Source organism: Eleutherodactylus coqui, chromosome 4 (assembly GCF_035609145.1).
Source record: "Eleutherodactylus coqui strain aEleCoq1 chromosome 4, aEleCoq1.hap1, whole genome shotgun sequence".
Lineage (NCBI taxonomy): Eukaryota > Metazoa > Chordata > Amphibia > Anura > Eleutherodactylidae > Eleutherodactylus > Eleutherodactylus coqui.
In genome coordinates, this window is record NC_089840.1 from 262,670,766 (window position 1) to 263,247,481 (window position 576,716).

Sequence of the window (576,716 nt, forward strand, 5' to 3'; positions counted from 1 at the left end):
CACAGCGGCACAAAAGGGTTTTTGTAATTTATGATTTCTAACGGTGGTTTGTCACGTGACGCCAGCACTTCATCTGGGACTCAAATAGTTGATGACAGAATAAAAGAAGCGAGTCCTGGTGACTTTGTTTTAGTAAACTGGAAGAGCACAGATTTACTTTAGCTTTGAATGCAGCAGAAACAAAACAATAGTCTTGCAGTAATTTGGCAGAGATTAAGACTTGGTAATGAGATGACACATTCTTTAACAGTTGAAAACAATAGAATACCCTTTACCTTTTAAGGCTCTCTCTCTCTCCTTGACTCTAGAGTATAACTCCCACAGTCCTAGTTATCTGTTGGGCTTACTGGACGATTATAAGGCAGTAGTGAAGTGGAATATAAAATGGCCTCTCTACTTTCCCTGGCTTTGACTTCACCGGGTATTTTTAGTAACTCATTGTTTTAGTGGAAAACAGCTCTGAATTCTCTCCTCCACCCTGCTTGTTGATAAGAAAGCTGGAGACTCCTGACTTCCTCACTCAGAACACACGTTGTCTCTTCTCACTCCAAAGAACTACTCTTGCACATCCTTCTCTGACGACTACCTCCTCCCGACTCTCACACTGTACTCCTTCTAACTCCTCCTTCACTTCCTGTCTTCTTCCTGGTATTGTCCCGCTCAGGGTGCTCACGCCACCCCCCTCTACCAATCAGTAGCAGCATGACAAGCAGCCAATAAGCAGACAGCCGTTGTCAAGCAGTTAGCTGTAGTTTAGAGAAAAAGGGGGGAATCAGAGTTTCTCCAACATACATCACCTTCTATGTCTCCCAGGAGCGCATAGCTAAGTGTTACAGGACCACGTATTCTGGACGACCCTCTGGGCCACTACAGTATCTCTTAGACAGCAATGGAATTTAAACTAGCCATCTGCTATTGTACTTCATCTGTGCTAAGAAATTGAACATTTGGACAATCAGTTGGAGCATCAGCACTGCATTTGACTGCAGTTTTCTTGACTGTGTAAAGCTTTTTTCCTCAGAAAGATTCTTGACATCCTCCTCTGATCCCTTTCAGTGATGAGTTGTTTCCATCCACAGGATTACCTACTTTCCACACTGTTGCATGAGAAATTCCACAAGGTTGGTAGCTTTTGAAATCTTGGCCCTGGCTAGTCTAGCACCGATGACCAGCTCTCGTTAGAAGACACTCAGGTTGGTGAGTTTTCCCATTCTAATGTGGATTCCCACTGAAACTGATCCATGGAAAATTTGATTCTCACTTGATTCTATGCTGCACTCCGGGGTCACGGATCTCATTTCCGTACAGAGAAGTCTTGTGAAAGGACAGCTGTCCAATAAAGTGTAGACAGACAGACTGATGATAGATGATAGATAGATAGATAGATAGATAGATAGATAGATAGATAGATAGATACTAGATAGATAGATAGATAGATAGATAGATAGATAGATATGAGATATATAGATAGATAGATAGATAGATATGAGATAGATAAATAGATAGATGTGAGATAGATAAATAGATAGATATGAGATAATTAGGAGATAGATAGATAGATAGATAGGAGATAGATAGATAGATATGAGATAGATAGATAGATATGAGATAGATAGATAGATATGAGATAGATAGATGTGAGATAGATAAATAGATAGATATGAGAGATAAATAGATAGATGTGGGATAGATAGATAAATAGATAGATATGAGATAGATAGGAGATAGATAGATAGATAGATAGATAGATAGATAGATAGATAGATAATGTGGGCGAAACTTCTTGTTATAAAAGGAAAAAAAGAAGCAAACTTGGCATTTGGGATAAAAAACGGTGCCAAGTTATAGTTTCTAATGTTTTGGATCACTTTTTTGCCATCTGTAGATTAATACATGAAGTTGAATCCTATTGAGATTGCTGTAAATCAATACTGAACTCTTACAAGAATACATGTTTGCAGCATATGATAGTATAAAATCTGAAAATGTCCTAACATTCTACTGGCACAGAGAAGGGCAGAGCGGGCATACGGTCCCAGCGCTGATAGAATTAGTATGAGCCATATCAGATAAAGACAAACCTGATATTAATTAAGCCTCTCCCTTTACCCCGGCTGCCCGGTGTCGTGTTGCAAGTTCTCCAAATGTGTCTGGCATTTTTTTGGTCAATCTATTCCAGGCGGCTAAATAGACTGATAGAGGACACTCAAGGGATTTCATAGCAGGGTTTTCTGAAGTGGCCCATCAGCTTTTAGGAGACATGTCAGAAAAGATCTGGCCTTCGCACACTTTGAAATAGTGTGTCAATAAAAGCACTAAGTTTCTCTCCAGCCAGCTGTAGGTGCAGCTGTATTTTTTCTGGAGGGATGTCTTAGCATTATCTTGCAGAACGCACCCAAACACGTAACTTTGAAAACATTACAAATTCTGAATTCTCTACAGCCTGAGTAATGGAGTTCTGCTGTATTTAATAGGAAACATTGGAACTAAACCATTGACATCGACCTAAGATTTAAAGGCGATGTCTGATTTAGAAACTTGATGTTCAAATACACTATTAAAGAGTTAATAAGGGGTTCTCCTGTTCACGTGTGAGTGTCTCTCTCTTTGGAGGACCCAACATGTCTATGCATTAAATGATAACTGTGTAATACACCATTTCTCCTGTGGTGGCACTGTAGGGAAGGTGAACACTTACCGCAGTATTATCCCACAGATCACAGCTGATTTTTGGAAGTTTGATCAGCTTATCAATGGAGAAACCATTCTGGTAAATAAAGAGCAGAGCACCCATTTATCACTTACACTCCCTGTTTCCATAGCCCATCAATAAACAGTGATTGTCCTAGTCAAAAAAGCAAAGCACAAACTTCCTATTGGTACAACTTTTTCCATACTAAGTACAGATATAGCAAACAATAACTTAACCCTTAACATATTATATATTTGCAGCAATCCCTCATTTGGCTTTTTTTTGTGTTAAAGGGATTGTGCCAAGATGGCAACCACCCTGTTCATATCCTTTATTAGAGCACATGAACCTAATAAAGCGGGTTCCCCAACTCAGGATCCCCCTATATGTTCCAGAACAGAAAGCTGCTGAGTTAGAGCACTTTCACATGTAGTGGAATTAATGTGGATTTTCAGCTATAAAAACTTCTCGAAATCTGCACCGCTGGATCCACAGCAAACCTTATCTGTTCAACTGAAATGGTGAAATCTAATGGATCCACATCAAAAACAGAGTCAAAATCTGCACCAAAATCCAAGGCACAAATTATACTGCAGATTGTGATGCGGATCCACACCAAAGTCTGCAATATGTGAATATACCCTAAGAGCGGCTTTGGTCCTGGTGGACCTTCTGCAGTCCTGCCACTATGAAACAGCCATTCATGTGAATGACTACATTTCCTTTGCACTAGACGTTGCAGGGAAAATGTCACACTTGCCGTGGTCCCCCCCCCACCCAAAAAAATCAGCAATTTGCGGGGGATGCAAAGAATAGGACTCTGTGATCAGCTGATTGTCCAAAGCCTTACATTCTCTAAGGGGTTATGCATCTGGGCACATCCTCTTTAAGTGTCAATTTAAAGGGACACTGTCATCACGGAGCAGCGTCATACAGTAGGTTATGATGCTGTTCCATGTGGTGATGAGGAGCTGGGGTGTGTGTTTTTTTTTTATCTTCAACCGCTCCCCAGTTCCTACGGTGTCCAACTATGAAGTCAACGCATGGTCTGAAAATTTGACTCTTTTCAAATAGACTCCTATAGAAGTCTGTCAGAGTGCGAGTGCACAGCGGTCAGAGAAGAGTCAAGCTTTCAGACTGCATGCAGACACCAGAGGAACCCCCCCCCCACCCCCCCCCCCCCGCTCTCCATCACCACCCGCAACAATACCATAACTTAGTTTATGGAATTCTTCAGTAACTCCACAGCAAATTCACACCAGCTAAGTCTAAGGCCGCATTTACACAGGCGATTTGTGAGTGGGTGCGATATCAGTCCGAGAAACTCCGCTGGCGCCTGGATGCATCCGCTGTGCAGATGAAAGACAGGTGAGTAAATGTCATTATTTGCCTCATGGCTGCAGGCACAGGTGGAAACCGCTGCGGGATTCTGCACTGGGAATCGATGCGTAACCGTGGACATGAGGCCTTAGGGTCCTAGGCCCGGGTGCAACCACATTCCCTATAGGTACGCCCCTGTATGCAGGTGTATGGAGCAGTATAAAGAATGGAGAGGCAGCAGCGATGGCCTCTTCAAGTACCTGATTAGCGGGGATGTTGAAAGTCAGACCTCTACTGATCTGATATGGATGGCCAATGCTAAGGATAAGCCATCAATATTGTGATCCCCCCCAAAAAAAACTTTTAAAAAATTGCAAAAATATTTTTGGAGCAAATTTCACTAAATGACTAAAAAATAACTAGTCAATAGTAAAAAATAAAAATAATAGGTAACAAGCAAAAAAAATTAAAAATGGCCACCCAAGCTGTATTTCCTGAAGAAGTGGATATGGATTTTTTTTTTTTCTTAACTGTTTCTAGACATTTTCCCAATCATTTGGCTTTTTGTCAGGCCCCTATTTCAGAATCACAGAACCCTGCCATCTGGCTAGTGCTACGCGGCTGTCAAAGGTGTCAGCTTGAGTCATAATGCAGACGCAGACATGGTAAGTACAGCTATTCCTTTCACATAGTTACAAGGGAAATAAACAATGGGCGACTTTACAATGCAGATTTCGTAACCACACTCGCCACTCAACAATGAGACTACCAAGAATGAGACGGGACATCTGCCATTTATTTGTTCCCTAATTAATTCCAGCCACACACTTTTACTGATATTTCTTCATATCGTATAAACATGTTTCATATAGAGAACATAATTCTGTAGGGCAGAGGTACAATCCTGACAACATGGCGCAATATGGGCACAGATATGGAGATTTATGGGACGTAATTAAATACGGTTTTATATTGTGGAGCTCATCTATGAATGAAGTATTACGGCTCTCGTTCGCAGTGATGGAGAGAACTATGCAAGTACATAAAAAGAAATTTATAATACGGGCCGATTCTCTCGCAGGGAAAACCAAACATTCCTCAATAACTTTGTAATTTCTGTCTGGTTCTGTATGGAAATTGACGTTGACGAAGATTATGGCGCAGATTTAAGAAAAATTGTCTTTGGGTACGTTCGTAATGGGAATGGTGCAGATTTTCCGCAGCGGAAAATCAGAATCTGCATCATTTCAAAAACCGTGTCAAAATCTGGATTTTGATGTGGATTTGGTGCGAATCCAAAGCTGTTTTCGCCCTTATGACGCAGAAACCAATGTTGTTACTTTTTGATGGCGAAACGCGATTTTCCACATTAGAATTCGACATGCGGATTTTATCCAATAACCAAGGCAGAAAGACGTGGATTTTGATGTGTTTTTTTTAGGGGGAATTAACATGGAAATTTTTGTGGTTCGGATTTTGATGTGATTTTTGACATGGATTTAAGGTGAATGAGTGAAGTCTGCTGTGAATCTACGTGAAAATCTGTGTCAAAATCTGCACAAGTGATGTCCATTTCAAAACCATTTTTTACGGATTTTGCTGTGGATTTTTCACTTAATGTGAACATACCCTAAAAGAAAAACTCTCTTTGTTGTCCACAGCAACCAATCACAGAGCAGCTTTCAAAAGGGCTATGAGGAATGAAAGCTGGTATGCTGAGATGGGTTTCTATGGGTGTACAGAGTCCAATTTTATGTAAATAACCCAAAGCAAATTGGTGAAGCCTCTTATGGTTCTCAGGGTACTCCGGGGCCACATATCTTTTATACACTATGTAGGCACCACTGATTCAACTGCGTACCGCGAAGAATGTCCTCAATCTAAAGATTACTTGGTAGCTGTGTGACAACTAACTGCCAGATCTCTACCAATATATCTTTTGTTGGTGGCGGAACCAGCCTGGAGGATTGTGATGGTGTATGATGACAGCTGTATCTCTTTATATCCCAGGGTATTATGGCATTTTCACCCAACTGGTCAATAATATGCTGACATTTTGCCGTGATAATGACCGTTGTGTTGTTTGCTGTTGGTTCTTGCTAAATTTTACCCCAGGGCTAAATACAACTTGGAGATGCCTCTTCTCTTAACTTGCACTCACTTTTTACCGCTTCCTGTCTCGTCTCCCACTCTATACTACATCATAGCACTCAGCACACAGTTTCTTTCTAGACGGGGCCATGACATGTCAATGGTCAACTAACCTTATAGATCCATGCTGCATTGCACCCCACCGTGACCAACACCAATATGGTGACATTTTAAGACACATGTATAATTAAAACATAGGCATTTTTCATCTTTGTTTTCTTCTCTCCATTTTGAAAAAAACTAACTTTTTATTTCTTATAGGCATAGAATGGCCTGTTTCCTGCAGGACGAGTTGTGTTTCTCAATGGAATCACTTAATGTAACATATAATGTATTTAAAAATATTTACAAATTGGGGTGAAAAGGAAATAAACACAATTGTGCCCTTTTCGGGGGGGTTTGTTTTTATGGTGTACAAGGTGCAGCCAAAATGACATGTTAGCTTTATGCTGTGTGATACTATAATTATATACAGTAGCTATTTGTTGCACTACTTTTAAAAAATAATATTTTATTTCTCTATAAGAAATTACTTTCTTTTGTCATGTTCTGACCAGAAAAACTTTTTTTTAACTTTCTGGTTTTTGTTTTGTTTTTTTGTTTCTTTTTTGTTTTTTTTTTACTGTTGAAAATTCGTAAAGCGTTTCTTAATAAACTTTTAATATTTTTCAATTTTTGTAATAATTCAAAAACTTTACTTAGCTTATTTTTCTTTTTTTAGTCTCCATAGGGGATTTGAACTAATGATCATTTGATTGCTTATACGATATATTGCAGCACTTCCATATTGCAGTATATTGTATTTTGGAAGGCATTCTATTAAGCCTTGCCATAGTCAGGGCTTAATAAGCAAGCAGCCACAGCAGCCCTGGGGGTCTTTACAAAGCTCCAGACTACCATAACATTGGAACCTCCATTCAGGTGACTGAGGGAACCACCTTCTTCTATCAGGCGCCTTAAATGCTGCCGTCAGAACTGACAGCGCCATCAAAAGGGTTAACTGCCACAATCTGAGTTCTCTCCGATTGCAGCCTATGCGGTCAGGTGTTAGCTGTCAAAGACAACCTATATCTGCTGTGTGTAGAGCAGGCTTGGTTTCCAAGCACACCAATGTTTGGCTGTCAGAAATATGAAATCACATGAGCATTCTGTCGTCTTAATGGTTTAACCAATAAATAATGAATAACCTATGCACAATTCACAGCAGTCAATAAATAACTCATCATAAAAATAAAGGTAACATTTTTAAGATACACAAAAGGAGGTTCAAGAAGGTTGTATTCAAGTAGTACCAGTGCTAATCTCCAGTTGCACTGTGCTGACCTAGGGTATAATAACTCTGTCTAGGATACAACACTCCCCATTGACTCTAGTCTTACATCTGTTCCTGGAGTTGGCCCAACAGGAACAACTGATCATCGAACAATCCCAGGTTTGCCATACCTTCAATGGTCCACCAAATTCTGCCATAGCAATTGCTTTCCAGGACTTCCTTTATAGCTTAACCCTTTGCAATCCAATTTTGGATTCAGGGTTTCCTAGGGGGCTCTCTCTTTCTGCCATTATACAATGGTGCCATCTGCTGGCAAGAGCCAGTACTGCGGTATGGGACATACTGAAGAGGCCCCCGACAAGAGAACGGCCAGTAATCTACAGAAAGAATACCCTGCCGGACGTCTTCCGACATCAGAGCTGTACAGCTTTAAATCAGAATGTCTTTAGATATCAGACAGTGGATTGGAAAGGGTTAAAAAAATAAATGTGGAAGCCACATTATACAATGGATCTCCTAGGGCTGGTAGGCTGCTCACTGGTCTTGATACTATGTGGGAATAGTGGGCACATGCCACTTGCTCCCCCACGAACTACCTAACTCCTATATTTCCTATAGTCTCTCTTCTCGATTAAAGGGGTTGTCCCGCGCCGAAACGGGTTTTTTTTTTTTCAACCCCCCCGTTCGGCGCGAGACAACCCCGATGCAGGGACTTAAAAAAAAAAACGCACAGCGCTTACCTGAATCCCCGCGCTCCGGTGACTTCTTACTTACCGGTTGAAGATGGCCGCCGGATTCTTCTCCCTCGGTGGACCGCAGGGCTTCTGTGCGGTCCATTGCCGATTCCAGCCTCCTGATTGGCTGGAATCGGCACGTGACGGGGCGGAGCTACACGGAGCCCTATTGAGAAAAGAAGAAGACCCGGACTGCGCAAGCGCGGCTAATTTGGCCATTAGACGGCGAAAATTAGTCGGCTCCATGGAAACGAGGACGCTAGCAACGGAGCAGGTAAGTGAAAAACTTCTTATAACTTCTGTATGGCTCATAATTAATGCACAATGTACATTACAAAGTGCATTAATATGGCCATACAGAAGTGTATAGACCCACTTGCTGCCGCGGGACAACCCCTTTAACCCCCCTTCACTCACTTACAGCTGTACACTGTATAACTGCCACAAACCTGCAAACCCCATCATGTCCTTTCCTCCTCTACGCTACGCCTGGTCCAGTCCTCTTTCCCATAAATAAGCTGCAGTATCAGATACGGTCATTACTCATTGAGGCGGGAACCCCACCACTCAAACCTGTCGAGCCATAAGTGTTCAGCTCCTTAAGGGTGTGTTCACACGTAGCGGATTCCGTGGAAAACTGGACCAAATCTGCTATGTGTGCATGCACTCTTAAAGGGATTTTATGGGACTTAAAGAACGGGCTGAGGGCAGGGCATAGAAAAAAAATAATAAACTAACCAGTACCGATTCTTTAAATGTCTCGTCTCTCCAGTCCCAAAATCTCATCCAGCATTTATGTGCCATTCAAAATTCTTATGACCATTGCAACCAATCATTGTCTTCATGTATGGCAAGGCAGAACAGAAAAATAATTGCACTCCATAGTGCAGCACAGTGGGGTTACCTAGGGTGATTGTGCAGTGGCACAACTCGCTAAAAAGCCTGTCAATTAGAGTAGCAGCCTCCCCAATGGGCTGGTAATAAGCTTCGTGTTCAGAACAGCAGAGCAGCAGTAAGAATGTAAGGCACACTAAATGCAGGAGCGCGGGATAAAGGACAAACAGGGTTTTGGCTACGCGTTTCAACACTGCATTGCCTTCTTCATCCAGTTGAAAAGCCAGGTGAAACGTGTAGCCAATATACATTTGGTCCTTCATTCTGCGTCTCCGGTCTTCAGCACCCCATACATCCCCTTTTACATGCGGCTCTGTTGTGATGTATGTCACATGACCACCAAGGCCAGTGATTGGCTTCACTGGTCCCGTGAATAATGAATAGCATATGAATATCGCTGGAGCTTCCAGGATCGGGGCTGCACTGTGATTGGTTGCAATAGGGTCAGTTTACCTGTTAGAGAATTTTGATAAATAATCGCCTCGGGAAGAAGCTAGTTTGCAGAAGCAAAACCACTTTTGATCTGTATACTAGAAGTACAGCAAGAATATGAAATTTTGCAGTTAAAAACGATAGAACTTTTTTGAAGTACAGACCCACTTTGAAGTAGTCAAATTGAGAAACATAAAAACAAAACTGCAATACGGCTCCTATTTAAGGCATTAGACTCGATATACCAAAAAGGTCATAAAAACATTCACAACATCCCAGATTCATAATAATAATTCTAGGTTTCCCACCGGTTCAGTCAGTATTTTCCCATCTCTAAGCATTATTTTTCTGTTTTCGCAAGACAACTGAGGCATCTCTTTGCCATTCATTTAGCTGAACCAACACTACAATAAAATACATGTTTCTCTTAACGTTGCAATATCAGATTACATTTTTCATGGCTACGCTTTTTTTTTCCACTGGTCATGCATTATTATAGTGGAAGATTACCTTAAAACATCTCCCTTCGCTGTGTAAACACTCACAAGGTAGAAATCATTTGTACTGTATGTCCAGCTCCTATTATTCTGGTGCTTTGCAAAAGGAAGGCATATTTTCATTAAATATTTATTCTTATTTTATAAAAAATTGAGAAAGAAAACAGCTCATAGAGAATAGAGGGGTGGGGGGTGAAAAAAAAAATAAAAAATAACTCACTCCCGGCTCGAGAAGAGGAGAAGCTGAAATTGTGACTATAAGCAAAATAATGGTTCAATTAATGGCTCTCCAATCTATTTTCCAACTGAAGTTTCAAGGAGCTGATTGAGTAAATGAGAAAGGAATCAATGGCTTTGATTCTTAGTCTTTCGATCTGACTCATTAAAATATTTAAACTCCACCTTTTTTTGCTTCTTCATTAAAAGATCAATTGCCAGGGACCATGGAGAAGAAAAACCAGCACTTCGTGGGTCGAATGCATCATCACTCTATTTCAATCGCAGGTCTCTATGCACACAGTCGTATTATAGATCTACATGGTTATGTATTACAGCTCACATAAAAATTCCATGGGTCCATACTGTACCTCCTCGTACCTGCAATTTTATGTGGAGGCATGTAATGCTTTTTTTTGTTTCCTATATAAACACTGGGTGCCTATGGACCCATAAAGATTCTATGTGTCACTTATCCTAAGGGTAGGTCGTCAATAGCTTTCCCCCGTAAACCCCTTTAAAAGTCAGATTATCTAGTGACTTAATGGGGCATCCTCTATCTCTAGAGGAAAGAAGGTTTCTACATCGACGTAGCAGAGGGTTCTTTACTGTAAGAGCAGCAAGACTGTGGAACTCTCTGCCTGAGGACGTGGTGATGGTGAATTCACTAAAGGCCCATTTATATGGGATCAATGTTGGACAAATGATGTCTGGCAATCTTCCCTGCACACACTCGCTCCCGGGAGCTAGTATCGCTGGATTGCTCACAGAGCGGCCAGCAGGGGGCAGGGAGGCTGCAGGAAATTTTTCTATTGACTTAACATAGCGGCCGTTCAGTACTGAATGGCTGCTATTTACACTGAGCGATCAGCGTTCAGCTCATCATCCATCGTTCATGCAGCCTGATTGAAGCTAATCAGAGTTTGCAGCCGTCAGGCGCCATTCTCCCAGCATCTGAGTGGTGATGCCAGGAAAATGGCACTTGACAGGTACTGCCTCTGATTGGCTGCAGGAGTCAGGTGGTTTCTGCTCCACATCAAAGACCGGGAGGGCCACGGAGATGCAACACTGGATCACCTGGGATGAGTAAGTACTCCTGCTTTTATTGCTTTAACAGGCCTGGATCGATTTTTGTAAAGTTGCCTTGCACTCGGACAACCCCTTTAAACCCATACATTCTCTTTAACCTGGCACAGAAGTAACACAAATACATAAAGTAAGCAAATACTTGTAAGTTTGTGCTGTAAACTTTCCTTCGGAGCAGAATAACCTTGGAGCCTGCACTGAGGATAGCAGTGGAGGATCTCCGTTTTATCAATCTCTCATGCCCTCATTAAACAAGGCACACTTTGATCACTGCCAAGTTTCAGAGGTGCCACAACAAGAGAGGGATGAATTTCCCGTACTACTGATTTCAGTAATAAAGCAAATTATCTATTTTTGGAAGGGGGTTAACAAGAAAGTATTGTGTATTTGGGACTAATTGATTGGATTAGTGTTTCTACCTGTCTAAAAGGTCACTTCCTAATAGGAGTATAATTCCTTCTCTCCTGGGTGTGAGGCATTACTTACAGCAATACATTATGGCTAAGCTGTTGCTTTTCTATTTATTCTTCTAGGTAAAAAGCTAATTTAAAGTCCTTTACTCGTGAGTGTCCATGTCATGTAACATAAATCCTGAACTCCTATACAAAATTAGGAGTGTTTATAAATGACACTTTATAATAGGAACGAGCAAGCACACAAAATAATGTATGATATATGAAATGAAGTAAAAGCAACAAACTATGACGAAAAACTGTACTGAATGGCCATGTTATTAGAGACACCCATCTAGTAGTGCTTTAGACCCCCTTTGGTCTTTGGAACTGCAGCAGAACTACAGCAGCCACCAACAGGTATCAGAATATCCAGGTGAGCCAAGGAAACATTCCCCACACTATGACTCCACCAGCTTGAACTGTTCCCACCTGACAGGAAGGGGTTATTAATTCATGTCGTTGGCACCAAACTCCGACCTGCCCATCAGCACGGGGCAACAGAAATCTGGATTCATCTGACCAGGCGATGTTTTTCCGCTGCTCGGTGATCCAATTTTTGCGCTATTTTGTCCAACTGGAGTCTTCTTTCCTATTCTCTTAGACATCAATGGTGCCGAAACTGATCGTCTGCTGTTCTAGCCCATCTGTCCTAAGGAATGACAAGTTTGCATTTGGACACATTAGTTGGAGCACCAATATTCTATTCCCTGAAGTTTGCTTGACCATGCCCCACCTGTTTGTCAGAATGATTCTTGACCTCTTACTTTGACCCCTTTTGTTGACAAGTTGTTTCCGTCCAAAGAATCCTTTTTCGCTTGATGTTTTTCTTTGATCACACACTTTGTATACTCTCCATACCACTCAACTGGAAAACTCCTCAAGGTTGGCAGTGAAATCCTGGGCCCAACTACTCTAGCAACAATGGCCCAAGCTCTGAGAAAAGAATGGACTTCAAAGATCTAGCAGAAGACAACCCGATTTGAAGGTGAACTTTGAGCTAATCATCTGTCACTAATGTCTATTTTTTATGGGATGATTAACAAACATATTAGGTCTTACTGATGATATGTCCTGCGTTTGCAATGGCATCAACAAGGTTTATGATACATCTTAGGCAAAAGACATTCCGTCCGATCTTCAATGATGGCAATCAGAATATACAGTATTCTTGAATCAATTACCTATTACAGATGACATATATATTGATGTGGCTTCAGATATAGTGCCCTTGTTTCTACTTTGTCAACGTAATATAGTACTATATCAAACTACTGCAAAACAATGCTGATAGCATCTAATTAGGGATATAAATACTCAGTCAAAAATTCAGTTAGCGGCCCAGTCATATGACTTGTTGGTGCCCTCTCCCCAACACCAAGAGTATATGCCCCACCTCCTTCTATAGCTACACCCATATCCAAAAGTAATTGGACACCTGAGCAAGAATCAAAAGTAGTATTTATTTACATATGTTAATACTTAGTGGGACCTCCTTTGGCCCTAATGACATTGGATACTCTCCATGGCATTATTTCTACTAACATCTGATACACTTCCGCTGATATTTCCCTTCATTCATCCTTCAAACATCTGCCAAGTTCTTTCAAAGAAAATGGATGCTGCTCATATTTCCTGACCTGATATTCCAGTTGCTCCCAAAGATGTTAGTAGGGTTCAGGTTAGGACTCTGTACAGGCCAGTCCAATCATGGTACATCCATATCCTCAAACGTTCCAGATATTTGCAGGATGGATGGAGGGGAAACCCGTCCGAAGTGTATCAGACGTTAGTCGAAAGTATGCCATGGAGAGTATCTGATGTCATTAGGACCAAAGGAGGCTCACTAAGTATTAACATTATGTAAATACTACTATTGATTCTGGCTCAGGTGTCCAATTACTTTTGGTAGGATAGTGTATTTTCAGCACAACTGTTGTTTTCAGTAATTTCAAGCATAAAGCCATCCCTATAATAATCCCTCCAGCATGGTAAACTCCAGCTGGAACCTGTCTATCTTCTCCTTTTATGTAAATGCAGGGGGCAAAAATTAGCAACAGTTAGACAATCAAATACCTGGACTTGAGATCTACTTTAGACTTCACAACTGTCTTATTTTTCTTCATTGAGGGGGAGGAAATAAATGTATTTATCAAAGTGATGCACGGTGGCCTTCTGAAATTGTGTGAGACACTCTGTTATTGTCACTTGACAGATGACTGTAGCTTCACCTGCCACTCTCTAAAATGATCCATGGCTGAAAATGATTGCATATTGGCTACACATTCTATAGACCAAAATAGCAGGACTGTGCCTGGGGCTGCTAAGCAGACAGAAAAACCCTCCAGATCTTAGTAGCCCCTATGAACCCATCCACAGAAATCATTGTTTATTCATCTAAAGACCCTTTGTCATTGTTCCGAGCATCTTGTCCCCTTCAGCGTGACATAACTAAACAGAAGTCTATCTTAGGATATTACATTTTTTTGTTGGTACTGCTAAGCGTCATAGTCATTTTTCTTTGATCCTTGCGAGAAGATCGTGTGAAGGGGATGACTGATTTTATGCCATTCCTAATATACATGGGTAGGATTGTCACGGTGAACCGGTGACATGGGGTGTGAGCTCTGCTTCTTTGTAAAAAGAACTTGGTTTGGCATCCTGCGAGATGATGTCACGTAAAGAACAAGTCACTCCCTACAACTCATCATCCAAATTCCACTTGCTCAATATATGCAATATGAAGCTTAAGTCGAAGTGATGTAAGTAATCACAAGAGAGCTGTAGAGTTGGCTCGTATAATGCACAGCGCAGGTTATATAGGATTACATTCATTTTCGGCAAGCTACCCACACCCAGGCTTTGGATGTTGTGAGATGTGATGCAAGTTTTTTTTTTTTTTTGGTGGAGGGGAGTTATACAAAGTTTAGACATATTGTGGGCAATGGTATTCATACTGGCTTCTACCAATCACAACTGAAGGCTTCATATGGATTCATTTGCCATAATTTTTAGTTACTTTCATTTACTTGTACTTTTCTTGGTCTGGTTTATAGCTCACCAGAAACAAAAAGGTCTTAACAATCAGCAGTCGTCTCTTGAGACACCTGCATTCCTCTGCATAGAGTCCAATCAGCGACATCAACTTTTTGTAAAGTCTGTTACATTTCCTAATTTCAAACCATGGAGTTGCTTTAAAGTTATAGTGCAACTTAAACAAGGGCATCTGTTGCGATGTGCCAGCTGCAATCAAAATAGAATCGGGGTGTTGTCTACATCAGCCTGGCCCAAGTGACCATGATTTGGGCATTGTTGAATGCCTCTTTGCTGTCAGTGCAGAAGGTCCTTTAGGTTTAATTTATCGGAAATCCTTTTGGGTCTTCTGTCATTGCAGGGTTCCCTTAAGAGTCATCCGGGAATCCTTCTATGTCTTGTGTCACCTCAGAAGTTCCCCTGGGAGTTGTCTATCAGAAATACCTCATTGTGTAATGTTCTCCTCTTCTCTATCTTGCTTTAATATCTCCTGTGGTGTGTGGACTGATTGGTAGACAGAGAGGTGTTGTTCTTAGTGGCCAATCAGCCATAGGGTGCATGCACACGGGCAAATTTGCATTGCAGAATCCGGAGTGGCCGTCCACCTCCGGATTTCGCAGCAAATACTGCTCATAGCATGCTGTGGAAAAGGGATTTTTCATGCACATGAGCGGAAACCAATAGCGGTTTCCACCCGCGGATGAAAAATCGCAGAATGCTCCATTTTTGTGCAGATGCTGCGCGGACATTGCGGAAAGGTCACAAATTCTGCGTCATTGCTAGGCGATGATGCAGGAAAAGTAGGAGTCTAAGAAAAAAAATCTGTACTGCGCATGTACTGTGGATGCCGGTAAGATGTCCTGTTTGCTGCGTCTGGTGTGGTTGCGGACTTCTGTCTGTTTGTGCCTTTTCCTAGCTCTATTGTCATTTCCATCGGCTGTATGTCTTTCTCTATCTTCCATCTATGCACAGGCTAGGTTCTATAGGTACAAGACGTCAGGCTGTCCTTTTCGGGATGATCGCCTTGTTTTAAGGCATGGTTTTTGAGGCCGATGTTGGTTAGCAATAGCATTCCCTTTCTTATGTTTTGATGACATTACATGTGTGTATGTTGGTCTGTTATAGACATTATCACATCATGATTTTATGTGTAGGTGAGGATAGATAGATAGATAGATAGATAGATAGATAGATAGATAGATAGATAGATAGATAGATAGGAGATAGATAGATAGGAGATAGATAGATAGATATATATGAGATAGATAGATGATAGATAGATATGAGGTAGATAGATATGAGATAGATAGATAGATAGATAGATATGAGATAGATAGATGATAGATAGATAGATAGATAGATAGATAGATAGATAGATAGATAGATAGATAGATAGGAGATAGATAGCTAGATAGGAGATAGATAGATATGAGATAGATAGATAGATAGATATATAGATAGATATAGATAGGAGATAGATAGATAGATAGATAGATAGATAGATAGATAGATAGATATTAGATAGATAGGAGATAGATAGATAGATAGATAGATAAATAGATAGATATGAGATAGATAGATATGAGATAGATAGATAGATAGATAGATAGGAGATAGATAGATAGATAGATAGATAGATAGATAGATAGATAGATAGATAGATAGATAGATAGATAGGAGATAGATAGATATATATGAGATAGATAGATAGATAGATATGAGATAGATAGATAATAAATAAATAGATAGATAGATAGAAGATAGACAGACAGACAGACAGCCTTCCATGCTGCATTCACTATCCCACTATCTGTGATACTGAAGTAGAGGTCAGGTACAGTTCTGCGATATGTTCACGGTGTTCTGAGAAATTATCTATTATTAATAACTAGCATTTTCTGTACTTGCGTTTCTTCTAGAAGCAGATATTATCATTCACCACTATATGATGTATACACAGGGATGATTTACGGTTTGGTTTATTTTAGAAATACTGTAAATCTGTTTAGTTCTATAATTAAATGTTAAGCTTGGTGTCAATTTCTCCAAATATGCTTTACCAAACCTAAAGAACAGGCAGGAAATTAGTTTCTCATGCATGATGTGGAAGATTAGGGTTGTAAGACTGCGGATCCGACGATATCTTTGCATAGATCAACAGAAAAATAAGCAGAGGCTTAGTATGAGTGATCATTGGTGTGTGAGATTGTGGGGAAAACTGAGGTATGCTAAAGTAAATTGTACATTACAATGGGAATGATGACAGAGGGCAACAAGACGTGGCCACCAATCTATTCCCTGTGTTCAAACAGACGTACGGTGTGTGAGTTGAGCCTGGGAGCATCCATGTGCTGCCTGAAACTCATGGACTATGCCCATTGCATGTGCTCCTCTCTTCCGTGATGAAAATATGGCTTGTACTGATTTTCCTCATGCATCATTTGTGTGAATGGCCTCATCGGCTATGATGGAGTTGTGAGCTGCTTGTGGAATACATGGACAGTGTGAAGTGGCTTGGTTGCCACCACTAAGCCCTGCCCTGTGACATCGCCAATGCTAAGCCCTGCCCTCAAAAAAGGATTGCATTTAGCCCAAACCTTCACCAGATAAATGGCACGGTGCTGCGCCACAGTGTGTGGAAGCAGTAGCATGGACAGAGGGAGACAGGGCATAGAGTGCATGTAGAGCAAATGTGCTCTATGGATGAGAGACAGACCCCCTAGGAGCGATAGCCTGCAGAGGAACTTCTGCCGAGATACTAAGAATATTCATTGCACCACTGGAGGCTTCCTGGACCCATTGGGGGACTATAGCAGAGGGTGCCAAAGCTGTGGAGAAGCTGCCAGTTGAAGAGCAACAATTTGCAAGAGGGAGAGAAAGTTTGGAATTACATTATAGACCGATTGCCACAGAGCAACACAGAGGAGCCCCTTAGCATCAGTTTTTAGGTGAGGCCAGACTCATAGAATGGTAGAGTTGGAAGTGACCTCCAGGGTCATCTGATCCAACCCCCTGCTCAGTACAGGATCACTAAATCATCCCAGACAGATATTTGTCCAGCCTTTGTTTGAAGACTTCCATTGAAGCAGAACTCACCACCTCCTGTGGTAACCTGTTCCACCCATTGATCACCAAAGGCCAAAATTGACCCACTAAAAGCCAAACAATGTGCACAATGTAAGGGATTTAGTAGGGACTAAACAGGCCAAATGTTACTCTCTGGAATGCTAATAACTGTGAGGTTTGAACACTAACCGCAATAGCGGCTGTTACCAGAATCAGACCTATTGCCTGAATCTACAAGTCACAAAGGGGTTTTTGTTATTTGCTGAATGGTAAAGTGCTGCTACGGTGCTAATAGACTGTTCCAAAAGTTCAAGTTATCTTATTTGCTATGTGCTGCTAATGATGCAAATACCCCATGCAAACTGTGAAATATTATAATCACTTACCCATAAGTAGGAGCTGTAGTCCTTATTTTAGTCACACACAAGATTACGTAATGGTACTATAAAAGTTTGATGTCTGGATTGTTCCTTGAACGGCATAACACTTTTTTTCCTTAGATTATTTGATCTGAAATAAGAAGTTTACAACTTTGTAACTCCGTTGCCTGCATCGTATTCTGTATCCTGTGTCTCATCCCACTACCCATGACATATACTCTCTATTAAAACCAAACCTAACCCTAGGTAACAAATACTTCTTCTTTGATTGCACCTGGTATTATAAATTCCATCTTTTTTTTTTTTTCAAACAACCTTCAAAAAGTTTTCCATTTTCAAACAAAATATCTAGACCTCCAACCTTTCCTCCTGCGCACTGTCATACCTCCACACATCAGGAAAAGAACTGAAAATTGCATGTTACAGTAAAAACAAAATATTGGCAGAATATGTGAAGTCAAGTTTCTACATAAATGGATTAAATGCTAAATGATTTATTTCAGAATCCACAAACATAAATATCCACTTTGATGCAAAGGGCCCCCAGTGCATTGAGGTGCACGACGCTCGGACTTTCGCACCAGATAATGTACGTCAATCTGAGGTAGCTTTTCTAGCCCTGAGGCACATCACCTTGTTTGTGCTTTTCTTCTATGGACCATTGAGGAAGGAACTGGTTAATAGAAGTTGTCAGATTTCTTTGTTTTACTTCCTTAGTTCCTTAAAAGTTGGTCCAGCACTCTTTAATCTTTAAATACGCCTGTCGGAAAAAAAGGACAGAAGGGCAAAAAGTAGCTTAATGGGTTTGTCCAGGATTACAAAAACATGGTTTCTTTGTTCCAGATCAAGCATCACACCTTTCCATAGGTCCGTAGGTTGTGTCCGATATTGCAGCTCAACCCTATTTAACTGGATCGGGTTTAGCTGCAATACCACACACAACCTGTGGACAAGTCTGGCGATGTTTTTGGAAGAAATGTTGTTCTAATCCTGGACAACCTCATTTAATTTCTATCCTTGTATCTGGGAGTGAAGTGCCTATTACTGTAGTAGGCATTTGGAGTATAAATGACTTTGTGAGAAGCATTATCTAATACAATAAGATTTTACTAGTGGTTCAAGGAGACTTCTGAAATTAAAGGGGTTGTCCAATTGTAAACAAGACTATAGTAGATCAGTGAAGGTCCCCACTGATCAGCTGTTTGTCAGGCTAGTTTGCTGATGGGGCTAAGCTGATTTCTGCAAGAAACACATAGCTCAATTCCCACCACAGTGGCCAGATTTGGTATTACACGCAGAGTTTCCACTGTAGTGAATGGTAACTTTATGTGTAATACCAAGTCAGGCCACTGCAGTGGGAACAGAGCTGTGTGTTTCCTGAAGTGGTTAGTTCAGTGCATGAGTGTAACGGACCCGACAGACAGCTAATTAATAATGGTCACGGGTGGCAGATCCTCACCTATCCACTAATGATGGCCCGTCCTAAGGATTGGTCAGCAAGCGTTTACAACTGGACAACCCCTTTAAAGGGGAACTACAGTGGAAATCTAAGTGAATCCTCTGGATGCTCATAGGCGTAGGAAGATCAGAATGTGAGGGACATCACATTTACAAGAATTGGTAACCATTATATAATTGGTATATAATAAAATAAAACACCAAAACTACTGCTCTAGCACTAGTGAGACAAAAACGGGCATTGCAACCACCTCCCTGGTGGGGTGAGGATGACATTTAAGGGTGCTTCTAGAGGTTTTGCTGCCTGAGTCAAAAAGTGAAGTAGTGGCCATCATTTCGAAATTGTAGATTGCATATCTAGCACCATGTTGCCCCTTGCGGTCTGGGGATGTGTCTACTGAGTGGATGTTCTCTTCGCGGCTAATGGCACTCTTATAACAATGTAAATAATTGCTTGTATAATTAATGAGGAGAGTATGAACAGGCCTAGCATTGGGCTTCATTTATATGCCAGAGTTCATCTTTAATTAGCATTACTACTGTTTTTCAATAAACTGAACTTTATCTTTAGAGTATTTACCTGTTAGGATGGCATTCAACTAAAAATACAGCATTATGGGTAAATAAAGAAAAATACCCCTAAATGCTTGTTCATGGGCGTACTGAATTGTGGATTTCATGATGCATTGCAGAGCACATTTAAAACCCCTACTTGCCTGGATGGGTCTTTTGCCTAGATGAAGAGAAGCAAATTCCCTTTATATGTATTTCAGGGGTCCTCAACTCCAGTCCTCAGGGACCACCAACAGGTCATGTTTTCAGGATATCCTAAGAACACCTGTGACAATGTCTGAGGCACTGATGATAATTACATCACCTGTGCAACACTGAGGAAATCCAAAAAACATGACCTGTTGGCGGTCCCCAAGGACTGGAGTTGGGGAACACTGATGTATGTGATAGAAAAGAAGAGGCCTGGTCCCCCAAAACAAAAAATAGACTTGATGTAATCTTTTTATGCTCCTCTCTTCCATCCCAACACTATGGACAAAATTGAGAGTAAGCAACGATGATATAGCTTGATGCTTCTGGACCCCGATGCAAAACCTGTACTAGGTGCCCTCAGCCATGAAGTGCCCTGATAATACTGGTGTTCTCGTATAGTGGAGGATCCATTCGACTGCATCAAATACCAAGGTCCAAGTATGAAAGCAACTTCTGCACTCCGTACCTCTCTGAGACAGGATTGGCGTAACTATAGGGTATGCAGGGATCTGGTTGTACCCAGGCCCAGTAGCCTTAGGGGGCCCATAAGGCCTCTCTTCTCCATATAGGGAGCCCAGTACTATGAATAAAGCATTATAGATGGGGGCCCTGTTACAGGTTTTGCAGTGGGGCCCAGGAGCTTCAAGTTATGCCTCTGCGTTAAGGAGTTAAGTGAAATTAGGGGGCCCCAAGATAAACTTTTGCACCCGGGCCCATGAGCCTTTAGCTACGCACCTGGGTGTAACTATAGGGGATGCACAGGGTGTGGTCGCACCTGGGCCCAGGAGCCTTAGGGGGCCCGTAAAGTCTCTCTTCCCCATATAGCAAACCAATACTATCAATGAAGCTTTATAGTTGGGGGCCCAGTTCCAGATTTTACACCACTGGCCCAGCAGCTTCAGGTTACGCCTCTGCTCTGAGGACAGGAGTTTCCAGATACTTTTCACCCAACATGACTTGGCCTATATTACCATACAGATAACAATAATCTATATTTATATATCAGCGCCATATTCAGTAGTATTGTACAACGAGCCCAGTGTGAACAAATAAGTATCCGCTCTTTAACTGTACCTAATGGTATTCTCAGACCACATGCAGCAGAGTTAGTCTGTTAAGTGGCTTGTGCCATACAAAAAGAGTAGAACGGAATGTAAGTTCAATCAGCACAAATTTCATTTAACAAGGTTTTCTGCTAGGAGTCTGCAGCTTGGACTTGATTAAATTAGTTCTTTGTTCTACAATTACCGGATCATAATGTCAGGTACCGGGATACTGGTCTGTAATATGGCAAGAAAAGCTCAGCTCCGAGTATTATGTGCAGCTTGGGTATAGAGTGCCGGGTGAATGTACATTCTTCTATATTTAAGGGTAATTCCATATGGAAATTATATACATAATAAAGTTAACATTTCTCCTAGAAATATTCCTCCTGAGGCCTCCCCCGTGTAGAATGGGGGTTTTACTGTTTCCAGGATGTATCTGAATGAGATTTGGTCACCTTTTTGTTTACTTTAGGAATTTTCTAGAAGACTAATTTCAAAAAGATTTGGATAGTGTAGCAAGGAATCAGATCATCAATACATCATCCCTCAAATCTAAAGACTTCTATGGAAGAAACAACCTCCTAAGGCTGCATTCACATGATGATTGCGATCTGTAAAGAACTGTCAGACTTTTGGGGGGTGACTTTCTCACAATTTTCATGGGTTTTTGCAATTTTCACTCACAATTTCCATCCATTTTGCACATGCGTAGAAAAAAGAAATTCAACCTTACCCACCTTTTCCTGTTTCTCTTTTTTTTTTACTAGTTCCCATAGTTACATGCATTAAAAATGGGGTGCAATGGCATCATGCGAATGCAGTCCACTTTTTAACACACCCATTTATTGTCTGATTAAAAAAACACACATGTGCAAAACCTGAATCTAATCAATGTGTTCTATTTCCGTGAAATTTCCGACCAATTTTTTTGTTCCCATGCAAGTTCTTTCCAATTCTGAGATGGGCAGAACTCGAAAGGAATTGCCCATTATCTTTAATCTGAAATCTTGTAGGATGCAAAAATTTTAAATAAAAAAATAAATAAAATAATGTGGTTGTATAAATTTACACACCTGAGGGCTTATTCACACAAGCATATATCGGCCGGCGTTTGCATGGCCGTCCGATATATGCTATTGCTACCATGTGATGCACAGGATCAGCGTATGGGCCTTCGGGCTGAGGGAGACAGCTTAGCTCTGCTAAGCTATCTCCCCCTCTTCTCCCGCTCGCCGTCTCAGCTCCTCTCTCCTCCCCCCAGCTGTTTGCAATGGGAGGGGTGGGACAGAGGCGGTGCTAAGCTCCCACCCTCTCCCCTCCCCTTGTTTGCAGCCAGCAATCGGAGGGGGCAGGACAGGGCAGAGCGGAACTCCTCCCCATACCACCCCCTCCCATTGCAAACAATCGGAGGGGAGGAGAGAGGAGGAGAAAAGGGGGAGGGAGTTTAGCACACACACTGCTAAACTCTCTCCCACCTCCCTTCTCCGGTCGCTGTCATGGGCTCCTATAGGAGTCCATGGCAGCAGACGTAGGCCAGCCAGGCCAGGAAGATAGCTCCAGGACTCCATCTTTCCTGTCTGGCATAAAAGCATCTGGCCAGGCACTTTTATGCCGCGGAAATACGCCTGTGTGATCTGTTGCATTGGAATCCAATGCATCAGATGGTAGCGTATATCGGCCGGCAATGAAAACGGCGGCCGATATACGCTCGCGTGAATAAGCCCTAAAACTAATATTTTGCTAATGTCCCCTTTGATTTTATGTCATCATTGAGTCTTGACACATCTTGACTTGACACATCTTGACTTGGCAATCTTTGCCAAACTCTCCAAATCTGTCAGGGCATCTTGTGTGTAGCGCTCTCTTCAGGTCAACCCACAGATTATCAATGGGATTCAGGTCTGGGTCCTGGTTCGGCCATTCCAAACATTTGATCTTCTTCTGGCGAAGCCATTCTGTTGTTGATTTGGAGTATGCTTGTCATGCTGAAAGGTGAAATTCCTCCTCATCTTGAGCTTTTTAGGCCTGAAGGTTTTGTGTCAAAATAGACTGATATTTGGAACTGTTCATAATTCCCTCCACCTTGACTAAAACCCCAGTGCCAGCAGCAGAAAAATAGCCCCCAGAGCATAATGCTGCCTCCACCATCTTCACTGCGGCTCCAGCGTTCTTTTAGTGATGCTCAGTGTAGGCTTTATGCCAAACATACCTTTTGGACTTATGGCCACAAAGCTCAAACTTCCAGATGGAATCTGAATGATAGTTCAGTGTAAATGCATGCCCCGACTGAATGATGGACAAGAATTCATTCACTTCTCGTTCATTGCTTAGTTTCTGTATGCAGAAAACTGAATGATGGATCGGCTCGTGTAAACAGTTCACTTATGAACGACTGCCTGTTTATTGTGGATGGAAGCGGGCGGACCAGAATGATCCCTGGCCGCTCTGCCTCCATTCACTGAGCAATCATCATTACTGCGTAAAAGCACAGGAATGAATAACACTGGGACTACCTGCTGTCCGTGTAAAAGGGCTCTTGATGCGACATGATATCACAATGTGCTATCAAGCGATTTACTTATATTCCGAGTCACTTTACAATGGGTTTTGATGTGTTAAGATAAGAGAACAATAGCTTTTTATTGGGTAATGATAAGATAACTTTCTAAAGGCGCATTTACACTGCAAAGATGATCGCTCAAAAGATGGCTTTTGAGCAATCATTTTGTATAAAGGACTACTTGGTACTAATGCCTATTAGTACCAATTAGTAGTGTGTGAGCTGCAGGGAGTTGTATTCAGGAAACAGATCTCCCACTGTTCCCTGATTACATTCCTTTTGATCTGCTATGGGGCTGACAGCTGAGAACAGCTGATACAATGCAATCAGCTGTAATCAGCTCTCCCCAGGCACAGCGTTGAGCGATAATCCTTGTGTCTAAATGGGCCTTAAGCCTTGCTATCACAATCAAGGTAAAATTTGTCCCATCTGTAATAGGAAACCATTTTCTCCTAGCATAGATATAACTTGAAGCTCCTTGGTCCCATTGAAAAAGCTGTAAAAGGAGCGACCACCCTCAGCACCACCACTAATCATATAGAGATAGTGGAGGCGTAGAAGAAAAAAGGAAAGAACAGGAGCTACTCTGATTAAGATCCATTGAGGAGATTGGTGGTGTAATTGTTGCAATTTATAGTTTCTTATTTCCGTATGTGGTGATTTTTTTCAAACTAAAGCAACAGTTTCTTCAAATATCCCAGCATGTGCACATTTGTCTAAAAGAGGTCGCGTCACTCCATCAGCGTCTTTTTCTTCTCTAACCACTAATCATGTGTAATTTATAGAATGTCTCTCCTTCTGTTGGGCAAAGGAAGCTTTTTGTACTCTCAGACTCCAGGGCCTGGGAATGACTACTACCGTTGCACCCTCTATAGTTATGCCCTTCTTTCATGGAAGCAATGCTTCTAAAAGAGAATACTTCTATCATATAATGTCTGATGATACATTCATACGGTCAGATTCATACAACCTACACAAAAATCTTTATATGCCTTTCTGTAAAATCAGAGGCACATAGAGGTACACTAGAGACGCATAGACATGCCTTTAATGTCTATGGATGTTGTATGGACTTAGAATACACTTTCATATGTGAGGTCTTAAAGGGTTTTCCCACTACCTAAAATTGCTTCACAACCATTCTGTGCTTTCTGGTTGCTGCTTACCAGGACCTGTGGCTGCTGCAACAATCACAGGTCCCAGCAGTGACCATCTATGGACAGTCATTGGCTGCAGAAGTCATATGTCCCAGTCAGAGGCAACCAGGAAGTACAGAGTAGCTGTAAAGCAATTGCAGGTAGTAGGAAAACCCCTTTAAGTCTCATTAGGTAAAAGTATGTAGGTAGGAGGAATGGTATTTTTAGACACTACCCCATTAATTTATTACAAAAAGAATCACTTCTAGAAATATAGAAAAGAGTCTAGGAAGATGAATTGTAGGTTTAGATCTATTTTTACGTTTACCACTCATGACACCCAAATGGCAACTAAGTTAAACCTTCAGTTCTTTGCCTAAAGCAACATTAGGCCACGTTTCAGTCAATTTAAACTTTTTTTTTTTTTCAAGCATAAGAACAGTGAAAATAGTTGGACTTCTAGACGTCGACACCTTTAGAAAATGTTTGAGCTCTCAATTACTGTAGACCTTTCCCATTCCTGCAGCTGTTCAAAGCTAGTTCCATCAGCTAGTGAAGTGCTGATCTTAGGAACGTCGTTCAGATAAAAAAAAGCCACTGACATTAGCCAAGACTAGGAATGTGTAGAAGTGGAAAGGCAGACAAAGAAAATGTAAAACTGTCTCATGACCTAGATATAAAAAAGACCTCACGCTTCGGAATTGATATGTTGAAATACATTTGCAGTAGAAGAAAAAGTTATGAATAGGATAACATGCAGGCTGGCATTTGCAGAGATTGAATTACATGTGAATGACTTCGAAGTTCATGGTCTCTCATTATTCAGATACAAGCTGGACATAGTTATGCAATCTGCGAGTCATTAGAATGTAGTTGTATCAAAGGTTGGACCACAGCTTCCAACTAGAGAGAGCCAAAATGTATTCAAACCTGGTTCACTCTTGTCCTTCATTCAACCAATTGTTTCCGTTCTACAAGTTTCTTCAGAATCGAAAGCCTTCGCTACTAGCAGGAACCGAGCTGCTCACTGTACATGGTTTTTCGATCTTCTTTTTGCTCAACATGTACTGAGAATTTCGAAAAACAATCCCCTTAACTTTACTCCATTGATGGTCTTAAGGTCAGTGAAGTAAACCATGTGCTTCTAGTATAGAACTCTCTCTACTTGGCTGGAAAACATGACATTATGACACTACTGCAAAACTTAAGAACATAGTATCATAGTATGTAAGGCCGAAAAAAGACATATGTCCATCCAGTTCAGCCTATTAACTCCCCCCCCCCCCCAATGTTGATCCAGAGGAAGGCAAAAAAATCAGAGTAATGCCTGGATCACCAACCCTTCTGAAGTTATTAATGATTATCACATCTAATATTGTATTGCTGAAGGCGTCCAGGTCCCTCTTGAACTCTTTTATCGAATTTGCCATCACCACATCCTTTGGCAGAGAGTTCCATAGTCTCACTGCTCTTACAGTAAAGAACCCCTTCTATGTCGGTGTAGAAACCTTCTTTCCTCTAGATGTAGAGGGTGCCCCCTTGTTACAGTCACAGTCCTGGGTATAAATAGATGATGGGGGAGATCTCTGTATTGTCCCCTGATATATTTATACAAAGTTATTAGGTCGCCCCTCAACCATTTGTGCCTAAACTAAATAATCCAAATTTTGATAACCCCTCCGGGTATTGTAGTCCACCCATTCCGTTCATTACTTTAGTTGCCCGACTTTGTACCCGCTCAAGCTCTGATATGTCCTTCTAGAGTACTGGTGCCAAAATTGTACACAATATTCCATGTGTGATCTGAGCAGTGACTTGTAAAAAGGAAGAACAATGTTCCCGTAATGTGCCCCTAGACCTCTTTTGATGCACCCCATGATCTTATTTGCCTTGGCAGCAGCTGCCTGACACTGGTTGCTCCAGTTAAGCTTGCAGTTTACTAAAACCCCCAAGTCCTTTTCCATGTCAGTGTTTCTCAGTGGTTTCCTGTTTAGTGTGTAATGGTGACATGTATTTCTTTTGCCCGTGTGTAAAGAAAAATGAAATCCTAAATCACTTAAAAATAAACTGAAGTTCCACATTGTAATTACCCTTTAGAGAGCTTTTCATATTCCATCTCCTACTCACTAAGCAATGGCCTAGATATGTTTTGGCTGCTCCCGGATGACACCTTTGGACCTCCACTGTCTTTTGATGCTATTTGCATTCAGTAGAAATGCTGATGGAATATATGCATAAACTAGTAGAAAGCCCATCCCATGACAGTGACTGCAATCTATATATATAAATATCCATGCTCAGGAAACAAATGCAGGCGGAATTAGGAAAAATAGTTATATTGCAAAGGTACCAACTATTTTGAATGCAGAAAATACCCAGGACAAACCAAAGTGAAGGTCCCTTTCTTGTCTCATCCTCTCTGCTTGTGCAGCTCAGCGCTCCTCTTTCCTATTATATATTCAAAGATGTACCATGATTGCACAGGGCTTAAAGAGACTCTCTAGTCCTGGACAAAGATAGCCAAACTGCATCTCTGACTACTATAGCAGGCATTGGTAGTCTAAGACACTAATTCTGCTTTGACTGGCCAGTGCTGCTCATGTGGGTTGCACTGGTCAATCAAGGCAGGTTTAGTGTCTAAAGGCCCATTTAGACACAACAATTATCACTCAAAAGCCATCTTTTGAGCGATAATCGTTGTGTCTAAATGCGCTGCCATCATACACTGTTCGTGCACTATTCGTTCATCGCTGATTTCTAGCAGGCTAAAAATCAGCGATGAGCCTTATCAGTGCCGTGCGCTGAGTTCTCAGCAAGATACCAGCTGATAGCATTCTTTCAGCTGGTGTCCCACAAGGAGCTCTCAGAGATAGCTCCGAGAACAAAGCAGCTTCTGCTGTTCTCAGAGCTATCAACTCAGCGGGATACCAGCTGAGAGCTCCAAGAACAAAGCAGCTGTTTGCAGAAGACAGTGCCCCCGCTGTCTTCTGCAAACAGCGGGAGCCTTCATTTACACACTAATAAGCTTTTAAGTAGCTGATTAGCTACTTTAGAGCTTATGCAAAGTGATCGCTCAAAACTGTCACTCAAACTGCCGTTTGAGCGAATTTTCAGCGATCACCTTGCCGTGTAAGTACACCTTTAGACTAATGATGCAGACTAATTTGTATCACGTAGTCAGAGAAGTTGGTGCAGCTATCTCTGTTTGTTCAGACCCGGAGGGTTGCTTTAAAGAGGTTGTACCAAGATGATAAGTTATCCCCTATCCACAGGAGGAGGAGACCAAAGAGAGTACTGGTCGTGGAAGCACGCTGACACTGCATTCACTTTCAATGGGACTGAGAAGACACCTGAGCAAGGGCTCAGGTATTTCTGTCATCCCATTGGAATGAATAGAGTACTGACTGTGCATGCTCGACCAGTGCTCCATTCATTCTGATGTCACTGCAGGAAGAAAAGTAACCCCCCACCCCCACCCCCCGCAGTGACAGGCAGAGGTGGACATGGTATTCCAAAACTAATGTTATTTTCACTCTTACATGCATATCATTTAAATGCATCTATCTCATTTAATCAGCAACAATTACATCTGTAAGCAAGACCTTATTAACCCTTTCCAATCCACTGTCTGACCTGTGAAGACATTATGATTTAAGGCTGTACAGCTCCAATGTTGGAAGATATCCGTCAGGGTTCTCTTACTGTATATTGCCAGCATCTATGCTGTCGGAGCCTATCCAATGTGTCACCTCATGCAGTACTGGCTTTAGCCAGCATATAGCGCTGTTGTATAACCGCAGAAAAAGAGTAAGCCCCCTAGGAAAACTAGGATACAAATTGGATTGGAAAGCGTTAATGATGCTAATAGTAGCAAGTAATCAGAGAATGAAGCCTCTCTTTATAGTTGGAATGTAATGGTCACTAAAATGAAGCTATCCAAAAGTTCAATTATTCTTTACAGTTGGAATGTACTAGCCACTAAACCCAAGATATCAGAAGGTGCAGTATCTCATCAAGGTTGGAATGTACTTAACAGTACATTCAAGTGATTAGACGGTGCAGCCTCCATTTACATTTGGAATGCACTGGTCAATAAATTCAGGTTATCAAAAGGTGCAGTCTCTATTTACAATAGGAATGTCTTACTTAGAATTAAGTCCTCCAGCACTTTTCGATGCATCAGGTGACAAAAAAATGCCATCGTTGGCAATCGAAGGCAGCAGTTCTGCCATCATCCCATGAAAGGTCGACATTGGCAATTCCTCTATAAATGTATGTTGCCAGGTGATCTTTTGCCTTCCCAGTCGACACTCCCCATTTTTTGGATTCCATGAAATAGCAATTCTTGCCAGTCTTCTGTCAGAGAGGAGTAGAATGTGTCTAGCCAAACGGAGTCAGCATTCAGTGACTCGGGAATAGAGTGGTCGCGAACCAAAGAGGTGATACATTTCTTAATTTGTAACCTGATCATGGCAAGTGAAACTGAACAGGCGATTAAGGCATCATTGTTGAAAAATATCAAGTTGCCAGTTGACACATGTGGTGGCTATCTATGTTCAGAAGTCATATCTGTGTTTGTAATGGGAGTTAGGTGGTAGCCCATATAGGGTATAGATGTTAGAAAGTTTCCCACAGTTTCCTGGTATGACTATGGACATCATGTTCGGCATCCCCCTCATTGGAGATTACACTACCTAAGTAGATAAACCAGTCAACTTCTTGGAACCACTGATGTTGGTTGACTGTAATTGAGGCATTTGTGGGTGCGACATATCCAACTCACATAATCTGTATCTTCTCTCAGTTAGTCTGCAAACCAGCCATTGCCACGTCTTGTTCCAGAGCTAGTGTAATTTGCTGGAGTTGGAGGAGCCATGGTGCGAGGAGAGCTATATCATCTGCAAAGTCCAAGTCAGTAAGCCGTTGTAGTGGGTTATATGCCATAATGCCAACTGCTGTTGGTTGGAATGTTCAAGTTATCAGAAGGTGCAGTCTCCCAGTTAAAATGTACTGGCCACTAAATTCAAGTTATTAGAAGGTGTAGTCTCTCTTTAAGGTTGGCATGTACTTGTCAATAAATTCAAGTTATGAGATGTGAAGCCTCCACTTACAATTGAATGTGCTGGTCAGTAAATTCAGGTTCTCAGAAGATGCAGTCTCCATTTACAATAGGAATACAGTGGTCACTAAATTCATGTGATCTGAAGGTGCAGTCTCGCTTTAAGGTTGAAACATACTGGTCACTAAGTTCAAGTTATCAGAAGGTGCAGTCTCTCAGTTAAAATGCACCGACCACTAAAAGTTAGCAGAAGACACTGTTTCCCTTTCAGGTTGGAATATGCTTGTCAATAAGTTCAAGTTATCAGAAGGTGCAGCCTCTCTTTAAAGTTGGAATGTACCGGCCACTAAGTTCAAGTTACCAGAGGTGCAATATCCCTTTCTGTTCAGACTATACTGGTCACTAAACTCAAGTTATCATAATGTCCAGCATGTCCATAAGTACATGGATTGCAGTCACTCCGCTCTGTAGGATTTTTCTCTCTCTCTCCCTCATACATCTTAAAGGAAGAATTCCTTTCAACTCAATTACGTTATTTTCTTCTGACTTTTAAGAGTTAAGTGAAATGCTCAAGAACAAAAACTTAGCAGCATTGTTTGCATATCTGAGTGTAAATACAGACACATAGATCTATATAACAAGGTATTGTTTTCTCCTATATAGCACATTAATGTCTTCAATGCCGAAGGGTCCCTCAACGTCTTGTAGAACAGAACAGCGGGGATCTATTTTATGTGCTCTTTGTCTTACAACATCCGAGAGCAAGTGCCAGCTTAAATATGCTATACTTATTTAAACACACAGAGGGAGATCAGTGATTGAAGGGGAAGAGAGAATAAGGAAAAAAGCTAATGAAATGAATGGCACTTCCCATGCTTCACAAGACCATATTCATTGATACAAGCTAGATTGATTTTTTTGGTCCACTAATCTATGGAAATAAAGTAATATACAACTGTGTGCAAACTCCCATGTTTTCTGCTGCTTGTGAGCGGATAAGAACGTCTGAAGAATATTTTAACTTATCTTTATAGAGCATTAAATGGGCAAAACATTTTGAAAATCTTCAAGACCATAAATGATGCTTTTTCTCTTCTTACGAGCAATCCAATGTGTAACCATTCTTGTAACAATCACTTATGCCGCAGATTAAAGCACACATGCCGCGTGTTCTCCAATGATTTGCATGAGTTTACTTCATCAGCTCACTTGTTGGAAACAATTGCTTTTATAAGGGCAATTCCAGCCAATTATTCAGTTTGTGTATCAGTTTAACCCCTTAAGGACCAGGCTAATTTTAGCCTTAAAGGGGGTTCTCCACTTTGGACAATCTCCCATTGACAGAAGGATGCCTCGGTCATAAGCGGATCACAAAGTGTGCCCCAGCTGTAATCTCTGGACAAACCTGTTAGTAAGTATTCAATTTCTCAGCAGCACCACCACAGGGAAAATTGAGCACTACACGGTGCCCCTCGAAATCAATGGCTTGTCTGTAGGACAGGCTAAGTCCTTCAAAGATAAACACTTCTTACAGTCACTATCTATTCTGAATAGGGTCGGATTGAGAATGTAAAATGGCCCTGAAAAAAGTCTAAGACTTGCCTCATATTGTAGGTGGGTCCAAATTACTAGCAGATGGGGCCAACATTACTTGATGTTGGATCTGTGCTTTGAGATGTCATCCATTTGTTGCCTGGTTCTCTGTGCCTTCATCATGACAAAAAGGAAACAGAGGGGGATATTGAAATAAGAAGAGACGTTGCAGCTGCCTGATGAGGACACAGGCACTAGCACCAGAGGGGTAACTAGAGGCTCCTGGGCTCCAATGCAAAATCTGTAACCTGGCCCCCTACCTACCATGTGCCATTTATAATACTGGCATATTATTATGTGACAGAGGGGCCTGGCAGCGACTGCAACCTCTGCACCCCCTATAACTATGCCTCTGACTAGCACAACCTCCATGCTACACAGCCACACCTTTGCAATAAAGGGTGCTTCACCGCAGCTGCTCCCTAGACCCCCTAAGGCAGCAGGAAAGCGGGGTCTATAGCAAGTGCTTCATCTTGGATCAACCCATATTCAGCTGTGATGAACCCATTGGCCTGCAGTGGGTCTGAGTATCTGCCCAGGTGCTGTCGCCAGCCCTGCCTGACCAGAGCAGTCCATGACTTAACCAGCCGACCAGGATTTCTCCCTGTTTAGCCTATAGTCAATCTGCCTCTGATTCTGATGAAGTGATGAGGGATCCTGGACAGGAGACCCCCTTCCTCTCCCACACCTTTCTTAACTTAAAATTCCCTTATAGGGTATACGAAAATGAGTTTTCTAAACTGGATAGCCCCTTTAAAAATCAAGGGAATGTTTTTAATTTCTGTGCCCAAAGATTCTGCCAATTCATAACTTTCTTAGGGCTCATTCACAAGGGTGTATGCACAGAGTGTTTTCATGGACCAAAATGGAGCGTATTTACTGCATTTTTCATACATGCAAAAAAAAAAAAAATGCAAGAAGGCCCCATAGATTTCTCCTGCCTTCATACATAAATATGCAGTCAGCAGTCAATATGTATGCATATTCACTGCTATTTATGCAATCCCATTGACTTCAATGGACCATTTAGTCTGTAATATGGGACCATAATAGGGCAAGCTGCAATTTTTGTCATGCTATAAAATATGCATGTGAAAAACCCAGGTCTGATTACCCCATTGTGAATCAATGGATTTTATGCTATCCGTTGTACAGGCGTAATATGGAGCACAAATACGCCCCTGTGAATCAGGCCTTACTCTAAGGACATGTAGATACATTTAATTTAGCAGTATGCAAGTTATTGAATCAGGTATGTAGTTATAGGGGTTGCAGAGGAAGCAATAACACCGATGTCTGGGTACCCAAGAGGGTCCAAAAGAATTTCCTTGCACATAACTAAACACTATTATTAGAAATGATATTATATATGTTGCATTAAGACCCAGAAGCTTCAAACTACATTTTGTATTGCACTGTTTTCCCCTGGAGAAGTTCAAATGGAACGCCAAGAACACAGTTTGTATCAAGCTTTTTCCAGTTTTTTGGATCCCCATGCTATCTATAGTTTCACATTTTTATTTTATTTTTGGAATTCAGTTTTCTTTCTTTCCACCACTAACATAATGGCAGGGTCACACAAAGGGAAAACTAGAACGTCGACAATACAGATGATTGCTGCAACCCAACGCCAACAAAACATGTGTTCAGCACAGCAATTTTGGTGAGTGGAATGTTTTTACATGTGCTTCATTTACTTAATTTTTTGAATTGGGAGAAAATCAACATAATGAATTAAAAAAGGGGGTATCATACCGTAGAATAACCTGAATATTATACAATTATAATGGCTGTGTATCTTATCTTTTCAATAGGGTCATAACTAGAATGAGTGCAGAATCATACCTGGGCCCTGGAACCTTAAGGGGCCCATAAGGCCTCTCTTCTCCATATGTGGAGACCAGTACTATGAATGAAGCATTATAGTTGGGGGCTCTATTACAGATCTTGCATTGGTGCCCAACAGTTTCAAGTTACGACACAGTTCTCAATGCCTAAATAAAAAAAAAAAAAGCCTTGTTATTTGTATAGCGCCAACTTATTCCAGTGCTTTCAAGTAATTTATTTATTACCCCCACCAAGCTGGGTACTCATTTTACCCACCTTGGAGGGATGGAAGGCTGCCTCAACCTTGAGCCGGCTACCTGAACCTTGTGAGGATTGAACTCACAACCTTCTGGTCGTGAGCAAGAGCTTGGGACTGCATTTCTGCTGCCTTAGCACTCTGTGTCATACAAGGCTCTCAATTGACAGGTGACTGCTGTGATTTTCAACATAAAAAAGCATGAAAAACTTGCTCTCAGAATGCCCTGTGTGATCCCAACATCGAAATCACCAACTTTACAAGTCAAGCACTGTACTCTATGGTATGCTATTATGAGAAGCCTCAGAACGTGGCATTAATTCTGCATGCAAGCTATATAATTATATTTCTATTTTATGTTATTAGGCATTTTATTCTGAGCTGCGCTGCGTAAAACGAGGGCCCTGCTGTTTATGTTTATAGGATTATTATGGCTGCCATTTGTAATAATGTGAAATAGAAGAATTAGTAAAACCTGAATATAATTTCCAAGTCAATGTTAACATCTACGTACCGCATGCAAAAATCTGTGTGCAATGAATGTAGGAGCATATAGTTTGCAGACACTAGTTGGGCCTAATGCTTGGGCTAAGATTATAAAGAATAGCCTGCTTATGTTTTTTCCTTACACAGTGCCACTTGTCGATGGGTTTTGTCTATTATTGCACAAGGGCAGATTTAGGGAGAAGATGGGGGAAATTGTTCTGCTTAAACAAGTGCACGTATTTTTTTTAACCGTTTGTTATCCATTGGAAAAATGTAATGTTTATTATATACAATGTATGTAAGGCTATAAAAAAGACATACACCCATACAGCTCAGCCTATTCTCTTGTAATTTTGATCCATAGAAGGCAAAAAACCCCAACGAGGTAAAAGTCAATCTTTCTAATTTTAGTGAAAAAATTCTTCTGACTTCATATCTGGCAATCAGAATAGTCCCTGAATCACGGACCCTTCTGAATTAATCAGTGACTATAACATGTAACATTGTAACACTCAAGAAAGAAGTACCGGCCTTTCTTGAACTCTTTTAGTGAGTTCCTCATCATCACATCCTCAGGTAGAAAGTTCCATAGTCTCACTGCTCTTACAGTAAAGAACCCCCTTCTATTTTGGTGAAGAAACCTTCTTTCCTCTAGACTTAAAGGACATCCTCTTGTTGCAGCCACAGTCCAATACCCTCTGATAATACCTGCTTCACTTCCAAAATCCTCTTGAGGTCCACATGGGTCTGCATTTGGTCTTCATGCTGCCCATCATTATGGCATAGCATGCAATGGCTCACACAGCACTGTGATGCCATCAGCGCTAAGACCCAATGTGAAGCTGTACCCCGAGCTAAAGAAGAGTTTGGGAAGGTAAGTCACGTCTGGGGTCTGGATACATTTTATTTGGCCTAGGTTTTGAATTCAGAGCTTTGTCTGGAGCCTGAATTTGTGTGTGTGTGTTGCTATATGGGCTGGGGATGGGCTGCAGAATCCAGGGACCGAAGATGTCCAGGCAGCAAATTCTGCAGTAGAAGTCATCATGGTGGTCTGGGCCCTATTAGAGAAGACACCACCTGTCAATCACTGGATATAGTTGTTGTGTACTCTGCCTGTGACTGTGTCTGACCAGTTCTATTCTCTTGTATAATCTACACCATGATAATACTCTGCAGACCACCTGTATGGACATGGTTTTTGACTACTACATGGTCACTGTATGGTGCTATTATTGGTTATATCGGTCTTTGCATTGTGGTAGCGTATACTTATCTCAACTGAAAAACCAAGTGTATGGCCCTAACTGTGTGGTTTAGAATTTCATTTCCATTTGTATTTTTATTCCTCTAATGGTTTACTTTCACTGTTGACAGCGTGGTTTACATATTTAAGAGGGTGACAGGGTACAGGACCACACAAACACAATTCACTGTTCTGCCCCCCTAAATCAGAAGCCAAGATCTGCCCTTGATGTTGCAGATCATCGCTAATCACTTGAGTGGGGCTGAAATGCAATACCAGCTAATGCCATGGTAGAGGAGTCAGAAGGGGTACAAAAAAGATAATTGGTGAAACTACCCTTAAAACTAGACATGCAAAGCTGTAATGTCTAGAAGAATTGTTGTGAAAATGTCTATGGGAGTGCAGCCAATTCAGAGGTGAAGGTGGATATGCTAACAGTAAATGGAAATGTAAAAAAATCAAGTAGGTGGTCCAACATCCAATTGAAATGCTCAGAGAACAGAAAGAATTAAATCCACAAAAAGCCCCTTCCTCATTTGTGTTGGGAGGGCATACAGGCTCTGGAAGCGATATAGCGTTAAACTGTGTCCCCTTATATAGAACTATGAGTTCGGCTCGGTCAATATGTAACAAAAAGAGAAGTTGGTTTTAACTCTTCTTATTCTCTGAGCATTTCTTCAATTAGAAGTTGCGCCATCTACCAGATTTTTCTTTCTTTCTACAATAAAGGCAAAAATCAGAAAATCAGGCTTGCCGATTCTGCAGAGTAATCTGCAGAGGAATGATTAAAGGGGTTTTAGAAATAACTCACCTGGTGACACAGGAGGACTAGGACAAATGAAAAGTACCCCACAGTGCACCTACCAGCCAGGGAAGCTTTGTATGCAAGTATGTCCATGGCAATCTCCCACTTCAAAGGTACGCCTGGAACAGGAGACCGCCATCCCTCACACAGATCCCCAGGTGGTCTCGGTGAAATGAAGAAACAAACAAAAAACACAGAAGTGGCGATCAGGAGAAGCAAAATATCCAAAGTAAACAATGATATCCACTTACTTGGAAGGGGAGAATAAGTGGGGTCCCCACTCAATTTAGGATCAAGGAAAGCCCTTAGCAATAATCAGCTGATTCCAGGTTCTTCTACTTTAAACCTAAGAATACCCCCTTTATCAAGTTTAATCTCTTTAGGCTTGATAAAGGGGGAATTCTTTTACCCCCGAACATGTTGCCATATTGTCCCATAAGCCACAATGATATAGTGGTGTACATGTTGGCATTGTCAATCTGTTTAATAAAAGCATTGTGAAATGTTAAAGCAAAAGAGCCTGGAATCAGTTGATTATTGCTAAGGACTTTCCTGGAGACCCCATTTATTCTTCCCTTCCAAGTAAGTGTATATCATTGCTTACTCTCTGTATGATTTGGGATGTATTGGATTCTCCTGAGCGCCACGTTTGTGTTTTCTTCTTTATTTCATTTTTATCTCAATGGCACAGAAGTGGCGCTGTTTCGGGGTAACATACAACCTCTGTAATCCCTAACTTCCTATGGGAAAACCAGAGGGTTGGTGGTTCAGTTCGTAGGGTAACCCCCCAATAAAAGCTGCGCTTGACATTCAGTATACGATTGGTGCATTTTTTATGGGTGATTCAACATACAGAAACTGTTGTAGAAAACAGTCAGAAATCCGTCTCTTTATCTGTGCTGCCACATGAAAAAAAAAAAAGTGTTTTTCTAGTTTTAAATCTTTTCGCCATTTGGCTAAATTCCTATTTTGATTGCTTTTGTTTTTAGATTGCTTACTTTTGAGTTGTACGTTGTTTGTTTTGGTTGCATTTTTCTAATGAAACCGAACATTTTTATAAATAAACACATCTTGTGTAAGCCCGGCAATCACAGAGCAGATACATGCCATATACTATAAACCATGACATGTTTCCCCCTAACCCTGTCAAAAAGACAAGGCCTCTGCACATATCTACAATGTAATTGTTTATTCTTGATCTACAGCCTCTAATGAATCTTAACTTGTAACATAAAAATCGTACAGCTATGAAAACCAGAGATGAGGTACAGTGCGAGTGATCGATACTAAAACAAGGGCGCTGTCAGGAATAAAGATTTCTAGGAATTAATCTATAAAAACTGGCCTTGTGCATCTATGACACAGACGACAGCGTGAAGTTCTCCTGACATGCATGGCTGCCTCTGCCACCCTATCTAGTAGGATCCCTTATTTCAAATTGTTCATCTCAATATGCTCAGGCGGTCGCGGTGATACTGAGAGGCTTCTGCAGTACAAAAGAGCGATGCCTCCCTCCTCGCTACAGATGTCTGTGATCCGGCACTGCTGACTATACCGATCTACACTTGTGACCAGTCATGTGGTTTGGTTTACATGTAATAACATGGTCCAAAGGACTCAGGAGCAAGGACTTAAATTGGTTGTCCGCTTAGTTTTTGAAAATTAAATGGCGGGTGTAGAAGTGCCAATGTAGCAAATCAAATAGTACTTACCTGTCCTCGGCCCCGGTGATCCAGCACTACCAGCCCCGCTGTTCACCCGGTTGACAGCGGAAGTGAGGTGACCGGTAAGCAAGAAGACGTGGCGTCACTGCCTGTTCTCCACTCACATCCTGGTTGCCATGATGCCAGGAGTTTCGATCAGTGACAAGGTAGAGGAAGATAAAAGTCCCTGCGCTACTTTTGCAATCTGGATGATTAAAAAAGCAAATACAAATCCCTTGAAGGTAGTAAGTAGAGATGAGCGAGCCTACTCGGCCACGCCCCTTTTTCGCCCGAGCACCGCGATTTTCGAGTACTTCCGAAAAGATTCGGGGGGCGCCGTGGGTGAGTGGGGGGTTGCAGCGGGAAGTGGGGGGAAGAGGGAGAGAGGGAGGGCTCCCCCCTGTTCCCCGCTGCTACCCCCTGCTGCTACCCCCCGCTCCGCCACGCCTCCCCCGCCCCCCGAATCTTTTCACCCGAGTACGGAAGTACTCGAAAATCGCAGTGCTCGATCGAGTAAATACTCGAAACGAGTAGATTCGCTCATCTCTAGTAGTAAGCCTTACTTCGTAGAGGAGTCCTGTGTAAGAATAGGACTCCTCTATATCCGCGTCCGTCCTCAATGAGCGGAATCCGGTCCTACGGAGTTTCGATCACGGCTAGTTTATTGGTAGACACACGAATGCAGGCACAAGCATAGGACAATGGTATGCTTAACCAGTAAAAATGCAACGCGTTTCGAGGGTTAACCTTCTTCAGGCTTGTAAAATTGTAGTAATGTCCGACTGTAATTTATTGTGCTTTTTTATACTGTATTACTAGTTTTTCCAATAATTGTAAAATTTTGTATTTCTCACAATAAAAATAGTTTTTTATTTTAAAAAAAATGCAATTTTCCTATTCTCCTATCTTGAGAGTCTCCTATCTCACACGAGCGTATGTCAACTGCGCTTTCACAGCTGGACGATATACGCTGTCCATCTGATGCATTGGTTTACAAAGCATCAGTTCAGGTGGGCGTATTCCCACGGCGTAAAAGCACCCGGCTGGCCAAGATAGCACATATGGTGCGCATTCCGGTCGGGCATTTTTACACCGTCCAGAAAAGATAGTTCACGAACTATCTTCTGGCTGGAATACGATGGCGGCTCCCATAGACTCCTATAGGAGCTGCTGGAGAAGGGAGATGGGAGGGAGTTTAGCAGCGTGACTGCTAAACTCCCACCCCCTTCACTCCTCCTCTCCGGCCCTTGACGGCTGTTTGCAATGAGAGGGGACGGAGAAGGGCAGGAGCTAGTTGATAAGCTCCTTCCCCGTCCCACCTCCTCCCCTTCCTGGCAGCGACAAGGGGCAGAGCTTAGCACACTAGAGCCAAGAGCCGTCGAGGGAGCGGAAAAGGGGAGGCAGTTAAGCAGAGCTAAACTGTGTCCCCCATGCCTGACGGTATCCCGGGCTTGGCGTATACTCGCCGCACCCAGGCTGTCTGTACGGGCGCACAAATGGGACATTTGTGTGCCCGTTCTTCACGCGATTTTCAGCCGCGCTGTGACCGTGACATGATCGACTGAAGATCGCCTACGCTCGTGTGAAACAGCCCTGATGCTGCAAGAGAAAAATTGCACTTGCAAACACACCCATCGAAAACAATAAGGTCCATTTCCCTGCGACTTTAGAGCATCTCGCAATGCACAAAACGCACACTGGAAACTCGCCTGTGCCAATACCGCCTAAATGACAGTAATGTTCATTCTTTCCCAGCAACAACTGTCTACAAAAGTCCCAAAAATTTCAAAAAAGTGCTAATTGTTACGTTTTAGAGTGCAGTGCTGCTATTTTAACGTCTCGCACACTCCGCTAGCACCACGGGGGTTAATGTACTTGCAGTATATTAACACAATCACTTTTTGACCACACTGGGAAGCCATCCCAAGGCAGTTGAACTTTAATCGAGTGAAATTCTGTGAAAGAACATATTACTAGGACCAGATGTATTTTATAACCCCTTCCGCTCTATTTTAATTTTTTTTCAACCCAAACGGTATTTAGAAAACCAACTTTGTCCTGAATGACTGAGGCTTTTGCGTTGTGTGAGAGGATGGGGTATGGCACAGAAATGGTTAACAGGCACTAATACTTAAATATCATATATGGGATCAATGTTAATTACCGTCCCGAAGGGTTTATTTAGTAGTAGTTGTTTTTTTTTTTTAGGTGGCTTTTTTTGTCAGTGCAAAAAGAAAAAAAAGTTACATTAATGAGAAACTTTAAAGGCTTGTTAACAATATCCTTTCATCAATCATACGCACTGTCAGTGCTTCGTGCTCATGTCAATTTTCACCTTCCCACACGGCTACCATTTCTTGCTTTCTCTGCACTCTTTAAACTAATATGTAGACCCTTGTCTGGGCAGAGTTGAGGGTGATGGAGCCCAGGCCTTCTCCATCTGTCTACAGCTGGAGCCACTTGGTCCAGAACGCTTTGGACTGGTGCCCTGAATCACTTAAAGACATATCAGTACCTGCAGTTTTTCTGAGCTCTGCTCTTTGGTTGTAATTGCCACCTAACACATTACTTCACACAGAGCAGGGGCTGTTCTGGATCAGTGTTCTGTACAGAGTTCACATTTAAACCCAATGGTCTGAAAAGAATAAGAAGAAAATATGAGAAGATAAAGTGGATGTGAAGTGTGGCTTTTTATGTGCGCCTAACAGAGAAACACACTTAGTTTGCACTTGGTTACAAAACAGCTGCTACACATTTCAGCAGCAAATGGGAAAATAAAAAATAGCAATTTAATGTACTTTTATAGTAGAGGTAAGAAATGTTTTTTATCTAATTTGCCGGCTATTAGAAAGTCATTAGGTGAAATGCCATGTTTGAAAGTTGCCTTTCAGTGAGGATCATTTTCCTTGTTGTATTCAACGGTGTTTCATCCATATAGAACGCCATCAACATGTCCTGCATGGATGTAAGTATGTGCGCTTCTACAAAGACAGCAAAACAGTGAGCAAAGGGAAACTGATCCTACCCTGCTAATAACAGGGAACCCTACCTATAAGTTGGGTGATCGCCCTGATAAGGGCAGACCCGTGTCAAGAACCTAGGTTGACCCTAACTTTCCCTAGGTGATTACAGGAAATGTGGCAAAAAGTTAGATGTAATACAGATGTGGAAAGCACAGAAGTGATGAACCAGGGGTGTCGTAGGATGTGATGTGAGCAGTGGAGACTCATAAATTCACATAATACACTTTCTATAACAGATCTCCTGATAGGTACTCCATCTATACTTCTTTAGGCTGGCTGTTAACAGGTGAGTTGTTATCGTGAGATAAATCGCACGCGGAGCTTGCGTGACACGCTTTCCATAGGAGAACTATGGAAAGCGCAGCCCGACGTCCACAAGCGGAGAATCATAGCGATTCTCCACTCGCGTGATTCAAATCGCGGTATGCCGCGATTCTCCACAGTGAGCCTATCATTTAAATAGGCTTATCGCGGAGACCTTGTAGTGCTCCCCCCTCCTCCCTCGAAGCAGAATATTGCTAGCGATATTCCGTCCCAGCCGTGGACAGGTAGCCTTATGTTTGTAGAATGGAATTTCTACCAGAAACTGTGTCTGATCAGTCTCTACTTTACTTGTCATTGATTATGAATGGTGGGGAATTTCGTTTAGGGCTCTTTCACACAGGTGTATGTGTTTTTACGTTCGCCTGCCGACGACACAAAAAAACCGCGTGAATGGGTGCACAAATCTAACGTTTGTGCGCCTGTTCAGACGGCATTGTGGGCCAGGTGCATAAACGCCAAGCCCGCAATGCCGTCGGGTGGGCGGAGACAGTTTAGCTCTGCCAAGCTGTCTCCCCCCTTCCCTCCCCCTCGCTGGCTCTCGGCAAGGGGAGGAGGTGGGAGCTATTGTTCTAAGCTCCCACCCCCTCTCAGCCCCTTGTCGGCAGCCAGCAATGGAAGGGGGAGGGACGGGACAGGAGCTTATCAACTAGCTCCATCCCCGTCCCCCACTCCCATTGAAAACAGCCAGTAAGGGGCGGAGAGAAGGGGCAGGGAGTTTAGCAGCCACGCTGCTAAACTCCCTCCCACCACCCTTCTCCGGCAGCTGTCAATAGCTCCCATAGAAGTCTATGGCAGCAGCCGTATTCTGGCCGGGAAAGATAGTTCCAGGACTATCTTTCCTGCCTGGCATAAAAGCGCCTGCTACTAAATTGGCTGGACTGGTGCTTTTACGCTGCGGGAATACGCCCATCTAATCTGATGCATTGGAATCCAATGCATGGGATGGTAGCATATTTTAGCCGGCAATGAAAACAACGGCCGGTATACGTTCGTGTGAATAAGCCCTTAGATAGAGTTTGGAGATTAAATCCCTTTTGGTTGAACCTGCTTGATGGTAATGTTAGAAAGGAGGAGGTTCTATTGGAATTTTTTTTGATTAATATTAGTTTTTCCTCAGTGTCTGTAGTGTGGCATGCTATGAAGACATTTATACAGGGTCATTATATAGAAGATTGGTCTACATAAATCTAAATCTTAGGATGTCATTAGGGCGCTTCAGGGAAAGTTTTAAATGCAGAACAAGCATATATATATTCTCCCACTTATCAGGCAGAAATTGGAAGGAGGCATAGTCTCAACTTGTATATCATCTGAGAGGTGTTGCAAAAAATAAGCGCCTTTTTATAAAGCGGAAGATCTTGGTGGAAGGGGGAGCAGGGGGTCATTTTTGGCTTCTATAATTAAGGTACAGAAACCATCATCTTACGTGGCACCATTGAGAAGGCCTGATAATTCTTTGGTTACCAAGGAGGATTAAATCTTGGAGACACGTTTTCTCTATTTTAAAAACTTGTATCCTTCTAAGTTAATTGTGGATTGTGAAGATCTTTATGAATATTTGTCTTGGGTACAGTCGCCAATCTTGTCTGATGATCAGAGAGTGATATTAGAGGCTCCTTCGACACTGAATGAGTTAAGGGATGCAGTAGTAACACTTCCTAATGAAAAGTCGCTTGGGTTGGATGGTCTTCCAAATGAATTTTTTAAGCATTACCAGGATAAGCTTCTGCCACAATTATTGATGGTGTTTAATGAATTATCGCATGAAGGCATACTTCCACCATCAATGACGGATACTATGATTGTCTTACTTCCTAAACCGGGAAAGGTTTTGTCTCTTCCTGATTCCTATCATCCAATTTCTCTGTTGACCACTGATGTTAAAATCTTGGTGAAAGTGCTTGTGAATAGATTACTTTAAGTAATAGCTCATTAAATACACGAGGATCAGTCAGGCTTTATGCCAAACAAATCAACATTTATTAAATTAACGAGGTTATATCTGAATTTTCAGGCAAATCATCGAGTTTGTGGGAGCAGGGCTGTTCTTCCAATCAATGATGCAAAAGCGTTTGACAGCGTCTCGTGGAATTATTGGTGGGCTGTTCTTCATAGGATGGGTTTCAGTGAGAAATTTTTGGCACGGATTAAACTGCTCTATTCAATATCAGGGGCAAGAGTGAGGGTAAATTGTCATATTTGGAGGGATAGTGTTAGAGAGGGGAACAAGGCAGGGGTGGCCCCTGTCCACTCTTCTTTTTGCCTTGGCAATGGAGCCCCTGGCTGGTTTAATAAGACAATCGTCTTATATAGTTGGATTGCAGTATGGAAAAATTGAGGAACGTACCTCACTATATGCAGATGATCTGCTGATGCGGAATCGCAAATGGCTTAAAGGGGTTAGCCAATTACTGGATAACACTCCCCATAAAGCTCCAACTGTGCTAAAATAACGAAAGGAGCTGTATTTACCCGTGTTCTGCGGCCAGGATACGGCACTGTAGCCCCGCCATTCTCCCAGTGCTAGTTGTGGAAGATCATGTCACTGGAAGTTACTTGATTACTGCAGCCAATCACAGGATGTGAGTGTTGATGCTAGGAGAACGGCAGTGATGCTGCAGCCTCCGATTGGCTGCAGTGGTCAGGTGACATCCACTGACCTAATTTTCCACAACAAAGACTGGGAGTACAACGGGGACAGAGGACAGGTAAGTACCGCTCCTGTTATTTTACGGGAAGTGTTGTCCAGTAAACAGACAACCCCTTTCAAATTGCTGGCAATTCCACATCAAAATCAGGATGTAGACACGCAGGTTTTGGCTAAAATGAAGCAGTGGCAGATTAAAGGGGTTGTCCCGCGAAAGCAAGTGGGGGTATACACTTCTGTATGGCCATATTAATGCACTTTGTAATATACGTCGTGCATTAAATATGAGCCAAACAGAAGTTATTCACTTACCTGCTCCGTTGCTAGCGTCCCCGTCTCCATGGTGCCGTCTAATTTCAGTGTCTAATCTCCCGATTAGACGCGCTTGCGCAGTCCGGTCTTCTCCCTTCTGAATGGGGCCGCTCGTGCCGGAGAGCTGCTCCTCGTAGCTCCGCCCCGTCACGTGTGCCGATTCCAGCCAATCAGGAGGCTGGAATCGGCAATGGAACGCACAGAGCCCACGGTGCACCATGGGAGAAGACCTGCGGTCCACCGTGGGTGGCCATCTTCGCAAGGTAAGTAAGAAGTCACCAGAGCGCAGGGATTCGGGTAAGTACTATCCGGTTTTATTTTAAAGCCCTGCATCGGGTTTGTCTCGCGCCGAACGGGGGGGCTATTGAAAAAAAAAAAAAAACGTTTCGGCGCGGGACAACCCCTTTAAGAATGCTCATGTGAAAGCACCATAATAAGTCTCAATTATATGGCATACAGGAGACTGTTACATGCTAAATGGTATTACCACAGGATGTATGCGAATCTGGGCTGCAAAATGGAAAAATATACAAGTTAGGGCTCACACCCACTGGCGTTTTTTTCTCCACTGCGCTGCGAGAGTAAAGGAAAAGTCTCGCAGCGCAGTGCGAGGAAAAAAAACGGCATCACGCCGGGATATCGCCAGTTAAGATATTGCTATTCATGAATGAATAGCTAAGGGCTATCTGTCATTGGCTGAGTGCTCAGCCAATAGCTAAGCACTAGCTGCTATTGGCTGAGCCCTCAGCCAATCAGCACAGCCCTTTCAGGAGGGGGGGATTTTTAAATCCCCGCCTGCTGAAAGAGCTTAACAGCAGTGCACGGGAGCCAGCTGGAGGACGCGTCTGAGCGCTGGAGAGGTGAGTTATTTTTTTTTTGTATTTTTTTTACCACTTATTGATGATTATCGGGGAAGGGCTTATATTTCAAGCCCTTCCCCGATAATCATACTGCAGGGCTTGCCAGAAAGCAGTGCTTTCAATGGGATCGGCAGCAGTGCCGATCCCATTAAAATCAATGGGATAGCATGCCACGGACTTCTGCCACAGCTGTGACAGCTGTGGCAGAAGTCCGCGGCATTCTCCCTATGTTTTCAATGGGGCTAGCGCTGCTGCCGCTCGCCCCATTGAAAGCACTAGCGATATGCCGACGTCTTTTTTGCGCTGCGAGGCGAGAGTTTTCCAGTGCTCTCGCAGCGCAAGAAAGAGAATATCGCCAGTAGGTGTCCACCCTAAATCTGTCCTTTTTGTGTGTTGTTTGTATATAAGATTGGTATTTTTATTGTCTGTGTGCTGTCTGGTATACTAGCATGGCCTATTTCGCATTTGATGTATTAGCATGACCTATTTGACAGGGGCAAGAATAGGATGCGCAAAAAGTTTTTTCACGCAGACCATTAGTCCGTATGAAAACATGTTAATGTGCATGTTCTCATAGCCCTATAATTGGACTGTGTGCTATCCAGGGATTAACACGGACAGCGCATGGCCGCAAATATGCTAGTGTGCGGGGGAGCTAGGAATAAGGTTAGGGCTGCTCGGCAACTTTGACTGCAGCATACAGCCAAAGTTCGCTGTAGTGCCACAACGCCAATTCTATCTGTTCAGTTGTGTCTGACTCTTGGAAACTCTGTAGGCCAGTCCTCTCCATGCTTCTCTACTCTCTATTAGTGCCTTTAATTGCCTGATGCTCATTCCTGTGTCCTTCTTGATGGTGTCCAGCCAACGTGTTTTTTGTTTCCTGTTTCCTTTTACCACTAATCATTAGTTAGTATTTTCTCTTTTTCCAGGTAATTTGCCCTCATCAGGTGTCCAAAGTAGGTCAGTCTCTGCCTCATGATCTTGCCTTACAGGGACACCTATAGGTTGATACAGTCCACGATAGCTTTGTTGGTGATCCTAGCTGTCTAGGGGATTTGTAAACTTTTCTGCAACACTACAACTAAAAAGCGTCATTTTTTTTTCTGCCTGCCATCCTCAATGTCCACGTTTCACAGCCATATATTGCAATCGGGAAGACGATGGCTGTGATTAATCTTCGTTTGATGATGATGATGAAGACTGAGACTGAGACATCCTTGCACTTCTATATTGGATCCATGCTCACCATGGTGATACGCCCCAGTGATAATCAACGCTTTATCTCACCTGTCAAGCTGCTACTATGATCGATGAGGGACCCAAGGAATATGAAACTATTAACCACTTTGATTTTCTTGTTGCTGACCTTTATTTGGGCTTCCTTGTTGGCAGTGGTCATGATCTTTTTGTTCTTGATGTTGAGGTGAAGTCCCATCTTCTCCCTTTCTTCTTTTAGCTTCAGGATCAGCGTCTTCAGATGCTTTGCTGTCTCTGCTACCAGGGTTGTATCGTCTTTGTATCTTAGATTAGTGATGGTTTTTCCACCTATTTTCAACCCAATACCCTGATCATTTAAATCCAGACGCCTCATGATAACTTACGCATAGAGGTTCAAAAGAAGAGGAGAGAGAATGCATCCTTGTCTTGTGCCCTTTTTGATCTTGAACCATTCTGTATCTCTATACCTAGTTTTCACTGTGGTTCCTTAATTGTTATAGAGGGATCTGAACAACACATGATCAGGTGCACTGGTACTCCTACCTTCCTCAGTGCTTTCCCAAAGCTTATCATGCTCACTGCAGTCAAAATCCTTGTTTTAATCAATGAAACACAGTTAGAACTTCTTCTGATAATCTCTTGCCTTTTCCATAATCCACCTCAGGTCTGTGATGTGGTCATGGGTCCCTCTGCCCTTGCGAAATCAAGCTTGAACATCAGGAAGTTCCTGGACAAGGATATTGCCCAAGAGCTTCTGGATGATTTTCAGAAGCATCTTGCTGGTGTGGAGAATCAGAGCAATTCTTCTATAGTTTCCACAGTCCTTGACATTGCCCTTCTTTGACAGTGGGATAAAAACTGATCTTTTCCAATCTTTTTGCCATGTGTAGGTCTCCAGATTGTCCGGCATAGTGTTGCAATTGCAGCTCTTGGGACTGATTTGAGCAGCTCTGCAGGGATTCCATCAATGCCTGGTGCTTTACAGTTTGGCAGCTGTCTCATCACCCACTCCACTTCACTGTCCAGCAGGTCTGGTTCTAGATCCTCTTGGTCAACATGTTCCTCTGGATGGTCACTGCTGCGACCAGTATATAGTTCTTTTGTATATTGTTTCCATCTTTTCTTGATGTCCTTCTGGTCGCTGATTTCATTCCTGTCATGGTCCTTGATGGCTGCTTGGTAGGTGGAGAAAGGCTTCTTCACCTTTTTCACAGTGGCAACTAATTCCCTGGTGTGACTTTTCTTGTAGGCTAATTCAAGGCTCATGCATTGGGCATTCAGGAAGTTTTTCTTCTCTTTCCTGGATTCTCTTTGGAATTTGGCATAGAGTCGAATCACCTTGTCCAGCCTTCCCTTAGCTTCTCTCTTTTTATCAACAATCTGGAGGGTGGTTGCCAGTAGCCAGCTCCCACTGCGATATCCCCCTTTATCTCTGCCCACAGTTTTCTGGTCCCCATTTTCCAGACTGAGCAAGTCAAACCTGTTCCTCACCTCAACTTTGTATTATGCAGGAATCTTGCTGACATCATATTTCCTCTGTAAGGCAGGACGCTTGAGCTTGCACAGTCTGACTTTGCCTTTCGTTATAAGGAGTTGGTGATCAGACCCATAGTCTGCACCTGGTAGTTTTTTTGCAGAGAAAATAGAACTTTTCAATTTCTGCTGGCAGAGGAAATAGTCGATTGGTTTGACATGCTGTTCATTTAGGGATGCCCAGGTGTAGAGGCGTTCTTTTGGCTGAGTAAAGGTGGTGGTGATACTAAACTTGTTCTCCTGACAGAACAGTACAAGGTGATCCCCAGTGTCATTCCTCACCCCGTGTTTGCTGACCACTCCAGCATCCTCTCCTTCTCCGACCTTGGCGTTGAAATCACCCATGATGCAGATAATGAACTTTCTTGGGATTCTGTCAAGTGCACTCTGGACCTGGGCATAGAAGTCCTCAATGTCCAGCTCTGATGCATCTGCTGTTGGTGCATAGACTTGGATGATGGTCACATTCAGAGGTTTTCCTCTGATGCAGATGGACATAACCCTATCATTGATGTATTTGGGGGTCTCTATGCACCTTGCGATTTTTTTTGTTTGCCATAATGGCAACCGCTTTTATCCTTTCCATCTCGTTTCCAGAATACTAAATGGTATAGCCATCTGAGCTGAAGTCCCCAAATCCGGTCCAACGCACACTCATTCTTTCATTTCTCTTTTGATGATGTCCAGCTTTCCAATGCTTATCCCTCTCACGTTCCATGTTGCAATATACTATTCTTTGCAGTTCAGGGACCCTTTTTCACCATGGACTACATTAGCAATTGGGCTCCCTTGCAGGTGTTCCCCTCTTACGTTGTCCCCATTGTTCTGTCTGCTTTGGATTCTCCTTAGCTCTTCCCCAATAGTGTAGATGATGCTCTTCATCCCGGTTTCCCACTGTCGAGTACCATATTTGAAGCATGTGATTCTGATCCACAGAGTATCCAAGTCTACACTACAGCCTTGCCACGTCACATTCCAATGTAAGTGAATGTGGTCAGATGACATCTCACAAGTTTCCATGGCCTGACAATTGCAAGAAATCCATCAGGGATTGGATTTCTTCCAATTGCCAGGTTGTGGCAACCTGCGAGTTGCAACATGAGTCCATTCACTTAAATTAGAATGTGATGCAGCAAGGCCATAGTGTAATCCTTGGTTGTGCAATGGCTCGTGGCCATAATAATCATGTAGCCCTAGCCTAAGGTTGGGTTCACATGGGACGGAATTTCCATGCAGACTTTCAGTATGGAAATTCCACTGGCATTCTTAGACCTGAGACTAAGCAGCATAGTGGACGCGATTTGCAAAAATGTCATCCACACGCTGCGGGGAAACGTACAGGTGGCACGGAATTCAAATCCACGACATGTGAATTGTATCACCGTTCCACTGCAGGCTCTTTTCTCTCTATGGGGAGAGATTTCCACAGTGGACTACAGGTGGACAAACCGCTTCAAAACCGTGCACCATGGCGTGGGTTTTGAAGCAGCCTTTCTGTGCAATACCCCCTTGGGATTTCCATTCTGTGGGAACCCAGCCTAAGGGCCCATTGACATAGGGGTATTTTCTATCCATATTATGTCTGTATTTTTTACGGACATCATAAAGACAGGATACAACACCACTGTTTTGCATTGTTGTATTCAGATGTTTTTTGGGGGGGACCAATCATTTACGTAAAAAGAAAAAAATGTAGCATGGCCTATTTTTGTCCATCTTTATGGACCTAAACCATCCATTGAAGTCAATAGGATCAATGCTGTAATGCATTGAGCAGTGCGCTAAGTGGTCCGCCCATTGTAAAATTAGAATGGGCGGAAGCCTAGCGCACCACTCAATACATTCAGCGACAGCTTTTAGCGCTGACACAAGGGAAAAGGAGGGGACGGGGGTAAAAAAAATTTACATCTCCGGACTCAGTCGGTCAGCTACTTTCAGCTTAGCGGACTAAAAGTAGCGGACCGCTTCACTTTAACTGCAGCCACACCCATAGTTTTAGGTTTTGGGTGGAGATCGTCTTGAAAAATTTCTGCCAACAATGAAACTAATCCCAATTCCCTTTCTTTTATGGACCTCACAATCATCCTTTGCTGTTATTACTGCCTAAGAAACAATCGGGCTAAAAAAGCTTTCAAATTTCTACTGAAGGTAGAAAAAAAAAAAAAAAAAAAATTACAAAAGAGAAATGTCAACGTCTCCCATAAAGCCTGTATTCCTATATTACCTAATATAAAAGGGAACCTCTGTGGCCTGAACAGGTATGGAACAATGGCTCGAGCGTTGTTTCTCTGCTCCATCATGCATTGTGGGTCATTCTACGACCACAGCAGGTTAAAGACTACATTTCATGCCGTGAATTAAGTGCATTTATATCTTATGTATGCGCGGAGCTATCAGCACCAAAAATAGCATGTGAACCCTTGACAAGCTATAAAACTTGTATGACCAATTTGCACATCAATGCGGCTGAAATATCGTATCTGCTTTAATGGGGCCAGAATGTAGTGGCTGTAATATTTCCCATTGTTTTGTAAAGCCCCCGTCGCTCGCAGTAGATAGAGGAGAGTGACTGACACAGAATACAATAGGGGGAAGCATTTTCAATGCAAGTGGATTTTATGTGAGGATCTTAGAGGAATTACGACTAAATCCATCCGTGTAATTCTTGGAGGATTTTAATATTCCTGTATGATTCGTACAGAGCAATTACTCTGGGATATAAATCTTACAGCACACCTCTGTGCTTTAAGTTATCACATATCACCTTATATGGATTTTCGCTGCTAGCATATGCAATCTATTGAGCGTTGGGTGCACCAGACTTTACTTTCATCCTGGCCTAGCAGTGACATATGCCCGGTTAATTGAAATATTTATACATATTGTACAGCACTTGATAGCAGGATCACGCCGATAGCTATGGTAGCGTGCAGATTGCCTAATGCTTGCTTGCAAGCTAAGTCAATCTTATCCCAGGTTCAAAATAGGTAGAAAGTCACGGATTAAGATAAAAAGGTTTCTAAGAGCCGTGTACCGTAGGAACACTTAGTCCCTGCAGCCCTGTATTATTATACCACCAAAGGATGCTCTACCGGGTGCCATGCCTGAGACATTCACTGTATACGGCATGTGGTGGAGCTCGGCACTATGGAATCAGAGATATATGGAAGTATAGCCAGGCCCGATGCACCTCTATTGGTGACCTACGGTATTACAGCTACATTATGGAGTAATATAGTTAGGTGTATGGAAGTTGAGGTTGAAATTTTTGAAAAAAAAAAGTATTTTTATAGAGTGAATTAGGATGTAGATGGATTTGGGGGCTGTGTGTTCTTTACATGGACTCTAACTCTCCTGGCCATGTAGGTCAATAAGGTGTTCTGATACGGATATTTTTGGTGCATTTTTTGATTTGCTCCAATGTTTTTTTCTTTAAAGTGCAGCATGTTCTCGGGATGTTACTTTTCTCCAGGCGGTTTACCGCAGACTTCTGTAAAGAAGGAATAAAAAGCCTGAAAAAAAAGTAAAAGTGGCCCAAAAAGTCACAAAAAGGGTTGGTTTTGCAAGGCTATATTTTAGGGGCTATATTATGGCTACAAAATCCAAACCCCCTCGAGGTACTCCTGAACTGACTTGGATCACATTTAGCCAGAACTGTCTGTGTGGTGTCATAACAATCCCTATAACTGATCACCCTGGGATATGCCACAATACTACCTATAATTAAATATTTATGTGATGTCATAATACTACATATAAAACTTACCTACAGCCCATGATGTCATAATATGCTCTAGAACTGACCACACGTGTTGTTACCGTATAATATTCCTATGTGATGTCATAATACTCCATATAACTACCCATGTGATGTCATAATACTACTTATAAAACTTACCTACAGCACATGATGTCATAATATGCCCTAGAACTGACCACACATGTTGTTACCGTATAATATTCCTATAAGTGATGTCATAATACTCCATATAACTACCCATGTGATGTCATAATACTACTTATAAAACTTACCTACAGCACATGATGTCATAATATGCCCTACAACTGACCATACGTGTTGTTATAATATTCCTATATGTGATGTCATAATACTCCATATAACTACCCATGTGATGTCATAAAATGCCCAACTGATCGCACATTTGATGTAATAGTGCGCCCTATAATACGTGATGCCATAATACTCCATATAACTACCCATGATGTCATAAAATGCAACAACCGACCACACATGTGATGTAATAATGTCCCCTATAACTGCCCACCCACATGATATTATGCTCTATAACTATTCACCCGCCGCTCAGGATTCTCGCGATGTGTTGATTGTCCGGCCTGCTGTCAATGCAGCGGGGCCAAACGTTGTCATAGGGCAGAAGTGCCACAGCTGGCTTCACTCCCATTGAAGTCAATGAGATCACTGCCTGTTACACTTTTGCCTGCGACACTGGGGTCGGACGCAGAAGTGTAATAGGAAGCAGCGTTTCCATCAGTTTAAACAGTAGTGTAACCAGCTATGGCACTTCCTCTCCTGTCACTTATGATACTGATGTCCAGCCCCGTTGCACTTGGATCCCAAGCGGCGGGTAACAAGTGATTAACTATTGATGACCTATTCTGAGATGTAGTTGTGCACCTTTGGCCATGTTCATACTGCTGTAGTAGTAATAGTGTAACAGACTGTGCTATTCTTGTAAATGACACTAGAAAGGCCTTTTACAAGTCAATGGGATCTTGACCCCACTGCACAAGGTTGCTATTTGAAATCCTGGCCTCGGCTAGTCTATCACTGATGACCATGGCTTGGTTCAAAGTCGCTTAGATAACTTGACTTGCCCATTATGATGTGGATTTACCCTGAAACTGAACAGAAAACTTGCTCACCAGCTTTTTGCACTGCACTCCGGGGTCACGGATCTAAGTTCCATACAGGGAAGCTCCAATTGTAAAAGGGTCGGGGTCTCTAATAAAGTGACCATTCAGTGTATATTGCATGTATGACCCAGAAACTGATGTATACATCTAATAGATGCCTCCAATGTATGCTGTAGCTGCATACATCAACCATTGACTTCCATTCTGAAAAAAAGGAAACTACACTGCAATATACATTTTTGCAGGATACCGTCGTATTGAATGATATAGTCAACTTTATACCTCCTCAACATATGCCTATAGGACACTGTGTAGGGGCTCTATGGACGTGTACTCAGGCCGGCTAGAAGTTCTTGTGAATAGAGCCTAACCCATGCTTTTGCATAGCAATGCCATATTTACAAAGGCGAAGGCGATACTGGATTGATATCGCACTTATAAACCTGTGATTTTGCCTGCAAGTGAGATGCATTTGGCAAGAAACACGCATCGCTCTACATGTGAGTTTCACCAATTTTTTCATGTACATGAAAAAAAAAAAAAATGTTTCCAATACTTCTAATAGTAAAATTTGCATCGCCCTTACATACACATTGCACGGCATATGAGTGATTTTTTTTTTGTCTACCGTGAAAAAAATAGGCGATATCGCTCAAAAATAGGACATGCTACGATTTTGCTATCCCAGACTCGCGGTATGAGACAAAAATCGGTGAATGTAAATTAACCCATTGAAAACAAGCGGTTCTTTTCACATGAGATTTATGTGCATCTTGTAACGCGCAGAAATTGTACGTGAAATCCGCCCATGTAAATATACCCTAATACTATTTGCACATGGGTGAACAAGGGTGAGCGGGAGAATACCGATATGGTATTCTTGTCCAAAAAACGGATAAAAATAGGACATACTGCGATATTTTTTGATCAGTCCAAGTACAAAAAGCCCATGTGCACACACCTATCGAGATGAATGGATCCTATTTCGTCAGATTTCCGGATTGATTCTTGACTCTGAAAATTGGACGGAAAACCCGCCTGTGTGCAAGTAGCCTACGGCCTCTCTCACACGGGCAATGGCGATATTGCTGCGAGAAAATCGTGGTGATATTTTCCCGCAATTTTTGGGCATCAGCAATGCTTTTTCTTGTGAAAAATCGCGCACCGCTGCTTTTAGCGACTTTCTTGCGTGTTTTTATCACGAGAAAGTTAGTTCTAATGTTGAAAATGTATCCCATCGCATGAAAATCGCAGTATCGTGCAATGCAATGCGATAAACAAGGTGGCTCCATAGGGAAACATGGGAGATAAAAAATAGCACATCGCAGAAAAATAGAGCGCGCCGCGATTTCTTTCTCACAACATCGCATTAGTGAAAACATCGCTAATGTGAAGAAAACCATTGAAAAGCATGGGTCGCACAAACATGCGTTTTTTTGAGCATCGCCGGAAAGTTGCACAATTTTGTTGCCTGTGTGAAACTAGCCTGAGGCTTTATTCACACGGGTGTATAGCGGTCGTGCTTTCACGCCCGGCTGATATACGCTGCCCATTGGCTTACAATGTATCAGTTCAGATGGGCGTATTCCCACGGCGTAAAAGCTTTCATGTCCGCCAGGCAAAATAGTTCCGGAACCATCTTCCTGGCCGGAATACGGCAGCAGCTCCTACAGACTCCCATGGGCTCCTATGGGAGCCAATGATAGCTGCTGGAGAAGGGAGGTGGGAAGGAGTTTAGCAGTGTGTCTGCTAAACTCCCACCTCCTCTCCACCCCTTGCCATCTGTTTGCAATGGGAGGGGGTGGGGTGGGAGCTAGTTGCTAAAATCCGCCCAGTCTCTTCCCATTGCTGGCAGCCGACAAGGGGCAGAGAGGGGGTGGGAGCTTAGCACACTAGCTCCTGCCCCGTCCCACCCCCTTTCCTTGCCGAGAATCGGTAGGGGGGGGGGCAGCTTAGCAGAGCTAAACTGTTTTCCCCCGCCCAACAGCAATCCGGGGGTCAGCGTATATGCACTGGGCCCAGGCCGTCCGAACAGGCGCACAGACGACAGATTTTTGCACCCGTTCACACGATTTTTGGTCGATCTGTCCCGTGACGCGGCCGACTGAAAATCGCTACGCTTGTGTGAATGAGCCCTAAGGCTGTATATATACGCGTCCTTTTTTTCAGTCCTTAAAAGTCGGTATGATTTTCTTAGCAATTTTCATGCGTGATTTGCTTTCATTTTGCGTCCGTTTTTTATGCACGTAAAGAAAAAACACAAATGTATAGGCTTTGCACTTCCTGGTTTACTTAATTTTTTCATGGTTCTCATGATTCCATGCTCTAAAAAATGGATCGCACTCTCATCATGCAGGTGCAATCCCTTTTTTAAATGCACCTATGACTTGAATGCACAACTTTTGCCTGGAAATCACACAAATGGGACATGCTGCAACTAGAGATGAGTGAGCATACTCGCTAAGGGCAATTACTCGAGCGAGCATTGCCCTTAGCGAGTACCTGCCCGCTCGGAAGAAAAGATTCGGGTGCCACGGGGAGCGGTGGGGGAGTGCGAGGGGGGAATGGAGGGGAGATCTCTCCCTCTCTCCTCCCTGCCCCCCCCTGCTCACTCCCGCAACTCACTGTTCACCCGCACCGGCAACCGAATCTTTTCTTCCGAGCGGGCAGGTACTCGCTAAGGACAATGCTTGCTCGTGTAATTGCCCTTAGCGAGTATGCTCGCTCATCTCTAGCTGCAACTTTTTTTTTTAACTTCATCTATTTGTCCGAGTAAAAAAAAGCCCCTGTGTGTCTATTCATAATGAATGTGTTCTGTTTCTGTCCGATTTCCGACCGATTCTTTTAGTCCGAAAATCGGACAGACAAATCTCCCGTGTGAATACACCCTAAATGATATTTTGTTGCAGAAACGTTTGCATGTAATTTTCAGGATATTTAATGGGCGGGAAAGACGAGTGCATTTTTTACTGACGAGAACAAAAAAAAGTTTTGTGAAACTTCATGCAACTAATAGGGGGAGAGGGAGGCAGCCAAGTGGTACATGTTCCAAAAAACTATTAAACAGGGTTTTCTCTTCATTAAGAAAAGATGCAGAAAGAACATATAGGGAACAAAAACATAAAACACCAAAAATCCATAAGAAGAAAAGATCCAATTTTGACTAAATGAATAATTAACAAATCCTGAGCACAAAGAATAAATCAGAGCCCAACATTTACCATCATTGTTCTTCTAGTCTATTATTTTTTTCCACTGACCCTTCATAGAATTCACTTTCTTCCTGGTCAAGGGCATCTATTCCATTGCAAATCATGTGCCGCCAAAACAAATATTATTTTTGAATCTTTCATTATCTTACTCACTGGAAGTGGAGGAAAGCAGCATGTGTTGGTATTAGATGCTGCAGAGCCAGCTGTCGTGCCTGGCTGCACAGTGTTTCAGTGTCAGCAGTTCAAAGAACTGCAAGACTGAATGGGGAGGTAACTTGATAGGTCAGTGGGACCCCATTCCAAGTCAAAGGAACACGGCTCTCAAGTGTATTTTTCTAATTTGGGGCATATTTGTTTGTTTTATTGTACCATTACTTTTGACTTGCTTTGTCATAAATATGCAGCCAACCCCAAACCGCAACACACCAGCAGATTTAACGCTTCATTTTCTTCCCTTTGAGTGGAGACAGCAGCTGTATTAAATATTCTTACAATGTGCACCATGTGGCCGCTTTAAAAAAAAGTTAAACTCTCCTTATTATGGGAATATAGGTATATAAAAAGGAAACAAATGCCTAAAATTTCAATAATCCAACAAAATCTTGGTAAATTCCAAAGTATTGGAAGTTTGGATGTCGATGGCGCAGGTTGTATTGTGCAGGTGTCTGGCATCATTGTATCAATGGTGATTCTGTGCTGACCACTGTTCCATACTGCCGCCAAAGTGTGTAATAATAATAAATCTGGTTATTTATAGAGCGGCAACTTATTCTGCAGCGCTTTCAGGTAATTTATTTATTACCCCCCATTTACCGACCTTGGAAGGATGGAAGCTGAGTAGAGATGAGCGAGCGTACTCGTTAAGGACAAATACTGGAGCGAGTATCGTCCTTTTCGAGTATCTGCCTGCTCGTCCGCAAAGATTCAGGTGCCGGCGGGGGTGAGCGGTGAGTTGCGGGAGTGGGCAGAGGGGAGCGGGGGGGAGAAAGATCCTCCCCCCCCCCCTGTTCTCCCTCGCCGCCACCCGAATCTTTGCGGACGAGCAGGCAGATACTTGAAAAGGATGATACTCGCTCGAGTATTTGTCCTTAACGAGTATGCTCGCTCATCTCTAAAGCTGAGTCAACCATGGGCCGGCTACCTGAACCATGCAGGGATTGTACTCGCAACCATTTTTGTGGCCTTAAAGAGGTTGTCCCGCGCCGAAACAGGTTTTTTTTTTTTTTCAATAGCCCCCCCGTTCGGCGCAAGACAAACCCGATGCAGGGGTAAAAATAAACAAACGTCCAGTACTTACCCGAATCCCCGCGCTCCCGCAACTTCTTACTTATCTTAGTAAGATGGCCGCCGGGATCTTCACCCACGATGCACCGCGGGTCTTCTCCCATGGTGCACCGTGGGCTCTGTGCGCTCCATTGCCGATTCCAGCCTCCTGATTGGCTGGAATCGGCACACGTGACGGGGCAGAGCTACAAGGAGCAGCTCTCCGGCACGAGCGGCCCCATTCGGAAGGGAGAAGACCGGACTGCGCAAGCGCGTCTAATCGGGCGATTAGACGCTGAAATTAGACGGCACCATGGAGACGGGGACGCCAGCAACGGAACAGGTAAGTGAATAACTTCTGTATGGCTCATAATTAATGCACAATGTACATTACAAAGTGCATTAATATGGCCATACAGAAGTGTATACCCCACTTGCTTTCGCGGGACAACCCCTTTAAGGCTGGGTTCACACTGGGCAGATTCCATCCGGAAATTTTGCGGTTTGGCCGTAGCGGAAAACCGTGAGATTTACGCCGGGAACTCGCTGCTTCACAACCTGCCGCACTTAGCCGCGGGTTGTGAAGCTGCCTGGCCACACGCTCTTCTGCTGCGGACGGCGCTCCCAGGAGAACGCGGCCGCAGCAGAATAAGAAAAAAAATGAACATGCTGTGGTCGGCGAATCCGCGCCACAGCGCCAGCTTCTGCCGGCTTTGCCGAGGCGGATTCACCATCCCGTGTGGATGAAATTCCTGAGAAATCTCGTCCACATGGCTGGCTAACCTAGAGATTAGCGGCCGCAGGTGGATTTGCTGTGGCAAAATTCCGGACGGAATTTCCGTGGCAAATCCGCCCAGTGTGAATGCAGCCTAACACTGTGCGATGCGTAATTCCTGAGAAAATCTCGCGGAATGACCACTGTGGGACCACCTGGAAATTCCGCAAGATATGAAGCGGCTTCGCCAGCTGTATTCCTCTGCGGCCATCTCTCCCCATAGAGAGGAGAGAGACGGCAGTGGAAACGGCGATACAATTGACATGTCGTGGCTTTGAATTCCACTCTGCATGTCAGTTTCGGATTGTAAATCCGTAGCATGTCTGTTTATGCTGCAGATTTATACCCTTGACATACGAGGGTTGTCGTCTGCTTCAAAAACCTCAGCCAAATCTGCACCATTTTAGGTGAGGAATTGGCCATTGTGGTTTTTCAGCATAATTGCTGTAGATTTTCGGTCGCGGATTGCAAACAGCGATCACAGCCTGAGGCCGTAAGGCACGTCCATATGGGACGGATTTGCAGTGCATAAGAAAACGGCCCCATTGGTACAGATTTGGATGCAGAATTTGAAGAGGTGGAATCTGCATCGAAAATCCAGTAATTTAATCGACACGCTGCAGATTTAAATCCTGAACCGCATGTCAATTTCCGCAGCATGTGGACAATTTTGAAAATCTCATCCCTATTGCTGCTGCTGTAAATGCACGGAAAATCCTCCTCGTGTGGATATACACAAATAAATTTTTCATCTGATTTTCGGACTTAAAAAAAACGGAATAGAATCAGAAACAAAGTATACTATCACTTTAAATGGTTTTATTCAGACATGCAATTCTTTTAATTGGATAAGCACTCCGAGCAAAAGAAATTGCAGCATGTCCTATTCTGGTGCAAATCTCAGAGCAGAATCGCCCATTCCAAGTCAATGGAGAAAACTGGAATGCACTTGCATGCGATTGCATGGTTGTTTTTTTTTTATGCACCCATTGACTTCAGTGGGAGTTGTAAATCGCCGGGCTACTTTTTGATTTTTTTTTTCACGCATGTGACACTCGCCCGTTAACGCAGAAACTAAACATGAACTGATATAAAATGTATATGCACACAGTGAATTCGGTCCTTTTTTTTTAATGACCAAAATTGCACTTGCCCATGTGAATAAGGCTTTATAGTCCCTTGTGGAGCAAATAGTCATACACTGATGGCACACGGTCAAAGAAAACCTCTAGCTGGACTTTAACTGTAGAGGTTGAGTCTCACCAACACCTCCCAATTTTAGATTTCCGAGAATTGTGTACGTCCCCGCTCCCCCTGCGACCGAACGGCGCAGTAGCCTTTGTTTTAGTTGAGAAAAGACCAGTAAGGGGAGGTTTTTATTACCTGAAAATTAAAAAAAAGTTATTTCAGACATCCAGTTCATTATTGCGAAAAAAGTCAGCCACGGAAGTGTAACAAATAAATCACGGCCATGGGTGAAGGTTAAGGATGTTTTCTAATTTATGCGCCAAATTCTGACCCTCCAAACAGCATGGTACAACAGAAATCTGGATACCTCCGAGCAGGAGATGTTTTTCCACTGCTCACCGATTCATTTTTTGTGCTCCGACATCCACTGGAGTCTCGTCTTTCTGCTTCTCCCAGCATTGGCGCTGGAACTGGTCGTCTGCTGTTATAGCCCATTTGTACTAACCAATGGCTAGTTGTGCATTTGGACACATTAGTCTGGGCACCAGTGTTGTTTGCAGTTTGCTTGAGATGTATAGATTGTTCATCCAAACGATTCTTGACATCCTCCTCTGACCCCTTTTGTTGAACAGTTGTCTCCATTCACAGGATCACTTTTTGTTGGATCCTTTTCCTCGATCACACTGCCTCACAGGAAACCCCCATATGGTTGCAGTGACATACTGGCCCCGGCTGGTCTATCACCGATGACCAGGCTTCATTGGAAGTGACTCAGATCACTGGATTTTCCCATCTACTGTGGATTCACACTGAAACTGATCCACGGAAAACTTGTCACGTGATTTAATGCTGCACTCCGAAGTGTTATTTCCATACAGGGAAGTGCCAATCGTGAAAGGCCCCGTTTCTCTAATAAAATGGCTATTCAGTATATACTCATCAGCAACTTTCATCCTTTTCTATTAAGTTGCTAACATCTCTCTTTACCTATTTATTATTTCTATCTATATTTGGAATAAAAATCAGAAAAACTACAAATATATGGCCCCCATTACCGGTCTCACAGAGGTTGCTACTCAGCTTTCCTAAGACCCTGAAAGGCAAAGCCGGCTACTTTACGGAAGCAAGGTATGTTACGTTGCTGGTAAGCTGCTCAGGAGCCTGGTGAAGCTGTGTGCCAACCCGTTTGGGAGTAGTAATGTCAGCCACATTGTTACTTACCCAACTTTACCAGGAACAGACATACAAAATTAGGAGAACTGATTACTTTACAGCTCGGCTAGAGGGGGAAGAACTCTGTGATATGGGAAAACACTCTTTAAATTGATTGCAAGCCTAAAAGGTTTTGTCTTTGACGGTCCGGCCATGTGTGATGCGTAACTTGTCATTTGCTTCCTTAGCACAAGATGCTTCATCATTCCGGGAAGCAATGGAGACATCACAGCGGAGGAGATAAGCATTATTAGCACAGGAAAGACTGCTAACGTAGCACCTAAGAAGAAGCAGAACGCCCTCCCTTCTCCTTTAAATAGACCCTCTGAGGTTGCTCTGGCCAGGCACCCTTCATTAGTGGTCACCCTTGGCCCACACCGTGGCTATCATTAACAGGCTCTGCGACATCTGACAAAGAAAGGGCCATTCTTCATGGTCCTATCTGAGCAGAGCGCCTTCCGTGGGACGCGGGCTCTGTAACACTAGCAGGAGGACTGCTGAATGAGAGATGTCTTACAATGCCGCTTATTATAGAAGCCGTTCTTAAAATACCACAAAGGAAAAAAATGTGGTGAATAAGGATTTACTAAGATAAATAAAGCGTAATTCTTCTAATCTAGGGTGCCCTCTATTGAGGAGAGACGGGCGGAACATTCCTTGTAAAGCAGCAACTATGATTTATGACTTCAGCAAACCGAGGGTAGAAATATCATAGTAATGAAGTGAGACCGCGCTGCATCTTATATACTTCTTCATACGATACAGATGTAGTAGAGTTTAACTTGTCTCTGATAACTTGCATTGAAAAGCTATTGTTCTCTCGTCTTAAAGGACCACACACATTTTTCCATCTTTGCCCCCTCACCGGATTGCCTGTCATACTCAGGAGGTCTCCTCTGTGTATTGCAGCCACTTACCTGCAACCTCTTATTTCATGATTATCAGTCACCATCTAAAATTGTTCAGTTTCACTTTCACATCTATCCCGTGATGCACCAGCCCAGCAATGGCTGAGGCTATACCATTCTGCCTGCAGGGGGGACAGTTTAATTATCATGACCTTCTATAGTCACCTATATAAGCAACAGAGCATAAGTTTACAATCAGGTGGATGAGCTGTGATCTCCTCTATTATATCTGTGTGACAGGAGAGGTGTGATCATCATTAGTAACTGTGATAGTTGTGCTTGTGTCCCCCTGTAGACAGTTTCAGCAGTAGGGATGATATAACAGAATCACACACACTGAGAAACGGATTAGTTTCAGAGATCAAAACCCTAAGAACAGTTCAGCTGGTCAGAATTTAGATCACATGACCAAGACTGGAAAAAAGAAATAACTAACCAAAGTAACACCAGCTCACTTATATATACTGGGGATAGTTACATAATGAGTGAAAATAAAATCACCGGAGTGGCCCTTTAACACAACAAAAGCTTTCGCAAAGTAATTGAAGGGGTGAACAAACCGTGACACAAAAAGTTACCAATGTGCTAAAAGTCATGATAAACCATGCTGCATCTGAATACTGCTTTTTACCACTTAATTGCTATAGTTGTTGGGTGGGGGTATCCACACACATAGTGGCTAGCTATGGAAGTATGAGGGTTAACACTGACCCTCCCCTCCCTACTGGCCTTGATTCTGCAGCATATGTATAATGAACCCCCTGTCTTCACCCCTTACATACCTTGGCACATGATTTGGTGTTGTAACATACTTATGTAGCAAATGTGATGTAACAGAGCAGGATTTGCCATGTGACAGTGAATAACTAGTTGTTGTTACATAGGGCTACAAAACTACAGAGCTTACAAAGTACTGCAGAGTTAAAGGGGTTCTCCGGGACTTTTACTATAAATGACCACGTCTGCCGAAAACGTTTACACAGCCCTGTATATAGCAAAGGTTTGGTGACTTTTTGCATCGCAATAACATTTCTGGAGCCTTTAGGCCGCCTGCACACGGGCGGAAATCCCGCGGCGGTATTTCCTGCGGGACTTCCACCACTGAAAGTTTGCATAGGAGTGCATTACAATACGCACTCCAATGCAGACGGCCGCAGTTTGGCCGCGCGAAACTGTCGCGCGGCAAATGAACCGCGGCATGTCCTATTTTTGTGCGGGGCTCGCACTCACCCGGCCGCCGGCTCCGGTCTGCACCGGCTGCGCCGCAGCCGGCACATGAAAGAGCCGGGGCCGCCAGGCGCGGGTGAGTACGCGCTCGTCTCTGCAGGCTCTCGGGTCGGGTCCCGCGGCGAGAATTCTCGCTGCCGGATCCGACCCGCTCATCTGCAGGCGGCCTCAGATGAAATTTGGGCCATGGCAGAAATCTGTTTTAATATACCATTATAGGGGAACTCCAACACTTTTACTACTGATGACCTATCCTCAGGACAAGTCAGAAATAGTTGATTCTAGTCGGTCCTGGCACTCGGCTGATCCCTGTAATATAAACTATATATATATATATATATATATATCTAAATTGATCGCTGGCCTTCAATATAATGAATATTTCAGTAAAGTAGCAAAAAGAGGCAACAAATCTAATGTAACATCCGACTGTTCTGCTTCAAAAGGACAGCGAGGACAGATATGTATTTATACAACTTTTTATTATTAGGCTTCAGATAACCATTACGGGGTATGAATATATTTTTGCTGGCAGGAAAACACAGAAAAATGATGAAGGAAGTCAGAAAAAAAAAAAAGTGGCCAACAGGATCCTTTCAACATCTACTCAAGGAACTAAACGGTAGGAAAAAAAGGATACATAAACAAAACTACAATAGACATTTCCTAGGAAAAAGAAGCAAAAGCAATAATTGCTAAAAAAAAAAAAAAATCCTATTTTTGTGTGTGGCAGCGACAAACATCAAAGGATTAGGTGGGAATGCTGGGCACCGATGTTGGCAGAGGGACAAGTTCTCCGTTTGGATGAATACAAGGCTGGGCAGGAGTAGGGAGGTGTATGTGTGTGTGTGTGGGTCGTGTGCATATTATTTTGCTGTGAGTAGCACGCAAGGCTAGGACGTTGCCTGCTGTCCCCTCTATAAGCCAGATGCTTCCTTGCCGGGGCAGTTGAACCTCGGATTTGCCACGCCACTCCCCTCTCTTTTTCCTTGCTTTAATGGGCATTAAAAATAGAACAAAACAGAACTGGAGATGAAAACAGAATACAAGCCCAACAGGCTCGGTCTGCTGTACTCATTCTGCTGTAAAATGTTAAAACAAGACAAAGCACACAAGCTGCGTCCCTCAGGACACATCCAGCCTTTTTAATATAGTAGTGCCACCACACATCTCACATCGGATGTTGTATTATATTTATATGCCACTCAAATATTTACAATTTTCCTGAATTCTACTGCGCCATGTGAAAGCTTATAGAGCGCTGTGCGGGGTTATATGCTTTGGCTGCCGTACAGCTCTAGGTGAAGGCACTAAAACACGTTCACATTTCGTTCACATGCTTCTCGTGTGCCAAAAGCCAGAGTTTCACATTGTTTCCTTTGCCGCCGCTGTAGTTGCCAACTTTTCCGTCGCTGCAGATCACCCGGTGGCATGGTATGATAAGTGGCACCTGGAAGAGAAAATAGAGATATACATGTAGCAATTATTATAAACTTTGCTTTATTAAATGGACTCTGTGGTGAGGACTGTGTGACTGGCGGATGCCATCGAGCGCTATGCCATGTGGTACCTTGTGGAACGAGGAGGGAGAGAATGACACGGACAGTTGGAGGCTAAGGGAAAAAATGGTTATTAGGGTACTGGGCTGCATTCAACACCATGCTGGGCAACCTAAAACCTATCTGATATCTGCTTTAATCACTGGGATCATGCAAATGGCAAGATGGAAGAAAGCCTCTACAGCGCCACCTATTGGAAGGTAGCATTCCTGCAACTCAGTGTCTGGCCTTGCAACAATGACCGTGAATATAAGTGAAAGCCGGAGTCTTCTCCAGAAGGAAAGAGAAGCATGGACAGAAGACTGTTTCAGGGTGATTGCCCCTCATCAGGGTGCAGTAGGTTGCTGGCTGGGTGAGCGGGCTATGAGGCGGGTCGGGAGGGGTAAAGATTCTCCTTAGGTACATGCTGATCTTTTCTTTCGGGAGAAGACTCTGGTTTTGCCTTATATTCTCAGTCATTATTACAAGGCCTGTTAAACAGTCGGACATTGATTTGCAGGAATGCTACTTACTAATAGGTGGCGCTGTAGAGGTATTGTTCCATCTTCCTATTTGCGTAATTTTCCCAGAGGAGCTTGCATGGCCTTATAAGTCCCCTCCCATACTAGGAGACATGTTACCCCTCCTGATCCCTATGCCCCTTCTACTAGATGTGAAGATATATGAAGTCCTATATGCTCCCCTGTACTGTGTATCTGAGCTCTGCTACACCCAGATGACATGGACTATTGACATTTGAATACTTGGTAAAAATATTTAGGAACCCCTAAAGAAGAAATGAGCCGGTGGGTGTTGTTATTCCCCTCATCACACTTCTTACACACTTTGACGCTGTCCAATCAGTGCTGTTAGTCTGTGTAGAAACATGCACCACCAGTCACATGGCAAATAGTGGCACCTAGTTGTCAATTTATTCATATATTTCCAGTAGGAATAACAGAGGAACAGTACAACACAGAGTTCTAAGAAAAGGTTCTCTAGAAGTGGTATTTGATAGAGAATCCAGTATTTAGTAAAACAGACGTGTCAGGAGAGCAGATTTTGTGGATGAGATCAAATGTCCTCATGGCTGGAGCTATGAATGCTGCGGATTATCCTGGAGTAGATTGGGCATTTCTGCTACGTGTGAACATATCCTGAAGGGGTTGTCTAAGAAAGCTGGTCAGAGTGCTCTAAAACACTAAGCTCCCCCCACCGATCCCCCATCGCCCCCATTCTGCACTGCTGGGTACTTGCAGCTGCAGCACGCCAGCCATGTCACCGCCAACACCAGGGACACGTGACCGCTATTGCCACTCACTGACTCATTACGGCGGGTGATTAGCTGCAGTAGTCATATGTCCTTCGTTGGGATGTTATTGCTGCTGCATCAGAAAGTGGAGAGCAGCGGGGAAGTGCACAGCGGTGGACGGGAGCGGTGGGTATGGGGTGAGGCCGGCTGGTTGTCTTCTATGTTTTTACAGGGCTCCTACCTGCTTTCCTGGATAACCGCGTTAAGTGAAGGATGCTGCTGCGGATTCCTGGGAACATTTGTAGGGTCAGGATACAATAAGAAATAAAACAAACAAAAACCCTCTAAAAAAAACCAAAACATTAATTTTCCAACAAAATGCCATGTGTGTATAACAGTGGGGCACGGCTGGGCACTGACAATATTACAACTTGTCTGTCATCGCACGATGATGGATATTTGCATACTTACTTGTAAGTCCGAATGCACATGGGCGTATTTGCATTGTGGAATCTGGAGCGAGCGTCCGCCTCCGAAATCCGCAGCAAATACTGGCCATAAACACGCTATTAAAAATCGCTTTTCCCTGTCTATGAGCGGAAATCAATTGCTGTGGAATCCAACCCGGCCATGTGCATTCGGCCTAACACTGTGGACAATCCATATTTTGGGCACTGTGGGTGGTATTTACACATGGGAATCGTAGAAGTATTTCCTTTTAAACCTGTCCCATACTAAGATGAGCTCCTGTCCTTTATGTACCGCCTGCATTTTGACATATAGGTACTGTACAACGTAACGACCGCACAGACACAGCAGTTGTTCCCACATGATCACATATAATGGGGCAGCCCGAGTGCTTTGAAAGGACCCCAGGGCTTGAGAATTCCTTAAAGGGTGTGTTCAGGTTCTAACTACTGATGACCTACCCTAGAGATAGGTCATCAACAGTTGATCGTCAGGGTTCCGCCAGGCTGGTGCACTGCTGTACAGAGCCAGAAGTAGACGACTCTGCCGGCCCGGCCCGGTATCACAGGCACCGTCCCTATTCACTTGAGTGATAACAGTGCCTGAAATACCATGCCGGAAACTTCCAGCTCTGTACACTGACTCAGCGGCCCAACAAACCCCTGATCACTGAGGATCTTGCGTGGCGGACCTCCACTAATCAACTATTGATAAAAAATATCCTGAGGATAGGTCACCAATAATTAAAACCTGGACAACCCATGTAAACTTTATGTGCAACAGCCTTTTCACATGTGGCCATGCTTCCTCTACCATGTAGTGTAATCCGGCAGTCCCCTGCAGCACGTTCCCACATTTGTTCCCTACTTTGTGCTAATCTACATTTGATAGTTTAGCCAGAAGTAGAAACCAGATAGAAGGAAGTATGACTGCAGGATCAGACTACAGAGTTTGTTTGTAGTCTGTTACCATGGAGATGCATACTGCAGTTTGCTAGGAGCTGTAGAAACAAAATGATAGGAAATGATTAAATGGACTGCCCTGTTACCGGACCACCCAGCTTCAATAGCGCTGCTTGCATTAAAATAATAAACTGAACAATACTTGTTCCCCCCACTGCCACCGGGATCCAGGACTGCAGTCCCGGTGATTGTTGTGACATGGTTTCCTGAGACATCCTATGCCTGCTGCAGCCAATGAGAGGCTGCAGTGTCATGTTCTTGAACTCCTTCCATCGTGGTGCTCAGAATGTGACCACCGATGCCACCCCTGTAGCAAAGTTGCTTCATTTTTCAATTTACATGCATTGAAATAAAATAATCAGGAAAGGTGCATCTAGCCATTAATGGGGTATTCCGGTGATTTAAGGTTATATGCTTCATAAAGGCTCAGTCACACAGGCGTTTTAACGCACAAATTTCTGAACGCATAACTAATGCGTTAAAAAATTTGCTTGACCTTAGCGGGCGTCACAGCAGAAAAAACGCTGCTAGCAGCGTTTATCCGCTCAAAAGGGCTCAGTCACACGGGCGTTTTGCTGCTCAAAAAAAGCACTGTACGCCATTCCCTGCTGTGGCTGTGACAGCTGCAGCAGGGAATTCCTTGGATGTAAACATCCAGGGGTTTCATCTTGCACTCAATGGGGCTGGAGGCAGCAGTGCATTCATGAATGGGTGAGTGCTGCCTCTGATTGGCTGAGCACAGGGACCAATCAGAGGCAGCTGTCAGCTGTCATTCAACAGTGCTCAGCCAATCAGAGCAGCCCATTCAGCAGGCAGGGATTTTAAATCCCTGCCTGCTGAAAACTCCTCAGAGCAGTGCAGGAGAAGAGCCGACTAGACACGGCTGAGCCCTGGCAGCTGCAGAGAGGCGAGTATAGATTTTTTCTTACTTTAATCACCATTTTTTCTTGCTTTTTAGGGAAGGGCTTAGATTTAAAGCCCTTCGCTGAAAAACAATTACTGGATGCCGGCAGCTGGATCCCCTACAGCAGCTGTCATCTGTGACAGCTATGGTAGGGAATTCTTTATTCCCGCAGTGATGAAGAATTTCTTTGCTGCATCTGTCACAGATGTGGCAGGTGCAGCAGGGAATTCTTTTTCCTCGCGGGAATGAAGGATACATCTGTCCACGGGGACACGGTAGCTGTGGGCAGGTACGTTTTTGTTTTTTTTTTACACTAAAATGCTTGTTTTTCAGGGAAGAGCTTATATGTAAAGCTCTTTCCTGAAAAATAATTCAGGGGTGCTGGCAGACCATTGTCTTCAATGGAGCCACCGGCAGCAGCCACGGATCCATTAAAGGCAATGCACGGACCTGTATACATGAGTGTTTTTGCGCGTACATAGTTGCGCACCTATGTACGAACAAAAACACGCTCGTGTGAAGCCACCCTAAGGTTGTAACGTATCATTTTACAATATAATGTTATAACTTGTTTTACAAAGCTACAGAGATATTGCTTTACTTGCGGTCTCCCCCCCCCCCCCATTTAATTCCCCATTGGTAACCAATGGTTACGACCTGTACGCTTCATTGTGTTACTGGTCGGGCATGCTCAGTGCCTTCATATTCTGTAATGACGACACAGTTTGTACAATTGTGAATGTGCACTTGTCAGTAACTGGCAATGGAGCATTGTGGGAGATGTAGTTTGTGTACTGCCCGGCGGCCATTTTAAATAACAATATGGAAATCTGAAGCTGTGGTGTGACAGGTCGACACTGAGGTTCAGTTTGATGATTTAGATGAATGTTTGGCATTAAGTGGAAACATTAGGGAATTAATAGATGTGTGCCTATCTAACTAGTTTGTTTTAACATGCACTATCCTACCAAAAGTACTTGGACACCTGAGCAAGAATCAAAAGTAGTGTTTATTTAGAAATGTTAATACTTGGTGGGGCTCCTTTGGCCCTAATGGCATCAGATACTCTCCGTGGCACACTTTCTACTAACATCTGAAACACCGCAGCTGGTATTTCCCCCAATTCATCCTGCAAACATCTGGTGAGTTCTTTCAAAGACGATGCAAGGAGAAAAGTCATTGGACAGTTGAGCAATGTAAGAACATTCTATGGAGTGATGAATAACACTACTCCATCTTCACATCAGATGGAGGTACCTGGGTGTGGAGGATGATGGGAAACAGCTGTCCAAGTGTGTTGTGAGTACGGCGGAGGTTCCCTTATGGCCTCGGTATGTTTTACGTGGCATGGTCTCGGTCCGTTGGTTGTAGTGATAAGAACCATGAACACGGAGGTGTACCTGACATTCTTGACACTAATGTGCTGCCGACAATGTGGCAATACCCTGGGAATGGTCGGTAATACTTCCAACAAGACAACGTGGCTTGTCACAAATCCAACGCTGTTTTACGTTGGTTTGAGGATATGGATGTCCCACGATTGGACTGGCAGCACAGAGTCCCGACCCGAATCCTGTTGAACATTTTTGGGACAAACTGTAACGTCGGCTCAGGAAACATGAGCAGCGTCCATCTTCTTTGAGAGAACTTGCTGGCTGTTTGCAGGATGAATGGAGGGAAATAGCAGCTGAAGCGTATCAGATGATACCTGATATCATTAGGGCCAAAGGAGCCCCACTAAGTATTTACAAATGGAAATAAATACTACTTTTGATTCTTGCTCAGAAGAATCTGTAATGAGAGGATGTTATTACTAATGTTAATGTGCGTCGAATTCTTGTGGTGCACGTAATGAGTCAGTGAGCGCATATGGGATGACAACCGTAATATGCCAACTATTTCATAATATTGTGTAGTAATTCCATGCACTGTGGCTCGCATGAACTCCCAGAACGGGCTCACAGCATTGTATATGGGGCTTTCTATGGACAATTGCATCACACAACTTACCGTAATTAACCCCTTGATTAAAAGTGTAATGCGCATCCCCAAATACTGCTACTGAACATGATGCTAACATCACGGTGGAAGCCTTGTCTCTAAAGGGAATCACCTGCAAGTCACATAGGACATCATACTGCATAGTACTGATGATCGTGAATGATGTTACATGGCTTTTTCTGCTAAAAACAACACTCTATCTATGAAAGACCTGCATACCTGCTGCTTATACTGTTACGCCAATGTCTACAAATGAGTCCCCTTAATGTCTAATGGTTGAAAAAGGAGTGCCCCTATTTTTAACCCCTTTATAGGTAACTTATATAGGACTCTATAGGTCACCATTGTACTTCTAGCATATTCTAAACTACTTTGTTCTCTGCAGTAACAGTTAAGGATTTGCGCTTTAACCCCTCGTTAGTCATATTAACATTGGAAAACCCCTCTGAGAATGTCATTATTTTATTGTAGATTTTTAATTTATATCTCTAGTAAATATATTTGGTAAAGAACTCAACTGCTTCAAGTACATTTTAACCCCTTAGTGATATAGCAAATGTTTCCTCTATGTTCCAGTAATCAGAGCTTTTTTCCCCCTTTTCATTAGGCTGGATTCAGACGAACGTATATCGGCTCGGTTTTCACGCCCAGCCGATATACGTCGTCTCTCTCTGCAGGGGGGGGGGGGGGGGAGGATGGAAGAGCCAGGAGCAGTGCTCTGAGTTCCCGCCCCCTCTCTGCCTCCTCTCCGCCCCTCTGCACTAGTTGCAATGGGGAGAGGCGGGACGGTGGCGGGGCTAATTCTCAGAACGTAGCCCCACCCCTGTCCCGCCTCCTTTCATTGCAAATAGTGCAGAGGGGCAGAGAGGGGGCGGGAGCTCAGTTCCTGCTCCTGGCTCTGCCATCCCCCCCCCCCCCCCCGCAGATGAGGACGACGTATATCGGCTCGGCGTGAAAACCGAGCCGATATACGGTCGTCTGAATCCAGCCTTGATTCCATGAAGCTGTATCAGACCTTGTATTTTGTGGGAGGAGCTGTAGTTTTATAGGATCCATTAAATAACCTTTTATTTTTTGGGCTGGGGGATAGTAAAAAACAGTAGTTTTGTCATTTTTTAGAGATTTATTTTTACAGTGCTCCCTATGTGGTATAAATGACACAATAACTTTATTCTACCGGTTGCTTCAATTATGATAACAGATTTATATATTTTTCGTTATGTTTAACTACTTTACACAATAAACACACGTCTTTACTGTATGACTCTTTCTGTGTTGCTGCATTGCAAGACCTATAGCATTTTTATATTCCCGCTTACGCAGCTCTACAAGAGCTTGTTTTTTTGCGGGAGGACTTCTAGTTTTTATTGGTACCGAGTCAAGATAAACAGAAAAGTCCAATCTGGGGAACGTTTCTTTCCAACATTTACTGCTAATTTAATAGTACAGAACACATTGTTAAAGATGCAGAGATAACAATTTTATCTCTTATTTTTTTTCACTAATCAGACATTGTAAAACAGAAAAAAAGGGTATTTTTTTTCAGCAAAACCACTGAGGTGCCAACATCAGCATTGCCCGTGGCATCTGAGGGGTTAAACGGCCGGGTTGTGGAATGGGGTTTAAGAAAAAGCCTAATCATGCACAAGAGATTGATTAGATGTATAAGTGTTCATCAAATCACTCCTTTTCTGGGAAAAATACCAGCATGTGTGACAATCCGAGAGCAAGCACGCTTTCTGACTGATATGGTGGGGTGATAACATGGTCAAAAGTCCAAATTCCTCTGGGATCATCTGTTGATCCCCAGCTGCCCTCCTTACCTAGTTCTGCAGGGACTGAGTTGACAGCTGCAAGTTTGGTATATGCAGCTACCACTTCGACCTGCTCTATATCTGCCTAAAACTCTTGACTCTCAAACAAGACAAACACTGTGGCTCTAGTCCCATTCTAGCTAGAGATAATCTCCATGCTTGTTTAGTTGGGGAGAAGAGGCAATCTCTGGTGCTTAAATAGCAGTATCCATATATTACAAATAACAGAAGGTTTCAGTCAATGCAACGCGCTTCGACGTGACTTGCATCTTTTTCAAGCATATAATGCAAATGGTGAAAAGATACATTTACATGGAATGATAAATACTTATATGTGAAGTGTTAAACGAGCCACCGGACTGTTGCCGTGATGTCATCTGCCGGGTTCAGCGGGGGTAGTGGGAGTCTGGGCACATACCGCGTGCTTTGGAAGTATTTATGATTCTATAGAAATGTATCTTTTTACCGTTTGTATTATATGCTTGAAAAAGACACAAGTCAGCTTCAAAACGCGTGGCATTGACTGAAACCTTCTGTTATTTCTAATAAATGGATACTGCTATTTAAGCAACGGAGGTTGCCTCTACTCCGCCAAATAAACGAGCGCGGACATTTTTTTTATCATTTTTTCATAAGAAATGATACTTTTATATATGCTAACTGGTCATCAGTAAGCATACATCTCTTGGCCGCTCTTCTGAAAGATCGGGATTCGGACGGGCGTGGAGGATTTCCACCAATTCAAAGTGGATCGGGACTCCAAGGTGCTAGTGGAGTGTTCCCAATCAGGGACCCTACTAGACACTGGGTAAGACCCCCCATAATATTTCCTGCACATCTATATGCTAATAGCACAAAAAAATGTATCACATAGCACTGTCCAAACTATTTTCTTTTCTTTCCCCAAGCCCAGGCATTGTTCGGGCAAACCTGTTAGGTAGTTAAATGCACATATAGGGTAACAGTCCAGAGCATAGGTAACATATAGACTCTGAGTCTGCTGTGGTGGCTGCAGTGAGGGGGCATCTCAGGCTGGGTCCTTGTGCCCTACGTAATGAGGCACAGTCATTGGATTAAGTCAGAGCAGCTCGGTATATGCCAAATGGTTTGACTCCCAGTCTGACAACACCCATTGAGAGTAAGTGGTGGGGACCACCCACTTGACATATTGACAGCTTGGGAACTGGACCTAAGAAGAGTCTGTCCAGGTGAAAGGAGGCGAGTATGAAGACAAAAAATACATGGATGGACTCAGTGGGGTTACAAAGAATGCAACCTCATTTTTTGCAATCTGCTAGTTGCGGCTACTTGCGAGTCACAATGTAACTGCATTGACGCCTGTGAGATTGCCAGATCGCAGAGCTACACTCGGATGTTTGTTGGTGAGACCCCTGCTACACCAAAGTCATTGTGTAATTTTAGTTTAAAAGGTCCCAGGAGAGGGATATGTACTGCTGCTGCGTTCATCTCAAAGTAGGATTTCTGGACTGATTGTAGCAAACATCAGCTATGCAAGCAGGACCAGGTCAGGGCAGGCGTTTGAGACATTATTGCAAACGCTGTTTTCATTCACTGAAAGCAAGAAGAGATGGTGAAGAATTGTAACTCGGTATAGTAAGTAAAGAAAGTTGTTTAACTTAATTATACAAAAAAGAAGCTTTATTTATATAAAACTGGATAAAAACGACAAAATCCATAAAAAGTACATAATAAAAGACAGACCAAATTGACATATTTTATGCTGGAAGTACAAGGGCAGGGAGAAAATCTAAACTCTGCAACTGACACCTTCATTCACACTTTAGGGCAGGTTTTGTAACCAACGATTTTCACCTAAATCACCGTTTTGTCCTCCCTTCCCCTAAATGACACCATCTGGTGCCCGGACCTCCTATGGAATATAACAAAGAATTTAGTGCCGCACCTATGATTCCCTTGTAAAAGCCGCAAATTATGGCCACCTGTTCATTATTACTGGGAAAGTAGGTAAGCGCTTGCAGGAGATTTCTTTATAACACAGTTCATGAGACAGACATTAGGTGGACAGGAGGAACAGCATGGAAGGAAAAAAGGACAAAAAAATGGAATAGAGGAAAAAAATCTAAAAACAAGCCCTTCCAAATCATACAAAATGAGATAATCTCACACTCCTACCAATTACATACATAATTATGAACGCGGCAGATAATAGACGGATGACTTCTGTAGAGGATAACCAGCATATAGGCTATGGTGACTACGGACAGAGCTGACCCACTAATACCACAGCAGTAAATAATAGTGGTTCGTTACATTGCTGGAGTGACTGGAATAACGAGGTCATTGCTTTAGTATCTATTCTTTATAGTATCTGATGTATTCCACTATAGTAAAGAGAATCAATCAGTGAACACGTCTGTTTTTGTTATTGCTTTTTTATGTATTTATATTAACCCCTTAGGGCAGGCTCACATGAGCGTATAGTAAAACGCAGCGTATTACCAGCAGGGGGAGCAGCGTATCACTACGATTGTGATCGCGTATGCCTGCGCATGACAGCGTATATCACGACGGCTACCTGGTTTCTTCTTCTTTTTTATTATTATTATTTTTTTTACTTTTCTTGTTTTTTTTCCTAGCAATATCCGTATAAAATGCCACTCATAGGCAATGGAATTGCGCACCCATAGAGTACAATAGGGCTCTACGGCGCATACCAAGCATTAAAACAGATCGAGCTGCGTTTTTTTTTAATGCGTGTATACTATGTGTAATGAATATACGAAAGTGTGAATGGATCAACGAAAATCAATGTAATTTCATTGCCTCCGTTCACCGCGTAGTATGCGCACGTAATACGCAATGAAATTCCGCTCGTGTGAGTTTGCCCATAGTGACAGCCAATACGGCTTTTTACTGACCTTCCTAATGGGCTTTGAACCATCTTTTTGAGGTGGTGACTTGAATGAGTACTGACAGCCAGGCTCCTGTTCTAACTGCTAGGAGCGGGCAAATCACACATTCTGGCAGTTTAACCCCTTACATGCCACAATCTATAGTAACTGCAGCATGACGTGGGGGGTTCCTTAGGTAACCCACTGGCAGCCTACAATGCCATCGCAAGGTACCAATGGGTTGCCATGCAGCCAGAGGCCTGACAAAGGCCTCCCTGTTTGCTATGTAACTCAGCCTATTAGACCCCGCCTCCCGCAGAGTCTAATAGGCTGATGCCATAGGCATAGTAGAATGCACTACATGAGTACTGTACTGTACTATTCTAGCAATTGAACAATCACATCTTCAGGTCCCTTTGAGGGACAAAAAAGTAGCATCAAAAAAGTTCAGTTAAGTTTAATTTAAAGAAAAAAAAATCCAGTTAAAAAAAATACAGGCAAATTTTTTTTAAATGCATAAAACACCAATATTAAAAAAACACACAAAAAAACAGCACATAATAGGTAAAACCGCATTTATAAAGATTCAGGCAATGCAAATATTTTGCTTTTCAATGCGCACAGTGAACGCCATAAAAGTAATGCCACAGTTGCTATTTTAGTTTGTAAACCTCCCAAAAAAATACAATAAAAAGCAACCCAAAAGTGACATGTACCTCCAAAGGATACCAATAAAAACAGCCCTCACCTAGCTCAACTGCCAGAAAAATAAAAATGCAATGGGTGCATTCAAGTCTTCAAATGCAACGATTGTTTTTCATTAAAAGCATGTTTTTATTGTGCAAAAATAGTAAAACAAATTTTAAAAAATCTATATAAACTTGCTATCGCTTACCGAAAAGTGATTGGTCTAAAAAAAACAACAAAACAATGGCAGAATTTCTTGGCGGGAAGGAGGGGTGTTCAATCCCCCCTCTCCCCCACCCAGAAGAAATGTAATAAATGTTATACAACACATTATATGTACCCCAGAATGCGTCCATTAAAAAATACAACAAAAAGCAAGCACTCATACGGTTACGTCAACGTGTTACGGCTCTTGCAGTGTGACAATGAAAATCACTTGGTCCTTCAGGCAAAAAATTGGCTGGTCGCTGAGGGGTTAGAGGGTTTGTGTGATCTTCCAGAAACTGCAGCATTCTTTTTGATGGATTGGGCCCGGTAGTACAGCTCCGCCCCATTTATTGTAATACTGCAATACCAGACACAGTCCATGGGGAAGAGTGGCTCGACTACTCTAACTGTAAAGAACCCCTTCCTATATAGATGACTAAACGGCCTTGCCACTTTACATAATGAATGTCATCTGGTCCTTTGTACTATATCCTGTGCCAGGCCTTTATATATATTTATAGTCGTACCTGAGATCTCCTTTATGGCGTCCCTTTTCCATTTGTCTAGCTTCTTGTTATAAGAAAGACCGTCCACCCATTTAATAATCCACCATTGAACCCTCTCCAACTCGCCTATACTTTTTTTTTACAATGTGTAAACCAAAACTGAATCCCATACTGGAGAAGTAGTCATGCAAGGGATTTATAGAGGGGGAATATTATATTGGGATCACAGGTATTTATCTTCCCTTATCTGCTTTTGCATCTGCTGCTTGACATTGAGTACTGCTGCTTAGTAATTTTGTAACCAGAATACCAAAGTCCTCTTCTTGTTCGGTTATCATTTCCGGATGATCTTTTTTCCCCCATAAACAATTGTATTAGGAGTTTGCAGCGGACGGCCCTCCATGAGCTCCAAAGAGTGAAGTCTGCCATGAAAATCCACAGAAATAACTCACATACCGCGGATTTACAAATCCTAACCACGGTTCAACTTCTGCGTGGAAACTTTTCACAGTATGTGGATGAGATTTGCTTATATCTCACCCACTTTGCTGTTACCATATTACCCTCCAAATTTGCAATGAAAATCTGCCGCAAGTGCGCTCTGCGTGCAGGTACCCCCAGATTCCAGCATATACCCCCAACGTCTGCCCTTTGTACACACTAGGACAGGTTGGCCATTCGCCACAATGAAAAAAGGTTACATTTGGTGTTCACTGCACGTGTTACGAACATAACCCAACAACCCGGACTGTGATCATGACATGACAGGACAGATTTGTATCCCCTGGAAGTAAGCAACCAAGGTTCCTACTGAATGAATGCAAATAGAGATCTTGAAATCAGTTAGGAATTGACACAGAAAGTTTATGAGAAAATTTGACATTTACTTTTCTCATGCAATGAATACGTTTTATTTCCTGAAACTGAAATACACCTTTATGCCGGATTCAGATGAGCGTATGGAAACACGTCCGTAATATGGATCCGTTTTACAGATGTGTTTCAGATGACATTACATCTAGAGATGAGCGAGCACGCTCGGATAAGGCAGTTACTCGAGTGAGCATCGCTCTTCTCGACTAACAGCACTCTCGTCCGAGCAGGCTCGGGGGGGTAAGGTGCGGGGGGGAGAGAGAGAGAGATCTCTCTCACTCTCCCCCCGCCCCCCCGAGCCTGCTCGGACAAGAATGCAGTTACTTGAGAAGAGCGATGCTCGCTCGAGTAACTGCCTTATCCGAGCGTGCTCGCTCATCTCTAATTACAACCCTATGTAACATAGTATGTAAGGCTGAAAAAAGACATCTGTCCATCCAGTTCAGCCTATTACCCCCAAATGTTGATCCAGAGGAAGGCAAAGAACCCCAATGAGGTAGAAGTTAATTTTCTCCATTTCAGCGAAAAAAATTCCTTCCTGATATTAATCTGGCAATCGGAATAATCCCCGGATCACCGACCCAGTATTTCATCACTATTTCATCGCTAATACTGATCAGTATTTGCCCAATAGAAAAGAATAGAAATACCGAGATAAATATGCAAAAACTAATTCATGCTGCATTTTTTAAAAAGTCAGTAACAAATGCAGCAATGTGCATGGATACATAGATTTACAATAAGCCTGTAATATGGTCGGCAAAACACAGACCAAATATGGAACGAAATAGACTGAGACTGGCCTTAACCCCTTGAGTGGCAGGTTTCCTACCACCCTGTCGTGCCCACCAGGGCAGGTTTTTTAAAATGGTCTAATCATTGAATTTCAACTAATTTTGCAGTTGCGTCTCAAGAGCCAACTTTTTCATTTTTCCATTGACATGGCCATATGAGGGCTTGTTTTTTGCGGGACAAGTTGTGATTTTTTAAACAGGGGGGAGGAAAAAAAGAAATGGGGAAAAAAGAAAAAAGGGGCCATGTCATTAAGGGGTTAAATAATGCATTAACTTCCTTCTCTGGGTCATTATGACGCATGGCTACCACATGTGTGATTGTATTCTTGATTTTTTACAAAGTAAAGGGAGACAAGTGTTTTTTTTATTTTTTTAATATTTTTTTTTCCTTTTTTTTTTTTTTAATTTTTTTAAATTTTTTTATTTTTTTGTCCCTTTAGGGGACTTCCACAGGGACCCATCAGGACCCCTGATCACATTCCAGGGGTCTGATGGTGACAGCCCTTTACATGCTGCAGTGACAGCCCTTTACATGCTGCAGTCACATAGACTGCAGCATGTAAAGGGTTAACACAGCAGAGATCGGGGGTTTTCTCTGATCTCTGCTGTAAGAGCTAGTACCTAGCTGTCCTCTCACAGCCAAGCACCAGCTCTCCCTGCCACAGAGACCATCGGCTTGCTTCTGACAAGCCGATGGTCTCTATGGCAACTTGTAAACAAAGCAGGACATTGCCGACATGTCGGCAATATCTTCTGCTGGTTTTTCAAAGCCCTTGCACTGCTCTCTGTGGGTCTGTGCAGGCAGAGCACACTGCTACAGCTTGTGGCATTGTGCTCTGCAGCTCCCATAGTGATACATAGCCCGGAAATCTTCCGGGCTATGTTGCTATGAGCAGTGGAGCTCGTCCCCGGAAATTTTCCGGGCGTGCCACTCAAGGGGTTAAAGGGGTTGTCTGACTAATTTTCTTATTATATTTTTTTGCGCTCCCCGCCACAAACTCTGTTTAAGTAACATATTTACTATGGTGCTGAAGTGCCATTTCGGCGCTCTTGTGCGACCATGGCATCTGACCTGTGATGTTACTGGGTCTTCTGGCCCAGTGATGTCCCGTAAACATGTCACATGGCCTTCTATATCAGATGCCCAGGTGAAGTCCCAGCCTGTTTACGGGACGTCACTGATGACTTCAGTGTGGGTCTTCTATTGGCTACAGCGGTCATGTGGGTAAACTACCAAGTGACTGCAGCAGACAAATCTAAACAAGCCACCAGAGGTCAGGAACAGCAGCGGATCATCACATAGGTAGTTATTTTTTCTTAACATATATTTTGACCCTGCACCGGCCACCAATGAATTAATAAAAGGATAGAGCTTGTTCACTGGCCACTATTGTAGCTCCGCCCACAACGTACAGGTCCTACAACTTACCAGCACCAACCTCCCTCCCACTCAGTGCTAGAGAAAGACAGACAGGAGCATCCGGCACTCTGAACTGCACATGAGCCATACAGTGGAGTGCTTCCGCTCCTGTCCTCCCATCATGCACTGCTCGCAGGATGTTGGAGGCTATGGACAGGGCAGGAAGTAGCAAATAACAAGACACCAGAGGAAGTGGAGATATTTTTCAGGCGGATGGTCACATGACGGATGAAAAATGAAGAAAGCAGCTAGACCAGGTATAGTAAAACTATTACAGAATGACTAAGATGATGCAGATTAGATTTTAAAATGCTAGTCTGTGCCCAGAAGACCCCTTTTAACTGTTCTTCTAGAACATCTTCAAGAAATGTTAAACTCCTATTTATCTGCATTCTTTATTTCAAGCTCCGCCTGGGGCCTCTGACACAGATCAGTCCAAGAATCCTAGATGATTTAGAGCAGCATGCTGTGCTATTTCATCCATGACGGACTCCATTATAATCAGTGGGGTCTGTATGGCACCATTCAGTTCCATCATAGGACAGATTCAGCTTTCCGTTTTTCTGTTCCTACCGTGTTTCCCCGAAAATAAGACAGTGCCTTATATTAATTTTTGTTCAAAAAGGTTTAACTTTTTTACATGTATAGCTGCCTGGACACTATTTAAACTGACTTTTTAAATTAACTGTTAGCAGGGCTTAATTTTGGCATAGGGCTTATATTTCAAACATCCTCAAAAAGCCTGAAAAATCATTTTGCATCCTCAAAAATTCTGGAAAATCATGCTATGTCTTATTTTCAGGGTATGTCTTATTTTCAGGGAAACGGGGTATGGAGGAAAAGAAGAACAGAAAGCATAGTACAGATATGAAGATAGCCTAACAGGCCATAATTACTGCAAGAGTGGATGGATAGACAGATACTTGTATCATGGTTGATGCTAGAAGACTACTGTAATATTGTAATTTCTTACTAGGATACACTCTTAGAACTGACTCAATATTAGATCACAAATATGTCATTACAGTAGGCCGTGCAGATATGTATTCATGAATCTTTTATCCTTCTCCGGCTTTCGGTATTTACTGTGCTAATATTTGGAGTTAATGTGAATCATTTTCCAGCTTGTGGTATAAAGGGTCCTTCTGTTTTATTGCAGGACCTGCATTCACAAAGGACACTGAACATAAGTATTTAGTTTCCAGAGGAACAGGGTATTCTGCACTTACTCATGATAACGATACAATGGGCTGACATCAATGATTGATGAGCTTGATATGAGTAAGGTCCGAAATATGTTATATGATGGGGAGGGGGAGACGTAGGCACCCTCCCTGTCTCTCTGTAAACATAAAGCACTTAAACAGCATCTGTAAAAATGTCTGACGCAAAAAAATGGCCCCATAATCCATTACAATCACGGGCAGTATATAATATATGTGGTTAAAGGACAAGTTAATACTTTTATAATGGTTGGACATCAGCTCCCACGATACGGACTGTGGTGACTGGCACTGTGGCTCCACTACTTGAGGGCTCTACTTGGGTTGGGAAGACTTCCACTGTAGGAACATTGCTTGGCGACTTGTGGCACTAGGTGGAGTTGGGCACAAGAAGTGTAAAGTCCTGGCAGAGCTGGGGGTTGGGTGAGGACTCCCCCAAGACAGCCGGGCCTGTAACACCTACTGACTGCTTCCTTCCTCATTGTTGGATACAGAAGCAATTAGGCATAAAAGAACTGCAAGCCACACATGCTATACCTAGCCATTTCTGAAGAAAGAGCTGCATCCCCGAAACACGTCAAATGCACTGGTTGTTAATAAAGAGAAATCCGGTTAATTACCCTGTTTTAATGAGCCTTCTGTCCATATGGTGGCGCCTACGGCCCATTTTTTTCTGTTCCCTGAGATTTGCATTAATATATTCCGTATCATACATGGCATCGCCTTATTGACCCCTCTTGAAAAACACTTTACTCTCTACCATTTGGACCACGTAATCAGTAGAAGTTGCTCCACCCATGCCCTTTTTTTCCTCTTTCAAAGTTGAATGTGGCTCACATCGTATGAGACCTCTGCTTTAGTGCATAGGATGTAAGAGTTGGCTAGTCTAATCAAATTAAAAGGGATGTTCCATCTAAAAATCATCTAAGAAATCATGGACTTATTGCAGGGCACCCGAATCACTCTGGGTCCATTCAGACATTTCTGGAGGAATGGTCCTTGGTTTGTCTCTAGGTGTATTTGGGCACTTGGAGAACAGAAGAACAATGGGTCCCGTATCTACCTCAGCCTTGGCTTGACAAGTATAAAGCAATTTTCCCAAGATTTCCATGGGCCCTGGCTTCTGCCCGATGCAGAGGTCAGCCACAGTTTACAGTAGCAGAAAGGTCTCAAGAGAGCCAACAAAGTTTGGAAAGTCTATAGTTTTGGAAATCAATGGAGGTCCAGACTTATAGACTCAACACTTTGGTCTGTTCCAATGTTTCTTTTTCAGAAGATCACGTTTGGATGAATTTACCCTTTAAAGATAAAATCCAGTTATTACATTATACTACAGAGACAATATTTCTTTAAGATACAAAAAAATTGAGACTTAAATGAGTATTCCCACCGTTAGGGAATGCCATCACTTTATGACCGCAGGGGCTCTGTCTTTTGGAACTCCAACAATCCTGATTCAGCTCTGCAACTCCATCACAGTTTTTTTCCTGCCCCAGACACTCGCTGTATAGAAAACTATGGCGTAGCCCTATTGAAGTAAAGAGAAGAGAGCTGCAGTACCGCTCTGGGCCACTAAAGCGTGTATGGAGCTGTGCTAGATCTGGCACACTACAGCTCCAATAAACAGCTGATTAAAGAGGGTGCCAGGCTATGGAACACCACTGATCTGATATTGATAACCTGTCCTGAGGATAGGTTATCAATATTATGGTTCCGGAAAACTACTTTAAAGTAACATCTGGCTGCAATACATTTTTTAATTTAAAAATAAAATAAAAGTAACCACTTAAAGCATAAACATGTTAACAAAAATGTTTTGAAAAATGCAGCAAAATGTGGCATGTGACTCCAGCCTTATAGGAAAGGGACTTTTACTAGTAAGGGCTACAGATGAGCGAGTATACTCGCTAAGGCACATTACTCAAGCGAGGGGGGGGGGGGCGGCGGGGGAGGGCGGAGAGGAACGGAGGGGAGATCTCTCTCTCCCTCTCCCCCCCCCCCCCCCGCTCCCTGCCGCAACTCACTTGTCACCCGCGCCGGCCCCCGAATCTTTAGAGACGAGCGGGGAGATACTCGGCTAAGGCACTACTTGCTCGAGTAATGTGCCTTAGTGTGTAAACTCGCTCATCTCTAGTAAGGACCTATCATTCTCTACTCAGGATCCTTGCTGGGTCACCTGTCAGTGCGGACAGCGCTGGAAGCAGATAATGCTGTCCATATTGCAGTGGCCCAGGTTGGTACTGCGGGCACAGCTCCTACTGAATTTAGTGGGAGCTGTGCGTGCAATGCCAAACTGGGCCACTGCAATGTTGGTTGACATGGTCATCAGCTAGTTCATCAGTAGTGAAAGTCACAGAGAACCCCTTTAAGATCTTCTTAAGCCAATCCTACCAACAACTGCTTTATCAATTAACCTAGTAAGCACTGAAATCAGCAAGCACGCTGCATATAATGTAAATGCCTAGGATCATGTATTTTCAGAAACCTGTTATGCCCTGCAACTCATGTAAAAGTGGTGTACAGGCCTTGCAATCACATACACTATCACAACTAGCTCTTACTGCAACCACATGACATTGTGCAGCTTCATAAATCAGAACATAAATCACTTGGAAATCAAACTAATTCTTATTCCATCGTCTTGTCTCGGGTATAAATCGCACACCCAGGTCGTTCAAACCTGGCATGAACTCACTATTCAATTTATCAAAAAACAGATTTGATTAATGTAGTTTAATTACACATTTCTTCTGCACTCAAATTTATTGCTTTATGAATCTGTTTTGTTATATTTTCTTCTATCAAAGGACCTATTCGGAATTAAGGCTTAAGAGAAACAGCCGTGCTGTGACTCAGAAGTTTAGATTCGGGAAAGTTTCACTGTAAGTTAGAGAATGCCACCGCATGTGTTATTTCATGTATATCATATTATTATATAGGAAACATTCCTTTAATCCGGTATCAATGGAGCATGGGAGGTGCTGGATTATAAGACTGCATCACCATGTGCTTTATGGCGGCACAAGGCATTTACTGCACTCGGTACTATGGAGCCACCATGTTGCTCCATCCACATGTTATATGTAGGAGACATTCTACCCTCGACGCAATAATCTGTATCAGACTGCAGTGCCCTATTGAACAGTCCGGTACAAAACAGAGCAATGATATCGTTGCTTTTTTTTTTTCTTCGAGGGAAGATCCTAAATAGTTTTCTTCATCTCGACTCAGTCTTCCTTGAAGGGGTTGATTCCCTATGCACAGTGCAGGGTATAATTTGTTTATGACTGTTGGGACATCTACTGATCCTGAAAACAGGGCTAAGAAGTGTCCAACAATGAAAGAGGCGGTAGCACATGCACACCACCGCTCCAGTCATTGCAAAAGGACTGCCAAAATAGTTTAGTGCTTCAATTCTGCTATCTCCAGAGGTCCCACGTAAATGAATAGACCGGTGGCGCATGTGACACCCCCACTGCCTTCATCGCGGGATGCTCTGCACACATGTTCTAGGGATCAGTATGGGTCCCAGCGGTCAGGCCCCAACTGATCAGCAAGTTATCCCACTTGTTTCAGTGGAACAGACCCTTTAAGAGGTTTTCCAAGATACCAATGACTCAGGCTTAGGACCTTTTACAAGGGAAGATCATCGTTCAGAATTGTTTAGATTCCCACAGGAATCGGAGAGATAATTGTCCCGTGTGAACGCATGCAGCGACTGAGCGAGAATTGTCCAGTTGTTCAGTTTCTGCATGCGTAAAACTGAATGACGTGTCCGTGTAAATAGCAGTCGTCACTTCTGAACGACAGTCTGCTTCCTGCGATGCCAGCATAGGAACGGACATCACTGGGATGATCATTAATATCTAAGTCCCAGAAAACCCCTTGCCAGAGCACTACAGCCCCTTCAAAGAGATGGATTTGTGGGGATGCTGAAAGCTGGGGCCTTATTGACCCCCACCAAAGAATAAACCATCAATTTTAAAAGGGATTCTATCACCAAATAAAATCCCACAGGTAAGAGAAAAAGACATAACTCTCAGAAAAAGAAGCCAAATACGCATCACCTGATACGGCAGGGCAGCCTCAATCACCACATCCCCTAGTAGCATGCAGAAAGCCAGACTGCAATACGAAGGAGCATGGTGGCCTTGCTGCGGCCCATGAGCTTACGTGTTTTGGCCAAAATGTGAACTAACGCCCCCATTTATCAGTGTTTATTTGCATGCAGTGTGGTACAGATGCTGGGGGAGCCCAGGATGCCCTGCCAGTGTGGCGCACTGCAGTGGTACAGTGGGGGTTGTATTCCTGTATGGTGTGGTGCACTCATCTATGGCTGGCATCGTTAGTATCAGTTCACATGTGCAGACTATGTTGTCTGCAGTCGCCCCTCCCCTAATCTTGGATTGAGTTGAATGGCTGCACATGAGTCTGCACTGAACATTTAGTTCCCTCATATTGTAATCTGGTTTTCTGCATGCTACTAGGGGATGTGGTGATTGCGCCCGTCCTGCAGTATCAGGTGATGCGTATTTGGCTTCTCTTTCTGTGGATTCTATCACCAGGTTCATGAAGTTTGACTTGATGCTGAGCTCTGAGACACGGAGGTGGGCAGCGCCACTTGAAGCATGCAGAGTGACAGCACCCTCCATACACAGAAAAGGGGGAAAGCTGTCAATTTGCATGAGGTGGGCAGGGAGAAGCCAGAACAGCCCATCTCCAAGACTCGGGGGTCCCCTCTGAGTCAAAACTTCATGAACCCGGTGACAGAATCCCTTTAAAGTCCCTGATAACCTCCATTGTGCATATATAATCTGAGTGACAACCAATATGGCTGCCGATATAGCATCCACATGAACTGTCACTCCTCTTTCCTAGAGTCCTGTATGACGAAGTAAGTATTGTAAGTATATTGTATATATCCCTACATTTGATTCCCATTTACGCTCATGCTCAAGTACAAAGAAAAAACTGAAAATGTCCAAGCTGTAGCTCCTGAATGTACCAGGCAGTGTATGAAGGAAGAGCCGCTCCGCTCCCAGAAGCTTGGCATCTCTCCAAGCCTATTGGATGCTACTGTACTCGATGCCATCCATCCCAACATTCATGATCCAATAATCTGGACGAAATAGGCCACACCTGATCCACTGCGCTACTGACAACAGCTGTATCAATTACCTCATGCATGGCAGCACCCATGTGGAACTTGGGTCACTAATGCCCTTGTTAGGATGCTTTTATAGAACCGATCTATAATGCATCACATTCAGATTCATTTATAATGTTTATAGCATGAATGCATGTCTATGTGCACATCAGTAAATGGTGAAAGGACGTATCCTCTCGAATGATAGAAATAAGATCTATAATATGGGGGATATGGTTCCACGCATAATTTGTAATGTTTTTGTAAATTTTGCAAAATATTGGGGGCATTTAGACATAAACTAGTCATGCTGCAAAATTAGTGCATATCTGTAGCTGCACAGATTTCCTACAAGTGTTCTGGATAGGAGATTCAAAATGCAAATATATAGGGAAAGGACCGAGCCGAAGTTTGAAGTTCTATAACAGAGCCCCTCTACCTGCCATGTGCGATGAATAGAATTAATGTCTTCTTATATGCAGAAGGTTCCCTCTAAAGGGCTGAGAGCTCGCTCACACGGGCGCATTTGCGCAGCGTATTACGCGCATAGTGAATACACTGCATATTAATGGAATGAAATACACTTACATCCCTTGTGAATGAGCCCTAAAGCCAACGAATGAAGTGTCGGTGAGTTCTAAAATCAGTGAACCTGAAAAAGTACCGAACAACATGTGCAGGAACTGATAGACTATGATTGCTGGAGGACTTCTGGACCCATTGCTGTACTTTATGACAGATGAAGTTTGGTTTTGTTCATCAGGTCATGTAAATTCCCAGAATACAAGATACTGGACTAGTGAAAATCTCCACCTGACTCGTGAAACACCACTGCACAACCACAGAAGTGATGTTTGGCGCGCGGTGTCCGGAACACGTTTGGTGGGTCTAATTTTCTTTGACTCAACTGTGAATTTATCTGGAAATGTTTGAACAGTTTTATGACCGACTGACACCAGAAGAAAGAATATACTGCTTTTTCCAATAAGATAGCGCAATATGCCATACCTCCCCTGACCCACTGGCACATATTGATTCTTTATGGAAGCGCGAACTGTGAGCCAAGGGTTATGGCCACCATGTTCTCCGGATTTCTTTACATGCAATTTTTATCTGCTGGAAAATTTAATCCGTATACCCTGGATGAATAGAAGGGAAATATCACATAATGCTATATGCAGCATTGTCGTTGAAGAGCTGCAGGCAGTATCAGCCAGCATGTTGCGACGTGCCCACTGGTGCACAGAAGTGAACAGGGCCCACTTTCAGTCTTCCAGTATGGCCGCCTGCACACGGGCAGAAATCGCGCGGCGGGATTATCCGCGGGATTTCCGCCACTGAAAGCCTGCATAGGAGTGCATTACAATACGCACTCCTATGCAGACGGCCGCGGTTTGGCCGCGCGAAATCTCACCCGGCCGCCGGCTCCGGTCTGCGCATGCGTCGGCTGCCCGGCAGCCGGCACATGAAAGAGTCGGGGCCGCCAGGCGCGGGTGAGTACGCGCTCCCCCCTGCAGGCGCTCGGGTCGGATCCCGCGGCGAGAATTCTCGCCGCCGGATCCGACCCGCCCGTCTGCAGGCGGCCTAAGTGTTGTAACGTGCATAAAGCTGTGAAAAAAAACAATCCACTTGATCATTCTTCCTTACAAAGTATTGTCAGAGGGGAGCTACTTTTCCATGACCCACCCTGTATGATGACATCTTAAGCATGTCCTTGTAATGCTCATCTCATTATAAAATGGACCATAAATCACAATGGGGTGAACTGAAAAAGCAAGGTGCCAAATAGTCAGCTGAGAGTTTATGGATGTTTCCCACCCTAAAATCTTTGTTCTCCATCCATTCACCAAGTCAAGAGCAGAGGTAACTTTACAGCATTGTTTACCAACCCTTTGTAGCCAAGAAACATTTTAAAGTATGACAGGTGGTGTTGAGAGGGGTATCATCACTGCTTAAGGAGAGCACCTAGAAGGTGAGTGAGAAGACTTATAAGGCCATTCATGCTCCTCTGCAAAATATATGCAAATAAGGAAGATAGAACAATACCTCTGTAGCGCCACCTATTGGAAGGCAGCATTCCTGCAAGTCAATGTCCGATCCTTTATACAAGTCTTTGAAACAATGATTAGGAATTGAAACCCAAGCCAGAATCCATACACAGACAGCTGTTTTGGGGTGTTTGTTCCTCATCAGTGTGCAGTAGGATTCTGGCTTCGCTAGTGAAAGGCCTATGATGTAAATTAGGAGGCATATATTTCCCAGAGGAGCATGAATGGCTTTCTAAATCTCCTTAGTCACCTTCTAGGCGTCTCCTTAAGGAGAGATGATACCCCTCCCGATTCACATCACAGGCCTCTCACTAGCCAAGCCGGAATCCTACTGCACACTGATGAGGGGCAAACACCCCAAAACAGCTGTCTGTGTATGGGTTCTGGCTTGGTTTTCAATTCCCAATCATTGTTTCAAAGACCTGTATAAAGACCCAGACACTGATTTGCAGGAATGCTGCCATCCAATAGGTGGTGCTGCAGAAGTATTCTTCCATCTTCCTTGTTTGCAGGGGTGTTGAGACACGCTTTGATGGTAGTGAAAGTGAAAAGTCCTATTAAATGAACCAATTACGGCATATGGGCGTCATATAGCAGGATCCACTGATCAGGACTCTACTCTATGAGCTGCAGTAGGGGGCCATTCTGTTAGAGTGACTCCTGTCTAAATGGACTTTGAGCCATCCTTGTATACTACAGGGCCTATGGCATCCTCTGGCAAAATCAGCTGTTCAAAGGGGAAGACAGGAACAGGACACGGGGTGATCAGTTCTTCACATTCCCACTGGACAACCCCTATAAATATACTGTCTGAAGAAATCGGTTTTTTTTGCCATTACAAACTTTTGGCTATGATCTAACATCCCTCACATCGAGCCGCCAACAGCTAGGGAGCCATGTTTAGGAGACCCAAGAGTCACATGTGGTTTCGAGCAACTGGTTGGGGAACACTGCTGTAGGGATGCCCCAATAAAGCTAAACTATTAGAAAATCACAATTAGGCAACCAAAGTGGCAATTTGGTGGTTGCCTTCTGGAATTATTACAGCACGATAACCAATTTTGAGCAGTACTTGTGATTTAGATCAATTCTAGATATAGAAGTCATCAGTTAATATATTGTTTATAAAATAGTTCCCAGCTCACCCTGATTTTCACTTGAAGTGCCAAGTTGTGAAAATGTTTTATTAAAAAAAGGCTAAAAAAAAAAAAAATCTGCATATAAAATATGAGAATTACATGAAAGATGAGAAAAAGACATAGAAGAAGACATGGTTTAGGCATAGCTAGAACGGATAATTAGTGACAAATTACTCACACACCAAGACAAGTCAGAACTGTAGCAAATGTAAATTCTATAACTGGGCACAATAATTGCTTGTAATAGTCACTTAAACGATGTATGCTCTCAGCCAAGACTAATAGTAGAGCTTATTCTAAGCAAGATTACCCTGAACTGTGAGATCTGAGAAGAACGAGTACCGCAGATCAGGCGGCACATGGCAGAATGACTCAAATGTGCTAAGCGATGCAATAATCAGACAATAATGTCACGCAGCATACAACGTTCTTAGTCATTTCTTACGGCAACCAAACATGAATGTTCAGCTTCCAAGAGAGAACAAACACCTAATGTGTTGGGGGATTAAACAATAAAGATGTTATGACTAGTACTAGTTGTACGATGGTGATCACAAATTGCGATTTGGCAATAGTGTCATTGCGAAATTGGTCAAATAATTGCCGAAAAACTGTCAGTTATCACCATTCTCCTCTCAGCCGAGCAACATATATGTTATTTCTGTGGAGGAAGTAGGATACCAAACTTATGTCCAAGTAGAAACTTCCAATGCGCCAATGGTCATTAAAAAAAATTGTCAGCAGCCAGAAAGGTTCAGGGATGCGCATACGATTCTTGGCAAATCCTGCCGAAAAACTACAGAGGGTTTCCAAATGTATGCAACCCTGGAAAAAGGAGAATGGCTGCAGTGCCTCATGTGACCACTAGGCCTACGTAAGGTTATACCCTATGATAATATTCGTACATCAGCTAACTCTCTTTTTGCTAGTCATGATAGCAGTCATTAATGAGAGTCAATCAACGAACCATAGTGGCATGTGTCACAGCATAGTTTCTAAATTTAAGTCCGACCCAAAACTTCCTTTATTACCCTGAAATGTCCAGAAACTAAACTTGGTTATAACATTAATACAATACTAGGTTTTTCTACATGTAGTTGCATTCCATGGAACAAGTAAATGCCTATATAAGACTGTCCCTTGTAGTTTGTACCCAGTAGTGCCACCTTGCAGATATTACCCACTGAAATGGCCAAACATCATCAGCACAGTAATAACATCCAAACTAAATTGCCCAAACTGTTGTGCCATTACATTTATCACCAACATGGTGATGCCCGATTTAGGGCTTTTTTCACTGAACAGTAATTTATTTAGTATAAATACCCAAAGCGAATGAGGGATGATCAATAATTTGTATTTCATATATGGACAATGGCCCGTTTACTGTGAAGGACGTGCGGAGCCAGAGCTCCACCCGCTCCACCTCCGTTCATTGAGCGATCCCGGCACCTGTATGAAAGCCTTATAGCTGGGGCGACTGTCCAGTGTGAAAGGACCCCTATTCTCACACTCACAAACATACCGATAAGTCAAATGTCCCTTCACACGCGTGTGCGTGTAACAATATATTGGAATTAGACAGTCCATTGAACACGGGGACTAATGCGGCTGACTGCAATCTATCTACAGTACTTCCTAATACATTGGCACTCAATGCAGAAATAGACAAATAATCAACCTGTTGTACAAATACACCCTAACACTAAACAGCAGCAGCTAATACGTGATGCAAATCGAATATATTTCTAATAAACCACAATTATCGGCCATCGGACTCATTAATGTACTAATTAACACAAACGTGCCAAGATCAATTGCAAACCTCCTCGATGCAGTTGTCTCGGTTTGCATTCTAAACCCAGTATAAAAGCAATATTAATTGAATAAAAAAGTGATGCTTCTGGCTGCACACAACATCTGTACCTACACGGCAGTCCTTTGTCTCGAGAAAACAGTCGTTGGGAAGAGATAGAATGAAAATGTGCAAAGTATCTGGGTGAAGATATGCAAATGATCTCATAAACCAGCCATTAGATACCACAATCCTTTCAAGGACTACTGCGTTTTCCGAAATAGGTGCTGTAATACCCAGCGCACACAGTTCTAAATGTTCATTAACTAATAAAATTATTCCATATAACTGGGTTAAGTTAAAAATTCAATCTTCATATCATTAGTTAGTTCCTGTATAGAATCTGAGCTTTACAAGTCTGTCAGAATACTCCGAGGAAATCACAGACTTAGATTCCTCCTAACAATATTGATCTATTTTATAATCACAAAAACTCAGGGGTGCGCCATTCAGCTCCGCCATAATCAAATCCAGCAAACTAACATACAGGTTTGAGTGAATTATATTAGTAATTTGTGACCCCAATTACAAAATTATTTCTAAAATCAATCAGGTATAACACACGGCAATTGTCAGCGACGGAATTAAACATAATTGCCGTAAATAGAGCTATAGAAAGATTAAAAAACACCCAGGAAGACACAATCCTTTCACCAGGTGATCATTCTAAGTGTATCAGAGGAACAGCTGGACTCTCTTTGCCTTGAAGTTGCCTTATGTTCAAGACGGATAGAAGTCTTCGGAGAACATTTTGGATATAAGTATTTTCAGTGTTCCTTCCGCAGTGAGTAGGCTTAATCAAAAAGCTTGGGTAAAGTTCAGGATGGTAAGCCTATCTTAACTGGTCAACATTGCTGAACGAGGTATGGTCAACGACCATTTGGGAGCTCTTTCTTCGTAGGACGATGATAGGTCTCTCCGACCTTTTTTTTCTGTAAGCTTTGCAAAAGATGTACTTCTAACCCGTGAAGCAAATGACTAACATCTTATGTGACCAAGATTTGAGATGATGTAAGTGAAGCAAATAACAAAAACGTTACAAGATCAGGGATGTTCATTCTCAGCATGCAAGGAGAAGGCCTAATAGTCCAAATTTCAAGAGTCAAGGTGGAAGCTTGATAGATCTAAGAAAGTATATTTCTTAAAGTGCCAAAAAGCGGATACTTGAGCTTTATAAAGACAAAGGTCTTTGGAGAATATTTAGATTGGACATTGTCCTTCTATCTTTTCCCCGGAGCTACTCTACACAGAACAGGACAAGGCATCGTAATTAAATTAGCTGACTTTCAAGTTGCCTGTGCCTTACAATGGACAAAGTTGCAATCCTTTGGGTTCCCATCAAAGACCGCCTCTGTTAGTTAGAAAGCACATCCACTCAACAAAACAAATAACATCAATCGATATAATCCATTGAGATGTCCTCTTCCCTCAAGTTCTTACAAGGCAGGCTCATGCCTGTCATGACTAAAGTGTCTTCTTGCTGTGACTGTTATGTGGGTCCTGTGGCAGCCACCATTACGGGGATCCTATGTCAGACGCAGTATTTGGAGGTATCCTCTTGTAGTGGCTGTTAAATGGTCATGTGACTAAGACTCTTATAGGGGCATTTAATATTATACATTTTGTGTTTACATATATAGGTTATATGGGGACAGAAAATCATGGGAAATTACTGAAAAGCCATGGGAAAATTGTGTTCGATTGTATTTCCAATCTACGGCATTTTGCTTTAATCTTGTCATGTAGTCCAAGCTGTATTGGTGCCATTGCACTTGAAAGATTGTCCAAGAAAAAAAATATTGCAAATTTGGGCACATTCTGGCAAAAATGTTCACCACCCCTAAATAACATGGTAATTTCACAATAGGTCGTGAAGAACTATGTTAACCTTTAAAACATGAATCAATGTTTCTCTGTGGGATCACACCAATCAGGCTAGCCTTTTCTTCCCACTTGCATCAATCAGCCTTAGATGCCCAAACCACTGTCACCAGTTTACCGGTTGTCCTCCTTTTGAGCACTTTTGGCAAGGACTAAACCCTATATACCAACAAGACTTGCTGTTTTGGGGATGCCATGACCCAGTCACCTAGCCATCATAATTTGGTTCTTGTCAAAGTCACTCGGATCTTATGCCTACTTATTTTTCCTGCTTTCAACACATCAAATTCAAGAACGGACCGTTAACTTGCTGACTAATGTATCCCAACATAGTACAACAACCATAGGTCTAGCAAGGGCTACCTTCACTGCTCAAGCCCTGAATCCTACAGCATGTTCAAAGCCAAGGGGCATGTTGGCACTCAACCTATCACGAAGCACCCAGTATACATATCCCGTTAGCCCCTTCTTCCAGTTACGCACCAAACAGCAAAAAAAAGTAAAAAAAATTAAAAAGGGGAAAGAAGGTGGTTTTATTGTAAGAAAACCTTGTCTGTAACCACCGCACATATTCTATAAAATACCTGGATGACCGTGAAACAGTTAAAAGCTCATAAGGTCGTGAAACGTTGAGTGCTGGAGGATCTAGTGTAAAAGGCAGCATTGATTATAGCCTTATAATCGTAGTTAGCAATGCAGATGTGGAAATGGAAAATTCTAACTAACCTTAAACCACAGGGAAGTTATTAAATGAGGTATTATACGGGACAAAAGATTTGTAATTTTAAAATATTAAACACAGTTTAGTCAGGGCCTACGTCTGGTGCAAATATTCAGTCTGCTAAAACAATTAAACTTACTAAAATTTATTACAGCCCTTAGGCGGTTTTAGGGGAATATTACCCTACTTCTCTATTTGAAAGCCTTCGCTGCATAAAATGTAATTTTTATCAATATCCTAGGAGCTGCAATATTAAAGCTGCGCTGAAATCCTCACGCTGTGAAATCTAATTCGTCCAATACAAGAATCCATCATTTACACGCCGTCCTTTTTTTCCCCTTTTTTTTTTCTCAAATACTATAAAACTTCCAAACCCATAGATTTGTCTCTAGCAAAAATAACATGAAGGAGCCTTTCGATCAATATCGGAATCCCTCTGATTCTAGAACCAGCTGCATATTTTCTCTAAGTTTGCATTTTGTTCTTCAGGGTAGAGGCCCCACAAGGGACTCAGCTTGTTTTCACATGCAGCCTCATCAATACCTAAATCCTAGTGAACAAGTGACATCGAGAAGCTGTAATCAATAGCTCCCTGTGCGTTTTTTTTTTGCCTTCCTCCTTCTGGTCATATGGCTCAGTACTACTGACAGGCTTGACACTTAGAACATGATGCTAAATCTTTATCAAGAGCCTTCCAGGTGACTGGCAGAACAAAAGTAGGGTGGTCATTAAGAATCATGGCAATCTGTGAATAAAACCGAGTCCTCAATAATGCCTTTGTTCAGCGGAGGGAGAGGGAAGAAAAGGTATTTTGGAACTATCTGCACAATGTATTGATTGTGTTTGAACTGCATTTAGCAAGTGCTGAGGATGTTATAGAGTGATGGAAGCTTGTTGAGAGTTCTCGGTTAGATGAAACTACAGCGGTTAATAGAGATAAGTAGACTGTTGACATGGACTTTTGTGATATCATACGCATAGCTTAGGTTCCCAATCTGTGGTACAAGTCCCCTAGGGGTACATACTAGGCTTCTAGGGCAGGGGTGCATAACTCCAGTCCACAAGGCAGCCTGAAGGCCTCAGTCTTACAGAGCGTGGACAAATATATGGAAACACTATACGAAACGCATTAGATTTTAATCATTAGCACTGAGCTGCCCTCTTGACCCTTGCTTGGCTGAGAGCTTTTCTGACTATTCTTTGTGTTTACTTTACCTCTTGCCCTGCTCTGGGTGGTTTTGGGAGCCAGCTGGTAACAGCAGCTGAGTGGCTCGGTATTATTGTATCTTGACGCCACCAGGAAGTCCTGGTGGAGACAAGACTGACAGGGCGTAAGGCCCCCTATAGCTGATTGGCTGGAGAGCTGGGTTATCTGCAAGTCCTGGCAGCCGAGTAAGCTAATGGTGCGGCTGAATCCAGGGCGGCCTGCACAGCAGTAGGTTGCTGGCCCCCGCTGCTGCAGAGACACCCTTCCCGTCCGGTGGGCCTCAAGCCGTCACCACACTCTGTCTAGAATCACAGAGCGGGGTCAGCATGAGAGAGCGCATACTGGCATAAACTGCCTTTGCATGGTGGAGAGGCAGAAGCCCTCACAAAGGGAGCCCCCATGACCGAGGAGAAATCCGGATGGCGTCATCGACCTGAGAGGCGGCCGCCGTCACTCAGCACACAGGTGGCCGTCGTCAGGGAGCACTGAGCCGCGTGGCGGCACAGACCGCACAGCCGCCCGCCGTCATGAAGCACGCAGCCTATTGGCTGGGCGAAGGCGTCAGTCAGTGGTTGGGATGGAGGCGGAAGGTGGCTGCTAAGCATCTCTGAAATACTAGGTGGTAAGGAGCCATGGAAGCGTAGCCACACGGTTCCTTTGCTTGTTAGCCTTACTTTATTACATGTAAATGCTGGCATGTTACACCGCTAACATGGCAGCGTTTACAGGGATGAGTGTAAGCCTAAGAAGCAAAGCAAACTTCTGCGTAAGGCTGCAGTGCAGGCACAATTCAATGCACACAGTCTTAGGACTTTGTGACTTGACACAATCGGGAGCTGGGGGTGTGACAGGGGCGTTCCTCCTGTCAAACCCCTAGCTTTCGGTGGCGTCAAGATACAATAATACCGAGTGGCTCAAACCCCTGACCAATGGAGCCTTGTTGCTCGGGCAGATAGATGTTCACCTCTGCCCAGCAGCATCTGTGTTGTATTGACTCCACTTAAAATCAATCTCTACATGTCTTATTGAAATATGATTTATAATCTGTTCCCATGTAACTTAATGCATACATTTCATAAGGTGTTTCCATATTTTTGTCCACCCATTGTAATTATTGTCAGTGCCTCAGACATACTATAGGATGTCTTCAAAACATGACCGGTTGGGTCCCTTGAGGCCTGGAGTTGTGCAACCCTGCTCCAGGGGGTAGTTGCACCTCCTCGTGTATTTGTAATGTACAGTATATGTTCAGAAACTTGGGGATACTTTGATGTAATTTATTTATGCAAGGGGTTACTTGGCTTAGAAATATTGACTTAACACTGGCTTAGAGCACCCCTGTAGTGAGGCATCTCATCAAAATGGCACCACTTTTATTAAGGACTAGCTTATATACACTGCATTGCCCAGGTTTCCACGCCTACAGCACATTCCAGGAAGCTTTCTTGTAAATTTCTTGGCATGACAGTAGCCACATATTTGGTCTATTCATGTAATAACATTTGGATGTTGATCGTGGTTCTTGCGAGGATCATACTGAAAGCCTTTCAGCAACAAATTGGAATGTCTTGTCACCCTTGATGAACTGACTCTGCCTTTCTCTTTCTGAATTCGGCCTGATGCTGTTCCGGGTCTCTACAACCCTTCATGTCTTGGCTCTTTCACGCTCATTCATAAGTCGTTGGTTACATTGTTCACTGATCTCACTCGTGCAAAGTAATTTTGTTTACTTTGCTTTCGGCTGGACTTGTATGATGAAGTTCTCTTTTTTTGGAGGCATTCTGGATCAACCATGCATCTAAATTATTTAATTATATAATAGGCCTTCTGTAATGAAACGGTTTAAAAAACTGGTACACATAGAACCAATCATCATTCCTAAAGTTGCTCTAGCAAAATGAAGGCTGTGCTGTGAATGTTTGAGATCCATCAAGGCATGTAGGAGCCTATGGAGAACTCACATAAAAGTCACTGCATTTACAGAAGATTTTGGAAGACATTACCTGATGCCATTCTGGGTAGATATTGGGAGCAGGAGCAGAGGCGAAGACGTAGACACAAGATAAAGCTTTTGTGTCCTTTCTTGTTTACAATACATATGTTGCCTTCACTGTAGAGAACTGGAGCCCTGAGAAGGTTTGAAACATCTATAGAAAGGGAAATGGACTGCCTAATGGAACATTGGACAGTTGGGCATTGGTATGGTTTCTAATATTGGAAAATCGTGGTTTCAGTGGTCAGAATGGTTGCCTTGCAGAGCTGGAGTCCAGATTTTGAATCCGACCAAGGGCAACATCCATATGCCGTTTGTATATTCTTCACTTGTTTATGTGTGTTTCCGCTGGTTTTCTCCCAAAAACAAAAAATCCCCAAACAACATGAAAATTAGCCCTAGTACAGGTGTCCAAGGGTCCATACACCATCAATAGCTGACAACTATTTCTTCTGACTCCTCGTATACATAAACATTTGGTTTTCCATGGGCAGAGGGGAGTAAGCGGCTACCAGACATCTCTGACTTCGGCTAATCTCTGGGGATAACAAAAGGATTGGGTGTTGAAATTTACCATGCCTCTTCCTTCTTTTAGTGAGCCCAATCCTTCTTTCCTTTGGTTAGGGAGAGTTGGGAGGGCCCCATACACATATGATGGTCAGTGTCCTGCTGAAATTGGTGAGTTCAGACACTTTCCTTACGTATGTGTCTGAGATAGTGAAATTAGATTGTGTGCTATTTAAGGAAAGGGACTGATATGAAAGGTGACAACACCTGTAACACTGTTGGCGCTATATAGGCAATAGAAAATAAATGAAAGATAGTAGAGTTCTAAGGAAGAGCACTGGGTAGCAGTAGACAAATGAGTAATAGAAAGTTGGAAATGCCAATGAAAGATGTAGGACTGAAATGGGATGACGGTCGGGTGCAAAAGAGCCTAATGGCCGTCCCAGTGATAATCGCTCCGATGCTTTTGAATATCAATGGAGGCGGGGTGGGTTAGGGATCGTTTCGGCCAGTCTGCTACCATTCACAGTAAACATAGATGAACGACTGCCTGTGTATGCAGGCCGATCGTCAATTGATTTTTATTCCTGCATGATTCGAACAATGAATAAATGATCGTTCGTCATTCAGATTGTGCAGGCATTTACACTGAATGATTCTAATCCCGCAATCCAGCGAGAATCTGAACAATAATTGTTCAGTGTAAAAGGGTCCTAAGTAGGGATGAGCGAGTATACTCGCTAAAGCACTACTCGCTCGAGTAATGTGCCTTAGCCGAGTATCTCCCTGCCCGTCCCTAAAGATTCGGGAGCCGCTGCAGCTGACAGGTGAGTTGCGGCGGTGAGCGGGCGGGAGAGAGAGATCTCCCCTCTGTTCCTCCCCACTCTCCCCCACAGCTCCCCGCCCCGCGCCGGCCCCCGAATCTTCAGGGACGAGCAGGGAGATACTCAGCTAAGGCACATTACTCGAGCGAGTAGTGCTTTAGCGAGTATACTCGCCTATCCCTAGTCCTAAGATATGAATGGAACAAAAAAATCTGATCATCTTCCAGTAAATACTTTAATATGTTGAATGGAGAGAGCCATAAACTAAAGCCAAAGTAATGTACAACAGACTAAAACCAAAGTAATGACCAAGGATGAAGAATAGAGATGAGCGAGCACCCAAATGCTCGGGTCTGCATTATTCGAGTCGAGCTTTTCGTAAAATTCGAGAGCTCTACTCGAGTAACGAACCCCATTGACTACATTGGGAGACTCGAGCATTTTTGTATGTGGGACGCCGGGTGCCGATCTTATTTATTTATTTTTTTTCCTAGGTTCGTCTCTCTCTCTCTCTCCCCTGCCTGCCAGACAAAAACTTCGCCAATGATGCGCTCTGTGTCGCGGCGGGGAGGGGCCAAAAACTGGGGCGGGGTCAAACACAGCTTGATGCTCGTTCGAGTAACGAGCACCGTCGAGTACGCTAATACTCGAACGAGCATCAAGCTCGACAGAGTGCGTTCGCTCAACTCTAATGAAGAACAATCAAGAAAAATTACAATAAAAAACAAATGGAAAAAAGCATAGCAAAGCAAATCCTTATACATGAAAAAACACACGACACGCACATTAGACAATTGTACTTAGCTCTAGAGAAAAGACTATATAATATTAATTATTGAAAATCCTTTAAATATTGAACTGGTACAACCTCATAACAGGTAACTTACATCTTTACCATTGGTAAGGATAGCCCTAAAGGTACTTTATATCCATCCCTTCTCTACCATCAGGTCTTCCACTGAAGTCTTCCAGAGTTGCTACTTCCTAGCGTTGCACCAAGTTCTTTGCATCAGGCCTCATTTAACTGCTACCCAGATTCATAGCATTAATAATCTCAGTGACAGGCTGTACACTTTACTAAGTCTTACCTGGAACCATAATTTAAGCAAGCAGAATATAAAATCCGGCTATTACCGCTAACCGACCACAGAAGACATCTTATTTGAGTAACAGAATAATCATTTATGAAGGCCTCAGACTAATCAGACAGGCTTTCTCTGTCTCCCATGAGTCTTTTTTGATTTCTGTTTGATCCTCCTATACAATCCTAATGAGATTTTTAATTGAACTTTATGGGTACCCTTTGAGGCCTGCAGACCTCACAATCAATCTTGAGTGCTGTAAACTATTTGAAGTTTTTCTTGCAAAAGGTGAGGCACCCTGCATGTCCTTGGCATAATTTGAAGTGGAGATGTTGCTTCTCTCCGCAGCTGCTGGCACCTTTTCCACCTTCTCATAAAGTTGAAGGTCATTGTATGAATTATGTGTAGCAATAGAACTACAAAGGCGAACTTGTAGACAGTGTACACCACGAATTAAGCATCACCCTGACAACACTTGTCAGAAAATATGGATTTTCAGCTATTTAGTACAAAAAAGAGGACCGATCTCATTTCCTTCTTTGTAGTTAATGGGTGAGAGTTCATTTTGAGGGTATTTCTTTTGGATCTACAAACTATTCTTTGCAAATGTATTTGTACATGTGAACAAAACAGAAAACGGAGACCCACATTATTAATAAGGAAATGTGGCATAATTTATTGTCTTTGTTATAATTCAGCATTCTTAAGACTTCCCTTCACATTAGACAAAAAGCATCGGAAGCCGCCAATATGGATAGGACCGGACGACTGCCCCGTGTGTATGGGGGCCTCCCAGATCAGCATCCGGTAAGATCAGTTTTAACGCTGATCTTTTTGTTCTCCCAGGAGATAAGCTGACATCAGAGCCGTCTGACTGGCTTTCTCCACTCTTCTGCCGAATAAGAAATAAGGCATTTTCTAATGCCGAGGTATATAAGATACCTGTTCTAGAATAAGACCCCTCCAATGCCTAGACCAACTTTTACAGGAATTCAAGGGGGGCACGTCTACATTTTTGGATTTTTAAAAATCTTTTTCGAATGTGAAGTTGAGGTGTTGTTTATTGTAAAGGTAACCAATGATGGCACATACTATAGATTTTGTAGTATATTAGACTGTCTATTATAGTCTTGGATGAGGACATCACAACCATGTACGTTGTGGCTCTATTCAAGTCCATGGTAGTGCCCTCAACATTTAGTTCAGAAATCTTAATAAATACAGTGCTATACTACAATCCTATACTACAAAGCACTCAGAAGACTGTTAGGGTCATTTTGTTTAACCCGTTTAGGACCAGGCACTGTAAATTTACAGTGGCTGGTCCTGGGCTTAAAGCACCGCCATACGTAAAATTATGGCGGCGCTTTAAGTCTCCTGCTCTGCAATCAGTCAGAGACAGGAACGGGTTATCAGCTGTTAGTGACAGCTGATAACCAAGAGAAGAAGGCATAAGGGGTATTCAACTCTTTCTGCCTTCTGCTTCCCTGAGTACACAGTGCTCAATGAGCATTATGTACTAGAAAGTGAAAGTAACATGTAACTCACTATGGGAGTCGGGGGTCAAGTGACCGCCAGGGTTACCTGCTACAGCAGAGCTGGAGGGTCATACTAGCTCCTGGCCAGCTCTGCCAGTGACGAATGTCACTACAGGGGTTGTTTCCCCCTGTAACTGGGTCTCCTATGGACGCCCCAGCTAGAGTGGGAAAGTATCAAATAAAAAAAAATAAAAAACATGTGAATGTCCCCCAGAGGTCTTACATGACGTCATAGATAGTAAAAAACATAATTACATATGTAAGTAAAACAAAATTACAGAATAAAACAACAATACATACACAAGAAAGAAAATAACCCAAAACTGACACCAACCAAAACGTCAATATAAGCCAACAAAAGGGTCCCTAGTTGGATGAATGGCTTTTGCCATTGGTGGCAATAACCTCCATAGGACTCTCCAGTGGATATGTGTGGTTAGCACTCAGGAGGTGGAATTTGGCCAAAGACCATGGAGAGAGGGTGGGAAGGGAATACACATTGGCTCTTCTGTCTTGGAAGGCAAACCTCCCACCATAATGGATGGCCAAGTTTGACCTTAGATACGAGGCCTGTCTCTTCTGTATATGCCTGTAGGATTAAGGCTTTGTCTAAAGTTGGATACAACCCCGTTGAGCGCACTAATAGTTGCCATTAGTGAATGTCAACTTTGGAAATCCAGAAACAGTTAAATCAAGCGAATTAGAAAGGGAAAACAAGATATTATAACACAAGGCTGCAGATATTTTTTTGAGGGGACAGGGATGCTCTTAAATGAATAACAGGCTTCACAAGTAAGATGTATAAAGATGTTATGTGGCCTCTGTCCCTCTACATATATAGTGCGCATTACTCATAAATGGTAGGATTACATTTTATACAGGTCTAACATTTACAGATAACAATAGTGATACAGCTACATGGAAACATAAGGTGATTCCTGACATTTATAAGAAAAGAGCCTCACTTTCCCAAATGTATCGGTGGATCACAATACAAAGACACTGGCTGGGCTTTGTATGCTATCAACATCACATGGTGCGAATGTCAACTAAATAAAATGACCTTTCCATTACAGTAGAGCCGAGTGACTTTTACTGCAGCATTTGGCCTGAGTGATAAGTAAAGTGTGAAAATAGTACATTGGCAAAAGTTACCAGTGTTTAGGAGTGTTTACACTGGAGACGCACATCATGAAGGAAAACCGTGGAAGTACAAATTCACCACGCAGGAACCATCAATAACAAAGGCAAAAGGAGGCTTCCTGCATTGTTTTGCAGTTGAAATATCCAGTTTATATTCACATTAATCAGTTTTTCTTTATCAGTAAAGAGGGTGGACAACGCAGGAACAGGGACCTGGGCGAGTATGACACACAAATCCCCGGACTGCCCTCCACCTACATCATATAAGCACTACAACTTAGTTTACTGTGCCTATAGTCGCTGACAGGTTCCCTTTAAGGTTGATAACTCTACATGTAACCATTATGGTGCCAAGGAAGATATACCACCAAAAGTAGTTGCGTTCAATCTTGGTTAACGATCTCACTCAAACTACGTAAGGCTTTGTTCACACCAGGGATGCACAACAAGCAGCTGGGGTCCACATGCCATTCTGTGCGCCCCCAATCATATTGGCACAGAAATATCTATGCATGGCTGCTCACATGTAGCTTCCAACTCAGGGTAAAGAGAAGTGGCACATAGAAGAGCAACAGGAATGGACAAGTACTATGGGTGCACTGTGTAGTCATGTCTGGGTCCCCTATATATTAGGACAAGTACTAATGGTGCACTGTATAGTCATGTCTGGGTCCCCTATATATTAGGACAAGTACTAAGGGTGCACTGTATAGTCATGTCTGGGTCCCCTATATATTAGGACAAGTACTAAGGGTGCACTGTATAGTCATGCCTGTGTCCCCTATATATTAGGACAAATACTAAGGGTGCACTATGTAGCCATGTCTGGGTACCCTACATATTAGAACAAGTACTAAGTGTGCACTGTGTAGTCATGTCTGGGTCCCTATATATTAGGACAAGTACTAAGGGTGCACTGTGTAGCCATGTCTGGGTCCCTATATATTAGGACAAGTACTAAGGGTGCACTGTATAGTCATGCCTGTGTCCCCTATATATTAGGACAAATACTAAGGGTGCACTATGTAGCCATGTCTGGGTACCCTACATATTAGAACAAGTACTAAGTGTGCACTGTGTAGTCATGTCTGGGTCCCTATATATTAGGACAAGTACTAAGGGTGCACTGTATAGTCATGTCTGGGTTCCCTATATATTAGGACAAGTACTAAGGGTGCACTGTGTTGTCATGTCTGGGTCCCCTATATATTAGGACAAGTACTAAGGGTGCACTGTGTAGTCATGTCTGGGTCCCTATATATTAGAACAAGTACTAAGTGTGCACTGTATAGTCATGTCTGGGTCCCTATATATTAGGACAAGTACTAAGGGTGCACTGTATAGTCATGCCTGTGTCCCCTATATATTAGGACAAATACTAAGGGTGCACTATGTAGCCATGTCTGGGTACCCTACATATTAGAACAAGTACTAAGTGTGCACTGTGTAGTCATGTCTGGGTCCCTATATATTAGGACAAGTACTAAGGGTGCACTGTATAGTCATGTCTGGGTTCCCTATATATTAGGACAAGTACTAAGGGTGCACTGTGTTGTCATGTCTGGGTCCCCTATATATTAGGACAAGTACTAAGGGTGCACTGTGTAGTCATGTCTGGGTCCCTATATATTAGAACAAGTACTAAGTGTGCACTGTATAGTCATGTCTGGGTCCCTATATATTAGGACAAGTACTACGGGTGCACTGTGTAGCCATGTCTGGGTCCCTATATATTAGGACAAGTACTAAGGGTGCACTGTGTTGTCATGTCTGGTCCCCATCTATTAGGACAAGTACTAAGGGTGCACTGTGTAGTCATGTCTGGGTCCCTATATATTAGAACAAGTACTAAGTGTGCACTGTATAGTCATGTCTGGGTCCCTATATATTAGGACAAGTACTACGGGTGCACTGTGTAGCCATGTCTGGGTCCCTATATATTAGGACAAGTACTAAGTGTGCACTGTATAGTCATGTCTGGGTCCCTATATATTAGGACAAGTACTACGGGTGCACTGTGTAGTCATGTCTGGGTCCCTATATATTAGGACAAGTACTAAGGGTGCACTGTGTAGCCATGTCTGGGTCCCTATATATTAGAACAAATACTACGGATGCACTGTATAGTCATGTCTGGGTCCCCCTATATATTAGGACAAGTACTAAGGGTGCACTGTGTAGACATGTCTGGGTCTCCTATATATTAGAACAAGTACTAAGGGTGCACTGTGTAGCCATGTCTGGGTCTCCTATATATTAGGACAAGTACTAAGGGTGCACTGCGTAGCCATGTCTGGGTCCCTATATATTAGGACAAATACTAAGGGTGCACTGTGTAGTCATGTCTGGTCTCCTATATATTAGGACAAGTACTGAGGGTGCCCTGTGTAGCCATGTCTGGGTCTCCTATATATTAGGACAAGTACTAAGGGTGCACTGTGTAGCCATGTCTGGGTCCCTATATATTAGGACAAGTACTAAGGGTGCACTGTATAGCCATGTCTGGGTCCCTATATATTAGAACAAATACTAAGGGTGCACTGTATAGCCATGTCTGGGTCCCTATATATTAGAACAAATACTACGGATGCACTGTATAGTCATGTCTGGGTCCCCCTATATATTAGGACAAGTACTAAGGGTGCACTGTGTAGACATGTCTGGGTCTCCTATATATTAGAACAAGTACTAAGGGTGCACTGTGTAGCCATGTCTGGGTCTCCTATATATTAGGACAAGTACTAAGGGTGCACTGCGTAGCCATGTCTGGGTCCCTATATATTAGGACAAATACTAAGGGTGCACTGTGTAGTCATGTCTGGTCTCCTATATATTAGGACAAGTACTGAGGGTGCCCTGTGTAGCCATGTCTGGGTCTCCTATATATTAGGACAAGTACTAAGGGTGCACTGTGTAGCCATGTCTGGGTCCCTATATATTAGGACAAGTACTAAGGGTGCACTGTATAGCCATGTCTGGGTCCCTATATATTAGAACAAATACTAAGGGTGCACTGTATAGCCATGTCTGGGTCCCTATATATTAGAACAAATACTAAGGGTGCACTGTGTAGCCATGTCTGGTCCCCTACATATTAGAACAAATACTAAGGGTGCACTGTATAGTCATGTCTGTGTCCCCTATATATTAGAACAAATACTACGGATGCACTGTGTAGCCATGTCTGGTCCCCTACATATTAGAACAAATACTAAGGGTGCACTGTATAGTCATGTCTGTGTCCCCTATATATTAGAACAAATACTACGGATGCACTGTGTAGCCATGTCTGGGTCCCCTATAGATTAGGAGAATAAATACTCTTGACCCGTTTGACAGTGAAAAAAATAAGTAAATGCGTTAAAAGCATCATATATGCATGCAGCTCTCTCCATTGTAGTTTACAGGACATATGAAATGCCGGGCCGTTACCTTGACATCCATCATCTACAATGGAGAGCACCACATATGCATTTTCTCCTCTACTCTGGAGTGCTGATTAAGGGAAAGGTGACCCCCATTCTTCAAATAGGTGGAAGATCTAGAAGTGGAACTTTGATTTTTTACGGCATGTACTTAGGATATACCATAAATGTGTCAGGTGGGAATACTCTTGTGGCCCCTGGAAGTTCTTCAGTATGGCAATGTGGTCCTCAGACCAAAAAAAGCTGTGCACCGTGGTTCACACCATTAATGAATTCATGACAGCTAAGACAGAACCCTTGTGAAACAGATCCTAATGGATCCCATTGTCTTAAATGGGTTTTCTTTGGTCTTCCAGGAAAAAATATTGCCTCAGGAAACTCTACTGTTGTTGTCAAAAGCAATATAAAACCTAATGGAACAAAGCCCAAGAGTATTGCTGATAGAACACACTCTTTCTACTAAGGATGTTGATATATTTGGTGAGTATATATGGGAAATACATATGTACTACAGCAATAAGGATATTCGATACCTGGACAATGCAGGCATTTCGTTTTTCCTTTTAAGAGTTGTCTCACTAGCGCCTAAGGGCCCTGTCACACAAGACAAGAGCAGCTCTATGGTAAATGCCAATCAACATGATCGTAAGTCATTGGAACGGCCTTTACACAGGCCAATGCAGTCTGTATTGGGTTGACTGATCGTGAAAGCAATTGTTTGTACACAATACAGTATCGTCATTATCCACATAGGGAGATGTTGGCTGCGCAAAAGATAAGCTAATAAATGAGCTTATAAATGAGTTTGTGCCCAATTATCACCCTGCGTAAAAGAACCTTAAGTACCGTATATACTCGAGTATTAGCCGAGACAATAAGTTTCACCACAAAGAAACTGGGAAAACGTATTGACTGGAGTATACGCCGGGCTATACTGGAGTATATACTCGGTAAAAGAAAACCTCCATACTCCCCTCCCAGCCAGCGTCTGTGTCTGTGCGACAAGCTGCTTGAATTCTCCCCGCTGTCATCCCCCGCTGTCCTCTCTGCTTGGCTCTGTCAGTGCTTTGTAAGTAAGCACTGTGATTGGATTGAGCGCCTGCCAATCACAGCTGGCGCTCGATCTAATCACAGTGCTTACTTACACAGCACTGACGGCAGGGGATTTGAAAGCCGAGCAGGGAGAATTCTAAAGCAGCTTGATTGGCTGTGAATGATCGAGCACCGACTGTGATTGGCTGACGCTCCATCCAATCACAGCTCTTACTTACACAGTGCTGACGGCGGGTAATGACAGCGGAGAGAATTCAAGCACCCTGCCGCACTGCCGCCGGAGACACAGACGCCAGCTGGGAGGTGAGTATATGGAGGTTTTTCTTTTTAAGCCTTCCCTGACTCGAGTATAAGCCGAGGGGGGCTTTTTCAGCACAAAAAAATGTGCTGAAAAACTCGGCTTAGGCCTCCCTCACACAGGGCGTTTTGTACAGCATTTAGCGCTGCCTTTTCAGCCCAGCACTAAACGCTGTACAACACTCCCATTCATTTCAATGAGGCTACTCACACAGGGCTGAAAACGCAGCGCCTTCCAACGCTGCACTTTGACAGCGATGCAAGTTCTATTTGTGGGCGTTTTCAGCCCTGCGTCGCCCATTAAAATGAATGGGCAGCGGTTTTCGCACTGCTGAAAACGCGGCAACACTTGGTGCTGCGTTTTTGGCAGCGTTAACCGATCGCCGATTTTCGGGGTGAGGGCTTGCAATAGAAGCCCTACCCCGAAAATCAGTCCCAGCTAGGTAGAGAAAAAAAAGAAAGTAATACTCACCTAGCCGCTGCAGTCCGGGTCGCGGCCGCTGGTCTCTGCCGCTCATCCGGGCTTCTCCAACACTCCCAAGTCTATTGCCGTAGGCCAGGTTTGAGAACCCCGCCTCCAGCAATAGAGTGCTGTGATTGGTTATCGGCGCGCTCGATGCCCAATCACAGCCCTTCATTAACTGTCTCAGCCAATCAGCGCCGGCAAGCTCTGATTGGCTGAGACAGTCAATGAAGGGCTGTGATTGGGCATCGAGCAAGCACCGACAACCAATCACAGCACTCTATTACTGGAGGCGGGGTTCTCAAACCTGGCCTACGGCAATAGACTTGTGAGTGCAGAGGAAGCCCGGAACAGCGGCAGAGACCAGCGGCCGCGACCCGGACTGCAGCGGCTAGGTGAGTATTGCTTTTTTTTTTTCTTTTCAGCATCCTTGGCTGCGTTTTCAGCTCGGCTAAAGTATGCCAGCGCTGCTGAAACCGGGCGGAATCGGCAGTAAACGCAGCGTTGAAAAACGCTGCGTTTCTGCAAACGCCCTGTGTGAGGGAGGCCTTATACTCGAGTATATACAGTAATTGGGCGTTTTACATGCTCACACTTAAACAACAGGCTCCACTTTCTGTGGACACTCCAGCAAACTGGCCCAAAAAGGGTTTGGCTGTATGGTAATCTCTATTAAAAAGGGGCATATCTTGTCATTTTATGAGTGTACATGGGCAAAGCCTAAATGTCTGTAGACTTGCGAATAAAATGCTGCTAAGCATACAACAAACTCGATTAGGATTTGAGAATGGATTTTAACAGTAGAAACCAATATGGCCGCACTTCCTGTTCTCACTTTTTCAAAATGGCCACTGCAACTGAAAATAAATAATTGTTAAACTTGGCTTTACCTACTGATTTACTACTATATGGCAAGTCTTACGCTTTTGGTGAAAGGTCCTCATTAGTGACAGTAAAAAATACAATAAAATGCAACGCAAAAGAAGAAGGAGAATATTGTAACAATACCCCAAAACAAGTTAGTGCAAAATGGGAAGTGTAATTGCTATCTAGCAGTAATGTAGCCAACATTGCCCCGAGGCTGCAGGGGAGACGACTAGTAGGAGCGGGTCGCCGAATGTCTATAGCTTTGCTCTCCTGTTAGCAGGAGGGAAAATTGTGCACTAAAGCTATAGCAATTTGTTTTTTAAGCGCAGGTTTCGGAGTGGAAGGATGGGGAACTGGTTATGGTCAATCTTATTTCAGTTATTTTCTATCCCTCGGTGGTAGTATAAAAAATTTGTGTTCGCTAATATAATGCCACAGTTTGATTATATTACAGACTTCCGAGCTGCTTTAGGGGGAAAAAGAGCTCCTTGCACATTCCCTTACTTACAGTTTGCTGCGGAAAGTCGCTAACGATATAAAACAGAAATGTTTTATTTATACGGTAATAATATTACAAAGCATGCCATGCGTCTGCCAGGTACTCTCTTATTTAAATGTGCCGCTGTGGTTTTGGGGATTTAACTACTTGTGCACCGGTGTACCTGGAAGCACTCTATATGGAGACACTGCGACAAATGCAAGACGCAGTCAAGTTATCTACGGGCTTAGTTTCCAGCTTGGTGCTTGATGCAAGTTTGCCTTACCTGTGTTCACCACCTAACGAGTGGAAGCGATGGAGAGGTTTAGGATCTACCTATTGTGAAGGACATGCTGTGCATCTGTATGTGTGACCACGTCTCTTGTGCAAACAGCGGGACCCCTGTTCTCCAGACTGGTGCGTATCCTATTATAGGATGACCGCCAAATATTTTTATGGTGGTTTAGAAATGTAGGGTCTGCAGATGTGAAAAATTACATTACACAGCTCATTCCTTGTCTGCCTGCTCTGCTATTCTGGGTCAGAAAGTGCAGGATAGGAGTTTAAGGGATACACGATGGATGTCAAACAAGAACACCGAGAGTGAATTATAGACACGAGATACTACCCCGATGGGCCATAAGGAAAGAACTCATGTGGCCCTTGGATGCCAGTTGGTCACTACTGATCTATACAACAAATGCCACCTCTCATGCCTATGCAGTCATGTCTGACCGGTGAGGATGGCTCACATCCTCATTGCTTGAAGCTTTTACATTTTATGAGCACATTAGGGTGATGGCTTTTTTGAAATTTTTTCTCAAAAATTTTTTCCTGTAGGACGAGTGGATGAACTTTTGCCTCTTAATGACTAAAATGACATTTATTCCATTGAAATATTGAAAAAGGTCACGCACAGACCACTTTGAAATGTTCTGTAGGCCAATGTATGACTACCCAACAGGTCTCAAATGCTTGAAAACCCACTGCAAAACAGATGAATCTCCAATCAACATTCCCCGAAGCAACCAGTGCTGTGAGCGTGCGATCAAAGTTATGCAAGACTTGCACGAATCCTGCCACAACACGGACAATGTCCCACTCAGATTCATCCTGTCCAATGACATTATTGTGAGTAATTGACATCCTTTTGTGTTTGATGGCCCTATATAATGTGGTATAATGTGGCTCTAAAGCTTGGGTTTAATTCTGTATCTGTTTACAGCGACGTCTAAAAATGGGCAAAAAAGCAGATAAATAAAATTTTCCAATCTTTTTGTGCGTGAGGTTTTTTTAATCAAATTATCTTGAAAATAAGATTTTACCTAATCTTTATTGAAAGCTCATCAAATTATGATACAGGGAAACGAGCTTGTATAAAAGTCATCACCCTAATGCACACGGACAAGCAGCATGGCTAGAGTAAGAAGCATAAAGCACTAAACGTTCAAGTCCTTTTTGGGACTGTTTCATACTTTTTGGGGTGTATGGATATACTAGAGGGGTTCTAAGCTCAGTTTCCCCAACTGTTACCCAAAGCGTTGTTCATATGTTGCATAGTCGGCCTTTCATTTGAATGGGCACCATGTGATACTCCATGTACAGTAAACTGCCAATCTGATGATCTGATCAAAGTGATCATATAATGGCTGGTTCAGCTTCAACTAACCCCTCAAGGCCCAGGCTGTTTTATACCTTAATGACCAGACAGTTTTTAGGGATTTTACCCATGTGGTGGTTTTACTGCCCTATTTTTTTCCTTCAGCTACCAAAATTATTTTTGCTGTGTTATTTCCCCGTGACATATAGGGCTATTTGTTTAATATCTTTTTCACTGACTTTTTTTCTGTTTTTTTTAGTTTTATTGGGGGCTAAAAAGCTAACAGAAAAGATATTTTTAAAATGTATAGTTTTTTAAAAAAAATTTGTATATTTACGCTAAAATAAAGTATGGGAATGGGTTCCTCATTTTGTTTCGGACATTTTGATATATAACATGTATGGTTTTGCATTACAGGGCGCATACGGTGACTGTTTTGGTTGGCGTCGGCTTTGGGTTATTTTCTTTTTTATGTATATATTTGTATTTTATCTTGTAATTTTGCTTTATTTATTTATGCAATTATTTTTTTTACTATCTATGCTCCCCATGACGCCATCTAAGACCTCTGAGGGACATTCACATGTTTTTTTTCTGTTAGACACTTTTTTCACTGTAGCTGGGGCATCCATAGGAGCCAAATCCATAGGAGCCCCAGTTAAGGCCCATTTACATGCAACGATTATCGCTCAAAATTCGTTCAAACAATGTCTTTTGAGCGATATTCGCTGCGTGTAAATGTTATCATCTTTAGCTTTTCGGCCAAACGAGGATTTTTAGTTCAGCATAAAAACCATCATTCGGCCGGCCAGCTGATAGCAGGGACTGGATGCTGTGATTCTCCGCGGGAGCGCTGATAACATTGTTTTTAGCAGCTGTCCCGCGGGAGAACAATGGAGCTATATGCACATAACAGACCACCCGTTGTTATCTGCATACAGGTAAGGGAGCTTCATTTAAATGCCAATGAAGGAAATAAGCTACTAATGGGTATTAGTGCCCATTAGTAGCTATGCAAAATGATTGCTGAAAACTGTCACTTAAACTGTCTTCTGAGCGAATTTTGGAGATTATCTTTGCGTGTAAATGGGGCTTTACAGGGAAAACATCCACCTGTAGAGACAATAGTCACTGGCAGAGCTGATCAGGGTCTAATAAGAAGGCTCACATAGTGAAAGAAACACTACCACTTTCACTTTTAAGTACATAGCACTTATTGAGTGCTATGTACCCTGGAAAGGAAAAGGCAGAAGTGGTTAAAAACTGTTCATCACTTCTCCTCTGGGTTCTAAGCTGTGGTGTGCTTGATTGCAGAAGCAGAGGCGTTAATCCTGCACCATATTTTTACTGTCGGACAGGATTAAAACCCAGGACCAAGTGCTGTATATTTACCACGCTTGGTCCTTAAAGGGTTAAATGAGCTTGATGAGTCAACTCCTGTAAGGAATGGGCAATAATTTTTTTAACAATAAGAGAGAATAAATCTTCAAACTGAGCATGATATTGGGTCTTCGGTGTTGTATAGGACTTCAGAAGAAGGATTTAGTGGTTCTTATTTATGACAGCTTTAAAATGAGTCCACAGTGTGGTCAGGCAGAAAAAAAGCAAGTAGGATACTCGGCTGCATAGCTAGAGGTATAACCAGTAGAAAGAAGGAGATTGTAATACTACTGTATATAGCTCTGGACCACATTTCTGGGATGTATGAAGAGAAGCATAGAGTCTAGATCACGTGAGGTCATTATCCCCCTATACTCTTCCTTGGTCAGACCTCATCTGGAATACCGTGTCCAGTTCTGGGCACCACACTTTAAAAAAGACATAGACAAACTGGAGCAAGTTCAGAGAAGAGTTACCAAGATGGTGAGCGGTCTGCAAATCATGTCCTATGAAGAACGGTTAAAGGATCTGGGAATGTTTAGCTTGCAAAAAAGAAGGCTGAGAGGAGACTTAATAGCTGTCTACAAATATCTGAAGGGCTGTCACAGTGCAGAGGGATCAGCCCTATTCTCATTTGTACAAGGAAAGACTAGAAGCAATGGGATAAAACTGAAAGGGAGGAGAAACAGAGTAGATATTAGGAAAAAACTTTCTGACAGTGAGGGTGATCAATGAGTGGAACAGGTTACCACGGGAGGTGGTGAGTTCTCCATCAATGGAAGTGTTCAAACAAACGCTGGACAAATATCTGTCTGGGATGATTTAGAGAATCCTACAGCGAGCAGGGGGCTGGACCCAATGACCCTGGAGGTCCCTTCCAACTTTACCAATTCTAGGATTCTATGACATCTGGAATACTGTGTTCAGTTCTGCAGACCTCATCTACAGAAAGACATTGATAAAATAGATTGAGTCCAAAGTCGGACTACAAAAATGGTGGAAGGTCTCAAGAACAAAACGTAGCAGGAAAGACTTAAAGAGGTTTTCCGGTCAAAAATACTATTGATGACCTATCAGCTGTGCAGGTGCAAGCTATCAGCGCCACAATAACAGAGCAGAAACCCCCGCGCCGACCTCCTATGTAGTGACCAGCGCTGGTAACTGCAGGCACAGCTTTCATTGAAATCAATGAGAGCCGTGCCTGCAGTTACAGGTGGCGGCCATTGCAAGGGAGGGCACTGCGGGGGCTTCCACTCCGACCTCTGTGTATTTGGAGCGGATGTCTCGGCGCCAACCTCCCATGTAGTGACCGGCGCTTGTAACTGCAGGCACCGCACGCGTTGATTTCATGCCTGCAGTTACAAGTGTTGACCACTACATAGGAGGTTGGCGTGGAGGCTTCTGCTCCAACCTCTGTTATTGTGGCACTGACAGCTTGCACCCGCACAGCTGATCGGTTGGGGATCTCGACCAACTATTGATGACCTATCCCGATGATAGATCATCAATAGTATTTTTGACTGGAAAACCCCTTTAACTTAATTTGCATAGCCTGGGGAAAATTTGAGAGGGTTAAATGTATGAATGAGGTTCAGGGAAGTGTTTTTATTAGGGAGCTAAACACTAAAACAAGGGGGCACAATCTAAGATTAGTTGGGGGAAAATTCAGAAGCAACGTCAGTGAATATTATTTTACTGGAAGAGCAGTAAATGCTTGGAAGAAACTTCTAGCAGACGTGGTTGGAAAATCAACAATAAATGAATCTAAGCTGCCCGGGATAAACATATATGTATCCTAATAGTAGGTCAATAATACAAGGGAACACTAGGTAGACCATGTGGTCTTTTTCTGCCATCAATTTTCTATATTTCTATGTTTTCTAAAAGTGAAGGATTTCTGTTTATCGATGATGTTTAGAACCTTTTCCAATATGACATTAACACTCAAAATGTATCAAAAAAGAAAAAAATGTTTGTAATTTACATGGAAATTAAGATTTTCTAAAATTGTTCTGACCTTGTCCTTCTTACTTATCCTTTAGTTGCACCACAAATGCTTCTTTCTCAGTGATTAACCCATTTGTGATGCTAACACAAACCAATTAACCCATCTCTGACCTTACCCAACTGACGTATTTATTCCTTTTAATCTCCATACACACGTGACCGAGATTTACTTTGGAATCCTGTTGAGGCTCTCCATTTTTTGGATGTCCCTTTGATGAGGGAAACCTCTTGGCCATCTCAACTGAATGTCTGACAAACCATCTGGGACTTCAGGTATGACGATCTACCCCTATCCTGGGTAGATCTGTCACACCAGGTAAGTCACCTCCGTTCCTTTGGAGTTTTGTATTCCACATATGTATATACCTCTGGAGTGCTGCCCTGTCTTAATTGTTCTTACCCAACTGACGTCTGGATCTTGAGATTCCTTGTGTGCTTCCTGAACCAAACTTAGACTAGAACAACCATTACTAATGTATCTTCTTATTGCAGAACCAAAGGTATAACACACAGGAAATGTAAAATATATGTACTGGATATACCGGCGTATAAGACGACTTTTGATCCCCCAAAAATCTGCTCTGAAGTCGGGGGTCGTCTTATACGCCGGTAATACAAAAAAAAGAAAGTGTCAAAAAAAAAAATCATTACTCACCTCCCCCGGCGTTCTGCGGCGCTGCTGCAGGATGTCGCTCCCTCCTGGTCCCCGGCAGAGCATTGCTTTCTGGACGTGGGGCTTGAAATCCCCGCCTCCAGAAAGTTAATACTGTGATTAGCTAACACACGCCGTCAGCCAATCACAGCCATTCAATGGCATCATTGAATGGCTGTGATTGGCTGAAGGCACGTGTGTTTTAGCCAATCACAGCTTTCAATGATGTCATTGAATGGCTGTGATTGGCTGAAGGCACGTGTGTTTTAGCCAATCACAGCTTTCAATGATGTCATTGAATGGCTGTGATTGGCTGGCGGCGTGTGTTAGCTAATCACAGTATTAACTTTCTGGAGGCGGGGATTTCAAGCCCCACGTCCAGAAAGCAATGCTCTGCCGGGGACCAGGAGGGAGTGACATCCTGCAGCAGCGCCGCAGAACGCCGGGGGAGGTGAGTAATGATTTTTGTTTTTTTGCTCCGCTGTATTCCCGGCGTATAAGGTGACAGTTGTGGGGTCGTCTTATACGCCGGAATATACGGTATGTCATTTTTAATTCTATACATAAAAGAAAAAAAAATTCTCTATCAATTTTTGATTTTATGACCTAGGCCCATAATGCACTGCTGGCTTACCGTAACTCCTGTATTACTACATCAAGATATTAGCTACTTATAAGAATTGTAATAATGGAACCTGAAGTTATTTTCTGATTCATCATCTAAAAATTGCAAATAGTAAGAAATGTTCTAATAATCATCGATTCCGTAGGACCTTGTAATGAAACGAAGGCAGCCAGCGGTGTTGGGTTGCGGCTGCTGTCAGTTCTCGCTTTCACTGGCACTGACACTTTTATTTTAATCCTTTGTTAAATCCCGTGCACTTTTCCTGTAGGAACATATGCATGGCTTCTTTGTGCAACAAGTGTGGCAAATCTCCAACGTCTATATCCCTCTCCCCTGGAAGCTGCCCACTGGACTTAGTTTTTCCCACTCTGGTTATATGGGTCAGCTGAGTGCCAACATTCCTCGGTGAGTCACAAATGTAAAATGGACATTGTATCCATTAAATAGCCTCATGTTGCCACCCGTGTGTAGCCAAGTTTGCTTTTGTTGAGAAATCAGACGGGGCTGAAAAGGTTTGCGAAACGTGTGAGTGAAATCTGTCAACAATTAAAAATAATTGAGCAGGAATGAGAGCCTGACGTGGTGGGGCGGCCGAGGAGGTGGCAATAAAGACGCAAGGCAGACTTAGACATAAAAATAAATAATTGTAATAACTCTGCCGGGCAGCCAGGAAAGGGTTAAAGCGGCTTTCTAACAATCCAAAATTGATTCAGATTTTTTTTTTTTACGTTTTGTTTTAGTTTTTTCTTTTTAGAAATCATTAAATAAGGATTATGAGCGGAATATCTAGAGAAACGTTAGACACGCTGGAAGGGGAGTGTATCTGGAAAACTTTAAGGCTTGGTTCACACAAAGTTATGTCACTGGTGCAGCAGAAACCTGGTTGGGCTTACATTTTACCAAAGCTGTAAGAATTATATATTTTTTCATTTTTAAAGGGTATGTACACTTTTGCAACCATTTTGCGATCTTTGAAGAAAGGAGCGATTCTCAATGCCATTTTCATGCATTTTTGTTTTTTTCGTGCACAAGTGTCATTGTTTCTTTTCCTACATGTTTAAAAACCGGAAGGTGGCCCAAATAAGGTCATTGGCACTGGGTGGCTTACGCATTTCCCGCTGTTCTGCGCTAGTGGCTCTCTTCTATCGCCTGACATCCATTTTTTTTTACTATCTCCAGCCACGCTTACAATTATGATGCGCCTCTATAGTGTGGTCCCAGGGCCGATCTTACACTAGTGCAACAACACGCTATAATGCAGCATATATAGAAGCCTCATCGCTTCCTGCTTCTGTGCCGTTTTTATGGTCCCCATAAACATGGGTCACGCTTGCATCACGCGAGTGCAAACCTTTTTAGTAACACACCCGATGACTTGAACAAGTGATTCTTGGACCAAGCTAGAACATGCTGCGCTTTTTTTTTTGACTCGGCTATACATTCAAGTGAAAAACAAAAAAACGCTCATGTGAATAGAACCATTGAAATCAATGTGTTCGATTTCCATGCAAGCTTGGTCCGATTGAAAACTGGGCCGTACTCGCATGGAAAATAGGCCCGTATGACTAAGCCCTGATGCTCCAAAAATGATCAGACAGTCTTGATTTGAAATATCCTGCCATTTTGTGTCTACAGCTCCCATTTAGACCCATGTGTCACCAAGGTTACAGACTACAAATAAACCATGTGTAGCCTTCAGTTATCCATACATTTATTCCCTTTGCCCCCTTCTACTTTCTATCCTATAGATATTAGGAAAAGAATAAGATCACTTAGCCTATGAGCGGTCTGGCCGGATTCTTGGTGCAATCCCAGGGGAAACTTTGGATTGCCCTTGAGCACCATAGGAGAGGGTAAGTGGAAATTTCCATTACCCCCATCAAGAAGTAAGTTTGTTTTTAACATATTACACATTGAAGTGTAGACACATCTCTGCCCTGAGCGCTGGAGTTCTTTTTTGTTTCTACTACTACATATTTATATACCAAGACCATTACGGGTCCTCTGGGTAACCAACCAGGACCCTCCAGGCTTGTCCTGATGAATGGGATACTACGGTATTGCCAAAAGCCTTCCCAGGCATGTTGGTGTGACAGTAACCGCTCAGTAGGCATCACTGAAGCACAAAGTGAGTTTTTTTCAGACTCTCTGAACCAAGTGCCTACTAGTCCCAGCTTAGAGCGCTGCTTTTTCCTTAATTGCTATTCCAGGAATGAGATAATCTATAGATTTGATTAGGTCCGTTCTTTTAAGACTGGTGTAGAAGTACTTCTTAAAGTAACCATGAAACTACAACATGACTTAAAAGGGTTGTATGAGAATAAAAAGACCTTTTATACAGAAGCAGCGCCACTTTTGCCCATAGTCTGTGTTTGGTATTGTGCGATTCACTGGAATGGGGCTGAGCTGCATTACCAGAAACAACCTGTAGAGAAGAGTGGCACTGTTTCTGAATAAAAGTCCATTTTCCCCAATCTCATACAACCCTCCTTAAGAAATCCTTTTTATCTTTTGTAGAAGATAACGTCATCAAGACATTAGCCATGAATTACACCGGCCATTAATGGACTAGTATATTATTTTGTTTGTATAAGTACGCAAACTAGTGCCGGCTGCATGTCGATTCCGCAGAGAATTGAGTTCCCAGCTATAATAAAAGTGATGATGTTAAGTGGTTTAAATTTAACAGATGGCATACTCTCTAATTGCAAAGTAATTTACAAGATGCTATAGAAGTTAATTACAATACATATGTGTGTGCCGTAAAACTCTAGAAATCATAAATCCAAATGAGAGTTATGAATATGTGCGATCGGTTTCTGCGTTCTTACCGGATTGTTTCTCATAGCTCCTCCCACGGCTCTAGCAGCCTTTGCATTGCCGCTGAGCTCAGCAAGGTCCTTGTAGGTGACGGTGTTTCCCATTGTTACGTTCTTCAGTAGAGTCAACAGCACGGTTTTCTGGAATGAGTCTAAAAGAGGGGAAAACCTTAATTAGTTAACGGATACATGTGAATATAGAGACTATTGATACATTAACCCTTTCCAATCCACTGTCTGACGTCTGAAGACATTATGATTTAAGGGTGTACAGCTCCGATGTTGGAAGACGTCCGTCAGGGTTCTCTTACTGTATATTGCCAGCCTCTCTGCTGTCAGAGCCTATCCAACGTGTCACCTCATGCAGTACTGCCTTTAGCCAGCATATAGCGCCATTTTATAACAGCAGAAAAAGAGTAAGCCCCCTAGGAAAACCAGAATACAAATTGGATTGGAAAGGGTTAAAAGTAATATTTCCACTCATGTAAATTGGCCCCTAATGCATAATGGCTCTTACCTAGAATGCTATTGATGGGGATCTTGTTTGTAAGCCATTTCCCCAATTTGCAATCCTGAGAATTGTGATTACTAATGAGCAAAATGATAAGCAGCACCTATGAATGCATAGAAACATGAGAGACTGTTTCTGTACACGGGTGTGTAATGTGTGCCCACACTTTCAGAATAAGCTGCCGTGTGTGTACATAAGGAATAATATTATTTCTGGCCATTATACGACTTGTATATTGCATGTTTCACCAATTTCCACATCTGCAGGATGTATATCTAACTTTTAGTTCTCTCTGACCTGGTGGCTATACACTGCTGCTATGATGTCATTTATAGTGTTACGCTCGTGTGGACACATAAGCACTGGGCCCACACGAACGTGACCCTGGAGGGGGTTAGGGACCACCAGGAACAGTGTCAGGAAACGGACTCCGACTGGACGTACTGGCAGAAGACACAAACAGGAACCGACTGACGACACACATTTGCTATACATACCTGTACACATAAGCAGATGATACAGCTATAAAAGTATGAGGTATTGGTTTGTATATTGGACAAAATACTTAAGCCCGCAAGACGCGATCAAGGCTCCTTGTTGTCTTGTGGGTCACCTTAGCCCAGAAATGGCAAACAAACCAGCAGGACAAAGAGACAAACTGACATAAAACTAACCGAAAATAAACGTACAAACGGATGTGAAATAACAACACAGCAAACACACTAGGGCTAGCATGTAAGACAGAACAACCGCATAGAACAGGACAGTTCACTCCTCATGTCTAGCCACCAGCACAGACATACAGAACATGACGTTGTTCACACCATATACGCAGAACAGGGCTATCCACACCTGATGACTGGCCACCTGCACAAACACTGGACTAGCCCCTCTTTAAACACATAACACAGATACAGGCATGCAAGACCAACAGACGCTAGAGTGAAGGGAAACCAGCTTCCGCTTGCAGAAGGGGTTGGTGTATATATAGGCAGCAGACCAGTGAGGATTGGCTGGCAGGAGGAACTCCACACCCAGCCAGCTCAACTACCTCTCACCTGTAAAGGTGCGCTCCTGGAACCCAGTAGAACAACAGATCCCAGCAACACAACATGACATATACACTGTACGTTTAGAAAACAACAGATTTATCACCCTGTAGCACATATATAAATAACTGCATCATAGAGGACATTATAAAGCAGGACTGAGCAGTGTAGATGTGATTTCAGTAGCTATAAATCACTTTTTTATTCTTTTTTGTTCTTGTCACTACTGGTAACATTGATGGTACTGCAGCCCAATCAGGTTGCATAGGTAGTCCTGCTCCTCCAGGAAAGTGTTCCCTCAATTCTTTTTGAGCAGTGTATTTCACCCGACTCCACCACAAACATAAGTGTTCTGGTTCATGTCAATGAGAAAAGGGTAAGAAGCTGTTGCCAGATCACTCTGGCAGTGGTTTAGCTCCAACAGCAACAATGGATCGAGTATGTTGAAATCTAATATATCCAGTCTTTCTTTCCCCGATATTTGCCATTAAATTATGGGCCGATTGTGGATTCAGCTGACCTTTATTCAATGTCTGTGGCTAGCTATAGGGAGGAGTAGGACACGTTAATAGAGATGAGCGAGCACGCTCGGATAAGGGAGTTACTCGAGTGAGCATCGCTCTTCTCGAGTAACTGCATTCTTGTCCGAGCACAGATCTCTCTCACTCTCTCCCCCGCTGAACCCCCGAGCCTGCTCGGATGAGAATGCAGTTACTCGAGAAGAGTGATGCTCGCTCGAGTAACTGCCTTATGCGAGCGTACTCGCTCATCTCTACACGTTAAATATTATCAGTTATCCATCATTGCTTTTCCTTTTGTTAAAGAGGTTTTCCGGACTATTTCTATTGATGACCTATCTTCAGAATAGGTCATTAATAGTTGATCGGCTGGTGTTTGTCAGTCAGGACCCCCGCCGATCAGCTGTCTAAGTGCCCGCTGTCAGCAGCAAAACACAGTGTATGGAGGAGATGCAAATAGCTCCAACACTGTGTAGAAGTTGTTACTAGTAATTGCAGGCACAGCTCTCTCAACGATTTTTATGGGAGCCGATTCTGCAATTACCATCACTGGCCACTACAGAGGGGTCGGAGCTATATGCTTCCGCTCCATACAGGAAAGGTCATCAGTAGAAACAGCCCAGAAAACCAATTTGATACAATCAATGGACTATTTTATTGTTAGGACAAAATGGAGGTGACAATTATGATAAGTAATACAATGCCATTTTCATAAGGAGAACCCCGGTCCTTTTTCATTTTGAATATTTAAAATATATAATCACATCTTGTACCAAAACTGCACCAGTTACGCTCAAAAATAGATTGAGGTACGGTTATGCGGCAGCCGCTCCGTCTCGTCTTCTAAAATAATTTCTGAAAGCAGCAATGTAAGTAAGAACAAGTGAAGGGTCGGTGACAGCGTACTATAGCTGTCTACTACTATCAATTTATACCTAGTCATTCAGGATATTGGCAGGTTACCGGTTAAACCTCATCCACATGGCAAACCAACATGCATAAGGCCTGTATGGCTGTAGACTGAGTCTATATGACTCTGTAGTATGGAGCCATAGGCACTCCATGTGCCACCAAATTCAAATGATGCACAGCATCCCATTAGGAATATACACTCCCCTAGAAGCAATGCCTTTAGAGGAGAATACCTTTCTAATACAATATCTGATGAACATGACATAACATGAAATTGGAGGCATAAGGAGTTATAATATGTACGGCCACATAGAACTATATTGGTACCATATTATGGCTGTGTACAAGTTGAAGCAGTATTATGACCATTCTTAGCCTTTTGGTTGAGATTAGAGATGAGCCGAGAGAGCATTGCCCTTAGCGAGTACCTGCCCGCTCGAGAGGAAAGGTTCGGGTGCCGGCGGCGGGCAGGGAGCTGCGGGGGAGAGCGGGAAGGAACGGAGGGGAGATCTCTCTCTCCCCCCAGCTCCCTCCTGCTGACTGCCGCTACTCACCGCTCCCCCGTGCCGGCACCCGAACCTTTCCTCTCGAGCGGGGAGATACTTGCTAAGGGCAATGCTGTCTCGAGCAATTGCCCTTAGCGAGTATACTCGCTCATCTCTAGTTGAGATCAAGTGTGGTATCTGTTCTTTAGAGAGGGCCAGAGATAAAGCAGACTATACACAAAGTGGTTTAGACCTGGGTATATGAAGGTTGGCCTATTGTCAACCAGAAGGACCTCCTTAGTGATGCCATTAGGTTTGGTAGTTTGAAAGCCCATGGTACTAAGTCACCCCCAAGTAGTGACTAGCTGGGCACCCAAAAATCACTTGAGAGATTTGAAACCTACTTGATCCATAGAGTGCACTTGTCCTTCTCTTTAACTCTGCGCAGTTAGGCGCTGTGGAATAACTTGGCGCTATACCAATACAGTTTATTATTATTAAAGGGGTTGTCCCGCGGCAGCAAGTGGGTCTATACACTTCTGTATGGCCATATTAATGCACTTTGTAATGTACATTGTGCATTAATTATGAGCCATACAGAAGTTATAAAAAGTTTTTCACTTACCTGCTCCGTTGCTGGCGTCCTCGTCTCCATGGTTGCCGTCTAATGGCCAAATTAGACGCGCTTGCGCAGTCCGGGTCTTCTTATCTTCTCAATGGGGCTCCGTGTAGCTCCGCCCCGTCACGTGCCGATTCCAGCCAATCAGGAGGCTGGAATCGGCAATGGACCGCACAGAAGCCCTGCGGTCCACGGAGGGAGAAGATGCCGGCGGCCATCTTTACCGGGTAAGTAAGAAGTCACCGGAGCGCGGGGATTCAGGTAAGTGCTGTCCGGTGATCTTTTTTAACCCCTGCATCGGGGTTGTCTCGCGCCGAACGGGGGGGGGGGGGGGGTTGAAAAAAAAAAAATCCCGTTTCGGCGCGGGACAACCCCTTTAACTCCATTGAGCGCACAAACCTTGTGGTTAACACGAGGCATTTTATACCAAACAGTAGACCAGGTTTAATGCACGTTCACGCCATCATAAGCTTCGATAGCTTGGCCTAGTAGGATCCAACAACCTATCCGTTATACCGCAAGCACTATCCATTATTCTAGGACATCTACATTTCTCCACATCCCTGTAATGACATCCATTAACATTTTCCTGTAGTGAAGTACAAATATCATTGAACTCTTGAGCTTCCACTAAAGTTACTTAAGTTTGCCCGGAAGGCTCGGGAGTACTTTTTTCATGCTAGTTAAATGAATAAAAAAAAAAATATTTGAGACTGAAGGGAATGATAATCACTTTGTTAAGGGGGCAAAAAAAAGTATGTTTAGTCTTTAATATTATAACATTAAGCAAATTAAACATAAGCATAATCCAGGTGATACCAAAAGAAGGTCACCAAAGAAATTAACTTTTTTGTTCATTAATTTACATGGATTAGCAGAGGGCAGGAAGATAGCAAATCTGCTCTAGTTTTTCCCTATGATATAATTTCAAACCGTTCACCAAGTGTGGCAGTAGGTTGGCTGTGGGGTTAATCAGACTGATTTGTCCTTTTAATTGCTTTCTATTCAAAGAAAATTCATTAGATAATGTTCTCTTCAAAATTCATGAATCAATTTAACTGGAGAAACCACATTAACGGCTTTGGGATCATTAGCAGAAGCATCCGCGTTCCTCGAAGATTGCTGGGAGAGTTTCCTTAGGCAAACATGGGTTTGTTTACTGCGATATTTTCTCGAAAAGCTTGCCTTTTTTGGGTGGCACTTTACATAAGAACTTGTCTCTGTATAGTCAATATTCATAGAGCGGAATATTAAGATACTGAAGATCTCTTCGCTGGTAGACGCTCTCGTAGTAGTGAATGGAAGCAAGTCAACACAGGCAGGAATTGGCTAGGAAGTTTGTTTCGTTCTTGTTTTTTTTTTCTTTTTTTTCAGGGGGACTGGAAAGGGAGGTTGGACTCAGCAGGGTGCCTGGAATTAGGCTTTGGGAAATCTCTAAGAATAAAATGAGAAGTCTATGCAAACTTAACTGGAGCATGTAACAGTTACAAGAAACAGGGGAATGGTTCCAAAAACATCATTTAGGAGTAGAAGAGTTAGAGAGAGAGAGCAGAAAGTAATGTCCATGTCACTGAATCTCATTTACATAGCAATAGGACAGATTTAAAAACCATACAGCTCGAGGAGAGAACGTTATTGAAAGCGAGCAGGGCTGGCATAATGTCATTCTTGTACTGTAAAGAAAACGGACAATATCATCGGGACTCCTTGACAGGCATTTGCTAAGCGAGAGGTGTTATCCAACATCTTAAAGGTATAATGCGCCTTTATTCTAGTGAAGAGTCTATGAGGTGGATGCCTGAATGATTACAATGAGCCAAGGCTCTGATCCAGCTAGCGCCATGACTTCCGTTTATAAAGGAGCCATGACACCTATGTGGGATCTGTTTTTGCATGAATAACAGTAAATTGTTGGATTCCATTAAGCTTAACTTAATCAATTGAGATTGAAGTATTTGCGACACCAGTGCTGAAGACTGAGCCCGATGGCAACCCAGACAGACCCCATTAACCAAGAGTACGAGGAGCCAAAGCTAAATGACCAAATATGATGCAGGGTATTGCAGATCATGATCATGTTAGTATATACAGGTACATATAAAAGATATAGACCGTATTCCCATCCGTGTCATTGCTTTCATTCATAGCAGGAGCTATGAGATTGTGCTGCATTCTGTTGTACGACAAATCTAAACGTTGCCCGATGGACCCCACTGATTTGTGATGGGGTTTGTTGGAGTTCTATTGCTTTGACGGCACACTTAGCACTGCGTATGCTGCACTACTCTTGCGGTCAAGATGACTGTACCCCAACAGATGGCTCCGAGCATAGTGTTAAAACAACCCTCCGGTCCGCATATTAACATCTTCATCAACACTTCTGCCCTATTCAGCAATTCCAGCAACTGGATTGGTTGTTTGGGTTGGCTGATTCAACCTGATTGGTTGTTTGGGTTGGCTGATTCAACCTGATTGGTTGTTTGGGTTGGCTGATTCAACCTGATTGGTTGTTTGGGTTGGCTGATTCACAAATGTTGATGAAAACGTTAATATGCCTCCGGTCCTGGGAAAACGAAGATGGCCACACTTCTCTGTAACCTGATGCACACTGTGCATTGGTAGTCTAAGACACTACACCCTATTTTGATTGACCAGCGCTGCTCACACCAGGTATTCCGAGAAGTAGTGCGGCCACCTTGGTTTGTCCAAGACCGGAGGGTCGCCTTAATGAAACCAAATTTATTCTTAAAGAGGGATTCTGGGACTTTATTTTTTTGTGTTTTTGTTATGTCTGCCAAAAGATGATTGGCGGGGACCTGGAGCTCAACAAATATCAATTTGTGTCATTTTAATAAAAAAGGATTATAGAGTTGTTGAAAATGTGAAATTGTCCAATGATTTCTTGCAAATCCTAAGTCTAAAAACTTTTCCACTTAAGGGGAAAATAGAAAAAGTTTAGTAAAGTGTTAACCTGGCACAATCCAATAAATGGAGAATGGGGAACAAATAGATCATGTTAATACATCATTGTATGAGAATGTTGTGTATATTTGTATATAGCTATTTTATTCTATTACCATATATACCAGCAGATATTAGGCTCTAGTAATACTGCATTTGTGGTGCACATTCACCATATACATCAGAAAACCTCCAAATATACGGCAAATTTATCCATAAGATATGAAAAGCACGAGCAGTGTCCTTTTGGCATACTTCACTGACATCCTTTTTTTTCAAATTAGCATACAAGGTTATCCCCCTCCCTTCTAGAAAATATATATATATTATAATGTATACTTTTTGTTGTTGTTATGTGAGAGGTATATACGTGTTTGCTGCATACACTAGAGGCAGTATGCTTGGTGTATACATTAGGATAATAACCCCAGTGTATGAACCTTACATGGGCACTACAAGTGTGGTGTGAACAGAGCCTAAGGGTATTTTTGCAGTAGTTTCATGGCCTCCGCAGGTTATGATGGATCTATTGTGAAAAAGATTCCACTGACTTGTAATGGGGTTAGTCAGATTTCAGATTCTTCAATGAACAAACCATACTTTTCTGTCCAACAGGGAAAATGGAAACCTGACAGCAAAACATAGAAATCAGCAGCACAACTTAGTCAAAGGCTAAGTCCTAAGTCCCAGAAGACATAGAAGAAGCACAGCATCCCATTATAGTACAAGGGCAGCCTTTTCTTCACCAGTCATAAGCTAAGTTATAAAGTTATGGTTCTTTCCATTCTGTAGTTTTTAGTACCGTAATAACGCCAGCTAGCTGATAAATGACAGAATTACACTTCACCTTTAGCAGTCGCTTTTCTTGGGTACCAATTGTGTTTCTCAGTACTCCGATACTCCCAGGACTTATGATAAAGCTGAATAGTATACTAAATGATGAGGTGAGTCTGGCAGTGAAAAGTGAAACAGATGATACGCAACCAAAATAATAACCCAAGAAATGTTGTCTCTGATGCAAGGTATTCCTATGTCTTTCCGTAATCTCTCATTGATACTATCCCTGGCATTCCTGTCTAAAACACTATCCCTGAGAACAAGAGTGCACTAGAGCTTAGACCAGAAGCAAACAAGCACTGCAGACATATGAACCAAGGCAGACAGAAACAAGCAAGGAATGACAAGATAAACTACAGACTAGGAAATACAGACTGGACTAGGAATAACTAAGGAACAAGTTACACTGACCGGACAGATGGGACAAGACTGAACGAGAACAAGGAATGCTGGATAGAACACATGTAGTCACAGCTATCAACAGCACCACACTGCACAAGCCAAAGATACTCCTCCCTAAATGAGGTAGCTGAACCTCTTCAACAGGTCAGATATGGGAGCAGTTACATAGCAACTGCCCCAACAACAAAACAGAAGATAATGATGAAGTAGGATAACTTCTGCTGATTTAACGAGTTGTGGATTAATGAACATGCATGTCCATTTTATAAAGGATTTCAACCTAAACTTTACAAATGTCCATTTGGTAGAAAATCAAAAGTTAGAACAGCATCCAAATATGTAATAATTATGCCTGTTTTATTTACAGAGGCATTATCATGGAAAATGGAAAAACGCCAATATCTCTGTAAATAAGTAAGAAAAGTTACCAAACTTTGGAATCTTCTGCAAGTTCTGATTTTTAAAAGTACCGATTCTCTAAAAGAAAACTCTCTCTCTGTAGTACCCTACTCTTTAATTTAATGTACAACCCTTGAAAGGGCATTGAAACATTATTCAGGCTATCAGCCAACCCTGTGAGAACCATCCATAGCATTGTTTCTAAGTTTTTGTTCCTGATCAGTACAGAGTAGGTATTGGGTTGGCTGTGTGAAATCCTGTGCAGAAGCTCTCAGAAGTTACTGGTTCTCCTGGTGGAGATCTAGTTAGTAGGGAGTCTTTTCCGCAATGATTCTCTACCAGTTGGATCTCCACAAGAAAAAACAGTATCTTCCAAGAGTTACTAATATATGGAAATCTTTGTTTTTTGGAGGCAAATGTTCTTTAAACTGTGACTGAATTTATCAAGAATGGTGTATGTGAATGAAGGGGGGGGGGGGGGACTATTTAATTGCAGCTTCATTTGGCTCTCTGAGTTTGCTTGAACACATGGACTAAATACTGTGTATCTGGTAATTCAATGTCCAGTTGATAGATCTGATGTTTGCTCATAGCCAAATGTGTTTGGAAGTCTCAGGGTTCTGGGAAATGTACAGTTATGATTCTAGCCCCATGTTCCTGGAAGCTGGTTTGGCGAATGTTGCTGAATCAGTAGGAATTGACATTCAAGTCTGGCGCGCTCCTTTTGGCAGGTAGTGTAAGCAAACAGAGACACAGAAACTGACTGTGGATCAAAAGGAGAACTATCCAGCAACCTTACTCTGGTTATTCTTCAATCTTTTCTCATGTCAAAAGAATCATTTCCCAATTACTAGGCCCTTCGTCTAAAAGAAAAAAGCAAAAAAGAGTTCAGCCATAAAAATAGGAATGTTTTTTTTCACACTGACAGGGGATCACAATTGACAGGCAGGAGTTGTCCTAGGCACATTAACTTTCTTAATGTGTATAATTAATGAAGTAGTAAAGACAAAGATATCGAGCCGCCATCTAGGTTATTATAGGTACCCTTTACTGTGGGACCGACTGCATATACTATATGTGAAAGAAATCAGCGGGTAGAGGAGAGCTTCACTGAACTGCCCCAAAAGCTATTTTTATGGTTCTAACTGGGTCTCTATCCAGGTCCATAGTTGAAATAATTTGGCAAAGGGCTAAGTTAAAACACCACCAAGTCCAGGTGGCTTTTCCACATAAATTATCGACTCTTCCATTCATAGCCAGGTAGCGAAAAATCAATGAGAACCTAATGGGAACCACAAAATGAAACTCATAGAGGACAGCAAGGCCATAATCACATCCGCTCTGATGACGGCACTCCAGTAGGGTATATCATTCCTCACCGGTATGCATTTGTGCTTACACCAGCATATTTCACTATATATCCAAAAGTGACTTAAAAGTAGTTTTCCAGGCAAAAGCTATTGCTGACCGATCCTAGGCATAGGTTATCAGTAGCAAATCAGAGGAGTCCACTGTTCGGGATGAGAAGCTGCTGCGAGGGGCCACAAAGCTACTAATGCTGCCTGTTAGCCAGTGACCCAGTTTGGTATTTTTCTCCTATTCACTTCAATAAGAAACAGCTGAAATACCAAACTGAGCCACTGCCAAATGACCAGTGTTATGAGCGTTTCGACCCTCTGCAGCAGCTTCTCATCAACTGATTGGCGAGGGTCCCCAGTGGTGGACCCTCAGTTTCTGCTATTTGTTGTACCCGGAAAACCCCTTTAAAGAAACACTCTTGGAAAACCTGATTCACTGTGTTATGCCTAGTGCTGGGTTTCAGGGGGTGGTGAGAATGAATAAGCAAAAAAGAAAAAGGGTTGCATGCAAAATGTAAAGGCCCATTTAGACACAACGATTATCGCAAAAAAATCGCTCAAAAGAATCGTTGTGTGTAACTGCACTTACATCGTGCAGTTTTCGTTAAGCCGTCGCTCCTCGTTGTCTTTCAGTGTGCTGAAAGACAACGATGAGTCTTATCAGGGATTCACAGCAGAGTACAGCTGATACTATTGTTTCAGCTGTATCCCGCTCCCTGATGACAGGCTGGGTATGAAGAACAGAGCGGTCCAGCTCTGTTCTCCATACCCCGCTTGGAGCGCTTGGCTGTATAACAGCCGGATGCTCCGTGCAGAAAACACCTAAATGCAGAAGACAAGCGGTGACACCCCGCTTGTCTTCTGCATCCTCTGCACGGAGCGCTCGGCTGTTATACAGCCGAGCGCTCCGTGCAGAAAACAGCTGGATGCAGAAGGCAAGTGGGGACACCCAGCTTGTCTTCTGCATCCTCTGCTCCGAGCGCTCAGCTGTATAATAGCCGGGCACTCAGAGCGGAAAGTAGCTGGATGCAGAAGACAAACTGCAATGAAACCTGCATATGTGCACGCAAATATGCAACGCACATTGCGCAAATATGTGGTGTAAATGCATGCGTAAATACTCCTATGCCCAGGTGACACCGGCTTTAAAGTGAGTTTATCGTTTACATCGCTAGATTGTTCGAATTTGAACAATAGCGTCTAGTGTAAATACAGCTAACAATTAAACGATAATTGTTTGTTTATAGTTAATTTCATGGGAGCGTGATAACCCTGTTGGCTCGTTCACTAATCCTTCGTTTTAAATACCATATAGAATGAATGTGAACGACTGAGCAATTTATCTGCTTGTATATACAGGCTGCACGAGTGAGCGCTGACATCGCTATCGTTCAAGCACTCTTATGACCCTTCTACACGTGCCGAGAGTCTCCCGATTCTCATTTGCCCGATCTGGCGTCATCACCAGCTCATCCTTTGTGAACTGCATGATTCTCACTGAAAATGGAGCAGTTCTCTTGGGCTAGTCGTACAGCGTCTCACATTCTAATGCGAAACACTGAGCGATCGGTTTTTAAACTGCACGAAAAGGGCCCGAGCCGGCGCTGGTTTCTATGCCGGCTGAAACTGAACGTTGAGCAAGACCCTCATGATTCCCGTTTGTCATTTATCGGTCAGTTTTGCTCATTTGAACGATAATTATTATAATCGTTCCATCTAAACAGAGCATCACCTGGATAGGACTCTCAGGCTGCACCCACTGTTGTTTAATTATTGACTTTCCTCAGGATAGGTTATCAATAGATAATTGGTGGGGGTCTGCCCAGTGATCAACTGATATTGGAGGTGCAGTCAGTGCAGATGGAGCCGAAAGCTGACAGCTCTATCTGCATTGTGGAGGCCTTAAGGCCCATTTACATTGGACGATTACCACTAAAAAAAAAATCGCTCATCGGCAATCGCTTTAGCAATAATCGGTGCGTGTAAATGGGAGCGGGGCACCCGCATTTTGGGCTCTTTTTTCGCTGATCCTTAAGATCAAGATAACTTGATTTTAGCAATCAGTTTTATCAGAAGTTCTCCACAGGGGAGAGCTGATAGCATTGTTTCCCCCATGGAGAACAAAGGATCTGGGCACAGCTAATAGCATGGACTATTAGCCTGTGCTCAGTGAAGGCTTCATTTACATACATAATTGGCATTTAAGTAGCTGAGAAGCTACATAAATGCCAATTATTTTTTATGCAAAATAATCGCTCAAAGATCTTTGAGCGATGATCTGCTCATGTAAATGGGCCTTTAGTTGTTAAATGCATGCATAGCTCCGACTGCAGCCTAGTGAAGAGCTGATCGACAGGGGTTCCCGAACAACGGGTCCAAGCCAATCAACTATTGATGATCCTGAGTATAGGTCATCACTAGTTCAGAACGGGTTGGGTACAATTAGCAAAAACAAACTGTTCCTAACTAAATAGAGCCTCTGTCCATGAGGCACACAGCTTACACTACTGACTACTTTATAGGGGAAGATGAGTGACAACCCCCTACTGGGCACCAAACAGGTTCTGTTGTGGCATCAGGGGGAATCCCAGGCCACTACACCACTGCTCGGTCCGGTCCTATCAATACCGCCAGTTGTATATGATTGCAGAGCAACTTTGGGAAAAAATGTCCTCAAACTGAAATTCAATATCTATTTTACAGGAAAACAAAAAGTTCTGACTGTAAGAGATAGAAAAATAAATGCAAACACACAGAATAAAGAAAAAAAAATTTTTTTTAGCTCAGCAATATGGCTTTTCTGCCGGCTGCTTATGAAACCTCTGGTGGTTTCCGAAACCCCTCTCTTCATGATTGAGCTCTGCAGATAAAAGCATAATCCCACTTCTGCCCATTAGGTACACCTTCTGTAACAAAGAGGTTAAAATAGCAGTTGGGTAGTGGGAATAAATGACTAAAAGAAGGAACATGCGCTTAGCAATTATGATGTACTGTTGCTTAAATGGCTTATCCGCAGATTACCTGACAGAAATTTTCCACCTCTTACATGCTTCCTCCCCCAATACGTTAGACGCAGCCAAATAGCTCTCTAAATCTTCCAGTTAAAATTAGTCCTGGAGAGCAGCGTGAGATATGTAGGCACATACTTCACCGAGGACTTCTGGAGAGCTCCTACTTTACGGGACGCCTCACCTGCTACTGTGATTGTCCTAAGTATAGTCTTCTGCTGAGGCCATTCAGACACAAAAAGTTGTCAAGTGCTGTAAATACTAATGATTGTTCCCTTGCAATCACCTTAGTCCTGTCCCTTGTGAGCCTCCATCCGTTTACCCCTTACAGTAGAGGCCCTACACAGCTATATCAAAGTCTAATGTGTCTAAATCCAAGCTGTGAAATGTTGAAGATTCCAAGAACATATTCCATACATTACTTGATGGAACTTTATTAGTCTCTCTCTGCCCTGATACTAGCATGTCACATCTAAAACTATACTCAATGCATTACTTAAAGGGGTTCTAGCATAAAAAAAAAATTAATACTTACCTATTCGTCCCTCTTCTTACCGCATGTTCTCCTCGCCAATCTTCTCCCAACTCCTCCAGTCCCCCGGGTCACGTCATCGCAAGCCGGACGATTCTTCTTCCGGTGACAAAGCGTCCATTCTCTGCAGTCTCCTTCCTTCAGATTAATATACGCTATATCATTAGTGACGTAGCATTCACTGCCTAGCACATGCCCATGCCAAAAGGAGACTACGGGGAATGGACGCTGCAAAACAAAAGGAAGAGGATCCGGCCGGCTTGCAGTAAGGTGACCCGGGGGACTGCTGGAGCCAGGAGAAGATGCCATAAGAAGACTGCCTGGGAAATAATAGATAAGTATTAATTTTTTTTTCTAATGATAAAACGCCTTTAAGGCCCTTTTACATGGGCACAAAAGTTAGTTCGAATGTTCGTTCAACCAATTATCAGCCTTTGTAGAATGGACATGCTGACTAGTAGACTTCCCATGAATAGAGAGTTGTACATCCAACCAATGACACATTTATCAGGATGATCGATTGTAATAAATGATAATTTGCCCCCAAACCATCGTTTTTCGGTCTCTAAAGGAGTGTCAATCAACATTGTTTGTCAATCAGCACTTGTTCATTGGGTGGAGAATTGGTCGATGTACAAGGACCCTTAGATTTAGTAATTGGTTTGATCAGGGGTTAAGTATAGTACTGTTGAACCCAAGAACTGAAGTCTGAGGTGGCCCAAGCGTTCTCTCTGTCCCGCCTAAGGACACCAATACTCCAAACAAACAATAATAGTTTGGCGTTTACATCAGATCCCAGGAGCTGTAAAATGCACCTCCAGTTCTGGTAACTGTGTACAAGATGTGGAAAAAAAATGACTCAAGGCATGCATATGCCAAATGTCTTCACCATGCTGTAAACATGCAGAGGGCCTCCTCTTAGAGCAGCAAACGTAATGTACCTTAAGGCTGGGTTCATATGAAGGGTCGGATTCCATATGCGGGAGGCCCACAGGAGATTCCGACTGTGAGCCCAGCCGGTGACCCTGCATACGGCACTTTAATGTATTGCGCATGATGTGTACAGTTTTTTTTGTTTGCTTGTATTTCCTGCGCCGTCGCTTAGCAATGACACAGGTACCCGCAGCCTAACCACAATGTTAATTGTGCATGGGTTGTGGGTCGGATGCCTCCGTTGACATCAATGGAGGCCGCCCGCACAGTTTTTGCTGAAAAATAGAGCCTGCTGCGAATTTTCTTCCGCTCGCGGAAAACACAAGTCGCATCCGCAAGTGTGAGGGAAAATTTGAAAATGTATGCCTTTCACTGCTCAGGTTGTACTACAGAAAGACCACATGGACGCCGATTACTATTCTTTAGATAGTCGCTCAGAAAAAGTCGCTGAAGAGTACGAATGACTGTCGCTTGTTTTCTTTTCCACAGAGAACTTGTTATTTATTAGTTGTTTGCAGACATATCGTTCATGGGGGGGGGGGGGGGGGGGGAATCTCCATGCAAATTTGTTTGCAATACATTCAATCACTTTACACCAGATGAGTTTTGCCGACCAACGGCTATTTTTTAGTTGAGCTGAAACTTAATTGACTAGTGAGCAAATTATTGTTCGGCCCCCTTTTTCTGGCCATGTCTACACGGATGGACTCCCGCTTGCATTTGCCCGGTTGAGCGATTATTTGGACAATAGTTGTCCCTTGTAAAGGTACCCTATGCAAACAAGGGAGAAAAGAACTAGCATAAAAGTGCTACAAAAGATGGGAAAAATGACTGGGACTGGGTATTCGGTACTAGCACTAAAAGGAGTGCATTTTAATTTTTGCTAAGGGATTCCCCTCCTATATACAGCATTTACAAAAATATGACAAAAATCAATGTATCCCCATAGGCTCCCCAGCAACTAAAGCATATGGCCGTTCTATAAATGGGAGGTGCATAACTATAATGCGGACATAAATGAGAACGATAGAAGGCATATAGACCATGTGCAGCGTGATATCATATGTTATATTACATCAGCGGATAATCAAATTAGTTCTAACTCTAGAGCAGAACTTGGCACTACACTAATATATATATATATAAAATGTGTATTCTCTGAATCTAATAATGGAACTTTATCAGTAAAAATGCATCTGAGTTCTATCTTATTTTTCCTACTGTGATCCACAAAGTGTCAAACTCAACAAAAATATATTACAAGTATAAAATGTAATGTTCTTTAAGCAGCTCTTCCTAAACTTATGGAGCAGAAAGAAATGGAATTTAATATGACATCCTATAATAGCCCAAACTAAAGGAATACAAAGCCCCTTCTAGCACTAGTGAGGTTGATCGGGTCACTGACCTACATATGGGCCTAGTCAGCTGTGAAAATGGCATATGCCACTAGTAAAAGTTGTGACATCCCATAATGCGGAGCAGATAAATAGGATATGCTTGTAATAACTGACCAATAACAAGAACACTCAATCGCTTTCCTATATTTCACTCGCAATGAAGAAGAAAGGGAGGAGGTGGATAGATTTTTTTTTTTTTCCTAAAGAATTTTGCGCAGTTTCAAGACTAAGAAAGTGCTTTGTGTTAACATAAAATCCTGTTATTTAAGGAATCAGGAAGCCTACTTAGGCTAAAAACATGATTTCACTCTCATGAATATAAATGCTTTGACAATCTCGGTCTAGATCTCCGTGCCGTGGAACATAATCCCATACCTCCTATTGCCAGGAAGTATTGTAGTATTAGCCTTTAGAAATGAATACTTTGTCTCCGTGAAGAGAGAAGCAATTATGATAAACTCGCCATGTGTATTTCAGCCGTATTAACAAGAAGGAAGGTCTGGAAAGGTAGAAATAAAATAACGTAATTCTAATCGGGAATAGGTCAGCTACCCAAAACCCCAAGTACTATAAAAGTAAATGGAAGGAAAACACTCGTCAGCTGTTCAGGAAGTCCAACGGGTCTAAACTAACAGAAGAAGAAGAGGGAAAAAGAAAACAGGTTTCACTAATGAAAACCAACTGACGCCTCCAATATTCTTCTTCGACGTGGACATTTCGGCTAATGAATTGTTCAGCACCAATTACTCCCACACTTTCAGAAATACATTTTGAAAAGAGGCCACATGAATCACAGCTATTGAATCCATGGTATTTGGAAAGGGTTGGTGAGAAATCTCCACAAAACCTGACACCTATGGGATGGAACAGAAAAAGAATCCCCCCTTCCAATTTTACGGTGTGCGTTAAAACCGTTACAAGGAAATATACAGAAAAAATATTGTTATAAAGTTTGTTACCCCAGGCAAAAATGGACAATAAGCTTCACCTATGTTAGTAGTAATGTCTTGCCCCTCGGAATTTTACTAAACTTTGTGACTTTTGTCTTCCCGGAGTCCTTATCATGACACCCCCGGTACCTGTGAATGGTAGCAGCATGAACTGTTCCGTCACATGTATAGCAAAATAATCCCCCTTCCGGCGAGGGACCATTTCTTTACAAGGGTTACCAGGGAAAATCTAAACCAACTAGGTGTCATGTCAATTTTTTGCTATTTTTATCTTGGGCAAAAACTGAATTTTAATTATTATTTTGTCTGGCATTACAATTTAAAGGGGGTTATCCCACCAAAATCGTTGATTACCTGTCCGCAGTGTAAATGATAAATGCACAGTATGATTGGTAGGTGTCTGACCACTAGAACCCTCAGGATAATTCAAGTGTACCCCGAGTTCCATTTAGAGAATGTTGAGGAGGTGGGCATGCGTGACTATTGCTCCATTCACTTCTATGGGACTGATGGAGATAGCCAAGTACGGCGCTCAATTCTCTCCATGGATAATGAATGTAGTGCTTGTCGTGCATTGACTTTCTGTTCACTAAGGGGGACTCTAAGTGCACTGTTTCATGTGGTCCCTCGGGTTCCCCACAGTCGGATCTCAGGATTAATCTATTTTTGTGCGATAATTACTTTAAAGGGGAACTTTTACTATAGATGAACTGTCATTGGGTTAGGTCATCAATAGTTGATCGGTGGAGTCCATTGCACGGGATTCCTGCCGATCAACTATTGTGGACAGTGCTGTCATGTTGCAGAGGCACGGTTTGGTACTACAGACACAGCTCCCATTGAATTCAATGTAAGCTGTGCCTCAAGTAGCAAACCAGATGCTGCAATAAGGACTATGCTTTCTGCTTCCAGCGCTGTCAGCACTGGCGGCAGACCCAAAGGGATCTCAAGCGGTGGACCCCCGCCAATCAAATATTGATGATGTACCCTGAGAATAAATCATCAATAGTAAATGTTCTGGAGAACGCCTTTAAGTATAGATGAACTGATGGGTTACTGAACTCTACAGAAGTTATACAAATGGTCATGCTGTATATTTACTTTACTCATTTACAATCACAATTCCGAAAAAAGTAAGGACACTGTGTAAAATGTAAATAAATGGTATGGAAAAAAGAATACAATGATTTCGAAATGTCATATAACCATATTCTATTCACAATAGAACATAGAACACATATCAGAAAGGGAAAGTGAGATATGTTTCCATTTCATAAAAAAAAACTGTTGGCAGCAACACATCTCACCAAAGTTGGGACAGGGCTATTGTGTAGCTTCCCCTCTTCTTTTTACAATGTACAACATCCGTAAAAATCTATGAAGTGAGAAGATTAATTGGTGGAGTTTTGGGAGAGGAATGTTGTCCCATTATTGTCTGATGTAGGGTTCTAGCTGCTCGATAATAGGTCTGGCCTGCAGGCGGCCGGCTCAGCACCCCGACTCTTCTTCTGCAAAGCCATGCTGTTGTGATCGATGAGCTTTGGCCCAGAGAAGACGCCAGCGTTTCTGGATTGTGTTGATATATGGCTCCTTCTTTGCATGATACAACTTTAATATGAATTTGTGGATTGAATGGTGAATTGTGACCACAGACAATGATTTTTGGAAGTATTCCTGAGCCCATACAGTAATTTGCAGTACAGAATCGTGTCTGTTTTTAATGCAGTGCTGCCTGAGGGTCCATAGATCTTGAGCATCTAATGTTGACCATCTGCCTCGTCCCTTGTGCACATGAATTTCTCTGGATTATCTGAATCTTTTGATGCTACTGTGTAAGTAGATGGTGGGATATTCAAGGTATTCACAATTTTAGGTTTGGCAACATTTTTATGAAATTATTCCACAATGTTTTTCACAGATTGGTGAACCTTTGGCTTCACATCTGAGAAACTCTGCCTCTCTAACATGCTCTTTTCATATACAACCATGTGACTTAGGCTGTCTCTCTGCGGGTGAAAGTTCATTGCATTACCCGTGCGATAATCCGGCAGCGGGTAACGCAGTGAACGCTTTCCATAAACTTACTATGGAAAGCGCAGCCCCAACATCCGCGAGTGGAGAACCCGAGCGATTCTCTGCTCTGAGCCTATCTGTCAGATAGGCTAGCAGCAGAGACCTGACAGCTCTCCCCGCGGCGGAATATCGCTAACGGTATTCTGTTATGGCCGTGGACAGGGGGCCTTAGTAGAAAATTGACCCTACAGCTGCTTTTCATGAGTATTACTTACTTCTCCAGCCTTTTTAAGCCAGTCCCAACTTTTTAGAGTAGTGCTGCTGCCATCAATTTCTAAATGAGTTATATTTTTTAATGTAAAGGAAAAATATTTCCCATTCAACCTCAGATTCATGTTCTATTGTGAATAAATTATGGTTAGATGAAACGTTCTAATTATAGTTTTTGTTAACATTTATTTACATTTTACACAGAGTTTTGAATTGCTGTTGAATATAGCACATATATATTCTGCAGAATGTAAGTAACATTGAAGTTAATATATTTTAAAGGGTTTCCTCACCTAATGGCCTATTGATAGGGAATGTCATAAATGTCTAAATTGATAGGGGGGGGGGGGGGGGTTGGGGGGCACAGCATTGTATGTTTCTAATGTAAAGTTTGCCATATCACCCAATATAACACCTGCCTGCAGAAGAATATGGCACAGCTACAACATAACACCGGGTGCTACCTGACTGTCTACCATGACTTTTCTAAACAGAAAAAAAACCTTTTCAATACAATTACACTGGAAAACTGATGTATTGTGATGCGTGAGCTTTTTTAAAAGTTTGGTTCCACCGACTCAACAAATTTTTGAAAAAAGTTTGGTCCGGTCCGAATTAGTTCGAACTGAACCTTCGCCAATAATAATGATGCTGGACAAATGACAGTGGTGGTAGTGGCTCTTCTCCTGTGGCTCAGTGGTTATCACTGTTGCCTTGCAGCGCTGGGATCCTAGGTTGACCAAGGATTTGAACCTAGGACCCCAGTCAAACCCTGTTATGGGTTGAACTCTGCTGAACCTCAGGCGAGTGGTGGTTGAGGTTCAAATCTGATAACATCTGCATAGAGTTAAATAAAGGTGATTATTATGAAACACAGAGAGAACATACAAACTCTATTATGCAGATGTCATCAGATTTGAACCTCAACCACCACTCGCCTGAAGTTCAGCAGAGTTCAACTCATAACAGGGTTTGACTGGTTTGGTTTGCTCAACGCTAATTGTAATGATACGCCTCTCCATTGGGTAAGGAGGAGTTGCTCCACTGTAGCCACCATACCGTTACAGTGAATGTAGGAAATTCTAAGTTTTTACCATATGCCGATGGGTTTTAGCTTTAACTTCCTAATTTTCAAAAAGACTACTCCAGTAAAACGCCAACTTTAGGCATACGGCAATACGCAAGGTACTTTCTTATTTATTTCTTAGGGGAAAGGCTTGAACAACACACGGATTAATTTGAGAGTATGTCTCCTCCAGGGCACAACCTTGTTATCAAAACAATAATAAAAGACAGGAAAGGGTTATTTAAAATGACACAACTCCGTGCACGCGAGACCATGTCTTCTCTTGCCGACAATGATGTTTCTGCGCCGGGCCCTGATTACGATTGACAGTAGGGCACTGTCACAGCACTCCGCTCCATTGGCATAGTAATCATAATGAAAGGAGGGGAAGGAAAGAAAAAGCGCGCGCCCCGACACACACGCGGTGCCTGAGATGCATACAACATTCCCAACAGCTCTCCTGTATGTTAAATATGCTCAGAGTCATTAAAATTTTATTAGGGATTTAGAATGACACAGATAAACACAGTCAATAACTCACAAGACGGGCAACAAACAGCCTATTACCGAACATATTGTTACCTCCCGTTGGCCTACGTTACATTCTCCATGCTGAATGGAGGTAGGGTTGGGTCTTTTAGCAAACATGTCACGCTACAAAAGCTTCTAAAAATGTGTATCCCCCCTCAACAACCCAGCCTCGTAGTTCCACCAAACTGAACGTAGAGGAGCCACATAATCAACATAATTTGACTTAACGTCGGGGAATATTTACAGAATCTGAGGGGGATACATTTGACTGATATCTACCCATGTGACTTATTAGGCTTTGTCTGAAAAAAAAAAAAAGCCCCAAGGAACTGTTAAATAATTTTTCATTGATAATCACACTGTCTGTGCTATCAGATAACTTTTTGAAGACCAACCAGACAGAGAGGAGCTAAGCCCCTTAATTTCTTAATAAATTATTCTTTACCATAGGATGGGGATTATGCCATGCAGAAAGAATATCATTACTGACAGAGCTGTCAGAAGGACAGGTGAGAGGGAAACTGGCAAGCTTTAATTTCTCTGCAGAGAAATAAGGGGCTCTTTTGGGATTAATCTCAGTATCAACATTGAGCCTTTGCCTCGGGGCAGCCGAGAAATTCAAAAGAAATTGTGACTGAATTTTGAGTGATGGAATCTAGCTCAAATTGTGTGCCGCTAACTTTGTTTTCTCACCTATTCAAATGAGGAAGCCGTGGCACAGGTAAGAGGAGAGCGAGGGTAGATGCACAGAGGTCCGTCTATGGCGTTAATGAAAGCGTGCCAATCAAACGTGAAATATTAGACCGCTGTATTTAGCATACAGGTCTATGACGTGGGAAGCCGCTGTTCCATTTCACAGGCAGCGCTATGCCATTAAAGGTGCCATAGATGTAGCGATTGTCTTAGCAGTGCTAATTATCATCATAGCGTAGGATACTGAAACTACAGCAATTGTAACAAAAGCCCTTTAGATTTGTATTCTTCTCACTGCTTCTGTGAAGGATGTGGAGAGCAATAATGTCATAAACTAGTCCTGATAATAGTCCCATAAGTATTATATGGATACACAATGCCCACATGACCCTGCCATTTAGGGAAGACATACAGGTGTATCAGAGTTTTTACGTGTTATGATAACTTTGCTGGTTTGCTTATGCTTCTAATTGCTTGACGAGGAGTTCTGTTGTGTTACGAGAACCATAGTTTTTAATGGGTAAAGACAACAAGTTGCAGAAAGTCCTCACAATCAAGTTAAACCTTGCTACATATGTAATAGTACCATAAAACGGCAAACAAGGTTCTGTGTAGGATTTAAAGGGGTTATAAAAACAAACAAACAAACTAAAAACAGCCGTCATTGGTGTACAACAAAAGTTATGTTGCTGATTTATATAGTATATATAGTATATACTATACTATGCGCTGTACGCAGACTCATCACATATATTGGGCCCTGTTCCCAAGGGGGCTCGTAATCTATATTTTCCTATTAGTTTATTTTTGGACTGCGGGAGGAACATTCAAACTCTATGCAGATGTTGCCGGTGGTTGGATGTGAACCCAGGACCCCAGCGATGAAAGGCAACAGTGCTAACCGCTGAGCCACCGTACTAAAAAGAAAGGAAACAGTACTCACTTGTTTCTTCTGGTAATCCAGGCTCATGCTCCTGCGGTCAGCCCAGTCTTTGCCTGCAAGAGGCCAATATGTGATCGCTATAGCCGATCAGTGGACATGCGCCATGCTGCTGCTATCACTACTCCCCAAGGGAGCCATATTGGCAACAGGGCACATGACCGTTGCAGCCACTGATTTGCTGTAGCAGCCATGACCAGTACGAAACATAATTGCTGTTAACTTGTAAATAGAGACCAATGGGTGGCCGCTGGGGCTTCAGCACTAGAGGTAGAGATGAGTACGGTTTATATTTTTGTTTCATACCAATGGCAGCTGTTTATACTGTATCCTTTTTACATTAGGATAACCCCTTTAAATAATATCATCCAGTTCCAAAAAAACCAGCATGACGTAAGCTGAGATCTTGGTAGAGGTGGAGTGATTGAGGCTTCCAGGCGCCAGAAGTTCTGGAGCAATTGTTGTCTTTACCCATAACATAATCCAGCCTAGGGCTCTTATGATGAGTGTATATAGAGAGTCTTAGTGTGTATAGCAGTGGTTCCCAACTCCAGTCCTCAGGGACCCCCAACAGGTCATGTTTTCAGGATATCCTATAGTAAGAACGCCTGTGCCAATAATGTCTGAGGCACCAACAGTAATTACATCACCTGTGCAACACTGAGGAAGTCCTGAAATCACGCTGGGCCGCCCTGAGGACTGGAGTTGGAAAACACTGGTTTATGTATTTAGTTAGATCGTAAGCCTTACTGGGAACATGAATGAGTGATTACAGTTGTCCTTGAGAGGTCTTACCAATATTTCACTCTTGGGCACATTGCACATATGGGCCATCAATTATAAGTTAACAATCGGGCACAATAAAATTTGCTTGTATTGTTGCTATCTGTTTAATTTATGGCGGTCGGTGGGGTTACCGTTCGTCCTTGTGGAGAGAACCACAAAGATATATAGAGTCTTATAGGAAATGCAATGCTCCCTGGGAAAAAGCTAGTCTACCAGAATCCTACTGTACCCCAATGAGGAACAAGAACCCTGAAATAGCTGTCTGTACATGGACATTCTGGTTTGGCTTATATCCCTAGTCATCTCGCCAAGTGGGATGTTGACCCACAGGGTAGTTGCCTTCCAATAGGTGGCGCTGTGGAGGCATTATTCTATCACTCATTTGCATATTCAATTTCCAATTCTATTGAATAGTTTATTCAGTTTACCTGAAAATGCTACGTTTATGGCTGGATTGATTCCTATGGAAACCATTAACCCTTTCCAATCCAGTGTCTGACGTCTGAAGACATTATGATTTAAGGCTGTACAGCTCCGATGTTGGAAGACGTCCATCGGGGTTCTCTTACCGTATATTGCCAGCCTCTCTGCTGTTGGAGCCTATCCAACATGTCCCCTCATGCAGTACTGGCTTTAGCCAGCATATAGCGCTGTTGTATAACAGCAGAAAAAGAGTAAGCCCTCTAGGAAAACTATATTACAAATTGGATTGGAAAGGGTTAAACTACCAGCTTGAGTGTGTGTGTCGAGTGCTTAACACACCAAAAGGGCAACAAGTTAAAGTCAACCTGAACCATGACTGTAATGTGCATCAGTAGTAACTATTATACAGAATTCTTTTTCCTTTGTGAAGCCTTTTGTTGGTTGGTGGCCAAGCATAAAGGGCTTCTGGTCTGAAGGCTAATATCTGTACGGAGAATATATATTCCCCCTGTGCATGACCCGGTGAGAAGTGATTTCTTGAAAATGTTATATTAGGATTTCTCACAATATATTGCTTTACATTCTATACTGTTCCTTCTTTTATAAACACATTGCAGAAAATGGAAATCTTCTTATTCTCCTTATTTCCTGCCACTTACAGCTAAGAATCCTAAAATCTCATTAGCATTTTTCCGATAACAGATGGATGTGTACCAGGAGCCGTCACCATATTAACAGAACCGTACAGTAAATATACACAAATTAAATGGGGAACATTTATTTTAATTTAGTCTGTTAAAAATAATCTTACTCATCATGTCTCAGGATGGAGCAATGTTTGTATATTCTCAGCACCCTAGAAGGAGCTTCACTTAATAAGAGTGGAGGCAGAGGAGTGACAACTCTACTTTGACTCCATTTCTGGCTCAAAAAGCTGGTTGTTAAATTTACAGCCTATTCAGGAAATGACCTGAGAGGGGAATGTCTTTACAATTGTCACTGCACCGCTGCTCACCTGCTCCCGGGCTTGTGGTCAGATGCAGACACCTATTATACAGACCCCCTCCACCTCTGCTTGCACCCCAAGCCTCTGCCCTTAGGGCTCACCCATTCTCCTGCCCACTCTCTTGCAGGGGTGGGCCAGTGCACACTCCCCGATTCTGTTCCCCTCCAATGAACATCCATCCCTGACTATATTAGGTATCCTTCCCCTATAGACGATACCTAAGCAATTGGTCTCCCTACAATTGGTCTCCCTCTGTCTGTTCCTGGTTGTGATGCTAGCTCTGACTTTCCTGACTTCTGTGCTCCCTGACCTGAGCTCTGTATATTGGAGTCTACTTTGTCTGCTGCCTGCCCTGATGCCATAGCGAAGTATCCCTCCACATGAACCTGAGCAGCGAGACGCTAAAGCCTGATTATCAGGCCACAACGTTTAGTCACTGGATCATGGGGCCATGTAAAAGGGATAATAAATGCTCATTTGGCGGCTAGTGATCTCGTATATCTGGATTTCTCGAAAGCATTTGACACCGTGCCGCATAATAGGCTAATATACAAAATGAGGCAGCTCGGATTGGGTGAAAACGTGTGTAAGTGGGTAAAGAACTGGCTCAGAGACAGAAAGCAGAGGGTGGTAATAAATGGTTCGTACTCTGATTGGACCACTGATGCTAGCGGGGTGCCACAGGGTTCAGTATTAGGCCCCATTCTGTTCAATATATTTATCAACGACCTGATAGAGGGGCTGCACAGCAAAATATCAATATTTGCAGATGATACAAAATTATACAATATAATTAATACAACGGAGGACAATGTGCAGCTACAAACTGACCTAAATAAGCTGGGGGCTTGGGCAGGAAAATGGCAAATGAAGTGCAATGTTGATAAATGTAAGGTTATGCACATGGGCAGGAGAAACGGATGTCACCAATATACACTAAATGGGGTACTGCTAGGGAAAAGTGAGATGAAAAAAGACCTGGGGGTACTAGTGGACTGTAGATTTAACTGGAGCAACCAATGCCAGTCAGCTGCTGCAAAAGCAAATAAAGTCTTGGGGTGCATTAAAATAGGTATAGGGGCGAAGGACGAGAACATTATCCTTCCACTATATAAGGCACTTGTCAGACCTCACATGGAATACTGTGTACAGTTCTGGTCACCGGTGCTCAGGAAAGATGTTACAGTGCTGGAGGGGGGTTCAAAGAAGGGCAACTGAATGAATAAACAGAATGAAAGGACTGGAATATCTAGAGAGGCTAACAAAATTGTGATTATTCACCCAAGAAAAAAAGATGGTCTTTTTATTTTGAACACATAGGACAGGTTGTGATTTCAGAAAACAGGCAATAATGTTCAGTTCTGAAATGCTGCATGTGACTGACACTGAACATCTCAATATACAGGGCAGATGCTTTTTTTAAAAAAAGAAATAAATTATATATATATATATATTTAAAGAAATAAAAAAAATCACCCAAAAACCCCCTCAGTTTCATTGTATAGATAAATGGTAAAATATTCCATACATTGTACAGTCATTCCAATCAATCATTTTGTTTGTCTTTTGGTTCTGTCGTCGGCAGGGACAATTCTTTTGTTAGGTCTTGTCCGGTCTGTAAGCTCCATGACTGAGCACCAAATCACAATGTGTGGATTTCTCTTTGCAGAAATATGTGGCCATGTGACTGTCAAAGTGACAGCCTGCTATGGGCCACCATCCGGGCTGCCGAATGAAAAACTGTGGCCCTGTCAGAGCGGCGCACCATCCATCACTTTTAGTCATGCATCGCTGCAGATGTTGGTGCTAATTACGGCTGTTGAGGCCTTCTGTGGTTCCTTTCATTTCTGCCAAGCTCTAACAGAATAGGATTCCCATGTATTAAACGGAAAATCAGATTAGATATATTGATAAAATTCATGAAATAAATGCAATCAAATTGTATCAATTAAACGGGCAGCCTATATTGGATGGCACGATTCATTCTGTAAACAATTTAGCGGAATAATTGACTTCCTAGAACGGGTGTAATCATGCAGAACACAAACATTTGTCCATCTTTGTTTTGCTTTCAAAGTACGGAGGTTATTTTTCCCTTTGCCTTTTGGGACTAACTGGGGGCGCCTGTCAATCACAAAGTTCTGCCACCCACTTCCTAAAGAAAAGACAACTTGTTAATTCAGGTAGTCTCCCGTCACCGAGTGACATCATAGGGCAATCCCTAAAATCAGGGTCTCCCTGGAAAGGAAAAAACATACATAAACTCATCTGCACTGACACAACATTACATTGTATTCCATGAGAGACTTTGGGACGAGTGCACAAAAAAATATATATACTTTTGCTGATTTTTTTCCGATGCAAAATAGGGCAAACGCTCTGGCACCTCCTCCACTTGGGGCCTACAAGACTCTGATGCTTGGCATTGAACACTAAGCATTTATTTGGGCATTGTTACTATATGGTGCACTATATAGGGGGCTATCGGTTTAGGAAGCCCTGATGTACTCGTATACTGACTTAGGCCTCTTTCAGACAGTACTATGTGCACCACTGACCTAAACTTACAGCACCATAAGGATATATAATGCTGAGAGTATGGGTCAGTAGACTCACATGCAAACCATATCATCTGATCATAGCGGAGGAGCAAAAATTGATCCGTAATCTGTTCATCCGAAGGCGGCCTTATTCAGTATTATTAGAGTACTAGAGCGATTCTTACACTTATACCTCTACCTCCCCCCCCCCCCACTAACTCTTGCCTAGAGGCGCAGTATGACTCTCAAGCACTGTGAATTGAGCAGAACAATCCTACTAAGTTGTTACCAGAAGGGTTATGGCTAGCATCCAGACCACAGCTATTGTTGGGGGTGTACTGCTGGGATATGTTGTTCTACATGGTTTCTAGCAGCGCAGCCCCAGAGGTGGGAGTTGATTGAGATGGCTTGGTGTAAATTTCTCCCGCCAGCCAATCACCACCAGTCTGCTGCTCATATATACCAGCTCCTCCTCCTAGAGGATGCTGGGTTTTCCAGGTTTGTTCAGTGTAACCAGTGTAATTTTCCTGTGTCTTTGTGCAGGGTGCTGGACATGAGGTGCGGACAGTCCTGTTCAGGGTGCATGGTATTCGGTGTTGTACGCAAATCGCTGGCGTGTTGGTGTGAGCTGCATTCAGTCCTGCTGTGTTTCGTTTGTAATCTAGGTGTAGGTAGGTCCCTAGGTTCAAGTGCAGGGTCATCCCTGTCAGGACGATCGCCCAGCATGCAGGCATGTGGAAGTTGTCTTGTTAGAGTATGGACCAGCGAGACCACGAAGACACTTGAAGTGGGCTCACGGGCTTAAGTATCTTGGCCAAAATACAAACTAATACCTCATACATCCTACAGTTATTCCATCCAGATATGAAAGTGAGTGTTTTGAGTGTTTGTTAGTCAGTGTGTTATGTCTGTCCATGAGTTATGTCTGCTATTTACAAGTTCCGCCGAAGTTTCGCCAGTGTGTGAGTGCGAATGACGTAACAGACCCTGGTGAGATCTGAGAGGAAAAAGTTGTTGAGCACTGTATGGCTTTATTATTAAGGGAGTTGGACCAAAATTAACTTTTGCCACCTATCCTCTGCAAATGTTTGGAGATACAAGTCTGACAATGGGGGTCTCACCTGAGTTCTTTGCCCCCCCCCCCCCCCACACACCCTTTCAGCTATCTCCAGCAGTCGAACTAAAATGAATAGAGTGGCATCATGCATGCTCAGCCACCACTCCTCACTGTTGGTAGTGCAGTGTGGAGGGGGTACAGGATTGGTGTGGGTTCCAGCGGTGAGACTCCCACCACTCAGAATTTTATAACCTATCATGTGAATAGGTGATTAAAGTCATTTGTGGCACATTCCATTTAAGGCACAATTTCATGGCATTATTTTGTGCCTCGTAATGTGTGATGAAGTTTTGCCATAAAGTTTTTCGGTGAGATTTTTGAAGGGTAGTTAACCATGGCTTTCACCGACCCTCCCCATTTGTCCGGGCTTGGGACTGGCATTTAATTGATGCATTTGAATGTGGTGTGGCAGAAATCATTAAGAATGACATGGACAGCCGGGGCAACAAGCAAGGAAGTGTTGAATCTCATAAAACCAGGGACATTGCTAGAAGCTACAGTCACTAGACTGCGACTGACTTACTCCGGTGGCCATGTCATGCATGCAAACTCGCTAGAGAAGTCAATAATGTCGTGAATGACCAGTGGAAGCAGAAGAAAGGGCCAAGAAAGAACACGCTGATCGACACCATCACAATGGATACCAATATGTGCATCAAGCAATTAAAAGAAGCCGTGCTTGACAGGGAAGTATGGAGAATGTTCGCCTATAAAGTCACCAAGAGTCGGACATGACTAAATGGAAAAGTTTGAAAAACTAATGATAGTAGGTTGATTTTTTTTCTCTAAAACTAGTCTTACAGAAAAGAGAGGCATCACAAGATATTTTGCCCCGGAGCGTCCACAGACCTTGGCCAGCACTAATGACATGTTGAATGCCATCCTATATTTCAAGCAGTCTGTACACATGAATAACTTGCTGAATCTTTTATTCAAATGTCCATCAAAGGCAGGCGAGTCCGAAACTGCTTTTATGCATTGAATCATAACATTTTCTATCATGAGTTATACCAACATACAGAGGCATAACTTGAAGCTTCTGGGCCCCAATGCAAAACCTGTAACAGGGCCCCCAACTATGATGGTTTATTCATAGTACTGGGCTCTTTATATGGAGAAGAGAGACCTTATCGGCCCCCTAAGGCTCCTGGGCCCGGGTGCAACCGCATCCCCTGCACCCTCTATAGTTACACCACTGCCGACATACATGGGAAGAATTATGGATTTGTGTTGTATGTATCTGTAATACAGAGGTCACAAACTGCTATGGGCCCATATCAAACCTGCCAGCGCCTCCCATATTATAGAGAGGTTGGCAGTGCTGGTTCGGGTGACTCTGCCATGTGTACGGGCACTTAGGAAAAGCTGTAAATATTTTCTAGTCATTTTTACAAAATTACCAGTGCAGAAAGTCTTCCTAGGAACAAGTGGCAAACAGAAGGCACATAAAAAATAAACGTGTGAACAAAGATTGTACCTACCAAGTAAATCTCATTTTATTTATGTGGATTTGGAAAATAAAATTTATGCGAGCATACCAAAGATACACAACAAACTAATACTAAAACATTCAATTCTATTTTGTAACACAATTTATTTTTTATGTTACAATTGATTATTATAATGCAGAGTCACAGGCGCCGGGGTTTTGTAGCCCGACGTCTATCATATACAGGGTTGTGAATTTGAGTTATGTATTGCAAATACGATACTGAAAAACCTTTCTGCTTTATACTTGGGATAAAAAAAAAATCCAATAGTTCTCCATTGTTACTAATCTACTGAATACACAGGCTTACGTGCAGAACTGAAACATAATGTACAAGCAGACTTTACAAACTGATACAGCAAAATGGGCTTGGATCAATGTATTTGAACCATAACGCTCTCTTAAAGGGGGTGTCCCATTAACCCCCCCTCCCCCCACCTTCACCCCTTCTATATGGCCTGTTGGAATATATGAATGTCATATACTTATGTCAGAAAGGTTTCCTCTCTTGGGACCTGCCAGAGCTGAGAGTTGCTACAAAGAGCATCTACCAATATATGTCATTTGATGCAACCATATAATACATGTGTTATACCCCACCTGCAGTAGCCGGGAGAGGGGAGCGGTCCCTATGCTGTTGGACCTGTAGTGATCGGCTTATCAAAAGCTTTTGAAATAGGTGTTCTTATGGGACATCTACTTTAGGCTGTATTCACACGGACAAGTAGTCCTTGAGAGTTCTGTCCGAGTAGTCATTCGAACGGGTTCATTCACACTTGCGATTTTTCACTTGAACCGAATAGACAGTTTGAAAAATCGCTGGATATTCTATTCTGGTCCGATTCTTGGAAGAGATTAGGACATGCCAATGTGCAGTATCCAGCACATCGGACAGCACATGGGTGGGGTGTGTGCGCTGTCAGGTGCAAGTTGTGACTGAGAGTCTTGGACGCAAGTCGCGCTCTGCCATGTGAATATGGCCTTTGGCCAGCTTCACGAGTGAGAAAATCACAGAAGATGAGCAATTTTTTCCCACATCGAAGCATGTTCTTTGGGCATGCCCTCACATCCCAGAACACCTAGGATCTGCAGGGACATTGCGTGTTGGTCAAGTGCAATATCGGGCAGAGTTTCACGGCCCAATATCACACTTGCCCATGTGAAGTTAGCCTTATTCACATTTTCTGCATTGAATGGCCCTCTACTGCACCAGGAAAATTGCCAGTGGGCTGATCGCTGTGTGGGCCGGCCACAGCACTTCGGTATACACAGGACCAGCCACTGTCACTGACAACTTAACTGTTCTGCATAAGAACCACTGCGGCCCACCTGCCCAATTACTACTGTGTGTGGCTTGAAGTAACAGAGTACAGAGACATTACAATGCAAGGAGAAGGAGCCCGGGCACCTACAGTTCACCCACTGCTGTCCCAAGCTGTAGGAGCGGAGAGCCAATAGGAAGCCGTACTGGCCAAGTCTAAGCCAGCGAACCCCCTCATTGGTCCAGCACTTAGTAGTCCAGGCCATATTGATCACATGACATTCTGCCGCTTGGAGGTGTCGGCGCATACTCAGTGGAGCAGCATCAAGCTGCTTGGCACCATTGGTAGCTCCCCCTCTTCCTGCCCCCTCTCTAATTCTATCTCAGTCTGCAGCTAAGCCAACGCCCAATGCCCGGCAGAAGTACTGAGTGTCTGTGAGTTAATGACTGGGCGACCCACTGCCGACAGTGGTTATCAGACTAGCCAGGTCAGCCACCCAAGCTGCATTAAAGTAGAAGTAATCAGTACGACTTCCACCTCTAAAAACTGCATCAAAATCCGTGGATATCTGCTGTGGTTTTTGACATGGATCCACATGTGGATTTAGTTCTGTCAATGGGCGAAATCCATGTGTGAAATTTTTATGCATTTCATTGGTATTTGTGTATTTAATGGGTGGCCCAAGAGAAATCATCTTCTTCCAATGGGGCCTAGAAGCACCAAAAGGTTGGACATCCCAGGTCTAGACTGTATTGTGTCCACCTCTCAACAACAAGAGTGCTGTCATGCACTGACAGCGAACTAATGTCCTGAAAATGGTGAATAACTAAAACACTAAATATCCTAGACATCCACGGACATTTTCATTTATACAGTAATTAAACTTTACTTACATAAGAGCGGAAAAAAATGTAAGTTAGTATTCTAACTGTACTTTGGTAGCCATGGACTGCTGAGTCCAATAGGCAACCTCATAGGTGGGTGGTTAACGAATGTCCTTTAATACAAGACCAAAATCAATGGTGAGATTGTCCGTCTGTTTTGCTAGCAGGGGTTTTTACAGCAAACCCAGCAAGCAATGATTCTACTTGCCTTGTTATTTTCTATACATTAAAAGGAACGTTCGGGATGTTAGACCTCTATATACCATGTTTGGTGCAGATGTAAAACATGAAATTGTTGTAAAAATTGCTTCGTGTTGTAAAACAAGGATATCGCACACTGAATGAGAACCATCACAACAAAGCTGCAGGCATATGGAAGGGAGTGCGAGTCCCCCACCAAGTGAGGTACATGTGTGAGTGTGGTCAGGAAGGTGCGAGTTGAAACCAGTTGGGTCCCTTTATGGAAAACCACGTTTTTAAGATGTGATAATAGACTGCCTTTTACTATTGGTATCACACCCCTAGCGGATTTTGTATATACCTGTAAAGCTCCTTCTTTTTTCTCAACTCATAACTTTGTCTGAAGTATCATGTAACCATCCTATATTACATGAATGATACAATCTGGGTCCGACCACCTGCCTCGCTCTCATGTAGTTTTGGCCACCAGCAGGAAAAACTGAAATTGGAGGAGAGATCTATAAATCTGTTCTTATGTCATGACCCCGACCCAAGAGTATAACTGATCAATAATAAAATTCACAATGTTGCATTCTGACGCCAACGGGGAAATGGGACTGATTTTTTTTTTTATTGATGTAACACAGTAACATAGTATAAAAAGCCGAAAAAAGCCATATGTCCAGCCAGTTCAGCCTACTAAACTGCAATGTTGATACAGACGAGGCAAGAAAATTCATGAGGTAGAAGCTAATTTTCCTCTATTTAGAGGAAAAAAACTCCATCGTAACTCCAATCTGGCAATCGGCATGATATAACATGTAATATTGTATCTCTCAAGAAAGGCGTCCAGGTCCCTCTTGTACTCTTTTAGCGAGTTTGCCATCACCACATCCTCAGGCAGAGAGTTCTATAGTTTCACTGCTCTTACACTAAAGAACCTTCTTCTATGTCAGTGTAGAAACCTTCTTTCCTCTAGATGTAGAGGGCGCCCCCTTGTTAGAGTCACAGTCCTGGGTATAAATAGATGATGGGAGAGATCCCTGTATTGTCCCCTGATATAACATACATAGTTATTAGGTCACCCCTCAGCCGTCTTTTTTCTAAACTAAATAACCCCAATTTTGATGACCTCTCTCAGTATTGTATTCCGCCCGCTCCTTTTATTAATTCTGCTGCCACCTTGGAACCCGCTGAAGCTCTGATATGTCCTCCTTAAGCACTGGTGCCCTAAATTGTAGACAAGATTCCAATGTCTACTGTCTAATCTCCTTTTCCATGCATTTGCCCCCCTAACATAAATTAAAGGGATCATCCACCTTTGCGCTACTGATGACCTATTCTAAGGATTGGTCATCATAAGTTGATCGATGGGGAATCATCGTCCAGGACCCATGCTGATCAGCTGTATCAGTGTATGGAGCCAGAAGCAGACAGCTCTGTACGCTCTGCAACAGCCAAGGTTGGTATTGCATTAATAGAAACAATGTCTCAACATCAAGCCGGGCTGCTGCAGATTGCATGGAGACATCTGCTTCTGGTTTCATACACTGACACAGTGACCCAGCAAACTGCTGATTGATGGGGGTTGTTGGAAGCCAGCCAGTCAACTACTTTTTTTCCAATAGATTATTATTAGGATTTTCGAATGTAATACAAACATAATGCTAGTACATACAGACACAGAAAACTGTAAAATACAGTATTACAACAGTAACACATAGCTGTATACCAAGCATAAGGGAGAAAAGAAAAGCAAGATTATACAAGAGCTGTATGAGACATTATTCCTTATAATATCCCTACCGAGAGGAGTAAAAACTGTTAAAAGTCATTCATAGAGGCTGTGTTTAGAGATGGGTCAGCAACGCTATCTTTTCTCCTTAGGGAGAGCACCTAGACGGTGAGTGAGCGAGGAGAATTAAAAGGCCATTCATGATCCTCTGGGTAATATGCAAATAAGGGAGATGGAACAATATCTCTGCAGCGCCACCTACCATAGCACTGCGATATTAGGAGGTATGAGAGATCTCCAATTTTTGGCTACTCAAAGTGCTCAATATTCAGTAGTAGCAAGGCTAGTCGCGGGTCTTGTGAAGTAGAAGTATATGAAAGTTTTGCACTAAAGAGAAAACCTCTCTCCAGAATGTAGCTAAAATTGGGCAGCTCCAAAATATGTGAGAAATAGAGCCCGTAAGACAGCACAAGTTACAAGAACCTGAAGATAGACTTGCTTGTTTATCAGAAGTACAGTAACATCTTGCAGGTAGCTTATAAGGAATCAATTGAATTTGCTAAGAGGGAGGATTTCTTCGCCCATTTTACTAAGAATTGATTTAAGGAGACAAAAGTACCGAAATCCTTCTCCCAATTCAAGAGATGTGCTTTCTTGGAGAACATTTCCTGCAATGAGCTTGGAGAAGCGAAAAGCAGGTAAATTCGATGGACCACAAATCTGGGAACTCATGAAAGACCAGCATTTCAAGGATTCAGTGGACGACTTTCTGGCACGTGCGTGGTTGTTGATTTGTATGGTTGTAAACATTCAATAGATGGCCAAGTGGAGCCTTGAAAGTCAGACCACCACAAAGTTGGTATAGAACAATGGCTCGATGGCCCCATTATAACGTTCAGACAGTATGTTCGCTGCCTTGGGGTCACACTGGACTCTGACCTCTCCCTTATCCCCCACATCCAATCTCTGGCCCAAACATGCCACCTGCACCTCAGGAATATTGCTAAAATCCATCTGTTCCTCACCACGGACACGCTAAAGACACTCATTGTCGCCCCTCATCCACTCCCAACTCAACTACTGCAACTTTCTATTCATTGGCCTTCCCCGCACCAGACTCTCCCCTCTCCAATCCATATTAAACGTGGCAGCTAGGCTCATCTTCCTATCCAACTGCCTCTCAGACGCCCCTGCACTATACCAGTCACTGCAATGGCTGCCCATCCACTGCAGAACGAAATTTAAACTCCTCACCCTCACCCACAAATGTCTCCATGGCGCTGAGCAACTGTACATCACTTCCCTCCTGTCCGTACACCACCGATCCAGCACACTGTGATCCGCTAACACACTCAGACTAAAAACCCTTCTAATGCGAATCTTACATGTTCGCCTACGGGACTTCACCAGAGCAGCCCCCATCCTCTGGAACGCTCTACCCCAAGGCATCCGGACAATTCCCGATGCACAAAATTTCACACCCGCCTTAAAAACGCACCTCTTCAGGGAGGCATACCAATTCTTCTGACCTAGTCCCCTGCCCCTCCCTATGGCTCCCCACACCTTCCATCCTGCTTATCGCATAAAACCTCTACCCCGGCATCTCCTTACCGCCCCACCCCATTTGCTTCCTAATAATTTATTTCTACATGTAACTCCCGTACTGCCTGTGTTCCCCTATGCCTTATCCCCCCCCCTTCCCTCCTTGCACCCCCTGGATCATTTTTCAATCCCTGGCCAGAAGAGATGATGAAGAACAGTGCCAGGGACCGGGAAGATGATGCAGTGGAGCTGGACAGCGCTTCAAAGGTGATGTATTCTTTTTTTTTTTTCGGAAGCTGGGGCTTATATTTCAACCCCCCTTCCGAAAATCCTCGCAAGTGGTGCTAGAAAGTCATGCGACTTTGTAGCTTCACAAAATCGCAGTTTCACCGCAAGAAAATGCAGCGATATCGCACGGACCACCGATGCAATATAGCTGTGATTTTCTCGCGTTGCTATTGTGTCACCTGTGTGGATGCAGCCTGAAGCTCATGGTTTCCAATAGGTTCTTTCAGGCTACAAAACATCGCTCTTGTAAAAGAACCCATTCAAAGTCATGGGCTTCACATACATGCGTTTTGTAGCGAGATTCTGTAGCCCGTGGGAAACAGGCCTAATACTCTTCATGATCCAACTTAAAATCAGCTTTCATTTTACTAGAGCAGCTTTAGGGCTCATGTCCACGGGGAAAATATGATTTAGGATCCGCAGCGGATTACCTGCACGCGGATCCGCACCCCATAGGGATGCATTGACCACCCGCGGGTACATAAATACCCGCGGATCGTCAATAAAAGTGATTTTAAAAAAAATGGAGCATGAAAAAATCTGGACCATGCTCCATTTTCATGCGGGTCTCCCGCGGGCTTCTATTGAAGCCTATGGAAGCCGTCCGGATCCGCGGGAGACCTAAAATAGGAATTTAAAGCATTTACTCACCCGCAGCGGGCCGGGAAGCTCTTCTCTTCCTCACGGCTGCATCTCCCTTGCTTCGGCTCAGCGGATGTGCCCGGCGCATGCGCGCGGCACGTCAACGACGTGCCGCCGGCGTCAGGAATTCATCCGCCAGCCGAAAATGAAGATCCGGCCGTGAGGAAGAGCAGAGCGTCCCCGCCCGCTACGGATAGGTAAATGCTTTTAAATTGCTATTTTCGGCGCTCATGTCCGCGGGGCAGGAGGGACCCGCTGCAGATTCTCCATTGAGAATCTGCAGCGGATCTGATTTTCCCCGTGGACATGAGGCCTTAGGAATGATGATTGGTTGCTATGTGCAACAATCACAGTTTGTTTGTTTTTACACATTTTTAATAAACAAGGCCTATTGAATAATCTATAGTAAAATAAAATGCTTTGTGATTCCGCGGGGTGAATAATTGAAACCTGTAGTGAATACAGAATGCCTCTGAAAAAAGGAAACCCATTGGACAAGTCCATCTGAAAGCAAAGAAAGTAAAATTACTGCAAGTGAGACTAGCGAATAACATGAATGACGACTTAAGTATGCGCATGAAGAGCCAGAACATCGAGGGCTGCAGAGACCCCAGAACAGCATGAGGTGCAACGTCAAAAAGAGAGGGAAAGAGCCAGGACATCACGGACATCAGAAACCCCGGAACAGTATGAGGCCCAAATTCATAAAAGGAGGGAAAGAGCCAGGACATCAAGGGATACCCTGGCAACGCCGGATATGTAAGCTTGTGTGAACATAAAACCAATTTAGAACGTACTAGAATGTAAAAGGTCCAGGTGCTTAGAAATCTCACCAATAAACAGAATGAGGGGTTTAAGACAATTTTAGAAGCATCATACTCCTCAATCTCCTGACGGCTTCAATCAGAAGAGATATTATCTATGACCCAAAGCATCTCTCCTGACAGAGGCCAATGTCAGCCAAAGGGATGTGCCAACCAGAAGAGGATCTCAGCACTTTTATAATACAAATGGGTGAAGTTTCTAAGCACTAGTATTTCCATTGGTACCATCTTCTGACATATCAATATGAAAATAGTGGGCAACATTTGACCTGGAAACCACATGTGGGACTATCGCTTAAACCCCTGGATCCCCTCATTAATCTTTAGCCTGTACAAGGTGTACAATACACAATGCAAAGAGTGGAGGAACGCAGACACAGAGAGCTGAGTAAAGACTGTGTTCTATAATATATCATCTTTGGACGCAGCGAGAAGTGCGCTTCATTTACAGCAAAAAAATGGCTGCGCAAATTGAATATTAGAGAGTGACCTTGCAAATTTGTCTTTATCTTCTACAAACTGAGAGAATTAAGGTATTGAGTGTACTGTGAGTCCCAGGAATTGATCCAAGATTCCCATAATATGCTACAGTAGCTGGAGGACCACTGATCTACAGCGGGAAAGGCAGCCAGGACACATTAGCATTCAGAAGACCTCTTCTCTCATGTAAGTTTTATTGATGATATTTATTTTTACAATACAACAATAGAAAAACAAACAAAACCCCTTCCTCAACCCTCACCGCCAACATGAGGTGCACCATTGTATCCTAATAGGTACCCGCAGGTCTTTAGATTCAAATGTCCATAGAGCTTCAGTCTGTACCAGTAGATGAATGCACCCATGCTCTCATTCTGGCATACTCCAGAGTCTAGACCACTCTAAGAGGGAAATTTCTGTCTCTGGTCAAGGCAGCCGTGGCCAGTCCAGTTTCATCTAGTATTTTGTCCCATGTATCTTCAAAGTTCCATGATGTTCCTCTCAAGATATATCGGCTTCTCCATCGGTATAAGCCAATTAATTTTCGGAATAAATTCTCTAACATAAATGGGGGTGTTCCTGTAGCCACTTCAAGGTGATAAGTTTTGTATCTATGCATAACGATGTGGCCACAGCTACCTTCACCAAGTCCAAGACAGGAAAATCATTTACATATCCAAGAATACATACATAGCCTGTTGGTATAATATTAATAGGATATGCAGAATTAGGAACATCCAACATTTCCAACCAAATGTAGGCCAGCCTGGAAGAAGACCATAGCATATGAAGTAAATCAAATGTATTTACCTTACACCTATTACAAAGGGGAGATTCTTGCAACCCAATATTGTAGAGGAACTGTGGTGGCCTATAGACCTTATGTAACAAGTAGAGTTGTGGTAATCAAGGAATGACAATTGGGGAATATAATAAGAGTTTTTCTACTTTTTGTATGAGCTGAAACAATGTAAAATTAGTCGCTGTCCACAGTGGTCTCCTAGTACCTTTGTTTACGGAATAAATGGCCCAAGGTGTGATGATCTCACTTTGAAGGCAGAGTTGGACTAGTCAACCAGAATACCAGAGGACCTCCAGTGGGCCCAGGTTCTGACCCATAATGGGTCTAAAAGATCGAGCAGAAGTTAACCCATTTGAAACTAAGTTGCCACCAAATATTTGGACCCAAGGACAACTCTTGTGGATTCGATACACAAAAACCTATGACATTGTATTAATGATGGCATCATTTCAGAAGCAGTTAAAGATGGACATGGACATCTTCTGTATAGATGGATGGTGGGTCCACAGAATCATTTCCTAGGTACCCAAGTCTGAGAGTGTTAAAGTGCATGCAACCTTATGGATGTGTTTTCTATTGCAATATTGTTGCATTTTTACCCTCCTTTTGAAAAATGAATATTCTAACCCAACTGAAGAGCGGACCACCCACAGATCCAGTAGAAAAGGGAAGTTCTAGCGATGGAATGTGCAGCGATCCCTACAGGCAGTGGAAGTGCAATTCCTACAGTTTCACCAACAACGCACTCCACAGAGATCTGCAAACATCTATTTTGTTAACTTGTCAATGTAATATCTATTTGATGGCGTTACTCTACCATTTAACAACATGTTTGCGAGTAATGTTGCACGCTCTGAAATTTCAAATATGTGATAGAAAATTCTATATGTGCAGATCCACATTTCTGAGTGTTTTTTTTAATAGTGTATTTCTTGCCCCCGGTAAAGGGTAGAGCTCCACAGAGCATATTTAAAAATAGTTTAAAGGACCAAACCTGCTATTTAGATGAAAGTATAAAAAACTGATTTGTAAGGGGTTCTGCCAGAAGTGATTCAGTGTTCAGGCATTTATTTAATTCTCAACTTAACAGCTTGTTTCACGCTAGATGAGAAGTGACAGATTTGAGAAAAGCAACCAAAACCCAGGCTTTAAATTACTGTAATTTTAGGCAAATTTAAAAAAAACGGCAGAATGAGTCATGTCGAATAATTTATTTTTTCACAGTGTGGCATCAAGTTTCAGTCATGTAGATTACATTACTGTACTGCTGAAAGGCATACAAATATTTATGAATGCTAACTCGCTGTAACATACAAGCACTTGACTGTAAACATGATAAGGGGCGCAGAACGTGCGGTCTACTGCATACATCCATACATCTCTGGCATACCGAGATAAAGATGTGCAGGTATACCCTGGAAGACTATCTCTGTCGCAGAGAAGCTGCATGGTGCAACATTGTGGTTCATAGGCAAGCATAAGTCACGCAATGTGTGCAACTCAATGTGAGCACCAAAAAAAATTAGGCATTGACTCACATCAAAGTTTTACAATGCAATGGGGCATGAAACAGCACAAGTTGCTGTAAGGGCTTAGTCAGACGGGCGTTTTTTTGCGCGATTTGCGATTTTATAAAACCATTGCTTTGCAATGGTATCGGACACATGAGCGCTTTTTATGCGCTCGTCCGATAAATTATAGAACAGAAATCGCAGATCGCACCTATTTGCGATCTGCGATTCCTGTTCTCTTCTATATGCGCTCAATGGGGCCGGCGGCAGCAGCGCCGACCCCATTGAGAACATATAGTAGACAAATCATTCTTCTCTGCCACAGCTGTAACAGCTCTGGCAGAGAAGAATGATGTTTGCCCATTGAATTCAATGGAGCCAGCAATACAGCCGGCTCCATTGAAAGCAATGGGCTGCCGGCGATCGCGGGATGAATTGTCGGGAAGGGCTTAAATATATAAGCCCTTCCCTGCAATTCATCCCGCGATCACCCGCAGCGCATGTGTAAAAATAAAAAAAATATATATACTCACCTTGTCCCGGCAGACAAGGTGAGTATATATATATATATTTTTTTTTTACACATTTCTGGATGAATTGTAGGGAAGGGCTTATATATTTAAGCCCTTCCCGACAATTCATCCCGCGATCACTGGCAGCGCATTGCTTTCAATGGAGCCGGCTGTATTGCCGGCTCCATTGAATTCAATGCGCTGGACAGCTCCGGCCCGTTTCTATTGAAACGCGGCTAGGAGCAGTATTTTCGGGCGATTTTTCGGCCCTGGTCACGCGATTTGCGGATGCGCATCCGTCATTCGATCCGCAAATCGCGGGAAAAAACGCCCGTGTAACTAAGGCCTAAAAGACTAAGAAATAAAAAAAATCCCACTGAGATAAACAAAACACACTAGAAAAAAGGGGCAATATCCAAAAGTGGTCAGCAAGGCTTCCCCTAAGTATGCCAGGCAAGCGATGCAGTCATAGTAAGACAACTTAGGCAATTGCATTCAATAGAAACCTTAGTTGGTCAAATACACTAGATAAATACAGACTAAGGCCTCATGCATACGACCGTGTTTTCACCACGTATCGCATAAGCGTTGCACGGCTGCGTGATATGCGGTAAATGGAGACAATGAAAGTCAGTGGACACTGTGTGTTGATACGCAAAAGAAATAAATTCATTCATTCGGCGAGAGCTGCCTGCGATTGGTTGAGCACCTCAGCCAATCACAATCAGCTCTTTCAGCAGGCGGGGATTTAAAATCCCCGCCTGCTCAAAGAATAGGACCACAGAGAATCGGGGACAGAATCGTGGCTGTGCCCCGGCAGCTGAAAGATGGTATCTATTTTTTACACAACTTTTACTGGTTTTTCAGGGAAGGGCTTATATTTAAAGCCCTTCCCTAAAATCCAATGACGGGGTGCCGGCAGCAGGATCCTCTACTGCAGTTGTCATGTGTGACAGCTGCGGTAGGGAATTGAAGAATTCCTCTGCTGCATCTGTCACAGTTGTGGCAGGTGCAGCAACAGGGAATTCTTTTTACTAGCGGGGATAAAGGAAACGTCTGCTGCATGTGGCAGATGTTTTCTTCATCCCCGCGGGGGACATGACAGCGGCGGACAGGTAAGTTTATTTTTTTGTTTTTTTACACTAAAATTTTTTCAGGGGTGCCGGCAGACCAGTGTTTTCAATGGAGCTGCCGGCGGCAGACGCGGCTCCATTGAGAACAATGCACGTTCCTCCCGAAGCATCGGTCACCTTGAAAAATGCTCGAGTCTCCTATTGACTTCAATGGGGTTCGTTACTCGAAATGAGCTCTCGAGCATTACAAAAAGCTCGGCTCGAGTAACGAGCACTGGAGCATTTTGGTGCTCGCTCATCTCTAATAGTAAGTATAATTAGGTCACTTTTATTTAGCAGCATTTTGGTCTGCATTTTGCATCAGTATATGGAAGCCTAAACTAAGACTAGGTCCAAAAACACGAAAGACGTAAAAATCTTTCCAATACAAATATATATCTTTCACCCTCTACCTACACAGAACAGGGCTACTTTTCATTGAATTGTAATCCTTGTTATGATTGTACACATGACATATAAAAATAACTTAAAAATAAATTTTGTTATTTGTATAGCGCCAACTTATTCCGCAGCACTTTCAAGTGATTTATTTATTACCCCCCAGCAAGCTGGTTACCCATTTTACTGACCTTAGAAGGATGGAAGGCTGAATCAACCTTTAGCCTATCATTAATAAGGTCTAATAAGTTATTTGTAAATTATCCCATAAGAAACAGACCCTATAAACAAGTGATGACTCCCAAGTCAACTCTGAATGAAATGGTCTTCAGCTGGACCTTTGAGACCTGTCGCATTAGGGTCCCATTATTGTGTCAGATCACCGAGCCACAAGAAGATCCTTTGGTATTCGAAGAGGCTACTCTCACACTGTGCGTATGCTTCTGGTCTTGAACAAGGATTTTGAGGGCATCTAGTCCAGCTGTGTTTACATGAGCGTCCTGGAAGATCCGCTGAGCATGACTGCTCTTTATGGATGGGATAGGTCTTTCAAAACGGACTACTTACAAACTACTATATAGCGTTTCACCAGCTTCGAACTAGTAGGCCACAAAAGAGAGAAAGGTAAAATCCACTGAGAACACCATCACCTTCTTCAGCAGTATCTCAGACAAATAGGGCAGGTCTTGATGGTGAATGGTGAGATCTCATTAGTAGTGAGAATATTTCGGGCTGTATGTTCAGGGCCAATTTTACAATTCCATAGCAATATTGCTAAAATGAAAGGCAACTTATGAATTCCCAGTTTGATGTAATACCTTGGAAACCCTGGAAGGTCATCGTATATTGTTCTATTTTTGGATTATAACGTACTTATCTTGAAATCTGTACAGACCCTGCATGTGTGGACGTATGTGATTAGTAGCTGGGTCACAATGCAAACCTTTTCCTTTTTCTTCCATGGTCCTTCCACTTTTTAGGAAAAAAACTGCTGTGACTAATACTGGCAACAACGGCTAGCTTTTAAGTTCTGGAAGAGCTACTGTTGCGTTACTCCTATTTTTGTTATGCATTAGCACATTTTTTGCACCTTTTCATCTGTAACCCTTTTTTGAGTCAAAAATCCTGATTATTTTTACAGGAATGAGATTTGGCCAGTCCCAGTAATTTTTATTACGGTGTTATTCAGCCATAGCAAACAGTAAAAGCCGATGAAATGCCAAAAAAGGAAGAAAAAAAAAAGAGTTGGGGAATGTACATCAGTATTAGTAAGAAGCAAGTTTTTCATCATGTTTACGCCTGACGTCTGTCCATAACGGGCTGCTCAAAGAATGATGCAGGTTGGGAATTACTGCTCACCCGAGACTACAATACATGTATAATACACATGGTGTAAGGATATTAAGTGACATGCCAATGACCAGAGCCCAGTGGGCTTCAAGCGGGAGAATATCATCAAAGTCTCCGCTTTGCAAGGTTATTACAGCTGGAAAATCCAGAATTTTAGGGGTTACACTGAACAATGCTCGACAAGAAAATAAGAAATAATATTATCCTTTTGCTTAACTTTATCAGCTGCCAGAAAATAGAAAAAAAAACACAATGGACAGAAAAGAGTGTTGGGGAACAGAGAGACATGTACGCCAAATGAAATGGACACGCTTGCCTGAGCGCTCAAGCTCTTCGCGTCCATGTTCGCTTTCTATTATTTATGTGTTTGTTTGGGGCTCGGGCTCAATTTTTTGTCAGGAATTCCTGATTGTTGATTGATGGAAAACATACCAAGGGGGCAGTTGGAAATAGTTTTTCTTGTATTTGAAAGTTGGCTTTCAGAATTAGGCAGAAGAACCGACTCGCTGCACAGATGTCATTCCACGCTTGGTATTTCACTAGCACTAAGGCAAGTCTTCTGCTTTATTAAATAAAACAATATTAATTAAAAGAAGTAACTTTATATTTTTGTCATAGAAATTTTCCATTAAACAAATAAAATGCTATTTTTGAATTAGATTGTCAATATGACACTCTTGGTTTGTTTCACAATCACTGACCGATCTACACTACCGTTCAAAAGTTTGGGGTCACCCAAACAATTTTGTGTTTTCCATGAAAAGTCACACTTATTCACCACCATGCGTTGTGAAATGAATAGAAAATAGAGTCAAGACATTGACAAGGTTAGGAATAATGATTTGTATTTGAAATAACATTGTTTTTACATCAAACTTTGCTTTCGTCAAAGAATCCTCCTTTTGCAGCAATTACAGCATTGCACACCTTTGACATTCTAGCTGTTAATTTGTTGAGGTAAGCTTGTGAAATTGCACCCCACGCTTCTAGAAGCATCTCCCACAAGTTGGATTGGTTGGATGGGCACTTCTGGCGTACCATACGGTCAAGCTGCTCCCACAACAGCTCAATGGGGTTCAGATCTGGTGACTGCGCTGGCCACTCCATTACCGATAGAATACCAGCTGCCTGCCTCTGCTGTAAATAGTTCTTGCACAATTTGGAGGTGTGTTTAGGGTCATTGTCCTGTTGTAGGATGAAATTGGTTCCAATCAAGCGCTGTCCACTGGGTATGGCATGGCGTTGCAAAATGGAGTGATAGCCTTCCTTATTCAGAATCCCTTTTACCCTGTACAAATCTCCCACCTTACCAGCACCAAAGCAACCCCAGACCATCACATTACCTCCACCATGCTTAACAGATGGCGTCAGGCATTCTTCCAGCATCTTTTCATTTGTTCTGCGTCTCACAAACGTTCTTCTTTGTGATCCAAACACCTCAAACTTGGATTCATCCGTCCACAACACTTTTTTCCAGTCTTCCTCTGTCCAATGTCTGTGTTCTTTTGCCCATCTTAATCTTTTTCTTTTATTGGCCAGTCTCAGATATGGCTTTTTCTTTGCCACTCTGCCCTGAAGCCCAAAATCCCGCAGCCGCCTCTTCACTGTAGATGTTGACACTGGTGTTTTGCGGGTACTATTTAATGAAGATGCCAGTTGGGTACTTGTGAGGCGTCTGTTTCTCAAACTAGAGACTCTAATGTGCTTATCTTCTTGCTTAGTTGTGCAACGTGGCCTCCCACTTCTTTTTCTACTCTGGTTAGAGCCTGTTTGTGCTGTCCTCTGAAGGGAGTAGTACACACCGTTGTAGGAAATCTTCAATTTCTTAGCAATTTCTCGCATGGAATAGCCTTCATTTCTAAGAACAAGAATAGACTGTCGAGTTTCAGATGAAAGTTCTCTTTTTCTGGCCATTTTGAGCGTTTAATTGACCCCACAAATGTGATGCTCCAGAAACTCAATCTGCTCACAGGAAGGTCAGTTTTGTAGCTTCTGTAACGAGCTAGACTGTTTTCAGATGTGTGAACATGATTGCACAAGGGTTTTCTAATCATCAATTAGCCTTCTGAGCCAATGAGCAAACACATTGTACCATTAGAACACTGGAGTGATAGTTGCTGGAAATGGGCCTCTATTCACCTTTGTAGATATTGCACAAAAAACCAGGCATTTGCAGCTAGAATAGTCATTTACCACATTAGCAATGTATAGAGTGCATTTGTTTAAAGTTAGGACTAGTTTAAAGTTATCTTCATTGAAAAGTACAGTGCTTTTCCTTCAAAAATAAGGACATTTCACTGTGACCCCAAACTTTTGAACGGTAGTGTACATATAGCCGATCCTATCTAAAGTCTACAAGGAAACTGCCTGATATGTCCCCCCTGTCCTCTGTAGTCTATTAAATGGGTTTTGGGATTTTTAAAACATTTTTTTTTGTTGATTTGATGGATTAGCTTTGCACATAGGAGGATTTGTCACTTCCACCATTCTATAAGCTTAAGGCCCCTTGTCCACGGGCGATGCAAAGTCCCGCAGCAGATCTCCGCTGCGGGAGCCGTCACCGATTCTCCGCTGGTCAGCCCTATCTGATAGATGGGCTGGCCGCGGAGAATCGGTGCAATTGGCAGCATGCTGTGAATTGCCCGCCGCGAGCGGAGAATCGCAATGTTTCTCCACTCGTTGGCAGGTGCTGGCGCTTTCCATAGCAATGCTATGGAAAGCGTCGGCCGGCGTGATTCGCCTGTGGTTTACCGCCAGCGAAATCACGCCAGTGAACAGGCACCCTAAAGGGGTTGTGCAAGATTAGAAAAACAATCACCTTCTTTTATAAACAGTGCCACCCTTAATAAAAACATTCTGTCTAGTACTACAGCGCCACTATAATGTAATGATTGGTAGAACAGCAATAATACACACAACCTGTGGAATTCAAGTCTATAGAATTATGAATTCAGCTCTGGAGTACAATACAAGTTCAGGATCAATACACCACATAGTTAGGCTTTGCACAAGTCTCATTTTTGGAGATATAACAATTATGTGATGGGACTATCTCCAATGTGTCAAAATAAATAAATAAATAAATATATATATATGGTTTTTTTTTTAAGTAGCAGTCAATGGCCGACCTATCGGTAGAGGAGTCTAAATGGGTACTAGATTTAGAGCACTATGATATTACAGGATATAGACATTAAATAACCAGAAGGGTTGTTGATCTCAAATGTTGATCCAGGGATTATTCTGACTGCCATTATTGAGTCGGGAAGGAAATTATTCCCCCAAAATGGGGTAAATTGGCTTCTGCCTCATTGGGGTTTTTTTTTGCCTTCCTCTAGATCAACAAATGGGGTGGAAACAGGCTGATTGATTGACATTTGTCTTTTTTCAGCCTAGCAAACTACGTTACTATGTGACTCTATGCTCTCCTTGAACCTACCTGTGTTCCCAATGCCCTGAACTCAATGTCACTGAAGGACCAGGGAAATACAATCCTTAGCATTTTTTTTTTACATTCAAGTCAATTTAATTGGAAGGTTGACCTAAATTCTGCTCAATATTCACTGAAATATTAAAAAACCCATAAGCTTCAAGCAAAATATTAAAAACATAAAGGCCCTTTACCATTAATGCCTTGGCCCACGCCGTGCCATCATGGAGGTCCATCAAACAGTCTGAACGGCTTCAGTATTTATCTGCTGCAGGGAAAGCGTCTAAAAGGGGAGACGGGAAATATTCGGCTAATGGCTGTGTACCGCCATTAAAATGAAAAGCTTAATGCATCTTATAATCAGAGGACAATTTGCAAATCATTAAGAGAAATGTAAAATTCCATTAAAATACAAATCAAGCGTCCCTCAATGGACTAATAATCTGCTTTTTTTTTTTTTTTTGTAATATTTTGCATTTCACTGTCTCTTTTTTTTTTTTCCCCAATATCCAGGCAGCGCAAATTATGAGTTCCTGAATATGTTATTTACCACAGCCTATTTCTTTAACGAGAGACAGAGAGGAGTATAATCTGCTATTCAGAGCAGGTACTAATGAAGAATTCTATATATTCTGAAATTTAATTAAAACCCCAAAGATTTCAAATTAGATGCAATTTGAAATGCCTGGGGCAGGAATACATGCACTTGCGTGGCAAGGGTATCAGACTGAAAGTTGATACCGTAATTGGTTTTGATGTATTTTTGTGTTGCCAGGCTGATGCACAGAACTCATAACCATATAAAAATTCTCTGTAGATTACCTGCTCATTGAAAATGCCATCACTCAGGTAGTTCTCCACTAAATTACCATGCTACTAAAATGCACAAAGTGATTTGAGGAGAATAGTGGCACAGCTGGTCGATGCTGCCAATGAGTTATGCATGTGTCGAGCCTGCCTTTTTTCACAGTAAAATATGCTCGGTTGAATATTAAAATATAATTGGCATTCAAGCTAAGTAGCTTAAACCATTTTGTTATCTTATTTTAAACCGATTTGACTCCTTCGCAGTTATTTTCAAGGATGCGATCCACAAACTAATGACACCATCATATGCGGCGAGGTTTGCTCCTGTTTTACATTTGTCATAAATAGAAGTCGATTCTATAGCCTTCTAGGGATGTCCTTTAATACGCGCTTCTCTTCAACATCAAAAGCCCCAATTCAGGAAAGAGAAGAAGAAGAAGAAGAGAAGAAAAAAAAAATATTCCTTTTGTGTAGGTTCTTGCATATTTTATTCTGAAGAGTGCAGGATGCAAATTTCAGGAATAATGTATAGGTCTTTGAAATTCAAGCCTCCCTCTCTTTTTTTCCTCCTGATGCTGATGAGGGCAGTTCTTCCTGACATGTTGAAAGTTGAAATAAAGCAAAATACATAGAAGAACAGCGAGGAGAACATGAAGGGTAATTTACGCGGTAAATAGTCTGTTTACTTGAAACGGGCTTTAACCCGTGTCAACAGCGGCATGAATCAAGGCAGTAAACAATTAGCGATGTCACTCGTGTAAAAACGCACGGGGGAAGAAAAGAAGGAAGAGTCGCGGTACGAAGGTGCGAAGGCTTCAAAGAGCCGTAATGTACAAGGTGTCGTAACTACTTCTGCAAGTGTCTTATCGGAGATGATGAATATAAAGAGGTTGGAATAGGTTCAGTTGTTTTCATGTTTATGTCATCCAGGAAACACAAGATACAATTTGCATGAGGATTCTGCTGTTCAGTCTTTATTGGGATTCCCCAGGATTTTCCGAATAGCGCTAACACTGAAACACTACCTTATATAGTTTTCTATTGCAATTTCATGGCTTGCTTAGGATAGGGAACTGTTGGAGGGTGGGGTCTGATCTGTTTCCCTACATCCATTTCTACTTATTGAGGTATTCTGTCCATAGAGCAGACTTAGGCCTCGGTCACACGGGCAATTTTCCGTGCGATCTGCGCATGCGCATGCGTCCAGCGATTTTATAAAACCATTGCTTTGCAATGGTATCGGACACATGAGTGCTTTTTATGCGCTCGTCCGATAAATTATAGAACAGAAATCGCAGATCGCACCTATCTGCGATCTGCAATTCCTGTTCTCTTCTCTATATGCGCTCAATGGGGTCGGCAGCAGCAGCGCCGACCCCATTGAGAACATATACTAGACAAATCATTCTCCTCTGCCACAGCTGTAACAACTGTGGCAGAGAAGAACGATGTTTGCCCATTGAATTCAATGGAGCCGGCAATACAGCCGGCTCCATTGAAAGCAATGGGCTGCCGGCGATCGCACAATGAATTTTCGGGAAGGGCTTAAAAATATAAGCCCTTCCCTGAAATTCATCCAGAAATGTGTAAAAAGTAAAAAAAAAATATACTCACCTTGTCCCGGCAGACAGAGTTCAGCCGCGGCCGGCCGGCAGTTCTCGTGAACTGCTATGAGTAGTATTCAGCAGCCGGGGATTTAAAATCCCCGCCTGCTGAATGAGCTGCCTCTGATTGGTCACAGCCCTCACCAATCAGAGGCAGCTCTCACTCACCCATTCATGGATTCATGAATGGGTGAATGAGTGCTGCCTCTGATTGGCTCAGCGCAGGGACCAATCAGGGGCAGCTCTCAGCTGAGATCGCCCGCAGCCCATTGCTGTATTGCTGGCTCCATTGAATTTAATGCGCTGGACAGCGCTGCACTGCTCCGGCCCGTTTCTAATGAAACGCGGCTAGGAGCAGATTTTTCGGCCCCGGTCACGCGATTTGCGGATGCGCATTCGTCATACGATCCGCAAATCGCGGGAAAAAACGCCCGCGTGACCAAGGCCTTATTGTGCAGACTTAAAGGGGTATTTCCATCTTGGCTTTTCATAATGAGAAATCCCTGCCATGGCTACCGGCCACCTGTCCAGAGCCAACGAAAGAGCCAAGCGCTTGGTGCAGTGCTGTTTCTGTAGCTCAGTAAAGTGAATGGAGCCTCATGTGGCGCAGAGTGCTAAGGCCGCAGAAATGCAGTCCTAAGCTCTTGCTCATGACCTGAAGGTTGCAAATTCAATCCCAACGTGGTTCAGGTAGTCGGCTTCCATCCTTCTGAAGTCAGTAAAATGAGTACCCAGCTCGGTGGGGGGTAATAAAAAAAAAAAATACGTGAAAGCGCTGCGAAATAAGTTAGCGTTATACAAATAAGATTTATTGTATATTTATGGAAACAGCGTGAAGTGAATTTCAGAGTTGTACAGGGGTGGACAGACTAATCAGCCATTAGGGCAATGTTCAAAGGGCCATAAAAAGTTTAAAGGTACCCATGCACCTTAAACAGCTGTGAGCTGAATACTAGTTAGGCCGACAGCTATTTCCCCGACTCGAAAAAATATATGAACAGTTGGTTGGGCTGATCATTCATTTGTTTTACTTGGGGACAGTGAAGAAAGAGACAACCAGACACCTAAAGCAACTGGAAGGATGAAAGTATAGGTCGCTGAGATTCAACATGCCCATTCCTTCTTTTCCCAAAAAGCAGTAGGCATTTGGACACAAATGAGAGTCGTCTGGTCCTACTGAAGCTGGTGGGTCCAGACAACTGATGTTTAATGTGTTCAGGGAGTCTTAAAAAACAAAACAAGATACACGATGTACATGTTGCCTAAAGGCATTGATGGTTAATGAGAGTTTGTATAGCCCAGGGTCCGTACCATTGTCAGTCTGCAACTGGAGTGATATTAGGCAGTGAGAACATGCCTGGTACTCTTATTATCTCCACCCTACTTTAATTAAGCACTCCTCTAATAACCCCTTCACAAGGAGGTGGTCATTTTAAACATGTCAGCTTAAGTTTAACAGGTCCAAAGGCAATTTAGAAGACCATCTATTATCACCAGAGGAGCTGCTGCAAGAAAAAACAGGGCATTACACATGTAATTGATTGCATTCAATGACAGTCCATGTAATGCACAGAAACATGCAGTCCCTCAGGATTAGATTGGCTACCTCCAATGGCTCTCTGCTCTGGCCACTAAAGTGTTATCCTTATGAAGGAAACTCGTCATATGCAAAGATGTCCAATGAGGGACCCTAGAGGCTGTCATGTTGAATATTGCTGGAACTGTTCTCTAGATTATTGGACAATAGACATTCAGGATATACGATGTTATAGTCTCCGGTGAACCTGGTCCATCCATAAAGTACATGGTCGGTCCCAGGAGCTGATCAGATGATCTCCAGGGTAGTTATCTTAAGAGAAAGGGTAGCTTTCATGAGATAACCCCTTTACAAAAGAATGTGTCATCAGAAAATGACCCTCTCTATAAATCTAGTTTAAACCCTAAAAAAAATCACCCATAATTCTTTGAAAATGTTTACCATTTTCACAATTTATACATATTGCAGTTTTAAGACTAATACTAGTCTGGCACCTATAGATAAAACGTGCCAGTAGTCATGTCTATCAACACTGGCACGATTACAGTGAAAGGCGTCACCTATAGAGATGTAGCACAGCTTAACTTGAGGGCGATACTGTAACTTTGTGTGACAATTTCTCTTAAATCACTGAAAAGCTATTGTCTTCTTTACACATTAAAGACCATTAAAAAAAGTATTAAAATGGGAAATCAACTGTTTTAAGTTTCAAGTTTAACTTTGCTACATCTGTACATAGATAACACAAGATTGACCATTCATAATAAGTGATGGTCACAGCTCACCTCCTCCCCTTTCCCCCTGCAGTGACCTCTGCACAGGTCAAAGAGTGTGCCTGGACCACTCTCCCATAGAAGTCAGGTCCTGTCCATTGTATGAATGGTCCATGAGTTGTGCTGTAAAGCATCTATCTAATGGCCCTTTCACATGGCCCAAAAATCTCACGATTCTTGTTTGCCCGAAGGAATAAGTTGGTGGCGTCATCCCCAGCCCGCTCCAGCGGCCCGTTTTGACCGCACAATTCTCATTTGGCACTTGTCATTCAGTGTTTTACATTCCTATGTGCAACACCATATGAGCAGTGTTTAAATGGCATGATAAGGGCACGAACCGGCGCTGGGTTTTATGCCAGTCGAAAATGAATGACTAATGAGAAGCCACGACTCTCGTTAGTCGATCAGTCATTGGCTCACTTTGAACTAAATGTTTATCGTTCAGTTTAGTTCATTTGATCGATTATCTGAACTATAATCATTCCATGTAAACGGGGCTTAGATGCTGTTAATTGCAGTTGGGCAAGACGGCCGGTCCATTGCCCTATACAGACAATAGAATAAAAAATCTAAAAGAAAACTGATTTAAAAAATGGAATCTGTTTCACCATCTGGTGTAAATGAGTAAACAATATATAAGTGATCACGGTGGGCATCGATGTTGTCTTTGGACATTTCCCATAGAATAGAGTCAACCGGTCATCGTCGGTAATGCTTCCACCTGATTGCCGACTATCCCCACTGTCCTGAGACCAGAGCAGTTTCTCTTCAAACCCAAACACTTTACACCGGTATATTTGTATTACACTACTTTAGGCCACGCCCAATATCATTAAACTTTTATTTCCTAGTAATGGTGGCAAGCATAAACATTATAAATGCTGAAAATGCCACCACCTGCCAACTGACAACCAGTGGGACATAAAGCGTCAACATGGACCCATTTTGATTATAAGTAGAACAAAAGGGAGAAAAGTTTGAATAGGCCAAAAATAAGCAACGAACAATGTGGGAAAAAAACAAAAACTATTAATATGAGTAAATATTCTTTACTTCTACTTCCCCATAAGCAATAACCAACAACTAGAGATGAGCGAGCACCCAAATGCTCGGGTCCGCGTTATTCGAGTCGAGCTTTTCGTAAAATTCGAGAGCTTTACTCGAGTTACGAACCCCATTGACTACAATGGGAGACTCGAGCATTTTTGTATGTGGGACGTTGGGTGCCGAGCTTTATTTTTTTTCCCCTAGTCTCTCTCTCTCTCTAGCCAGTCAAAAAATTTGCCAATGATGCGCGCTGCATCGCGGCTGGGAGAGGCCAAAACAGGCACGTCACAGCGGGGAGGAGCCAAAAACTAGGGCGGGGTCGAACACGGCTTGATGCTCGTTCGAGTAACGAGCACCATCGAGTACACTAATACTCGAACGAGCATCAAGCTCGGCAGAGTACGTTCGCTCAACTCTACCAACAACAGGTTAAACAAAATGCAATATTAACAATGGCCATGTGCGCACATGACAACACAATACCCAGCTGTGTAGTACATTTACACCGGACATGTATCCCATTCATAATATACAGTAAGGCAATTAATTTCACTATAGGAATGCCACACTAATGTTTCCTTGAAATATAAGATGGTATTTCATAGTTGTCATGTCAAAAAGGCAAATTTTATGACACCGCAAAGAGCTACAAATTTATAACTTTCAACATTTTATATGAATACACCGCTCTCCAAAAAAAAAAGGCAAATCGAAGAAAACAGAATGAAATAAGTAAAAATAAATACGACTAAAGCAATTCTTGTAATAACCACTCTTTTCTCTAGATATTGTAACCCGAGGACGCTCATCTCCCTGCCAATCAATTAAATATGACTTTTTGGGGGTGAAGCGGGAATCCGGAGCCCCTCTGACACATGATCGCTTGTCATCCTGCCACAGTCAAACCTGTTTTGTCCAGCAGAATGAAGAACACATGGCGAATTCCTTCTCTAGTTTGGCGGTGAGTGTTTTTTGTGCATTAAAGCACTATGCAATAACTCTTTAATAGGAAAACATCCCTCTGGGAACGGCTCCAGAAAGGGATGTCTTGTGTAGTCTTTCCCGTAATTTATTCACTCAGTACTTTTCGACACTGTGTACATGACAATATCTGGGCGAGATAAAATATTTGCCGGAGCCAATGTGAGTAAACAGTTCCCAACTACATGAGCTGTAACCAGTTAATATTATTCCGTCGATATCTATGGTGAGTAAATATAAACCGCAATGCAAACATGTACTACAAGCCGCTGTCATATTTCAAGCCCCTGAATAATGAGAAGAATATTATTTCCCTTCTTTGCTAGAGGAAAAGGGGAGAGCGAGAAGGGGAGACGCGATTGTTTACGTTGATCAGACGTTGGTGGAGGTTATAAAAGAACATGAAACAAAATGGTCCAGTCAAGCGCTTGAAAGAAACACATGAAGCAAAAATTGTGAGGGCGATTTGCATAGAGTTCTCCAGAAGTATTTAAGCGCAATAGTCGCCCCAAGCTACATGAGTGTTTAATGCACGTCGGGAGAATACAAACTGTATACATTAAACGTTTGCAGACAGTCCTATGGATGCCGGGCTTTTAAAAGACCTGCAATGAAAGACTTCCCAAGCATTAGGAAGAAAAGGGGGCTTATGGGTAATTTTTAATTAATATTCCAAATTCTTTTTATTTATTTTTTTTTTTGCTGTTGGGATTCGGAGAGTACGGATGTTTTTGAAAAATTGGAAGCATTCGATGAAAGGCAACCTGGCCATTGGAGGGCGCTATTTAGATCGGACTTTCTTGGGTGAACAGCGCAAAAAGGCTGAAAGTTAGTTGTGAGCATGAACTGCCAACAGTCGCAGGGTTTTTGTCTATCCTTTAGGCCGGGGGCACTTGGGCCGTATTGTCGGGCGGTGTGATGTCTGTGTAACTGCATGGACAGCAGCCGTGTTAGAGCCTATGAGGCTACATACATGGACGACTTTTCAACAAGGACCCGTGGTCGGCTTATAAAAACTTGTGACCTGTTTCACAGACAAGAAATAGGAAATTCACTGCATGTGAACGTGCGTATAAAACAGTGATCAGACGGGCGATGGGAGTTGTGGCCGTGTGCCCCGAGGCTTTAATCATATTATTTCAATGGAGATGTAGGCTGGCGCAAAATTGAGAATAGGGACTTCCCTTAGGTCTAGAGAACATGAGCAAAGCTGATGCATTAACTCATCCTCGAAAAAATGTGTGGCATCGATACCGCAGGATATAAAACATGATTTGGACTGGATTACTCCTTTAAGGGTTAGTTTGATTCTAAAAAAAAAAAAAATGTCCAAAATAATATTTTATTGTTAAAACCAGGCTCCATATGGCAAAATTCACCCGACTCCCCACAAGTCCGCCATTGTCGGCTCCGGCTTATCCCTGGGATGTTTTGCTTAAAGACTGCAGCAGCCTGTATACGGGACGGCCTAGGCTGCTGCAGCCAATCATAAAGCTCGGTGATCAAAAACTGGGCTCTGTCATTGGCTGCAACAGCTTGTCCAGTACACAGGCTGCTGCATCCTGAAAACAATACATCACGGGGGAGACTCGGAGCTGCCAACAAAGAATTTTCGAGGAGCTGCAAAAGTTTATTATTTTCTGTTAGGGGGGAACTTGGTTTTTTAAAAAGTATTATGGCTATTTATTGAGTGGTGCATAAAACTGTACACAACCTTATTCTATAGCACTATGTAATCGAGTTTACATGAAGTTTCCCCAAAAAATTAGTTTCCCCCCCAACAAATATTTTTACATTATTTTTTTTAAATTGGCTCTCCAATCAAAAACATATTTGTTATTACTTCCACAATAAAGTTATTTTATTATTTATACTGCAGGCCTAAGAAAGAAAAAGACTATGAACTTGCTGTTTTTTTCCACCCCCTCTTCTGAAGGTGTATGAAAATTAGTTGAAAAATTATATGTACCTCAAAATGATACTAATAAAATCTACAACTTTTAGTGGCGCCTGCATCAGCATATTTTATGGTATTTTTTCCGCCCGCAGGGCATATTCATCTGCGCATGGCTAACAAAGACGCACCGTTTGAAATGGCTAATTAGTCTAATGAGTTCAAGATGTGTTCTTCTTCCTGTCTAATTACGCTGTGTTTCATGCATCTCATAGCGTATTTTGCGCATATTTGCATATCCCCATTGACTTCTATGGGAATAGAGCATGCTGCATTTTTTTTCATGCGACCAAAATGCGCAGAAAAAATATGCACATATGAATGAACCCATTTAAATAAATAAGTTCCATCCTCAGTGTATTACACACACAAAATTTGCGTGCGCAAATACACACATGTAAAGGGTGCCTTTCGGTTTCTACAGGACATCTTTATGGAGCATAAGCACCCACAACTATCCCAATGGTTATTGCCCCCGTTCTTTCACACAGCTGCTATAGTCAGTCAGTGCATGGAGGTGGATTGTGCTGAAGATCTCTTCTGGCCATCTGCAACCATTCATTGTGAACAGGCAGTTGTTCAAAGAGGAACAACTGTCTGTTTACACTGAGAGCGAGTCGCTCATTAGTGATTTAGTTTCAGTGAGCCGAAACAAAACGACTAGCAACTACTAAGTAATTTCTTGCACCTGCACCCATGCTTAAACCATACAGGCCGGAAGTAATTTCTGTAGCTGTACCCATACCTAATCCATACAGCCTGCAGTCATCTGCACCTGTACCCATACCTAAACCACACAGCCTGCAGTCATCTGCACCTGTACCCATACCTAAACCACACAGCCTGCAGTCATCTGCACCTGTACCCATACCTAAACCACACAGCCTGCAGTCATCTGCATCTCTACCTATACCTAAACCATACAGCCTGCAGTCATCTTTACCTGTAACCATACCTAAACCATACAGCCTGCAGTCACCTGTACCTGTACCCATACCTAAACCATACAGCCTGCAGTCATCTGTACCTGTACCCACACCTAAACCATACAGCCTGCAGTCATCTGTACCTGTACCCATACCTAAACCATACAGCCTGCAGTCATCTGTACCTGTACCCATACCTAAACCATACAGCCTGCAGTCATCTTTACTTATACCTAAACCATATAGCCTGCAGTCATCTGCACCTGTACCCATACATAAAGCATGCTGTGTACATCTGTAAAACAAATTTACATACATGATCATGGCATAAGCTTTCCAAACATGACTCATTTTTTGAACTACAGAAAAATGTAAATGTAGCCCCTTAGGATGTGTTCATGTTTTTGTTGTATTTTTAAACCCTAATTAAAAACACATCAAAAACCTGCATGTGGTATTCAAAAACCACATGTGTTTTTTAAAAACTGCTCACACTATTAAAAACCACATGTGGATTTAAAGAACACATGCGATTTTCTTTAAAATCGCATGCGGGTAATGAAAACCGCATACAGGTCCTGCCGTTTGCCAAATAGTTCTGTCATTAAAAAATAAATAAAATCAATACTTACCTTTCCCTCCCCCGTCAGTCTTCTTTCCGCATCTTCTCCTGGCTCCTGCAGTCCCCCGGGTCACCTCACTGCAAGCCGGACGATTCTTCTACTTCCGGTGATGAAGCGTCCATTCTCGGCGGTCTCTTTCTTTCAGGTCAATGTACGCTACACGTGCGAATGTGAATGTAGCTTAATTGTGTAAAGTGTGCAATCATATACATGAGATGCCCAGGTTATACCAGCATGGTCTATATCACTACATACAGGGAGATGTACAACTTACACCAACTTATATATACATGAGAATCCAAGGGTATACCAGCATGATCTATATCACTGTACACAAGAGGTATAACTTGTACTAACTGTACATATAGAATTCTGTACAGGAGATACCCAGGTTATACCAACATGGTCTATATCACTATATACAGGAGATGTCAAATGTATACCAACTGTACATAAAAAAAATCATATACAGGAGATACCCAGATTACACCAGCATGATCCTTATCACTATACATAGGATGTATAACTTATACCAGCTGTACATATATAATTATATACAGGAGATACCCAGGTTATACCAGAACAGTCTATTTCTCTATATACAGGAAGGTGTATAACTTATACCAGCTGTGCATATATAATTCTACACAGGAGATACCCAGGTTATACCAGCATGGTCCATATCACTACATACAGGGATATGTACAACTTATACCAGCTGTACATATATAATTATATACAGGGAATACCCAGCTTATACCAACATGGTCCATATCCCTATATACAGAAGATGTATAACTTATACCAGCATGCTCCATATCACTATATAAGGAGATGTATAACTCATATCAGCTGTAAATATATAATTATATACAGAAGATACCCATGGTATACCAGCATGCTCCACACCACTATATACAGGAAGATGTGTATTTCATACATCCTGTATATAGTGATGTGGAACATGCTGGTATATCCTGGGTATCTCCTGTATACAATCATATATGTGCAGCTGGTTTAACTTCTTCCGGTTCCAGGCATCACCGGTGTTGCAGAGGGCCCACCCTGACTCCCCCATCAGCTTGTCCCGCAATAAGAACACACTGCTAGGCAAGGAGTCGGGCGCTTAGCAGTAAAATGAGCTAACAGCTCGGAATTGCGCTGTGAGGAGCAGTGCGCTGGGGTGGCTTTCTCCCGATTGCTGTGTTATAGTGACAAGGGGGGCCTCTGGGCCCCCCTAGCTTCGCGGCTGGGTCGCAACTGTGACCTCTATAGAATGCCACTGAATTGTATGCAGCCCAAAATAGTGCCTTTGAGAGAAACTCATCCCTCTGAAAACAAGCCTTCATACAGCTACAATGGCAAATACAACAACAATTTATGGCTCTTGAAATGTGAAAATGAAAAAAAAAAATAGTTTGGTCCTTAAATGGTTAAAGGAAAAGACAAGTTAAGATTGTGTCCACTACATGATATTCAGATGGTATTAAGCTGAACTTCACTGATGTTCGAGCAATGTGAAAGAAATGAACAAGAATCCAGCCTTCTTGCCAATTTATATTGTGGTGACGAGGGGCAGGGGCACGCTTATTTATGGGGAAAAAAGCTAATAACAGCAATTTGCAAATGATCTTATAGTCAAACTGGGGATACGAATTAGCAGCTCTAAACTAGAAGATACTTTGAAGAAAGAAGGCCATGTTTTCTTCTTCAAGTGACATAACAGGAAGCCGTGCCATGCACACAATTAGAGGTGTATTTACTACCATCATTACCTTTTTTGGTTTTTACATTTTAGGAGTGTTTTTATTTTTAGAATCTTCTACATTTTGACAACCCTCAGCTGGTGTCCAAAGGTACAAGCCAGTACCTCTAACTGTATGCAATGTTGCGGAGGGTGCCTATATGCCACCTGTACAAGGGCTTCAGTAGTTCGGCACTTTGACTCTGCTCGCTCTTTGTACATATAAAACGGATTATCAATAAGGCCTAATAGGTCATTTGTGTAACAACCTTCAAGGCTTCCATTAAAAATATCTACACTCAAATGCCCCCTGTGCCCAGTACAACGGCTGCTATACACCATTTCATACCCTATAATCAACATTTGGTGGGCACTTGATGGAAGATTGTTGGGGTATTTTACAGCATACAGATCATGCTACAGACCTGTGCACAGCGGCCCACCCGTTTTACCATCTCTGGACCCCTCTTGTGTGGAAAGAAAACGACATAATATGACTTCATGCACCATTTCAGGCCCATTTCATACAGTTAGTCCGGTGGAGGGGGCAATAGATCAACTGGGACCTGTGAAATTAATAGGTCTCATGTTTCCACGTTATTGCCTATTAAAGGGTGCCCATGTATCCGGTGCAAGTATAACTGTGTGAGCCCTATGCAATGACTCTTGTCAGGTGGGCGATAGCCAGCAGTCAAGTGTTTTGGACAGGGTCCCCGACACTACAATGTCACCTGATGACACCATTGGGGCTCATTATAATGTCAGAGCTTGGGCCCATTGGAGGTTATCTAGTAGGCCAGCTTGACCCGGAATGTGATGCACTACTTGGCTTATCTCCTGTACCAATCACATGTGCTACATATCAACATGACTATGGTGAATGGTTTTTACCTTTTCTTCCCAAAAATGACCCATGCAAGCCTTTATCTGGTAACCCGAGGGACTACTACATGTACGGTATGGGGACAAGTACGTACACACCCATACCAAGTGCCATGTAGTCTAACGCTAAAGTTGCGCAAAAAGACTAGGGGAAATATATAGCTATTCAAAAAGTTATCCAAAGAAGTTCATGAAGTGTTGTGCTGTGTACTTGGCACGCACGGAGAAGCCGAAAATAAGCAGGAGGTGGATGCATTAAGGTCTTTGGATATAGCATGGAAATTGGATCTAGTTGGCAATCGTGCATCACCCATCCGCTAAAGAGCCCTTAGTTGTAATCGGTAAACATGTTGTACAAGCAAAGACTACAGCAACCTCTGCTTATAGAGACATCTCGCTGCCCGCAATGACTCAGATCAGAAATACATTTGTTGCTTTTGCCGAGCACAAATTCTCAAGCAAAAAGATTTTTCCCTTAAGCATATTTGAGCAGTATAACTCTTTAATAACTGTTAACATGTTTTATTATCCACTTTAAAGTCTCAATACCAAAATCTGACATAGTTTTCACTAAGACAAACTCCCAGCAGCGCAATTTACAAGGAACCGGTGCCAGGCAAAACATCAACGATATTCAAAGTTCTCTGTTCCCATCGAAAACTTGGCCAGTTGGCAGCGAGTCCCAGGAATGTCAATGTCATTACCTTCGGTTTTTGAACACCTGGAACCCAATATAAATCTTGTCACTAGCAGAAAGGCAGCAAAGTAACAGTGCGTATATCATGATGTGAACTCGATTTTCCATAGGTGCAGATCTGGGAAGATTACAAGGACTTGTTTTTCCCAAACTTTATAGCTGTTGGAGGTTCCATAAAGCTTACTGTACATGGAGAGGCATTACTGACGATACGGAGGGACTGGCAGAGCGCTGTAGACACTGGGAGGATGGAATGTGGAACGCTGACACGACTTAACCGCTCAGGGTAAAAGCGGAAAACATATGGACGTGTTTGGTCACTGGGGGACATAGCCGCATCGGGTTGGAGTGACACCCACATGCCAAGACTAAAAGGCTGTGTGGGCAATATATAGAGGGAATTACTATTGCAGGTTTTAGGCTCCACATATTTCTTTGCGTGAGTTAGTTGGGTTTTATGTATTTTATGGAAAAATGCTAATATTCCATAAATATCAATTAAAAAGAAATCTAGGGATTTTTGTCACCGGGTTTCTGGGATTCGCCCAGACCTGGAGCCTTGCTCCACTTTACATTCACATGAGCGTATATAGGCGGCTATTTAGCTGCGTAAAAATGACGGGTGAAAATCACGACCATCTGAAGCATTGGCCGGAAAAGATAGGTCTCGCCCTATCTTTTGGTCGCGATCAGCCGGACCAACTCCCATATAAGCCTATGGAAGCTGCCGGCAAAGCGAGATTAATTCCCAAGCATCGTGATGCCGGGTTCCCCTGCAGAGAAGAATAAGGAAAACCCCGGCAGTGCAATGCCAAGGTTCCCCTGTAAGGGAGAAAAAGGAATTCCCCCGCTGCTGGGTATTTCATTATTCCACCCTGCAGGGGATCCCCAGCATCGCACTGAGATAAAGGGAGTCCCCGTTGATAAAGGGAAGCCCTGGGGAAAGAGAGAAAGAGATGAAGGGGGTTCCCCGGGGACCCCCTCTATCTGTCTCTCTCCAGCAGCACATCTTTTTGGTCAGTCCCGGCCGTGTGAGTGGCCCTGACCCTCGCAACTACCGCTGCAGAAAATTGGCCGTCTAGACACTTTTCTGCAGCACTAGCTGCGATTTTTTTGCGAAGCTAATAGCTGTGTGGATTCCACATTCGTGTTAAGTTTTTTTGTAGCACTGCTGATTTTCACTATGCAGCTACAGCTGAAGCCCAAAGCCATATACCGGTGTATGCCATACTGTAGATGGCAGCCATCACTCGAAAGTTGCAATCTATCAGTAGCGCTACGAAAAGTCTCTATTTAGCCCAGGCCTGAAAATTCCTGTACATGGCTACATAACTGTTCTTTGCAGGACCTTTATATTTAGTGTCAAGGATCGTATCGATCTCATCATTTGGGATTAGGAAGGCGTTTCCCGAAACAAAGCTTTCTTGTTTTCAGAGGACAGGATTCGATACTGACCAATGTGCACAGAGCCAAAAAGGCACAACTTCTAGAGTCTGCTATGGACAATCTCTTTTTGGTAGGAAGATACCAAATAAGTTGATCAGGGGTTGTCTTACTGCTGGGACTCTGAAGTGTTCAGCTATAATCCATGTGTGAACCTGGAAACATGTTATTAATTCCCCTGCAGTGCCACTACAGTGGAAATACTGAATTTTGGAATTTCCACTGGGTAGGGAGGGGTAACGTTTCTCCTTAGGGAGAGCATCTAAAAGGTGTGCAGACTTATAAGGTCGTGCATGCACCTCTGGGAAATTTATGCAAATGTCAAGATAGAACAATGCCTCTACAGCGCCACCTATTAGAAGGCAGCGTACCTATAATTCAATGTCTGGCCTTTTAACAATGACTGGGAATATAAGCCAAAGCCAAAGTCATATCGGTCTCTCGCTCTTTATCTACCTGTCCTATAGCTATCTACGTTATGGGCTATTTGTAGAGATGAGCAAGCGCTCTTGTATAAGTGAGTTATTCGAGCGAGCCTCACTCTTCTCGAGTAACTGCATTCTCGTCCAAACAGGCTCGGAGAGGGGGGGGGGGCGGGGTGAGAGAGATCTCTCTCTCTTCCCCGCTACCCCCCGAGCACGCTCGGACAAGAATGCAGTTACTCGAGAAGAGCGAGGCTCACTCGAGTAACTGACTTATCGGAGCGCGCTCGCTCATCTCTACCTATTTGCAATGTGTAGCATACCCCTCTGTATTTTAGACACGTTTAAGCGTATAATAACGATACTGTACAATAGAACAGAAGCCATACGCCTCCCGGAACTGTGTAAATCGCCTGAACCTTCTTTTCTCCCACGACTTATTCTATCCTCATCTTGAGCCACGCAAGAAACATCCTGACAGCATTGTTGTTCAACAACAGCAAGAATAAGATGCTAAATTAACATATTAAATGGAAGAAATGAATTTGCCAGTTAAAGGATTATGGAAGCTAAACATTCTGTCATCTGGCTAATGATTGTAAATGTAAGAGGAGACTGGAGCGCGGGAGAGATGTGCTTGGTATGCAGTTTGTAATATTTTAAGCAGGTTTCCTGAAAACACGGTGTTTATAAAGGTATGCATGGCTGATGCTGATGGAGAGCATGCTTGTTCATAATGCTCTGAAATTGTTCAACAGCAGCTCATCCATATATAATACTTCCTTCAGTATATGTCAGCTTGTGTTACCCGCTGCAGTTGTGCAACATGAATTTCCCTGACAGTTAGCTTGGTCACTTTGCTTCCTTTTAAGTGCTGCTACCCGTGTCTGAATGCTACGCGGCTTTCGGTGGCTGGTTGTTCTATATGTGTGCAACATGTGGTACGATGTTCCGCTACGGAATTACATTCTATACTCACTTTTCAAGACATCTCGGTTATATAAATGTTTTAGAATGTGTTCAAAAAGTGTAAATGGGGATTTTCCTTGACTTTGAGCTGTTCTTTTGCTGCTGATCCTCGACGCTTCATGTAGTCCTTCATGTTTATAAACCGTACATAACTACAATGGTGGCTCAATGGTCCGCCCTGTTGTCTTGCAGAGCTGGCCTCTTGCATTTGAATCTGACCAAGGGCAACATCTGCGTGAGGTTTGTATGTTCATCCCATGTTTGGTGGGTTTTCTCCTACACTACAGTATCCTGAGAATGGCAAATAGAATCATGGGGTGCATCAAAAAATGTCTAGGGGTACATAGCAAGAACATTGTTCTTCCTCTTTACAAGTCGCTGGTCAGACCACCCAGTTTCTTTCATTTTTCAGCCATTCTGATGTGGATTTGCTGGTGTACTCAGGACCATTGTCCTGTTGCATAACCCAGTTTTAGCCAAGCTTTGGCTTTTGGTTAGATGGCCTCACAATTAACTCTAGAATATTTTGGTATACAAAAGAGTTCATAGTGCAATCAATAACTGCAAGGAGTCCGGGTCCTGTGGTTGCAGAACAAGCCCAAATCATCACCCCTCTACCACTGTGCTTGACAGTTGGTGTGAGGTGTTGGTCCCGATATTCTGTGTTTGGTTGTCACCAAACGTGGTGCTGGGCATTGTGGCCAAAGATCTCCACTTTGGTCTTGTCTGTCCAAAGGACATTCTTCCAGACGTCTTGTGGTTTGTTCAGATGCCACTCTGAAAATTTTAGCCATGTTGCTGTTTCCTTTTTAGAAAGAACAGGCTTCCTCCTGCAACCCTTCCAAACAAGCCATACCTGTTCAGTCTTTTTTTTTATTGTACTCTTATGAACTTGAACATCTAACATGCTGAGACATTCAGAGTCTGAGATGCAGCTCTTGGGTTTTTTCTTTGAGCATTGCACAGTCTGACCTTGGCTTGAATTTGCTGAGACATCCACTCCTGGGAAGATTGTCAACTTTCTTGAATGTTTTCCACTTGTGCATAATCTCTCTCACTGTAGAATAATGGACCCCCAAATTGTTTAGAAATTAACTTATTACCCTTCCCAGTCTAACGGGCAGCAATTACCTCTCTAAGATCATTGCTGATGTCTTTCCTCCTTGGGATTGTGTAAACCCATGCCTGAATGCTCCAGACCAGCAAACTGCCAAAACTTCTGTTTTTATAGATTGCGGTCACACATGCTGATGATCAATTAATCAAGGGCGTTTGATTAGCAGCACCTGGCTCCTACTTGACTTCTTAATTCATCTGAAGTCATATTTACCTAATTTTAAGACTTTCTAATGACCAGATGTTTTTTTTTATTAGGTTCTGATGTGTAAAACCATAGAATTTAAAGAGAGTGTACTTTGTAGTTTTTCTCATGACTGTAAATATATGTACATTATAACTAAATATTTTATACGGTACTTATGCTGTATATAATTAGGTATTACTGATCCTGTACCGACATATATATGTATTCTTATATCGAGTGTTACTACACAAACCTACTCCTAACAGTAGCTATAAGGCCCTGTGATTTGCCATGAACTTTATGTGGAATCGAAGTAGAAACACCATGAATCCCACAACAAATCTGCATTTGTTGGCAATCCACACCACAGTCTACGCGACATGCCATGTCTTGATACAGAGTCAGCGTCCGAATGTCCACAAGCAGATTAGCCCCTTTGAATGAGACTATCTACAATGCGGATCTGCAGTGGCCATATTGCAAATCCACAGCAGAAATCTGCACTTAAACATGTGGATTTCTGCCGCAGCTTTCATTGGAAAACAATTCTCTGATGAAGATTCTATTGTGTGAACATAGTTTACCAGTGGGGACCATCAAACAATATGCTACTTGTCAGAGATAGGGTCAAGTTTAAAAAGTTTTTGATAACTGGAAAATACTTAAATAGTATCTCGTGTTTCCACTCCAATTCCTTGTAGACCTCTAAACCTGGAATTGATCAGACAGATAATAATATACAGATGGCTGCAATTGTCAGAGCAAGAACAACTGACTCATAAATACTGTTCCATTGACGACTACTGTTTTTTCTTTGCAAGTAGCAATTAAATATTTCAGCTGCAGATTAACAACAATGTATACAGCCCATGATCAGCTGTTTGGTTCCATAGGGATGTTTTCACAAATAATAATATTTTGTACTGAAGCAGTACTAGTTAACTCACTGCAGTACCTTTGCCTTCTCTTACGCACAATGCCACTCTTAGCTGATGCTGTATTTGATGAGCAACACAGCCTAATTCACATGAATAAACTGACTTGCAGTACCAAACAGTGCCTGTGAGGGCAGTACTGAATCAGAGAGAAGCTGAAGTAGCCATAATCCTTTAGTCCTAAGCATCAGTGCGGAGCCAAAAAGTGAGACCTTCATTGACCAGTTATTGATAGCATATTGACGTGACATGCCAAGAAGCCCAGGTCAGCCCCCAATGTCTGCGGTGGGAAATCCATCTCAAATGGTCACTAATATCTGTGTTTGACAAGGATTGTGATTTTGGTCCAGTTTTAGCTTTTTTAATGCAATCTCTTTTTAATGCATAACAAATATAGAACATCCACACTATAGAGGGCAGTGCCCAAACTGCAACCCAAAACCCACTTATTTATAGTAAAATGCCAACACATCAGGGGCGGGGCTTATCACAATGTATGATTTTACCTCCGTCATTATAAAAAGGACAGGGCCGTTTCAAAATAGACAGGGAGGAACGCCCTGTGATTTTTTTTCCCTAGCTGGAGCATTGGAGTACCATTGGTGACGATTTTAACTGGAAATTAGCTGTGTACCCACATCTGATTTCCTACTATACAGTGCTCCTATGTAGGTTTTTCCCGCTGTCAGCGCTCCCTGGCTTCTGGTTCCCAGTGGCCTGTTGTGGCCTTACCTGACCAGCATTACCTGACCTGTGGCACCGCACCTTACCAGATCACTGGGAACCGGAAGCCGAAGTGCACTGACTGAGGGAAGCCTATGGAGGAGGTGAGGGCGGGCGTCACATAGTATCACATCAGCTGAGGATCCGCGGCTGATTTTCTGTAAAAATCTGCACCAATAGTTCGGATTTTGACTGTTTTTGGATGCGAAAATACTGCGTAATTTGCCGAGTTTCCACATGTAAACATACTCTAAATCAGCTTGAGGTATGCTGCCATGTCCAGAGTGGCCTCAGTAGTAATAGTGACCCTATATATTAGCACAAGTAGCAAAAGTGACCCCCACAGTGGCCTCAGTAGTGATAGCGTCCCCTATATCGGCCCCAGTAGTAAAAGTGACCCCCATTGTGGCCTCAGTAGTAATACGTTGGTCTCATAGTAATATATTGGCCTCATTGCGTTCAAGTAGTGAGGAGGAATGGGGGGGTGGGGTTAGGACAACAATCCTAGTGATCAGTGGAGGTCCCAGTGATGAGACTCCCATTGATCAGTTGTCTATGACCTACCTGTTTATAGATGATAAACGTCTATTGTGGCACAACCCCTTGAAACAATGCCACACCTGTCCATGGGTTGTATCTGCTAAATCAGCTCGAGGTATGCTGCCATGTCCATAGTGACTCCATATATTAGCCCAAGAAGCAATAGTGACCCCTACAGTGGCCCCAGTAGTAATAGTGACCCCCGCAGTGGCTTCAGTAGTAATAGTGACCTCTACAGTGGCCTCAGTAGTAATATTGACCCCACAGGAGCCTCCATAGTAATAGTGCCCCCTATATCTGCCCCAGTAGTAATAGTGACCTCCATAGTGGCCTCAATAATAATAGTGCCCCCTATATTGGCCTCAGTAGTAATACGTTGGCCTCATAGTAATATCTTGGCCTCATTGCGTTCAAGTAGTGAGGAGGTTAGGACAACAATCCTAGAGATAAGTGGAGATCCCGGTGATGAGACTCCCATTGATCAGTTGTCTATGACCTACCTGCGTTTAGATGATAAAAGTCGATTGTGGCACAACCCCTTGAAACAATGCCACACCTGTCCATGGGTTGTATCTGGCATTGCAGCTCAGCCCCATTGGGTTAATAGCGCTGTTTTTTGGAATTAAGCAGCCATATTTTTCTAATCAAGTACAACCCGTTTAATAGCTGAAAAGTTTCAGAAACCATAAAGAAGTGATATACATTCTCCTCTCAGGCACAAACCAAGTAGTTTATGCTAATCAGGGTCTTGACTGCAGTAATAAGAATGAGTATACTATACTTTTAATAATCTATTGTGCACTCAATTTTATATTCATTCCCTCCTTTTGGCAAAATATCGGTGTAATTACATTAGCTACCTTGACATTACAGTGGTATATTGCGCTGTCAAACAAAAGATCCTTAAGCCAGGAGCAGCCGGCATTGAACACTTACACAGTGCACTCGGCAGAGGCTTTCATCAGAATTTATCTGTATATGCATTTATTGAGATTCATCTGCACTCGGCAGAGACCATTAGAAAGATATCAGCACGTGGCTGATGGTCGGAGGATGCAGATAAATGGCTTTTCATACCGGCTTTAGAAACCATTATCCCGGTACAAGGATGCAAACAAAGGGGCAAAGTGCTGACCACAGCAACATACTCACTGCAAGTGTGAAAATGACAAGGCAATTTGTCTGTCGTGTCATGATCTCTCCCTTTCTTAAGATAGATTTGACAGCAAAATTTAAGAAATCCCAGCAATATTAACAGTTATTGAGCCGCTGAACATTTCATTCGGAGACCAAGAACCTCAATAATTTCTGGTGTTTAACGGGCTTATAGACAAAACAAGAAGCAGCGAACAAAATAGAGAAAAAAAATAAGAAAGATAACAATTCCTTAAAGGGGTTCCCCACCCGTGACACATTATTTTTTGTTAGAATGGTCCCCCCCAATAAGCTGGAACAAATGTAGTAAAGTTTAACTTAAGATTTAAAGGGGTTGTCCCGTGGCAGCAAGTGGGGGTATACACTTCTGTATGGCCATAATAATGCACTTTGTAATGTACATTGTGCATTAATTATGAGCCATACAGAAGTTATCAGAAGTTATTCACTTACCTGTTCCGCTGCTAGCATCCCCGTCTCCATGGTGCCGTCTAATCTTCAGCGTCTAATCGCCCGATTAGACGCGCTTGCGCAGTCCGGTCTTCTTCTTTTCTGAATGGGGCCGCTCGTGCCGGAGAGCGGCCCCTCGTAGCTCCGCCCCGTCACGTGCCGATTCCAGCCAATCAGGAGGCCGGAATCGGCAATGGACCGCACAGAAGCCCTGCGGTCCACCGAGGGTGAAGATCCCGGCGCCCATCTTCACCAGGTAAGTAAGAAGTCACCGGAGCGCGGGGATTCAGGTAAGCGCTGTCCGGTTTTCTTTTTTAACCCCTGCATCGGGTTTGTCTCGCGCCGAACGGGGGGGCTATTGAAAAAAAAACAAAACCCGTTTCGGCGCGGGACAACCCCTTTAAGGCTTTTTTAAAAGTTCTGTCTGACAGTTTACTAGCTTTTCAATTACTTTCACTGGCTCGTAGAATGTTACTGGCGTCACGTTAAACTTTGCTGCGTATGTAAATGGGCAACTTACTGCTTGCACCTCCAGTAATCAGTAGGAATCTGCAGGGATACCTGACATAAAATGTTTAATTTCACTGTAATGCCACCACAGGAAAAATGAGGCATTATAGGTTGCCCATATAATGCAGGAACATGTCGGCTCTAACACACTGAGACCTGCTCTTTGTAGCCCCTAACTGCGTATGTAGTTGTGAAAGGGGTTGTCCACCTCCTAACTATTGATAACCTAATCTCTGGTATAGATGATTAATAGTTGATTGGCGAGGGTTGAGTTCAATAGGAGCAGTACCTGCATTACTACCCCAGACTGCTGTAATATGTAATCTGCGGGGGTCCCAAGTGGTTATCAACAGATAAGAGGTGGACAATCGCTTTAACCTGAAGGTGAAAAATCAGGATGAGGAGGAAGCGCAGGACAGCAAGGATTTGAAGAGATCTATATGTAGTCTCCATAAAAAGATTGCAGGAGTATTGATACAACAAACAACACTCTTTTACATGCAACAATTATCGCTAAAACAACTGCATGACTGAACGAACTAACAACATTTTTGCATAATATTACACATACAAATAATGGCTTTTAATCATCTCCATTTCCCTCATTAGCTATAGTAAACTCAGTAGGAGTTGTTTGCTCAGGTGGACATGTGTTTATGCGAGGGATTATCTGGCCTGCAGGATTCCATTGTTTTCTCCCAGCAGAGTAAGCAATGTACTCATTATGTATGCAATGCAAACACAATGAGTACATTGTTAAATTGGCAAGCTGCTCAAAAGACTGAACGCATGCCATTCAAATGGAATGTCTTTTGAGTGGTCAAACAATGGTTTTATGCAGTCTAAAAAACAGCGCTAAACGGCAATTGAATGAATAGTGCGTGGTCTGCCCACGCTTCATGTAATGATTATTGCTCACTTTCGGACGTTTGAACAAATTATAAGCGATAATCGTTGTGTGTACAAGGTCCTTTACTGACCACAGAGAATGGATCAGTTGTGTGTTGACGGACGCTATGTTCTATTTTCTACCTCTTTCTATTGAATAGATTAGTATAGTAATAGGATGAGGGCATGCCATAAGAGACCAGAGACAAAAGGAAGACCAGAGAGAAGGAAATTTTGCCGGTCTCGACATATGCCATATTGTTGCCTACAATTTGCCTGTTTGGTGCCTGCCCTGACCGTCTTTCAGGTTATCCATATTGTATGAACTTTGTATGTCCTGACCTCAGCCTGTTAAATTAACTGTATCCTTGCCGTTTCTGTGATACCAGGCGTACGGTGCATTTGACCCACCCAGATCAGCTGTCATTGCACGGAGCCTACTCCTAGGGAGCTTACCTGGAGGTTCCCTGAAATGGAGATCAGACCCTTTTTCAAAAAAAAAGTTAAAAAAGGTGAAACCCCTTAGTTCAGTTGTCTGTCAGGAGTAGCCCAAAGCCAAACCAGACAACGACACAGTGAGTGCACACTCGCTGTCATACACTATCAAGTCATAGAATCATAAAATGGGTCAGGTGGAAAGGTCCAATGCACCGCTCAATGCAGGATCACCAAATCATCCCAGACAGATGTCTGCCCAGCTTCTGTTTGAAGAGTTCCATTGAAGGAGAACTCACCACCTCCTGTGGCAACCTGTTCCACTCACTGATCACCCTCACTGTCTAATATCTAACCTGTTTCTCCTCTCTTTCAGTTTCATTCCATTGCTCCTTCTAATGTGTTTTCCTTGTAATTGATCATTCCCATTGATCCTTGTAATTTTAATTTATTACATATCTATTAACGCACATCTAATACATTGTACATATAAAATTTCCCCAACATAGGGGACTAACATATGAGAAAATACAGCATGTTCGGGTTGGCGAACTGTATATATATGTATATATATATATATATATATATATATATATATATATATATATATATACACACATATATATACACACACACAAATAAGTTGTTGTGCTATTGTTTACCAACCTGTACATGCTGTATTTTCTTCTATGTTAGCAGTTTTATTGTATTATTCATACGATAGCTCCCTATGTGTGGGAGAGTTCTAAACATAAAAATATCTACTAGCTTCTGGTGTGCGTCTTTGCATTTCATAGATTATTTGTTTAATATATTTCTGACAGCTGACAGACTCTCGCCAACTGAAATGTAACTAAAATGTCTGCATACAAATAAGCATCTCATGTTTACTCGGAATCTGATTTTTTTTTGTTGTAGCTAAAAATCTTAATACAGCTGAGCCCCTTAACTGTGAACTTACCGGAGTTATTGCTCTGCTCAAAGGTATAGTGAAATCAAGGTAAAAAACACCCTGAAACATCTATATAAAGACACATAAACACTCACACATTATAGATTTACACACATATATACAGTGTGTGAAAGACGTCTTTGCCCCTCACCCAAATTTTTCTATTTTTGGTCATTTCTTACATTTAACGTTTCCGATCATCTAAGTAATTCTGATATTAGGTACAGACAGCACTAGTAATCACAAAAGGCAACTTTCAAATTATCATTCCAATTATTAATGATAAAGATTTCTTCAAAACCTATAATCACCCAGATGAAAAAGTGAACTGCTCCCCTAAATCTAATGACTGGACTCAGCGCCTTTGGCAGTAACCGCTGCGATCATATATTTGCGGTAACTTGTGATGAGTCTTTTACATCGGCACTTGGGCTTTAGATCATGAACTGACGGGCGGACGTCCTCTTTTAGGATTTTCGATAGACAGCAGAATTTATGGCTCCATCAGTTATGACAAGTCATCTAAATTCTACAGGAACTAAGCCACCCCAGACCCTCACACCACCGCCGCCGCCACTGCCACCGCCACCACCACCACGTTTAACTATTGGCATGATGATGTTCTTGTAGAATGTTGTGTTAAGTTTTACACCAGATGCAACAGGACCCATGTTTTCCAAAAAGTTCCACCTTTGGCTCATTGATTTTAGGTAAGCTCTAGGCTGGACCTGGGAGAGTCTATTGATCTCGTATATCTGGACTCTAAAGCACTTGGCACCGTGCCGCATAAGAGGCTGATATATAAAATAAGACAGCTCAGATTGGGTGAAAAGGTGTATCTGGGTAAAGAACTGATTGGGCCACCATTACTAGTGGGGTGCCACAGGCCCCATTCTGTTCAATATATTTATCAATGACCTGATAGAGGGACTGCACAGTAAAATATCAATATTTGCAGATGACACAAAATTATACAATATAATCAATGCAACGGAGGACAATGTGCGGCTACAAATGGACCTGGATAAGCTGGGGTCTTGGGCAGAAAAATGGCAAATGAAGTTCAATGTTGAAAAATGTAAGGTTACGCACATGGGCAGGAGAAACGGATGTCACAAATATTCACTTAATGGGGTACTGCTAGGGAAAAGTGATATGGAAAAGGATCTGGGGGTATTAGTGGATAATAGACTAAACTGGAGTAACCAATGCCAGTCAGCTGCTGCAAAAGCTAATAAAGTCTTAGGGTGCATTAAAAGAGGTATAGGGGCGAAGGACGAGAACATTATCCTCACACTATATAAGGCACTTGTCAGGCCTCACATGGAATACTGTGCACAGTTCTGGTCACCGGTGCTCAGGAAAGATGTTACGGTATTGGAGGGGGTTCAAAGAAGAGCAACTAAACTAATACATGGAATGACGGGACTGGAATACCCGGAGAGGCATCAAAATTGGGATTATTTACTCTAGAAAAAATACGGCTAAGGGGCGACCAAATAACTATGTATAAATACATGAGGGGTCAATACAAGGATCTCTCCCATGATCTGCTTATACCCAGGACTGCGACAGTAACGAGAGGGCATCCGCTACGTCTAGAGGAAAGCAAGTTACATCACCAACACAGAAAAGGGTTCTTTACTGTAAGAGCAGTTAGACTGTGGAACTCTCTGCCTGAGAATGTGGTGATGGCAAAATCCATAGAGGAGTTTAAAAGGGAACTTGATGTCTTTCTGGAGCGGAAGGATATTACAGGATATAAATTAGGTTAATTGTTAAACCAGGTATACAGGCAGGTAGAAACTATTAGGGGTTGATCCAGGGATTACTCTGATTGCCATTAGGGAGTCGGGAACGAAATTTTCCCTCAAAAGGGCTAATTGGCTCCTGCCTCTTGGGGTTTTTTGCCTTCCTCTGGATCAACAACACAGGAGGATAACAGGCTGGACTAGATGGACATTGTCTTCATTCGGCCTTACATACTATGCTACTATGTTATGGTTTTCACTTTGCAACTCGCCCATGAATTCACTGAGGCAGAGGGAACCCAAATTTAAATGCAGCCCATTCAAAGACAAGTGCCCTAAAAGTTAACCTTTATTGATATCAAATTAAAACTAAGGGCTACAGACTAACAAAGAAGTAAAACACAACAAGTAAAGCACAACATATAAGTATCACGGTGGAGAACCCGTCCTTCTTCCCTATGGAGGGATCCATAGATAGGAGTATATAGCTCCAAGGAATAAGAGGAAAACCCCAAGCAAAGAAAACTAAAAAACTCCCCAGCTGGATTGTCTCTACCCCCCACGCCAGAGAGGAGTCCTACTGGAATGTGGCTGTATACTATGTATCAGTGTTGGTTCTGAAAGCAAAGGTGCCAGGATCCTGAATGAATGTAGGAATAAATCAGGTGTTTCCAATTTCCTATTAATGTCTGTTTTGTGGATTGACTCAGCTTGAATAACGAGTCGCCCCAATCCAAGCAGAGATTGTTCCTATGATAAAACACAATTGATACACTATATAGAGATAGATAGAAGTTCGGAAATTAATCCTGGAGTCAAAACGGTTGAGCCTAAGACAAAATTAATGAGGAGATTCAAATGGGTTATCATAGTAACATTCAGGATCAACACTGATACATAGTATACAGGCACATTCCAGCAGGACACCTCTCTGGTGTGGGGAGTAGACACAAACCAGCAGGGGAGTTTTTTGTTTCTTTGCTTGGGGTTTTCCTCCTACTCCTTGGAGCTATATACTCCCATCTAGGGATCTCTCCATAGGGATAGAGGACGGGATCTCTCCATAGGGATGGAGGACGGGATCTCTCCATAGGGATGGAGGACGGGATCTCTCCATAGGGATGGAGGACGGGATCTCTCCATAGGGATGGAGGACGGGATCTCTCCATAGGGATGGAGGACGGGATCTCTCCATAGGGATGGAGGACGGGATCTCTCCATACGGATGGAGGACGGGATCTCTCCATAGGGATGGAGGACGGGTTCTCCCAGCGTGATACTTATATGTTGTGCTTTGTCTGTTTTACTTGTTAGTTATTCTGTAGCCCTTAGTTTGAATTGGATATCAATAAAGGTTACATTTTACGGCACTTGTCTGTGATTGCAACTCACCCATGGACACTATTTTTGCCCAGTGTCTTTCTTATTGTGGCATCATGTGCGTTGACCCTAATTAAGGCCTGCAGTTCTTTAGATGCTCATCTGGGTTCTTATGTGCCCTTCTGGATGAGTTAGGGAAATTTTGGTAGGCTGTCCCTTCCTGGGAAGGTTCATCGGTGTTCCGAGTTGTCTCCAATAATGGCTCTCCCTGTGGTTCGCTGGAGTCTCAGACGCTTACTAACAGCTTTGTAACCACTTTCAGATTTCAAGGACTTATTTTCATCTGTATTTGAACATCTCTAGAATGAGCATCATGTGCTGCTTTTGGAGAACTTCTAGCTGGCTTTACATTGCCAGACAGGTTCTATTAAAGTCATGTCTAGATTCAACAGGTCTGAAAGTAATAAAGCCTGGGTGTAACTAGTGAAGCCAACATTTCTCCTTCAATACATGAAATCATGAAAATGGCATTTTGTGATTACTTGGGCTAGTTTTGTCTAATATTAAAGGTAGTTTGAGGATCAAAAAAATATTAAACTGCAACAAATATGTAAAAATTGAAGAAATTTGAAAGGAGGTGGGGGGTGTAAATGTTTCACAGCACTGCATATCTGTGTCTTTCAGTATTAAATAATTTAGTTTATTTCACTTTCCATTGTTTGCTTTGCATTTAATTCTCGCACATATAGCAATTTCACCACTCAATGTAAACCAAACAGGAGGCATCTGATCAGCTACCTAATGTAATGTAACTTTCACCAACTGTGTTTACAAAGCTGTCTAATTGTCTATTAGTGTGCCTCATTTGTTACATTCCGAAGAAAAGCATTGGATGGGATTAACCCCTTTTACATCAGCTTGAGGCTGCCAGTTTCTTCAAAGAGGTGGTATATCTGTAGGAATTCCCATTGTCTGGTATTGGCACTAACTGCTCCTCCCCTAAGTCACTATTCTATACTGGAACCATTTAGCTCCTCCTCTCTCCCAAGATCCTCTGCGATGGCTGTATAACATTATACAATCATGGCAACATTTCCAAACTGGGCAGGGGTGGCTTAGGATAACTGAGCAGAGATGTGGGCATATGGTTGAGTTCGTCTAACTATAAAAAGAGCCAATTCAGATAGGGCCATCGTTATGATCGGCACCGTAGGGTCTTCTCTGCTTCAAAAAACGCCCCCACTTAACCCCTTCATTTCTAAGCTTTTTTAAATTTTTTCATTGTTGCATTTTCCTTCCGACTCTCAAAAAATTATAACCTTTTTTTTTCCATTTCGCAGTCATCTGAGGGCATGTTTTTTTGGGGGGGGACACGCTGTATTTTGGACATTTAATGTACCGTATAATGATCAGAATTTTTATTTTTAAGTGGGGTGAAAAGGAAATTTTTTTTTACCATTTTCAGCTGGGGGGGGGGGATGTATCTTGTTTTACTGCATACATGTTGAAAAAAAAACCATTAGTTTTATTCTGTGGGTCAGTGTGGTTACAGTGATAACAAACAGAATTTTTTTCTTGTCCTACTTTTAAAAAATAAAATATTTTAAAAATTACTTTCTTTTGCCATCTTCTCACCCTCATATTTTTCTATTTTTCCACTGATGAGGGTTGCGTGAAAGGTTGTTTTTTTTTTACTAGACAACCTTTCATTACTCTTGGTACCATTCCGTGGGATATATGACTTTGTGATCACTTATTGTGGAAACATTTTTTCATGGAGATGGGGTGATAAAAAAGGACAACTTCTGGCATTGTGTATCTTATTCTCTAACAACATTCACCATGTGGTGTAATCGATACATTACTTTAACAGATTGGACCTTTACGGATGCAGTTATCCCAAATACGTTGATTTATTTTTTCAGTTTTTTATGTTAAAAATGGGGAAAGGGTTTTCCTAACTATTAATATTTTGGACTGGCAACCGTTTGGTGGCTCACACAATATACTACAAAACCTAAGTATTGTATTTCTGCAGGTGTTCTATTAAGTCCAACCACATGCAGGGCTTAACAGGCAGAAATACATTGCAGTCTTAGGGCCCTTTTACTAGGCTACCATGACAATATCGTTGTGGAGGAAGCCATTCAGGTGACAGTAGCCAATTTAAATGCCATTGTCAGAATTGGCGACGTTCTTAAGAACCTTTTTACTTACCCTTCTGACAGTGGAAAAGAGAAATGTGGAGGCTTATATAAGTGACTTCTTTTGTTGCTGTATCATGCATAAAATTGTATTTTTTCTTAAGCCATATGCTAAAATTTTAAGGACTATTCGAATTGATGAATTGGCCCTAGGCCTCCCTTGGCGGTGAGCCCTTGTGCACGGCCCTAAAGCTTAAATGGTCCTCCTCTACCTACAACAAAGAAGTATCTGCTATACTTACTATCTACTATGTGCCCTAAATAATGCCTAAAAGAACAGCTTCACAATGCCCCATGGGTGTCATAGTCACACAAAAGAGCAATAGACCAATTGATTTACACCAACGACAGATTTGTCCATTTTGAAACTTTTTTTGTACAGTTGAAAGGAAACTTAATGTATCCCGAGCCAAGTATTATTCCAGTTTGTGCCAAAACCAATATAACTCTTGGACGATTCCCGAGACCTTTGTAACTACAATAAACTGGGCATTTGTTTTTGTGGTATACAAGTGACCCAATTGGCACTACCAGGGTGGAATGTTAGTCAACTGATATTACTATCTGGACAAAATAACAACTTGGTATCAAAGAGGAAATAAATAAAGTCACATCTACCTTTTTGAAATAGTGAATGGTGGAAAGCAGGTAGAGGGTATTTGTCCATCAGCCCGGGCTCGCAGAAGTAGGCTCGCAGCCAGTCCGCGCACTGTTTCAGCGGTGCAATCATTTCCTGAGGGCCCTCGCATACCTTGAACGACGTCGAGGCATCCTCAGCCCTGCAAGCGACAGAACATTAATGTGTTTTCCTTCCAACCATGTTATGTTACTTTCCTGCAATAAATTAGCAAGCAAAACAAACCCAAGTCAATGGAAAACACAAGCCTACATTCTGGTAACACGTGTAGTCAGGGGCTGTTTGAAATTAAAGGAAGTCATTAACCAGATTAGGATTACAGGGATATCAGCTACTAAAAGTTACCGTATTTCATTAAAACTATGAAAACAATGCAATACAAAAAAAGAAGGGAAGTTCAAACCGAATGATCGATGATTTAATATGGCATTGTACAGAAATGTTCTATGAAGTGATGTCTCTGCTAGCATATCTATAGGATATGGGATGCAGCGAAGAACATGAGCTAAGATGTCTTAAGAACCTTCCGACTTATCCTTCTAAAAAGCGGGAAGAAAAATATGAAAGCGTACATATGTGATTATTTTATGTTGCTGTACTATGGCATACTTTATAATTAATTATCAGCCACTGTACTAATGCTAATAAAGGGCACTCGCTCATGGAATGACAATTCCTTTCCGTAAGGGGACATATGGACGTCATACGGATGTCAACCTCTTAGTGAGTCAGAGCAAAGAACCAAGATCAAAGAATGGTTCTTACTCTGGAAGACCAGACATATCCATGTCTTAGGCTTCTTTTGCACGGAGCAATAAATCATTCGCACGAGCGCATGATGGCAGCGTTCGCTCACGCGTTTGCATATTGTTCAGTCGTTAACAATCCCTGTACCAGTGAAGGTGTGCGACAAAATGATTGCAGTTCATATACAAGGACGTGCGAATGAGCGAACGATTATTTGTATGCCTTCATAAAATGAACCAAGAACGAGAAGCACACGAATTCCTGTTCATCGTTGGCCACGCTTACACTGAACGATTAGCGCTCACATTTGTGCAATGCAACTTTTTTTTCTGAACGATAATTGTTTTGTCTCTTGAAAGGCTGTCATGTAAAACTACAACCGCCCCGCCGAAGGTGCTGAAGTATAAACCTATGGCTAGATGTGGCTGCCCTCAGTAATAGCCAATGGCCACCGGAGGTTTCTGTAGAAGGACCCCTAGAGATCAGATGATGGGCTAGCTTCTGTTTACCAGCTTAAGGATGAGGCCATTGTTTTCCATTTTTGTTTATTCCTCATCATTTTCAAAAAAAAAATCATAAGTCTTATTTTTCCATCGACTTAGCGGTCTGAAAGACTGTTTTTTACGGGATGAGGTGAATCTTTTTTAAGGTACTTCTGAATGTAACATATAATGTATTGAAAAACTCTAAAAAATGTCTCAGTGGACTGAGCTGACAAAAAAGCAATTGTGGCCATCTTTGGCGAGGGGGGGGTCTTTGTTTTTATGGGGTGTACACTGCAGCAAAAATGACAAAATAACCTTATTCTGTGGGTTGGTACGATTACAATGATATCAAATTTATTAGCTATAATACTTTAAAAAAAATATAACACCTTTAAAAGAAAAAAAATTCTGCCGCCATCTTCTGATTGCTGTAACTTTTATCTTCTCACTAATAGGGTTGCATGAAGACTTTTTTTTTGGGGGGGGGGGGGGGGGTTGTGGAATGATCTGTGATTTCTATTGGCATCATTTTGAGGTACATACAACTTTTTATCACTTTTTAATAAAATTTTCCTTGTAACTTCTCCTGCTCCTGCCCTGGCTGACCCTCACTACACAGGCAAACAGGATCTCATTTTTAACCCTTTTTGGGACCCACCAATCGCTTGAATATTTTAAACACCAGCTGAACCGATGAAGGGGTTCTCCCCGAAATGTGTTTTTTTATGCTGATCACGTACTTTATAAAATGAAAGGAGACGTTTTCCAAACCTTTGGTCACTTCCTACTTGCTTTAACCTGGAGTGTTGCGCCATTTCCACTGCCAGTTTTTAGTCCTATTCTCTTTCATCTTTATTAAATGTCCGATTGTCAAATCAGATTTCAGCCTTTAAGGCGAGGGACCTGGCTTGCTTAAGGCTTATTTACACGGAGCGATGATAGCTCAAAATTTGCTCTAAAGCCATCTTTTGTGCGATAATCGTGCACTGCTCCTTGATCGTTCGATACAGGCCAACCTAAAAATCATCCTGCAGTCTTATCGGGACCGGATCGCACGCTGAGTTCTCCACGGGTAGTGCTCATAGCATTGTTTCAGCTATTTAACCTGCTGCAGAACAATGGAGCTGAATGCAGATAAGAGCCCTATGGCTATTAACTGCATTCAGATAAAGGCTCCATTTGCACGCTAATAAGCTACTAAGTAGCTACTTAATAGTTTATGCAAAGTGAAAGCTGTCACTCACACTGTTGTTTAAGTGATTTTTGAGCGATTATCGCTCCGTGTAAATGGGCCTTTAGTCACTATAGGAAACACCCCTGCTTTTATCCTACACTAGAACGAAACAGTAGAGTACTTCAGCAGAAATAAAAGAGGGCTATTGACAATGAAAGCACAGATTGTATGCCCATTCATCCTTACATATTGAGCTGCTTATTACTGATCCATACTAGAATTTGTATACCCTCCATCGGCTCCATCTTCTGTGTATCGTAGCTACATTTAGCACTTGTTTGTTTACCTATAAGCTCCATGTTGTGTTACTTTTTTCCTGAGTGACCTTATTTGGTATTTGGAATTTCCCGTCATTCTGTATAGAGACAGAAGTGTGAGGTCCATAGAGGTTTTCTTTTGGCCATGCTGCCACCATGAAACAGAACATCCAGCTTCATTAACATATTTAATTGGCTGCTTCTACAGAGAATTAGATCCCAAAATGTTTGTGCGGCAGCAGACTTGCAAATCTAGTTGGCCTTTAAAATGATATACTGGGCATTAACAAGCCGGCCTTGCATGACCTCAGACAGAGCCACAGTCTCTGTGCAGTACTTGTCTGTATTCTATCAGTCTGTTCTGATATGTGCTATTAGGTTTGAATTGTAGTAAATGCAACACCTGCAGGCTGATGGAGGTACTGCAAAGAAGAGGTATTGCAGGCAAAAGGAAAACAGGTGTTTTCTAACCATTTGTGTTATTTAAAGGGATTGCTCATTTATATGACTTTCTCCCGGTATGTAAACTTTCTAGGTACACATTAAGAGTGCCGCTGTCACGAGGCAGTAGCACCTTAGATAGAAACATCTACCCCAAAACTTAAAGGGGTTTTGTCAATACAATCAGTATCTTTCTTTTTCCCTTCCTCTGCCTTAGCATAAGCTCTTCTAAACAACACATACAAGACGTTTTCTTCACAAGTAATACTTACCTAGGCTCCATTTTTCAACTTCATGTTCTTGTTTTCACCACCAGCTCTTCCTCCTTTCTGCCGGCAGGGTCACTTCCCAGCAGCACTAGCGGTGGAGAGCTACGTCTGCCCTCACAGTGCTGCTTCAGACCATTTCTAGCATATGAACATTCGCGGCGAGACACCGCTTATTCGCGCTTGCAGCTAAATTCCAGCGCTTTCGCGCTAAAATAGGCTGCCAAGGGCTCCTCATTTCCTGCTAGGTAGTGGGCGCTATGTTACTAGTGATGTAGCGTAAACTGCCCTGCAGGAAGTAAAATGTAGCGAATGCACGCAGCATCACCGGAAGGAGAAGATTCAGCCGGCTTGCGGTGACGCGACCCAGGGGACTGGAGGAGCCAGGAGAACAACAGGGAGGAGATCTGGTAAGAAGTCTGCCTTTGGAGGAATAGGTAAGGATATAATTTTTTTATTCTAATGACAGAAGCCCTTTACAAGGCTATGGAAACCTTTTTGCATGAAAAATCAATACACATATATCTTACTAAGCCGCTGCAGAAAAATATGATGATTATGTGTTTTTTTGTATTGCGTTTTCTTTTTCATGCAGTTAGAAATCCTCATACATGCTTTGATGGCTTTCCTATATTCAGGATTCTGCCTCAGGTAACATTGTATGTTAGGCAATGTCCATCTAGCTCAGCCCATTTTAAACCCCTTTCCCCCCTTATTGGTACAGAGGAAGGCAAAAAAAAACAACAAGCCAATTTAGCTCATTTGGAGGAAAACAAATTCCTTCCCGACTCCATATGGCAGTCAGAATAATCCTGGATCAATGTTTGAGTTCCTATCTAATGCCAAGAACCAAATCAACAACCCCACTGGTCTCCTAATATCTATATCTTGTAATCTCGTAGCACTCTAAAAAGATGTCTAGTCTCCTCTTAAACTCCTCTATCGATTTTGCCATCACCACGTCCTCAGGCAGAGAGATCCGCAGTTTTACTGTTCTTACAGTAAAGAACCCCCTTCTGTGTTGGTGAAGAAACCTGCTTTCTTCTAGAGGTAGATGATGTCCAAACACTAATCAGCTGCTCTCTCTCATCAATCTGCACATGCTTAGCTTTTAATCCCGTTTCAGAGGCTGTGCAGCATAACCACGCCCACTCAATACTACACAGCTATCTTCAGACTCTCTCTGCATAGCTGCTGAGCAGAAAATTCACTCAGAGTGAATCACAGCCCTCTGTAATAGTAGCTTTTTTTGCTCTGCTCTCTGTTTTCCTGATGTCCCCCACCATCCCCCAGCACCGTCATAAAGCCTTCTGCAATAGCTCAGTGGAAAGGAGGTAAATGCATGTTCACTACAGGGGAGCAGGCTAAGGGAGGAGCTGAGAAACAACTTGCAGTTTCCTCTGACTGGTAGAATTTGCTAAGATTTCAGTGCCTTGAAAAAACAATACAAGTATAGACATCTTTAATTAAAACCAATTACAAAGTCTTTTTTCCCCAAAACTCATTAATGTAAAGGATAAAAAAAAGAGTGCAACGGTGTACATAGCATTTAACCCCTTGAGTGGCACGCCCGGAAAATTTCCGGGGCCGAGCTCCACTGCTCATAGCGATACTGCCCGGAAGATTTCCGGGCTATGCATCACTATGGGAGCTGCAGAGCACAATGCCACAAGCTGTGACAGTGTGCTCTGCCTGCACAGACCCACACAGAGCAGTGCAAGGGCTTTAAAAAACCAGCAGAAGATATTGCCGACATGTCGCAATGTCCTGCTTTGTTTACAGGTTGCCATAGAGACCATCGGCTTGTCAGAAGCAAGCCGATGGTCTCTGTGGCAGGGAGAGCTGGTTGTTAGCTGTCAGAGGACAGCTAGGTACTAGCTCTTACAGCAGAGATCAGAGAAAACCTCCGATCTCTGCTGTGTTAACCCTTTACATGCTGCAGTCTATGTGACTGCAGCATGTAAAGGGTTGTCACTGCAGCATGTAAAGGGCTGTCACCATCGGACCCCCGGAATGTGATCAGGGGTCCTGATGGGTCCCTGTGGAAGTCCCCTATAGGGACAAAAAAATATATAAAAAAATTAAAAAAAAAGTAAAAAAATTATTAAAAAATAAAAAAAACACTTGTCTCCCTTTACTTTGTAAAAAATCAAAAATACAATCACACGTGGTATCCATGCGTCGTAATGACCCAGAGAAGGAAGTTAATACATTATTTAACCCCTTAATGACATGGCCCCTTTTTTTCTTTTTTCCCCATTTCTTTTTTTCCTCCCCCCTGTTTAAAAAATCACAACTTGTCCCGCAAAAAACAAGCCCTCATATGGCCATGTCAGTGGAAAAATGAAAAAGTTATGGCTCTTGAGACGCAACTGCAAAACTAGTTGAAATTCAATGATTAGACCATTTTAAAAAACCTGCCCTGGTGGGCACGACAGGGTGATAGGAAACCTGCCACTCAAGGGGTTAAAGGAGTTTTCCAGGAATTTATAATAATCTTTATTTGTATAGCGCCAACATATTCCGCAGCGCTTACATAGACAGGGGGAATACAGAAAGACAAAAGTACAAAAATTACAGAACCACGGTTACATAGTAATCAGTTGATGGAAACAATAGGGGTGAGGGTCCTGCTCCAACAAGCTTACATACTACAAGTAATGGGGTGATACAGAAGGTAAAGGGCTGGAGATATGCACGGTATGGCGAGGTGGAGAGTGAGAGATTCTATACACAGACAATGGTCAGACATTTAGCCATGTGAAGGCAGAATCGGTACAACTGCAGGGGGGCGGTTAATGGCGGCTAGCAGGGATTGCAGCCAATAGGTCAGGGAGCATGTTATCAGGCGGAGTACAGAGGGGTTTGTTTAGGGAATGCGGTATGCCTCCCTGAAGAGGTGCGTTTTTAGAGCACGCCTGAAGTTTTTCGAGTCCTGGATTGCTCGGGTATCCTTTGGTAATGCGTTCCAGAGGACTGATGCTGCTCTGGAGAAGTTTTGGAGGCGGGAATGAGAATTTAGAATTGATAACCTGTCCTCAAGAGTTATCTGTCAATAGTTGATTTTGGGGGTCCTCTGCTCAGGAATCCCACCAATCTGATTGATGGATGTTTAATCTGTAATTGGGTATCAGGGGAACAGTTGAACTATTACAGGCACCAGATCTCAACTGTGACTGCACAGGAATAATTCTTATAGCATCACATTGAAAATGGGCATATTATATCATACCACAAGGCTAATAAACACAGTGTTATCACAATGCATGGATAACAAACTGTGATGTCACAGTACAAGATCAATAAATACAATGAAAACTCTAAAGCATAAGGCTCACAGTGATTTCATAGTGCAGGTATATTAAAGTGTTCCTAACTTTTCAGAATGAGCTGGCATATGTGCACATGAGGAACCACTATATCTAGCCATTTTATGACTTGTAACCTGCATTTTTCCCTCTGTAGGTTGTATATCTGATTCTCATTTCCCTTTGAACTGCTGGGAGGAATCCTATCCATTAGCTTCTATATACTGTGCAGATTCTGATCTCTGTCTGTAACACACATACAGAGACATAACACGTAGGACAGTATACAGGATTACTGAGCAGTGGAGGTGTGAATAAAAGCAGCAAATCACGAACTATAGATACTCACTTGTTGCAGACTGCCTATCATGAGACAAGCTGCCACAATGCTGGTCCTATTTCGCCTGTTATGTTATGTGGCAGTCGTCCACTCTGTTCCATAATCCTTGTGGTCATCCATATGGACAGGGAGAGCATTGAGAGAATGTGCCCCTGTATCCCTCAGTATACCTTAGTGTCCAGTACATTACTGCCCTGTGTAAAACAGCTTGATGTGCCATCTGTTGGTAAGTGTGAGAAATTACACTGCTCTAATACTTTTTTACAGTTTTGGGAAGCGCATAACTCATTAAGCGGTCTTTCTTCAAGGAGCTCTATCACGTTAACTTGTCAGGGTAATGTTTGACCCAGTATGCACACTCCACATAGTCCCACAGCACTCAATTCACATGCAATTTTCAGCAGAGGTATACCTTTAGATTATTGAAGAGCCACAAGCCAGGGACCATGGACCTCCGGTCCCCTCTCACGTATCCAGTCTATCGCATAGAGTGGCAGCATCAACGCTTCAACTAATACAGTCTTTATCAAGCCTAGGTAATGTTTGACCCCTCTGTATTAGTGCGAGTCTATGCTTTCACTCCTCCTCCATTACCCTCCCCTCTGATCTCATAGACTTCAATGAGCAAGGTGACACATCCCTCTCCTCCACTTTCTATTCTGCTGTTGTATCATCTACAGTTACAGATAACATCGCTTGAAGGGAACCTGTCATCAAATGTTACTAATGCAAGCCAAGACCAGCGCTACAATACTGGTGGTTCATTGTTTTCCACACTTATTTTAGTTTGCATATCTTAATAATTCCAGGCATATGTAAATGAGGCAAAATGCTCTAGCAGCCTGCTCAGTCCCAAAGTCCGCCCCTCTCACCTCTTATGACATGGATGATGCTGGCAAGTCTCTTGAGTGCACCGTTACGGTCTCCAACTGGTGCATGCGCAAATAATCTGTCCCGTTTGTGGGTGGAATCTTGTTGCTGATCTGCGCATGCACAGGTTGACGATCTCATGTTACATGCTCGAGACTTAGCAGCGTCATCCACGTTAGAGGAGGTGAGAACTTTGGGACCGAAATGGCAGCTAGCAGAGATGGTCCAGCATGCCCACTGGACTACTCTGCGTCATTTACTAATAGCATGGGAGAATTTTGAACTGGGGTTACTAAAGGGTTTGTACCACGACTTAATATTGCTTCAACTATTCTGTCGTTCTTGGTTGCTGCTGGCCAGGACAGCTAACTACAGCAGGCAGTCACTGCTATGGCCAGTGATTGGCTGCAGTAGTCACATGTTCTGGTCAGCAGTAATCAGCAAGCACAGAGTGGTTGTGAAGCAATTTTAAGTCATGGGACAACCCCTTTAAGTTATGTTTCTATTAACTAGCAAACTAAACAAGTGTGGAAAACAGAGGACCATTAGTATTATAGCGCTTGGATTAGCAAAATCTGATTATGGGTTCCCTTTAATAAAAAGCAGTAGACAGAAAGCTAGGAAGAAGGAAGATCGTTATCAGACAGCACTTTAGAGTGATTTTTCAATACAGAAACTTCATTTTAGGTAAATAAAGTGATTTGTACTTTTGCTAGTTTTCAAACACGCTGCTGCTCCGTTAGACGATTTCAGCTACTTCCGGCAGCTGAAGACACCCCCATATAGTGCTACATAAGCGCTATATGGGGCCATCTTCTGCTGCCAGTAGGAGCCAAAACAGCAAATGGAGCAAAATCGCTCCAAAAATGAAAGTGCAGGTACTCTATAATGTTCTGCCCCCACTTAAATAAGGTAAATGATCAATACAGAGGCGGACATAGACTGCAGAGGAACACTGCACAAGGCCAATATGTGTGCCTCTTATTCTCCAACTACATGTTACGTTCGTGTGGGCAAATAAGCACCAGGCCCACACGAACGTGACCAAAAAACAAATTGGGTTTGGAACAACTGACATACTGATAGACTGGGGAAAACGACAGAACTGTCACACCAGATTAGGAAGGGGAAACTGACCCTGTGCTGAAGGGAAGATGGTGAGGCCCTAGCTAACAAGCGGAGCGATCGCCTTAATAAAGGTGGCCCCACACTGGAACCTCGGCCCTGGCTCTCCCTGAATAGGTGGTACACGGCACCAGGACAAGTACAGACAAACCAAATGCACATACACACTTACCACACAACCTTGCACGCTAAAGCAATAATAATAATAATCTTTATTTGTATAGCGCCAACTTATTCCGCAGTGCTTTCAGATGATAACGCTGAATATAAAGACGAGGTATTGGTTTGTGCATTGGCCAATGAACTTAAGCTGCAAGGCCGCAATCAAGGCTCCTCGAGTCTTGCAGTCCCTACTCTAGCAAGACACAAACCAGGCACCACAGGACACCAAACACCCAGCAAGCTGCAAGCTGACCAGACACTACATACACAGCAAGCTGGAAGATGACATGACACAAACACAGGCAGACAAGACCGAGGAGATAACACCTCCTCTTGCAGAGGGGCTGGAGTATATATCTACCCCCAAACCCAGGGGATTGGCTGACCAGAACCACCACACCCAGCCATCTGAATTAGCCCTCACCTGTGGAGGTGTACTCCTGGAACCCTGTAGAAAGAACAACAAACTCCAGCAGCACCACCTAACACTACATCTAGTGAGAGCGAATATCACTCATTTCTACAGTTTTGCATACAATCTAGTAGGCAGTGTTGCTGTATTGTTCAAGAGGTTGCTCCACAAAATAACATAAATCCCTATCTTGTGGATAGAGGATAACTATCAGATTGTGAGGTCTGACTGCTGGGACACTCACTGATCCTAAGAACCAGCGTTCCATCCATTTGGGGACCTTCGGGACCCTTGTTCTCTGTACGTCCAGGAGTTGAATTCCCACTGATCAGGTACTTATCCTCTGGATACAACATAACTTCATTTCGTGGGACAACCCCTTTAAGGTGGTAGTGTGCCCCCCATCTACTGGGCCTCACTGTTTGCCCATACAGTATACCCATTCTTGAATCAAGGGATAAGCAAGTTAAATAACAGAAACGTAGTCTTCTCATTTAAAATAAAGATACTGTACTCGCTCTCAGCAAACAACGAACACTTCTGAATATTAAATATTAGCAGGCGAGACACTACTGGCATCCGCCCAACAGTACACAAATAAGCAGCCAAAGTAACCACAGGAAATATACACCTTTAGGCTGGAATCTACGCTAGCAGTTTTGCTTAATGCACTATTTCATGATGGGAAAGAAAATTGATTTCTCACAAAACAATTAGTTGCAATACACTTCAAAGCCAGTACCATGCGTTTGGCTGAAGTTCAATGCCAATAGTGTTGCCCATTCTGGTTGCTCAGCTTCAGTTCTGCTTTCTTGAATTCCGCTCATGTTTACAATTAGTAGCACATTCCATATTAATAAAGATTTAGAGAGATAAATGGGCCTTGCTACCCCGAACATCTAGAATACGCACTATACTATATATATTGTTAAACGGCCACTCCCGTGAAATTATATGTTTATTCATATTATTGATTCCTTCAGTATATATAAGTCAGCTAATGTCTCTTTGGTTAGTTATTCCTCTCTATCTGAAACCCTTGGCCCCTTTCCCCTCGTATGGTCATGTGATCGCAATTCTGACCGGTCAGATTTACTTGTTCAGGTTCTAGGCAGTTACTCAGTCGGTGTGGTGTTATTACATAGATCTACCACAGAAACTCCTTAGAGGGGGACACGGATACTCCTATCACAGTTACCAATGATGATCACACAGCTATAATAGAGGAGATCACAGCTCATCCTCCTGACTGTATAATTATGGTCTGTAGCTTATTTAGAAGAATATAGAAGGTAATGGTAATTAAACTGTCCACGCAGCAGGCAGAAATGGTATAGCCTCTAGCTAATGCTGGGCTGATGTATCAAGGGTTCTATCGGGTGCTGATGGTGTTCATCATTTGATGGATTCAGCTTGACGTTATTTTCATTTTTCTGTTCTATGAGGGAACGAAAAAAAGGAAATCTGAACAGAACTTTAGTTATCCACGTCATGTGGTAAACATCTAAACGCTACAGAGGCTATTTATGCAAAGCTCCATGAGCCCTTCTGGTGGTCATTGTAGTATTTGTACACAACTGGCTCAGCATGTGTCCTAATGACCACCACCATCATTAAGAAACTGCTCGAGTTTCATATGGATGGATAGGTGGGTAGTTAGATGGATGATTTAGATGTGATGGATTCATTTGACTATATGGTCAGTTTGCTGGATTGGTTTAGATGGATAGAGGTCTTGAGAGGATACAAGAAAGCAAGAATGTGTTTACCACACACAGAAGCATCATGGAATCTCTGTTGCAGCCCTAAAACTACAGTGGCTATAAAGAGTCTACACACCCCTGTTAGAATGCCAGGTTTTTGTTAAATATTCGATAAATAGGAATCATTTCAGATCTATTTCCACCTTCCATGTGACCCGTATTCTGTACAATCCCATCGAAAAACAAACTGAAAACATCTAAGGTGGAAACATGAAAACAAAAATAAAATAATGTGGTTGCATAAGTGTTCACCCCCTCTTATATTTGGGGATGGGGTTGTGTTCAGAATTAGCCAATCACATATAAACTGATGTCACATAGTACTCAGCACTCTGCTGCCAGTATTTACAGGGACTCGGATTTACTCCACATAACGTTCAGCTCCTCTAGGAGGATTTTCCTAACATTTTCTTACTTGCACTTTTCAGCTGAACCCGTAAAGAGTTTACAAGTAGAGATGAGCGAGTATACTCGCTAAAGGCAAGTGCTCGAGCAAGCATTGCCTTTAGCGAGTACCTGCCCGCTCGAGACCAAAGGTTCGGGTGCCGGCGCGGGGGAGCGGTGAGTAGCGACAGTCAGCAGGAGGGAGAGGGGGGGGGGGGGGGGGAGAGGGAGAGAGAGATCGCCCCTCCGTTCCGCCCCGCTCTTTCCCGCAGCCGGCACCCGAACCTTTGGTCTCGAGCGAGCAGGTACTCGCTAAAGGCAATGCTCGCTCGAGCAATTGCCTTTAGCGAGTATACTCACTCATCTCTATTTACAACACATCAAAGAGATCTGATTGTTGGAAGGTATCAGTCAGGAGAAGGAGAACAAAACATTTCTAAGGTATTACATCTACCATGGGACACAGTGAAGACGTCATGAAGAAGTCATGCTTCAATATGCTGTGAAGTGTTTCTGTTTATTGTATTTGGTACTACCTATAAAAACTAATAAAAAGAGTTAAAAAAGTAGTAGATTAAACGTGGCACAATAGTGACATTACCAAGAACCAGAAGAAAATCGGTCCAGGGGCTGCCAAGAGGCCGACAGCAACAGTAAAAGAGCTGCAGGAGTTTCTGGCAAGTCCTGGTTGTGTAGTGCATGTGACAACCATCTTTCATATTCTTGATATGTCTGGGCTGTGGAGTAGGGGGACAAGACGGAAGCCTTTTCCAACAAAGAACAACACTCAGCTTCGGCTATGTTTTGTCAAAAACTCCATTAAGGCTGCCAAAAGTATGTGGGAGAATGTGTTCTGTCTGATGAGTCCGAGGGGGAACTTGTTGGCCATAATTCTAAAAGGTATGCTTGTCACAAAGCCAACACTGCACATCACCAGAAGAACACCGGACCCGCAGTGAAGATGGTGGAGGCAGAATTATGCTTTGGGGCTGATTTCCTGCTGCTGGAACTAGGGCTTTAGTCAAGGTGGAGCGAATTATGAATAGTTCCAAATATTAGTCCTTTTTGGCTCAAAACCATCAGTCCTCGGCTAAAACGCTCAAGATGAATAGGGATTTCACCTTTCAGCATGACAATGACCCAAGCATACCTACAAGTCAACAAGATAATGGCTTCCCCGGAAAAAGATCAAAGTTTTGGAATAGCCCAGATCTCAATCCCATTGAAAATCTGTAGGTTGACCAGAAGAGGGCGCTACACAAGAGATGCCCTCACAATCTGACAGATTTGGAGCACTTTTGCAAGGAAGAGTGGGCAAAGACTAAATGCTGACAAAAAAGTATTAGTGTTAGGGTGCGCACATTTACCAACCACATTATTTCATTTTTAAAAACATTTTTCCACCCTAAAAGATTTCAGTTTGTTTTTTATGAAATTGTACAGATAATCGATCACATTGACAGAGGAAATAAATCTGAAGTGATTAGAGATGAGCGAGAGTACTCGGTTTGGGTGTTTTTGCACTCGAGCACCGCTTTTTCCGAGTAACTAACTACTCGGACAAAAAGATTCAGGGGGCGCCGGGGGGGGCGGCATGGTGGGGAACAGGGGGAAGCTCCCTCTTTCTCTCCCCCGCCCCCCCTTCCACTCCCCTCTGCAATCCCCCACTCACCCCCGGCGCCCACCGAATCTTTTCGTCCGAGTAGTCAGTTACTCGGAAAAAGCGGTGCTCGAGTGCAAAAACACCCGAACCGAGTACGCTCGCTCATCTCTAGAAGTGATGCATTTTGGTCAGATTTGGTAACATGACAAAAAAAAAATGGCATTTTAAGAGGGGTGTGCGGACGTTTTATACCCACTGTACATGTAACTGTACGTGGAAAATCAAAATTGTTTATTTCATATCTGACAATAAAAATGAAAAGGGCAACAGATCCGTTCCCTTTTTATGGTCCGACATCAAATAAACAATTAGCATTTAACTTCTTCCTCTAGGCATCTACACACGGTCTTCAGTGGATAGGTGGGTGCCTTTGGGTGGCTGACTGTTTGGAAGGTAGGGCCTGTTTTATGGATTGGTGGGTCGTTACAGGGTGGGGTATGCACAAATGTATAAACATATCTGAAAATAGATATATTTCTAGCTATGGACCGCATGTTCCCTGGAAGCACCATATTTAGCAGATTGCTCAAGTTGGACTGATGGCCGGGTGTTTGGCTGGATAGTTGGTTGGTATGTTGGACAAGTGGATCTAAGAGGACATAGACAAATAGATTTTATAGTTATTGTAAAATGTATTTTCTAGTAAATTAGAAATCATCTAACATTTCCAAGAAGCCAGAATTGGAGTTAGCATCGCATGCAATCACAAAAAAGGATTGGAGACATGGAAAACAGCATGTAATGCAGAACATGACCTACCCACTAAATATGTATTTCCATGTTTTAATGTCTTGGCATTAGTACACTTATTGGCTTAGAGACATCAGCGCCGCCCAGGGAGAAGTGATGCTGATTTATTTACAGCTCTAGTTTTATGACCATTAAATCTGTTTAGAACAGCCGAGCAGAGAAGGTATGTTTTTCTTGGTGAAGGAGAAGTTGCATTCTCAGATGCCGGGGAACAAGAAGGTCGCACCCGCGGAATGTGACGTAACGGAATGATCTGCCAGAAGCAAATTCCACCGCGTCGTCATCTGCACCGGCTGGAAGGCAATATATATGGAATGATTTTACAGGCATCTATGTGGCCGGTCCATAATCTAGGATCAATCCTTAACCCCTTAAAGACCAGGCTGTTTTGTACCTAAAGGACCAGACACTTTTAGGGATTTTACCCATGTGGTGGTTTGACTGCCCTATTTTCTTTCCTGCAGCTTTCAAAATTATTTTTGCTGCATTTTTTTTCTGTGACATGTAGGGCTAATTTTAAATATTTTTTTTCCGTTTTTTTTTACTTTTATTCGGGGTAAAAAAAAAAACAGATTTTTCTTTAACATTTATAGTTGGTTTTTTTATTAGTATATTTACGCAAAAATAAAGTATGGGAATGGGATACTCCGTTTGTTTCATATATAATATGTATAGTTGTGGATTACAGGGCAGATACGGCAATGGCTTTGGTTGGCGTTGGCTTTGGGTCAGTTTCTTTTTTTTTATGTATATATTTTTATTTTATTCTGTAATTTTTTCAACTTATTTTTGTAACCATTTTTTTACCATCTATGACCCCCATGACGTCATACAAGACCTCTGGGAGTCATTCACATAGTCTTTTTTTTTTTTATTTAATACTTTTCCCCTGTAGCTGGGGCATCCGCAAGAGCCGCATCTATAGGAGCCCCAGTTACAGGTGAAAACATCCCCCTGTAGAGACAATAGTCAATGGCAGAGCTGATCAGGGTCTACTAGGACTCTGTAGCTCTGCTGTGCCAGGGGATCCCAACAGCCACGTGACCACCTGCTCACGCAGTGAAAGAAACACTTTCACTTTTTAGTACATAGCACTATTTGAGCGCTATGTACCCAAGAAAGGAGAAAGCAGAAGCAGCTAAAAACCGCTTCTCCCATCTCCTCCAGATTCCCAGCTGTGATTAACAGCTGACAACCCGACCTGCTCCTGCTTGATTGCAGGAGCAGAGGCTTTAATCCTGCGCTGTATTTCTGCTATCAGCCAGGATTAAAGCCCAGGACCAAGCACCGTATATTTACCGCTCTTGGTCCTTAAGGGGCTTAAGGCAATCTGTCACCTACTTTTAGCTCTATAAGCTAAGCTTATGGGCTGCAAGTAGGTGACCTATGGAGTCTATGGATGTAAATATTATACTTACCTTCCTCATCGTTCCCCCGATGTGAGCGCTGAAAGCCGCCCCTGCGATGCATTGAGCCGCGTGTTAAGTTGTCTGCCTAATATAAAATTATAATGGGCAGATTACAATACTTTGCAGCATTAGGTGGCAGCTCCCAGTGCTGACACCAGGGGAATGATGGGGAAGGTATGACACTTACATCCTCGGACTCCACTGATCACCTCCTTTCAGCCCATAAATTTAGCTTGTAGGACTAAAAGTAGGTGGCAGAGTACCTTTAAGAACACTCTGTTATTAGGGGATCCACGTTGACAGGGACAGTCTTTTGTAATGCACAATGTGAAACTTCCATGCTAAAGGCCTTGTGAAATTCAGAGCCTAGTCATATTTTTCTAGCTTATATGATAATTCTGAGAAACTTTTCTCACCACATATGGCGGAGCTCATATATTAAAGATTATTGCAATATACTTTGCTAGCTGAAGTGCGCTTGCCCTTTAAATGACGGCTCGGAACCCCCATTCTAGTGCTGAAAATGATCATTCATTTCCGTTTGTTTGAACTATTTTTGAAACGATAATCGTTTCGTCTAAACGCCCCTTTAAGGCTACTGCCAACTATTTATCTTTGCTCTTCCATGCGGTGCCTTCGACATGAATACTGCTGTACATCCCGCAGTCTGTAGCCTCTCCTGTGCCTCAAACTTATATTTGCAGCTCTACAATATCCTGCTAACAATTTGGGTTGATTTATATATGGATCACCATTGGGGGGGGGGGGGGGGTAATAGGCTGAACTAGAGAGACATGTACTTTTTTCAGCTTTGTTATTGTGTTTTAGAACTATTTCGTCCAGTAGCGCAACTTGAAGCTCCTGGGAAATTTTCTGACAAGGACCTCAAGTTACTATAGAGGTGTCCTGCCTTAACTTGGCCCTTAATTCAAGACATCCTGAAATGTGTGATGTAAGATGAAAAAAGGCCTTGCAGAGATGCCATCCATAACCATAGGCTCCTATGTTAAAAATGTATACGTTTAAAGAATACATTTTTTTAATGGATGGCTTGACCGATGCCTCCAATGGAAGCCATCCGTCACTCATAGGCTCAAATAAGTAGACATTTTTTTACTGGATGGCGAAGGGCTGTATCATTTTTGTAGCATAAATTGGAGTCCTTAATAAAAGTCAAACCAAGGTAAGGATTGGACACATCTTTATATGCCATTTTTAATATTAATTTATTGATGGCACAAAGGATTTTAGGGCCCTTCTGGACTTAAAGGGGTTGTCCCGCGAAAGCAAGTGGGGTTATACACTTCTGTATGGCCATATTAATGCACTTTGTAATGTACATTGTGCATTAATTATGAGCCATACAGAAGTTATTCACTTACCTGTTCCGTTGCTAGCGTCCTCTTCTCCATGGTGCCGTCTAATTTTCAGCGTCTAATCGCCCGATTAGACGCGCTTGCGCAGTCCGGTCTTCTTCTTTTCTGAATGGGGCCGCTCGTGCTGGAGAGCGGCTCCTCGTAGCTCCGCCCCGTCACGTGTGCCGATTCTAGCCAATCAGGAGGCTGGAATCGGCAATGGACCGCACAGAAGACCTGCGGTCCACCGAGGGTGAAGATCCCGGCGGCCATCTTCGCAAGGTAAGTAAGAAGTCAACGGAGCGCGGGGATTCAGGTAAGCACTATCCGTTTTTTTTTTTAACCCCTGCATCTGGTTTGTCTCGCGCCGAACGGGGGGGGGCTATTGAAAAAAAAAAAAACCGTTTCGGCGCGGGACAACCCCTTTAACCCCTTCCCGCTCCTGGACGTACCTGGTACGTCATGGCAGCCTGGTACTTCCCGCAACATGACGTACCTGGTACGTCCTGGAGATAGCGCGGGATCACATAAGATCCCGCGCTATCCCGCAGCGGGAGCCGGCTGTCAGTCACAGCCGGCGTCCCGCTCCAACAGCGGGGAGGCATCGGAGATGCGCCCGCCGCTGTTAACCCCTTCCCTGCCGCGATCTAAGTAGATCGCGGCAGGGAAAGAGTTCACAGAGGGATCGCGATCCCTGTGTGTCTCCGGCCGGAACTCGCGATGTTATCGCGAGAGCCCGGCCTGTCACCATGGCAACAGGACGCCAGACACTGGCGTCCTGTATTGCCTGTGCCTATAATCGCTGTACAAGCGATAAGGCATGGCAGAGCAGTAGCTTTGCCATGCCTTATGACAGCGATCATAGGCACAGTGATGTAAGTCCCTCAGAGGGACTCAAATAGTATAAAAAAAATGCTTTTTCTAATATTAGCATAAAAAAAGGGAAAAAAAACTAAAACCCCACATATTGGGTATTGACGCGTCCGTAACGACGTGTACAAAAAGTTGAACACGCTTTTTATTTTGTACGACAAAAAGCGTAAAAAAACCCGCTAAAAAACAGAGGCAAAATGCTAATTTTTAGCATTTTGCCTCATAAAAAAATGCAATAAAACTGATCAAAAAAGCCGTACATTTCCCAAAATGGTACCAATAAAAACTATAGCTCGTCTCGCAAAAAATAAGCCCTTAAAGAGCTCCGTACATAGAAAAATAAAAAAGTTACATGACTTTGAATGCAGCTATAGAGAAAAAAAAAAGATTTCCAAAAAAAGGGGGTTTTATTGCAAAAAAGTGTAAAAACCTAAAAAAAATATAACAATTTTGGTATCGTTGTTACCGTACCGACCCGCAGAAAAAATTTAGTGTGTCATTTATGCTGCATGATTAACGCTGTAAAAAATAAAAAAAAATCTATGGCAGAATTGATGCGTTTTCTCTCCCTGTTATCATTAAAAAAAAAAAAAAAAAAATTTACGATATTGTCTATGTACCCAAAAGTGGCACCGATAAAAACTACAGATCGCCACGCAAAAAACAAGCCCTTATACGGCCGCGTCCACGGAAAAATAAAAAAGTTATGGCTTTTGAAAAATGGAGATGGAAAAATACCAAAAAATCGCTTGGTCCTCAACGCCAAAATAGGCCATGTCATTAAGGGGTTAAGGGCCCAAGTGCAACTGCTACCTTCTGGACCCCTTATAGCTATGCTTTTGAATATAATAAGTGGACACTTTATTAGAGACTTCAGCTCTTTTTCAAGTTGGGAGCTTTCCTGTATGGAAATTAGACCTGTGACCCCGGAGAGCAGCCTAAAATCAAGTGACAAGTTCTTTTTGTGGATCAATTTCAGTCTGAATGTACATCATAATGGGAAAATTGAGAGATCCGAACAAGTTCCAACGAGGCCTGGTCATTGGTGCTAGACTAGCCGGGGCCAACATTTCACAGCCAAGCTTGTGGGGATTTCTCGTGCAGCTGGGTGGAAAGTATACTAAGAATGGTGTGATCCGGAAAACGTATCCAGCAAAAGGGATCCTATGGACATAAACAACTCGTTGACAAAAGGGGTCAAAGGAGGGTGCCAAGAATTGGTTTCAGACACAGGTGGTACACAGTCAAACAAATTGCAGCCGAATATGATGTAGATGCTCCAAATAACGTGTCTGAACATACAACACATTGGATGGACTATAACAGCAAATGACCAGTTCCAACGCCATTGTGTCTAAGAGGAACAGAAAGGTGAGAATCCGGTGGGCAAGAAAGTCCAAAGCTTGGATCACTGAGCAGCAAAAAAACATTGCCTGGTCAGATATATCCAAAATCTGGCACCAGCAGCATAAATTAATGAACCCTTGAGGCCAGATGCCATGTTAGTACCTCCATCTAAGCTGCGGCAACTGCAAGAAGCTATTGTGTCCGCATGGTCCGATGATTTCAACTTAGAATCAATGTCAAAAGGAACTGCTGTGTTTCTGAAGTCCAAAGGAAGCCCAATTAACTACTAGGTAGGGGTCTCTAATAAGGTGCCATTCAGTTTATAGACCTTATATTTCCCTCCCTTTAAAATGAAGACTAGACCAGTCAAAATAATACTCATCTCAGTCCCTGCAAAGCCATCTTCACATGTCCTTACCAGCCACCCAAGACAAAATATCTTATTCCGCTAATTTAACCCACAACTTGCCCTCTCCATCTTGACCACTGTCTGGAAAAACACTTGAGGTTGCACAAATGATCTATGAAATTGTAGAAAGTTCTAAATGCTCTGGCCAAGACCTTGAACTCAGTCCTAAAGATATTCCCCGAAGAACCTCAAGACACCAAGCAAAAAAAAAAAAAAAAATCAATGCGACAATGGAACATATTTCAAACAGGTTACGAAAGAAAGAGCACCATCAATTTATTTCACATATTATAACCTCTCTGCCTCAACCTCTGTCCCGTTACATCGGGAGGTTAATTGATGTAATGAAGAAGAACCCATTAGTTTGACCATTTCATTTAATGTAATCGTCCAACTTTTTTCTTTGTGTTCTCTCTCTCTCCCACCGGCTACAAAATACTTTTCCGAGGCTACTTGTAAGCGAATGCACAGGCGACGGTGGCAGTTGACAAACATTTCAATGATTTAGGACATGCAAATTTACATCTCTAGCCCTTCAATCTTTGCATTGGCTGCAATTTCAGATGTTTTATTAATAACATTTCGAGACGGCGTATTACAGTCAACAATGTCGAAATTATAGAAGTCACTTTTTATCAACACCTTAACATATCATTAAAACAGCCTTCTCTCTGTGATAGATGAAGAGAGAGAAAGGGAGAGAGAGAGAGGGAAAAAAAAGACCCAAACTGCAGATAAATTATCCGCTCCCCAGTGATTCCAAAACAATTACAGGATGCAGAGCAATCTAGTTAAATTTTATTCAAAAGCTTACTGCACTTGTGTTTTCTGTTATTTTTCTATCAATGAAACCCTTGAGGTTTAAACACAATTCATTATGTATGAGACCCAACTTACATTGCTTGACTGTTGATTAATAGGAAGTTTGCTGTGTGTACATTTGCGACATTAGATGCATACAATATGCCAACTTATTTTTCCACTGAAGCTAATTATTTACAAAAATGACTACTTGAGAGTCGAATTTATTAAGTACAGGCATCCCGTATCATGCAAGCCCCAATAGGCCATCCCGGAATAAAGATCTTCTAAATGGAGTGACAACTTCCAGAAATGCAGGTATTAATGATGGAAATGGAGAAAAATAAAAGCGTTCACAGGACCGCGTGCCGCGGCAATGAGCAAAGAATGTCTAATTGGATTAAAGGAAATAAAAGAAAAAAGTGCGCTGGATTTGTATTGTTACATTGTTTCCAGAAGTGATGGCGACCCACTGTCACAGCCACGGCCTAGCGCTTAATAATAAGCTGCGGATTGCACTCAGCGCCCGACGTATTAACAAGTTTATTTAGGTTTCTGATAACGCAATATGCAATTTTCTCTGCGCTGCACAAATGGTCTGACGGCAAATTAAAAAGATTCCCGCAGGGGGGCTGAAGAGATTATTGGTTCAAACGGTGTCCCTTTCAAACGCTTTCACAATGAGATTTGGTGAAAATTAAACCTAAATGTGGATTGTTTGTTTTCCGTGCCTTGCTGAACCGATTGTGTCTAAATATTTGTGTCAAGTCATTGGACTTCTAATATTTAGATAGGCCGCCTGCAGACGGCCGGGTCGGATCCGGCTGCGAGAACTCGCCCGCTCCCGTAGCTCCGGCTCTTTCATGTGCTCTGCGAGCCCCGCACAGAATTAGAGCATGGCGCAGTTTGTTTTCTGCGCGTGATTTCGCGCAGACTAACCGCGGCCGCCTGCATAGGATTGCGCATTGTAATGCAATCCTATGCAAGCGTGTACGGGCGGACATTCTGCGGGGAATCCCGCCCGTCTGCAGGCGGCCATACAAGTTGAACTGTAGCCTGTAATTGTGTCATGTAGATTTGCTATAGGTTACGCTTGATGGGCTGGTCTGCCAAGAGCTGTTTAAAGGTGAACACTATACATACAAACGAGATGAAGAAACATAACGAGCCGATTTACTGTTGAAAATGTGCCAACTTTCTGGTGCCAATCATGCCATAAAACTGCCCTATATGTTTTGCACCACATTTATGTGTTTTAGGAAGTGTTGGAGACTTTTATTTAAGCACACTTCAAAAAGGGGATGTCATTTTGTTGGCAGAGGTGTGGCTTCATGGGAAGGGGTGTGGCCTGAATGTGACAATGTGTGCAAATTACTTCCAAATGTTGGCAAAAAATTTGTCCTGAGCTGAGCTATTGAATAGGTGGTATAAAGCTAGACATAAGTGTTTAAAGATGCACCAGATTTACCATCCAACATAAATGACTACTATAAATCTGGTGCCTTGTATTAGAAAGTATTAGTAAATCTGACTTCTTGTCTATCTCAGACTCTTCTCACATCCCTTTTGAGACTGGTCTTAGAGGTTCTGTATATATCAGGAGTTTCTTAATGTATACTTCTGACGAAGGGCTCTGACATACATCCACATCGCCCAGAGGCCCCCGTGTCCATGATATATAGCACAGTCTACAACTCTATTCACTAGAGCAAAACAAAGAAGAAAAAGGTATAACGACATACACCATCCCAAAAAGACATCTTTTGGCATTAAACAGGTGATTGAGCCCTATGGACACGTTTGATGTATATGCTGTGAACTTTCCTTAGACTATACAGTACATGATACTTTTACACGGGACGTCTGTAAGGCACTTAAATGCCTGACAGCCATCCCAGGAATAATCGTCCACTGAATCGAAGTGGAACCTTACATCTTTTCCAGCCGCCCGCCTCCATTCACAGCAAACAGGCAGTCGTTCATAGAGGAACAACTGCCTGTTTACATGGCCCGATAGGTGCTTGGCTTTTAGGTGAGCTGAAAATCGAGCGACTCAGACAAGCTAGCGATTCTCGCACACTTGCCCTGTTGGGTCCCGTGTTGACACAGGTCGGCAGTAACCCATAATCTCTCTTTTGAGAGATTACTTGGACGACTGTTGGCCTATGCTAACACATCACCGCCCTTATTCGTGGGTTGTATATTGCATTGCAGCTCAGTTTCCATTCACTTCAGTGGAGCTGAGCTGCAATAGCACACACAACCATATGGCCAAAGGTAGCGCTGTGTTTGGAAGAGAACAGCCATGTTGTTCTAACCCTCGACAACCCCCTTAATCACTTGCTGATTGGGGGGACTGCAACTGCTGAGATCCCCATTTATAGGTAGAATGAAGAGTTCTAGCGCTCTGTGCAGCACCACTGCAGTTCAAGGACTGCAACTTGGCTGTATTCACTTGAATGAGACTTAGATGTAGTTCTCTGCATGGCACCTGAACGGTGGTGGCGGGTTAAAGGCCTTTGTGAGCAGAGTAGGCAAGTAACATTGGATTCTCTAACCTTTAGTAAAGGAAGCCACATTCGGCTATCTATTTTCCCTGTAGCAGCCAGTCATTCAATTCTTACAGAGTGCCTCACCATTCTGGCTCATAGAGTGGTGTCCTGAGTGAGGGACTACCCTCTCTGATGTCCACATGCCATAATAGTATGGTTGTAGTCATGTAGCCACTTAAGGTGTCCACACACGGAAGAGTCAGGACGCAAGTCGTTCACCAGATGACTTTTGATTAACCAATGACTATTTTTAGGCTAGATTTTTGTAATTTATAAATTGAGTAAAATGATCCAATATCACATGTCTGAGTGGCAAAGTACGTGGACACTTAGGATTAGCAGATAATTGAAAGTTGAAATCAGAGTCAGGTGTTTTCAATCAATGGGATGACAATCAGTTGCGATTGGGCGACGTGTTTTATCATGTTTGTGGAAGTGTATCATGGCACGAACAATGAAGACTTCTGAGGACCTCAGAAGAAGATTTGTTGATGTTCATTAGGCTGGAAAAGGTTGCAAAACCATCTCTAGAGAGTTTGGAATCCACCAATCCACAGTTTGACAGGCTATGTACAAATACAGGAAATTCAAGACCATTAACCCTTTGCAATCCAATTTTGGATTCAGGGTTTCCTAGGGGGTTCTCTTTTTCTGACATTATACAATGGCGCCATCTGCTGGCTAGAGCCAGTACTGTGGTATGGGACATGCTGGAGAGGCCCCCGACAACAGAGTGGCCAGTAATATACAGTAAAAATACCCTGCCGGACGTCTTCTAACATCGAAGCTGTACAGCCTTCAATCAGAATGTCTGAAAACGTCAGACAGTGGATTGGAAAGGGTTAATACCCTGCCAGCAAGCAATCTGCCTACTTCAGTTTACACTTGCTCACTCTAAAGATGGCCGCCAGAGCCTCCCCGTGCATGCGCGGGCCACGGACTTTTACACTTGCACAAATGCACACTTTTTAGACTATAAATATTCGGACACATCAGCGATCAGTCTCTCTGTAACTCCTGGCTAAACTAAACCTTGGCGGACCAACGAGTTGAATCTTGCCATGATATCCACGGCCCTCACCCCTGAAAGCTGTTCGTCATGCCACTATTGCTCTGAACAGTTTCAGAAAGTTTTCAGTTTATCATAGTTATTTTCCCCCATTGACCTACCAAACCAAGTACCGTCTCTTCCCTTTCCTCTCTAGCTCTATCTAGTCAACTCTATACTTTTTGATAAAATCCCAGCTATTTCTTACCCCCTTTCCCCTTGTATATATCTGTCCCTGTCCCCGTTTAATCTACCGTCATTGTATTCCTCAAAGGTCTCTTCATCTGGGATCAGGATAATAGCATTAAACATAATAAGTGCCAATTATTTCATATGTTGTGACTGCTGGATTTTATAATCATCATAATCCCCCCTCCTCTAAAAAATAAGGAAACCATAAGATGTGAGCATATATGAATACAATATTATTTGCGAATATGATTTATTCTGTGGGAAGGTGGTTTGTTTTACATTTCTATTGGCATATACTGTAGACTGCCTCTAGATACAGAGTGGTCTACCCACATATACTATAGTAAGCATGTTTTGTCAATAACAGGGGAATTGAATTTTCTTCCCTGGCACCATATGTTTGACTATTATTTATTTTTTTATTTTTTTTGGGGGGGGGGGGGGGGGTCGCTTTATTTGTACCTATTTAAAGTGTATCCTGCACCCTAAAACATTTTTTTACTTTCACCTTACAATTTATTTTAATCTTCAATTGATTTTTTCATCCTTCGATTATCCTTGGTATTATTGTATCTTGTCACCACCAACAGAATGGGTGGAGAGCTAGTGATGGCCTGTTTCAGCCCAGTGCATGCCCACACACTGCTGATTGGCTGTGTGCAGCCAGGTCCTTAAAGGTCCTAGCAGCGTGGGGATGAAATTCATGGTACGATGGCGGTTTGGGGTTAGGGGTTGTTTCAGTGTTAGGGATTACATTAGTAGCTGTTAATCCTTCCATGTCAGAGCTGGCTTCATGAACATGGAAGTATTTACAGCCAATAATATAACCCCAACACTAAAACGACCCCTAACCCCCATGCCAGGCACACTGTCACCCAGCGCTATCCCTCTTGCACTCCAGCCTCCCCATCCCCCTCCCTCCCCCAGTCTCACCCAGCACTGTGCTGCCGCTGATCTCCAGCTCATACTGTATCCCTGCACCCCTGCAGCCTTCCGGACAGCCTCACCGTCCCCCTCCCTCCCTAAACCACTGTCACCCAGCACTGTGCTGCCGCCGATCCCCACTCATGCTGTGCCCCCGCTCCCCTGCAGCCTTCTGCACAGCCTCCCCATCCCCCTACCTCACTCACTCAGTCACTGTCAGCCAGCGGTAAGCCGCTCTTACTGACTGCCAGGACCAGACAGAAGCAGGGCCGGCCTATCAAGCTGATTGTATCTTGTCACCACCCACACTTCCGGTGGTGACAAGATACAAGAATACCGTTATCCTTTTAGTATTTGCTATTTCCCTGTCAATTTGTTATTGTATCCTTTTTATCTTCTTTTATGTACTTATAATTTACTATCAATAGCAGTTACCTCGAAACGTGTCACACTGCTGGGTTGATTTTCAAAATAAAATGTGATTTGGATTCTACATCACTGGCTTGGTTCTACAAAACAGATATTTGGCTTTACATATGTTTACTGGGACTCTAGAGTATACAACGTGTTAGTTCTATAAGACTACACCGACTATAGGTCGCACCTGAGATCTAGCCTTTGCACGTCCTCTCCAATTTCACAAACGCTACTGAGACCATTGGTCCCCCAGTTTACTTGGTCGGCAGCTCCGGCTCTACCTTATAGCTACACTTTGTCTGTTCACCTCTAGCTTATTTCTAAGATGCAAGCACACAGGTTCCTATTGGCCTCCTGTGTGGGACAGCAGTGGAAGTATCATGGCTTTGGCCTGCTTGGTTGCATCTGAGCCAGGACGGCTTGCCATCATATAATGTAGCAATAAATTCTGAATTACACCAGCAAATTCTAATGGAAAATGTCAGGACAACTGTCTGTGCGTTGAATCTCAAGAGAACGTGGGTCAAGCAGCAAGACAACGACCCAAAGCTCACAAGTCGTTCTACAAAAGAACGGTTAAAGAAGAATTAAATTAAAGTTCTAGAAAGTCCTGACCGTAATTCTATAGAAATGCTGTAGACGGCCCGATTCATGGGAGGATGTGCCGGACTTTACATCTAAATGTTTCCAGTAATTGTTGTTATTGCTGCACCAGGGGGTCACACCATATACTGAAAGCAAAGGTTCACAAACCTTTACCACTCACAGATATGTGATATTGGATTATTTTTTTCAATAAATAAATGGCCAAGTATAAGATTTTTGACTTATTTGTTCAATTTGGTTCTCGTTATCTACTTTTAGGACTTGTGTGAAAATCTGAAGTAGGTCAAATTAAGCAGAAATGTGGATCATAGATAGATAGATAGATAGATAGATATGAGATAGATATAAGATAGATAGATATGAGATAGAAAGATATGAGATAGATATGAAATAAAAAGATATGAGATAGATAAATAGATATGAAATAGATATGTGATAGATATGAGATAAATGGATATGAGATAACTAGATAGATAGATATGAGATAGATAGATAGATATGAGATAGATAGATATGACATAGATAGATATGACATACCGTAGATAGATAGATAGATAGATAGGAGATAGATAGATAGATAGATATGAGATAGATAGATAGATAGATATGAGATAGATAGATATGACATAGATAGATATGACATACCGTAGATAGATAGATAGATAGATAGGAGATAGATAGATAGATAGATAGATAGATAGATGCGTAATAGATAGATTTTATATCTGATTGTTAGCCGGATAATTGCCCCTTCCGCGGTAACAATTTACTTTTGGCTCATGTCATGTTGTCACTTTGGTTAAAATTGAAGATGGAACGAAAGAAAAATAAAAATAGGAGTAAATAACAGCAGAAAAGTAAGTTACCAGGGAACTGTCTGAGAAGTTTTGCTGGCTCTTTGGTATCTGTTTGCCTCATTCCTTACCGGCACAACATGACATTTTGCAGCAATAATGGGCAGAACAGTTTTCATTTTTAATAACATATGAGGTGAGGATGTGTACATAGCTGTCAACATCCCCAGCAAGGCAGGCTGACAGGGCTATGTATAATGTGAAGTGGGCAAACCTCGGACAGTCAGTTGACAAAAGAAAGCCTGTATTTTATTGCTGGTTAGCTGTCACGTCCAATATGATTTAGCAGCGCGCATTTAGATATTTACTACCAATGTAAAGTAATTGTAGGCTCGCTGCTGACATCCCGCTCCTATTTTGCATAGCATCATCATGTATAATTTAAAACGATATTACAGAGTCAATGCATTACCTTCTGGAAGGAAATATGGAGGAAAAAAACCCAAACTCAATTTGAATGTGGGATCTAATAAAGCCGGCCTCAAATTTCATGTATAAATTTAACATTACCTGCATTGTATACGGTATGGCGGGGAAGAAAAGAGGGAGGATAAATCACAAACTTATGTGTATCTGTTAAAGCAAATCCTGTCTTTTTACCCGGCCCGAGATTTGTTTTCAAATTCATTTTTTTTTAAAGAGATGAATGCAGTCGTATCACTTGTAATTTGATTCAATTTCACTTGGCCGATGCTATTCGCTTCCGTATGTTATTGATTTCCACGCCTCTTGTCATTTACATAGCGTCTGATTGTGGCACTGGCGAAGCCGAAGGAAGCTCAACGACATGACGCAAGGAAAAAAAAAGTGTCCAAAAAAATCCAACAAAAGTAAAAAAAAAGCTATATATATATATATATATATATATATATATATATATATATATATATATATATAATGTACATGTATCTATTCTATGTAAACATACAGGCACACATACATCTGAAAGGCAAACACACATATTTAAAGGGAGTTTCTGAGTCCCCCACAGATTAGCGGAATGAAGCTAATGTAGCTTAAAGGGGTTTCCAAATTCTAAAATTCTGATGACCCATAGGTCATCAATATCAGATCGGTGGGGTACCCTCAATGATCGGCTGATTGAGGTGGCACTTGAGTGAGCACCACGGCCACTTCAGCCCACACAGGTACAGCGCCGTACACTGAAAAGTGGCTGTGTTTTGTATAGCAGCTTAATCCCATTAAATTGAATAAGACTGGGTTGCTCTCAGGCCACAAAACCAAAGAACATAGTTTCACAGGTCTTAGTAGAGGCCACGGCGCTCATGCGATCACATCTCTTCAAACAGCTGATCAGCGGAGGTTCTGAATGGTCGACAGCAACCAATCCAATATTGAGGATCCATCCTGAGGACAGATCATCAATATATCAGTGTCGGAAAGCTCCTTCAAGATCCTCTTACGCGAGCCAATGATCGGCCTGAACATTTGACCGATCATTGGTTTCTCTGAATATGCTGACAATCAGTATTAATTGGAAAAAAAGGCAAATACTACTACCCCCCATACTAGTGACTCTCTGTTGCATGTGAATAGCAGTAAAGATCGGCGCTCCATTTCCTGTATTGTCAATGGGCGGTTGTTAAATGGAACCCGTCATGAACTTTGAGCCCTATAAACTAAGTTATGTGGCTCAAAGGGAAAGGAACGGGGATGGGGAGTCCGGAGGGCTGTGTCCCTGAGAAATTGGAGAGCCGTAAAAATGTGACTCTTCAACTTCTCAACTTTCTTTAAATGGCAGAGAATTGGCCTGTGTAAAAGGGCCTTTAGCTTGTGCCTTGACACACTACGAATGGCCAACAGAGAGGCATGGCAGCTCCTTGAGAGCAGCCGATCAGTGGGAATGCAGGGTGTCGTCATCCCATTGCTCTGATATTGATGACCTATTAGAGGATAAGTCATCAATATTTTACCCGCACTTTAATTAAAAATCCTATTGTTTAGTGTCTCCAGTTTCATGCAGACCTATATGTCTCCATGGTAACTACAAACAAACCTTATGTAGTCTGATCTTGTAGTAATACACCTATTGATTTGTTCCCTACATCTAAGTCCGCCTGCAGACGGCCGGGTTGGATCCCGCTACGAGAATTCTCGCAGCGGGATCCGACCCGTGCCCCTGCAGTGACCAGTGCGGCTCACCTGCTCCCGCGTCTCCTCCACTCTGCCCAGCCGGCGCATGCTCAGAGCGGAGCCAGCGCGTCACTAGTGACGTTTCTGTGTGCGCCCCTGCGAGACCCGCATGGAAGTAGAAAATGCCGCAATTTGTTTTCTGCGCGTGTTTTCATGCGGACAAATCGCAGCTGTCTGCATAGGATTGCATTATGTAATGCAATCCTATGGCAGCGGGCATGGGCGGAAATTCTGTGGGAAATCCTGCCGCAGAATTTCCGCCCATCTGCAGGAGGCCTAAGGCTGCCTTTCCACGGGCGTAGAGATATCCCACGGTAGATCGGTAGCCGCTGCCGGGGAGCGGGAGACAGCTGACAGTTCTCCGCACTGAGGCTATCTGACAGATAGGCTCAACGCGGAGCATCGCGGCAAATCGCAGCATGCTGCAATTTGAATCCCGCAAGAGGAGAATCGCTATGATTCTCCGCTCGTGGGCGCCAGGGCTGCGCTTTCCATAGCAACGCCCGTGGAAAGCTTCAGACAGCATGATCGCCGGCAGAATCACGCCCGTGGACATGCAGCCTAACATACATTCAGTTGGTTAATAAGCCATAAGGGGAAAGATGGCTGATAGAGTTGAGCGAACATACTCTGGCGAGCTTGATGCTCGTTCGAGTATTAGCATACTCGATGGTACTCGTTACTGGAGCGAGCATCAAATTGCGTTCGACCCCACCCAGCGCGTGCCATTTGAAAATTTTTGGAGAGAGATAGAGAGACAGAGAGAGAGAGAGAGAGAGAGAGAGAGAGAGACAGACGAACCAGGGAAAAACAAAACAAAAGCTTGGGACCCTGCGTTCCACATACAAAAATGCTCGAGTCTCCCATTGTAGTCAATGGGGTTCGTTACTCGAGTAGAGCTCTCGAATTTTCCGAAAGGCTCGACTCGAATAACGCGGACTCGAGCATTTGGGTGCTCGCTCATCTCTAATGGTTGACTATATGAGTGCCAGAATGCACAAAGTTTGTATCTCTGTAACCATAAAGACTCAATGCTCTGCACAGTATATATATATATATATATATATATATATATATATATATATATATATATACACACACACATGTATACATATATTTCCTGAAGCTGAATCAGTGACTGTCTGTATACCTATAATTGGGTTTTATGACGATTGTGGCTGCTAGGTCAGCAATCGAAGAGCCTCCAGTGTTTTGTGTGTTAATTATTTATATATGAGGTCCTACAGAGAAATGTCGGCGTAAGTAAGCACACAAGCAATACAGTAATCACTAAGTCAATGGCCGTATGTTGCCTTGTGGAGAGGGGGGACCTGTCTGCTAGTAAAGCAGAACATAAAACAACCTCCTGAAATCACTATTCTGCCACAAACAGCACAATAAAAGCGTAGTAGTTGTAGCCATCTATAGTAATGGCGAGCACCACTTAAAATGCCATAAAATATTAATCATTTAGCTGCTGGGCAAATTGGTGCATTTGTTGTGAATGTGATGCTCTTATACTAAAATAGTAAAAGCGTCGCTCTTTAAGTGATGGGCAGGATTTTATTCCCTCTCTTTAGATTCTGACGGCTACAGACGTTAACATTCGGTGTCATCTCTGCATTAGAGCTGGGGAGCGCTTACAAGATTGTGACATTTTCCGGAGTGAAGCGAATCCTCTTCCCACTAGCTCGCCAGTCTTTAGCATTTTAAGACTCTTAGGGCTTTCTCACACGAGCATAAACTGATTCGCACGGGAGTAAGTGTGAAATGACATGCGTACATTCTGCGTGCCGACAATCCTCATACACTATCTTGGCGTGTATGCGGGCGTAATATGTGTAAGACGGTGCAAGTTGCGATTTTCATTGCGAGTGTATTTGGCGCAGTGTGTTTGAGAGGCACGGTTGAAAGTTAATGTGAGATGGTAGCGCCTAATATGCAGTAGCATACGCGCGTGTGAGAGAGCCTTGGGCTATGTTCATATATGGTTTTTTGGGCTGTATTTATGGTTTACATTGGGAACAGCAACATCAGACAGAGGCGATCATGTTGGTGGCACCATCACCCAAAAACTCACATGGGATCCTTTTAAGGCCACCTGCACACGAGCGGGTCGGATCCGGCAGCGAGAATTCTCGCCGCGGGACCCGACCCGAGAGCCTGCAGAGACGAGCGCGTACTCTCCCGCGCCTGGCGGCCCCAGCTCTTTCATGTGCCGGCTGCCGCGCAGCCAGCGCATGCGCAGACCGGAGCCGGCGGCCGGGTGAGTGCGTGCCCCGCACAAAAATAGGACATGTCGCGGTTTGTTTGACGCGCGAGATTTTGCGCGGCCAAACCGCGGCCGTCTGCATAGGAGTGCGTATTGTAATGCACTCCTATGCAAACTTTCAGCGGCGGAAATCCCGTGGCGGGATTTCCGCCCGTGTGCAGGCGGCCTAACAGATAAATTGCAAGCTTTTTTATACTGTGTGTATTAAACGGACGTCATTCTAGCCTATGAGCTATGGATGTCACTGGTAACATTATAGCCTATAGATGTCACTGGTAACATTATAGCCTATGGATGTCACTGGTAACATTATAGCCTATGGATGTCACTGGTAACATTATAGCCTATGGATGTCACTGGTAACATTATAGCCTATGGATGTCACTGGTAACATTATAGCCTATGGATGTCACTGGTAACATTATAGCCTATAGATGTCACTGGTAACATTATAGCCTATGGATGTCACTGGTAACATTATAGCCTATGGATGTCACTGGTAACATTATAGCCTATAGATGTCACTGGTAACATTATAGCCTATGGATGTCACTGGTAACATTATAGCCTATAGATGTCACTGGTAACATTATAGCCTATAGATGTCACTGGTAACATTATAGCCTATAGATGTCACTGGTAACATTATAGCCTATGGATGTCACTGGTAACATTATAGCCTATGGATGCCACTGGTAACATTATAGCCTATGGATGTCACTGGTAACATTATAGCCTATAGATGTCAATGGTAACATTATAGCCTATAGATGTCACTGGTAACATTATAGCCTATGGATGTCACTGGTAACATTATAGCCTATGGATGTCACTGGTAACATTATAGCCTATGGATGCCACTGGTAACATTATAGCCTATGGATGTCACTGGTAACATTATAGCCTATGGATGTCACTGGTAACATTATAGCCTATGGATGTCACCGGTAACATTATAGCCTATGGATGTCACTGGTAACATTATAGCCTATGGATGTCACTGGTAACATTATAGCCTATGGATGTCACTGGTAACATTATAGCCTATGGCTGATGGATCCGTTATCTGTTCAATAGATCATCACAAAAAACTACAGAAAAAATCATGTTGTGTCCGTTGTGTCCGGGGGTTTTGAGATAAATACTAATGATAACCTATGCTCAAGATAACCTATGCATCAATAGCTGATCGGCTGATCAGTTGTTGGAGAGCCTGTTCTCACTGGTAAAACACAGGGTATGGAGAGGAAACAAATAGCGCTGACCTCTGCGTGGTGGCCAGTGCTGGTAATTTCAGGCAGGATCAGATGATACAGGGATTATTTATACTCAGTAACCTAGGAGATACATAGGACTGCACAGGGCTTGTATGCACAAAATAGTAGAACTAACTGTAAAGTTTTTCTAAGTGTTAGGCCTCATGTCCACTAGGTAATTCTAATTTTAAAATCCGCGCGGGTGTCCCGCACGCGTGATGTGCGCCCGTAGGAATGCATTGGACCCCTGCAGGTAAGTAAATACCTGCGGATGTCATTTTTCCCTGCCGCACGGATCGCACATGCGGGAAATCACCAGCAGCATGCTCCATTTTCTGCGGGTTTCCTGCACAGATGGCTCCCGCAGGCCTCCATTGAAGCCTATGGAACCCGTCCGTATACGCGGCACACCCGCAGCTGAATTTCTGCTCTGCCGCGGAAGCGCAGGAGTTTTTAAAAAAAAGTGTGCACAGGGCACATCCGCCGGGGCCGAAGAAAGAAGATCCGCATGGAGAATCCGCCCGAATTTTCCAGTGGACATGGGCCATAAAGGGGTTGTCCCGCGCCAAAACGGGTTTGTTTTTTTTTTTAACCCCCCCCCCCCCCCCGTTCGGCACGAGACAACCCCGATGCAGGGGTTAAAAAAACAAACCGCACAGCGCTTACCTGAATCCCGGCGGTCCGGCGTCTTCATACTCACCTGCTGAAGATGGCCGCCGGGGTCTGCTTCCTCCGTGGACCGCAGCTCTTCTGTGCGGTCCATTGCCGATTCCAGCCTCCTGATTGGCTGGAATCGGCACGTGACGGGGCGGAGCTACACGGAGCCGGCATTCTGCACGAGCGGCCCCATAGAAGACAGCAGAAGACCCGGACTGCGCAAGCGCGGCTAATTTGGCCATCGGAGGCCGAAAATTAGTCGGCGCCATGGGAACGAGGACGCCAGCAACGGAGCAGGTAAGTGAAAAACTTTTTATAACTTCTGTATGGCTCATAATTAATGCACAATGTACATTACAAAGTGCATTAATATGGCCATACAGAAGTGTATAGACCCACTTGCTGCCGCGGGACAACCCCTTTAAGGTCCCTTTAGAGGGGACGAATGTCAAGAAATTGATGCCCGACACTCGTCCCTGTGTGTCCTCGCTCCTGTGCTCCTGTCCAGGAGCTAGAAATGCTGGCTCGCTCACAGAGCAGTCAGCAGGGGGGCGTGGAGGCTGCAGGGATTTCTCTCCTCACTCTCCCCCGCCCCTCTCCATTGACTTAACATAGCGTCCGTTCAGTACTGAACAGCTGCTATTTACACTGAACGATCAGCACGGGAGCGAGGACACACAGGGATGAGTGTCAGGCATTGTTTGCCTGACATTCGTCCCGTCTAAATGGGCCTTTATTCTCATCTCAACCAAATCTTGGTCAAGATATCAATATCCCTCTGTAAGTGGAAGAGAGAGTATAGAAACAGTCAGCCCGCTGTCAGCGCTGCTACACATGGGGGTACAGGGCAGAAGCTGCAGCTCCCATTGATTTTAATGGGATCCCAGCCTGCACTTACAAGTGCCGGCCACTACACTGCGCCTGAGTGGAAGCTTCTGCTCTGACCTCTGTGTATTGCGGCACTGACGGAGGGCGCCCGATCAGCTATTGATGACCTGATCTGAGGAAACATCATCCATAGTATTTCTCTTAAAAAAAACATCACTGATGCCATATGGTAGCTTTTGCTGCCTATTGGCTAATGAAAGCCATTAAACGGAATATATTTTTTTAGATGATCCAGTTGAATGGAATGGCGTATCTTACTGCACTATTGCATCCTCTTATTTATTATTTTTCGTCTACTGATCTATTCTGGTCAAATGGAAGCAAAAGGACTCTCTTTTGGTTTCCACCTCATAACAGACCCCTATCACCACATTTAGTGTATATGTCAGGAACTTCCCCCATGAACACGCTAAACGTAGGTGAAAATGCAGTGTGATCGCAGCCTCATAGTTTTGCATTACTATTCAATAAAACACATACACATATAATTTATATTGGTTTTCCCAGTATAAGATGGCGATGGCTATTGCTAAGACTAATTATCCCTTTCCCAATGATAGAGTTTAACTACGCAGACCATCGCCAGTCCTCAGAATGAAGGGCTAGTTTAGAGAGCCTCCCCGCCCCGCAGTGCTACCAGCCACCCGCTGTACAGGGATCTACAACATGGCCCTATACACCTGACTAGCGGGTGACTGGGAAATGACAAAGGGACTCATGTTTCTTTATTTTTGATGTTTGGTAGGACTCACACTAATAACATTTGCCCATAACATTCTGGTCAATAAGGTGGGAAGATTCCTTTAACTTTCTTAGAAGAATTTTACCACTTGGTGAAGCAATAAATGTGGATATTAAGTGTTGAATGCAAGAAGGTGTAGCATTATCATGGTCAACATTAAAGGGGCAGCGCCATCATAGAATGTTATGGCACATAGACTGAACGACCACTTTATCAGAGACACCCATCTAGTAGCATGAGGGATCTCCTCGGGCTTTCAAAACCACAGCAAGTCATCGTGGCACAGAATTCACAGGCATCAGAGGAGTGCAAGGAAACATTGTCTATACTATTACTCCATCAGCTGACTTTAGCACGGGGCAACAGAAATCTGGACTCATCTGACCAGGAGATGGTTTTCCACTGCTCAGTGATACAATTTTTGCGTTTTTCACCCACTAGAGTGTCGCCTTTCACCAATGAATTGTTTCCGTCCCCAGAATTTCCTTTTGCTGGATGCTTTTCCTCGATCACACATTCTCCGTCCACTCTCTACACGTGAGAACATGAGTCGCTCAGATCACTGGATCTTCCTATCTACAGTGGATTCACACTGAAACTGATCCACGTAAAATTTGTCGACTTGATTTTTTGCTGCACCCCAGGGTCACTGGTCTAATCTCGTGTGGCGCAGAGTGTAAGCTCTCGCCTACGACCTGAAGGTTGCAAGTTCGATTCCCGTGTGAGTCAGGTAGCCGGCTCAAGGTTGACTCAGCCTTCCATCCTTCCAAGGTCGGTAAAATGAGAACCCAGCTTGGTGCGGGGTAATAAGTAATAATTACCTGAAAGCGCTGCGGAATAAGTTGGCGCTATACAAATACCAAGAATTTCTATAAAGGGAAACGCTAATCTTGAAAGGGTGGCTGTATGTAATAAAGTGACCATTCGGGGTAATTAGGATTTGCCATAACATTTTGGGGGGGAGACCTCTAGGATCTTATCAAGCACGAGTATGAAGAACCCATGATCCTTTCCATCCATGGCAATGCAAAGCAGCTCCACTGAAGTGCTGGACTACAGGACGTTCGTGCGGATCCAAGCTCACATGATATCCATAGCCAAGTGTTAAATCGTGACCATAATGTCCGTACACAGAAGTTTCTCAGCAAAAATGAAAAACAAAACTAAAATGATTGAAATGAAATTGATTGAAAACACAATGAAGTAACATTAATGATTTTAATTGCTAATGTTTCCAGCTGATTTGCATATCTATGGGACCGTACAGCACATAAGACAGGGAGTTATTAAGAACTCTTGCAGGGGCCAAAGAGTTGATACTGTGGAAATGCAAGATCAGACAGATGGCTTGGGCATGATGAGAAACACAAAACCCCCTAGACACGTAGCCAAGAAGTGAGTGTTGAGAATTGAATAAAGTGAGAAAATGAGATTGCAAGTTATTCTGAAAGTAGGGGCAGAGGGAGAAGAAAGTGACACAGGCGGGGGGGGGGGGGGGGGGGGGTTATTAGGGACTGATCATAGGAGGAAGGAAGATGACACATCTGTACACTGAACAATTAAAAAGCTGCAACATGAATAAGCAGGAGTTCATTAAAATGCAAAAACAGCGATATAGCCTGAGTGTAACACTCACATTTACTGCCTTAGACTAGCACATAACTAATCTGCTTAAACCCAATACGGACGTGTTACTCCTGCTTCAATGTACCAACGAAGGAATCTCAAAAAGGCAGACATGGTATGTAAAGCAGCCTTTCAGTCTCATGTTGTATCGCTATACTATGGGACTTGGCAAAACTGTAACAGGGCCCCTTACCTACCAAGAGCCGTCAGTAATATTGGTGTCTTATGAGGCAGAGGGTCCTTTAGGTCTTCAAAGTTGAGGTATAACTGCAACATCTGCACCCCATATCTGATCTCCAGAGCCTCAACTGCAGAGTAAAAGTATGGTTCCTAGTAATATAGAACATGTACATACATGCTCTATATGCTCAATGTGCACGCTGCATCCACTACCAGCCTTTAATGACACGTGTAACTATATGTAACAAGATCGCTTCTTGGAGACATCATGTTAACAAAGGCTATTTTATAAAGTTATAATAGTGTATGTCTTTCATTACATAATCTCTATTCAAGGAGTAAACTACCGAATGTTCCAGGTGACTTTTCAGAATAAGCTGTGCTCTATGTACATGAGGGATAATACTATTTTTGACCATTATATGACTTTTCTCCTGTATTTTCCCCATTTTACCCCTCTGCAGGGTGTAAGTTAGAGATGAGCGAGCAAGCTCGGATAAGGCAGTTACTAGAGCGAGCATAGCTCTTCTCAAGTAACTGCATTCTCGTCCGAGCAGGCTCGGTGGGGGAGAGTGAGAGATCTCTCTCTCTCTCTCTCCCCCCCGCTACTCCCGGCGCCCCCCAAGCCTGCTCGGACGAGAATGCAGTTACTCGAGAAGAGTGATGCTCGCTCGAGTAACTGCCTTATCCGAGCGTGCTCGCTCATTTCTAGTGTACATCTGATTCTCAGTTCTCTCAAGACTAGTGTGGGGAACCTGGCTGCTATGTTCTATACACTGTTCACAGAGAAGTCTGCTATAGAGTCTGCTATATGTGAGTAATACATAGAGATATATCATGATGTAAGCCACTACAGCAGGACTGAACAGTGGAAGCGTAAACAAAAAACAGAAAATAACTCACCACTTGTTTTAGCAGCAGGTCTGTGTGTCTCTACCTCCTCTTCCTCCCTATTACCCTCTGCTCACATTGACTTCAATGAGCATGATGACTTGTCCCCCTTCTGCACTTCCTGTTCTACTGTAGTGTTGTCTCCAGTAACTGAGCGAACATCATTTCAAAGAAGGCAGCAAGTTAGGAGGAAGGGAGACCCCTAATGACCAGGGCTTTAAAGTGATTTTTCAGCACAAAACATCATTATAGGTAAATAAAGTAAATTGCACGTTTGTTACTTATCATCTTGGCTATCATATCAGCAAAAGTTATTGGAAAATTAAGAGTCCTTTTAAATAGCGGTATGCAGGGAAATAGCAGGCAAAAAGGCACAAAAACCCACAAATTACATACAGATGCTTACATGGATACACAGATAACTCTACAGACACATCCAAACACAAATTATATGTAACTCATAGAAATGTGCATACAGATTTAAAAAAAATACAGACGCCTAAGATTATCAAAGTAACACAGCAAAATAATATGCAAAGTCAGAAAAAAGACATATATGTATATAAGGTTCAGCCTATTATCTCGCAATGTTGATCCAGAGGAAGGAAAAAAAAGGTACAAGCCAATTTTCCTCATTTTATGGAGAAAAAAGAATTCCTTTTGGACTCCAAATCATACAACCCTTCTACAGTAATCAGTGACTATAATTTGTAATATTGTTACATTAAAAAGGTCTCCAGGTCCCTCTTGTACTCTTAGCATCCTCAGGCAGAGAGTTCCATAGTCTCACTGCTCTTACAGTAAAGAACCCCTTCCATGTCGGTGTAGAAACCTTTTTTCCTCTAGACATAGAGGGCGCCCCCTTGTTACAGTCACAGTCCTGGGTATAAATAGATGATGGGAGAGATCTCTGTATTGCCCCCTGATATGTTTATACATAGTTATTAGGTCGCCCCTCAGCCATACCAGAGCAGCATTTCTAATTCTACAAACCAAAGCCAAAAAGAACGAGAAATATAACGGCAGGACTTCTACTTCTCCGTCCTGCTACATCCACTTCTGGCTTTGGTCCAAAAACTGTAGTAGTGTTTGTTTTTTTTCAATGCTACATGTGAAACCACCCATAAGGAATACCTCCACCCACACTATATTGGGCCCTTTGTCACATGATCCATCATCACAATGGAAGAAGTTAAGTAGTGCGCAGCCGTCATATCTTTTGAGTGGATACATTTCTTTCGCTTGTGCAAACATTGTGATCGAAATTTCTTCAAACTCCCCATGTAGGATACACGCAACAATGGAAATGCAATGGCAAATTAGGAGTGATTGAAAGGTCCCCTCAAAAGGTCATATCATATTTACAGAGGATCACATAAAATATATATACAAATGAATCTCTGTAGCCATCAACTCCGTTCTAAAGGTGGAATCCTTTCCACAAATGTGTATTATTTTTCATCTGACCTCCACAGGGTTTTAGGTGAATTTGTGTTGCAGTTCCATTAACTTGTGTTCTCTCTCATTAATAAATAATTCCACCACTTAAGAGGCTTTCTTGTAAATTGGTTTGTACTGTTCCATATAAATAATACAAAGTTCTCTGTTATCAACCACGGTAGATGTTTCTTTACCTATGTATGGCATGTGACATGAGACTATGTTTCGATTTCAGCTATGAAAATGCAGATAAAGACAATTCCCGGCTTATGGACTGAAGCTGAAGCCATGTTATATAGTCCGAGTCCTGCACTAACCATGTCGGATCAGGATGGAACATATGATCCTTGACCTTAGAAATGTTCCCTCCGACAGGCATTTATGAAGCAAGCCGAGGTCGAAGAAAAAGCTTTTAATGGCCTAAGAGAGACCTACAGGCTTTCATCTTCGCTAATTGCTGTAAAGCAAGGTGATAAATTAGTACGACGAAAGGAAAAATTTCCAAAGCCTGTGGTTACATATGGAGGGGAAGAGAAAAAAATATGTAATTTCGGGTACGGCTGAGTTACATTCAATATGAAATATTCCTATAGAAGGACACAAGATTAACATCCATTATTAAGGAAGCGCGTCAAAATTCTAGCCCTTTCTCGGTTTCCTTGTGCTGAAATCAAAATAAACGCGCCTACGTAGTTAGAAAATGGTCACATCTGCGTCGGAGAAAACAGTTCAGCATGCCGCGCTATTTTTTTCGGGTAAATGCCAACACCGCGGCAGATCCCGTCAGAGCCCATCATAATGCGGTTTCCGGCAAACGTATTTTGCGGACCGTAAAACAGACCCAGTGTAAATCTATAGAACTACTTACGTAGCCGTGTTTTATATGGATTTTTAAAAATATGCAGCATGACCTAATTTTGGCGCATTTGTATTTTTTCTATTGGACAAATACGGATCAGTATGTTCCCTGTATTCATTAAGATATACAGAGACAAATACTGATGACATGGCAGAATACGGATCTGGCCTAAGTAGGGCTGCGGCATTTGTAAAATAAAATATACATATATATATATATATATATATATATACTGGCTAAAGTAAAAGAAGGGGTGTGGCTAGGGGCATGGTTTATGAAAGCGTAGGTTTATACCTCCATTTTTCCAGTGGCCACAGTAGTAATAGTGCCCCATATTGTGGCACTAGTAGTATTATTGCCCCTTTTAGTGGCGCCAGTAGTGTTAGGCCACTCTCACACAGGCGTTTATAAAAACACCGCCTTTTTAAGCAGTGATTTACAGCGTATTTGTGAGTGTTTTGTGCAGCAACGATGCAGGCAAAGTAAGCCGATGACGTCGCCATTTTTCCCGCCTCCCGGTGACATTGTAAGCAGCGTTAAAATTTGTGTCAAATGTTAAACACAGCGTTTGACAGCATTTTTAATGCTCTCCATTCATTTCAATGGCCAATGCTGTAGAATAGAACATACAGCTCTTGTTTTGGCTCACGTTCCGCTGCACTAACGCGTTCGTCTGAGAGGCCCCACTGAAATGAGTGGCTGAATTCAGCGTTAAAACAGCGCATTGAAAACGTGCGTTAAACGCTGTAAAAAAGCGCCTGTATGAGAGCAGCCTTAGCTACCCTTTATGGCACCAGTAGTAATAGAGCCTCTTCAGTGGCCCCAGCAGTAACAGTGTCCCCATTAGTGGCCCCCTCCCCACCCCTGACCCGCCCTCACTCCTCCTATTGGCTAATATGCACAGGGAAGCAGACACGGGGGAGGAGTGAGGATCTTCTACCACCTGCTGCATGGCACCCCGACTGGACCTTCAGAGTAAACCATAGCACTGGTTATGGCTGCTGCCCGGTTGGAGCTGCTCACACCAGCTAATTATCTTTTACCAGTCATTAATATGGCCGGTAAACAATAAATACCAGCACTGGCCTCTGAAGATAATTACTGGTGGGGCTGCTGCTTTACTGGTTAGGTGGTAACCCTAATCATACGTCATGGGGTCCATTGGGCGCAGTCGGAATCCTTTGTCATTTTTATTTATTTTTTGTTCTGTGGTGGAACAAAAAACTGAAAATCCGAACATAGATGTAAATCCAGTGTAATATTGGGGTAGCAGAAGCTGTTTGTCCGGTGCAAGAATTTATTTTTAGTAGGCTTGACTCATGAGGACAAATCCGCCCCATATACCATACTAGGGTATATGGGCATCATAGGCCATAAGGGCATCATATGAGCCAGACCGAAGAGCTGCAATGTACAAGCAGACTCTAGTCATCCTTGTATTACTAGTATACGGACGGCCATTCATCTGGATGGCCGGCATGTAATACTTCATTTACTCTTCAGTGTAACACCTGGCTACCTGCGGCATCCCGCTACACAATAAGTTGCTTGCCAGGGATGCCAGAGCTGGGGCCATCACATTTTGAGGGTATTGTCTCTTATAGAACATTTTTCCCCTTTTGCAGCAATTATTGCATTTGTATTTATATTATATTTAGTAGATTTGATTGCAGGTCAGTAATTATGTTTGCTGTATGCCTCCTTATTCCGGGTTTTCTCTTTTTCCTAGCCTTCATGTTTTGTGTTCAACTTTCACCATTTCTCTCAGAACCTAAATTTGTTACATCCGTACAACACCTTTGTTATGGCTACGAACTGGAATTGAGTCGTAAACGTGTCAAGCGGGTGTTTTTATGTTCTGCATACCAGGAGTTTGTAAAGGTGTTTACAAATAAAGCATGAAGTTTTAATTTTACCTTTGGTCCTGGAGTCTACCATTATTACAGTATATGCTTAGCTGGGAACCGGTTTGGCGTTCACTCCTCCTCGCACCAATTCCTGGACTTGAAGTGAGTACACTTCTGTGCAAATAAGGAAGATGGAACAATACCTCTGCAGCGCCACCTATTGGAAGGCAGCATTCCTGCAAGTGAATGTTAGACTCTTTATACAAGCCTTGTAACAATGACTGGGTATTGAAAACCAAGCCAGAATCCATACACAGGCAGCTGTTTCGGGGTATTTCACACTCATCGGTGTGCAGTAGGTTTCTGGCTTGGCTAGCGAGAGATCTGTGATGTGGGCCAGGAACGCTATCTTTTCTCCTTAGGGAGAACACCTAGAAGGTGAGTGACTGAGGAGACTTAGACCCCCCCTCACACAGGCTCTTTTTACCACAATTATCGCAGTACAACGCTCAATTGCTTTCAATGGGAGCGCTCACACAGCCGCTTTTCAGCGCCATGATTTTTGAGCAGTGCGTGTTCTATTTTTGGGCGCTGCAGAGTTTTTTTAACGCTGTGTGTCGCCCATTGAAATGAATGGGCAGCATTTTTAGTGCTGCTGAAAACGCGGCACAACTTGGTACCATGTTTTTGGCAGGGAGTGAAAACCCCACCTCCAGCAAGAGATTGCTCCTAATAGCCGCTGTGCCTGGTATAGCAGCCCAATCCTATTCACTTGAATGTAGCGGAGCTACACAGTCCACGAAACAAATGAAAGTGATGTCACTAGCCAGAGAAGAGGCTGTGGTTTTCACCTGAGTGCCTTAGCCTCTTGGAGGCGCAATTACCAGTAGCCAGCCGGAACATACATGGTGGCTAGTCAACTACATTTCTGGATGCTTGTTCTAACATTATGTACAGATTCACTAGTTGTATTGGGAAAACAACTTAAAGGGGTTGTCCCGCGCCGAAACTGGTTTTTTTTTTTTTTAATAGCCCCCCCGTTCGGCGCGAGACAAACCCGATGCAGGGGTTTAAAAAAAACAAAAACGGATAGTACTTACCCGAATCCCCGCGCTCCGGTGACTTCTTACTTACCTTGCGAAGATGGCCGCCGGGATCTTCACCCTCGGTGGACCGCAGGTCTTCTGTGCGGTCCATTGCCGATTCCAGCCTCCTGATTGGCTGGAATCGGCACACGTGACGGGGCGGAGCTATGAGGAGCAGCTCTCTGGCACGAGCGGCCCCATTCAGAAGGGAGAAGATCGGACTGAGCAAGCGCGTCTAATCGGGCGATTAGACGCTGAAAATTAGACAGCACCATGGAGACGGGGACGCCAGCAACGGAACAGGTAAGTGAATAACTTCTGTATGGCTCATAATTAATGCACAATGTACATTACAAAGTGCATTAATATGGCCATACAGAAGTGTATACCCCCACTTTGTTTCGCGGGACAACCCCTTTAATATCTGATCTTCTGCCTGTACCCATGAAGGCAAAAGGACTGTATGTGTGTGTGTGTATATATATATATATATATATATATATATATATATATATATATAAATAAACAATAGGATTTTAATTCAGACTATTTGCAAAATTCCTTCATCTTTTTTTTTTAAAAATTGGATGCAATGGAGCAAATAAAGGTTATTGTAGGCTTTTGCAATAATTTTGTTAAGCGTTAAAATGAACCCAGACATCTATGTTTTAGAGATGTTTCTTTCTTTGGGCAGTAATGTTTCTCTTCATTGAGAGCACCACAAGGGTATAGAGATTCTTATATCCCATGCAATGCTCCCTGGGAAGGGAAAAAGTTATGTAAACAAGTGATAGAATAATCCCCTACAACACCGATTGGTAGGTAAATGCCATTCGAGTCAATATCAGAACTTTTAACCCTTGTCCAACATTGGATTTCCCCTGTATAGCTCCCATGTCGGGCGAGGTCCGCCCCATGTGTCTAACACTATGCAGAAGTGAAGTCCATCATCGGAGCTCTCCACTGCATTTGTATATTACACTAGGCAGTAGAGCTGTCCAACTTCGGACCTCTCCTCAGCATAATGTAATATGCATATATAATAATACAATATATATATATATATATATATATATACACACACAGACACATATATATACATATATATACGAGGGTCATACTGAAAGTAATGCAAAAGTGGTCATAACTTCTCTATTAACTGATGTAGATAGTTCAAATTGCACATGTAGTTGGAGTGACTCTTCCTCTATACAAAGTTGCTACTCAATATAGTCTCCATTAAAAGTGGTGCATTTGCACCACATAACACTCGCTGTTGATAGTACAGCTTCGTTCACAAAATCAAGTATAATGAAGCCCTTCCCATCCCATAGACAGTCACCATGACTTTCTGTTCTGACCGCTGGCTCTTGAACTTCTTAGGCCTTGGAGAAGAGGTATGCCGCCATTGCTTTAACTGATTCTTCGTTTCAGGATTATAAAGATACGCCCATGTTTCATCCCCCGTCATCAGATCGGTAAAAATGTGTCTTCATTGGCTTCGAACGCTTCAAGCAGATCAGATCAGACCAGACTTGGCCCTTGGAATCCATTATTCACCAGCAAGGAAGAAAAAGATTCTGAAACCCCTGTATAGAGGAAGAGTCACTCCAACCATATGTGGAATAGGAACAATCTACATCAGTTAATGACCAGAAGTTGTGCCCACTTTTGCATTACTTTCGGTATGACCCACATACGTATTAACTCACGTTTAATTTTTCAAAAAATTACTAATAAAATCATCAAGACGGGTCATTTTTATGTGTTTCTGTTGGGTAATTCCCAGGAATCCACAATGCGCTTTCCCACCTGGGGAGTGTGTGGGTGGTAGGGAAATAGGATTGGAAAGGGTTAATAGACAGGGAGGCCTGGGAGCATTGCATGACTTAGAAAACTCCCTACAACTTGTGGATCTCTCCACAAGGGGATACATTATGCCCCCCAGACTGTTGGCCTCCCACCCAGCCAACTAGAATCCTACTGTACACTGATGAGGAGCAAGAACTCCAAATAGCTGTCTGTACATGGGTACTTTAGCATGGCTCACATCCCTTGCCTTTTAACCCTTTGCAATCCAATTTTGCATTCAGGGTTTCCTAGGGGTCTTTCTCTTTCTGCCATTATACAATGGCGCCATCTGCTGGCTAGAGCCAGTACTGCAGTATGTGACATGCTGGAGAGGCCCCTGATAACAGAGCGGCCAGTAATCTACAGTAAGAATACCTTGCCGGACATCTTCCGACATCGGAGCTGTACAGCCTTCAATCAGAATGTCCTTAGACGTTATACTGTGGATTGGAAAGGGTTAATATTGCTTTAGAGGGTAGCTACCTTCCATAGGTGGAACTATGAAGGATTATTCCATTACTCCTTTGCATAGCCTGACCAAGAGTGAATCCCTATGACTGATAAGCCCACCGGGACACTTTTCAGTAGGTCATTGTGGACCATCGGTGGTACCTGAACATCTACACTTCCGGCTGCCTATATTCATTGCCGTTTTTAATGAAGTGTAGAATACTACTATTACCTTCTTTCTTCTGATCACTAAAAAGCCTAAACAATAAGCAACAATTTGCTTTTAAAATGCGTTTTCTCTTTTGCATTTCCTATTCACAGACACACGGCACCACCTCATCTGCTTTAATAAGCACACATAAAAGCTTCTATGAAAGAAAATGTTTGGGGAGTTTTTGCTACTCAGGAGGAATAACCTCTCATTAAAAACACATTTTTAATCTCTATTTAAATTGCTAACTATGAGTCCTTGGTGAACATAACGGGCCCTTCAACCAGAGCTTTCTACCTCCTTTTGAGCGCTTGTAAGAAACTGTCAGCACCATCGGAAAATGTAGGATCTTTCACCCAACTAACTGTGCTAGACAACAATTAAAACTGGAACAGATAATTCTCAAAGGGTACAGTTCTGAGATAAAAAAAAAAAACAAAAAACATTTTATCAGAAAACATTCCCTGGAGGGCCGCACTTGTTTGTTTTCAGCTCTGCATACTTATTTGTTTGTTTATTAAAATGAACTGCGCGGGTTAAATTCCAATTAGGACCATAATCACCATAGGCTCTAACGAGTCCTGGGAAAGCAGATAAGAACAAAGTGTATATATGTCTGGGAGAATACACTTGCAAATCTTTGACTGAATGTAAATTACATTGCAATCCCCATGTAGTCCTGACCTGGCCTTTAAATGGATTTGCAGTCCCTCCTGGTGTGTACTAAGTGTTTTTATATGAATTTCGACCATACACAATGATTAACTATGATTATTACAAGCTGGGGCTCCGCACCGCCCTTCGGTAAGAAATGTACACCCCTGGCCCTGTCAGTACTGTGATTTGCGAGAGGTAACACGTTTCTGTGTCGGCTGAACATGACGATAGTTAGATGAAGAGAAATAAAACACTAAGTTTTAATTGTGAATCAGAGATTTTTTTCCAATTTCAGATCTCATATTTTTACATAATGGTGACAACGTAGCGGAGGACGAAAAATAATACAGACGGTCCTCCCTTATCTTGGCCCTGAGGTTGACATCCCCTAGAGGTGATGCTGGAGACTTAAAAAACTAAAAGTATATGTCCAGAAGATGCCATTCATTGGCCGATTAATCCCATAAACTCCCATGCTGAGAAAAAAGTATATGTTTAATCCCTTCAAAACAACGCCTGACAAGCCCAAATTTTTCAAATTTGGTATGTGTGACTTTAAGGCCTCATGCCCACAGGCAAAAGAGGATTTAAAATCCGCAGCGGATCACCCGCATGTGGATCCGCATCCCATAGGGATGCATTGACCACCTGCGGGTAGATAAATACCCGCGGATGGTCAATAAAAGTGAATTTTTAAAAAATGGAGCATGAAAAAAAACGCGACATGCTCCATTTTCGTGTGGGTCTCCCGCAGGCTTCTATTGAAGCCCATGGAAGCCGTCCAGATCTGCGGGAGACCTAAAATAAGAATAACTTACCCGCAGCGGATCGGGCAGCTCTTCTCTTCTTCACGGCTGGATCTTCTTTCTTCGGCCCGGGGGATGTACCCGGCGCATGCGCGCGGCACGCAGCCGGCGTGCCAAGCACATCCGCCGGCCGAAGAAAGAAGATCCGGCCGTGAAGAAGAGAAGAGCTGCCCGGTCCGCTGCGGGTAAGTTAATTCTTATTTTAAGCGCTCATGTCCGCGGAGTAGGAGGGACCCGCTACGGATTCTCCATGGCGAATCCGTAGCGGGCCTGATTTTCTCCGTGGACATGAGGCCTAACAGAGAATTCTGTAAAGGTTTCATACATGCCAGTAATGCTGGCATTGCCTTGTCGTCATATATTCTACTTTGTTTAAGGGCTAATGCCCACGGCCGGATTTCCACCTAATAACTCAATGTTCATGCTGCGTAATTCCACAGCGTGAAGTTACCCGCGGCATGTCCTATTTGCCGTGGGAATACGCGCGTCCGGCTTTCATTGTAGTCAATGGAAGCCGCCCGTCACGCTATAGTTCCGCTGCAGCACAGCGAAAGTATAGTGTGAATACGCGCCCCGCGTCACGCGGGAGCTGCACAGTGGATCCGGAGGTGAGTATGGGGTCTTTGAGGGGCGCTGTGACGGACTCCGCTGCGGTATTCCGCTTGCGGAGCCCGTCACGGCTGTGGGCATGAGCCCTAAATGTAGACTGCTATGATTTACATATATTTATTTTAAAAAAAACTAATTTTTCTTATCAGATGTATATTTCTATTTGCTTACTTTACTTTGGAAACATATTTGAAAGAATGTGCATCTTTCGCTCACTGTATCAATGCCTCGCTCTTCGTGTTCAGTATGTTGACTTGGTGTATTTCCACACCATTTCCACATCTCGTTCCATTCTGTGGAGATCCGTGCCATAGTCTATACTGCGCTGATTTTTCGGCAGGCGTATTTCAAATCCATGTGTGGAAAAAAGAAGTGACAAGTCAATTCTTGACATGGATGCTGTGCCGTTTCTGCGTTGAATCTCTGTCAGGATTTCTGTCCGCCAATTTGCCAACCTGTGTACGGATGCACGGCCATCCACAGCAGAAATTCACAGCTGTAGATTCTGCAAGGGTTTTTAGAGGTGGGATATGTTCATTCTGCCATATGAACATATCCTTAGAATGCTTCCCAGATCTCTCGCTGGTCTCTACTTCCCGTAACCAGGAAACCGGCAGTGGCCACTCAAGTCTTTTGTGGAGGGAGCGAAGAACACTCAATCCATCACCTTACAGCCACAATGCTGACCAGCTACAGCCACTGACAGGCTGCAGCAGTCACAGTCTGTTTAGAGAGGGACAAGGAAAGAGAGACCAGCTGGAGACCCAGAAAGAATCAGAATGGGAGCCACAATAAGGTAAGTATTACTTATTTCATTATTTTATACTATTTTGGGCCTTTTTAAAAACAGCTGGATAACCCCTTTAACATATACTTTTTTTACTAGATGAAATATCTACTAGGTGGGGGTCTCAGAGATGGAACCCCTACATTTCGGGAGCATGCAGGCTCCTTGACTTGCTCAAATACTTCTGTAACTCCTTATAAACTTCAATGGATGAAGCCAAGGACTCAGGCACCCTCTTCATTCGACCTCTGCCTGCATGTGGCTGATGGTGGACACCTCACTTGGTGGAACCGGTTTCAAAGAATCTGTTGTCTTGGTCCATGGGGCTTCCAAAAGTAGGTATGGTGGTGGAAATATGTCCCAAATGAGTCTAGTGGAGAAAAAAACCCTCTAGAGAAACATTTATAATTAATGGGGTATTACACCTTAAATTAAACACTTGTACCAAACCAGGAGATTGCTTTGTGAGGTTGCACATGTGTATGCTTTTTGTATACTATTTGCAGGCATCTATATGTTTGTCCGTTTACAGGAGAGAAGATGCCGTATAGGGAAATGTGTGCCCTTTGTCATTTGCTATCATCTATTAGACAGTCTCCTGAATGCTTCTATTATGATTTCGGAAATAGGTTCCTCTAGTGTTTCTTCAACAGCCTGACAATAGGACTTCCTAGTCTTTACGAAGCCTCTCAAATATGAAAAACAGGATTTCCAGCTTAACGAGTTCTGGAAACTTGTACAATAGTATTTTTACGCAAAATAACATTTCACATTTAGCTTTCCCTTAGCCCGCACCTGCCCCACAAAATACAGTTACATATCTTCCTGATTCAATAAAGCCGATTCTAAATGTTTTTCTGCGTATTACCATTCACTTGTGCAAATTGCATCTACTTCTTATTTCTTTCCTCTGTCTCCAGTATAGTATGCAAATGGACTGGGGAAACAGATACTGCCGACACTGTATTTTCCTATAAAAGGATGGGCTTTCAAAAGAAACATCGAATTTAGGAAAGGCAATAAAAAGTTCAGTTTTATTTTATTTTTTGAACAATAGGAGTCCAGCTTTTTTTTTTTTTAAGGAATCATTACTAAAAAGAAAATATGTCAAGCAGGCTTAATTCTCAATGATCAAAACACGAAGGGATGTTTGCACCAAATATAGTAGATAGGGAACATAACATAATCTAGAAAACCAGCAGTGACCAGATTTAGGTGATCCCGAGTCTCAAGTCCATTTGACAATCTCAAACTATGCAAGTGTTATGGCCACCGGACGCAGATGCTGACGCCTCTTCGCACCGTCCACTGGGATCCTCCTGTCATCTGTACGGCAAACACTGTACCATTCTTCCAGCTGCTGTTCGTAGGTAGCGGGTGTGCGGGCTGCTTCTCAAAGAGCCAGCACACATGCCAAGCTTCCCTGTCTCCATTCTATACCAGTCCTTCTTGGGTTATTTTACGCACCTTCCCCTACTGAAAGGTGTCTTGAGCAATAGGTTCTTAGCATTCTAGTGAAGGTGTTTCTGCATCCTGCTTGCATCCTCTGCCTGACTGCCCAGCTTTCCGATAATCTGCCTGTCCTGACCTCAGCCTGTTTATGGTTTATGCATCGCCTGAACACTGCCTGTTCAGACATCCTACCTGTCCATCGTATTGCATGAGCTCTGCCTGTTATCCAACTCCAACCTAGCCTGCTCTTCTGATAACATGTTCCGATGTATTTTGACCCATCCGGGTCAGCTGTCACTGAATGGAGACTACTCCTAAGGTAACGTCCAGAGCGGTCCCAAAGACTATATGTCTCTAAAAAGGGGGTTAAGGCGTGAAGATTAGGGACCTCTTGGATCTGCCTGCAAGATTCGTCCAAAGTAAAATCAGACAGTTGCCCAGTTTACGATGTCTTCTGTGAAAGCTGGATAATAAAGAAGTGGGATAGAATAGAACAAATGCCCTTAAACTTCAGCGTTGATGTAGACTTTATAGAATAGCATGGATATAAGAGTGGATCATTTACCGAACTAAGCCTAATCCTCCACTTGAAGAATAATTGAACAGGTGGAAGCCATCTTTATGAAGAAGAGAGCTTAGTGTAAAAGGACAGTTATACTGAGAAGACTTGAAGAAGCAAGGTGAAGAGATTAGCCATTGACAAAATGTACGGAAGAATACAACATGCAGTGGAGATCAGAAAATAAAACTAGAGAAACTGGGAACATAGTCACAAGGAGTTGAAAAAAAACCTCACCAATGTCTTGGCCACTCCCTTTCCCTGCCGCTCCAGGCAGCTGATCACATCATCCAAGCATGTGACTGCTGTGCCCAATCAATGCCCTAAGCGCTACCAACTCTAAGGCCAGTGATTGACGGCAGTTTTCATGTGCTTAGATGGCATGTGACCAGATTTTTGCATGCAGATGGGACTGGAGTGGAGGGGACCTGAAGCACCCGGAGCATTAATAGGGTTGGATTATTACTATTTTAACATGCTTGTCTTTTATTCCCGACCATGAGACTCCTTTAATAAATCAGTATAATAACTGTTGCTTAAAAGCAGGATGACAAGTACTTACAACCATTATCTTTTTAGCATGATATTAACCCTTTCCAATCCACTGTCTGACCTCTGAAGACATTATGATTTAAGGCTGTACAGCTCCGATGTTGGAAGACGTCCGTCGGGGTTCTCTTACTGTATATTGCCAGCCTCTCTGCTGTCGGAGCCTATCCGATGTGTCACTTCATGCAGTACTGGCTTTAGCCAGCAGATAGCGCCGTTGTATAACGGCAGAAAAAGAGTAAGCCCCCTAGGAAAACCAGGATACAAATTGGATTGGAAAGGGTTAACATTACCTTTCTTGTATCCAATCAGATGGAAATTTGTTCTGTTTGCTCTGAGTCCGTGAGAGCAGAAGACAATCCTTGTTGTGACTAAAAGCAGATGTGGCGATTATTGTGAAAAAATCATTAGATCAAGTGTGTTGAACGATAATTGTTAGGCATAAACACATGAATCGATCAAACGATTATCGATAAATCATTAAATGACTATTAAGCTGGTCGTTCGTGTGGACCTGAAAAATCATCATTCGCTTTCCGCTGCATCATTTGGTATAAACAAGTGTCGCACATTTTGCTGAATACAAAAGCAGTAGCAGAATGGTTGACTGGGGCACGGTTATGATCCAACGTACAATCAAAACTACCCAATTATTGTTCAGTGTAAATGCATGTTAGTTGCATACTCGTTCTAATGTATCCGTTGCCTGGGACACTCACCAATCAGCTGTTTGCCAGGCCAACATGCCTGCACACTGAGCTGATTTCTGCAGGAAGTAGACAGTTCCGTTCTTACTGTAGTGGCCAGGCTTGGTAATCCAGGCATTAATTTTAATGGGAAATACTTGCAATACTAAGGCCTCATGTCCACGGCGTTAAAATCCGCAGCGTTTCTCCTGCATGCGGATCCGCCCCCCATAGGGATGCATTCGACACCTGCAGGTAGTTAAATACCTGCAGATGTCATTTTTCCCATCAGGCGCGGATCCGCGTGTGGGAAAAAATCCGGACATGCTCCAATTTCGTGCGGGTCTCCCGTGGGGACGGCTCCCGCAGGCTTCTATTGAAGCCTATGGAAGCCGTCCGGATCCGCAGGAGACCCGTACCAGAATTAAAACTCACCTGCTCCGGACGATGCGGATCTTCCCTTCTTCGCGGTCTGATCTTCTTTCTTCGGCCCGGCGGATATGCCCGGCGCATGTGCGCGGCACGCTGCCGGCGTAACGAGCACATCCGCCAAACCGAAGAAAGAAGATCCGTCCGCGAAGAAGGGAAGAACCGCATCGTCTGGAGCAGGTGAGTTTATTCTTTTTAGGCCTCATGTCCGCGGGGCAGGAGGGACCCGCTACGGATTCTACATGAAGAATCCACGGCAGGCCTGATTTTCCCCGTGGACATGAGGCGTAAGCCTGACCACTACAGTAAGAACGGAGCTATCTGCTTCTGCAGAATTAAGTTCATCACACAAATGCACCAGTCCGGTGAACAGCTGATCAGCAGGAGGCCCAGGCAACGGATCCCGGTCAATCTACTATTCATGACATCCTAAAGATAGGCCATCAATAGTTTTCAACCAGACAACTCCTTTAATAATGAGTCCCAAACAAGAGATTCCTCTCCAAGACATGCCTATGCCCTAAAAGGGGCAGGGGTAATAAAGATCTACCAAATAATGCTGTTGTCAGTGATTCATAGAAAAAAAAATAAAAAATATTTAAAATATATTGCCTACTTAACAGGGTTGTCTTACGAATAATTAGGTCCTAAAGGGAGGCACGCGATCCGGAGATCTTTTATTACCTAGACCTGAGAGTCACTCACAAAGAACAGTTCTCAGTCATGTATTTGGCATGTCCATATATTACAAGCACATGTTCCCTCTGAGAGAGCAGCTGATTGCTGCAGTTATCTGAAGGGGGATCCGTGGTGATCAGTTGATCACCAGGTTAGCTTTAAACTAACAACTAGTAGTCTTGGTGAGACTTGGTGTTAACAAAAAGTTAAAACTCCTTGAATTATCTAAAAGCAATATACCAACTGATAACCATGATCTGCCCAAAAAACATGTCTGGGTAATTTTTTTCTTGCTACCAATAACAAAAGTGCAACTCATAATAAAACAATCACGCCATAAGGCAATGTAACAGGCAATGTAAAAGGTGGAATATACTAGGAGGCAAGTAAACAGTCAGTTCTTGATGTTGATGGGCTGAAAGCAAGAAAAATGGGTGAATGTAAGGCTCTGAGCAACTCTGACAAAGGCCAAATTGTGATTAAGGCCCCCTGTCCACAGGCGTTGGAAGTCCCGCGGCAGATCTGCAGGAGCAGCCGCCGAATCTCTGCCGGTCAGCCCTATCTGATAGATAGGCTGGCCGCGGAGAATCGAGGCAATTCGCAGCATGCTGCAAATTGCCTGCCGTGAGCGGAGAATCACAATGATTCTCTGCTCATGGACAGGGGCCGGCGCTTTCCATAGCAATGTCCGTGGACAGGGGGCCTAATAGATGACTGGGTCAGAGCATTTCTAAAATGGCACGTCTTGTGGAGTGTTATTGGTGTAGTGGCTACAGAAGGACACCCGCTGAACCAGCAGCTGGCTCCCAGTGTCCAAGGTTCATTAACGTTTTGAGTATCACGTTACCCAAAGGTTAATTTACGTTAAAATATTAATGTCAATAGCTTGCCCTAAATTGAGATAACATGCATAACACTTCGCAGACTTTTGGAAAGGAGTGGCAAAACTGGGGTGACCAACAGCCTCACTCTCAGCATTTTGGCCCTGCAGGGAAGAGCCAGCAGTAAGAGTCTCTGTGCAATTCTTGCTGGGAAACCTTGGGTTTTCCTACCTAAACGGTGTTGCAGACCATGCAAACCGCCTCATTGCAAGGGTATTCCATAATGGCACCATCCTCTTTCAACAGGATAATGTTACACATTGCAAAAACTGCTCAGGAACATGACAAGAAGTTCAAGGTATTGACCTGGCCTCCAAATTTACCAACAGCCTTGCTTTTGTCATTTGGGCTTTGCAGGGAACACAGTCAAAGAGCACCGGGCACTCAACATGTTAATGTACATGTGGAGCAAAGCCTAGCCCATCTGGTCTAATCCCAAGGGAGAGCTGCAGCACTGTCCATTGCCAAAAGTGCCTATAATGGGCGCATGGACATCAGAACTGGAACATGGAGCAATTTGAAAAAAGTGACCGGGTAAGATGAATCATAGCTTCTTTCACATCATGTGGACAGCTGGGTGTGTATGTGTATGTGAAAGCCCTTACAATAAGATGCTCTGGGCTATTCATGTTAGAAAACCGTGGGTCCTCCTACCAAAACACTGTTGCAGACCATATAGATCCCTATATGGCAATGGTTTTCCATAAGGGTAGTGTCCACCTTGCAAAAATTGTTCAGAAACGGCATGAGGAACATAACAAAGAGTTCAAGGTGTTGGCCTGGTATCGAAATTTCCTGAATCACAATTTGGTCAAAAATCTGTGGAATGTGTTGAAAAAAAACGTCCAATCCATGGAAGCTGCAGCTCAAAACTTACAGGACCTAAAGGACCTGCTGTTATCATCTTGGTGCCAGATACCACAGGACACCTTCAGAGATGTTGTAGAGTCCATGGCTCAAAGGGTTACCCCTTTCCAACCCAATTTGCATCCTGGTTTTCCTAAGGGGCTTACTCATTTTCTGCCATTATACAACGGCGCTATATGCTGGCAAAAGCAAGTACTGCATGAGTTGACTCATTGGATAGGTTCTGACAGCAGAGAGGCTGGCAATATACAGTAAGAGAACCCCGACGGATGTCTTCCAACATCAGAGCTGTACAGCCTTAAATCATAATGTCTTCAGAGGTCAGACAGTGGATTGGAAAGGGTTAAAACCGTTTTGGTGGCTCAAGGGCAACCTACGCTCTATTAGGCAGTTGGTTTTAAAGTTACAGTATGTGTACCCAATACTCGTATATGTATATAAACACATGTAACTAAGGATCAGCGAGTATACTCGCTAAGGCACTACTCGTTCGAGTAATGTGCCTTAGACGAGTATCTCCCTGCTCGTCCTTAAAGATTCGGGGGCCGCCGCGGGGCGGGGAGCTGCGGGGGAGAGCGGGGAGGAACGGAGGGGAGATCTCTCTCTCCCTCTCTCCCGCCCGCTCACCCCTGCTCCCCGCCGCAACTCACCTGTCAGCCGCAGCGGTCCCCGAATCTCTATGGACGAGCACAGCGATACTCGGATAAAGCACATTACACGAACGAGTAGTGCCTTAGCGAGTATGCTCGCTCATCCTTACATGTAACCCATAAGGACTAAATATTCACACTTAAGCAAAATTGAAATTTCCCAGATGATAATGATGTAAAATAATCCTATAAAACAATACACAGATCCACTGGTTCCCAGAAACAAGAATGACGAAGGAGTCTGGCGGTACATGCAAACTGCAGGACACAACCAGCCTAGACTCAAAGAGGAAAAAAAAGCCGCGTGAAATATGCCTAATGGAATTTTATCAGGCATATTTATCACGCTCAACATAAGGTAGAAAGGTTTAGATAGCTGTCACTAACACCAAGGGGTTTATTAATAGGCAAAAATCAATTGTATGTAGACTGAATTAATGAGATGGAAAAACATGCATATATCAGCTAATACAGAGGGGAACGGCCTCCACTGAGGCATCAGTAATGAAGTAGTTGGTCCAAGGCAAGTAGCTATCTGCTGGACCAAGGTTCCTTACTGATCGCGTACAGTACAAAACCACTGTGAAATGTAAACACTCGGCAACGGTTTTGAGCACAAAGTTGACCCCTGATGCGCATTCTGCAGGCTGCTATCTACAGATTTATAAATAAATGATTAGATGTAAAATCCCCGGGGATTCTGTTCTTTTCCACAGCAATTACTGGAGCAGATTATTACCATTCAAGTAGGGTTTTCAGTTAAAGTTCATTGAATGGCAGGAATCATTCTTTGCTGTCCCCATGTCTTAAGTTACTGTGACAGAAAATCCGATGTTAGCATGTACTGTGAAAATTTTAACAAGCTAAGTCAATATGCACCGAAAGAACACATTCCTGAGTTAAAATATATTACTGTCAATAACAGATTAAATTAAGAAAGTATGAAGTTTCAAATCTGATCAATGTCACTGAGAAAAAGCCTGGCATCGTATGGGGGGGGAAAGTATTAAAAGTTAGAACACGTAGACGGCTCTTCTCGTGGCTTGGAATGTCTCTGCGGTTTCTGGCACATCATCCACAGCGGTTAGAACTACTGAAAACGTCTAAATACGGAAAGGAGGGGTAAAAATTCTGTCCGATTGTTGGAACTGGTAAAGTGGAAACTAATTACGGGAATGATAATTTTATGTATTTTTTTCTGTTCGGTTTAAATCATTAAAATCATACCAGTCGACCCAGTTGGTAATATTTAGGTTTGTTTCATGGTTCGGTTCACACATACGAATAAACCTGAAGGGCTTGCAGCCATTATTTCTTTTTTTTTAAAATAAACACGCCTGAGTTTTTTTTTTTTTTATTCGAGCAGAGGATTTGATTTTTTCCATATAATTAATATAACTTGAAAAAATTGTTGTTATTGTAACTATAATAACGAAAATATCACAAAAGCAATAAAATAGTTGCAAATAAAAATGTTGTTTTTAAATATTATTGCTTTACTTCTACTACTGCTAAAGCCTCCTACCCACGGCCGGGTCAGATTCCGCCTGCGAAATATCGCAGCGGAATCTGACCCGGCGCCCCACAGGAGATCCCATACTCACCTCTCCGGATCCGCGGCGAGAGTCTCTGCTGGCAGAGCATGACGCGATTTCCCACGATACTTCCACTGTGCTCACAGCGCAGAGAATCACGGGATGGACGGCTTCCATTGACTGCAATGGAAGCCGTCCGCGTGATTTTCCGCAATGAATAGAATACGCTGTGATTCTCCCCCGCGAGCGGAAAATCGCAGTTGATTTCCGCTCGTGGGCAGGGTAGAATTTGTTAACATAGCATGTCTATGGACAGCTATTTCTGCTGGATTTGCGGCGGGTGTCTGATCACGCAATTATCCGTCCGTGGGTATTCGGCCTAATATATCATCAACAGGATCATACAAATAAGGAATTTACATAAAATATTTATTGTTGGCACTACTACTGTATTTGTAACAACGCTGGCCAGACACTAAACGGCAGAACTAGGTGTCACCTTTAGCAATCGCCGTTCCAGGGTGCTAATAGTGTCTCCCAATACTCAGATACGCTCAAGACTTACAGTAGAGCTGATTAGAGTATAGATATATAGACAGCAAGCGGGAATCAATGCAGTGAGAACACATACATAACTAAAGACTCACCAACAAACAACCAAGCAATTATTATTCCACAACTGGGAAACATAGACTTGACTAAGAAACCAAGGAGCAAGACAATGACTGGACAGACTAAACAAGACTGGACTAGAACTAGGGACTTGGAACTAGAAGAAGAAATACTGGATAGAACACATGTTGTCACAGTTATCAACCGCACCACACTACAAAACCCAAAAGGATTTAAAGAATAGCCTAACCAAACAGATACTGCCTTCTGAACATGGCTGAGAAGTGTGGTCAGCTGATCCCCTCCAACAGGCTACAGTTACTGCAGTAACAACTGAGAGAGCAAGAGATACTGATGTCTCAGGACTTTCCCCATTACTGAGGCCGCCAGCACACGAATGGATTTGCATTACGGAAAATGGAGTGGGCGTCCGCCTCCGGATTCCGCAGCAAATACCGCCCATAGCATGCAATGGAAAAGCAATTTTTCCTGCAGAAGAGCGGAAATCAATTGCGATTTTCTGCTCACGGAGGAAAAAAAATCGCAGCATGCTCTATTTTTAGGCGGATTCCGTGTAGACGGCTTCCACTGAAGCTTCAGACCCGCAATCATCATGAGGGAGTGGTAAAATCTGTACCATGCATGTGCATCGGTGTGATGGCCGGACCATCCGCAGCACAGATAAAGATGATTCCGGACAGATACGCGGGGTTACTGGCCGCCACAGGATCGAATTGTGCTGCGGGATTCCGCATCCGGAATCTGACTCGCCCGTGTGCAGGCGCCCTAACACGAGTATTAAGGCTCTGATGACACTTCATTTTTTACTTGTTACACACAGTAGAAAAATGTCCTGTGTGTACCAAACATTAACCTAGGCTCCCATGTTGATGCAAAGCATAAGTCGTGGCAAGCTGTTGGTTTCTTTGTGGGATGCCTCCTCTGTGTTGAGAAGCACAGTCGACTACACTTCAATACAGTTAAAGAGCATATTACCCCTTTACATACAACAACCACAACGCTCTATTGGCCTACAGTACATCTGGATAGTTGGAGCCTATAGAGGTGTTCATCGTGTGCGCTGAATAAGCACCGCTATGTAAACATAGCCCAATAATAATAGAAACAACTGCAATAAGTTCTAGAATTAAAATGAACATTCCATGTGAATTATTTTAGACTAATAATGATAATACACAAAGTAATACATTATCCTTCTGCAATGAAGCCAATCCAACAATTCGTGGTTTGCCTCAGGCTCGGCATTTGAAACCCTGGGTGATTAGCAGGTAAAGTTGCAGCCAACAGATTCATATAAAATATCACAGACTGGGTCTACCAGAGTGGAAGTTACTGAGACTTATGGGCCATTCACACAGGACGATATATGCTTAAAATGTGTCCAAACTAACCACTTTGAGCGATTATCATGCAGTGTAAACGCAAAAAAAAAAAAATCATCTCACTTTTCGTTCACAGGTTCTTATCGGTAATTTCCAGTCGGCAGAAAAACCATTGCTGAATCGCGGGCTTGTCGTTCCATGTGAACGCTCCCCACTCAGCGCTTTACGTAGAAGGTGAAGCGCTGAGCAAGAAGCCTGCGATCCAGCAGTGAAGTCTGTCAGTGTAGATGCTCTGCACGAGCGCCAAAGACCTTAGCAGTGACTTCAGCGCTCGTGCAGACGGTTACCCAACTGTCAGTCCATGTAAAAAGGCCATTAGCTATTCACTCTAGCTCATAGAGGGGATCTGCAGAGCAAGGGAAGTCCCAATTAGGCATATGAAAAGGGTTGTGACCCCCCCCCTTAAATATTTAGAATTTTTGATACTATTAATAATGGTAAAAAAGTCTAAATAGTAACAATTCATTGTGGTAAACTTTCTTTACCATGTCTTTTGCAGTACAAGTGCGTTAATGACACAATCCATGATTGTTACGTAAATGAGCCTTCATATTCTAAACTCAAACGTGTTTTGATGAAACAGCAGGTTGTAAGGAGCTGTTTTCGGAAAAGTGTAAACGTCTAATTAAGAGGCTATTATAGAAGTACTAGAAGCCTACAGCTGGGAGCAGGTGTACATAGAGAGACATAATATTATCCACTAAGAAAGGTGGGCTGCCGGGAAATTTATTCAAGGAGCTAAAGGATGCAAAGAAGAAAGGTTATACAAAAATACCATTTGGGGGTCCACACCATGGCCAGGCCTGTCTATACATTTAAATCTTGGTGTTTGTATAGCGCCAAGTTATTCCGCAGCGCTTTCAGGTAATTATTATTTATTACCCCCCACCAAGCTGGGTTCTCATTTTACCGACTTCGGAAGGATGGAAGGCTGAGCCGGCTACCTGAATCACGTGGGGATTGAACTTGCAACCTTCAGGTCATAGGCGAGAGCTTACACTCTGCCCCACACGAGGCTCTAATGCATTTATTCCTAAATATTCGGAACAAGCTTCCACATGGCTATCATGAAGATACTCACAAGCCTAATTAAAGTGGAAACTCACTTTTTATACAATACTGGTATTTATTAGGAAATTATAGCATTGGTGTTTTTGGTGGCGCAATGCGCCATACAGCTCGGCTTCTTGCATATCACTCACATACAGCTCTGCTACATGCACATCACTCACATACAGCTCTGCTACATGCACATCACACACATACAGCTCTGCTACATGCACATCACACACATACAGCTCTGCTACATGCACATCACACACATACAGCTTTGCTACATGCACATCACACACATACAGTTCTGCTACATGTACATCACACACATACAGCTCTGCTACATACAACAGTGATCAAAAGCAGCACAGCAGAGTCCCGCACACACTGCTCACCCCCTGGTCATGTGACCCCAGACTCTTCCTACACAGGTGATTGATCACATGACGGTGACACGGCTGTTATAGGTGTTCGTTAGTATTCCATCACCTACAAACCCCCATGGCCTCAGTTGCTATGGAATACTAATGAACGCCTAGCCAGACAGCAGCCGTGTGCTTACAGCAAATGTGATGATGTCACTGTCATGTGATCAGGGGTGAGGCATGTAACACACGCACGCACGCACAGACGGACCGATGGTTATTAGTATTTTGATTGCAGAGCAGTTTAAAAGATTTTAGTAATAGATTTTAGTTATTACAGTTTTCAATGACTGTTATGCACTGAAAAGCAAAGTATCAATAACGCAACTGACGAACTACCGCTACTTAGGTGCACAGGATTTAAACCTTTCATTTGGCAGGTATGCTGGAAAACGCTATCAGACATGTCCATACTGCTCCATTCACCTAAAGGAGAGCAAAAGAGTACGGTTTTGACAGGATGGTATGCAGCACAACTATTCAACTGTATAGGAAAGCACAGCAGAGGGAAACTGCAAAAACTTCTACCATGCTGTGTACATTTCTTACAAAGGTACCCAATGAGTAGCGTGTGCCACTGTATGCTATGCAGCGTGTGCCACTGTACACGGACTGAAGGCTCAGACGAAGCATGCACTTCCATAATAATGTAGTCGGTTGAGAAAAGAAGAGTTTTGGAATACACTATACGCAGAAATATGAGGGGGGTGTTACCCTAATATACCAAGGCAGAGGTATTTGAAGTATGGTATTTGACGATTCTCTGACGTTTCACTTGGAAATATAGTAAGTTGTAGGAATTACTCTTTGCTCTCCAGATCTAATATTATTATCTGGTCATTCTGATATCCCAGGTCGATCAGTCTGTAGATACCAATGGGACCAAGGATATCCTTCATGTAGTGCTAGAGATCATGGCGCACCTTGAGGGTTGGGAGGGATATAGTTTCTCTTGTGGAAACCATCTAGTAGTTGTGAGTTTAGGAGGGGCCTATACACTTTTCTCGAGTGTTACAATATTACATCTTATTGTCATTAATTAACTACTTTAGAAAGGTCGGTGATCTAGGGATTAGGCTGGGTTCACACAGGGCGTATTCCCGTCGGAAATCTCGCGGTTTGGCCGCAGCAAAAACCGCGAGATTTCCGCCGCGGTTTAAGCCGCGGCGGCTTTGAAGCGGCCCGGCCGCTTGCTTTTCCGTTGCGTGACATAAATAAACAAAAAAGAAAAGATAAACAGACATGCTCAATCTTTGGAAACCGCGGCTGCGGCCGCGCGGTTTCAACCAGATTTACCGCTGCGGATTAGCCGTCCCGTGTGGACGAGATTTCTGAGAAATCTCATCCACATGGCTGGATAATCCCGAGATTAGCGGGTGGATCTGCTGCGGCAAAACCGCGGCAAATCCGCCCTGTGTGAACCCAGCCTTATTCCAATTGCCAAATTGGAGTCCGGCGAGATTTTCTTCCCCTCAAATGGGGAAAATTGGCTTCTACCTTATTGTTTGTTTGCTTTTTGCCTTTCTCTGGATCAACATTGGGGTGGAAATAGTCTGAACTGGATGGACAGGTGTCTTTTTTCGGCCTTACATACTATGCACTATGTTTGTATGAGACTTAACACCCTGCATTGCTCTTATGGGAAATTTGATATGCAAATGGGAAGTATTACAGTGCCTCAGCAGCACCATTTAGTAGAAGGTAGCTTTCCTACAAGTCAATATCTGACCTTTTAACAGGCCTTGTAATATAATTGGGAATACAAACCTATCATACTATGGCAAGGGGCAAAAAACACAAAACAGCTGTCTGTACATGGTTATCTTGGAGAAGACAATGCATTTGGCCGATTTTCCCAGTCATGTTACAAGGCCTGTTAAAAGGTCAAAAATTGACTTGTAGAAAAGCTACCTTCTAAGAGGAGGTGTTGCCAAAGCACTTAAACATGGATGACATGTGCGATTTAAAGAAGAGAGAAGTAGACACAAGACTCAGGAAAGGACACAGAGATTCTCCTGAATTATTGGTAAGTAATCCTCACACAGATAAGCATCTTCTGGGAAAACTATGGAATAGCATTGGAAGTTGGAGATACTGGGAAGGACATCAACCTCAGTACATGTGTATAACAAAGTGGCCAACCAGAATGGGTAAATTACATTGAGTATAGTTACCATGATTGGCCTTTTCCTATCATCTCCTCTTGGGTGCAAATTTGCACTGAAATGAATGATACACTTTTGGAAACAAATCTGCCATGTGACCAGGACCTTATACTACAGTAAATGTATTATTAACCCTTTGCAATCCAATTTTGGATTCAGGGTTTCCTAGGAGGCATTCTCTTTCTGCCATTATACAATGGCGCCATCTGCTGGTTAGAGCCAGTACTGCAGTATGTGACATGCTGAAGAGGCCCCCGACAACAGAGCGGCTAGTAATCTACAGTAAGAATACCCTGCCGGACGTCTTCTGACATCGGAGCTGTACAGCCTTTAATCAGAATGTCTTTAGACGTCAACCAGTGGATTGGAAAGGGTTAAAGGGTTAATGATTATACATAAGCCACTTATAAAGGAGTTGAAAGCACAGCTAGAGTCAGAGTGTAGAAAAATAGAGAAGTCAGACGTTTACAGGGGTTGTGCCAAGTTCCACAGGATAGAGGATAACTTTATGATCGGTGGGGAACCAACCACTGGGACCACCACGGATCTTGAGAATGGGGTCCCGAAGATACAACATGAATGGAGCAGAGGTTGTTCAAGCACACTATGGCTCCATTCGTTCTAATTATAGTGCTAGTACTCAGCAATTTCCAATAATCCCATTAAAATTGATTGAGTTGTGGCATGCTTGCACAATCTCTGCTCCATCCATGGTGGGACCTTTGGGACCCTGTTCTTGAGATTGTTGAGGGTCTCAGTGGTTGGATCCCCACAGATCATAAAGTTATTCCTTATTCACAGGATAGGGAACCTGGCACAGCCCCTTTAAATAGAGTCGGAATAGGAAGTTTGGCTTTTCTGACTCCACAGCCCTCCTTTCACTAACTGCTTCCACTAAACATATAGTAACTGACGGTGTGAACATCAAGAACTAGCGGTATAGCACATTCTTTAGAATAATAAAGGAACATTTGGCAAGGGCTAATATCTGTAATATATTTTTCCTGTTAGTGGCATCTCCGCTGGCCTGGAATGAGCTAACATGTGACCTCCAGGTCATATACTTAAACCATCATTCCTTCCCTGTACTGTTCTACGTGTTTATGTATATTCCAAGCTTCATCCGTGCAGCGCTGCATTCTCAAGAATATTTCTTCAGCTGGAAATGCAACTGGCCCATAGTACATTCCCATTCCAAGTGATACTGAACCATAAAACATTGTCATTTTAGCTTATTTTATGGGACCAGCTGTGTGAATAGTTGGCCTGCAGCGATCTCACCTCATTTTTCTTTTGCCGAGTTTTGTGTTTTGGCCGTTAAGGGACATTACACACTTATAGGGAAATTTAATAAGGCTGTGTAAAGTGAAATCCGGTGCAAGGTGTCTTTTATACTGTGTGGCTGAAGTGTGAATAGTGCTAAAATATCCTAAAGTGAAACAAATAGTCTTTAGAAATGCAGCGATTCGTGCCTTTCCAAAATTTCACAATAATGAATTGGGAAGCCCTGCAATGAGCATTATGGGTAATTCAAATGAGTATAGGGATGTCATCAAGGCAAATATGACCAAAAAAAAGCTGACACACCACATATTAAGCAAATGTGTAAAACAGTAGCTCCTGGGGCAGGGATTGGAAGGTCATAATGGTGTAGCCATCTCTGCGTACCCCATGAATCAGGAAAATGGGGTTCCTTGACCCCTGTTTGGCACTTCATAACGGGGTAAACGAGAAAGAGATGGCAGTCTATGCATGTGTCTCTTCAATGTAGTTTATAGGAGTTGTGCAATGGTAGGCCATCACGACACCACCCATAATAATGCATAAAGCCACATGTATGCGTGGTCGCCTTCTCTCTGGAGAGTTGGCCTAGGGAGAAGGAGACAGTCACTCTCCAGATAGATGGGAGTCCCAGAAGTGGAATCTGTGTGTATCAGACTTTTATGGTGTATATCTCTGATATGCCATGAATGTCTCAGATGGTACCACAAATGACTATTATCATCTATCAATAGAATAGGATGAGCCCCCCCTTCTGTTTCAAGATGGGGGGGCTCCCATTTTCCCCTCATTGTGGGGTTCACTGCACCCCCTGGAGTGAGGAGGAGATTGAATAGAGCAGCAGCTGCCCATGCACAGTGCCACTCCATTTATCTTCAGTGGAACTGCCAAAGATAGCTAAGAATTTGTACTTCGCTATTTCCATCAACCCCAATGGGTCAGTAAGGTTATAGTTTCTCCTTGGAGAAAGCACTTAGAAGGTGTGGAGAGACTTATAAGGCCATGCATGCTTGCATAAGCCTCATCACACCTTCTAGGTTTTCTTTTTAAAGAGAAACTATATTCTTCCCTACCCACATCATAGGCCTCTCACCCAGCCAAGTCAGCAGCCTACTGCACACTGATGAGGGGCAAAACCTTAAAACAGCTCGTCTGCACCTATTTATCTTTTCATTCCGGAGAAGACACTGGCTTCGGCTTATCCTCCCAGTCATGTTGCAAGCGAGGCCTGCTGACTTGAAAGAATGCTACCTCCTAATAGGTGGCTCTACAGAGACATTGTACCATCTCCCATTTCCATCAGCCATATTGAAATAAATGGAGCAGCGCCGCGCAAGCGCGACCATCACTCCATTCCGTCTTCAAGTCATTTCAGGTGGGCGCGGCAAGCCTGCAATGATAAAAAATGTGGTACACAGCACCCCTGCTCCCAAAATCAGTGGAGAGATCCCCAGAATCAGACCTTTATCACCTATCCTATAGATAGGTCACAAAAGTCAAGCATGGTACAACCCCTTCACATGTTATTGCACTCCTCAAAGTAGTCCAATATGACAATATGGTCCTGGGTTCAGAAAAAAAGTTGTGCACCCCTGATTTACTCCAATACAACAGAAAACTGAAGGGTTGGGTATAGGCAAATCCGTTGTGGACTTTTTACATAATCTACGGCAGAAATCCATAGCTACAACTTTCTGCCATGCGTTCTATTAGGAATTGGAGAGAGAAATTTGCACCTAAATGGTTAGCATTTGGGCATGGCTTTTGCGTTCCTTTAGCCTGAGCCGCTCCATCCGTACAGAACGGGTTAAGGAGAACTCTGCCAGCTGGCAAGTTACCTGCCACAGTAACTCTCAACACAGCAATCTGTTGCTATAATTTCAGTAATGACCAGCAGACAAGAAAATATCCCGACTGCGTATCATCAATGAGGTAAAAGGTTATCCTTGCCACTGGAAATAAAGATCAAGACCAACTCTGTGTGAGGCCGGCAGGCTGACTCTTACCGATTCAGACATTGCCTACCCCTCCCCGTCCGCAGTACAGTTATTCACTTACATTTGACTTAATACACCTCTCATCTGCCCTATCACTAACAAGGAAAATCATTGCTAAGTTGTTATCTTGTTCGGGAGAGCGGCAGAGAACACTCCAAGACTATTAAATACCCGGCAAGACGACGACGCAAACATAAATTTAAAAGAAGAAGAAAAAAAAAAAAAAAAGATTCCAATAAACATATACAGAGAAAAGACTAACGGGGCCGTATTTCACAAATTGTTCCCTCTTCTTTCTGAAACATGTAACAGTACAGATTACTGTAAGCTGAAGACAGCAGGATTTCGAAACAAGATTTGTACCGCCGAGCTTGTATCAAAGCATATTGATTGAGGGCGCCAAATGCAATTCACGGCACCAAATTTATTGTAGCACATAGGCAAAAATATCTTTGGTGCTGCCAATCGATACGCTTTGATACAGCGTTTGCTTGCTTAACTGGCTGCAATGAATGGAGTTGCCTGCTAATAAGCGCTCGCTCAGGTGTGCGCTGTTTTGCAATGACCTACAGCAAGCATTTACAAATTGGTATAAGCAGGAGGAGACCGAGCGGAGCAAAGGGAACACGTAGGAAGATCATGCAAAGATCAGACGCAAGGTGGTGTCCTATTAGTAGAGGCACGATGCACTGAAGCCCTTAACCCCTTCCCTCCCCAGTCATTTCTCCTCCCTACATTCCAAGGGCTAGAACTTTTTATTTTTTTTTCCCGTCAAAGTAGTTGTTTTAAAACTTGTTTGTTTGCAGGGCGAGTTGCTTTTTTTTTTTTTTTTTTTAATAGTACCTTTTAATGTGGCATATAATTTAATGAAAAACGGTTACAAATTAAGTCAGATGAGATGGGGAAAAAAAATGTAATTGCACCATTGTTCTTTGGGCTTTGTTTTGATGGTGCATTGAAAATGACGTGTGAAGGTTATGCTGTGGATCGGTACTGTTACGGCCATACTAAATTTTAATGCGTGTTTTTTTTTTTTCATGTTTTACTACTTTTAGGATACGTTCACATGCAGCGGGATTTGTGCAGGTTTTTCCGAAGCGCAAAACGCACACGAAAATGTGTGTCAAAACCCACATCAAGGTCGGCACCACTGGATCTGCAGCAGACTTCAACTCATCAATTGAAGGGGGGAAATTGGCACAATAATTCATAGCAAAAATATGCTTTGGATTTTGGTGCGGATCCACACCAATTTCCATTATGTGAATGTACCCTTGAAGAGTGCTGTCACAGTGTTCAGTGATGTGGGGACTCCACGCGAGGATAAAGGAATCCCCTGCCACAGCTGAGCGCATCTTCTCCCTATGTTTTCAATGGTGTCGGCACTACTGCCGCTGGCCCCATTGACAACAAGGTGAAGCCCCCGGATGTGACCGCATCCAGGTGTTTCACATCCAAGCAATCCCCTGCTGCAGCTGTCACAGCCGCAGCAGGGGATAGCAATCCTCCCCATTGCTTTCAATGGGGCTGCAGAATAGGTACGAATTTTAGGATCGTGTGACTGCACAAGTGCAACTAAAAACGCATCGGTCACACATTTTTTATATATGCGTTTTAGTTTCACGGACCTATACATTCCTGAAAAAACGCTTGTCTGACTGAGCCCTAACTCAGAGACGCACCTAGCATATTTCTTACAACTTAATACCCTCTGGCCTGTACTTAAACCCCCTTCAACACACCAGGGGAACCTTTTACCTATACATAAACTGGCCTCCAGCATATGGCGGTATTCAACGTCAATTACTTCAGGGATATTGTGGCCGATATGCCCATGTAGCACAACTTAGGTCTCACTGAACTATATTCTTTCCTAGATGCTCATGTGTGGGAACAGTCTGGCATGTATACTCTAGGAGATATGTACATATCTAACAACATGGCCTCTTTTGACCAATTACAAACAAAGTTCGGTCTCCCTCGTACTCAGTTTTTCAGTTATATACAAATCAGACATGCCCTAAACACGCAATTCCCTCCCCCTGGGCCAAGTATAACCCACTAACCACTGATTGGTATATTATGGGGGCTCATATCCATTTTATACTCTCATTTATAAAACCACCCATATGATTCCCCCCGCTATAAGACGTTGGAGGATATTTATACCTTCAGAAAGTTTTAGAATCACCTTGGCTTTACCTGCAGCTATATATTGTACAACAATGTTGCTACTCATAGAATCGTAGATTGGTAGAGTTGGAAGGGACCTCCAGGGTCATCGGGTCTAGCCCCCTGCTCAGTGCAGGATCACTAAATCATTTGTACTCTCGAAAGGTTACAAAAATTGGGTAGGACTTCTAATTGCATTAGATATATACATCCATACTCAGATTTCTGGCACATGGTTTGAATTTGCCCAATTATTGAAGACTTCTGACTTTCTGTCGGAATCTTAGGTATACCTGCACCTCATAACCCTGAGGTGTGTCTATTTGGGATTCCTGATGAAGAGGTATGGCAACACCATGTTAGAATATACTTAAAGGGGTTGTCCCGCGCCGAAACGTTTTTTTTTTTTTTTCAATAGCCCCCCCGTTCGGCGCGAGACAAACCCGATGCAGGGGTTTAAAAAAAACAAAAACGGATAGTGCTTACCTGAATCCCCGCGCTCCGGTGACTTCTTACTTACCTTGCGAAGATGGCCGCCGGGATCTTCACCCTCGGTGGACCGCAGGTCTTCTGTGCGGTCCATTGCCGATTCCAGCCTCCTGATTGGCTGGAATCGGCACACGTGACGGGGCGGAGCTACGAGGAGCCGCTCTCCGGCACGAGCAGCCCCATTCAGAAGAAAGAAGACCGGACTGCGCAAGCGCGTCTAATCGGGCGATTAGACGCTGAAAATTAGACGGCACCATGGAGACGAGGACGCTAGCAACGGAACAGGTAAGTGAATAACTTCTGTATGGCTCATAATTAATGCACAATGTACATTACAAAGTGCATTAATATGGCCATACAGAAGTGTATACCCCAACTTTGTTTCGCGGGACAACCCCTTTAAGGGAATCATTATTTTTAGCTAGAAAGGCAATGGCCCTAAGGTGGATGGGTCGTAAGCACCCCTCTTTATCCATGTAGAAAAAATTGGTTACTTCAGTTGTCCTAGTTAATCAGTTTATATATAAGAGCCGGGCTATCTAGATACATTGGACAAGGTTTGGGGATCGTGGTGCAACTGACCCTCTAACTCTGTATTCCCCTTATACCTGTCCTCCGGAGACGATTGCCGAAGCAGCTGACCTATATGGAGTAACCCCAACGACCTCCTCATTCCTAACTGGTATTATGTACTATGCCAGTCATAGGAACCAGATAAGTACAACATTGACAATATCAGGCTAACTACACAGAGATGACACTCTAATGTCCGGGGATTGATATGTTAACATTCAGAGAATGCATAGCAAAAGGCAGGTAAATACAGATGAAGTTGTGTGTTATTTTTTATACTCGTTTTATTGAAACATGAAGATAACAGCTTGTCCCACAAAACAAGCTCTCATGCAGGCTGTGTCAATAGAATAGAATAAATATACAAAAGTCATGGCTCTTGGAAGGCAGGGAGAAAAAAGCAAAATGAAAAACCAAGAAATCTTTGGTAATTAAAGGGTTAAACAATTTCTACACTGAAACCACACTTAGATATTTTAATAAACGCACATTTGGGCACGCTGCAATAGATGCATCCCCAGAATCTACGTCGTCCCTGACGTTTTTCTATTTAGTGCCAAAAACCTTTTTTCTGAATGTATTTCAAATGATCAAAAGTTGAGCAAAAAGAAAAAAAAAACTGCAGGAAAATGAGAGTTGACTCGCCCAGCTGTGTCCAGAAATCTGCCTCCTCCAGTAAAAAGGGCTTAATACCAGCGGCCTGAGATTTATGATGGCTATGCCAAGTTTTTCTTGCGATTTGGATGGTTCTGTATAGAGTGGCAGCTATGCAGCCGTGAAGACTTTTGTTAGACGGACTTACTGCTTTGGAGTGAGGATAATCTGACAGAAGAACATAACTTTATATGGAAGCAAATCTCCCTAAAGAGGTATTCCGGTTGTAAACCAGATTTTCAAGAATCCCAGATATGAAAGGTGCTTGTGCCATCTGGTTATGGGTAAAAATCAAGCAGCCATTACTTTCTTATTCCGTACTCTGTTTCTGATGTTTTCCTCCATCACTATTTCCCAAGGTGGCCGTCGCATCCCTGCTGACATGCAGCTTTTACTACATTTTGCACAATTCCCCACTCTGTACTTTCTTCCAATGCCCTTCCTTGCAAAGTGCTGCCCTGCTATTGGTCGGCCATCCAAGCAGGGGCTTTAATCCGCCATCGTATTTTTACCATCGGCTGGGATTAAAGCCCAGGACCAAGCGCTGTAAATTTATGTTTTGATTTTTTCATCGATATAGTTGTGTGAGGTCTCGTTTTTTGTGGGACGTCTTGAGATTCTATTTTGGAGTACATAGAACTTTTTGATCGCTTTTTATTGCATTTTTTTCCCTGGGGACGGGGGGACCAAAAAACAAACGAACCGCAATTCAGTTTTTTTGTTTTTTTTTCCTGACGGCATTCATCGTGCAGGTTAAATCATGTATTACTTTGATGTATCAGACTTTTACGGGTGCAGCAATAAAAAAAATTTGATATTATAAAAAATGGCAAAAAGGGGAGGGTTTAAATTTTTATTACCTTTTATTTTTTAATAATTAAAAAAAAAACTTTTTAAAATACATTTTTACATTTTTAATTTTAATCCCCATAGAGGACAAGAACTTGCGATGGTTTCATGGCCCCAGCAGTATGATGCAATGCCATATCATTACATTATATCGCGATCTGACAGGCAACCTGCTATGGCAGCCCAGGGGCTTTTAGAAGGCTCCCGGCCGCCATGGCAACTGCACGGCACCCTACGATCTCATCACAGAGTGCAGTGCAGGACCCCCTAGCATCAATCAGGACATTTAAATGCCATTGTCAGAATTGGCGGCATTTAAAGGGTTAAGGCTGGGTTCACACAGGGCGGATTTGCCACGGTTTTGCCGCAGCAGATCCACCCGCGGCCGCTAATCTCAGGATTAGCCAGCCATGTGGATGAGATTTCTCAGAAATCTCGTCCACACGGGACGGCTAATCCGCTGCGGTAAATCAAGTTGAAACCGCGGCTGCGGCCGCGGTTTCAAAAGATGCAGCATGTCTATTTACTTTCCTTTTTTATTTACGTCGCGGCCGCGCTCTCCTCTATGGGAGCGCCGGCCACAACGGAAAAGCATGCGGCCGAGCCGCTTCAAAGCTGCCACGGCTTAAACCATGGCGGTTCTCCCGGCAGATATCTCGCGGTTTTTGCTGTGGCCAAACCGCGAGATTTCCAACGGGAATCCGCCCTGTGTGAACCCAGGCTAACAGCTACAATCAGCAGCGCTGCTGTTCGGAGCTGTATTGGGCGGGGGTCAGCTGTAAGAAACTGTAAAAACACTGCTAGATATTCTACTCTTATGCATTTAGATTTATTCTGCAGAATATATATACTGTACCTAGGCCTCATTCACATCTGAGTCGGAGGTTCCATTTGGAGTCTCTATTGTAGATCTGGAGAAAATCCTGTATGAAACAGTATAGCATGGAATGCCATAAGCAGAATGGGCTCCATTATAGTCAATGGGATGCGTTCTGAGCAGTCTGGATCCAGAATGTGCCGCATCCAGCATTTGTGTTGTTAGGCTCAGAGGTGGCAGCTGCACAATGGAAATCAACTGGACCTTAGGGAGCCATACAAATGTTCTAATAGAGAGATATATATATATAGCTAAAAGAAAACCAGGACATCATTTGTCGGCATGTAGTTGGTGACTTAGGCTGACTCATTGCGATCAGTGGTAAAAAACATGATTTTTCAAATGAAGGGGGCGCTATTGAAAACCAAGGGGGAAATAATTGCACATTTGTAGCACAATTTGTATACCTACAGCACCACCTATCAGCGACTTTTTTACAAAAAAAAAAAAAAAATTCATGAACGGCGAGCACATCGTCTGAAGTGGTCGTTGTCTGAATTTAGTTCCACTTGGAGAAGTGAAACACCCTCCAAAGACCTCTGAGATGAGGAAGTTTAATCTTGCTGACCCGGTTTTATATATATGAACATACACAGATGGATGGATGGATGGATGGATTGATGGATGGATAGATAGATATGAGATAGATAGATAGATAGATAGATAGATAGATAGATAGATAGATAGATAGATAGATAGATAGATAGATAGATAGGAGATAGATATGAGAGAGAGATGGGATGGATAGATATGAAATAGATAGATAGACATGAGAGAGATTAGATGGATAGATAGATAGATAGATAGATAGATAGATAGATAGATAGATAGATAGATATGAGATAAATAGATAGATATTAGATAGATATGAGAGAGATAGAGAGAGAGATAGATATGAGATAGATAGATATGAGATAGATAGATAAATATGAGATAGATAGATATGAGATAGATAGATATGAGATAGATAGATAGATATGAGATAGAGAGATAGATATGAGATAGATAGATAGATATGAAATAGATAGGTAGATAGATAGATATGAGATAGATAGATATGAGATAGATAGATAGATAGATAGATAGATAGATAGATAGATAGATAGATAGATAGATATGAAATAGATAGATATGAAATAGATAGATAAGAAATAGATAGATAAGAAATAGATAGATAGATAGATATGAGAGAGAGATGAAATGGATAGATATGAAATAGATAGATAGACATGAGAGAGATGAGATGGATAGATAGATAGATATGAGATAGATAGATAGATAGATAGATAGATAGATAGATAGATAGATAGATAGATAGATAGATAGATAGATAGATAGATATGAGATAGATAGATAGTAGAGTTGAGCGAAGGTACTCTGCTGAGCTTGATGCTTGTTCGAGTATTAGTGTACTCGATGGTGCTCGTTATTTGAACGAGCATCATGCCGTGTTCAACCCCGCCCCAGTTTTTGGCTCCTCCCCGCTGAGACTCTCTGAGAGAGAGATATGAAATAGATAGATATTAGAGAGATGAAATAGATAGATAGTAGAGATGAGCGAGCACACAAAAAGCTCAGGTCTGCGTTATTCGAGTCAAGCTTTTCGTAAAATTCGAGAGCTCTACTTGAATAACGAACCCCATTGACTGCAATGGGAGACTCAAGCATTTTTGTATGTGGGACGCCGGGTGCCGAGCTTTTTTTTTTCTTGGTTCGTCTCTCTCTCTCTCTCACTCTCTCTCTCTCTCCCCTGCCTGCCAGACAAAAAATTTGCCATTGACGCGCACTGCGGCGGGGAGGGGCCAAAACAGGCACGTCACAGCGGGGAGAAGCCAAAAACTGGGGCGGGGTCGAACTTGGTTTGATGCTTGTTCTAGTAACCAGCACCATCGAGTACGCTAATACTCCAACGAGCATCAAGCTCGGCAGAGTATGTTCGCTCAACTCTAATACATAGATAGATAGATAAGTGGAGGTGAGCGAACATACTCTGCCGAGCTTGATGCTCGTTGGAGTATTAGCGTACTCGATGGTGCTCATTACTGGAACAAGCATCACGCCGTGTTCGACCCCGCCCCATTTTTTGGCTCCTCCCCGCTGTGACGTGCCTGTTTTGGCCCCTCTCCGCCGCAGCGCTTCAATGGCAATTTTTTTGTCAGGCAGGCAGAGAGAGAGAGAGAGAGAGAGAGAGATGAAGTAGGTAGGTAGATAGATAGATAGATAGATAGGAGATAGATAGATAGATATGAGACAGACAGATAGATAGATAGATAGATAGATAGATAGATAGATAGAAGTAGATAGATAGATAGATAGATATGAAATAGATAGATAGACAGATATGAGAGAGAGATGAAGTAGGTAGGTAGGTAGATAGATATGAGATAGATAGATATGAGAGATAGATAGATAGATAGATAGATAGATAGATAGATAGATAGATAGATAGATAGATAGATAGATAGATAGATAGATGGATGCAAAGGAAATCTGTGGTCCTAACTGTGATTCTTTAATCAATGCCTGCAACTATGTTAAATTCCCCCAGCACCTCCAGAGTTAAGGACGGGTCTGTAAAGCATAAAATATATAGTTTTCCAGCCCCTCTTTTTGATGAATAATTAATGCTAGTGGCTTTGGAACGAGCCTGCAATATAAGGCACTTTTAGTTCTTATACTGTGAAAACGTGTGACCATTTGAGACCTCTTGGGAGATCTGGCAAGATTCTGGTTCCAGACTGCTGCCAATATATGGCGAGGTCTCTCTTCATTTTTCAGAAAATACAGTTGGAAAGTAAAGCGCCCACTTGGGACAGTCACTCCTCTGTTTTATCCAAAAGAAAACACACTCTAAAAACTGTGAAAGCCAAAGTTTTTTTTTCTTACTTCTTGCACTTTCTCGCTCCTTTCGCATAGCGAAACCACAAAATCCACAAACAAAATGCAATAAAACGAATTCAGGTTCTCAGTCAAACAACCTGATGGAAATTAAAAGGAGGAAAAAAATAAATAAAATAAAAACAGCCGCTCTCATCAAATATCTGAGAACCCCAAAAAACCACAAGTTTCGGTAGTCCGCAGAGGAAACGTTCAATGAGGAACAGAATAACATTAAAACATTTGGGTTTGGAGAGTCATGCTGAAGGAATGATTTTCCGTGTTTATAAACACTGTGTTCGAACACGGTGAGTAACATGAGCTTAAAAATAAGGCATGACATTGAAATATGGATTTAATTTTTACAGCTATTTTACTCAAAGTCTTCCAACTGAGAGGCAGCCAAATATTAAAGAACGAAAGAATTTCACACAGATCTCCCCTTACGTTCCTTTTTGGAAAAGCGGGTGAAATAAAACAAGAAGAAGGAGGGGGGAGGAAAGGGGAATGTATCAGTTTTTTGTTACAATGTTTCAGGCTAAAACCAAATAGATGGAATTAAGTAAAAAAAAAAAAAAGAAAAGTGTTTTCACTTTCTGTGTCGTCTACACGGCACACAAGCGCAGAAGTCATACATACACACATGGATATACTGGAAGGAGCAGCTCAGCAACAGGACCGCTGCAGGCGTTGGTATGAAAGGGCCCTTTGTTCGAGCTTAGCTCAGTGGTACAAGCTCACTTTAATTTTATCCCTGGGGATTTCAAGTATCGTAGCAGGCAACCACCTCCAGGATGCTCCTCCTGCCTGGTGCATCAATATCTACAAATACCCAGCTAATTAATGTGTCTGTCTTTCAATATGCCATAGTGTGGCGTGGAATCGAATTTTCCAATCCTGCAACTGAGAGGATGTCTGCAGCAGCCCATTTGACTAGGTATTCATTTAGTGCACAGCATCCAGAGGGCTTGTAGACATAGTGGGACCTCTATTTAGCATCTAGTGAAGAGATAATTGATCCTGAGAAACATTGTTATGGAGTCTACTTGTTCCTTACGTGGAAGACAACCTGTCAAAAGTCTCTGCAAATTTATTTATTTATTGCTTCCGTGTAAACACCGCGTATAAAAACACAAGGAAGGTTAGGTACAAGACGAGGAGGGACTGGGCAACAGTTCTGGTTACAAGTCTTTAATATTAACAGTGCAGAAAGCATTCCTTGGGAAAGACTTAAAAAATATAGATGTAAAAAAAAAAATATATATATATATATATATAAAATATTATATATATATATATATATATATATATATATATACATACACACCATATATACTTGAGTATTAGCCGTCCCGAGGATTAGCCGAGTCAATTAGTTTTATCACAAAAAATGGGTAAACCTTATTGACTCGAGTATAAGCCTAGCTATACTGGAGTATATAGTAGATTAAAAAAAAAAAACAATACTCACCTATCACCTGGTGTCCGGGTCCCCGGTGGTGCGGTCAGCTGCTGCAGTCTTCTCCCCGGCTTGCTTTTGAAATCCCCGCCGTCAGCGCTGTGATTGTATCAAGCACCGGCCAATCACAGCCAACGCTCGATAAACCAATCACAGTATTCAGAATTACATCACGAACGCCAGCTGTGATTGGCCGGCGCTCGATCCAATCACAGCGCTGACAGCACCACCGGGGAGTGCATCGCGCCGGGGACACAGACGCTGGCTGATAGATGACTATTGAGGTTTTTTTTTTACCTCACTCGAGTATAAGCTGAGGGGGGCTTTTTCAGCACATTTTGTTGTGCTGAAAAACTCAGCTTAAACTCGAGTATATACGGTAAATATATATTGCATTTATTCTGAGAGTCTCACACATCATGCCTCTGGGTTGAGAATGTCTATGTACCTTTCAGTTTGCGGTTATGTAAATATTGCCCTTTTAAAGGGAACCTGCTACCATAATCTCATCCCTTACCCCTGCACACTAGCGTATGTGGGGTTGTGTGCTTAATTCATATGCTTTATTCATGGATAGCATATGGTCCCATTATAGGGCTACGAAGACATTCACTTTGGTCCAGATGAAAAACCCATTGTGAGTCGTATTCTTATCTATGTCACAGACGAAATATAGGACATGCAAATGCATATCAATGTGCGGACCTTGCAAATTGGACAGCACTCCATGTAACTGGTGTCCATGTAATATCCAACATGATTTGCTTCCGAGCCTCTTGGGCACAACTCGTATTCAGGACTAGTTGTACATTTAGATTAAAATGGACTTTACTGGCCAATAGGTACTGATTAATCTATCTCTTCTAACGCCCTCTCTTTTCCTATTGAGTACCTCCGCAATTAGGCTCTTAAATTATCCTGTATTGTATGCAAGCCAGAAGAGAAGAGTCACACTGATTCATGAGCTGTTGAGTTAACCACGCCCATTTCCGGTGTGACAGCTGATGCAACAAGCTGTGTATCCAGAAAGGGGGTGTGGTTAGCTCACAGCTCACGAATCAGCATGAGGCTTCTCAGCCTGATGACTCTTTCAAGTTAATTTGCATATGGCAGAGCAGGATAACTCTGAAACCCAACTGTGGAGGTACAAGGGCTCATTAGAAAAAGAGAGAGCATTAGAAGGGATTGATTTTTCATCCCCTATTAGTCAGTGAACTTAGTTTTAAGGATGAGACTATGGTGACCGCTTCCTTTTAGCAATGCATATACAACTTGAATGAGGTCAAAGGGGCGAGTGAACGATCAAAATGTCTGCAAAGAACCTTAAAGGGGTTGTCCCGCGGCAGCAAGTGGGTCTATACACTTCTGTATGGCCATATTAATGCACTTTGTAATGTACATTGTGCATTAATTATGAGCCATACAGAAGTTATCAAAAGTTTTATACTTACCTGTTCCGTTGCTGGCGTCCTCGTCTCCATGGTGCCGACTAATTTTCGGCCTCCGATGGCCAAATTAGCCGCGCTTGCGCAGTCCGGGTCTTCTGCTGTCTTCAATAGGGCCGCTCGTGCAGAATGCCGGCTCCGTGTAGCTCCGCCACGTCACGTGCCGATTCCAGCCAATCAGGAGGCTGGAATCGGCAATGGACCGCACAGAAGAGCTGCGGTCCACGGAGGGAGCAGACCCCGGCGGCCATCTTCAGCAGGTGAGTATGAAGACGCCGGACCGCCGGGATTCAGGTAAGCACTCTCCGGTTTGTTTTTTTAACCCCTGCATCGGGGTTGTCTCGCGCCGAACAGGGGGGGGGTGTTAAAAAAAAAAAAAAACCCGTTTCGGCGCGGGACAACCCCTTTAACATTAATAGTCCATTTGAAAAACTGGCTTTGCTGACGATTTCCCATTTTTGAAATGTAGTTCAATAATGTGTCGCTAATTTTTTTTTCTTTTTTAATTAGTGAACCTGGTTTACTCCGGGTGTTTAGCGCGAGTGTGTTTAATTAGAAGACTGCTAGGTTCACATGCTGTGGATTTGGCGTTAGCTCTGTCGTGGGTTTTGTCCACAGGCAAATGTATGAGAATTTACAACGTCTGAAGGATAGAAAATACCCTAAGGCCTCATGTAGACAACCGCATGCATTCAGCCCTGTAGCAAATATCATATTGCCAGCAGCACAGTTTCATTAGAAACCCTGCGGACAATGCCCTTAGGAAAAAACCCAGTCCAAAAATGGCCCTAGAGGAAAACTCAGTCCAGAACATGGCAACCCATGGAACATGTAGGCATTTTTTTAATCTCTGGCATGTATGACCCCCATAGCTATATGGATCTCAAATATTAGTCACACGCATGAGGCCAAAGGGCACGTTCACCTTTGATGGGGGTCCAGATGGGGCGGATTTGTTGTGAAATTTCCACTCGGATCTTTCACATGGAAATTCCGAGGCATTTACAGATGGATGAGATTTTGAAAGCTGTGTAAATAATATAAACAAAACACTTGTGGGATTTAACATGCAGTGCGGTATTCAATTCCACAGCATGTCAATTTTACTGCCGTTTCTGCTGTGGAATTCACCTCTTCTTAGTGAGGGGGTGAATTCTGCACAGAAATATGCAATGAAACCCGCTTCAAACTACGCGCCAAATGGTGTGGGCCTGAAGGCAGGCTTTCCGCTGATGATCTGCTGCAGACATTCCACTGTAAATCAGCCCTCGTGTGGAGCCAGCCTTAGGCCTAATGCATGTGCCTCACACTTGGTCGGCTTGGTAACAAGGGTAATGTTTTGCTGCCACTCCTGTGGGTGCTGCGTTGTGGTAGCTTTGGTCATTGTTTGGCCCAGTGTTTAGCATTATAACATACAATGGACTGAAAAGTACCATGATATCTAAAGGCCTGTTTACACAGCCCTAAAATTTTCATGAAAAGAGCAATCGCACCAAATATAGTTGGCGTTGTGGGTCATTACCCCCTACAACGGTTTCCAGACTTGGGCTTTGTAGATAATATAAATCTCCTCCAAACCACTGCTCCCGAAACTCCAACAAACATCAGCTCTGGAAGAAGAAGGGGCGTTTATGATAACTGAGAGAAGACACATATTATGTGAGTTTGATATGCCACATCCACAAATGTCTCAATCACAGTCAACCAACAGCAGGTGCAAGAGGTCAACTGGTTTGCCTACTTGGGCAGTATAATTACCAATATTAGGGATGCCAAACATGATGTCCAGTGTTGCATCGGTAAGATATGGGCAGCTTTCCCATGTCTATACCCTATCTGCGCTAAAGCCTCACTGCCATTGCAAAGAAAGATGCAAGTTCTGAACATTATTGGGATCCCAACTGCACTACATGCATCTGAAACATGAAAAGAGACCACACATATTAACTGGCGACTTGATGCTTTCCAACAAGTATTTCTATATCGCCTGTCGAGGGTCACTTACCATGGTCAGGTTACGAATGTAGAAATTTACCTCTACTCTGGTACATGGCCACATCAAACTCCAACTCCACTTTGTTGGGCACATTATAAGTCTCCCTGAGACACGTTTGGCAAGAATCTAGTATCTCATAAAATTCAAAAGATGGAAAGCGTCAGCGGGGGAAGGCAAAAAAATCCCCTGGTGACATATTTATTTACTTATTTTTTTAGAGGACCTATCATGGGACGATGCTGAAACTGCTGCCTTTGATCGCCAATGATGGCATTCTCTTGTTGCCCAATATACCAAGTAAGTTCTAATCTTCATAATCAATGGTAACGATAATCATCCAGTGTGAATGAAAAGGAAGATTAATGATAACACGATTTTTTTCATTGATCTTGATAAATTGTACACCTGTAAAATCACCATCATTTTTGGCCCAATCCGTAAAGATAGATGTTGCTCATAGAAACATTTACGTCAAGAAGTTCTACCTAGCAAATGGCTATTGCAGGAGCTATGCCTAGACCACAAGGATGATCCTTGCCCGGATGGAGAAAGAAATGTTGTCCTTGCTGGCTGTGAGGATCATCATATTAAATGCAATGTCTATGAGATCCTTGGCTGTGATTCTTCAAGCTACCGACTCTTCCTAAACAATTGCAGAGTGTAACTTTCCCCGTATATCAGTGTTCATTCGTATAACGGGATGGAAGATTCTGCCTCTTTGGCCAACGTAAAAAAGAATTTAAAGAATCAATCAAGTTTATCATAGACGTCCGATCCACTTAAGACAATTTCATAAAGGGAGAATTTCAGATAAAGATGAATTTCCTACTACTCTTCCACAATGGTAAAAACGATCAGTTAGTGACCGGGGAACTAGGGCGGTGTTTTCCTCGCTAGATTAACGACTCTACACGAGACACATGCATAAAATCCAAAATCATTTCTAAATCATCCTGTTCTTTAAATGTCTTAATAACAAAGCAATTTCCCTTCATAAACTATCAGGATTAGCCGTGCTTTGGAACACGCTAAAAATAATTCCTGCTTAACCCAGGACTCAAAATTAAAGGAGATAAAACAGGCAAGCATTAATCTATGTCAATGTGATAAATGTATTACTCGGACAAAGTGGCAATCACAAATACACACAGGCAGTAAATTCTGTCTGATAAATTCTAAGCAAACAAGAGGAACCGTTCTTGATCCCCCGCAGATGGACCCTACTACTGTATGGGCAAATGATTAATACGATTGGAGGCGAAGAATTAGGAGATTTAACTTTATCATCCCTTTTTTTTTAAAGTTGAAAATTGCGGAGCAGTCGGATTTTAATAAATGGCGACCACGTTACTATCAATGGGGGACTCCTTGTGGAAATCGCCATAGTGTTACGAGTTTATCAGAAGGAAGACGTGTTGACTCCTCGACTAACGATTGATCACAGTTTTCAGACTAGAACCAAAAAATGGATACATTGCACAGTCTGGGGTAACCTTACCATGTGGTACCTCCACATATCATTAATCAGGATGGGCAATTCCAGGCAAGCAGCCAACATTTGTCCTATTACTGGCCACATCACCAATCCTCGAAGGACGACATATTCACCTGCTGTGCTGGCACCGATCCCTTAATCATAATATCTCTCTTACTGAACTCCATTACATTCGACATGGTAAGAGGCCCCAGTAGAGGTCTGGCAGGAATAATGCAGGCATTATTTCATTTTAACAGCACCGCAACTATTTCTAAGATTAAAGTATTTAAAAAAAACTGTTTGGAAATTTAAAGTAGCAGATTTCTTGTTCCATGTACATCAGCGCTGACAGCGGTGGATACACATTGGATATGGAACTACAGATTTTAGTCTGGCTGTGATTAAAAAATCCGGGAGAGTACAGTAATTATATACAGATGAGAATTCGGTAACGTTACATGTGTAAGTTCAGTCTGCCGAGGGTAAAGCAAGGTTCAAACCCCTTGTTTTAATATTTGTACTAGGAAGGCCTGGAAGGAACGCGCACATCGCCATGGGGTATCATTCACACCTAGTGAGCCGTGCCGGTGATCACAATACCCAGTGAACCCTCCGCTGCTCAGTACAGTCACTCCGTCGCGGTGTGTACGGGACAACATCATAAAGGTAGCGGTATGGTGACCAGAGGCCTGGCGCAGGCGGCACAATGAGATCGCCTGTACTTTTCCCCTTCTCCATTGGTTTCATTAAACCAAACTTAAATCACATTTTAGTGAACTAACCAAACTCTAGAAAGTGGCAGTATAACACAGGCGTAGGCCTTTGGTACACTAGTGGGTTTTCGGGCATGTATAATTCCACAGGCAGCACACAGCCACATTGTAGCCTATGGGGCTGTAGAGAAGGACGTTCTGTTACACAGAAAAAACTCATGGTACGTTCCACTCTTGCCTATTTCACGGTCAATGTCAGTGCGATTACTACAGTACCAAATTTACATACTCTTTTAGGCCTACTACTTTTAAAACTAAAACTAAAATTATTTTCTGAAGCCATTCTCCAAAAGGCATGACTTTCTTTTTGAAGGATGTCCTGTAGTTTCTGTTGATACCATTTTTGAGTACATACAACTTTTTGATCACTTTTCATTCAATTTATACTTCGAGTCAGGGTGACCAAAAAAGGGTAATTCTGACACTGAGTATATATATTTTTTAATGATGTTGAACGTGCCGGATAAATGATAAATTACTTTTCTTCTTTTTCTTTTTTAATATTTCTTATTTTATTTTAATAGTTAATAGAACTTTTTAAACTAATTTTTATAATTTTTTTAGTCTACATATCGGACTGGAACTTGCTATCATTTGATTGCTCATAAAGTAAGATGTAATATCAGATTATTGCATTATACCACATTTTGACAGGCAGTCTACGGATATGGTACGCAATCTGCAATGGCAAATAGCACCCCACAATATCATTTCAGTGGGGACAGTTCATGACCCCTGAACTGAGATTAGGGCATTTAAAGCAACTTGTCGCCATACAAACTCTGAACCCCCAGCATGTAACTGTACATCCTATGGCGTTAAGGGATTAATGACCTATTCTGAGGATAGCTCATCAATATTCAGAGCTGTACAACCCCTTTAAAGTGGATGTTGTACTATTAAAATTACAGTAAATGTGAGTACCACTGAATAATACATACCAGCTGTGATTTATCTCTGGAGGTGAGCCATGGAAAGATAGGCTCTTTCTGACAATACTGCAACAGAAAGAATGAGCAAGTGTCTTGTTTTTCCCCATTCACTTTTTTGCACCTCTGTGCAAGGGCATATCTCAACATGTTGGCTGATACTGCCTGCAGCTCTTCAACAGTGATGCTGCGGATAGTGCTTGCAATGTTTTCCATATTCCTCCAGCATATGCAGATTACTGGCGTACACTTTCTGCTTTAAAATTTTCCCACAGATAAAAATTGCAGATGGACAAGTCCGGAGAATGTGGTGGCCATAACTTTGCTCACCATTCGCAGTGAGTCGCAGGAGGTGTGGTATGTTGACACATCTCGTTGGAAAAAGCAGTACATTCTTTCTTCCAGTGTTCATTGCTCATAAAATATTTCAAACATTTCCAGATAAACTGTGGTATTGACAGTTCATTCTAAGAAAATTGGCCGACTATTCATGTCCCTGACACTGCGTACCAAACGCCAATTTTCTGGTCGAGCTATGGCTTTTTGTGGGTCAGGTGGTGATTCCGGTAGACTAGCACCTCATGTTCTGTAAATTCATGTGATGTGATGAATGAAACCACTCTTCAACCATCATAAAGTACAACGATGGGTCCAAAAGTCCTCTAGCAATCAGTTGGTATTAGTGAATCTTGACGCCACTGGAATCTAGGGGTTTGGAAGGAGGAACGCCCCTGTCACACTCCTAGCTCCCAATTGGCTCAAGAAGCAAAGGTCCTGCAACGAGGTACGAGCTACGAGCCGGGGACGCATGTTACATTGCGGGAGAGCCAAAGCGACGAGCTACGAGCCGGGGATACAAGTTACATTGTGGGGGAACCAAAAAGGGACCCATACAGCTGGAGGAGCAGGCGACGGCAGTTACAGCGCTCCCGCATGTTTTGGCCGCGGGGGGAGCGAAAGCGCCTTTAAACTTTTACATTTTGCTGTAGGAGTGCTATCCAGGAACAGCAGCGGCGACCCCACTAGCAGCTTTCCGATATGCTGTGCCCGCTGGGGAAGCGGCAGACTACTAACCCGGTGGTGGGTGACTGACAGCAGGGGACACAAGCGGGGACGCCACTGACAGCGCTCCCAGCTGGTTCGGCCACAGGGAGAGCGGAAGTGGAATACTTCTGTGTCGCTGCTGGGTGACTGAGACCAGGGGACAGCAGCGGCGACGGAACTCACACCGCTCCCGCCTGGTTCGGCTGCAGGGGGAGTGGCAGCAGGAGCAGACACTGCTGTGGAGGAAGGAGAGCGGACGGTCAGCGGTGACCCATAGAAAATGCAAAGTCCCCAAATTTGTCATAGGGATGGAGGGTTAGGGTGAGGGGTTAGTGTAATAGTTAGCCTTAAATTATAACAGTAAGGCTAACTGTTACACTTACCCCTTACCCTAACCCTCCATCCCTGTCAGAAATCACTGCAGTTGCAGCATGAGCTTAGAGGGCTTCCAATACCTGCAGCCAAATCAACTACAGGGGGTGTCACCCCCCTGTCAATCTTGACTCCACCAGTTCTTCCTGGTGGTGTCAAAATACACTAATACCCAATCAGTCAGTAACCACATACAGTAATCTATTCATTTAGCTTTGTCGACTCTTTCGTTCCTGCACACGTTATTCAATACTGTTTCAGGTTCAGAGATTTCAGCACTCGCCGACACATCTTTCATGATACACCAACTTGGTGGGACGGCCTATAAGATAATTTGCAATCCGCTGCTAAACGCCACGGATGACTTTGGATGTCTGGACTGACAGAGGCCTCAGTTTCTTCAAGTTTGCTACAGACCTGGTTTGGCGCCATTTCTGAACCAAACTCTGAACACAACGTCTAGCAGGTGGATTTGTACCTGAGTACTTCTTGGCGAAGGCATCTTGCATTTCCTTAACCAATCTTTTTGGCACACAGCCCCCCACAATAATTATTCACTATTGCAGGGAAAACACTGAGGGGCAGAATTATGAAAGCTAAAAGAAAATCCATCTTTGTTTCTCATAGCAACCAATCACAGCGCAGCTTTCCTTTTTTTTTTTTTTTTTTATACTGCCGAGGTAAGAGTGTGGTGCCATGATAGGAGGCGGGCTACTTTTACATGGCCCACCCTAAGGACAGAGCTATGAACGTTGACTCCAACTAAGGTGCGCAGCATAATAGGTGTCTGAAGTAGTCTGAAATCTAATCTGTATCCTATCACAGGTTCAAGTTGCTGTTCTATTACTGTCTCATGTTTTACACTTCAACTCCACTTATTTATACTAGCTGCCGTATATAAATGCAAGCCTACCACAAAGTGACGAGGAAGCCGGTGCATAAAAAGATGATCTTCCAGTATATATATATATATATATATATATATATATATTTATTTATTTATTTTTTTTTTCACTGAGACTATGCTGGGTGTATATAAAATAAGTAAATGTTAAGTTTTCATAGTGCTGCCTTCATCAACCCTCTCTAATAGGTATTATATATGCAATGACCAAATAAATACTGATGCCGATTTATAAGCATTACGGACATAATCCAAAAATGTAGGTGTAGTGGAACATCGGTGTAGCACTGCAGCACCGGCCTCTCTCCAAAACCCATTGTTTTTGTGTGTTGTGCCTCACATTGCTAATTCCCAATAATACAATAACTTTGCAGTGGAGGGGTTAACTGCCCCCGCCTTATCTGTTGCAGCATGGCTCATCCATTATAGCCTGACTTCCTTGTCATTTTGCTGTCCCTTGTCACGCTGACAAATGATTTATGCCTCGTTGGTTTTGCACATCGGACACTGCACTTAGTTATGTTTATGTGAGTCATTTTAAGAGCTGGCTTTCCTGCCGGCGCTCACTTCACTCATTGTTTCCATCTCTTGAATGCATGCATTTAAAAGACATCAGTTAGCTAATAAAGGTATCATCTTTACTCAGCTACTTGCAGGTGACAAACTGCGTCCATTAAACAGCCGACTATACTTCATTCAGCAAAGGAGATTTAATAGTGGGAGCCGGCGCGGGTTAAAATATCATTTCATTTACTGTCTTTCTCCGAATGTAAAGTCATTGGAAAGTAATAAAGTAGGGAATGAACTATTCCAATGATGTTCTAATGCTCCACTGGCCGCTATTATCCGGTAGCCCACACTGCTGAGCATCTAATAGGCATTGCCATATGCAAAGGCAAATAAAAGAATTAATTTGATTTTAAGCGGGCAGGAAGGATGCTGCAGACTGCGGAGCTGGGGGCATCAACATCCACGGCATTCCGGGGCTTGTCTCGTGTTACTATACAGTAATTCCATTGGAATCATTTATAACAATGCTCCTGTGTGCAGATATTACTGATAATCATCACCTTCGTTTATACAGCGCATGACTATTCCGCGGCACTTTACATCACTTGATATTGGGTTCCGTCCCCATTGGCGCTCACATCTGTATTACTTATCTGTATGCTTTTTATTTTTTGGAGAATGGGAAGAAATCGGAGTATCCGGAGGAAACCCATGCAAACACAGGGAGGGCATTCATACTCCATGCAGATGTTGTCCTTGGTGCGACGTACCCGTTAGGGTGCCTCCTGCTGTTCTTTTGATTCCGTCTCAGAACATGGACTTAAAGGGATATTTTGGTAATAAGAAGTTGTCATCTATCCACTAGATAAGTGACAATTGATGGGTTTGACCATTGCGACCCTCACCAATATTCAAATTGAAGGTCTTCCTTCCCCTCCCCCCCCCCCCCCCCCCTCGCCCCAGATTAATGGAACTGCAGTCTTTCATGTATGGTGGCACTCTATTTAGAGAAAGTCGACCACCACCAACAGACCCAGGAAGATTTTTTTAAATGATTCCAATTGAACCTTTTTTTATGTTTTGTGAGATCTATTCAAGATCTACACCTGACGGGTCGTGGACAGATGTAACAAAGCTTTATTTGCCTCTTAATTCATTAGGTTTAGCCCTTTCAATAGCTTTTGTTGTGTTAATAAAAAACAGTTTTTCGATGGCTTCAGACAAGGTAACTTGTGGTAAAACGTTATGACAGACAAGTTAATCTGCACATGGGAGAATACGGACTGTGCATTTTAGGCATCAAAGTCCAGAAATATAAAGCTGGACGACGAGACTTACGAAGCCGCTGTAAAGCGTGTAACCATACCTTCCAATGTTGACACCTCAGCATTTGCCAATAAAGGAGAGGTCTCATCTCGACACTACATTTCCATTCGCCATAGGGCCATACAATAAGTCTACGATGTTTGAGCCAAATGAGTTTATTAAAGGGGTTTTCCAGGACTAAAATAATGATGACCTAACTAGAGATGAGCGAGCACCCAAATAATCAGGTCCTCTTGATTCGAGACGAGCTTTTCGTAAAATTCGAGAGCACTACTTGAGTAACGAACCCCATTGACTACAATGGGAGACTCGAGCATTTTTGTATGTGGGCCGCCGGGTTCCAAGCTTTTTTTTTAAGTCAGTCTCTCTCTCTCCCCCTGCCAGCCAAAAAATTTGCCGTTGACGCGTGCGCTGTGTCACGGCGGGGAGGGGCCAAAACAGGCGCGTCACAGTGGGGAGGAGCCAAAAACTGTGTCGGGGTCGAACGCGGCGTGATGCTCGTTCGAGTAACGAGCACCATCGAGTATGCTAATACTAGAACGAGCATCAAGCTTGCCAGAGTATGTTCGCTCAACTCTAGACCTAACCTTAGAATAGGTTATTAATATGAGATCAGGGAGATCTGACTCCTAACCACTCTCGCCTACCATCTGTATGGGGGGGGGGGGCTGCCGTAGTTGCGTAAATAGTATGTCCTCTTCCCTGACCTGTGACATCATGGTCACATGACCTATTTGCAGTTCTATCTAATTCAAGTGAATGGAATTGAGCTGAAATACCAGGCACCGCCTCTGAGACACGAACAGGGGTGGGCTGCTGCGCTCACCCAAACATCTCAGCATCTTCAAACAGCCAATCAGCAGGGGTGCCAGGCTTGGACCCCCACCTAATCTAATATTTATAACCTATCCTCTGAATAGATATTTTAGTTTTGCAAAACTCTTCTTACAGATAGTTGGATATGTTATTTGTGGACAAATCAACCATTGTTATCTTAAGTTTTCCAGGCTGAATAATAATATGTAATTTGCATTTGGTGACCCCAATATATTGTATATACTGATGTCCTATATATCATATGTACAGTATATGTATAAACACTGTACACACATATACCAGTCTTTATAATTTATACAAATAGTAAATTAGCAAATCAATAATAAAAAAAAAATTGCTAATAAATTATAAAAACTCATAATTCATTATTTAGCTATTGGCAGAGGGGGACCAATTAACCAGAAGTTAGGAAAAAAAGCTTGTGTCTTAGAATATAGGATTTGTAATACACGACAACTAATACCTTGTGTTTCTAAAAGAGATGCTGGTTTGATAAAGCTTTCCTTTGAAGTAGTCATCCTTTCAGGATCTAGGGACCATTTGACATGGTTTCAAGGGCTGGCTGCACATGCTGTCCTGAATAGATTCCCAAGGGGATTTGTGACCAGGCATACTTCTCAAGTAAGCTAACCAGGCAATGCAGGAAAAGAAATCAGGTAGGCATGCAGCAAAAAGAAAAAAAATGGAAGAAAGACAGAAAAAAAAAATACAACAAAAAAATCCAAACAGCATAAATGCTATCCAAACATAAAATAAAAGGTACAAAAGGAAAAGGGAGAAAACAACACAAACTGTTCACAGAAGATGCCAAACTTTCAGATAAATCAACATGATATATAATGTGTTTGGGCAGTCAAGAAACAAAATAATAGAAAGAAAATATTTATAGAATGATGAAGAATCCAGTTCAGTTTTCATAGACAAAGCCAGAAGCGGATCCAACATGAAGGAGAAGTAGAAGGGCTTCCTTTCTATTTCTCATATCCTTTTGAATCTACCTCGGCTTTGGCTACGAAATCACTATGGGGCAGATATATTAAGGTTGTCTAATATATAGACAGTGTAAAGTTAGTGAAGTAGTCCACAGATATGCCATGTGTACAGTGTCGCACATTTTTTGACAGATTTGGCGCAAGTTTGAATATTCCACCTCTTGGGTAGTATAGCATAGACCAGTTTTTGTGCCAAAAACGGTCAAACAGCAGTATTTAATTATAATAGCAACAATTGCGCCGTGACTTCCTGATTACTGGTGCCAGTCTGGAGTGACATCATAGTGTCGGCTCTGGACCATGTTACACGGTGGCTGGCGCGTGCGAATTGAGCACTGGACGCCGAGGGATTAACATCTCCCATTGGTTCCAGCACTGATAGGCTGGCTGGGCTATCTATCAGCCCACTCAGCCTATCAGTTACTCTGTAGGGGTATTTGAACAGACTCCTTTTTGCAAAGGATGCTGGTTATACTTCTAGTGTTCTGGTCAGCGCTCAGTGGTTCTGTGCTCAGTAGTTCTGTAATTAGTTCTCTAGTACTTAGTGGTTTGGCGTTCAGCGGTCAGAGATGCTTGTTCCTTTCTTACTTAAGCCATGGCTTCTCTCCAGAAGTGGGGGTTGTCCTTTTCGGGGCAGGTGCTCTGCTGGAGTTGCCATTTCAGCTTGGGCAGTTAAAGTGGTTCCTTGTTGTCATTACCACAGTTCTTTATGGAAGTTGGTTCTAGCTTCCTAAGTTTGATCTTAGATATCTTGCTATCCCATCGTCTGGTCTATACCCGTGCTTAAAGGGGTATTCTAAATGTGAAGTGAATTTTTGAATATACCAGATATGAAAGCTCGTATACAGGGCAACCCGTGAATAAACACTTTTGAAGTACCATGAAAAGCTAGTTTTTAGAGCTACAGACACAAAATCCAAAGCAGAAACACACTTTTGAAAAAGGTCTTGCAAAGAGTAAACATTTGTTCATTAATAAATTTATTCACATGATTTTCACCAAAATTTTGGCACAACTAATCCCAGAATTCTGGCCTAACAGAAATAGTAAATCTACCACCCTGTGAAGCCGCCCTTAAAGAGGATTCCCATTTCAAGAATTAGTGGCATATCCATAGTGTATTGCGTTGCAGAGATAACTAACTACCAGTGACCATAGCTATTGTGTCTATCACCTGTATAGGCAGAGTGGTCACCAGTACAGGAAGCCATTGACAGCTACGGAGAAGAGGGCATCAGATACATACATGATGTATGTATCCTATTGATGCCTCATGAAAATGACTTAGAAAATGGGAGTATTGCTTCAAGAATTTCACTACTCACTTTAGGCAAAGTAGATGCAGTTTCTTCAACATGTACAAATGTAGCAATCATTAACATGACGGATGCATTGCGGTAACTTGATTTACACCGGTGTAGTACATCGTAGTTGTCATATCGCGTTGAATGTCAAGTTAAAGTTTGCTACATCTGTAAGACCTTGAAGGTATGTATTACTTGTATGGAAAAAGATTCTTACAACTATATGACAGTAATTCTATAAGCAGCGTCAAGCAGAAAGGGAATGGGGATTTGGGGAAATCCGTCCCTCTTTCTGACTGCAAGTTATGGTCATTGACGGTAGCAAGACTCACTCTTTGATAAATGTATTGTACGACCACTGAAATCTGCTGCATAGGATATCCAGTGGCATCAATTTGCCTCCATACGATAGTCCATCACGTCTATGAAGTCATACACAACTGTGTAGCCCCGTGACGCCGGCCCATAATGATAGAGAACCCCTACCCCAATGGGAGACTCCTATGTAACCATCGTCAGATCGTTGCTAGTAGATACGGAACATTCTACAGAAATCAACCGGCTAAGAACATATTGCGGAAGGGTCTTTGATACTGTATTTGTACACAACAGAGATCCTTTAGTAACAATGGTTTGAAAACGAAAGAACGTCTCTATGCTATTTTTATATTTTTGCATCACCTTGTTGCCATGAATTCATAGAGCAACAGAGAATATACATCAATCACAAAAACTAGTCCAGCTAAAGCCATCCACTCGACACAGTTAAGGGGGCAGAAAGCTTGTTCCTTGTCCCTGGAGATGACCTGGCTGCAAAAACTCAAACAGATAACAGCCGAGTTCAGTCACTTGAAGTAATCCTTTAGTGACTAAGATGACTGGAATGACAAAATATGGGACTGTGATTTACGCTTCTGGACATTAATAAAACTGGATACTTGGAGTGTTGCATTGAAGGGGCAGACGTGGAAAAGGATTCTGAAAAATCCTACTGCCTAAAGTCAAAAGCAGAGTGAAGCCTTCAGAATGAAAACTCTGTAAAGCGTGAGATGATGGCGGCCATCCTCCATTATATAAAGAAGTGCTTATCTGGTGGGCCGCTAATGGTTTCCATCGCTTTTTATAGGGTGCAGTCAAGTAGAGCCAGGATTCCTCTTAATTGAAGACCATTCTATAAAAGTTCAAGAGATAGAATTGCTAGATTTTGAGTGTGTTCGTATTTATACAGTTTTGTAATATGACTTTTTAAAATTATTTTTATGTACTATTTTGGACTGGAAATTCGTTGTCATGAGGCCTTTAGTAAGCATCTCTATCTGAAGTATCAGAAAGAAATGTTCAAAGGGTATAAAACAGTATAAAGTAAAGAAAAAACTGTACTCACCTGTTAAATATCCCTACGGTCCACTACCACCGATCTGGTCCCTGCCGATCTGGTCCCTGCCGATCTGGTCCCAAAAGCCCCTGCAGCAGGCACGTGCCGGTCATGCACAGATGACCACTGATGCCAGTGATTGGCTGCAACATTCATGTGAACGATGAATGGCACATGACAACTGCCAAAGCTTCCAGGACCGGAGCAGCAGGACCTTTAAAAAGAGCGTACAGGGGTATTCTATACTGTTTAATACCCCCGGCAATATTTCTTAATCTCAGAAAACCACTTTAAGAATATTTTCTATTTTTGTCCAGTAATCCAGAATGTTTGCTGGTCTGCCAATTTTCAAGGTATCTTTGATGATTAGAGATGAGCGAGCACCCAAATGCTGGGGTCCGCATTATTCGAGTCGAGCTTTTCGTAAAATTTGAGAGCTCTACTCGAGTAACGAACCCCATTGACTACAAGGGGAGACTCGAGCATTTTTGTATGTGGGACGCCGGGTGCCAAGCTTTCTTTTTTTTTCTAGTGTCAGTCTCTCTCTCCTCACTATTGGTGTGAGCAAAAATTACTTATGTAACTTACCCCACTGGGTTATTTTCCTCTGCAAGTTCCTTCCATATCGCAGTCGGATGAGAAAATAAAATCAGTTGGGGTAATACTAGAGGTATATATGCATACAAAACAGAATGCCTTTAATCTGGCACCTGCTAATCCAAAAAGATTTGTAGCAACAAAACTTCAGTATAAAGTGCAATTTGAACCCCCAGAAGACTGAGCAGAGAGAACAGACTAGAAACTTTTCCAAATTAAGAAAGAAAAACACACACAAGCAAAAAGGTACAGTAGATTTTCCGTGAACATTTTGTTTTAATTTTTAAAAAATTCATCTGTAATATTTTTTTTCCGAAAATATAATTTTTTGACCATTTTTTTTTTAAACAGTTTCCTATTGACAACGGCACCTACGGGTCTGTTCTGTCGGCAGACCTCGCGCTACGCCCTAATTTGCACAGACGGGAATGTTTTTCCGAAACAATTTAACATTGTGGCGGCCAAAAAAAAGGGGAAAAGAAAAATAAAAATAAACGGTTCTCGGTAATGTAACAGTCATTTCTTTTAAAAAATCAATGTTAAACCGAACTACTGAAGAGAAAAATCATTTAATTTCTCCTTTGCATATTTATTATTAAGCTTCTAACATAGTGACTGATTCTACAGACATACATCATACACATTTTATGAATCTGGTACTGAGCACAACTTAAGCAAGAAAGGAAATTACTTTCAACATAAAAATTTGAAATGCAAAGTCTGAAAATTGAATTATGGGTTCATTTAAAATGGGGTCTCGCAGGAATTAAACTGTAAAAATTACCTGCAGTAATTTTGAAACATTTAGATGCTTTAAATGAATTGTTTTTTATGCATGATTTTACACAGGGAAAAAAAAAGTGCGCTACCTTACACACTATATTCATTTGTGTGAGAATATTGAGGTCAAAATCTCAACAGACTCCAGTTTGCTGTCTAAGATGAAATATTTTCCCTTGACAGCCAAAGGTGGAAAGTGTAATAAATAAAATATTATGGAGATGTGTTTCTAATATTGTATTGTCACAATCAATTTCCCATTACCTATCTAGATTTTGATATATACTATATTATTTCCAACAGAAATTCACTTTATGAAGCAACTAACTCCAGTTTACATATAAACTGCTTTGAAATCTGAAAGCTTGAAGGAAATGAAAAGCCTATGGCTATATTTATGGAATGAAAAGGGCATTTAAATTACAATTAAGTTAGTATGTAAACAGCGCCGCGCGTTGACGCCGCTTCACCTACTCAAAGGCTTTATGTAAAGGAACGTTTTTTTTTGTTTTTTTTTTGTCATTTTCGGTAAAACACTGCAATGGGAAATTGAATTAAATGGGCTGCTAGAGACTTGATGAAATGGGCTGTTCTGTCAGATCAGAAGCGGTAAGATGGGATTGTCATCTGTTGGCTAAAGAAACCCAGAAAGGCAACGCTGAACATTAAAAAAAAAAAATGAAATAAAAATAGCAAAAATAAATATGAAAATAGACTACATACATAAAATGATGTGGTTTTATATAATCATATGTATCAGCTCTATCCGGACTACGCTTACAATGAAGTATGTTACATTCGGTTACTAACTTGTACTCAGACATCGGTGAAAAAAAATGGTAAATGCTAAATACATAGCCTTCACATCCACTGTCATTATATACTATTTGGGCGTATGCACGTATAGAGGGGGTCTCCTGCTCGGGAACCCCTTCTATTTGAACACTAAGCCATTCTGGAAGAATCTGAATAGCCGTTATGTAATACTACACTGTAATACTAGTCTCCCTGCAGAAAACGTGTGGACAGGCAAGGCTTTCCCCGGCTAAATCAGCTCGATTCCACGGCTCCCCGTCAAAGGAAATGTAATTTCGTAGAAAATGAACTAATGTTTAAATCCAGATTTTCCTATGTTCAACATATATTTTTATATTAAATACTCTTTATTTGGATTTTCATCACTCGTCTTATTTAACAAAAACATAAATGCAGTTTTCACTCTGGCCACTGAACATTACAATAGACTGAAGGTACCTTTACACGGGGCAACTATCACACGAGTTATTGCTTGAAAGAGCGAATTTGGACGATAGCCATCCTGTGTACAATTGGACACCAATGCTTGTGGTCTAAATACCAAACAACTGTTGGGCCATGTAAACAGGAGCCGCTCAATCTATGAACGGCTCCTATTTACAGAGAACGGAGTCGGGCGGGCTGGAACATCTTAGCCCGCTCCACCTTCATTCCCTTGAATGACTGTCGCTCCTGTGTAAACCACGGGAGCAATAGTCGCTGCTACGGCTGTCGGGCGCTAATGCTAAAGCACCTTAACATGTCAGGTTCTGAAGAAATCACTTTTCAGCAGTCACCACATTTTCATCACAGGCAGGATTACAATGAAAGGTGACATCACTACTGCAAAACTGGAGGCAAATAATACAGGATCCACCATTCACAGTAGGTGATGGTCACCGCTCACCTTTTCCTCCCTGGACAGTGACCTCTACGCAGGCCATAGATCATGCCCACAACACACTCCCATAGAGGTCAATGAGTCATCTCCAGTCTACAGGTTTTTATGGTTTATGTATCTCTGAATGCTCTTAACAGAGCAGCAGTTCAGACAACGCGGCTGCCCCTATAGTCATACAGAATGAGTTATAAACACCTCAGTGATATTCTCCTATCAATATACAGGCCATTTGGTCAATGCAGCTTGGGCCTGTATCCAGGACTTATGGAGGCAGACTACTCCCCTATCATTGTGCTTCTTGTTTAATAAAATACAGGAGATGAGGATGGAGGATCTCACCGCATCTATCAAAGACACCCAAGACAAATATCTGAAATCAGTGTTTTCCAACCAGTGTGACAAGAACCACGTAGCTGTATGTGGCTTCCCCATTGGTGGCAGCACTAAATATTACTATACCTTAGTGGCACCAGAGATGTTATACTATCATTGAACCTTGGCACTAGTGTCAGAAGCATATGATGAGCAGTTACATAGCTTTTCCAGAAAAATGCTCTAAGATCTTAAAATAATATAATTGTAACTGTATTTACCTTTAGGATTCTTCACAGTTCCCCGTGTTCCCTGCCACATCTCTGTTTCAGTTCTTTCTCACGAGATATGATCCATAAAAACAAACCAGCTGAGGTCAGATAAGCCAATCAGAACCCAGTGTATTGCCATCCGATCACTGTGGTTGACATGTCACTTCAGTGGGCCATGTAGGGTATGATATAGTTAAGAAGTTAGAATTCCATAATCTCCAATGAGAGACCATCAAATGACTACGGGCTAATGCCCACGGACAGATGATTGCTGTGGGATTCATGGTCAGACACCTGCCACAAATTCCTCAACAATGTCCATCCATAGACATGCTGAGGTAAAAGATTCTCCCCAGCCCACGAGCCGAAATCAACTGCAATTTTCCGCTCGCGGGGAAGAATCGCAGCATGTTCTATTCTATGCGGAAAATCGCGTGGACGGCTTCCATTCAATAGAAGCCGCCCATCCTGCGATACTTCCGCTGTGAGCACAGCGGAAGTACCGCGAGATACTGCGTCACCGCCCAGCGCCGGTGTGTCATGCACTGCACTGCGCATTCACACCAGCTCGCCAGGCGAGCCACCCGCATCGGATCCGGAGAGGTAAGTATAGGGTCTCTGGGGAGCGCCCGTTCTAATTCCGCTGCGATATTTTGCAGGAGGAATCCGACCCGACCGGGCCTTAAATGACCGCCGCAGGCAATGTATGAGCAATTAAAGCTCTTCTGGGACGGTGTATCCTATAAAACTTGCGCCAGTTTTAACAACTCTCCTTCTTTGAAGTCAAGTCTTCATGGCAAAAAACTCAGAATGAATGTCAAAAACATAAATATTTTATCCATTAAAAAACAACCTAATAATAATGCCGCACGCCCAAGGTGTGCGAGCGAGGCCTCATCTAATGAAGGCTGAGCTTTGGAAGGTGGCCTAAAACCCAATCAATTTTGTAGTGTCCAAACCAGATGTTTTTTCGGATGATTTTTTTTTTTCCTAACGAAGAAAAGTAACGGTTTATATCTTTTCACAGCAATTATTTCTGCCAATGGAATTTTCTACGTTTCCAACCAATAAGGCAAAACACGAGAACCGCTCCCCATAAACACTGTCAATATATGACTGAACAGTTATTATTCTACTGCTCGAAAGTAAATTATTTACTGGAGATCGCCAAGTTTCATCCTCCAAGAATTCCGGTACAAAACATTCTGTGTGGATATTCTGGTGGAAACCAAATAAACAAGGAAGTGTTCTCACCACCAAAACAACGCGCACATTCCTTTGTAGCATTTTATGGAGCTTTTGTATGCCAACAGCTAATAATGGATAATAAAAATGAAGTAATTGTACATGCTTGAGACCTTGGTCAGAATGTTATTACACATAATAAAGTTTTCGTTTACTTCACCGCACAGTCCAGTAAGAAGTGTTTCATAAGGGCTACTAAATAGGTGGATGAGTTATTGGACTTGGTAACAACACCATATGCTCCACCGAGTGCCAGCTGCAGCATATTCAGCCAAAAAATTAATAAAATTCACTTTCTATTTCTTGCTAACTTTCTTCATTTCCCTTTCTCCCTGTAAGGCCTCCTACCTAATTTCCACACCAGCGCTGAAATAAATGACTTTAACGTGTACTCCTAGCATTATTCAAGACGTTAACAATTTGCTGGGCTTGTGTGGAAAGTTCTAATTTTACAATAATAGACCTTTGTTTGTGAAGCGTAATTTCCATGTATGCACACAGCATAGTAATGGGGAACAATCATTACAGGACTACATTTTTAACTGGTTTCTGCTGTTTATTGCTTGACTTATTAACTTTACCATAAGGCCACAGTAAATGCTGCACGGCTATTACAATGCTCCAAAACTAAGAAGATTGTTAGCATAGCAAAAAGCAGGACAGATAGAAGGAATTCACCCAATGCTTGCGAAGAATTGAATCTACAATAGGAATATATTTCCGTGACTTTGCAATACAACAATCTTAGGCTCAATTTTAACCAGGGAAAAAAAAAATTTTTTTTAAAGGATGGCTTCAATGTTTTTTTGGAAAAATGCCAGAATGTTTGTGGCAGTTTCTCATGTTTTTTTTTTTTTTAAGGATCCAAAGGAATGTGAAATATAAAGGAAGGACTTTTACTGGAATCATATTTATACCAAAAGTCGTCAAAAGCTGTAAAACGCCATTTTGAATTGGCCTGCAGTGTTTCTAGCAAAGAAATTACCTTTCTAATAACTTTCTGCTTCCCTGTTTCCTTCCCGATTCTGTTGCTAAACGGTGCTGCTAGGGGAGGGATTTGGGCTGAATCAGTCTTCTTCCCCCTCTGGCAGCTGACACTAGTCCCTTTCTTACTTCATCTACAGGAGTCTACTGTAAGATACTGCAGAATCTGACAAGTAGACGGGAAGCTATTCATATTGACTGTCCTGTGGTGAACAGAGGATCATTATGCAGAGACCGGGCTGTGAGGGGGGTGACTGAGCATGTGTGTCCTCCAGCATTCAGCTCACTAGGTGGACGTACACATTGCTATACACTGTGAACACCAGATGGCGCCATACTATGTCAGAAATTTTCACTGGGTCATGTTTTTTGTTTTAAGCAAACTGTCAATGGCAAGCATTGTTCATTTATAATCTATACGATGAATATCCTATTTAATGGTGGAACAACTACCTTAACGCTCCAGTTTCCTCTACAGACTAGTGACAATTTGTGATAGCTAACCAATGAGAATACAAGGAGATCTTCAGTAAAACTATCATTTATCAGTGGTCTTAATTGAACATGCCATCATAAAAATATCATTATAGAAAGCATAAATATTAAATAAATAAAGAATAAATATTTTTATCACTACTTAGCACATGGCTCTTATGAAAGTTGCTGCTGCGCAACCAAGATGTTCCTCTCCTGGGCAGCAGGAATGGCAGGTAGGAAATTCTTTCAAGCCAGACTTGAGAATCATTGTGATAGAAATGCCCATCACATCATTGGCAACAATTCATCAAACCCCCCACCATTCATCGGTAATTCTAAAAATGTTAGTTAGAATTACATAAAGAACCAACAAAGGACCATGTCACATGCAGTGCAATATATAAGCCAATGTGGAGACTCTTTTCCCTACTCTTCTTTTCTGACTGATTCTCTAGTTTTGGAAGCATTCTTGTCACTACTGGTAGCATGAGGCGGTACTTACAGCCCAATCAGGACATACAGAGAGTCCAGTGCCTCCAGTATGGCACATCCACATGTGCCATCACAAGAAGCTTTACTGCTTTTCCCAGCACAGTCTCAAGAGCTTGGGCAGATACCAGGACATGGGCCGTTACATGAGAAGACAGAGAGGAAAAAGAGCATCAACCCAGAATCAGAATCTGCTCCTCCGTGAGAAACGGACTCCATGAGGGCCGGACAGTCTGTAGCACCGTGCAGCTTGTCTGGCCTTTGCCAGAGAACGCCAGAATTGGGGTTCCCATACCGATTTCAAAATGGTTCTCAAACCTTTGTTAACCTACTGATCAGTAACGATCATTGTGCCGAAAAAGTTAAAGGGGTTGTCCAAGTAAAAACTTTTATGTTAAAATGCATCCCCCATTGCAAAACATAGTAAAGAACTCATACTTACTTCTAGTCCCCAACAGGTGGCTCAGGGTCTCTTTGCTGACCTAATGTTCACAGGCTGCAGTCAGCCTGTGCTGTCCCATAAACAGGCTGCTGCAGCCAATGACAGAGCCCAGTGATGATCGCAGAGCTCTGTCATTGGCTGCAGCAACTAGTTAAGGGGGCGTCACAGAGAGAGGTTGGCTGGGGGGGGGGGGATGAGGAGAGTATGTGCTCTTTAATATGTTTTTTTGCCATGGCAGAACCATTTTTACATAAAAGTTTTAACTTGGCCAACCCCTTTAAAAGCTAGTATCACAAACTCTTCCAGTCGTGCACATGTGGTGCTGTTGAGGGGGGTCAAGTAGAGGCTGCCCCCACATGGAAATATACTGTATAATGTTAGAGGATACATTTGCAAGCACATTTGTGTCTTGGGTTTTGTGACTGTAGCTGCTGTTAATAAGGTGAGACATATCTTTAAGTAGTAGTAACGTGCAACTTGATCATCTAACAATGTGCAATAACATTTTAAAGCTCCCATCTATCCCTATAATTGGTTACCTACAAGTAAATAAGTGGCAAATACAACAGACTCGACTCCCAAATTAATACAGAAATTCAGCCCCATATCCTAAGGCAACCTGTGGCTCAACTTCAGGAAAAAAAACAGAAAACTGTTCAGTAGTAAGCTCGCTCACATCTGCGGCGCACTCTGAAAACAGCATGTGTTCAAGATTACTTTCAGCAATTAAAAATCTAAATGTAAACCCGAGATGATTGATCTCTGCATCAAGAAAATCTCACATAGATCAAATCTGGAGTAAGGCACACTTCACATAATCCAGACATCCAGATGGCTATGCATTAAGCATCAATACTGCCAATCACAACATGCATTCACATGGAAAATGCCACTAGTTTGTTTTTTTAAGAGGTAATGTTGTGACAAAGAAAAAAAACACTAATAAGATGTGGATTTCACAAGGAACCGGCTCTTTTCATCAAACTGGAGATTTAACTCTTTTTGGGCCATCGACTCAAGTCAACTAAAACAACACTGACACCGATGGAAACGTATTTCCACTACAATGTTTTATTCTGTAATACCAGCTCACTATATGCTGCCTGGCTGTACAGTATGGGAGTCAATCATGCAATGGAGAGTCAATATAGCCCCAACTATAGGAAATCAGCAAAGAATAGAGTACATGCTACAAGAAGCTCATGCACATTGCGGTGCTATGGCTCCGTACAACAGTTGTAAAAGGGCACCCAAAGGACGACTGTGTAGCTTTCATATGCCTTCAACTTCATCTGAAAGACGACACTCAAAAAGTGATTGAAAACGATTGAAGGTCATCCACAAATGTTAGATTGCGGTGTTTCTGCCTGATCCCAGACTTTCTCCAATCATCAGATTGGGTCTGTAGACAAAGTTAACATTAACGTATTGATGGGTCTGCGGTCTCATCATTGTAAACCAGGTACAGCACTGTACATTGTGTAGCGGTGGTGCCTGGTACTGCAGTTCAATCCCATTCGTGTGAATGCGATTGAGTTGCTGAAAGGTCATGTGACTGATGGCTGTGACATCACAGGCCCAGGAATAAAATGCAGTGTCCCCCCGGATGCCTCAGCTGATCTGCAGGGTACTTGGAGTCAGACCTCCACTGATCTAATATTGATGACCATTCTATACACCTTCAACAAATGTTGGACGAATGTTCGTATATACAACAGTTATCTCCACCAGCGCACCCATACACGTGAATGTTTGGCTTGATTGAATGTGTGGGAACACCTTTGAACCCCATAAACTACCTCAAAGGGAGCAAGAAATCAGGAAAATGCCTTTTATACTCGTCAAGTCCCCCATTGCAGTACTGTGCCCCCAGGTAATCAGCGAGTGCAGACAGCCTGACTCTTCAGAATACTGTGTGCATGTGTCCTCCCATAGAGATCAATGAGAGAGGAGCATGCACACAGCCTTAGAAGAGAGTCATGGTTAATATAAATAGCATCTCCCCAAATTCCTCATTTCCTCGCATTTTGAGCCTCATAACATAGTTTATTGGGCTAAAAGTGTTGACAGGTTCCCTTTTCTTAGGTCAGGTCATCAATAGAAAATTGATGGGGGTCCGCCATCCGGGACTCCCTGGCAATCAGCTGTTTACCCGGGTCAGTATCCTTGTGTAGCAGACAGCTCCGTATGTTGCGCAGTGGCCTGGATTGGTATTGCAGACCGAGTCTCATTTACTTTCCCACCCATCTGCCATTTATGACCTATCCAGAGGAGAGATCATCAATAGCTAGAAGTGGGACAACACCATTTAACCTTCAGAAAACCCCTGAAAGCTTTATTTTTTTTAACTCGTTTTATTGAGAATAACAGAACATATCAAATTATATTACTCAGTGACAAAACTGAGCGTAACATGGTTCAAATCTACAAATCAGTTACAATTACTTAAAACAATATACATTGTATAACATAGCGTATTTGAAAAGGTCGTTTGTAGAGTTCACAATATTATCATCACACCTGTGAAGGGTTAATGGGCACCCGGATGGGTCGAAATCCCTAATTTGGTCCACCAATTGCTGAAATGCGTTTTGCGGGTGTGGTTTGTGGTTGATGAGCCACACCAAATTCCCCAGATTTTATAGAAATTATCTGGGCACTTTATATTTTTGTATACTATTGTTTCATATGGGAGAATAGAATTGAGAAGATTGCGCCATTGGGGGAGCGTGGGGGGTCTCCTATCCATTTAGTGCAATGCTGCAGCCTTACGGGCCAGAAACAGCACCTCCCACCTAAAAGCTTTATTTACGTAAAACCAGAATATACTTTCTAAAACTAGCTTGTTTGTTTTTTCTAAAGCAAAGTAGTATAAAAACAAATGTAAGAAGCTAAAATGTAGCAGATGGATTAAGCAGTGGCCAGCAGGTACCTGACAAGACAAAAAGGAAAAACTCATCTTTTGTCACCGTATGACTAACTGGGGAAGGAGATGATACTGCGGACTGTGTCAAATGAAAAAGGAGAAATTAAAAGAATTTGTACGCAAGACTGGGCAAGGGCATGTATAGATGTTAGAAGTAGAGGTCTGAGGAACTCCCCAAGGAGCCAGTTTAAACATTCATTTTTAAAGGACTTTTTAAATATTAGAGCCAGAAGGTGTCAAGTCAGACCTGTACCATTTTGAATGTGTTTTGATTTGCCTTTTTACCGTGAGCATTGCTCCTGATGAAGTGCTGCTGATTCTCCTGCAGAATAACAAATGAACTGTTAATGACAGCTATTAAAAGGTGTGAATGTCATTTGCGCCTTCCTGTAGCTGTACAGATATGTGCTAGGTTACCAAACACACTAAATGGAGAAAAAGAGCCAGCAGATAAATCAATAAGAGCATTTTCTTTGCTGAGCATGCCTTGATTTTTGCATTTTATTGGCTATTAAAATGTCACGTTTCCATACTTGCATATCGGAGGACTGGCACTTCGTGAGAACATAGAAAACGTCATGGAACAAATCGTCTACCGTGACACACACATGTATATATATACAAAAAACTATGTGTGCGTGTGTGTGTATATATATTTATATTAGAGATGAGCGAGCACCCAAATGCTCGGGTCCGCGTTATTCATTATTTCTCTCTCTCTCTCTCTCCTTCCCCTTCCTGCCAGACCAAAAATTTTCAAATGACGCACGCTGCGTCGCAGTGGGGAGGGGCCAAAACAGGCAAGTCACAGCGGGGAGGAGCCAAGAGCAGGGGCGGGGTCGAACACAATTTGATGCTCGTTCGAGTAACGAGCACCATCGAGTACGCTAATGCTCAAGCTCGACAGAGTACGTTCGCTCAACTCTAATATATATATATATATATATTAGAGGCAATCCCATAATTATTAGCATCTGCAATGGAAATGATCGAAGACCAATATATTGAATGAACTACATACACATCAATTAAGCGATATGTTGAATGTTGACAAAGAAGAGGAGCATTTTGTTTCCTTAAGCAAAGGCTTTCTGCAGACATGCAGGCTCGAAAAATATCAGCACCTCTTATTATTATTTGGTGACACCCGGACAATCCCCGTTGCACGGGACTTCAGGCGCGCATTAAGAACACACCTTTTCAAAGAAGCATCCCAAATCTCCTGACCTCCTGTCGGGGTATCCTTGACCACTAGACATTTTGCCCAGTTAACAGACTTCGAGACGAGGTGCGTCACTGGAATAAGAGAAGCAGGATGGTCGTTACCACAAACTGCCCGCCATCTAGGCTGTTCTGACCAAGTTCTTATGAGGGGTTGGCAGCAGTGGTCACGTGAGGGCACACACACCCAGCAAACAAACTCCGGACAGCGCAGACAGACCACCAGTAGAAAGGATCATACGATCTGCTGACGAGCACAAGCAGATCCAATAGTTTTCTTGTCCACCATCCAAACACAGGTGGCGCCTTCATTACAGAACCATCTCTGCCCTAAACATTTCCAAGAAGAAAATTTGGTATCCAGGTGTCCATTACGTGCCCTGCAACTAACACCCCAACACCGCCGCTGCAAAGGTGTCATGAGTGAGAAAGTTGGACTGCTATGGGCAGGAACCGTATCATCTTTAGGTACTGCTTGGGAGCCAACAACGGTCATGTTCGAGTATAGAGGCCTTTTGGTGAGCACTTCAATGCTGCCATTGCTGTGGAACGACACACTGCGCCAACTGCTAATCTGTAGATCTGGGAAGCCATTGCATGCCGCAGCCAGTCAACCTTAGCAGTGATCAAGGGGCAATAACAGCTCAGTGATATGTGCCAGAAATCCTGCAGCCACATGTGTTCCTCTCATGGCAGGGCTTACAACAGGCATTTTCCGGCAGCATAAAGCCTGCCCACTCACAGCAAGGAATGCCTCCACAAGGTTGTCCCAATTCATTGGCCTGCCCATTCTGCAGACTTATCGCAGTTCAAGCAATTATGGGACCAGCTGGCATGCCAGCTACAGCAGCCGAAATGTGTACAGGATCTAGAGGCCCAGTTGCAAGATCTGTGGATAAATGTGCCACAGGGTAATATATCGTGCCTGCATTCCTTCATGGCCAATCGTATCTCATCATGTATTAAAGCTAAAAGTGGCTCAATGGGGCAGGGGAACCTACTTTGAATTGTACAGTTTTCCCCAATAAGCTTATGCTTTCCCTCTAATGCTATAATGGTAAATACTTCTATCATTACAATCAAACATATAAATTTTCATTCGATTCCAACAACTCCTTCTCGGTGCATTTTTTTTTGGTCAGTGAACATAGCTGGCAGGGCAGGCTAGGCGTTGCTGTTCTAATTTACAAACTACTATTTGAAGGGGCCTTTCACAAGGGACAGAATTGTGCCGCAGGACGCAGCCAAATCTGCAGGCGCAGAATTACACATCAAAATCTACAGGTCTAACTGCAGATTTTGATGCAGCATTGCAGGCCGGTTTTAGGCCATTTCCAATTTTGCATCAAAATCTGCAGGTAGCATGCGGAATTTGTTGGGAAATTGAGTGCAGCTTGCAGTGCATCATGCGGCCTGTTCTCACCCAGCTGAAAGGTCCTTAAAGGATAGTTCTGCAGATTGAAAAGTAACAGGGGGAAGTGAATGGAGGAAATGTAGTAATTGTAAGATCCCATTTAGACACAACGATTATCGCTCAAAATTAGCTCAAAAGCCATCTTTTGAGAGATAATCGTTGTGTCTAAACACGCGCCCATCGTGCACTGCTACTTGCACAATTCGCTCATCGTTGTCTTTAAGCTAACTAAAAGACAACGATGAGTTATCAGGATCGCGCTGAGTTCTCAGAGGGATAAAGCTGATACTATTGTTTGAGCTGGCATCCCGCTCGGAGAACACAGCAGGAGTATGAAGAAGACAATGTTTCAGCTGTGTTCTGTATACCCCGCTCTGACCGCTCAGCTGTATACCATCTGAGCGCTCAAAGAACACAGCGGCTGTATACAGAAAACAGTGTTCCAGCTGTGTTCTGCATACCCTGCTCAGAGCGCTCAGCTGTATACCAGCTGAGCGCTCCGTGAACACAGCAGGAGTAAGCAGAAGAGAGTGCTCCAGCTGTACTCTGCATACCCCGCTCAGAGCGCCCAGCTGGATACCAGCTGAGCACTCCGAGAACACAACAGTTCTCGGAGCGCGTAAATGCACACAATGATTATCGCTCAAAAGATTGCCTTTGAGCAAATCTTGAGTGGTAATCGTTGTGTCTAAATGGGCCTTAAATCTTATACCTGGGGAAAATACAGCAAATCTGGAGTGAACAAAACACGAAAGAGAGAATCAGTCTCTCATAAAAAAGGAAGTAAAACTTTTAAGTGACCAGAATAATGGTTACATATTCAAGTAGAAAGCAGATTTTTTTTTACATTTTGCATTAAAAGGGTTCTTTCAAACTTATCTTCTATCCACACACAATAGTGAAGAAGTATCTTATTGGTGGCGGTTTGACTGCTAGGACTACCAAAAATGTCTTCCATATGAATGGCACATGGCAGTTGAGCTGTACTTGCCCATCTCTGGCAGCCCTACAGAGATGAATGGAAAAGCAGCACTGCTATGCCATTTACACAGGTGACAATGGAACCCCTTCCCATGAACTGTTGAAACCACACTGATCAGACACTTTCTCCATAGCCTTTGGATAGGGAGATAAATTTATATCTTGGGACAACTCCTATAACTAATCAAAGTACTAACGACCACTTGTCCGTGAGTAATCGAGTTACATGCTCTGCCCCTGATCACCTGCTGGTGACATCATCAAAGGTCGTTCATTGAGTGAGTTACATGTTCCACCTCTGATCACATGATGCCGACGTCATCACAGGTCCTTCATCTGAGCTCCGCCCCTGATCACGATGCTTACGTCATCACAGATCATTCAATATTTTGACCAACTCCAACCGTCATCACAGGTCCTTCACTGTGATGATGTCACTCACTATATTATAAGTGGCGCATTGTGCCACCAGAAACACTGGTACTATAAATAATACTAATAACTAGTCATATAGTATGTATTGCATTGCAGTCACATTTTTATAAACCTTTTAACCATTGTGTCATATGGTGCCCTCCCCCCAATGTTGACCTCATATCCCTCCCACAACTGTATGTATATGTTATGATCATATACTGCAAGGTGAAGAGTCAATTAATATAATTAACAGTAAATGCTCAGCTCTTTAGATAATAAATGCCATTCTTCAGAAACTTTGGATTTCCCAGTTGATTCGCAGGTTTATTCTATGAGTAAACAAAGTCTTTATTATTTTGTTGATCAGTTTTTAAATGGGGTCCCCAGCCTCAATACGCTCTGCCTGTCTGGTTTTCAATGGGATTTTCAGGTAATGCAAGTTGCCACGCCACAAATATCTCTGTTGAGTAGAGCGTTAACTAATTTGACCATATTCTCGACTGATGAAGCATGAAAGTGTTAAGTTTGTCTCTTTAGTGCAGGAGTGAAGGCCAGGATGGTCCCAAAGGGCGAGCGTCATACTAAGTATACTATCAGAATTCAAGTATTTTTTATGCCTTTTTTTTTTTTAGCAAAATACCAATATAAAGTCATTCAAAGTGTCAACATGCAGAATCAGGCTATCCTAAAAACAATATCTTAATTTAGTATTAAAAATAAAAAATCTACATATTATTTGACATGTATTTGCATATATGAGTCAATATAGTAAACAATGCTCTACATAGATACTCATCACTCACATCGGCCTTTGCCCCCATTAGGGCTCACAATCTCATTTTGCTATCTCGCACTCTATAGGGCTGATTTCATAGGAAGCCAATTAACCTATCTGCTTATTTTACAAGGGAAGTATAATAACAATCAGTATAAATGACACCAAGTTTCATGAATTGCCAGTAATCTTGATGAAGAATGCTACAACATTTGGCTTATCTTCATTTTCATGTAATTGGTCAGAGCAGAGAACATCGGCACATAAGAACCAGCTAACTGTAATTATACTAACGATGTCACAAATATACACTGCATGGCTACTTTTAGATACATCCGTCTAACAGCCCATTGGACCTCTCTGGACGTCAGAACCGCAGCAATTAATCATGGCATAGACTCCACTAGGTGCCGAAATTGTTCTGCAGGAATATAAAGAACCAGGATGTGGCAAAAAATCATTCCCCACACTATTCCATAACTTCCACTAACCTGAGTGGTTGACACTAGACAGGAAGGGTTCATTGATTCAAGCTGCTTGCGCCAAACTCTCACGCTCTCTTCAGCATGCTGCTACGGAAATTCATCTGTTTTTTCTATTGCTGAGAGATCCAATTTTTGCCCTCTTTTGCCCACTGGAGTCTCATCTTTCTGTTTCTCTTAGACAGCGTTGGCGCTGTAACTGCTCATATGCTGTTCTAGCCCATCCAGGCTAAGGAAGGACGAGTTGTGCCTTTGGACAAATTAATTGGGGCCCCAGTGTTGCATTGGTCTGTAACTTGCTTGACTGTGCACCGCCTGTTCGTCAGAATGACTCTTGACCTCCTCCTTTGACCCCCGTTGGATGTTTTTCTTCCATCACACTATTCTCGGTATACTCAGTACACTGTCGCACAAGAAACCCCCACAGAGTTGGTAGAGGAATCCCAGCTAGTCGAGCACCGATGACCAGGCATTGTTGGAAGTTGTTTAAATGTCTTGACTTTTCTCACTCTAATGTGGATTCACACTTAATCTGATCCACGGAAAACTTGTCATGTGATTTTATGCTGCGCTCCGGGGTCACGGGTCTAACTTCCACACAGGAAAGCGACCATCATGAAAGAGTAGGCGTCTCATATAAAATGGACGATTGGTGTATATAAGAGAGAGAGTATACACTGTGAGGGTGTATATAAGAGAACAGATGGACAAATCCCAGGTGCAAGTCTACTAAGGCAACTAATGGTAAGTGTTTTAAAATCTATGGTCGTTATTATCGGCCTGCTAAAAAAAGACTCTGTTCATGCTTATTTGACCAATTTATATACTCCATACATATTCCACAGTGCTAATTGTCCCAACAGGAGCTAACAATCTATATTTGCCTATTAGTATGCCTTTGAAATATGGCAGGAAATCAAGGTTCCCAAAGGAAACCCACACAAACCTGGGGAGAACATACAAAGTCTATGCAGCTCTTGCTCTTAAGTTGGAATCCAGAACTCCAGCTCTGCAAGGCAACAATGCTAACCACCGAGCCACCATGCTGCCTTCAACTCTCTGGTATTGGGATAAAATGCAATCCCAGGACCAGAGTAGGTGGGTGGCATATTACCTGCAGCTGATCTTCTCTGCGGTCCGTCTGACCTGCTGGCTTTAGGTCCAATTTTCAGCTGTCCAAGATCGCCGAAACACTCTTCAAACTGCCTAATCCCCACAGTGTAAGACTGCAAATCACTATTCCTACTCTCTGATTGGCGACTGCTTCTCAAGTGATCAGCACTGGCCAATCATAATCGTGTAAAATGTGCAATAAGCTAGATAGAAAATTGCAGCAGCCATCTACGATGGCCAAAAGCTGACATCAAAGCTAACAGATCGGAAAGAAGGCAGATTAGAACAAGTGCAGGTAGTATACCCCCACCCACTCCGGCCCTGAGACAAAATTTTATCCTGAAACCAGAGGATCACTTTAATGGCCTCTGTCTAAAGAACCCTTAAGGACCCCATTGAATTAAATGAGTAACTTTGGTATTCCAGTATTTTTGAGAACAATAGCAGACTACACTATTCTTGATTTAAAAGTAGCAAATTGGTTAGCGGATACCTAAAGCTCAAGTATGAACAGTGCCTAACTGGCTGGGAAAGCCTGCGATAAGATTTCCAGACGGGGCTGAACAAATGAATGTTTTTTTTTTCCCTATAAAAGTAAATTGGGATCACTGGCCCTTTAAGCAAACTTCGGATTCAAGTATATGAGGAATCATAAGAAGCAAATCTCAGAGCCCGCCGCCGTAAGAGGTACCTTCTTCTGTTTATCTAAGTTTGAAAACTAATGCCAACTCTGGGCACAATATTAAAGTCTTCATAAACACAATATTGCCGTAATGCAATTTATGTTTAGTCCTTTTTTCGAAACATTACTCTCAGCCCACAATCACATTCGGATTACAAAATTCTTTTTGTAGTTTTCTCAAAGCCAGGGGAATAAAATAAACCACTTAGATGACAGTAAAGTGTCTGTAAAATATATAACGGTAATAACTCCTTGTGGAAAAGTGGCAGATCTACAGAAAGTAAAGTATGAGGCATTGTAAAAAAGGCTAACGTGAAGGGTGTTTATTTTTAGAGGAACCTCTTCCGGATGAAATCATAAGGCTAAGAGGAAACCTTTGGTAAGAGCCCCTGCTTCACAAGTTTATCCTGAAATTCGCTGCTAGGTGTCAAGTGCTAAGTGCTAGATATAGCCTCCTTAACAGCCCTAAGTCAAAAGTGGAAAAGGTCAGCGATACAAGAATGTTTGTATTTGTGCAGAACTTTCACAGGCCTGATTGCCAAAAGTTTATTTAATCATTAGGTTTGGAAGCCGAGCTCCTTGCGGACGTCAGTCTTGGCGCTATTACTCTAATCAAGATGTCGGGGTAACTGCTCGCTCGCTTCCTTCACAAGAGAGGATAATACTCTTTAATTGGCACGGTCTATCATCTCGTAAAATACGGAGAAACTTCTCTTTTCCCGAAGTGACAGCTTTATGTTTCTCATAAATAGAAAGAAATATTAAATAATCTAAAGGCTCCAAACTATTTAACAAGATTATTGCCACATTTATTTGCATCATTCTTTGGCGCTGATAATTAGAAAAATCATTTTTCCACAGTTGAATTTATTAAATATGTAACGGGCACTCTTCTTCCGACAGTTTAAATCATACTTAATTGTCGCAGTTTAGAGATCCGTGTTGAGATGGGACTTTTGGCAAAAAAAACGGGGGACGGGCAGTTCCTTGTAGCCATAAATATTGGGAGCGAGACGGTTCCAGAATGGCCGGGGAGTCAAAAAGTTATGTTAAAAGTACAAAAAGTGAGATAACTATCAATAAATATGCCATTAGATCTAGATTTATATGTTTTTTTATACTGTGATCAGAGATATCCCCCTTTTTGACCCCTGGTTCCTCATGTACATAACCATACTATGGATCCATAATTTGATGCTCATCCAATTCTGCAGGCTCATGTTACACCTTCATGTGTCTCCAATTTTAAGAATGCAGATTCTGAAGGACTCCGAATTAATCTAACAGGACAAAAAAGTGATACAGTCAACCCCGTATCATATAATGCTGCTCTCGGGGGATATAGATTGCTGTACACCGTGAGCTGCTCTACAAGCTCTAAGTACAAGACCCGGTCATGTGCATATTCGCATGCCTAAAACTGGTGTACCTTCTTAAATCTTCCAAGCATGTCAGGGTTCTAGTATGACAGGGTGCAAGATGAAAATACATTTGACTGTCACAGCTGGTAAAACACAATCATAATCTACTGATTTTTATCGTATGTTGATGGGGGAATAAGACATGGTCTCTCGTCAGGGCATACTCGCCTGTATTCGGACCCCCTGGGACCCAGCTGAGCGACTCCCACGATCTTGGCACCTGATTCAAATGAACGGCGGAAGTCAGGTTACTGCTGTGGTCAATTAAAGGCCATAGTGATACCGTTTGCACTCCTGGCATCAGTGCTCACATCCTGGACGCCATGATGGCAGGAGTTCATGACAGTGACACTGCGGCGTTTAATTGTCCATTTGCACCAGGGATCGAGGTCGCGGGGCTAAAGACAGATGAGTATTCTGCCTTTTTTATTTATTTCATGTCTGGACATTAAAAAACATATCTTGTAATGATACAACTCCTTTAAGATTTCTGCTATAGGCTACAGTTTGCTTAATGACTCTTCAATCTCCATTGACGGCTTAAGATCCGAAGAGTCACTGCTCTGGAGCTCTGTAAGGCCTCAGTTACACGGGCGTTTTGACGCACGAATTTCTGAACGCATCAGTTATGCGTTCAAAAATTTGCGTGACCGAAGTGGGCATCACAGCGGAAACAACGCTGCTAGCAGCGTTTATCCGCTCAAATACAGCAGTGACAGCTGCAGCAGGGGATTCCTTGGATGTGAAACCTCTGGATGCTGTCACATCCAGGGGTTTCACCTGTGGTCAATAAGGACGGCAGCAGCTGCAGCGGCCCCATTGACATACAGAGAACATCACGATCCTCTGCTACAGCTGTGACAGCTGTGGCAGAGGATTTCTTCATCTCCGCAGGGAGTCCCATTGTCACTGGACACTGTGACAGCATTGTCACAGTGTCTGGTGAAAATGGGACTTCCTGCAGTGATGAGGAAATCCTCTGCCACAGCTGTGACAGCTGTGGCAGAGGAGAGCGATGTTCTCCCATTGAATTCAATAGAGCCGCCAATACAGCCAGCTCCATTAAGAGCAATGGGCTGCCGGCGAGCGCTGCAGTGATTTTAAGGGAAGAGCTTCAAATATAATCCCTTCCCTGAAAATCAATCCAAAAATGTGTTTTAAAAAAATCTACACTCACCTCTCTACAGCTGCTGGGGTTCAGCTGCGTCCATCCGTCTCTTCTCCCTGCACTGCTCTGAGTAGTATTTAGCAGACGGTGATTTAAAATCCCCGCATGCTGAATGGGCTGCCTCTGATTGGCTGAGCACTGTGACCAATTAGAGGCAGCTCTCAGCTATTGAATGACAGCTGAGAGCTGCCTCTGATTGGTCCCTGCTAGAGATGAGATGAGTGAGCATGCTTGGTTAAGGCAGTTACTTGAGCGAGCATTGCTCTTCTCTAGTAACTGTATACTCGTCCGAGCAAATGCAGGGGGGAGAGTGAGAGAGATCTCTCCCCCCCCCCCCCCCCCCCCCCCGCGCATTTGCTCGGACGAGTATGCAGTTACTTGATAAGAGCAATGCTCGCTCGACTAACTGCCTTAACTGAGCGTGCTCGCTCATCTCTAGTCCCTGCACTCAGCCAATCAGAGGCAATGAATTCATGGCTGAGTGCAGGGACCAATCAGAGGCAGCCCTCTTAGCAGACGGGGATTTTAAATCCTCAGAGCAGTGAGGGAGAAGAGCCGGCTGGATGCGGCTAAGCCCCGGCAGCTGCAGAGATGAGTATACTTTTTTTTTTTAAACATTTTTGGACTGATTTTCAGGGAAGGGCTTATATTTTAAGCCCCTTCACGGAAATTACTACAGCGCTTGCCGGCAGCCCAGTGCTTTAAATGGAGCCGGCTGTATTGCTGGCTCCATTGAATTCAATTGGAGAACATTACTCTCCTCTGCCACAGCTGTGGCAGAGGATCGCGATCTTCACTACATGTTCTCAATGGGATCGGCACTGCTGTCGCTGGCCCCATTGAGCTGACGGTGAAACACCAGGATGCGACAGCATCCAGGGGTTTCATACACACAGAACACCGGTTTGCCGCAGAACGTAGTAACATGCGTTCTGCGAACCGGTGTCTTATAATTTTCACCGCATGCATTTGTGCACATGTGCCCATTCCCACTGAAAACCATTGGTTCTATTTAGATGCGGCCGGCAAATGCAACTGACGGACGCGCGTACAAACGCCCGTGTGACTGAGCCCTAAGGGAGTTCTGCATATTTTAAAATTGCTTTTAGGAATTATTCCCTGTAAAGTCCAACACTTTTACTATGTTATTCCAGCATGTACCTTAAGGGTAAGAAAACACTTTTAGAGACATGCATATAGCTGGGTGTAGTAAAGGGATCGTAGTGCGCATGTGACCACCGCTCCACTCGGGGCCACTTATGACATTCTCGTGATCAGTGGGGTTCGCGGTGATCTGATACTTATTTACCTATACCGTGGATAGTTCATTTTATCAGACAAACCCTTTAAGGGGCCAGTGTTGTTTCCCTGGACTTGGGTCCGGTGCTCACAGTTTAGGTCTTCTGTACTGTGCTTGAGTAAAACGCATTAACTAGTAAACATCAGTAATAAACTGCTGGTAGAAGAATACAGGAGTCCACTTTACCATTTACAAAAACAGCGATGTCTACATATAATAAATGGTTTTTGTAAAGGAAATTGTGTTCATAATTCATTAACTGAAATGGTTTCAAAGTGTATTTTTTTAATTAAGGAATCTCTTGTAAAAGTCGAAGTTGTCAAAACATTTTGATGGAGCATGAAGCAGGACAATCCTTGTACCACAACACAGTGGGTTACAAGCCTCCCGAGCATACGAATACGAGTTATAATCTTACTTTATTTCTCAATATCAGATCCTCACTATTGTACTGGCAGGTCTGACTATACGTCGTGTAAATAATGCTGCCACATTGGCATTTTTGTAATTAGGAATTTAATTGCATCTTTACCCTAATGCAATACCTCTAAAATGTGTATACCATAATGAACTAAATGCAATTTGGCTCATTAATCAGGTTACATTCATAATGGCTGTCATTACTGAGGATGTGGATGCTACCTCTTACCGGAACTTCTTCATCCTACAGATGGGAGGCCTCTAACCAACATGTTCTATCTTTTACCCTTTCGAGACCATTTAGTAATACTTATTACTTGTACGTACCTGATGTTGCCGGTTGTTCCTTTTATGCTCCTTAAAGGGGTTTCACAAGACTTCCTTGCTGACCTATCCTTAGGATTAGTCATCAATGTCAGCTCAGCAGCAGTCTGACCCTCGGGACCCTCACCGATCAGCTGTTTGCTCTGGAACCATTGCAGCGCCGTACGCTGTGCACCAGCCCAGAGTGCTACTGTAAAAGCTCGATCCCATTCACACTTGGCAGAAACGCTGCAAATTTTTCTGGCATATTTAGCATTGAAAAGTCTTCGGGAAATGTGGATGAAATTGTAAGAAATCTCATCTACACGCAGTGGAAAGATTTTGTGCAGAAATTAACATGAAGTGAGGATTTTTAATCTGCGGCTTGTCTGTCATGAATCAGGCCTTTACAGCACTTGGACGCGAATGAAGGGGTTAAGTTACTTCCATTCTTTTCAAGGTGGAGCATAAATTACACCCTGCACGGTCCTACGTGCCCCCACAAGTTCCTCGCTATCATCACGGACCATTCTACTGTAAGGCAGGTCAGCCACCTAAAGTTTGGTAACACACCAGGGATTGGCACTCAATACGCTCCAACAGTGACAAGAACTGAACTTAATCATTAAGACTTTATTACAAAAAAAAGCCATGCTTATTAGGCCCCCTTCACACGGGGGACAAAGTCACGCGATTTTGTCACGTTGGGACATTGCTACAAATCCATGTATGTGAAGCTCATGCTTTCCTATGGGTTAATTCACACCTGCGATGTTTTGTAGTATGCAACATCTCTACACTTGCAGGTTCGGCGATATGCCCGTGACTCATGAGCTTTTGTAGCCCATGTTTCCCTATGGAGCCTTCCATCACATCGCATGAAAACGCGATTTTCGTGCGATGCAACTTTGACGGTAGGAAGTCCTACTGGCAAAGCCATAACTGCAGAAAAAAATATATATCACCATAGAAGCTCTGTCAGCACGGCTGCATCTTCTCCCCAGTCCCCAGCACTGTTTCTCTTCATCTCTTCTGGCTGCGGATTGAAAAATCCCTGCCTCCTGGCAGCACTGGCTGTGATTGGCTGACGTTTAGCCAATCACAACCAGCGCTCAATGAACCAATCACAACCACTCATTGAGCGCTGGCTCTGATTGGCTAAGCGTCAGCCAATCACAGCCAGCACTTCTAGGAGGCGGGGATTTTTTAATCCCCGCCCAGAAGAGATGAAGGAGAAGAGTGCCGGGGACTGAGAAGAAGATGCAACGGAACCCCGGACAGCGCTTTCAGGTGATGTATACTTATTTTTTTTTCCCCTGCGGCTAGGGCATAGTTTTGGGGTAGGGCTTATATTTAAAGCAACCCCCCCCCCCCCCAGAAAATCCTTGCATGTGGCGCTACAAAATCGCGGTATCACTGTGAGAAACCACAGTGATAGCGCACAGACCAGCGATGCCATATCGCTGTGATTTTCTTGTGGCGATGCCGTGTCGCCCATGTGCAGGAGGCCTAAGGGTACAAAAAGATAGTATAAAAAAGAACAAACAGACAAAACAGTTACAAGAATAAAAGGCATAAAAATTAGGATATCAGACCTCACTGATTAGGTTGGTTTGAATTTGGGCACTAGGAGAGCCGGTAGCGGGCAGGTCCTGTAGCTGGTACAATCTCCTGGAGTTCTGACCAAGGGAGCTCTGCATCCCAGGGGGTCTTAAGGGCTCCTCCAGCCATACTTTCTATCTTCGGTCATGACATTGGGGGGGGAGACAGGCAGATGGGATGCAAGACACTTCAGGATAAATATGCAATTCAATATTTTGGTCATATTGCACAGAAATGTCACTGGTATCGCGCCGGCTGTGCACTGCGCATGTGCCAGCTGGGCGGAAGCTGGCACATAGCCGAGCGGAGCAAGACGCCGGGAGCAGGTGAGCCACGGATCAGTGCAGGGGCACGGCTCGCATCCCGCTGTGAGAATTCTCGTGACTCACATTACATGACAAAAAATATCACTGCAAATTATAGTCCACAAAAAGATAATCTACACAGTTTGGTGTGGATTTACCATTGTGGATTTCTGCAGTCAACCCTTTACATGTGAACTTACCCTTACAGTACCAATCTCATAAGAAGTGAGTTCCATACAAAGAAGCATTTTTGCATGAGTGGCTCTTCTATGGTAGCAGACTCGTGTACTTCATGCGCCACAGTAATGTGCCTTTAACGAGCCACTATACTTACTGTTAGACGCAATGCTTCTAGTGGAGAAGACATCTGTAACACAGTATATGATGAAGCCTACGTGTGCCTGCATATAAAAAGCACTTAAAGCAAATTTTGTCCTAGGTCTACGGAGGGTGAGGGTTCTGTTAACTGGTGCCCTGGTACTTATTATTTTGCTGGTGCCCTGGTACTTATTATTTTGCTGCTGATCCACTGGTTCCTGGCGCCCTTTCTCAGAATATCTGATGCAAATTCTGCATTTATATTAGCCACTGCATGCTGCTTTCAGATTGGCCAGGGCTGTTCACATGAGCAGTGCTGGCCAACCCGAGCCACTTGTATTGCCTTAGATTACTGGTGCGCAATGTGAATCAGGTAGTCTAAGAAGCAACACAGCCATCTTGGATCACCGGAACATGGCTCCAGTAACAAGTGGATTGGTGGCTGTACGGCAATAAGGGAAATGCCAGCTAATATACTGCCTTTTGGTCTTGGGTCACTTTAAATATGGGCCAATGGTAAGCCATTAGCACTGTCTTAAGAACTTGTATAACAGCACCCTTATAAAACTGAGTGCATCGGGCCTAAGGCTACAAAAAGTCACGTGTCAGTTCAGTCTACTGATTAGAGCATGACAACATTTTTTGACACATTTAACATAAGGCAATCTATCCACTAATAGTCCGGAAATTAAAAAACCTCTTCTAAAGTAACTCATTTGTGCAGCAAAACTTTTGAGAGATAATTGTGGAATAGATTGTATAGTCTACTAATCCGTAATACATTGAAATGTGCACTTAAATGGGTTGTCCGGTTGTAAACAATGGGTGGTCTACCCTTAGCATAGGTCAGCTATAGCAGATTGGCGGAGGTCTGTTCCCCGGGGACCCTTCCAATGAGTTGTTCCCCGAAATTTTTATACATCTGCCAGGCCTTCCCAGTCAAGCTATCTAGACCCTATTTAAGACATATCCGCTCTCTAATTACAAAATTCATATGGCGAGGCCGTAGACCAAGACTAAAACTCAGCACGCTAACTAGAGCTAAGGAGAGAGGGGGACTGGGACTTCCAGACTTCTCATTATATTATAAGGCCAACATAGCCAACTGCGTGTTGAACCTCCTAAAAAACAAAGAGTCCAAGCTGTGGGTCGAGATCGAATACGAGCTAGACCCGAGACTGGCACAAGGTGTATTTTGGATACCGGGCAACCTGATTAGAGGTTCCCCTGACCTGTGCCCCCTGCTGAGACAACTGACAGAGGCCTGGTCGGATCTACTGAGGGGATACCCGCTGATCTCGGTCTCGGGTCCACTCACTCCACTGCTAGCAAACCCACAGTTCAAAGCCTTTGAGCAGCGAAAATCCCTGCTGATTACCCACGCAAATACATCACCACGCTTGAGAGACGTGTGGGGGCAGATGGGGCTAAAACAACTAATAGAGCTCTTCCCAGAGGGACGGGTCCCTCCGGGGGCTTGGATGGAATATCTGCAGATGAGAGGTTCACTGGACTCCCTGACGCCTGGACCAAGCCCAACACAAGAACTCACACCCTTTGAAAAAATAGGCATGTCCACTGGCACAATCAGACACACAATCTCTCTGCTCTATAAGATGCTGCTGGAGTGGGAGATGGGGGCCTCCCAGCCGGGATACATAGCGGCCTGGAAGAGGAACTGGGCAGGAGCTTCCTACCGGCGGTTTGGGAAAGGGCACTTGCCCTGACACACAAAGGGTCGGTCTACGCTAGACGACAGGAATTAAACTACAAGATTGTGTCACGCTGGTACAGAACCCCAGAGCGGCTACACAGAATGTTACCACAGGTCACCCCCAACTGCTGGAGATGCCCGAACGTAAGGGGAAATATGTCACACGTCTGGTGGGAGTGTCCGCCGATAGCCGCCCTGTGGGAGGATGTGTCCAGGTTACACAAACGTCTATGCAGGAAGGAAATACAACTCACACTGGAAATAGCAGTGCTATCCATGTTCCCGGGGTCCATTGTAGAAACTAAAAGGGGCCTGCTCCGCTTCTTTGTTCAAGCAGGTAGACAGGTCATACCAAGGTTTTGGCGGTCCACGGACCACCCCACCAGAAGACACTGGGTGGAGGCGGTTAATGAGTTAGCAAGGTATGAGGAGATGAGAGCGGAGGAGGAAATGACTGTTGAGAAGTTCTATGCGATCTGGCAGCCATGGCTAGACTTTAGGTCATCTCCTGAGGCTGCAGACTGGATAAGCCGGGGGGGGGGCGACGCTGCTCTAGATGCACCTCGGGACACCCTGGAAGAGGGAAGAAGGGAAACGGGAGCCACCCCCATTTGACATCTGCAGCGTCGCCGTCCCATGGCGAAGTCGCCCAAACCCCGGAACATCCCTACATTTGGCATCGCGAGGTCCAATACTGAGGCAAGATAACAACGCGTCACCTACCCCTTCCCCTACTTCCCTGTCATTCCACAACCACCCTCTGTCTTGTCATCTAATCTGTCTTTTCTGCTGATATCTTCTCAGCACCGTTGTGTTATCATCTCTCGTTATTAGTGTACACCAAACTATTCAGAATTTAGCTTTAATTAAGTGAAACTCTAAGGACAAGAAAACTCAAATGCAGGATACCAGAACATGCATTAGTCAGGAGAAAGTCAATGTGAGAGATTTTACTGAATGGTATTAAATGCAATGTAATAAGTAATGTTATGTATACACGAGTTGTCCTAATAAAAACATTTTGAACCAATGAGTTGTTCCCTAGGGCCAGTGTGCTTGTACACTGAAATGATTTCTGCAGGAAGCAGACAGCTCCATTAACACTGCAGTGGCCAGACTTGGTATTACAGACAGAGTTCCCATTCATTTCGATGTGAACTTGGCCTGCAATACCCAGCCTGCCCACTGCAGTAAGAACAGAGTTGTCTGCTTCCTGCAGAAATCAGCTCAGTGACTAAGCGCACCACATTTGTGAACAGCTGATCGTTAAGGGTCCCGGGCAATGGACCCATCTGATATACTAATGATGGCCTATCCTGTATATAGGCCATCAATATCTTACAACTGGACAACCCCTTTTAAAATGCCAGATTAATGCAGGATTCTATAGAATTTTAGATCTTTCCACAGTATTCATATTTTTTTTATTTTAAAAAGGAAGAAAATATCCTTTATAATATTGCGACTAAGGTAAAAGTGCTGCAGGGGGATGCCTGCAGGGCAGTAGATTTGAAAAGTCACAATCACACTGGTACATACAGATGGCAGACTATCAGTATTTCGCAGCACCAATATTTTTATACATGACATAGAGACCTAGTAATAAGCCGTGATAATATAGCATTTCATACATTATTTAACTACTTTCCTTAAGCTAGCAATTACTATCGGCATCCCATGAAAATGTCAGAACATTAAACACAAAGAAACAAAAATGAAAGACGAAGAAAACAGTTTAATGAAGCTATTAATGATGGGAAACCAAATGGAGGGTCAAGCTAATGACCTAACGTTAAACATTTTAAATTAACTGGAACTTGAAATGTCATCATAATTCAATTTTAAAAACCCACACTCATGGAGTCTAATAATAAAATAATCTGGTCTGAAAATGGGAAAAAATGTAAATCAGCTCATGGTTATAATTATCAAGTTAAAAATAAATGAGGCTGAGGAACTTCATGGTGGCAGAGAATTACCAGCGGCGCGCCGGGCTCCGTGCGATGCTGCAGTGTGTTCTGATGAAGGGAACGAGGACAACTCCGTGGATTGTGCCTCCTACAACAGGCCGCTTCTCCACAACACAGGTGAGAGACATTCCAGCTCTATTCGGTGGCAGATCAAGAAAATCTAACTCGGCTGGGATTACTAAACAATCAAACTAATCATCTAGGAGAACAAAGTATCTTACCCAGAAGGATCAGCCATCTGATACAAATAAATGGGGGTGGTCTACAAATTTCAGTTACCGGTTGGTCATGAAGCCCATCCACACCCCCCCATGAAGCCCATCCACACACCCCCATGAAGCCCATCCACACCCCCCGTTCACTTCTAATTTCTATTGTTAATATAGATCTAATATTGTCCATGTAAGGCCTCATGTTCACAGGTGGGTTGGATTCCGCGTGTTGGAACCCGCAGCGGGATCTGACCCTGCCCGTGGCCAAGGACCTTGCATACCAGTGCAGGCAGACGGCGGTGGCCGTGCGGACCTCTGTATTCTCTGGTTTTCTGTACCGCAGATGGTCCGCACAGCTTGCTATCGGACATGCGCAGTACGGATTAAATCTTTTGCTTTCCTGCGGAATCGGCGGCCCGCCTGTAATTCAATTGCGGATGACCCGCGGATCGGATGGCTTCCATTGACTTCAATGGTAGCAGTCCATGCGGGATCAGCACTGAAATGGAGCATGCTGCGACTCTGTTTTTGGCGACTCTGTATCAGGACAAGAGGGTCCACAAATCAAATCTGCATGCTTTATTTCATTAGCGGACACCCATGTCTCCCTATGGGCGGTTTGATCCCGCACGGATTCCGCAAATCAAATCCGCCCGTGGACATTGAGCCTTATTCATATGTTTGTCGTATAGCCAATCTATAAGGGACAGTAAGTTGACAATTCAAAGGGATTCTTTGGGGACTAAGATATTGATGAACTATCCTCAGGAAATGTCACAGATATTAAATCGTTGGTCTTATAGAAAATGGTACCCCAGGAAGAAGCTTCCTCGATCACCATTATCAGACAGCTTCTCAATACCACCACACAGTATCCAAATAGTTTCTTAATAACACTACCACTATATGCTGACCACTCAATTTCTGCATTCAAAGTCCAAGAAAATGACCACTTAGTGTCCAAATAGTACAATGCCTCAATAATACTCCCATATACTGCCCACATGATAGCACCGTACATGGAGACAGAGAGGACTGAATATCACTGCTCTTCATGTGTGTAGTTTTCTTTTAGGCCGGCCGCACACAGATGAGATGGATTCCACATGCAAGATCCCACAGAGGAATCCGTCTGTGACGCCGGCCAGCGACCGCATGTACCTGCATTATCAGTAATGCAGATAACCGCCGAGCGCAGGCGGCCATGTGCTGTATAGATTATTTTTTTCAATATTTGCATTTCCCATGCCGTCGCTAGGCGATGATGCAAGCACCTGCGGCCCATACACAATATCGATAGTGTATGGACTGTGGGTCGGACAGCCTCCATTAAATAGGGGTGTTCCACCCGGAGTCCGCAGCAAAATAGAGCATGCTGTGATTTTTCCTCCGCTCAGGGTATATGCAATTTGTATACGCATTCGTAATCGCTCAATGAGAGCGATTTGCTGTGGACGCCAACAGCGGATTCCGCAATAGGAATCCAGTTTTGTGAAGCCGGCCTCGCACAGGTCGAGAATTACCGCTGTGAGGAGGAACGGTTGTTAATACGCTCACTCGTCCCCATAGGCAGGCGGTACATCTTCCCATTCACATGGCGAGATGTACCAGCTGACCAACGAGTCCATGGGCTCATTGTTGATCCATTTTCCACAGACCGACGATCAGTCAAGTGAACATGCGTGCCCAATAATCGTATCACGTAAAAAGGCCACAAGGTTGCTCATGGGATTTCTGTAGTGCCCCTAGTAAATGCAAGTCCAAGGCAAATGCCTAGTTTGCCTGCCCCTAAAATCATCCGAGAGGGTGGGTAGGTGGGTGCGTACTAGTGTCAGATACAATCCAAAGAGATCTTCACTCTCGGATATGGTGGAACATGATGATTTAAAGGGTTAAGATTCTTCATGGGCCATTACATCATAGATCAAGGATTAAATACGAGTGAAATAAATGTCATTTTGCGCCGGTAACCAGACAATATCGGTAAATATCACCAGAAATCCTACTAAGCTGTAACATTAATAGGACATATCTACTGACACGAGGTAAGCTGAGCAATTTACCATCTATGAATATCAAAAGAAGCACGAGCAAATTAAAATCATACTAGATAATGAACACGACTTGACATTATTACTAATGAAACAGAGATTTTTTAAGGGATGAAAAAGGCTTGTGGGAATGGGACTGACTGCGGAACACTTTTATATTACTAAAGTTCAGTCAATACTACGATTTCGAATTAATTTAATTTGTAAAAGTGCACAATAAACACCAAAAGGTAGACGAGAAGGCAACATTAACGAGCGCCTGAGCTGGGAATGCCCCCCATAATGAATGAGTGCTCTTAACTTCTCCATAACCTTTCTCCAAACCGTACAACTTTGGGAAAATTATCCCCGTAAGCAAATTCCAATTTCTCCCCAGCTTGTTTACCTAACCACTTAATGTGACCTTTGAATTCTCCAGCTCTTTTACATTATATTATGCACTATGTAAAGTTTTTTTTTCACTGTTTTCTTTATGGGACCAATGATTGGCTTTTTGGCAGCCGAGTCATAAGCCTGTGAAATTTTAGAGTGCCATGGTGGTCTGACTTTATTTTTTCAGAACTTGACGTTTTAATGAGGACAATTAGAGGTAATTGAAATTCTAGGGCCCTTTCTGTGTGTGTTTAACAGTTTGATTATTTTTGTCACCTCTGACATAATTAAACATGAATATAGAAGAAAATAAAACGTGTGAAAATGCCGTTGTTCATAGAAAACCTCAAAAATAATAATAAGGAATTTAATATTTTAAATGAATGAATATGACTTGTAGATGAAAAAATAAGAACATGTACAAATCACGTGCGGTTTGTAATAAGTATTATTTCTCTGGGCCCCGGTAATGGTCTATATGACCTTATATATGAATGCCAGTGTGATCTGTGATGGATGCCACATAAGACAGCACCAGTCCTGTTTCTATATCTCCTCCCTCATCGCTTCATTCTGCTAATGGCCTTAGACTATGTTCCTCCCTAATACAAGCCTCCCATTCCTGCCTTAAAGTCTTTTCTAGAGCTGCACCAGTTCTCTGGAATGTGCAATTTCTGACAATCAGGTTAATCCCCAACACCTATAGTTTTAACCCCTTAAGGATGTCCATTTTCTTTTTCCATTTCCGCTTTTTCCTTTCCCCTTTTAAAATGGGATGAGGGTGGCTTCACACGAGCGTGTTTTTGTGCGTGCATAAGCGTGCACAAAAACATGCTTCTATTAGCCCCAATGCATTCCCTATTGTGTGTGCACATGTCCGTGCTTTACAGGCGTGTGCCTGCAAAGACAGGACATCCATGCACAAAAGGGAATGCACGCATTGTCCTCAATGGAGCTGTGGCAGCTGCTGGCGGCTCCACTGAAGGCAATGGTTTGCCGGCACCCCGTGATTGTTTTTCAAGGAAGGGCTTTACATATAAGCTCTTCCCTAAAAAACAAGAATTTTAGTGTAAAAAAAATACTTAGCTGTCCGCCGCTGCCGTGTCCCCGCGGGGATGAAGAACACATCTGCTGGGTGCAGCAGATGTGTTCTTCATCCCCGCGAGGAAAAAGAATTCCCTGCTGCACCTGCCACATCTGTGACACATGCAGCAAAGCAATTACAAATCCCTGAGGGGAATAAAGAATTCCCTACCACAGCTGTCACAGATGACAGCTGCGGTAGGGGATCCAGCTGCCGGAATCCTGTAACTGTTTTTCAGGGAAGGGCTTTAAATATTAGCCCTTCCCTGAAAAACAAGGAAAAATGGTGTTAAAATAAAAAAATAAAAAAATCATACTCACCTTCTTCCAGCTGCCGGGGCTCAGCCGTGTGCTCTCTGCCCTGTCCCCGAATCTTCAAAGCAATTCTTTCAGCAGGCGGGGATTTAAAATGAATGACAGGCGAGAGCTGCCTGTGATTGACTGAGCATTGCTTTGATAGACTGGATTTTTACTGACCTTTTTTTTAATAATCTTGATCGCTCCTACAGTATGATGCAGTGCGGCTTATAGGAGCTGTTGTGAGCAGGTGCTGGGTATAAGAAACAGCTGGCGCCCACGTAGTATGGAAGGAGATCATCCCGCGATCTTCCTTCATACACATCCCGAGCGTGCAGGGCGTAACCTTACGTCCTTTGTCGTTAAGGGGTTGAGTATTTCCTAAAACATAACTCTGTACATACACAGATACCGTCTCATGCGGCTTTATGTATACAAAGCTATTTACATAAAATATGGCTGGACCATAGTACAGAACACACACTTCTATCTCTTGTATCATCCCTATTTCCTCATGGATTGTAAGCTCTTGTGAACATTTCTATTGTTCAAATTGCTTGTTACTAGAGATGAGCGAGCGTACTCGGAAAAGCACTACTCGCTCGAGTAATTTGCTTTATCCGAGTATCGCTGTGCTCGTCCCTGAAGATTCGGGTGCCGCTGCGGCTGACAGGTGAGTCGCAGCGGGGAGCAGGGGAGAGCGGGCGGGAGAGAGGGAGAGAAAGATCTTACCTCCGTTCCTCCCCGCTCTCCCCTGCAGCTCCCCGCTCCGTGCCGGCACCCGAATCTTCAGACCCGAGCACAGCGATACTCGGATAAAGCAAATTACTCGAGCGAGTAGTGCTTTTCCGAGTACGCTCGCTCATCTCTACTTGTTACCTTATTACATGCAATGTCTGATTTTGCCTACACACGTTCCCTCTGATTTGTAAAGTGCTGCGAAATTATTATTATCATCATTACGTAGCATTATAGACTAGCCACAGTCTATGCTGTGGACTGCTTATATCTATCCACTAGGAGGCAGTGTTCTGTTCTGTCTCCTAGGCCCAGGAGGGAAGTCAGTATCCCAAAGTAGCAGATACTACAAATCTGGACAAAGAGAAGTTTAATCCCCTCTCCCGCCGCCATAACTAGCGCTGTCAGCGGATTTGCATTAGCATGCACTCTCTAACTTGGTCTTTATAGGGGATTCAGAGCTTAGTATTTGTATTTATGAGAGCTCCAGCCCCTTTTAAAGATATATTAAGAAATGTCTCTCTGCAGAATTATATATCTCTATTTATACTAAAAATAAAAAGAAATGCCAAGATTCGCTATAAGGTTGGAAGAATATTAACGTTCTGGTCTGAGGAAGGGAAACTTGTTGCACATTGTTTAGCAATGACCCACGAAGAGTCTGTTGACCATGTCAGCGTTAGACTGGTTTCACGCATAATCTTTATTGTAAAAACGCCATATTTTGTTGCACTGTGGTAGTTTTTCTTTTATGGCAAAAGAATGCTGCGACCAGATATTTGTTGTAGCTGAATAGTAAAATATGAAATGCCCTACCAGCAGTGGTGCCTTTTCTCACTTTTGTTGTGTTTTGGGGTTTTTTTGGGTGGGGAGGGGTGCTACATGGCTTTTTTTTTTTTTTTTCAAAGCCTTGATCGCTGCTGCAGTATGATGTAATGGCATAACATTACATTATACACCGTTCTAAGAGGCATTCTATCAAGTCATGCCCTAGGCATGGCTTAATAGGCATTCTGGTATGACAAATCCATGGGGCCTTTCAGAAGGCCCCTGGTTGCCATGACACCTGCACAGCAACCCGCAACCTACAAAGAGAGTCTGTTGATCATATCAGAGTTAGGGCTTACTTACACGAGCGTATAATGGTCAGGTTTTCACGCCTGACAGATATACACTTCCATCTAAGCATTCCCCCCCTTCCCTTCCCCCTCACTAGCTCTCTGCCTCTCTCCTCCACTTTGGCGTTTGCAATGGGAGGGGGCGGAGCGGAGCTAAGCTCTACTAAGCTAGCCCCACCCCATTGCTAGCTATGGACAAGGGGCAGGAGCTTAGCTCCGCCCCCATCCCGACCCCACTCCCATTGCAAACCACTCGGAGGGGAGGAGAGAGGCAGAGAGCCAGTGAGAGGGAGGGAAGGGGGGGTTACTGCTCAGATAGAAACGTATATCTGCCGGCCGTGAAAATGCTGGCCAATACACACTTGTGTAAATAAGCCCTTAGACTGGTTTCACGCACAATCTTTATTGTAAAAACACCATATTTTGTTGCGGTGACAGTTTTTCTGGCAAAAAAATGCTGCAGTCAGATGTTTGTTCTACGTGAAAAGTAAAATATGAAATGCCCTACAAACGATGATTCTAGCAGTGGCGCCTTTTCTCACTTTTGCTGTTTTTGTTGTTGGGGGTTTTTTTTTTTTGGAAAATCGAAGTCAGTTTTGGGACAGTTTTTTTTTTCAGTTTTTTTTTTAGTCGTAGGCCTCACTATAGGAAAAATAAATTTCAAATTAAAAAAAAAAGCACCTGTGACTAAAAAGTGGAAGCAAAAAAATGCATCGATTGGTGAGTGAACCTTTTTTTCTGTATTTTTTTTTAAATTTTAGGACATTCTCTACCTTTGGTAATACAATCTCTCTCAGACGACCCCTTCTACAGCAGGAACCATCTTTTTATCTGATTCAGGATATTTCCAAACAACATAAGCATCTCATAATCTATACAATATTAGTGGTGGGTAAAAAACAAAAAACAACGATTTCTACAAGACCTTTCCTATCTTGCAAGTGTTAACATACAAAACAGCATAGAAGTCAATTGGCTAAATACTGTGTATAAGTAGAGCGGGTCTGGAGACGCCGTATACAATGTAAGCAGCGCATAAATGGGATCGATGTCTGCTTTATGCAAAAATAATATAGAGAACTGAAACCACATAATATAGGAGCTCAAATGAACACCACAATGCAGCTTGTCATCAATTTAAATGCATTGAACACCAGCGATGCCCCCAACTAAGGCTTCAAACTTGTACAGCACATTTCCACTCAACTCAACTAGATTGCCTGTCACATCTGACACAACTTGTCAAAAGTTACCCTTCACTGCTCATGGGCAACATGGAGGGTCAGAAGACCAAATACAATGGTCCTACCCATCCCATTTTTTCTCATTCACAGCGGCAGATATTGAACTCTTAACTGACAAGACTGAGCAGGTTGAAGCAGCTGCCAGAATAAGAGAAGCAGGACAAAGTCAGTGTTGATGGGGAAAGGCTACTCCTACAGTAGCTGCACATGCCAGAGCCCAGACTATTATGGCTGACGACTCTGGCAATGTTACACAAAGGGTAATTGTAATTCCGACCATAAAACACGTTTTGGAGAACATTTTATTTGCATTGCTCAAAATAATTTCAATTAATTTGTCTGAACTCTGCTTATTCTCACCCAAAAAGCAGGATAATATAGTTAGATCTGTAGCAATTACTGATCTTCTATTTTATATAAGCGTCGTTTTATATGACGAACGGAATAAAACATGGCAGCGGTAGAACTAAACGGTCTAATAGGATCTGAAATATGATATCGCATTCGCACGCGCATAAAACATACAAATATATATTTTTATTGCATAAAATATTTAAAGCATGCATCACACGGAGTTTATGCTTTATAATCACCGACTATTCTCAGAACTGTAATCGCTTTCGTTAAAGTAAAAAGAAGAAAAAAAAACTAGATCATAGGATAACAAAATTTAAAATTAGTTCACAAACCGGTTAAAAATAACAAAAATATTGTAAATGACAAAAAATAAATAAAATTACAGTTTATTAAAAGTCACCTCGTTCTTATTGGGGTTGTCTACTTTGAACACACCGTGTACAACACCGTTAGGATCCAGAGCAATCAAGTGTAATCTAGGGCAGCAAGTGTACAGTGTTTCTGCAGCACCCCCACAGGAGAAATGATGCATTACACAGCCGTCACTGAAATTAATGGTCTGCTCGGCTCCAGTATGGCTTCTTAACCTTTTTAGTTCTTTTTACATAGGTTTCACCACTGGTTAGAGGTCATGCCAAAATTAAGAATTATCTAAAGTGATCTAGGGGTTATACCAGGATCACAAGTATTCCCTATCCTCATCCCTACCGATCTAGAGAAAGAGGATACCCTATCCCGCCTTCTCCTCACTGAGGGTTTATTGCATCCCCCGTTGTGAGAGGAAGACTGCATGGAGCGCTGGTTGTGCCAGCACGCCGACACTCCACTTCCTTTCAATGGGATTGAGGGGATAGCCGAGCGGAAAGAGCTTAGGTATTTCCGTCAGCCCAATTGAAATGAATGGAGTGCCAACCGCACATGCTTGAGAAAGGCCATTGCAATGGCCGAAACGTTGCAGATTTTACTGATGGAATAAAGAAAATTCTTTTTATTGCACCTGGGTTTGAGCTGCTGTCACTATATCTGGATATCAACCATGCTCAGCCAGCGCTCTATTCTACGGGGTAAGAAGCAACGCCGCAGTGACAAGCAGTGGGTCTCCCGTCCTCGAAATCGGCCACAACTTCCACAGCGAGACCTCCACTAATCAGCAAGTTGTTGCCTATTTTATCGATAAGGGATAACTTGTAATTGAGCACAAAATGGGTCAACTGTGTTTCTAAAGCAGAGATTGCTGCAACAAAAGAAAGGCCTGGGTAGAATGTGATCACTTTTGTCAAATCTGCCCCCCCCCCCCCAACAACTTGAGGGGCTTCCCAGTTTGAGAACTCTGGCTAATAGATGAGGATCCTGAATGGGTGATGCCCACTTACAACCACCATAGCAGCGTTCCTGCAGCTACTAAACCTAAAATGACATGACAGATACGCTGGCATAGGGCACAAGCTAAAAATCAAATTTTAATATCACCATGTAATGAGGCTGGAATGGTCTGATGGGCGGGTCCATGGCTAGATAGAGGTCCTGGGCTTTCTTCATTATGTAACTTTCGACCCCTCCCCCTGGCTCTTGGTTGACAGCCAAGAATAACATAAGACTCTAGTGGCCAACCAAGAGCCAGGGAGAGGGATTAGGAAGTCACATAATAAAGAAAGCCAAGGACCACCCTCTAGTAATGAACTACCCACTAATTGACCATTCTAGCCTCATTAAAATACAACATGCAGCAATATCAAAAGCTGATTTCCGGGTTCCTGATAAAGCATGACCAGTAAATAAGGCCTGTATAGCCTGTTCCCCATATCAGCATCCCTGTCGTACTACTGGTTTAGTAGCCGCAAAGACACCGACAGATGTCCTTTACTATTAGTACATTCCAGACAGACATTGCCTTTCGGAAACAGCTATTTCAATTTAGTTGTATGGTAAATATAATGCAAATAAAATACAATATGAAATGTATTACCGTCATACATTATATACCATATGTACAATATATTAAAAAAATGTGTTAAATGCATTCTTAGTCTGCCTCTGCTAACAATGACATTATAACCAGTTGTGCAGAAAAGGCATCATTGTTTACAGCGTGCCACCATTTATCCGTGAACCAAAGACCAAAACCACTGGAAACCTTTGGTATCATTGGCATCACGGACACAGTAAATCACACAATACAGGAGCCCAACCACCATCTAGCACCTTTTTAAACAAATATAAAGCGTTGACTTTATTTTTTAGTTTTTTTTGTGTTGTTTTCTCTCGATGTCTTTCCTTTCCTTATTTAGCCAACTCAGCGCCACACATAAACCCCTCGTTCACCCCAACACTTCTTGGTCGTAGATAAAGTCAGCCACTGGAACTCCTAACCCACCAGCTTTGTTGTCCTCCTGCCAAGTGAATACTCTTGTAGTATTCATGAGCTGTATTTAATTCAAGAGCACTTAAATTCTAACACAAAGCAGCGAAGAGTGGCATACTCTGTATTAAGCTCCTTCTGAGCAAAAAGAGATGGCCAAATATCATTGCAGCAGCTCGAAAGACACAGTAACCTGCTCAGACACAAGCTGGCCCAATTAGCCAAAGCCAAAACAGCTTTCAGCCCTTGGAGAATTAAGGAATGCGTTCCTCGTACTCCCAATAATGCAACCTAACTGAGGCACTCGATATTGATCGCGCTGGGTTGAAAGGAAATCATTTGGTATTGTAAGCAATTTGCCCCAGTCAGCTGGTTACTTCCCGCACAGTAAATTACCTGACTCGGTGACTCGGACCTGAGACACTGGAGTTCCCAGTAAATAAACATTCTACTTTTATCGCCCTCCTTTATCGAGCAACACAACACATTAAGGGAAGGAAAAAAAAAATCTAAACTAATTCCGTAGAGGGCTTACAAAACACTGACTTCTATGTTCACCAAAAGCCACAGGTAACATCTATATACAAACCGAGGTGGTTTCCACACATGAATAGCACTCATCGCCAGCAGTAGAGGGCTTCTTAGTAGAGTGCTACACCAAAGAGCTGCACAGTTGGTTCCTTTTGTACCCTAAATCACAAGTTTACTAAAATGTTAAATATTTCTACTCGGATAGAACTAAAAGCTTGATCTACAGAGATACAGGAAACATGTATGAAAGTCCATATGACCCAATATAGAAGAAAGTCTAAGGCACAGAGACGAAGGTAACCGCGGCCAAAATGATGTTAATTATATCAGGACCACAGGTTATTCCTTATCCACATAACTTGCTGATCGTGGGAGTCACACCCCACTGGTCTCAAAAACTGCCCTGTCCTCCCTCTACCTGTGATCCTAGGACGACCCCTTTAAAAAATAGCAACATTTTAACCACATATTTACATTTGTCTTGCTTCCTTGCATAAAAAGACCCTTTGTAGCTGAAACATTTTTCTTTTTAGATTAATAAACGCTGTCTTATATTAATTTTTGCCCTAAAAGAGGCACAGTGTCTTATTTTCGGAGGGTGTTTTATAATACTTACCTAGCAGCTGGTGTTCGAGTCCCCCGCGCTGGTCTCCATCGCTGCTGCAGGCTTCCATGTCCTCCTGCACTCCGACAGAGAAGTTCTTCCTGGTAGCAGGGCTTGAACACCCCGCCTCGAGCAAGCTAATGCTCTGATTGGTTAATCGAGTGCTGGCTCTCATTGGCTGATGTGCAGTTTTTTTCTTTTTTTTTTTACATGTAGTGTAGCTAAGGCTTATTTTTGGGAAAGGGGGAGGGCTTATATTTCAAGCCACTTCACAGAGGCAGCAAGGTCCCAAATAATTAGTCCCGCTTACTTATAGGACCCAAAGTATAGAGATTCGCTTACTTATAGGACCCAAAGTATAGAGATTCGCTTACTTATAGGACCCAAAGTATAGAGATTCGCTTACTTATAGGACCCAAAGTATAGAGATTCGCTTACTTATATTTCAAGCCCCCCCCCTTCCCCGAAAGTCAGGGTAGGGCTTATTATTGGGGAAACACAGTAATAGCTAAACCCTGAACACAGATATTGCTGAGGATCTTGTGGTCAAGCCTCTTCAAATATGGTTAATGCTGTATTTAAATCGGACCTATGTTACCCTTGGTTTTTCTATGACTTTGGCATTAAAAACAGAATGTGTATCATTATACATGCATTTTGGAAAAGCATGAAGAAAAAAAAAAATGGTATGTTGTTCCTATAGTTAAAATAGAAAACAAATGGAAAAAAAATTGTATGCACTCACATACAAATCACATGGCATGCGACTGTGATGCAATATTTTTCATGCTCCCATAGGTAATAATTGGCCATTCTTAAACAAGAATCACTCAAAAATGGGACAGTGGAAAAATTGCCCGTCTGTGTAAACCCTTTGAAAATAATGGGTTCTTTTCCTGTGTGATTTCTATCCAGATCGCAATCGGACGTTGCATGGGGAGCCCTAACATGGCGCCTGTTCAAATGACTTCTTGAATTTCAAAGCCTATCATCCATGTCATCCTTCAAGACTTTTATCAATACAGAGCAACCAAATTGGTCTGTTGGGCTTAAAGGTTCTGGAGTAAAATTTCACTGTCTCTATCATAAAATGACAAGAGTGACTATCACTGGGCAACTATTAGTTTCTTCAACAGCAACATAATGGTTAGTAGCATCAGTGACTGTCTGCCTTCTTAAAGGGGTTTTCGGGGGAGAATACTATTGATGACCTATCCACAGGATAGGTCATCAATAGTTGATCAGCTGGTGTCCGTCGCTCGGGACCCTGACCGATCAGCTGAGTGTATGCCCGCTGACAGTGCCGCAATTACACAGGGGTCAGAGTGGAAGCAGCGGATGTCTCTGCTCCAACCTCTGTGTAGTGGCCGGTGCTTGCAACTGCAAGTGTAGCTTTCATTGAAATCAATTGTAGCCGTGCCTGCAGTTACAAGGACTGGCCACTTCACAGAGTTCGGAGTGTAGACCTCCACTGCTTCTGCTCCAACCGCTCTGTAATTGCAGCACTGTCAGTGGGCACACAATCGGGTGATCAGCCGCGGTCCCAATTGACGGACCCCAGCCAATCAACTGTTGATGACCTATCCAGAGGATAGGTCACCAATGGTATTCTCCCTGTAAAGCCCCTTTAAGTTTACCAATCAACAAGCCAGACAGCAAAAGCAGTAAAATTTCATAATTGAACACGATAAGCTACAATAGTCCCTTGTTTAAACTTTATACCCACGAAGCCCTCTTGATATATAGCAAAAAATAGCATCAAAGTAAATTCTGGTCATGAATCACTTAATCTTGAATTTCCGATTGCGTAAAAATGGGGATCATCTAGGCAAAAATATTGGTAAAGGGTGAATAACAACTTTAGAAAGTCTCTGAAAGTGTCCAAGATGATCCTATGGACCGATAGGCGCATTATTTACTTTTTGTCTTCTTAAACACGAGCTAATAATGGAGCCAAGTATCGTTTGTAAATTAACTTTTGTAATTTTGGACATGATCCAGTCCAGTGCCTCGGATTAGCCGAGTATTACTTACTAGGAAATTGAACAAATGAAGTGTAGATTAAAAAAAAACATTCTTTAAAAAATGGAATACTCTACCCAATCCTGCGCCAAAGGTTTTATATCATACACCCTTCCAAGGCCATACTGCAGAACATTACATCTAGCTATTTAACGTCATTCTCCCCACAATTTGCTTCCCATTCCGGAGTAAGGCAGCAGACCACCTCGGTTTACAGGCTATTTTCAGATTCTGCTTGAGGCTAAACATTCTTCTGTGTACATACTCAGGAATTCAACAGCCTTTTTAACATCTAAGAACAAATTTCTGACAAGTCATTTTTGCTCCATACAGCAAGTCAACTTCCCGAGCCTATGTTTTCCATTAGAGACGTGTACTGCAGCCGGGCTCGGAGTCGTTTAGATGCCGCTACAGCATTCATAATGGCTGTCAGAATCTGCAATTTCCCCCCTTTGTTTTATGAGGTCAGGCAATATTACATGTACTGATATATTCCATTTTCCCAGCTGAAAACTGTCTCATTTGAGCAAGACAAGCTGAGGGAGCCATGATTTTGCAAGCCAGCATGCGAGACACACTATACGGGGCAGATGCCTAACCCTGTATTCTCCTTTTGCTCTTGTCCACTGGCAACAGTAAATTAAACTGTCAAAATTGGAATTGTCCTGTCATCAACACAAGCACAGACTTCCATAGACTGCAACATCAGATAGACTTCTAATTCTGCATTTCTCTGCACCTGTAATTTCATCTTGCACTGGACCATGGTGAGTAGCTGTCCAAGGGACACCGCTAGTGCGCTTTCCTACGGGCGCTTGACATGGCATTTCAAAGGCAGAAATTAATGAACAATACCAGGAAATTGCCCTGTCTTAAAAAAAAGAGAGTGTTGACTTGAGGGTCTCCACCTTCTCCTCAGCTTTCACCCACTTAAAAAGGGCAAATATACTAACGTGATTGTGACATACCAGCTAGGTTACACAGCGCCGGGTGTTTTGCGTGTTTTGTCACTGGTTTCAGAAGAGAATAAGATAGGGAATTATATTACGGTGTTGAACGCCATGCGGAAAAATTATACTTGTCTTTATTTCCTATAAGTCGCCAAATGGAAAAAATGGTAAAAAAAAGCCTGCAATTTTAAAGAGGTCCTATACTGGTCTTATGTCAGCTTTGCATTCATGGCCCGTTGACTCAAACAAAGTTTTTGTTTATTGTTTTAGCTCATCTTAGATTCCAGACAATGTGAATGTGTCAAGTGGGCGGCACCCACAGCTCACTGCCAATCAAGTCAGACACCACCCAATGTCAGCAAGCGATGGGTTCCGCCCACTTGACACATTTAGTATCAGGAGCCAACTCTATGTAGAGCCTGCCCGGGGGAACAGGAGTGAGTATAAACAAAAAGAAAGGTATAATCTGAGTCAGCGGGGTGACAGTTGCAAAACTATGTAGCCAAAATTGCTAACAAATGGTTATGGCAGGTTCTCTTTAAATTTTGACTTTAAAGTTCCCAGATTTCAGATCACAACACAAATGTGTACAAACCCTGGAAGAATAATTATATCAAGCAAATTAAAGGATATTTATTACAAATAATAATAAGGAAGGTGATCTTCTATTTGGTTACATTACTCGTTTACCTAGATCAGGTGTTGATTGTTCTCATCTGGGATCCCAATTATATTTGTGAATCAGCTCGGAGACCAATTTCTCCATCTTTAATTAATGATGTACTATATCCTTTTAATGACTTTGCTGTTGGTATTATTACTGATTAAACTAAGTTGGTAGAAATGTCAAACTTTTACAAAGCAGAAATCCTGCAATATAGATAGTAATTGAAGAAATTAATTGTATCGACTAATTTTACATGGATATCAAATCCTCATGCTCTAACATGTTTCACAACAATCTATCATTTTCAGAATGGACCATCCAGAAAACACCTTTTTGATTTCAAACTAGATCCCCAGCAATCAGCTGCTGTCACCGGATGAAGATGTGGCTGGCTATACATTTCTGTGTCAGTGGCCACTACTGGTGTGATGTTGTATTACAGATGTGTCCACCCTCATCTCATCATGAATTTCACTAAAGGGACTCTAATTTATGAAACTCATTGGAGGCGATAAAGTTATAGGCCCATAGGAGGTGGGACTCTGAGTCTGGGAGGTCACTCTTATATTTTGCTCCCACTCCCTCCATTATCTGCCCTCAATGCCGCTGCTTGTTAAATACAGCTGACTACTTATGCACATTCTTAAAGGCAGGACTAGTCCTCATCAATTTGAGCATACATATATATTTAGTGCAGAGTATACAGAGTGGTGGCTCTGCAGGCTGACAGCAGGGGAACGGAAGGATGGTAAGTGGCATCTCTGGACTTAGTGCCCCGGCTCCTGAGCTCATAACTGTTGAAAGTCTCTTTAACGACTCCAACTTCTCACAATAAAAATTCAATACATTATGGTGACATGATAGCAAAACCCTCAACAGGCTGCAGTCCACAACATGACCACTGATTAGCCACATACAGACACAGAGCATAGACATCTCCCAACAGAGTATCCCAAAATCAAGGTGTTTTTTTTTTTGTTCAAAGCCGGTCATCTTGTACTACCCATCTTGGGACATGTCGTGCCAAGAGGAAAGGTAAGAAATCTGTACATACATCTGTAGCCACGCATAATGGCTTTTATATAATGTACATATGTGTTAATATGGTGCATTGAAAGGGGGTGTCATAGTGAAATAACTCTTTTAGCCACTCTTTAATGCTAATTTTAGGTGTTTTAAAAAGCCAATTTCTGGTTATGTTGACCCAAATCACAGAGTTGTGCTGCAAGGTCCCTAAAACAATATTTCCTGTTCTGATATAAGTGTTATCACAGGAACATTGCACAGATCACAATCAACATCAAGCTTTACACGTGACAGTGGAAAGAAGCATTTCTATTGGGGTTTAATAGATGAAGGGCCTTGAACTTGTAATCTAAATGAATTGCACCAATTTTTAAATGTTTTCCTCATTCATAGGAAAGGGGAATAGTGTCTGATCAGTGGGGGGTTTCAACCGCTGGGACCCCACCAATCATGAGAAAAAGGGTCTCATGAACCACTAAATGACTGCATCCAGAAAGCAATGCTCTGTCACCTTGGAGGAGGAAGCGACAGCCTGCAGCAGCGTTGCGGGAGGGGAGTATTGATTTTTTTTCCTACAGTGTATTTCCGGCGTATAAGGCGACCCCCGACTTTGGAGAAGATATTCCTGGGTTAAAAAGTCGTCTTATACGCCGGAAAATACGATAGATTTCTATAGACATGAAAAGGATAACTGTACGTCATGTTTGACTTCTGCAATCCCAGTTGGTGCTGAAAGTGGTCAACATTAACATCCAGACACTTCTGATTTGGGTGAATTAATATTGGTTGCAGTCTTCACAGGGATCATCAAGCATTAATTCGCCATTTTATTCAACTCTCCTGATGGCCACTTGATGGCTTTAGCAATCGTCCGCCTTCTGACATCATTAAAGACAAGATTATATTACGGTACATATTGCTGCCATAATTTAATTCAGATTTTAAAAAAGGTAATAGATAACCACTACTGAAGTGGGCTTACCTTTTTTGGGACACCTTTATAAATTCATCCTCCAAATACCACCAATGTAATAATTAATCGAAACCCATTCTAACTACCATAATGCTGTGCAGCAACGTCCCACTGTCTGTCGTCCACTAGCCTGAGCTGTTCTTAGAAAGCTCTTTTCCCTTTTTTGTGAGTGCGGGAAGTGACACTTACAAACAAATATAGATGGGAATATTTGGTAGAAAAACAGTAATATCTGCCTCATCAGTAAAAAATGATGCATAAAATGACTATTAGGTGATCATTCATAATGTGTTCCTAGTAATGGCAAAAGGAAATGAAAAGTTTGTGAAGTTGCGCGATCGGGGAAGTTCCCGCTAACGTATACATCTCCTCCGAAGACTGGCAGTTTATACCTTCCTTTTATTTATGGCGCTGCTGGCCTGAGACTTTCATAAATAAAATGTACACATAAAATGCTATTGTTCCTTAGTGCTGGACCTCCATTTATTTGAAGAAGTGCACTTGAACTACAGGTAATATCCTCTCTAAGGGCGTCATGAATCTATTAATTTAAAATCATAACCTTTATGTCCGTCGGTCGGTGGTGGTAAAACCAGAGAGTGGAAATTCTACGATGAAGCTCTCAAACGACAACTCACCCCAATAACTACATATTAACGAGGCTTAAATAACACACACATTATCCTCACAGCAAGCTGACATTTCTTGTATTGAGAATAGTCTCCAGCTTAGGCTGTTGCACACTCATTTTTTTCACATATGAGCCTATGGGGATTGAATGGCCAATGAACGGCAACCTTCGAGGCAACCTGTAAGCCAAGCCTCCGACTCTGACGCCTTCATATATGATTCATGTTCTTTTAGTGATAGATTTACTGTATTAAAATAGTAACATCAGGCTTATTATAACCATTACGGTATAATTCATCAAGTCATATAGATGGAATCTAAAATAATATACAATTTCAGAACACAAAACCCTACTAAATTAGAAATATTCAATACACTATGCAGAACTTGTTGCATAATTCCTTTCATAAAAATTTAGAAAAGTCTTGAAATGTCCCATAAATATATGTTCTATTCATTGAAAGGAACATTTCAAAACTTTTCTAAATTCTTATGAAAATAAATATGTACCAAATTCTGCATTTAATCATACCGTGTTTATATTATGTGCATCTCCATGTATATCTCATAGATATATATTTTTAGAAGCTGGAGTCCATACATTTCTGCCGATTCCACAGCCCTACAACAAACATATAGATGTTATTTTTTTTCATGTTTGACATCTTGCGCCATAAATCTTGGGATATGTCGGGTTTAGAGAAAAGCTAAAAATGTTTTCCCACCAAAATTATTCCGTAACCGTTCATTTCAATTGGACTACCAGAGATAGAGTTCAAGCGCTCGGCTATCTCTTGCAGACCCACTGAAATGAATGAAGCGACAGATATGACAGCCACTCCATTCATTTATGGATGGCCATTCTAGGAATCGGTGGGGGTCCCTTTGCAGAGAGGATAACTTATTTTGGTAGAACAACACCCGTAATGAAGGATGCATCTGTACTTATATACCGTGAATGAATGAATCAGCAATGAATGAGTCTACACTAAAAAAGGATTTGTTTATAATAAAACTAAAATTATAGTGTACAATGCCAATCTGCTGCATCTAAAGCCAAGAAGAGTCTTGTACACTCATTGACAAAAAAAATAATTCCCCCTTATAAAAGTGTCGGATTGCTGCAAAACTTGACCTGCAGTTATGTCTCAGGCAGATATGTAAATGATTATAATTGTGGTCTGTTAAGACACTGGGTCTTACTCCCAGTGGCCCTGAAAGTGCTTCCTCCGTTGCCTTATAAAAAGGCTCTCAAAGGCTACTTTTGTGTAGTGTGGGTCTTGTTGAGAGATGGCTGCTAGACTTATCTCTGCAAATCACTTTGTCCAGTTAACAGGCTTTGAAACGGAGCGCAGAATTGGAATTAAAGGAGCAGGATGGTCGTTTCAACGAACTGTCCGCCACCTAGACTGTTCTGACCAAGCTGTTATGAGGCGTTGAAAGCAGCAGTTACGTGAGACCCAGACAGACCCCCAGTTGAGAGGACTGTTTGATCTTTGGACAAGCATTAGCAGATCCAACAGGTTGGTTGTCCACCATTCAGACATTGGTGTCACCTTTATTGCAGAACCGTCACTACTTGGAACACTTCCAGGAACTTAGCAGAAGGAAATTTGGTGTCATGGCACCCAATATGTGTCTTGACATTAACACGCCAACACCATCACCTTAGGTTGTAGCAGTTGTGTGAACGGGAAACCTGGACTGCTGCAGATTGGAATAGTATCATCTTTAGCTATGACGGTCGTAATAGAGTATAGAGGCCTTGTGGCGAGCACTTCAATCCCGTCTTTACTATGTAAAAGTCTAGGGAGTCGTTGCATGCGATAGCCAGCCACCCTATAGTAGTGGTACAAGGGTCAATAACAGCTCAGCAACATCTGCAGGAAATCCTGCAGCCACATGTGTTCCTCTCATGGCGGCTTCCAACAGGCATTTTCCAGTATGATGATGTTGGTCCACACACATGAAGGGTTTCCCAGGAATGGGTCCGCCAGGTTACCACACTTCCTTGGCCTGTCCAGGTGGCAGATTTATTGACAATTGTGCAATAGTAGGACCAGCTATGACTCCATCTACGGCAGCCTACAAGTGCGTAGGATCTAGAGGCCCAGTTGGAACACTGCAGGGTAACATATGGAGCCTGTATGCCTTTATACCCAACGTCATCTCATCATGTATCCAGGCTGGACGTGGCCTAACAGGGTACTATAGCCTCCTTTGTTTTCCCCAATAAACGTATCACTTCTCTCGAAAATTGTAATCAATGACATATTAAATCATTACATTCACACATATAAAGTTTCATTGGATTGCAACAACTCCTTGATACATTTGTTTTTGTCAATGGTTATACTAGGAAAGGCATGACTTCTAGTGAAGAATGTTATTTTCTAAAGCACTTTTAGAGCCATGTCATCAACAGTTATTTGCTATTCTAGTAAATTAAGTGGGCTTTACAACAGTGATACATTATTTAGTAGAACTGTTACTGATAGTATCAGTGCTGGTAATTGGCAACACAGTACTGTTTGTAACACACTCGGCATACGTGTTTAGTGTTTGTCGCCAAATGTATACATATATACCGAACTGTTTGCCTTTACAGATGGATACATCTGTCACTGACACTCCTTGTAGTATCCCTCTCTAATGTAAAGATGGTAATGCCTGATAAGTATCAGACAGGAGGCTGCACTGAATGGAAGTAACTGCAACATACATATAAGACATTCATAGTGTGACAAACATTCCAATGAGGGGGGCAGAGATAGAGAATTGTTGTTTTTTTTTGCTGGAGTGGCCCTTTAGCTCAATTCTGTGGCAAGTTACATTATCTTAACACAACAAAAGTTACTGAAAAGTAAGAGAAAGTGCTGTGCCATCGCAATAGTCAAGTTAAACTTTGCTACATCTGCACATCAACCAAATGTATGGCAAAAAGAAACTCTTTTGGCACCCTTTATATACCAAAGCCAATAGGCACATCAATTATACACCAGGAACACTCCTTATAAACGTATATGCCAGACATAGAGCCCATACTGCCTATTCCAGCTTAGCCATTGTGTATAGCAAATAGAAATATCCATTGTCGGTCCTTTTCAGCACTCTACAGTATAATAATACGTAGCAGCTTCTAATATCCCCCCTACCATAAATATTGTTCTGGTTGAGCTTCTAACGTGGAACAAAAACACCAAGGCGCTCATGACACCAAACGTCACTCCGCTAATATAGTCCAAGTGTCTTTATTAATTCTCCCTTCCACCTCAGATTGATGCCATGATTGCCACACGGAGTAGCAAAGATCATGTGTAATTAGTTAGGATTCTATTTTTTTTTTCTTTGCGGGAGTAAAAATAAATAAAGCCGCCTTAATTATGTGGGTTCCACAATATTGATCCAAGCATCAGATTTTAATATGGCTTCATTTCAGATTTCCATACGAGGAGCGTTCTTAAATTTGCTCCGGCAATAACGCTTTTCCAGGCATAAATGACTTTTCATTCAAGGTATGTAAATTATTGTCTAACGCTTGGGAGATTGAGGCTTTTCCATACTAGCAGCATGTTTATATAGACCTCTGGGGCTTCTCGACTTCATGCGCCGTTCTCTAATATGGCAAGAAAAAGCCACCAATTACCAGAACAGACAAAAGTCAACTCAGACAGGGAATCTTCTCCCTCCCAAACCTTGTTCGCTCTCACTTTAGTACACGGTGTTAATGACATACAAATTTTGAGGTCATTAAGTAGGACTAGAAATTGAAAGCAAGACAGGCTCTCTGTCAGGATATGCCGATGTCAGCATTTCAAGTACACTCCTAATCCCACGATGCAAGTTTCTGTGTTATTGTCTCAATTTAACTTGCATTAGTAGCAAGCACCTTGATTATACTGTTGGGGTGGTAATCTTCGCCTGCATATGCCATCATTACTTATGTCAAGCCACTTCACTTGTTATGAATACTATTTTATTTTATGAGAGAGTGGAAATTAGTGCCAGTCCCCTAGAGTTTTGGGTGCTTAACACCGAAGCGCAAGACAACCTTCTCAAATCCCACAACAAATCCTTGTTTAGTGCCACATGCAGATAAGGACTTTGCTGCAACATCCCGGCATAAATAACTCATATCCTCCGTATTTGTGAATGTCAAAGCATCACCCTCCTTTCTATTGGGGATGCGTCTGTACAAAAACGCAAAAAAGAAAATAATGGGATTTAACAAGTGCGGAACTATAGGTGGCGAAGCAGACAAATAAAGCAAGGAATGCAAGAAGAACCAAAAAAAATAAATAAAAAATAATAATAATAAATTAAAACAATTAAACAAAATAAATAAAATAAAAAAAATAACATTAACAGAAAAACAAATAAATATTTAGATTTTTTTGTTTTTTATATATTTTTCCGCTTCTTCTATACTTAATAAAAAAAAATCAAATGTGATCACAATTGACTTACCGGTCTAAATAAAAGCAAGCGATTTCATATAGACTGCCAAAAAAAAATTTCTATACTGGCATGCCAGCACTAAATAACCGGGTAATTTAAATGTAATCTAAATGCGCTAACCACCTACTAAAGAGGCAACATATATTACAGTCATCTAAATAATCTCTCTATATTGCACCATAAAAAATCCTCCTAAGTATTTGGGAAGAATTCGTACAGATGGAGCCGGGAGTCGCGTGGAAACAGTGCATGAATTAATAGGGTTATCCCAGTCACATCTGGGGAGGACACAACAAATAATGTTCAAATAATAAGCCCTTCGCTGCTGTATGGCTCTGCAGTGCAATGCATTAATCAGCAAAGGGATTGGAAACACAGAACAGACGCTGCACATAAAGGACGACAATATTTAACATATGGAACTTACAAAATCATTCCACGCCGCTATAAGTCATATTTAAAAAAAAGTGGAAAAAAAAATTAAAAAAATAAAATAAAATAAATGTAACACCGAGGTGCCTGGGGGAAGTCAGGAGACGTAATAAAACACATATATTCCCAGCAAAGCTGCAGACTTCTGACACGGTGCGCTGCTATTTACCAAGTAGCATTAGTTCAAACATGGGTGAAAACACAGTTATTATGGCGCATTGTGTTTATACAAGTTAATATACATTGCTTAATCATTTACTGTAATGCAGGAGTGCCGGCTTTACTCTTAGGGCCGATAACCGGATAGGCTTTCCAGGAAAAAAAAGGCTCAATATGTGTTACTGTGTTTAATTAAAGTGGAATTATCCCCTTATTGCAATATAGGATCGTTAGATTTTGAGGCTTGGTCCTGAATTTGGTGTAATTATTTTTTAGTGTACCATTCAGAAACTGTTGCTTCTTTTTTTTTTCCTTCCCTCATTTATTTTCTTCCATCTAAATAGACGCATGAAATCTGTCTATTAGTCGGCATCGGCGCTTCTTACGCAAGTCCGCTGCAAATGTTTCCAACGTTGTCAGCATTCACGGAAATAGATAGAAAGGATGGAATATTTTTTAGCTCATTGCTTATTTTTTAAAATTTCACGGGTCTTAAAATCCTCGAAAACTGTAAAATACTCCCCCAGACCATAAAGAGGGGGAAGGGGGGGGGGGGGGACAATATGTAATCCGTCGAGACAGCTATAATTGACACCCCACGATACAACGCATCAAACTACAAGACACTGTAAAGTCCATTATAATTACATTTATTACAAAAAAAAAAAAACACCAAAAATTTGCAGGGTTGTTTGAAATATACAATTCATTATCAAATACTCTACTTTCAGTTAGAGGAGTTTTTTGAGATTTAAAGTTTATAAAAAGGGATAGATAAGTGGCAAAAATAAAAAATAAAACTTTTTAAATGTCCCGCCACTTCAGAGCCACCGCTATGTGCTGGAAGCTCCTCCAGTGATCAGCGTTCATGTGATCATGTGACCACTGCAGCCAATGACTGGTCTAAGAGGTCACGTGTGCATGAACAACACAACGAATGAAGCCAGCGGTCACATGAATGATGATTGTCACATGACTGCTACCGAAGGCTTCTGGTACCAGATCAGACCCGAAGTGTTGGAGCAGCCGGACATGTAAGAGGCGGGGACAATTTTTAGTTTTTTTCTTTCTTTCTTTCTGCCCCTTATCTGCCCCCTGGGAATGTTTAAACAATTCTGAAAACTCCCCATTGATAAGGAGTGGGTGTCTCTCATTTACTGGAAGAGCTATCATAAGTGTTGCTCTCAGGGAGGACCGCGTGCTTCTCAAAATTACAGTCTATTGATCTTTGTGCGCGCCATGTAATACCTAATTTCTCCTGTGGGGACACTGCAGGGTTTATTAACCCCCTACTGCCAGTCTCGCTTACAGATTACAGCTGATTACTGATGGTTTCCACAGTGGGTCAGACTGTGATGAGCTTGTAATAAAGAGGGATTGTAAAACAGACAACCCGTGTAACACAAGTACAAGCCTACATATAAACAGGTAGAAGGAAGTAAAGGCAGATTAATGCACTGACTCACCAACTTAAAGGGGTTGTTCATTTACAATCAGAGGCTGCCGCGTCAATCATGCCAGGATAACTAGCGGTGATGCTGCAGCCTCTCATTGGCTGCAGCGGTCATCTGACTTCCCGGTGACATCAGATGTCACAAGAAGCACCAGGACAAGAGCGAAGCTGCAGCACTGGATCCCGGCAGCAGTGGAGGGGTCAGTACAGCTCCGTTTATTTTAAAAAGCCAGCCCTATTGAAGGGATATTGACCAGTAACTGGAAAACCAGCAGAACATAATGAGTCAGAGCAGATGCCTTTCTGGCTACTTATGACAGACTGCCTAAAGGGGTTCTCTGCTTTGGACAACCCCTACTTGTTAGAAACGTCCCTTCACAATGACAAGATAAAGTGTCCCTCTGCTGGGACCTCCAGTGATCGGCTGTAATCAGTAGAGAATTTCGCAGTAAGGGCTCATCCAAATGAGCATATTTGTGCTTTGCGATGTTCAGTCACGTGAAAAAAAAAAAAAACAACATGTCCTTATTGGGTGTTTATTGTGCACTGAAAACGGCCATTAAAGAGAATGAGACAGTGCAGAAAATCAATGGGCCTTCCTGCCTTTCTATTTTTGCACACGTAAATACACAAGAACGACCAAAAAAAACACAGGAAATTTTTGGTCTCGCAAAGTTTCTGCAGTGCCACCACAGGGTAAGTTTGGCATTACACGGTACCCAATGAAATTAGTGGTTTCTCTCTGTCAGGACAGGTCATCCAGAGCCAGGGATACTTTTTGTAGCCTCTACATTTTGGCTAAGAGATGAGGATTCTGAACAGAGGACCCCTCCCTATATGAACCCAAGGATTCCTCAATATGGTAGAGGAAAATAGGTTTTCTAACCCGGACAATTGCGTTAATTAGAAACGAGTCACTTCATTCACTAGCAACATCTGTCACAAAATACAGGAGCAAAACAAAGGATGCATGCGGTCTGCACATCCACAGGACTCAAGATAGCGGTGGTCACATGATTTACCCGCATGACCACTTGCTGCGCAGCGGTGTCCACTTCTACGCGGGTCTTTTAACAGGTCAGACACTGGCTTGTAGGAAAGTTTCCTTTTAAGAGGTGGCGCTGTAGAGGCACTGCAATATCTCCCATAAAAAGTTCCCAGAAGATCTGAGTATGGCCATTAATGTCTAATATCTCCACAAGGAGAAAACGACCCCTCCTGGCACGAGATTTCTAGTAAATGTAAACTTTGCTTGTTAAATCAGTGAAGTTCACAGCATATTGGTTTCCCTTGAAAATGATCTTTTCTACAACAGGTAAAGGTTATATGTCCTACCTACGGGCAGCAGGGGCCTTGAGCTGAAGAGTTCAGTTAAGGAAGGAGGGGACTTTTGAGTTTTGCTGTGACTAAAAGTTATGATGCTTTAGAAAATTTACTAGAAAGTGGCCAAACCTTCTAAAGGGGCTTTCTTAAACTTCCATACCGATTATGTATCCTTAGGTCATCCATATCAGATTGGTCATGGTCCAACTTCCGGCACCTCGGTCGATCAGCTGTTTGAAGAAGCGCCGCAGCCTTTCCTCTGGACTGAGCTGCATATAGGCCACATGCTAAATAAGCGTGATGTCACTGAACAGTAAAAGAGGCCATGGTACTCGCCTAAAATGGTACCAGGCCATGGTACTCGCACCACAGCCTCTGCATACAGTTAATCATCAGAGCTGCTGACAGTCGGGCCCCACCGATCTGATATTGACCAACTATCCTGAAGATAGGTAATCAATATTTTAGCCACAGAAAACCTGATTAAGTAATACAATCCAACTGTAGGTACTAAAGGGAGCTTACTGCAAAAGTGTATACAATGAACCCAATCATAAAATTGTATACAGTGAGCTCCCTCTAGTGGTGGCTACAGGTAGACAGAATTTTATCCGCTATAGTCTAAGTCTATAGAGAAGATCTAAAAGTCTGTATGATGTATTAAGAAAATAATCAGCACAGTATTTTGTTGAAAGCTGAAGATTTACTTTAATGTTCTTCTGGATGACAGAAATCTTTAGAAATGGTATCCGAATCAACCATTTGACTTCATATCATGCAATTACAGCATTTGGAATGGTTTGGTCTGAGACTATTCTGCATTGATAAAAATGTTTCGGAACATCTATGCCGAACATGTGTGAGCAACATGGATCCTAAGGATTCATTTCTTAATACAAATATAGATCTAATTAGACTTTAATGGCATTTTAATAAGGGTCCAATGATCTGCTGCTTTATAAGCCTTTCTAGTAATTTAATAATCTTAAGGATAATAGTCTAAGGTCAGCTTGACCCAATTACATAAACTATGTGAAAGTAATTAAAAAAAATACATTCCTCATTTGTTTCCATAGAGGGAGAAATGTTACACAGTGAGCTCTACCGAAAGCCAAGCGCAGAAATGATTCAATGTGTGCTTTACAAGTAATAAAAATAGATTGGCTGTATTATGTTCTCTCATTGTTACCATCTTGGAGTAATAATTGATTTATGCTCTAAATATGGCAAGCAAAAATGTAACAAATTAACTCCAAATCTAAGTGTTACTAGTTATGTCAGAGGGTGCAAACCGTAACTCAAGATAATAAACAATGGAAATACATGGAAAAGGCGAAGAATCCAGAATATCTAAAAATGTGGCATCTTTGAACTTCCACCGACACCAGATAAAAACTTTTCTACTGTAATTCTAAGGCCACATGCAATTCTGCAAAAGTTACGTGGCAGAAAGACAGCTACAAAACCTGCGCCGTCTGGTGCAGGTTTCAAAATGCCTTCGTCACCTGTATTCTGCTGTGGCCCTCTCTCCCTATAGAGACGAGAGACCTCAGCAGCGGAAACGGCAATAACATTGACATGCCACGGTTTAGAATTCCACACGGCATATCAGATTCATCGCTGCTTGGACGCAACGGACTGTCCACAGTGTGTGGACGAAATTTTTGCAAATCTCATCCACTTTGCTGTTTAGGCTCGGGTTTAAGATTGCCAGCGGAAATTCCATGGCAATTCTGCTCATGTGAACCCAGCCTCAGACAGCGCTTTCTTCCCCCATAGCATGCAAATGAGTGTGGTTTCACACCGGTGCTGGGGATTCTGCTTCCCTGCTCCGTTTGGAGAGCAAGAAAGGGGAATTTCTGTGGCCGAACGGTTTCATCTCAGCGCCAGGTGGACCCTATTGACTATAATGGCGCCTGCCCGCTTTCCACCCAGCTGCCCGACTTATGGACTGAAGAAAAATTGCTGCATTTTCAGCCATGGAGTAACCGTGATGGTCCTAGAACCAACCCAATGGCTAAATATGGAGGAAAGGAGAATGCTTCTATAACGTGTTGCTTATATAGCACTGACATATCACACGGTGCTCTTATGTGCCATCAGGTCTAGAAAATGCTAAAATGCTGATTTTTTAAATTCACAATTCTCTGCCTGCGAATTCTGTTTTCTGCTCCCCAGCCCTAAATCCTCGGCTTCCTCTCACAGAAGCATAGGCAGACGGATATTTGTCCTAGTTAAAGGGGTTGTCCCGCGCCGAAACGTTTTTTTTTTTTTCAATAGGCCCCCCGTTCGGCACGAGACAAACCCAATGCATGTGTTTAAAAAAAAAAAACGTCCAGTACTTACCCGAATCCCCGCGCTGCGGCGACTTCTTCCTTACCTTAGCAAGATGGCCGCCGGGATCTTCACCCACGATGCACCGCGGGTCTTCTCCCATGGTGCACCGTGGGCTCTCTGCGGTCCATTGCCGATTCCAGCCTCCTGATTGGCTGGAATCGGCACACGTGATGGGGCGGAGCTACGAGGACCAGCTCTCTGGCACGAGCGGCCCCATTCAGAAGGGAGAAGACCGGACTGCGCAAGCGCGTCTAATCGGGCGATTAGACGCTGAAATTAGACGGCACCATGGAGACGAGGACGCTAGCAACGGAGGAGGTAAGTGAATAACTTCTGTATGGCTCATAATTAATGCACAATGTACATTACAAAGTGCATTAATATGGCCATACAGAAGTGTATACCCCACTTGCTTTCGCGGGAAAACCCCTTTAACTTACTGAAGTTTACCAAGACTATAATATAGATAGCCCATTTCTAAATGGGTTTTCTGGGGTCAAGTAAAACTAGACAGCAGGCAGGCAATGGTTAAAAACAACAAACTAAGCCATGATCACCGCTCCGATTCTCATCCGGTCCAGTGCCGCCATTCTAGTCCTCCCCACCGGTTTGGGTTTACACTGTCTGCAGCAGCGGTGTTTCAAATACATGTGACCATTGAAACCAATCATCAGCCTTAGCAGTATATGGATTAAGACTGCTGAGGCCAGCGAATGGCTGCAGCGGTCATGTGTGCATACAGAATATCACTACTGCAGTGAAAGTAAACTAGGGCCAATGGAGAGGATCAAAGTGGTGGTGGTACTAGACTGGCGAGGGATTGGAGAGGCGAGTATGGCTTGGTTTGATATTTTTAACCTCTGCCTGCCCACTGTACACTTTTAGTATTAAGCTGGCCATACATTAGGGATTTCAGAGCACAGAAACACTTATTGTTTATGCTTCTTCTGTGAAGATTGTCTCCTTGGACAATAATGCCATAAGTCTTGGTCCTGATCTATAGCCTCCACTGATGGGATGCAGATTTGTTGTTAGGTATGAACGACTTTTTAATTAAGCATCTAACAACCTAAAAAAAATCCATCCTGGCAGATCAACTTTTTGACAGATAATCTGCCATCAGTTTGCAGCACCAACAGGCACAACAGATACCAAAGTTACAGATGGTTGGCTGATTACAGTCTAAATTGGCTTTTGGGCCAACCAAATGCCCTAGTTTATGGCCCGCTTTAGGATAGGCCATCAATATCAGATTGGGTGGGGGTTTAACTCTTAGCATTCTCATTGAAAATCTGTACCGGTAAACCGCTGTGGGTGTCCACGCAACATTTTACTGGTGTTTGTAAATACCGGGTCTGGCGGCAGAGAGCCAGCAGAGACGTGTATTGGCAGAGAGTGTACTGCGCATGCCCGCGTATCATACGCACACGGACATGCGCAGTCTGGCTGCATTTTTAAAAAATTCCACTGCTCTGTTTCATTGCGGGGTTGTGTATGAAATCGCTGCCGATATGCAATGTATTGCGTATGGACAGCGCTGCATACACTGCCTATACAAATGCATAGGGCTCACGCTGCGTGGTACGCAGAGAAATAGAGCATGCTGAGATCTATTTCTCACGCATTTCGATACACAGTGTCTACACACAAATGCGCATGGATCAATGTAAGTCAATGGGCTTTCATCGACTCCATTCACCGCGTATCACGTGTCCGTGCATTGCACACATAATATGCAGTGAAAACCACCTGCGGACATGAGCCCTAACAGGGACATAATTACAGAGGAGCAAGCATAAAAAGAAATATCACTATCAGCTTGTTGCTGGCTTACAATAACTGTATATATCGTATATATATACACTTAAAATGTGGGTTTTTAAAGCTTTAGTTTTTTTAAATTTTGGAATTTTTTACAATTCTTTATTATTTTTTTTCAATCTCACAATGGGAATAGCCGTTTTGTAATAATACATGACTCAGGTATAACGGAGTCGTTCTCAGCTGTAGCCTTAAAACATTTAAACCGATCTCCCCTCAAATGCCCGAATAATAGAGATGAGCGAGCGTACTCGGCCACGCCCCTTTTTCGCACGAGCACCGCGATTTTCGAGTACTTCCGTACTCGGGCGAAAAGATTCGGGGGGCGCCGTGGGTGAGTGGGGGGTTGCAGCGGGGAGTGGGAGGGAGAGGGCTGCCGCCTGTTCCCCGCTGCTACCCCCCACTCACCCACGCCTCCCCCCACCCCCCAAATCTTTTCACCCGAGTACAGAAGTACTCGAAAATCGCGGTGCTTGATCGAGTAATTACTCGAAACGAGTAGGTTCGCTCATTTCTACCGAATAAGCATAGACACCAATTATCTTTTGGATATCTTTTGGATAATTTGGCCACAGCAGCCATTTTATTACAAAGATAAATTTACATAAAATTAACATATTAACCCAATTCAACCATAATAATTATCATTCTCCACCAAAGAGGGGAGGTCCTGGGAGCCCCCCAAAAAATCTGTCGCCTTACCATTTTAGGGAAATATCTGAAATGCCTGCAGCAGCCCACCAACTGACTTAGGAGACCCAATATCACCAATTGCCTTCAGCTGCCCACCTCCCAACTCACAAAAACCCACTAGCCTTTACAGGACTAGAAAATCCACCATCTCTGCAAGGACTCCGCCTGTCAGAGCCAAGAAACGACACACACACCATAACAATTAATCAAAGGGGGAAAAGGTGGCTATCCAGCCCCTGCCTTCTCCCCACTGTACTTTTATGCCGACTCCATCGACTCCCCCATCCGCCGCTGCCATGACAATGCAACACATTCCCCCCATCACCTTCTCTAATTACTAAAATTAACCATACCATCCCCTCACTATAACTTCCCAAAGGGCGGGAGGGTGGGACTTCTGCGCTCTCCTTTCAGTTTTCTCCTGTCGCTCCTGCTCTTCTGAAACTCTTCCCCTAGGTTTCCCGCACTTTGAAACTCCTCCAACTCCATTTCCTCTGTGCCTGTAAACCCATTCCTTCCCACACCCCATTAACCCTGTCATGGGTGGCCTCCACCCACCGCTTGTAGGCCTCTGATAAAGCCCGACTTTTCCTCAGCTGTAGTAATGTCCCACTTGCTGCAACTTCTCCCAGGATAGACCGCTATTTGCAGGAGGTGCTGGAAGCGAGACCAAACACACATGTTAACACAACCGCTTTAACTGCTACAATTGGCAGGAGTGCAGATGTATGCCACAGACGTCCTACCACTGCTGAGTGCAAGGGCACAAAGGCAATGCCGTGCAATCACTTTGCCTTAACAGTATGTCAAGGTGCCTCTACTACCCAAGGCCATTAACATATTAGAACGTCAGTGGGGCAACATTCACTAATTCTGTCTAAAAGCCAGACTGTATAAACCCCAACCTGCGACAAAATGTCTGAGACTTTTCTTGTTGTTCATCACTTTCCTGAAAAAGGACTGGGGATTGTTGGGACGGGGCACGGCTGTCCTGGATCGGCAGATTTATGTATAGTTTACACCAAAAACTAGTGTGAAATGTACAGCAGAGCGGACCTGGAGTACATTTCCATGTAAGCACAGGGAGGTGCCGAGATGCGTCTAACACATAAAGAGGCATGCATCCTGTGCCAGTGGAAATTATACTAAGAAAGGCGGTGGAAATGTCAGTCTTGGTAAATCACCCCCCCCAGTCTTAAAATGCGACAAGATTCACCACAAGTGGATGGTAAATCTGTTAGATTTTAAGACTGCCTGGTGTAACTTTATACCATCTAGTAGTTGGCTTAGTTTATGCCAAAAAACGGTGTCAAAATTATTGTGCAATTAAAGCCACACCCCTTTTTTATACATCAGAAAAATGTCCGAAAGTGTCTAAAAAAACATGGGTGTCTCCACAGTCTCATTGAAATTGAATGGAGCGCTAGTGGGCTGGCGCAAATGGCGCTCCAGTCAGTCATCTCCTATTGTAGGGTATGCAGTAACCTCATAGGGAGGACGACGGGGGCCATGGGACTCTCATTCTCGGCAGTTTACTCACCGATCAGCAAGTTATTCCTTCTCCTGTGAATAGGGATTAACTTGCAATTGTGGTACAACCCCTTTAAGATAGGGCTGGGCAATTTATCAGATTATTCCGATTACTCATCATTTTGCTAAGGCGCAAATGTAACTTTCGACAGAACTTTGAAACTAAGATTAGCCCTGCCCCCTGTGGTTGGGGCTTATATCAGGCTGGGGGGAGAAGTGGGGTGTGCAGGACACCATGGAGTGGGACGTTCATGCGTAAAGGAGGGATAGTATATAGAGGCTGTGGTGTGGTGTGTACATAGTGCATGGGGTACCGGGATGACTGTGGTCATCCCGGTACCCCATGTAATACATGTAATTCTGTGATCAGCATTTATCAGAATTGTCCCATTTAATCCTGATAATGAACATTAGAGCTGAACAAGTACCAAAATGCTCGGGTGCTCGTTATTCGTAATATTGGAGAGCTCTATTCGAGTATGGGAGACCCGAGCATTTTTGTATTTGACCCGCCCGGTGCCGAGCTTCTTTTTTTGTTCTCTCTCTCTGGTGAGGGGTCAAAACAGGGAGGAGTCGAACTCAGCGTGGTACTCGCTCGAGGAATGAGCACCATCCAGTATGCTAATACTCAGGCGAGCATGTTCGCTTAACTCTAATGAATATATATTAAGGAATTGCTGTGTATGAGATTCCCTTTAAAAAAAAACAGGTGTCTTGGCATCTTTAGATTGTGTAATCAGCAAAACAAGAACAAAAAAATAAAAAAATCTAGATAAAAATTTAAAAATTTGCGATGAGATTTTTTTCAAAAATTGAGATTTTAGTTTTCAGCCAAACTGAAGTACTTCCTGTTGAATGTACTACAAACCCATCATCATCCTCCTACAAAGCCACTGAAGTCTAATGCCAAAAGATCCCCCCATACACCGCGCCAATACTCTGCACAGACCCTTCCCAGAACACTTCTCAGCCTGCAGTCTCCATTAGAGGCTCGGAGCTCCTTTAACACTCAGCCATTTGTATGATCATAACAAATATTTTCAGCATATGTTCCATTATGGGAACAGCGTGTGTTGTTAGCATGCAAATGATGTTGTCTTTCACGGCAAAAGGCGATGGCATGTAAACATTAAAGATTCCAATATGTTGTTACGTCTGCAGAACAGCGAGAAGTTGAATTGTGCCTCCAGCTTTAAGTCCTGCCATCTTTCTCCATTATATAGGTACACACAGACCTGATAGACAGATGGCATTATGCACATATGTTTTATTTTATCTACAGGATTCGGAGTCTCACCGCTTCAATAGAGCACAGTTGTAATGTGATGACGCTTGCTAGTTACAGCATCTTGGGTATTCCTGATCCGCGAGTTGGAGGTAATAGTCTATTAAAGGGACAGCACAAAGCTTTGCTTAAAAAAAAATTATTTTGCTGTTTACAGAATGACAAGTTACACTTATTCACGAACATGTCAGCTTAAATGGGACCTCCGGAAGGAAGTAAATGAGGAGGATTTAACCCTTTAAAAGTCCTGGCTTTTATGTTTACATCAAAGTGACTGCGGTGTATTGCTTTTCTTTCTTGGAAGGGAAATTGAAGTTCCTTCAAACAATATTTTTTGATATATATTCATTAGTGGCTAATTTACATGAAAAAAAAAACACATTTTGAGTATTTTTGCAACCCATTTACAGATCACCAAAAATCCTATCTTTGGGACACTACACGTGTATATGCTGTATCATACGTCATTTGTGGTGGATTCTCAATACACGCCATTTATTTTAAATATGTACGGTTATTCAGCTTTATTTTAATTATGAGTTGTGGCTTCAGTTATTAGATCGGTCTGTCACTTTGACGCGGAAAAGCAGAACGACAATTATTTGTATAGGTTAAGGCCGGATCTTTGCTGTGGGCGTCCGCCTCCGGGTTCTGCAGCAATAACCCTCCATAGCATGCTATGGAAAAGTGATTCTTTCTGCACACCAACGGAAACCAAGTGTGATTTCCATTTGCGTAGGTAAAATCGCAGCATGCTCAATTTTCCTGCGGTGTTCACACGGATGGCTTCCATTGAAGTCAATGGAAGCCGTCTGACTCGCGGCCCGTCTGCAATGTCAACCGCAGATTCTGTGGGAAAGCAGTAGTTTTTTTTTTTAAATCTGTACTGCGCATGTTCAACGGCGGCTCACCGCGACCATCCGCAGTACAGAAAAGAAGAAGAATGAGGTATCCAGGTAAGGAGGGTCACCGGCTGCGGTCAGAGACAATTTCTGCTGCAGGAACCCACATGCAGAATCCGGGTCCGCCGTGTGCAGGCGAACTAAGGCTCTGTTCACATCCCGCTTTTGGTTTATGTTTGCCATATACGCTGGGAAAATTTCCCAATGCGTGCAACTGTATACTATATATACTAGCGGACTACGTTACGCCTGTGTTCTTTGCGGAACACCTCTGTATTGAAGAGCATAGTTTCTTAGCATAAGAGCGTGTAATCCCCCAAAATATGACAAACGTTAATCAAAAGTTCGATGAGAACATAACATATATAAAAAGGGATTCGCTCATCGGATTCATGAGCTCTGAGTCCCGGGGCCAGCCTCTTCCCACCAACAGCATGTAGAGTGACAGCTCCCTCCCTACAGAAGAGGAAAGAGCTGTCAGTCTGCATGATGCGGGTGGGGAGACACGGCCTGCCTCCGTATGTCAAACTTTATGAGCCTGATGACAGAATCCCTTTATATGGCTACGGCTCCAAAGTGATTTTTGGTCATCTGCATATCATGCTAGAATCTGAAAATTAAAGGGGTTTTCCAGGACTTAGAAACTGATGGCCTATCCACAGGATAGGTCATCAATATAAGATAAGCTGGGGTCCAACGACATCACCCCTGTCAATCCGCTGCAGCTTGTTCACGTGAGCACGTTAGCCACGTCACTGAATAGCAGCACAGCACTGTACACTTTGTAATGGTGGTGCTTGGTACTGCAGCTCAATCCCATTCATATCAGTGGGACTCCAGTTCAAATAGACTATGTGACCAATGGGCAAGTAGTCACACAATTAAGAAAAGGTTGCAGCACTCAGCTGAGCATTGCAGCCCCTTCAAGCAGCTGATAGGCAAGGAAGCTGGGGTTGGCCTTCCATTGATGGCCTTTGTTAAAGATATAGTTCATCAATATCTTATTTCCGGAAAAAACATTAAAAGAGTTGTTCCCCCATAGGCTTTTATCGCCTATCCATAGTATAGTTAATAAAAGTCTGATCGCTGGAGGTCTCACCGCTGAGATCCTGCTGATCCTAAGATTGGGGATCCCATGTATCCCTCTTGTCATGACTGCGGACTGTGTACCACTCATAGTGATATCAGATTGAATGCAGCAGAGGTTGCACATGTGCAGTGCCACTCCATTCATTTCCATGGGGCTGACGGAAATAGCCGAGTACAAGCGCTTGGCCATCTTCAGCAGTACTACTGAAAACGAATGAAGAGCTCTCTACCCGAAAGTGTTTAGTTAAATTCCCTCCTCACGCCAGAACGCCTGCAGTGAAAAGGAGGGGGGACATAGGACCCCCATATGCGGATTCCAGTGGTGAGATTCCAATCGATCAGACTTTGGATAGGTAATAAAAGTCTTTTGCGGCACAATCCCTTTTAGCGAGACTTGTTGTGCGACTTTTAAGTCTTTTCCACTTCGAAGGAAACATTTAAGTTTTGTCAGAGTCCCAGTAAAGCAACGATTTCACTGCTTCACTTGGTTGACCAAAAGTTGCCACACGGCCTTATCCTTAATATTTATGTAAAAATGTTGATCAAGTATCAAAAAAGGACACCAGCGACTCTATCACTTGTAAAGGTGCTCTTTCTGCCTATGAGCAAGTCAACCTCTCAAGAGTGAAATTTAAATAATCGTTACAAAATATTTTTACTGTCCACTGAATACATAAAGAAATGTGTTTTCTGGATTTTTTTCCCTTTCAAAATATACATTTTCCAGTTATAACAACAGGCATGGCTTATTTCAGAATTAAGTGCTAGGCTCTCTGGTGCTTTGGGAAATGTAAACTACAATTTTTACTCCAAATCCACAATACACTTCACTAGCTTGTGTTCTCCAAAGGCCCAGAGCAGCTCCTTAAGATGATGAGCGTCTTAGAGAGTGCTTTGGTAAATCATGCAAACAAGAGTGAGAAAGAGGACAAAGTCTTTCCTTCCCCATTAAAAAAAAAAGAAGAAAAAACGGAAAATTGATTTACAAAACTGATGCGTCTCGAAAATTAAAAAAAAAAAATCCCCATACAAAAAAGAAAAAAAAGAAAATGTAACAATAGAAAAAAAAATTCCTTTTTTCATTTTAATGGTAATACTTATTTTACATTTCTAATTAGAAAATACTGAATTAATTGTTCTGATAACTTTTTGTTTGCCCTAATGAGAATGCCGATACTTCGTTACATTGAAGCGAGCTGACCATACAAGCACCGCGATCCTTTACGCCCAATCCTCTCCCAACAAAGGCCCTGAAATTAGCAATTGCCTTTAGAAACTTTAATTACAATTTGAAAATGCTATTTCTGCTGTATAATAGATTCCAATTGTTTCAGTATTATCTGGCTTGCAAATAAAATCTACAGTAGATGACAATATTCCCTGGATTAATCACTCTTGAAATTCTAATATGCTCTTGAAATACCAAATAAAAAAGACAGCAATGTTGTTGATGTACTGAAAGCTTCTTGCTTTTTGCAGTTTGCTATTATTATGCATATCCAGGTAGAAAGTTAATTAACCCAAAGCTTAAGCTAATTATGATAGCAGAATGCTATCAACCAAACGCTTTCAGTCAGACAGCTGTCCAGAATTTCATTTGCTAATCATTTGTCTTTTGGCTGAGCATATGGTACATTTTCATGCTATCAGAGGAACAACAAACAGCTGAAAATCATTAACTAAAAACAATGTGCATAAAATCAGAAGCAGTTTTTTATACAGCTTTGTGTCAAACAAAAAGCCAGACTTGTGCCCTATAAAAATTAATGATTATTTTGGTTCTTGTCACTTAAAAAATTTGGCTGATAGTGCAATAAATCTGCAGTAAGAAATTTACTCTCTACTATTACCTGCATTCCTATTATTACAATGAACACAAAAACAAAATAATTGCCCGAGCATTAGAACTGCGAGAACAGACAAAAGAGCCAATGTGGCGAGAACGAGGAGAGACGCTAACAACGTAGGCAGGAATCAATCTTTTTAGGGGGAATGAAAGCCTTGGGCCGACCGGTGTATAGAGCACACCCATTGCCGGTGGCTGCCCGCTGTGACGGAATGCCTTCGGGGTCAGGTATCGGTAGTGCTGCTTGTATGGCACTTCAGCGTTCATCGTTATACTCCTAAGGAGGTGTTCAAAAATTCCGCCAGACATCAACATCATATCCGAGATGAAGCGTGCATGCAGATTCAGAATGATATTTCGCCATTGAATGAGCATGGTATGCCGCCCATCGACGGATCCTACAATATGGACGGGTTTTGAAAGTTCTTGAAAATTCTCATTTACTTGTATGAATGGTAATTTTCCTTACAGAAATGTACCACAACCAAAATATGCACCCACGCCCAAACGTGTGCACATCCCCCTAATCTGTAACGGATTTATAGGAGAGCGGCTGGCTAAAGGCTATGCACACCTTAGAAATAACCGTCTCCAATCATTTTGTGTCTACAGCAACTATGGAGTCCCGTGTGCCTCTATGGGAAAGAAGTGTTCCTACAGCATTGTCTTTTACTCCACTGGGAGATTCCGTCAGGAGGTTCCATCACAGCTGCCGAAAACAGCACCGTCACGAAACACCCCAACAGAAACGAACAAGACCATTCAGTTGTATTAGTGAATCGGACACCCTTTTGGGAAGGGTTCCATTAGTTTCCGTTATACTTATGTAGTCGATTATGTTATTCGATACACCAAATATGAAAACAAATGGAACCCTTGGAAAACGGACAAGAAAATGGTGTTCTTTTCACTAATGAATGGATTTTGTTGGTTCCAATCAGGAATTCCATCACAATGCGGTTTTCAGCGGCTGTGACGTAATCCCACAGCGTAGTAAATACCACTGTGTGAACACTCCTTAAGGCTACCTACACAGGGGCAAACGCAATAATTGGGCCCAATATCATGCTCACTAACATGTGTTTTCACAGCAATGCGAAGCGTTTGGCAAAACCGCCTCCCATCACTACAGTAAAGTAATAATTGTCCAGCGCGGCTTTCAGCTGTGTTGGAAGGTCGGCAAGTGTTTCCCATTGTTCTCAATGGGAAGCTTCCCATCGCACACTGTGCAATGTTTTTCACTCTCCTATTGAAAACAATGGGCGATGCATTCCGAGGAACTCAAAAGAATAGGACATACAGTGAATTTCCGTCACCACATAAAACATCACTCATATATGACTCCATTCAAAAGAATGAGGTTCATATTTGTGCGTTTCGCATGGCACAAATCTCACACGAGTTTTTTGCCCAATGAAACTGGCCTAATACACTACGAACAAATGCTGCGCACTCTGGTCCTGCAGTCATACACTCTTCCATTTGTGCCATGCTCTTTGCTAATATGCTAATGCTAAAGTAGGTTAGATAGAAGGTTAAATGTGATCACTGGGGCTCAACACACGAAACAGCATGAAAATGTTTCTGTGCTTTCCGACTCTAAAGAGAGATAGGGGGCGGGACTAGGGGGCTTTCCCAGGACTTCCCCAAGAGAGGGAGCGGGGCTAGAGGGGTTATCATAGTGATCCCTTTCTAGCCAAGTGAGGGGGTGGGGCTAGCCGGATCCGCCCTTTAGCCCCACCCTTCCCTTGGCTAGAGAGGGTTCACTATGATAACCCCTCTAGCCCTGCCCCCTCTCTCGGGGAAGCCATGGGAAAGCCCCCTATCTGTGCAAATATGGGGAGATATGTCAGAGATCCCCTGTAGCTCCGCCCACCTCTCTCTCCTCTATCTGGGGGATTCCTACTCTGCTTCGCAATCTTCTCCTACTGATGTCAATGGGGCCGGCGCTGCTGCTGGCCCCATTGGAAATAATAGGCGATATTGCAGATTTTTCTTAGCGCTGCGAGGCTGGAGTGAAGACATCGCAAATGAGAATGAAACCATTGAAAATCATTGGTTTAATTATCATGCGTTTTCACTCGCATCGCAGGGAAGTCTATCGCCAGTGAGTAAGAGCCCTCAGCCAGAGAAACTAATTGTGACATTTTTTAATTTGCCTCCATATCACAGACAAGCACCATGCAAGCAGTGGACCAGATCTTGACTTCCTTGACCACTGAAAATATGAATTAGGCCTCCTGATTGGCTGGAATCGGTACACGTGACGGGGCGGAGCTACGCGATGCCGCGTAGAAGGGGGCGGAGCCAGAATGCCGCTCGTGCCAGACCGAGCCGAAGGCAGAAGACCCTTCTGCACAAGCGCGTCTAATCGGGCGATTAGACGCTGAAGTTAGACGGAGCCATGGAGACGGGGACGCCAGCGCAGGGAAGGTAAGTGAATAACTTCTGTATGGCTCATATTTAATGCACGATGTATATTACAAAGTGCATTAATATGGCCATACAGAAGTGCTTAACCCCACTTGCTGCTGCGAGACAACCCCTTTAATAAGACAATGTACCCCTGCAATAGGGTTCCAAAGTTATCCTGTGCTGTATGCAAATGAGAAGAGTCATTTGGCTGAGAAGAGTCATGCGGATTCATGAGCTGCTGAGATAACAAGTCCCCTTTCTCTTAACTGTCAGACGTAACGGCTGATGCAACGAGCCATCCAAAGAGAGAAAAAGGGTGTAATTAGCTTGGCAGCTCACGAATCGGTGCGACTCTTCTCTGCTCATTTACATACAGCACGGAATAACTTTGGAACCTAATTGCACATGGGTACATGGGGCTCATTAGGAAAAGAGAGTGATTAGAAGTGAGCAATTTCTCATCCACTGCTGACCAATAAAGTCAATTTTGGGGGTGAGATGGTGGCGAAACACTCCCTTTAAAGGGGAACCTGTAAACAGTTTTTAGGACATTGATCTAATAACAGCACTACATTAGTGAAGTTGCACTGATTACCACACTAGTCTTGTTATCAATGTTGAAGTCATATCTGCATAATCAATGTTTTAAAAACTTCCACACCATATCTAAATGTAGCTGAGTGGTCCGGTGGACGTGCACCTTATGTAAATGTAGCTGAATGGTCCGGTGTATGTGCACCTTATGTAAATGTAGCTGAGTGGTCCGGTGGACATGCACCATATGTAAATGTAGCCGAGTGGTCCGGTGGACATGCACCATATGTAAATGTAGCCGAGTGGTCCGGTGGACATGCACCTTATGTAAATGTAGCCGAGTGGTCCGGTGGACATGCACCATATGTAAATGTAGCTAAGTGGTCCGGTGGACGTGCACCATATGTAAATGTAGCTGAGTGGTCCGGTGGACGTGCACCATATGTAAATGTAGCCGAGTGGTCCGGTGGACATGCACCATATGTAAATGTAGCCGAGTGGTCCGGTGGACATGCACCTTATGTAAATGTAGCCGAGTGGTCCGGTGGACGTGCACCATATGTAAATGTAGCCGAGTGGTCCGGTGGACGTGCACCATATGTAAATGTAGCTGAGTGGTCCGGTGGACGTGCACCTTATGTAAATGTAGCCGAGTGGTCCGGTGGACGTGCACCATATGTAAATGTAGCTGAGTGGTCCGGTGGACATGCACCGTATGTAAATGTAGCTGAGTGGGCCGGTGGACGTGCACCTTATGTAAATGTAGCTGAGTGGTCCGGTGGACGTGCACCTTATGTAAATGTAGCTGAGTGGTCCGGTGGACGTGCACCTTATGTAAATGTAGCTGAGTGGTCCGGTGGACGTGCACCATATGTAAATGTAGCTGAGTGGTCCGGTGGACATGCACCTTATGTAAATGTAGCTGAGTGGTCCGGTGGACGTGCACCTTATGTAAATGTAGCTGAGTGGTCCGGTGGACGTGCACCATATGTAAATGTAGCTGAGTGGTCCGGTGGACATGCACCATATGTAAATGTAGCTGAGTGGTCCAGTGGACGTGCACCATATGTAAATGTAGCTGAGTGGTCCAGTGGACGTGCACCATATGTAAATGTAGCTGAGTGGTCCGGTGGACGTGCACCATATGTAAATGTAGCCGAGTGGTCCGGTGAACATGCACCATATGTAAATGTAGGCGAGTGGTCCGGTGGACGTGCACCATATGTAAATGTAGCTGAGTGGTCCGGTGGACGTGCACCATATGTAAATGTAGCTGAGTGGGCCGGTGGATGTGCACCATATCTAAATGTAGCTGAGTGGTCCGATGGACGCGCACCATATGTAAATATAGCTGAATGGTCAGGTGTATGTGCACCATATGTAAATGTAGCCGAGTGGTCCGGTGGACGTGCACCATATGTAAATGTAGCTGAGTGGTCCGGTGGACGTGCACCATATGTAAATGTAGCTAAGTGGTCCGGTGGACATGCACCATATGTAAATGTAGCTGAATGGTCCGGTGTATGTGCACCTTATGTAAATGTAGCTGAGTGGTCCGGTGGACGCGCACCATATGTAAATGTAGCTGAGTGGTCCGGTGGACGTGCACCACATGTAAATGTAGCTGAGTGGTGCGGTGGACGTGCACCATATCTAAATGTAGCCGAGTGGTCCGGTGGACATGCACCATATGTAAATGTAGCTGAATGGTCAGGTGTATGTGCACCATATGTAAATGTAGCCGAGTGGTCCGGTGGACGTGCACCATATGTAAATGTAGCTGAGTGGTCCGGTGGACGTGCACCATATGTAAATGTAGCTAAGTGGTCCGGTGGACATGCACCATATGTAAATGTAGCTGAATGGTCCGGTGTATGTGCACCTTATGTAAATGTAGCTGAGTGGTCCGGTGGACGCGCACCATATGTAAATGTAGCTGAGTGGTCCGGTGGACGTGCACCACATGTAAATGTAGCTGAGTGGTGCGGTGGACGTGCACCATATCTAAATGTAGCCGAGTGGTCCGGTGGACATGCACCATATGTAAATGTAGCTGAATGGTCCGGTGTATGTGCACCTTATGTAAATGTAGCCGAGTGGTCCGGTGGACGTGCACCATATCTAAATGTAGCTGAGTGGTCCGGTGGACGTGCACCATATGTAAATGTAGCTGAGTGGTCCGGTGGACATGCACCATATGTAAATGTAGCTGAATGGTCCGGTGTATGTGCACCTTATGTAAATGTAGCTGAGTGGTCCGGTGGACGCGCACCATATGTAAATGTAGCTGAGTGGTCCGGTGGACATGCACCATATGTAAATGTAGCTGAATGGTCCGGTGTATGTGCACCTTATGTAAATGTAGCTGAGTGGTCCGGTGGACGTGCACCATATCTAAATGTAGCTGAGTGGTCCGGTGGACGTGCACCATATGTAAATGTAGCTGAGTGGTCCGGTGGACATGCACCATATGTAAATGTAGCTGAATGGTCCGGTGTATGTGCACCTTATGTAAATGTAGCTGAGTGGTCCGGTGGACGCGCACCATATGTAAATGTAGCTGAGTGGTCCGGTGGACGTGCACCACATGTAAATGTAGCTGAGTGGTCCGGTGGACGTGCACCATATGTAAATGTAGCTGAGTGGTCCGGTGGACGTGCACCACATGTAAATGTAGCTGAGTGTTCCGGTGGACGCGCACCATATGTAAATGTAGCTGAGTGGTCCGGTGGACGTGCACCACATGTAAATGTAGCCGAGTGGTCCGGTGGACGTGCACCATATGTAAATGTAGCTGAGTGGTCCGATGGACGTGCACCATATGTAAATGTAGCTGAGTGGTCCGGTGGACGCGCACCATATGTAAATATAGCTGAATGGTCAGGTGTATGTGCACCATATGTAAATGTAGCCGAGTGGTCCGGTGGACGTGCACCATATGTAAATGTAGCTGAGTGGTCCGGTGTAAAGATGACGTCAAGCATTGTTGATCACTTGGTGCATTTCCAAATGTTAAAGTTTTTGTAATGGACCCAATTCCTCCTCTTCTTGTTATTACTTACGAAGTACAAGGATGGTCATGTGTAATGTAAAGTGATTATATAAAAATTGTTCGAATTGAATGTTTGACAACCGAAAAACGTTAATAGAGACAAAACCTAATAAGTGGAAACCATTCATTAATATTCAAAACAGCAGAAATTGGGTCTATCCTGCTTCAAGGCATCAATCTGACAGATTGGTATAAACATAATCTGACTGACTTGTAGAGCTGCTAGTGTATCTGTCCCATGTTCTGCTTCATTCACCATCTCCTTTTGGTATCATGGAAGGGCAATCATCTTTTAGAAAGATCCCTTGAAGGATTCTTAGGTAGAATAGTTGTCAAATGTAGTCGTCAAGTGGCGCTTCAGAGGCAGAGTACATTCACAATGCAGCGTGTCTTGGCGCACATGCCACAAACTCTAGCTAAGAATTTCTCATGGAAAGGAATAAGAAAAACTCATTTGCCTCCATGGAAAAATTGTTGGCACACGGAGGTGCCAGTGTCTACAGGCACTGTACTGTGGATACAGATGTAACAATCGTTAACATGACTGACACACTGTGATAACTCGATTTACAACATTGTAAGTAAAATGCGATTACATTTTTGTCGTGTCAAAAGTTTTGATCAGTAGGAGTCCCACTGGTAAGACCCCCACTGATCACTATAATGGATGGGCAGCAGAGTTCATCCGAGCGCTGTACCCCTCAGCTGCTTTTCAGCTTCTCGATTACGCCCCTTCAGCTGCCCGGAAGAAGCTAAAAAGCAGCAAAGACAGCCGAAGGGGCTCAGCCCTTGGTTGAGTGCTGCAGCCCACTCATTCTAGCGATCAGCAGGGGTCTCAGCAGCAGGACCCCCACTAATCAATACTTTTGACATGTCAGAAGTTGGACACAAGCGCAGCTACTCTTTACGCTATCATAACGCATTAAACGTCCAGTTAACATCTACCACATCTGTACACCCGAATACGGCCATGTACTGTACCGGGTCCCAAGACTTGTATAATGTAATATAAAGCCCTCTCGTCCGCACGGCCCTAGTTCATCAAGTGTGAGCTGTTTTACTTAGCAGTAAGAGAATTTGTGTATATTAATCATTTATAGACAGCCGGTAAACTGATCTTTATTTATTAGCTTATAGCCAAGTGGTGATTGATGATAATGATGTGCTGCAGTGAAAACATGGAACTGCTTTATGAATACTTTATAATATCAATAACAGCAAATACACCGTACTAACCAGACAAGAAAAAACTGCACTTATCAGACCTCACAGGCGAGGGAGGGGGCGAGAAAAATTCCTTTAATCCAGGATCAATAGCACTGGATTTTCCAATATTCCGGACAGCCATAGGATAAAAAAAGCATAAAACACTAATTTATAGGGAATCTACAAGAAGAAAGGCCAAAGTAAAATGTCAACACAAATACTAATGTAACTAGATTTCGTAAGGAAAGGAATTGTCTAATTCGTTCTCTTCTTAATAGTCTAATTCTGCTTTATATCGTAGTTGTAAACAAGTGTCAGATTATCAGATTTCATGGATTCTGAGATTTAAGGAAAATATATTATATATATATACAAACACTTTACACGCAACAATTGTAATTTGAATGAACAAACTACTTTTTGCTTCCAAATGCTGAGTGTTTACACATAAATATAATCGTTTGATTTCCTTATTAGCTAAGTAAACACCATATATGTTGTTTGCTCAGGTGGGGGGGGGGTGTTTATGCGAGGAATAAGTCTGCAGGAAGTTTTTAATTAGTGTGAACAAAAGCCATGGTCTTCTGCCACGAGTCATTTTGTTTAGCTGGACAAAAAAAATCACCCCTCCCCTCAAGTCGTTTAAAAGACGGAACAAACGCCGTTTAAACCTAACGACAAGCGAATGAACTAATGACTATTTTTATGCAGCGAATAGCGCACGATGGCTTCACATTTACACGTAACAATTAGCGCTCAAATTCATTTGTTTGAACAAATTTTGAGCAATAATCGTTGCGTGTAAATGGGCCTTAACTCTTCTGCGGGATTGGACCAGATGACTAGCCTTCAGTCCACACACATCAACAAGCCTTGTATACCCATGACCCTCTTGCCGTCTCACCGGATGTCCTCCTTTGTACCACTTTTGGTAGGTACTATCCACTACATACCAGAAACACTCTACAAGACCCAACACTTAAAGGAGTTTCCAGGGCAAATCAAATTGATGGCCTATTCTCAATAAGCGAGCTGGGCGATCAACTGAGCGACAAGTCCTCAGCCATCAACCATTGATGACTTATTCTAAGGACAGGTCATGAATACGATTTGCCCGGCAAACCCCTTTAAGTAGATGCTGGAACCCATTCATCTAGCCAATACAATTTGGCCCTCATCAAAACCGCTTATACTTGCTAATTTTTCATGCCTCCAAAACATCAACTTCAAGAACTGACTGTTGATTCGCTGCTTAATACACCCCGCCTCCTGACAGTCGCCATTGCCTCAACACAATCATCATCATTCACTTCGCCTGTTTTATTGTTCTGGCTGATGGGTGTAATATACTATAATAATCTCTGCCATGTAGTGTTATTTCCCCCCATCTTATAGAAGTATGGTATAGTTGTCATCTTGCACATGTCTGGAGTTATTAATTGCACCGATGTGCACCTAGCACTTTGAAGAAATGACTGAGGAATGGGCCTCCGCCACTAGATGTGTAATGACTATCTGCAAAGCCTGATAACAATATAATTAAACACACGGCATTGAGAACGCATAGCAGATCTGATATTTGCACACTAGGTGGTACAATTAAAACCAAACAGTGCTGATAATAGTAAACAGTGAGAGGTAAGGAAATGCCACGATAAAAGGGCAGCTACCAATACTGTAATGGGAGAAATATTTACTTAAGTCTATGAAAACACTCTGCGATAAATTAATGTAGACGAAGTGCAATATATACAGCAAAAGTACAGAGCGGCTGCAATAATAAATGTATTTACTGGTTTCGGGGCCCCTCTAATTCACAAATAAGCCAGCTATTAAAGTGCATTATTAAAGGTTTGGAGCGCTCCATCTGTGTCCCGTTGTGACCCCTTCCTGTACAGGCAGCGCAAGGTAATTGGAATACACATTATAATAGTATATGTACACAGTAATTATTTAGAACAGTTTAGTTTGGATTGTTACGTGGAACGCATTAATGTGTGCGCTATGTGAGAAAACTTCCAATCATCTAGGAAATCCAGCCGCACCGAGGAGAGATGATTGAAGATTCCAGACAATCGGATGTACATGAAGTGCTGCAACCGCTGGATTCTTAATCAGGCGTGGTACTCCATCCAATCCATCGGGTGCCAGACTAACAGACTTCTTCAAGAGGACCTGGCACATAATTCGGTCAGCAGTGCCACCGCATAGTTTTGCAATCATGGCCCGCTGTCCTATCACAGCTTTTCTTTTTTCTCTACTCACCCTTCATTTCCTGTATGGAGTCCCATTAGAACCAGCTTCTGGTAGTCTGAACTTGTCTTCGCTGCCCACCGTCAATCCCATTGACTGTGAGCAGTGCAGAATGCCCACTTGGCAGATTCAGAAAACCTGGAGGCCAATCTAATGGGACTCGGTATAAAGGAACAAGGGGAAGTAGAGAGAAAAGAAAAGTTGCGCAGCTACAAAGTTATGCAGGAGGCCCCACTAACCGGTGGACCCAGCAGCGGCCGCAGCCTCCAGTCATGTGATGTGGAAGTGGCATCACATTACCAGCGCTGAGTAGCCATTCTCGGTGTGCGCTGCACTCTGCGTACAAGCTGCATTTGGGAGGTAATAGGAGCGCTGCACATGCAGAAGTCAGCCGCGGAACTGCAGCTAATGTCTGGTCCAGATTCACACCGACGGTGCAGATTATCGCACTGCTTTTGATGAGGAAATACTGCAGGCTTTTTTGTGGAATTTTCCGTTGCAGAAAATCCCCAGTATTTCCGTTCTGTCAGAACATAACCTTAAAGGGAACCTGTCACCTGCCTAGAACACCATAAACTAACTTATAGTGCTGTTAGGGCAGGTAATAGGGAGCCGGGTGATAGATTTTTCTTACTCACCCGCTTCCTGTTTCCCACCTGAGAATTCCGTGCAGAGGTGACCCAGGGGACTGGAGGAGCCAGGAAGAGATTGGGGAGGTGAAGGTCTAGTAAGAAGGTGGCCTGAGCAGGAATAGGTATGTACAGAATTTGTTTTTTTCTTAATGACAGAACCCCTTTAAGTGCATCCCTTTGGTCAATCTTCTACTTGGCTCTTGTGAAATTGCTGTTGTTTTTCCATTACCCCCCTCCCCCTCCTAAAAACTAATTAACATTTTTTTCAAACGTAAGTTTTCTAGAATTAAGCCACTCTAATGATATAAGTCATCCAGGAAAATGCAAGACCTCATGTTGCCGGAGAAATAAAAAGTTCCAGCTCTTGAAGGGCGAGGATGATAAAAAAATATACTTCATCATAAAGTCCAAAACTGTCTGCAGTGATCAAAGGGTTAAAACATCACAAACTAAAGAGAATTGTTGCGAAACGATTACGACTGGCGTTACAGACAAATCATATCAGGCGATCGGTGACACGCCGACTATTAATCCGCTTCTTGAGGACTCTCCTCTGCTCCCGATATCGGGATGAGATTTACTTGCGTCATTTCTATAGACTGTGAGAAAAACACAAATCCTTTCCGCATCTCCCAGCGTTTCATCGGATGCTGCATAAAAGCAGCAATTCATCTATATTTAACACATTTTCATCTCCCACTTTTATTTAACATCCTGCATGGACTTCACAATTCATTATTAATAACTTTTTCATACTTCATAGTTAAACACAGTATCAGGCACATTACAGCCATAAAACTACGGCTCCGTTCACAAGTCTGGCCTGTTTTTTGGTCAGTTTTCCGTTGCTGCTGGGATTTGATGGGATATGTTACAACGTGGATCATAATGACATGTCATGGCTCCTGTGAATATGGTAGACAGACACCGGAGTGAAGGAATTCTTCTGTAGTTCGCCTTGTGCCCCGGGAGAATGGTATTTCTTACATTTTGGGGCATCGCTTGTGGAAAGATTGCTTGCGTTTCTTCTTCTGCGGCAGCGTCGGTGCTTGTGTAGAGGATGCTGCCATTAAAAACGGGTGGCCCCCATATATTAAAGGTCAACTCCGTGTAAGAGTGGGGTGTGTGACGCGGCAGGAAATTGTGAGAGGAGAAGGGAGAGCAGTCCCTGTGAGTGTCACCGCCATGTGGAGTATCGCAGCCTGGGGAACAAGGACTGTCTGCTACCGAACAGATGGACATCCAAATCCGTATATTGTGTGAATGCATTTACTGGTTAGCTGCCCGCCGTCACCTGAAATCGCTGACTTAACTTGTGGACTTAGGCCTCATGTCCACTCGAAAAATACAATCCGCGCAGAATCTGCTGTGGATTTCCGCAGCAGATTTCGCGCAAATTTGCTTTAAATGCCTTTTTTTTTTTTCATGCGGTTTTTCGCACCTATTGATAGCAATGTTGCCGATCCACGGTCAAATGGAGCATGTTGCGTTTTTTCTCCCGCGCGTGAAAAACACAAATCTATTAAAATGCCATCCGTGGGTGCAAAATTCAATTTAATTGATCGCAAATGGCCAATGATTCCCTATGGGCAAAATTGAATGCGGAGTCCGCAATTCAATTTTGCTAGTGGACATGAGCCCTTATAGATTCCGCTCCTGAACTTGTCTAACCATTTTTAGCATGTGTCGATGCCAACTACTGTGCCCACCTGCCCCGACAACCATGTGACCAGGCACTCTTCCAAGAGTAATGGTTCCAGCTGTGTCCAGCCACTCCCCACCAGTAAGTCTGATCCCGAACCAGCCCACCACTGCACCTCCGTCCAATGAAGGTGTCCACACTGCCCTTGTATTGCCCAATATTTAGTAGCAGATATAGAACCTGAAACATAGGGTACATGGAAAGCCATTGTCCCAATGGGGCAACTCCTCAAAGGAGAAGGCCAGGCCTTCAAAGAGAATAGGATTTTCAACATTTTCTCGATGGTAAGAAGTTTGGGAAACAACTAGGCTAATATGGAAGCTTATTATCTCTGCACCAACAGAGTATGAACAGTTGTTCCATATAAACACGGCCATCAACTGAGCCATGAGCGGCAAATCACTCAAAAGTAATAAGTTGCTTCATTTCAGCTCTCCAAAAAATAGTCATTGGTTGTTTAGTTATTGACTGCTGTTTACATGCAGGCGCCTGTCTTACAAGGCCTAGCCAACCACTTTAGAGGGAGTTATTGGCTGCTTCAGAAATCACCTCCCATTGAAAGCCGATTGGCTTTCTATGGTTACTCCTCCCAATGGTCAACGCTCATTGGCTCCTGAAAACACAAATACGTAGAAGTGGTGTTCACATAAAAACTTGCTGCTGCTCTTTACACTCGCGCTTCTACTGTGGCTCCTTTGGTCTTCGAAGGAAACGTCGCTGCTGCGGCCTCTCATTGGTTCGACCCGAAAGGATTTCGATTGGTTCATCTATTATTTAGAGAAGGTAAGTAGGTAACAGCCCACATGTATGATTGTGGTTTAGCATGCAGTTGACATTTTTTTTTAATGTTTTCGGACAGGTCTCTAAGCGAAACCACAAGAAGCAGTGAACTGGTTTCATTCTCCTTTATTCAGCACAGGTAAGGGCATGGTTAGTCACGGCTGCATCACTACAAAAATCCCAGCATGACTGGATGGTTGCAGGTTATGTGACTGCTTGCCTGACTTTACTGAGATTCACTTTGAAAATTCAGTTTTGTTAACTAATCAGAATATCACATGAAAAGTTCCCGGCAAGATCTTGCACCATGCTGAGCCTACGCTGCGCTTGCAATTATGACCTGATTAGCAAAGACAGACATTAAAACACAGACATCAATGGCAAGTAAGGACAACCTGCCCTACCTTGTACACCTGCTTTTACGAAGTCTGCAAAGATCTTGAGATGATATTTACTATGAGCAGCCTGTGAACATCTTTCATGTGCCTACTTAAGCTGCTTGTATAAAGTAGGATAATGGAGATTTTATGTACGGCTATGTTGTAAAAATGGAATAAAAATAAATTAAAAATCTAGAAGGTAATCGGGGCTTTAAAAATACTGAATACATTCTTAGTGGTTTGTTGGGTTTAGTTTTGTTTCGGAGCTGAATATTAAAAAAAAGTTTCACGTTTTTGTCCGAGTAAGGCCAGCCGCACTGGGGCAAGCTGGACCCGGCATGCGGCTGTGACCCCATCCGGCGACCCGCATACCTGCAGAATCTGTATTGCGGATGACCGTGGATGTTCACTGTTGTAATGCGCTTTGCAGAATTTTTTAAATATTAGTATTTCCCGCGCCATCGCTGGGCAATGTAGCGGATACCCACAGCCCATCTGCAATGTCTATTTACTTCAATGGAGGTCGTCCGCGCAGAGTCTGCAGCAAAATAAAGCACGCTGTAATTTTTACACCACTCGCGAAATACGCAATTTGTATCCACAAGAGCAAAGGAAAAAGCAAAACTACATACCTTTCAATGTGTGCAATTTGCAGTGGATCCTCCACACGGACGCCGACCACAGGTTCCACAATAGGAATGCATTCATGTGAAGCCGCCCTAAATAGAGCTCTTAGATACCTTTATCTGCTTCCCTCATAGAATGATCACCTCATTACTTTATGTATCAACAGTTCCCAACCCCCGCACAATCCCAATAAATAAATTCCAGACAGACATGGAAGTTACTTTCCAAAAGTCTTCTTTATTGTCATGATGGCTTCTAGCAGGCCAACGCCGCTCCTCTCCTACCCCTCGGGTCAGACGCAGCCATAACCGCATCCCCTGGCATCAGACGCCATACAAACTGTACTTTTACTGCTGCACATAGGGTCCGTGTGTGCATCCAGCATGCTTCTTAAAGAGCCAACATGCACCCCAATCTTTCCTGCTCCCAGGCAATAAGGATAGTTCTCACGTTAGTTAAGACACCCTCCCCCACCGGGGGGGCCTGAGAGATTGGTTCTGTTTGGTACATAAGGGTGCTTCTGTATTTGGACTAGCTCCTGGTTTGACCCATGCCTGTTTCACCCAGCTTTCCAGTCTTTTCCATTCTTGACCTTAACTTGTATTTGTGTTACACCATACCTGTCTGTTGCCTGCCATGACCCTTCGGCTAGCCTTATCATCAAGGAGTTTTGTATCTTGACCACATCCCTGCCTACTGCTCCAGTCTGGGGATTCTTGTAGTGCAGATCAGATGCCAACAGATGGGGTTAAAGGGTAAAAACCACAGGACCCCAAGTGCTGCCTTCAGGAGGAAACCCAAGCCAAATCAGTCTGTCACAGTAGGTCCACACCTGCTGAGCTGATACTTGTGGTACAAAGATGCGGTACCATTGTATCTTGTCTCCACCACAAGTATGGGTGGAGACCTTGAGTGACAGCTAAGGGTCTGGTAATGCTCCCAAAGGTCCTGATTGGCTGCAGGAGATTTCCACAGCAGGTCCACCAGCAAGCAGGGAGAACACAGCTGCAGCGTTCAGTCTCCCAATCTGCCGCAGCACGCACCACTATAAGCAGTCCCATCGCAGGGCACCTGGTCATTGTCTCCTAGAGCAAGGCCCTAGCAGCATGGGGACTGAGGTTTGCCGTGGATGGAGGGTTAGGGTTAAAGTGTTAGGCTTAAATTATTAGCTTATAATGCTTCCATGTGAATGCCTGGCCCGCTCTCACATGGAAGCATTTACAGCTAATAATGTAAGCCTAACACTTAAACTAACCCTAACCCTCCATCCAAGCCAAAACTCATTCCATGCTGCTAAGACCTTGCCCCAGGCAGCCAATCAATACATTGTGGGCGTACACTGGGCGGATACAGCCCATCACTAGGTCTCCACCCATACTTGTGGAGAGAAGATACAATAGTACCCAAAGATGCTATAATATCACTGTTTCAATCATACAACATAATCATTATCAAGTTCCATAACACAATAAAAATGAGGTCGAGATGTCACTGTGGTAAGAGTTGAGCGCATTAAAGATACTTTTGAAAGGATTCTGTCGCATCGTTAAAGAGGACTAAAAATGAAAAAAAGTCAGGGTCAAGGAACAGTGTAAAATGAACAACAATAATTCATACCTCCTCAAGTTATCCCCCTGTCTAATGCAGGAGCCCCAGTTCCAAAAGAAACCGCGACGGTCACGAGTTGTTCATTGTGTACATGACCCCTCAGCCAATCACAGCTTCAGCAGTCACATGCTGTCCGTGGCAAAATCACCACTGCAGTCTGTCACGGGCTGAGCGAACATGTGCGCAATGACCGACATGCGATTGCTACAGCTTCTAACGGGATTAGAGCAGCGAGGTTCAGGGTAACTACGCTGAACCGGGAGCCATTAGTGAGTAAATTACTACTTATTTCTTTATTTTACACCATTCCCTGCCCCTACTTTTTTCCTAGTTCAGAAACAAACCCTTTAATTATAACCACCTCAGTACCAATCTAAACCCCTCATCAGAATGCAACAATTTGTCAGTACCGGGAATCTGGTGGATCTATCAGTGTATAATGCTTAAGAAGTCACTATGTAAACACCAAAGCTATAAAAGAAGACCACTAGAAGGGTTTTTTCCCATCAGGACATACCCTCCCTCAAATGAAAACCAATCTAAGGATCTTCTGTGAGAGCATCTGTAGTTGGCGCTATGAGGTCTATGAAATATATCTTGAGGGTTTGGCTATTCTACGTCCCAATACTACCAAGCCCACCCATGAGAGTCCGCTCCGTCTTAATTTTGGGCAACCTTGATAGATAGTAGATAGACAAGACATATCAATAGGGATTTCAAAGCTCCCTCTGCTACCGAAGAGGATGACTGGCAAGTTCTGGTGCAGATTTAGCATCGGGCCCAAGAGCAGTACCGGTATATATAAACTTACAACATATACAATACACTATGCCTATAAAAGTAAAATCCAGAAGATAAAACCCGAACACACGTCTACAACGTCCTCTAATAGAATATGTATGTGATAAATGTATACCTACAAATAAATGTGCATCGTTGCAAAACCATTTTTCATATAACTGCAGAACATGATGTAAATGTATATAGGAGAACAGCCGAGATACCCGGTTACAATGTATTCTGCTGCCGCCTACAATGAATTGTAGCAGTGAAAACTAAGCGCATCATAAGCATACTCTTAAGACATTCTTCTTTTATGGGACGGCATCGCGACGCATAACAATCCTGTTAAGGAAGCACTCAGCCTGTTTTTTGCAGCAATAGCTATCTGTGACCTGTAAATTAGACAGCGTAGTAAAACATAAACTTACGAACCGTATGATTGATTTACAATCGCTCAAACATCAATCTGAGGAGCCGTGCCATGAACTTTCTTGTAATGCTTAATATAGGATATATTTCATATTATGGATTTCCTTTTCTAAATCCGATGTGATTGGAGCACCGATGTCTATTTGCTAGTAGTAGGTGACCGATCCAAAAACACCCAGATAAAACAAAATAAAGCAATTGAACGGATTTGCTGCATATTTATTGTTATTTATATATTGCGAACGCCTTCCACAGCGCTGCACAGAGATCGTCATCGCTCATATCAGTCCCTGTCGGCTAGGAGGCTTACAATCTAAATTTCCTCTATATTGGCCAAATGTACAATCTACAGCAAATTTCACAGGACACTAACTTATAGGATTATCCGGCTTTACAAAAATATTAAAAACTCCTATAAATGCAAAAAAACATAAAAAGAAACATTATTCGCCTGTTCTCTCCCCCAGTGATCCTCCCGGCCTTTGTTTACAAGCGGACAGCATGTGACTGCTGCAGCCAATCTGCGGTTACAGCGGTCACATGACATAATACTGCATCACCCCTCAAGATACCGAGGGCCTGCCCTCGGTGGCCACCGACTGGCTACAATGGGCACGGGCAGAGTGAGACATCATTGCTGCCGCATGTAAGCAGAAACCATGGGGGACCAATGGAGCTGCCCCAATGGATCATCAGGGCAGAGAGCAGGCAACTAGTGTTTCTTTTTACGTTTTATCACATAGGGCTCTTTTACATGGGCAGCATTAGCTCGCTTTACGCACCACAAGATGGGGTAAATTTCACACCAAAAGCCACAGCCCCCTTGCAGATTGTGGTGCGGAATTGAAAATAGCTTGATTCTGCCATCATTTCTGCATCAAAATCCACCGGTAGACCCTTGGGTTTTGTAGAGGGATGCTACAGATTGATCCGCGTTTTCTTATGCAGATTGCAAAATAATCTCACTCATGTGAAAGAGCCCTTATTCTGCCCTTAAAGGGGTTGTGCAACTTGACACAATCCCTCCTAGGGCAAAAAGCTGATCACCAAAGGCCCCGCTCTTGGAACACCTGGCTATTAGTCAATTTTACTTTCGAAAATGGTCACCCACCCCCATTTGCCCTGTAATGCTTGCTGTAGTGAAAATGTATTACAGGCCATACACAATAACATAGTATGTAAGGCCGAAAAAAGACGTGTCCATCTAGGTCAGCTCATCCCCCCCCCACCTTCACCAATGCTGATCTAGAGGAAGGCAGAAAACCTCAGAGAGGTACAAGCCAATTTTCTCCATTTAAGGAAAAAAAATCCTTCTCGATTCCAAGTCTGGCAATCAGAATGATCCCCGGATCGCCGACCCTTCTGAAATAATTAGCGATTATAGCATATAATATTATAACGCTCAAAAAAGGCATCCAGGCCCCTCTTAAACTTTATTAGTGAGTTCTGCATCCTCACTTCCTCAGGCAGAGTGTTCCGTAGTCTCACTGCTCTTACAATAAAGAACCCCCTTCTATGTTGGTGTAGAAACCTTCTTTCCTCTAGACGTAAAGGGTGCCCCCTTGTTACATTCCTGGGTATAGATAGATGGGAAAGGTCTCTGTATTGCCCTCCAATAGATTTATGCATAGTTATTAGTATGGCCATGAATGGCCACCCTGTAATACAAGGAGTGCACAAGTTCAGTCACAACAGGAGCTGCTTTTACTGAATGGCTCTCCATTTTGGGTAACAGAGGGAGTCCCAAGTGGGGACACCGCTCTATGATATTCATGCGCCCTAATAAGGCATATGAACATGGACTGCGCTTTTGGCACAAACCCTTTAAAGGCAGCGTAATAAGGTGGCAAATCTAAATGATTATGGGTTCTTAGGAAATTTCTGAAGATAGATTTATAACGGAGTTCAAACGAAGAAAGATTTATAAATTGTATCCATTGGAAGGCCATCAATGTATGATTGGTGGTGGTGGGGGGGGGGGGGGGGGGCACGTACAGAGCCTGCACCCATCAGCAGAATGGAGGCACACCGGTGCTCTCTGGATGGTAAGCCATCAGTGTCATATCCAGGACAACCTCTGAGGCAGAACGATATTTAGAATTGACATTCACTTTCAAGTAAAGTAAATCTAAAGCAAAACGGAAACCTTTTCTTCTTGCTCTATCTGCTCACGTTTCTCCGTAAAGGTCAATAAAGACAAAAATAAAAAAACATATTTAAGCAGCTCATACATTAGACTATTCGGGCAACCCTCCATAAAAAAAGAAACTGGTCACACGGGTCAACAATGACTAAGCCTATTTAATGACTCTATGAGGCCTAGGTTTGGCCTTATACCCTTCCTTAACATAAAATCTGAATTTGACCAATGCAAATACCTCGGATCCCCAAACCTAACAAGCCGTAAATAAGCGGTCAGCCAAGGTCATGTGGAGCATTTGCCACCAGTAATTGCAGTTTATTTACTATGATACTTCCATATGACCAGCGCTACAATCCCACAATGGGATTTGCATCATCTTCAAAAAAATGTGCTTCTAAGCTATTTGCAGAATATTGCCAGACTGCAGAAATATCAAACTGCACAAACAGAAACATTCCTGTTTTATTACTGTCTTAACAATGCAGAGTAAAGGCTTCTTGTCTCATTGACATAAGTAAGCACATTTGAAATATACTGCAATATAAGGGGTATTAAAACTGCTCTACGTAAACAGTTTGCAAACTACAAGGCTCATTTACAAACATTACAGGGTGAGGAGCGAGAATATTTCAGAGACAAAACACCTTCTTATTCCCGAGTCCATTTCTGAAGAGTAAATGCAGCCTTGAGCAACTCTTTACTATAAACCTTTTAATGAGACTTGTGCATAATTGGATTTTCCTGAAAATACTCTTTTCCCCTACAGCAAATGTAATGAGTCTCCGAGACTTGACACTTGTTACTGAAGCCGAATGAAGAAGTCAGCGCAGAGGGTCTGTTAGTCAACCGTGGATGAGCCCAAGTTCATTGGTGGAAGATTTAGCTACTGCATTGTGACCCTTTGCTAATACTGTACGAAAGCGATTAATGCAATTGTAAGGATCAGGTATTTATAGGAGAATGTAATAAACATCTATGGGAGTCGGAGTGGGAAAAAGTGGTACAAGGTAACTGGAATATTCAAGAGCTCCTATTCTGGTGCCGGTCATACCCTTAACGATCGCTGCGTTAGAAACAGCTGATGTCTTGTGATCAGTAACGAGGTACCATGTGTCGGCGGTGTGACAGACAGGAGTAACACTGTAGTATATGGGTGTGCCGATCTGCACTTAAACGGAACGTACATGACTGACGGAACAGTATGAGATAAGCCATGACTCTTATACGGCAGACGCATAAAACCAAGCACACGGGCATGTAGAGGAATTTGCACTAGGGTGGCCCAAAAAACTCAACTTTCAGTTATAAAGCAAGAAACCTTCTAATTTTTCTCCTTTAAAAAAACCTTTATTTGGCGCACAGTGTCAGCTTCTTATGTCTACGACAAAGACCATGAATTTTCAGACTGTTAACTAATAACGAAGAAGAGAAACAACTGTTGCTTCAAGTCGTGGAAGCAAATCGCAAGGCTGTTCCAACACAGATTACCAAGAAGTCTGCTGTCCGGTCCTTAAGCGCTGCCTATCAAGCATTTGTGTCGTAATTTTGACTGTTTTTTTATACTTTGAGGTATTTTTGTAGGAAGAGCACAAATGTGTAGATGGTCAGGACCAATGCCATTGTCAATACTTAATATTTTAAAGTATAATGGTTATTTTGCAAAAGAAAATGGTTAACCCTTTGCAATCCAATTTTGGATTCAGGGTTTCCTACGGGGCTTTCTCTTTCTGCCATTATACAATGGTGCCATCTGCTGGCTAGAGCCAGTACTGTGGTATGGGACATGTTGGAGAGGCCCCCTACAACAGAGCAACCAGTAATATACAGTAAGAATACCCTGCCGGACATCTTCCAACATTGGAGCTGTACAGCCTTCAAATAGAATGTCTTTAGATGTCAGACAGTGGATTGGAAAGGGTTAATATTAATGCTGTAGCTTGTGTAATTGGAAATCTTGCCGGCAGGCGCCTTTTCTCATAATTTACATCAGTTTTGAGCACATTCTGCAGTTGGAATTTAAAGCTAAAACTTTACCCTAATATTACGGTTGGCAGATGTAACAAATTAGGACGGTGTCTTGCTGTATAGCTGCCACTTTATTTTTTGCCATATCTCTATGGGCCACCCTGATTTGCACTACAATGAGCCACATTGCAGAATGAATGTACAGAGTCGCAAAGAAACCAACTTCAGCATCACCAGACTTGGTTCCTATGAACACTTCTCTTCAGTGGCTTGGGTTGATGAGTTTTGATTTCTTTAGCATGCTTGGTTTAGAAGTCATGGATGATCCACATCTTGTCTACCGAAGCACACTGCCACTTGTAAATGTTTTGCAATGCGGCAATGGATAAGAAGGAGGGCAGTGATGAACATATCGTCTTGGAGCTGAAGGGCCTGTTGCTGCAGGAGTGGCTGCTAGAGATCAAACTACCACAAGGTGCAAAATCAAGGAAAACCCACCAATATTCAAATATAGGATTTTCTAAAGTCCCATAAGCTGCTAAATGTGTTTCTGGTCCATATTTAACCGCTCTTCCAGTAGGTATACCATATGATTGATATACATATATATATATATATATATATATATATATATATATACATATACAGTATATATTTACAGATATATATTTACAGATATATATCTGAAGAAGGAATAATTCTGGACCTGAAACGCGTGGTAGAAGCTTGTATACCCTAATAAAAGTCTGTATTAAAACGGTGGATGCCTTTTCCCTGTTTCTGCACCCCCTGGTATTCTGATCTCTAGCGGCATTGGTATATCCTTAGGCCATCTGGGTATCGTGCCATGAAGTAGCAGAGCTGGCAGCAGCCTGGGATTTTGGTTATATTTGCTTATACATGCAATCAGTATTGTGTGGTACACAACACAGGAAGGCGATTGTACTAATTGCCATCTCACACTACAGTTAGTCTGGATTCACACGAGACGAAATTTACTTGAAAATCTTGTGGAATGACCGCAGTGGGTCCGCATGGAAATTCTGCGAGATTTCTGCAGCGGACATGCAGCTTCACCACCTGTATTCCGCTGTGGCCATTTCTTCCCATAGAGAGGAAAGAGCCGGGAGCGAAAACGGCAATACAATTGACATGTCGCGGCTTTGAATTCCGCACCGCATTTCAGTTTCAGTGTGGCTTGGCTGCAGCGTGTGGAGGTGATTTTTTTCAAATCTCATCCACTTTCCTGCTTAATCCCGGGATTAAAATTGCAGGTGGAATTTTCGTGCAGAAAGTCTGCATGGAAGTTCTGCGGCAATTCTGCCCCGTGTGAACCCGCTTAAGGGATGTGGACATAAAGAACCTCTCTTCTTCATTGCAGGATATTACATGGGGGCCTCACAGACATGGTTACAACTGCACTCTCCCTGTCCCCTATAGTTACACCATTGCCAATGCCTCGGTCACCAATCTGTGTTATACAAAAGCTTACCAGTTTTACTAATGCAGTAGCTATAGTATCACTGCCGGTCTTGGAAAATCCTCATGTGGGCCTGCTCTGACAGTGGTGTACGGAGCCTAGAAAAATCCCTCATTCTCTTTGTATATACTGCTCCAGATGAGCCTCTGGTCAAGAAACACCAACTTATGCCTGAGCACATCGCTGGAGATGGGCTGTCAACTGGCGGAAAACTTATTGTTAAGTAGATGTGTCCTCAGAAGGTAGCAGTTTGTCAAATAGCAGACAGGCAGTGATAAGCTCAGAGGTTAAATTAAAAAAAAGCCCAGTCTGGCTGGCGATACAATGTATCAGTCGTCCTCTTTATTACATTTCCATTGAGCACAATTATCCGCGTTCTCTTTCATTAATGTAGCGGTGCATATGGGCAGAGGGTTTTCTTATTTCCCTTGGATTAAAACAAGTTTCAGGCTGTCACAATGCATATGATGTGCAGATAGCGTGTTCTTTGAACCACAAAAGTGTTCTTAATATTGGTTTATGAAACTTCAGGGTAATTTAATATGGTCCCATTTAAGTAATTCAATCGGCTTGTTGCATTATCTCCTTAAACACAAGTGGCGTTTAGATGTTAAGCTGCTGTGAACAATAACTCTCAACAAGAGGCAGTTGAACATGGCATTGTGAAAAGAGGAAGATGAAATTAGCTTCTTTCAATTACAGAGCGTGGTCTAATTGAAGATTTCCCGGAAAAAAAAACGAAGGAGGATAAAAAGTCCGGCGTAAAAACAAACACCTCGTTAATTGATAAAATGATAGATGGCTGAAGGGAATGGAAGGTGTTTTTTATTGCAGCGTGATTAATATAACTATTATGTTGCATTAAAAAGTTGTACCGCAAGTATGGTATATACCGGGTAATTAGAAGGGAACAGGGTTAGAGATGAGCGAACGTACTCGTTTCGAGTAATTACTCGATCGAGCACTGCGATTTTCAGATACTTCCGTACTCGGGTGAAAAGATTCGGGGGGCGCCGGGGGGAGGTGGAGCAGGGGGTAGCAGCGGGGAACAGGGGGGAGCCCTCTCTCTCCCTTCCCCCCCCCACTCCCCGCTGCAACCCCACACTCACCCACGGCGCCCCCCGAATCCTTTCGCCCGAGTATGGAAGTACTCGAAAATCGGGCGAAAAAGGGGCGTGGCCGAGTAGGTTCGCTCATCTCTAAACAGGGTAAATCTGATTTCTTCATACATTAAGTGACATACAACAGCCAGAAGAACATGAGGAGATAGAACTCTCCAACTTTTTAACGCACTTTACATGATTCTTGTGTGTTTGAACAGAAGAATGAAATATTAAAAGTGGCTGGCCGAGATGCACAAATAGTGGCGTCGAGACAGCAGAGAACGCTATCAAAGAGAGAACAGAAATCAGTAGTGAACTTATAGTGCGGGGGATGTGGAGCTCCTGTCATACTCATCTGGTCCCCGGCTCTTGTGGTGTCCCCCAGCTAAGTCAGCTCAGCAAGCTGTTGAGAAGGCAGTGTGCACGCACTCCTGTGGAGATGAATGGGAACGCTTGCGCACTCCTTTCTGAAAAGGTTGACGCTTGCTGTGCACACGCTGACTTCGCTGGGGGGCACCGCAGAAATGGGGGACCAGGTAAGTATAAGAAGAGGCTCCCAAGACTTAGTTTATGGTGCTCATAGTTGATGACCGCTTCCCTTTAAATGACCCCTTTGCTCCAGTGCTTCCGGTTGGGTCCTAGGTGCTCCTGGTCATGTGCTGTACCTCGGTCACATGACTGCTCAGCGGTCACATTCAGTTCATGTACAGATGACAGCTGAGGCCAGCGACTGGCTGCACAGTCACAGGAATGTTGATCACTGCAGAAGCTTCCTGTACCGCACCGGCAGTGCTGGACAGGGGGGCATTTGAAAGGCGAGTACGGTTTTGCCTTTATTTTATACTGTTATCCGCTGTCCGGCCTTTTTTTCCTTTTTAAGAGTGCGTTCACATGTGGCTGATTTGCTAAACCTTTTGTAGTCAATCTTGGTGCAAATCTACTGCAGATTTCACCCCTTCAATCTCAAGTCAGCAGCAAGTCAGCTTTTATTGGATATACAAGCTGCTACAACGCATTTCTGGTCCAGATATAACCCTTCTTCAGGTAGGCAAACCATATGGTATATACCTGAAACGCGTTGTAGCAGCTTCTATACCCTAATGCAAGCCGGTGTCCGAATACAGGTAACATATATGCATCCGAGACAGGAAAACAAAAAAATACAATTTCTCCTGCATAAAGTAAGGCTTCATGCTGCCACATCAATGAAAACAGTAAAAGGTTATGCTTGCTGAAATGCAGAGAAAAAAAATAGGTGATCATTAAAGGGGTTGTGACAACTTCTAATACTTATTCCCTATCCAGAGGGCAGGGGATAAATGTCTGATTGGCGGGGATCCAACCACTAGGACTCCACCGATCCTGAGAATCGGGTCTCCTATGCCCCTAAGTAATGGCGTGGCGGTCGAATGTGCAGGCTGCCACCCCATTCATTTCAATGGGACTGCTGTAGACTGCCAAACACTTGAATTAATACATAATACTCCAGTCCTATCACCATATGTTCCTCACAGAGTAAAAAACTGAACCTGTATGACATATACAGTGCAACGCATGGGTGAACTCTAGTATGGAGTTGCTTTTTCCACCAACAGGTCATGCAGTGCTTTGTGCCCTCTCATCACTGCCAGTTATGGGAAGACAACCTTTACATCCTTCTCACTGTGCTGAGCCAATGGTTACATTCAGGCCTCCTTCACACAGGCAACATGGCATCACCGTGAGAAAATAGCAGGAATATCACATCGCGGGTCTGTGCGATATCGCTGCATCTTCTCGCAATACCACGACTCTATAGCACCACATGTGAGGATTTTCGGGGGGAGCGTTTAAAATATAAGCCCTACCCTCAAAATAGGCCCTAACTGCAGGAACAAAAATACTTCACCTAGAAGCGCTGTCCGGGGCTCCGATGCAGCTTCTTCATGGTCCACGACACTGGTCTTCATCTCTTCCGGCCGGGGACTGAAAAATCTTTGCCTCTAGAAGCGCTGGGTGTGATTGGCTGATGCTTAGCCAATCAAAGCTAGCGCTCGATGAATGGCTGTTATTGGTTCATCGAGCGCAAGTTGTGATTGGCTACACGTCAGCCAATCAGAGACAGCACTTCCAGGCCAGAGGAGATGGGGAGAAGATGCAGCTGGGCTAACAGCGCTTCTAAGCTGATGTATACTGATTTTTTTTTCCTACAGCTAGGGCTTAGATTAGGGCTTTGACAGTAGGATTTCATACTGTCAAAGTTGCATCGCACCGCATGAAAATCCCGTTGTTGTGCAATGCAACAGAGAGGAAGGCTCCATAGGGAAACACGGGCTACAAAACCTCACAAGTCACGGGCATATTGCGGAACCCGAGAGGTTTTTGTGTCGGGATGTTGCATGCTACAAAACATCACACGTGTGATGTAACCCATAGGAAAGCATGAACTTTACATACATGCGATTTGTAGCTTTGTAGCAACGCAACAAAATCATGCGACTGTTGCACGTGTGGAGGCCTTATAGTTGTAACAAAGTTTAACTTGACTGTGCTGACTTTCTGCGCCAAGTTATCTTATCGTAAGCCACTGAAAAGCTATTGCTATCTTACCTCAACACAACAAAGGTGATTGTAAAGCAATTGAAAGAACAACAACGGTGGCACAGAAAGGTATCTCAACACTTTGCTCCATCTATAAGTCTGCAGGGTGAGGACCCCTAACCAAGAGATTTCACTACAATGTATAGTCTATCAGGATATGTTCGCATCGGCAGATTTGTCACAGCATTCTGAGCTATTTTGTCTAGGTGGCATGCTAGAAGTCCGACAGACCCCTTTATAGTCGGCATCTGCTGAATCCAACGCTCTTCTATTGTTCTGCTCTTATGACCGAGTTGGACAATGTAAAGCGGAGATGTAAGGAAGGCATCCTGAGTGGAGGGCAGGTTTACTGATTTTTGTAGGAGTTTTTCCGTGAAGAGAACAGACAAGGGTCACTAAGTATCGTGATTAATGATTTGTAAGAGCTGGTAGCACAGTATTTAGCACAACTTATTTTTCCACATATTCACGGTGTAACATCTTAAGTGCTCTTTAAGAGAAATGTATCATCCCGTACAATCAATTTAATCCCCCTACACAGAGGAGAACACATCTTCATGCAGTCATTGTCTTACCACCAACACATCATAGAGCGGCATTATAATTCACTAATCAGTGACCTCTGTCTTTCATTTCCATTGCTTCATCCTATGCTATAATGAGTTCGCCATCTACAAAGACGAATGCTAACAAATATGCTGATGAATGTGTTTTTTCATGCAACATTAAGTTGTAAAACAGATATGATTAACACTGATTGTCTAACTATTTAGACAACAGCTTTTACCATACAAAGAATCGCTAATGTTTTTCTAATGTTCAGAACGGTGGTGAGAAAGTCAAAGGGCAAGCGCCAACCCTCATGAACTTGTGAGGTCGTTATATAAATATCCTTGACGTAAAGGTTTTCCTACCTAAACGTAAGATTGGCCTTATACAGGATGTCTCAAAAGTGTGGAAACACCCATAAAAAATGAGAACTGCATGGCAGACAGTGATGGAAGTCTGCAAACAAGCTGTGGGAGAAGGGGAAAACCTGTTAGACCTTGTCACCAACAGGACGGCCATTTTGAATTTATTTTTCCAATGGGAAGGAAGGTGTGTGATATGTCAAACTGGCAGAGAATTTAACTAGAAATACAACGGTGTGCTTCATTTTAATAACTTTATTCATTCTCATGTTAACACAATAATTTTATTCAATACAGGCAAGGGGAATGACGGAGTACATGTTGTGATCGTCCTTATGTCAGGTGAATGAAGCATGTGTCATTGCCATAGATTTCAATCAATGTCACCCAACCAGACCTCCCAATACCCACAGTGCAGGGGCCAAACTTCTCTCCACATTCCGAGAAACAGGTTCTGTCACTGATAAACCAAAATCTGGACAAACAAAAACAGTTCTGTCCTCATTCATGAAGACCACCGGGCCCTGGTTATTGCTAGTCAAGAGCAGCCAGCGCATGATTGTGGTTGCACGTTTTGCTGGACAAGTATCACTTCCTTATCGTAAAAGGGAAACCACTGCCCAGAGAAAGCTATATTGTTCACTATTAAAGGGGTCATCCATTCAATAGGGGGTAATGATTTAGTGGGCATAATACAACTGACTTAACAATTCCACTATATTTTGAATAGTTTATTTACTTTATTCACCCATATTTGCAACGTTTCGGCCTTACATAGAGCCGCAGCATCGCCCATATGGAAGTATACAGGATCCATTTTTATTGTATTTAATCAAATCTGAAGTGCTGCCTCTTAGCTTTTTATGATCGTAGTATCATAGTATGTAAGATCAGAAAAACAAAATATGTCGAACCGGTTCAGTCTATTTGCCCCCAATGTTGATCCAGAGGAAGGCAAAAAAAAAACAATGAGGTAGAAGCCAATTTACCCTATTTAAGAGAAAAAATTCCTTCCACATTCTCAGACAGAGAGTTCCACAATAGAGATGAGCGTACCTGCCTGCTCATCTCTAAAGATTCGGTTGCCGGCGGGGGAGAGATCTCTCTCTCACTCTCTCCCCCCGCTCCCTCCCGCAACTCACTGCTCTCCCCCGCTGGCACCCGAATCTTTTGAGACGAGCAGGCAGGTACTCGCATAAGGCACTACTCGTTCGAGTAGTTTGCCTTAGCGAGTACGCTCGCTCATCTGTATTCTGCAACCTCACTGCTCCTACAGTAAAGAACCCCCTTGCAGGTTCGTGTAGAGACCTTCTTTCCTCTAGATATAGAAGGCGCCCCCTTGTTTAGGTACTGGGTATAAATAAATGAGCGAGATCTCTGTATTGTCCCCTGATATACCATACATAGTTATTAGTACGTCCCTCAGACGTCTTTTCCCCCAAACTAAGTAATCCCAATTTTGATAACTAACCTCTCTGGGTATTGTAGTCCGCCTATTCCATTTATTACTTTAGTTGCCCGCCTTTGTACCCGCTCAAGCTCTGATGATGATAGCTAGCTAGATAGATAGATACTTTCGTCATCTTTTTGTGAGCTCTCAATAACGGGTTTCAGAGTTAATACACTTCATAACTAAAAGTGTCACCTAACAAATACTTGCGCTGTCAGCGTGCGTTACAGTCAGGACATAACATTCCCACAATCGGTATTTTTGTGGGAAATATAAGACGCTGTAAGATTTTGTGACAGGTCATAAAAGTAAACAAAAATGGGGATTTGTTAGATGTGGCTGAGTGTCAGTACACAGGTGCTGTGCGGGAAAAGTCCGCCTCTCTCAAACTGCATTTTCTGCCCATATTTCCATATTTACCCCCCCCCAAAAACCAGTGTTGAAGTCACCAGCAGGGGAGCAGCAGGCTAGGAAGTTCTGGGCTTTCATGTCAGTAGGTTTCCCCATCACTCTATCAGTTGTCAGCGGCCTCTCCTGACGGCTCGGGCCTTTTAGTGCAGGTGGTGTGTTGTACATTTCTATGGATTCCTGTTCTGTATTACTTGCTAAGTTCCGGCAGCTTACGTACAAATCATGGGAAGGGGGAGGGGGGGTTCTTTCTAGTACAAAGTTAGACCAGAGCAGAAGTTTCAAACATCTACCATACATGAGCCTTCAGTATGAGGGGATGGAGCCGTCTGAAAGGCTACATTTTAAAGGTTATATACAGGGTGGATTTTGTGCATGTCCACAAAAAGCAAGTAAACAGGATGATAAAAGCAGTGATATAATTCCCGCAGGTCCTGTTCACACGGTGTAATTTCCCCCCGATTCCGCAACCAAATCTGCATCCTTTTCGCATTCTATTACATGCTATGGAAATCCGCGCCATAATTCATATAGTGCAGTTTTAGAAATTTCGGTTGCAGAAATAAAAATTGGCGTGTTAATTCTTGGCATGGAATCTACATGGAATATGCATTGAGAAGCCATCCCGTTAGCTCGGACCAATACGCATCTGAATTGACATGAAAATCCATTGCAGAATTTTGAGGCTCAACCTCAGATTTCTGCCACGGATTAAAGTGCCAGATCCACTTTGGAACAATCCGACCTGGATATGACATTTCATATGTTATGTGAACAAGACCTCTAAGGGGTTTTCCAGCTTTCAGCTACTGATGGCCTACCCTGAAGATAGGGCAGCAACAGTTGATCAGCAGGCATCCACCACTCGGGATCCCTACCAATCAGCTCATTGCAGGGCTGCTGCACTAGAGTATGGATTCAACGTGTTGCTGGAATATATAAGCTCCGTACACACCGCAGTGGCCAAGAATAGTGTTGCAGGCAAAGTTCACAATCACTCCAATTGAAAATTTGCTTGCAATACCATAGTGGGCCACTGCAGTGTGTATGGAGCTGTGCATTTACAACAACACATCAGCTTGATTTGGCAAGGTAATCAGTTGATCGGCAGCGGTTGTAGGTGGCGGACCTCCACTGACTAGCCATTAAAGGGGTTATCCAGGATTAGAAAAACTGCAGTTTTTTTTTCCAAACACAGCACCACCCTTGTCCATGTGTTGTGCATGGTACTGCAGCCCAACTCAATTGAAGTAAATGGGAGCTGAGCTGCAATACCAAACACAACCCATTGACAAGGGTGGTGCTGTGTTTGAAAGACAGCAGCCATGTTTTTCTAACCCTGGACAACCCCTAGAGGGAGCCTATAATAGGCAATTAACATATTTTCTGCAATTGGGAAGATAGAACAATGCCTCTACAGCCCCACCTGCTGGAAGGCAACATTCGTGCAAATCAATGTCTGAGTGGGAATGACCAGGACCATAAGTCACAGCCGGAGTCTTCTACAGAAGGAAAAGGTAACCATGCACAGAACAACTGTTTCAGGGTTTTTGCCCCTTATCAGTTTAAGTAGGTTGCTCGCTGGAGAAGACGTTGGTCAGGATTTAACCCCTTATTCTCCTTCTAATTAGTGGTGCTGTAAAGATATTGCTCCATCTTCACATTTGCATAAGTTTCCAGAGGGCATGCATGGCCTTATAGGTCTCCACACACCTACTGGGTGCTCTCCCTTTACCCGTCCTGTGACCATAGGGCATTGCTTTACACTTTTTTTCTTTCTTTTTGCCCTGGGGGAAGAGGGAGGGGGGGGCGAGTCGAAGAGTTCTGTATCCACTTCCCATCATCAATTGTTGTAGGCTAAGATATAAAGTTCTAAGCAAAGTACAGAATTTCGAGAGCATTTTCTGGAATCAAAGACTATAACACAGTCATTACTGCGGTGACAGCGAGAGGTTGCTTTATAACCAGTGGACTGCAAGACTGTAAAAATGTGGTCAGCCTAGCAACTAGTAAAATTGTGTCTAATTAGGTGCAATTCCTATATACCTCTCATTCTGAATTAAGGACCAGCAAATTAAGCTGTAGTGTAATATGACGCTTGCCTCAGCACTTTCAACCACAAAAATAAAGGTCTGAAAGCAATAACTTAATTGGGTATTTACAGCCGTAAACTTGAAGCCGACTTTACTCTGCGCTCTCGGCTTTAACTTCAGCAGAATTATCCTGTAGAGTAAAAAACACCAAAAAAACTAGAAAGGAAATAGTAATAATAGCGATATTTAAATGATGCAGACCGAAGCCGTACGGCTTTGTACAGCGAGTAGCTAATGATCCCGATTATTTGCAGAGAAGCATTTGACTGGCTGGCGCGTCACTTTCTCTGCAATATATTGTATTTATGTTATTCCGCAGACATGTCTATACACCTTGGTGACAGCTCAAAATACTGATAAGAAATCTGTCAGCGCAGACACGGATCTTCTCCAGCGATGTTCACAGTTTTTGACAAGACATAGCAGTAGCCAACGGATTTGCACTCAACCGCAATTGCGGAAAACATTCCAGGACAGACCGCTCCAAGCCACTTGTCAGAGCGCCCACATCATATCTTCATAACATTTAAATAGCTATGCCTGTAAGAAATGACATGGTTCTACCGAGTGACGCCTTCTATGTCTCCAAGAGCAAGCAAGGAACGGTCCTACGTACAGGAGAAGTAGCACTGGGGTCTGCGAAGCCGCACAATTACCCCTCTTTAGTGCCTAAGATCCCGTCTGTAATAACAGAACTACTCTGCATATTTTAAGTTAAAAGTTCCAAAAAAGAACAGCCCCAAAGTCTGGGATTTCTAGCACCGTATAGGATCGTCATTTGTATTGAAGTGTCAACCACTGGAGGGCGCTCATAGTTTTCCACCCACTGGATTATATAATCCCATGTTCCTCGCCTCTCCCACTCCTACAATGGGCCACGGGAAGTGTCGGCGGTTGTATCACTCCTGTTATCCTTGCTGGTTCTGGTGACAGTTCTCTTCTCCACAGCCCACGGTGTCATGTTGCCAGTGCAAGTGCCACCCATTGATGACGAAAGCCGAGTGGCCCATCTAAAGAACAATCAATCTGCCATGTCTCACCCACTGATTGTGGTTCATTCCTTGTGTTACTGCTTGAGATCAACCGCAAGCTTCAGCTTTAGTTCCAGAATATCACGTCTGTCTTGCACTTGCTCTGAATGGCCACTTTATTAGAGGCCCCAACCAAGTAGCATGTTGAATCTCCTTTATAGTTCAGAATTGTAGGAATTCATCCTGGCATTCATCAACGGGTGTCAGAGGAACAAAAAAATGACAAAAAAAACATCTCCTCACCATTATTCCACCAGCCTGACCTGTTGACACCTGACAGGAAGGGTTCATAGATTCATGCTGCTTGTGCCAAATTCTGACCTCCCATCAGCGCGGTGCAACAGAAATCTGGATCCATCTGACCAGGAGATGTTTTTTCCCTGCTCAGTAACCCAATTTTTGTACTATTATGCCCCCTGGAGTCTTGTCTCTCTGTTTCTCTTAGCAATAGCGCTGGAACTGGTTGTCTGTTGTTAAAACCCATCCATGCTATGAAAAGAGCTGCATGTTCGGACACATTAGCTTGAACACTAGCGTTCCATTTGGCTGTAATCTGCTTGTTTATGCGGCATCTGTCGGTCATAACAATTCTTGACATCCTCCTCTGACCCCTTTTGGCTTCAAGTTGTTTAATCCCATAGGATCCCCTTTCACTGATGTAGTTCCTCGATCACACCATTCTTGATCTACTCTTCACACCACTGTACAAGAAAACCCCACAGGTTGGTAGTGAAATCCCGGCCCCAGCTAGTCTGGCACTGATGATGACCTGGCCATGTTGGAAGTTGCTCCAATTGCTGGTTTTTCTTTTAATCTAATGTGGATTCAAACTGAAACTGATCCATGGAAAACTTGTCATGTGATTTTATGCTGCGCTGCGGGGCACGGGTCTAATTTCCATACAGGCAAGTTTCAATCGTGAAAGGGTTGGGGTCTCTAATAGAGTAGTAAAGTGGCCATTCGGTGACTCAGTACTGTGATGATTTCATTATACATACATATATTATACACAACTATAGGACTATACAGTAAGTATATTTTTTGCACTGTTTTCAGTTGTCCAGGCCATGCGCTATCACTACCCCGGCCTAAGCTTGAATATCCCATGCAATATTTTATGAAACTCCAAAGTACATATTGTATTGTTCATTTATTTCCCCACTCCTGCTCCATCACCACCCCTCATGTAACAGCTGATTCAGCCTTCTATCCCGGACTCCCTTGGGCTACTCCATTACCAGCCGGCTCTCCTGGGGTTGCCCGGGGCACGGCACTCTTAACTCCCCCTCCTTGCCTTGATGCTTTGATCCTTCCTCTTATCTCCCTTGGTTACAATGATCCTCACATGCTCAGCTCCCCTGGTATCATGTCTTCACAGTCCTCCTCTTGACAAAGTCAGCTGCTTCCTACATGTCTCATCTCCGAAGCCAAACAATGGGAGCTACATATGAGATATGCATTGTTTCTCTCCTGCCTAGAACAAGCCATTTATTTGTCATTTTTATTTAGGAACTTGTCACAAATGTAACAGCGGAGGATCAATTTGCAAGAAAACTCTTAAAAGTTTACATACTGTCCCCATTACATTATGTTTTTCTCTACATAGACCGCTATATTTTTATAATCTGCGATGTTTGGGTCTTGAGGATATTCCAGTATTATAAAGCACTCAAACGTAGTGTCCTTGATCTACGCACACGTATCTCATCCATGAATGTAGACAAACAGCGCTGTTCCCGTCGTCCGGATCCCCAAAGTCTGAAGCGTAAAAGCAAGTGTGAGAGCCAGCTAGTAAAAGCCAAGCCAAGTCTACATAATCCAATCCTGCTGGAAATCGGAATGTAAAAAAGCACCATAACTGAGATTTCTCATCCTGGCTAGTAGTCTCAAGAGTCACCTCCCCTGTTCATCCCCCAGTAGTCACACCAGTGCCTTTCCCCCAGTAGTCACAGCAGTGATTTATCCTTCCCCTAGTAAGACGTATTCCCTTTCCACAAATCAGTACCATCTCTTCTTCCAATAGTCATGGCAGTGTCTCTCTCCTCCTCCCTCCCAGTTTATCCCTAGCAGTCACACTAGTGCTTTCTCCCCAGTAGTCACAGCAGTGATTCTCCCTTCCCTTAGTAATCCGAAAAGTACCTCTTTCTCTCATGTGTTCCCTTTTCCCCATTCATCTTCCAAGAGTCACATTCATGGTTTTGCCCCAGTAGCGCTTCCTCTAGCAATCAGAAAAGTACCCCCTTTCCTCATATCACTACCAGCTCTTCTTCCAGTAGCCACAACAGTGGGTGTCTACCATTCACTGCCCCCTGTAGTCACAGCTGTGCTTTACATCATACACTTACCTCCAATATGCACCCAAAATAAGCTCTTTACTGGCAAAAAGCTCAATGGAAGCAAACTATTATTGTTGCCTGCATTTGTTTCCTATGAACAGCAGTCATATAACGCCATACCTTTCCTACAGCAACTGGGAAAGATGAAACACACGTGATCAGTGGCAGGACAGCTCCATGCATGTGGCATTGGATGGCCGCTGACTATACAGATGGCTGAGCCGCCAGGATAACCCAGTGGCTGTTTTTTTTTCATCACTCAGCAGTAGCTTCATCAGGAGTTACACGATAAAAAAGTGCAAGTGAAAAATTGAAGGTGTAAAAAAGGTCTGCTAGCAAAAATATTGGAAGCTGTGCCTAAAGAGGTTGCTTTGTTTTAAACTGTTGAAAGTCTATCCTTAGTATAGGCCATCAATAGTAGAACTCTGAGGTCTATCTCCAGGGTCCCCCACCAATCAGCTATTAGCCCAGCGAGTGTGGTTGTGCATGGAACTTATTCCTACAGAAAGCAGGCAGCTCTGTTCCCACCACAGTGGCCAGATTTGGTATTACAGGCAAAGTTCCTAGTGAACTGAATCTGAACCTTACCTGAAATTCCAAGCCTGGCCACTGCAGTGAGAATGGAGCTATCTGCTTCCTGCAGAAATCAACTTAGTGCATGAGCAGACCAGTCCAGCGAACAGATCAGCAGTGGGCTCACTGGCAACACATCTACAATTGATGGCCTATCCTAAAGAAAGCTAATCAATAATTTACAATTGGACAACCCCTCTAAATCACTAATTTAATCTCCAGAAAGACATCAATTAAAGCAGAAGACGTGCGTGCATACATAACAATTTAGCATGCACCTAGTATAATGACTGTACATAGATTATGTGTGTGCCACCTCTAGGAAATATTTAATTTAAGCATCACTTGTGTTATGTTTGTCAAACAGGGAGGCATATAGCGCAGGAAAATCATGGCTTAATTAAAGTTAAGGCTAGGTCAATAATGTTCATAAGCAAGATGTTTCAGCATGATGTCACTTGGGTACAATCAATTAAAATGCACATTGAATCGTTTAATGAACAAGCCAAACAAAAAGCCCGACTTGTCAGAGGGGGGTGGATCTTGTGTAATAATGGTAAGAAGAAAAAAAAAGCGCAATACAAATTGGTAGCAATCCTTGCACGGACCTCTGCTACGGATATGGATGGTGCGGAGATTCCGGGAGGACAGCTGATTGATATCAATGGGGCCCTTCTAATTTGACCGTGGAATAAACACTGCACTCCTAATATGAAGGAATAATGTGTGACAAGGTTTCCCAAAACATTCCCATTTTGAACCTGGAGAACTAAATTGCTTTTGCTGGCCTCTTCCACCTCACAGCATGCCTGACAGACAAATTGATCGGAGCAATGAAAAATAATATCCCAGCAAATGGCGTAAATAAAAATCATATTTCTGCGGTTAAGTTTCTTACATTTTTCTTAATTTATTCTTCTTTCGATTCCTTTTCATAATTTTTTTTCTCTTATTGTTGTTAAAGCAGCATATGAAATGATGACCAGACGCAATTCTATAGAATGCAGAGGAGATTCTTTTAGGAAATCCCTTTTGTACAAAGTTCAGAGATTGGAGCCGAGGCCTCCCGATCCCACAGATTATGTTGTTCAATTATAATAAGATTATGCATGTGAAGATGCCTCAAGGCCGCAGACAGAAAACTGTTTATTACCAGCTAGATCGCTTGTGTCATTGCAGAAGCCAAACAAAACGCCGCAAAGCAGAGCGCATTACAGTCCTATCATAAGTGCCGCGTACTCGGAGCGACTGGCGCGATCAATACGAAAAGTAATATAATAAAGAAGGCCACCTTTACGATATGGTTCCCATTCTCTTTATGTCACCGGGTCTTCATAATGGGATGGCGGAATAAGGAGAGAGAACAGGGAGTGCTGAGCATTTAATACACATTCAGGACATATGGCTGTGCTCACACATTGCACCCAATACATGTAAGAGGTGCAGCCACGTCTTGTAATGGAGTACAGGTAAAAGCAATTTGACTTAAAAGGGGGTTTGTAATTTAAAAAAAAACCTGTCCCTCTATCTGCGGGACTCAGCGTAAAAAAAGAAAATTGGACATACTCACCTTTCCTTGACACCCCGGGATGTAGCTGACAGTCTCAGACAGGCCCGGCGCTGCTTCCAGGTGGACGTCCTGGCGGAAGTCAAGTAACCGATGCAGCCAGCAGGAGGCTGCGGCGTTACTGTGCTAACTTCTGGGAGCCATGATGGCAGTAGTCAGTGAGGGTGGTGCTGCAGCCTCTGATTAGCTGCAGCGGTAACTTGATTTCAGTCAGGTCGTTTTCCCAAAGTGGCACCGAGTCCATTAGAGACCGCCACCAGCATCCCAGGGGGCCGAAGAGAGGCAAGATATTTTTTTATTTTACGTCGGGCCCAGCAGCTGGATAGGTTTTAATGACAAACCCCTTTTAATGGCCGTGAGGTACTGCAGGTATCAGCTGGTAACACTGCTGGTAATGGCAGGTAATATTTTTCAGCTACTCCATTGAGCAGAAGTGCATCAATTCACTTCAGCTTAGTTTGCCTGTATTCCTTAAGATTTCCATTTTTTTCTTAAGAGAAATAATAGACTGCTATGCTATTGTCTCCATGAAAAACCGGAAATCAAACAGAAAGGAGACTTCCATGGTCTCATGTTACATTATAGTCAAAACTTTATTTAAAAATGTTGTGTTTACTTATTTTAACTTTTTTTTTAGTCCCCATTGGGGAATTGAACTTGTGATTGTTTGAACATTCCTGCAGTACAACGTAACAATATAGTATTACATTATACGCAATTTGGCAAGCCATCTATCAAGCCACGCCTTCCGAAGGCCCTCGAAGGCTATGACAACTCAACGGCATTTGGGACCCCCAAACTCGGATTGGGGCATTTAAAGGATTAACAACTATGATCAATGTGAGCGCTGATCGCAGCTGTTGCGGGTGGTTGACAGCCGTAAAAGACAGCCAATACCCACATTGTATGGAGCGGGATAGACTCCCGATTCCAGCCATACAAACCCGGAACCTCCATAATGTAACTGTACGTCATGCAGCATTAAAGGGTTAAAACCGTCCAATAATGAGGACCATCACCGAAGTCCTCCAGTGGTGACCGTTCCAGAAACCATATATGTCATCCATGACATAATTCTGGAAGATCGACAAATTTCTGCCAAGACAATAGCCGAGGCTCTGGACATTTCTAGAGAAAGCGTTGGGTCCATAATTTACAATATTATCCGGACATGGGGATGGCGTCTGCCCAGTCGGCTCCGAAATGTTCTTTCCTGTTTCGACTGGCGACGATGGATGACACATGGATATATATGATCTTTAGTCAAAAGAGCAGTCAGAAAAATGGAGACACAATGCTTCTTGCATCCAAAGAAGTTCAGAGTGCAGAAGGGGGCATCAAAGGTGTTTTCTGAGATAAAGACCCTTCCCAAAGGATGGAATACTCCATGGCCCTGTATTACATGACACGTCTGGACAAACTGAAGGAGGCATTACAGTCCAAAGGACAAAGAACGTTGACCCAAGGTGCCGGTGACGCACTGATTGACATGACTAATTAGTCTAATGAGTTCGCAATTACACAGTGTTTCACGCATCTCGTAGCGTATGGCGTACACACATTTGCGCATCCCCATGGACTGCTAAGTTGCTATCACCGGAGTTATACTGGTGGCTCAAAGTTTGCCAACTTACATTGTAAATAGAGATTAACGAGCGTACTCGGCCACGCCCCTTTTCCGCCCGAGTACAGCGATTTTCGAGTACTTCCGTACTCGGGGGAAAAGATTCGGGGGGCGCCGTGGGTGAGTGGGGGGTTGCAGCGGGAAGTGGGGGGAAGAGGGAGAGGGCTTCCCCCTGTTCCCCGCTGCTACCCCCCGCTCCGCCACGCCTCCCCCGCCCCCACCCGAATCTTTTCACCCGAGTACGGAAGTACTCGAAAATCGCGGTGCTCAATCGAGTAATTACTCGAAACGAGTATGTTCGCTCATCTCTAATTGTAAACTTAAACAGAGTCTGTCAGCTGGAACAAGCTGTCCAAACTGCAGGCATCATGTGGTAGAGCATGAGGAGCCAAGCGGACTGATATATAGTTTTATGGGGAAAACTTTTGTATAACTTGTAGTTTAATCATTTTAACCCTTACAGGACTGTAAATGATTCAATGGAATTTGTGGGCAGTTTAAAACTGTGGGACAAAAATTGTCCCTTGCTCCTCAAGGGGTTAAACCTTTGCTCACTTTGAGCTGAACAGTCCAATGGGCGGTCCTATCAGTGACTGACAGCTGTGTATGACTGTATCTACAAGGACAGCTGTCAATCACTGATAGCTCCGCCCATTGGACTGTCCCCCTCAGAATGAGCAGAGCTATAAAAGAATAAAACCCAAGTTATACAGAATATTTCCCCATAAAACTACATATCAGTCTGGACAGCGCGTTCCGGCTGACAGCCTCCCCTAATAAAGTCTGCATTACTTTCCCACAAATACATCTAGAGAGGAGACACGAAGGCAAACAATGTCCGTGTCTAACAAGTCTCTATTACTGCTCCTTTCTACATATCAGGAACGTTCAGCAGAATATGTTTGGAAACGATCTTTACTACATCTTCACACCCACGGCTCATACATCTAAATTGACACCATGCTGATATTTTCTGTTGAACTTGATTTTTTCCTCGAAACCGAAGAGGTAACAAGATCAATGAGAAAAAGACTCCTACATTCTCCGGCTCGCCGGCACACTTAACAAGTTGAAAAAAAGTATCATCTATTGATATTGATTTGTCTGGGAATATCAAATGCAAGTGGTTGGTTCTATGAAATTTGTACAAAATATCAATTATTTCTCAAGCATCGGTCTGCTGCACTTCTCCAACCGAGAAGACAGGAGCCGCGATGTAACATCTTCTTGCACAATTCTCATTGTTATGCCCGGATTTTTCACCTTTAAACAGAATTATTACCGATCATCTTAAAGGCTGAGATAAACCTTACTGGAGTGCACCCTCCCCGTCCACCATGTTCTTCTGAAGCATAAGATCCCAGTCTGACAATGTGCCTGTTTACTTTTTTTCACTGATTTATATTGCAGTACTAGTAATTATTAGGAAATTATAGTACCAGTGTTTCTGGTGGTGCAATGCGCCACACTGCTGTGCTACATGGTAAATGAATAATGATCCCCACACATCGACACACAGCTCTACTACATCCATCCTGACCCCACACATTACACACAGCTCTACTACATGCCACGCTCAACTGTAGTGCATTCATCTTGATTCCCACACATTACACACAGCTCTGCTACATTGTACATTCATTATGATTCCCACACATAACACACAGCTCTACTACATCCATCCTGACCCCACACATTACACACAAAGCTCTACTACATGCTACATTTAGCTGTAGTACATCATCTTGATTCCCACACATTACACCAAGCTCTGCTACATTGTATATTTATTATGATTCCCACAGATCACACATAGCTCTACTACATCTATCTTCAGTCCAACACATCACACACACAGCACATTACACACACAACTCTGCTACATTTTACATCCATTTATATCCATCCTGACCCCACACATCACCAGACTCCTGCATACAGGGATCACCCCATGTCATGTGATTCCTGACTCCACCCACACAGGTGATCACATGACAGTGATGTCATCGCAGGGCCTGGTAGCAGCTGCTGTCGGCTTATACCAGTATACAGCACTTTCTACCAAACTGCACAATGGCTCCTCCCACAGCAGTGAAGTCACCACAGGTCCTTCAGCCCACCGGATCTCTGAGGTGATGGTAGGTTGGTGTCTTCTGTCAGGACCGCTGAGTTGTGTGTGAGGTAATAATTGCTTAGCTGTATTCTAATTTTGTTATTTTTGTCCTCCCCTTTTCAAGAGCCCTAACTGTGATGTTCTTCTGTGTGTCAGGCTCTGTGTTTTATATATGTTGTAGGACCTACGATGATGTCACCAGGGGGCAGGGCAATGACGTCACCAGGGGTGAAGCATGAGAAGCACTCACATACTACCTGACAAGTGGTCGTTAGTAGTTTGGCTATAAGAAGATTGTCATCACTTACATCCATCCCTGCCTCCAAATCTAAATTCCAAATTAACCTGTTAGTATGCTTCTGGAATGTAGAAGAAACCCCATGCAAACACCAATGACTGAACAGATCTGAACCCATAACCCCAGAGCTGCAGATTCACTAATACTGTCTAAGGGGGAAGTCTCATATGAACGGATTCAAATTGCGGATCCTGCGATCATTGTCAGCATGGAGGATCCACAGCAAAAATAAGGCATTAAAAGGCATGCAGTATTGATTTTTCCTCCATATTCACGGATATGAATAGTGTATTCTGCGAGTGGAAAAAAAATAATAAATCGCAGCATGTTCTGTTTTTCTGCGGACAGCCTCCATTGAAATCAGTGGAGGCGTCCAACCCACAGCCCATACGCAATTAACATTGCGAATATGCTCCATGCACCTGCATCCTTGCTAAGCAACAGGGTGGAAAATACAAACACAGATAAGAAAAAACTGTACTGCGCATGACAGTTCAAGCAGGTATGCAAGGTCACCAGCCAGGCTCACAGCTGGAATCCGACTATTTATGTGAGCCCGGCCTTATAGTTACAGCGCATACCCAGACTAGACAGTCTTTGATTGCACCAGATTTACGACAGTATCTCTGCTAAATGATAACTCTGTCAATTCGTTAGCATAGTTTACTCCAAAAAATTGTGTCACAACCGTGCAATCTGGTACATTTAAGCCACGCTCCTTTCCACAAAGCCACATCCTTTTGTCAGACGTGTTGGAAAAAGCATTTGAAAGGTTTAAAATGCATCATAAATGTGATGCAACATTTGTTACCTATTTGTACTAAAAACCTGTCAAATTCTCCACAGTAATCTGCCCCACCATCTTTTACTAATCAATCAGCAGCACTAGTAATTTGGAATATTTTGCTAATATACTTGATAAATGTGCGCAGAGTAGCCTTGCGGATAATATTAGGAAAATATATGATGTTGGTCCTTATAGAAAGGTAGTTGTTGTGTTTACCATGTCACACCCAAACCTGGGTCTATGTTCATATGCTTTGTTAGGGCTCCCCCTCTCTGCACCTACAATCAAAAGCCAGAGCAGACAGCTGCTAACAAGCAGTGGCACTCGCTGTATCGATCACAGAACATCCTGGTGTAACATTCATGGACGCCCATACATTTGAATACCTGTATGTAATACTTAATTTCACCTGTAGTAGCACTGCTGCATAAATAAGCAGCTGATCACCTACCCTGATAATAAGCCCTACCCTGATTTTCAGGGAAGGAGGGGCATGAAATGTAAGCCCTACCCAGAAAATAAGCTGTAGCTACAGTACATGAAAAAAGCAATACTCACCTAGTAGGCACCGTCCGGGTTCCTCCCACTGGTCTCCGGTTCTGCAGCAGGCTTCCATGCAGTCCTCAGCGCCGAAAAAGCATCTCTTGCTGGTAATGGGGATTGAAGACCCTGCCTCCAGCAAGTGATTGCTCTGATTGGTTCTCGAGAGCCATGATTCAGCCAATCAGAGCCGCTGCTCAAAGACCCAATCACAGCCATTCAATGAATGGCTGTGATTGGTTCATCGAGCGCTGGCCGCGCTCGAGAACCAATCAGAGGCAGAGCTTCCTGGAGGCGGGGATTTTCAGAGTCTTAACCAGGAAGCTCTGCTGGAGAACTTCAAGCAAGAGTCAGGGAGCTTCAGGAGAGACGTGTGGGGACTTAACAGTGCCTGAGAGGTGATGTTTTTTTTTTTTTTTATGCACCTAGGGATTATTTTCAGGGTAGGTTTATACTTCAAGCCCTCCCAAAAATCCTGGCAAAAGAGCGGTACAAAATCATAATATCGCCGTGAGAAAACACGGGAATATCCCACAGAACACAGATGCGATATGGCTGTGATTTTCTTGCGGCATTATCGCGTCAACCATGTGCAAGCGGCCTCAGAAGAAAAAATTTGTAAAAAATTACACAGTAGCCATTGGTTGATCATAAGTCGTCTGGCGTAAAGTTATGGGCGTTCGTATTTGAATGACTTGTGAATGAATTTGCATGGAGATTCTCTATGAACGATACGTTGTCAAACAACTAATGAACAACAAGTTCCCTGTGTAAAAGCAAACAAGCGACTGTTCGTACGCTTCAGCGACTATCTGAACGATAGCTGCTCAGTGCAAAGGTACCTTTACTGTACTTGTAGACTTGCGCAAATCCTTCCCGCTTTTCTCACGTAATCCGCCCCGCCTGTCCATCTCAGAATCATATCATGTAAGAGCCCTTTTTAAGATGCAAAATATGGCAATAATCATCACATACCTGCATGCCAATTAGTTTATTGACCCCCAATCCATATTACTACTACAGTCCCCCCCCCCCCCCCAAAAAAAAACCCCCTATAGACAGCAAAAAATACAGAGAAAAGAACGAGTCCTGCCGTGTACACCGGAGCCAAACAACCGAGGCTGCAGAAATGACAGCGCCTGCTTAAATTAACCTCATATCAAGCCCCTTATTTTCTTCGAGGGGGGATTTTTTTCCCCCCTCTTAAAAATATGTATGTAGAAATAAAGAGTACTTTTTTAAGTGCAGATTGACAAATACTTGGAAAGCTCTACAATTTGGCTTCCATATCTCTGAATTGGTATTTCAATGACAGATGTTTGTTGCGGCAAAAACCACTGTCAGAATAAAATTAGGTGATCTATCATTTTAAGATATGGTCTTCATATACTGTTTACTCGAAGATATCACTTGCCTCAAGCCAATTTTGACCAAGAACATTCTGTGATATGGAAGTGATTTGTATATCATCATTTTTGTGATAAATGTAGCTCTTGAACACAAAATAACCTACCATTGCACAGTATTACAGTTAAAACTCCTTTACCAGTAAATCTGCACTAGTGGGTTTTATTACTCGCCGGGTGGGGGGGGGGGGGGGGGGGGCGCTACCATCTGTGCGCTTTTCTTTCTGAAATATCATTGTTAAATACATTCCTTAAAGATGAAGGGACCTTCTAGGTCTACGCTTTAAACTTGGTCATGTTTATTAGAGATAACTGGGTGCAAATGAGCGTTCCATGTGTTACATACAGACTACATACTGCACCACATTACAGAGTAGTGGCGTACAAAGGGCTATGCTAGAAGGTATCCGCACGGATGAGGGTTCGCACCCCCTGGCACAACAGTGTGTTTTGGGGCCACGTCCTGTCCCTGGCCCCGTTATAGCCTGTGAAGCTATACGTGTGGACGTTTTTTCACATGCACTGATGGTCCGCATGAAGATCCTCATGGCATATCCTATTGCTGCCCCCATGCCAATGTGCTGTGTCCATGTATATCTGAAAGTGATAGTGCCCGTGTGCTGCCCGATGCCAGTTTCACCCGAGTCTCTCAGGTGCAACGTGTAGTTATAGCTCGTTTGCACCTAGCCTACGGGTGCGTTCACACCGACATATGCAATTTCGGTCCGTGAATAACGCACTGTTTTCATCACATGTATGTACATATTGCATGCATTTGTGATGGGTGCGTGTGTTTCTTATGCTCGTGTTGTATCCTTAGTAACTACGCGTTTTAATACGGTTTCCTGGCAAAATACGCAAAAAATGCAGTGAATATGCATGCAACTGCATCCCACTAACTTCAATGGTTGATTTTGGTCCGTAAATATGGCCAAAAATAGGACACGCTGCGGGTTTTTTACATGAACGATCAGTCTTCAAAAAATGCGCAACTCAATGCACCAAGACAAATCAATAGTGTTTTAATATGTCCATAATTTGGGCAGTAAAATACACCTGTGTGAATGGGTCCTAGGTAGAGATGAGCGAACGTGCTAGAGCGAGTATCGCCTTTTTCGAGTAACTGCCTAATCGGGCGAAAAGATTCGGGGGGCGCAGGGGGGGGGGGGGGGGGTTGCGAGGGTGAGCTGGGGGGAGAGAGAGCCTTCCGCTCCACCCTAGCGCCCCCCGCCCCCCAAATTTTTTCGCCCAAGTAGGCAGTTACGCGAAAAAAGCAATGCTCGTTCGAGTAATTGCCCTAAACGAGCACGTTCGCTCATCCCTAATCCTAGGTGATAACTGAATGAAAAACTCTACAAAGGTTGTTTTAGGTCAAACACTTTGTTGGTCAGCTTCTTTATTTCCCTTTATAGTGGTTGGAGCTTGTCTTCTCTGATACATTGCTACAAATCCCCTGCTCTAGCCGAGCTCAAAGACTTTTCTGGCTGCCTGCTGCCACTAGTAGGAGAAGCTGAGGAGCTTTGTGCATGCTTTTATTGTTGAGTTCAATAAATAACCAGTCTGGAATAAGCTCCCTCTAGTGGTGGCTATAGGCAGCCAGAATTTTCCAAATTAGTTGGACCAGAGTTTGGCCAAAAGGGTGAGTGTTAGGCTGGCTGCACATGAGCGGGTCAAAATGTGGGAGTCCACATCAGAATCCGACCCTGTGACCGTCCGACATCTGCGCATACCTTGCTTAATCTGTATTGCAGATCGCCTGGATGGCTCGCCGTTGGACATGCACAGTACAATTTTTATTTCCAAAATTTGTTCTCCCACGCAGTCGCAAACCGATGACACAGAATCCACGCCCTTTTCGCAATGTTAATTGCGGAAGGGCCGCAGATCAGGCGGCTTCCATTGACTTCAATGGAAGCCGTCTGGACGATATCAGGGCGAAACTAGAGAATGCTGCAATTTTTCCTCCGCGAGTGTGTAGGAGAAAGTGCTTTTACATAGCATGTAACAAACAACATTTGCTGCGGATCCGCGGTGCGAATACTGACCGCGGATTTCACAATGCAAATTCATTCGTGTGCAGCCGGCCTTAATATAGTTAGGGTAATTTGCACAATACTGCTACACATAAGGTTCACCTATAACGTTTTGTGTAAATCCATGTGACACACTAATTAGCATATGCATTCTGTGTAGAAAAAAAAAAACTATATAAAAGCAATATATTCACTGTGGAGCCCGAATTGTATATGACAGGTGACATCCTTGGGTCTTCTGGCCATGACGTAAACCTGTCACATGGGCTTCTAATGTAGGAGCCTTGGGCAGGTTTATGGGATGTCACGGATGACATCCCTATCAGGCCGCCTACTGGCTGCAGCGGTCACGTGGGTAAACAAACACATGACCGCTGCAGCCAGAGTACATAGAAGACCAGAGCTGGCAGTGGGGAGGTGAGTATCTGGCCAGATTCACATGGACTATTTGCTTATGCAAAATTTGTGTGCGCAATTCGCAGAGAATAGAACCCATTGACTTCAATGGGTTCTTTGACATTTCCGTATTTTGTTTGCACATGTTGATCGCGCCAAAAAAATAAAACATGCTCTATTTTTCTGCACATTTGCAGAAGTCACTTTAGAAGTCAATGCAGGTGGACAAAGGCTCACATAATACGCAAGGAGATGTGTAAACCACTGCGCAATTGCACTGGAAAAAACGCATCTGGAACTAATTAGCTATTTTAAATCGATGTGTCTTTGCTTGCCACGTGCAGATGAACATGCCCTGCGGGGGCAAAAAGTACAATAAAATACACTGATGCACGCTCAAAAAAGCACTATACATTCCGCAAGTACACGGTGCTCAGGTGCACGCAAATATGATTGTGCTTATGTGAAACTTGTCTTAGTGTTTTGTTTTTCATTCTCCCCTGCTACCAGTACTTCATAACTCAGAAAACCCCTGTTCTAAGTTGTAAACATCTCATCTGATCATGGAGGGTCTGACCACTGGGTCCCGCAGCGATCACAGGAACAGGGATTTCGTATGTTCCAGAATGAATGGATCCACAGTTGGGTATTCATTTGGGACTGACGGAGATACTGATGGCTGCACTTAATTTCTCTTCGGCAGTCCCATAGGGATGAGTGAAGCAGTAGTATGCTTTGCAATGCTACTACTCCATTCATATGTGGGTTGGGGGTGGGGGAGTACATGGGACCCCAGTTTTTGTGATTGTCGGGAAACCACAGTTGTTGATCAACCACCAATCAGACACTTATTCACTATCCTGTGGATAAGCGATAAGTTTAAAACTTGGGACAACCACTTTAAAAAAAAGCTTTCACACTAAAATATATATTTTTTCCATGGCTGCAATAGTCATGACTTTAGTGCTGGGGACAAAGCCAATTTTTCTATGGCCATTGAATGACTTTTTCTCTGCCCTGCATTTTTGGACCATTCCCATACAGCCTTGGTCGGTCTTTCTTGGGTTAGTTCCCACTCACAGCCACTTGGCTGAATGAGAAATGCCAATTCCCCATGAGAATAGTTGCTGCATAGCCAGAGTCATAAAAGTTACTTCTGTACCCTTACCCTCCGCTAACGTTGGCTATTAGTGACTGCTGCATCAGATAGAAGATCGTCTACCTGCCTTGTCAATCAGCTCTATTTCCCCTATAAAAGCGCTTCCCTCATTTCTGCAGTCGGAAGCGATCACGCACAAGTTGAAGAACCTCAATTTATTTAACAAGTGTTGAAATTTGGTTGAGGGCTCAGTTTCGTTGCTAATTCTGCACATTTTGCAAGTTTTCATATATTTGCTACATGGGTGAAAAAAAAAAATTCTGACCGCCTTGAGCATTTCCAAATGTAGGATTGTTTTTTAAAGTATGCAGATGATCATAATGGGGAAAAACCTGCACTCTTTGTCTCTGTCTTTTCAAGATGTGACATCCAATTTGGCCTACAGCGACAGATCTCGTCATTGTTTCTTGGGTTTAATTTGCATGCTAAACTGCTCTGAAAAGATTTCATTTATTTTTAAATTTTGTCAAAAGGCTGATATTATACAGCTCATTACTAGTCTCTCTAACTCTTAGACAACGACTCCACATAGTGTACACTGTGTCTAATGAAGCAGAAAACTCCAACAACAAATCATTTGTAGGCTTTTCTGTTCGATTATTTTTTTTTTTTTTCCTAATGGAAGAAGTTTTTAATCATAATCAAATGTAATCATTTATGTTAAGCTATGCATGTACTAAGTCAATGTAGCACAAACAGCTATTAAGCAAACATTATGACATTAAGGGAGAAGCTTGTCTATTGCAGACCCAGCAATTTACATCCTTTGGAAAACGTAAGCAGGAAAATTCCAGCGTCCGAAGAGCCCTTTCATCAATCAAGTATGAAGTTTTCAGCACATGTCACCATGCGTTGTTATTGCTCTCGCCCCCCATTTTTGGGGAAGAATTAAATTTTAGATGTGATCCTGAACTACGGATGCAGCCTGGGCTAAATAAGACAAGAGTGCCACCTACCTGACTGCAGTAAGTGGGTCCGAAGAGCTGCACATTTGTTAGTCGTGTTCGGCAGCGTTGGTCACTTGCAGCACCTTGATATTGGCAGTGGGGACATTTATTTGGGTCGTGGAATAATCAGGAGGCGACACAGTTTGCCATATGTCTCTCCAAATGTAGGAACGGAAACTCCATCTGTGGTCACCAGTGATATTCTAGGCCAGATCTCAGGGACCAAATAAAAGATAATCCACAAAAATGCCCTAAACAAATCAATTATCTTAGTCTTCGAAGCTCTTAAAGGGGTTGTACCGGAATTACAAGTTATCCACTACCCACGCGAAAGGGGATACCTTCTGGATCAGTAGGGGTCCCACTGCCAATCCCAAGAACAGGGGTCCCATATACAACCTCTTCCTCCCTGTAGGCTTACTGCACTCCCTGTAGAGAAGACTACATAGAGCGCTGGTTGCGTGAGCGCACTGGCACTCCATTAAATTACAATGGGACTGCGGCGATGGCCGAGCGGCCGGCGCTCAGGTATTTTTGTCATTCCCAGAGAAATGAATAGAGCAGCGACCACGCATGCTCGGCCAGCGCTTCTTGCATTCTGACATCACTGTGGGGAGAGAAGCGACCCCCACACTGACAGGCAGATGGGGACACCGGACCCCTGTGCTTAAGATAAGTGGTGGTCTCAGTGGTGAGATCCCGACCGATCAGCAAGTTATCCCTATCATGTGGATAGGGGATAATTTGTAATTCTGGTACAACCTCTTTAATTGGGTTGCCTGGTTTAGAAATCTCCTTTGTGAACATCTACAAGATAAGTCTTAGTTACTAGAGGTTGGTCGCTCATTCATAGCCCTCATCCATTAGCCAAAGTAGCTACAAAGAATGCCTCTCTCTAAGGTCCAGTGTCCACGGGCGGATCGGATTTGCTGAATCCGCAAATCAAGCCACCCATAGGGATACATGGGCGTCCACAAAAAAAATAAAACATGCAGATTTGATTTGCAGACCTTCTGGTCCGGAAAAAAAATCACAGCATGCTCCATTTCACTGCAGATCCCGCACGGATGGATTTTATTGAAGTCAATGGAAGCTATCCCATCCGCAGTCTATTCGCAATTGAATTGTGGACAGGCCGTGGGTTCCGCGGGAAAGCAGGAGTCTAACAAAAACAAAAAACTCTGCTGTGCATGTGCGGCGGTGCGCTGCCGGCGCTTCCGTGCAGATCTGCAGGGAACAAAATGAAAACCCGGACGGATAAGTAGAACACCTGCCCTGTCCTCAGCCACGGCCAGAGTCGGGTTCCGCTGCAGGCATTGAAATGCATAAACTTTGACGGGTTCACCCCTACTTGAGGGTAGGAAGTGCAGATAGAGCGGTAGAGAAATCACAGCGTGTTCTATTTTACCACGGATTTTGCATATGAGCTCCATTGATCCCCATGGATGCGTGCGATCCGCCGTGCATACGTACTTAACAACACGTATAGATGCAGATTGCTTGCAAGTTACTAGGAGACCACATACAAATGGAACAAAGAGAGCAGGAATTTATGGGCAGACAATGCAGGACAGTCTGGGGAGCAACACCCCATCCAGACTGCTGGCTGCAACCTCTGCTTGTTCTCTTGGGCTCTTCCTCCACAAGAAGCTTTTGGGTTTTTTCAAGTGGTTTCTACTACTTCCAAAATAAGTAGTATAAACCAACCAAGCCAAGAGAGCAGTATCCCGTTCTGGAGGCTCTCAGAACATCTCTCACCACAACAGCACAAGGGAATGTCGCCTGAGCGATGTATAGCACATGACCGTGCACTGATTTCTTCCAAAATCCAAGCAGTAGCGTCCGGGGCTTCAGCAGATGAGTATACGGTTTTTTTCCGTTACCATTTTAAGTCCCAGAAAATCCCCTTAACCCCTTGAGTGGCACGCCCGGAAAAGTTCCGTGACGAGCTCCACTGCTCATAGCAACATAGCCCGGAAGATTTCCGGGCTATGTATCACTATGGGAGCTGCAGAGCACAATGCCACAAGCTGTGACAGTGTGCTCTGCCTGCACAGTCCCACAGAGAACAAAGCAAGGGCTTTGAAAAACCAGCAGAAGATATTGCCGACATGTCGGCAATGTCCTGCTTTGTTTACAGGTTGCCATAGAGACCATCGGCTTGTCAGAAGCAAGCCGATGGTCCCTGTGGCAGGGAGAGCTGGTTGTTAGCTGTCAGAGGACAGCTAGGTACCTGCTCTTACAGCAGAGATCAGAGAAAACCTCCGATCTCTGCTGTGTTAACCCTTTACATGCTGCAGTCTATGTGACTGCAGCATGTAAAGGGCTGTCACTGCAGCATGTAAAGGGCTGTCACCATCGGACCCCGGAATGTGATCAGGGGTCCTGATGGGTCCCTGTGGAAGTCCCCTAAAGGGACAAAAAAAAAAAAAATTTTTTTTTTAAATTAAAAAAAAAAAAAGTAAAAAAATTATTAAAAAAATAAAAAAAACACTTGTCTCCCTTTACTTTGTAAAAAATCAAAAATAAAATCACACATGTGGTATCCATGCGTCGTAATGACCCAGAGAAGGAAGTTAATACATTATTTAACCCCTTAATGACATGGCCCCTTTTTTCTTTTTTCCCCATTTCTTTTTTTCCTCCCCCCTGTTTAAAAAATCACAACTTGTCCCGCAAAATACAAGCCCTCATATGGCCATGTCAATGGAAAAATGAAAACGTTATGGCTATTGAGACGCAACTGCAAAACTAGTTGAAATTCAATGATTAGGCCATTTTAAAAAACCTACCCTGGTGGGCACGACAGGGTGGTAGGAAACCTGCCACTCAAGGGGTTAAAGGGGTTATCCAGTGTTTAATCACTCGTGGCAGTGGGGGGGGAAATGTTTGTGTGAAAATGAAAAACACACAAACTCGCTGCACACTGTTACCCCACCGCTGCTCTCATCCTCCATTTCCATCTGGCAGCAGCAGTGATGCGAGTTGTTTACCCACGTGATCGCTGCAGCCAATAGGAGGGCGGACAGGAACGTCATCATCAGTGATATCCTGTAAATCTGCCTTAAGCTTCTATGTTAGAAGCCCATGTGACAGGTTTACAGGACTTCACCAGGCTCTCTGGCAGGGTGAGGTCACCAGTCAGATGCTGTCGCAGCTTGCCGCTGAAGTGGGAGTATATTACTTTTATATAATTTTGGCTAGCAGAGACCCATAACTATGGAAAATAAATAACTTGGAAAACCCCTCTAATTAAATTTACATTTTTTTAAAGGTCTCATTTTTGGGGATGTATCTTCTGTCCGTATTACATCCATATGTTTAACGGAGGTAATACGGACAGTATAGGACGCCACTGCTTTGGCTTGGTGTATTCTGACACATTTTTTTATGCGTGTGAAAATAAAACTGCAGAATGTCCTATTTTGGTCCGTATGTACGAACCCCAATAACCCATGATAATCTGTGGGAGCGTTAAAAAAAAAAGCTGTAAATACGGACGTTATGTTACATGCGTATTGACTGCGTTTTGTTACACATGTTGCCGGGAGACTGTGTGGAAAAAAAATTTGAAATTAATTGGACCTTCTTGCACGTATATAGACTCGATGTTTTTCACAGGTCAAAATTGCCTACGCCTGTGTGAATGAGGCCCAACTTGTACAAACGCTAAAAGTTTTGCAACCAACTATAAAATGTACCACAAAAGTATCTAAAATATCAAACCAGGCCTGATAATAATATGGATAATAAATAAATACTAAACATCTAATTAATTCTCAGTTTCCAAGTAGAAGATTCGCACCACTTACACAATACAGATTATAGGCAAATAATGAAATAAATTCTTTTTTTGGTGCAAAAAGATTTTACCCACCACTGGTAGGGACATTAAGATGTAAGGTTTACTGGTATTGGTCAAGTATATCCACCGCTATCTTATCAGGATGATTAATGAAGGCACCTTTTTCTCAGAATGTCAGAGTCTGCCTTTTTAACAACTGACCTTTCATAGAACACTACTGAACTCATAATTCCACTTTTGTTCAGTTTCTTATTAGTGGAGTTAAAATTAATACTTATGGGAATGATGGCTAAGGTGATGCATAGTAAATCACGGAGCACATCTGCCTTCTAAACGGACTACCAGAGGAATAGTACCTGCGCCCGGCTCCACAGCGACTCTATTATTTACATTAAAAATAAGGAAGGGGAGAAAGTAGTCGCCTCATTGAGAAGTGAACCATTGTATGCTAATAACACGGTTTTCCTTGTTCAGCTTACATGGTAACATTGAGAAATCGGACACTCTTTACATATAGTATATACAGCAGGAGAACAATAAAATATAGTTATAAGGAAGGCACTGGGGCAGTAGTCTTATCAAGTGTTGGAGAGATTAAAGGGGAAGTCTAGGTAAAATATACAGGTAGGTAACAGTCACTCATAGTCCCCAAGTGCGACCGCCCCCCGCCCGTCTTAGTCGCTGTCCTGCAGTGCTGGTGTTGCAGCGGCCCGTGTGTGACCACTGCAGCTGATCAGCTGGCAAACATTGGCCGCAGTGGTGGCATGCAGGCAGTCACAACACCAGCGCTGCAGGACATGAACGGAGACCGACAGGGAGCACCGAAGCGGTGTTAAATGTCTCAGGTGAACATTGCTTAATTTCATTATCTTGGGCCATCGCCCCCTGGCTGCTCAATTTTGAGATATCCGGTAAATCTCCATGGATTAAAGAAACAATGTTTGGTAGAGGGTCTTAACCCATTTGGGCACGTTTACAAATTCCAGGTTACAGGCGTTTTCCCATCTTATAAAGTGATGTCAGAATGCAGTAATGCTTTGCGCTTACGGTTATTGTGCGCTCACGTGTGACACAGCCATAAGGGGTTGCATGAAATTAGAAAAAAGTATCCGCTTTCATCCAGAATTAGCGACACGGTTACCCATGGGCTGTGTTTAGAATTGCAGCTCAGCCATATACCCAGCGTCAGATCATTGTAACTGGAACCTTAAAGGGGTTGTCCCGCGAAAGCAAGTGGGGTTATACACTTCTGTATGGCCATATTAATGCACTTTGTAATGTACATTGTGCATTAATTATGAGCCATACAGAAGTTATTCACTTACCTGTTCCGTTGTTAGCGTCCTCGTCTTCATGGTGCCGTCTAATTTTTAGCGTCTAATGAGACGCGCTTGCGCAGTCCGGTCTTCTCCCTTCTGAATGGGTCTGCTCGTGCTGGAGAGCGCTCCTTGTAGCTCCGCCCCGTCACGTGTGCCGATTCCAGCCAATCAGGAGGCTGGAACCGGCAATGGACCGCACAGAAGACCTGCGGTCCACCGAGGGTGAAGATCCCGGCGGCCATCTTCGCAGGGTAAGTAAGAAGTCACCGGAGCGCGGGGATTTGGGTAAGTACTATCCGTTTTTGTTTTTTTTAAACCCCTGCATCGGGTTTGTCTCGCGCCGAACGGGGGGGCTATTGAAAAAAAAACAAACCCGTTTCGGCGCGGGACAACCCCTTTAATAGGGCCGTGTACTTAAATGTACTGCGTAATGCCTAGAAGAGTCAGGAGAGTCAGGGCATGATATGGGGGTTCAAAAAACACAATGATTTACAATTCTCACTATCTACAAACTCATACAGAGAAATCTGCTAATCAGCAAAGCATGGGTGGGGAAGCAGGACTCACAGACTCTCTAATTAAGGCCTCCTGCAAACAGGCAGAAATTCCACGGCGGGACATAATGCAATCCTATGCACACAGCTGTGACTTGTCGGCGTGAAAACACGCGCAAAAAACAAATGGAGGCATGTTCTATCTCTGTGCGGGTCTCGCAGAGGTCCACACAGAAACATCACTAGTGATGCGCCGGCTCTGCTCTGCACATACGCCGGCTGGGCAGCAGCCGGCACATGGAAGAGCTGAGGAGACGCGGAAGCAGGTGAGCAGCACTAGTCACTGCAGGGGCATGGGTCGGATCCTGCTGAGAGAATTCTCCTTATGTGTGTGTGGGGAAGGAGGACTCACAGGCTCTCTCCTTGTGTGTGTGTGTGGGGAAGGAGGGGTAACATGTTCTGTCCTTATGTGTGTGTGTGGGGGGGGGGGGATGGAGGACTCCCAGGTTCTCTCTATGTGTGAGGTGGGCTGCATTACTCAGAGGCTCCTTCATGCATGAGGGGCAGTACTCACAGGCTTATTCTATGAGTAGGTTGGGAAGCAGGATTCACAGACTCTGTGTGTGTCTGGGCAGGGGAAGCAGGATTCACTGGCTTCTAAATGTAGTTGGGGGAAGCAGAGCTCACAGCTCTCATCACATATATCGGGCGACAGCCAGAGTCGCACACTCTATGTTTATGGGGGAGGGGTGCAGGATTCATAGGCTCTCTCTATGTGTGTGGAGGAGCAGGACTCACAGGCTCTGTGTGTGGAGAGAACACAGAGGTTACAGACTCTTTTGGTGTGTGGTGGTGGTGGAGGGGGAGTAAGACTCACAAGCTCTCTGTGGGGTGGGGGTGGGGTTTAGGACTCACAGGCTCTGTGCGTGGGGGGGGGTTGGGGGGGAAGTGTAGGACTCACAGGCTCTGTGGGGGGGATGGGTGAGTGGGACCCACAAGCTCTGTGTGGTGTGGGGGGAAGGAAGAAGGACTTACAGGCTCTGTGTGTGTGTGTGTGTGTGTGGGGGGGGGGGGGGTAGTAAGACTCACAGGCTCTCCCTGTGGGGGGGTTAAGACTCACAGGCTCTGTGTGTGTAGGTGCAGGGGGGGAGTGGAGGACTCACAGACCCTCTGTGTGTGTGTGCGCGTGCGTATGGGGGGGGAAGGAAGAAGGACTTACAGGCTCTGTGTGTGTGTGTGGCGGGGAGGGGTAGGATTTACAGGCACTGCGTGTGTGGAGGAGGGAGGGGGACTCACAGGCTCTGTGCATGTAGAGGGGGTGAGGAAGAAGGACTTACAGGCTCTGTGTATGTGGGGGGCAAGGACTCACAGGCACTGTGTGTGTGGGGGCGGGGACAAAGACTCATAGGCTCTCTGCCTGTGTGTGTGTGTGTGGGGGGGGATGTAGGACTCACAGGCTCTGTGTGTGGGGGGTGGGAGGGGGAGTGTAGGACTCACAGGCTCTGTGTGTGTGTGCATGAGGGGGAAGAGGTGAGTGGGACCCACAGGCCCTGTGTGCGTGTGTGTGTGTGTGTGTGTGGGGGGGGGGGTAAGAAGGACTCAAAGGCTCTGTGTGTTGCAGGGTGGGGAGGGAGATGGGGTAGGACTCACAGGCTCTTTGCATGAGGGGGAATAGAACTCACAGGCTCCGTGTTTGTGTGTGCACGGGGGTGGGGGGGAGAGAGTAAGACTCACAGGCTCTGTGTGTGGGGGTAGGTAGGACTCACAGGCTCTCTGCGTGTATGGGGTGATGGGGGGGTGGAACTTACAGGCTCTCTGTGTGTGTTAGTTGGGGGGTAGGACTCACAGGCTTTCTGATTGTGCAGGCGGGGAAAAGTAGGACTCACAGGCTCTCTTTGTGGGTGTTGAGGCAGAAGCAGGACTCAAAAACTCTCTCTAGGAGTCCTGGTAACATATAAACACTTAGTTATTTATTTTTTTAACAGAAAATGTTATCAAACCATAGAAAACTATTCTCAGAGCTCAAGGTCTCAACACTGATGCTCTTGGAGTAATATACAGTAGAAGATCTGACAAAGCTACTTGCTTCCAGTTGGTTTCTCCATTAAGATCTATTTTTACTGCTCCCAAAAATCATTTTATTGTATTTAATAATGATAAATCTATACCATATATACTTTACTATATTATACAGAATTTATTACATTCTACTCGAAATCCTAGTTTTCCTAAAGCACTTAAGAAAAAATAAAAATTTACTTATGAAGTGAACCACCACGCTGGCATTTTATTTCGGTGATCTCTGGAGTTGTTTGAAGCAAGTATTTTTCATTTCTGACAGAATAATGCATTTGCATTCTGTCTTTTTAAAGACCCTTTTTGTGGCTCAGGACTTTTGAGGCCTACAGGCAATCATCTCACGTCAGAACCCAAACCGTAATGATTATTCCTTAAAAGTGCATTAATATAACTGTTCCATATTCATTTTTAAGAGTTCTTCCATTTTCTTTTAAGATAGATTCCTTTTTTACTGTCACTAGACTGACAGAAACAGCTCCTTGAAAAATACTCCCAAGAATAAATGGTTAAAATATATCATTTCATTTGAATGTATCATAATGTATCCAGCATTAAGGTTTTTTTATTATATGAAATACTGCCAGCCACCAAAAAGGAAAAGTCCTTGACCAAAATATCTGAGGATATTAAACTGAGAAATGATCTACTGATGCAAATCATTAAATCTATTTGCATTTGCTTACTGAACCCTATCAAAGAAATTAAACTACATACAGTAGGAGAGAAATCTGCTTCTGCATGGTTAGGAGGAGACATCTTGGAGGTTCCCGAGATCTTTGCCATTACATTTTTCTCACTTTCAATCATTAACAAGTAAAATGTTTTTACTGCTTGAAAAGTTTTAATAAATAGGGGGGGGGGGGGGATTAAATAGGTATCCAGCAATCTGAATACGACCCACACTCGCTATGGAAATTCATTCACCGTTTGTCACTAACCGTCCATATAACGCAATGCACATTTTATTATCTACAGATTACCTGTATTGTTATTGTGTTTGCATTCATGCATACGGCGCCGTTATATGGAGGGTCCCTATACAGTTTTTCCCTCATCTGTATTACTGCCCTGTAGTTGCTATATATGACGATATATTGTGATCAACGAATTATTATGCCTCTGTATAGATTTGGAGGATTACAGAAAGTGAACCGCATCGCCAGAGAAGTCTATGGCACCATAATACAAGAGGGATACATAATATGGGCGTATGTATGAGCCCTGGGTGAAAAGAGGTGTTGTCTCTCCACTCAAAACGTGTGTGGAGACATCTAGGGTGTGAGTGGGTCGGGGGTGGAATCATCTCTCCCCAAGGAGAGCACTCACAAGGGGTATGAGAAGAAAACGGAGAGGTGAGTAAAGAGACTTATAAGGCACTGCATGCTTCCCTGGACAATTTATGCATATAAGGAAAATGGAACAATACCTCTGCAGCGCCACCTAATGGATGGCAGCATTCCTTCAAATCAATGTACGACTTTTTAACAAGTCTGTAAAACAATGATTGGGAATAGGAAACTGAGCAAGGAAACCATACACAGACAGCTGTTTCGGGGTGTTTGCCCCTCATCAGTGTACAGTAGGTTTCTGGCTTCGCTGGTGAGAGGCCTGTAACGTAGGTGAGGAGGGGTGTCATCCTTCCTTAGGAGAGCACTCAAAAAGTGTGTCTCCACACACCTAGGCGGTGAGTGGGTCAGGGAATGGCATAGTCTCTCCCCAAGGAGAGCACCCTGAAGGGGTGTGAGAAGACACCTGAGAGGTGAGTTAGCCCTAACACATAAAATAGCCACATTAGGCACATTTCCAATTTCTGCTATACAGTTGGACGTTAAAGGGGTATTCCAATATATATCCACTGGATATGCATGTCATAGAATTCTAGAATGGTAGAGTTGGAAGGGACCTCCAGGGTCATCGGGTCCCACCCCACTGTTCAGTGCAGGATCACTAAATCATCCCAGACAGATATTTGTCCCAGTGTCGTCTCTGGGACCCTGAACTATAGGGACAAAGGTTCCAATGACAATAAATCTTAACAAAAAGAATATTCCTTTGAGAAAAAGTCAGCATTGGATTAACAATTTTTAACATTTCACAAATAACGTGCATATGAAAGTCTTAATTTCTTCGTAAATACTTTGCTTGTACTGACAATAAAGGGATTCTATCACCAGGTTCTTGACGTTTGAGCTCCGAGTCATGGCAGTGGGCCACTCTGGCCTCACCCCGCATGCAGAGTGACAGCTTTCTCTCTATACACAAGCAGGGAGAAAGCTGTCAGTCTGCATGATGCGGGCAGGGAGAAAAAAAAAGTATCAGTGGCACTCACCAAACCCCAGATTTGGGTGGAGTGGATCAGATGCATGCCTCACATGATCAGACCCAAATCCCAAACAGTCCAATGTATAAAAAGCTTGAAAAAGACCCATTTGTTGGGTCGAAACATTGCTGTTATGACCTATGAGGAATACAAGTTATCTGTTTGGATGAATTGCTGCTGCACCACTGATGCTGCCGACTCTTTCTATATAGTGGGCAGGGAGAAGGCGGCACAGTCTGCTTCTGGGAATCTGAGCTCGGCTCCATGTCAAACTTCTTGAACCTGCTGACAGAATCCCTTTAAAGGGAATCGATCACCATCTTTTTGCAGTCCCCTCTAAGAGTAGCATAAGATAGTGCCAGGCATGCTGATTACAGTGATATGTCTGCTAGATGTATCTGTAGAGTAGTTTGTTAGAAACTTAAATTCTATTAGTAGTAACCACACAGAGGACTAGTCCTCCATATTCATGAGCTGCAGCTACGCCCACGCACCTCGCCCTCCAGCCAACAATTGATAGCCGGAGGGTGAGGTGGGTTGGGCTAGCTGCAGCTCATAAATATGGAGGACTACTGCTAATATTGATAAAATGCAAGTTTCTCCTAAACTACTCCACAGATACATATAGCAGATAACTCACTGTAATCAACATAACTGTAATTATATTATGCTGCCCTCAGAGAGGACTGCAAAGAGATGGCGACAGATTCACTTTAAGGGATGTTTAGGAACAAAAAACAATTGTTACGGATACTACTTACTTGTACATTGCAGCCACCCCATTCATGCCAATACGGTCCCGGAAGCTCTTGCAGCAGTCACATGGCATTCATTGACATGATCACTGCAGCCAATCACTGGCCTCAGCAGGTGGTAATACTGCCATCAGCAGCACATGAGCACTGAAGCCAGTTGTTATCCACAGCAGTCACATAATACAATGATTTGCACTTCACCATTATAGCAGCTTATGGAACCGCAGCAGCAGGGATTGTGGTGGCTGGGATTGTCCAGCAGGTCATTTAACAAGTATGTTCTGTTTATTTTACACCATTTCATGTCAAAAAGATTTATTTTGAAATCCCGGAAATCCTCGTTAAGTTGTATCATATGCTTTTTTCCATAGAAATTTAAAGGGAACCTGTCATAAGCAGCAAAAACTACGTTACAGTGCTTATAGTTTAAGTTATGGGGAGTTTGGGGAGTCTGTTTTCATACTCGCCCAGTCCCCCTTTCCTGCAGTGTCCGTCAGTGCACACACAGCAGCATGACTCGAGAAGGCTGTGCATGCTTACCTCCCATTCATCGTTATGGGAGGGGAGCGTGCACAGCCTTCTGAAATGGGTCAAGCTGCTGTGCATGCGCTACTTCGCTTGGGGACACCGCAGGAACAAGGGACCAGATGACTATGAGAGACAGCTCCCTGGACTCCCCATCACCTAAACTAGAAGCACCATAATGGAATTTACAGTGCTTATGTGCGATGACAGGTTTCCTTTAAATGTCCATAGCAGAAGCAAGAAGTGGAAAAGTGCGGTGCTCCCACTTACTACCCTGTCTGCTGATGCCCATGCACTGAACAGTGGGCCGGACGAGCAACTGATGCGTGGAGGTTCCTGAGCAGCGGACCCCTGTCGAGAGGGTAGGTCATCTGTTGAGAAGAGGCCAGACTATCCCTTTAGCCTTTGAGGGGACACATCATAAAAAAATAAATTAAAAGTGAAAAAAAAAAAGTTAAATAACAAAGAATCATATTAAGAAGAATGTCTCAAGTTCTTTTTGTGGGTCTTTCTGTTTTATTGGCTGTAAATGTTTTTATTTGATATTTGTGGGGTGTTTTTTTTGCTTTGTTTATAATTTAGTTACTGGTCAGACATGCGAATGCGGGAATCAGTGTTTTTTGTCTTTCTCTCCTTTTACATGTATTTACGCCCATATCAGCCACTTACTGTCCTCAGCAGTGTCATGATTTTGTAAAACTTACTCTCAGATAAAAAGTGACGGACTGTCAGAATCACCAAATACTAGGCATTGGCAATTATTAGTTCCCTTTTTTTTTTTCACATTAACTTCTTTTATGCTACTTTTTAGGCAATACCAGGAGGGCTCATCTGTCTTACAAAGTTGCAAAAGAGAAAAAAAAATTGTAATTTTTTTGTTGTTATTTTTACTTCATTTCAAAAATCTGTATGGATTGAGGTACAGTAAATCTGCATGCATGTAGCCACACTTGGAATACTAATCACCGCAGTAAGTAATTTGCAGGCAATCTGTGTAAAAATAAAAAATTGTGATGGAGTTCTCGAGAGTATTTCTTTGAGGATATCAAAAGTTTCCGAGACAATATTGCTATAGTGGAGAAAAAAGAAAAAAAAAAAAATGGATATAAAAATATATATATGTGTTGAATTTTTTTGTATGCTGGCTAGTGCCAGGGAGCAGTCTTAGTTTTTCTCATTGGCTACAGCAGGTGAAGCGTTCAGAGTGTTCTCTCACAGCGTATCTTTTGTTTGGGACACAGGGGAGCCCCTCTTCAGCGCTCACAAATGAAAAGCTGCTAAGCCCTCCAGCCAGTGAAGCACGCATTCAGCTTGTTCCTGTACTGTTTTAAAAACACAGCCGATGCCAGTGTAACATTGTGTTTTATTGTTTGAAAGACAGATTTTTTTTCCCCTACTTCTTTTTTTTTTTTTGGTTGCCGTTCAGAACTCTTAGGAGTCTATAATGGTAATTTTGCTGTGCATGTAAAATTAGTGTCATTTTTCTTTTTTTTTCTTCAATAATCTTTTTATAAATTAATTTTGAAGGGATGTTAGAATGTAAAGGGATGTTTTATGTAAAAGTAGCCAAAACTTTACATGAAAGGCTCTTGTAGACCGTAGATATAGAAACTATATTATTACCTTCATTCAAAATTGGATTTTGCAGATTTACACTTTTGAAGACAACTTTATAGGGTACATCTGTACTAAATGTTGCAGATGCTTTGTTTTACTCATTTTGTACAGAACTTGACAGATGTTTTCTTCTCCGTTTACATCTAAACTTAAATTAGACATCTGAGAGCGGTGTGTTGTAAGAGGCTGACGTCCACGTATGTACTGCATTACATATATTCTGCATATGCAGCATATCCATGGACCGTGCTGTAGTGAGCACAATTACAATGTGTCCAATGTATTGTATGTGAACACAGTATCCATACAGTACAACTGAAGTCTTAAAGTAGATTTCCACCTTTTAAACCTACATAATTCTTGCAGATTTTATTTATTTATTTTTTTTGTACCAATTTTCATTTATTTTATGTTACTCTCCATTTGCATATTGTGCTGCGTTTAGTATTCTGCTGGTTGCACTTGGAAACAGTCAGCGGTCTGTCTTCACTCCGTCGTCAGACATGTGACCTAACCGATTAGATGCGACTGCATAATTGTCTTCTGACCTTCTATAGTGAACTGGTTTATAATAATGGGAAAACAGCTTTATTCTGAATCTAAAGCGGCCATATACTTATAGATGCACTGATACAAGAGGGCGGGTATGGACACCACATATCCCTCAAAATGCAGACAGCCAAAGTAGAGGAACAAATAGCACATGTTAAAGGCACTGATGAACAGCCATTCACAAACCCTCCTGCTGCTTAGTACTTATGCAGGGTGTCAGGCCACATGGTACGTGTAGTGCACCATGTAGGCTTACAGTTTATTAATGACGCTATACTGCACTTCTGCGGGCTGCCCTGCGCCTCACAAGTGAATCGCACTGGCACCCTGGGCTCGCCCAGCGTTCAAAGCCGCACTGCAGGTTACTGATAAATACTGCTAAATACACAAGGTATTGGGTAATATTTTGGCCAAAATACACAAGACTGCATCAAGGGTCCTCGTTTCCTTGTGAGTCCCTACACTAACATCAATTAAAACCACAGAAAAGGGAAATATAAACAGACAAGAGATTATTCTGTTGAAGCCTCCTGGTGTTGCATAAAAAGTAGCATTAAAAAAAAGTTAATGTTGAAAATAAAAAATATATATAAGAGAACTAATAATTGCCTGGTATTTGGTGATTCTGAAAGTGTTTCGATTTTTTTCTGAGTGTAAGTTTTACAAAATCATGACACTGCTGAGGACAGTAAGTGGCTGATGTGGGCATAAATGCATGTAAAAGGAGAGAGAGACAAAAAACACTGATTCACGCATTCACATGCCTGACCATAAACAAATTTAAAAAAACAAACATAAATATCAAATACAAACATTTACAACTAATTAAACAGAAAGACCCACAAAAAGAACTTGACTCATTATTCTTGTTACGATTCTTGTTCTTTTACAACTTTTTCTCACTTTTACTTTATTTTTTATGAACTGTCCGCTAAAAGGTTAAAGTAGACTTATGGGAGGATAGACTGTTGTAAAGATCTTGTTTTATTACTTAAAGGGATAGTCTGGCCTCTTCTCAACTGATGAACTATCCTCTGGACAGGGGTCCGCTGCTTAGGACCCCCATGCATCAGCTGATTGTATGGCCTGCTGTTCAGTGCATGGGCATCAGCAGACAGGGGAGGAAGTGGGAGCACCGGCTTCACTCCCAGTGAAATCAATGGGAGCACTGCGCTTTTCCACTTCTTGATCCTGTTACTGGCATCCTGTCCTGAGCAGTAAGTGAAATAGTAGCACGGCCTTCCCACTTCCTCTCCTGTTTCCTGATGACAAAGTCTGGCTCGCTGCACTGGACGATCAGCTGATGGATGGGAGTCCTAATCGGTGGATCCTCCTCTATTAGCTAATGATGGCCTATCCAGAAAAAAGCCCAGACTACCCATTTATGCCCAAGTTATAGAGGAGAACAGCCCTTCTAAGTAACTAATGAGCCAAGTGACTGATCAGGAAAGCAGCAATTGTATTTGTACTCCATAATGTAACACTGTGCAGTAAGCACCAAAGCTCCCCCTACTGGCAGATACAGGCAGCCAAAATGTTAAAATTGAAGATCTGTATTATAAAAAGGGAGCCGTAAACACAAATAAGAAATGTAAGGAAGTGAAACCACACAGAATATTGAACCTAAAAATGACACATTGATAAAAGGTGGACAGTCTGTTTAACCTTTTCCCCACCAAAGCATGTAAATATACATTATGTCGTTGCAAAGGGTGTACACAATGGGCTTGGGAATCTACTTTGGTCCATACTCAGCAACTATCGGCTGCTTTTAACAGCTGACCATCTCTAACAGCCGTGATCGGAGCTCGCTAGTCATAGCTCTTTGAAGGCAGGGGCTAAAAAACAAAAAATGAAAAAAAAATTTCTGGTCTTGAAGAGGTTAAAGCGGGATATAATCAGTGGTTCAGAGATAATGGCACTATTCAAACTCTTAAAAACCAATGGATAGTCAAGCAGCAATATGCTGTAGACCACAATCCTGCAAACAGAATATGTAGATGATATGGGACCCATTTCTTTAACATATAACTATAAATGTCAACAACCCCATAAGTGCGCATCGCCTTTCAGATACAAAAACAATCATAAAAGAAACCTTACCTTGACTCAGCGACCTCAAAACTCAGCAGTTTTATCTCATGTATTCCCAATTCACATCCTGATATCTGAATCTCCCCTATAGGGCTCTTAATTAGCACCTCTTCCATTCTGCAGTTTCCATTTCTTAGCGCCATCTAGAATTAAAAATGTACACTTTAATACTTTATTATGTCTTTTTTAGAAAGTATGATTAACTTTTAGAAAGATTTATAAAGGATAAATATAATAACATAACGAATTAGTACAGTATCTTGGATTTGATCTTGTCCTGAATTACTTGAAGAGGAATGGCCAAAATAAGCACATGTATGGCCTTCAGCCTTTGGTTTGTTGACTTGGTGCAGTACGTAATTTCAGTCCCCATGACCTTAAAAAGGAATTCCATTGCTTGGTTTTCAGCCTGGCATTTTTATTGCTGCCTTCTATAGATTTTCTAAGTGACCTGTCTTGCCTGACCCCACTTGATTGGAAGTATCGAGATACCAACCCTGGCCGGACCTCCTGATTCTATCTTTTGCTAACGATTTAGAACTTACTGCTCCTTGTCCATTACTTACCTGGGTCTGCGGTGACTACATCTCAAACTCAGCCTGTTGTTATCTGGGTGTCCACAGAGAATTATCATGGGCTGTTATTACCTGGGTATCCAATTAGTAAAGTCCATATCCTATGTGGAAGTTAAAGGTGAAGAATGGGAGGATATCTTAGAACTCCACAATTCAGGTAAGTCAGCGCCAACCCAATCACAGTACTGCTCTGACATTACTGTCAACCCCGTGTCATTTCCCTCAAGTCCAACTTGGTAACACTTCTATGTTATGCAATTCTGTCTGCAAAGCTAACCTCCAGTATACAGACAGTCATCTGGTGGGGAGCTGCCATCCACATCTACTCTTTGTAACAGGGCATTATACTATAGTTTCTCGGAAGATATCTGCTCTCTTTCAGAACAGCACATGGGAGGTCTGTTTGTAGACAACCCCTCAGTGAAGCCCCATTTGGAGCAGATATCAGACCTAAGAGTTTGCTGTTTTCTTTGGATTATTTTACAAATAACTTGCAGTGAATGAGGCAGATTATGATGCGCTAAAAAGAAGACAAGCTATTTCTACTTATTGACTGGATCTCATAACAGCCATCTAAAGGTTCCCACCTACTAAATGGCATTACCAACAGGAACTTGAGGGCCACCAACCTGCTCTAATGTGACATTATAACTGATGGTGGAGGAAGTCTTGCAATATTAATGGAGCTAGTCAAAAAAAAGTCCACTTTTCCTTCTACTCAATTCTGTCCAGCCTTCCTCAAAGAGTGAGACCTCTAGAAGTTATAGTACCATTTCAGTTTCTTCTATTTGAAGGTGCTTGGACCTGACCCTACAAAGATCAGCAGGCCAGTTATTTGCTGGTAGTCAATAGGAAAAAAGGAAGTGCTCTACAAACAATGTGTTTTTGTCTATGGCATTTTTTGTTGTTCTTAACCACTCTAAGGCCGGTGACAGACGAGTCAGTATTTGGGACCCGAAAGTCGTCCCAAGACTTATCACTTTTGTGCTTTCCAACAGAAGCGACCGCCATTCAGTAACTGGAAGCAGAGTGTCAAAAATCCCTTCCAGCCACCGGCCTCCATACCCTGTGAGCAGGCGGACGTTCATAGATGAACAACTGCCTGTTTACATGGAGCAAGGAGTCGCTCGTTAGTCGCTTAGTTTCAATAAGCTGAAATAAAGTGACTAGCGACTAATGAGCAATTTCTCACTTAGTAGCCTGTTAGGTCCCACTTTTTTACAGGACAACTATTGCTGTAAATCACTCACTGCGATTTTTGGAGAATAGTTGGGCCATATAAAGGCCCAGTTAGACACAATGATTATCGCTCAAAAATTGCTCAAAGCCATCTTTTGAGCGATAATCGTTGTGTCTAACTGCACTGACATCGTGCAGTTTTCGTTATGCCGTCGCTTATCGTTATCTTTTAGCGTACTGAAAGACAACGATGAGTCTTATCAGGGACTCACAGCAGGATACAGCTGATACTATTGTTTCAGCTGTATCCCGCTCCCTGATGACGTTCTCCATACCCCGCAAGGAGTGCTCGGCTGTAAAACAGCGGGGTGCTCCGTGCAGAAAACAGCTGGGTGCAGAAAACAAGCGGGGCCACCCCGCTTGTCTTCTGCATCCTCCACTCAGAGTGCTCAGCTGTATGACAGCCGGGCGCTCCCAGCGGGGAACAGCTGGATGCAGAGAACAAGCGCCCCCTCACTTGTTCTCTACATCCTCCAGAGCGCAAGGTGATCGCTCAATGTTTGAGCGATCATCTTGCGATATAAATGACACAACGATTATTGCTCAAAAGTCGCCCAAAAGACATCTTTTGAGCGATAATTGCTGTGTCTAAATGGGCCTTTAAAGTACCTTAATACAGAGGAGTGTCTCGGCCTCACCGTGTGTATCCTGGCCTGAGCTAAAAGAAAGCATTTTTATCCCCATTCCGTTCCATTCCATACAAAAAAAACCCGAGTCATTTAAAATGCTGAAAAACAGGAGTGCAAAAGAATGGAAAAGAAAAAAAACATACTTTCTTTTCTTGGGTGGATCCATCCAACGGATTCTTCAAAAAAAAAAAAAAGGAAGGAACGCTACTCATTCATTTTGTTTTCACTTCCATATTGTATAGTTCTGTTTTGTTTTTTTTGTTTTTTTGTATTTTTTTGTGAAACAGAATCTACCCAAAAAAACTCTAGTGTAAACTCAGCCTTATTTAGTTTAAACTAACTATTGCTCAAAATCAGGGGGGTCGTTATCTAATGCTAAAACAAAAATGTGAAACCGAAATCTCTGTGCCAGTGTGCATCAGAACTGGTCCCTATATGCAATCAAGTAACAAGATTTCACAGCAATTGTAGTACGTACAATAGAAGGAACATTTCCATGAAGCCATAGTGGTAGGACGTGCCCTTAAGGGCTTCTCACAGGATTCTGCTCTCATACAATTATGCAGCCACGTTGTGTGCCCAACAGCCAATGTCACAGACATAGTGGAAGCCGTCGCATGGCAGGATAGCAGAGCCAGATGAAGAGCCAATGTCTTTTGCTAAGATCATAGCGGTTTAATCTGTACTGATTTTACCTAAAGCTAAAAGCTATTTATATTAATTGACTACAGTAGAGGAATTGATTTTCATGGCAAATTAAGGATCATTTGCAAAATAAAATGCATTTTTTTTCCATCTCTTTCATCCCTCGTTTTCACAGGAATTGGGATTAGAGAATTAATCTTTTGACACCGTTTTAATGGTGGCTTCAGAATTGCCCTCAATGAGAATTTCAAATATAAAAAAGCTAAAGAAACTCAGTTACAACAATTAAATCCCCTTAAAAGAAAAAGAAAAAAAAAAAAGGAGAGAAAAAAGAGGTTATCTTGTAACCGAATGTTAAATAGGCTCTTTCCTCAATACAGACTGTAAAAAGGAGAAAAAAAAAATATGTATTACAACTCTCAAGTTTCTAGTAGGGTAACCAGCAGGGGCTGAGAGTTGTGCGCTTAGTTTTGTACAATGCAAATCAGATGTACTATATATGCAAATCAAGAAACACTGCACTCAATTAAGTATAAGGGACTTTCATGTCTTCCAGTGCCTTAATCCTAAATAAGAGAATGGAGAATGAAACCGCCGACCAGAATTGTCCTCTAATTGACTAGATCTGCATTGTGGAATTTGATTTAATGAACTCTTTAAACAATTCAGGCGAGTTCAACCCAGAAAATAATAGCATCACTGTCCCCACTCCACGGCGGCACATGCGGTAAATATAGTGGCTTTGCAAGCCGATAAATGTTCCAGTCTCACATTACAGGATATAGAGTTATCCGAGGAGCCTTTTGGTGTCGTTTCTTGTATTTACGCGAAATGCAAAAGGTGATGACGTGTATCTATAGGATACGGAATACCGAGACATCCATTAAAGGGGTTTCCTATATTTATGCTAATAACGTAATTGACGAATCCCAATCCCTCGTGTTATTGAGGGTAAGGTCCCACGTAGCTGCTCAGAGACCACGTAAACATGCAAGCTGCAAGGTTTTTGTATGGACTGCTTATAGAACGGATTACATATTGGTAATGGCCATGGTTCTGAAGCCATTATCAATCAGACAGTCGTATTGAAAGTCACATGGACAAGTACATTCATGCAGCTTTTGGCCGAATGGACACCACACCTCAGCTGCGAAGTCGGCTGCTATGTGGGACCCCACTATAAAGCACTCTGAATTGTTAGTGAAGCTGAATGTCGGTCCTAATAGTATCCGGATTGGGACAGGTGAACCGTTCATAGCAGTAAATGGACCATTCACATCTGCATTATGACTTTCAGTCATAATTCCATTTCTACGTTTTATTTTTGCAGGAGAAAAACGAAATTAAAAATGGAAATAACCTTTTTTTTACCCCAATTTCAGTGGGATTTCAAAAATACAGAAAGCAAAAGGAAAGTTTGTTTACATCCCGTTAGGTTACCGGTTATTGAACTGAACAGATAGTGCTGCAGACTGCACTATCTGTTCCTATAAATAAAACGAAAACCTAACGGGATGGAAATAAAAGGAAAGATTTCTATTTGTTTTTTTTTTTTTTTGAAAACCCATTGAAATGAGAAAAGAAAGAACAAACATCTATTTCCTTTTTGATTCCGTTCCTCTGCTCCAAAAACGAAGCATATTGCTCACTCGCAAGTTGCACTACTGAGGAGATTTCATCATGAATCTCAGGTGGCTCCATGGCTCTCTGGGCTCCAATAGTGCTGTGCACCTGAGTCACCACAGAGAGCCTCTGGATGTAGATGAAAATGTTTTGATTCACTGACAGGGAGCGCAGATCTTGAAAGATGATGAGGAAACGAAATACAAAGCAGGAGGGTAAAGGTCCTTTTAGACCTAAACTAAAAGGCGCCGATCGGGATGCCTGTTGATGGTACGAATTCAATTTTCTTTTACATGGGCCACCAATCGGTTTATGTGGACAAATAATTGTTATCCCGATCGGTCATCCCCGTCCCTCCCGGTTCACCCCGTCCTGCGACAGAATTGCTAAGATGAACCAAGGTGCTCAGCTACAATGGATTTGAAAGGTGTGCAGACTTTTCATCACGTATTCATTAGCTGCTCTTCTTCTCCCTTCCACCTCAGAAGTAATTATAGAATATATATTTGCTCAAGCAGAACTTGCAGAATAGCAGCTAAAATGTCCATCATAAAGTGTACTATTACTTTAAAGTGTACCTTCAACAAGTTATCTGAAAATATACCAGGTTCTCCTTACCCTCTCATTTGCTCCTGTTCGCACCCTGTGTCATGTCTACCAATTTTGATTTTCAGGTGGTCTTCCCCTATTTTTCTGTTGCCTTGCTATTTGCAATCCACTTTTATGCAGCAGGCATGTAGTAAGCCTAGCATTCTGTCAGTAGTTCACTGTCCTGTACTTCCTCACCCTCACTGCTGCTAAAGCAAATAGGATCATAGGGTGCATCAAAGGAGGCTAGGTGCACATGACGAGAACATTGTTCTTCCTCTTTACAAGTTACTGGGGCAACATAAAAACCTACTAACTACGTATAAATATATCAGGGGACAATAGAAAGATCTCTCCCATCATCTATCTATACCCAGGACTGTGACTGTAACAAGGGGGCACCCTCTAGGTCTAGAGGAAAGAAGGTTTGTACACTAACATAGAAGGGGGTTCTTTACTACAAGAACAGTGAGACTGTGGAACTTTTTGTCTGAGGATGTGGGGATGGCAAAATCACTAAAAGAGTGCAAGAGGTGCCCGGACGCCTTCCTGAAGTGTAACAATATTACATGTTATAAAGTAGAGAAGCAGCTCAGGCAGCATGCAGGGGTGCTAAATACAAAAAAAAACTTTATTGCCCCATCACAGACAGTCACAGCGACATTTCGACCGTTAGGCCTTTCTCAAGTCACTGTGATAGTCCCTGATTATTTCAGAAGAGATGTTGATCCAGGGATTATTTTGATTGTCGGGAATTAAATTGTTTTCCCTACAATGAGGAAAATTGCCTCTCTCTGGATTAACATTGAATGGGGGTGGGGGAGGGGAAATAGGCTGAATTGGATGGACACAAGTCTTTTCTCAGCCTAAAATACTATGTTACTTCCCAGGCTGCATTACACAGTCTGTGGTCCAATCACCAGGGAAGGGGGGGGGGGGGGTTCGGAGTATCTTAAAGTCCGCCTATTTGCTCTCCCAGGATAATTCAGGGATTCTGGCCAGATGGTGAGTAAACACAACATACTGGGAGGCAGAGATTGTGAAGATCGTTATCACAGTGTCTGTTGATCTGTAAGCCTGCAGCCTCTGAATGAAGAAGGAATGTAACGGGGGGCGCCTCTATGAAGATGGAAGGAGGGGCTATTGCTGAGGAAACATCCTGTGTCCCTGATACTACAGCAACTCTGTACCTAATGACTTCCAGTTAACTGCAGAAGGACAGCCGCATCAAACATGATGTATAGTGTTAAAAGTTTTTAATGTAAGTATATTACAGTTTAATACAAGAACCAGAAAAATCCCCCCGCGGATCAATGTGAGTTTAGATGATATGTATAAATGTGTGTTTGTGAAATGTTTATTTTATGCTTGAAGAGGGCGGTTTAGTCTGCCGAAACGCGTAGCAACAGATAATTAATAAAATCTTAATTATATTCTATGGACCATCGTGTCCTTTGATATTCCGGGAGACCACGAGCGCGGGGGGATTTTTCTGGTTCTTATAAGGTGTATATGCAAACAGCCGATTTCGGGCTGTTACCCCACTGATCGCTCTCCGGAGAAACCGGATTGGAGTTACAAGCTAACAAGGATACAGGGTGCCGGTGGACCTTCCAGGCAGGGGGTCTTACCGAGCACCAGGTGAGTACTATAAGTATTCACACAATTCTTTGAAAATTTGTTATGAGCGAGTAGGCGCTGATCTTATTTTTTTATACAGTTTAATACAAGTAAGTAGATGAGCAGAAGTTGTCTGAAAAGTTAGAGCCTCGTGCACAATACACAACCATATGCATTTCAGCACAATTTAGTGTGTAGTATGGAACCGTATTCTGTCCTGCAGTGTGAGCTTGGGGTGAACATGATCCAATATCCGTCCAATGGAACAGTGTTTTTATTAACACAGTATTTGGGATCCGTATGAAACACGAACCCTATAGAACATTCCCATTTACACCTACATAAAAAGTTAAGTAACTTTGCAAACACTTTAAATTAGAAAACCAGAAGAATCCGGAATTTAGGGTAAGGCAGAAATAGAGAAGGTACCTAATAAAACTCTAAAGTACATTTTTATACATTTTATCTGCGCAAAATGCGAAAATGTTGTTTCTCTTTGAATTCCAATCCATGGTGCAAAAAAGGACGTGTGCGGTCTTCCCTTCAGTTACATGGCAGTGTTAGCGCTTCACTACTACTATATTTTCCCACTAAATTTGAAAATTTCCTTTTCTCATGCAGCTGACAAAATATATAAAACGGTACATCTGGTCTTGCGCTTACCAAAATGGTTAATGTATTTTAGTATGTTTGGCATTACGCAGCTCTAAATGATATTGCAGATTAGGTTGTATTTGGCTTTGCTGCACAGTGTTCTATACCACTATTAAACAGCACCGCAACCTGAAACCTATGTGAAAACACTGATGTCCTCAGCATCTACGCCTCAACAGAATTAAAGGCATTTTTTTACATGCTTTTTTGTAATTTTAGGGTCTTTCAAGGCAGTTTTTTTGAAGTAGTTTGATTCTACTGCACGGAATAGAATAATTATTTTCCTCTTTACTAATGTGAATGAAGTAAAGTAAAAGCCAGAACTGCTTCCTCTGGGAAAATATAACCTAGATGGTTTGTCACACCCAACCCCAGACACACGTCTATAACTACACGTCTGTGTGACTCAAGATAAGTTAGTGACCCCCTGCTGTCCACCTCCAATAAAAGGGAAGGAAATGGGCTGCATGGAACCATACTTATTTCCTGGTGGATGGACTGGGTCTGCCAGAGTGAGGGTGGCTCTACATGAGCGGCTCGTCACTTTGGCCAATAAGGAAAGGGGATGCAAGCAGGTTGGCACCAATCTATGAGGTCCATATGTCTAGTAGTGACAAAATGGTTAACACAGAAGGGTGAACTTAAAGATGCAGCTCTGAAATGTTAGTATCAAAGCGATTAGGTGAGCACTGCAGCCCAATCATTGTATAACAGGCACAGCGCCGTTCATTGCGTAGCTGCGGTATCTGGTATTGCAATTTATTCCCATTCACTTGAATGTAAATGAGCCACAGAAAGGCCGTGTGAGCGGTAAAGATGTCAGCACTGGCCAAAAATGAGACCACAGCCTCTTCAAACCGCTTATCAGTTGGGGTACCAGCAGTTGAATCCCCACCAATCTGATATTGATGCCGTATCCTAAGGATAGGTCATCAATATTTGAGCCCTGGATAATCCTTTTAAATGCAATTTACCACCATTTTTCCACTAGGGTCCACAAGATGTAGTAGTGCTTTGGGTGTCCCTGTGTTTTTTTTTTAGATCTGCCATAAGGTATCAGCTAATTACATTTAATTTTTCTCCCTGACTAACACAGTAAGGGGGGGGGGGGGCTGTCACATTTTTTTAAACTCCTGATCCCGTCATTTTTAGACCCCCACTGAAAGCCAGAACAATGGCAGTGCTAGGCAGAGCGTTGTTCAACTTTTTTTTTTTTTAAACTGTACTTTTTATTAAGGTTTTTTGGAGTACAAAAATAGTAAGGAGAAATACAAATAAAAAGGGCAGTTAACGAACTAGCATACAAAATAAGTTGCAAGAAAACAAAAAATGTAAAAAAAGTGTAACACACATTAAGAGAAATAACAGCCTGACACCAGAGAAAAGGGGGAAAAGAAAGGAATGGGAAGCTAGTATGGAGGTCATGGAAAATTATAAAATTTGCAGACACTGAATAAAAGTCCCATAATGCCCATATGGAGTGGAGTTTGTCCTCAGAGTTGTGATTGGGGGCTGAGAGGTATTCCATGTGGTAGAGATCTTTGACACATGCGTGTAAGTCCATGATGGAGGGTGGAGCATTACTCTTCCAAAAGAGAGCAATGAGGCATTTAGCCCCTATTAGGATATGGAGAAGCATCCGGGCACTTAGTTTACCAAAATTCTTAGGTGGGACGTTTAGGAAGTTGGGGGCCAACTTCATTGTATTAGGTGCAAACTGCACTTTTTGGCTGCTCTAGTCCAGGTCCTAAGTGTTAATGGTAATTCTCTACCAAGCCACCTGCGGAAAGAGAGTGTTGCTCATTTATGGCTACTATCAGCTGAAATTCTAAGCATAGAAGCCCAATTCAGGCAAGTTTCATACGGGCGATCGCGATATCGACGCAAGAAAATCGTGGCCACATTGCATATATACTCATGCGATGTCCGAGCGGCAGCAATGCTTTTTCTTGGAAAAACATCACGCATCGCTGCTGCCCACGATTTTCTTGAACAAAAGGCGACAATAGGAGTTTCTAATGTTAAGAACGCGCCGATGAGAACCGCAAGTTTGTGCGTTGCAGTGCAATAAAACGAGGGCTCTATATGGGAATCATGGGCGATAGAAAAGAGCAATTCGCAGAAAGATAGGGCAGGTAGCGATTTCTAAATCACGCAACATCGCAGGAGTGAAAACATTGCAGATGTGAATAACACCATTGGAAAGCACGGGTTTCATAATTTTACGTTTTCACACGCTTTTGCCTGGCACGATTTTATCACCCAATTGAAAACGAGTCTAGAGATGAGCGAACGTACTCGTAATGAGTACTTACGCACCCGAGTACCGCGATTTTCGAGTACTTCAGTACTCGCGCGTAAAGATTCGGGGGGGGGCGGGGAGAGGCGCGGCGGTGCGGGGGGTAGCAGCGGGGAACAGGGGGGAGCCCTCTCCCTCTCCCCCCCACTCCCCGCTGCAACCCCCCGCGCCGCCACGGCGCCCCCCGAATTTTTTCGCCCGAGTACGGAAGTACTCGAAAATCGCGGTACTCGGGCAAAAAAGGGGCGGGGCCGAGCACGTTCGCTCATCTCTAAAAACGACCTTAGGAGAATTTTTTTTAGACTACAGAGAGCAGCTAACAGGACAAAGGGAGCTGCGTTTCAGCTGGTCAAGACTAGTGAAGATGTGCCAAAGACTTGCACCAGATGATAGAGATGAACTGGAAGAGCAGGTGTACGGCATTCTACCGGGAACCACCGGCCCCTTGTTCTAGCTTACCACCAGGACTCCACCAATAAATACTCTCTATGACAAGAGATTTAAAAAGCTGAAAAAAGTTAGCAAAGTAATTATGGCTGCTGCTATATAATGAGTAATATGTACGACACGAGTCCACGCCGCACTTAAAAGAAGCTTTGCTTTCTATATCCATACTATAATAATTCCCCTCCTTGCTGCATTTATTTAACATAACTTAAAACAACTTTACAATGCTCCTTTTCCAAGATTTACCCAGAAGCCGAGTGTCAAGTGCAACAAATGTGAAAAGTATCGTCAATGTTTGAACTTTTTAAGTGGAAGGCTTCAAGTGGAATAGTATTGATGTACCAAGACACTTGTGTACCAGAAGGAGAGAAAAAAAAACTTTTCTCCATCTTCAAATCCCTCCACAACAAGCAGCTGAAGCTTTGTGAGGAATAACATTACCATCACTCAGAGATGAATTTGAAATTTCACTAAAAAGATATAGACATGTAGTACATAAATAAATTCAATGCAATGAATACTAGCCACTTTTGATTTCCCCAAACTTCTGCGGAATAAAGTACAGCCTTATATCTTTCTGCTCAGGCTCCAGATTTCCTCACCAGAGGATTCTTCCTCCAATGCTAGAGGCTCGATGGTCATTGCTCAATATATTCATTATTGCGCTGCCACCTCGCCTGGAAATGATACACTGTAAACTGAGGTGCCATTAACAAGAGTCTACATAGACAGGTGTAACGGACTTGGAACTTCACTGCTTAAGCTGCAGAACATTGACAAAAATCGATAAATTCATCTATTTTCTCTTATTTATTTATATTTGTAACAAATTAAAGATTCGGGGTATTCTATTTATCTGTCCAGCATCCTCTTCATTGCATCTTCTTTCGTCTTACCATAAAGAATGAGAATTTAAAGGGTTTGTTATATTTTTTTATGGTCTGATGTGTCGCGGGTCTGTCAGAAGGAAGTTTGGGAGCTCAGATCTACATTGAATAGCGAAACAAAAAAGGGACCGTGGGGCTAGAATTCACCCCTGCGATCCACAGAATGGAGGTTCCTCCATCTCTATGCTGTTGGGCTCTCCAAGAAATGTTGCAATTTTAAGTGCAATCCCCAATAAAATGTTATAAATAGTGTGACTCCCGTCAACTGTAGGAGCGATTCAGTAATACTATATTAAGAAAACCATTTCTTTTTAATATCTAAATCCAAAATTCTGTGTGGATTAACTTGATAGGTTTGAGTCAAGTTCTAATGCAACTCCCTATCCACGGGAGAGAGGATGACTTTATGACTGGTGGTGGTCCAACTGCTGGAACCACTATCAATCCCGAGAATCCAGTCTGTCTCCGAGTGAATGCAGAAGAGGTCGCACTTTAATAACAGTGCCGGAGAAATACTGAGTCCAAGCGCTTCGGCAATCTCCCGTCATTGCAGTGAATGGAGCAGTGGCGCTCCTGCATGACCTGCGCTTGATTTAGTCAGGGACCGACCGGACCCCCGTTCTCAGAATCGGTTGGGGTGCCAGCAAAGTTTTAAAATGAATTCGTAAGAGAGTTCTAACATCTAAAATTGTGGGTTTACCCCTACAATGTTTCCCCATGGAAAAAGGGCCTTGTGGTCACTTGGAGGACATTGAAGTTGTGATGCAGTCATGAAAATCACGCAATTTGATATTGTTTCTAATAAACGGGTTGTCCAGTTGTCGGACCATATTTTAAGTCAGGAGAATGGTATGTGACTGGTGCAGCCTCTGATTGGCTGCTGCGGTCAGATGGTAGCCATTCCAAGGCAAAATGGACTGCGAAGCTACCAGGAGAGAGGACGGGTGAGCACCTCTGCTTTTGCTATTTGAACATATTTGCAGCTATGCTTAAAATATCGTCTGACAACTAGAGATGACCGAACGTACTCGGTAAGGCCGATTTCGCAATCGAGCACCGCGATTTTCGAGTACTTCACTACTCGGGTGAAAAGTACTCAGGGGCGCAGCATGGTGTAAACGTGGGGTAGCAGCGCGGAACAGGTGGGAGCTCTCTCTCTCCCCCCCACTCCCCTCTGCAACACCCCACTCACCCACAGCGCCCCCGAGTACTTTTCACCCGCGTAGTGAAGTACTCGAAAATAGCGGTGCTCGATTGCGAAATCAGCCTTACCGAGTACGTTCGCTCATCTCTACTGACAACCCTTTTAAAAAGTGAGAACCTAGTCCAAAGGCTTTATCAGGCAAGTGCCTAATTTGCGTCCTGTACTTTGCAAATTGGGCCTAAACAAAATATGAAAAATTGGCCAACAACACGTGCAGGTTTCTACCAGATCAATCTAGATTCTCATTTGTACACATTACAAAATGTTAATAAAGCAACCGGACCTCCAACAAGACAAACTATCGTAAACTTCCAAAGAAAAAGTTTTCTTATAAACCTACGCATTACTCCCAGTATAAAAATGGAAGAATAAAAAAAATAGCTTACTCTCCGTTCCTCTGGTTTTATTAGTCACTTATTGTGCATTAGAAAGAAGATTTTCACAAGGTAGAGAATTCGTAATATTGAGCATTTTTGCTTCCGTACTCAGCAACTTAACTTTTATATTCATCTTACAGTAAATTTACTGTGTGTGCTTTTTTTATTTTTAAGCTAAAGCAATGTTCGCAAACAGCACCTGGGCCGTATTTTCCTGAGCTTTGCTTTTTAAAGTGGTGAGAAAATAGAAGGAAATTTTTATACATATATATATATATATATATATTAAATAAAATAAAAAATTTACAGCGGCGCTAATTAAATTAAATTGGCACCTTCACATTTAAAAGGGAAATATAAAAGTTGTTAACATTAGGGCTATGTGCGCTTAATACGTACGCCGTCTGTACGCAGAGATCTTCATTAGAAGCGGTTGGGATGAGAAAACGGTAAACTCCGACTTTGCAAGTTCGTCTTTCCTCTTAAACAATGACAAACGTAAGATGTCAAACTGTTCATAAGCATTAATATTCATCAGGAAAACATGAGGCGTGTGCGCCGTCGGAGGAACCCACAGCTTTAACTTTCCGGCAAGAGTAAACTGGAGCCAGCACGTAGAAATTCATCTCTCATTAGACTATTAAATGCTAGGTATAAAATTGGAACACCACTGTTTGCCAACAGAATTAAGTCCTCCTTGTCATTAATAACGAATGAGTATCAAAAGGTTTTCATTGTGGAAGATTTATTGGGGTGGGAATTTCAAAATGATTTATGGCCTAATGTTTTATAGAGAAGAGCCTCATTTTCGAGGCATGCTCTTGTGACTTTCAGAAGGCATGTTGCCTCGGTGGCAATCTGCTCCAATAAAGGGCTAAGGTTCTCTCAATTATGCACACAACCTATAGTTGGATCGTTATGGAGATTCCGACTCTAGGCTAAAATAATTAGACAAGATGGGTCTACGCTACAAGTATAAAGCCGGCTGCGACAGGCCAGCAGAATTAAGCGCAGTATAAAAAGTCACCAGTAAGCAAAATATAATGTCAAGCAGCATTATTAGACTAATGTCTAGGTACAATGCCTGAACACTTTAAAAGGGGCACTAACTTTTCAGACAACTTATATTCGTCTAATAGCCTGTGTGTCTCATCCATCTTGTAACATACTTCCTTTTTTAAAAATTCTAACACAGTCTCTCTTTCAGCTCCTCTGTGATCCACTCCCTGTTGTTGGGTATTGAGCTTCTGTAGTACCTGGGATGCTGGGACATTTTTTAAGCAATGGAGGAGGGGCTATCTCAACAGACTGCTTCCTACACTCACAGGCTGACAGAGCTGCAGACACTGTGTAAACAATCTCTGCCTCTCCTGCTGTTACAGCACATGTATGTGCACACTACTTTTTTGGTTAAATAATCACCTAGCCAAAATGTATCTGAATACCCATCTCCTACAATCATCCGAGGACAGCAAAGAACTGGGTATTTAGATACTGCCTCCCTGTTGATTGAACTTGAGACAGAGCAATGCAGCATGGGAAGTGAAGGAAAGGAAGTTAAGGACAGTGAACTACTGGCAGAATTATAGGCTTGCAACATGACTCCTTCCTAAAAGTGGATTGCAAAGAGCAGGGCAATAGAAAGAAATGGGGAAGACCACCTGAAAATCTGAACTTGCAGACATGAAACAGGGTGCAAAGAGTAGCATATAAGAGGGTAAGGAGAACTTAGTATATTGTAGAAAACATGTTGAAACTCTGGTATAATGCAATTTTTCTTTAAAAGATGTTGTTTAATGAAGGCAGCCCCAGTTCATATGACCATTCCAGGACCCCCTTTATAACCCAGAACAGTCTAAGTGTGGCTATTGTTCTAGTGGACTCTGGCCATGTATCACATGATCCCCCAATCACTTGAATAGCTAACATGCAATATTACATTTCTCAAACAGTGGCCACTAGAAGAGGTATGTGTGGTCAAACAAATTGCTTCGCCCAGTGAAATCAAACGGGCGCAAGAAGGGATTGTGTTGGAGGATGTTTTTCCTGTGTTCATTGTCTCACCACAGACATCCCCACTAGTCTTGAGAACGAGGATCCCATAAACCCCCACTCTCCTCACTGTGGGCTTACTGCACCTCCCGCATTGAGGAAGAGATTGCACAAAGCGGCAGTCATTTTCAGTGGAACTGCTAGAAACAGCCAAGTGCTTGCACTCAGCTATTGCCGTCAGCCCCATTGAAAGGAGCGTGATGTCACTGCGGGTGGATGCAGCAACCCGCAGTAATGAGAAGAGGGGAACACAGGACCCGCATTCTTGGGACGGGTGGGGGTCTTAGCAGTAGGATTTCCACTGATCAGACTTATTACATATGTATATGTAATAGGAGTTTATTCCGATACTGCCAATTTAAAGGTGTATTCCATTCTCAGATATATATGGCACAGCCATGTTTTATAGATGCAGGTCCCAATTCCAGAAGGGGAGTTCCCAGACTCCTGTCCTGCCTACTGAGGGAGAGTGATTGGAGAGTTTTCTGAACATGTGTGACTCACATAAAAAGAAATCTAAAGAGCCACTCTGACGAAAAAGCCTCCTTTCCATTTATTCTCAACCTGGATACAATGGCCACATTGCCGGTTGGTATGGGGGCTAAGGAAGCCCATCTCTGCAGATTGATGCAGCCCCACATCGATCCTGTGCATGCCATCATGTTTAAGGTGAAAATATCCCTTTAATGCCCCAAACTAACAGCAACATCGCTCCCTATAATCAGGCTGGGATTTGCAACCATATTACGCTTGTGTGCAATCTTGCATAAACGGAGCGAACATATAGGGGGAAATTTATTAAGAGCGGCATTTTAAACATCGGTCTTAATATAATTTCTGCCGGCACACGATGCGCCAAATATATGAAGAGAAGCACGTCTCTTCATATATTTTTTAGCACATCTCGGCATCTCCGTGCGCCTATACAAAAAGATACACCAAGTCCAATCTGGTATAATTTCTGCCAGTTTCTGGTGTAAATTCTACATTAATGTGTCGGTCTGGGGTGGCCAATCATCCTCCCGACAAGCCATACCTCCTTTTTGTGGGGGCAAGTGGGACTTGCGCCAAACATTTTAACACAAAAATTCTGGCGTAAGACCATTATGACTTTTTTCTACAAACTCTATACAGATGTTGCCTTTGGTCAAACTGAAAACTAGGACCCCATTTCTACAAAGTAACGTGCTGCCTAAATCTCCACTGACAATACAAGTTCTCTAAAGCTAAAATGTTATATCTTGTACTGTATATGTATATATATATATATATATATATATATATATATATATATATATATATATATATATTAAAGTTACAAATGAGATGAGAAAAAATACAAAGCACCTATATTTCTGCCATAAATAAAGTAAGAACGTAAGTCAAAATCCCAGTTCCAGCATGAATGTTGGACTTGGTAATCATTTTATTAGACAGTTATCAAGAAACAGGACACTAAAAAGGTTAACATGAAATGACAGCCTGATGGATGTAACAACAAATAGCGCAGTCCACCATCCCGTTCAAGCAGAACTATGACAAATTGCTAACTTAAGCCACCAGTGAACTGAAAAACATTTGCACTCATAAGATTTGCCCAGCCAGGGCGTTGGGTTATATCGGCTCGGTGAGCTAAAGATCTGGGTCATTATAAAGAACACCTGAACAACAGATAGCAAGGCTTGGTCAGAGATCATGTATCTGACGATAGGAGAAAGTACCAAGGAACACAAGTACAAACACAACAAAAGGATGGTGCAATTTGGGTAGGTCCACACGGGGCAGATGTGCTGGGAGCTTCTGTGCAGATTGTAGCATGAAATATCAGTATCAGAGTATAGCGCCGCCCATGTGGAGGAGATTGGAACAAAAATTGAATCCAAATGCAGCAGAATTTTCCCAAACAGGACTTGACACGCGGTCCACATTTTTAATTTCAGAGTAAGTTTATTTTCACTGCAGATTTCAATGTAGAGGGATCAAGGCCACTGTGCAATCTACAGCAAGATCCACGTTATGCCGCTTGAGGCTCGGCCTAATAATCCGTGTGCTCAGTGTCTGTAGATGTGAATTTTAAGAAGTTTTAGACCAACTAAATCAGGGGTATATATGGTATTTAGATCTGAAGATCTCACTGTCAGGTTAGGACTTTAATACAATCCATAGGGTTTGCAAGAAATATGTAATCAATGGGGTTGTGACGGCAAGAACCCCGCTAATGCAGAAAATAGTGTTGCTCCATTCCCGAACAACAGGTAGCTGGCATGAGAAATATGGACGGAGCAACGAACAGAGCACGTCCCATTACCTGTACATAGTATGTATGTCCTGGACAGCAAGAGTAACAAACAGAGAAGTCCGATATATCACTGGAGGGCAAGATGACCGGGCTCAGGCTCACGTATTTTAGCCATGTTAAGTGGGCAGAGTCGCTAGAAAAATCTATAATGCTTGGACAGATCAGTGGCAAAAGGAGACCCAGCTGCCAAAGGACACGAAGGCTGATACTGTCATAGCTGATACTAGCATGGATCACACAACTGAAAGAAGCAGCGCAAAACCAAAAAACATGGAGGGAGCTTACCTTTGGGGTTGCCGAGGGTCGTGAACGACTAAACAGCTCAAAACAACAACAACAACAGGGCCATAACATATAAGGTGCATACATCATAGTAGTATGTAATTACAATTATCTACCCCATTGTGTCTTTTTTGCTTTCCGCCGGATCAACATTTGGGGGAGGGGGTGGTAATAGGCTGAACTGGATGGACATATGAGGCATATGTTCATACAGTTCAGCCTTTTACCCGCCCCCTTCAATATTGATCCAGAGAAAGGCAAAAAAAATGAGATAGATGACAGTGAGGGTGATCAACTTTCTGACGGTGAGGGTGATCAATGAGTGGAACAGGTTACCACGGGAGGTGGTGTGTTCTTCTTCAATGGAAGTGTTCAAACAAAGGCTGGAGAAATATCTGTCTGGGATGATTTAGTGACTCCTGCATTGAGCAGGGGGTTGGACCCGATGACCCTGGAGGTCCCTTCCACCTCAACCATTCTAGGATTCTATGATTGGAATCTCATAAACATCTGGAGAATATCAAATCAATATGCCATAAAATTCCTTAATGGGAAAATGCCTTAAAAAGGGAATCTGTCAAGAGTTTTATGCTGGCAAAACACGGGAAGCGTATATACTTAAAATAGGAACCTGTCGTTACCTTTGAGGCCCATAAACTACATTATGGGGTTCAGACATGAGGTAATAGAGAGTCCAGGCGGGGAGGTTGATACTCACCAGGCGCCCCATTCCTGAATTGTGTTCCTGCAAAGTTGCACACACAGCATGACTCTTTTCAGTCGGCTGCAGGGGCATAACTATAGAGGATGCTGGGGATGCGGTTGCACCCGGGCCCAGGAGCCTTAGGGGGCCCATAAGGCCTCTCTTTTCCATATAGGGAACCCAGTACTATGAGTAAAGTAGTATAGTTGGAGGCCCTGTTACAAGTTTTGCATTGGGCCCCAGGAGCTTCAAGTTACATCTCTGGCCGGCTGAATCCACACACTTTGTCATAGAGATGAATGGGAGAGCGCGCATAGAGCGGGCTGAAAAGAGCCATGCTATGTGGATGCGGCAAATTCGCTGGGACACAATGCAACAATGGGGCACCTGGTGAGTATCAAACACCGCTCCAAGTACACCCGTTCCTCATGTTAAAGCTCCATATCAAAGTTTATAGAGCTCAAACATGATGAAAGGTTTCCTGCAGCCAGGGATGGGTAGTAGAGTTATCAGGGTGAAGCCCCATCGGCTTGTCCCTGCCTGCATCAGCTAGAATGACAGGCCTCCCCATATACACAAATAGGTTTCCTTTTGAATCCACTTCTGGATTTGTCTACAAAACCTGCATCAAAAACTACTTCTTTATATAAAGCATGGAAGTTAATGTCTGCAGTCTTTTGTACATTTGCAGTTGGATAGTGAATTAGTGTTCGATCGCGTCAAACCAAAAATATCACTAGAGGGCAAAATCATCAAACAGTGGCTCTTTTTTTGGCCACGTGATGCGCGCGAACTCACTGGAAACAGTACTGATGCTCGGCAAGGTCAGTGGGAAGACAGGATCAGAACGACAAAGAACAAGATGGCTAGATACAATTAAGGCCATCACCAACATGGCAATCGTTAAACTGAAAGAAGCGCTAAAAGACAGAAATGCGTGGAGAACATTGATCCATTGAGTGACCGAGGGTTAGATGTGACTGAACGAATAATCACCATTATCAGTAAACTTTTTGGGGTCTGTAGTAGTTCGATCAATGACAGACATAAAAAAGCTACATACTTAAGACCATTTTCACACAGTCATAATAGGGGTGCACTTCAGTATCCATATTCATAGATGCTAGGAACCTCCAGGGTTCTCATGAACCGGACTTACAGGACCATAAGAACCTATGGTGAGCTACACTGATTGGTCACTTTATTAGAGACACTAATGAGAAATTCCCTGTATGAAAATTCAACCCATGATCCCGGAGTGCAGTATAAAAGCAAGTTAGAATGGTAAATCCAGTGATCTGAGTTACTTCCAATGAGGCTTGGTTATCAGTGCTAGACTAGCCAGGGCAAAGATTTCACTGCAAACCTCGTGGGGTGATGTGGAGAGTATACCGAGAATGACGTGATCAAGGAAAAACATCCAGTTGAAGGGGAATACTATGGATGTAAACTACTCGTTGACGAAAGGGGTCAGAGGAGGATGTCAAGAATTGTTCTGACGAAAAGGTGCTGCACCATCAACCAAATTGCAGCAGAATACAATGCGGGTGCTCTAAGTAACGTGTCTGAACACACCTCATTGTTCCTTAGCAGGGATAAGAGCAGATGGTCAGTTTGAGCGTCATTGCTGTCTAAGAGAAACAGAAAGCCAAGACTCCAACAGGTAAAAGGGAGCAAAAAATGGATCACTGAGCCATGGAAAAACATTGAATGGTCAGAAGAATCCAAATTTCTGTTGCACCGCGCTGATGGGAGTGACAGAATTTGGCACCAGCAGCATGAATCGATGAACCCTTCCTGTCAGGTGTCAACAGTTCAGGCTGGTGGATGTGGAGTAATAGTTTTGGGAATATATTCTTGGCACATCCCGGGTCCTCCGATACCCGTGGGTGAACGCTATGACATATTGCTACGGTTCTGAAGGCCAGAAGAGGTCCAACGCGATGGGTGTGTCTTATAAAATGGCTATTCAGTTCATGTGAATCGCAACAGATTTGGGTATTGCGCTGTAATATGGATGCTAACATGCGCATGTATTATTATTGCCATGCAAAAGCGGCCCTAATAACATAAAATATATGTGATTTGGAGCAAATACGTCCCGATTTAACTCACGCAGCAGAGGAGAAAAAACAACAATTGCACCGAACTCGTACCCTTCAGTCTGTACTGCTTTTTTCTGCTTATATTTCTCTTTTTAATATATTATGAGAATTAATCTTTATCCAGGACCGAGCACTTTTGCAGATGTTTTTTTTCTTCATAGCACTTCATATCCTGGAGGTGTCCTTTGAAAAATAAATCATATTATCACAGAATCTGTAGGGTGCCTTTTTTGCCACTTATCAAAATAACTGTGAAAAAGGATTCTCAAGGTATTTTACCGGGACACATTATGAGAATGCTGTGTCTCAGGGCAGATTGAGCCGGCATTAGCACTGCTCACAGACACACACACTAGAAAAGGGAGAGAGGCTTCTAATATATAGTTATTGTAAACTCCCATACATATTTATGAGTTCAATGCTTTTGAAAGGAAGCTCAACAGGTCATGCATTTTTTTTTTTCTCCGGCATATATTCAAAAAGCGTCATTAAAATGAAAATCACACAACCGCATTATTACAAAGTTTGCCTCCGGAAATGAGCAACGTGACATGACAAAGTCTGCTTACCCATTCTAATAGATTGTTTGCAGAAAGCTACATCCTAAATATAAAGAATGGATAAAGCTGCGTATACTGATAGAATCGCACTGTGGAATAAACGGTTATCTGGTTTACCCCAGTATTCGCTAGGACTTCTCCAGTCTATCATAGTTAGACCGACCTCTGAAAACTGCACCAGGAAAAAGCCCCGGAGTTACTTCCTCCAGTAAAGTCCTTAACCCACAAAATCTGATAATCTGGTACATTTGTTTTTTAGTAGCAAACTTCAATAAAATGTGCAATTTCTAAGTAGTAGAAGACTGAGCAGAGATAACCGGCTGGTGAATTCCTCTTAAGCTCCTTGGACATGGCAGAGAGGCGAGCAGAAGGTGCCATGTAGCTACCAGGCAGCCCGTTATTTACCAGTATGGCGGGAGAACTACAAGATTTCTTCCCATCCTTGGTGATGAAGACTCAAAGGGTCGCTCCAGAAAAAAACAAAATATTTTTTTCCATGCCTGCCTTCCTCAGCGGATTGCCTGTCACACTCTGGAGGTATCCTCTGTATAGTGCAGTCACTTCCATGAATTGCAGCCCCCCTATCTGATACCTATCTGACACCATCCTGAGACTAAAGGCTAATTTAGACACAACGATTTTCACTCCAAAATTGCTCAAAGCCGTCTTTTGAGCGATAATCGTTGTGTGTGACTGCACTGACATCGTGCAGTTTTTGCTAAGGAATCACTGATCCTTGTCTTTCAACCTTATCAGGAGTTCACAGCGGGATACAGCTGATACTATTGTTTCAGCTGTATCCGGCTCCCTAAACACAGGTGGGGTATGAAGAACACAGCTGTCCAGCTGTGTTCTTCATACCCCGCTCAGAGCGCTCGGCTGTATAACAGCCGAGCGGTCCGAGCAGAGAACAGCTGGGTACAGAAGACAAGCAGCCCTGCTTGTCTTCTGCATCCCCTGCTTGCAGCGCTCAGCTGTATAATAGCCGGGAGCTCTGAGTACAGCTGGGTGCAGAAGATAAGCGGCCCCCGCTTGTCTTCTGCATCCCCCGTCGGAGCGCTCGGCTGTAAACCAGCCGGGCGCTCCAAGCAAAGAACAGCTGGATGCAGAAGACAAGCGGTCCCGCTTGTCTTCTGCGTCCCCTGCTTGGAGCGCAAAGTGATCACTCAACGTTTGAGCGATCACCTTGCGCTTAAAGGCACACGATTGTCGCTCAAAAGATTTTTTGAGTGATAATCGTTGTGTCTAAACCAGGTTTAAGAATGTTTACTTTCCATTTCAAATCAATCCCATGATGGATCAGCACAGCATTAGCTGAGGCTATGCTATTCCTGCCTGTTAAGGGGACAGTGTAATTATCAGTACCTTCTATATTCAACTAAATAATCTACAGTCAGGAGGATGAGCTGTGATCTCCTCTTTTATATCTGTGTAAAGCCGGTCTCACGTGACTGGATTTGCATTGCGGATTCCGCAATCTGCGTCCGCGCTGACTTTTCGCTGTACAATGCAGACATTAAAAGGCATGCATCTTCAATTTTTCCTTCACACTCATGGAAACGAATTGCGTATTCCATAAGCGGAAGAAAATCACAGAAAAATCACAGCATGCTCTATTTTACAGTGGAATACGTGCGTACGAAGATTGCGTATGGGCTGCGAGTAACCACGTCATCACTAAGCAACATGCAAACAAAAAAAAAAAAAAAACACACCTGTACTGTACATGACCGCCTGCGAGCGTCCACGATCATTCGCAATACAGTTCCTTTCCGAGCGCAGCATCAGCGGCCGGGCTAACAGCAAGATTCTGCTGCGGGCCTCCTGCAAACCGACCCGTTCATGTGAGCCTGGCCTTACAGGAGCTGTGTGATCATCACCAGTAACTGACAGGAATGTCTGTGCCGCCCTCTAGGAAGTTTGTGTGGTAGAGTCCATGTAACCCCATAACCCAGACTGTGAAACTGACTAGTTTCAGACAGCATTACCCCAAGTAGATCTGAGCTGGTCAGAACTGAGATCATATGATTTTCTGAGAAGAAAGAGGCCGGAGTTTCAGCTAGAAAGAAATAACCAACCAAGGTAACATTAGCTGGCTTATACATAATGGGGGGATGGATACGTAATGAATATGAAAATAAAATCACCGGCGTGGCCCTCTAAATGGGCTGTGCCAACTTATAAAGCTATGCCTACCCAAATGATAGGGGATTTGGTCTGACCACCGTTTCAATGGGAGCATAGGAAACTGCCGAGTACAAGCGCTCAGCAGCTTCCAGCGCTGCAACTGAAATTATAGGAGCTACGGAACACATATGCAAACGCCACTTCAGTCATGTTCTCAAGATCAGTGGGGGTCCCAGTGGTCAGGCCCCACCAATCATAAAGTTATCCTGTTGATAGGGGACAACTTTATAACTCAGAACAACACCTTTAAAGCGGCCAAACCCACCCATTTCGGCAGGTTCGGCCAATCATCTAATGTATATGGTGCCTCCAGACTCGCCCACGATGGCCGATGTTGAAGGAGATATGGACTGAGCAAAAATGCCTAGAATAATTTCCTCCATAAGTATACTTGTAAGGGTAGAGAACCCCCAGAGAGGAAGGTGAATAAAACATACCAAAAACAAAATGACAAGTCTTGCTTTAACCCTTTCCAATCCAATTTGTATTCTGGTTTTCCTAGGGGGCTTACTCTTTTTCTGCTGTTATACAACAGCGCTATATGCTGGCTAAAGCCAGTACTGCATGAGGTGACACGTTGGATAGGCTCCGACAGCAGAGAGGCTGGCCATATACTGTACAGTAAGAGAACCCCGATGGACATCTTCGAATATGGGAGCTGTACAGCTTTAAATCATAATGTCTTTAGACGTCAGACAATGGATTGAAAAGGGTTGAAATTATCTGAATTTATTAGTTTATTCTCTTGACTTTCATTTCTCTGCTCCTGACTGATAAAATTTCATATTTTGATGCTAGAAACTAATGCCAGATTATTAGACTTTCTGGTTAATCGGATGCTGAAACAGACACAAGTCAGGTGCAAAATAAATCATCAATGACCACATATACCCCAGTCTAATGGTGGGCTATATTTCCTGCCCAACATGTGTTTCACATAGACGTATTTCATAACACACAAGCGAGAGACATGGGCTTGCAAACTGTTGAACACGAGTAATAAATGCCAATATTTAAACTAAATGACATTCTCTATCCAGAATCAGCGGCTCCTCCACCCTTTCATTTACCGAATATTAATAAAAAAAAATTCCATTGGAGCCATACTTGTTTACAGACTTCTATTCCATGTTTGCTCCACGTCTAATTCTTGCATAAATTGTCTTTTTATTACATGTACGCACATACATTGAGCGCAGCAATCTAGCTGCGGAATGGAAGGCGAATGTTTACATTCCTGTATTCCAGCATTAAACATATGCGGTAAATTCGCTTAACTACGCGACATACCAGATCAGATTGAAACGTCTATTATTTACTGTACAAACAGCCCAAGTATCAAATCTACTCAAGTCCAGATCACGTCTATTAATTTTGTCAGGGATGCTTACTGTATTTCCTCATGGTTTATTTATGGATAGTTTACAAATCTAGAACAGAGCTACAACTGAGTTTCCAGGTCCCTGACCAATAATAACAATTTAAAGTAATAATGCCCCTTCCATGTTCCCAGTACCTCGCATTCTCAACCACCAGCAATTCCACTCTTCAGACTTTTGCATCAATTTGTTTTACAAATTACCATCTCAAAAATCTGACAACTGATATTTCCATCTTCTCAAGGCAATCCATAAGAAAATGTATTTCAAGTCGGCGGAGAAGACACAGCAGAAAAGAAAAATCAGACTAAAATTATGATTTATGCATCCTGTGAAACTCACCCCCAGTGCTAACTCCGTCTGCTCAATCTCTTCAGGTTTTTTTTTAGAGAGGTTAGCAAAATAAATTTTTAGCACAAACTACTAAAAAAAAAAATTAAGGTGAAAAAAAAAAAAGATATATATTGTAGACAGGATATGTGATTACAGTAACAGCTTTGGGGAGCGGTCTGTGGGAAATAAAACGACAACAATACTTCGCTAATAAGTGCAATAGTAGACAAACGTATGGGAAAATTCATGGAGAGGAACGCGGGTTCTGGCACTTGTCAGATACTTAATATTTCTTAATTCTCTTTTAGATTCATTATGCGCTGAAGGGCCATCTTATTAGACCCCCAGCTAGTAGTACGCTGCACTCACTTTGGCCTTTGTTGTGATGTAGAATACACTGGGTGATGAAATTGTCCTGCAGGAATATCGGCCCCTGCGGACAGGAAGATTCTTGCAGTTGCCGCAAATTAGATGGAGATATTGACAGCGAAATTGAAAACTTGCTTATAAATTCTCTTACAAATTACGGCTGATGAATGGGGGACAGAACAATTTATGATCAACTTAAAAGTGACCGTCCGTAGCAGAGAACCCCTATTTGTGTATGTATAGGTATGGGCCTAAAAGTTAGCAACAGAAGATACATTCAGTGCGCAACGCATTACCAGATTATTGATCATGATTTTGTAAAGAGCCAATGATACATTCAAACTACTACAAATATAAAAAATGTGGCATCGTAGAAATATTTTTAAGTGATACCGTGTTGGAGGAAGGAATCATGTATGAAAATGAACATGGACGTGTCACCTATAGAAACCAACATAATCAGCGAACTATTCCCCCTGTGTATGGAACACCATAAAACTGACCAGATAATTGAAGAGGTTGTGCTAAGATAAAACGTTATCCCTTAGCCACAGGATAGGGAATAACTATGATCGTTGAGGGTCCGACCTGCTGGAACCCTCACCAGTCCTGAGAACGGGAGACCGGAAGGTCTTCACATGAATGGAGTGGAGCCGGTACATGTGCACTGCCACTCCATACCTTTCAATGACCGCGTTGGATGGAGAGTGACAAGCACACATACACAGAAATTTCTTCCACCCTATTCATGACGTAACCTTTAGGAACCCAATTCTCTGGATCAGTGGGAGTCCAAGCAGTTGGACCCCCACCAAAGTTATTTTTTTCTGTGGATAGTTACTTTATGTTAGCACAATCTCTTTAAATGGGTTGTCCAAACATAGACAGTGATAGCATACAACTAGGGTATGCCACAATATATGATCGGTGGAGGTCCCACTGATGCGCTACTACCGTGTATCCCCGAAAATAACATAGTAACATAGTATGTAAGGCCGAATGAAGACAATGTCCATCTAGTCCAGCCTGTCTATCCTACTGTGTTGATCCAGAGGAAGGCAAAAAAAACCCAAGGCCAGAAGCCAATTTGCCCTTTTTGGGGGAAAAATTCCTTCCCGACTCCCTAATGGCAATCAGACTGTTCCCTGGATCAACCCCTAATAGTTCCTACCTGCCTGTATACCAGGATTGACACTTAACCTAATATTTATATCCTGTAATATCCTTCTTCTCCAGAAAGACATCAAGTCCCCTTTTAAACTCCTCTATGGATTTTGCCATCACCACTTCCTCCGGTAGAGAGTTCCACAGTCTAACTGCTCTTACAGTAAAGAATCCCCTTCTGTGTTGGTGATGAAACCTACTTTCCTCTAATCGTAGCGGATGCCCTCTTGTTACCGTCGTGGTCCTGGGTGTAAACAGATCGCGGGAGAGATCCATGTGTTGTCCCCTCATGTACTTATACATGGTTATTTGGTCGCCTCTTAACCTTCTTTTTTCTAGAGTAAATAGTCCCAGTTTGGACAGCCTCTCTGGGTATTCCAGTCCCGTCATTCCATGTATTAGTTTAGTTGCCCTTCTTTGAACCCCCTCAAGCACTGTGACATCTTTCCTGAGCACCGGTGTCCAGAATTGTACGCATTATTCTATGTGAGGCCTCACAAGTGCCTTATATAATGGAAGGATAATATTCTCGTCCTTCGCCCCTATACCTCTTTTAATGCACCCCAAGACTTTATTTGCCTTTGCAGCAGCTGACTGGCATTGGTTACTCCAGTTTAGTCTATTATCCACTAATACCCCCAGATCCTTTTCCATCTCACTTTTCCCTAGTGGTACCCCATTAAGTGAATATTTGTGACATCCGTTCCTCCTGCCCATGTGCATAGTCTTACATTTTTCAACATTGAATTTCATTTGCCATTTTTCTGCCCAAGCCCCCAGCTTATCCAGGTCCGTTTGTAGCCGCACATTGTCCTCCGTTGCATTAATTATATTGTATAATTTTGTGTCATCTGAAAATATTGATATTTTGCTGTGCAGCCCCTCTATCAGGTCATTAATAAATATGTTGAACAGAGTGGGGCCTAATACTGAACCCTGTGGCACCCCGCTAGCGACTGTGGTCCAATCAGAGTGTGAACCCTTTATTACCACCCTCTGCTTTCTATCGTTGAGCCAATTTTTTACCCACTTACACACGTTTTCGCCCAGTCCGAGCTGCCTCATTTTGTATATTAGCCTATTATGTGGCACGGTGTCAAAGGCTTTAGAGAAGTCCAGATATACAAGATCAATAGATTCTCCCTGGTCCAGCTTAGAGCTTACTTCATCGTAGAAACTGATCAGATTTGTCTGACATGAGCGACCCTTCATGAATCCATGCTGGTGAGGAGTTATTCCCTTAATCTCCTTGAGGTACTCATCGATGGCGTCTCTCAGAATCCCCTCGAAAATTTTTCCCGTTACTGAAGTGAGACTTACTGGCCTGTAGTTACCAGGCTCACTTTTGCTCCCTTTTTTGTAAATTGGAACCACGTTGGCAATGCGCCAATCCAATGGTACTACACCGGTCTTGATACTGTCTAGAAATATTAGGTATAGCGGCCTAGCTATCTCGTCACTTAGTTCCCTTAGTATCCTTGGGTGTAATCCATCTGGGCCTGGCGATTTATCAATTTTAGTTTTCTTTAGACGCTTCCGCACCTCCTCCTGCATTAGGTATGAGATATTTAGTGAGGGGTTCGTTTTATTCCCCTGCATCTCGTGTGGCATTTCCTTTTCTTTGGTGAATACACTTGAGAAGAAACTGTTTAGTAGATTTGCTTTCCCTTCGTCATCATCAATGATTTCTCCTGCATTGTTTTTTAAAGGGCCAGTGCTCTCCCTGCAAATCCTTTTGCTGTTAATGTAGTTGAAAAATAGCTTCAGGTTGTTTTTGCTCTCTTTGGCGATCCGTCTTTCTGCTTCCTCCTTGGCAGTTTTGATCGTATCTTTGCATATTTAGTTTTTTTCCCTGTATGATTTTAGCGCTTCTTCGCTGCCTTGTTGCTTTAGTAGTTTGAACGCTTTCTTTTTTCCGTTTATTGCCCCTCTTACCGTCTTGTCGAGCCACATTGGTTTCCTTTTAGCTGAGTTTCTTTTATTTTTAAAGGGAATGAACTGCTCACATGAGGCGATTAGGATCCTTTTGAACTTTTCCCATTTGTCCTCCGTACTGATATTTTTGAGGATGTTGTCCCAATTAATGTTACCGATAGTAGTTCTAAGCTCAACAAATTTTGTTTTACTAAAGTTTAGTTTCTTTGTCACTCCCTGATAAGGCTTCCTATTGATTGACAGCTGGAAGTTGATTATATTGTGGTCACTGTTCCCCAAGTGCCCCTCCACCTGCACCCCCTTTATACGTTCCGGTTTGTTGGTGAGTACTAGGTCCAGAATGGCCCTCCCTCTTGTTGGTTCCTGCACAAGTTGGTTCAGGTAATTGTCTTTAATTACTCTCAAGAACTTATCACCCCTGTGAGATTTGCAGGTTTCCTTCTCCCATGTTATATCTGGATAATTAAAGTCCCCCATGATAATTACTTCGTTGCGCTTTGACACCTCTTCTATCTGCCTTAGTAGTAAGTTTTCAGTTTCTTCTGTTGCTTTTGGTGGTTTATAGAAGACCCTATCAGGATTTTGTTATTTTTTCCTCCCTGTATTTCTACCCACAGAGATTCCACCTGTTCGTCTCCTACCCCTATATCCTCCCGTAGCCTCGGCTTCAAGTTCGATTTGACGTACAGACATACCCCTCCCCCTTTCTGGTTCCTTGCAACCCCTGCAAATTCACCGCCCAATCGCACTTATCATCAAGCCATGTTTCCGTAATTCCGACTATATCATAGTTTTCATCAGTCATTCTCGCTTCAAGCTCACCCACTTTACCAATCAGACTTCTTGCATTCGTGGTCATACAATTTATAGCATTTTTTTTTTGTTTTTTAAATTTGTTTTGTTGCTATTCGTACTTATGGCTGATCTATCAGTTCTAACTGTACTAACCCCACCCCCTGCTCGACCCCCATTCCCTTTGCTTGGACCCGGATCGCTAGTTACCCCACTATTTCTCATTTTACCCTCCCCCCAGTCCCTAGTTTAAACACTCCTCCAGCCTTCTAGCCATCTTATCCCCCAGCACAGCTGCACCCTCCTCATTAAGATGCAGCCCGTCCCTACGGTAGAGCCTGTAGCCGTCTTATATGAATTTTTGGCCTAAAACAGGTGTTAGTTCTTTGTTTCGGGTGATGTCTTATTATACTTACCTAGCAAGTCCAGGTCCCTCCTCGGAGTTCCAACGTGCTGAGCCGCGGCATTGATTGGCAAATTCAAAAATCCCGCCTCCAAAACGCGATGGCTATGATTGGTTCTTCGACCTCTGCTCAGCCAATCAATAAATGGATGAACCAATCACTGCCATTGCATTGGTTCAACAAGCACTGCATTAATTGGCTGAGCAGCGCTTGAGAGCCAATCAGAGCCATCGCTTCCTGGAAGTGGAATTTATGAATTCCGTAACCAGGAAGTGATCTTCTGTGGGCGGCCAAGGACTGCAAGAAGCGAGCAGCGGGAAGGACCTGGACCGTACCTGTTAGGTAATGTTTTCCTTTTTAAAAAAATGTAGTGTAACCAGGGCTTATATTTAAAAACTCACCGAAACCCTGAAAACTTAGGGTAGGGCTTATTTTCAGGGTAGGGCTTCTTTTTGAGGAAAGGGGTTCATCTCTTGTCAGCTATCCACGACTATCTCCACAAGCTGCACATTGTACACATTGTAGTCAATGGCTGACAATGCAGTTCCCCGGAAAGAGGAAAAGTTGCACTTTTCTATCACCACTTCAGTATAGCGATTTGCAGGGGTCACAGCGATCAGAATCCTGCCGACCAGACATTGGTGGCATATCCTATTGATGTCGTTGCTGAGACAATTCTTCACGTGTCTCTCTGCAGGGGTATTAGAACTCATTTGAAATATTGAGCAGTTACTAACTTCTATCTCATGAACCAGCAAGTAGAGGTCATGTTATCAAAGCAGATAGCATTTATACATAGTCATACTCGCTCCTAAAATTGTCTTGGTTACTTCTTATTCGAAGTATAGAACTGTTGGGTCTCGATATTCTAAACCTAAAGTTCTAAACCTAAAACACTTCCATTGACAGAACATTGCCTTCAAAATATTCTTTCTCTTCCAATCATAAACAATGCCAAAATATCCTTATAGCTACTCCCCCCACCAATCAAATACACTCTGACCATTACAGTCTCCCTGTGGATTTCGTAGACCTTTCCCAGCAGACACTGATCATTCTCCACGCCGCTGTGATTAATGATAGGATTTCACACTTGCACAACACTACACTATCTGTGTTAGATGCAGCAATGAAAGGTGGTCTGGTAATAGACAGATTTGTAGTCATGTAGCGTTCATTCCCCTGGTCTACGCTCCCCTCTCAGTGATATCTATTTTTATATTATCAGTTACATGGCCCAAAGCTTAATCACATGTAACTTTGAAACAAATTGCGAGGGTGCCTTTTGTAGTGCTTGACTCGATAAATCACACTTGCTACTCCAAAAGATTGTCTCTGGTGGATTTATACTGACCAATTACAGCACAGGAATAAAAATAAAATGGAAAAAAATCCTCCCTACTTTAGTTTAATTTTTATTTAATTTCGCTAAACAAAAAAAAAAAAAAAAAGACATGAATACATGGAAGAGCATAAAATTATAAACATTTTCAGCATAGAATAATTAATCGTAGAAAATAAACCGGTATGGGGAGTGACTATTTCATATATAATTGGCCCCCCACCCCCCAGTATATAAAAAGCCAGCTAGTATCTAATTGTTTACAGTAGTTATTTCCCCCTATCTGGATATTCCTGGACTCCTCCTCTGTATCTGGGTCATGTGATCTCATTGTGACTCCCTGGGAATTACTTGTCTCTGTGTTCTCTCAAGAAATCACTATTTTAGTCACCAGAATTCTTTTATGATGACATTAAATGGACCATAGGTTCTGCACAGGTAGGGGCAGGGGGACTAAAATCTTCTATTACAGTAATGATGAATATTATAAGCTCCTATCACACAGTTATAATGCAGGGGGTGACAATTAATTGTACTAAATGTATACTTATGATCGTTAGCTTATTTAGGAGAACACAGGGAGTAATGATAATCATACTGTTATCACATTGTCCTGCCATCAGGTTATGTGATACTGTGCTGATGCATCATGGGATTGACAGCACAGCACAGAGGAAGAGAAACCAAGGGGAAATCTGAAAATCAAGAAAGTGTCTGATAAGTATCAGACAGGAAGCTGCACTGCACAGGAGCGAGTGCAATATACATAGGAGACGTACAGAGTGCAACAATCAGGTCAGTGGTGCAGTGATGAAGAAAATGTTTTTGCTGGAGTTGCCCTTTAATTTCAATAAGCTTTATAAGGGTGACTACCCACTACAGTTTTTTTTATCTGCAGGGGTCTATGGGACTTTTAATGTTAAAATCGCGATCGCGCAAAATGACGATTTTGCGGTAAATTGCGATTTTGCGCGATTTTAACATTATAAGTCCCATAGACCCATGCAGAAAAAAAAAACCCTGCCAATTTCGCAGTGAAAAAAACTGTAGTGGGTAGTCACCCTTAGGCTGGGTTTACATGGGGCGGAAGCGCCGCATAATTTCCACGCAGAAAGTTCGCACGGCAATTCCGCCCACGGCTCCTAATCCCGGGATTAACCAGCAAAGTGGACGAGATTTTGCAAAAAAGCCGCAGGAAAACTGACATGCGACGCGGAATTCAATTTCGCAGCATGTCAATTCTTTTCTCATTTCCGCAGCAGCCTCTCTCCTCTCTATTGAAAGAGAAAGCCGCAGCGGAATTCCGGTGGTGAAACTGCTCCAAAACCCGCGGCTGAAGGCCGCAGGGTTTGAAGCTGTGCTTTTCCCGCGGAAATCTTGCAGTTTTCCGGTGCAGCCATTCCGCGAGAATTCCGCTGAAATTCCATCCCGTGTGACCCCAGCCTTATACTTCTGGAAGTGCTGTATGCTTTGAGGATAAAACACACTACCTTTCACACTTTAGAATGGGTTTCTGGTTGCAAAGTAATTATATGGTGATGCAATTAGGGGTCACAATTCAGTTAGACAATTGAAAAACCTGCTAGATCTTCTTGGTGGTACGAGAGTAGGTTACATTTTACCCTTTCAGTAAGGAATCTGTATGTAACAGATTTTACCACTGATTAGTTGAAGATTTTCACACGTGAAAATTACATATGGTGTAGTCATATCCTTAAACTGCTATTAAATTCGATTAAATTGGGTGTCACAATTTCGACTTTTCATAGATAAGATGGGAAACCCGCTGCTATGGTTACCAGCCAAGTGGCTGGAATCTATGAAAAGAACTGAGCGCAGCTTCTGTAGCTCTCATAGAAGAGAATGGGAGCTACAGGAACAGTGTAGCACAGTGCGCAACACTGTTTCAAGAGATCCCATTCATTTCAATGACAGCAACAGAAACGGCTATTAGCTGAAGCGGTCAGCTCTTTCCAACAGGTGGTCCGAACAGAAGAGTGGTTTTCCCATCTTGGCCATGAAAAGCTGAGATAGGAACACTCTTTCAAGCTATGTGCAAGGCTACCAGCTATATTGATACAAATAGGGAAAAGGGAAACGGCACTCAGTAGGATGGAGGTGTATTCAATATGGGATTTCTCAATATAAATCTCACATCATTAAATATACCTCTATCCTATTGACTGCCATTTCCCTTTTTCCCATCAATTACCACCTTCTGGTGGTTACTGGAAGAGGCAGCTCACCCCTTTGATTCCAAGGATGGTCTCTCCACACACCGGTGGGTCGTCTACTGTATATTTTGCGGTTTGTATACACTGAACATTGTATACACTGAGCGACACAAAGTCTTTTTGTTTTCTTCTAAGCCATACTGATTGACGTGCAGAACTCCGCTATCTCCGTCAGCCCCATAGCGCTAAAAGGAACGCTGGTCCAGCATGCACCCTGCCCCTCTGTTCACTCAGCGGACTTGGGTGCAATGTTTTCGTGATCCCTGGAAGTCCCAGAGTGGATGGGTGATAAATAATTTTGGTGGAATAACCTTCTTTAAGTGATGAAATGATTGGCTGCCCTTTTCCTTTACTCAGACAAGGTTTATCAAAAAAATCAGGATAAAACCAGTGTAATAGTAAAAATTCCGCAGACGGCAATCTCTAAGCAGACTCATCAGGCAGGAGCACACCGCGAAAATCATAATTTAGTTTTGAACCATTGTAAAAAATATTGCCGTTATTAAGGCATTCTTCCATTTTATGGCTATGTTTAGGATATCAATGTAAATTACATTTTCTTAGAGATCTGTACTAAAATTAGAAAAAGAACCCATTAAAACTAAAATAAAAAAAGTTGCTATATTCATTCATAAATAATTAGAAATTTAGTTCATCAAAACTGGTTCGGGTCCTTGTCTGCTTAACAATTCCCTGTAGGATATAAAACGACAATGTGAAAAAAAAGGGTAATTCACATAAGCACACCGTACAAGAAAACATTACCTTTCCAATGCGTTATTGCATCCTATTATAAGAACTTAATTTCGAACACCGCTCTCCATTATAATGGTTTCTTTTTAAAATTTCAAAGAGTATTACATTAAAGCAATACCTCACCTCCGAGCTATAATATCTGTCTTCCTTATTACAGTACTGCATTTCATAAATACTTCTCATTGACAAGCGAGCTAATTCAGGTTAATTTTATTGTGTTTTGGCGCTCTATCACATTTGTGTGCAATTACCTTTAACGTTTTATTGCAAAACCAGAAAGTAATCGGGACAATTATTTGGAACGGAGGAGAAGGGGAGGGGGGGGGGGTTTGAAGGGGGTGGAAATAGTAGCTTATAAATTCTAAATCACCGTCTCTGGCATATTCGATAAAATAGCAGCTTTATCTGAGAAAGTGGCAGGGATATCGGATAAATCATGCATCACTCAAGTGTAGCTGACCCCCCTGTGCATTGCACAATATAACAAGTGCTTCAAAAGAAACTTTCCTGCATCATCAATCATTCTTCATAATGCTACAGCAGCTATACCTAAACAGTAGGAGATTGAAAATATAAAAAAGGGGGAAAAAAATTATATATATAAAAATAGACAATAGATGAAAACTATTAAATCTGGATGATTTAACACCCTCACTGCCGACAAATTCAGCGGCAAGGAAATGTAACTTTTGCTCACCGAATACTGAGGATCATATCGATATTACGACTGTAGAGGTAAATTGCAAAACTATAGTAAAACTAAGGTCGATACAATAATATTGCAACAGGTAGTGCTGAATGATCGGATTTTTGCTTGCAGATCTTACTTGGAACGATTCCTTTACAGTCACAACTTGCTGCTAAAGGGCCTCTTTGGCCTACTATGCATTTTGGTGTAGCCCTTGGCAAGAGGGAGAGTCACAAGACACAATGTGCTAAACATTAAAGGGGTTGTCTCATTATCATGGGGGAGGAGTCAAACACTCACAAAGCCCTCTATGTGCCAGTGTCACATCTGGTAAGACTATCGTAGTAGTTCACACAAACTTCAGATCTGATAACAGAGTCAAACTAAAGGCCAGATAATTTGGAACTGCGAAGTGCAGCGCAAGTTAGGGAAATTTGTGGACTAGAATACCAGAATCACCCAAACCAGACCAGTTCCTCAACCAGAGCACTCACCCCGAAAAGGGTAACCCTACTTTGGGAGAGAGACTGAACAGCAGTCCGGAGCATGCTGGCAGCACCTGACACTAAACACTGAACTATGGAGAATATTGAGCTATTGTAAGAACATAACAAAAGGCACTGAAATACTAACACAGGACCTCTTAACTTTAAACCACTGAACCCACTGTACAAGCTTAATGGCCAGCATACAAGTAACCTAACCGACACTCCTTACATGAAGAGTGATAGGCTGACTGGGCTGAAAGACAACCCAGCCAGCCTATCAGTACTGGCACCAGAGGCAAAGGTTATTCCCTTGGGGTCCAGCGCAGAATGACACTACTCATGCACCGCCCAGCACATTACATGGTTCGGGGCTGCCGTGCTGACGTCACCCCAAACCGCTGCTGGTGACGTGATAGCAGAGCATAAAGCTCTCACAATTAACGTGCTTAGTTAGCCATTGAACAAAAACTTGTCAGGAGGAACAGCTGTCAGCCAAATATCTCCATACACATGTACGCATGGCTGAGCGCATGTGTTCTCAGTAGGGATAGGAGAATAAGCCGCCTCTAGACATCTTTAGTGCCAGCTTTTCTTTCTTGAGAACACAAGGACTGGCATGAAGAAATCAAGCACGCTCGATCCCCCAACATTTGCTATTGAAGAAGAGTTGGAGCACAGCAGAGAGTCAGAGGGCCCAAGCAAAATCGTCAGGTTCAAACACCAAGTAGTATCCCCGCAGTGTAAACAAGTAGCTAAATGTAGCGAAACCCAGAAGCAAAAATCTTGGGGTTCAAGACGATGTAAAACAAACATATTAGGTAGGGTTTATTCTAAACCAGTGGTGAAAGACCCAGCATGGAGGCAGGGTCTTTATATCACAATTTCAGTAATGTTAAAGGAGTTGTCTGGGTGTAAACTATTGATGGCCGAGTCTTAGGATAGGCCATGAATAGTAGAACAGGGGTCTGCCGTCCAGAACCCTTGCTGATTAGCTGTTGGCTGGACTGTGCGCTGAGCTGATTTTTGCAGGAAGCAGACAGCTCCGTTCCCACTGCAGTGGCCAGGCTTCTGGTGACTGAAATATTTTACATTTTTCCCACTGACCACTAAGCCTAACAGCCAGATACATCCTTTTCTGTAGAAAAAAACTCTCAGCAGTCATGTTATTATCACCACAAGCCAGATTATAATGAAAGGTAACACCTATAAATAGAAGTGATAATCACAGCTTACCTCCTCCCCATCACTGCACAATAACCTCTGCACATGTCACAGATCATGCTCACCACACTCTCCTACAGAAGTCAGTGAACATTTCCAGTCAGCAGATTCATATGGGCCATGTAACTGCTGTAAAAGAAAAATCTCTGAAAGCAATTAACAGCAGTTCAGTAAGATGGCATGAACCATTCACAAAATGTAGTGAAGTTAACTCATTCACTTCTACGGGAGACTGTTGTAGGCATGCTCTATGACTTACTCAGATGCCATTATAGAGAAGAATCTGAACGATGATTTTAAGGTGAGCCTAAAATCCAGTGTTTAGCCGCAGAGAGATAAAGTATCTCTCTAGAGACCGCATGCTGTGTTCTTAGTGGGAGCCAGGATATCACACTGTATTCTGCTGACAGTCTGTGCGAGAATAATGCAGCTGTGTGCAGAGCCTAGCCCACATGCTGAGCTCTGCAAACAGCTCCAGGAGGCCCTTTTACGTGCAAATAAGGATGATAAAGTGTTAATGGACATTAGTATCCAATAACACTTTATGCAAATGATCGTTAAAACTTTCAATCATTTGAAAGATGGTCTTTGTGTGTAAATGGGCCTTTATCTATAGTCTATATGTCACCTTTCATTGTAATCCTGTCTGTGATGATAATGTGATAACTACTGAAAAGTTCTCTATAGAACAGGAAGTGTCAGCCTGTTATTAGGTTTAGTGGTCAGTTTGAAAACTGCATGATTTCAGGACTGAAAAAAATCTATAGATGGTAACATCAAAAATAAATTAAAGGGGTTGTCCAAGTTATAGTTTTAAGGGTAAAAGCCCTTCTGCATAACATAATATACACATAACAAATCAGCATATTCCCACTTTTCACGGCTCCTTCTGTGTCCCGCGATGGTGCTCAGTTCCCTTCTCTGGTCTCTGTGTACAGCTATAGTCTGTCCGGTTTACGGGACGGCACAAGGTCTGCAGCCAATAACAGAGTGGGAAGAACGGAGTATATGCTGATTTGTTATGTTACTACTTGCAAAGGGGCTTTTACCAATAAACTATAACATGGATAATTCCTTTAAATAAAAAAATCACCAAAAACATGAAAACTTGATTTATATAATTGGTCATTTTCTCTTGACACTTTTCCTTTAATAGGATAAAAGTAAATGAAGTATTATTTTCATGCAGCAAACACATAGGAATACACTGAAATGCTAAATAAGCACATGTACATAAGAACAAACATAGATTGGACATAATTGTGATATATTTAAAAGTGAATCTGTTCTTTTAAAGTAAAGACTGAGCCCAGTTTATCCCCACAGTACAGGAAAAAAAAATGACACATTTAAAGTATTCCGTCAAGCTTCCCTAATGGGACTCATTTTACGTAAACTCTAACATATATTAGAACAATTTAATATACTAAAGCTCAAGAGGTTATCAGCTGTGATGTGGTTACCTGTTCAAATTTATGTTTACTAAAATGCTATGTCCCAGGAGCCGTGGTATTAATAACCAAGCAACAAAATTATGTTTCCCACTTCCTGTCATCCATGATAAGTAACCGTGAATTTGAAGAATATTTTATCTCATTTTAAAGAAGTTATAGATATCATCTCTCGAGGTGGTTCTCTCAGAAGGCCACATAAATATTGTCTTCTTGCTGAACTTTAAACACTGTCCAACAGTGGGAGGGAATGACGGCTTGTACATAAAATGCTAAATAAAATTACACATGGTTAAAACCAAATAGAAATAGTAGGATTATTACTTTGATCACCCCTTTACCATTGACAGCAAAATATCACTAACCTAATATGTTCTAAAGAAAATCGTGTATTATTTACTATTTATTCAAAAGGCTTATTGATAAGTACTATAATGTACAACTATCATTAGAAACAAAGAAGTAATACACATAACATAAGTATAAATAACATAGTATGTTAGGCTGAAAAAAGACACATGTCCATCTAGTTTAGCCTATCCCCCCCCCCCCCCCCCCCCCCCACAATGCAAAAGCCCCCAATGAGTCCAATTCTCCTCATTTAAAAGAAAAAAAATCCTTTCCAACTCAGTCTGGCAAATAATAAAAAGAAACAACACATGCATCGAAACAAACATAAAAAAGATAAACACAATAAGGGGCTCTTCACGTCACATTTTAGCCATTCGTCAGTCATATATGTACTAATAAAATAAAAAAAAAATTAAAACATATTGCCTGATGTGCCCGTACATTACCATTAGACAGACATATTTCAGAAGTGCATAATTTTGACTATTTTTGACATCCCTTACATTTGTGGGGTTTTTTTGTGGAATAGAAAAGCGTGGCAGATCAAACTTTTCTATCCCACAAAAAAAAGTATGCTCCATGCGTGGAATTTTTTTTTTTTTTTTTACGTTTTTGTTACATTGCAGTCAACAGAAAACAAAGCTATACATTTCCATACGTTTAAGGGCATTTTTTTTTGTTTCCGTCTAACTGCTCCATCATGGTAACAGTCTAATGGAAAGAAAATGCTTGGCAATCATCATTGGACGTCCGCTGCCTTCGGTAAAAGTTAATATCTGGACAGTGGATTTATGCTCTACAGAAATAAAGGTATCTTTGGATTCCACATAGCACAATGTACTGTACATTCGATTTATAGCGCAAAAAATATGTGACAGGCTTCCTCTAATGTATAAGCTAAAAAACTGGTATGCTTAGAATTACATAAGCTTGTATAGGTTTTTCACGTACATTTAACGCATAAGTTAAACGTACAATGAAAACGGGATGAGATCAGCCCCTTACAGAGGCATACATTTTTTTAAAAAAAACCTTACAAATCTGCAACAGAGTTTTTTTCCAACTTAATATGTGGCCAGAGAAACGATTTTTAACCCAGCACTGGAAAAATGTGCTAAATGAGGGAAAGTTTGATATTTGTATCTTATAATAAACATTATTGCAAATTAATTTATAATAATAATATTAAAATAATTAATCTAGAAGATAAAAAAAGTTCAAGAACCTTCTGCTCTCTTCACAGCGGCTCCATTAAAGGGGTTGTCCCGCGCCGAAACGGGTTTTTTTTTTTCAACCCCCCCCCCCCCCCCCCCGTTCGTCGCGAGACAACCCCGATGCAGGGACTTAAAAAAAAAACAGCACAGCGCTTACCTGAATCCCCGCGCTCCGGTGACTTCTATACTTACCGGTGAAGATGGCCGCCGGGATCTTCTTCCTCCGTGGACCGCAGCTCTTCTGTGCGGTCCATTGCCGATTCCAGCCTCCTGATTGGCTGGAATCGGCACGTGACGGGGCGGAGCTACACGGAGCCGGCATCCTGCACGAGAGGCTCCATTGAAGAAAGCAGAAGACCCGGACTGCGCAAGCGCGGCTAATTTGGCCATCGGAGGCCGAAAATTAGTCGGCACCATGGAGACGAGGACGCCAGCAACGGAGCTGGTAAGTATAAAACTTTTGATAACTTCTGTACGGCTCATAATTAATGCACAATGTACATTACAAAGTGCATTAATATGGCCATACAGAAGTGTATAGACCCACTTGCTGCCGCGGGACAACCCCTTTAAGCTTTTCAGTGCACAGTATTTGACACCGAAAATACAGGAACTCTAACGAATCCCACTAAAGCCAACAATGTCCTTTGGTGATGCCCTTAAGGATTCATGTGATGGCAGATCCGCCACAGTGTCATGGCCTTTGTCATAAACTCAAGCCATAACCCTAGTGTCTCCACCAGCTCCATCTTTATAAGGCATTTCTTACAGGATCCATCATGATCAGTTCTTTTTAATTCAAGACAAAGGTTGATGAATGGGAAGAAAACATCCACAAACGTATGCCAATTTCTCATTCACCTGAGATTAGGCGTTATCTGAAGCCGGGTGACAATTACCAGCATCTATAGGTGTTTTACTACCAATGCTCACAATTTCCCTTGCTTTCTCTGTTATTGCTCTGCATGTCTGCTCTGCAGCTCAGTCATTCTAGGAGGGCCAAGAAGCACACTGACAAGCCACGTTGACACCATGTTTGGGTGCAGATCTCACTTTTCTATACAGTTGGCCACTCCCATAAAAAAATATGTATACCACATGTAAGAGGAGGCCATGGCTTTCCCGTTCTCAGGATTGGTGGGAGTCCTAGTGGTTGCATTCCAGTTTGATTTTCACCTATCCAGTGGATGGGTGAAAATGTGCAAAAAAAAAAAAACTTTCAATCTCTGGAATCTGGAATCCACCCTTAATGGGTAGAGCACCTGCAAAATGTGCAGTTAAATAAATAAATCTTGTTGTTTGTATAGCGCCAACTTATTACGCAGTGGTTTCAAGTAATTTATTTATTACCCCCCACCAAGCTGGGTACTCATTTTACCGACCCCGGAAGGATGAAAGGCTAAGTAAACCTTAAGCTGGCTACCTGAACCAAGCGGGGATTGAACCTGCAACCTTCAGGTCGTGAACAAGAGCTTAGGACTGCATTTCTGCTGCCTCCCGGGATGTTTACTCAATTTGCTCAATAAAAGACATGAACGGTAAAACTGTTTGGTGTTTAGTTAAGTTGTGTTTGTCTATAATTGTGCAAGTGCATATATAGCTTTATAGTGGCATGCATTACCCCCCTGATATATACCTTCGACAGGTAGACGAAGTGTGATGTAAACATAGCCTTTTGGGCCTTGTCCATACTGGGGAGTGCTTCAATTTGTGCTGCAGTGCATGGAATTGTGGGAGAGAACAGCATTTTCATGATTTACTATTATATATATATATATATATATATATATATAAAATCAGTAAGCGACGTGGCATCAGTGTCTGCATCTGTGGGTGCCTTTCGGAATGGCTCTTTAATATACAGAATATTTTCTATTCTGCAAAGACAGATCTGTAGTGGAAAAAAAAAAAGATCCAGTGATGCCTATTACCGGCCATGTCACAGCTAGTACAATTTACACAGCAGCATCAATCATGTCAAGTGGGGACTTAACACCAACTGCAGGACATCAGGGAATACCAAATCTTGTTACATGAACTCTCTTGTAAAACATTTACAGTGTACCTGAAGGGGGCGGTATTTTCACTGTAACTTACTTTCAGTGCAGCTTTAGTAGCCGTCCTTGTAGTCAATGAAGAAGCTCTGCCTACGAAGAGAAGAAAAAGAGTGTAAATTATACATACGGTCAGTGGAGGATAAGCCAACGGCAGCCCAAATGTCATACACGGAACCCGTCAATATTATCATTTCCACGTATATGTAATGGGATGCATCAGAGAAATGGGTTTTGGGCTTCAGAGCGGCCAATATCAAATGGAGAATAGGATATTTCTCTCTAAATATATTTTTCCTAGAGGAAAAACAGGAATTTCAGAGTTCAGTGGGTCATCTATCATCTGCAATGAGTCATAATCAACAGATGCAGCTTGTTGAAGTCCCCTCTCATCACCGAGCCGGCAGAACTTTGATCTGCGGGATAACGATCTACTGTAAGACATAACGGAGCCTGTAAAAATATAGCGATAAATAAACAGCGCCTTAATGCAGGAGATAATCACAGTGCCAGCCTTTTGAGGAGTGCTTGCGATTTCTTAAAGAGGAAGATCAGTTTTAGATAGAGCTACCCTTTTCATCTTTGCTACCCCATACATCATTCATTAAGTCCTATAAATATGGTAAGACTACACGCACCTCTAGTACAGGGGGCGGCTGGATGGACCACTTCTAAAAAAAATTGTTGCAATAACATTACAACCCGAAGTTTATCTTATCTATATTTGATGCAGCACATTTAGACAGGGCGCCGATCCCTACTATGCTTCTGTGGTACGAAGACATAACATCACTTTCACAGAGGAGCAATAGTCGCTCAGTGAATGCAGGTGGAGAAAGACAAATGACTGCTTGTTTATAGGGGGGGAGAAGTCGCTGACTAGTCGCTTCATTTAAGGGAGTTGTAAAGAAGCGTCTAGCAACTAATGAGTAATTTCTCTCTCAGTATCATGTTGGGTACCACTTTATATGGGACAACTAGCGCTCAAAATCGCTCGTTAGAGTGAATTACTAGGAGATAGGGGGCCCACGTAAAAGCACCCTTATGCAGATCGATGGAATCTGTTGTTCCCCATTATCATCCTTTCTAACAGCTTAACAACCTCAAGGCTCTTTCACACGCCGTAAAAACGCATGAACGGGCGCACAAATCTAGTGTTTGTACGTCTGCTCAGACGGCACTGGACCAGCGCATACACACCGAGCCTGCAATACCATTGGGCCTTCCCTCCCTTCCCCTCCCCTCCCATCCAGCTGTGTACAATGGGAGGGTGCGGAGCTAAGCTCCCTCCCCGCCCTTTGTCCGCAGCAAAGCTTAGCTCCGCCCCATCCCACTGCCTCCCATTGCAAACAGCCGGAGGGGAGGAGAGAAGAGGGAGTTTAGCAGTCACTCTGCTAGACTCCCTTCCACCTCTCTTCTTTGGCCGCTGTTATTGGCTCCCATAGGAGCCCATGCAGCAGCCGACGTATTCCGGCCCGAAAGATAGTTCCAGGACTATCTTTGTGGGCCGGCATGAAAGCACCCAGCGCTATATTGGCCCGGCCAGGCGCTTTTACGCTTCGGGAATACGGTCATGAGATCTAATGCCATGGAATCCAATGCATCAGATCGTAGCGTATATCGGCCGGCTGTGAAAACGGCGGCCAATATACACTCGTGTGAAAGGGGTCTCACACTGACGTTTTAGATCACCGCTCGCTGGGCTCTGTGCAGCAGCGATGTAAATTTACGGTAAGGTTCTGCACTAAAATCCATAGCATGTTTTGTTCAAGCTGTTTTTTTGTTCAGCCTTTTCTTTTTTTAATAATTAATAAAACTTTTTTAAACAGATTTTTATACATATTTTTTAGTCCCCATAGGGAAAAAGAACTGTAAGAAATGTAAAACTGGCTTTCAGAAGGCCCCCAAGTGCCATGGCAACCAAACGACACCTTGTGAACTCATTGCGGGGGGGGGGGGGGGGGGGGCGGCGGGGGGGATTAAATATTGTCATTGTCAGAATTGACATTTAAGGGGCTATCAGCCGGCACCTGCAATATATGGAGCAGGACCAGCTCCTGATCCCCCTCCATACGTCAGAGATTGGGGTTTGTAATTGTACGCCATGGAGCGTTAAGGGGGTTAAAAGCGGACCTGCAAAAACTACGAGTATATTCATTTTGTCAACCATTTTTCCATATTGATTAATGGGTAAGTCCTTGGTTAGTGCGCCATAGTAATCAGGGTATTTGGGAATTCCCGAAACAAGGATTTGGCTTTCCTCTTTTCTTTCCCCATGACAAAAAATAACAAACATAAACCGCCATTGTGCACATGGCCTTACGTTACACTACAGGCTGCTGGATTCCGTTGAGTTTTAATCTATATATCCGGTTCCTTGTTGGCTCAGCCTCCAGCCCCTCTTCTCTTCTAGGAACATCTAAACTCTAATCAGATTGCATTAGGCTACGTTTTCACAGGGCGTATTCCCAGTGACAATCTTGCGGTTTGGCCACGGGTTTTGGAGCGGTTTGGCCGCATGCTTTTCCGTTGCGCCGGCGCTCCCATAGAAGACAGCGGCGCTGCAACGGAAAAAAAAAAAGAATGGCCATGCTCCAGCCGGCGAATCAGCACAGCAACGCCGGCTTTGTCGCGACGGATTCGCCATCCCGTGTGGGCGAGATTTCTGAGAAATCTCGTCCACATGGCTGGCTAATCCCGGGATTAGCGTCAGCAGGCGGATTTGCCGTGGCGAAATTCCAGGCGGAATTGCCGCGGCAAATCCGCCCATAGAGATACATATTTACTAGCAAAGAGTAGCAGAAAACTGAGTTGACGTGGAGCCGGCTGGCAAGAATAAAATCGAGCAGCATGCAGTGTAATGTAATGCAGTCAAGGTGCAGGAGAAGCAAAGTAAAAAATGTAATGAAAATCAATTACAAAAATATTTTAATCTACATAGGTCATACAATGCACAACGAAAAATGGTAGGACCAGAAATATATCCCTTTTTTATTTTAATTTTTTTCATCCCTACCTTCCAAGAGCCATAGCGGGATTAATAATGTGATATTTTACTAGTTCGGACTATTAAAAACATGACAATACCAAATAGGTAGGGTTTATTTATTTATTTTTAGAAAAAAGGGTGAGGTGAACATTAAGAATTTTTTTAAGTGTTGTGAAAAAATATGTAATAAAGTTTATCTACTTGTATTTAGTCCCCATAGGGGACTTGAACTTAGTCATTTGGTGATTTGTACTATATACTGCAATACTTAGTATTACAGTACATAGTAATTTTTGATGTTGGTCTTGAAGCCCTGCCTTGGCAGGGCTTGAAAGGCATCTATGCATGGCAGCCCTGGGTGACGTCTCTAGGCTCCGGGTTGCCATGGTAGTCCATCGGCACTCTAGAATAACACTGCTCACTATTGAGATGCACAGGCAGCTTCTATTGCACCACCTAAACAGTTAACTGCCTCGATCAGAGCTAATTTGATCCGGCAGTTACTGGTGACTATCAAAAACAGCCGATAGCCGCCATGTATGGAGCAGACATGGCCCCGAGTCCATTCCATACACACTTCAAGACCACAAAGTGGTTTTGAAGCAGTTAAGACACAATGGCCTCAAAATACAATATTTTCAAAAAAACAATGGTTTTTCTAGGTCTATATATTTAAACCGAACTCCACATACAATGTCACAAATAGTCCAGATCTGCGGCTCACGTACTTTGCTGTAAAATCTATCCAATAAGTCTGGGCATTTCACTGGTGAAAAATCAGTACTATTGAATTGCATGCACTGATTGGCTGTCTAGTAGCGCCTCTCTACAGTACAATGTGGTACTGCAGGTCTGTACTGCCCTTTTCCTGCCCGAGGTGGCACTAATTCTTTGGGTGGCTCTGTGATATTTTTCTGGTACATGATGTTCTGCACAGACTCTGAAGAAGCTCCCGCTGGCTACACAGAAAGTGATTTACAGCTTCCAGCAGCTCTTTCTGACTGTTATATGTAAGGACTTACTTTATCTGTATTAGTTATCTGCTACATTTTCTTTAACTACCAGCCATTTTTCAGGTTTCCACCTTTTTTCACACCCAGGTCTCAATAACTTTTTTACTCTTCCATCAACATAGCTGAAGGCTTTTCTCTTGCAGGACGAATCACTTTTTGAATGGCACCATTTAATGTACTATATTAAGTATTGGAAAACTTTGAACATTTTTAAGTAGAGTGAAATGAAAAAAAAACTGCACCTGTGCTATTTTTCCGTGGGTTTTCCTTTTGTGGTGTTCATGGTTCGGTGAAAGTGGCATGTTAATATCATTCTCTGGGTCAGTACCATTACAATGCTAAAATGTCTATAGTTTTTATGTTTTACTACGTTAAAAAAAATTATAATTAGAGATGAGCGAACGTACCCGTTTCGGGTGTTTTTGCACTCGAGCACCGCTTTTTCCGAGTAACTGACTACTCGGTCGAAAAGATTCAGGAGGGGGGCACCGGGGGAGGGGGGGGGCGACGTGGTAGAGCGGGGGGTAGCAGTGAGGAACAGAGGGGAGCTCTCTCTCCCCCCTCACTCCCCTCTGCAACCCCCGGCGCCCCCCAAATCTTTTCGTCCGAGTAGTCAGTTACTTGAAAAAAGCGGTGCTCGAGTGCATAAATACCCAAAACGAGTACGCTCGCTCATCTCTAATTATAATATTTATTTTTAAAAAATTGTTTTTGTCATCATATTCAGAGCCTCGAAGCTTTATCTTTCCATTGAAGGCTCCGCTGAGGGCTTGTTTTTTGCATGGCAAGCTGTAGTTTTTATTGTGACCACTTTTGAGTACAAGTGATAGTTTGATCTCTTTTCATTCAATTTTTATTGGGAGGCGGGGTGAGCGTTCACCGTGATATTTAGATAGTCTGGCTTTTTCGGATGCAGCTAAGCTAATTATATATTTTTTATTGCTTTAAAAATTTTGCGGGGAAAATGAGAATGAGGGGGAGGTACGTTTTTACATTTTTGTTTTTCTATTTTTATAAATTTTACACTTATTGTAACTGAGCCTCTAGATCATGAAACTAGTAAGTTGTCGAAGTTGGCACCCTAGATGGTCCAATACATGTTCTACTAGCGATAAATCTAGTGACTGGGCCCATGGACATGTGACAATGTTGTGGGGACATTCTTGTGACCGCCTTGTGTGTGCAGCTGAGCATTATCCTGCTGGAAGCCTGTTGAAAGGACATGTGGCTGCAGAATGTTCTGAACATATCGCTCTGCTGTCATTGTCTCTCGAACCACTATTAGGGGTGATTGACTGTCGTGTGCGATGGCCCCACAGACCACCACACCAGCAGGGGGTAGTGTGCCGCTCCATAGCAAAGGGATTAACGTGCTCACCCCGAGGTCTCCAGACACGCACACGGCCATTGTCAGCGCCCAAACTAATCCTGGATTCATCACTGAAGACAACCCGGTTCCACTCAATAGCAGTCTGGTTTCGTTGTTCATGACACCACTGCAAACGGAGGCGACAGTGGATGGGTATCAAAGACAGTACACGTGATGGGTGCCGCGAGATCAAATATACTCAATATATTGTATATACCCCCCTTTTTTTCTCTCTTTCTCCCTTCTCTTTTATTGTTTTTTTTGTTTGTGTCTTTTTTATTGGTTTGCCCTACCCTTAAAATATTGTCTTTGCGTGATGGACTTTTCCGTCTGTTCATACGATTTGATTAGTGATACGTTCCGACTAACTGAATTTCGTTCAACTAACAATTTGTTTCTAACGTTATGCAAACATGCCTTTCCCTTTCCTCACCTGGATACCCAGAGTCATAATGCAATTCTACATTTTAATGCTATAGTTACAGACTGCGGACTCTTAGGCCGGGTGCACATGGGCAGATTTACATTGCAGAATCCGGAGCGAGCGTCCACCTCCGGATTCCACAGCAAATACTGCCCCAAAGCATGCAGTGTAAAAGCGATTTTTCCTGCACACGAGCGGAAATCAACTGCGATTTTCCGCCCGCTGAGAAAAAAAAAAAAATCGCAGCATGCGCTATTTTTAGGTGGATTCCATGCAAACGGCTTCAATGGAAGCCGTCCAACCCGCTGCCCTTCCCCATTTTTGCACAGCAAAATCTGTACTGCGCATGTGCACCGGCTGGACCATCCACAGTACAGGTTAAGAAGATTCTGTGGGGTATGTGGGGTCACCGGCCAGGTACAGGATCAGATTCCGCTGCGGGATCCCAAATGCGGAACCTGACTCGATTCTGTGCAGGGGGTCTTAGTTCGGAGGATTGAACCATCTTTCAGCCTGGTCGGAGTGTGCCTTGGTCTGCAGCTATTATTTGTTTATACTTAAAAACTACTGTAAATAATGTTGATTCCCAGCAGAATCCTTGTTTTGAAAAGCAAGAAAAATTCTTAAATAAAGAATTAATAAAAAAAAACCAAACACATACCAGCCCTGAGAGCCCCCCAAGGCAACCAAAAGAACCCTGCAATCTCGGCACCATGCGGTCAATTGCGAAGGGGGAAACCCCATAAACATCCGTATGCCTAAATAGGGCATAAGATTGGGGGCTGTTGACTTGGGACACCCCTTTCAAACGCACTACTATTGTTAAAGTAACAAAAGGCACACCGAATAAGAGCTTGGCTAACTATGGCGGTCTTTTGAAAAACAACTGTTAAGTACTGTATATCGCTTAAGATTCAAATGAAGTGCCATTTTATTACTAGGTTATAGCGATGCAAGAAATGAGAATTTGTAAGCGGCACATAACACTAGAACAAGCCACGTGCGGCATTACAATGTTTGAACACGAGCAGGTATAAACCTCTGCTACCTATGAAATGGCTGGAGATTTTGTTCACGTTATGCTTGCTTCATACCTCCTCGGAGACTGTATGCAAATAATATAAAGTGCCCACATTTCATACCCCATTAGTTTATCAACATTTCCACATCAACTACAGGGCAGTGCAGTTGAGTCAGTGCTTTCATATTCCCGCTGACCTGATATGCAAGTCTAAGTGCGCGAGTGACAAAATAACCCTTTCAAAGACTACGCTGCACGGAAAAGAAGCAGTGAAGGATGCATGAATCTGTCATACAGTCGATGCTTAAGCCTGATTTCTGTCACTGTAACATAATGTATCACACTGAGCATCAGGACACAACATTCCCAGGTTGCGATGATCAATGAAGATGGGTGGGAGCAAACAGCAGCTGCTCCTCAACTACATAGAGGCCCGAGCGATCATAGAAGTAATTAAATGTAACAGATGAACAGAGAAAACAATAGAAATATACATAGAGGCTTTATTAATACTGCCAGGTTCTTCAAACGGGAACCTTTTCGCAGAAGCGCTATTGTGTTTGTTGTTGATGCTAAGACACCAACAGATCATTTGGGACTATGACACCCGGGAGGGAAGCTTATTATGTACAGAACCTCGTGTTCATAGATACATAACTGGGTGCTGACTATATACTCTACTGGAACCATAGCAAAGAAAATATGCAAATCAGGCAATGGGGCTACTAGCATAGATTTAAAGGGGTATTTCAGAATTGAAAGTTAGCCCCTATCCTCAAGTTGGGGGATAACTTGCTGATTAGTGGGGGTCTCACCACTGAGGGCCCCCACCGAACTGAGAACATGGGTCCTGTTTCCCCTGTCCTCCTCATTGCAGGCTTACTGCACCCCTTGCAATGAGGAGGAGATTGAATGGAGTGCTGGTCGCACAAGGGTACTGGTGCTCCTTCATAGTGGGACTGTGGAGATAGCTGTGCAAAAAGCACTCGAGTATTTCCATCAGCCCTATTGAAATGAATGGAGTGCCGACCATGAATGCTTGACCAGTGCTCCGTTCATTCTGACGTCACCTCGGGGTGGAGAAGCGACCCCTAGAGGGCCACAGGTTCCTCATTCTCAAGATCGGCAGTGATGAGACTCCCACCAATCAGCAAGTTATCTCCTATCCTGTGGGGGTATGGTTAGAACTTGCGATACTGCTGCAACCCGTTTGACCTCTTAACTCTATAAGACATAAACTTATATCCTGGCTGGGAAGTATTTCCCTCCCTAAGACATAAGGTTACATCTTATGGATGGTGCGGGCCTAAAGGTTCTTTATTTTAGCAGTTTCAAAGTATTCTTACGTCACTTGTAATAGCTTGCCATGGTCTGAGGAAGCCACGAGGCCTGGTGGTGAAACGCGTCACCGCGCCTGGACTTTTAAACTGCTAAATTGAAGAAGCTTTTCTACTTCCCTCCTGATCCGGCACTCAGAAGGGTCCCATTTCTTTTTGCACATGGCAACCAGACAATGGGATGGCCGGGGGTGCCCAGAGAGGGACTCGCGGCGATCAGCTGTGACTGCCCCAAGCCCCACATTCTCATTGAGGCTGTGTATCTTGGAACACCCCATTTAAAGGGCTGTACTAAGATTACAAGTTCGCCCTTATCCACAGGATAAGGTGTGACTTACTGATCTGTAGGGGTCTCACCACTAAGACCCCCGGTGATCTCAAAAACGGGACATGGGACTCTGCCTGTCACTGTAGGGGTCGCTTCTACCCCAGCAGTAATGTCATAATGAATGGAGCGCTGGTCGAGGATGTGCATTTGGCACTCCATTCATTTCAATGCGGCTGACGGAAATACCAACTAATAATATGTAATCTTGGTACAACCCTTTTAATAGAGGGTATTCAGGATCCTTATCTCTTGCTCAAAGTGAAGGATGGTCAGGGCTCCTTTCAACTGAAGAGAGCAATATTGGGCAGTGATTCACGGCCCGATATCGCTCTTGCAATCCTTCTGAAAAGCCCTGGAAATTCATTGGTTTCATAATCATGCGTTTTCACTCACTTTCGCATCGCACGAAAAAACATGCGATTTCCTCGCCTTGCTCTGGAGAACCTGCTGTCTATTAGACACTCTGTGATGCTTACATTTTCCCTGTGGTGGTGCTGCAGGAAAAATGGACACTTAGGCCTCGTGCACACGGGCGGACTTTTGCTGCGGAATCCGGAGCGGGCGTTTGTCTCCAGATTACGCAGCAATAAGCCTCCATAGCATGCTATGGAAAAATGATTCTTTATGCACACGAGTGCAAAACCAATTGCGGTTTCCACTTGCAGATGTAAAATCGTAGCATGCTCCATTTTCCTGCGGTTCCCACATGGACGGCTTCCAATGAAGTCAATGGAAGAATTCCGACCCGCAGCCCATCCACAATTGACATTGCAGAAGAGCCGCGGATTCCGACGGAAAAGCAGAAGTTTAAAAAAAATTGTACTGTGCATGTCCAACGGCGAGCCATGTGGACCATCTACAGTACAGAAAAGAGAAGATAATACAGGGTGCGGATGCCGACTGGGCATAGGGTCGGATTCTGCTAGGGGCTCCCACATGCGGAATCCAACCCGCCCGTGTGCATGTGGCCTTAGGCTACATTCACACGAGCACAAAACTCGTGAGGAAAAAAAAAATCGCAGCATGTCCTATTATTTTGCATCCCTCAGAACGCATCGCCCATTGTTTTCAATGGGACAGTCGAACACATTGCATGCCGTGTGATGTGAGGCTTCCCATTGAAATCAATGCGAAACAATTGCCGATCCTCTGACGCGTGTGAAACAAGCGCCAGAGGATCGCAATTACACAGAAGTGATACGAAGCGATTTTGCATAAAAATACCTTGCATCTGTGGATAAAATGCACGTTGGCAAGCTTATTATCAGACCGGGTTTCTCGGCCCGATATAAGGGTTGCCCGTGTGACTGTAGCCCTAGGCTACATGGTATCGGGCCGTGAAACAAAACGTGAATTTTATACACGGATATAAGGTGTTTTTTATTCAAAACCACCTTGCATCACTTCTGTGAACTTGCAATCCTCAGGCTTATATTCCAGCGCTAGGGCATTGCAAGTGTTTTCCATTGAATTCAATAGGAAACATCACATTGCACGGCATGTGTAAACAACTGGCACCAAAACTTACAAAATCGCTGTGAAGGGAAGAAAAAAAATAAAAATAAAAAGAATGGAGTTCATATTGGCACGAGTTGATTCTTGCAGCGACCAAAACTCACGCAACATTCTCGCTCATGTGTACGTAGCCTTACTGTCAGGTTTCCCCACAGATTGCAGCTGACTCTTAACCCTTTGCGATCCAATTTTGGATTCAGGGTTTCCTAGGAGGCTTTCTCTTTCTGCCATTATACAATAGCGCCATCTGCTGGCTAGAGCCAGTACTGCGGTATGGGACATGCTGGAGAGGCCCCCCGACAACAGAGCGGCCAGTAATATACAGTAAGAATACCCTGCCGGTCGTCTTCCGACATCGAAGCTGTACAGCCTTCAATCAGAATGTCTTTAGACGTCAGACAGTGGATTGGAAAGGGTTAAGGGTCTCAGCACCAGAAACGTTGTCATCTACTTATTGTCAAGTGATCCTACTAAGGGCCTATGTACAAGAGCGATTTTCTCGTGCATGGAAATAGAACCCATTGTTCTACTTACGTGTGCTATGCTGTGAGACAGAAAAATGCATCATGTCCTACCTATTCTTCTGCTAGATTGCAGAAATCTCGCCTATTTGCTATGAGTGGGTTAAAAAAATATATATATATCATATCGCACTCACACTGTATTTACATGCGAGTTTCATGCAAATGTGATGCAAATTTTTCATTCTCTTATGGATAAAACTTCGAAATGGGGTCTTCTTCAGACTTTAATGAGTCCTGTGGCCCCTTCAATCAGATGACCGGCAGACAACCCCCATGATAAGATACACACCCGACGTACATATCAACAATGGCTTAGTCAGGATGCCCATCCAGAAAAGTCAAATGGGATCCATCAGGATTGGTTACTGCAAGGCCACTCACACACGGGCCGTTCTTTACAGTGTTTAGCACGACACTTAAACACTGTGCTAAATGCTATAAAACGACTCTATTGATTTCAATCGGGCTTCTCAGACGAGCGTTCGAGGGCAGCATTTCTAACGCCACGATTTTCTAACGTTGTTTGCTCTATTTCAGTGTGTTTCAGCAAATTTTAACACATTTCATCACCCATTGCCATAATGGGGAGTGTTAAAAAATGCTCTCAAACAAGTTTGAAAATGCAGTTCACAAGCGCTTTAAAACGTGTTGGGTTTACAGACGCCTGCGTGAGAGTAGCCTTAGGCCTCCTTCCCCTAATAGCTCAGTGCTCACGGTGCAGAATTCCACCGCAGATTTCTGCACCGTGAAATCACCCGACTTCACCCGCGGCATGCTCTATGTGCCGCGGGCGTACGCGCGGACCGCTTCCATTGCAGTCAATGGAAGCCGTCCGTCACAGTATGTTCCGCGGTAGCACAGCGGAAGATAGCGTGAAACCGATTCCCCGCTGCGTCATATGACACGGCCGGCCGCTTCATGTGACGCTGTGGGCGTGTCATGTGACGTAGCCGGCGTGTCACATGACGCTGCGGCGTGTCAGGCCGAAGCGTCATGCGGGACCGAGGACGCCGGATCCGCAGGTAAGTATGGGGTCTCTGGGGGGCGCCGTGACGGGCTTTGCCGCGGAATTCCGCGGCGGAGCCTGTCACGGCCGTGTGCAGCCGGCCTTAGTCTAACTTCACAGGGGCGAGTGCGATATCGGGCTGTGAAACTCGGCCTGATATCGCGCTCGTCAACATGATTTCCCCTCGGATGCAAGGCATTTTTATATCAAAACCGCCTCACATCACTTTGGGGATGTAGCGATCCTCCGCCACAACTGTCAGGATCGCGGAATGTCTCCCATTGTTTTCAATGGGAAAACTCATATCGCACTCTCATGCACCTAACACGCCGTGCGATGCTGCCGCCAGCCCCATCAGTAACACTGTGTGATGCAATGTGAGGGAACGCCCAGAGACAGGACATGCTGCGGTTTGCCTCCATTGACTTCAGAATCCCGCTCCGGATTCTGCAATGCAAATCTGTGCAGGAAGCCTAAAACTGCATTTGGCTGCAGGATACAAATTTACCCTATTGACAATTGGCATCAAAATCTGACACTGATTTCTTGACAGCCTGTGTGAATGAGGCCTAAGGCTATGTTCACACGGCCTATTTCTGCATCTGATGTTTCTGAAGTGCATTTCACTGAAAATCCGGGTCAGATCTGCATGGTTCCTGCGGATTTCTGATGCAGATTTTCATGGCTTTGAACCGCGGAAGCACAAATGGGTTTAGCCCAATGAGCAAAATCTACATGCAGATTTTACAATGTGGGACCCACATCAAGAAGTGACATATTACTTTTTTCTGCATGTGGATTTTAAACCTGTGAACTGGAAAAATAACTAAATAAATTAAAAAAATATATATATCACACATACTTTGGCGCAGATTCCCATTTAAGTGAATGGAAAACTCGGCTGGCGTGGATTTGCTGTGGAATCCGTGGCAAAATTTCACTGTATGAACCCCAACAATCATCTCAGTATCGCTGTGAAGGCTCTGTAAAATCCTTCGGATAGGTTAGAATGGCTGATACAGAAAACTGCTGCCGCAGCACTGTCACTATAAAGCAGAATTGGTGTTGTATCTACAGTGCATTAGACAGCGCACCATCAACAGCCCTGAACAGCAACACTTCCTGCCAAATATACGGCCATTTGTATTACTTTATCTGACAAAGAAACTGGCCTCGTAAGAGTGATCGGGGGAAAGTATCTGTAAAATGAGAATAAAGGCAGAACTGGGCTATTTAACATGGAATTTTGCAGGACGCAGCAACTTTTAATGCTTAACCGTTTCGCGAAAAAACAAAAAAAAGGTGTCTTCTGTTTCACAGCAGAAAAAAAAAGAAAACGCAACTTAATCCATCATTATTACGTCTCGTGTGTACATTACCACTAATGCATCTTAGTCAACGTGATTGATGGGGCGTTTGCCTAAACACATCAACAAATACTTAATATGCAATAGGTTACTTAGACGTTAGGAGATGCAAAAAGTCCGGTAACCTGTAGCTACTAATCAGCGCTACTTTTGCGCCATAATAGGAAAAATTATCCATTCTATAGTTTTAAAAGGAAACAAACGTATACGAACCCTTAAAGGCTATGGACAACTTTGTTTCTATGGACACCTTTGTTTTTTTCTTACAATGCATGTATTTTGGACTGACAATCATTTTTCCAATAGAGTTTAATTACAAATGTTGCATCGATTGTCTCCTGCAGCTTCTACATATCACTGTATATAGGCACTGCAGCGTCTCAGTAGGAGATCCGTCGGTGAGGCCGCTCTCTCCTCTACTGCACATTCTTTATCAGCCACAATAACTTATGATCACAAAAATAGTTTATACCTTTGTTTTGGTCATAAATTAGCTGACAAAAAGTGCAGGAGAGAAGAGATAAGGGTTGAAAACTAACATCCCTTTTACACAGGCCAAGAATCTCACGATTCTCGTTTGCCCGATGGAACGAAATGATGACGTCATCACCAGCTCGTTCGCGCTCAGGCAGCCCGTTTAGACTGCATGATCGGTGAAACACTGAATGGCACGATAATTGCCGAGCCAATGGTGGTTTTTATGGCGGCTGAAACTGAACCACAAGCGATAACCTCATGATTCTCGCTTGTTGATCAGTCATTTGCCCGTGTTTAAACTGAACACTTGAACGATTATAATCGTTCCATCTAAATGGAGTGTTAGCCGTCTGTCCAGTCTCACTGACAAATCTCCTACTGAGACGTTGCAGTGCCAATACACAGTGATATGTAGAAGCTGCAGAAAACAAACAGTGCATAATGTTTAATTAAACCCTGATGCAAAAAAAGGTTGTCAGCAAAAAGTACTTTCACTTAAAGGGATTGTCCAGTTATAAACTATTGATGTTTTATCCTTAGGGTAAACCATCAATAGTAGATTGGTGGGGGTCTGCCGCCAGTTCGCTGTTCATTTGGCCCACGGTAGTGGCGAGGCTTGGTGTTACACATAAGGCTCCCATTGGAGTGAGTGAAATCAGTGTGTGTAATACCAAGCCTGGCCACTGCAGTGGGAAAGGGGCAGTCTTCTTCCTGCAGAAATCAGCCCAGTGCATGAGCATAAGGGTTCCTGTCCACAGGCGAATTTTCACTGTGTTCCCCGCGGCAATAATCCGGCTGTGGTGAACGTAGTGAACGCTTTCTATAGCGCTGCTATGGAAAGCCCAGCCCCCTGTCCACGAGCGGAGAGTCGTAGAGATTCTCTGCTTGCAACCAGAAAGTCACAAGATGCTGCGAATTGCCGTGATTCTCCGCAGTGAGCCTATCTGTCAGATAGGCTCACCGCGGAGATCAGTGAGCTGGCTCCTGACTTCGGCGGCGGTTCCCACGGCAGAGATCCGCCACGCGATATCGCAACGCCCACGGACAGGCAGCCTAAATGTCTGGTAAACAGCTGATCAGTGGCAGTCCTGGGTGGCAGACGCCTGCCAATACACTATTGGAGGCCTACCCTAAGCATAGGCTTTTAGTAATTTATAAGTGGACTACCCCTTTAAGTGAAAAAAATACCCCCCAAAAGGTGTCCATAGCATTTACAGACGTTATACAGTGGTGTACATTAAGGTTTTGGGACGCTCATTAGGTGAAATTGGTATACAGTATCTTTTAATTAAAATATGTGTTGCCCTAATGATCAGCTGAAAACTGTAGGGGAATCTGACAGCAAACATTTAATTTTTTCTGCAGGGGAAATAAATTATTATGTAGCACTCAATGAATGAATGTGTTCTCCATATAACGTACAGATGTGCCAAGTCCTCCAGAGCGAGACAATTGTAGCCAATCTTCAATCAGGCTAATAAAAAAAGGTCCAGGCCAGTGGACCCTTCTAAATTAACTCAAAATTCCTTTGTAAGGATTTTCGAAAAAGGATTTTCTAAATATCCAATACCCCGATGTGTACTTTAGGGTCGCGTTTAACCCCTTGAGTGGCACGCCCGGAAATTTTCCGGGACGAGCTCCACTGCCGATAGTGATATAGCCCGGAAGATTTCCGGGCTATGTATCACTATAGGAGCTGCAGAGCACAATGCCACAAGCTGTGACATTGTGCTCTGCCTGCACAGACCCCCACAGAGCAGTGCAAGGGCTTTGAACAACAGAAGCAGAAGATATTGCCGATATGCCGGCAATCTCCTGCTTCTAAGTCTCCTGCTTTGTTTACAGGTTGCCATAGAGACCATCGGCTTGTCAGAAGCAAGCCGATGATCTCTGTGGCAGGGAGAGCTGGTGCTTAGCTGTTAGAGGACAAGCAGGCACCAGCTCTTACAGCAGAGATCAGAGAAAACCTCCGATCTCTGCTGTGTTAACCCTTTACATGCTGCAGTCTATGTGACTGCAGCATGTAAAGGGCTGTCACCATCAGACCCCCGGAAAGTGATCAGGGGGTCCTGATGGGTCCCTGTGGAAGTCCCCTAAAGGGACAAAAGAAAAAAGTTTTAAAAAAAACGCAAGTAAAAAAATTATTAAAAAAAATAAAAATAAAAACACTTGTCTCCCTTTACTTTGTAAAAAATGTAAAATTAAATCACACATGTGGTATCCCTGCATCGTAATGACCCAGAGAAGGAAGTTGGTACATTATTTAACCCCTTAATGACATGGCCCCTTTTTTTCTTTTTTCCCCATTTCTTTTTTTCCTCCCAGAAACATAACTGTATAAACTTGCTATCGCCAGAATGGTGCTGACTCAGAGAATAATGTTATCACATTATTTATTCTGCATGTTGAACGCCGTAAAAATGAAATCCAAAAAACAAATGGCAGAATTTATTTTTTTTCCCTCAATCTCCCTACAAATGTTTTTAAAAAAGTTATGCAATACATTATATATACCCCAAAATGATGCCATCAAAAAGTACAACTTGTCCCGCAAAAAACAAGCCCTCATATGGCCTGGTCAATGGAAAAATGAAAAAGTTATGGCTCTTGGAATGCAACTGCAAAATTAGTTGAAATTCAATGATTAGACTATTTAAAAAACCTGCCCTGGTGGGCACGACAGGGTCGTAGGAAACCCGCCACTCAAGGGGTTAAACTAGAATTTAATGGGAATTTATTAGTAAAGGGATTGCCCACTTCTAGCAATTTTGCTGCAGAAAGCAGATAGCTTTTGTACATTGCAGAGTGGCCAGTACTGCAGTCCAAAGGAGAAGGGAACTCAGCCTGCAGTACCAACCCGGGCCACTACTCAATGTTCGGAGCTGTCCACCTGTTGCAGCAAAATAGATAGAGACAACCCCTTTACAGTGACCCTCCTTAGGACAGGCCATCAGTATCAGATCAAGGGGAGTCCAACATTCAGCATCCCTACTAATCAGCTGTTACAGGACCCGTTCACACATAGCGGAAGTGTTGTAGATTTTGTGCAGCGGAAAAATCCGCAGCAAAAAAAGTGTCAAAATCCACATCATTACCTTGCAGGAAAAAAACTTGCGGCTAAAATTTGCTAAAGTAATTGTTCAGTGGTGAACTATCCTCAGGATATGTCCATAATAAGTTCCGCTGTTGGCGGCCCCAACGATATGATATCTACCAGGCCACTGTTAGAGTGTATGGAACAAAGAAGCTGACATCTCTGTGCACATCACAGTGGCCTATGGTGGTATTGCAGCCACTGAATTCAACAGACCTGTCAACTTTAGGCTGCATATACACTGACAGCAGTCCAGAGGAGCCCTGTAAATCATTAATGGCCTATCCTGAGGCTGGTTCAGCACTGGACAACCCCAATCTTATCCACTATTCCGCTACATTGATGAACAGATTTGCATTGTGGAATCCAGGCCTCTCACACGGGCGTTTCAATACAGCGCACCATGCGGGAGCAGCCAATGCAATACATGGTACTTGCTGCGTGCCAGCAGTTCCTATACACCACCTACGTGTGTACGTGAGCACAATATGCGCCAAGATAGTGCGTGCTGCGATCCTTTTTGCATTTGCATTTTACGCTCTGTGTAAGAGGCACAATTGAAAGTAATGTTACATTTGTTACCGAATGATACAAAACGCTCATGTGAGAGCTTGAAGGCCGATTTCACACAGGCGAGTGCGATATCCGGCCGTGAAACTCGCTCACCAATGTGTGATGTTCCCGCAGATGCAAGGCCTTTGTAATAAAAATGCGGGGAAGTAGCGATCGTGGAGTGTTTCCCATTGTTTTCAATGGGTAAACCTCAAATCGCATCGCACTCACGTGCGCCACACACGCCGTACCGGGCCATACTGAAAACAATGGGTGCTGCAATGTGGGACGGAGCGGAGTCCGTCACAATAAGCCCCCAGAGACCCCATACTGACCTCCAGATACGCCGCCGGCCGTCCCGCATGACGCTCCGGCGCGGATGCGCAGTAGAGCGCATGGCGCGCTGGCAGTGTCATGTGATGTGCCGAAAGCGTCATATGATGTCGGAAGCGTCATATGACACGCCCACAGCATCATATGACGCGGCTGGCGGGGAAGCGTTTTCACGCTATCTTCCGCTGTGCTACAGCGGAAGATAGCGTGATGGACAGCTTCCATTGACTGCAATGGAAGCGGTCCGCGCGTACACCCGCGGCAAATAGAACATGCTGGGGGTGAGGTCGGGTGATTTCACGGGGCGGAATTCCACGGTAGAATGCCGCACCATGAGCATTGTGCTATTAGGTGCAATAGAACCTAATAGGTGCGGGCAACGCAGCGGATTTCCGCCGCGTGATACAGACCAGCTGTGCGGCGCGAGCACGCTGGAGCGGCCCCATTCAACGGGACAGAAGAGGCAGACTGCGCAAGCGCGTCTAATCGAGGAGAAGGATTCGGTCGGCGCCATGGACCAACACGGGGGGGGGGACCCCTGTAGGTAAGTATATAACTTCTGTATGGCCAATATTTAATGCACGATGTATATTACAAAGTGCATTTATATGGCCATACAGAAGTGTTTACCTCCACTTGCTTTTGCGGGACAACCCCTTTAATGACGCGGCCCCTTTTTCTTTTTCCATTTTCTTTTTTTCCTCCCCCCTTCAAAAAAAATCGTAACTCCTTTATTTATCCACCGACGTCGCTGTATGAGGGCTTGTTTTTTTCTGGGACGAGTTGTAGTTTTTAATGGTGTTATTTATAGTACCATAAAATGTACTGAAAAACTCTTAAAAAATTCTAAGTGGAGTAAAATGAAGAAAAAAAAAGACATTTCTCCACCTTTTAGTGCGTCTTGTTTCTACGGCGCACAAACGGCAGCAAAAGCGACATGATAACTTTATTCTATGGGTCGGTACGATTACTACGATACCAAACTTGTATAGTTTTTTTTATTGTACTATTCTTTTTTTTTTTTCCAAAACATTTAACTTTTTTCAATTATTTTCTGCAGTCATTTTGTGCGCGCAATAACTTTTTTATTTTTCCGTCGATGTAGTTCAGCGATGGCTCATTTTTTGCGGGACGTCCTGTAGTTTACGTTAGTACCAATTGGGAATATTTGGAATATATACGACTTTTTGATCGCTTTTTATTGCGTTTTTTCTGGGAGACAGGGTAACCAAAAAAGTGCATTTTTGGCGTTATTTTTTTTGGGGGACGACGTTCACTATGCGGGGTAAATAATGCGCTACTTTGATAGTTCGGACTTGTACGGACGCGGCGATACCAAATACATATTTTTATTTTATGATTTTGATTTTTTTAATAATAGATATGGCAAAACGGAGGTGATTTAAACTTTTACAACTTTTTTTTTTTTTTACAATTAAAAAAACTTTATTGATTTTTTTTTTTTAACTTTACTTTAAAGTCCCCCTGGGGGACTACAACTAGCGATGCTTTGATCACTCCTGCAGTATGACGTAATTCTATAGCATTACATCATACTGCCATTTAACAGGCAGTCTATCAAGCCACCCCACGGGGATGGCTTGGTAGGCGGTCTGGTAAGGCAGCCCTGGGGCCTTTCTAAAGGCCCCCGGGTGCCATGACACCTGCACGGCTCCCCCGATCTCACCGCAGGGGGGCCGTGCGGGACCGATTTAAATGCCGCTGTCAGAATTGACAGCGGCATTTAAATGGTTAATAGCCGCGATTGCCGCGGGTGTCAGCTGTGATAAACAGCTGACGCCCGCACTGTATGAAGAGAGGTTGCCACATACATACCCCGCTGCTCCATGACGTACCGGTACGTCATGGAGCGGGAAGGGGTTAATTACGTTCGGTGTCCATTTTTTAACAGAACAAATAGCGCAGCCTGCAGCCTTCGGCCCGCTGCACACGGGCGTACGGGCACTGTGGGATCCCGCAGCAAATACTCCTCATAGACGTGCTACGCAAAATGCTTCTCCGTGCCCACGAGCGGAAATCAACTGCGATTTTTTACTCGCGGTGAAGAACGGGGGAAAAAAAAAATAAAAAATGGCAGCATGTCCTATTCTACGGCGAGTTTCAGACAGACGGCCTCCATAGCAGTCAATGGAAGCCGTCCGTCCTGCGGCGAGTCGCCACAGATCCAGGGCTTCGCTGGTGCAAAGGCGCATCGCTGTCCGCACTGCGCTATACAAATTAATACGCAGGCAGATACGGGAAAGGCGGCGTCATTTCACCAGAAAAACATCGGACCTGCAGCGCATTAGGACTAATTCGCCATTGCAGTCGGCGCTCTTTGCTTACCGCACGGAGATGAGCGACTTGCCACAACGCATCGTTCATTCCACAAAAACGCAGCGACCTGGCGTGCGCAAATGTGTGAAGCTGGGTATAGGCCTCATGACCGCGGCCGTATCGGTAATGCGCCATTGGCCGTTGTTTCTAATAACCGGCTCTGACAGAACCGAGGCGAACGGCCCCCACGGACTACAATACGGGCCGGACGCCATTTTACCAGATTTGACAGGAAAAATAGTGCCTCATTGTGCCCCTGAATGGGATCTCTGCCATTAATGTGAATGAGCCCTACAGGGCGGCCTCCTCAGTAACTGGCATAGAAGGGGAAGGAGGGGGACATATTATATAACTACACAACCCTCTGGATAATGCTCTGCACATGCCGGATTACAGGACATGTCAGCTCTCCTCATAGCTCCCAGGCAGTAACTGCACGCGGCCGCCATCCTCCTCCTCCTCACACACCGCCACAAGCCCGTGAGGTAATCTCTGCGCGCGGCGGCGGCGGCTTCCCGCCATTTCCTAGCAGCAGCGGCGGCACAGAGCTGGTGGGTCGCCGGCAGACGAGGGGTTAACAGGCTGCCGTCTCCCCGCGCCCTACAACATGGCTTACCACAGATGACCGCCACACCGCTCTGCTGGAGGATTACAAGCCCCACAATGCCGCGTGCTGCTGCTGGCGGGGGGAATCCTCAGTGCAAAGTGTGAACTTCCTGCCTAATCCCCGGCTGAGAGGACAAGTCCGGGCAAAGTGCTACACGCCGAGGACATAACTGCTGCACGTCCCCTCATAGTCCGCTACTACACATCCCCTCATAGTCCGCTACTGCACATCCCCTCATAGTCCGCTACTACACATCTCCTCATAGTCCGCTACTACACTCCCCTCATAGTCCACTACTGCACATCCCCTCATAGTCCGCTACTACACATCTCCTCATAGTCCGCTACTGCACATCCCCTCATAGTCCGCTACTGCACATCTCCTCATAGTCCGCTACTACACATCTCCTCATAGTCCGCTACTACACATCTGTTAGTCCGCTACTACACATCTGTTAGTCCGCTACTACACATCCCCTCATAGTCCGCTACTACACTCCCCTCATAGTCCACTACTACACATCCCCTCATAGTCCGCTACTACACATCTCCTCATAGTCCGCTACTACACATCTGTTAGTCCGCTACTACACTCCCCTCATAGTCCGCTACTACACTCCCCTCATAGTCCACTACTACACATCCCCTCATAGTCCGCTACTACACATCTCCTCATAGTCCGCTACTACACATCTGTTAGTCCGCTACTACACTCCCCTCATAGTCCGCTACTACACATCCCCTCATAGTCCGCTACTACACTCCCCTCATAGTCCGCTACTACACATCTCCTCATAGTCCGCTACTACACATCTGTTAGTCCGCTGCTACACTCCCCTCATAGTCCGCTACTACACTCCCCTCATAGTCCGCTACTACACATCTCCTCATAGTCCGCTGCTACACATCTCCTCATAGTCCGCTACTACACATCTCCTCATAGTCCGCTACTACACATCCCCTCATAGTCCGTTACTACACATCCCCTCATAGTCCTCTACTACACTCCCCTCATAGTCCGCTACTGCACATCTCCTCATAGTCCGCTACTACACATCCCCTCATAGTCCGCTACTTCACTCCCCTCATAGTCCGCTACTACACATCCCCTCATAGTCCGCTACTACACATCCCCTCATAGTCCGCTACTACACATCCCCTCATAGTCCGCTACTACACATCTCCTCATAGTCCGCTACTACACATCCCCTCATAGTCCGCTACTGCACATCTGTTAGTCCGCTACTAGACATCCCCTCATAGTCTGCTACTACACATCCCCTCATAGTCCGCTGCTGCACATCCCCTCATACTCCGCTACTACACATCCCCTCATAGTCCGCTACTACACATCCCCTCATAGTCCGCTACTACACATCCCCTCATAGTCCGCTGCTACACATCTCCTCATAGTCCGCTATTACACTCCCCTCATGGTCCGCTACTACACATCCCCTCATGGTCCGCTACTACACATCCCCTCATAGTCCGCTACTACACATCCCCTCATAGTCCGCTACTGCACATCCCCTCATAGTCCGCTACTACACATCTCCTCATAGTCCGCTACTACACTCCCCTCATAGTCCACTACTGCACATCCCCTCATAGTCCGCTACTACACATCTCCTCATAGTCCGCTACTACACTCCCCTCATAGTCCACTACTGCACATCCCCTCATAGTCCGCTACTACACATCTCCTCATAGTCCGCTACTACACATCTGTTAGTCCGCTACTACACTCCCTTCATAGTCCGCTACTACACTCCCCTCATAGTCCACTACTACACATCCCCTCATAGTCCGCTACTACACATCTCCTCATAGTCCGCTACTGCACATCTGTTAGTCCGCTACTACACTCCCCTCATAGTCCGCTACTACACTCCCCTCATAGTCCACTACTACACATCCCCTCATAGTCCGCTACTACACATCTCCTCATAGTCCGCTACTGCACATCTGTTAGTCCGCTACTACACTCCCCTCATAGTCCGCTACTACACTCCCCTCATAGTCCACTACTACACATCCCCTCATAGTCCGCTACTACACATCTGTTAGTCCGCTACTACACTCCCCTCATAGTCCGCTACTACACTCCCCTCATAGTCCACTACTACACATCCCCTCATAGTCCGCTACTACACATCTCCTCATAGTCCGCTACTACACATCTGTTAGTCCGCTACTACACTCCCCTCATAGTCCGCTACTACACATCCCCTCATAGTCCGCTACTACACTCCCCTCATAGTCCGCTACTACACATCCCCTCATAGTCCGCTACTACACATCTCCTCATAGTCCGCTACTACACATCTGTTAGTCCGCTGCTACACTCCCCTCATAGTCCGCTACTACACATCCCCTCATAGTCCGCTACTACACTCCCCTCATAGTCCGCTACTACACATCTCCTCATAGTCCGCTGCTACACATCTCCTCATATTCCGCTACTACACATCTCCTCATAGTCCGCTACTACACATCCCCTCATAGTCCGTTACTACACATCCCCTCATAGTCCGCTACTACACTCCCCTCATAGTCCGCTACTGCACATCTCCTCATAGTCCGCTACTACACATCCCCTCATAGTCCGCTACTACACTCCCCTCATAGTCCGCTACTACACATCCCCTCATAGTCCGCTACTACACATCCCCTCATAGTCCGCTACTACACATCCCCTCATAGTCCGCTACTACACATCTCCTCATAGTCCGCTACTACACATCCCCTCATAGTCCGCTACTGCACATCTGTTAGTCCGCTACTACACATCCCCTCATAGTCTGCTACTACACATCCCCTCATAGTCCGCTGCTGCACATCCCCTCATACTCCGCTACTACACATCCCCTCATAGTCCGCTACTACACATCCCCTCATAGTCCGCTACTACACATCCCCTCATAGTCCGCTGCTACACATCTCCTCATAGTCCGCTATTACACTCCCCTCATGGTCCGCTACTACACATCCCCTCATGGTCCGCTACTACACATCCCCTCATAGTCCGCTACTACACATCCCCTCATAGTCCGCTACTGCACATCCCCTCATAGTCCGCTACTACACATCCCCTCATAGTCCGCTACTACACATCCCCTCATAGTGCGCTACTACACATCCCCTCATAGTCCGCTACTACACATCCCCTCATAGTCCGCTATTACACATCCCCTCATAGTCCGCTACTACACATCTCCTCATAGTCCGCTACTGCACATCCCCTCATAGTCCGCTACTACACATCTCCTCATAGTCCGCTACTGCACATCCCCTCATAGTCCGCTACTACACATCCCCTCATAGTCCGCTGCTACACATCTCCTCATAGTCCGCTACTACACATCCCCTCATAGTCCGCTATTACACTCCCCTCATAGTCCGCTACTGCACATCCCCTCATAGTCCGCTACTACACATCCCCTCATAGTCCGCTACTACACATCTCCTCATAGTCCGCTACTACACATCCCCTCATAGTCCGCTACTACACATCCCCTCATAGTCCGCTACTGCACATCCCCTCATAGTCCGCTACTACACATCTCCTCATAGTCCGCTACTGCACATCCCCTCATAGTCCGCTACTACACATCCCCTCATAGTCCGCTACTACACATCCCCTCATAGTCCGCTACTGCACATCCCCTCATAGTCCGCTGCTACACATCTCCTCATAGTCCGCTACTGCACATCCCCTCATAGTCCGCTACTACACATCTCCTCATAGTCCGCTACTGCACATCCCCTCATAGTCCGCTACTACACATCCCCTCATAGTCCGCTACTACACATCCCCTCATAGTCCGCTACTGCACATCCCCTCATAGTCCGCTGCTACACATCCCCTCATAGTCCGCTGCTACACATCCCCTCATAGTCCGCTGCTACACATCCCCTCATAGTCCGCTGCTACACATCCCCTCATAGTCCGCTGCTACACATCCCCTCATAGTCCGCTACTACACATCTCCTCATAGTCCGCTGCTACACATCCCCTCATAGTCCGCTACTACACATCCCCTCATAGTCCGCTATTACACTCCCCTCATAGTCCGCTGCTACACATCCCCTCATAGTCCGCTATTACACATCCCCTCATAGTCCGCTATTACACTCCCCTCATAGTCCGCTGCTACACATCCCCTCATAGTCCGCTACTACACATCCCCTCATAGTCCGCTACTACACATCTCCTCATAGTCCGCTGCTACACATCCCCTCATAGTCCGCTGCTACACATCTCCTCATAGTCCGCTACTACACATCCCCTCATAGTCCGCTGCTGCACATCCCCTCATAGTCCGCTACTACACATCCCCTCATAGTCCGCTACTACACATCTCCTCATAGTCCGCTGCTACACATCCCCTCATAGTCCGCTGCTGCACATCCCCTCATAGTCCGCTACTGCACATCCCCTCATAGTCCGCTATTACACATCCCCTCATAGTCCGCTACTACACATCCCCTCATAGTCCGCTACTACACATCCCCTCATAGTCCGCTACTACACATCCCCTCATAGTCCGCTACTACACATCCCCTCATAGTCCGCTCCTACACATCTCCTCATAGTCCGCTACTACACATCTCCTCATAGTCCGCTACTACACATCTCCTCATAGTCCGCTACTGCACATCCCCTCATAGTCCGCTACTACACATCCCCTCATAGTCCGCTACTACACATCCCCTCATAGTCCGCTACTACACATCCCCTCATAGTCCGCTACTACACATCCCCTCATAGTCCGCTACTACACATCCCCTCATAGTCCGCTATTACACTCCCCTCATAGTCCGCTACTACACATCCCCTCATAGTCCGCTACTACACATCCCCTCATAGTCCGCTGCTGCACATCCCCTCATAGTCCGCTACGACACATCTCCTCATAGTCCGCTACTGCACATCCCCTCACAGTCCGCTGCTACACATCTCCTCATAGTCCGCTGCTACACTCCCCTCATAGTCCACTACTACACATCCCCTCATAGTCCGCTACTGCACATCCCCTCATAGTCCGCTACTACATATCTCCTAGTCCGCTACTACACATCTCCTAGTCCGCTACTACACATCTGTTAGTCCGCTACTACACATCTGTTAGTCCGCTACTACACATCTCCTAGTCTGTTACTACTCATCTCCTAGTCCGCAACTACACATCTGTTAGTCTGCTACTACACATCTCCTAGTCTGTTACTACTCATCTCCTAGTCCGCTACTACACATCTCCTAGTCCGCTACTACACATCTAGTCCGCTACTACACATCTCCTAGTCCGCTACTACACATCTCCTAGTCCGCTACTACACATCTCCTAGTCCGCTACTACACATCTCCTAGTCCGCTACTACACATCTGTTGGTCCGCTACTACATATCTAGTTTGCTACTACACATCTCCTAGTCTGCTACAACACATCTAGTCCGCTACTACTCATCTCCTAGTCCGCTACTACACATCTGTTAGTCCGCTACTACACATCTCCTAGTCCGCTACTACACATCTCCTAGTCCGTTACTACACATCTCCTAGTCTGCTACAACACATCTAGTCCGCTCCTACTCATCTCCTAGTCCGCTACTACACATCTGTTAGTCCGCTACTACACATCTCCTAGTCCGCTACTACACATCTAGTCCACTACTACACATCTGTTAGTCCGCTACTACACATCTCCTAGTCCGCTACTACACATCTCCTAGTCCGCTACTACACATCTGTTAGTCCGCTACTACACATCTCCTAGTCCGCTACTACACATCTCCTAGTCCGCTACTACACATCTCCTAGTCCGCTACTACACATCTCCTAGTCCGCTACTACACATCTGTTAGTCCGCTACTACACATCTCCTAGTCCACTACTACACATCTCCCAGTCCGCTACTACACATCTCCTAGTCCACTACAACACATCTCCTAGTCCGTTACTACTCATCTCCTAGTCCGCTACTACACATCTGTTAGTCCGCTACTACACATCTGTTAGTCCGCTACTACACATCTGTTAGTCCGCTACTACACATCTTAGTCCGCTACTAGACATCTTCTAGTCCGCTACTACACATCTGTTAGTCCGCTACTACACATCTCCTAGTCCGCTACAACACATCTAGTCCGCTACTACACATCTCCTTGTCCGCTACTACACATCTAGTCCGCTACTACACATCTCCTAGTCCGTTACTACTCATCTCCTAGTCCGTTACTACTCATCTCCTAGTCCGCTACTACACATCTCCTAGTCCGCTACTACACATCTGTTAGTCCGCTACTACACATCTGTTAGTCTGCTACTACACATCTGTTAGTCTGCTACTACACATCTGTTTGTCTGCTACTACACATCTGTTAGTCCGCTACTACACATCTAGTCCAGTACTATATATCTAGTCCGCTACTACACATCTAGTCCACTAGTACACATTTGTTAGTCCGCTACTACACATCTCCTAGTCCGCTACTACACGTGTTAGTCCACTACTACACATCTCCTAGTCCGCTACTACACATCTCCTAGTCCGCTACTACACATCTCCTAGTCCGCTACTACACATCTCCTAGTCCGCTACTGCACATCCCCTCATAGTCCGCTACTACACATCTAGTCCGCTACTACACATCTAGTCCGCTACTACACATCTAGTCCGCTACTACACATCTAGTCCGCTACTACACATCTAGTCTGCTACTACACATCCAGTCAAGTACTATACATCTAGTCAACTACTACACATTTAGTCCGCTACTACACATTTAGTCCGCTATTACACATTTAGTCCTCTACTACACATTTAGTCCGCTACTACACATTTAGTCCGCTACTACACATTTAGTCCGCTACTACACATCTAGTCTGCAACTACACATCTAGTCCGCTACTACACATCTCCTAGTGCGCTACTACACATCTCCTAGTGCGCTACTACACATCTCCTAGTCCGCTACTACACATCTGTTTGTCCGCTACTACACATCTGTTTGTCCGCTACTACACATCTGTTTGTCCGCTACTACACATCTGTTTGTCCGCTACTACACATCTGTTTGTCCGCTACTACACATCTTCTAGTCCGCTACTACACATCTCCTAGTCCACTACTACACATCTCCTAGTCCGTTACTACACATCTCCTAGTCCGCTACTACACATCTGTTAGTCTGCTACTACACATCTGTTAGTCCGCTACTACACATCTAGTCCAGTACTATATATCTAGTCCGCTACTACACATCTAGTCCACTAGTACACATTTGTTAGTCCGCTACTACACATCTCCTAGTCCGCTACTACACGTGTTAGTCCACTACTACACATCTCCTAGTCCGCTACTACACATCTAGTCCAGTACTATACATCTAGTCTGCTACTACACATCTAGTCCACTACTACACATCTGTTAGTCCGCTACTACACATTTCCTAGTCCGCTAACACCCATCTGTTAGTCCACTACTACACATCTCCCAGTCTTCTACTACACATCTCCCAGTCTGCTACTACACATCTGTTAGTCCGCTACTACACATCTGTTAGTCCGCTACTACACATCTAGTCCAGTACTACACATCTAGTCCGCTACTACACATCTAGTCCGCTACTACACATCTAGTCCGCTACTACACATCTAGTCCGCTACTACACATCTAGTCTGCTACTACACATCTGTTAGTTCACTACTACACATCTAGTCTGCTACTACACATCCAGTCAAGTACTATACATCTAGTCAACTACTACACATTTAGTCCGCTACTACACATCTTTTAGTCCGCTAGTACACATCTTTTAGTCCGCTACTTCACATCTGTTAGTCCGCTACTACACATCTAGTCCACCACTACACATCTGTTAGTCCGCTACTACACATCTGTTAGTCCGCTACTACACATCTATTAGTCCGCTACTACACATCTCCCAGTCTGCTACTACACATCTGTTAGTCCGCTACTACATATCTAGTCTGCTACTACACATGTAGTCCGCTACTATACATCTAGTCCACTACTACACATCTGTTAGTCCGCTACTACACATCTAGTCCACCACTACACATCTGTTAGTCCGCTACTACACATCTCCTAGTCCACTAGTACAGATCTGTTTTTCCGCTACTACACATTTCCTAGTCCACTACTACACATCTAGTCTGCTACTACACATCTGTTAGTCCGCTACTACACATCTAGTCTGCTACTACACATCTGTTGGTCCGCTACTACACATTTCCTAGTCCGCTAAGATACATCTGTTAGTCCACTACTACACATCTCCCAGTCTGCTACTACACATCTGTTAGTCCGCTACTACACATCTAGTCTGCTACTACACATCTAGTCTGCTACTACACATCTAGTCTGCTACTACACATCTAGTCTGCTACTACACATCTGTTAGTCTGCTACTACACATCTGTTAGTCTGCTACTACACATCTGTTAGTCTGCTACTACACATCTGTTAGTCTGCTACTACACATCTTTTTGTCCGCTACTACACATCTAGTCCAGTACTATATATCTAGTCCGCTACTACACATCTAGTCCACTAGTACACATTTGTTAGTCCGCTACTACACATCTCCTAGTCCGCTACTACACGTGTTAGTCCACTACTACACATCTCCTAGTCCGCTACTACACATCTAGTCCAGTACTATACATCTAGTCTGCTACTACACATCTAGTCCAGTACTACACATCTGTTAGTCCGCTACTACACATCTGGTCCACTACTACACATCTGTTGGTTCGCTACTACACATTTCCTAGTCCGCTAACACCCATCTGTTAGTCCACTACTACACATCTCCCAGTCTGCTACTACACATCTGTTAGTCCGCTACTACACATCTAGTCCAGTACTATACATCTAGTCCGCTACTACACATCTAGTCCTCTACTACACATCTAGTCCGCTACTACACATCTAGTCCGCTACTACACATCTAGTCCGCTACTACACATCTAGTCCGCTACTACACATCTAGTCTGCTACTACACATCTGTTAGTCCACTACTACACATCTAGTCTGCTACTACACATCCAGTCAAGTACTATACATCTAGTCAACTACTACACATTTAGTCCGCTACTACACATTTAGTCCGCTACTACACATTTAGTCCGCTACTACACATTTAGTCCGCTACTACACATTTAGTCCGCTACTACACATTTAGTCCGCTACTACACATTTAGTCCGCTACTACACATTTAGTCCGCTACTACACATTTAGTCCGCTACTACACATTTAGTCCGCTACTATACATCTAGTCCGCTACTACACATCTCGTCCACTACTACACATCTGTTAGTCCGCTACTACACATCTGGTCCACTACTACACATCTGTTGGTTCGCTACTACACATTTTCTAGTCCGCTAACACCCATCTGTTAGTCCACTACTACACATCTCCCAGTCTGCTACTACACATCTGTTAGTCCACTACTACACATCTAGTCCAGTACTATACATCTAGTCCGCTACTACACATCTAGTCCGCTACTACACATCTAGTCCAGTACTACACATCTAGTCCGCTACTACACATCTGTTAGTCCGCTACTACACATCTAGTCCGCTACTACACATCTAGTCTGCTACTACACATCTAGTCCGCTACTACACATCTCCTAGTGCGCTACTACACATCTCCTAGTCCGCTACTACACATCTGTTTGTCCGCTACTACACATCTGTTTGTCCGCTACTACACATCTGTTTGTCCGCTACTACACATCTGTTTGTCCGCTACTACACATCTGTTTGTCGGCTACTACACATCTGTTTGTCCGCTACTACACATCTGTTTGTCCGCTACTACACATCTCCTAGTCCGCTACTACACATCTCCTAGTCCGCTACTACACATCTCCCAGTCTGCTACTACACATCTCCTAGTCCTCAACTACACATCTGTTAGCAGCAGAGGGAGACCGGCCTATAGATGGAGGAAAGTGTAAGGATCGTTGCATACGGGCCATCGCAGTGTCGCCGAGAGAAAGTCGCGGCAGTATCGCATTTTTGCTCTTGCGATGTCTGAGCGTCGGCGCTGCTCCCTATTTTCACGGTAGACAATAGGAGTTTCTAATGTTAAAAACACATCGCGTGAAAATCGCAAGTTTGTGCGATGCGATAATACGAAGACTCCCTAGGGAAACCCGGGCGATTAGAAATAAGCGAAAATGCAGAAAGATAGAAATGCCGCAATTTATTGTCACGCAGCGTCTCAAATCTGAAGGAAGCCGTTGAAGCCGCTTGCGTTTTATAATTCTGCGTTTTCACGCCAAAAAAATGATGCAAATTTTATCGCCCGTGTCGAACCGGTTCCAGTTTCCCCAGGGGCCCTTAGCGGGAGAGCCATTTGTCCTGCATTCGGGACATCTGTCCCACTTTTGTCCTACTTTCCAGACGTCGGGTCAACATGAAAGTGATTACTAGCTGGGGTGCTGCGACTTCCCGGCTGGTAATCATCGCTCACTGGCGCCGCTGCAGGACGCACACACGGATGGCAGTGTGTGTACCCAGGATCCTCCTCCCCTGATGTTTCCTCATTGGTTCTGCAGAAGGAGAGGAGAAGGGAGGAGCCATCAGCGCCAAGCAGAGGAGCAGCAGCGCTTTGAAGACAAGGAGGAGGTAAGTATATCAGTCCAAGGGGGGCTACTGTGGGGGTCACTATTACTACTGGTGACGATATAGGGGACAATATAAGGCTGCCTGTCCACAAGCATAGTGGGAGCCGTTGCCGGGGAGCAGGAGCCAGCAGACGGGTCTTCGCAGTGAGCCTATCTGACAGATAGGCTCATCGCGAAGAATCGCGGCAATTCGCAGCATGCTGTCATTGGCTGCCCACGGGCGGAGAATCGCTATGATTCTCCGCTCGTGGACAGGGGGGCTGCGCTTTCCAAAGCAACGCTATGGAAAGCGTTCACTGCGTTCCACGCGGCTGGATTATCGTCGCGGGAAATGAAATGAAAATTTGCGCGTGGACAGGCAGCCTTAATAGAAGCTCTTTTACACGGGCCGACAGTTGTTTGGATGAGTGCTGACGTCACCACTAAGGTCTTCAGCGTTCGTGCAGAGCATTCAAACTGAAAGTTCTGTTGCCGGCTTCTCATCCGTTTCTCGCTTCCCCCTCCTATCAGGGAGCTTTTAAACAGGATGACAAGCCAGCAGTGCTGTCAACGTTTTGTAAACTGACTGAAAAGGCAGCTTAGCAATCCGCGAACAACAAGAGCGACTTTATTTTTTTTTATTTTTTATTTTTTTTTGCGCTTCACACTGAACGATATTGCTCAGTTATGGTCGTTTGGACTAATTTTGAGCGATAATCATTGGGTGTAAATGGGCCTTAATAGTGTCCTTTATATCAGCCGCATTTGTAATAGTTTTAATACTGAGGCCACTCTGGAGGACACTATTGCTATTGGGTCCACTGTAGGGGTCACTTTTAACTACGGAGGCCACTGTGGGGGTCACTATTACTACAGGGGCAAATATAGGGGACACTATTATTACTGGGGCTTATATAGGGGTCACTATTACTACTGGGGCCGATAGAGGGGACACTATTACTACTGGGGCTGATATAGGGGACGCTATTACTACTGGGGCCACTGTGGGGGTCACTATTACTACTGGGGCCGATATAGGGGACACTATTACTTCTGAGGCCACTCTGCACATGGCAGCATACCTCAAGCTGACTTTGGGTATGTTTACACGTGGCAGAAATGGCGTAAAATGTCCACAGCGGATATTTCCGCAGCAAATTCTGCGTCCAAAAAAACTGTCAAAATCTGTATCATGGGTGCAGATTTTGACTGAAAATCAGCCGCGTATCCGCTGCTAATTTCATGCTATGCGGCGCTTCCTCCGAAGGCTTCCTGCTGTCAGGGCTGCCCAGCTTCCGATTCCCAGTGGCCTAGTCAGAGGTGGCACCATTGGTCAGGTGATGCTGGTCAGGTGAGGCCACTACAGGCCGCTGGGAACCAGAAGCTGGGGAGCGCTGATAGCGGCAAGCCTTTGAAGAAGGCGAGGGGGAGCAATGGTACAGATTTTGGCTGAGGCAAAATTATATGTTGTGATAAACCATGCCTCCTGACCACACCTCTCTGTCCGTGGGAACATCTGGTCAGAGTGAGATAGGCCCATATGTGGAGGAGAATGAGACGAGGCCCATATGTGGAGGAGAATGAGACGAGGCCCATATGTGGAGGAGAATGAGACGAGGCCCATATGTGGAGGAGAATGAGACGAGGCCCATATGTGGAGGAGAATGAGACCAGGCTCATGGATGGAGGAGAGTGGGACAGGCCTGTGGATGGAGGAGAATGAGACCAGCATCATGGATGGAGGAAAGTGAGACAGGCCCATGGATGGAGGAGAGTGAAACAGGCCCATTAATGAAGGAGAGTGAGACAATTCTATGGATGGAGGAGAATGAGACAAGGCCCATAGATGGAGGAGAGTGAGACAAGCCCATAGATGGAGGAGAGTGACACAGGCCCATAGACGTAGGAGAGTGACACAGGGCCATAGATGTAGGAGAGTGACGCAGGCCGATAGGTCGAGGAGAATGAAACCAGGCTCATGGATTGAGGAGATTGAGACAGGAATATGGATGGAGCAGAATAAGACAGGCCCATAGATGGAAGAGAGTAAGACAGGCCCATAGATGGAGAAGAATGAGACAGGCCCATAGATGAAGGTGAGACAAGGCCCACGGATGGAGGAGCGTGGGACAGGCCCTTAGGTGGAGGAGAATGAGACAGGGCCATAGATTGAGGAGAGTGAGACAGGCTCATGGATGGAGGAGAGTAAGACAGGCCCACAGATGGAAGAGAGTGAGACAGGCCCAAAGACTAAGGAGTAGAGTGAGGCAGGCTTATTGATGGAGGAGAGTGAGACAGGCCCATGGATGAATGAGAGACAGGAAGACTACAGCAAGAGAAAAGCAATCTTTATTTTAAGGCTTCTATAATATACATTTTTGGCAGCATTTTTTGAATCTACAAAAATGTGTGATTCTTATAACCCTGCTGTTCCAACGTGGGGTCTCTGATCGTAAGTGTTAATGTGGGTGTTCATCATAACCTCCTCTGTGAAATACCAACGTGGAGGTTTAAGGGAAATCAGATGATCCCTAGAACAGCAGTATTGTACGATCCACCAAACTAAGCTTCTTTCAGGGACCTTTCACACAGGTGAAATAAGCTCTTGGACGGACTATGAGCACAGTAAATTTTGATGCAGAATCGTGGTGAGTTATGGCTGGATTACAGATTACAGATAAAGACAAAGATGAGACAAACCTTTTAAGCACTAATTGCTAATGTAGAAATCTGTGCTACAGGATTTTTGGGACATTGACCACCCCCTTTTTTAGAATAGACAGCTCTACAGTAAAACATTGGGAAGAATTTATTAAGACTGGCATCTCAATTGCTGGACTTAATATAATCTCCATTGACACACTGTGCACATAATGTATGGAGCAGTGCACCCCTCTTCATACGTTAGGTGCATCTTGGGCCATTCACGTGCCTACACAAAACTATACACCAGTTATGACCTGGAGAAGATATACTGTCTAATTTACACCAGTTTCTGGCATAAATTACAAATAAATGTGTCTGGCCACACCACACCCTATTTTCTAAAAAGTGGCTTAAAACATGAGCTGGTGTGACCACAAAAAGTCACAAGTTGTTGGTAAGCAATCCTTGTGCCACAATTTTGCGACTTCTGTACATCAGTTTCAACTTCATAAATTCCCCCAACGTGTACGTATTGGTGCTTCGTGAAGTCTAAAAGTCATAGTAAATGGGATGTCCTAGTAGGACCACCTCTGTCCATGTGCCTATTGGAAACCACAAATGTAATACAAAGTTAGCAGTGTCAGACAGTAACAGCTCATCACTAGTTTCAGCAGGCAGACCTGCAGCAATCAGCTGATCAAGAGGCTGTCCAGATAGGACGATCCATTTACCTCGATTAGATCACAATCACATTATCATATAGTGCTTTGGTTGTAGATATATACGGCCTTAGCAGCATCAGTGATCTGGGTGCAAGGATACGGACAAGTGATGGCCCTATGAATGAGTTCCTCAGAAGCCTTATGGTCCTGGGGGCCCCATTCTGATTTTGTTCCATCCGTAGCACGTCTGGTTTATGAAGTACTGTATATAAAAAGCAAAAAAAAAACAACACATAAAAGTAAAAACCTAATTTGCAGGGACTATGAAGGGTTAAAAATGATCCGCATTTTTGTAGCAAACTATGCTCACCAATATGTTCCTACTTAGGTTGCTATAGTAACCAAATAATTGGTGGGGTCTTTTTTTTTTTTTAATATAAAGTCCCACCGGCCCAGCGTGTAATTATAAAATATACTCGAAATAACCCAAATTATCTTTACAATGCCCCATTTCCAATCCGATCAATACGCGTGCGTCTCCACCTGGCTGTTATGACAGGAGGTATTATTGCTTCTGTCTACATTAACATGCTTATATACTTGAAGCTACAACCACCAATAATTATTTCAATCTAATCACCCTCTCCGAATCCATGAAGTAACAAACCAATGCTAATCTTGTCAGTAGGCTCTGTATACAGCTTTGAACATAATAAACTAATATATGCTATACCATTTTACTTCTGCTATTGATTTCACAGATATACAGAATCAGTCTTTACTAATTATATTACCAAATGACCCCTCCGGGTTAATCATATTCGAAAGGCTGGTTTTCGAAATTAAGTCATCATGGCTGCGCTGCATAGAGAAATAATGCATAATCCAATCATCACACATTGGGTCCTGTTAAATAAGCATGGATAAGCCTGATATATATAAAAAAAATTAACTATAATGTACTTAAAACTGTAGAACATACGTGCAAAATACCAAAGTAATAACACAGGGAACCATCCGGGTCAAGACTGGGTGATAGATACACGAGTTATAACATCAAGCCATATTGCTTGGAGATAATGAGGGTTTATGAGGACATTTCATTGTTCAGGCCCAACAGTGATAGAGCGGGGCTTGAATGCTTGTGAACCCTTCAGAATTTTCCATATTTCTGCTTATATTTGACCTAAAACTACAATAAAATTTTCACACAAGTCCTAAAAGTAGATAACGAGAACCAAATCAAACAAATGAGTCCAAAATATTAGACTTGGCCATTTATTGAGGGAAATGATCTAATATCATATGTCCCTGAGTGGCAAAAATATGTGAAGATTTAGAATTAGTAGATAATTTGAAGGTGCAATTGAAGCAAGATGTTTTCAGTCAATGAAATGACAATCACTTGGGATACGGCTATGGCCGCCTGCAGACGGCCGGGTCAGATGACCCGCACCCCTGCAGGGACCAGTGCGGTTCTCACCTGCTCCTACGGCTCCGGCTCTGTGATGTGCCGGCCAGCCGGCGCATGCGCAGAGTGGAGCCGGCCTGGCACTACTGACATTTCTGTGCGAGTCTCACGTGGACAAATCACAGCCGTCAGCCTAGGATTGCGTTTTCTAATGCAATCCCATGGCAACAGCCACGGGTGGAAATTCCACGGAATTTTCGCTTGTGTGCAGGGGGCCTATCTATCATAGTCTGATCTTCACAATGTTTGTGGTAGTGTATGGTGGCACAAACAAAGGAGATTTTTGAGGACCTCTGAAGAAGAGTTGTTGATGCTCATCAGGCTGGAAAAGATTACAAAACTATCTCTAACGAGTATGAACTGCAACAGTCAGACAGATTGTGCACAAATGGATGAAATTCAAGACCCTTATTCAAGACCCCAAGAGCAAAGTGTATAATAGTCTGCAAGGTGACAAAGGAATCCAAAGTAACTTCTAAGCAACTAAAGGCCTTTCTCACATTAGCTAATGTTCATGAGTCCACCATCAGAGGGACTCTGAACAACAATGGTGTGCATGACAGGGTTGCAAGGAGAAAGCCATTTTTTTCCACCCCCCCATTTCTGCCTGTCTACAGTTTGCTAAAGATCATCTGGACAAGCCAAGAGGCTATTGGAACAATGTTTTGTGGATGGATGAGACCAAAATTGAACTTTTTGACTTAACTGAGAAACGTTATGTTTAAAGAAGGAAAAACGCTGCATTACAGCATAAAAATCTCATGATCTGTGAAACACAGTGGTGGTAGTATCATGGGCCTGTTATGCTGTATCTGAGCCAGGACGGCTTGCCATCATTAGTGTAGCAATGAATTCTGAATTACACCAGCAAATTCTAAAGGAAAATTTCAGGACGTCTGTCCATGCTCTGAATCTCAAGAGAACGACCCAACAAGACAACAAGACAATGACCAACAAGACAACGACCCAAAGCACACAAGTCGTTCTACAAAAGAACGGTTAAAGAAGAATAACGTTTTGGAATGGCGAAGTCAAAGTCGTGACCTTAATCCTATAGAAATGCAGTGAAAGGACCTGAAGCAAACCGTTTATGGGAGGAAACCCACCGGCATAAGAGAGTTGAAGCTGTTTTCTAAAATTCCTCCAAGCCGAGGTGCAGGACTGATCAACAATTACCGGAAACATTTAGATGCAGTTATTGCTGTGCAAGCAGGTCACAACAGATACTTAAAACAAAGGTTCACATACTTTTGTCATTCACAGACATGTGATATTGGATCATTTTCCTCGATAAGTAAATGACCAAGTCTAATATTTGTGGCTCATTTCTCTGATTTGGTTCTCATTATTTACTTTTGAGGACTTGTCTGAAAATTTGATAAAGTTTTAGGATAAATTTAAGCAGAAATATGGAAAATTCTGAGGGGTTCATAAACCTTCAAGCACCACTGTAATTATAATTTTTCTCTGTGTATTAGGGAATTAACAACCTATAGAGCCATTATTACATCTCCTACTGTGTCACCCATCTTTTCTCAGAGTCCTGAATGATAAATCCACCCTTTTATCCAGTGGTATATTTCTCATGCCAATATTGAGGCAGAATTGCGGGTTATGACTCTAGGAAAGCTGTGAGTCAAGCCCCATTTACACGCAACGATTATCGCTCAACATTCGCTCAAAAGCTATCGTTTTGAGCGATAGTCGTTTTTCTTCAGCATAAAATCCATTGTTCAACCGGACAGAAGGTAACACAGACCACATGCTGTGTTTGCTGTCCATGGTGCTGTATTCTCCATGGGAGCGCTGATAACATTGTTTTCAGCACGGAGCCCATGGCAGAACAAAGGGGCTGAATGCAGAGAGCAGACTACCTGCTGTTTTCTGCATACAGCTCCTGAGGCCCATTTACATGCAAATGAAGCTGATAACCTGCTAATGGACTTTTGGTTTCATTAGCAGGTTATGCAAAACAATCACTTAAAACCTACCCTTTGAAAGATTATCTTTGCATGTAAATGGGCTCTAAGCCGTCTTCAATGCTGCATCAAAATCTGCACTGTAGGTATGCAGATTTTGGTGTGGATTTTTCCGCAGGGATGTAAATTCACCAACAAATTCCAGTACATGTGAAAGAGTCCTAAAGGTCCCTAAACGCCTTCAGTAGCTGTCAGCCTAAGGCCAGTTTCACACAAGCGTATTGTCACACGTCCGTAATATGAATCTGTAATACAAACGTGTTACAGATAATCTTGCAACCTTGTGTCATCAGCATTTCATCAGCATTTGATCTGTCATCATTTGCTGCCATTAGTTTCATTGTCTACAGGCTAAGGCCTTAGTCAGACGGGCGTTTTTTAGCGCGATTTGCGCATGCGATTCGCGCATATATAGAACCAATGGTTCGCTATGGTATCGGTCACATGTCCGCTTTTTATGCGGATATGCGATAAATTATAGGACACGACGATTCGCAGATCGCGCCTATCTGCGTTCGGTGTTTTATGTGCGCACCAAAATCATTTTTTTCGCCGGCCAGTCTAAGTTTCATGCGCATTTTGATGCGCACGGCGATTTTTCTCCCGTCAGACGGGCGTTTTGCTGCGACGATTAACGCGGCTAGGTGCAGATTTTTCCCGCGATTTTTCGCCCCCGGTCACGCGATTTGCACATGCGCATCCGACATGCGATCCGCAAATCGCGCGAAAAAGCGCCCGTCTGACTAAGGCCTAAATATGAATTCGTATTTTCCCAATAGGAAATAATAGCAATGGCAAAATGCATGCAGCGTTTAAAAAAAAAAAAATGGGGGTGAAAAGTCTGTCGAGGTAAATAAATGCATAAATTTACATTAGCTATATATTTCTTTCTGTAAAACTTGGACCAAATACAGAGTAAAAATACTCTCGCCCGACAGTGGCCTACCACTCATTCGGCCACAGCTATTTCTCTCAACAGCCCCTTACATATGAGCGAGTGGTGCATATGTTTTCCATTGGAAGAGGGGAGAAATCTGCCGCCAGAAATCTCTATTTCCAGGAAGAACGAAAAGATCAGGGCCTAAATTCAATGTGCCTGATGCTTCTTTCCTCCAACATCAAAATCGAGAGGTCTCCATACACATATGAGAGTAGTCTGATTCCGCTGACATCAGCAGATTTGAACAACTTCTACCTAATTTGTGTGGTGGCCTCATGATAAGAAAATGTGTACAAAGATGTAGTCTATTGCAATTCCGTTTTGGAATGAAAGAGCCCCTGACTTCCAAACTCTCAAGGTAAGAAGGCTATACATATGTTAAAGGTTTTTTTCTGGGACTTCTCCTTATGACCTACCCTCCCATTTAATTCAGAGGGAGCTGTACCTGTAGTACCAATCCAGGCCATTGCAATGTTCACAGCACTATTTGTTCCCAACGCTGTCCGGACTGACAGCAGGCCTGGCAATCTACTGATTGGCAGGGATCCTGAGCAGTGGACCCCAATGATAGGTCATCAATGGTAAAACTCCTGGACAACCCCGGTATTAGTGTATCTGGACGGTGGAGTCAAGATTGACAGGGAGTGAAACCCCCTGTCCCTAATTGGCTGGACAGCTTCCTCGGCTGCAGGTCCTGGAATGCCAGTAAAGATGTTTAGAAAAGGCATACAGCGGGGGCGGCCACTGCAGCCGCACACCTCCAGCAGCAAGTGGGTTCCCCGACAGGGCGGACCAGAAGCCAGAACCCCCGTGACTGCACAAACGCAGCATGCCTTAGGTAGCAGACAAGCGCAAAGCAAGTTACTTTGGCAGAAGCGGCTGTGAGAGCGAGCACCGATGCGGCTGCTGGAAGGGAGCGGAGAGCCGGTGGCCGCCCCTACTCACTCTACTTTTCCGGGAGCGGGCATGAGGGAGCAGTGATGTGGCCGGCGAAACGGAGTGGAGAGCCGGCGGCTGCCCACGGAAGGAGTGAGCCGGCGGACGCCTATGACCCCATGGCTGAAATGGTGGCCAGGACCAAGCACACACGCTGCCATGTTACAGCGGTAACATGCCAGCATTTACATGTTATAAAGTAAGGCTAAGCAGAATAGTAACCCTCTGCATAAGCCTGCAGTGCTGCCACTAATAAACCAACACTGTGCGACTAGGACCTTCGTGCTTTCACCCTATCAGAAGCTAGGGGTGTGACAGGGACGTTCCTCCTATCAAACCCCTAGCTTCCGGTGGCATCAAGCTACACCAATACCGACAACCCCTTTAAGCTCTGCGACAATATGGTTCTCGTTATCTATTTTTAGGACTTGTGTGAAAATCTAATGTAGTTTTATAACAAATATAAGCACGAAATATGCCATTTTCATAAGGGTTCACAAACTTTCAATCACCCATTGTCGCATTGCAAGAGCCATAACTCGTTGATATAGCCACATGAAGGGTTATTTTAGATTGCGCGTCTGGGACCTGTGGTACTACGTGTTTCCATGAGCACAGCTTCACAGGTGAGGGTTAATTGAGCTGGCTGGGTGTGGTATTTCTCCAGCCAATCCCCTCTGGTCTACTGCATATAAAAACCAGCATCTCTTGGTAGCAGATGCTGGTCCTTTTAGTGCTTTACTCTGTTGTAAATCCACACAGAGCTAGTGTTATGCATGCTTGTCTGAAGTACCTCACCTTCCCTGCGGATGGTCTGGACACCTGTTGTCCCTCCCTTCCCTGCGTTCTGGGGTGCGTGCATCGAGTAATGCATGGTACAGTGACCGAACAGGTGCCTGTGCCCACAGGTTTTTCCTTATCCCTTGGCAGGTGTGGCCTCCAGATGTCAGATGTCTTATGTGTGTGTCAGATGGGTGATGCCTGACACTGTTCCCTGTATGTCAGCACGATCGCTGACTCTCTATCCCCTTGGAGGGAAGACACTTGGACTAGCTATGGTTTTCTATCTGTATGCATGTGAGTTCTGGATCGGGTTCCTGTTCTGTGTGGTATCCATGACCTTGTGTGTAGGTGTGAACAGCAAGGTGTTCTGTATGTATGTGGAGGCTAGGCCTGAGGTGCGAACTGTTGCGTTCTGTATTTAGTGTGTGTGAACAGTGTCGTGTCCTGTATTTGGTGCATCTCTCCAGGTTCCTAATCATGGATAGATAGGTCCCAGATGAAGACAGTGTGGCTATCCATGTCGGGACAATCACCCGCTGTTAGGCAGGGGTTCCCCACTTTCCCTGATTAGTAAGGGACAGGTGTCCTTCCGTCTTAGCCTAGAGAGGTGCAATTGGTCCTTGCAACACTATGAGAGGTGATTGCAGTTTTAAATAGGACACCGCCTTACATCCATATTGAACGCATGAACGTAGTAGGTTGTTTTTTGGGGGTTGGGGGGGGACGAGTTGTATTATTTTATTGACACCACTCTTGGGTACATATAATGTGTTTTTATTACTGTACATTTTCTTCTGTGGGGTAGTAGTGGAGATGAAAATGACATCCAGAAATTACAGCTTTGTTTTGGGGTTTTGCTTGGAGAGTTCAGCCATGATTCTTGTAGAAGGTCTACAATGCAGTCTATAATGTAAGATTAATGGCGGGTCCTAGAATTCTTCAGAAAGTGTGCAGGGCCTAGTGTTAGGGAGTGTGGCCAAAAATGACCCATCACATTTATTATATACGAGGCTGGCATAGGTTCCCATCTGGCTCATGGAAATGGCACCAGATGAGATAAATGTATTAGGTGGATTCTGCCTCTTAATACACTTGTCGGTCAAAGCCGTATGCACACTTTACTTATATTGGTGTATGGAACGCCCGTCTAAGTACGTATACGCCCCAATGTAGTCACAAATAACCCAATGTTCTATATATATATATATATTATTTCTTTATCTAAAGTATACAATAGCACTTAAAGGTGAACATACCCTTTAATACATGACACCCATTGTTCTCCATGTTTGTTCCTTTTATGGAGCCAAAAGGCAGCAGAGATATGAAACATTAAGAAAAGAAACAAAAAAGGCTTTTATCACAAGGTGACCTGCTCTCCCGAATCACTCGCATTTGTGCTCCATCCTTTGAACATTTACATCTAATTGGCACATTTTCTTTGTTACGTGCTCTTCTCTAATACAAATATTCCTCTTCTAATACTGTCATGTGTTAGATTTTGTTGTCTTGTTTTGTATGGTCTTCTCTTGTACTGCCTTTATTATCTTTTTATGATCTTTTTTGCTACTGTATATAAAGTTCCCTTCTGTTCTTTGACTTTTTTTTTCCACAAGTTCGTATTTTTCAAGGCCTGCCGAATGAAATGGGATTAAGAAAGTAATTTAAAATAAACCACATAGTTTCACATTAGTACTTTGATTACTGAAAAGATAGCTGTAGTCATGTCATTACCCTAAATGTTGCTTTGATGCACTAGTGCAGAAAAGCTGATTCAAGTGAATGTAGGGTGGAGGGGGGGGGGGGGGGGGAGCAAAAGTGTGCCGAAGTCTAGAGCAAAGTTTTCAAACTTTATACTGACTCCTATATTAAAGGGTTTCTTACAATGAATGTCCAGTTGTCCTCGCTTGAACATTGTGTTGTTTCTTTAGATGTAATTTCATAATATATATATTTATAGCTACTTTTGTTCTTTTTCTCTGATACACCAAATCTCACATCAGTTTACTGCACAACGCTTAAACATACAGCTCAGTAATAAAGCAGTGTGGGATAAGCTCCCTGTAGTGGTGAAAGTGGTGAATGAAGGTAACAAAAATGGTAATTTTTAAAGGGCCTCTGTTATCACTATTTACAGCATAAAGCCTTAGGCCTGGTTTAGACACAACCATTCACACTTAAAAGTCGCTCAAAAGACAACTTTTGAGCGATAATCGTTGTGTGCATTTACAAGATGATTGCTCAGAATTCGCTCAAACGCCAGTTTGAGTGACAGTTTTGAGCGTTCACTTTGCATAAGTGTGTAAATGAAGGCTTACTCTGCATGTAGAAGACAAGCGAGGCCGCGTGGGTGGATCCCGCTCCATACAACCATTTGTTCGGACTTGCGAAGATATGGACTTGTGAACAGGTTCCTGGAACGGAACCTGTTCGCAAGTCGGGGACTATCTGTATATATGTATACACGGATATAACTATGTACAGGAAGCAGTTGTACCCAGGCCCCCCCCCCCCTGCCACATAAGGATACATCATCATTATAAATTGCCTATAGTAGGCCCTCTTATACATTTTTGCATTGGAGCTCAGGAGCTCCAGGTTATGCATATGATGGTGTATATAGTAGTGTCTTATTTAACTGGAACATCCCCGACTGCTTCACAGGTTGTCATACTTGGGAAGTTTGACCACTTGGACTCTTATGCTGATTGTTCTTTTTTTGGGGCAACTGTGCTAATTAACAGTCTCTAATATCTGGCATCTACAGATTACTACGGCTGTGGCGGTGATGCTTGTGGTCTGAGTTCACTAGAGCATCTACTAGTAACTCCCACTTTATCTCTTACTCTCTGGCACTGTTTGTTTGGCTGTGTCACCTGGTATTTTCTCTGGCAACAACTGGACACTTCTCTCTGCCCTCACAGAATAACACTTTTCAGTGGGGTATCCCACAATATGCTGACCTACCACATATGAGCAAGAATCAAAAGTAGCATTTATTTCAATATGTTAGTGGGGCCTCCTTTGGCCATAATGATATGGAATATTCTCCGGGGCATACTTTCTATTATATCATCTGATATGCTCCAGCTAGTATTTCCCTCCATTCATCCTGTAAATGTCTGGTGAGTTCCATCAAAGAGGATGGATGCTGTTCATATTTCCTGACCTGACATTCCAGTTCATCCCAGAGATGTTCAGTAGGGTTCAGGTTGGGACTCTGTGCAGCCAGTTCAATCATCAAATATCTACATCGACAAACCAACGTAAAGCGTTGGATTGGTGACAGTCTTGTTGGAAGTGTTGCTGACCATTTCCAGAGTATTGCCATATTGTCAGCAGCTTATTATTGTTTAGGATGTCAAGGTACACCGCCATGTTCATGGTTCTTGTCATTACAACCAACGGATCAAGACCATGCCACGTAAATCATCTCCAGACCATAACAGAACCTCCACTGCACCTAACCGTTGGCAGAACAAACTCAGACAAAAGGTGTTCCCCAGGCATCCTTCACACCAAAATTGAAGACAGAGTAGTGTGATTCGTCATTCTATAGAACTTTCACCCATTGCTCAATAGTCCAATGACGTCTCTCTTTGCACCATTTTAGACAGGCCAACGCATCTTCTTTGAGAGATCTCGGCAGACGTTTGCACGTTGAATGGGGGAAAATACCGGCTGGAGTGTATCAGATGTTAGTAGAAGTATGCCGTAAAGTGTATCCAATGTCATTAGGGCCAAAGAAGCCCCTCTAAGTATTAACCTATGGCAATAAATGCTACTTTTGATTCTTGCTCAGATGTCCAAGCACTTTTGGTAGGATAGCTTATCATCGGACTACTTACAGCATGTCATACTACTTGCTGTGCCTTTTTTTAACACCCTTACTAGGACAAGACCTATATATAAAAAGTTGTAACATGTGGATAGCACGATCTGGTGTTTTTGGATGCCCCCACTTTGCCCCTGCCATATAGCATTCCTACAGTAAATTCCAGCCATACTCCCCCTAGCCCACACATAACACCCCCTTCCAATGTTGTTTTATCATATGCGCCTGTAAATCACATCCTATATATCCTGTGCTGCTTCAAATTGTCATTTCCACCACAATTAGCCGCTATCCCTACAGATAAAACTGTGTTTATACAAGCTTTTTCCATCTTCTCGTTATGCATATGATATAATGGCCATTTTTTTGTATTCCCATGGCCAGCAGAGACCGGTCTAGTCATATCTGTTGTATTCTTTGCAGAGTGACGAAATATTAAACATAAGAAAATGGCCCCAAGAGACAAGAACTACCACGTCTGGAAATGTGAATATTTATGGACTCAATATGAAGTTATCTCATTTTTAATGCACATAAGTGGTGGTGGTTGAGCTAATAACTCACTTTACAGAATATTTTCTCCCCTGTAACAATAGACTAAAACTATTCTTAAAGGTTCTCTATCCCAGGCAGTAAAAATGTCTTTCTACTCCTGAGTTTGTTACAAACGCTGTGTTTTTGCTCCCCAGAGACACTGATTCAGCTCCTATTTCACTAATCTAACAGAGAACCACAAGTGCTGTTTGAACTATGTTGCAGCATTCAACATGCAGGGAAGGGTGTCTCCTTTTATATCAGTAGCCTAGGGATACAGAGAGAAAAGAATCTAAATTGTGCAGCCACAGCATGACTTATGGTAGTAACTTTCAACTATTCTATTTCTGAATATGACAGTGTCTTTTACATTAACAATACAAGCAGGTGGATATATTCTTACAGTAATTATTGTCCTAAAATTCCCATATACTCTGAAGATCTCCAAATTAGCTCGCATTTTCCTTTTCACCCAAAACAGCTATTTCTTAAATGGCACCTACCATATTGAACATGCTGTCCCATCAGTGTATAGCATGCTATAGAACACGGGAAGCTGAGCGGAATAATATATAGGGCTGTGGGAAAAGATTCTGTATAAACTGAAATTTATCTAAGTCGCTCCATATTTTGGTTCAGGAGTCCAGAAGGCGGTCTCAAAGTGGTTCACAGTCTTCTATGTATAAACATGCATACAAATACTTATGAATTGCTGAGTAGGACCGCCCACTGGACTCAGTCATAAGAGTTAGTTAAGTTCTAGAGTATTGTAGTGGCCCAGTACATACTTTCCTAGCCCCCTCCATAATGTCATCCATGTAAAGTCTTGTCTTGATGCACTGTGCAAAATGTCTTGTCATTCTGTTGTGTGTATTGTACAGCTGCAGCGTGTGGTGGGTTAATATCTGTAATACCTAGGGACTATCTGTAGATGTATCAATTTCTATCCTGTCACGTGGTATGAGAGAGGTTATAAATGTGAGTGATTGAGAGCGGGAAAAGGAGTTCCATGTCTTCAGGAGTGATAGTCAGTTGGTTCAGCTGCATGGGGGCACCTTCAGCTGGTATTAGTGTATCTTGACGCCACTGGAAGGTAGGGGTTTGACAGGTGTTGCACCCCTGTCACACCCCTAGCTCCCAATTGGCGCAATACCTTAAGGTCCTACAATTTGCAGGGATGCATGTCTACCTGAAGCGGCATGGAATGTAAGTGATCCCCACTCCCTCTGGATTACCCGCCGCTCTGCTGCACTCGTGTTAGACGGCTCGCTATCACAGTCCCGACGCTGTAGGCTCCCTGCTTCAGCTGCGCTGCCTATACCATTCCCCGCCGCTGTTGCCTCAGGTCACTCCTAATGCAGTCATCTGACTGCCCTGCGGTGCTCTCTCATTGCCTGCTGTGCTGCTGGAGTGTGCGGACGGTGGCTGGAAGTCTCTCTCTTCCACCTTCGCTGTGGGCTCCCGGCTGCAATGGGCGCGGTGTGAGGCTCACATGGGGAGGGTGGAGGGGGTGGCTTGTGGGCCACCAAGACCATAGCCCGAAGAAGTGGTTTAGCCACCTTGGCCCTCTGTGCTTTTCGGCCCACGCTACGCTACCAAACAAAAGGGTCTTCCGCCTTCTGTGCCGCAGGGCAGGAGCTGCCTTGCAGCTGTGGCTGCGCAGCTGCTCCAGGGCCCGCTACATGGCTTTAGTAAACATTTTTAGTTACCTTCAAGGACCTGCACAGCAGGCTGCTGTACAGCCAATCAGGTTCAGGAGGCGTCACCCCCCTGTCAAACTTGAATCCACCAGGAATTCCTGGTGGCATCAAGATACACTAATACCCCTTCAGCCCTCATACAGTGAAGCATGGAAGAGGAGGAGAAGTTTCCCGTCGTTGATGTATTTGTAAGGAGAAGAGGAGTGAGTCCCACCTGAGAGGACTGAGAGCAAGAGCAGTTGTGAGCAAGTGCGCATCAAGGCCCAGTGCAGAGGTACTCAATTATCTGTTTTACACACCCGCACATCTTGAAGTCCGGAACCGCCTGGTGAAGGTACTCTATAGTCATTGTTAACATTCAAGAGTCCGGAAGTCTGAATCCCGCTGAGTGGAGGTGCGCGTCTTTAATTAGTCACGCACTGGTTGATCTGAAGTCTGGGTCACAGTGTGAAGGTACTACTGTCAAGTTTTACTGAATTGCCTGCACTGTCTCTTCTTCAAAGTGTGCCTTGTATTGCTGAAGTTTCCAGTAAAGTTATTTCCAGTCCCTGACCGTTTCCGGGGACCTGAGGTACTTAAACTGTCTATGGCTCATTTATTTTCCCACACCAATGTTTGTGTCGGGGGGTACCAGAATGGTGGCGTCACCCGTGATAAATCCCTCTACACTTGTTATCCTGTTTATTAGGCATCCCCATGCCGGGGCTGTCCGGAAGAGGCCCAATGCTGCCCTGGCCTTGCCTAGGTGCGTCCCTCCGGTAGTGAGCATGGTAAGTGCCATCGTGGCAAGCCAGCATTTTACCCTCCCAGCTCCTCAGCATATGCCATGTGTTCAGGGTCACCCTGAGGGACGCTGCAGTATCACAATTCCAGTTTTTAATTATTATTAATTACTTGTTTCACCTTAAAGGGAGTTCTTGAGATTAGAAAAATAAGGATCTGTATTCGGCATTGCAGCATTGAAGTGGATGAGGCTTGGCTCCAGTACCTGGTGAAGTTCATGAGTGGTTCTGTTTCAGAAAAAAACATATTTTTTTTTGTTAAACAACCCTTCTATAGGGTATTCCAATCTCAGCTAAACGTGACTGAGTTGGGAATACCAGCACATTCACCACATCCGTCAGTGTTTGGGATTATGGGTGTTCTGCACTGTTTCTATAACTCTCATACAAGTAAATGGTAGTTATGGATACAATGTAGCACAACAAGCTATGCTGTTTCCACATCTTAGATGTTATGGAAATGTAGTGGGCTACCCTGCTGGAGAGTATGAAAAATGCACAAAAAACCATAATGGTTAATGTATAACTTCATTTTACAGTAGCATCTAGTAGCCAAGTTTCTCTTCTATATGTCAGTCATACATATATGTTAATTTCATCAGCGGTGCTTGTTCTTGGACTGTGGAAGGAAGCTGGAGTACACGCGTGGAACCAGGAGATATGAGAAGAACATCCATACAGTGAATGCCTTTGCCTAATTTAGATCATGCAAATCTCAACCAATGTTAAAGGGATTTGTAAAGGGCGAATTGTATTGATGGAGGGACCCGCTACTTGGTATCCATGGTAATCTGCTGATTTTCCAGCCCACTGACAGTACAACAAGGCCGGACATCATCATCTTGGTCAATGGGAGCTGAAGTCTCCTATTACACTTCCGTCAATTCCGCCTTCGACACCAGGGGTCGGACATGAAAGTGTAATCGGAGGCAATGCTCCCATTGATTTCAATGAGAGTGGAACCCTTTGTGAAGCTTCTGTCACTGACCCCGATGACGACATCCAGCCCGGCTGCACTAACAGCAGGCCAGATGATCATCTGATCACTGGGAATCCCGGCAGTTCCCTGACGCTTAACTATTGATGACTTATCATGAGGATAGGCGATCAATAGAATATACTCACCCTCTAATGACAAAAATAAAAAAACCTTTCCAATAATACAGAAAGGCGGCTATGGTCCCTCGCTTCTCTGTACCTTGATCTCCTAGAAGATGTCCTTGGGACTGTACCGGTATACATAGTTTCCTAACTTGATTGGAAACTTTAATGTTCTATTTCTACTCAAACAATCCTTGGTGGGTCATATACTGTCCATTGACCAGAGGTTGGTAACTTCTGATCTACGGCATCATTTGGCATCCAGCTTTTTCAAATTAAATTTTCATTTTATGTCCTTGTCTGTGTGTGTTCATACACATTGAGCCGTGTTCTGGGGAGCTGCAATTGCCGGTATACTATTGTTCCTTGCATTCGAGTTTTATTCAGTGTAGTCCTTGTTACATATATTTTGATTTTAGTATGAAAAGGTCATTCTTTTTTTCTTACAAATCTTTTTTGTACTGACAACTTTATTAGAAGTAAAAGCCAAAAAGATATGTATGAAAACCTTATCGGGGACATAAAAATGAAATATAGCAACAGGAAAATATAACTCGGAAGGGTGAGTGGCACTGCACATAACAAAGAGGAAAAACAAGAAGTCAAGTGGTAAGTACGTGAAACGCGTTGGGTGGAGGAATATCTAATGTATTCACTTAATTCTGCATTCCGTACACAGTCGAAAAAATAATTTCAATAATCAGTTAAGCTCAACGTGTATTTATATAGAACGAGAGGTTATTGTACGATAGAAGCGTGATTTCCAAGGTACAACCAAATTATTATATTTTTGCTGACAACCCGAAAATGCTATTAACCACTCTGTGCGCTTTTTAATTCATTCTTCTCTAAAAAATGCATATTTCACTGATGAATGATAACTTAATGTTGCATGACAAAAAAACGTTCTAAGGCTTTTCTCTAGCTACGGAAAGATTTCTTGGTTCAAGTGACTTTCAGGAATTGTCCTCTGCATTCCAAATGACTAAACGTTCCAAGATAGGAAATCATTTAGAGACTGAAAATAATGCAGACGTCATTAGAACATTTTTATATACCATTCTCATTTAATTCTATTGATGTTCCAAGTGACATTGAAGATTACGGCAGGCGTAGCCAATGTCTTTATGATTTATTTGTATTCTCAGACATTAGAAGAATCCCTTCAAATGAAGTTACCTCTCACTCAAGGCTTCGAGCTATACATAAATCTACGTCCTCCATGAAATGTTGTAGTTTGCCAATTACAAAGGTTGATTCAATTTCGTAAGAAAGATTAATATAGAATAGGATACCCTACTCTTAAAGGGGTTTTCCATACATTGATGACCTATCCTCGGGCCCACTGTCTGTCAAGCAAGGAGGATTAGCTGATCAGTGGGAATCCCGAGCGGTTGACCCTTGCCAAATAACTATTCATGACCTGACCTGAGGCTAGGACATCAGTAGTTAATGCCCACAAAACCCCTTTAAGCTTTTGATAGTTGCCTCTTTAGGCACCTTTCTGCAAAGCACCCGAACCTCCATGTTTCAAGTCAACTTTCAAAAAATTCAGGTGGAAATTCTAACAACTGTGAGGGTCCTATCAGGGGCATTGTTTCACTTTGGAAACACATGGAGTACCCTAACACCCTTACTACATGCTGGCCTTCATATAATCACAGTGCCTCCTACAACTGCCATACTGCCTGCTTAATAGTCCCAAGGCTCCTTATGCTAGTCACAAGTCTCTTATGGCAACTACAAGGCCACCCATGTCAGCTACAATGCCCAGTTATGAGCACCACCCATGCTTACCACCTGTGCTTGATGGGCATTTTCTTGATTTAGATCTTGTCCAATGCCTGTTATTGGGATATGTCCACATTTGTAGCTTCAGTCCCCATATGTTTGAGGTATGACTTCTTGCTCTTTGGATTACAACATGGTTTAGTCATTTGGCTGGTTCCTGCCTAGATTCCTCACTCCCAAGTCTGATCTTGGATTGCTCACTGCTTTGCTCATTTATGATTCTGGCTCCCTAATTATTTCTGTCTACGACCACTTTTGCTGCTGGTGGAACAACATTTCTTCTTAGTCGAGCTTTTGCTCCAATATTCAAACCTCTTCCGCAAAAGTCGCACCACATTAACAGATTTCATATGAGGGCCTCATGAATAGAGAATTTACTGTATACCATAGTACAAATGGGATTAGATTGGCCCCAAAAACAAGTTCTAGAGAGGTTTGTCCTTCTAATTTCCCAAATATAAACCTAAAAAGAGTGCATGGACCATTTATTTAGCACAAATCCTCAACTGCTAAGTGGTGTGTAACCTCTAATTGGTTTAATAAAGACTTACTGTTCTTTCAGTTTGAGACTAAATTCTCATCGATTCAGCTGAACTTAAAATCGATTCAGATAAACGGAGACACTGAGAACATTGTTGCAGGATAGATTTCCGAAATTCTGGTGCATCCAACTCTGGGCATGTATAGTCCTGGCCCTCTAATAGAAGTCAGTATGGTTGCACTCAATGACACTGTGTTATATTAATCGTATGGGTCTATATATGAAGGAATAAGACTGGATTTATGGGCAATAATTTTCTCTATGGTCTGAGAATGTCAAATTTTTGCGATGTGTAAACGATTATATTATAGAATCCAAATTTCTACGTTAGCCGTTAGGAAATAGATTGGACAAACATATTTTTCTGTTTAAATCCTATTGCTTTCCCTATGCAGAGGTGCCTGGTGCAATTGGGTTCCTAATCCCAGAGGGTCCCAAAGCCCTGCATGATGCATAAGAGATCTGCAGTATTGCATCAGGATGACTCGGGGACACAATGAATTATCATATTAATTGCAAAATGGTGCTTTCATGCTCTGGGTTAAACAGTTCCCAGACAGTTGTGAATAATTCTTTAAAGTGACCTTCTGGTTTTGAGATACAATTCTGTCCCAGGACCGGAAGGTGAAGGAGTATCTTACCTGTGCTTGATATTTTTTTTCCTGACCCCTCAGTTCTATTGCTTCAGTGCTTCGTTTTACAGTTGCCATATTCTAACTATCTAATAGACAGTGTGAACTGCTCTGTGATTGGCCAGCACTGATAATGTAAGCAGCGCTGGCCAGTCACAGAGCAGGTACAGTGCAGTGGTAGTCCTAACACTGCTAATGCACTGTGGATGCTCTGGTAGTCTAAAGATGGCGGCTATCTTGGCCAACTGAAGCCAGAACCAGTAGAACGAAGGGCCAGGAATAGGAGATAAAGTACAGGTAAGATACCCTTCCACCCTCCGATCCCTGGAAAGACTTTTGTCCCATAACCCAAGGGTCATTTTAAAGGTGAAATTCACCATTGTATCAAGTGATGGTATATTGCTTGGTATAATGGTATATTGTAGGATATGCACTTATTCCATGTAACATGCACCCTCTAAAATGTAAAGCACTACAGTATATGTTGGCTACTGATGAGCAATTTGGCCAGTTCGCGGAACTTTTGCAAAAGCTTTGGTTCAGTCTGAATTCATTTGAACTGAACCACAAGTTCACCAAAAACCCTAAAACTTGTGTATAACGCTGTCTAAGAGCCATAAAAGCCCTGCATAACACTCTGCCTGTATTTCTCAGCATTGTGGGCACTATTAATCTTGACCAAATCCCCAACTTCATTTGCTGAAATGTAGCACCAAACTTACAAGCAACCTCCACCATGTTTTACTGATGCCTGCAGACACCCAGTTCTGAGCTGATGGCACTGCTGGACATCTGATTTTGAAGGGATGTAATCATGGCGTGTCGTTCATTTACTGCACTAAGTTTCCTTAGCTGACCACTGCATCTACGGTTCTCAGCGTTGCCTGTTTCTTTGGTGCTTCTTTAAAAGAGCTTGAGCAGTCTGCTGTGAAATCTTTGTCTGGGAGAGCCCTTGTTGATACAGTATAACTACCTTGTGTCTTGTTGCTGGGCTCAGTCTTACTATGGTGTATGACCTGTGACATAAAACTGTGTAGTACCCCAGAGTTGGGTGCCAACTATATCCTTACATTGACATTTTAGCGTGATGCTTAATGAGTGTGAAATGTTATGATGGTATTGTTCATATTTCTCCACTGTAATGTGGGTTCTGGCAATATTCTCCAGCCCCTGTATAGGACATCTAGCAACAGTCAGGGGAGTGTTTAGTCAGGCGTAACAAGAGTAGATAGCCTGGGATTGGTAGTTTAGATTCCCATCACTGGTTGAGCTAGCTTGGAAGTTTAAAAGGTAGAGAGTGGGCGGAGTTAAGTACTTTGATCCAGGAGTCTAGTCCAGGAAGGCCTGAGATAGAGACCGGAGAGGAACACAGAGCCAAGTACACCAAGTCCTCAGAGAGGCCAGTACAGTGGGAAGTGAACATCAAAGTGTGAGTAATCAAGTACCAGTTGTTTTGAAGACTTAGCAGGGGAGAGAAATAAAGAGAAAAGGAAAAGAGTTTTGTGCAAGAGAGAACTGCAGCAAGAAGCTAGTACAGACAAGCAAATCAGAAATAGTCAGTTCTTTGCAATCCCTGCCAGAGAAGTAAAACTGGAGTGTAAAGTCAGGAAGTCAAGAAAGGGAAATGTTAACCCTCAGTTCTCAAATCTAATCAAATTTTTCTAATGTCAAGTTGCCTTCATCTACTTCAAGTAAATGTGATTCAAATTGTGTAACTGCTGCCAAGTCAAGAACTCTCTCTCTCCCTGTCAATAAAGTGCTTTACCAGAAAAAGTCTGTTTCCTGTAGTGACTTCCCTACATCTACACCATCTGCACTGAGGCACCACACTATCCACTCTAGGCAAGGACTACTGCCCACATTTTTGTTTAGTTTCTCCAATTTTTTGTATTTATTGTTTTGCTTGAAACGGTCCCTACCCATACACGAGGTGGCATCACGACAAACAACATCTTCCCCTACCCGACTCCATGGGTAGCAGGTTATAAGAACTACCTGATTTACCACTGTGCGAGGCCGAGCCAGGCCATGTTTTACCTTCTGAGAGGAGGAGCAGAGCTACCGTAACTACCATCTGATTCCTCGCTGTCTGCCTCTCCAAGGTCTGCGCCCGGTCACCACAACTGTCTTCCACAACTTTAACCTTATAGCAGAGTTTGGCTGTTACTCACCCAGTTTTAACCCTTCAATGAAGCAGGATGTGTAGTGGAAACCCAATATTTCTATATTTTGGACTGTGGGCCTTTGGTAGTGGACATTTGTGAATTTAACATTCTGTATAACCAAATGTCATGTTTGCCTTCTGTTCTTACATTTACGCAATATGCAATACTTCCTCTTATGAAACTTCTGTTCTCAAAACGCTGACAAGATAATATATAGTATAAACACGTTACATTTTCCATCTGTTTTGCAACTTTGGAAGACAGTATAACTCAGACATGGACAACCGCAGTCTGAAACAGCTACCGCAATAATTACCCAAGCAATTTTACTGGAAACGTATGCAAATAACATGGGAGGTCTATGCTATTACTAACTCATGATGTAACAGCCAATTATATCGAAGGAACCACACGTGGGCCTAAGACAACCCAGTCATTTCATCCACCACCTGATGGCCAATCACAGATGACCGGAGGATGGAAGAATTGCAAGATGCTTATCCATTAATTAAACAATACGTTGTATCTATGTAATCTTTTGACCTGCCCAGATGTTAAACTCTTAAAAGAGGCTACACGCCCAACATTAAAGTTAGAATTGAGGAAGCTATACATGCTGAACCTCGTGTCAGTGTGAAAACTTCTTATGCGCATTATCAAGTCAGAGTTAATATGGAAGGGTGTAAACATTCCAAATTGAGTAAGCCGTGGTTCCACAAAGGAATTCCACGTCAGATGTACAGTTACATTCTGTGCATTCAGGGTTTGTATTGAGGAGGAGCAGTAGCCAATTCGGCTCCATACAATGCAGCTGACACCCGCCGACAACAGCTGCAATCAGCGTGAATGCTGATCGTGGCTGTTATCCCTTTCAAGGCTGGCATCAGTTCTGACAGTGGCATTTAAATCCCCCGATCAAAGTTCGTGAATCCCGAACGGCCCCTTTATGACGCGATCATGATGTGCCGTTTGGTAGCTATGGCAGTGTGGGGCCTTCTGAAGGCTCCCAGCACTGCCAAGCCTGATTGTTTACCAAGCTATGCCTGTGGCATGGTTTGGTAGAATGCCTGCAAGATCACAGTATAATGTAATACCACAGTATTACATTATGCTGCATGAGTGATTAAAAATTGAATGTTCAAGTCCCTTGTAATGGACTTGTAAGAGTGTGACAATGAGTAACAAAAAACTTTTATTAATTATTAGAAAAAATAAAAGGAAGCAAAAATAAGTGAAAAAAAACTTTTCCCATATTTGTAGTAAAGAAAGTAAAACAAAAACATATTTGGTATCGCTACATGCATAAAAGTCCGATCAACATAATGCATTATTTAACCCACACGATGAACACTGTCAGGAAAAAAAATACACAACGCCAGAACATCTCCAAGAAAAAATGTAATAAAAAGCGATAACGTTCTATGTACTCCAAAATAGTACCAATAGAAACTACAGGACATCCCGCAAAAATGAGCTCTCACACAACTATATCAACGGAAAAATAAAAAGTAATGGTGGTCAGAAGATGGCAAAAGAAAATAATTTTTTTTCCGAAGATATTTTGTTTTTTAAAAGTAGTACAGCAAAAAAAAAATAAGAATTGGATATCATCATAATCATACTGACCTATAAAATAAAGTTATAATCTCATATTTGCTGCAGTCGGTAAAAACTAGATCCCACCACCTCCTCCAAAAGATCACATAATGGCGTTTTTTTTCCATTTCACTCCACTTCGAAATTTTAAAAAGTTTTTCAGTACATTATATGGTACATTAAATAGTACCATTTAAAAATACAACTCGGCCCGCAAAAAAACAAGCCCTCAGATAGAGATGTCGATGGATAAATAAAGGAGGATTTTTTGAAAGTGGGAAGGAAAAGATAAAAATGGAAAAAAGGGGCGGTCCTTAAGGTTTTAAGCCTCCTACACAGCTGTTTCTTTTTCAGTCAATGACTGAGTTTCAACCTACAAATAAAAATGATCATCATTATCACCTGCTTGGTATAATTGGTTAATCATACACCTGACTATAATCCTACAAGATCCCTGACTTAGGGCTCTTTTCCACGAGTGTAGGCATTTTTACATGCGCCCGCCGGTGCCGTAAAAATGCATGAATGGGCGCACAAATTTAACATTAGTGTGCCCGTTCAGATGGCATGGGCCCAGCGAATATACGCTGAGGCCACAATGCTATTGTCTCCCCTTCCCTCCCTGTCGCCGTCTCACCTCATCTCTCCTTTGCTCTGGCTGCTTGCAATTGGAGTGGGCGGGGAGGAGCTAAGCCCCCGCCTCTCCCTGCTCCTTGTTTTCAGCCAGCAATAGGAGGGGGTTGGAAGGGTGGAGCTTAGCTCTGCCCCGCCCCCTCCCATTGCAAACAGCCGGAGTTGCGGAGAGAGGAGGAGATAAGGGGGAGGGAGTTTAGAAGTCACGCTACTAAACTCCCTCCCACCTCCTTTCTCCGGCTGCTGTCATTGGCTCCCATAGGAGCCCATGCATAGGCCGACGTATTCTGAGCACAAAGATAGTTCCAGGACTATCTTTGCTGTCTGGTGTAAAAGCGCCCGGCGCTATAATTGCCGTCCGAGCGCTTTTACGGCGCAGAAATATTCCTGTGTGATCTGATGCATTGGAAACCAATGCATCAAATAGTAGCGTGTATCGTCCGACCGTGAAAATGGTGGCCGATATAAGCTTGTGGGAATAAGCCCTAAGTGCAAGTCTACCTAGAAGAATTGATGCTGTTTTGAAGGTAAAGAGCGGCCACACCAAATATTGATTTCATTTACATTTCTTTTTTGTTCAGTCCCTTTGCATTTTGTTAAACTATTAACCCTTCTAATTTATAAACCATTCTTACTTTGCACCATTTTTTGCGCCCCTGCCTAAAACTTTTGCACAGTACTGTAGTTCTCCCTTATTCAAAGGATAGGGAATAACTTTATAATCGGTGGGGGTCCGACTGTTAGCATCCCTACCAAGAACAAGGATCCAGTTGGCGCACAGGCGAATGGAGTCGAAGGCTGTCCAGGGACTCTAGTGCTCCATTCACTTCAATGACAGCACTGGAGATTGTTGAAGAGCTTAAACCTGCTAACCCCCATCGCTCTTCTTGACGTAAATGGGGCGGCGGAGCACCTGCGCAAACTCCACTCAGTTCATTCGGGGACTGATTGGACTCCCGTTTTTGGATTGGTAGTGGTCCCAGCCTTCACACTCGCACTGATCATAAAGTTATCCCCTATCCTGTGAATAGGGTATAACTTTATAACTTGGCACACCCCTCAAAGTAGCAAAGGGGCTGGCATACACTAAGCAATATGGAAATGTCTTTGTAGACCGATATATTAGAACGTGATCAAACAAGTCTATTTTAATATACAGTATATCTTTTCCCATGGAGTAGTAAGAAGGATATCTCAGTAACCACAACAGGTAGATATTCTGAAGCTTTGTACCATGCTCCGGAATAATGCATAGCAAATATATAATTATCCCCTGTAAGCAATGCACATAAAATTGAATATTTCTCCATCCCTCCTTGGCATTTGCATTCTTGCTTTTACTTTACAATGTATATGAGTTTCACCTTCAGTGGCGTACAATTTTTGAAATGCCAAATAACATTGTATATTTTACCAAAAATATCTATAGAGGTGACAGGGACATGATGCATTTCATTTTCCTCGATTTTGTACTGAAGGAAAGGGCTATCATGAATAATTCAAAAATAATGCTGAGACTGTTAAGATTTAGTACTGGAGAGTAGAGGTCATTGCAGTTGGGAGAATGGAGGTAGAAGAGTATTACTATTCCTCGATCTTTGAGTCTCAAGGTGACATCATTATTATTTCTCTATATCTATAATGTGGAGCCGCATCCAACTTATTGCAGTGTTTCTCATGTAGGGTAGAAAGATCAATTACATACAGACCTCAAAATGTGAACTATAAGCATAGCGTCCAATAAAACTGTCATTAACAGTCACCACAATTTTAGCTGCTCGCTTCCAGGTCAAGCAGTTTTAGAAATGATAACTGACATAGGAAGGTTGAATCAAGCATATCCTCATTCCAATGGGAGCAATTTCGTAACCAAACAAGTGAAACTCTTTTATTAAATCACATGGTAATTCCTCTAGAGTTTTTTTTTTCCCCCTTTCTGACGATTTCCTGCGTCAATCTCTAAATTACTTCCAAACGTAAACAATGTAACACTTTGCAAGCAGGTAATCGTGACCGGAGCATCTCCGTTCGGCTTTTTATTTAGTTCCCGTCAATACGTTACCGGGAGTTCGGAATATCACAAATATCTGTGTACACTTGGTATTTGTTTTGTGATTAGCAGAGCTTCAAAGAATTGGCAGCGATGTTGCATAATAATAGTTGATTTGAAAGTAACCCTAAAGGCACTTAATGGAGAACATACTGCTTTTTATAATACTATTACACTCATATCCCAGAGCATAAATAATCATCTTCTGTCCTTTCTGCTATAATACCGTCTGCTTTCACTTGGATACAAAAAAATATAAGTAAACAGTTAAAGGGAAAATGTAGTTTTTCAAATGGAAATAAAATGTCCGTGGTGAATAAATCTAATGATCTGTATTTTTCATAGAGAAACACGACTGTGAAAGTTATATCTGCGGTATGGTAGATAATAGTTAACATTATCATTAGAGATGAGCGAGCGTACTCGGTTCGGGTGTTTTTGCACTCGAGCACCGCTTTTTCCGAGTAACTGACTACTCGGGCGAAAAGATTCGGGGGGCGGCGGGGGTGAGCGGGGGGTTGTAGAGGGGAGTGGCTGGAGGAGAGAGAGAGCTCCCCCCTGTTCCCCACTGCTACCCCCCGCTCCACCACGCCGCACCCCCCGAATCTTTTCGTCCGAGTAGTGAGTTACTCGGAAAAAGCGGTGCTCGAGTGCAAAAACACCCGAACCGAGTACGCTTGCTCGTCTCTAATTATCACCCAATAATCACTAATCTGTTACTCGTATACTAGTTCCAATGCCAGAATAGCAATAACTGACTTGATAGGCCATCACTGAAGAATATCATAGTCTTGAGCATTCTTTTGCTAGGGAAAATCGCCTACTTACAGGGTCTAGCTATTGTAGAAGCAGGAATAGAAGTTGCTCCTGGGCCCTAGTGAATCTGATTGGTCTCTCAGCCTACAGTTTAACAGGCCCACCCTACGCCATTTTTAGGCCTCCTGTCCACGGGCGATTTTTCATTGCGTTTCCCGTGCCATAATCTGCACGCAGGTAACGCAGTAAACACTTTCCATAGGATTACTATATAAAGCGCAGCCCAAATGTCCATGATCGGAAAATCGCTGGCGATTTGTGTTAAAAATGCTGCGAGTTGCCACAATTATCCGTGATGAACCTATCATTATAGATAGGTTCATCGCCGTGCCAAAGTGCTCCCCAGCAGCTGCTACCGCAGCAGAAATTTGCGGCGGGATATCGCTACACCCGTGGACAGGCGGCCTTCTGTGATAATTAATGGGCCTTATTCAGATTAATGCGCCTATTTACAGCACTGCATCAGAGGCCTGGTAAAAGTGGGGGCTGGGCTGTTTAACTCTTTACATGCCGCGGTCAGTATGACCATGGCAATTGAAAGGTGGACGGGGGAATGGGGCTTCCCTTTCACCCATTGGAACCCCGTGATGTGATCATGAGGGTCCAGGTGTTTTTCTTTGGCAAACATAGGCTTGAAGATAGCCTTTGGGCCTGCCATCTACAGTGGCCTATGAAGCTCAGCTTTCATAGGCAATATAATACTCTGAAGGATAGCAGTGCATTGTATGGAATAAGTCCCCTAGTCAAACAAAAATAAAAAGTTTAAAAAGTGTAAACAAGTTAGTAAAAAATTAAAAACACGTCAAACCTCCACCTTTTCCTCCTTCGTATGTAATAAAAACACCACACACACAAAAACAGTCACCACAAACTTTGTAATGTTGCATTCATAATGACCCACATAAAAAAGTTAGTACATCATATAACCTGCATGATGCACGCCATGAAAAGAAAAGAAAAATTTTACATATGTATGCTCACAAAAAACGGAATAGAAAGAGATTAAAAGATCACATACTGCAGATCACCAAATGGTACTATTAAAACGTACAACTCATCCTGTGAAAAACCCTCACACAGCACTCCTGATATAAAAAAATGTTAGGGCTCTTTAAATTAGGCAATAGAAAAAATAAATTTAAAAAAAGGAGAGCGCTGTCATTGGTTCATCGAGCGCCGGCTCTGATTGGCCGATCCGCAGCGCTCGAGAACCAATCACTTGCTGGAGGCGGGGTTTACAAACCACGTTACCAGCAAATGAAGTTCTGTCAGCGCTGAGGACTGCCGGAGACCAGTGGGAGGGACTTGGACGGCGCCTGCTTGGTGAGTATTGCTTTTTCTTCATGTAGTGTAGCTCGGGCTTATTTTCAGAGTAGGGCTTATATTTCAAGCTCCTCCCAAAAATAGGGCTTATTATTTGGGTAGGTCTTATTTTCAGGGAACACAGTAATTGGTTTCTTCCTCAGGCTGAGGGCGTGGTCACACGAGCGTAGGCGTATTTACGTTCGCACGTGCGCAGCGTTTAATCGCCGGAAAGAACATTTTTCGGCGATCATGACCAGAGCTAGAAAGCGTATTATCGTTTGTTCCTACTTTGCAAACTATCTTTTCGGCCATCGAATATGCGTTGGCACGTATTTCGGTCGCAAATGTTCCGGGTTTTTTTCAGGTTGCCGTTTTTACGCGCCGTAAAATCACCCGTGCGAACGAATACATTGGAAACCAACGCCTCAGATGGTCACGTTTATACGATTGGGCGCAAAAACGTGCCGTTTATGCGCTCGTGTGAACGCACCCTGAAGTACATAATTTTGTTATATTAAGTTGTTCTTGTCGTCATCTTTTCTATTGCCTATTGTTAGGATTTTTCTTCATCATATCTGTCTCCTTTGTACATTGTGTGTGAACTCATCAGTCCGATTCACTTATAAATCTAGATATTAGAGCAAAGGCAGATATCTTGCTGTCAATGGTGTGCAGAGACCCAGGGGCGTAACTAAAGGCTCAGGGGCCCTGATGCAAAAGTTGAGCTGGGGCCCCCCTCTATCTGTATCTGTACCCGTGCCCATACCTTAACTATGCTGCACAGAGGCATAAATTGAAGCTTCTGGGCCCCAATGCAAAACCTGTAACAGGGCCCCCAACTATAATGCTTTATTTATAGTACTGGGCTCCCTATATGGAGAAGAGAGGCCTTATGGGCCCCCTAAAGCTCCTGGGCCCGGGTGCAACCGCATCCCCTGCACCCTCTATAGTTACGCCCCTGCAGAGACCCACTTACCTATAGGCACAGAAGACACATGCCTATACTGTAGCTGTCTGAAAAGGTGTCCTCTCCTGACGATCTGCTCCTAACAAAGGTGTTCTATGTCCCATTTCAAACACTTCCAATACTAAAAATCTGTCATGGCTGGCATACCATAAGGGCAATCCACACAACTGCTCTCTGCATCCATAGCACACCCACAGAAGCTGCTAGCAAAGGGAATCTGCCAGATGGAACAAGCTGTCCAAACTGCAGGCATGATGTTATAGACCCGGAGGAGCTGAGAAGACTGATATATAGTTTTATTGGCAAAGATTAAGTAAAACTTGTGTTTTATTTATTTAAACCTTTGCCCATTCCGTGCTAAACAGTCCTATGGGTGGAGCTATCAGTGATTGACAGTTATCTGTGTATGATTGCGCATACAGATAAGACTGTCAATCACTGATAGCTCCGCCCATTGGACTGTACAGCTCAGAATGTACAGAGATATAAATAAATAAAACACAAGTTATACCGAATCTTTGCCCATAAAACTATATATCATTCTGCTCAGCTCCTCCCGCTCTACAACATGGTGCTGTAGTTTAAACATCTTGTTCCAGCTAACAGATTCTCTTTAATGCATTGGCATAGCTTTCTGTGCCACACTTTATTTGCCCTGCCAATAGCTTTTCAATTGCTTTTGCTTTGTTAAGGTAACAATATCTTTCCAACGATTCACGATAACTTGTAGAAAGTTATCGTAGTCAAGTTAAATTTTCTACATATCTACATATTGCTACATATATGAACACTGACCACATTTTCTATGTACAGTACTTCTTACTACATGGTGGGACCCCCCTACTCATTACTACTCTGTACTACCCTGTTTCCCTGAAAATAAGACATACCCTGAAAATAAGACATAGCATGATTTTCCAGAATTTTTGAGGATGCAAAATGATTTTTCGGGCTTTTTGAGGATGCTTGAAATATAAGCCCTACTCCAAAATTAAGCCCTGCTAACAGTTAATTTAAAAAGTCAATTTAAATAGTGTCCAGGCAGCTATACATGTAAAAAAGTTAAACCTTTTTGAACAAAAAATAATATAAGACACTGTCTTATTTTCAGGGAAACATGGTATTTACACATGATGCTCTTTAATAACAGATCTGCTGTTAATTTGCTTTCAGAGAGGTTCTGTGTTATACAATTATTGATCGGTACATCTTATCAGTTAGTGTCATACCCTGCCCTTTCCACTAGTGTAAATCCAATAAGAACATAGATTGCTGTTGTACACAGCTGTTCATTTACACTGCTTACAAGTACATAAATAATACCGCACCAACATGTTATCCGTAATGTGTCTACTTCTGTCATGTCCGCAGCCTTAGAAATAATGAAGTCCTAGGATATCAGGGGTGACTATAAATACCAATACCCCCAATGTCAGCCTTCCAGCAGTGCAAGAAGCTGGGATATGGGGAGTTGTTCGAAGTGGAGACTCAAACTCTAGAGCTACTTCAGTCGGCTATGTGCCTACCAGTTACTTCTAATCACCGCCTGCAGCCACTAGTCCTGGTAAGTGCATGGCCCATAAGGTCTTGTTCGGGCATCACAAAAGATATGACCAGATAAGAAGATACTGTGTATTTCTGTAGATCATTATGCTCATTTTCATAAATCATCCTCAAATGGTGAGTAGGATGCCGGAGAGCCACAGATAGGAGAAGCTGCTGACCGAATTCTCTGCAGCAGCATGCATGGCACATGCAATGCACAAACAGCCCTAAAAGGCAGAGGTAACTAGTTTGCAATGATCTCACAACAGGAAGCATCCCGTAGGACCTCCAATAACAGTAGCATACACAGGGCTAAGACATTTTTCAGTGTTTACCCTCACTCCATCCATTTTTTAACTAATCAGCACATACTTATAGCCTTTCTTCATACAAATTTTTGACCCTAATAATGCATGTTAAAAAAAACGATACATTTGTGTTTTTTACAAACATCTTTGGAATGGCATTTTTTTTAATTCAGTTTTTTCCAATTTTTTTCCAATTTACAACGCAAAAACACCACAAAAATGCCAAATCTACAGCCTTCTTTGATTGAAAAAGAATTTCACTGACGCCAAAAAATGTATGAAAGGTGTAAAAAAGGCTACCAATAAAACACTCTGCTTGTAGGGTGTTTCATAATTGCTTATTGACCTAGAACTAACAGCATTTTTGCAGAAAAAAATGCACAGAAAACTGCTAATAAGAATATGGAGTTATTTTTGAAAAAAATGCTTTCTGTGAAACCATCCTTCAAGAGGAAATTACCCCCCCCCCAAAAAAAATGCTTATAATAATGGAAGTTGCAGGGTGAAGGGCAAGGGTGCTACTATAGGGCACACAGAGGTAGCAGCGTACTTTAATTAGCGCCTAGTAGGTGGTCTCTGTTACAGATTTTTAAATCTGATGTAAGGCCTGCACTGCTCTATGGAGCACATGAACCTTTTGAGGCTCTGGTCACATATTCGTCTTTCTTTCCACTAAAAAGCCACCATGCAGTTCTCTTTTTTTCTGTGAAAAATGAGGGAATCTGCCACAGAAACTGCTGACTAGAGATGAGCGAATATACTCGTTTCGAGTAATTACTCGATCGAGCGAAAAGATTCGGGGGGCGCCGGGGGGGCGGGGGGAGGTGTGGCGGAGCGGGGGGTAGCAGTGGGGAACAGGGGGGAGCCCTCTCTCTCTCCCTCTCCCGTCCACTCCCCGCTGCAACCCCCCACTCAACCACGGCGCCCCCCGAATCTTTTCACCCGAGTACGGAAGAACTCGAAAATCGCGGCGCTCGGGTGAAAAAGGGGCGTGGCCGAGTAGGTACGCTCATCTCTACTGCTGACCAGTGCCAGCCTCAGGTTAGATGACACCCTGTGCCGAAATTTCCACCCCTCTATCCCTCTCCCCTTACATTTCAATGAAAGGCATTCTGTCCATACTTTGCTTGTGCAGAAAGCATCAAGATAGCAGCATACCCACACCAGAACAGCTCAGTGAATAAATACTATACCAGAACCAAGCTCAGTGAATACATATTCTATCAAGACCAAGCTTATAATATAACTACAGCACTAAAACAAATCTCATACCATAAATATGGATCCAGAACCAAGCTCATAGCACAAATATAGCTCATACCATAAGTACAGCACCAGAACCAAGTTCAAACAATAAATCCAGCAAAAAACAAACTCAGTACATATATACAATGCCAAAACCAAACTCACAACATAAACACAGCAACAAAACCAAACTCTTAACAAATTCAGCATGAACCAACCTCAGTACGAATATAAATGCCAAAACATAAATACAGGCCCAGAACCAAGTTCATTACATAAATACAGTAACAGAGCTAATCGATTATGTTGTGGGGACACTGATGGGTTGACTCCGGTGCTTCAGAACAACAGAGAGGATGAGACTAAGCCAGGAGGAGGATAATTCATGTAGTTCTACAAAACGCTGCTGCACAGAGGAAGATCAGATGGCCGCTTGGACCTAAAGGGAGCACTAGCCTATATCCTCTTTATGCCCGCCTTACAAGCTGGTTGCTGCTGCACCATGTGATGGCAAAGGTCGCACATAGCCAAGGCCTGCCATGTACATGACAGAACCTAACCTAAACTCCTTACAAATATTCTGAAATTTATAATACAAAATTTACAAAGTTTTGATGTATAAATGGGATTTTGAAGGATTCTATTCACTTGACTGAGAAGTATAATATATAGTCATACGTTACGCTCATGGCAGTAGTATCACATAGCCATGTTATTCTTTCTATATTATACTCTATGTTAAATACATTGAAAAAAATGGCCTTTCTTCACGTTCTATAAAAACTTCCTCCGCTTTCATGCCGCCTGCTAAAATACTGTGGAGTGTGCATGTTTGGTTATTTAAGGCTAGGCACGTTTGCATAGCCTCCTAAGAGGTTAAAATATTCTTAGGCAAAATATGTTGCGTCTGTCTGAATAGACCCCGTGAATATCATTTAAATATTTCTTGCCTGGGGCAAATTGTGCTTGGTGTGGTTGCATTTAAATGAATAAATTCATTAAAAAAATGTGTTATGGGAAAGTTATATGTTGACCTCAAACATTTTTTCAGAAGCTAAATAAATGGGGGTCCCACCCACACTTTGTCCGATTCGTCTCGTCATTAATCACCTTCACTTTTTGTAATTTTCTTTGGTGACAATTTTGAGTCTTAAACTTTTATGAGCAAGTACAATGGAAGGTTATATTCATTGCACTGGGCACTGTGGATGTATGATGCTATATGTATACATGTATATATATATTATTGAGTTGTCACCAAGAATGGAAAAAAAGGGAAAATACCAATGTCCATATATATATATAGATTGCAAATTTTTTTTTTCTAGTATTTCGAGGTGCATTAACTAGGAAGAGCCCCTTCCATACCATTTTAGAAGTATGAGTGTCCTGCTGTATGAGGTCCTATTTTCCGTGGGATGAATTGTATTTTGTGCATCATTTTTGGAGTCTTTACAACTAAATTTATATGAATTTTTGTTTTAGGAGGAAGTTGTAAGGGGCTTCCCTAAAAGAGTTAACTGGTTGCCATTGTAATGGACTTTGAGATGCAAGAATGTATGCATCTTAATTGGCGTGTGCACCAAAATTTGTAACAATGTGAACTGAGCATGCCCAGAAGGATGCTTATGGATTGGCTGCTGCCTGGCCTTTAAAAAGAATTGTTTGCTGCACCACAGGGAGTGTTGTTGTTACCTGGGAGTGCTAATAGAGGGGCATTAGAGCCTTGTGTGGTGCAGTGTTAAGGCAGCAGAAATACAGTTCTATGTTCTCACTTATGACCTGAAGGTTGTGAGTTAAATCCCTGCATGGTACAGGTATCTGGCTCAAGGTTGACTCAGCGTTCCATCCTTATGAGGTCAGTAAAAAGAGTACCCAGCTTGGTGGGGGTAATAAATAAAAATTACCTGTAAGCGAGCGGATTAAGTTGGCGGTATACAAATCACAAGATTTATTTTTATTTGGAAGGTGTGTCACCTTGCGGAGCAGTTACAGCCAGCGGGTGGCAGACACAATCATACGCACCACCAATAATATGGGGAGCACAGCAGCTGAGAAAGTGAGGCAACAGGAGCTGCATTGGGTCTTCTCCGGATACTGTGGAGTGAAGGTCTGATGGTCTGCAGAGAGGAAAAAAGCTACAAGCACTGTTACAAGAGACCCTTTGTCCAGTAGTAAGAGCAGCATTAGAGGTGTGACTTGACAATCCATATAATCAAGATGACTGCAAAATCAGATAGCAATTTTTCTTTTTATTCCAAGGTCAAAACAGCAACGTTTCGACCCACCCTCTGAGTCTTTCTCAAGCTAATTATGAGACCCTGGTTACAAGAGACCCTGTTTTTTTCTGGATTAATCAACTGGAGACTAGCGGGAGAACACAACTGGACAGCAACAAACTGTAATTGAGGCTGGCCTCAAGCCTAACATATAAGTGATTGTTGCATTGACTTTCTAAAAAGGGCAAAGCATACCACTCACAAGTACAGACTGATGTCAATATATAGGGGTGCAACTTGAGACATTTTTCTTGAGTTCATAAATGGGACAGATGCTGAAAGAGAACGATGAACCTTATCAGGAGTTCGCAGCGGGATACAGCTGATACTATTGTTTCAGCTGTATTCCACTCTGTGAACACAGCCGGGGTATGAAGAACACAGCACTTCAGCTGTGTTCTGCATACCCCGCTCAGAGCACTCAGCTGGTATACAGCTGAGCGCTCCGAGCAGAGAACAGCTGGATGCAGAAGACAAGTGGCCCCGCTTGTCTTCTACATACCCTGCTCGGAACGCAAAGTGATTGCACAACGTTTGAGCAATCACCTTGCCCTGTAAATGCACACAACGATTATAGCTCAAAGGTTGCTCAAAATACATAATTTGAGCGATAATCGCTGTGTCTAAACCAGGCATTACTCACCTTACCTGATACCCCATTCCGCAAGTGCCTGGTCCCTGCTCTCAACTTCCTACTCCTGCAACAGGAAGTGGATAGCACTGTGGGATCGGTGAAGTTAGTGTAGATTGTTTTATGTTTGTGCAGCCTGGTGAGCAGCTTTGCAAAAAATATTTTGTGCGTGAATAACCCTTTTAGTAAAGGTGAGACCCTCATTAGGGAACTTTATTAATTAGTAGAGATGAGCGAGCATACTCGCTAAGGCAAACTTCTCGAGCGAGTAGTGCCTTATGTGAGTACCTGCCCGCTCGTCTCTAAAGATTTGGGTGCCAGGGAGCGGCGGGGGAGAGTGGGGAGGAACGGGCGGGGGATCTCTCTCTCACTCTCTTCCCCCCGCTCCCCCCTGCTCACTCCCACAACTCACCGCTCTCCCCCGCCGGCACCTGAATCTTTAGAGACGAGCAGGCAGGTACTCGCATGAGGCACTACTCGCTCGAGTAGTTTGCCTTAGCGAGTATGCTCACTCATCTCTATTAATTAGCCATAACTTAGAGAAAAGACTATTCCAACAAAAAGGTGGGGAACTTTTTTTAAATGGGGTTTCCAGCCCTATAAAAAATGACAACCTATCCTTAAGATAGGTCATCAGTTCTTTTGGAGCTGGAAAACTCCTTTAACTGCATAGTACAGCATGTTACGGCTATTGCATTACAAAATATGTATATGGATTTTTTTTTTCATCTTATGAATATGTTGTACAAGTTTATGTTTTTTTATTTTAATTTCTTTCATTACTTTTTAGCAATAACACATTGAAATACTTGTGTATTCTAATGCATTATTGCCTGTGCATATCAAATGTGCAGACATCTGTTAGCGCATACTGAAGGTATGGCCTAACAGGCATATAGAAGCACACATCACAGCCAGAGGGGAGGCTGGGAGAGAGCAAACATGAATGTCATGATCATTATCATTTAGTTTGCATAAATCAGTAGTGCAGGCTCTCTCTAAATCCTTCTCGAGTCCCTCAAAATATCCATTTAGAGTAATGCTGTTAGTAGTAGACACTGAGAAGGAAGGAAAAGTGCTAAGCAACTGCAGTTTCTCTCTCTGTATGCCCGCATACATTAAGTGGAGGGGGAGGAGCAGAAGCTGGGAGATATCTGATTGGTTCAGAGAGCCCTGATATCACATCATGGCGAGTCTGTCCATTCAGTAGGCATGGAGATAGAAAATATGCATTTTCAAAAGACAAAGAGATATATAAAAAAAATACAAAAACACATCAGACACAAAACGGCAGCAGATTGGTATGATCATATATGGCAGATTCATTGCAGAAATGTCCTAAGAATTCCATTCCATACATCTGATTGGGATTGTTACTGCAGTATATGAGTCTAAGGAATCTTCCCAGTCTTCACCATAGGTCTTCTACAAGAAAGTGTGATTTTCCTCGGTTGTAGGCCCAAGAATAGTCACTAATTGGTAGTGGATGCACTGCAGCAATTTCTGAAGCTATGTGAAGCTTCTGATTGTCTCCGGGAGAGCAGTCAACAGGATGAAACAAACCAGAGGAGGATATGAAAAATTCGCAAGAGGTCAGGCCAGGAGTTGAAGCCAGGAGATCAAACAAGTACAAAGCAACAGAACCGAAGGAGCAAGAAGAAGATGAAAGCCAGAGTCGAGACTAAGGTAAGAATCATGGTAAAAACACAGGTTGAGTAGCAACTATATTCAGCTGGAGCTCTGTTTTTAAAGGGCCACTCTGGCAAAAATACATTTTTCCATCCCCACCCGATTGCCTGTCACATTCTGGATATGTCCCATGTATATTGCAGTCACTTCCATGTAGTGCACTTATCAGTAACATCTTGATGCTGAGATTTCTCCCTTCTCAATTTCTCTATGCTCTGCTAACACTCCCATGATGCTTCAGTACAGCATTACATGACCAGCTAGAGCCAGTACCATCTCTACCTGCTGGGAGGACACTGTCATTACCTTCTGTATTCACCTAAATAAACTACAGATCATAATTATTTAGTCAGGATGATGAGCTGTGATCCTCTTCATTACAACTGTGTGCCAGGACCGTCTAATTATCAGCAATAACCGTGACAGTTTCTGTTCCCCCTATGAAAAGCTTGTGTGGTAGAGTTCATGTAATATCATCACACAGGAATTATGCTGACTGAAAAACTGACTTCCTGAGAGAACATAAAGCCAAGTAATTCTCAGGTGGTCAGAATAATATCACACAACCCACCTTAGGAAAATGACTCCTGGAAGTTTCAGATAAAAAGGAATAAATAACTAAGGTGTAATACTAACCGACTAGTTACATAACAAATGAAAAAATAAATTTCACCAGAATGGACCTTTAAACCTGACACTGGGTGATGACATCAGATGGGGCCAAAAATAGGAATTACACTTTATGTAAAAAAAACACCAGCACCTAGAAGGAGCTGTCATTTTGGTGCAAAACTCGGCATGCAGTTCTATCTCAGGCAGGTATGTAAATTATTAGAGTTGTGGTGTGATTAGATGAGCGGTCTTGTCACCTGAGGCCCTTAAAGTGGTTCCACCTGGAGCCTATAAAAAGGCTCTTAGAGGCTACTTGTGTTCAGCGGACCTCTTTTTACACTTGTGAAGAGCTTGTTGACCGTTAGACACCTCTACGATACAATTGAGGAGATTTTGCCCAGTTAACAGAGTTTGAAAGGACGCACACTATGAGATATAAAAAGCTGGATGATTGTATCAACAAATTGCCCATTACCTGGGCTGCTCTGACCAGACTGTTAGGAGGTGTTGGGACCAGTGGATGAGGGCATACAAGGTGACCATGCTCAAGACGCCTTCGACAGACCACCAGTAGAGAGGAGCATCTGACCAGACTGTTAGGAGGTGTTGGGACCAGTGGATGTGTGAGGGCACATGAGGTGACCGGGCTCAGGACGCCCCTTACAGACCACCAGTAGAGAGGAGCATTTGACCATACTGTTAGGATATGTTGGGACCAGTGGATGTGCGAGGGCATACAAGGTGACCGGGCTCAGGACCCCCCGACAGACCACCAGTAGAGAAGATCATCTGATTGTCCAACAAGCACGAGCAGCTCCAACTGTTTCATTGTTGGTAGCATCATTGATGCAGGCCCCTGTGATTGTTGGAACCATTTCCAGGTGCTTGGCTGAAGGATTTTTGATCTCATGGCACTCATTATGTGTACTACCTTTGACACTCACCCACCATTGCCTTGGTTAGCAATCCTCTCGTGAATGACGAAACTGGACAGCTACAGTGTGGAACCAGGTTGTCTTAAAGCAACAAATTCAGGTTTAGTTTGGACACTGAAGATGGCCTTGTTTGTGCCTGGAGACCTCGGGGTAAGTGCCTCAATTCTGCCTTTGTTGTGGATCGGCACATTGCCCCCATTACTGGTCTGATGGACTTGGGGGGCCATCGTATATGACAGTTGGTCATCCCTAGTAATGGTAATAGAGACAATGACAGCTCAGCGATATGTTCAGGACTTCCTGCAGCCACATGTGTTCCTCTCATGGCGGCTTCTAAGAGGCAGGATAATGCTCGGTCGCACACACAAGGGGGTCACAGGAATGCCTCCACTGCCTTTACACATTTACATGGCCTCCCCAGTTGCCAGATTTATCGCCAATAGAACATGTATGGGACCATCTGGGACGCCAACTTTAACAGCCTATGAGTTGGTATGATCTAGAAGTTCAGTTAAAGCAAAAATGGACCAATATGCCCCACGATACCATATGGAACCTGCATGCCTCCATGCCCACTTGTATCGCACCTTGCATCTAAGCTAGAGGCGGCCCAACAGAAGACTAGAGCCTCCCTTCAAGTGTTCAGTTTTCTGCAGTAAATTATCCTTTTGCTCTGATATTTTAATCACTTACTTGTATCAACGTTACAATCACACATAGAAGGTTTCATTCAATTCCCACAACTCCTTCTAGGGGCTTGATTTTTTTTTACAATGAGTGTAAATACATAGCATTGACAAAAACTTCCCCAAAGTATATTCTGATCACTTTTTCAAGGCAAGCACAGACATATCCCCCTTTGTAGTATCAGAGGTGGAATTAACTGACATATGCACGATCCCCGCAATCTTTTTATGTTATTTATTGTCTCTTGCAGGTGAAGGTATGTTTTATACAAAAAACCAGAACAGCAGCCGATGATAGACTACCTGTGCAGCCCAGATGTGATCGAAGGGCTGCCAGTTCTTTATACTATGTCAAAGCCGGGCTTAAAGGAAAGCAAATGCTGCCTCGTGTTTAAGAAGAGGATTGTTTAAAGCTGTGTTTGGGTCTCCGCACTGCTGCATGCCATTAAGAGTGTAAAGATCAGTGCCTGTGCCCCATTAGCGGCATGCTGGGTGGAGATACGACCACGGTATTAAACAACTTATGCTTTATAATATTTTAAAGCTTCAGTCCGACTTACACAGTAAATACCATTCACATCCCTATAAAATGAATTACTCGTCTCTCCTGAGCAGGGGGTCTGGGGCTGGTTTAGGATTTACCATGAATCTGACTACTGAATTCTAATGTCAAGTCAAAAAGGTATTTCACCACTATTAACTCTATACTTGATGGTTTTTTAAAGGGGGTTTTATGACATGCATATCATTGGTGGCAGTGGGGGGGCCGAGTTGTGTGTAAAGTAAAAAACACACATACTCACCCCTTGCTGCACGCTGCTACCCCGCTGCTGCTGGCCACTGCTCCAGTGTTCTGTTTACATCAGCTGTAGCAGTGACATGGGTTGTTTACCTACATGACCACCTAAGCCAATGGGAGGCCAACAGGGGCATCATCAGTGACATCCTATAACTTGCCCTGGGTTTTCTAGATTAGAAGCCTATGTGACAGATTATGGGAGTTAGGCTCCAGCGCAGCACAGCCTCCCACAGGTGGGGATTGATTGAGATAGCTGGGTGTGGATTTCTCCAACCAGCCAGTCCCCCAGGTCTCAGACCCCTGTGTGTTGGGTACCTGTGTCCAGAGGCCCCTCTTTAATGGGTAGGTACTGTTAGGGTGTTCTGCTAGGATCTGTACTATATGGTTTCCAGCAGCGCCACTCCACAGGTGGGGGTTGATTGTGCTGGCTGGATGTGGATTTCTCCAGCCAGCCAATCACCACCGGTCTGCTACTCATATATACCAGCTCCTCTACTATAGGCTGCTGGGCATTCCTCTGTTTGTGCAGTCTATACAGTGTCATGTTCCTATGTTAATGTGCATGTGCCGGACATGTGGTATGAACAGTCCTATTCAGGGTGCATGGTGTGCTAGGTTGTATGCAAATCCCTGGCGTGTTGACGTGAACTGTGTTCAGTTCTGCTGTGTTTTGGTTGTCATCTAGGTCTAGGCAGGTCCATAGGTTCCCGGGCAGGGCCGTACTTGTCAGGACAATCGCCCCGCATGCAGGCAGGTTTCATGTGGAAGTAGTCTCGTTAAACTAGGGAACCGTGAGACAATGAGGACCCTTAAATTGGGCTTGTGCGCTTAAGTATCTTGGCCAAAATATGAACCAATACCTCATATTGTGCCTATTTACATCTGTTTATCCGTGTGAGTATGCTGGTCGTGTTTTGGACATTTTTCAGTCAGTGTGTTATGTCTGTCTGTGAGTTATGTCCACTGTGTCCGAGTTCCGCCGGAGTTTCACCAGTCCGCAAGTATGAAGTCCCTTCTGCAGTTCAGGTCCCAGTTTGATGTAACATCGGGTGACATCCCCTGTCAGATGCCAAAACACTGGATTGCCGAAATGGCAGTGAGTATGTTTCTTTTATGTAATTTTAGACATGGTGAACCCAAAACTATATGAAAGAAATAACTTGGAAAAGCCTTTTAACAGTAACTCCTGAAGCAATGCTTATTACAATTAAAAGAATTGTCTCTTTATGACAATCCCTGTCCATATGTCCTTTTAGGGTCTATAGGTGACATAAAAAGGGGGTCTGCTTCTGAATTTTTTCCTCCAGAGAATGATATCCACACACAGTGAATGTACTGCAATGCAACTCCTTTTACTTGAAAAGGAATGGGTTGCAGTCCTCTGCACATTGTCTGTACAAGACTGGTGCCATAAAGGAAAAATGCTGAACAGGCTTTGTTCCCTTCTGTGATTAGTGGAGGTTCCTGCAGTTGGATCGCCATTACTAATGCACTATCACTTGCCATGATGGGAAAAATGGTGGTAAAACTTAACAAACAAGTTATCCCAAAATATGTACTTATTCCCTCTTCACGGGATAGAGGATAAGTATATGATCAGAGTGGGTCCCAGCAGTTAGTCCATCACCGATCAGACTCTTATTCACAGCTCTCGCCGTATGAATGGAGCTACGGCTAAGGATGTCTGCTGCTGCTCCATTTATCAATACGGAATTGCCAAAGACAAGTCAAGTTCAGTACTCAGCAATCTCTGGCAGTCCCATACCAATGAACAGAGTAGCATGCACATTTGACTGCTGATCCACTCATAAAATGGGAATATGGGGCCTCTGCTTTTCTGGTCATATGGGGTACAGTTCCACAGAAGGTGGTGAAATCTCATCCAATGGAAGTCTTCAAACAGAGGCTGGACAGACGTCTTTCTGGGATGATTTAGAGAATCCAGCACTGAACCTGATGACCCTGGAGGTCCTTTCCAACTCTACGATTCTATGAAAACACACACCCCTGAATAACCAAAACTCCACCCCTGAGCAGCATAAACTCTCCACCATATGTGAAAACCTCGCCTTGATCTGCTTACACCTTCTGACTGTCTATACCCTGATTCTCACCCCTTCCCTTTCTCTACTTTTAGTATTAAAATAAGCGGAGTTGTTCCAACGATCAGTTAGACTTTCTTTCTGCGGGGAGGCAGTGTAAAATAATTGCCAAGGTTCCATGTAATGTATTCACTATATGTCTGGATTTACATGACTGATCTGGTAACTTTAACCTCTACCATAAATCTTGGAATGTAAATTATTGTAGGGGGTGAAGGGGTTAATTGGACTCATCACAATGACACAGCTGTCTCTCATACATACACCGATTCCTTTTTTTTTTTTTTTCCATAGGAATATATTGTACGTCTTCAGCTTCATTTATTCTCACCTATTTTGCTCCAGGAATCCAGGATACTGAAAATGTATTGCAAAACTCATTTCAGCCTCTCTGCCAACAGCATCCTGGGGATAAGAGAGACAGCTTCTGGCATTCTGCATATACCAGACAAATCACAGCCACAATGCACTGCATCTTCTGAGGCCGCCACTCAATTGTTATGGTATTGGGAACAACTGAAGCAAACAAAATCTCAGGGTGAAACGATGTAGTTACTTTAAAGCATGCTGTTTGTGCTGGCTCCGGATGTGTGTGCAAGGTGAGTGGCACAAACTGCATACAACACCATAGTTCTGATAAAATAAAGACGCTAAAAAGGAAAAAAAATGTATAACATTGTAAAGGGATAAAAGAAGCGGCTGTCAATGTAATGTAATTATTCACCCATGCAATCCTATACTAAGTAATTGAAACGCATTAGATGTAGGAATAACTATGTAGACATCTTGTCAAGCCATACAGGGCACCAAGCAGTAGCATGCCAGAAAACAGATCTCCCTAAAGACTTGTACTGTATCTTCCTTAGAGCCAAGTCCACCTCTAGGGAAGAAGAAGATCAAACTACTAATGTGACAGAACATAAAAGGGCGGAGAGGCCCCATACAAAGCCGACTCTGGCACAGAGAGACTATCAGCGCTCGTGTATCGGAGCTTCCGGGCTAATTTCTACCATCTCGCTTGTCACATACTGTTGGATTTCGTCTGTTTGTACCTCAGGACTCAGTTACTGTCATTGTGCTTAGGTGTAAAATTTGCACTGAAGAACGCCAAATAATTAGCTTTAATGTATCTAATATACGGGGTTATTACAAAGGATCTTCCTGATGTGAACCTCGTGGCTCCCGTTTAATGACACTCAGATACAGAAATTTGATATCAATGGAAACAGAAATTCAAAAAGTTTCATTTACTGTCTAGCAGTAAGACTGTTTGTGTTACCCAAAGCAACCAATCACAGCGTGGCTTTCGTTTCGCAAGCTATTGAGATAAAATGAAAGCTACGCTGTGATTGGTTGCGATGGGCAACAATGATCGCTTGTCGGTGTATCATGTAAGCTGCATTAGCTTCACGGCGGCGTTGAAGCCTCTGTGATGACATGTTTGCACAACATCAACGGTTCGTTACGACACTGGACAATGGTTGATGATTATATTAACCCTTTCCAACCCACTGTCTGACGTCTTCCTACATTCTGATTGAAGCTTGTACAGCTCCAATGTAAGGAGACATCCGACAGGGTATTCTTACCGTCGATTGCCAGCCACTCTGCTGCCGGAGCCTCTCTGGCGCACACACACTGGCTTTAGCCAGCAGATGGCACTGTTGTATAACAGCAAAAAGAGAAAGTGTTTTAGGAAACCCTGAATCCAAAATTGGATTGGAAAGACTTAAAGGGGTTGTCCCGCGCCGAAACGGGTTTTTTTTTTTTTTTCAATAGCCAGCGCGAGACAAACCCGATGCATGTGTTGAAAAAAACAAACGGATAGTACTTACCCGAATCCCCGCGCTCCGGTGACTTCTTACTTACCTTGCGAAGATGGCCGCCGGGATCTTCACCCTCGGTGGACCGCAGGTCTTCTGTGCGGTCCATTGCCGATTCCAGCCTCCTGATTGGCTGGAATCGGCACACATGACGGGGCGGAGCTACGAGGAGCAGCTCTCCAGCACGAGCAGCCCCATTCAACACGGAGAAGACCGGACTGCGCAAGCGCGTCTAATCGGGCGATTAGACGCTGAAAATTAGACGGCACCATGGAGACGAGGACGCTAGCAACGGAACAGGTAAGTGAATAACTTCTGTATGGCTCATAATTAATGCACAATGTACATTACAAAGTGCATTAATATGGCCATACAGAAGTGTATACCCCAACTTTGTTTCGCGGGACAACTCCTTTAAGGCTGGACTGGTGTTGGCGACATTAGCACTTGACATCACATGGTATCCCATTCAGGAGATGTGAATATAGTGAGAAGGACTATGCTTCAATGTTGTTGGTCAATATGCACCGCCAGCTGTGTATGTGTAAAGGACCTGAGATGTTGTCATCTTCATGTGATGAGGGGGCGGAGCTAAGAGCCGGTATGTGTACATTTGTGAGGTATCATTTATGGGAGGTGTCAGCAGTCTGACAACCAGGTACAAACTGGCAGACCGAGTACTGCTGTATGCACTGCAACTGAGGCCGCAGGGGTTTGTGGAGGATGTAGTCTGCCCATAATTCCTCATTCACTGCAGAAGGAGGATAAAAGAATTGTGATGACATCACTGTCATGTGATTAGGGGCGGAGCTCAGAGCCAGTAATAACTGACATTATCCTAGGTGCTGTCAGGCTCTGCATGTAACTCACACGTCACACACACATACAAATTGGATGGACAAGCAGTCGTTAGTTGATGGATTGGTTAAAATAATAAACTAAGATATACGTGCAATCACCAGGATCACAGCGGGACTGCAACGCTGGATCCTGGTGGCCGCGGAGAGGTTAGTATAGTATATTGAAGCAGGCTTGTCCGGTTATCGGACAACCCCTTTGAGAGTATATTCATATGGGTTATTTTCCTGTGTGTTTCAGACAGCACTCGCATGGAAAAAGAACCCATTCATTTAAATGGGTTCATCCACATGAACGATTTTTCACTCTGACCCATGGTCTGGATTTGAAATATCTCCCCATGTCCTATTTTTGTGTGATGCTTAATTCTAAAAAGAAGAACATGATGAACCTGGGTACCACCCTCGTAATGTAAAATGCATAAAAACAAAGGGATTAACCCAATTTTTTCTTAATTAATTAATAACCAGCACAGATAACGCATTTCGGGGATGCAGCCCCTTCTTCAGAAATGGCTGGACAGAATACAGAGATGTTACTGGATATTTTTGTCCTGTACTCCCAGCAAAAAAGAAATGGTGCTAATCCCGAGAACAGGAGTCTAAAACATTCTGCAATGAAGATAATAGCAGTCACACATGCGCGCCATCACTCCATTCATTTCATTGGGACTGCCAAAGATAACTAAAGGTTCAAGCGCTGTCCTGTGAATAGGGGGCAACTTTTTTTCATGGCACAACTCTTTTACGTTTAGTGGCTATTCTAGGTTGTTAAAATTTTTACTAGTAGAGTCCACTAAACTCCACTTTGGATAATCCCTTTTGTTAGTAGAGTCCTCCGAGTCTATGATGACCACGGGAAGTCCCACTGTTGCACTGTTAGAACCCTTAGCACTCAACTGTAATCTGTGGAGGGGCATATTAGAAAGAGTTAATTTTTCCCACAGCACCACTAGAGGTAAAATTAAGTATTACACAGTTCCAATTGAAAGCAATCGGCTGTTGTGTAATAACTGGACATAACAGGCACTCCCCACTCTACTAGAAGATGAGGGTTTTGAATGGGATTTCTCCCTAAATTAACGTATCTAAGAAATCCCCAATAGTCTTAAAAATAGATTTTCTTACCGATCAACCCTTTTAATAATCAACTTTTTAGTCATTCAATGCTTTTACAAAAGGATTTTGCATCACGTAAAACATTAATCTGGTATATCCTAATATATACGGAATGGCTGCTTTATTAGAGACCTTCTAGTAGCCTATTGCACTTCCTTTGGCATTCAGAACCACAGCAATTAGTCATGAAATAAATTCCATTAGATGTTGAACCTAATTCTGCAGGTATATTGGCCCATGCGGACAGGAAGTGTCTTATAGGATGGAAGAGCTGGCATGTTCTGAACAGCTGACAGGAAGGATTCATTGGCTCCTACTGCTTGTACTAATGTCTATCAGCACGGTACAACAAAAATCTGAATTCATGTTACCAGGGGATGTTTTCCACCACTTAATGATCCAATATTGTTTACTAGATTCCCATCTTTCTGTCTCTTTTAGATCTCCATATGAGCGTCATTCCAACGCTGAGTTAGCCGCGCTAAAAACTCGCGACTAATTCAGCCAAGAATCGCATGAAAAAAGAGCAGCCACGCAAAGTCACGGCTATTCTTTGCGATTTATCATCAATTCAATGGCTGGCTGCAGCCCCGATATCCCTCGGATGGCAGAACTACTTAAAGGAGATGTCCCGCGCCGAAACGGGTTTTTTTTTTTTTAAACCCCCCCCCCGTTCGGCGCGAGACAACCCCGATGCAGGGGTTAAAAAAACCACCCGCACAGCGCTTACCTGAATCCCGGCGGTCCGGCGTCTTCATACTCACCTGCTGAAGATGGCCGCCGGGATCCTCTGCCTTCGTGGACCGCAGCTCTTCTGTGCGGTCCACTGCCGATTCCAGCCTCCTGATTGGCTGGAATCGGCACGTGACGGGGCGGAGCTACACGGAGCCGCTCTCTGGCACGAGCGGCTCCATAGAAGACTACAGAAGACCCGGACTGCGCAAGCGCGGCTAATTTGGCCATCGGAGGCCGAAAATTAGTCGGCACCATGGAGACGAGGACGCTAGCAACGGAGCAGGTAAGTATAAAACTTTTTATAACTTCTGTATGGCTCATAATTAATACACAATGTATATTACAAAGTGCATTATTATGGCCATACAGAAGTGTATAACCCCACTTGCTGCCTCGGGACATCTCCTTTAAATGACTTTTCAATACCTCACCAGGCATCGTTGGAAGTCACTCAGATCACTGGATTTTTCCCATTGTATTGTGGATTCACACTGAGGGCTTATTCACAGGACGTTTTCACGGCCGGCTGATATACGTGACCATCTGATGCATTGGATTCCAATGCATCAGTTCAGATGGGTGATTTTCAAGTACGTAAAAATGGTCGGACCAAAAAGATAAGCGCATACAGTGTGCATTCCGGTCAGCCATTTTTACTCCGACTGCCAAAAAAAGATAGTTCTGGACCTATCTTTTCAGCCGGAATACGTCAGCCGTTCTCATAGACTCCTATTGGAGCCTATGGGAGCTGCTGGATAAGGGAGGTGGGGGGGAGTTTAGCAGCAGCTCTGCTAAACTCGCTCCCCCTTCCCTCCCCCTCTCTGCCCCTTGCCGGCTCTTGGCAAAGGGATGGGGCGGGAGATTAGCACACTAGCCCCTGCCATGCCTTTGCCAACAGCCAGTAAGGGTCAGACAGGGGGTGGTGGTATTAGTGTATCTTGACGCCACCAGGAAGAGCTGGTGGAGTCAAGATTGACAGGGGGTGACGCCCCCTGTACCTAATTAGCTGCATAGCTCGATGGGCTGCAGGTCCTGGCTGCTCACTAAGCTGATGCTGCCTTCACTTGCGCTCCTTCCCGAGTAGCGTGTCATCATTTCTGACAGGGATGGAGGGTTAGGGGAAAGTGTAACAGTTAGGCTTAGTTGTAAAATATAAGCCTGACTGTTTTACTTACCCCTCACCCTAACCTTCCATCCCTGCCACAAATTGGTGAACACTATATTCCCCCTGCTTCACCGCTGAGCCCCGTCCCCCGCTAAATGGTGCTTCCGCTGCCGCTCCCTCTGCATCCGAAGCAGGCGGAAGCGCAGTGAGTTGTTGTTTCCCTGCTGTTGTCCCCTGCTGCGGCTCACCCAGCATCGCCAGTCTTCCATTGCCGGGCAAAGCAGGCGGGAGCGATGTCCGTCGCGTAACTGCTATCTCCGGGTCCCACTCCAGGTGCACGCCACTGTTTGCTCCCACTTCCGCTCCCCCTGCTGCAGAAGAAGGTGGGAGCGCCTTCAGCGTTGCTTCACCGGTGAAGTCCGCCGCAGTAAGCTCCCTCTTTACCTCCGCCTGCGGTCCAAGCAGGCTGGAGCGCTGTCACTTACATCCCCAGGTCCCTCTCCTCCTGCTGCCCGCTGAGGTCCGGCACACTAGGCTCCCGGTTCTGCGGCAGGGCCGGCAGCATATGCTGCTTGTGGACCACCGCCGATGAAGGGACTTCGTTGTGGGTGTGCGCGGCAGCAGCGGCCGCTGTATACCTTTTGGATGACAGTTTAGTGGGCTGAAAACCATTTGCAGCCAATCAGCATCGGAGGGCATCGCCCTGCTGTCAATCTTGACTCCACCAGAAATTCCTGGTGGCGTCAAGATACACTAATACCAGGGGTGGTAAGGGGGAGGGATTTTAGCAGAGCTAAACTCTCTCCCCTCGCCCGACGGTATCCCAGGCTTAGCGTATACTCGCCGCACCCGGGCCGTCTAAACGGGTGCATAAACGGGAGATGCAGCCGTGACTTAGTCATGGCTGCCTCTCGTTAAAATGATTTTTGGCCGCACTATGGCCGTGACGTGGCCAGCCGAAAATCGCAGCCCCCGTGTGAAGGAGCCCTGAAACTGATTAGCGGAAAACTTGTCACTTGATTTTATTCTGCGCTTTGAGGTCACAGCTCTAATTTCTATACAGTAAGTTGCAATCATGAAAGGGCCGGGGTCTCTAATAAAGTGGCCATACGAAGTATATCCTAGGCAACTAACATTCCTCTAAAACGTGAGAGTATTTCGGCCAAGTTCTGACACAGATGTTGAGCCATCAAGCTGTTAGGATAAGTGTCAGTTCCAATACTAAGGGGCAGTAACAGCAATGATGGTAGAAGCCGCTTGTTATGAGATCTATTTTGGACATCATTCACGGCTGTTAATGACACCGCAGATCAATGTGAATAAGCCTGTAATTAGTAATTAAATTAATTTGTATTAAACTAACTGTGCCAAGATGGCTTGAGCAGTGTATACGTGTGTACATTTGATGCATTGCAAATTTAGACTACAAATGTTAACTTTGCTCTTAATTTACTGTCCTTTTGTTGCAAGCATTACTTATAGCTTGACTACATTATTACTTATATGAAAATTGATAGGGTAGTGTTATATTGCACATCAATCACCTCCAATGCCATAAAACACTGCGGCAAGAAACACTAGTTAATTATCCTCGACTTCCAGGGCCGTGCATTGCATTTAAAAATGCGCTTTTTTTTTTGTAAGTGATGAAAAGCACTCAAGTATAAGCAAATCCAGAAATGGAAAACTGGAAAAGGGAAAACATTAGTTGCACATTAGTTATGCCAAACTGACCAGATAAATGGAAAATGCTTATCTTAGTTATTGATATATGCATTATTCTTTAGTCATCTTACATGAAACTTTTAACATATCAGAAGTCGCATAGCATGTAAGGCTGATAAAAAACATTGTTGAAGAAGATCTATAACCCCAATGAGGTAGAAGCCAATTTCCCTAATTTGAGGAAAAGCATTCCTTCCCGACTACAAATCTGAAAATCAAAATAAGCCCCGGATCACAGAACCTACTGAAGTAATCAGTGATATAACATGTAATACTGTATCACTCAAGAAAGGCGTGCAGACCCCTCTTGTACTCTTTTAGTGAGCTCCCCATTACCACGTCCTCCAGCAGAGAGTTCCATAGTCTCACTGCTCTTACAGTAAAGAACCCCCTTCTATGTCGGTGTAGAAACCTTCTTTCCTCTAGACGTAGAGGGCGCCCCCTTGTTACAGTCACAGTCCTGGGTATAAATAGATGATGGGAGAGATCTCTGTATTGTCTCCTGAAATATCTATACATAGTTATTAGGTCGCCCTTCAGATGTCTTTTTTCTAAACTAAATAACCCCAATTTTGATTATTTCTCTGGATATTGTAGTCCGCTCATCCCGTTTATTACTTTAGTTGCCCGCCATTTTACTCACTCAAGCTCTGATATGTCCTTCTTGCGTACCGGTACCCCAAATTGTCCACAATATTCCATGTGTGATCTGACCAGTGACTTGTAAAGGGGAAGAACAATGTTCTCGTCATCTGACCCTAAACCTCTTTTGATGTACCCCATGATTCTATTTGCCTTGGCAGCAGCTGCCTGACACTGGTTGCTCCAGTTAAGCTGACAGTTAACTAAAACCCTCAAGTCCTTTTCCTCTCAGCGTTCCCCAGTGGTTCCCCATTTAGTGTGTAATGGTGACATGTATTTCCCCTGCCCATGTACAGGACCTTACATTTATCAGTGTTAAACCTCATTTGTGACTTTTCTGCCCCCAACTTATCCAGATCTATCTGCAACCGCATAGAATTCTTTTGTGTTAATTACTTTACATAGTTTTGTATCATCTGCAAATATTGATATTTTATTGCATGATCCCTCCACAATGTTGTTAATATATATACTAAAAATATTGCCCTATACCACCCCCTGTGGTACTCCACTAGTAACGGTGACCCAATCAGACTATGTACCATTTATACCCACCCTCTGCTTTCTATCACTGAGCCAGCTATCTATCTATCTATCTATCTATCTATCTATCTATCTATCTATCTATCTATCTATCTATCTATCTATCTATCTTCTATCTATCTATCTATCTATCTATCTATCTATCTCATATCTATCTATCTATCTATCTATCTATCTAATATCTATCTATCTATCTATCTATCTATCTATCTCATATCTATCTATCTATCTATCTGTCTATCTCATATCTATCTATCTATCTATCTATCTATTATCTATTTATCTAATACCTATCTGTCTGTCTATCTATCTATCTATCTATCTATCTATCTATTTGTCTGTTTCGCCGTCAGACATGCGCAGTACAGATTTTTTTTCAAATCTTTTTTTTTCCTGCGCCGTCGCTAAGCGATGATGCGGGTCGGACGGTTTCCATTGACACGGAAGCCGTCCGTGTGGAATTCACACAAGAATAGAGCACGTTGCGATTTTATTGATTGTGGTAATCCAGAACAAATATACAGAAAAGCATACACAATATGCAATTCAATGCTGCATTGTATTTATAGATATATTCTTAAGAACCATTAAAACCAGTGAAAGCTGCGCCTGCAATTACCATCGCCGGCCACTGCACAGAGGTCAAAGCGATCTGCTTCCACTCTGTATCCTATGTGTTTCGCCGGTGACAATAGGCGCCGGAACAGCTGATCTGTCGAGGTCCCGGGTGGTGGACCCCCAGCAATCAACAACTGATGGCCTATCTAGAGGAGAGATCATCAATAAAAATAGCCTAGAAAACCCCTCTAGGGATCATGCTCACAGTGATGTCACAGTACAGTAATAATACACACAATGATGTCATAACACTGTTATACCGTACACATATAATATCACCCCACATCAACACATCACAAAATGATGTCAACCCTTAGATTTAAGTAAAAGGAACTTTGCATTCAAGAATAGTTTTAGTGTGGTGGTTTACATATAGATGAGGCGACCCAATATACTGCGAGTGAAATGTTTCTTTTTACATTTAATGGACACTCCTCAACAGAGATTGTCACAGACGGACTAACTGGAAAACATTCTACAGCTTCAGAAGTTTCATAGACAACAGTGCTACATACTTACCATTCTCGCGGAGTGGCTGCACTGTAAGACCGCGAGAATCCCGCTTGAAAAGCGCAGCTTCAAAACCCACGGCCTTTAGCCGCGGGTGTTGGAGCAGTTTCGCTGTCGGCATCCCGCTGCAGCTTCCTCTCCCCATAGAGACGAGAAAAGAATTGACATGCTGCGGAATTGAATTTCATGCCGCATGGCCGCAACGGATTGGCTGCAGCGCGTGAATGAGATTTTTGCTAAATCTCGTCCACTTTGCTAGCTTATCCTGGGATTAGCAGCTGTGGGCGGAATTGCCGTGTGGACATTCCGCACAGAAATTCCGCGGCATTTACATCCTGTGTAAACCCAGCTATAGGGCTCAGTCAGACGAGCGGGTTTTTTTTTCTACTCCTGCCAGGGATTTAAAAATCCCCGCCTCCTGAAAGGGCTGTGTCTGATAGGCTAAGTGCTCAGCCAATCAAGGCAGCGCTCAACCATTCATTAAATGACAGCTGAGCGCTACCTGTGATTGGTAACAGCACTCAGCCAATCAGAGGCAGCACCCAGCTATTCATTGAAATCTTTTGCATCTGTAAAAATGGACATGTGAACACTACATATGGAACCAATGGTTCTATTAGACGAGCTTTTTTGTGCACATTGGTGCGCACAAAGAAAAACACTTGTTTGACTTCGCCCTTACGCAGTGCAATAGCCTTCCACTATTATTCTCTGTGGCAGTCTATGCCTGAGGAAGTTCTGTTAGTTGACTGAAGCATGATAGTTATATTAGATTGCCTTACCTTTGAAGATAAACTCAGTTATGGTGCCCATATGCCAGATTCCGAGGAGTTCGGGGGTGTAGACTTTATACTCACCCATTTCTCTGTTCCTCCATTGTCACCTATGGAAGTTGGCATCAGTAGACTGATCTCTGCAGCTGTGTGCCTACACTCCCATAGAAAACAGTGTGTGCATGCACAGCCTGCAGGGGTGGGTTCACTATGCTTACACACTCCCATAGAGAACAGTGTGTGCATGCACAGCCTGCAGAGGGGGGTCCACTATGCTTACACACTCCCATAGAGAACAGTGTGCGCATGCACAGCCTGCAGAGGGGGGTCCACTATGCTTACACACTCCCATAGAGAACAGTGTGCGCATGCACAGCCTGCAGAGGGGGGTCCACTATGCTTACACACTCCCATAGAGAACAGTGTGCGCATGCACAGCCTGCAGAGGGGGGTCCACTATGCTTACACACTCCCATAGAGAACAGTGTGCGCATGCACAGCCTGCCGAAGTGGGTCCACTGTGGTTACACACTCCCATAGAAAATGGTGTGTGTATGCACAGTCTGCAGAGGTGGGTCCAATATGATTACACACTCCCATAGAGAACAGTGTGCGCATGCACAGCCTGCAGAGGTTGGTCCACTGTGCCTACACACTCCCATAGAGAACAGTGTGTGTATGTACAGCCTGCAGACGTGGGTCCACTATGCTTACACACTCCTATAGAGAATAGTTTGTATGCATGAACAGCCTGCAGAGGTGGGTTCACTATGCTTGTGCACTCCCATAGAGACCGGTGTGTGTATGCACAGCCTGCAGAGGTGAGTTCACTATGCTTGTGCACTCCCATAGAGGCCGGTGTGTGTATGCACAGCCTGCAGAGGTGAGTTCACTATGCTTACACACTTCCATAGAGAAGAGTGTGTGCATGCACAGCCTGCAGAGGTAGGTCCGCTATGCTTACACATTCCCATAGAGGACAGTGAGTGGTTGCATAGCCTGCAGTGGTGGGTCCACTATGCTTACACACTTCCCCAGAGAACAGTGTGTGCATTCACAGCCTGCAGAGGTGGGTCCACTATGCTTATACACTCCCATAGAGAATGCTGTGTGTGCATGCAGAGTGGTCTCATCTCTGCAGGCTGTGCAGGCACACACTGTTCTCTATGGAAGTGTGTAAGCATAGTGAACTCACCTCTGCAGGCTGTGCACCTACACTCCCATAGAGAACAGTGTGCACATGCACAGCCTACAGAGGCAAGTCCACTACGCTTACACACCTCAACAGATAACAGTGTGTGCATGCACAGCCTGCAAAGGTGAATCCACTATGCTTACACACTCTTATAGAGAATAGTGTGACCATGCACAGCCTACAGAGGTGGGTCCGCTATGCTTACACATACCCATAGAGAACAGTGAGTGCATGCACAGCCAGCAGCATTGTGTCCACTATGCTTACACTCTCCCACAGAGAACAGTGTGTGCATGCACAGCCTGCAGAGGATGGTCCACTATACTTACACATTCCCATAGAGAACGATGAGTGCATGCACAGCCTGCAGAAGTGGGTCCACTGTGGTTACACACTCCCATAGAAAATGGTGTGTGTGCATGCACAGCCTGCAGCGATGGGTCCACTATGCTTACACAGTCCTATAGAGAACAGAGTGTGCATGACAGCCTGCAGAGGGGGGTCCACTATGCTTACACACTCCCATAGAGAACAGTGTGCGCATGCACAGCCTGCAGAGGGGGGTCCACTATGCTTACACACTCCCATAGAGAACAGTGTGCGCATACACAGCCTGCAGAGGTTGGACCACTGTGCCTACACACTCCCATGGAGAACAGTGTGTGTATGTACAGCCTGCAGAGGTGGGTCCACTATGCTTGTGCACTCCCATAGAGACCGGTGTGTGTATGCACAGCCTGCAGAGGTGAGTTCACTATGCTTACACACTCCCATAGAGAATACTGTGTGTGCATGCACAGCAGACTCATCTCTGCAGGCTGTGCATGCACACACTCTTCTACATGGGAGTGTGTAAGCATAGTGAATTCACCTTTGCAAGCTGTGCACCTACACTCCCATAGAGAACAGTGTGCGCATGCACAGCCTGCAGAGGTGGGTTCACTATGCTTACACACTCCCATAGAGAATAGTGAGTGGTTGCATAGCATGCAGTGGTGGGTCCTCTATGCTTATACACTCCCATAGAGAATGCTGTGTGTGCATGCAGAGTGGTCTCATCTCTGCAGGCTGTGCATGCACACACTGTTCTCTATGGAAGTGTGTAAGCATAGTGAACTCACCTCTGCAGGCTGTGCACCTACACTCCCATAGAGAACAGTGTGCACATGCACAGCCTACAGAGGTGAGTCCACTATGCTTACACACTCCCATAGAGAACAGTGTGTGCATGCACAGCCTGCAAAGGTGAATCCACTATGCTTACACACTCTTATAGAGAATAGTGTGACCATGCACAGCCTACAGAGGTGAGTCCACAATGGTTACACACCATAGAGAACAGTGTGTGCATGCACAGCCTGCAGCGTTGTATCCACTATGCTTACACTCTCCCACAGAGAACAGTGTGTGCATGCATAGACTGCAGAGGTGGGTCTTCTATGCCTACACACTCCCATAGTGTGCGTACATGCACAGCCTGCAGAGATGGATCCTCTATGCTTAGACACTCCCATAGAAAACAGTGCGTGCATGCACAGCCTGCAGAGATGAGCCCGCTGTACAAGCACACACACTACTCTTTATGGGAGTGTGCAAACACAGTGGACTCACCCCTGCAGGCTGCAGACGCACACTGTTATGGGAATGCACATGCACAGCTTCAGAGAAGATCCCCTGTGCACGCACACACATACTTTTCTCTATGGGAGTGTGCACTCACAACTGACTCATCTGTGTATGTTGCTCACACACACTGTTCTCTATAGGAGCATCAGAGTACAGCATAGATGAGTCTGCTGGCTTTGAATTACACAGGTGACAGCATGGGAATGGAGAATCGCATAAGTATAAAAACGACATCCCTGCGCTCCTGAGATCCTGGCCTTTGCTCTAAGGGTTTAAACAGATGGGTGTGATTTTGTGCTGTTTTGCAGCCGTAATCTTCATGGGTGCAAAACGGGACAAAAGAAAACAATTCATTTTCACTATCGGGATTCTCGCACATTAACACTACATATGAGAAAAGATAGGACTTGCCCTGTCTCTCTCGCGCATAGTTTTTCTAGGTGCGAGAAAGATAGGGCAGGATCTATCTTCCCGCTTTTTTTCTTCAAACTCGTGCGCAATAGCATGGAGTTTGCATAGTAGAAAAAAAAACGTTCCTGCGCTAATATGCTCTGTATCTCTTTAAATAAGCTATCACATTGACAAAAATTTGGGGTGCAGAATTTCTTTCACATATATGCATTGCTGCAAAACTGCACTATAGCATTCTTCAGTACTGAGCATGGCGGATTTACCTTGTATATGCAGGTATAATGCAGTTAGGCCACAGATGTAATTCAGTGTTGTCACAGAACAAGGAAGATCCTCAAGTGTGCATTAAAGAGGGTTCATGTGATAACCCCCTAAATAACTTTCGTATAAAGTATAGCATAATTTATTGACCAAACAAGCCAAGCAACGGGAGCGAATAAAGGTACAACGCGTTTCGGAGCTACAAATGCTCCCTTGTCAAGCACATATCTTAAAGGTGTATCCGTTACTTTGTCATGACGTCACCTGACAACTGGTTTATATCTCTCTACCTCATCTATCTATCTACCTATATATCTATATATTTACTTATCTATCTATCTATCTCATATCTATCTATCTATCTATCTATCTATCTCCTATCTATCTATCTCATATCTATCTATCTATCTATCTATCTATCTATCTATCTCATATCTATCTATCTATCTATCTATCTATCTATCTCATATCTATCTATCTATCTATCTATCTATCTCATATCTATCTAATATCTATCTATCTGTCTCATATCTATCTATCTATCCATCCATCCATTTCATATCTTTCTATCTCATATCTATCTTTCTAATATCTATCTATCTATCTATCTATCTATCTATCTATCTATCTCATATCTATCTATCTATCTATCTATCTATCTATCTATCTATCTATCTATCTATCTATCTGTCTCATATCTATCTATCTATCTGTCTCATATCTATCTATCCATCCATTTCATATCTTCTCATATCTATGTAATATATGTCTATCTATCTCACATCTATCTATTTATTATCTATCTCATATCTATCTATCTCTGAATCTCTCTCATATCTATCTATCTATCTATCTATCATCTATCTATCTCATATCTATCTATCTCATATCTATCTATCTATCTATCTATCTATCTATCTATCTATCTATCTATCTATCTATCTATCTATCTATCTATCTATCTCCTATCTATCTATCTTATATCTATCTATCTCTGAATCTCTCTCATATCTATCTATCTATTTCCTATCTATCTATCTATCTATCTATCTATCTATCTATCTATCTATCTATCTATCTATCTATCTCATAAATATGTGTCTCATCTATATTGTTGTTGTGCCAGAGTCCTGGTGATATATATATATATATATATATATATATATATATGTATATATATATATATATTGTTGGGACTCTAGCACAGCAACAATATAAAAGTTGGACTTTATCACCATTTTTTTGTATTAATTACAACCAGATAGAGCAACATTCTACATTTTCTGATCTGTTTTTTCTGACTATAGAATGTTGTACTCTCTTGTCTATACATGACTGTAGGGGTGGCCATCTTTTTCTGAGCTATATTTAGCAGCATTTTGAGAGCTGCTTCATGGGCCATTCACACAATGGACAGGAGGGGACCCATTGACTTGTATTGGAGACTGTCCTAGACATGCTCTGTGACCTATGCAAGGGTCATTTTGCAAAGTAGGGAAGTAGATAATCACAACTGACCACCTATTGTGAATAGTGGACCCTGTGCTATCTACATATAGGTGTTACCTGCCAGTGTATTCCTTCATGTAATCCGGCCGCGTCATGTGATGCGGTGGGCGTGTCACATGATGCGATGGCGGTGGGCGGGGAAGCGTCTTCACGCTATCTTCCGCTGGTAAGTATGGGGTCTCTGGGGGGCGCCGTGACGGGCTTCACTGCGGAATATTCCGCAGCGGAGCCCGTCACGCTCGTGTGAAGCCGGCCTAAAAATGCACAATTTAAAAAAAAAAAAATAAAAAAAAAATATATATATATATATATATATATGGACCGAAAATTAGAAAAAAGACCAAATAATTTTAAAAACATATGTTTAACCCAAAAATGTGATTTCTATAATAGCTCATAGTCTGATGACGCCTTCCCTTTAAACGTGCCCCATTGTTTGTATCCACTTCTAAGAAGAGATTCCACAGTTCACAAGATAATTAAGAAAGCAGCAAATGCCTCTCTGCACGTCCTGCAGGCGTCTCCAGCCATGAACCAGTTAATCCGACCTTTTCCTTTTTTTTTCAGTCGAGAACACAATACAGGAAAAGTAGGAAAACATTGCCCAAAATATGAACAACAGTAACACATGTGCAAACAGGAAGCGCTTTGATTAAGTTCACTAATTCAAAATTAGTCCAAGACGTTTTTCTGGTGGGCGCACAGTCCATTGTGTTGAGAATAATTCCAGCTATTTTAGCATTTTCGGAGCATAATTCCACGGGTAAGGGCTCTTCCTTTGATTGTAAATTACGTTAATGAAAGGTGTGGCGCACTGTCTGTTTTTGGCAGTGATACTTATATCTTTTGTTTAAAAAAACTCAAAGTGTTGGCTTTCCTGCGCGGCCTTCCTTAGTTATTTTCTGTTTTGGTGATGTGATGACAGACTTAGTGTGCGTTTCCTTGTGTGTATGGTAACAGATGTTTATGTGAATAACAGACTTTTTTATGAAGGCATATACTTTATAGCCAAATACTAATTAAAAATAATTGCATGTAAGCATTTTTGTTTATTCCCTGTTGTGCATCTTTAATCATTTCAAATCACCTGCAGTTGAAAACCGAGGCACAGATTTGATACCGCAATTATAAGAGGACATCTGACTGTATATTAAAAAGTGAACAGACTAAAAGTAACATGTTCGAAAAAAAAAAAAAAAAAATTGAAGACAGTAATAATCTCTGTTCTTCAGGTTTGTAGAACGTTTGCCAAATAGGCTGCGGAGAAACCAAGTGGAAATAATGTTGTTTATTATCGGGATCGTACGCTGGGAATTTGCTTTGTACATAGTCGGGGATGTGCTTTTAGAATGGATAGCTCTTGTGGACAATGAATGTACCTTATTTTACTATGTACATACAGTGGATATAATAAGTCTGCACACCCTTGTTAATAGGCCAGGTCTGTGTCATGTCAAAAAAAATCCAAGATGGATCCTTTCAGATTTATTTCTACTAGAGATGAGCGAGTATACTCGCTAAGGACAATTACTCGATTGAGCATTGTCCTTAACGAGTATCTCCCCACTCGGGAGAAAAGGTTCAGCTGCCGGCGTGGGTGAGAGGTGAGTTGCGGCAGTCAGCAGGGGGGAGCGGGGGGGAAAGAGGGAGAGAGAGAGATCTCCCCTCCGTTCCTCCCCTCTCTCCCCCGCAGCTCCCCGCCCACCGCCGGCAGCCGAATCTTTGCTCCCGAGCGGGCAGCAATGCTGGATCGAGCAATTGCCCTTAGCGAGTATACTCGCTCATCTCTGATTTCTGCCTTCAATGTGACCCGCTATCTGGGCAATTCCATTGAAAAGCAAACTGAAATCTTTTAGGGTGGAAGATTTAAAAAACAAAAGTGGTTGCATAAATATGCACACCCTAAAATGAATGCTTTGTTCATGAACCCTTTGACTTTATGACAGCATGCAGTCTTTTTGGGTCGGTGTCCATCTGTATGGAATAGGCAATCCCGTCCTTGCAAAAGTGCTCCAAATCTGCCAGGTTGTAAGGGCATCTCGTGTTTACTGCCCTCTTCAGGCCAACCAACAGATTTTCAATGGGATATAGATCTGGCTGGGCAATTCCAAAACTTTGATCTTCTTCTGGCAAAGCTATTCTCTCATTGATTTGGGTCAGTGTCAAGCTGAAAGGTGAAATTCCTCTTTATCTTCAGCTTTTTAGCAGAGGCCTCAAGGATTTGTGTCAAAATGGACAGCTCTGTTTCTATTGTAGTGGCCAGGCTTGGTATTGCAGGCATTAAAGGGAATGGGAATTTCATCTGCAATACCAAGCCTGACCATTATAGTGGGGACGGAGCTGTCTGCTTCTTGCAGAAATCAGCTCAATGTACAAGCACATAAGCCCTGAGACCAGCTGATTAGTGGGGTTCCTGGGTGGCAGACATCTACTATTGATGATCTAACCTGATGATAGGACATCAATAATTTACAACTGGACAACCTATTTAAATAATGAAGACAATCCAAAAAGTTGGTTTATGGAAGATTATTTTAGGAGACTGGCTAAGGTGAAGCAAAGAGCCAAGGAGACTATTTTTTACTTAGCTTTTATACAGCCATAACCCAATAAAAATCTTCTATTGGGCCCCACTCTACAGATAGAGAAAATGTTACCTTAAATATACACTAACTTTTCACACAATTTTTTCTCATCTAACAGCCTGTATGTGTCATCAATCTTGTAATATACTTGCATTATTTTGTTTTAACACAGAAAATCAAGTTTGAAATGGCTGCTACTAGGCGTCTCCCTTCTAGAACCCTTGCAATCATAGGCGTACCGGTAGGGAGTGCCGGGGTCGCAACGGCGAACCTGCCCCTGCGCTTGAGGGGGCCCAGAGGCCGCCCTCCAGCATATACAGGTTACGTTCACTTTGCACTGTCGGCTGCCGCTTGCTAAGTTAGTGCGGTCCAGCTAACAGCACAAGCCAGGAGGAGAGTAGGAGAAGGGAGGGGTGGGACTTGGAGAGCGGACAGGGAAAGAGGAGGGGGGTGGGGGAAGAAGCAGAGAGGACTTACCGGCACACGGGCACAACACAGCAAGACATCGAGTGATGTCATCTCCCTGCTGCTTCCTTCCTGCTGACACTGCGTACAGAGAAGTAGTCCGGGCCCCAAGGTATGCATCTATCTATCTGTCTGTCTGTATGTCTATCTATGTGTCTGTCTATCTATCTTGCCTAGTCTCATATCTATCTATCTCCATATCTATCTATCTATCTATCTATCTATCTATCTATCTATCTATCTATCTATCTATCTATCCATCCATATCTATCTATCTATCTCCCTATCCATCCATCCATCCATCTCCATATCTATCCATCTATCTATCTACCCCCATATCTATCTATCTATCTATCTATCTATCTATCTATCTATCTATCTATCTATCTATCTATCTATCTATCTATCTATCTATCTATCTATCTATCTATCTATCTCCATATCCATCCATCCATCTATCTCCATATCTATCCATCCCCCTATCCATCCATCTCCCTATCCATCCATCTCTGAATCTCTCTCATATCTATGTATCTATCTATCTCTCTCTCTCTTAGGCCTCATGCCCACTTGGACGCATGGATTTCACTGCTGAATCCCGTGAAATCCGTACATGCCCGCGGACATGGAGAGAGAAAATACATTATACTCACCTCTCCGGACGCTGCGGGGCTCCCCTCTGTGCAGGCCGGATCTTCTTTCTTCCGGTCGATGGACGTGCTTGGCACGCTGGCAGTGTGCCGCGTGCACGTGCACCAATATTTTAAAAAATCTCCTGTTCTCCCGCGTATCCGCGGCACAGTACAAAAACAGCTGCGACAGTGGCGCGGATACCAACGGCCTCCATAGGCCTCAATGGAAGCCGCGGGAGCCGTCCGTGTGGCAGATCCGCAGGAAAATGGAGCATGCTGCAATTTCTTCCCATGTGTGTGACCCGCAAACCGGGAAGGAATCCCATCTGCATGCTTTTAGCTGCCCTACCGATGCAAATGCATCCCTATGGGCAGTAAGATGCACGGATCTCCCGTGCGGATTTTATTAATAAAATCCGCACGTGGACATTGGCCCTCAGGCATAGATACGGGGCGAGGGGGAAATACGACCTGGGGGGGGGGCCCGAGCTGAACTTTTGCACTGGGGCCCCTGAGCCTTTAGGTACGCCCCTGCTTGCAATACACTGCCTGTCATTGGGCACTTAGCTTCTCTAGTAACCGGGACGTGGGGACACTGCTAGTTATTACATGCAACAGAGGGGCGGGCATTCACATGCTGCCTTGCAGTAGGGCTAGGGAAACATGCGAAGTGTAGCAAAGGAAGTTCCAGCCAGAACAGTGATAGAAGAATGGCTGCTTAAGATATGAACACCCACCTGTAGGTGCATTGCAAACAGCAGGGCAGCAGAATATTAGGAAGATCTACATAGAAAACTGAATCTATGGAGCTTAGACTGGGTGCAAACAGTAGCAAAGCAGCGACCAATAAGGACTAGGACTCTGCTTTTAACATTTTTTGAAAACTCACTTAAACATGTTAAATACATATTTCCAACAAACGTGACTCTTTCAATGACTTTTGTTGTTTTAAGTGTCAATTTAAAGTTTGCAGAAACTGTATTTAATGTGTTAAGAGTCAAATCAACATTTGCTATATCATTTTGGTACTGTCTTCATATTTTATACTTAGCTTGGCTGTCAAGAGGCGATTAATAATGGGGACCACCCTAAGCCAGCAGCAGAAAACCATAAGCCCTATTCAACATACCAGCATTTTTTTTGTCTGGTACTTCTCACTATGTCAAATAGATGCCTTCAAAGCTTATATATTGCCTGATCACCATCTTACCACTTCCTCTTTGGTATTATGGGTGGGTCTTCTGAGCTGCAAAGAACAACTACCGGTGATCATAGCAATTCATGTGTTAGTTAGGGGAAGATATTTACAGCTGGGGTAAAAAAAATGGTATCAGGACCTGAAGGAAGGGGGCGTACAATACTTTGTTAGTAAATTATGAAAAAACAGTCTCTATAAGGGCCCCTTGACATAATGAGTGCCAATCAATAAGACTGGCCTTTACCCAGGCCAATGCAGTCTGTATGGGATCGTTCGGTCACTCGTCCGCCATACACTTTCCTTGCAGCACATCTCCAGTTTGCATATTTTGTATTTCAGCCGCACTTCAGTAGCGGTGAGCGATTCCAGCGACCTGATTGGTTGTTGGGTACACACCCCCCTTTGGAGATGTGCACGAGTGGGCGGCCCGTTAAATAAGCAGCATGGCCGTAGGAGGGTCGGCAACTAACCATAACCGCTAACCCCAACCCTAAACCCTAACCCTAAACCCTAACTCTAACCCTAAACCCTAAACCTAACCCCCTGCGGCTCTCGTGAACTAGTACTCATGCAGATCTCCAAAGGGGGGTGTGTACCCAACAACCAATGAGGTCGCTGGAATCGCTCACCGCTCCTGAAGTGCGGCTGAAATACAATATATGCCTCCAGTTTTCATGGAGAGATGTGCTGGTGACACAAATGAGCCATTCAACCGACAAATGACTGTCTGCTCAGTTGTTTGCTGGTCGCCGCCATTTACGTGGGCCAATGATTAGGTGAATAAGCGTTATAGCAAATTTTTGTTCATGATCATTGGTCCCTGTAAAGGAGTCTTAAGAGTCAGATTTCAAAACTAAAGTTCTTTTACAAAGAATATTTTCACTCTAAGAGAAAATGGATCTAATTGGGAATATGGAAACATTACTTACTGTACTTTCAACCAAAGTTAGCAAAAAGTTACCAGAAGTTCTTTAGCGCTGATAATCTCTGGGGATGCATCTTTATAAGAGCATATATCATCCTAGACATTTTCTGTAATATTGTTCCATTTGAATTATTAAATCCTAATAAAGTACTTCTTAACTTTAAATAAAATGCACTTATAAGAAGATTTCACACCATAACTTCCCTTATACTGAATTGATAAGGAAGGGGTTAAAGGGTTTGTACACTTTTGCAACCATTTTTGCTCTAAAATAAAAAGTGAAACAATATGGCTAAAAATCTTAATTAAAGGGGTTGTCCCGCGGCAGCAAGTGGGTCTATACACTTCTGTATGGCCATATTAATGCACTTTGTAATGTACATTGTGCATTAATTATGAGCCATACAGAAGTTATAAAAAGTTTTTCACTTACCTGCTCCGTTGCTGGCGTCCTCGTTCCCATGGAGCCGACTAATTTTCGCCGTCTAATGGCCAAATTAGCCGCGCTTGCGCAGTCCGGGTCTTCTTAACTTCTCAATGGGGCTCCGTGTAGCTCCGCCCCGTCACGTGCCGATTCCAGCCAATCAGGAGGCTGGAATCGGCAATGGACCGCACAGAAGCCCTGCGGTCCACGGAGAGAGAAGATCCCGGCGGCCATCTTCAGCAGGTAAGTAAGAAGTCACCGGAGCGCGGGGATTCAGGTAAGCACTCTCCGGTGTTCTTTTTTAACCCCTGCATCGGGGTTGTCTCGCACCGAACGGGGGGGGGGGGGGGGGGTTGAAAAAAAAAAAACCCCGTTTCGGCACGGGACAGCCCCTTTAAGTTTCGTCTGCAGCTTTTATGCATACATAAGTGTCTCCATGGTTACAGACTACAAACAAATCCTGTGTAGTCAGATCCTGAAATCATACTTTCAGGTCCTTTCCATCTGCCCCTACTATAAGGAGTATGACTACAGTGAGACACATAGCTATGCATAAGTGCTGTATACACAAAACTATAGGAGATTTAGTAACATACTGTAGTAACATAGCGTGTAAGACTGAAAAAAGACATATGTCCATCAAGTTAAAACTATTATCCTGCAATGTTGATCCAGAGAAAGGAAATAAAAAGCCTGTTTTAGTAATTTTAGGGAAAAGAAAATCCGTCCTGGATCCAAACATGGCAATCAGAATAATCCCTATATCAATGATCCTTCTAAAGTAAGATAGAAACCATAGCATGCAATATTATTAAAATCAGGAAAGGCATCCATCCCCTCTTTTACTCTTTTAGCGAGTTTGCCATCACCCCGTCCTCAGGCAGAAAGTTCCATAGTCACACTGCTTTTACAGTAAAGAACCCCCTACTATGTTGGTGCAGAAACCTTCTTTCCTCTAGACGTAGAGGGCTCCCCCTTGTTACAGTCACAGTCCTGGGTATAGATAGATGATGGGAGAGATCTCTGTATTGTCCCCTGATATATTTATACATAGTTATTAGGTCGTCCCTCAGCCATCTTTTTTCTAAACTAAATAATCTCAATTTTGATACCCTCTCTTATTACTTTAGTTGCTGCCTTTGTACCTGCTCAAGATCTGATGTGTCCTTTTTGATTACCAGTCCCAAGCTGTCCACAATATCCCATGTGTGGTCTCACCAGTGACTTGTAAAGAGGAACAACAATGTTCTCGTCATGTGACCCTAGACCTCTTTCAATGCACCCCATAATCCTATTTGCCTTGGCAGCAGCTGCCTGACACTGGTTGCTCCAGTTAAGCTTACAGTTTACTAAAATCCCCAAGCCCTTTTCCAGGTCAGTGTTACCCGGTGTTTTTATCAATATTTGTCAGGTTGCTTCATTATTCACTTTAGATGCATTCAAACAATTAAAAATAATTGTAAGAGTATACATAGCCTTTAAATATATTGAATGTTGGATTCAAGGCTGGAGTCAATTTCATTTAATTCATTTCTACCTCCAAGACATTTTATGAAGTCTTTACTTCACACTCAAGGCCCCAAGAGAAATGTACAATTTTCATTGACTCCAAGGCTTTTCTTGTTTTTGACTGGACTGTGAACAGAACCACACAGTTTGGGTCTTATACATTTTTACATAAAGGTGGCATTTCCAGTTGTTCTTCAGAGATAGAGCTTAAAAATTTTAGGACTGAAATTTTGGGCCTATGCAGCCACGCCCTCTTTTGCCATGCCACACCCCTTTTAGACAAGACAAAAAAATGATTAAAACATATCACAAATGTGGGGCAAAGCATGTAAGACACTTTTTCTGGCACAATTTGCACCAGAAAACTGGCACATTCTCAATGGTAAATCTACCCCATTGTTTTTATTATTGTGATTACCGTAAAGTCTGCAGGAAATGTCAAGTTCTCCTCCGTTGGCCTGCGGACCCATCAGTGGATCCAGACTGATTCCTGCCATTCTGCCTATTATCGAGGCACTTCATCCGCTACATATAGCGATTCCAATAATGACTCTACTGTATATTAGCAAATTGTCATTCATGCAGTTCTTCAATGTACTCTTAGAGCTTCATATTTTCACACATAGTAGTTTGTATTAGTATCGGTTTTAATAATAGTACTTACAGTTTACACTACTAGTAATTTTTTTTTTGTACTATAGCAGAAGTCTCTGATGCCGTCAAGAATCCTTAACAGGATGAATTGCTTATTGAGCATTGCTACTGATACAAAGAAAGCTCCATCATGTTGTAATATCCAGTAAGATTGGCAGGCAGGAAAAAACAACACGGGCAATTTAGCCGCAAACAACAACATTCCGACACTTGTTGAACAGTAGCTGGCAAAAGTTAAATCCTCTCTGAAGGAAACGATAGCCGGGTGTTTTAAGGATAAGTTCCTTTTAGTGTTCTGTAAGCAAGGGAGGATGTTCCAAAAAAATGTCATTTGAGGAAATTCTACGTAAACATAGATAAGTGTTCGTTTATGCTGTGTTAGTGCTCTATGCTTGGCTTATGCCAAGAGCACCATAGAGCTCTACTAGCAGGCTTGTAAATCATAAGAGTGTCCTTCTGGATACGTTTGGCCAGGATAGCATAGTCACCTACACTTTTTAATACAGGTGGGTGCATTTTCTTTTGCGGCTTTAACCCAACACAAGAAAAATTGCATTGTTCAAAAACATTTAGTTAAAAAATGATTTAATTAACTCATTAATTGTTTATTTCATAACTGTATACGCATTTATGAAACATTTAGGTTTCTTTTACATAAGTGGTGCATCTTTCAGCCAGTTAGATCACGGCCGAAAATTTTAAAGCAATCACCAAGAAAAAATTTGAGTGAAATGTAAATTGAAGAATGGTGCGCAATAAGTTTAGACATATCAATCTTTTTTTGCAGTGAAAAAAAAAGAAAAAAAAAAACGAAAATCAAAAGAAATAAATGAAAAGTTATTAAAATTTACAAAAGCAAAAGTAATACAGCATGTATCAAATAAAATATTAAAATTAACATTGAAAATAAAACAGTATGGAAAAAAAAATAATAAAGCATTCAAATGAATTACAGATAAATAGAGTTGAGCGAACATACTCTGGCGAGCTTGATGCTTGTTCGAGCATTAGCGTACTCGATTGTGCTCGCTACTTGAACGAGCATCGAGAGAGAGAGAGAGAGAGAGAGAGAGAGAGAGAGAGAGAGAGAGAGAGGGAGGGAGGGAGGGAGAGAGAGAGAGAGAGAGAGAGGGAGGGAGGGAGGGAGGGAGAGAGAGAGAGAGAGAGAGAGAGAGAGAGAGAGAGAAAGAGAGAGGGAGGGAGGGAGGGAGAGAGAGAGAGAGAGAGAGAGGGAGGGAGGGAGGGAGGGAGAGAGAGAGAGAGAGAGAGAGAGAGAGAGAGAGAGAAAGAGAGAGAGAGAGAGAGAGAAAACACGAACCAAGGAAAAAACAAAACAAAAACTCGGGAACATGCGTTCCACATACAAAAATGCTCGAGTCTCCCATTGTAGTCAATGGGGTTCATTACTCGAGTAGAGCTCTCAAAATTTACGAAAAGCTCAACTCGAATAACGCGGACCCGAGCATTTTGGTGCTCGCTCATCTCTACAGATAAACAATAAAATAAATACTTATTCAAATTCAATTCAACATAAAAACAAAATATCACACAGATAATAAATACAAAAGTAACTAAAATTAACATAGAAATAAAAGTAAAGAATACACCACAATAAACATAAAAGCACAAAATACACATAAAACAATAGAAACACCTTAAAACAATAGATGAACTGAGAAAGGTATAATGAAGCATTGTCTGATACATTACCTCCATTATCAGTGTCCTTGGTTAGAAAAAAATCTATCTATCTATCTCATTGATTGCACATCCACATAAGGGTTCATTCACACGAGCGTGTGCGTACATAAGTGTGCACAAAACCGCGCACCCACATACGTTCATAAACATGCGTGAATGCAGGTCTGTGCAGCATTGCTTTCAATGAATGACCCAGTGCTGCCTGTGATTGGCTGAGCGCTGTGATCAATCCCAGGCAGCACTCAGCTGTCATTCAATGAATGGCTGAGTGCTGCCTGTGATTGGCTGAGCGCTCAGCAAATCAGATACAGCCCTTTCAGTAGGCAAGGATTTAAAATCTCCACCTGCTGAGGGCTTAGTCACACGGGCGCATTGGCGCCCGTGTTACTGTAGGAAGGAGACGGACGTACTTCAGGAGCGACGTCTCTCTGCAGAGCCGGAGGAAAGAACATGTGACCGTCTTCATTGCCGGTCATGTGTTCTTTCTTCTGCGCTGCGGCCATCTTCTTCCTGCAGTAATAGCACAGTCACACGGGCGCCCGTGTGACTAAGCCCTCAAAGAGATTCAGAGCAGTGCAGGGAGAAGACGCGGCTGGACGTGCCTGAGCTCCGACAACTGCTGAGAGGTGAGTATATTTTTTTTAAATTTGTTACCGCAACTAGGGATAATTTTCAGGGAAGGGCTTATATTTAAAGCTCCTTCTCGAAAAATCCCTGCAGGGGTTGCAGGCAGCCCATTACTTTCAATTCGACTGCAGAAGTGCCGGGCCCATTAAAAGCAATGGGAGAATATTGCGCTCCCCCGGGGAGTCCCCTTGTCATTGAACACGTGACAGTGCTGTCACAATGTTCAGTGACAATGGAACTTACCGCTGGGGAATATTGACTCGCACACATGTCTTATGTTTTACAGGTGCGCACGTTTGTACACCTGCAAAACACAGACATGTGAACACATCATAGGGAACCAATGGTTCTATTAGACGCGTGGTTTTGTACACTCGTGTGAATGCAAGCTGAGTAAGTAACTGGCTCAGTGATAGAAAGCAGATGGTGATTATTAATGGTACATACTCTGATTGGGTCAACATTACTAGTGGGGTACCACAGGGGGCAGTATTGGGCTCTATTTTTTTTATATATATAATATTAATGACATTGTGGAGGGATCGTACAATAAAATATCAATATTTGCAGATGATAAAAAACTATGATATGTTGGGGGCAGAAAAGGGGCAAATGAGATTTAACACTGATAAATGTAAGGTTATGCACATGGGCAGAGGAAATACATGTCCAAATTTCATGCTTACTGGGAAATTACTGTGGAAAACTACATATCTAGTGTGTGATTAGTCCTGTCACTTGTATTGTGCAACTTTTTTTAAAGCTTTCCATTTGGAAACAAATAACTAGGAAACAAAGTATAGAACTCATAATTCTACTGTGGCCTACATGGGTGGAAAGACCTGCGGTCGGCAATGCGGCTGGTTTAAGTTTGGACCCCATGACGGTTACTCTTAAACTGACCCCATTGACCTCTTTGACGATCATAGAAACTGTCACATTGGAGTTTTTGAAAATACAAATAATATACAAAATCTTCACCTAATGATTTTGATTTAATGCACCTTGGGTTATTAATATGCATTGCTTACTCTGCCGTATGTTGCATTGTTATTCAGTTGCATTATTTGCATTACTAATTATTTCACTTAATAAGCGTTACAGGAACAAAGGTGCATCCAATTCATCTGAATCTTCTGTTCCCATGATATGTCATGTATTCTTTTATACACAAGTGGGGCAGGAAAGGTTAATCTAGCATTCCAGCTGTAATTCTGATGCTTACATCGCACAATTCAGAGCAAATTCAAGTTATTATTATTTAAAAGTTTCTAGGCTGATAACGTTGTGACTGTATATGGATATTTGTGGTTAAAGGAATTCTCTGGTTTAGAAAACCCACTTTTGTATATATACTATTAAGGAACTCTGAGATAACACAAGGGACTCTTATATTAGTCAAGACAGAGAATGTTTACAAAGAGCATCTCTTTCTCTATATATCTCTCTCTGGAGGACTTGGCATGTCTGCAGATTACAAAGGCAGGCCTTTGATTTTTAATGAGAAATGTGTAATTCTTCCTTTAACCAGTGGGGGTGCTAATGAGAAATTGAATACTTGCTTTTGGGTTCTTTACAGATTACAACTGATTAATGGGGTCCTTAGGAAAAGAAGTCCGTGGCAGCATGTAAAGATGCCATAAAATAATCTTTATTCCTCCTTTGTAAAAGCTGCAACGTTTCGATCCAAGAAGGGTCGAAACGTCGCAGGAATGGAGGAATAAAGAAGTATTGGATATATGCACCTGGTATGCTGTCACTCTTTCCGGATATAGATACTTCCGGTGGAGACATACTACACTAGTACCATGTAATCCTACCTGTGATGTTAGTGAGGTAACTGCTGCAAAGTTCTCTAGAGAGATCAGGAAGTATTATCAGGCTTTGATGTCAGTTTAACAAAATTTTAGGATTTTGTTGTTCACATATACATTGTAAAAAAAATTCACCAAAGATTCTTAAAAAAATATTTTTAACCCCAAAATGTAATTCATATAATAGGTCATTTTCTGATAACACATTCCCTTTCAATATATTCACAAACATTTATTAGGGCGTACCTTTGCAAGAGACGACCCCAGGAACCTTTGTCTTGCCAGGTTTGATCACAACACTGAACAGGTGAACTACTTGGATGGGAGCTTTCCCCGATTCTGGTGATTGCAGTTGGAATGTGTCTGTATATATATATATTAGAGATCCTTCTGATGGTGATCACATAGGCACAGTGTCAATACTTGCACACATGCTGCAAGGGGTTAAAGTGGAAATTTAGGAATTTCTTCAACAGGTTTACTATTTTGTACCATATACTTAGCTTATCTCCCTCCCGCTGTTGGATTTGCCTTTGAATTAAATCCCCTTTGCATTTTGAGTGAAATACAATGATTAGGCCTCGGACTGATTTAGCAACCCAGTGTTTGTGCGGAGAGGACCTGCTGCGTGACAATGTCAGGCCCGCGCTTGACAAAATTGTAAATGATCACATAGCATTTACTGTGACTACTCGAGACTTTTAACTCAGATTGTTAGACTGTGCAAGAGCAAGTAAATTACTGTAAGCAGTATGAACTATGACAGTCCTCTGACATTGACAACGTAGTGTACAGGTCCGCGCTCGCTGTGCAGCATAATGATTACATTACAATCTTGTGATAATATTCAGGATGTCTTCAGATAAATGAATGATAAACTAGGGGTTAGGCATCCTTTATTACAGGCCTGATAAGGTGGCTAATCAGTGCCCGAGTAGGTGTCATTACATAAATTATGAGTTGGAGCATGATGTGTATTCCCAAAGAGCTACTATGTAATGTCCGTCTCCATGAGATTAGTGACAAGAAATTACATTTGAAAATAGCTGCCATTTTTTTCTCCGTACGGAAAGATGAGAAATTGTCGGTGACATGTTAAACTCAGCTCATGTGTATCTTAACCTTGTGTGACGCAAGTATATCAGTGCTGGGTGTCAATTAAAGGGGATCCGCAAAATTGATTCCGATGACTGATTGCAAATATAGGAATGGTTCCTGGTAATTATTTGTGTTGAGGTTTTATTCATTGTGACGAGTGGTCAGTGCCTTGTATTAGGAATGTTTATAAGATTACTATTCATTAAAACATTTTGCTAAAAAAAATTTTAAATCTTTTTCGAGTTTTGATAGGTTGAAGACTTATTTTAGCAAGTGCCAAGAATTTTACGACTTCCAATAAATTCATTTTTGATTGAGTATAAATCAATTTTAGATGTTAAAATTTAACACTTTTTTCCCAACTTTCTTTGCTTTTAAAATTATCCATCTATCTCTCTCATATCTATCTATCTATCTATCTCATATCTATCTATCTATCTATTTCATATCTATCTATCTATCCCATATCTATCTATCTATCTCATATCTATCTATCTATCTATCTATCTATCTATCTATCTATCTATCTATCTATCTATCCCATATCTATCTATCTCATATCTATCTCCTATCTATCTCCTATCTATCTATCTATCTATCTATCTATCTATCTTCTATCTATCTATCCCATATCTATCTATCTATCTATCTATCTATCTATCTATCTATCTATTATGCAGCGGGCATAGGCCCACAGTGTCACTATCTTTTTGCTACTCCAGAGGGTGATCTTATATTCACCCTTTAACCCCTTATTGAGGGATCTGTACCTTCACTGCAGAGAGCCCCCAAGTAGTCTCAGTACAGTAACAGCTGATTCGGATGGGTCACAGATACTGAAGTGAAGTACTAAAGGTCAGGTAAGGATGTAGTTAGTATACCAAGCTGTGGTCAGACAGACCACAGACAGAGCTCACATAGTACCTCAAAGATCAGGCCCGGCAGCAATCATTGAAATCGTTGTCAGGGATCAGACTGAGTTTGGAACAGGCAGAATTTGGGAAAGCTGAGAATATGGGAAAGGGTCAAAAACCAAGGGTCACAGAAAAACATCATCAGATAACCAAATGGAACCTATTGCACAGGCATCTACCAGTAGGAAGAATACCTTATATAACCTTGGAGGCACTAGGAATGGATTAGAATTGGAAAGCTGGGTGCTTACTGGTTCTTTAAGAGGTGGCCCAAGCTTGCACTCTTGGGGTAGAACTGGCAGCGGAAAAGAGTGGCATTTGTCACACAGTGGAGTCAGAGCATGGCCATTATTGCTGGGCGGGAAAGGTGAAGAACGCCACTGCCAGTAGTGGTCATTGGCGAGAATACTATCTATCTAGTAATCTCCATAGAGAAACATAGTAATAGTAGTAAGACTCATACCGAAGAGCTCAGTGAGTTTAGGACCATGTTTACATTTGGTGCAATTGCTTCAGGTTTGCTTTATGGCTGCACCACAAATTCACAGCAACTTACAGGACAGCAGATATGGATGAAGGTTTCAAGATGCCACTCACATTTGACATGAAAAATACTCTTTAGGGCTCTTTCACACGAACGTATACTGGTCGCCGTTTTCATGGCAGAGCCGATATATGCTACGATCTGATGCATTGGTTTCCAATGCATCAGATCACATGGCCGTATTCCCGCGGTGTAAAAGCGCCTGTCTGGGCAATATAGCGCCAGGCGTTTTCATGCCGGGCCAAAAAGATAATCCTGGAACTATCTTTCCATCTGGAATACGTCGGCCACTGCGTGGGCTCCTATGGGAGCCAATGACAGCGGCTGGAGAAGGGAGGTGGGAGGGAGTTTAGCAGTGTGACTATTAAACTCCCTCTCTCTTCTCTCTTCCCCTCTGGCTGTTTGCAATGGGGAGGTGGGACAGGGCGGAGCTAGGCCCTGCCCCGCCCACCTCCTCCCATTGCTGGCTGCAGACAAGGGGCGGCAAGGGGGCAAGAGCTTTGCTCCGCCCCGTCCCACCCCCTCCCATTGCAAACAGCCAGAGGGGAGGAGAGAGAAGGTGAGCCGGCGAGGGGGAGGAAAGGGGCAATGGCATGGCGGCCTTGGTGTATATGCGTTGGGCCCATGCCGTCTAAATGGGTACACAAATAATAGATTTGTGTGCCCGTTCATGAGTTTTTACTCCTGATATTGTAGCGTATATCAGCCGACCGTGAAAACGGCAACTCATATACGCTCATGTGAAAGAACCCTTATATTGTGGAATAGCTAATGGCTGTTGCATTTTCTGTGTGGATTTCACCCTTTGAATGTATAAGGTGAAATCTGATACCAATTTTTTTTTGCCTTGATTTTTAATGTAAAAATAGGAACAGAGTTTTTTTAAGCTTTTTCTTTGTAATAATTAAAAAAATCTTAGTTTAACTTTATTTTTTAGTCCCCCCACAGGGGACTTGAACTTATGATCATTGGATGAGTATTGCAATATATTGTATTTTCTCACACATTCTAAACCTCAAAAGCCGTTCTTGGGCCCTTCACAAGGCCTCAGACTGCCATGAAAAAACATCCCACTGCATACACGGATTGTGTAAAGGGGTTAAGCATAAAAATGTCTCAACCTTTGCAAAGGGTGTAAGCACTAACGGTTCAATAAATGTACAACTGTATATATACAAAACCAAAAGGTGACAATAAACTGTCATAAATCAATATAAATAATATAACGAAATTACAATATATCATAGATCAATATAAATAGCAATATTAAAAATGACAAAATGTTGTAGGTGAATAAAACTAATCTAAAAAAAAATTGACAATATGTCATGTAATAACTTGATAAAGTAAAAGTAATGATGGCGGTCTGGTAAATGACATCGGAAATGTATGGCCATTAATATACATGGGTTAAATGAGAGTGATTATATCCGTAGCCATAATTTATATCTCAAACAATGCTTTATTATTTTATAATATTTATTTTAATTTGAAGACTTTTCAGCCTATAAATTAAAGCGCCATAGTTTGGAGAGATGATTTTAAAAATTGTAGCCCTCATTTCAAAATGCAATTAAAAGATGAGACTAATTAGTCCCATAAGATCATCTGCTGGCAATTATAATTAACATTGAAGGTATTAAAAAAGCAATCAAAACACTACGTTCATGTTTGTAATTGTATAAAGAATAATTTTCAGATTTTTTTTTTTTTAATTTCGGCTGACCTGCTTTTTGGTTTTGTTTATCATTGAGAGGTTCAGCCATTGTTCGTTTTGTATGAGAAATTCTGATTTAATTGAAACGTATAAGTAGTCACTTATACATGAAAAGACAATGTCAAAAAAGGCACAAACTGCTGATGCATGAAGTTGTATTATTTCCAACATATGCTTTTTTATGTTTTTTTTAAAGGATAGGCAAAGTAAGAACTCATGGAGGCAATATGGAAGTATGCAGAGTCCCTGCAGCTCCATACTAAGAGCTCCTTCACACGAGGGTATGCGTTTTTGCTGTCACCCGTACGCGCCGTAATATCGTATGAATGAAGAAAAGACGTGATCAAGTCCTGAGCTTAATTAGCGTTTTCTTGTCCATTCACACGGGTGCAATGTATAAGCGAAAAAATATGCCGCAGCCCAGAAATCCCTCGTTCGGCATAAATCCTCGGAATGACTTCAAATGCCTAAATAGAGGCACCTGCAAGCTTTCACCTGTGTTGGATGCTGCTAAACTCACTCCCCCTCCCTTTTTCTCCCCTTCTATGAGAGCTGGAAATCGCCACAATAAAACGCTCATGTGAATAAATCCTAAGGCTAGGTTCACACGGGGCGGTTTTGCCGCGGTTTTTCCGGTGCGGCTTGGCCGCAGAAGAACCACTTCTGAGGCAAAACCGCTTTAAGCCTAGGTTCACACAGGGCGGATTTGCTGCTGTTTTGCCGCGGTTTGCCGTTGCATATCCGCACCGCGGCAAAACTGCTGTGTTTGCAGTGCAATGCAGTGCAAATGTGTTTGGGCAAAAAGCTGTTCTCACAGGACTGATTTTTTCCGCACTGCCGCAGTGTGGAAATGCAGCTGCAGTGTGGTTTCACAAGACACAGCATGTCAATTCTTTTGACTTTTCCGCAGCGCTTTTTTGTCCATAGACCTCTATAGACACAGCAAAAGTAAAAAAGCACTGCAAAAAAAAATGCTTGCGGATTTTCCGCGCGGAAAATACGCAAGAAAATACACAAGACAAAAATAACCTTTGAAGCGGCAAAACCGCAACGGAAAAACCGCAAAAAAACGCCCTGTATGAACCACAATGTTATTTGCCTGAAGCCACCACCTGCTTTGATGCACTTCTGCAATGGGGCCTGTTATGCCAGGTATGGCCAAGCATCTGGTCTGCAAGTAGTAGTGTCTACCTTGCTAATAGCAGTACTGGCAGGTTCGAATCTGTACCCTTCTGTGGTCGCAGCCCCCAGATCTAAACCTGGAAGAGGGCCTGACCATCATCCAGGGGCCCCTTTAAACAGTATGAGGGTAATATTAGTCTTTGTATAACCACTATGATTAGGATGCAGCTCTGGAGTTGTAAGCATGCTTTACCTTCGTTGAGGGCCCAGTCAAGATCTTTTGCCCCTCCCGTATTAAAGCCCTAGCTACTCATTGGCACTATCATGTGAATCGCGAAAGATAAAACCAGTGGATAATGAGCCCTGTTGAAGAAAGTTATAGAAGCCTTCTATAACTTTCTTCAGCTACCCTCGCTATTCCCTGGGTTTTATCTTCCTTGATTCACTTCTGTAGTATGGCATTTGATGGAGTATGTAAGATTTTGTTTCTGTTGCTTGCCTCATTATGTGAACTCATAAGCTTTTCTTCAGTACCAATACTGATCTAGATTTGAATTGTATTCAGTCTAGGCAATAGATTTCCAACCAATATTTTTTTGTCTTTGGAAGGATAAGGAAAGTAAGGCCACACGAAGGCTGTAGGGAGGAAAGGGTGTGTAGACTTCCTTCCTCCAGGACCCATTCTGATGGTTTTATACCACATTCCACAAACATTTTAGATGGCCATAATAAGTGTTAAATGGAGTGAATACATCATTCATTAATTGAAATTCAGTAAAGGGAAGCACCAGTTGGATAATCAAAAAGAGAATAGTTGTTTTATTCCATTAATTGTAACCCCAAATGCGCCCTAGATGATTTCTTACTCCACCCATCCCTTGTCCCGCCCATGAGGAAGGAAACCTGTGTGTAAACGCCTACTAGGATTTTGATTATGAGTGGTTACCAGTGCAGAGTATGGTAATATAATGTTACAGACCATTAATGAGCAATTAATGTAATGAGAAAATGTCTTAATCTTTAATTGCTGGTCATTTTTTGGTTATTTTGTATATTATTGTGTATATTGTATATTATGTTGTCTCTTTATAAACCTCTTACTTGATAATATTCTTGTATATATATTTTCCTCAGGAAATATACCTTCTCAACATCAACACCGGTGACAAATCTGCCAGGGAATGACTAGCTGATATGCCTTTCTGTTACTACACTTGGCTTGTTTTTCTAGTCAAAATAAAAGAAAATCACAGGATTCTTAAAATAATAGCTGACAGCAGGTAGTTACTGAGAAATGTATGTCCCTGGCTCTTAACTTTGTAGCATCCATCCAGATGGCAGATTATAGTCTGAGATCTGCCGAATGGTGACAAATACATTGGTAATAGCACTCAGCTTGCCTAACTGTAAATGTGAATTCACTATTTCTTTTCTGTGTGATTGCAGAGCTGACATGTCAGATGAGAGGGGGCTCAGGGAGAGTCTGACAACGCTACTGCACAAATAAATGCCAGACACAAGGGTTGCTTGATCCGGTATTACTAACATCGTTTCTATCATCAATTCAAATTTAGCCACAATGTAGAGTCAATCTTGTTTTTCCATCATGCAAATAGAATTCTAGGGAATGAGCGTGGCCACGGTTAACAGGTGGCAGTCTATATACAAATCACTGGATGATGAGAATCTCACCAGGAACTCTTTTAAAGAAAAATCACAAGTACTTTGGCACTGACAAGTAGCGTAGTCGGTAAATAGAAAGGTTTTCATTTGTAGGTTTAAAGTAGAATTCCAGTAGAATGCAGAATTCAGCCAACCACCTCTAGGTGGTGCAGACTGTGGGGTATGTACAACATACCTTTTGTAGAGGCTGAAGTGAGGGAATGAAAATCATTGCCCTACACATATGCTGGTACAATGCGTCATGACCATTCCCCCGACTCACCTGTCACCTGGTGGCCATCCTACACACCAAGCTCTGTACTCCTCTGCATTCCTAAAGTCTGCCCAGAGGGCTCATGCATTCCTGCCCCCTCTCTCCCTAAACTTGTCCCACTCCAATCCCATTATTGTATCTGCTATATTATATATCCATCCCCGATCCCTTTCCTCCTCGGTCGGCATTGTAATGGCTTCATAGTTCTGCAGGTGAAATAGTTGTTTCCTGGCAAAATCATGCAGCCGCTTAGCTTAAAAACCGCAGTGGCTGCATGCCAGATTTTCTTTAGTGACTCTAGCACCTTGCTCCAGAAATACGGTAATGGTTAAAGACGCCATGGTAATGAATAAAGACACGAAAAATATGTGCTTGAGAAAGGAGCTATTGTACTTTACCTCTCGTTTCTATGTGTTTGTAACTGTGTGGTCTGTTTTCTAATAAACTGGACCTTATCCGAATCTTTTTGGACTGGACTTCTCCATCATCTTTTCATACCACCTTGTTACCTTGGATCTGAGAGGGGTGTCTGCAGGTATCCACCCAGAGCCCCTCTCCTAAATAAGTGTCACTTTAAGATCATACTACTGGTTGATTTGAACCCTGAGCGCAGGAGAACTTTTCTTTAACCATTACTCTTCTGATATCGGATAGCTCAGGATTCTCCTCACATTGCTCTCCTTTAGATATATTCAGGACAGGGTGTCTCTCCCACCATTGGCACGCTTTTTGCTCACTTGGACCTGAAGTGTAACAGCTAACCCTCCCAGGTTGTGCCATTTACGTCAGATGAGTCCTTTTCCTGTGTATTTACTTCCACAAACACTATCCCATACCTATTGGCAGAGGCGCTGCCATGATAACCGTTTTGTTGCTTGAAAAATACCTACTGCGTGCCCTCAGGGGTTGATATTAGAGACTATTCTAGGGGCACAACCTGAAGATTATCTGCTCAAAGTATATGCAGATGTAGATGACTGACAGCTGTCTACATTAATAGAGAGGCACTTCACTGAACTTTATGCTATTTGTATAGCATGGCTGTCCTCATTCACTTTGAATGACCAGTGCATTATGCAAATAGGCAAGCCATGCAATCTCTGTAGTGTGACTTGACAGTTACGGTATGTTGCTAGCTGCTACATCTGTACACCAATGAGTGTGTAAGTTAAAGCAGAGGCATTACTTGAAGCTTCTGGGCCCTGATGAAAGATGTGCTCTAGGGCCCTGCTCCTACCATGTACTATTTAGAATAGTGGTGTCTTCTATGTGGCATTTGGCCTTTATGGTGCTTTCCAGTTGCAGGACCTGGGTGTAAGAGCCTACCCGCTAGCGACTAGCGTTCAGCCACTCAATGAATTTATGAATGGCTGAGCGCTGTCTGTGATTGGCTGAGCGCTGTGACCTAATTACAGGCAGCTCTCAGCTGTCATTCAATGCCTGAGCGCTCCCTGTGATTGGCTGAGTGCTCAGCCAATGAGACCAGCGCTTTCTGGGGGCGGGGCTTTTTCAATCCCCGGCCTCTAGAAAACAGAAGACTACTGCCTGGGCCAGAGAGAAGAGCCGGACTGCACTTCTAGGTGAGTATAATTTTCTTTGTAAACGTTTTTTTACAGCTAGGGGTAATTTTCAGGGAAGGGCATATATTTTAAGCCCTTCCCCAAAAATCATCACTGCGGGGGTTGCCCGCAACCCACTGCTTTCAATGGGGCCACAGCAGTGCCAACCCCATTGAAAGCAATGGGATAGCATTGCGGACTTCTGCTACAGCTGTCACAGCTGTGGCAGAAGTCCGCGATGTACTCCCTATGTTTTCAATGGGGCTGGTGCTGCTGCCATAGGCCCCATTGAAAACAATGAGTGATATCACAGAGTTTTCTCTGCGCTGCAAGGCACTTGCTTTCGCATCGCTAGAAAAACTATCGCTATTGGGTAGGCATCCTTAGGCTAGGTCTATATGGAGACTTTTGGTTGTGACATGGGTCACATGGCCAAGTATAGCCCAGTGATATCGCAACCTAGTGGCTGTGAATGCAGTTGCCTTGTGGCTCACAAGTTTCTGCAAACCAGCATTAACAAAAAATATAAACCTACTGGCTTTCTTGTGATTTTTGTGTTGGGGCATCTTGCCATGGGGCTCTAGCATAAGGGTGGGTTTACATGGGACAGCTATTCTTCAAATAGTTGATAGAGCAAATGTAAGCAACAGTTGTTCCGTGTAAATATGGCCACTAACCGAAGAAGAATTTGCTCGTTGGGCACTTAATTTAAACTCACCTAAAAATAGTCACTAGTTCAGGGATAAGGTCCTGGAGTTTAATCGTACTGTAGATCCTTTGAGGGGGGGGGGGGAGGGGCGGATACTTCCAGACTTTTCCTTGGAAAAATAATCCCTGGTTGATTAATTACTGTCTGCTGTAAACAGATAAACATTGTGCTCAATGACTAGTCAACAACTTTGCCTGAAGGTGTCTGCTTGTTTAGCGTGCGCCCCTCACCGAACGCTGATTAGTTCCTGCCGTTTTTTGAACATTTTGCCTTCCCGCTTAACATTCATTGGTTTCCGAAAACATGTAAATACGTACAAGTGATTCTCAACTGAGCAGTTTCTGCTGGTCTTCGGATGAACATTTGCTGCTACGGTCTCATACTTCTTCTGATCTTCGAAGATACATTTGCCGCAGCACTGACTGTTCATTTAAACTAGTGAGAGACTGCAGCAGAGTATTTTGGCCCATGTAAATGCTCCCAATAATTTGTTCAGCAATCGTGAAATTGAACAACCAGTGAACAACAATCTCTATATGTAAAAGCGAACAAACAACTTCATTCATTCATACGTGATAGTTGGTCTAAAAGCCACCCTAAGACTCCACTACCCAGTTTAGCTTTAAAATGACCCGAGAGTCTTGGGACAAAATTCTGTCCCTGAGGGTGAATTCACACGAACGTATATCGGCTCGGTTTTCACGCCGAGCCAATATACGTCGTCCTCGTGTGCAGGGGGGGAAGGCTGGAAGAGCCAGGAGCAGGAACTGAGCTCCCGCCCCCTCTCTGCCTCCTCCCCGCCCCTCTGCACTATTTGCAATGGGGAGAGGCAGGGCGGGGCTAATTCTCAGAACTTAGCCCCGCCCCTGTCCCGCCTGCTCTCATTGCAAATAGTGCAGAGGGGCGGAGAGGAGGCAGAGAGGGGGCGGGAGCTCAGTTCCTGCTTCTGGCTCTTCCATCCTCCCCCCTGCGCACGAGAACAACGTATATCGGCTCGGCGTGAAAACCGAGCCGATATACGTTCGTGTGAATGCACCCTGAACTGGAGGGGGCAGGGGGAGTGGGTATATTATCTGCAGTTGTTCTTCTCTACCGCTGCTCTGATCCTCCAGTATTGGGTTCTGTTCAAGATGGATGTAGCAATTTTCTAAATACCCAGGGTACACTGTGCACTGATCTCTGATTGGCCAACACTGATCACATGAGCAGCTCTGAGCAATCAGAGAGCAGGTATAATTCTACCAATGCAGATCACGCAGTTTAAAGATTACATTGCCCATCTTGGTCGCCCGAAAACCAGTACCTGGAACCGGTGGATTGGAGGGATGGCAGACAAGGAACATCTGCATATAATATATTCCCACCCCCCCTATTCTGGTCCTGAGACAGAATTTTCACCAAAAACTGGAGGATTGCCTTAAGCCACATCTACCGTGTTTCCCCAAAAGTAAGACCCACCCCCTAAAATAAGCCCTACCCTGATTTCTGGTGGGTGGTTTGAAATATAAGCCCTACTCTTAAAAATAAACCCTACCTACACTATGTGAAAAAAAAACAATACTTACCTAGCAGGCGCCGTCCAGGTCCCTCCCGCTGGTCTCCACAGTTCCGGGAAGGCTTGCTTGCAGTTCTCAGCGCTGACAGAACATCACTTGTTCGTAACAGGGTTTGTAAACCTCGCCTCCTGCAAGCGATTGCTCTGATTGGTTCTCGAGCTCAGGGGCTCAGCCAATCACTGCAGGTGCTCGATAAACCAATAAAAGCCATTCATTGATAACCCTGTGCCTCTTTTGGGGGAAAAATTAATATAAGACAGGGTTTTATTTTGGGAAACAGTACTAGTGTCCAGGACTGACTATGACAACCGCACTATGTGTCTATCTTTTTACATTCTTCAGGGGCACCCTTAACGTCCCTTTACTGTTCAAAGACCCAGAGACAGGTTCATTTAGTATACAACCCCACTACTAGGCAATGCCTACTTGTAGAATTCTATAGGGTTCACCTATAGGGCACAGAACACTAGCATTACTATTCAAGACTACACAATGAAAGAGACTCATTATACAAACGCGGAATTCTATTCCGCGTTCCCCTATTTATGACGGATTATCCTCCCCACTGAATAAACGGAACCAAACCCCGCAGCACATTTATGGAAAGTTCCTGTTCTCGGCGACACACGTTTTTTCCATTTACGGCCGTCTGAATGAACAATTTCCTAGTCTTATTTATTCCTCCTAGTTTATACGACTTTGCTCGAAACAATTAGCCTGAGCTATTAGAAATTATATGGACGGTAATATATGACAAATCCAAATAAACATATTAGAGCGACAGGTTTAAACGATGTGGATAACCCAACGAGCCGGCATTGCAGGTGGCAATATCCTGTTTTTAAATTACATTTCAGCACATGAGCTTAATAAATCCTCCCGCGTTATACATTTCGCTTGTAGCGAGCAGCACTTTCGCCCATTACTTTATTTGACCTCATTACTGCTAATCATTATCACATTTTTAATAGCTGACACAGTGAGTGAAACAGTTAATTCGCTAGATCGGGCTGAAAGAGAGTCTGCCAGGTTATTGATGACAAATTAAAATTAATAAAGGAGATCTGTGTTGAGTTTGAGGGCCCTACAATGAACACAAGCATACAGATGATTGCGAGAGCCTCCTGGGGACGCTATGAAGAGTAATGTTTTTGGTGTACGTGTATTGTCTTGAAAGGAACGCTAAAACTGCCAAATCTCTGCTTTTGCCTGGAAGACTTCCTGAAATAGGAGCTTTATGCTGTTAGCCCTCATCACTTGTAATTTATCCCACTGAGAGTTATATCCTGTTCTGTACACCTTCGCTGGCTGCAGATATAACACTGCGCTTCCAAGGTTGTACGCTTTTATTTTCCTCTAAAAAGGAAAGTCACATAAATACAAACTTGGGGGGGTGTGGATTGTCGTCTATGTTGTGTAAATTGGCTTTGGATTACATTTCAAACAACTCGATGGCAAAAGCATCATGTATTTTAAATACGATATATGGCACATAAAGGCGAGATGGCTTCTACAAACAGATGTGAAATGTCTATTTGCCTAGGACAGGCTTTGATATCAGGAATTATTACCGATAGCAAGGATGTAGGAAGCGTTAGAGCCGTAGACGTAGGTATGTTGTCATGTACTGTTGGTTCAGGGAGGACAAAGGGGCAAATGCAATGGGGTACACATTATATGGCAGAGGAGGATTGGCCATAGGTTCTACAGCGAGAAATTCCGGTAGGCCGGGCACGTCATGGGCCGGTTTGGTCAGCACCTGGGCAGATGGCCGGACACACTACACTCTAACTGGCTCATTCCAACCGAATTACAGTTGACACAAAATGGAGCACTTGCTAAAAACCTCGCTCTCCCACTGGCTCAGGGAACAGCTGCAGGCTGGCTGCGGTGAAGGACCTGTAAGTAAAGAAGTGAAGGAAAGTTATGGACCAAAAGCGCAACTCTTCGAAGAAAAAGAGGATGTTGCAATGAGTGATTAATCCGGTTCTTCTTTATTAAATGATTAAAAACAGCCAATATTAATACGCTTTGGGTAGGCAGCCCCTTCTTCAGAAACGGCTGTTAAAAAGTGCAGAGTTTGTGGAAAGAGTAGTTTCCTGCCTCACTAGAAAGAACAGTGGATTGATTTGGGAACGCAATCCACTGTTCTTTCTAGTAAGGCAGGAAACTACTCTTTCCACAAACTCTGCACTTTTTAACAGCCGTTTCTGAAGAAGGGGCTGCATACCCAAAACATATTAATATTGGCTGTTTTTAATCATTAAGAGGAACCGGGTTACTCACTCAATGCAATTTTCCCTTTTTATTATAAGAGTTGCACCTTTAGTCCACAACTTTTAATATTTTCCTTCATTCTAATCACTATGCTCTGTTTTACATGGTTGGCGATTAGTGGCAAGGCAGCACCTTATCCTGTCTCTACACAGAAGATTAATTCTGTGACTTCTACTCCAATCATTTCACTCCTCACTGCAAAGGGTGTAGCAAGCACATGGTAAGGAGGAGAGGGGAATACCAGACCTCCATTCTTAGGACCGGTGGTAGTCTCAGCAGTAAGACCCCTATCACAAAGATAGATGATAAAAGTCAATTGTGGACAACCCCTTTAAGTTAGGGTGTCTACTTTTTGCAGCAGCCTAGTCTAAGTAGTACACAAATGTCCTGTGCTGGGAGGAGCAGGTGCAGCTGTCAAATGACAGATGGGCTCCTGCTACAAGGGCCAGAATTGGAGAATATCTATCTATCTATCTATCTATCTATCTATCTATCTATCTATCTATCTATCTGTCCTGTCTGTCTATGATTTGTGGTTTGAGTACTATTGTGCATTAATGTTTTTGCTGGTGTTTTTGGCAGTACCATAGAAGTACAACAACAGTGCTGACACCAGCACTATGGGTTCCATTTTCCTGCTTTGTTATAGAAGTCGGAACAACTGACTGGCCGAATAGAACTGTCATATGCTGGAACCAAACAGTGCTGAATGGACCCCATTGACTTTAATTGGGACTGATTGATTTCTAGCTGGGTAGCTGGCATTTAACATGACAAACTAATATTGCATATGGCCGCCTGTTCGTGGGTATTGCGTTTTCCCGCAGTGGATTTTCGCTGGGGGAGAATGCTAAAGTCACTGCGATTTTCGGTGATAGGTTAATGATAGGTTCATTGCCAAAAATCGCGGCATGCCACAATTTTTATACGCGACAGTAAATCACGTCGATTTTTCACTTGTGTACAACGGGCTGCGCTTTCTATAGTTGTCCTATGGAAAGCTTTCATTGCATTACCTGCGTGCAGTTTATTGCCGTGGATAACGCAATGATATTTCACCTGTGGACAGGAGGCCTTAATTATTGTAATATTTATTAAATTAAAGCAAACAATAATATATAAAATATATTTATATTTATTGTTAGAGTGCAGGAACAGAATGGCGTGCAGAGGGCTACAGACAGGGATTCTGGACTGTAAAAGGGTTAACACCTGATGGGCATGGCAGGAACTGGATAAAAGAAGCTGATCCTGCCACACTAAAAGAGGAAGTGATAGCTCAGTGGAGCTAGAAGGGCTGCTAGGGTGAGATCCACTTTGGACCAGTGAGGTCCAGTGCATACCAGTTCTGGGACCGTCACATGTCTGACGTCTGGAGGACGCCCTCCAGACACCCTGGGCGGGGTAGTGATGGTGGCCCTGGGGTTTGTGAACCCTAAATTATGGACTGTGTTTATGCTGTACGTTTGCTGTGTTGCTGTGAATAGAAGCTGGCAGGCACCAGTTTTAACCCTTTCCAATCCAATTTGTATCCTGGTTTTGCTAGGGGCCTTACTCTTTTTTTTGCCATTAACAATGGCGCTATCTGCTGGCTAAAGCCAGTACTGCATGAGGTGACATGCTGGATAGGCTCCGACAGCAGAGAGGCTGGCAATATACAGTAAGAGAATTCCAACATCGGAGTGGTACAGCCTTAAATCATAATGTCTTCGGACATCAGACAGTGGATTGGAAAGGGTTAAAGAAGTCCAAGTCTCCTGGAGCCATTTATGCATGTTCTGTGTCCATTCCGCTTCGAGATATATATATTCATTTATCTATATAAATATAGATATATATATGTCTATATATCTATATATATGTGTGTGTGTGTATATATATATATCTATATATATGTGTGTATGTATATATATATATATATATATGTGTGTGTAGATATGTGTATATATACATATATATTATAGTCAGTAATAATATAAAATAAATGTATATATATATAAATTTATTTTATATTATTGTTGACTTTAATATATATATGTATATATACACACACACATATATATATATATATATATAAAGTCAACAATAATATAAAATAAATTTATATATATACATATATATATAAATTTATTTTATAGATTATTGTTGCCTTTTTTCAATTAATACAATAAGCACTACAAAAAAATGATATATTTATACAATTTATTGTAGTGCTTATTATATTAATTGATTAAAAGTCAACAATAATATATAAAATAAATTAATATATATGTATATATAAATTTATTTTAGATTATTGTTGACTTTAATATATATATATATATATATGTGCGTGTGTTTATATATACATATATACATTATATAAATTTATTTTATATATCATTGTTGACTTTTATTCAATTAATATAATAAGCACTGCAATAAATTTTATATATATATATATATATATATATATATACACACATACACATATGCGCTCACACTGGTGTCACCTAGTCAGCTGCGTTTATAATTTCCTCTGACAGGATTCTTTAGATATATGTATTTATCTTTTTATTTCAGGTTTCTTTTATAAAGGGGATAATAATTAATAGAAGCTGGTCTAAGGGGACCATGAGAGCTTTGTGTAAGGAGCCATTTGTCTTCTGGCTCTACACTTTATAGCCAGAGACTAGCTGAATAAATATATGTATATCATTTGAATTAAGACAGAAGGCTATAGACCCCTAGGAGACCATATGTAGATTGCAACCATTATACTTTTTTAATGTGTGGCTGTCATGTCAACATAAAACCTCTCTGATCTATTTCACGCGTTTATATGAGCATTTTTGAAATCCACTGACTATTAAAATGATAATTACAGTAATGGAGGTGAAATAATGTTCCAAGTTCATGTTTCCAAATTAGTTTGTTTTATTATGCCTCCTCCCTGCAATACATGAATAGTACAAGCCAAACCGTGGTAGTTCAGATACTTAAGAAACCCTTTAAAAGGGTTGTCCAGGGTTAGAAAAATATGGATGCTTTCTTCCAAAGACAGCGCCACCCTTGTTCATGGGGTTATGTGTGGTAATGCAGCCGAGTTCCACTGAAGTGAATGGGAGCTGGGCTGCAATAACAAACACAATGTATGGACAAGGGTGGTGCTGTGTTTGAAAGAAATAAGACATGCTTTTCTAACCCTGGAAAACCCCTTTAAAAAGCATTTCCCCTTACAGGGGTTCTCTACTTTTGGCAACTCTCTACTTGAAAATAAGCTGATCACAAATTGTTCTGCTACTGGAACCCCTAACGATCTGTTGAGAAAACTTAGCAGTTTCTCTACAGCATCCCCAGAGGAGAAATTATGCATTACACAATGCCATTGAAATCTGTTGGCTATTTGTGTAATGCAGAACAAATCAGGTCCTCCAGGGCAAGAGCTGTTCTCCACTCTGACCAAGAGATGGTGATCCTGAACAGAGGACCACCCTCTATTAACTGCAACGTATATGAAAATAAATATTCTAAACCAGATAACTCATTTGAGCAAAAAAAAAAAAGTCACCATTACCCACCAAGCCTGGAGTCGTCCTTTTTTCATAATTTTCAGTCAAACTGCTATAATTCTTTTCAGCTCTTGATTAGTTCTATCTGTTCTTAGATGACAAGCATTATGACTGCCATTAGAGCTTCCAAAGGGGTAGTCATCTAAGGTAGTAGAGTTCTGCCTGGTTATGGAGCCATACAGGAATGGGTATGGGACATTGGACCTATTTCTATATATTAGGAAATTGCATGGATTGCAATTTCCTAAAATTATTCTCTATTCAAATTGCTTTCAATAGCAGATACTAGTGTTCACATTCCTGTGGTGCACTGCCAACTGACACTATTACTGGCCTGCTATAGACAGAATACAGGCTGCCATAAATAACAACTCATATTCTGCAGGGAATTCAACCTTGATCCTCCCTACTCTCCAAGCTTAGAGTGTATCTAACTGTTCAGATGGCTTTTGAGAATAAGCTACTGTGGTTGTACATAAATAATAACACTATTTCTGGCCATTATGCGACTTGCATCTTGCATTCATCGCATTTTTCCCCCTTTCATAGATGTTCCAGCCATGAGGCAGACTGAGCCTCCTGCCTCAGGCAGCACCTCCTAGGAGGGCAGGGCAGCAGGTGGAAAAAAAGGAGAGCACCTGTATGCTGTTTAGCTCTTAACTGAATCAGGTCCTGTGAGTGGCGGAGCTCGCAGTGTAACTAGGATGTGTGGTGGGCAGTGGAGCTGAAGGGCCTGTGATGATGTTATGAGTGGCAGAGCTCGCAGTGTAACTAGGATGTGTGGTGGGCAGTGGAGCTGAAGGGCCTGTGATGATGTCATGAGTGGCAGAGCTCGCAGTGTAACTAGGATGTGTGGTGGGCAGTGGAGCTGAAGGGCCTGTGATGATGTTATGAGTGGCAGAGCTCGCAATGTAACTAGGATGTGTGGTGGGCAGTGGAGCTGAAGGGCCTGTGATGATGTTATGAGTGGCAGAGCTCGCAGTGTAACTAGGATGTGTGGTGCGCAGTGGAGCTGAAAGGCCTGTGATGATGTCTCGAGGGGTGGAGCTCAGCAGTGGGGACTGAAGGTCCAGTAATGATGGAAATTAGGTGAGATCTTATTGCCAGGCAAATGCTGAGACTTGTAGTTTTCTTCTCTTATACCTTCTGAGATCCTGTAATAACAGCCTGGATGTGCTGTAAATTGAAGTTCTGTTACATCCCCTCTCTGTAATGTTTTCTAATATCACATAGTAACAATATGGGCATGCTGTATGTGGTGCAGAGTGCTAAGGCAACAGAAATGCAGTCCTAAGTTCTCGCTCATGCCCTGAAGGTTGCAAGTTCAATCCATACAAGGTTCAGGTAGCCGGCTCAAGGTTGACTCAGCCTTCCATCCTTCCGAGGTCGGTAAAATGAGTACCCAGCTTGGTGGGGGGTAATAAATAAATACATTACCTTAAAGCGCTGGGGAATAAGTTGGCGCTATACAAATAATAAGATTTATTTATTTTTATTATGTTATATCCATAATGTCCTGAACTGGACATGCTTCCTTGGGGTATGTTCGCAGGTGCTAAATATGCTGCAGTTTTCTGCAGTGGAAGACCTGCAGCATATTACAGAAATGGCAAAGTGCATGGGATTTTGAGAAATCCCTTCACATGTTGCTAAACAAATCTGCAGTGTAAACTTACCTCTGGTGTGGATTTTAAATCCTCAGCATGTGAATTTTTGCAGATTTTCAGTATGGATTGCATCTCTTTAAATGACGAGGTAGAATCTGCATCACAATCCCTCCTAAAATCCACATTACATAAGATTCACACTGCACACACAAAATTTGCGCACGCAATAAGTAGTGAATAGAGCCCCTTAATTTCAATGGGTTCACTCACATAAGCATATTTTGCATGTTTCGTTCATGAAAAAAATACGCACTGTGCTCTATTTTATTGCGCATTTGCACAGGGAAAGAGCACATATTGAACAAATAATTTTTTTTTCTGGGGGGGAGGGGGGGGGGGGGGGAGAAAGGCTTGGCATACCCTTGCCCCCACTGCAGGCTATGTGAGTCAGTGCTTTTCTCCGTCCTCCTTCCTATCCTCTCATTTCCATAGACTTCTATGGGCAGCATTGGTCATCACTCTACTCTATTTCTCTATTACTCTATTTTTAATCACGGACACAGCACAGAACACATGAAAGTCACCATATTAAAAGGCAACTTCAAGTCACAAAGCCATAGAAGAATTTGGGATTACAAGTTTATAACAACTTTTGACACTTTCAACAGAGGGTTAAAGGGGTTGTCCCGAGGCAGCAAGTGGGTCTATACACTTCTGCATGGCCATAATAATGCACTTTGTAATGTACATTGTGCATTAATTATGAGCCATACAGAAGTTATAAAAAGTTTTATACTTACCTGCTCCGTTGCTGGCGTCCTCGTCTCCATGGTGCCGACTAATTTACGCCCTCCGATGGCCAAATTAGCCGCGCTTGCGCAGTCCGGGTCTTCTTCTTTTCTGAATGGGGCTCCGTGTAGCTCCGTGTAGCTCCGCCCCGTCACGTGCCGATTCCAGCCAATCAGGAGTCTGGAATCGGCAATGGACCGCACAGAAGCCCTGCGGTCCATGGAGACAGAGGATCCCGGCGGCCATCTTCAGCAGGTGAGTATGAAGACGCCGGACCGCCGGGATTCAGGTAAGCGCTGTGCGGGTGGTTTTTTTAACCCCTGCATCGGGGTTGTCTCGCGCCGAACGGGGGGGGGGGGGGGGGGTTAAAAAAAAACAAAAAACGTTTCGGCGCGGGACAACCCCTTTAAATTCTTCAAGAGGATTCATGCGTGACTTGGAAGTATGAGAAATTTATAGCACATATAACACTCTGAAGTAGTGTTAGGGGGTCACCAGGCCAGAGACCATAAAACCTTCACGCCTTTATCAGTCCACTATTTAAGTATGTATTTATTTCTCTACTCATCCTGTTGTGGTTTTCTTTTAAGTGCAAACTAATCACATCTATGTCTATATCTGTGCCTTGTCATAAATACATGTGTATATATGCATGCCTCTTCGGATCTATTTCATTATGCCTGAGGAAGTACTCTGAGAGGTTCGCAAGCTAGCTATTATTACATCATGTATTTTTGTTAGCCATTAAAAGGTATCATATCTACAAGATTACGTTGTTTCTCTTGCTGAGAATAATCACATTCTACTCTATTTCTTGTTCTTCATCTTGCTATTTCTTTAAGGCCCCCTGCACTTGGCCGTATTTGTATTGCGTCCACCCCCGGGTTCCGCAGCAAATGCCTTCCATAGCATGCTATGGGGAAATGCTTTTTCCTGCCAAAGAGTAAAAATCAATTGCGATTTTCTGCTTGCGGGGAAAAAAACGCAGCATGCTCTATTTTTGTGCGGGCTATGCACGGGTGGCTTGCATTGAAGGTTGTGGGACCCCCGTCATCGCCTGGCGACGGCGTGGGTAAATCTCTACTGCATATGTGTGACGACCAGCACATCTGCAGCACAGCAGAAAAATAGAATGACAGGTATGCAGGGGTCATCGGCCAGGCACAGGGTCGGATTCTGATGCAGGATCCCACATCCGGAATCCAAACGGTCGTGTGTAGGCGGCTTTACTAGAGATGGACTTCACTTGACAACAGGCAGTGGACAGAAAATTAGAAGGACGGGAGACCTCTAGTGGGCAGCACTTCAGAGCCTTTTTTCAGCACACTTTAGGTAAAATGATTTGCACTTTTGCTAGTTATCACATTGGCTATTACATAACCAGTTATATTAGTGATTACCTAAAGAAATACCTTAGAAATATATCACCCAGAGACATCATCGGACCCGGGCCATGGACAGGCAATGGTAACCGCTAATAGGTGTATTGGGCGACGGGTCAGCAGTGCAATCTGGGAACTGTAGTTCATTCAGGAATATTGACGCACAAAACCAGAATTCACAATGAAAAGAAGCGGCGCGTGTCAGGAAGGGAAAAAACCTTCAAAATATCATAAAAGTTAGTTATTTATCTATATTGCAGGACGACATATGTGAATAGAGCATGATAGGCATTTCTTATCTCCCGGAAGACCCATTTGGAAACTGGATTATTGTTATAGCAATCAGAACATTTTGAGGAACTGTCCTTTAAGCAATGGCCTCACCCTTTCATTGTCAGCGTTCTGACAATTTTTAAAATATAGTCTGTAAATTTTAAGATATCCTCAGCTAGTTTGTCATAAATGTCATCCATGTTCCTCCCCTCACCCCCTGCTGGTATCATCAAACGGCTGTGTTCCATCACTTCCCAATTAGTTTGCATTTGGAGACTTTTTTTTCCACTCGCGAATTCTGAGGCCAAGCGACTATCATTAGTCATTAACTTCCCATCTCAACGAGAAATCTTAATATTCCTATGCAAATGTAAATCTGCGGCATGATGAATGTGTTACATTTCAAAGCAGCAAACTATGACGGTGAAGTATGGTTGAGGTATTTAGTGACTTCATTTCCTATCTCTGTTGTAAATAATGCATACACTATGTAGTGGCTGTCAAAATATGATTAAACCATTAGCCGCATAGTTTTCGGAGTTAAGGATGTATTCAGCATGTTTGGCGTAATAACTCATTCCTAAATGCGGAAGGCCATTATAAAATATCCCTTATTCAATGAATATTGCGAGATGACATAATGATTTTGCTTAAAACCAAGTTAAATGAGGAGTAAAATTAAACAATATTGTAGGAATTGTGTTTGACTAATTTTGTGTCACATTATATTAGCTAACCTTTCACAACGTGTATTAATGACAAATAGTTGTAGTCTGTCAGTACTTTATTCAATTGTGTGAGTCCCCTTAAGTCATTAGCTTTTAAAAGATTCATTTTATTTGCAGATTGTGTCGCCCATGGCGTTTTATGACATCCTCTTTTTTTTGTTGTTCATAATGACTTTTCAATGAGTTAACATGCATTTTTAAAACGACTTACAAATCCTCTCGGTG

General features: G+C 43.1%; 1 protein-coding gene across 1 annotated transcript; it reads right to left on the reverse strand.

Annotated features, from left to right (window-relative positions):
• Positions 1-63,224: 63,224 nt before the first annotated feature.
• On the reverse strand, positions 63,225-473,530 carry MGMT (O-6-methylguanine-DNA methyltransferase). Its single transcript, XM_066601218.1, has 6 exons — positions 473,409-473,530; positions 453,150-453,199; positions 411,966-412,099; positions 193,928-194,088; positions 117,046-117,185; positions 63,225-64,211 (listed from the first exon to the last, which is right to left on the reverse strand). The coding sequence occupies exons 3-6, from the start codon at positions 412,097-412,099 to the stop codon at positions 64,083-64,085; spliced, it is 564 nt and encodes a 187-aa protein (XP_066457315.1). The 5' UTR covers positions 453,150-453,199; positions 473,409-473,530; the 3' UTR covers positions 63,225-64,082.
• Between the last annotated feature and the right edge of the window lie 103,186 nt (positions 473,531-576,716).

Bases quoted from the DNA above. Each gene is read 5' to 3' on its own strand.
- MGMT (XM_066601218.1), bottom strand. From the start codon at position 412,099: ATGGCGCTAAGAAATGGAAACTGCAGAATGGAAGAGGTGCTAATTAAG. The intron at 194,089-411,965 runs GTAAGGTTTCTT...TGTCGCTTGCAG, and splicing joins TTTGAGGTCGCTGAGTCAAG to GGCTGAGGATGCCTCGACGT. The intron at 117,186-193,927 runs GTAGATGTGACT...CCCCTCTTTTAG, and splicing joins CCATTCACTATTTCAAAAAG to ACTCATTCCAGAAAACCGTG.